This window comes from Manacus candei, unplaced genomic scaffold, assembly GCF_025592945.1.
Source record: "Manacus candei isolate 608988 ecotype Guabito, Panama unplaced genomic scaffold, ASM2559294v1 h1tg000114l, whole genome shotgun sequence".
Classification (NCBI taxonomy): domain Eukaryota; kingdom Metazoa; phylum Chordata; class Aves; order Passeriformes; family Pipridae; genus Manacus; species Manacus candei.
The window spans coordinates 1,619,604-2,196,319 of NW_026138162.1; the positions used below are offsets into that span (position 1 = coordinate 1,619,604).

The 576,716-nt window shown below is 35.2% G+C and overlaps 3 protein-coding genes and 1 long non-coding RNA gene across 15 annotated transcripts; 2 read left to right on the top strand and 2 right to left on the bottom strand.

Moving 5' to 3' along the window:
- The first annotated feature begins 23,039 nt into the window (after window positions 1-23,039).
- On the top strand, window positions 23,040-363,207 carry MGAT4C (MGAT4 family member C). Of its 5 annotated transcripts, XM_051770060.1 has the most exons (7): window positions 23,040-23,346; window positions 109,805-109,905; window positions 324,340-324,471; window positions 350,374-350,529; window positions 354,719-354,866; window positions 356,712-357,887; window positions 359,747-363,207. In XM_051770060.1, exons 4-6 carry the CDS (start codon window positions 350,401-350,403, stop codon window positions 357,866-357,868), a joined length of 1,434 nt encoding a protein of 477 aa, XP_051626020.1. In that variant the 5' UTR covers window positions 23,040-23,346; window positions 109,805-109,905; window positions 324,340-324,471; window positions 350,374-350,400; the 3' UTR covers window positions 357,869-357,887; window positions 359,747-363,207. The 5 variants fall into 5 exon arrangements, 4 of the variants coding, with proteins under 4 accessions (XP_051626020.1, XP_051626019.1, XP_051626022.1 ...); XM_051770059.1 differs by lacking the exon at window positions 359,747-363,207 and having other exon boundaries at window positions 356,712-358,974; XM_051770062.1 differs by lacking the exons at window positions 23,040-23,346; window positions 359,747-363,207 and adding an exon at window positions 37,912-37,949 and having other exon boundaries at window positions 356,712-358,974.
- LOC127461881 (uncharacterized) lies at window positions 223,992-234,754 on the bottom strand. 2 transcript variants are annotated; one of them, XR_007900219.1, is made up of 4 exons: window positions 234,652-234,753; window positions 230,964-231,041; window positions 230,111-230,265; window positions 223,992-229,609 (listed from the first exon to the last, which is right to left on the bottom strand). It is a non-coding gene; the product is annotated as an uncharacterized LOC127461881 (long non-coding RNA). The 2 variants fall into 2 exon arrangements; XR_007900220.1 differs by lacking the exon at window positions 230,964-231,041 and having other exon boundaries at window positions 234,652-234,754.
- Window positions 363,208-383,576: 20,369 nt separating the features above from the next.
- Window positions 383,577-403,416, bottom strand: NTS (neurotensin). Of its 4 annotated transcripts, none has more exons than XM_051770074.1 (5): window positions 402,594-402,872; window positions 398,470-398,531; window positions 392,088-392,312; window positions 390,499-390,681; window positions 383,577-383,791 (listed from the first exon to the last, which is right to left on the bottom strand). In XM_051770074.1, the coding sequence occupies exons 1-4, from the start codon at window positions 402,652-402,654 to the stop codon at window positions 390,535-390,537; spliced, it is 495 nt and encodes a 164-aa protein (XP_051626034.1). In that variant the 5' UTR covers window positions 402,655-402,872; the 3' UTR covers window positions 383,577-383,791; window positions 390,499-390,534. The 4 variants fall into 4 exon arrangements, with proteins under 4 accessions (XP_051626034.1, XP_051626036.1, XP_051626035.1 ...); XM_051770076.1 differs by lacking the exon at window positions 383,577-383,791 and adding an exon at window positions 403,398-403,416 and having other exon boundaries at window positions 390,312-390,681; window positions 402,594-402,671; XM_051770075.1 differs by lacking the exon at window positions 383,577-383,791 and having other exon boundaries at window positions 390,312-390,681; window positions 402,594-402,671; window positions 402,814-402,860.
- A 17,091-nt stretch (window positions 403,417-420,507) lies between these two features.
- Window positions 420,508-445,888, top strand: RASSF9 (Ras association domain family member 9). 4 transcript variants are annotated; one of them, XM_051770055.1, is made up of 2 exons: window positions 420,508-420,756; window positions 442,207-445,888. In XM_051770055.1, exons 1-2 carry the CDS (start codon window positions 420,710-420,712, stop codon window positions 443,480-443,482), a joined length of 1,323 nt encoding a protein of 440 aa, XP_051626015.1. In that variant the 5' UTR covers window positions 420,508-420,709; the 3' UTR covers window positions 443,483-445,888. The 4 variants fall into 4 exon arrangements, with proteins under 4 accessions (XP_051626015.1, XP_051626014.1, XP_051626016.1 ...); XM_051770054.1 differs by lacking the exon at window positions 420,508-420,756 and adding an exon at window positions 420,772-421,116; XM_051770056.1 differs by lacking the exon at window positions 420,508-420,756 and adding an exon at window positions 421,129-421,364.
- The last annotated feature ends 130,828 nt before the right edge of the window (window positions 445,889-576,716 follow it).

Consider the following 576,716-nt stretch of genomic DNA (forward strand, 5'->3'; position numbering starts at 1 on the left):
ATGATGAATTGAAACAATTTTAATAATAGTGCCTGTCACTGAGTAGCAACCTGAAATCAAGTGGTTTGCTGATGATTCCTATGTCAGTGAATATAGGCAGAACAGATTGTCAGAATCCTACTCTTATTTTTTCAAAGGAGGAATACTGTTCCTTCTGAGGAGTTTGTTATTTTAAGTGACTAATTACAAGCTGACGGTTTCTTCTTTACTTTCTTTTTTGATTCTTCCTTTTGAATTGTACTCAGGAGGTGAAGTGGAGCAAGTGCTACACTGAAGGCCTAGAAGTGGAGCATAGAATGCTGATAGATTCATCATATCTATTGTCTCCAACTAAAAAACATAATAGGCAAAATTCTAGTTCGATTCGCTTTGTGGGCTCCCAAGTTCACCAAACATCTATTTACTCCACAGTAATTTTGTCTTCGATTTTATTTAAGAGAGTATTAAGGGATCTCAGGGATCTGTTCTAAAAAGAGTGATAGGTAAGCATAAAATGCTTAATCCCACTGTTAGTCAATTTTTAAGTTGCTTTTTGAGTTTTTAAAAAATGTTATTAAAAACTGTGTTCTAGAAAATTCTAGTTAAAAGTACTTGTTTAACATACAGCTCTCAAAACTTTGCAGAATGAATAGATCAAAATTTCTTTATTGTTCTCTGGTGGGCTGATTTTGGCAAACAAAATCCCATCCATGGGCTCACTCACTCCCCATCCTTAGATTTCGGAGAAAATAGGTTGAGAAAGATCCTGGATTGAAATAAAACCAGGGATATTGATTACCGACTATGATTTTGGACAAAAAATACTTGACTTGGGGAAAATTAATTTCATTTATTTACAATTTGTATAGATTTGGGTAGTGAAAAGGCATACACTAAAACATCTTTCATCCCTTCTCTCTGAGGCTCTACTTTAAGCCTTTAATCCCAACCCCGCTACCTGTTCCTAATCCCAATGCAGCAGAAATGAAAGGGTTTATAGTCAGTCATAATGATTTATGCCTGCTGTTCCCTCCCTCTCACACACTTACCCTGCTGTGGCATGGGCTCTCCCCACAGCTTGCAGTTCCCTCAGGAAATATCCACATACTCTGGTGTAGGACCTCTGTGAGCATCTGCTCCAGTTTTTCCTCCTCTTCCTCCTTCTCTTCAGACCTTGATATTTCCTCTGCTGCTTCTCACTATTTTGTTTCTTCACTCCTGTCTCTGTCTTTCTTTTTTTTGTTCACCGTTTCTTAAATGTTTTTTCCCAGAGGTGCCACCATTTTAGCTCAGGGGTTCAGCTATAGCCTGCGGGGATTTGGTTGGAATTAGTTTGAACTGTCCATGCACAGCATGGGGCAGCCCCAGCTCCTCCTCATAGAGGTCCCTGCTGCCAACACTTTGGGCACATGCACCTGTGCCTTTATAAACATTAGTTCAGTGGTGTACATAGTACAGTGAGGCCTTTAGTGTCTCAGGCATCACCTAAAAAAAAGTATATAGTTATAATATGAATTTCATTTTGTATTTCCACAGTAATTTTATTTCACTGATGCACATGAGAAAGAATTATTTGCCTCTTTTTACCTTCCCCTTCATTTTTTTTATTCTTTAAATAGTGAATAAAAGAAAAAATCAGTTTTGGAACTATCTTTTTGGCAACGGTCAAATAACTGTAGCGGTAAAAACACTAAATACAAAACCATTTCATTATCATTTAAGATAGAATCAGAGATTTATGTAGAATCATTTAGATTGTAAAAGACTTTTAAGATCATGGAGTCCAATGTTATACCTAACATTTTCAAGTCCACCACTAAACAATGCCCCAAAGTGACTCATCTACCTCCAGAGATGATGATTCCTCCATTTCCATGGTCAATCTGTTCCAGTACTTGATAACTCTTTTTGTGAAGAAATTTTTCCTGATATTTAATCTAAACATCTCCTGGCACAATTTGAGGCCATTTTCTCTTTTTCTATCACTTGTTACTTGGGAAAAGAGACCAATCCCACCAGGCTACAACCTCCTTTCAAGCAGCTGTAGAGAGGGATGAGGTCTCCCTTCACCGTCTCCTCATAAGACTTGTGCTCCAGACCCTTTAACAGCTTTGGTGCCCTTCTCTGGACATGCTCCAGCACCTCAGTGTCCTCCTTGTAGTGAGGGGCCCAAAACAGCACAGAACCAGTACTGAGTACAGGGGGGAAATAACTTTCCTCATCCTGCTAGCCACATTATTTCTAATATAGGCCAGGATGTCATTGGCCTTGGCCACCTAGACACACTGCCGGTTCATGTTCAGTTACATTTGTATACAACATAACAATAATCTTTGCATATTCCTTCTACTCCTGTACAGAAAACTGGTATATATTGATCACATAGAAACTAGTGTTTCTGCCTTTCTGAAGCTTGTGATTTGTAATCATGCATAACAATCCACTTACAGCTATTTTCTGGCTTCTTTCGTACAAGAGTGTTAACAACATTATCAAGAAGCTTTTTAAGAACAACTCTCAGCTCCACTGGTGGTGGTTGTTTCCTCCTTGTGTGGAATGATCCCTTATCCTTTCATCAAGAACTGTAAACCCACTTACAGAGACACCCTTATGCTGTATGACTAGCTTTAATGCACAGCCAATCCGCCTTTGTCTCAGATACAGTGCTGTGTTTTCCCTGCACTTAGCAGGCAAATCAAACTGAACAGTGTTCCCTTCTGTCTCCAGTATTTTACTGCATTTGAGGAGTTATGGATGTTTCCTACTAGGAGGAAAAAGCAAACATGGTGTTTCTTTGTTGCAATCATCTTTACAAAGACGGCATAAGATACTATTTCTATAAACACAATGGGGAGGAGAGGAGAAACAGCAGGAATATCTTAGTGCGAAAGCATTTTTCAGAACACTTGGTCCACATGTCCTTTCAGACGTTGCCATTTCCTGAGCTAAGGGTGCTTGTGGTTTGTTTCACTTAATCTCTTCTTTAAGAGTTTGAGTCTTTTTTTCTTCCCCTCTGTATGAAACAGGAAATATGCACAAGGCAGCCCCACAATGAAATTCCCTCTACCCACATTTGAGTGCTATATACATTTTGTTTGGCAAAGGAGAATAGACAATTGTCTCAGTTTAAGGACACTATTTATTTCAGCTATTTGATCTTGCAGTAGTTGAAAATAACTGATGTTCTCTTTTCCAGAAAATAATACAGTTTAAAGAAATGGAATTTAAAAGGAACAGAAAATTTAATCAGAATCCTTCAGATTTTTTTCCTAATCTATAATGAATTCTTCCTTAGTAATGGAATCTTGTTTCTTCTGAAAGATGAACTTCTATGAATATGACATTTTGGAACATTGTATAAGAAATTACACCTTTGTAAAAAAATTAATTGTAATTACACCTATTTTCATGTTACAATCTAATTATAGTCACATAATCTTGCACTATTTACAGTTTTACTTATGTCCTTTTTCAATAGAGGCAGTATAATTTCACAGGTTCAGACCACTAATTGTACAGTAAGGTCTAGACTGCAGCTACAAAAGACTTTATTCAATTGCTATGTAAATTAATTAGGAGGACTAATGTGTGACTTTATGCCACTAGACATACAATATGACCTTATACTTTGCCATTAATGACCTTAGAGTTTACAAGGAAAAGAATGTTAACATAATGACTGTGTTGGCAAAATAACACTGGGTAAAATGAAAGCACATTTTGGATTTCATTTTTTTAAGTTTTCAGGAAAAATGCTGTTCCATGAAAGAATACTGGATGTTTAATACTAAGATTTTATCAGAACCTTGAAGAATGATTATCCTTTTTTTAGTGTTTGCCTTAAGGAAGAGAAGTGAGGGGTGTTTGCTGTAATCTACAATTCAGAATTCAAACTGCAGGCAGAGGAGAAAGGAATAGTATAAATAATTAAAGAAGTAGTACAAAAGATACCTGTTCTATTAAAGTATATATATACTGTTGTATTTTTCCAGTTATACTTTCCCAGTCTAGATAAAAGATATGTTCTACCTTTAAGTTGCATTCTGTTTTCCTCAGAATGAAACTTCAAACAAAAATGTATTTAGGCTTTTGGTAGAGGTTGGGTCTGTCAGCTGCAGTTCATCAACTGATGAATCAGAAACACTTTGGCTAGCAAAAAAAGATTTTTGTTTGATTTTTTCTACTAGATTTTGTAGATCTCACAACTGAAGCTGTGTAAGCAACACTCCGGATAAAAACCTTAATTCACTGAGAAAGAATTCAGTGTTTAGTCTAATATGAGAAAGACAACTCTTCAAAAAAATTGAGGAAATGAATAGTTATTTCCACAGACTGTTAGGCTCTTCTGGAAAATCACAGAATCATTAGGGTTGGAAAAGACCTCCAAGACCATCTAATTCAACCTTTGACTGAACACCACTATGTCAACTAAACCATAGTACTAAGTTCCACCTCCATTCACCTCTTGAGTGCTTCCAGTGATGGTGACTCCACCACTTCCCTGAGCATCCTGTTCCAGTGATTAACCACTGTTTCACTGAAGAAATTCTTCCAGATGTCCAACCTGGACCTCTCTTGGCATAGTTTGAGGTCATTTCCTCTTGTATTGTTCCTAGTTGCCTGGGGGAAGACGCTGAGCCCCATCTTGCTACGACCTCCTTTCAGGTAGCTGTAGAGAGTGATAAGATCTCCCTTGAGCCTCCTTTTCTCTGGGTTAAACAACCCCAGATCTCTCAGCTACTCCTCATATGATTTGCCCTCTAAATCCTTCATCGGCTCTGTTGCCCTTCTCTAGACACACTCTAGCATCTCAAAGTCTTTCCTGTAGTGAGGGGCCCAAAACAACACAGTACTGGATGTATAGCTTCAACAGTGCTGAGTAAAGGGGGACAATCACTTCCTTAATCCTGCTGGTCACACTATCTTTGATACAGGCCAGGATGTTCTCAGTCTTCTTGGCTACCTGGGCATTCTGCTCACTTATGTTCAGCTTGGTGTCAACCAGCACCCTCAGGTCCTTTTCTGCTGGGCCACTTTCCAGTCACTCTCTCACTAGCTTGTAGCACTGCCTGGGGTTGTTGTGACCAAAGTGCAGGACCTGGCACTTTGCCTTGTTGAATTTCATACAGTTGGCCTTGGCCCATCAATCCAGACTATTTAGATCCCTCTGCAGAGCCCTCCTGACCTCCAGCAGATCAACACCCTTGCCCAATGTGGTGTCGTATGTGAACTTACTGAAGGTGCACTTGACCCCCTCGTCTTTATCACCAATGAAGATGTTAAACAGGACTGGCCAGCTGGCAACTAGATGTAGCACCATTCACCACCCTGCTCTTCAGACCAGTTTTTAAAACAGAAAGGAGTGCAACTGCCCAAGGCAGCTTCTCCTGAATAATGATGTGGAAGGCAGCATCAAAGGCTTTATTGAAGTCCAGATAGACAACATTGACATCCTTTCCCTCAGCCACTAGGCAGGTCATCTGGTCATAAAAGGAGATTAGGTTGGTCAAGCAGGATCTGTCTTTCCTAAACCCATTCTGGCTGGACCTGGTCCCCTGGTTATCCTGTACATGTCATGTGATTGCATCTGTTCCATGACCTTTGCTGGCACCAGGGTCACGCTGAGAGGCCTGTAGTTCCCTGAATTCTCCTTCCAGCTCTTCTTGTAGAAGGATGTCACAATGTCTAACCTCCAATGGGACAAGGTTCTCCCCACTGAGTCCAATAAAGGATGGAGATTTTTCTTATCCCTTCGTTTATTGTTAATATATTTATAAAAACACTGTTTGCTATCTTTCACTGCAATGGTGAGGTTGATCTCTAACTGAGTTTGTGCCTTTCTAATTTTCTCTCTACATGACTTAACAACATCTTTATACTCTTTCTGAGTTGCTTACCCCTTCTTCCAAAGGTCATAACCTCTCTTTTTTTTCCCCTGAGTTCCTACGAAAAGCCCCTGTTCAACCAGGCTAGTCTTCTTCCCTACCAGTTCATCTTTTGGCACAGAGGGACAACCCACTCCTGTGCCTCTAAGATTTTCTTCTTAAAATATGTTCAGCTTTCCTGGACCCCTTTGTCACTAAGGACTGTTTCCAAAGGAACTCTCTGAAACAGTGTCCTGAACAGGCAAAGTCTGCCCTCTGGAAGTCCAAGGTAGAGGTTTAGTTGACCATCACATCACCCACCAGCCCTCTCTCTCTGATGACAGCAGATCAAGTGGGACACCAACCCCAGGAGCCTTGCTTACCAGCTCTTTCAATAATTGATCTTCCATGTATTCCAGGAACCTCCTAGACTGCCTCCTCTCCACTGTGTTGAGTTTCTAGCAGGCATCCAGCAAGTTAAAGTCTATAAACAAGTCTATAATGTCTATAACAAGGCTATAATGAAACATCAGACAGACATTTATAGAACAGTTCATCTGCCTCTTTATCCTGTTTGGGTGCTCTATAACAGCTTCTCACTGAAACGTTTGCCTTGTTAGCCTTCCCTCTGATTCTTGCCAATAGGCACTCAACCTCATCATCACTATCCTTGAGCTCTGTACATCAAAACACTCTAATTTAGAGCTACCCCAATCCCTCTCCTTCCTTGCCTGACCCTTCTGAAGAGCTTATTCTGCAATTCTTCTGTAATGAACAGTTAGGATAACTTTTGACCTCAGACTCAAAATATAGGGAAAATGAGCAAATTAAAATATGACATGAAAGCATGGAAGAAAGAAGCAAAATAATAATAATAATAACAATAACAATAACAACTACAACAACTTGAGACACATATTCCAAAGAATTTTGTTTTGGCAAATAGTAATTGTTTTCACCATATGCCCTATGAAATTTAATTTTGTGCTTATGTAAAGCAATACAAAACCAGGAAAAACTTTCTTATAAGCCCTTCATAAGTTCTGGATGGCTGTTGTAAATTCTTTTCAGAGCCATTACTTGTCCAGGCTGAGTAACCCCAACAGTCCCATCCTGTTTTCATAGGACGGGTGTTCCAATCCTTTGATCATCTTTGTGACCCTCCTCTGGACTTGCTCCAACAGGTCTATGTCCAATTATTCCAGCCTATATTTTCTCATCTGACAAGCGAGAATATTGTGGGACACTGTGTCAGAAGACCAGGGAGGTCAAGGTATAGAACTTTTAATCCTTTGCTTTATCCAATAACCAGTCTTTGTGTAAAAAACAACCAATTCAATCAGCATAATTTACCATTGGTAAATTGATGTTGACTACTCCTTATTACTCAGTTGCCCTGCACATGCCTGGAAATATATTCCAAAGAGACATGCTCTCTTTCATGGAGAAAGAAGAGATTGGCCAACCCACAGTTATCTGGGTTCTCCTTCTGATATGACTTAATGATGGGAATAACAAGAAGTTTTTTTCCCAGTCTTGGATCCGTCCTCCAGCTGCTACTCTTTTTCACTGAAGAGATACAGACACCTTACAATCATGATCCACCAACTCTTTCAGCACTTTCAAGCTGAAACAGCTGATGAAATGTTCATGCTGTTCAAACTGATGAATTTAAATATATTCAGTTTCTATAGGTACTTCTAAGGTGTTGATCCCAACTGTTAACTGTCTCACTCCTTCTCAGACTATGCTGTTACATACAGAGGTTTGAAAGCAGACAATGTCTATCAAGATCAAGACATAAAGGCACTGAGTTCTTTTGCCTTCTCCATGCCATCTCTCACTTGTTAGTTCCCCTACCCATCAGCAAAACCACCTTTTCCCTCAACTTCTTTTTTGCAGTTAATTTAACTGCAGGAACCGTTTGGTTTTTTTTTTTCTCTAATATCTTTTGCTAGGTTCAGCTTCAACTGGGCTCTGTTCTTGAATTTCTCCCCAAATATCTGAGAAATTCTATGCTCATCTTTTGTTGTCTGTCATTTCCATTTCTTACATGCTGGGGTTTGCATTTTAGTTCAAAAGGTATTAGCATATGTGCAAAAAGTAGGTCATACTCAAGATGAATAAGTATTAGACCAGGATAAAAACTTAGTAAGTTTAAAGTTTCAATGATGGGAATATTCTGGTTGTGAGATAGAAATTCTGGAGTACAGAGGAGATATTTTGAAAAAGAAATATATTACAGATACATTGGTGTGTTTTACTGCCCTGTATTTTTGGGAAGCTTTTAGTTAACAACAACAAAAACTACCAAAAAACCCCAAACCAGATGACAACCTACAGAAAGATGTGGTAAAAATGGAAACTATGTGCAGATGACTCAAAAAAAAGTCATATCACTGTTAATTTCAAACATAGTGTTTTTTCATCAATTCTGTGTGGAAGCAAGGAGGCTGACACTTTGCTTCCCTTCATTGCTACAAAAAGTGCTCTCCTGTTTTGTGAACCTCACTATACTGCCTTAGTCTGGCACCAAAACACCATCTTTTGCTGCCATGCAGCCTGCCTTATGTGATAAAGTGTAGTTCTCTGCCTTACTGATTATCATCTGTTATAGATGGTGCTACCTTGTGCTGCAGTATTCCATTTTGAAGTGCTGTTCTCTCTTGCTTGTCTCACTTCTAAAATGCCCATCACAATGAAATTTTAGTTTACTGCTTTCAGTAAGAGTTTTTGTGTGGTATGCAGTCTGTAAAGGTATTATTGGTTTTAATTTTGCATTTGAGTAATGGAATATTGAAAGTCCTAGAACTTCAAGATAGTACTCTACTTTTATTTAAAGAATTGAAAATACTTGTATTACAAAAAGTTGCATCAAATTACAAGGATAGAAGAGAAAGAATATTTTATTGATCTGATTTCACCTTGAAATGAAAAAAGTAACCACAAGGATCTTCTCCACCAAAGTGATAACAATATATTACTATTGTTATTTTTGTTGTTATTACTGAACTGTAAAGTAATATAAATTTGAGGTGCTTTATCTAAGTAGAATCCACCGCTCTGAATTAGTCACCTAGGTTTTCTGTGGAATTAAAAAAAAATCTATGAAAAACACAGAAATCTGGTTGAAAAAATCCCATGGGATATAGCCTTGGAGTTAAGAGGAATCCAGGAGAGCTTAGAGCTCGTTGATATTCACCTCCTCCAAGTTCAAGAAAGCTCCATCCCAACAAGTAGGAAATCAAGCAGGGTGACCCAGGATGGGCTGTTGTTTGATTCTGTAAGGGGGATGTTAGGAATGACAAGGGATTCTAACAGGAAAGCAAATTACATAAACAAAAAAGGAAGGCTAGGGAAAACATGGAGCCACTGCTGAATGAGGTGCCACTGATGGGTGGCACCTATTAGTGCTGAGGGAGCTAGCTGAGACTTCACACTGTCTCCCATTCTTATAGACAAGCTGAAAAAGAACAGGTTAGATAAGTGGACAGTGAGGTGAATTAAAAACTATCTGACAGAGAACAGAGAGGCTGTGTGTGTCTGTTTTACTTTTCGCTTTATAAGTCCACAGTCCAGATTCACCAATTGTATTTCTCTTTCCTTTTTGTCAGTATGATACTGATTATGACAAGGAATGTCTGATTAATAAAATGGCAGTTAATTAAACTTCTATGACTTGATGTAACTTATGTAATTTCAAGGCTGCACAATGTTCTTATCACAGTATTCTTTTGTGAAAACCCACAGCAGAACAATAAAATTTTTAGTTGTGGTCTGAGAATATCTGTGCTGATAGAAGGAGGTATAATCTTTTTAATTAGGGCAAAGCTTGTTTAATCTGTCAGTTGATTAATCTGCCCAATGTCTAAGTGGCATTGCTATTTAATAACTCTTGTTTTCCTAAGATCTACACTGCAGAAGTTTCTGGTGGGAGAAATAGGATGAAAAACTGCTTTATTTCTCACTTAACTAATTTAAATAAATTATAGTCTTCTTAATTAATTATAGCTCTTATGGCCTTGCTCTTGCAATACTTAGAAATATTAACACTGAAATCAACATAAAATACTAGCTTGTAAAGTTCCACATTATGTCTTCATACTGCTAGACAGAGGTTTTAATCTCAGTTGCTGGTGTCAGCAAAACATGGGAAATCAGTAATGCAAGATTTTATGAGGAAATGTCTAAAAATATGTATCTCTATTCCACTGTTTTTCTTCAAATGACTTTCACAGTGAAGTTCATTTAAAGGTAGAATAAGTAGAACACCACGTGTTAGATCAAGTATATGTAACTATCATGTACAGCCAGCTGGAGAAGTTGGAAAAAAAATTTTTCACATACCAACTTTTCCTATTTGGAAATAGTGTTAATAGCTTTTCACTTACGAAAGTATACAAATTATATTATAAATGGAAAGAGAAAATAGTAACAGCTCAGCTCACTTTTACATCACTCCAGGTACAAAATGTTGCTAGTCAAAGCAGCTCTCAGCTCCTTCAAAATCATTTGAACTGCAAGAACTCCAAAATCAAAATATATTGAATAGCAACATCTGGGCTTTATTGCTGAGCCAGATTTCCCCAGAGTTTTAGTAGTACAAACAAATTATTTTTAGTGGTATATTATAGCCTAATTAGTTTAGCATGCTCAAAGTGGGCTTTTGTGGATACTTCTCTCATTTTTTTTTTTTATATAAGATATTTTAATAGCATTCCCCCAAGAACAATGTTCCTTCCCCTTTCCTGAAATCCCCCAGAGCTCTGGAAATTTGGCCTTGCAGAAAACAAGGCATGATTAAAACATTCTTGTCTATATTGATGTTGCTTCTTTTGCTAAATAGTCCTATGACTTGCAGAAAATATAAGAAATAGTGAAAAACTGATAAGAGGGAAAAAAATCTACGTAATAAAGCATTGTTATTTCAGATGTCAGACACCGTATATTACAACTATTCTCTGCTTCCCTTCCCCCCATCCTGTCCCCAAATTTTTAATTGTTAGTGGAGGAAGAAATAGAAGTATTAAATCCTTGTAAGAAACAGGTAGTATCTGAAAACCTTGGATAACTCCAGTGATAACCTACAAAAAAAAGGTGTGCTTACTGTTTTGTCAGCTGATCTTCCAGTCTCTGATAAATGGTCTCTCACTTCAGTGAAAATGAATAGAGTACATGATATTGGCTTCAGCATGGCTTATTGAAAGGTCTGTGGTATAGGTAGTATTGTGGAATTGCGATACGATAAAGTGAATACTGGGTAGAAACATTCTTTGTTGCTTTTGCTTTCTCAGTTTTCTCTTGCCTTATTTCTGCCTCATGGGAATATGTAATCCCTAAGGAAAAATGTACAGGTACTCTCTAATAATTTTTGAAGTCAGGGAAAAAAAAGTAAAATCAACTTCAGTCCTAGTCAAAACTATGTTCAACTTATTTAATTTCTTTATGTTCCTAGAGCTCCTTGCATATGTAAATTTAATCATCAGCCTAAATATTTCCGTGTTCAAGTCTTGAATTTCCATGACACTTGAACATCTTATTTGGAAATGCATTTCAAAAAACTCTGCATTTCTGAGGTGCCATTAGTATCTTAGTATAATACAGATGTGGATGCATGTCCTGGCATGATTTCAGAGCTTTGATAAATATAAGGTTTGTCATATAGACACAGGTGTATGCTTACCTTGGATTAGTGCTGTGAAGAACTACAGAAAATGAAGAATCAGTAGTTCCTTGGTGTTATTTTCTGTCCATAGCAGTATTTCTTTTTTCTTCCTAAGCACATATTGCAAGGACAGAGCAGAGTACTAAACCAGAAATGATCAGAGCCAAGGGGCAGAGAGCTTAACTGACGTGCTTTATAGCAAATGTTGAATAAATCAAAAAAGCTTGTGCTAAACCCTCATTTGCTTTTGCTTCCAAGAGAAAGTACATATCTGTGGGTGAAATTTCTAAAACAAAATTACTGTCTGTAATTTCCTGTTGACAGCAGTGGTGAGTCCACTTGTACAAACAGGATTTTATAATGCTGAAGGTCTTGCTAAAGACTACCTGAATAGCATTATCTTCCCCAGATCAGAGTAGGTATAAAATAATTAACGGTTTAGAATTTGTGATTAATTGGATGCTAACATTTAGTTAACATCAGGTTTCTTGTTAGTGAAAATATGATGGAGCTGTGGTAGCTATAATAATGAGAAAAGGAAATTTACATAAAACAAAGATATCAGAGCAAAGGATTGTGTGCGTTGACAGGAAAAAGGGGAAAAGAGGACAAATTTTTCATCATAGTGTGTGTTGCTACATGCTGTTGAACCCTAGAGTAATTTTTTTTTTTTAATTAACTCTACTGTATATATTTTTTACATCTTTGAGCAGAAGGTTGAGTGACATTCCAAGTAAAATATATTCAGGTACCAGTATAATTACAGTGTTACTGGTGTTACCTTCCGAGCCACAGAAGCTAATTCCTGTTAGAGGTACACAGATGGGAACTAATGAAGTAAATATAGACATAATTATTAGTGCTCATAGGTCCTTCTGACCCTATGTACTTCTAGGACTGATCTTTTTCTCTGATCTTTCTTTTCATTCAGCAAACTTCGCTGACTTCTGGGATGGCAACAAATTCCATGTAGGTACCTCTGTGAGGTCTATCTGTGTATCTATTCACTGCTATGCATATCTCTTCTCATTCTTTTTTTTCACCACTTTTTGTGACCTGGAAACATTCCCAAACTAAGTAATCTCCCCTGATCATTTGAGCAATGAAGATGTTGTAAAATGTTGATATGTGTGGCACCTTTTTGTATGAACTCCCTTTTTTTCTCCTCCTTTTTTAACCTGCTTTATAAATATATTTAATAGTTTATTAACCAAAGGATCAGATTGAAGTACTTTTTTTACTACTATTATGAACAACATTATTCTTATATTCAGGAGTGTGTTTGAGGGCAAAACTGTGTATATGTGGGATCATCAATTTATATTTTTCTCAAATGTTACAAAAATTTTGTAAAGTAGATTACTTATGAAAAAAGATTTTGTAGGCCTCAGCAATCTCAGTAAGTGATGGAAGTACCAAAGATATAGGAATTCTTACAATCATTGTATGCTCAGTTGTCATCTGCAACTTGAATGGGTGGAGAGAACATTTCTTCTTTCTTGGGTTTGGACTTTCTGAGAGCACATAAAAATTATCAGAGCTAAGTGATTTCTTTTTAATCTATGCACACATTATAAACATTTAACTATCTAATAAATTAACCGCAGGTAAGATCTCTTTCCTGATGGGTCAGATAGTGGTGAAATAGTTTTTGAATCTGGAAATTTTTGAAGATATTTATTCAAATTTACTTTTTTGTACCAGTTGTCAGTGCTGTACTAAGTGTCTTCAGTGCAGCTAACATCGTACTGGAAGAAAGGATCTAAATAAACTTCTGCATTTTTGCACTGATGATGAAGATCTGGCTGGATTCTGCACAACATGAAGTAACTCCAAAAGTGTTAATTAGCAATATTTTCAAAAGGACTTATACTTTAGGTGAGAATACAATTTTTCAGAAATACTTTGGCCTTGCTGTACAACCCCAAAGCAAACCTGATGAGGTAAAAAGAGTACAACGTCACATCCATCAGTCAGGTGACTTTTTTCTTATTCTAGAATTATTTTTTTACTTTTAAATCATATTCTTCAGTAGTACATACATAACTAAAATATTTTCAAAAAACAATGTGGGTTTTTTTATTTATCGTACTGAAAACCTTATACTGCCTATAACTAATCTACAGTAAATATTTCTAACTGCTCCTGCTCAAATGTAATACAGTAAGTATCATAGCTTAAATATTCTGTATTAATAACCTTCTTTTGAGTCATAGTAAAGTGTAACATATGGAGTGACAAAAAGAATTGAGTGAAATTGAAATTCAGACGAAAACTTATTTTATTCTTTTCTCTTTGCAAATCCATTTATAAATGTAATGACCTACATGTATATGTTGATAATTGAATGTAAAATATTTTCTGGGAAAAGTTGGAGCCAAAAATATATGTTTCAAGGTAGTTTTTACCTCCAGAAATTTTTACTGAGTGACTGAATAGGAGTAAAATTTTAGTACAGAGAAAAGGAAGAATAAAAACCAGTTCCCCAGTGGTCACTAGAATCCAGTGTAAATTCTGTTGTCCACTATGTTTCGTGTTGAAATGAACCACCTGACAACTGTTGATTACCTGGAGTACTCTATTTTCACTTTCAATCTCAGGACTATTTATCTAATTTAGAAGCTAATTCTAAGGTACTACTGCACCATAAATTTCCTTCTGCTGAAAAGTACATGAGAAACAGGCGATGTTTTCAAAGGATAATATCTGGTTACAAAAATTTGAATATGCAGCTAGTTTAAAGAAAGAACGCGGAATGGAGAAAACATCTGTAGAATGTTTTTTTGTTTGTGATTACATATGATCTAATTAGATGCATTTGAACATAAGAAACAAAATGCATAGGTTATTTAATGTCAAATACTTATTGTAGTTCTTGATTGTCCAAAGCAGTCATTTGCAAAGCAGTGCATGAACGCATGTGTATATCTACCCATAAAAAATATTTGGTTTAAAATGTTTTACATTTATATTTATTTTGGGGACATAGTCCCATGATATCAACTAGAATGTGTTATTAGGTGAATAGATTTAGTTAGGAAATCTCATGTGGGCTGGAAAATGATTACTAGCTTTAATGGCATTGACACATCAGATACATTAGCACTCAGGTGAAAGAAGAGATCTCCCACATAAAATGTGCTACATTAACTGTAACTAAAGGGAGGGGAGGGGGAAGTTGCTTTAAAATAATTATAATATAAGGTATTAAATGCATCAAGAATAAAATTACTCCACTTGCTGTGTCTTATTTTATGAAAATGAATTGCATAAATAATAATAGCTAATATAATTAATATAATCACATATGTAACTTTATTTAAATTTATGGTAAATACAGCATATTTGTTCTTAAATATTTATAATAGACTATAATAATAAATGTAGCATTAAAAATTTGTATCCTTTGTGTTTTGTTGTTTTGAGATTTTGTTGTTGTTTTTTATTTGTTTTATAATACTGAGAACAAGATAGTCCAGAGTTGAAGGAGAAGGATAATTTCCTTTTTGTTTAAAAGGACATGGTCAACCTTCTTCAGACAAGGTTGCTTAATATTAGTTGCTTTCATCCATGTGTTCTGGGCAGACTTTCAAAATTATACTAGAGATTGTCCATGTGGAGACTCAAGGAATAAGGCAGGGAAAAGGATGGTGCCTGAAAGAAAGAAAGAAAGAAACTAAAAATACATGTAAAATTAATAGACAGTTATATTGTTGTTGCCACTTGTCTACTGGCAAATAAAGGGGCTACCTGCAGGACACAGAAGGTGTGTGTTGAAAGGGAAAAGCACGACTTACACAGAACCTTTATTGAGTTTTGCTTCCTACGCTGCTGATGGGTGTCAGTGTTGCATATGATTAAGAAAGGTGACAGTGTTTGGTTTGAAGACCAAGCTATAGTCAGACCTCAGGGAAGATGTACTTTGGAAAATGTGAAAAGTTCTTTGAGTGGGAGCACACCATTAAGCCTATCAACTGGCTGGACCTTGGCATGCTGAGGTCTGAGAATGCCATATGGTAGAGTTTTGAAGAGACCATTGTCTCTGATACTGCTTCAGGATCCACACCCTGGACCTTGCAAAAAATCCTTGAAAGGGAATATATATATCAGAAAGACCTTTACCCTGTTCTCATGAAGTGTTTGCCCCAGACAACAACAAGCATAGTTTGGGATGCCTTGCCTTTAGATAAAAAGCAAAGCTATTAGCTGAGAGCATTTTTGTTACAGAAATGTTTCTCTCCTTTTACCTCCAGTTCCCTAGCAGTATGAAATCATGCAGCTTATTGGGCACTGAAGATATGTTGCAGTGGCATCCAGACTCTACAACATAACTCTGAATATCATGGAATACAGGGAGCAAATGGTGCTCAGGAATATGAAGAGGCACTTTTGTTTCTAGTTTCAGCAAGTAGCTTACAGATGGCATCAGCAGTGAGTAGTATTCCTCAAGAAGGGTCAATGAGGATGCACTGTATCACAACTATGCCATCATAATTACAGAATCACAGAATCTTCTGAGTTGGAAGAGACCCAAGGATCACCAAGTCCAGCTCTTAAGTGAATGGACCATATGGGTATCAAACCCACAACCTTAGTGTTATTAGCACCATGCTCCAACCAAGTGAGCTAATCTCAGGGTCCACACATCCAGTTGAAAAGGATGTCCATGAAATATATTTCATGGATCACTACAAAATGGAGATGTGGACAAACTTTTGCACTAGGAGGAATTCCAAAGCAAATTTTTACTGGCTATTCTGAGGGTGACACTGGTGCTCTGCTGAACTTGTAAGACACAAGTTGAACCATTCCTTGATCTAGGTGAGTAGAACATGACAAGGAACAGGTCACAGTAAATGTGAGATGACCAAGTGAGATATGTTAGCTTCCTCATGTTTCTACCTCTACTTTTTTTATTAGAAGTCGAATTAATCTTCCCCACACAGCTGCTCCAATGGTTACTTGAAGCTCGTCTGCAACAAGGTGCTGATGAAAACGGTGCTAAAGAGAAGGTGCTGTCAGAGTGCTTACAGTTGTTTGCTTAAAAAACAATTTGCTTGTAAGGAAAATATTCTTTAAAAAGTGTCAAGAGCATGACAATAAAATAGTAAACCTGTGATATTTTGGGTGGGGGAAGGCAGGGAAGTGAGAGAGAAGACCCGTGTGATTATGATGTTGGGGAACTATTTTTAGAAATCTGTGGAAGTACAAACAAAATCTGTGTGCTAGAAATTAGTTCCTTTTTAAATATACAGGCAACTTATTTGTGAAAGAACCAATATTGTTTTTACTACTGAGAAGGAAACTGCCATATTAATTTATTCCATAGTAGAAACAGCACTGGGAGAGTAAAGTAAGCTTTTCTCTACACTGCACTTAAATGAATATATGTGCATGTTTCATTTGAGTATGTGTGCAATTTGTTGTTATTCTCCTTCTCTCACCCACATTCTTTAAAGAGAATTCCATTAAAGTTAAATTTGGTACATAAAAATATAGTTGTTTGGGGGCAAAGTGTTATACAGTCCAACTGACTTTTTTGGGGGGGAGCATTAAGTACAATGAAGGTTTAAAATCAATGATTAGGTGGAATTTTTTCATTTTGCCTCCCAAATAGGGAGGGAGTTTCTCATCAATGAACTCTTTGTATACTGAGGTAGACCATATGAAGAGTAAATTATTCTAAATGCAATCGCTGGATCCTTTGGAGAGTGTACAAGTGTCCACAAAAGAGCAAACAGTATGTCAAAGATGCAATTCAATTTACAGAAGTTGAGTTTTCTAAGTGATGCCTTTTTCAGGTGGTGACATACCATAGCAGAAAAATTAAAATATGCCTGAGCTAGATATTTGGAAGACTTTTCACAATGGTGAATGGTCTGCTTTTTATGCAGATCAGTGTATCAAAATGAAAAGAATATAGGTGCAAAAGTAGTCAGAAATCTTAGCAACTGATTAAACAGAGATGTGCTAGTTTCAGAGGAGACCGATCACTAAGTCATTCATTGGTTACTCTCTAAAATCCACAAAGTACAGCTGGAATAACCAAGTTAATTTCCTGTATAAATATGGACAACAGGCCTGCCTAAATATTACTGTTTGAAATCCTAAGTACTCAGTCAAACACCAAAGGACTTGACCGCGTCATTCATTTAAAAGATACAGATTATCACCACAAGAAAGGACTTTGCTAAGAATTTACAATAATAGATATATCACTATGATTTACTTTAGGTTTGCCCAGTTTTTCTGAGACCCATTTTAGTCTGTGTGCTACAATTCTAGGAAAAAAAACCAAAACAAACAATCAGATTACATTCAATATTTATATTAAAGAAAATTTTTATGCTTCCTACTGTGTGGATCCTGTCAGAATAACATTCACTGTTCTTCCCTTTTTCCAGTAACACCTTGAAACACACAAACTCATTTTAAACAATAGTATTTTTGGTTGGTTGGTTGGTTGGTTTGGTTTTCCCTTATTAATAAATATATTCAGTAGTTTTAAAAAAGGTACAGTCTAGGGGTCAAAAGCTGAGTTCCATGTGGTTGTTATTCCTAAACAGCCATGATTTTAGGAATTTCATTTATTATATTTCAGACTGAAACTCCCATTTTATACAATAGGAAGTATGAACATTTTTGAAGGCTAAACTGATCTCCTTAGAGCCATTAATCGTGTTTCGTGCAAAACCTGAAATTCTTGTAAAGCATATCAAAGGAATATTCTCAACTATAGACTCATTTGTTTCTTTGTTTTTGTTGTTTTTTTTTTATTTGATTACAAATAAATTAGTTGCATTTAAAAGTTACTTCATTTTCCAAACATGCATGTATTCTTCATGCTAAGAGCATATATATCACTGTACCTTTGTGCAACACGGTTGGTTGTGCTCAAAGAACTCTACAATATGAGAATGTATTAGTGCATTAAATAAGGTTCACTAATGCACCTTCACAATCATTACTGGAACAAAAGAAAATTTCTTTTTGGTATGACAAGTGCATAGCACGGCTGTACTTAAGTGACTCTATGAAGCTATTTTTTTCAAATGAAGACAGAAACAAGAAAACTGAAATAAAGCCTGTTTGACTTTTCTTTTCCCTCATTTTTTTTTCTGATTTGTCTTAAGTTATAGGTCTACTGAGAATTCACACATGTTCTATGTGAATTCAGGCTGGCACTTTGAAATGTATGTCTCTGAAACATGTTTCAAAATCAAATCCAGGTACACAGTAGATGGAGAACTGTGTTCAGTGTTAGACATGATAAACATGATTTTATTTACCAAGACTTCTTTTGAAATACAGCCACCCTCATCCCACTCCCTTTTTATAATATAGTCTATTGAAAAATATGTATAATAGGAGATAAATTTACATAAGAAATTAGATTTCATACCCCTGAATTCTTGTCTGTGAGAGAATTATTAGACAGCAATGGATATATTTAAGCATTCAAGGATATTTGGTTACCTGATCACTATTTTCATCAGAAAGAGAGAGTTTCTTATGTTACAGGATTGCTACATTCTAGATAAATTCACTACAAATTCAAAATGAGAGTCGTTTTATCAAGATGCACTTTGCTTTTTCTTAGTTTTTAAGATTCATATCTGTCATGTTCTACATGTAAAAGGAAACATGAAGAATAATACTTGAATAAAAGTTTGAAACACTATTTTTATGTGTAATATATCATCTCTTTTTCATTCTTCTGTTTTGTTGAGAGAACTGGAAACAAGATGTGAGTCCTGTTGTGTCCTCTACATTTTCATTAAATAAACTGCTTGTAAAATATTAAGTGATAAAACAAGATAAAATGAGCATATTCTATCAAATATCTTATTTGTAAGGTAATCTTAAGATTAAAGATGATTATTCCATTTCAGGAGAACAAATAGCAACCTATAATATTTTTCTTCCGTATTATCATTATTTATTTATTTATTTATTGTAAATCACAGAATCCCAAAATATGCTGAATTGGAAGGGCCTCAGTTGGAAGGATCATCGAGTCCAGCTCCTGGCCCTGCACAGGACCATCCTCAAGAGTCACATCATGTGACTGAGAGTGTTGTTCAAATGCTTCTTGAACTGTGTCAGTCTTAGTGCTGTGATCACTTCCCTGGTGTGCTGTTCCAGTGCCCAACCACCCTCTGGGTAAAGAACTTTTTCTTAATATCTAACCTAAATCTCCCCTGGCACAACTTCAGACCATTCCCTCAGGTCCTGTCACTGGTCACCACAGAGAACAGATCAGCGTCTGCTCCTTCTCTTCCCCTCACAAGGAAGTTGCAGGCTGCAATGAGGTCTCCCCTCAGTCTCTTCTTCTCCAGGCTGAACAAACCGATTGACCCCAACCACTCCTCATACGGCTTCCCCTCAAAGCCCTTCATCATCTTCGCTACCCTCCTTTGGACACTCTCTAATACCTTAATATCTTTGTTGTATTTTGGCACCCAAAACTGCACACAATATTCAAGGCAAGGCTGTACCACTGCAGAGCAGAGTGGGACAATCCCCTCCCTTGACCAGGTGGCAATGCTTTGCCTGATGCCTCCCAGGACACCAGGATGTTCAGGGCACATTTATCAGATTTTATCACTGCAAAATCACTCAACAATACCCCAGGGCTAAGAAAAAACTTTCTAAAAAAGATAAAAAGCTTGGACATCCTTGAATGCGCTCTGAATTCTACAGTATACTCCCAGAGGATGCATGGTGTTTGTATTACATTTTTCTACTTCCTTATTTTCTAAAGACATTATTTCTCTAGATAACTATTTATTTGTATTATAGTAGTGTCTAAATGCCCTACTCCATTTGTCTAGAATTATGTAACAAGGGTTTTGTTTTGCTTTATTTTCCTCTACTACCTTAATCTGTTGCTCTCAGTTCATATACAACTGCTGAGATTTTAGACTGTGTTAACACAAGTTCTCTGGGTTTCAAGAGAGACACATTAAACTTACCTTGAGTTTTAGAGATGAGAGTTGATGTATGAATTCAAAGCAAGACCCTATTCACTATAATGGAAATGGGAGCTGAAGGAAACAAATTTGTAGCTAAAATATTGAAAGCAGGAAGTTTGAAGAATCTTTCATCGATTGCTGGAATTTTAGGAGCACATAGGTCTCCACTGTCTAGCCAGTGGAGAAGAGAGAACAATGGAAAACAGAACAAGAAATGCTATGTGTATCATATGAGAACTGTTGGGAGATTTCCTGTTAAATAATAGAAGACGCCTATAATTAAACTGAAACCAGATACCTTAATCAGTAAGATTCTTATATTTTGTAATATGGGTATCTAATAATTTTCAAAGCAAAATAAAGTTGTGATTTTGCTGTGGTACATTTTAACACCAATGCCTAAGATATATTAATGATGTATTCATTTTGGATTCTTTTAATTATTTTTTTTATGTGTGATCTTTGAGTGTTAAACCTGAATAGCAGACCTAGGTCTCAATTCCCTCTTCAGGTTTACATACTTCTATATTGGATGTCATTTTCCATGTTACAAGTGGTTAGTAAATGAAAACCATTGGCAGAAGTACGTTAAAGTGCACTCATAATGGAAGACAACACTTTCTACTAGTAATTCTTAAGATTAGCAAAATATTTTTATTTAAATGTTTTATTTTCACCCGGAACTAATCCTTTATGCATCTAAGAGAAGAAAACTTGCAACAAACTATATCCTACAAACATGAGCAGTAACAACAGTGTCACACGTATTTCAAGAAAAAACAGTGAAGAAACGTGTGAAGCAGTTACAATTATGCGAGTTCATTCCACAATAATGAAAAAGAGACTTCAAAAAGTTTACTAAGCGTTTATATGCATACATATTGTGGATTTTTCAAAGTTATTATATATATATGCAAAATAAAATATACAGTAGAAAAAAATCTTACTTTCTGTCACTGAAGTTTTCATCTTTGAATTGCCTATCTCTAATCCCACTGGAGTTCCCCATTAGAAGTTTTTCTCTGCTACTAAAATCTAATGCAAGACAGGCAGGGTAAAGATAGGAGAAAATATTCTGAATTTATTAATGAGTATTTTGTCTCCTGTGAAGAATGACAGAGAAATAGGAAAGACAAACATTTATCTAAATTGAGTTCTTTTACTTAATGAGACTTATCAGTTGGAGGAAAGAAGTAGTTCTGAAGATTTAGTCAAATACAATTTTTTAGTGTATCCTAATATATAGGGAGGGTTTAATATTCTTTAGAAATCTGCCTTGTAATGGAATCGCACTGCTATTTAAGTTTAGAAATTAAACAGGCCCAGCGTATAACTTTGGCTTCTAGAAATTAACTTTCCCAGAGTTCTAAGGTACCCAGGTCAAAGGAATTACAACTTCTGTTACCCAGGTAGGTAACATGCCGCAAAGTTACAATGTGTAACTTGACCACCTTTCTTATCCTCTGCCCATGATACTGCTGGTGTCTTTTGGTGTATTGAAACATGTTTTCATAAATGGATTACGGCAGAATTTCCATTATATTGAGAATTCAGGCCCGAGAAAGTAATTTGTGGTTGACAGGTAGGACTTCAGAAAACTAGATCAGCTGAAACTAAAGAAAGGATTTGCAAAAATGCCTGCTTACTAGTAAGCATGACTGATTGTGGCTCTTTGAAACTATACCCTTTTTTTTTTATTAAAGTATCTCCAGTGTTTGACAGGATAAAATATTAAACTTCATTTAATATGTTTATGATAAACTCTTGTTCTAGATTTTCACTGTAACCTTTTTACAAAACAGCTTGAAATTAATGACATTGTCAAACAGCTTTGGCACTTAAGTGATATTCAGAAAACTTCAATTGTACCTTTTTGTAAACTAGGGCAATTAGAGAAATGGTTCATAATTAAAGAACAACTTGTTACACAATATTTTTAAGTGGCATTGCAAAACACCAATCACTTTTTTTGGATTATTATCTACTAAGGTTTAACACATTAATTGTTCAGAATTTTAGCCATCACTTCATTTTTTTTGTCAACAAGGGGAAAATACTGCCACTTTCTTTCCTGGAATATTGAAAATGAAGCTAATTAAAAAGACATGATAACTATTAAAAACAAACAAGAAAGAACAGGTGGTGGAAAAATTAACTGAATATAAGCAGATAAAATTTGGGAAAGAGTGATAATTTCCAATACTTAGATTGTTGGGCATAGTTATATTGTGAAATATGCTGCCATTTATCAACTTTAAAAAGTTTGAGTATTTCTTTCAAATAGAAAAATCTAGGATACTGCTTTGTTGGTTTTTTTTCTTTCTTTTTTTTTTTTCTCCCTTTCTCTTTTTTAACCTGTGGCTTGAAGGAAAGCAATAGTGAGAATGAATTCATGCTAGTAGACACTTTTAAGACTAGATTTAGCTGCAGTCACATTAGCTTAGATAATGGGAGAATTTTTCTTCATTGAAAATGCTCCCTGTCGCTTAAGAAGAACTCACTGAGGCAGCCTGCCATCTAGCTTTTTCACAGCAAAATAGGCTTGCAGACTGCAGATGAGAGACTCGGGAGCAGAGACAATTTTAACTTAGCCATCCCTAATTTATCTCAAGCTTTTTCAATTCATCTTCACTGCTCTATGCACACTGGAACACCAGATTGTCAACCCCTGGGAACAGAATGCAGCCAGGGATCTAGAGAGCTGTCACATCCTGAGAAATATTTAAATTGTGCTGATTTTCTTCTGGAGTGCTGAGCAGAGGGAATGAAACTCTCTATCAAGTCATAGCTTTGCGGGCAATAGATCAGAGGATACTGCCAGTTTTTCTAATGGATTATTTTATCGGGCAGGTTCTTCCTGAAGGTATGTAGTCACTCTCTCAATTCATTACCCACGCTATTTATCAGGTAACGATCTAAAGAACTAGTAATCTAGATACATTAACAAAAATGTTAACTAAGTAGTTCTGTATTGATTGAATGATGGCACTTTATTGCAGCATGTTTGCAGTTAAAATACTCTGATCTACTTACTGTAGATGTGTTGTGCCTACTGCCAAATGCTTTGTCAGCAATCCCCCCAAGCAAAAAGCAATACCTAACCTTTAAACAAAAAAAGCAAAAATCCATTGTGCTGCATATAGCATTGCCACAAGTTGATACTGTCCAGAGAATGTTGTTTTTCTGAAGCAATGAATAATCAATAGCAAAATCATATTTATGATTTTAAATTTTTTAGAGGTGAGTATTAATTTTGCAAAATATTTTCCAAATCTGGATATGGGCAGAACTCCCCTTAAAGTACTACAAATTAATTCCAGAGTTAACTATTTGTTAGATATAGATATTTACTATGATGTTCTACCATTTCACGTGTGGAGTTACAATATTTAATTCTGAAAATCTCTTATGTTAGGTATGTGACTGTTTTTGCATCTGTATTGCCATACTCCAGAAGCTTCTTAGTAAAGCATAAGGATTATATATCACAACAGGAGGTTTAAAAATAAAATCTGTAAAGAAGAATTTCTTGCCTTTTAAACTTCTCTGTTTATATAGAAGTTACAGTATGTGTCTCCTAATCTGAATTGCTTACTGTGTGTCTGTAGCCTGTGAGGCAGCCTGACCTAAAAATGAAAGATCTTTAAATTGCAGAAGCAGCCAGGCATTTTTGAACTATTCCAAGAGCGGGAGTTGCTGCAGAGATGTAAAAAGCACTGCCACATTTAAGTTAAAGTCCTGGCCTTGTTTCATTCCCAAGTTATTATTCTACCTGAATACAACCTCTGGGACTTGGGCAGGAATAGACAAGTGCAGGGCTAAGCTGTAGCTCCTTGTCCAGTGCATTGGCTGGGCTGCTGTCATGTTACCAAGAATAAATGATTTATGAACTTGTCTGTGGTGTACTTGATAGTACAGTGAATATGCTGAACCAGATTTTTAGTCACAAGTGACAGATGTATTTCATATTTTTTAATATACTGCTGAAAGAAAGCAATAAGATAGTAATAGGTAGCAAATGTAGAGGGAAAAAAACCCCTTAGGTTTAAAACAGTAAATATGAGATAAAAACATCTGCTAGTATGTTTAATTTCCTTTATTTAAGGAATATAATATTTTCATGGCATTAATAACAAATTAGAGCAATGCATGTTGCTCCTCTATGCAACACCCAAAAGTTCCTTTCTTCTAGAGCCTTGGAGAGGCTGAAGGAAAAAAAAGAGAGATTGATTCTGTCCCATTTCCGATGAAATCCCTTTCCTATGGACCTCAAAAAGACTCAGGCAAAGAGGCTTTCCCTAAGCTCTCCCTAGAGGCTCCTATCATCAGCAAGATATTTTTTAAAGGAAATATAAGCACCAGCTGTGTTTTGCCCAATCTCCCAAACTTTTTGTTTAAATACATAGCAGTGTCTTAAAATGCTTCTAGATACCCATGGATATTTCAGCATTTTGTGCAATTACTTACAGATGTCACAACCTGGGAGGGTAATATGGGCACTTCTTGTTATATGTTGCTCATATGAAAACCTAACTCTTCCAGATCACATTCTGTTTTATCTCCTTTGGGTCCAATTACTTTTCCTTTTAAATGTCTGGCTACTTTAATCACTAGCTATTTACATGCAATTTTTTCTGATATATGGCATTGGGGAGTAACCAAGAGCAACATAAAAAATATCTCGATCTTTGCTCCAAAGTAAAATGACAGAAAATACATTAAAAATATTTAATTGGGAGGGTAATATTAAGTAATAGAAAATAAATTAAGGTTAATATCTCTATGTTCTACTTTACCATCACATTTTTACTTTTCTTTTTACCTGTCATGATACAGAGATCTGTGATGTGCCCATATATTATGCCAATTTCTCATGAAACTTTCTGCTGCCTTCTGACATCCTTTTAGGCTGTTTGTCTAAAGAACTGTGTTACAAAATATGGTATAGCATAAATAGATGAAACCATTGTGGGAAGGAAGAAAACTGAAGCGCAAATTCTTTGTTATGGTGTTATATTTCTACTCTATAGTCTTCTGCCTGTCCTGGTTCCACTGGTACTCCTGGTCCACATTTAGTTTACTATTCTTTCTTCTTTCCTATAATAACAGTTTCCTAAAAAAAGAAATAAACAATATTTTTCCACAGGAATTTACAGCAGTATCACAAGTCTACCCCTTTTCTTTACATTCTTCAGCAGTCCTTAGCCAACACTACTTATCTCCTGTGCTCCATTTTGCTGAAGTAAGCTTAAGTGTTGACTGTATTCCTTACTTGACATCTTAGGTTCCACTCCTTCCTATTTTGCTGTGTGCTAGTCAAATCACAAAACCAAAAGAACAATTTTGACCTTTTTATACAGCACTTCTGGTTTTCTCTTGTGCTTATTTAACAGCTGTTTGAGTTTGGGGTTTGTTCTTCTCCCAGAGTGAGCCTCTAGAAGGTAAAGGTATTACACAGAACTTGGCACAAAAAAGACACCTTCTTATTTGTCTTATTCTTTTTCCTTTTTACTTGCTTTAGATTTGGGAGTGTGCTTGTGATAACACATAATTCTATGCAGTGGATATAAATAGTATCTCTAGGGTCTTTTTGGGGGAAAAAAATAATTCATGACTGTTTCACATTATCTGTTCCTTGAACTCTAACAGGTAACCAGTGTAAAAAATGCTTCGAAGCAGAGAAGTCTAGGAGCTTGATAATGATAGACTGTATGTTCTCAGGAAAAAAAATGGGTATTTCTAAGATCAGAACGTGCTATTCCCTGATTTACACAGACTATTAGCTAGAAAACATATTTGATTATGTACTAACTCTGTTAAGACTTAAGTAGGTCTAATGACACATAGCATATCTCTGTTTTCACACACATAGTTTCACAGGTTTGAGTGAGCAAGAGTGAAAAGGTGGTTTCCCCTGAGAATCATATCTGGCTATTGTAAAGAATGTTCAAGAAATAGAAGAAAGAACATACAAAGCTAGTTCATATTTGCAAACTGTTTTATTTTTGTTGAAATGCTTCAGCACACTCTTAAAGTGTGATCCAGCTTCTTAAATTGTGGGATGTATTGCCTAGCTATAGCTACAAATCCAAGGCTTCACACAAGTCTTGTGTTGTACCTTGTAGCCCATTATTTTGGTTATGCAAAATATCTGAAATTCTAGTAAACACTGATATTTAAGCAACTGAGTAGATTATTTGTTCATCTTTTAATGAAAAAAAAAAAGATAAATAAGTACCAGAATTCACTTCTCCTGCTTTACTTTGTCACCATCTCTTAAGAAAACTCAGATCAAATAATAAACCAATTTTGATGACTTATATCATCCTAATAGACAAAGTGTAATGTGGCTGACGTTCCTGTAGAAAGGTACATAGCTCACAAAATATTGACAAGTCAATATTGATTGACTGAATTAATATTCATTTATTAATTAATTTAATTGAATGAATTAATATTGACTTCATGGTAATATCTTTCAGATTATGAATTTTATTATAATTTTCTGAAAGTGGACCTGAATTCCTTTGTGCTATGATGACCTTAGTTTGATATATTTGAAGTAAAGCATTCTGTTTTGAAACACTTCCAAAGATTTGGGGTTTTTTTTTTGTGCACCCCACCCCACTTCTCAACCACTCAAATGATAAGAAACCACATTTGAAAATCTGTAATAACTAACCATATTGGCTTTGTGGGAAGCCTTAATTTTAGACTAAGAAAACTTGTAAGTGTACGGTTCAAAGATCATTTTAACTAAAGTTTTTATTGTAAATTTGAATCTTCTTCCACTTTGCTATGAAGTACAAAGTAAATATTCCTCAAAAAGTGAGAATGTTATACACTTAATATTTTCTTACACTTTTTCTTTCTTTTATACATTGCTGAACATAGAAGTTATTTTGAAACATCCAAAACTGGTCTCTTCTTCTTGTTGAAAAATACACAGAATTTTCTGGAGTCGGTATTTTCAGGTGCAATTAAAAATTTGGTTTGTTTGGGAAGCTTCAACATTGCTTTTCTAACTTAATGCAGTCATTACAATTACTGTTTCACATAGAGAAGTAAATTTACTGAAGTAATTATAGTAATATATCTTGTTCTGAATGTCATTTAATATCCTGTTTGCCTCTTTATGTCACTGCTGGAAGTCAGTACATTGAAGCCAGTGGAATAAATAAGAGTGGAATCAGGTTTGATTTGTTTAAGTATCCCTGTCTGCCCCTACACATCCATCAGTGTGAATTTTCTATCTTAAATTGTGTCTATTAATAAGGCTTTGAAAGGTAAATTATTTGTTTGCACATAAAACTGCTTCTGCTTTGCTTTTCCAGTTGCTTCTGAAGACTAATAATAGTTTTCATCTGCCCATAGCTTCAAAAATTTTGAAAATTACTAAATCAGAATTTAAGGCAGATGAAAAAATTCTATCTCAAAGAACTATAAAAAATTCCTTAACTTATTTTCAATAATTTAAGTGGGTGAAATGTATATTTTATATGGATATTACTTGACAGACAATTTGGAGATGTGTTGTCATTACAAAAACTTCTATTAAAAACTTTTCAGGTTCTAATTTGACTACTTTTGGAGTAGCAATTAACTTTAAGAAACTTTGTCAAGTGTCAATATTTTTGTGTAACCAAGTAACATTTCTAAGTTGTGTTTTAATATGTAGAACATTATGTGTAAGGACGGAATAGTTCTCTGAAAAATCAAAGGACACTATGAATCAAGGAGGAGTTGATAACTGTCTTTGGAGAAGCTTTACCTCCTTTCTTCAGTATTTCCTCTTATCCTATTTGATCAACTTTCTTTTATTAGGTTGAACTTTTCTGATATTGTATGACAAAAGTTAGAGAAAGTCAAATTTAAGAGATTCTACTTTATAAGACTTATTTTTGAAGAAATATAGGGACCTGTATGCTTTCTTTAAATGTGTGTGTACATACAGGATAAGAATGAAAGAGATTAATAGGATGTTTTATCTATCCTCTACTTTTAAAGTCATGAAGAAAGCAGAACAGATAAAAGGAAAGACAAAACAAAACAAGTGAAGAAATACCCCAAACAAATCCACCCAAACCCACAGATTCACAAAATATTTTAATACCCTAGGAAAAATATTTTGGTCAGATTTCTGTGTTCTGTACTGCCAAGAACATTAATAGATCTGTTTCAAATAACATAGCATAGCCTCTGGAATATAGGGATGATTTAGTACTTCTGAACTACTGAAATATCACTCCCATAGATGGCCTTTCATGGTCAGAAATTGATTTGCTTCCTCCTCTGTTGTGATCTATGTTAACAATTATATAGTATGCTTTACTACTCTTCCTTATAGGAAGTAAGGTTACACATCAGTATGATGCAACAGCAGTCACTTAAGCATCTTACCAACACCAAGCAGACGTAATGCTGTGTCCTTCTCTCTTCTCAAAAGGCTTTGACTATGAAGCTTGCCAAACCCCTCCATAAGCCACTAAGCACAAGTCTAATGAAAAGCTAACTTAGTGGAAAAAATTAAAAGTTTTGCAATAGTTTAGTAATTCAAATCATGTCAGCTAAGGAGTTGATGAATCTGAGACTAATATCATCAGAAGACCAGGAAGACCAAGGTTGTCAGAGTAATGGGGTAGAAGGAGGAGTTTCCTCACTTTTGCTGCAGTAAACTGTTAGATTACAACAGCTATAACGTTTAACCTCACCTTAAAACTGCCTTGCACTCTTTGCAAGTCTCCCTTACCTCCTGTCAAAAAGTGTCAGTAAAGGAAAAATGAGATCTCTGCTCACTTTCAGAGTAGATCTTATTACTCTGGTGTCTGTCTCCTTGGGGAAAAGCAGCCTTGCAGCCAGAAAGGGAGGTTGAAATCACCTAGAAATTTGAAGCTTCCCTTGCCATCAAAATAGTGGTCAAACTGCTAAGTCAATAAGGATCTTTAAGAATTATCTGTATAGTTTATTGGATCTAGATAAATGAAACCCAAATCTAATCAGTTTTATGAAAGTACTTCACTACATACTAAATAGTGAAGTTTGTTCTTGAGTTTTGGTTGTTTTGTTTTGGGGGTCTTTTTCTCCCTTTTTTTTTGTAGCAAGTTGTTCCAAAAACTTCTTTGCTTATTTTTTGTAGTTCTGCATCTGCCAGTCCTGTGTGATGCACACCCACCCACCCACCCACCCACACATCCTTTTCAAAATCTAGGGATTTGGTTTTTTGTTTGGGGGTTTGCTTCTTGTTTGTTTCTGTCCACCACTGCAATGCTAGAGATTAGAGGGACTGGGTACACTAAGCTAAATCTCTGCATAAATCTTGAAATGGGCAATGCAAAGTGTTTCCAAGTTTGTACAGCATGTGTTGCTGCATCTTCAGTTTGATCAGGACCGTCTCTTTTTTTCCATGTATTTAGACTAAAGGTAATTCTTTGGTGAAAATCCCACCCAATACAGTAAAATAGAATCACAGAATCACAGAATGGTTGAAGTGAGAAGGGACCTTTGGAGGTCAACTGGTCCTAACCCTCAGGAGACCTCTACAGCTGATAGTCCAGCAGTGTGTTGTCAGCTTCTTGATACCTCCAAGGATGCAGTTCCACACCAGCCTGTGCCAGTGCTCAGTCACCCTCACAGTAAGAAAGTGATTCCCAACGTTCAGATGGAACCTCCTGTGTTTTAATTTGTGCCCATTGTCTCTGATCCTGTCACTGGACACCACTGAAAAGAGCCTGGTTTCATCTTCTTTACACTGTTACTTTATACTTAAGATCTGCTCTGAGGCTTCACTTCTCCAGGCTGAACGGTTACATCTCTCTCAGGCTTTCCTCATACAAGAGATGGTCCAGTCTCTTCATCATCTTTGCAGCCCTTCATTGAACTGTCTCCAATTTGTCAGCATCTCCCTGGTACGGGGGAGCTTAGAACTGGAAGCAGTATTCCAGATGTGGCCTCACCAGTGCTGAGTAGAAGGGAGGGATTATCTACGTTAATGTGTTGGCAATGCTTTGCCTCATGCAACCTGGGAGCCTTCTTTATGGCAAAGGCACATTACTGGCTCATGATCAACTCGGTGTCCACCAAGACCCTCTGGTACTTTCCTACCAACCTACTTTCCTGCTGTATGGCCCCTAGCATTTATTGTTGAATGGGGTTGTTCTCACCTAGATATGTGTCTTTGCACTTCTCCTTGTTGAAGTAATTATTACATTGCTTAAAAGGATTATAAAATCTACTTTCTTTATATATACCTCAAACTCTTTTGAGGATTCCAGGCAACAATATTTATTTTCTTAACAAAAATTTATTCCCTGGAATATAGAACTATGATTTCAGTCAGAAAATCAAGTAGCTTGTTACTTTTTTTTGGTCTTATTTTATCTTAATAACTGCTTAGCTATGGTGTAGAAGTATGATGTCACCAGTGATCATTAGTGGTGTTCCTCAGGGTTCAGCTCTAGGGACAGTTTTATTTGATACATTTATCAACAATATGCAAAAAGAAGTTTAACGTACCATTAGCAAGTTTGCTGGTGATACCAGACTGGGAGGTGATGTTGACGTGGCCTTGCAGAGGGATCTAAATAGGCTAGAACATTGAACTATGATTATTGGCATGAAATTTAACAAGTTAAAATGTTAGATTTCATTACTCTGCACGTGAGACAGAGTAATGCCAGGCTATAGTATAAACTGGGAGAAGAGTGGCTGCAGAAAGGGATGTGGGCATGCTGGTCAGCCGCAGGCTCGACATAAGTCAGCAGTGGGCCCTCACAGCCCAGAAGGCAAACTGCATCCTGAGGTGCTTCAAACACTGCATGACGAGCTGAGAGGGGTGGTTATCCCACTTTACTCAGTTGATGTGGCCTCACCTGAGCACTGTATGCATTTCTGGGCCCCACAATCTAAGAAGGAGTGAGAGTCCTTGAATGCATCTAGAGGATTCTGATGAAAGGGCTGGAGAGAATGTCTTGTTAGGAGCATGCGTGGACTTTGTTTTTGTCTGGTTTGGAGTAAAAGAAGTGATAATAAAGATATTAAACAGAACTAGCCCCAATACTGAGCCTTGCAGAACCCCACTAGTGACCATCTGCCAACTGAATGTAGCACTATTTACCACTATGAAGATACCAAGTGGAACTTAGTCATATCATTCTCTTGGTTGCTCTGTTTAGTTTACTATTATTGGAAGAAATAAAAAAAAAAGCAGTTCTTACTTGAACTCAAAATTACCTGGCCACATAATAACAACACTGACATAATTTCTCACATTGATTTTGAGCAAATATTAATAGACAACTGTGTTTACAGAAAGAGTTCAAATTTCATACTGAAAGCATCTCCACATATCTGAAATGGGGAAGTATAAAAGAGCTGGATAGAAACCCAGACAATCTGAGAAGAAATGTTGAACACGTGGCAGTATTCACTATAGTGAGTGCATTGTTTCATAATGATCTTGGTAGAGAAAACTGCCAGGGCGTATGGATTTAACCATAAAGACCAAGCAATTGTGTTTTGAGACAATAAGGATCACTTACTGGATGTGATGCATTTATTCAAAATAGAAGTACTGCAAACAGTATCTCTTGTGGTATAGGAATGGCAGACCTCCAGGTCATTTTGGAGAAATACTTGGCCTCTGTGTGCAATAGTAGTCTCGTAAGTACATGCAGAAGAAATGTATTAACTTTTTCCTAGAAATTAATGTGAAAAATATATTCTGTATTGATAAAGCAGTGTACAAAGTCTGTGCCCAGAAAAAAAAAAAAGCTCTCTGAAAAACATCTTAATCCACAACTCCATGCAAGTAACTGACTTTCCTACTGAACGAAATCTGCAGGTTATCTTTTCAAATCCAGTATTTTTATAAATGTATAAGGACAAACTATAGATTTATAGTAGCTTGAAACTTCCTAGCCTTAGAGATATTTCAGCTGTGGAAATGAACCTTATCTTGTGAGTATCCCTCCTACCTATATGCAAGGTTTGTACAAAAAACATTCACTAACACTTTATCACTAGATCTTTATGTTAGCTTTGTTCCATAGCCAGGGATTCCTGTAGAGACTTCCTTCAGGTCCCTTACCTGCTCTGTGATAAGGATTTAGATTTTTCATTATTGTCAAATAGTGCCACTGAATCTCAGGAATGCACAGCCCGTTCCCAGTCACAAATACAAGATCTGCAAGTAAAAACACATTTTGTTCAATGCCAGCACTGCGTGTCAAAATTCTCAGCCTCAAATGTAACCTGTCTTACCCAAGTAATACATACACAAGGACTCATACAGAAGGCAATGCAAGACTTTGAAAAGCCTTAAAAAGTGTTTTGTGTTTTAGGTATGTAGATTTTGTTTGTTTGTTTGTTTTTAATTTAGATTTAATTAGCTGTAATATAAAACAATACTTCATCATGAAGTGAAAATTTGTTTGGCAAGGAAATAGAAAAGTATAATTTCTGAAATTTACTGGTATATCATGCCAAATTGAAATAACCTATCAACCTGAAATTTTATTTGTAGTCATTGAATTATTCATCCAAAATAATCTGTTTCACTTTTTGAAGAACATATTAAAAATTTACCACACAGAACTAGTGCATGCAGAATTTTGACATGTTTTATTTTCAAGTATGTTATTTTCAGTATCTACAACAAAGAATGATGTATCTTTCATATCTTTTACTTCATCTAAGATTAAATTGCTACTTAAAAAGGAAACGAACAAATAAAAAAGGGTGACCAAAATAGACTTACTTCTGCTGTTAGACAGCAAGAGTTTTTTGCATGTATGTTATAGATAGACAGATATGAATGACAATGAAAAAGAATGTCTTGTGACAAAAAAAAAAAAAGAAATAGACTTTGAAATGGAACATTTAATTTCTTTTGAAAATTAGTTTCAAGATCCATAACATTTTTACATATACAAATGCATAAACCTCTATTTTCTATAGTCTTTTTATATAAACATTAAGGAACCTATCTGAAATGTAAGGCTCTCTATTTAGCAATTAAATTTTGTTTAACAGTGTTCTGACTAGTATTCTTAGATTATATAATGGACTGTTAAAAGAGGACTTCTTTTACTTCTCAGAGATCTCTAGTATGATTTATAGAAAAGTATAAACAGACTATTTTGGAAAGACACCAATAATACTTATCTACCTGAATAACAATTTTTCTCAAAAGCGGTGATATGTTTCCCTGTACATTTTTAGGAGCCAGATTGCTGAAAAAGAGACTCTGGGCCAAATTAGGGTATAAGATAAGATAAGAAAGCAGAAAGCTTTAATGAGCCACTAGATTCTGGGTCTCACATCTTGTGTTCAGAGGGTTCCACAGTTTAAGGTGTTAACCCATCCAATCCCAGGTCTATCCACCCGTCGGTTCTGACCCGTTCTGCCCCCCAGCACACCCCTTCGGCAATTGAGTCTGGGGGCGTTTTGGGACCCCTTCTTCCTCATCTTCATCTTCTTCATCACGTGCAGACCTTGGAGGACTTCCAAGGTTCTGGGCCTGAAGGCTGTTGGGCCTGTGTTTACATATTTTGGTGCAGGTGTTAAGATGCTTTCCTACAATTAAAAGAAGACTGAACAGCTAACGGACTTAATGGAATTGTTACGGGAAAGGGTTTTTGGTATGTGCAACTGTTAAACTACTGTTACTTCTACTGGAAATACTGATAAGAGACATAATACCGTGAGAAAGATTCTACAGCTACATTTAAAATCTACATTCACTACATAACTACTTCTAAAGCCTATAAAAATTAAAAAATCAAAAACTCCATGGCAACAAATAAGACTCAGATATAATCTTCTGCCAAAAAATATTTGCTTTTTCCATAGAAGCCCTCTTGGCAAAAGACAGGATGAAATAATTTCTTACACATAGAAATATTCATACATTTCAGTGTAAAATTGCTAAAATTCTAATTGGTCTATTACATGTAACACTTGTCTGTTTTCCCTTCTCCTTCATGTTGCCCCATTTTGTAATGGGACCATAATTCAACAACAGACATTATGTCTAAGATGCTGGGCTAAGCAGCCTCCTGCCTCTCTAAATTTTCTCCTGATATTTCTTCTCTTACCAATATGGCAGAAGGGGATGTACAGCTAACTAAGGGATGTACATGGCTAACTAAACTGAAAAATATCAAAGCAAAAGTCCCTTTCTAAAATATTTTCCCTTCCTATTTAAGCCATCTAATTGGAGAAGCTCATGGGACAATTGCTTTGGAAAAAGGCTGCTTTATTAGCACCCTGTCTATTCAGCACTCTCTTTCACTATAGCATATGTTTTGAGGGGTAGTGACTGAAAGCCCTGATACCTTTATAAGGGTTTCTCCTGTTGAATGCAAGTGTTGGTTGACAGAAGCAACTTCAGTTTTTAGTGCAGTATAGTGCAACCAGGAGTGACCTCATTCTAGTAGCATGGAGGTCAGTGTGGACGCTCTCCAGAAACTGAGTACATTACCATTCAAACTCATATGGAGTTCCATGTCACAGCTCAAATTGCTACCTGTTACTAATAGTAATTTAAATACTAATAATATTTTAAATACCAGTGTTTTGTGTGGCAATCTCATTGTAGACGTACATTATGCCTTGATGCTACAACATTGTTATTGCTCTCCAGGTGAATCCTTAGAACATGAGTGGTGAGGCAATGTAAATGTGACTGGCAGCTTGCTTAGTGCTGTGTCTGCTGTATGGAGATAGAGAGTAGTATTCTGGTCACTCCTGCCAGATATGATATACAGATTTCTACTGCAACTGACTGTCAGGCATGACTTTATTGAGCAAAATTCATTTTAAGTTTTTTGCACTGAAAACAATCTGTTCATACCACAGTCTTGCACAAATATTTCTTATCTGATATGAGTATGATTACTGAAATATCAGGTTCACTCATGGTTTAAATGGAAACTAGTGCTGCTTAAAACCCAAGCACACATATTTATCAACTGAGATATTTACTATTCCTAGACTGTTTACATGTGAAGTGAGTGTTTTAATGAAATGAGTTTGTACAATGTGGAGGCAATGCTAGCATGGTACTGTTTTATCAATTAGCAAAGACAGCAAAAATATCCCCTTTCTGTAGGTACTGGATCCAATTGCTCCAAATGCTGCTGTTGAAGCAGATGATGGATATTTAATATTAAATAGATGCTCTGGTTTGTATGCTGAAATACTACCTCCTTACTTAAACAACATGCTATAGAATTGATATATCGCATTACTTTGTCATATTGTGTCAAGTTGAATTGACTTACAATGTAAGTCAATGCAACATGATGTGACATCCTGTAATTTGCCGTAATTTGCCATTATTTGATGTAATATAATTTAGTAGGTCAGAAATGTAAAGCAAACAAAACTTTGTCCATGATGAAATTCATTTAGGTAAATGTGAAAAGCATTTTGCCAGAAAACAAAATAGAAACATATTTCACATGATGGGTATTTCCCTAGAAATATTCCCTATAAACATAGTATAATTGTTTAAGCAAAAGAAATCTTGGAGCTGATGAATAGTTAGTTTTACTGAGAGTAGGTCTAAGTAATTCCTTGAACAGATGCCATTTTCCTCAAAAGCCAGTAGAATGCAGCACACTAACCTAGGATCTGGTTTTATAGTAATATTTTAGCACAGTGAATGACAATTTCACTTCCTAAGTCATCAGCATAGGTATGTTATGTTTATATGTTTATATGATAAAGCTTTATATGTTTATATGATAAAGCTGAAGCAGAAGAACTATTTTAACATGTAGGAGCTGATGGACTCACAGCTTCATATCTGATTACTGAGTCATGAGATTTATGTATAACATGAAATCCATGTCAGCCAGAACTGACAGTGTCAGGCAGGTGTCACCCGTAGTATCAAAGAGTGATTGACAGAAAATTCAGTACTTGATTAACAACTTAATTATTTTGTTTACTCAAGGCAACCCCTTCTTATCACTTTCAGGCACTCACCAGGGCATAAAGCTCTGGGGCTACAGAGAAAGAAGACCAAGGTGAATAAGACAAAAAAAAAGACAGTTATTCCATCTGTCATACAGCAATTTATATTTCTAGGCTGTCCATATAAATGGGAGAAAAACAAGGCCTGAAATAAAGTAGAAGAAAATCTTACATGTTATTTCAAGTCATCTTTGGAAAAATTACTTTACTAAGCTGTAGTTATATGAAATAATCTACAATTGAAATTCATGCTGAGCTTTGAGGTGCAGCAATCTTCTAGTCTTGCTACAATACAAATCAAGAGTAATATATGAAAAAAATAATAAATATTATCAATCCATGGCAAGATTGTGCTTTTAAAGCTGTATTGTAAAAGTTTATTTTTTATTTGAGGTGTAAAAATGAAAAATCCAACTTTATTTTATAAACATTTTATACATTGTTAAAAAGTGCTGAGAGTCTTGATACCCACTGCTTTAGATATATATCACCGTATTTTATAGGCGAGAGTTTCTGGAAGAGGCAAAATATTTCAGATTTTTTTTAATTATTTTTTAAAATCAGATATATTTTGATTCTTCTACCTGTTCTGTTAGGTAGTTTCTGATAATTCAGTGATTTAAGAAAAAAGGTAGAGTAAACAAAATTTTTGATCTTTTTCTTTGTCATCCCACAGACTTATTTGGGATGAGCTAAAGTGACACTGGCCAAGAACCAGCTATGATTTTTAAGAATGTATGTATCTAGGAAGCTAATAATTGTGAAACTTCATAATTGTCCTTATATCTTGTATAAAACTGAATCAGTCACATAGTGCCTCACAACAAGACTTTCTAATTAATGATATGAGGGAGTATGTGAAGGAAATGGGTACCTTGCTTAACTACTATATCTTCTTCCAGACCTTTCTGAAGAACTGATGACCCAATCATTTTAGTTCATATATCCTTTCTATGTAATTTAATTTACAATCTTGTGAGTCTATACAATAAAACTATTTGACCATGTGTAGAGTTTTGTAAGAGTATATACACAAAGAAACAATTTTGCGGAACTACAGGTTGGTAACTAACAGACAGAATGGTAAGGATCTTTACAGATCATCTCACATGCTCCAAGCATGGTCAGCTAGAGCAGGTTACACAGGGCTGTGTCCAGTTGGGTTTTGGTCATCTCCAGATATGGGGATGCCACAAAATCGGTGGCAAATATTCTCCTGTGTTTGATCACCCTCACAGTGAAAAAGATCTTTTTTATGTTTAACAGGAATTTCCTGTATTTCAGCTTGTGTTTATTGTCTCTTATCCAGTCACTAAATAACACTAAGAAGAGTCTGGCTCTGCCTTCTTTGCACCTCCCCTGAACATGGATAACAAGTCTCTTCTCCAGGATGAACAGACCCATACCTCAGCCTCTCTTCATATCAAAGATTCTTCAAGGCCTTGGTTATCTTAGTTATCCTTGTGGACTGCTGCTGGACTTGCTCCGGTAAGTCTCTCTCTGTCTTGGACTGGAGAATCCAGAAGTGAATGGTCCAGGTGTGTCTCATCAGAACTGTGGAGGGGCAAAGGGTAACTTAACCTGATGACAGCACTCTGCTTAATGCATTCCAGGGTACACTTGGACTTCTTTGCTGCAAGGGCACATTGGTATTTCATGGTCAACTTGCTCACCAGGACCTTCTCTGCAAAGCTGATTCTTAGTCAGTTGCCCACCTCTGTATTGGTTTCTGATGTTGTTCTTTGCTAGTCACAGGAGTTGGTATTTCCCCTTGGGGAACTCCATGAGCTTCTGGCCTACACATTTCTCCAGCCTGTTGATGTCCCTCTTTAAGGTAGTGCACCCATCTCATGAATTCTTGACACTCTGCACAGTTTTTTATAGTCATCCATGTCATCAATGAAGAAGTAAAAAAGGTTTGTCTCTATTATTCACCCTATTATTCACTAATGGCTGAGGGCATGTCTAAAAGTAAAGCCAAAAGTGAACAAGGCATAGCATACTTCAGCCCTTTCCATGTTCTTTGTAAATCAGTTCTTCTCCTCTGACCTGTAATGGGCTTTTATTTTCCCTCATCTTCCTTTTGCTGATGACCTATAGAGGAGTCCTTCCTCTTTCTCTGCATGTACCTCACCAGATTCGGAAGTCCAGGTGGACTTGGTCTTTCCTAACACCATCTCTTGCATGTTCCAACAATGTCTTTGTATTCCTTCTGGTGACCTGACCCTGTTTTCACTTCTTGTATGCTTCCCATTTCTTTTTAAATTTTCTTAGGATCTCCTTGCTCACCTGTAAAGGCCTTCTGTCACCTTTTCTTGACTCTCATTTTTAGCACAGTACACTTCTGGTGTCTGGAGGAACTGATTTTTGAGAATCACTGGCTATGTGATTTAGATTCATTCTATGTGTTGGCTGCTAGATAATAGACAGCTTTCTGAATTTTTTTTCCAAACAGTGACAGTTCTCCTTGACCTAGAATTTTCTTTGAATATTATTAAACACCATCATTAAGTAGGGAAAAGGACTATTTGAAAGGATGTTGACTTTCTTGCAAGAGATGAAAAATTATAATTGCCTCACATCACATGCAGAATGGAGACTTTTTTAGCTAAAAAAAGAGCTTTCTATAAAAGCTTCCTTTGTCCATGTTAGGCATTTCCTAAAAGTAATATCTTATTCTGGTAAATATCAGAAAAATTATGTGCAACAGAATCAGCAGTGTACAAGGTCCTCAATACATTTTCTGACAATAGAAAATATAATTGATCAATTTTAAGAGTGTGAAGTTACCTTTTTCTAGAAGTATCTTGATATTTAATACTCTATTTAGGAGGAAGAAAGAGACAAAACAAAATATACCATGTTGCAACACAGATAATTCTATTGTCTTATCACTTATTTACTTTCTCCAATATGTATTTGCAGAACAGAATCTGTGTAGTGTATACTATAAATATAGAATTGTCAGTCTTTATTGCCTCTTCCCTTATTATGCAACAAAATAATATATACATAGCCTAATACATCAATATCTCATCTTCTTTTTGGTTACTTTTATCTGTATGTCCAGTGTTTTCCTAACAAGTATGAAAACAGGTACTAAATTAGGTGCCAGTGCAGAGAGAACCACTGTGGAGTTTGTCAGAGTTCTGTTCTTTAATGTCCATCTAACTTGTGACTAGGTGCTCAGACACAGACAGCCTTATTGAGTTATTTAGGCACCCTGGGCCAGAGAAGAGCCAGAATCTTCTTGATGCTAATGGGCATATGTACAGAGAGATTTTTTGTCAGACAAACAGTCCCCAAATAGCAAGGGTCATGTCAATGGGTGTCTATCTCCATGCTGGCAACTCACAAAGCCTACAATTGGAGTTTTATGTGTGGATTACTGTACCTTTAGCAATTAGTTCTCAGGGAGTTCACATTCTAATCAGATTCCAATATTCACGGTCTCATTAAAAAGCAAATTTCCAAGTTACTCGTTTAAATTAATTAATATATTTATGTATCATCTCATAATAAGGGTGAAAAATTCTCACACTTAAAAATGACCCTAGGCTTTTTTTTTTCCTTAGCATGATAAAATATTTTCATGTACACTTGAACTTGTACTGAAGGAAAAAAAAGTTTCCATCTAAAATTATACCCAGAGCAGCTATTGTACTCTGTTAGAAATGTACCAGATAAGTACATTTTCTCAGTCTTATTGTACTGGTATGCTGCTAATATGTATATATATATATATATATATATATATATATATATATATATATATAAGAGGACTTTTTCTTCTCAGAATGACTTCTATCAATTTGGATACAGCTCAAGAATCTTCAAAATTTAAACTCCTATCACCTCCTGGTTTCACAAAATATTACTGAGCTTTTTGAGAAAAATGAGATTTCGATATTAATACTATACCTAAATCAATGTTATTTGCACAACATTTGTCCTAGTTGCTTCAATAACATGAATTTCATTATTTTAAGCAATTCTTGAGATTTTAAGGGACAGTATGTCAGTAAGCCTATTATTATTGGTGATGGATAACTGGAGACCTTTTCAGAGCTTGTAAGTGTTAACATGATTCATAAATTCAGTTTTCATTAATTAACTGCATGTTATGGTATGAGAAAAAGTTGACCCTGAATCAAGACCTGATCAAGGAAGAAGAAAAATTATAGCATTCTTTCAGCCTATAATAATTCTACCAGTATTATACAGATCTATTGCATTCTTATGCTTCAGTTAAGTTTAAAGACAAGTCTCTAAAATTGAATTGTACATAAGGTCTGTGTTTCTACTTAGCAGAATCTCAATGATAGTAGTACTTAGGTTTTGAACCATTTTGAATTATTTCTGGTCATTTGATATCTGAAAATATAAATACTTAATCAGAAAAAGCAAAAATAGCATATAATCAATTGTTCTGTGATGCTAACAGGTGGTTTGACTGCCCAGCTAGCTCATTCAGTTTGTTTTACATGTGCTTTTTGGTTAAAAGGATGTCGCCAAGTATCAGACAGGAAGGTTCCCTGATCGTGGTACTATCATGGATTCAACTTCAAACAGGAGGAATTTTTCATAGAGAGGAAAGTTGTCCTTCTTTGAGAATTCGCAATACTTAACTCCAAAGAACTTCTGGAGCGTAATGTGAGACAGACAGATCTGAAAAAGCCAAGAAGAAAAGAGCCTGCAAAATGGAAATAGCTGGGAAATTCCTGAGAAGAGCAGAGTAATTTTTCAGCTAGTAAGTCACAGACACAATAAAGTTTATTTGGGACTCTCAAGAAGGACATGAAAACTTTCTTCCCTATCAAAGAAAATTGCTGGAATGGAAAGAAAGAATTAAGAGGAGGACACTTCCTCCTCCAAACTACTGGAGAGGGTAGATTTGTTTCTCAGATATTTTATTTAATTTATTTTCTTCAATCTTTTTGTTCTGTGCTTTGATAAAACCTAATTGCAGCATTCACAAACCTTGTATTGTCTGTTGTCAATCTTGTATGAAGAAAAAAGAGGTGGTAGCTTGAATACACTCATCATAAGCTTGTGGCTGACTCATAATCCCATCACAAATGTATGCAAAGTTATAATTTATAGACTATTTGTTCAGTGCTTCTCAGCAAAGATGAAACTACGAATGCTTGTTTAAATGAAATTTTAAACAGTGCATTAAGAAGAAACATTCTCCTGTCCTGTAAAGCTATCTGAAAAATGGAGTAATGGCCCTCTTCTACACTTGAATAAAATACAGATCTTGGTTATGGTAAGAGGACTCCTTCAATTGTCCTTCAGTTGATGTATTTTTAATCCAAACCATACAAAGAATTGGAGACTTTTGTTCAAACCCTTTTTAATTAGGAACTTCCTGATAGTGTTTCCAGGATTCACAGAATACTATGAATATTTGCTTTGAAAGTAAAGTGTCTCTGGGTCAAAGCGAATAAAAGTCCCATGTTTGCTATAAATTTAGTCTCCCTCCAAAAACTAGTGGAAGCAACAGGGACCAAAATGAGTATTTTAAGATGATTTTGTGCTGTTAGATAAATTTTAAAAGGTAACATAGATGGATAAGGGAATGGTAAAATGATTTGTGGCAAGTGTGTGCACATGCTTCAACAAACAGCAGTGACAAAACCTTTGGCACTGAAAGAAGATGAGAGTATTTCAGGGCCAAAACGGTACCAAATAAGTATTTTTCTTCTTTTTTTTCCCCTCAAAAGAGTAATACTTTCCTTTATTTCTTCTAAACTAAAACTACCAGGAGAAATGTGTGTTTATATGGGATATATATGATCCATTATAGGAGTCAAAAGGGCTAATAATGCTCTTATTCCTTTTTGCATGATTGATTTTGATATCTCCTTTAATATATTGATTTTTAATACTTAATGCACAAGTTCTCAATGCAGAGAAATAGCTATTTAGAGAAGATGATTCAGCCCATGGAATATGGATGTAGAATTTCAGAAACTTAAATGTCAGATGGAAAATATAGTAAAACACCCCTCAAAATTAGCAGAGTCAAGATTCAGTGAAGATAAATTGTTTTAAAGACTCAGTATGACCAATGCAGTAAGTTGTTTGGTATAACTTTGTAACCACTACTAGTATATGAGATAAAGTTTCAATCTGCAGAACTACTTTAATTTCAAAATATTTTGCTGTTAAGGTAAAAATCAATTTTTATAGGTAATCTCTAAAGTGATAATTTCAATGAAGAAATGTTGCTCAAAAAAATAAGGTGTAGTTTCCAGAATGAGCTATAGTTCTTACATGTGGCTTTTTAAAGTGTGATTTCTTGTCTGAAATTACTTCCTATTAAGATTAGATCCAAACACAGGACTAAATCCTGTAAAAAAGATTTTAAACGATTTGTGGTACACATGGATGGAGCTAGCAAATGCTTCTGATATACTTTGATGATCTTGAGAAATACCATTATGACTTCAGCTGAAGAAAGATGAATCAGTGTATCTACAGAACTTTTCGAGACTAACTACATTTTCAGTTAGGTAAAAGCTTTTTACCATGTACAAGAAAATGTGGATTACATTTATGTTTAATCTATTGCTTGAATGCTGAGTAGCTTGTACCTAGATTAAAACAAAGTCTTAAATCTAAAGTAGTCTTTCTTTCTGTTTTTCTCGTTACAAAAATCAGATGAAATGAACAGAAAGAATAATTTTAAATTTTAACAGGAAGTATTTAAAATACTTTTTTAAGGTATTATAAGTCATTTTATCATTAAATGGCTCAATAATATGTTTGGGGTATTTTTTAAATTTGATCTCCTTTCATCAACGTCTCTTGCTTTCATAGTAATATCTATGGTTATCTATTCTCTTAACTTTCCCACTTAGCATTTTCGAAGTTGTGAACATTGTGAAAAACTACAATTTCCGTGAAATAACAGTCTGTGGTTGTTGAACATCTTTGAGAACTTAACTGCATACAATTGCTAAATATAATATTTAGTTTTATAGGATTTTTTTTCCCCAAGGTTTCTGAAGCTGTAGCCAGGAGTTGGTGTGCTTTATACTAAACGCATGTAGTATCTGTAAGTAGTTTATACAAGAGATTTCACAAATTCCTTTGGGATATGTTCATGCTGAATTCTCTCTTAACCAGATATATCCAGTTGTAAGATTTTTCAAATACTATTATTTCATAAGAATGATACTACTTCTTCTTTCCTAAGTAAATTATTTTCTCATTCAAGTATATATTATTTTGTCATTTTCAAAAGATGTAATTTTTTAATTCCTTCTGTGAATACAATGTAATATGATATAGAACTGCTGAAATAAAGATCTGAAACAAGCCACTCATATTCTTCTTAGTAGACCTGTTCTCACATTAGATTGTAGATCTCTCACTGTTACTCTGTGATGTTATCTATTTCTAATATACTCTGGTAGTAGAAAACTGCTGAAGAGAAAATTTAAATTTTAAGCTTTGAAGTATCTGGAATATGTTAACATGAAGTCTCCAACTACAAGTACTAAAAAGAATTCTCCAAATCTAGGATTTCATAGTTTCCCTGACACTCTAATCAAACAGAGTATTTGAAATATTGGTTCTGACAGGGGAAATTTTGAAATGTGAATTTAATTAAAAAAAACCCATAAACATAACCCACCAGATTTGTAGTAACTAAAGTTCGAGTGGTGTGGTTTTGTTTTTTTTTTTTAATGACTGCAAATCAGTGAAGTTATTGTATATTAAATTAAAATTCACTGTAGATTTTTTTTTCTGTTGGATGTTATACTTCTTAATATTTGCTTCACAAAAGAAAATTCTGTTCTGTAATAAAATAGCAAGATGGATTCCTATTCAAGGGAAAGATTATCAGACAGGGATGCATTTTATTTCTGTAGTAAAGAAACTGTAATACCTTTTAAGTTTCCTTTATCATATTACATTGTCTGCTTTTTGCAGTTAAAAAAAATCAAATTTGTAACTCCATTTGACATAGCATACTGATTTATTTTCATTTCTTCATTAATTTATTTATTCATTTATTCATTTCTGTGAGTAAGATAAAGCGAATATCCAAACTTGCTATATCTTCAGTTTTACAATTTACTTGCTTGTGTTTGTACCTATGATATGTAATCTTCAAATAAAAATCGGTAGTAAAGCCATTTTCTCTTTTAAATCATCTTAAATATTCTGAATTGCCCCCTTGCATGCTTCTCCTTTCTTCCACTTTTTTCTCCATTGTGCCTTGACAAAGGTTGGACATCCTATCAGACCTGATGCTTAGCTTTCCTTACCACTGAAATGTGTGGAGAGATGTGAACCTATATCTTATCCTCTCATGGAGCTCCAGTCAGAATGAGGGATATGGGCAGATATGAGACTTGTGAAGTGTTTCCATATCCCACAAAAGCTAACCGTACACCTTTGAAATGAGTACACGGCAAAAAAATATAGCTAATAAAGCTTTCCTAGGTCCTATTCTGCTGTCTTTTAACTTCTGAAGCAATAGCTATCATTGATTGTTCTTCTTGTAAAATTGCATAAGAGAAATGTATGAAGCAGAGTGCTAATTTGGGTCAGATATTACTACTTTTCACCAGATATTCTATAGAACTCTCAGTATCTGCAAGAAGTGTGGGGTGTTTCTCCTATAGCTTACTGCTTTCCCATACCTGAATACAGTTGATGCAGGAAATGATTGAACATCCACCAGTTCTCACCAGCAACAGCTGATCCTTCATATTTTAAGAAAATGTGGGTGGAAAAGAGCTTTTTCTACAAGGACCAGTTAAGAGCAAGTGAGATTCTAGCAATAAGTTTCTACACAGTTTTTGAAATTATGAAGCAGTTGTTGTGTAAAAATTTATCACTGCATCATTTTGAAAAAATAAAGCAGAACCCAGAGACCTTTTTAAACAACTTAGTATCTGAAATCAGATCTTGAGAAATAATCAAGATAGACATAGTACCTGTAAGAGATGTTTTCTGTTACCCGTGTTAAATCTTGGATGTACAGAAATGGCACTGTCAGATGCAGGTAAATAAGGACTGGACATTTCAGAGAACATAAACAAGAGCAGAGGAATAGGAATGAGGACTTCGGAGAAACTTTTGAGCCTTAGATTTAATTTTTTTTTACTACTCCTGAATCAGTAATACCATTAAAATTATTCTATGGCTATTATAATCCTGACTAGTGAAATTATGACAGAAAATACAATTAGAAAGTCAACATTGCTAATATAGGAAGAAATATCTGCTTTTAGTGAGTGACTCAGGACTAGATTCTAAACCCTTGGAAAAAATCCTTGGAAGTGTTCAAGGCCAGGCTGGATGGGCCTCTGAGTAACCTGGTCTAGTGGAAGATGTCTCTACCCACAGTAGTGGGGTTGGAAGCAGATGGTCTTTCAGGTCCCTTGCAAAGTAAACTGTTTTACACTTCTATGATTCCATGAAAAAAAAAAATCATGCTTTTCAAAAACTACTGCTATATTTGTTTGGTTATTAAAAAGGATTTATAGGGTGGGTAGGGTTCATACCAGGGTCCAGTTCTTGAAATTTGGTTGTCCTTTAAAAGCATTGGTCAAAATCATGCCAAACCTCACATCTACACTATCTTGCCTCCTTTGTATTTCCTCCTGCCCACTGTAATACTTCCAAATCCTCTACTTTCCATTGTGTTATTTTTGGCTTGACAAGCTAGTGCCACTCAGTATTGCTTAAATGGCCAAAAGTGATTTTATTTACCCAGTGAGAAGTACTAAGATTCTTGATATCTGAAAAATGCTCCATGTCCATATGTTTTAGCTTTTAGGCTTTCTATGCCTCTTTCTCCCTTTTCTGACTGATCTGGATGGGTTTTCTTAAAAAGGTATTAGTTAACACTATAGGAGATTGTAAAAGTTTGTTGATTTTGTTCTTTGAAAATTTGAATTTGAGTGTCAATTCAAAAGCTGTGATGTCAGGATGCTTACAGGGTGGTGACCCTATAAATATATATAAATATATGAAACATATTTTTGAAGGGAAATTATATTTTTTTGATCTAGAAATAGATTCAGACTTACCATATGGGATCCAAATAGTTTAAAATGCAGATACCTAGGACCAAATCACAATGACTCACATTTGTCTACATGGTCAGTATAGTATATATGACTGAAGGCAAAGAGAGGCTGAGAGAGGCTGTGACAGAGGAAGATGAGAGAAATCAATTTTGTTAGAAACGGGCATGTAGACAGTTATGCAAGGATTAAAACTGAAACATTGTAGAAAATCTAAGTGTAAGATTTTAAAGAATGGGAAGGTGTTTTTATTTTAAAGCAAAACTGATTTCACTTATTCACGTTTTTACAGTCAAATGAATAAACTCAGAAGTACCAAAATATATGTGTGCAGCAGGCAGGTTGGTAAATTTTTTACCTGCTTTTGAATGCCAAATGAGCATGAAATCTGGTAACAAAAAAGTAAAATAAGTAAGTCCATTCTCAAAGAATAAGAGAGGAGAAAACTAATCATAATCAAATTGACAAACAGTTGATAGTTTTATGCTTAAACTCAAACATTATCAGTATTTCTCTTAAAAAGGAAAAAATGAGAAAAACATAATTATAATCCTCAAAGTATCCAGACTCATCTCTACTGTGAGATAAAAAATTTTTTGGAACAAAATACAAAATCTGGCCCCATTAACTTGTTCATTGTAATGCATATACGGCAGTAAAGTGTATCATTTAAGTAAAAATCTGTTCCTGGCAAATTGACTAAAGTAATTAAGAAGCTGTCTTTGCAATTATCTCAGCCATCATAAGCAGAAATTACACCATGTAGTAGCTAGGGGATATGAACACCATATTAGAACTTTAAAAAGCTATATTAATAATGAGTATTATCAATGTCAATGAAAAGCTACAAAAATTTGCAAATACTAAGTTATCTGTCTCAAAAGGCTCAATCAAACCTTCTAGCTAATCTCTTGATTTGGGAATCTTCAGAAATTACCATATGAGGGATCTTGTAACTAAGTAGGGGAAAGATACTATCTTCAAGGCAGAGCTCACAGTGCTGGTAAAAAAGACACCTTAGGCATCCATTGTTTCCTCAATATGGGAGTTTTTCTGTGCCTGCAGATGATACTCGGGTTTAAGAGTGAATCTTACTTGAGTGAGGTGGGGTTTCCTTGCTGTGATCCATTTCAAGGTGTTCTTGACACAGGCATGGTATCCCAGGTTAATCAAAAATTCTGGTATCCACATTTTCTTTTCTCCAAATATGACTTTTTGGTGTTTTGCCTCCTTTATAGAGACTGAACTGCTAGTGATTCAAACATTCTACCACCTGCAGCACCTGCAGGTGCTGTAAGAGACTGGAGTATTGGTGCTCCTGGCTCAATCAGCGGTGTGCTTTGCTGACAATGTGTAGAGTGGCCACCCAGGCCAGGTGCTGAAGGCATGCACATCTGGCACCTCAGGCTACAAACTAGGTGTTAAACAAAATAAGGAAAGAGGCAAACCCTACCAGGTGGGGTACTGTTTCTTTTTCCTTACACATGTGACTCAGCTGTGATAACTCCCCAGAACATTCACACCCAGCCTGAGGGTGTTCATGTCTTGTTGATGAGCCCTAATGGACCATAATGGTCCATAATGGGCCATCTGCCCTGACATAAGAGACAGATGCAATATCTTAGAAGGTGTCAAAGACTCCTGAAGTATCTTGTAATTCATAGTATTACGCTCTCCAGAGTAAAACTCCCCATCTCAGGGGAGGTACTGGAGGTGTTCCCACCTGAACCTGAGCATATATAAGTCTAAATTTTGGGGCTTCCCTCACCACCTGGGGCTTGCCATGGATCTGGACTGTGACCACCACTTCAACCAATGAATATATAAATTGCAACAACCAAATGTCATCACTGGATCCAATGGGTGTCTTGTGGCTCCTTCCAGTCACCTGAGGGATCCACAGCCCTACTCTTGTTTCCTGCACCAGCACTACAGCCTCACTCCAGTGCCACACAAGTGTCTGCCAGTATTGAATCCCAGCTATCGACCATTTCCTGCCAGCACTGGCTCTCCAACCATTCATACCAGGTTTTCCAGGCATGAGGGAGGTGAATCACATGGAAGGGCAGCCCATCTCCTCTCTGTCCTGTGGCCATGTGTGGATTTTTCGAGGTGGTGGAGGCCAGCTGCCATCTCAGTTTGGTCCAGTGTGTAGAGCTTGGGAAGTTTCTCCTCATCAGTTGGTTTAACACAGTTTTAACATGATTATTATTAGCATTTCTTCTTAGTAAAGAGTTATTTTTTCACTTACATCCCAGTGTATCTTTCTCTCTCTCTCTGTATTAGAGAAACCAGGGGTATTGAATCTTATGGAGGAGACCTCTGTCTGAGGTCTTTGCCCCTCCAAATTCTCTCAAAATGAAACACGTGATCAGACAACTTTTGCCATTGTAAGATACAACATGTGGTAGTGTCCAAATTATTGGTTTATTGAACTAATAAGCAAAATGTATTGTTTTAAACAGGTAGTTATGAGGTTGCAGCTGAGGAAGTGGTCCTTTACTGTCCTTGTTAGGTGTGACTCATGGTGAATGATAAGACTGTACTACAACACAATGCAACCATCTATAGCGCAGGCAGTAGGATTTTCTCCCTTTGTATACTGCTAGCAGACTTTACGCAATGCTCCTGGGCAAAGATGGACATGCTTTGTTATGTGTAAGGCTACATGTTAACAACTGTCCTGCACCACTTCAGGAAAATCCTCATTAAAGAGATCTTCAGTAAAGAAGACCTCGGAGATATACACTTAATGATTTAGTATAGAACTGGAACTTAATCTCACATTACGCAATGTAAGTCTTCTATATGCAAACTTTTAAGAGGTAATTTTGCTATATAATAACATGCATGAAATGGAGACTTGTGAATACTCTTATGCTTAGCTTATGTTCTCAATTATCTATAAAATAACCATAATGATAACAAAGTATACAGAAAATTGCTTTACTAGTCATCTGTCAAACAGATCAGCTTTCTTTTTATAAACATCAATCCATTTATAAACATCAACCTCTGCAAATGAGGTTTCACATTTATAAACATCAACCCCTGAAAATGAAAATACTTGATAAGTTGTAGCTTTTCTCCACTTATATGAAAAAATATTCTCTTCAGTAGTATGTGCTCTGTGTTCTGTTTTCTTCTTTCTGTTCTTCCTTTACCTGTTTTTCTGTCAGTCCTTTTTAATTAAACTCTAAAAATAAAGAATATTAAATAAAATTTGCTTTTTACTGCTTCTGTTCAGTATGTATAATAGAGGGAAAGATCAAGTTTTCATCAGTCACAACATCTTAGAAAATTAGATGCTTGAAGGCTAATCTTACCTTATTCTGTAACTAGTGATATGAAAGATGCTTCTGCTTGTACTTGTCATGAAGACAATGATTGCTTTCTCCGTTAAGTAGAGAAAGAATGCCCTAAGGTCTTTAAAGTATCTGACTAAGTACCTGAAATTAGATGACGTGCACTCATCCTTCATCTGTTTTAAAAACAACGGTAGTCTTTGCATCTTCTTACCAATCTTTACTGATGAGTAAAAGAGGGGAGGGAGAGAGGTCAAACACTGAATCACAAATCAACTATTATTAAAATTTTATAACATCTTCTGCATGGTTTTCACCCATACCAGGTAAGACTCTTTGGGAGAATTGCCCTCAAGGTGTTCAGAGGAATGTGGCAGAAACCACTCTCAGAAGGCTGTTTGACTCTCTCTGCCTTCATTCAACATATCTCAGCAATTTCAATCTCTCCTCTATAGCACTGTCACAAACTTGGACATAACAACACCTACATTCCATGCAAACCTCATGAAGTTCAACAAGGCCAAATGCAAGGTCCTGCACCTGGGTCAGGGCAATCCCCAATTTCTGTACAAGTTGGGGGATGAATTGACTGAGAATGGCCCTGCAGAGAAGGATTTGGGGATACAAATGGATGAAAGATCGGATGTAAGCCAGAAATGTGCTCTTGAAGCCCAGAAAGCCAAACTTTATCCTGGGCGGCATCAAAAGAATGGTGGCCAGCAGGTCGAGGGAGTTTATTCTGCTCCTCTACTCATATGACACCCTGCCTAGAGTACTGCATCCAGCTCCAGGGGCCCCAGAACAAGAAAGACATGGACCTACTAAAGAGAGGACCAATGAATGCTACAAAAATGATCAGAAGGACGGAACATCATTCCTATGGAGTAAAATTGAGAGAGTTGGGATTGTTCAGTCTGCAGAAGAAAAGGTTCTGAGCAGATGTTATTGTGGTTTTCTAATATTTGAAGATGGCTTATAAGGAAGATGCAGAAAGACTATTAACCAAGGCCTTTAGCATAGTACAAGGGGGAATGGTTTAAAACTGAAAGAGAATAAGTTTAGAGTTCACATAAGGAAGAAATTTTTTACATTGAGGATGTTGGGGCACTGGAACAGGTTTAGCGAAGGCCAGGTTGGATGAGGCTTTGAGCAACTAGATCTAGTGGAAGATGTCCCCATCCACAGAAGATGAACTAGATGATCTTTAAAGGTCTCTTCCAACCCAAATCATTCTGTGGTTCTCCAATTCTGTGATCACACTGAGCTGAGATGAGCCCTCAGAGCAAATGTTAAATAGGGAGGATATGAACAGGACATGCCACTTGCTAGGAAGGCAGAGAGCAATTTACCAGTACAAATGTGTGAGAAAAGTCTTCTTTTCTTCTATTTTTCAGGGGTTTGTATTCAAATATCATTTAGACAAGTTGAGCTTTAAGTGAATTAATTTCCACAGGAAAGTTTGGTACTATTGTGCACAAATTAGGCTGACTTAAACAGTCATAACATATACTGAAAGCAAACTTTCAGAGTTAAATATCTGCTTAGGTATACCCTATGCTGTAGAGTGATCTTGGGCTAGCTGTATCTTCTGTTTTCATCTATACTTTAGATACATTATATCAAAATTGACTAAGAATGAGCCTTTCAATATTTCCTTATGCATTTTATAAGTAGCAGTCTTTCTTTCATTCAAACAATTTTGTGAAATTCTTGATTTTTTTTTATACCAAAGATTTTAATGCATTTAAGAGCTAATGAACATTTTTCGTTTTTCCTAGTACCAGTAAAAAATATTTTAGTTTTCTGTAAGAAATATTTTTGCCTAAGTAGAAAAGTTCAGCAACAGAGATCTATTGAAATGTAGAGGAACAAAGGGAACTTATGAACATGGAATGACACCTTGTATGTATAAAACATAATTAAGAATGGAACCACTCTACCGTCTCATAACAATATAACTTTCGGAGTACTTATATTCATTTCTTGTTAGAAAAATGCCTCTACCCTGGCAGAATAATAGACATCTTAACTTTTATGACTACAACATAATGAAATGATATCAGAATGTAATGGCTTTAGAATTGTAAACTTGTCATATGTATAGCAATTTTTATTGATATAAGAACTGGCTGAGAATATTTCATATTTGGACTAGGAGAATCTCACAATGAAAAGTTTTCCAGAGAGATACTGCTTCCAAGTTTTGACTGTAGCTGGGATTTTTTTATTTTGAAGGACCACTTAATCTCAGTTATCAAGCTATGGAAAAGTATTGCTATAGGTGATGCATAGAATACATGATTCTTTTCACGTGGAAAAAGATATTAAATTATTTACACAAAGAAAGCTTTCAATTTACAGTAATAAAGGGGTAAATGAGTATCTGTGTAGTCGTAAAAAAAATTAAATAAGGATCCGAATAAGATAATACTTTATCTCCATAACTACTTTTTCTAATGGTTAAAAGTAGGTTTTGCTGGAGTTTTATTATGTTTGGACAATTATTTTTTCAACCTGACACATACCTCCTATGTGTTTTCACATAGACTAACTGTGTCCAGTGAAGTTTCACAGTATTGCCATCTTGATTTATTTCCTGCCAGTCCCTGTTCTGTATAAATGGCTCCATTTTAAAATAAGAACAACAAAAAACAAGAAAGTCAGAAAATCAAGTATTCAGTTTATGTCTCAGAGATTACCCATATGAAAAATTCCATTGATTTCCTGGATTTAGGGCTCTGCAGTTATTACAGGAGGCTATCATCATAGAGTACTTGAAATGAATTTCTTACTATCAGCATCTCTATTTAACTAAAGATGGACTGATATAAATCAAGGTTTAGGATAGAAAAAAAATAGTATAGAAAGAATGACTAGTCTCTTTTCACTTGCAAATATTAGAGGAACGCATGTTTGGGTGCAGTGTATGTTATGTGTTTGGTACTGAAGTCCTGACCAGAGTAAAAGAAATATTTTACAATTTTGTGACCTCAGATTTTTTTATTCTACTTTTGTATTGTAATTTCTGGCTCTATGTATAGAACAGATTTATAAACCAAAGAAACTAATTAAATCTTTTTTATTTATATTTATAAACATAAAAGCTCATTGCAAAATATTAATTCAGCCATTTCTCACAACAGTAGATTAGTAAAATTTTGTCATTGTTATCTATGCATCTGAATGGGTGGCACTTAAGCAATACACAGAGCTTGCATTATGAGTTCCTCAAGTTTTCTAACAAATAAATCCAATATTTCGTCTTCACTTTCAGGAATAGATGATAATTTATCTTAGCTTAAACAGTACATATGCTGTATCTTCAATATACAGTAGCTGAATTTACCTTACCATTTTCCACTCCATGTGTCTATTACCACATGAGTGGTCACTTCTAACTGACTAATGGGTTCCTTCTGAAGAGAGTTTCTTTCTGACAGTATTTTCTCCCTGTGTAATTTTCTGCTCTGTTGCCTACTAAATGATACATTTTTGTTCAGTGTGTCCTTGCTTGGTTTCCCCCCTTCCTGTTTATTTTTTTGTTTGCTTATTTGTTGTTGGGTTTATTTTTTTTGGTTCTTTTTTTTTTTTTTGCAATCATTTGTACCAGATTCTAAGTTTGAGTTAGACAGTTATGTGTGTTTTATAGTTAAATAATTTATTTTCTTCATATTAGCTTGAGGAATGTCTAAAGAACCTTTTATTTATCTAGGAATACAATGTCAATTGCAGATGTCTATGCCTATACGAACAGAAACTTTATCTAATATTTGCTGCTTAAAGAACAAAAAATTGTGACATAGCTTCTGAAAGGAGCAAATTATGTTTAACAATTTTTCCTAAAAAGAATGATGAATAATTTAAGGATGCCTGAAGGAAGGTCCTTTGGTAATTTGTTCATGTTTTCCTGACTTTTTGAATCAATAAGTGAATTATTCAATTAAATATGGGCTTGTTCATTGTTACGGTGGGAGTTATGTTTATACCATGCAAAATATGGCTTATGTCACTAAGTCCACCTAAAGTGGCTTTATCATCAAAGTTCAGCAAAATTCTACAAGTGGGAATAAACTGTAGATACTTTGATACTTGATAACAAAAAAACAAACAGAAATGCTTTCTATGGTCTTGTTTTAGGAGGCTCAGAAAAATCTCCCTAGACATTCCAAAGTAGTTAAGACTGTAGGAAGAGATCTTCTAGCTTGCTACTTTACTTCAGTGTTCTGCATTTAGGTCATAGCAGGTGAAAACGCTACTATATCTACACACAACAATCACTTATACTAGCAGTGTAAAATTAAAAGATATCTGTAACTAGTAAAGTCATTTGTTACTTTGGAGTTTGATCCCTGCAATGAAAGGCTGAGTACAGACTATCTTATGACAAATTTGTAATATGGATGGGTTTTTTTTGTTGCCCCTGAAGTTACCATAAGAAAGAGTAAATGGTGTTGCAGCATGAAAGTTTGTTGACAGAAAAACCATTATTCACAATTAATTTTAATATTGTTGGAATTATATCGTTATTAAGCATTCATTATTCAATCTTTTTTTTCTTTTTTTAAGATCCTGAATTTCAAAAGATGTTGACTGTTTCCCCTCTTGCACTTTTCTTGCAGTTTTTCAATATCTGCCTAAGGACCTATGCTTGTGCATAAAGTAAATAATACCGCACAATCTTTAACTTGGAACTCTGACAATATACTCCTAAGAGTATATTGACTGTTATAAGCCTATCTATTGTTACAATGAAGAAATTTCCTCAAATAAAGAATAACATTTCCTCCACATTGGAGTTGTTTTGCCTTGATGAATTGAGCAGTACCTTTATTCAAACTTTAAAAAGGTTCAAACAGAAGGAACGGTAGATTTAGCTAGGAACTAAAATTACATTATAAGTGTAGAATGTTTCTTTTATCTAACTTAGAAAAACCCTTAAGAAACACACTATTAAATTTGCTGACTTTAAAGATTAAAAAATAGTTCTTGGTTCTAGAATGAAAAAATCTTGAAAATATCTTTCTGATAATTTAGTATTTACTGTTATCCTCCAGTACTTTTCTGTCTAACTTTTTCTTTTCTCTCCATGCTTTGCAACTAGAAATTAAGTCAGAATATATCTCTGCTGGACATCGGCTTTCTCACTTTGCTTCTTACATGTCAATCTGATTTTCTACAAAATCTTAGATTAAAAAGAAAATTTTTTTTTTTATATTTTACTGTCAGATATTTTATTTTTACTTTTTTTTTTTTTGTATTGTGGTTGACTTGCTGTATTCTGAACTGAAGGAAGCAAAAGGAGAACTCTGTTACACATTTGTGTTCACACACACAGAGAACACTCATTCAAAAAGACATATCAGCTGAGTGAGCACCAAGCCTTGTAAGAATAACATAATTTCTAAGCAATATTTCCAAAAGGATTTATCTAATCTTAATTGAATGATGATGTTGAAAGTTATTCTTAAGGTTTGCAAATCACACTCAAGGTCTTTCTATAGAGTTTGATGAACTAATTATTTTTTTCTGTATTTATTTTAATTTGTGAGGAGTAAATATGTGTATCAGATTTAGCAGAGTGGTAGCTTGTTTTGTTTTCTAACCTTCTTGGCTCTTTTTGTGTATATCTGTCTGTATGTCTACATGTGCTATATTTTTTATAAGTTTTTATAAGTAGTAGAGGTCTGAAGACAGCTTTTATTTCTGTCAGATTTCTACAAAGTATTTTCATTTTTTTGTTGTTATTGAAATCAGATATGCATTATGTGTTACCTGATTTAATTTCCTCTTTCAAGCTTCATTGATGAAAAAGCAGTTATTAAAAACACCCTCAAACCTTTACTAATTCAACATAGCAATATTGAGCCATAATAAATGTTGAATCTCAATACAATAAGCAACAAAGGTGTGTATTTCAATGAAATAAAAGCCCTAAAATTCCTCAAATTTCACTTTCAGTGATACAATAGTACAGTACTAGAATTAAGTTTTCAAATGCTGTCGTCCAGCAGGATTCCCTGTCTGGTTCAGCATTCTGCATTTACAAAAGAAATAAGTAACTAATAAGTCTCTTGTATGCAGGTAGATGGAAACTTGCTACTGATGCAATTTTTTCTGCATTTTGGTCTTCAATTAACTCTGGAAAGATGTCTATTGATGATAGCATAGACTCAGCATGTATTATTTTCATAAATAGCTAGTCAATTCTTCGCAGAAAAGTTAAATATTATGTTTAAGAATGCACACACGCAAATGGTTTACAGCAGAACATATATATCTGTGGTGGTTTAAAGGTAAACCAGCAGGGGAAATGAACCCAACTCAAAAGAGAGATTATAAGTCAGAATAGCAATTTAATACAATAAGTACGATTATACAGACAAACAATTGGTTTTAACCCACAAAACCCAAATGTATAACTCAGCACCCTGGGGCATGAACAGAGCAGTGTTCATTGGGCTCCCTGAGTCCAAAGTAAAAGGAGAGGGGAAAACCTGTTGGTGAGAGTGCTCTTGCAGTCTGGTCAAGAGTGGTGATTGCAGTCTGGTTGAGAGCAGTGATCTGCAGTCTTCCTCTGGATCCCACGAGTAGTTAAAAAAGTCCCAAGACCCCAAGATTATATATTCTCCGGTTCAGGTAGGAATGCCCAGTACGTCCCTCAGGGCAGGGAGTTCCACAACGGGTGTGAGGACAGGAGCATCCTCCTATCTCACAGGCCTCTTAACACCCATTTTATAGCCTGAGGAGTTGGGCTCTGGGCAGATGGTGTAAATGGTCTATTGATAACAGTTTCTGGGAAATGGTATGGAAGGGTATAGAATACACAGTTTTGGGTTACACCCATACAGTGATGAACTGGTCCCAGCTGTTCTAACTAGGATAATATCAATTCCTCAGGCATGTTAAGAAAGTCGACCTGATGAATGCGAGCCTCAAATGCTCTGTTTCTCAGTTCCTACTGAGAAAAAAAAAGGTGCCTTTTTCGTTTGTAACTATCATATAATTCATACAGAGAAATAAGAATTTCAGAAATGCTTATTTCAGAAAAGAGAATGTTTCAGTTTCACAATATGTCTAGGGGAACAAAAGAGACATTTTGTTTAGCAAGATGTTTCTTTGTGTATTCTGCTGTGACTCATATCTGTGACCTCTTAATCTACAGAGAGAAAAAAAGAGAAAAATATTGTCTTCCTTCCATATATTTCTTATCTTTCAAGTTATCTTACCAGTCTGGATGCTACCTGGAGTGTATGATGCTTGTTGATGAACAAATATTTTCATTTTGGTATTCATTTCGTATTAACATATTTTTCCATAAGAGACTTGTCTAATCTTCTGTTGGTCTGTACCCACACAGTATTTCTTACTGTTTTAGATCCAGAATACCTCAAAGAACACAGGATCCCTTCAGAAAAGGCTGTACATGCCTTCATGACCTCTTTAGCTTTCAAAATTTTTCATCTGCACAGTAGAAATTTACCCAGAGTGCTCTCTAATAGTTAGCATCCTCTGATGTTAAGGAATTACCTAAAATTCTGAAGCCTGGCACCTGAACCATGTGACTGCACCATTAGTCCCAGTAATGTTCCTAAATATACCTCATCTCAAGCATTTCTGCTTTATTAATTGAAAAAATGATAGGCAACGCAGACGATGAGCTCATTGGTAGCAGATTTTCTCAAAAAGAACATAGTGAGTTGGCATTATGACCCACGAGAATAAAAGTAGTATTTTGTCTATTTTATCTACTATGATCAGGAAAAGCATCCACAGACAGCAAGAGGGTTTCAATACCAACTGAATCATGAAATAATAGGCAAAGCATCAAGGAATATTTGTCTATTTTCTATCTTTGAACTAGAAATACCCCAAAGAGCTAGACATATGTATTACAGAAATCCAGGATTTTAGTGGATCATTGAGTGCTCATCTCTTAATTTTTCAATGTTTCTTTGATGTCTCCCAAAAGAAAGGACTGGTTAAAGGCATCACTCTTTCAGCAGGAACAAAATTATTTTGTACTATTGGATTTTGTAAATGATCAGAGGCAATTATCCAGTTCAGGCCTCGTTCTGCACATTAAATTTTCCCTTTCCTCTAGTGATCAGATCTATTTGACTTCTTTATATAACCCAGATCCCACTTAATTAAAAAGTGCATGTGTTCCTTGAAGTACCTGATATATTAACTATATAACAATATAGTAATTTCCTTTAAAAATAGAATCCTTGAATACTGCAGTTAAATGAAAAAAATCCCTGTGCTAAGTGTAACTTGTTCAGTGGTTGCTTTGGTATTTTAACTGTTCATTAATGGTAACAACATCAAATATATTGTAAATCTTTGTATTAATGATAGCATTATGAGCTACCAAGACTATTTTGTATATGTTTCAACTTACTTACAATATGTCTAGAAAGAACTGCAGTTTTAAGAATGTCACAATCCTTCTCTGCGTCCTCTTACCCCTGTGACCTACATCTGTGATCTCTTAAATTGAATGTATCACTCATTTATTACCAACTCTATTTAAATTTCCTCTCCAGCTAACTCTGCAAATAAAAGAGTTCTTCTAGCTGTTTTAATTTTCTCTTCTGACAGCAAAAGACATATCTGCATGATTAAAATGCCAGATACCTTTATAACTGTTATCAATTACCTTAATTAATAGAAAATAGCAGTAGAATTTGTATGGTAAGAAAAGTATTAATCTAAATCTTAGTTAATTCACAGTTGTCTGCAAGATGCTATTTTTTCCACACCCCTCTTATTTTTTACCCTTATATGTATTCATTATTAATAAATACTGCCCTAACTAGTATGATGCATAGTTGCAGTATCACTATGAAGTATGGTCCTATTGGAGTTGCATTTCTCAAGTTGAGAAGAAAAGGAAATTTCTTTCATAAAACAAAAAGAACTTATTAAGAGCCTAAATTATATAACAGCAAGTGGTCTGTATGACAATTATATATCTTTTAATTAACTGCGACTATAGACTTTGGGTTTATAACGCCATATATTTTTTAAGTCAAAACTTACCCTAAATTTAGTTGCTCCTCAGGTCTATTCATAGTTTCTGAGTGGAAGTTCAGGTTTTGTATAAATGTGGTAATCTCAAATTGAGCTCTGTTTGTGCGAGGTGCAGAAGCAGCATGTCATGGCTTCACAGCTTGGCAGGATGATATTAAATTGAGTGGAAAAGCAGTTTGCAGTGATGATATGGGTAAAATATTTCAGACTTAGCTTTCGGCTGTTTGGACTTAGCATTTGGCTGAGGTTTTGAGGGTTACAGTTTCTGGGGTTTCCAGGTAACCCCATTACGCTGCTTCCCCCACACAAAATAGTCCTGTGAAAACATTACTGTTGGGCAAATTTCATGTGCCTTCCTGGACAGCATGTTTATTCAGTATGGATTCACAAAATGTTCATGTAGGAATAGTGATTTGTTTTGCCTAAGACAGGAGGTAAGGAAATTGTACATCAATCCTGAGAGTGTGGGTTTCTACCTGTTTGTACCACATTACAATCACAACCTCTGGCTACAACTCAGACATTTTGGTGCCTTTGGCCTCTTATCACCTACCTCAGCCAAATGATCTTTTAGTCTGCTGCCTGGGGCTCTCTAAGAGCCCTTGAGATCTCCCTGAGTTTGCCGTTTTTTTCAGTACATGGAAAGACAGGCATAAATCTTGCAGAGGTTTTGAACTTTTTACTAAAAAATGAATCCTACCATTTCTTTAATTCTGTACAGTAAGAGCTTGCCAATGTCTGTATAAATTATGCTGGTGAAATAATTTTGTAAAAACTCTACCAACCCTTTGTATTTATTTATTTGTGTTTCAATTTTTTCCTGATGAAATATTGGTTTTGGTTTACCATGGGGTTTTTCATTCAATGGACAGCCGTGATAGGCATAGTTTAATAAGCAGTTTAGGAGGAATACAGTGATTTCTTAGTTTTGTAATTTAAAAAATAGGTCTTTATAAAAATACTCAAGCAATTATTGGCACGCTTCTAGACTCGCATTGTCTTGCAGGAAAACTCCAAAGAAGTGCTTGAGAGAAAGGGACATGAGGGAAAAAACCCAATCTGTTTCTCCAAAACATTCTGTATTTAACAGTGGACTTCTTCTTGCATTTAATACCTTTACATTTCAAAGAATAAGTGTTCATCATAGATCAAAGCCACAAATTGAAAAGGACTGGGAAGGAAAACTATGACTCTAACAGGCCTTCTTTCTTCTTGTTTTCCCACCGCTGCTCCAATAAGTTACAATAAACATCTCTTCATTTTTCTTACAGAGAGAGCATGATGCTGCCATACTTTCCCTCTTTCCCTGTACTTAGGACAGAAATCAGAGTCTCTCTGAAGGTCTTCTGACAGTATTGAAGAAGCCAGATTCTATAGGGAGCTTGCCATGGAGACAGTTTTAATTTTTAAGGAAAGTTAATACTTTTAAGGGAAATTTCTGACAGAAACTTGCATTGGACTCCGCTGATAGACAATACTGAAATAATTTTGTTCTCCAAGTTTAGCTGCATAGTAATTTCTTACATTTTAAATATATTGGATGTCTTTTAGGCTTTGAATTCTAGGAGATCAAGGTTTACAAATTTGTTTTATTTTGTCAATAAATAAACCTGCAGGTTAATTAATTTACATAATACTTTTTGATAATTATATTTTCCTTAAAGAGATAATCTGTCATTTGGAACACTTACAATCTATTTAGCTGGTTTTAAATACTGAAGAATTTTAGACCAATGGGGTCCTAGTGACCCCAGGAATATATTGACTATGATGCATTTCAAAGGTGTTTGGAATAATAAAATTAAAGTAATGGATTAGCAATTTAATTTGAATTAAATTTTGGTTTTATTGCTCAGTGACAGTAGAAAGATGTTTAAATTCCTCTGTAAGTGTATTCTTTCTTTTCACTATAAAGTATATCATGCAATTTTAAACTTCATTTGTTAAAAGTCCAGCTCAACTGATTTTGTAATGTAAAATACCACACATATTTGTCGTTGATTTTGTTGTGTAAAGGCTAAAATTGAAACCTGGGATAAAAAAAGTATTATGGAAGACTAAGAAGCTATCTTATATATATGAACAAACAAATACATGTCTATATAAACCAAAGAAGCAAAATAAAAGAGAATTTTAAAGGGGGATAAAGTCAGGATCCCTGGCTGTGAGCACACTTTCTTTTCTGTCTTCCTGTTTTAAACCCAGGAGCTAGTATATCATACTGTTCCTGAATATGCATTGCAAAATGCTGCTATTGGACTGTTTATACATGCTTATTGTCAGAGTGGATTACAGTGCCCATCAGTTCAGTCAAGTAAGACTGCACTGCACTCTATTTTTAGGAAAGCATGCCAAATAGTTGTAAGTAGTTTTGTGGGTTTCTTTCCTTCTTATTTTCTTCCTATAAGTCCTTAGTTACTATTAAGTATGTCCGTTGCCTTCTTAAATATTAGGTGGTATTTTAAAACAATTTTAGACTTTAGTTGCAAAACAATCTATAGTTTTCAAACAATATTCTGGGCACCTTTTGAAAAGAAGTCAGTCAAGAAAACAGTTTTGCTGTCTGGATCATTGTTTTGGTAATGGGGTATTCTTTTGTATTTTGAAATGATAAAAGCACAACACAATTCATGTGTGTACAATTCCAGAATTTGAGTGATCTGCCTATATGAGTGATCTGCCAAACACAATTTTGGTGAAATTAATTTTGTATCAGAGCTTGTATGCTGGATTTTTAAATACTTGAAAAAGATGAAGAGGGGTTAAACAGTCTTTGGGAAGTAAGTCTTCTGATGAAGACCAAAGAATGCTTCACTCTTCTGTGACAGTAGATAAGCACTTTGTATTACTAAAAATAAGGCTATTTTGTTATTAAATTTAACTGTGAAAGTCTGACTTTATCTACTTTCTAAAATATCTGTATATGTCATTGTTGTCTTTTTATTTTATTTTGTTTTTTACTCCTAAAATGTTTTCTGAGAGAGAGACTTGTTATAAATAGCAAAGAACAGCAAAATAGTGTGTTTTGATTATGTAATTGATACTTTTAATTAACTTCAGTTAAACAACCTTGATATGACTTAGAATCACCCACTCAAATCTTTTCTGGTCATATTTGCAATGGAAATAGAAAATTATAAAATCATCATCTCTCTGCTTTTTTTTTCCTTCTTACTAAGATTAGGGACATCTACTACACTTTTGGCAAAAGTTCAGAGAGTAGCTACATAAAGAAATAGCGAATCTGAGTAGTTAGAGCAGAAAACAAGCTAGTTCAACCTTAAAATAATTTCTCTAGGTAACTGAAAACCTTTCCATCTTTAGAAAAAATATGTAGTAAATAGTGGTTTATTTGATATCTATGCTTTCACAGGGAGTTTCTGGGCCAACTGGACCTTATTATTAAATTTCTGAATGGAACCAAAGAACAGTATTTTAAATGAGTAATTTCAGAACTATTAGAAACTGGAAAGAAAAGTTAATTCAATGCCAATTAAGGGTGATAATCTGTAATGAAGAAAAGCATTATTCTTAACCTTGTAATTGACTCATTTCATAGCAGTAGAACTAATATGTGACTTTGTAAATGGGAGAATATTTGGTAAGAGTGATCAGTCTTTTTCTTGCTGTAAATATAATTTTGGGTTTTTTGAAGTTAATTTCAAAACTCATGGTGGAAATATAACTGTCATTTTGGAAGTTAATTTCAAAACTCATGGTGAAATTTACTGAGACTAATGTTTCATATGCAGTACTTAAATAATACTTAAATAACTTAAAAGTTATTATAGAAAATTGGTGATATACACCCCAGAATATGCATTAGAGTCAAAAGTCTTTTGAACTTCTTACAGTCAAATGAACAGCTTCTTACAGATATTTCATGACACGTAATTCAAGAGTCCAGACATAAACTGTGTTTGTAAGTAAGATAACAGTGAAAGAACAATGAAATAAATCTTAGCCATTTTCCTCTCTTAGGATCAGGAATATTGTCCTGATGGAAGAAATGGCAGTCACTAATGCTAGCAAAAGGAACTCTCATGTTAAAATACATTTATGCTCCCTATTTCATCTCCGGAGAAGTAAGGAATCAAGGAAATCCAAGAATTCAAAGCATCTCATCTGTGAGGACAATCATCATTAGCACAGTAAGATACTTTGACTTTAGTAGACATTGTTGCCAGAATGCCCATGATGTTTACTAATTACTTGGCCACTACAGCTGAGAAGAAAGTATAATTTCAACACTTTCAGATAAGGCACTTTTGGAATCCTTTTTTATACTCGTCTCTCTTGTACCAGGTATCTTTTTTCATTTGGAAACAACTTCACCATACAGCATACAGATAGATGTAGTGATTATACTCTGATATTTTTTCATATGAGCATAGTTCTTGACAAATTATATATTAATTCTTAGGTCCTGTGTCATTTCCAGTATAGTTTTTCTCTCTTCCTCTTTATCTATCTTTGTCTCTTTAGTTTTTAAATTTGACCTTCTGAAAGAGTCAGCTTGGACTTCCAATATTTTTTTTCTTCCCTTGTGAAATGTTTTGTAGAATAATATGTTTTTAGGCAATAAAAAAATAAATTATCAGTTTCAACATTGTTTGAACTTCTGTAAAGAAGGAAACAACTTTTTATTGCTAACCCTAAAATATTTAATTACCTGTCAAACAGAAGGCAAAATATTTTTGGGGTAGATCAAAATAAAAAACTACGCTGAGCAATTGAATTCATCCATTTAGATACAGAAATCATGGCATAAATGTCTACCTCTGACTTAGACATTATAGAATCTCTGTAAATACTTTAGACATCTAGGCTGCACAGATAAAAGTGGTTAGTAATGATTAGCAGATGAACTGCTTATCTCTGTGGTGGATAAATGAGGTCTGAGGTGACTTCTCAGCCATAGTTGTTTAAATTTATGACAATAATTCCAACAGGGAAACAGGGTCTGTCTCACCATAGCAGGAGGAGGTAGTTGGGTTTGATTGGAGAGCTAAAGTCAAATGGTGGCACTTCACTTGAATCCCAATCAGCAAATATTCAGAAGTCCTACAAAGGTGCATTGTGTTAGAATTTGCTATTCCTGTTTACTGCCCAGCCCTTAACAGTACATAAAACTGTATCACCTAGAAACCAAACGCTCTGTGACGATTTTCCCGTATTGTCAATCACTGTCAAGAGGCTATGGGAAGAGGTGACATGTCTGTTACTGCTGTGGTATGAATACTGGTGTACTGGATCAGTTCTAGTTTAGGAACTGGGTCACCTGTTTTGTATGCACTTCATTTTGTCTGGAAGTGTGATTTTTAGATATGTCTTTGGTACACACAGCTGTCACTTAATAGAAAGAAGAGAAAATGAAAACTGAAGTTCAGATCTTCTGTATTATTTATGCATAAGAGTAACTCCTGTCCTGCTTCAAAAGAGTTTAAACTCTTCTCTATGTGTAAGAGTCATTTCTGAGTAACATTCTAGTAAAACAAGAAAATTATGTTTTCTCTATATTTATCAAAATACATCATCATTTTTGCTTAATTTAGGGAAAATTATCAAATGGATTAATAATCCTAGAAGCACAGAATCATAGGGTGGTTTAAATTGGAAGGGACCTAAAAGATCATCTAGTTCCCACTGCCCTGACATGGGCAGGGACACCTTCCAGTAGATTGCTCAGACTGCTATCCAACCTGGTCTTGGAACACTTCCAAGGATGAGACATCCAAAACTTGTCTGGGTAGCCTGTTCTAGTGATTCAGTACCCTCAAGTATATGGTGACTCCTTCACAACACAGTAAAGAATTTCTTCCCCATATCTAATCTAAACCTACTCTCTTTCAGTTTGAAGCCATTCCTCCTCTCTCCATCTATCTGGTAGGCTCCCTTCAGGTACTGGAAGGCCACCACTAAGTCACCCAGAAGCCCCAGTTCACCCAGTCTTTCCTCAGAGGAGAGGTGGTCCATCCCTTTGATCAACTTCGTGGGCCTCCTCTGGACTTACTCCAACTGGTCAATGTCCTTCCTGTGCTGTGGATCCCAGAGCTGGATGCAGCACTTCAGATGGAGTCTCACCAGAGCAGAGCCGAAGGGCAGAATCCCCTTCCTCCCCCTGCTGGCCATGCCGCTTTTGATGCAGCCCAGGACACAACTGGCTTTCTGAACTGCAAGTGCACATTTCTGGGTCATGTCCAGCCTCTCATCCACCAGTATTCCCAAGCCCTTCTTGGCAGGGCTGCTCTTGATCTGTTCATCCCCTGGCCTGTATTGATACTAGGGGTTTCCTCAACCCAGGTGCAGCACCTTACATGTGTTGAACTAATAAAGCAGGTGATTTCATATTCTCTCTTAAATCTCTATAAATCTAAACAACTAAAGATCTCAACTATTCTACTTCTCTCCTCAAGTAAGAACAGCTCCTTCCACCAGCTGATTTGGTACTGAGAACAATCTTGTAGCCTCCAAGTCCCCCTTATTAATCAAATTTTATATAGGCATACATAACCTCTTATTTCACGATATAATTCCTCATTTCTTTTCACTTATTTTAAAATTGCTTTCAGAGTATTGACAATTACTGTTTATCAGTTTTCAGTAAAAGTCTACTTCATATATTTAGACACTCTTAGATCAGAGCTACATAAGCTAGTTCCTGGACCAGAAAGAGAGAGCAAGAGTTCTGCCCTCATAGAAGCTACGGTGGAATTTGTTTTTGCTCAAGTATGACACCATGTAAGTGCAGTTACTGACCTTCCAGATTCAGTCTTTACATTTTGAATTTCAGCTGTGCACACTTAGAAAAGAACATGTTTTCAGAGAGTCAGAAATAAAACTGCTAATAACGTATCAACAATGCAATGTCAGAGGTCTCCAAACCAGCCCCATCCTGGCCTCATGACCATTTCAGTGGACCAGCTAATTAGTTCTGCTGAGACTGCAGCTATTAGCAATGCACGAATACAGCCATGAAGCTTTCAGAAGCAGGGTTATTTTCAGTGCTTTCTACTGTGCAGTGCCATGTCAATACAACAGCTTTGTAGCTCTTAGCTCAAGAATCCCTGTACACTGTCCCAAGTCTTAAACAGATTTTTTGGGTTTTTTTCTAAGATACAAAAATAGTCAGTACTGTTCAGCCAAGGTTATTCTAGTGCTTGCTGAGAATATAATGGTTCTCTGGACTGTTTCAGTCAATACATGTGACTTTCTGAATACTCTGAAATCATGGTATCAATCCATTTATTTTCTCTGAGCATGAGGAGAAAAAGTCCTTCACTTTTAATGAATTTATTTATTAAAATAATTGAATACTCTAATGTTCTTAATGAAAGTTACGCCTTTTCTTTCCTACTGCTACTTGAAATCACTTTTTTTCATTTCTTTCATAACTCCAACAACCATCAGTTAATCACAAACAGACCAGCAATGATGAATTAAGCATGAAGCTTCTTTCTTTGCCTCTGGCCATCCCTTGAGTATCAACCTTTTGAGGACTAGTAGCTTCACATCCTCATGTTTCTTGAATTGAAATCTTGGCACTGTATGCTTTCAGTCAGTTTGCATATGTCATGTATTTCAATTTAGGACCCTCAGCATGGCAACAAAACTTATTTTTAAACTGGCATGGTTTAACAAAATTATTTGCTGAAAAGATTATTTTAGGCTCTGTTCAGCAGAAAGCTCACCAATATTTCATATTGAGCTAATAAACTCCTACTTTTTTAAGACCTTCCCTAGTGCATTAAAGTTTGTGTGCAAGAAAGGGGGTTAATTTTATTAGTAACAACCTTATTTAGATATTGATTAACTCAATGACAAAGTCTCTGTTTTGGTTTCTGATGTGTAAAAATCTAGAATTTAAGGTATTAACCTGAATATTTTTTCCTGTTGTTCTTTTGCTGAGGCAAGTGTAAGTATGACTGTTTAGTTCTAATTAAAATGTTATTGCTTCTTTTTGAATATTTATTTCAAAAGTACTTATGAGGTGTACACTAGATGTACTCTATGCTTTGAAATTTTTTTTCTGAAGTACCTGCTGTAATTAGGTTTAGGGACTTTATAATTACTTTGACTAATATGAATATAAACTAACATATATGAATATTTGCCAAATACTTTGCATATTATCTTTTTCTTTTTTAGAACTGGCCTTATTTTAGTTCCAGCAGTACTTTCCCCTCATATTTAAAGAACAACCATGTACAGAAAAAAACTGTGGAGCACCATTTATTTTCTCTCATATTTCTAGAGTTTTCTCTGGATTGAAGGCATCAAAGATATTGGTGCTAAATATGTGACACATGCCATTCACCTGCTGGTTTTCTTAGGGGTTTTTTGATTTGGGTTTTTTTTCCAGGTGAATTTGCTAAATTCACTTAGATCAAAAACACATCTCTTGTCCTGCCTTACTTTGTCTCCCCAAAAAGTAATTTTTTTTTTCTTTTCTTTGTCAGACAGGACTAAACACAAAAAAATGGAGACCATAGAAAGTGTTACATTAATGAGAATACTCAGTGTGACCTTTTTTCCAAAATAATACCTTTGGTAAGGATATGTTCTTTTGCTTGTGATGTGCAAAGAAAAGGTATTAAAATAGGGGCTGCTAGGTAAAGATGTAACACTGGACTTATGAAAATCAGAAGGAAATTCCCAATGACTTCTATGGAATTAGGAATTTTATCCAGTTCCACACAATATTTATGGGTTTTTTGGTGTCTATTATGCCTGGATAATTTCAACCCACTTGCCTATATTGATTATATTTTGGATAACTCTATAAAAATTTTATACCTAGATAACATTTTTAACATTAAATGTAGTAGTAATGGTTTATGACTTCGTTTGCTTGATTCATCCTGTCTGCTTTACAAATTGTGAGTACAGCAGTGATTTTTAATAAAACTGTAAATTGTCATGGGCAGATATCATTCATATGCACTGTCAGTCAAGTGGCAAAGAACTTTGAATTTCTGTAGTGGGAAGCTTCTTTATGTACTTCCTCCTTTTTGCATTTATTTTCACAGGTTCTCTTGGGAGTAATCATTTCATAAAGTAACTTTTCCACCCTTGAATCCTGGTAGGGGGCTAAATTGTTGCTAATTATTGTAATTGAATGTTTCAATTCATTGTGGAGCACTAGGAATTAATCTTATATGAAATGTGATCTGTAGACAGGTCCCCTAGCTTGTTAATTTGTTGTTAAACCAAATCAATATTTTTTCTACTCTTGATACTTGAATAGATTCATCCTATTGTTGGCTTCAGTTAGAATTCATTTGAACTGTGTCCTACTAACATGTCAGGCTAAAAATCAATTGCATAATTCTGTTTTGCAGTGATAGTAGTTGAAAAGGTGTTTACATGCTATGATTTATATAAGAATGGCCATTAATGTAATGCGGATACAGTTTTAACAGAACATGATTAATTGTGAAAGAAAGTGTGAGTATCTCCTCTAGGGACTGAATTCATCAATACAAACATGAAAATTCTAAGGACTTTCAGAGAGCGTATGAACTCAAATGCCAGAAAAAGCTTTTCTAAGGGGAGAATTCTTACTTAGAGTAAAACTAACACTACCTTTAAAAGTAGATTTTTATTACGTGTCCCTGATTTTAAATGTCAGAATTTGCATAATAAACTTTGGTAAAAAAAACAACACAAATTTTGACCCTAAATTTGTAAACTAGTGATCCAATTTTGCAGTGAATTGTCAAATGTAATTGCATATCCTAAAACACCATGCTAGACAAATCCACTTTTAATCATCTAACCTTATTTTTTTAATTGCTTCAGGCTGAGTAGACCAGATATAATAAGCTTCCTTAGTCAGTAAATGTATTTTCTTAATCCTAACATTTGTACTTGTAAATTGTAGCTGGCATACATGCAGTGTGTTGCACCTGAGTCAGGGCAACTCTGAGTATAAATACAGGTTTGGGCATGAAAGGATGGAGAGCAGCCCTACTGAGAAGGATGTAAAATTGAACATGACCTGGCAATGTGCATTTGCAGCCCAGAAAGCCAATTTTATACTGGGCTGCATCAAAAACAGCATGGCCAGCAGGGTGAGGGAGGTGATTTTGCCCTTCTACTCTGCCCTTGTGAGACCCCAGCTGGAGTGCTGCATCCAGCTCTGGGGTCTCCAGTACAGGAAAGAAACTGACCTTTTGGAGGAAGTCCAGAAGAGGGTCACAAAGATAATCAGGGGGATGGAGCACCTCCTTTATGAAGACAGGCTGAGAGAGTTGGAGTTTTTCAGCTTGGAGAAGAGAAGGCTCTGGGAGGACCTTACTGAAGCCTTTCAGTACTTAAAGGGGGCTTATAAGAAAGGGCCTGTAACGACAGGACAAGGGATAATGGTTTTAAGCTAACGGAGGGTAGATTAAGTCTAGATATAAGGGAAAAAATTTGTACAGTGAAGGTAGTGAAACAATGGAAGAGATTGCCTAGAGATATAAAAATTTAGTCAAATAATGTTATTGTGATGATAGAAATTTAGATAATATTATCAGTGCCTTTATGATTGTTTATGTGTTATTTATATATGTGATATAGTTGAGAATTATTTAAAAAAATGAATAATCCCATAGTAGTGAAGATATAGCCTTTCATTAAAATAGAGCTGTTTTAATTAAAAAATAATAGTGGATGCTTTCCTCAGTCCAAGACTGAATGTCTTGTCATATCCATATGCAAAAAACAACAAGGGATCATTTCTGGACTGTAGGAGCTATAGACAAGAATACCACTCTCTCTCCCCTCTTTCTCTCTGATTTTAAGAATGATTTCACTTGGGTTTCTTTTATGTCAGGTGATATTCCTACATAATAGACAAAAGATTCATGATTTTTTAGCTTTTCTCTTCCTCTGGAATGTTTGATAATATATGGAAAATAACATCAACAAGAGGAAGTACCTTTACAACCTGAACATTACTTCCTTACCAAATAAGTAAGCAGCATTTGAGTCTCTCTCTTAATAAGATGACAGAGATCTTGCACTTTCATCATACAGGAAAAATTAGCATGTTCAGTATATAATTAGAAGAATTATTGTTCTTATTTTCCTTTTCACAAAAAATTACCAACTTTATTTATTTGCAGCGTAATGGTGAATAGAAACTGATGTAAATTTTTTGTTTCTCAACCAGTCCTAGGAGAGAGATATTGAAATGTTACAACAGAATATGACACAATAAATGGTATAAACTGTGAGTTTCCATTAACAGTCTACAGGCAAAAACTGTGAATAGTATAGACTGATATCCTTTTATGACAAGGTAACCCACCTAGTTGATCGAGACAAACAAGTTGATGTAATCTTTCTGGATTTCAGTAAAGCTTTCAATACTGTCTCTCACAGGATCCCTCTGGATAAGATGTCCAGCATACAGCTGGATAAGCACATTGTTCTGTGGGTGAGCAATTGGCTCACAGGTCAATCACAGAGGGTAATAGTGAATAGGATAATATCAGAATGGTGACGTGTCACAAGTGGGGTCCTGCAGTTTTCCATTTTAGGCCCTGTACTCTTTAGCATCTTCCTAAATTACTTCAATGCAGGACTGGAAGGGATACTAAGCAGGTTTGCAGATGACACAAAACTCAGAGGAGTGGTTGACTCCCTCGAAGGCAGGGAGGCCCTGCAGAGAGACCTCAACAAATTAGAGGACCGGGCAATCACCAACCATATGAAGTTCAACAAGGGAAAGTGCTGGATCCTGCACATGGGATGGGTCAACCCTGGATGTACATACAGACCAGGGAAGATGCTACAAAGCAGTGCCTGGGGATCCTGCTCAATGGCAAGGTGAATCTGAGTCAGCAGTGCCCTGGCAACCAGGAGTGCCAACTGTGTCCTAGGGGGCATCAGGAAAAGCATCACCAGTTGGTCAAGGCAGGATTGTCCTGTTCTGCTCTACACTGGTGCGGCCTCACCTTGAATATTGTGGCAGTTTTGGGCACCGCAATATAAGAAAGTTATTAAGCCATTAGAGAGTGTCTAAAGGAGGGCAATGAAGATGGTGAAGGGCCTTGAGAGGAAGCCGTATGAGGAGCAGCTGAGGTCACTTGGTGTGTTCAGCCTGGAGAAATTGTGAAGTCACAACTTCCTTGTGAGGGGAAGAGGAGGGGCAGGCACTGATCTCTTCTCTATGGTGACCAGGGACAGAACGCGAGGGAATGGCCTGAAGTTGTGTCAGGGGAGGTTTAGGTTGGATATTAGAAAGAGGTTCTTCACGCAGATGGTGGTTGGATACTGGAACAGGCTCCCCAGGGAGGTGGTCACAGCACCAAGCCTGACAGAGTTCACAAAGTGGACAATACTCGCAGGCGCATGATGTGACTCTTTGGAATGGTTCAGAGTGCATGGCCAGAACTTTGATGATCCTTGTGAGTCCTTTCCAATTCAGCATATTCTGTGTGATTTACCGTACATATAAATTCACCACTGAAGTGCAACAAGATCTTAAGGGTAGAATACGTCTGAGAAAATATGTATTTCCAGCAGAGCTGAGAGCAGATTAGAAATACTAGCATTCTCTGGGAGATGGTTCCAAGTCTATGGATAGGTCTATAAAAGATTATAAAGTTATAGGCAATTGAAAAGATGTAAGGAATGGAGATTAAAAATAGTGAAGACATCAAATATAGAAAATATAACCCAGTCAAGGACTTAAAAAGGAGTGTGATCTAAAATCTATCAATATGTACTAAGCTCTGTTAAACAGTGCTTATTAATAAATTAAAAAAGTGTCTCATTTTCCCACAAAATCATTACAGTCGAAGTAGATTTTTCTCCTTAAAATAGTAAGACTAAGGATTTAAGTAATTTTATAATAAGTTTTTAAAAATTAGCTAAAGTTGCTACATTTGATGATTTTATTTTAGGTGTTTGCAATAGGCATCAGGTGCTTCAGGATTTACTTATCTTTACTCTCTATCAGAAGAGAACAGTTTTGATGGTATGTAAGGGAAGCATACATTTCCAATACACCAATATCCTTTTAGTATGATAGGTCTATTTGTTTTTTAAATTACTAAACAAACTCAGTTATTTCCTTAGGAGTCATTGATGCACAAGGTGTGGACCATCTCATGTAAAATGAGTTTTCTTTGGTTCATTTTTACTTATTTTTTTTCTTTCATCAATTAATTACCTACCAAAACTACCTGCCTGTCATTATTAATGTGTTATTTATAACCTATAAAGGTTCATAAGCGAACTTTCCTATCCAAAAATTATTTTTCTGTATGAGTATTCCTTCCAACATTTTGCCAGGCTTTTGTTTTAGTGCTCCTTATCTTTTACTTTAAGACTTAAAATCACAAAGTGTCTGTTCAATTTTCTTGCACTTTAATTTTCAATACTATCTTACCATAAATCTTTGGTTAATTAATAATTAATGTGTCTCTTAATGCCATTATTTTTCTATGTTGTTAATATTGTTTCCCTTCTATCCTTAGGTTTGTGAGGTTGGCATTTAAGATTGTTTTTAAAAATATACTCAGGGCCATTACTGACAGGGAATTTGCTTAAATTGAAAAGTTATGGGGTTTTGTATGTTTATTTTTAATCCAAATTTTGTCTATTTTGTCAAAGGGGAAGATATGGATGTCTGATCAAATGCCTTCTTCAAAATATGGAAATATATGCTTAAGAATTTAAGAAACTATCCTTTAGATTTAGAGATACAGTTGCAGATCCTAAAAATATTTGTGTGTAAGAACCAGTGATGACAAGGTGCAAAATGATACTATGTTTGACAATATATATTATGAAGGAGAATTGTAACTTCTCAAAATCTTGCAATACCAAAATGTTTTAGATGTGAAGTATGCAGAAATTTCGTCCTGGAAATGTGGAAGATTTACAGCTGACCATGTATTTTCTTGTTTTTAATTCACCACCTTCTTTGTAATCAGCAAGAGGCTTCTGTATAGTGAGATGAATTCTTGGATTGTTCTTCTTTGTATTTTATTTATTTTTTTCTGCCTCTGAAGGAAGTTTGTATCACAAGGTTTTAGAAGTGTATTTTAAGATTCAAAAATCCTGCTATGTACTATTAAGCTTTTCTCAGGACTAATATCTATATTATTTATTTCAGTTGAAGAGCTGCAGTGTCTTCAAGGTTAACTAATCTTTAAACTTGTGATTTAAGCCAAATAACTTTACCTCAAATTTATTTGATTTTTTTTTCAGTTTAGAACAGGCCTGAGGTGTTCAAAGAAGTTCACAGTCAATATGAGAAACAAAAATGTATTTCCTGAAAGACCAGGAAAATATACTTTCCCTTTGGAATTTGATTCTACTTTTTATGTCTGGCTATTTTGCTTATTTTCCATTGAATATTCTGTTTAGAAAACATTTGTTCTGCGCAGTGTCTGCGTATGACAGCAAAATTCTACCCTTTAATTACATAATCAAATATGATTCAACTGTTCATTTGTCTTATTTTTCTTTATAATGTTGATGATCCTGTTCTTAAACATAATTTTCTTTCTTTATATGGCAAAATTGATGAGCGTTTGGAATAGATCCCACCCCTATAAGAGTAAACATTAAGGATTTGAGGATCGTTTGTGTGAAACTGATTAATAAGTTGAATATCCAGGTGGTAATAATAAAAGAAAGAAATTAAAGAAAAATAAAAAAAAAAATTAAAAAACTAATTCCTGACTGGTATTTAGTGCATGTCATATAATGTGTAGATACTACACTTTATACTTACAGCCAAAATGTACTTCACAACTTTAGGATTTTTTTTCTCACCTGACAGTAGAATTACAAGAGTACTAAATTCTGTTATTATTCATCAGTGTTAAAATTATGATATAAAATTAAAAGTAGCTTTTACAGGGAAATTTTAGGCAGCTAGTTGTACATATTGCCAGTTGAGGAGACAGCTGAACAAAAGTAACTCAAATGATGGAAGAACTTCACTTTTCTCATTCAGTTCATGACAGAACTGCACTGTTCTCATCCATTGGATGTTTGAAATGCAAGATGTAAGGATTATGAAAGAACCAACGCTCAGTCTGTTTAACAGTTGCACAATGGAACTGGTTATATGCAAATTGTTCCCTAGGAGTTTAACAGATGGTGCAGAGAATGCCATTCTATTCTTTGCTGAACAGGAAACAATGATATACAAATATATTTGTGATTGAATGGGCTGATGTTTTTCGACAGAGTGACCAATTTAAATTCCACCTCTTTAGATTTACATTTTTCTCAAAACTTCTTTCTGCCCTAACAATTGCATATCAAACAGTGATGCATTTTTTCTTTATGATTTAATGAGTTTTAGCTACCTGAACCTGGTTCCATTTTTATATTTCTGAGTTTTTACTTCAGAACTATTTTATATCATCTTGAGATCCTGCGTTCAAGTCAATCAGAAACAATCAGAAAAAGTAATTCTAGGTTGTTTTTTTTAAAAATATATATAACTGTCTAAATCCACTTTAAAAGTGGATCTGGTCCTACTTTTCCTTTCTTTAAAACATGTGATTTACAAAGAATTACATCCTTTATAGCATAGATTTGTCATTGACGCTTTTCTGGTATGACTCATGTAATTTGCAAGTGATGAAATCAGTAAATTCCTTACGCTTTCCTCCTTTTCTTAGATCAATAGAAGCTTTTTTACATACCTACACAGTCATGTAGCTTTTACCAATTTATAAGAAATTATTTTAATCCTTTTCCACATCTTTTTTATTGCCCTTCTCTCTCAATAATATGCTCTTAATTTTGTTTTCCTCCACCTACTTTTCCACACATATGCCACTCCTCTTTTTAGCTCACTTCTTCTTATGCTTGTTTCACTTCACATCTGACTTTATGCATCCTGACCAGATGTCCCATATTTATCAAAATTCTTGGCTACTTTTCAAAAAGGACTTGCCTTTTTCTAAACAAAAAAATGTTTCAAATTTATTTTCTGAATAGTCTTCATGAAGTTGGCTTATTCCAGTTTGTTATCTAATTAAGTACTGTTCATCACAAGTATATATTCAAAAGAGAAATAATTCTGCCAGACCTAGGGCCAAAATCACGATAACATCTCATACATTTGAGCCAGGAGTGTATGCTTTCCTTGAAACTTATTCCTATGAAGTAGCCATAAAATTAAGTGCAATTCTGTCATCCAAATTAAAAACTAGAAGTTTAATCAACCATTTGTTTTCAAGAGAGAAGACAAGCTGTATAATTTCCTCTTTGAGATATTCAGTGACAGCAAGTGTAGCTTAATTTTTTAGATAAAAGAGTTTCATAATTTCAGGAATGTCTTGTTTTTCTCAGCTTTAGATAGAATTTTACCTTATTATTTGTCCCTGCTGTTCTTGTGCTGCTTCAATAAAGGGATTTGCTGGACCCACAAATTTAAATGAGCAAGACACCCTTCTCTGTTATTTGAGTTTAAAAAAATAATAAAAATCTAATGCAAATAAATGTCTGTTAAAAATTCTTGGAGTTTGAATGAAGTTCTTCCTGAGTATGAACATGACCTTATAGCTATAATTGAGATGGATTAAACCCCTAGCCTTGAACTTGAATTTTATTAATATGTTTGTTCAAAATCATGACATGGATCGTAATAGTAAAAATTAAATGTAGGCTTACAGATAGTAAAGAACCATCTAAGTACAACTCAGTATCTGAATGGCTGGCAAGTAAAACAGCCTCAGTAAAAAAATAAAAGAAAGGAAAGAAAATCATGGATTCAAACTGCTGTCTCTCTTATTGCACTGTAGTTTTTCTCTTCATTGTAATTTCTGGTTGTGTTTTAAATGTAATATGTAATTAATAAGTGTGTCAAAGAATGTTCTAGTTAGAGACAAGACTTAGTGTTCCAGTAGGGATTAAGCAGAATATGTGAATTTTGATTATGCTTTTATAAAACTCACTTAACCGATCATGTTTCTAATCCAGATGGAATAATACATGTCCATTATACCAAAACACTTTTTAGCAGCATAACACATTACCTGCATCTGTCAGCGTGTTTTTTACTTTTGGAAATGGACAGATTATTTGAGATCTTAATCATTTAAGTAAATATATTAAGAGCATTAAAGACATTAGCTAAATTGCCAATGAAAGTGAAACCAGGGAAACATAATTTACATATTTCAAAAGTGCCCTGGAAGGAGTATTAAACAAGGCCGTTTCACCTGGCAGACAGTATACACTAACAGGCTGGTTCACCAAGTGGCTGCTTTGACCATTAATGATGTGTGTGAGTTTTGGCTCATTTTTTATATTCCTCCATAGATACAGTTTCGCTCTATCTATAAATATATTTTTTAAGTAACTCATGAGAGAGAAATACTGTACACAGTGTCATGACTTTACATAGTCCTGTTTCTGCAGTCATTAAGATTTGCATTCCTAATCAATTTTAATTTAAATTTATAACCCAACATGTTCATTTGGAATTCTTTGTGCAGGCAGTAACAGCTGTGCTAATGAATTTTGTGCGATACTTTATGAATAAATAATTTTCCTTTCTAGTTTTGCTGAAAGAATTAACCCTATCTTATTGACATTTGTTTAAGAGTATATTACACTGAAATGTAGTTTTCCACAGTATTTAAAAAAGCTACCGTACTATATATAAATATAAATTACATACTTGGCCAAACAGTACATTTGTACTATATATGACTGATATAAATGACATACAGGGCCAACAGTACCTTATAGAGCAAAGAGATAAAATACCAAACAATTCTTCTCCACATTAAAAATACAATATTTTACAAAGTAATAAAAAGGTGATCCACAACATGATGGCATTTGTCTTTATATGAATTTTGAATAGAAACATAAAAAACTTAATTATTTTTTGTTTGGATAGAAGTTGAGCCAATTCTTGCTACCTAAAACTCAACTGGAAAACCTTTGAGAATGTACCTGTAGGATTTCTGCATCCAAGACAAATTGAACAGCATGTAGTTCAATCCCCTTTTTCAATGAAGTCTCTCACTTTCTATTTGTTTTGGAACTTCCTTGAATACAGATAGCTTGAAAAGTGGACGCAGTCATTTTTGTATTTTTTGACTGTTTACCCTATCTATTTTTGCACTCTTATTTTGTTATGTGTTTGTGAAGGAAAGGCATCTTTTAGAAATGGATACAGTGGCTGTTGATGTGGGATAACGATGTAGGGTTTTTTTTCAGTGAAGTAGGTATGGTCTTTCCTTTTTCCTGATACTACATTAACACATTATTGTATCAAATGAAGATCAAATCCTGTATTCATTATGTAGGCAAAAGTCTCATTGGAATACTATTTTCTGAGTTACATATGTGTATCTATAATAACGGTATAGCTCAAACCTTACAAAGAAAGAAGAAAATAGTTCACAGTTCAGTATATACTGACACGGACTGGGAGTCATAGCAGCTAAGCAGAAAAATAGTATTAGTTCTTTCAGGTAAATATTTATTAAATTCTTTTATTTTATACATGTCAAGCTTCATACATTTAGTGAAACTTGCCTTTTAAATATTTTTGCTATGAATGTTAGCTGGATTATTATATTAGGTATTAGTTCTGCACTAATTCTATTCAAAATAGTATTACATCTGATGTGTTAAATCCTGTCAAAGTGAAAAACAGCACTTTTGTTTCTAATGGATAACAGAGTGAAGATCTTTTATAAAGAAGAACATCAGATACAATTAAATAGGAATTAAAAATTAGAAAACCTCTTTACTACTATCATATGGCTATTTTCTTGGATTTCAGAAACCTGGTTGTGTATCAGCAGGTACTGAAAATAGAGTAAAACAATTCTGAAAAAAAATTTGTAAAAAAAGTTTGTGGTTGAAATAATGTTATTCAAGAGCTGTTGTAGTTTTTTTACTTGTGTTATTGTTGAATGTCCAAAGAATCAATTGGTAAGTGCATTCGCCGTAGTAACTTTTTTATTCAGAAAGTTATAATTTCCTTAGATTTTAGCAGAGTGCAAACATCTAGTTACAAACCTATGCAAACATATGCTCTCAATGCTTATGTAGCTATTCTAACATGTTTCAAAGGCTATTGGCAATACAATAACAATTCAAACCACGATCATTTTCAAGAACATAAATGTACAGATTTTTACCTTGGACTTATACCTGGGAGAGTAAAGTGAGTCTGAAGCCATTTCATAATATGACTAAACCTTCCAAATGGTAGGGAAGGTAGTATAAATGCATTAGAATATTTTTGGAATGATAATGTAAAAGGTTAATTTTCAGTGTTCTCATGATGCAACTTACAATGTTGTTTTTCTTTTCATCTTAATGAACCCAAGTTGTTCATTGATGACTTAACATATTTTTCATTAGTGTTCTAAAAGTATAATGGTTAAGAATAGGTTGGTTTTACTTGCTTACCAATTGATTTACTTTATTTAATTCTACTTGTCTTACATGGTTGATAGATCTGGAGAAATGCAAACCAGCACAGTAAACAAATTATACTTCTCATCTGTGGTATTCTTCTCTCAACTCTGTGAAGAGAGTCAATGTCAGAAAAAATTCTTGGAATACATGTACAATGCTTAATCCCATGAATTCTGAGAAACATTTGAATACTTTTCAGCTATTTACAAGTGAAGATGCTACTGATTTCCTTACTGCAATACCTATAATTAGAGTTTTTTAGAGCAGTTGTTTTTGTTACACTAAAATGGATCAATACTGTCCCACTCTATACTTTTGGGATATATTAGAGACTAGCTTGAGTACTATGTTGTACTTGATTTGCTAACAGTTATCTCCTAAAAACAGCATCAGATATTTCAGGATATCAAAAATAATAACTTTTTAAAATGTGACTTGTAAGCTATTATACAGCAGAGAGGGAGGTTGTTAAGAAGGAGGTTGTTAATAATTTCTCTGAGTTATTAAATATCCTTTCTTCTTGGTTTGTTTACCTCAATACCACAGTTTAATAAAAAGTCTCAAAAAACCCAAAGATTTGCAAAACTAGAAGAAAAAATGTGGTATTTCCCTTATATCCAGTATCTCAGCAACATATGCTTCACAAAAGGGGAAAACTTTCCTTTTGATTTCCTTTTTCTAATGAGTCTGCATCTGTGCATCTCAAATAAAAGCTATAATATACATTGATGGGGAAAATAAAAGAAGTTACAGTCCTTGTTAAAATGCATCCATTCTATCTCTATAATACTTTTTGCACTACAGAGAGGAAAATGCTATAATGTTCACTGAATATGGTAGCCATATGGAAGAATATCTGAGCCTGAATCCTGCTGAAATATTTGTCTAAATCTTTACAAGTTAATATATACATTATTAAAAAAAACCCCAAACTCAGTGAGATGCATCTATGAGAACTCTGTGTAAAATGGACATTGTGTAGGGGGTTTTTAAGCAGTGGGAGAATTCTCACATTCCAACAAATGTGAAATGTCTTCATATGGTGCCCCTCCAATCCATCAAACCTTTCTTTGAACTACTTTTCCTAAAAGATTCAAACATTTTTTTTCATTTAATCTAAAGCTGTTATGCAGACTTGGCCCATCATTTCAAATAGCTTAGTTATTCCCAACTATCTTTTTGAGAATTTATTCTTTCAGAACCAACTGATATCAAATGATACGTTGTTGATAATATTGCCTGCCTTTTTTCAGTGATGGGTGTCCTCCTTTGAGAAAACCTGAAAAATCTGAATGGAGTAAGAAGGATTTCCAAAAAACATAATAAGAGTAAAACAATTACATATATGTGAGGTGATGAACACACAGAGAAAATTTTATGAAGGATAAAACATTGGGAACAATGGAAAGTTACAGGAGGTGTATAAACATCATCTTACTTCATGTTGACTGTATAAGTATCTGAGGTGACTTGATGTAGTTATTCTTGGTGTTATCTTCATTAGCAAGACAGAATATTAGAAGAGGTCTGTAACTGGGTCAGTGTATTACAAAGGGCAAGGGAAAGGGAAGGGCAAGGCAAGGGCAACGGTATGGGAAAGGGAAAGGGAAAAGACAGGGAAAGGGAAAAGACGGGGAAGGGAAGGCGAGACAAGGCAAGGGAAGAAAGATGGAACCACATACAATTAACTGATAAGAGCAAGATACTTGAATTTACTGAATTTGCTCAGAAAAATGGGTAAACATATAACAAAAGAATGAGTATGGGGTTTGTCTTCACATATTTTTTTTTAATTAATACACAATTTTTGTAGTGAGATGTCCAGGCTTTTGGCTTTCACTGGGTTTCTGAAGGTTCCATTGTTGTTGCTCTACTGGAAAATATCCTTTGCACAAGGTTACAGGGAAGTATGAAATGTAGACACACTTCTGAAGGTGAGTCTTGATGCATGAAGGACGAAAAGAGAATATAGAGACCTTGTATCTGCATTAATCTGAGAAGGTTCTCTCTGAGAATGGAAATTCTTTGGTTCCTTCTTCTGTGTGTACAATTCTGTCCTCTAAATTTAGCTTAAAAAGAAGTCAGTTAGCTTAAAAAAAAGTCAGTCTTTGAAAGTAAGAAAAGAAATCAGGTTTTCCTAATGTTGAAGGGCTCTCCTGGCTATTACACATTAGGAAAAACAGAAGCCATGAGTCAAGCTTGAAAACTTGATAGCTTGAAATTCCTACTGCTTAAATGAGTGTGATAGTTAATTGTCTCAACGTAGAATTTTGTGTCTGATGGCAGACAGATCTCATGCAAATTTTGAGTCTTGAAGGAATTTAAGTCTCTGCAACAATTCTTCTGTCAGTCACGACGGTTAGTGTGTAAATGACTCAGAACACAATCAGAAATATGAAAAATGTTCTCATTCACATTGTTTCAATAATCATATTCTTTGCAATCTTAGAAACAATCAAAATGCTCTTGTTATCATGGGTTGAATTTTCAGCAATATATTTCTTTTCAGGAAAGAAAAACTGATTATGTATTCAGCACTGGTGAGGCCACATCTGGAGTGCTACATCCAGTTCAGGGCCCCTCAGTTCAGGCAGGACATTGAGGTGCTGGAGCAGGTCCAGAGAAGAGCAAAAAGGCTGGTGAAGGGACTCAAACTCAAGTCCTATGGGGAAAGGCTGAGGGAGCTGGGACTGTTTAGCCTGGAGAAGAGGAGGCTCAGGGGAGACCTCATCACCATTTACAACCACTTGAAAGGAGGTTGTAGCCAGTAGGGCATCGTTCTCTTCTCGCAGGCAGCTATCCTCAAGACAAGAGGACATGGTCCTAAGCTCTACCAGGGGACGTTTAGGTTGGATATTAGGAAGAAATTCTTTACAGAGAGGGTAATCAGACATTTGAATGGGCTGCTCAGGGAAGTGGTGGATTCTCTGTCCCTGGAGGTTTTTAAGATGAGAGTGGATGTGGCACTTAGTATCATGGTCTAGTAATCACAGTGCTAGTGGATCAAGGGTTGGACTTGATGATCTTGGAGATCCTTTCCAACCTGGCTGATTCTATGATTCTATGTCTTCACTGCTGAATTGTCAGAAGAATATAATTTAATGAGAATAAGAATGGATAGAAGTGTCTTAGCAGTGTGTATTTATCTGCTCACTAACAGCTCATTTTTCATCAAAAGTATCCTTTTAATGGAATAAGGATACCTTCCAATAGAAACAAAACCCCTGTAAATATTGATATTTACTTTAAATATTAATTATTATTCTAGTTAAAAATAGAAAATATGACTCAGTTGTCCAGAGCATTTCATACATAATGCCATCATACCCAGTAACTACAAGCACAGTTTCTCCCATCCCCTCCCTCCCTCTACTTGTTTTTCTAATCAAGGACATGCTTTCTCCCCTGAGGCATGTGGGAGTTTAACAATTACTTGCAGCTCTAACACCAAGCAATTTCTTCTGGGACTGCAATCTGTTAGAGTTCAATTTTCTCAGCCATAGATGAAATGATCAGAATGAATTTGTTCCTTCAGACTGAAACAGAATGAATAAACTAAATGTGATTGAAATGAACTTCTGTAGCATTCATACCTAAACCAGCAGACTTTTTTTGTGCATAAACGTAGTGTCACATAGAACTTCTGGAGATTCAATACTGCTGATAATGACTCTTTCCTTCTGGTGCTTTTTATTTCAGATATGGCATTTAAACACATACCTTTTACCTACAGAGATCATTAAGAATGCTATTAGAAATGTTAGAAACAAAGTCGTTAGGCAAACAAATGGATGAAGGTTGTGATGTTTTTGTGAAGAAGCAATAAAATATTTAAGAAGAAATTGATCTATAGAAAAAAAAGCAAAAAGACCAAACAACAATTCACAACAAAGGCATGCATACATCCCCATCAGAATTATATCTCTGCATTTAATTGCAAACTAATCATAGCCCTGAACACACTTTCAGTAGCACATCTTTTTATTTCATCATGATTTTCAAACTATGCAAGAATCTCATAGGAAAATCTGACCAGACTTGGGAATTGAGGCTGTGGTTTGTATTTAGATTTTTGATTGAAGTTGATTTCACTAAAATTTGGTTTAATGAGTCTAACAAACTTCACTTGAAAATTACTTGAAATAAAGGAGATATTCATCCTTCCAGTAGCACCTAATGTAAGTTTCCTTCCTTTCTTTGCAGAACCACATGAACTACTTGAGAAGATTTAAAAACCAAACTACATCTTTAGTTTACTACTTGTGTCTTACTTCTCAATGCTCAAATGTCACCATTTTCTTGTCTCAGGTTTCTTTGTAATTCACATCTGTAGATGATGTTGAAGCATTGTAAACAAACGGAAAAGGTGTCACTGCGGGTGATTCTTCTTTGAAGAAGTTGAAGAGTAATTAATTCAATAGTTTGCATTTAATCAGCTATTGTTTTTTCTCTCAAGCCAGGCACAAATTTAGATAATGAAACTTTCAGACTCCCTCACTGGCAGATGTTATACATGGCATCATAAGCTATAAAAAAACCACTGAAATTAGTAGCTCTTTTGCAGTAGTTATTGATATTTCAGTTCTGTGAATTATTGAGTTTTCTATGCTTATCTACTTTTTCTTAGTTTTCTTTTTTTTTTTCTGCTTATATGGTAAAACAAATAAACAATGGTCAACTTTTCTGGAGTAGGTTAAAATGTTTCATGTGACTCTGTAGGGAGTCAAATGGGGCACCATTGTCTCACTGTAGCAGCCCTCTGCAAAGCAGCCTCAGTCCTAGTTCAAGTGGTGTGAAGCTGCCAGAGTGGCTCCTGCATGGTCAGACAGGAAAATTTCCTTAACATCAGACTGGATAATAGTGTAACAGGAGGAACCTATACACTGAATAAATATAAATACTGAAAAAAAAAAGGCAAATAAATAAAAGCAAATACTTCTTGTTAAACAATTAACAAATTTTCAAATTCACCTTATTTTTAATTTTCTTTATAGTTTAAAACATTTGTGGTAGGTGATGAATTACACAGTCTTTTTCTATCTAAGGGCCTCAGGTGACATACACTTAATTCACAGTCTGCATGAAAATTCTAATAAAATATGGGCCTTTATATACTATAAGAAAAATTAAAAATAATCTTAGCTACTTTTCTTTCTGTGTCAAGTATTATCAAATATGAATTACTTTTAAAGTGGTTGGTTTTCAGAGGTTGCCTTTTGTAACACAGCCAAGTAGGGTATCCTTTAAGACACATATGCTAGTTATGCTAGTGCTAATAATTCTCTCTTATATGTGAAAAAGAGACTGACTGACTTTTAAAGTTGCTTTGGTAATCAACTGTATTAGTACTTTATAAATTCTATTCAGCACTCTTTCCTTAGGATAGTATATAGGTAATAAGTCCAAAACCCTGAAATCTTTGAAATAAAACAGTCAAACACATTAGGAATGCAGAAAACCAATATGAATTTAAATGAAAAAAAGATAGATCTGTCACTTACTATATGTTTGTGTCTTTAGATTGGAGCAGTACCAGTGCTAATAGGTATGTGAAAATATTTACTGTTCATACCTCATGACACAATCTTCTAGATGCTTTCAGGGTAGCTGACCAGCTATGGCAGTTCTTTGTGTGTTAATGGAGCTATTTTTCATGTGCCTGTATTTTGAATAATATTCTGAGTGTGAATTTTCTGGTGCATAGGGTGGGTTTCCCTTTCGGATGCCCATGTAGACTACACAAAACATAGACAGCTTCTCTGTTCTCCCTCTCCTCCCCTTTGCTCTTCTAGAACATGATCCTCCTCTTACAGGTCCTTAAAATGTGTCTCAGTAACCCACAAAATATCACATACTGTGGCAAGGAAGTGATTCAGAAGAGCTACAAAAAGGAGAGAGGGAAAGGTTAAGGTACAAGACATCATAGCAGATGCCCATTACATGAAGATTATAACTTTCCCTTCCTATTACTTGTTCATTTGTGCATATACTTGCACTCTTGCTAAATCTCAGCATTTTTTTGAAACAGATAGCTCACTGCAATAGACATTAAAACTTCCACTGGAGGTAAAATATCTATAAATAATGAATAAACTTAAAATACTGTATTTTAAAAAAAAATGCTGTGGAGCAAGTGCTTCCTTATTGGTATAATCAAACAACTTAATGGATGTATCATTTCTGAAGGTTGAAGACTTATATCAGCAGGATATTTTGAAAGTTAAGAAACATTTATTTCCAGTGAAATGTTATTCAACTTCTCTGGAGATTTTGCAGGTCTGTAATCAAACCTTGTTGAATTCAATTCTGTTAATTGGCACAGGCTTTTTTTTTTCCTATCTGCAGAGTTATTTTTTCTAGCTGGAGCTGTCCATCACTTTTTTAATTAGGAGCTTTTGAGGAAATATTCTGTGTCTACTTCCTTGAAAATATTTTGTGAAGGTGGATGATTTCTAATTCGGTAAACGCAATAATATGATTATATATTTTCCTTCATTGAATATTTTTATTCAATATTTTCCTTACTCTGCTGCACACTTGGCTACTGCTCTTGCCCAAGAAAGGAAGAGAGAGACTGAACCCTCCTGTACTTTCATGAAGATACTTTAAAAATGGGGATTTCCTTCACTGCAGAAAGTTCCCATGAAATTCAGTAGTCATCTTCAGTTAATCTGTGCTCACAGCTTAAACAAAGAGTGAGAAAGTATAATTTCCATACTAATTCCAATTATTAACTAAATTTCTGGAAAGTTTGCATGGCTTGGCTGATTAGTAATAAGATGGAGATCTTTATGTTACAAAGTAATATTTTTTTAAAAAATAAAATTGCTGCTGTAGATAAAAAGATTCTTCCAATTTCAATATGTCATGAAGTGTTCAACAGTATTAATGGTTTAACTCCAGAATTTTGGACCTGATCAGAGAGCTGTATGCATTACATATTTAACAGAATGACTATTAGCAGTTTGATATGTCTATTTTCTGTTTCTGCATGGAAAAAAGTAAGAAAAAACACAAGTGTTTTGAAAGGTTTGGATCAACTGCAGGTCTCAAAATGATCTTTGTAATACTTCCCTAAATGTTCCTTAATTTCTAGAAGCATGAATGAATCATAGATATATATGTGTTAAATTTGCATATAGACCATCTGCTCTGCTGTTCACAGTGACCTAACATGCTGACTGCTATAGCAATTTAGTAGACATTAACACAAAATGCAAGAGTTAAAAAGAAGGAAAAAATCAACATTAAACTGAGCCAAAAGTCAAGTTACTGAGGTGTTAGTGCAAAGCCAGGTTATGAATAATAACAATTAATCAAGGCAACTGAAAAGAAAAAGAGGAGGAATTCTTAATTGGATATGTACATTTTCCGGGAGTGTAGAAAATGTAAGAATTGTTTATTTGTGAATGTGGAATGTAGAATTAATTAATATTTCTGAAATTTGGTGGAAAAATTGCATGGCTGGAAAGTTAAAATTAATGGATTTTAATTAAGGAAGAACAGAGAAGGGAATGTATGCAGATTAGAAGATGGGGACTGGGGTTTATTTCATATTTTTTTAATAGAGTAAAAAATTAAGATGACTTTTATGACCGAAAAAATTCCACATATATACATATGTTCCTATTTCATGTGTGTTTTCATTATATCCAGCATAATTTTGTATATTAGTGGTGACACTATTTTTAGGCATTTATAAGACTGTGAATGCAGATAAACAGTACCCAAGAATATGAGACTTCCAAGTCCTCCTGTATTAGTGTCTGTAAATTGTAGAACAGAAGAGAAAATCAACAGAAATGGTGCAAAAATAAACCAATTTTTAAAAAGAGAGAAATAACATGCCTGATATCAATGCTGAATAATATCCTGATCTGAACAAGTAATAATGACCAGATAAAATAAGAGGGAACAATGAGCAGATATTTAAAATAATTTATCTTGATTAATGTAGATCTGTGAAATATAATTTTATCAACTTTCATTTTTTATTAATAAAAACTTGCTACAAGTTTGATTCTAGAAATTTATTTAAGCTGCTATAAGGCACTGGAGTTCACATGGTAAAGCATTTTAAGAAGCAAAATCATATTAAACCCACCATTTGGAGACCATCTGATACATCTTAAAATGTTCTTCTGTGTAGTAACCTGTGGATGTGTTTTCATCCTATTTCTAAGGGAATTACTGATAGCTTTGGTGGTATTCACCTAGTTTTTATCTGTTTGTCAGTAGGGAATGCAGAAGTGTCACTGATGAAATTTGAATGTGAGATGAAGATTGGAGTAGGTGTAGCCCATAAAGAATTAAACATGCCAGTGATATGAATTGCTAAGCAGAGAGGATTAATACAAACAGCATTATATCACTGCATCATAGTGTAAACTGACTAGTGTAGAAATTAAGAATTCTAAGGATGTTCACAGTGCAGGCATCTTTATCTCAGGAGAAAGTGACTGTGAAAAAATTTAGACCATAGAGGATAAGCAATAGAACACAAAAGAGCTCTGTTACATATGTAACATATATGTTACATATGTAACATATAACTCATATATTTCCAATGAAGAATATGACCAAAAGAAAAGTTGCACTTGGTATTTATTTAACTTCTGCTGTATTCCTTTGTCCAACTCTGGCACCCAGAGTTCAAAAAGAGGATTAAAAGATTGGAGAGTGTTCACAAGAGCCACAGAAAAGATAAGGGTTTAGAAAGTGTACTGCAATAAAGGCAAGCCAAGGTTGTTTTTTTTTTTAAAGTTATGTATGAACTATCACCCTTCAGAAGTTATACATAAAGGCAAGGAATTTGCTTCTAAAACAATTATTTACAAAGTTATGTTATGCTAGCCATAGGTAATATAGAACTGAAAAAATAATATTTTCAAATAAAATTAATTAATTAATCCTTCCACAACTAATTCCAAATTATTTCCTGTAGGTTCAGGTGCCTAGACCATATCCAATTTCCACGGAAACATATTAATCTGCTGTTAAGGAAGCACATAACTAAGGAAAGTAAATTTTGTGGATGTAATCTTTTTCCCCATGTAAGAGTATTTATGGATAGGCAAAAAAGATTTTGCAAACAAAGTGTTTGCTTCTGTTGTGTGAATTTTTCAAAGCTATTTTTTTCAGCTTGTTTCAGTTCCTTTTTTTCAGATGCCAAATATAAGTGAAGAATGTTTCCTTATAAGAAGAGGGTAAAGAATGGAATACAAGGAGTTTTTTCTTAATGTTAAGGCAAGAGTCTTTTTCAGATTGTGGAATTCTGTGATTTTTTTGGTATAATTTCATTTGTGTTTCATAGCCATATCAGTGTTATCTAGTTATTCACGTACTTTTCTTATGCATGATTTCTTTTGAATATTGAAAAACTTCAATTTAAAAAGCAGAAAATTATAGCTCATACATTCTTAGATTATTTGGATCAGTAAGGATTGGCTTGAAATTGAATTTAGTCTAAATAATTTTGCTCAATTGTATATTAGAATTTCAAGATTTTTTTTCAGATTTGTATGTTTCATGTTGCATTTATGTGACAGGAAAAAGGAACTGAGCAAAAAAGATAATAAAAATGAACTTTTCAGAGAAAAACACAGTAACAAAATATGATACTCATGCCTATGTATTGCAAACAATATAAAATTAATATTAACTGCTACCTTAAGAGACTACGGAGCAAAAGACTCCCGGCCAATTTAGTGTATAAGATAAAAAGAGTGGGTCCTTTAATTAGGCCTGAGGCCAGAGGAGTACACATGATGAGTGCCTGCCCAGACAGTGGTTCTATGATTTTATAATAATGTTCATCCAATCCCAGATCTGTCCACCCACTGGTTCTGCCTTGTTCTGCCCCCCAACACTCCCCTTTGAGAATCAGGTCTGGGGTCTTTGGGACTCCTTCCTCCTCATCTTCTTCTTCTTCACAGCACGTATAGTCCTCAGAGCTCCTCCACATTTCTGAGCTTGAAGGTCGCTGTGTCTGTGTAATATCTTCCGGTCCAGGCTTTTCTACAATTCTACCTTGAAAAGAAGACTAAACAGTCTAACGGGCTTTAGAGGGATTGATATGTAATGGGATAATAGAGTTGGGTACATGTAAACATTATGCTACAGGATAAGGGATATAATACAGCTACATTAAAATCTACATTTACTACACAACTACTTCTAAAATCTACAAAAGTTAAAAAAATCCCAAAAGCTCTGAGGCATCAAGCTGCTGATGATTATGATTGTCAGCCAGTACAAAATTATAAAAAAAAATTATAACTCAGGTGTTTGGTTTTCTTTGTGTGAAAGGAATTATCAAGGTTTAAGATGTAATTACATTTGATAATGTCCTTAAAAAATGGTGTTTTGTCCATAGTAATGCCAATAAAAAAGCAGAGACAATGGTCTGACAATAAATAGTGAATTTCATTGGAGTCATTAGAAATGAAGCTAGTCAGTATTGGGAGAAAGCAGCTGACTCAGGAAGAAATAGTTTTTTCGTGGTTTCAGCCAGGGTTGGGTTAATTTCCTCTCAGTAGCTGTTGCAGTGCTGTGTTTTGGATTGAGAATGAGAATGGTGTTGATAACACAGTGATGCTTTGGGTTTACGTTAAGTCATTTTTATCCTAAGTCAAGGACTTTTTCTTGTCTCGAGCTCTGCAAGTGAGGAGGTAGCAAAAGAAACCGGAAGGAAGCATAGCTGGAACGGGTGACCTGAAGTGACCAAAAGGATACTCCACACCACAGTGTCATACCCTATATATAAACAGGGGGAAGTTACTCAGATTTGGGTTCAGGAAGGGGTGTCTGGCATCAGTCAGTGGGTGGTCATCAGTCAGCACAATTGCATTGTGCACCACTTGTTTTTGCCTTATTATCATAATTATTATTATAATTACCATTATTGCTATATTTTATTTTATTTTCAATTATTACACTGTTCTTATCTCAACATACAAGTTTTACTTTGATTGTCCTCTGCATTTTACTGGGGTGTAGAGGAAAGAAGGGGGGGTTGAGTGAACAGCTGCATCATACTTTATTTCCAGCTGGGCTTAAAACATGACAGGTTTGTATAGCAAAAAGATCTGTTATACTGTCATAGTAGCTCATGTATTTGTAAAATGAAGGTGAAAAGAAAGGGATCAAGAACAGACCTACAGAATATTTGCATAATTCTGAAGGTAAGGAAGGAAAGTGAGGAGAAAGATTAGAGGGAAAAGGACTAATGAGGAGGCAACAAAGTCATTAAGTCAAGGAAAGTTTGTTCTGTAAAGAACAGTCAACTGTACTGTAATCGTGTACATCTCAAGAAAGAAGAGGCTGGAGACAACTCTGTGGGATCATATTACTGCTCTTAGTGATGTGCTTACAAATACTCAAGTGTTTCATCAAAAGATGTTTACTACATGTGAGTTAATTTTTTTTCTGAAAATTAAACAGTTTTCATTTATAAAGGTATGTCTTGTATGTTTTCTTCTTTTGATTTATATAACACAAACTTGTTGAGAACAGCTGGTCTCTTCTTTTGAGCTACCTTTCTGAGGAGAACAAGGTTCAACCTACTAAGCAAAGTGATCCAGTGGTCTGTCCTTATATTTGAATTCTCACTTTTAAATAATTTATTTTAAAAATTGTGCCACAAGTGTAATTCAACTGCATTTTAGGCTGATTACACAACATAATGAATTTTTGTTTCTTGTGTGTTTGAAGTGAGGCTTTTCTCACTCCTCTGTCTATTTTTGTCTATAATATTTCTGTTATTTTGGTCTTGATTTTTTCCCTACTTTTTTCTAATCCTTCACTCCTCAGGCTGCTATCACCGTGTGTACAAATGACATTCTCTTTCCTGATACAGAACAGCAATGTCATTGTGACACATTTAAACAGATTGTAGAGTTGTAGAGCTTTTCTTCAAATTCTTGGATATCTCAGAGCACGTATTCCAGAATTGTCTTCTATGAAACAAATTAACCATTATCTGTGAAGCAAAAGCTTTTCTATTGATTGTCATACCGACTGAATTGGCTCTTCTCAGTTTCACTCTGTACTGCTTAAATTCAATTCCAAATAAAATAATGAAACTTATATTTATTTACCTCTACCCCCCAAAAAAATTTGGCTTTTAATATTAACTTTGCTTTAACAATTATAAGCTTTGCCTAAGCAACAATGAGGAAAAGCTTTGGTGGAGATAGAAAAAACTTTGGAAGAACTTCTTGGTTTGCCATGGGCTTATTTTTAATTTGAAATCTATAACTTTTATTTCCATAATGGGAAAAGGAAAATGTAGAGTGCAGTTTAGAATTACTGTCAAGCATTTACATAATCAATAAATACATATAGAAATGCTCAACTACCGAGCTAAAGAAGTGACAAGAGAAAATTGAATAACACCAGACAAGTTTAGGATTTATTATCAGATTAAAAATAAATTTAGGATTTAAATTGAAAATGAATATGTAAGTTATTCAGACTTAATTTCTGTTTATCAGAAACTCAGAGGCTTACTGTTAATTCCAGAGAGCACTGCAGTGTCAAGCAATGCAATGTTGTCTATGATTTAGGAGGGAGGTAACCCAGTGAAAAATGTGCTTCTGATCTTAAAATCCAAGAAAACTTTCTGTCCTTTTGGTTACATGGTATAAATTGGTAGACCGAAAGAAACCATTTGCAGGGCAGCCAAACTGTCTCTGAGATAGATGTTCTCCTTCAGAGCATTCCCCTGTCCAGGGTGCTGTGAGGAGTGCTGTATCAGTGGAGGCATGAGTAATTTGATGTCTATGGGCCTGAGTAATAATACACTTAATGAGTGTGGAAGGAAAGGCAATATCATTGAGAGTTTTACCTATTTTGAGTTAGCCATTCTAAAGATTTTAAATAGTAAATAGCCATTTCCTAGAGTAAAGATCAGTAAACAGTTCTTCTGTTTCTCTTAGTACAATGATAATGAACAAACACTTCCAGGTATTAACACAATTTGCTGGCATTTACAAGTGATGACATATAGCTACATAGAGCTTATTTTTACTTCTTTCTTTCTTTGAATTTGTAAAATCCTGAGTACTACTTCTAGGCATTATTTTATTGCCAGAAATCACTGTATCATATTGGACGATGTTTGATTAGAATACCAGGAGTCTGATTTAACCAGATGTTATCCACAGTGATGCCTCAATAAATGAAAATGTGTGATTTTTCATTTATTGAAGTCTTTTGAATAATCTGGGTTATTTTACTTAGAAAAGCAAAATCAATCCTTTAAATTCAAGGATGTCAGTCTGGAGAATTTCTTATTATAATTCTTTTATTATTGATAAAAGTATTTTTAATAATACTAGTTTCATGTCTAGCTTTTGAAGATAGGGGAGCATTAATTTCAGATTTCTTATGAGAGGAAAGCATTTGAATGATCTGTTGTTCCTGCCTAATATTCCGTAAGAAAAGCTAAGTGAAAGCCTATAAAAGCTAAAGAAATTCTGGCTTTATCTAATCAGTATAAATGCCTTATATTAATTAACTGTTCTTTTAATAAAATAAGAATTCTAGATTTTACTTACTGATGTTCTTTAATTGGAAAAAAATGGCAAGAATATATATCTCTGCCCCAGCAAAATGCTTTTTTACAACCTTAAATTAAATGTGCCTTGGTTAATCACTTGCAATGACTAATGACTCTTAATCCACTACTGTTATTAATATGACTTGCTACTCTTAATTGCAAATATTACTTCTGTTGTCAGATATATTAAAGAAACAAAGATAACAATTAGTAAGACGGCATCCCTGTCACTTTTGCAAGAGGTAGAACATACCTGATCTTCCTGATAGGGATCTTGGACAGGTACAGCAATACTTTGTGCAATTAATTCTGGTTTCTAACATTCTGCGTTTTCCTTATACTGACAAGCATTTTCTAATGAAAAATAAAAGGCAAACAGAAGTATGTGCTTTGGCAGCAGACCAAGCATCAGGCTAGGAATCCATAGTACCCTGACTTTTCAGGCAAATTAAGTCTTGATGTGAATTGCCTGAAATTTTTCAGCTGCTTAACCAAATTATGTAATGACCTTCTTTACTTTTTAGTTTAATCTTCTGTAGATAAATCTGTAATATAATATAAAGTATTCTGTAATTAGAACCGCTTTCAAAAAAAATAATTGAATCTTTGACAAATAGGGAGAAAAAAAGAATCCCATTCATACTAAAATTATTACCTGTGTTTACACAGATACAGTCTGGATAATATTTCAGTTTTAGAGTTCCCAGAATGCCAGCATTATGGGAAGATGGTCTGAACGATGTCTAAAAGTGTCATTAAAAGTAATTCTAGAATTATTTTAATTGCCATTTCAAAGTATTAATTTCAATGTTACCAAAGTAAGCCTGTCCAGTAATCAGCCTTCTCTGTTTTGAAAAGATCACACCAGTGACACTCCTATGGCTGCCAAGGGAGGCTTCTTCAGACATAGTATTTTCTTGGAAATGCATCTCTCCATTTAGAATTGAGGATGGCCACTAACTCCTGTTAGCTGGTTAAGAACAATCTTTTAAAAAGCTCCAATTGTAGGTTCATAGAAGTTCAGAATTAAATGAGTCTTCAGATTTGTGATTTGTTTTTGATATGATTGTTTGGGTGGGTTTTTTTGTTGTTGTTTTTTGAGTTTTATGGTTTTGGAGTTTTGTAGTTTTTTTAAATTCTGATTAAATACTTTAATCTTTGGTTCCATTTGCCTGTTTTCCTCTGAAGCAATCATTCCTAGAAGATATATCACTTTTCCCTGTAATTCAGGACTTTTACAACTTTTTGGCTGCAATCGTAGTTATTAGATTATATAAATATTATACGATCTGACAGATGATATACCAGCGCGAGATGCCCAACCATTGTTTGTCCAATGATTGCTTTAAAAAGCTTTTTGATATTTTCCGTATATATATCACCTCTACATGAAGAGGTTTTCTTTCCTGAAAGAAAGAAAAGTTAGGTGTGCATTGTGATTTTTCCAAAACATCATAGACAGCAATTCCACCTAAAGTTTACAAAATAAAATACTAGTACAGCTGACATTTTTTCCTTCTCTTTTCCCTGGTCTCCTGTAGGCATAACTTCAGCTACAAAGGTGTTGAAAGAGAATAAACTAGCGTTTAATAGAAGGGAGAACCTTTCAAAACTACAATAAACTGTTTCTTCGGTAACATTGTAATTTTAGTGTCACAGTTCCTACCACATATAAAATTGAATAATATAAAATAGATCTCTAGAAAGACTGTATTTCTTTTTTGTCTTTTTTAAAAGTACTTACCGATCTTTTTTTTCCTTTAATTGGCTGGCAAAATAACTATTCTTATGGTAAACCAGCATATTATATTGCTTAGGTCCTGATACAATAGTTGATTATATACTATGAAAAATTAGTATGGAGGCAGCATCTGTTAATGCTGGATTGACAAGTCTTTGTTTATTCTTAGATTTATTTTTTTTTATTCTGAGTGGCTTTATAGAATCAGAAAAGTTCATGTTGATCATGTAACATGATGTCCTGCATAATGAAAAAAAGACCCTATTATTGTTACATGTTTAATACTAATGTTGAACTAACAAAATCTTAATATAAAAAACTCCAGCCGTGTAGTATTTAGCTCAGCCTTAGTTAATGGTTCAAATGAGTAATGGTCTCCTATTGTTAAAATTTCTTTTAAAACAGTGAGGGTTTTAAAATTTACTTTCATTTGCAGTGTATGTAGTTTTACTCCAGCTTGATGCATCATCACAGCGTTGTATGTTAGACTGGAAGATCTCTATTGGGAAATTTCTTTTCCCTAAAGAGCTATTTAAAGACTTTGCATAAAATTACTCCTGATAAACTGAGTTGACTGAGTTCCTTGAAACAGGACTTGAATAGGAAATATAGAGATATATTCAATTTTTAATGCATCTTAGTAAGGTGCTTGAATACTCCTCAATATTTTGCAGAGCTTTTTGCAGTTTTTTTGCAGTTTGGACAGACAGACTTGTTGCTACACTAATAGCTGTGTCACTGGAGAAGAAAGGTAACTCCATGTGATGGGTTGACCATGGCTGGGTGCCAGGTGCCCATCAAAACTATCCTTCTTCTCCTCAGCTGCACAAGGGAGAGAAAATACAAAATAAGGACAGGGAGAGATCATTCACTTATTACTGTCATAGGCAAAACAGACTTGACTTAGGGAAATTAATTTAATTTATTACCAGTCAAATCAGAATAAGATAATGAGAGATAGAAATAAAATCTTTGAACACCTTCCCCTACCTCTCCCTTCTTCCCAAGCTCAACTTCATTCCTGGTTTCTCTGCCTCCTACCCCCAGCTGGTACATGGGGACAGCAAATGGGGGTTGTTGCCCCTCATATATATCACTCACCCTGAAGTCCTACATGCCATCTCACATTTGTTCTTATCCTATACAGAAGAACCTAAAATGTGCAGTCACATGTTCTCTGAAGTACTTAGGTGGTGTCTAGCTCACAGTTCGCTTGTAGAAGATTTTTTTTCTCTAAGGGACATAAACTGTGTTCTTTGAACTGTAACTTGTATTCAATATACCAGATAATTTAATTGTCCTAATTAATGGCCACTCATAATCTTATGGTATTGCAAGCACAGATCTTTTTTAAGTGGTGAAAGTCCAAAGACAAAGTTGGAAAATTTGAATATATATTGAATATATTATACTTGAATATAATATTGGATATGCTTCTGCTTAGAGTGACACTAAGAGCCAATAAATTATTATTTCATTATGCTGAAAATAAAAGGCCAAATAATACATCTAGTTGTCTCTTTTTTTTTTTTTAATTCACCTCAAATAAATAAACATCTAACCTAGTTATGGAATTAGTGCAATTGCACTCACATGTCTAAGTTACTTCTTTCTTTTTTGCCCTGCTTAATTAGGCTGTACAAAAAAAATAATAATTTACATAGAGATTTTTTTTTCAAGGAATAGACTGTGCTCAGTGAAAACTTCACCTCTGACCACTTGACTCTCCAAAGGAAGCATTTACTACAAGCAGGAATTCCATGGGCTGTGCAGGAACACTAGATGAGTTGTTATCATTCTTTTCCAGTAAACCACTTTCCTCTTTGACTCATCTATAACCACTGCTTTTTGACTGCTCTATAACCACTGATTCTTTGTCTGATTGGAGGTTAGCTACCTCAGCAGCTGTCTGTCTTTAAATTGAAGAAAACATCCATGGTAAGCTCAAAGGAAAAACAGGTGTCTGTTCTAATGAAGATCAATTTACCTCAAGATTAAGGCTATGAAAAACAACACCAAGTTCACCTTCCTCAAGTCAAGACCTTTGGAAATATATTAGACATTTCATCTAACAGGAAGAGGCTTGAGAAAAGCAAAAGATTTGCTCTGCAGACAGAAAGGGTTGTCTCTGTACAAAGCTGAAACAGACCCAGCATTACACACTATATAAACCTTGTACATCATGATAGCTTTATTCTAAACACAGAGATTTACAAGAAAAAAAATAGGCCAGCTTATCTTCTGAGAGAGTAATGTGATTGCTACTGCTTCTGAGGCAATCAAAATTAAAACAAACAAACAAACAAACAATAAATTTACTCAATTTTTTTTCTATGAAATGAATAAAAATGTTTTCTAGGACAAGGGTAGCTTCAGATATTTTTGATAGATTTAAATAACTTTGGTTCTGCTGGCTTTTATCATAGATATAACACTTTTTATAAAGGAAAGTTGATGTTGTAATATTCCCCTTTACAAAGGCATCAGGTTCTGTAAAATATAAACAGGTCAGAGAGTGTAATATATTAATACTCATTTACTTTCTAGGCTTTATATTTCCAGTACCTTACTTAATATTTCACTGTATTGAAGAGAGAATTACCTACCTAAAATATATGTCTGTCGCTTCTCACTCAGTATGGCCTCTAACTGAATTTTAGTTTTCTGTCCTCTTAAAACTGCAGACTAAATGTAAAATGTGCATAATCTACTCCTAGGAAAATATCAAAAACTAATTCTGTTAATAATATTCTATTTCTCAAAATCCCTTAAATGCCCAATGCTTCTTGTAACCCCCTTAACGAAATACTAGCAACCCACTTAAAATAATTTTGAGAGTTCTCCTGCAGATAGTAGAAACTTGCAGTGATATTAAATCCACCTTTTTGTTCCAAGTGTCAAAAGTCTGCACGTTTTCCTGGCATTTGAACTGTTTTTGGAATGAAATCTTAACAGGGATTTTGTTTGAGCTAAAGGGAAAGTCTCAGAACGGTATCTGGTATTAGAAATTCATTCAGTTGCAAGATTGTCAGGTACTAAAAGCAGGGTCATAATCCTATGGAAGTATCCAATTGTACGTGGGTGGTTCTACCCACAACCTCATAGGTTTGAGTCTTGTCTTAATGGTATTTGTAGAGTTTTTTGCTCCAGAGCTGACAAGGCAAGATTGTTAACAATTTAAAAATTACTTGAAATGTTGTCAAAGTGTATTCATGAAAGTCCTACAAATACAGTTATACTACTTTTTCAGCTCCAGTAAATCCCTTTTGCAACAGAAATGCATATTGCATGGGATTACTGAAAAGTCAATCTCTGTCTCTTATTTTCTAAATGGAAAGTGTAGTTATTTGGTATTTGCTACAGAGTTAGTGCTTGCTGTAGTGAAATTCTTGCCTTTGTCATTGCTGAAAGGTAACTTAAAAATCTGATTTTCATCAGACCTGTGTACAGAATTCTAAAATGCAGAACACTGGAAACATATTTTAAAGTTTAAAGCTCAAAAGCATACTTTAATTAAAATTGTGTTCTCAGATATAGTTCTTATCAGAGTTTGCCTTTTTCAATTTTCCAGTCTGATGACTGAGAAGCAGATGGGTAAATCTTGTGACACTCCCTTAAACATATTTTTGGTTTTTAATATATTTCAACAGCTTGTGTGTTTTGTTTTCTTTTAACATCCTGGAGATCTGCCTCTATAAATCCTGATGACTACCTTAAAGATACTGGGGTTTGAATTTTGTGACTTGTTGAGTTCTTTTGCCAGCATCAAGAGTCAAAAGAATTGCTCAGCTTCTTGCAGAAACTTTTGAGTAATGTGGAAGAGAGGTTGAGTAAATAATCATAAAAACCAAATCCACTCTTCATTATAGCTGGTTATTTTTTCAGTGGTGATTCCAAGTAACACAGTGACAATATGAATGCAAATTATTTTCGTATCTCTCAGATTTCATAATTTACACTCAGTGAAGTTCTCTGGAGGGTAAAGAAAAGGAAACCAAAGAATTTCTTGTAGCTTCTCCATTAAACTTTCCTTGGTACGGATGTTCCATATTATCTACATGACAAAGTGCTTTGGGAGTTATGGTAAGAACACATTAAAGGAGATTTTGTTTGATGTTGGTTTTTTCCCCTAACTTTCAGGAAATAGACTAATTTGCTTCTCTTGAAGATGTCACTATTGTGACTGGAATCAATCACTGAATGCAATAGGGTTCAAAAATCTGCCAGTCTAGATAATGACAGACTACTGCTCTATTCTCAAGTCACTCAGAAACACAGTTTTTCACCAAACTGTAGTCTGTGAGAAAACAGGTGTTCCAAATCATTCCAAAATCTTTCCCAGGACTTCTGTGCTTTTTTTTCTGGACCATTCTAGTACCTCTGGACTGCTATTTCAGTGGTTTCACACATGAAGAACAATGTGAAAGATTTAAGACAGTTTAAGAGGTTTAAGATTAGGTTTTAGACGCTTCAGAAATAAGGGTGGGGCTTTATTTTATTTTAAGGGAAAAGGAGTTACAGATCTGTGAAAAGTAGCTATAGACTGAACTAAGTCCTTAGACTAGCCTTCCATTTTGTGTATGCATAGGTTTGGTTGAGATATTTGAAAAAACTGTTAAATCCTCCTGACACTACCCAAATCATTCTTTCTTCAGAGTGGCCTTCTCAGGACTCACAAATTGATATGTCTTCTTTTTTTTTTAATAATCTCAGCAGCAGCTTAAACTAGGTCTTCACCATACCTGGCTCCTGAAGACAAGTCATTGCTATACTCTGTATTGAGTATGGTCATCACTATTCAGTGAATTGTCCTTCAGGAGTCCTGTCCAAACAGTTCACCTGGGAAACAGTCTGTAGAATCATGAGGGAAATCCATACCCCCTTCTTATTGCCACAAACTGCAGTTTTGGATTTCTAATGTCTTGTAAAGCAGATTCACATGGACAGGATTGCATTATGTCTTGAAACACTTTCAAAGAGTGCCTCTCTCTTTGCCAGATGCAGTTGATGGAATGGTTCAGCCCTCTCTGCTATTAAACATTTCCACATCTGGGGATATATACTTATGTCAAGTCTTTTGCTTTTTATTATTTTTAGTTTAACAAATACAGATTTTAAAAAAATAATATTTTGTTTTATCACTATGGATGAACATAAAAGTCATTATTTTTTTTGATACAATAATGAAAAATTACCTTGAAATCAAATTAGCATGATGTTGCATGCCTTTTGGGAAGCTGCAGGATGCACTGCACATTTTTTATCTCAGAATCCTACTGCAGCACATGATGACAAAAGAACATGTGAGCCCAAACCAGGAGTATACTACTGAAAATTCTTCTCTGATACAAAGAAGTTTCAAAAATTTGGAACTAAGTTTCTGGTTTCAGCTTTATGATTAATCTGCACTTCCTCAACTCATCAGCCCTAAGATTTTTGACAGAAATCCAAGATTTAGTAAACTGTGAGAACTACTCAAATTGTGACATGGATTTTATCAAAGCTTTAAGGGTCAATTCATTCAAATTTCAGATATGATATGACTCACTTTATTCACAGTGTATTCATAACTGACTTTAATTAAAATACTGAAGACAGACTATACAAAAAGTCAACACACAAAAGAGAAATATTCATAAGAGGTGTCAGCTTCTGGTAATCTAGCAGTAACATTGAGTTTATGAAGTTTCACAGCTTTGAAATTATTCTAAACATAGCAAGAAGAAGCTTTCATTAATAGTATTTTTGTTTGGAAAAAGTCACATATAGATAACAAGAATTTGATGAAAAATCAAACATTTTACTTCTTTTCTCAATCTTTTTAAATATAACTCTCTTTATATGATCTTTTTATATGTATATTCTTCTACATACAAATGTTAAGATAGATTATAATTATACTTAGATAAAACCTTTAATCATTTTTTATTTTGTCACTTAAAAAAACCCATACATATTTACATGTTGAAGAACATATTTTTGGTTGGTTTGTTGCTTTTTGTTTTTCTGTTCGTTTTTTTTTTCCTTTACCTGCTCTTGGAGTAGTTTAAAATGTAAAATGTTTCCAACAACATGAAAACCTGAAAAAATAAATATAGTTGGATCTTGATTTTGAAGAAAAAATAGTAACATTAAGATTATTACCTTATATATTTATGGGGATTTGAATGTCAAGAATTTATCCTTATCTAGCATATATACTTATTCTAAAAACAGAAGGACTTGTGATATTATTCAGAGCATGACATTCAGAGTTCTTCCAAAGACTTTTAGGTTTGTTTTGATTTCTAACAAATAGAAAATTCTACCTTTCATATAATTTAGGACATGAAGACATGAGCAAACAAATGTTTCAAGTGATGAATATTTAACTAGTATTGAAATAATTATTGAAGTTTATCTAAGAGTTAAGATACAAACACTCTCTGTCCTTTAGCAACTTGATATCCTTTTTAGTTTTCCCAGAAAAGTCACTGAATCTAGTTTTGTTCTGGTAGCACTGTTTTTTGTCATGTCCCATTTTCTCTAATTTCACAACTCACAGGCTATATAACAAAGTGAATGGAGTGGATTCTTTAGTCTTTCTTTTTTAGTTATTGATTTGTTAAATAGTCTGAAATCTGTAACTGATGTTTACAAAAACAACTGCTTAAAATTTTGTTTACTTGTTTCATTACTCTACTGTATAGATTTCTAGGATAATGGAATTTTTTCAGCATGGTATTTCAGCGATCTATTTTCATTATATGCCAATGTTTATGCATTAAGCATCCTGTTTACCTGTTGTTGGATGACAAGCAGCTTGTCAAGTATGCGTGACTGACTTTCTTCAAAGGATATTTAGAATTCTTTATATGAAGATCCTTATGAATAGATCTCCTCAGGTAACTCAATGAGGGGAAAAACACCTTACTGAATATTTATATTTTTGATGGCCTAAGTACCTCTTTGTTGAATTTTTTTCCCTTTATTTTTTTTTTTATTCTTCTTCAAACTGGTCCTTAAATATTGCTATTTAAAGCTAATCATTTAATTCAAGCAATATTTTTTTCTGCTCTTTAAGTATCTAATATAGTAGTGGTAAAATTAAGACAGTATTTAACTCCTGAAAAAAAAGGAGTTAGACCTTAGAGAGAAAATGAATCAGAGATTAAAAACTTAAAATGTCTGAGCTCAAGCTGTTTCCCAGGACTTAGTAATTAGTCAAATTATTTTGGTGCAAAAAGTATTGTACTAGTGCAATACTTGATTATAAGTTATTCTAACTTGTGTTAGGTTATTCCAGATATTTCTCTGTTGTTTTCCTTGTATTAGTCTGTGCTGCATTAGACATAGGACCATGAAACAGCTAAAAACATTGTTAACTATAGATCATTATAAAAAATTATCTGATTCTGAACATGCAATAATGAATAAGCTTTCTACAGGCTTACTAAGCTCAGTTGCTCAGTGTGAATAATTAAAAGACAGGAAACTCACATTACATTGCCAGCCTGCAGTATTGACTTTCTTTAGCAAGCACTTGGTAGAGGAGGGATTTTGTTTTGGTTTTGCATTACAGTGAAAAATCATATTATTAGATCTCTTTTGAACCATATGTCCCAGTTCTAAGACCATCCAGAGTTATCAGTGTTTTGGGACATAAGATCTCAGATTTTGCTGGTGAGGACCTTTGTCTTTTTTTTGCTTATGAAAGAAATCAAACTGTTTAATAAATGTCAGAATAGTAATGTACAGAAGGACTCTTATTTAATATCAAATTCAGTCTTTTACTGTTGTGAGTAACTAGTGACTTTTTCCCTAATTATGTTAAACCTTATTTCACTATTTCTTTAATAAATTATATCTCTTTTAAGTTCTCTCTTTTCAGTAAAATATTTTCATATGTTCTTCTAAGGTTAATTTTTAAAGTTTCAAAAGACTTCATATACAAAAACTGAAAAAATATATTTTTCTATGTACATAATTTTTATTTCTTGTTTTGATTTGCATCCTTATAAGATATTTTAATGTAATTTAATAATCTAATATAGCTAATCAAGAGTGTGGATATAGATAAATGTTTTACCGTTGCTGACTGGCAATTTGTTTGATGAAAGATATGTTAGCATTGCTGATGCAACATGGACAACCAAATAACAATGAGGTGACCTTTTTCTCTTTATACAGTTGTCATTCAGCACTGCATTTCTAATGAGCATCTAGAGTTCCTGAGAGCCACTACCGAAAAAAGTATTGTCATCTCTGATGAACATGCTGGTGGCTGAAGTAGAGTTTTTGTTATATGAATACCTTTTATCAGCCTTGTTCTCTGGGTTCCATTCAGACATTGTGTATCATTTAGGTGAGCTTAAGATGTGGAAATACATTAAAATAAAGATAACACTGAGCTCCGAGCTGAATTATAGGACCATCCTTTTGCATATAAAGGTAATATGCTGTAAAGAGGTCAGAAGTAAATAAATAATCTAGCTCCATGTACTGCTCAGAATACATATCAGCATAGAATCCACTTGGAGGCCTGTAGTCAGGGGTTTTTCCAAGGGATCAATACTGGGTCCAACCTTATTCAACTTCTTTATCACTGACCTGGATGGAAGAGATAGTATGTAACCTCAGTAAGTCTGATGATGATATAAAATGGGACCGAGGAAGGGGGTGGCTGATACACCTGAAGGCTATGCTGCCATTCAGCAGGACCTGCTGAATGGGGTGAGAGAAACCTGTGAGGTTCAACAAGGTTCAACTGCACGTGGGGAGAAACAACCTCAAATACCAATACAGCTTAGGGGCTGACCTACTAGAGAGCAGTTCTCTGGAAAAAGACCTGGGAATCTTGGTAGATGACAAGTTAACCATGAGCCAGTAGCGTGCCCTTGTGTCCAGGAGGGCCAATGCACTGAGTGTGGCCAGCAGGTCAAGGGCAGTGATCCTACCCCTCTATTCAGCCCTAGAGAGGCCACATCTGGACTACTGTGTCCAGTTCTGGGTTCTTCAGTACAAGAAACACGAGGAGCTACTGCAGAGGGTCCAGTGGAGGACCGCAAAGATGATGAGTGGTCTGGAGCATCTCTCCTATGAGGAGGCACTGCAGGAGCTGAGCCTGTTTTATCTGGAGAAGAGAAGACTGAGAGAGGATCTTATTAATGCATATCAATATCTCAAAGGAAGGCTTCAAGAGGATGGTGCCGGACTCTTTTCAGTGGTGCCCAGCAACAAGACAAGGAGGAATGGCAATAAACTAAATCACAAGAAGTTTCACCTCAACATGAAGAAGAAGTTCTTCACATTGAAGGGGGCAGAGCACTGGAACAGGTTGCCCAGAGAAGTAGTGGAGTCTCCCTCTGGAGGCATTCAAAACCCACCTGGATGAGTTCCTGTGTGATATACTGTAAGTGCCCCTGCCTTGGCAGGGGAATTGGACTAGATGATCTCCAGAGGTCCCTTCCAACCCTAAAAATTCTGTGATTCTGTGATTGTGACCATGAAATGTAGTGAATTGACAGAGGAACTCAGTCATCTCAGCTTACGACAATTTCAGTGTAGAGTGAGACAAGATGTCATTGTGCTTCTCTAAGCACTTTTATCTTAACCACTAAAGGAGGAGAGCCCACCTGTTCTCAGAGTGCACAGGTCATTCATGCAAACGTATTATAACTACATCTTTATTTTGGGGATTTCAGAGACCTCTTATTTTTGTGAACCACATTAGATTTTAATACACTTGACATAACCTACAATAAGACAGATAGATTGGTGTTTTGATGCCCAAATATCTACCTGCAATATTTCTTGGGCTACAGTGTGATAGGAAGAGCTGTAAATAATTTGTAAAGAATTCAAAGGAGGATTTTTACTAATTTTTCTGTTTGTAGGAAATCTGAAAATATTCTCCCAGAATCAGAGAGAACTGCATTTAGTAGGAGACTGAGGCTCAAAATCTTATTAAAATTAGAGTGGCAAAATTGACATAGCTTTCACAATGGGGAAGTTATGGGTTGATTAGAAATATTTAATAGAAGTTAAATATTTTATCTGAGGACTTTTCATGAAACACAAGAATATCTCCAAGATAAGTGAAGAATAGAAGACAAAGCTGATCTGTAATAGAGTTGGGAAAGTAAATGTATAAAAGATGGTAGGGATCATTGGACAGATGGCAAATGAATAAACTGCTCATGCTGTCTCTGGTCTTTACAGAAGAGTTTTGAGGGAGAAGAATAAGAAAGAAACTGAGAGGAGAATTATGAAAGACAAGTGATACATATCTTTCCTTAGAGGCCTGACATTAATGAGCCTGTAATGGGCTTATTAGACTAAGTTATCTTTTGCTGAAATATGTAAAGTTAAGCACTTACAGTAACAAGAAAAGGAGTATCAGGACAGATTAAAAAGGGAAGAGGTGAAAATAAAATATGGAACTCTCCATTGCTAGTCAGTTACAAGCAGTTTGGCCATTAAACAGGTATAATTTAGGATTATAGGACCTTGATATTTTCAGTTATCTAGTTTGAAAACTAAATTATCTGCTATAAGATGATGTATTTCTTACACAAACATTACACAAAAAAATACAGGTTATATATAAACATACACATTTTCATAAACTTCTGTGAAACATTTATGGTTTCTGTAGTGAATATAAAAGGTTATGATGAAGTTTTCTCTTTAACAGAGGTTTGCCTGTTTATATGGTTGAGAAACTCTTATGCTGGACATTTGTTTCGGCTCCTGGAAACAAGCATGACAGTATAAATCAAACAAATCATTTCACTGATATATATCATAAGATACATGTCCCTAAGTACTAAAGTACTCTTTAATGGGTAGTGCAGGTAACCACTGAAGAAGAGTTGTTGGTTTTTTTTTTTTTTTTAATATTTATCGGTTTGACTAGTTTTACAAAAAGTATGGTCTAGCTTTATTCCTGCTTTGTCTCTATTTGCCAACCCACACACAAACCTCATTAGCGGAAGTTTAAACTAAAATAAGGTAATTAAGCTGCAGGAGTTTAGGATAGGGTTTGATTTGGCTAGGTTGCATCTTTGAAAGATTTCACTCAAAATGATTTGTGGAGTACTTGGATTCAGCATAGTATTTAGACAGGCCACTCTTCCTGGACCACTGGATGCATTGCTGCAAATCTTAGTGTTTATGAGGTCCTGACTGGAAGAAACCATGTGGGAAAGCTACGCCCTGGATCCAGCAGTCATGGAAACACTGCAGACTCTATTTGTAGCAACCTAATCCTAATAGTGGCATACTGTAACTGCCTCCCTGGGAGCGTAATAACCTGGGATACAAGGTCCACAGTTTGGACAACTTGACCATGTTATAGAGCTTCTAGGTCTGTTTCATGAAATCACAGAATAGCTGAGGTTGACAGTAATCTTTGGACATCATCTAGTCCAACCCCACTGCTCATATCAGAGTCAGCTAGAGAGCAGGTTCTTCATGGCTTCAAGTATCTCCAATGATGGAGACATCACAAGCTCTCTGGGTAACCTGGTCCAGTGTTTGACCACTCTCACAATTAAGTCTCTTCTCACACTTAAATGGATTCGGTTTGTGTCTAATTCCTCTTGGGTGCTACTGAGGAGAGTCTGTCTAGCTCTTCTACACCCTCCCATCGTGTGTTCACACCTTACTGTTTGGTATGACTGCTTTTGCAACTTGAGCTGGCAACAATCTATACAGAAGGAAGAATGGTAATCCTTCCAATGGTTCTTGCTGCAGATCTATGCTTTAGCCTGGAAAACCTGTTGTTTCTGGAAGATCTAGAAGAAACTGGAAAAAGTTAGGATATTTTTCATCATGGGAAGTTTGAGAGGAAAATAATGCTTCATTTCATTTGGACCAAAATCAAATAATTACAAATATCTTGAAACCTGCAGTTGGCTCATAATCTTTACTGTATTTTATCTACACTGCCTAGACTGATCACATTTATACTTTTCTCCCCCTTGATGCATAATTTTACTTATCATTTTCTTAGACTAGTTAACTACATTATTAAAGCACAGTTGAAGATATTATCTGTAAAATCTTGGTGTTCTTTGCAGTATCAGGAACTGCTGTTAGCCAAAAACTTATTACAATTACATATAACACATAATAGCATCTTTCAGTATTTTCTAAGGTTTTTTGTCCATAACTCTCACCTTATAATCTTAATTTTCAGACATTTAGCATGAAAGTCAACAAGTAGTTGTGTTAGAACATATCTTTTCCACTATTTGACCCTTGGAGACAACGCTTCTTGTAGTCACAGTTCCATCTGTCTTCAGCTTTGATTTCCTGAAGAAGTTAATTGATTGTAATCTTTTTAACAGGATTTTTCAGTTTCTGTGACTCATTAGGGAATTCGCATCCCACATTGTAACCTTCCATGTCTCCTTGCAACTAAAATTTTTGGTAGGAATCAAAAAAATTTTACTTCAAGTACAGAAATCAAAACCAAGTAGAAGCATAATATAAATACTGTTTAAGAGCAGAATACTGGTTATGCCGTAAACTAATTGGGTTTGCATACTTACATAAAAATAAATACTCCACTAAAGCATAACTCACTCACTTTGAAACACCTTAGAGTTCAGTTTTTTAAGGTTTCTAGTTGTATTTTAAGGTACAAGAAATTTATGGGATAAGGACACTATGAAGAGTTTTAATTATAACATTTTTTCAACAGTAAATAGATTTGATTGCAAAATTTTATTAATAATGATTCAAAAATGAGTTACAAAGCTTTCCACAAGAAATCAATGCCTGAATTTTTTGTGGTATTTTGATTTTGAAAGCAGCTTTTATTTTTATAGTGAATTCTTTGGAGACTTGTAATTGACACAAGAAATGTCATTTAAAGTGCAATTAGTTCAACTGGAAACATTCATGTCAAAAATATTGTCCTTTCTCTGGATACTATAGACGCTCCACTACCATGAGAGATCATCTTGGGTGATTTTCATTCCCTTAGTTTAAGATTAATCTCATAATATTCATGTGTAGTCTTAAATGACTAAGTCTGACTTCTCAGAGGTTACAAGCATTTCCAATAAAATTGTTTGTTTGCGGGAACTTTTATTGTAACATGCACTCGTGCACTGAATGACAAATGTGGAATGAGGTTTTTGGATGGAATAAGTTATAAGAGACAGTTGAGTTGTTTGGGGGTTTTTAACTGTTATTTAGTTCTGGGTTTTTCTTTTCTGATCAGTAGGATTGCGATGTCTACCATTTCATTTCTAATACATTCGTTGATTTTGGCTTGTTACTTAAGACCACATTAAGATTTATAGCTGCATTTGCAAAGTGGCTATGCTAATTCAGACCTTAGCCAATTTTGTATTTGAATGCTAATCAGCATGATGTTATATTTTCATTTTGCTGTTCTCTTTTCCATTTAATTTTATTGGATATCACTGAAATTCATATATATATTATGCTTAACTCCCAAAATTATAGGGAACTCTTAGCATTCAGAAGGTTTTGATTTGGTGCTGAAAACATTTGTATTTACAGAATATAATTTATAATAGAACACATTTATTTACCTTTTTAATGAATATTTATATTTTTTTTCAAATTTGGGATATGTTTACTGCAATAACTTTGGGTCAGCACTAATAACTGTACCATATGTCTCTATATTTCTGAACCAGGTGGCTGGCAATCATGTCTCCAGATGAGCAGTGGTTCAGTGACAGCAACAAAAAACCTTCTTGTGATGTGCACATATTGCTATAAACAATCCCTGTTTTCTTCTTTGACTTGCTTATTTCTGAATACCATTTTAGTATCAAACATCGTATTTTTAGATGATCATTCAGTATTGGATAACTAGAATTTTTTAATATATGATCGACAGTTATATATTACTGAACAAAGAACATCAATATTAGCATTATCCTCTCTGCAGTTCTGGTTAAGTTGCTAATATTGTACATCTCTTACAAGAGTACTTGGCCTTGTAGGTGCTGTGTTATGTATTTCTCTAAACTTACATGTAGTCTGAACAAACCTATTTCCAGAAGCTCTACTTTTACCTACCAATTTTTTTGTAGAAAGAAAACTTTTTCAAAATGTCAATCGATCTGTGGCTGTACTTCACACATGCAATTCTTTTCATTCCAACATATATTTTCTTTCCTTAGACTCCTAAAAATTTTTACAGCCAGTAGTAGAGTCAGCCTAAGATTTTCAAAGGCTTTTCGTCAATGTAATCTCTGACTTTATAAGTACTAATCTTTTGCTCACAATATTCAACTACAAAGAAAGTGGTAAGGTAGTTTTCAGTGGTTTTTAGTTTGTCTCGTGGTTATAACTTCTGAGTTGCTTCAAGATATTACTGTGTGTCTTTTTTTGCATATCCAGTAAATACTGTATATAGTGTGAATTTCTAATACAAATGTTTTCCTAAGTGTCTCAAAAAAACCCCAAACCCAACCTTTGAATCCTTTCATTGGAAACTTCATACTATTAGTCAAAGAATACAGAGTTATTTATTTTCCTTAAAGTTTGAGAAGATAAAGTGACACATAGACAGTTTACCTAAGCTGGCTTGTTACTTTTTTTTCTATACAGACATACATACAGAGAGAGATATGTTTAAGAACATGGAGAGTTCTGATTTTAATGCAACTTCATGCAGAAAGAATCGTAGCTTTTTTCAGTCATAAATCTTGAACTTATATATAACCGATTGTTCTAGAGGGGAAATCTTTCTTTTATGAATAAGCTTGAATTAGTACTGGTACATGTAAAGCTTTTTTTTGAGACACTACCATGTTGGTTTTATTTTGACTTTGTCTTCATTAAGAAACTTGGAATTTATACATTACCTCTTACACATCTTTAACAAGCTTTGAGACTTTTTTCTAAAGTTGTCTCTTGCTAAGTATAACAAAAATCCTAACTAGACTTTAAATGTCAGCCTAGAGCACCCTGTCACAGAGAACATTATAGACTGACTATAGTCCTAGACCATTCAGTAAATTTTGTTATAGCACTTCTCTCTATGGATTTTGTTTTATTGTTTGGATGATATATATTTGTCTCATAAAAAAATTTCTGAAGTGACATTTCTTCTAAAAATCCTATTTACAGGAATATTTTTGATATACATTTAGAAGTACATTTTTATATCTACTAAAAATTCAGATTTGTCAGTATAAAGAGTTCTCAAAAAGAAAATTAAAGCTTGATGTGTTCTATGACTGGGGGTAGCAGCCTGAGCTGTAATACTTCAGCTAAACATTTTTGCTTGATTTGAGCTGATAGAAAATAAATACATTTCTCCCTGAATTGGTTGTCATCTTATGGAATGAGATAATTTTATGCATTATGCCCCCATTTTTCAATAAAAATAGTTTTCAAACCCTGCAATTTAGAAAACATTTATTAAAGAGAAGACAGTGGTGTTTCATGGGTTCTGTGTGGCTGTATGTATGGTGTGTTTGCATGACATATTTAACCTAAGGAAACTTGCTTTACTGAAAAGGCAATTACTAATAAATGAGAAGCCATTAAGGGCAGCTTAATTCATAACTTTCTGTGATTACTGTGTCATTCCACAGTCTAGGTCCTTCCCAGCTATAGAGCAAAAGCATTTTTTGTTCACAAAAACAACCTCAAATTTCACTTCTATTCTTGAAAAGAAATTAAAAATTAGCAATTTGGCAAGAAATAACTAGATGATTTTTAAAAGTCTCTTCCAACCTAAACCATTCATAATTCAGATCATAATTCTATCATTCTCTTATCATTGAAAATAGACTGCGTGCAAGTGTTTGCAAGTGTCATCTAGACCACTAAAACACTTCATTACATAGATGAGAAATAAGAAATAATATACAACTTTTGATTTTCTCTATTCTAGTTTGGAAAAAAAGTCATAGAAATGTTGCCTTGTGCTTTTGCATATGGAAATGTCGCTGCTCCACCGAGGCAATGAGTCTATGTGTATGAATTCTCCTAGAACAGTCACCACATGTAAGGAATGCAAATTATGTAGTTCTGTCCCTAGAATATTCATTTGCTCACTGAAAAGTTTTTCTTCCCCTTGAATTACTCATTCACAGTGTATGGATCAACCCATGTTAGCATCAGATAAGGAATGTTATCCTGACCAAGTTTAGCTATTTTGTACACAGTAAAATGATTTTGTAATGTGAACCACTGTGTAAAAAGAAAGAGGGAGGAAAAGTATTTTGAAAGATTTACATAAATTTCTTTTTTCTCTGCAGACTCTTTTTAGTGAAACAGCTGTAGCTTGGATTTCATTGTGTGACCTTGGTGCTTACTGTCAAGCCCTTCAAATAGCTGTTAGATTTGGCAAGATTAAAAGGTAAGTGGAATATTAAATGTTAAAGCAAATAAGAAAACAGAAACCTATGTATTTAGTAAGCATTGTTATTAAAATTATGTATTAAAATGACTGATACCTTCAATGGGAGAGGCTCTGAAATCTTTTTCAAAATGTATTGCTTTGCTTAATTTGTTCCTGGTAGTATCTAAGTCATCAGTTAAAAAAAAAAACCAGCAACAAAACCTCTATATAGAGGAAATAGAGAAGTGGAATAGCAAATAAATTGTTCTCTTTATAACTTGATATCATTAAAGCAAGAATTCAAGTTTTCAAATCTAGATGTGACAGGATGGCAAATGAAAAGGGGTCTAAAATATCTGCTTCATTTGTGGATTTACAACTTAAGCAAATGTAGTTCTCCCTTTCTTTTCTTTTGTTTGGGGATTTTAGTTGTTTGGTTGGGTTTTTTTTCTAAAGCAGAAAACAAAAACTGGGTAACCTTAACTGAAATAATCAAGTGACATAGAAAGAGTTATTTAAGCACAAGGCCAACAAAGCTGTCTTGTCAAAGCTTGGTCATTTACATGATGCTGAATGTCTTTTGTGAAATAAGCCTCAGTAAAACCAGTTTCATCAAGTATACCTATTTTACTATTTTGCTAGACAGGTTAGAGAAAGTATATCTATTTGATCAGTCCTTTACACTAGATATAATATGTAAAATGCTTACTTAAAACATTAATTTACTGAACTAAATTAATGCTGTATAAATCAGCATTTCTTTTATCTCTAAGAGAGACATTTTTCATCCTTTACATATTTGTGGGTCAGATATTGCCTCAAGGAGAAAGAAAGTTTATGAATAATTTAAAAATTACCATTTTTGCATCTGATGAGAGCAGTAAGAAGCGCTTTCAATGCTGGTTACATACTCCAGGGATTATTGCTTATTAAAAGAAGACTTTTCCTTGTACTGGGTTCCCCAGTACAAGAAAGTCAAGGATGTTTTAGAGAGGGTCCAGAGTAGGGCTACAAAAACAATCAGAGTACTGGAACTCCTGTCCTATGAAGACAGGCTAAGAGAGGTGGGGTTGTTCTGCCTGTAGAAGAAAAGCCTTGAGGGGGATGTTATCACAGCCTTTCAATATATAAAGGGATGATTATAAGAAAGGTGCAGAGAGCATTTAACCAACTCCTGTACTGGTAGAACAAGGGAAAATGATTTTTCACTGAAAGAGGATAGGTTTAGTTTGGGCATACTAAAGAAATTTTTTATGATATGGGTAGTGATACAGCGAAACAGGTTGCCAGAGAAGTTATACATGTCCCATCCCTGGAAGTGTTCAAGGTCAGGTTGGAGGAGGTTTTATGCAATCAGATTTAGTGAAAGATGTCCCTGCCCATGGCATATGGGTTGGATTAGAAAGTCTCTTAAGGTCCTTTCCAGTCCAAACTCTTCTATGATTCTATTGTGTGTCTGTAATAAATACTTTCTGGAAATAGAATTCATACTTGGAACTTTAGGGAATGTGACCAAATAAGCTTTTGTTTGAATCTCATAAACAAAGTAGAAATCATCATAATGAAATACTAAAACTTAGAATAATAAAAGTACTAATTGTGTATTAATATTAGCATCAATAAATTGAAAGACAGAAAAGTCTCTGGAGAAAAAAATACCCCTACTGTACCAAACTATTAGGAAATTGTAACCGCAGATCTAATATTATGATGATGCTAGTTAGTCCATTCAGATTACTGTAAATTGATTATTGCACTCTACCTTTATAACTTTTTGAAGCACATGTTAATAAATTCTGTGAAAACTGAACCCATAAGCTAATAAGATGTCATTATGTACATTTATGGTTCAGATAAAGAGACCAAGTTAAAATGTGAAAAATAATTTATTGCATGAAGAAAAGGTAAGGATCACTTAGGAACCAAGCATATATTTAGTGTTAATAAGTATCATGAGTTATTCAGTCTCTAGTGGTTGTGGCCATCAATGCAGGGAATTTTTTAATGAGGTGATGGAGACATGTTTCTGCTCTGTATTATTTTTTTGAAACCTTTTCTGTCTATTAGTACTAGCTCATTCTTCAGATAAAATGGTTTGTAAATACATTCTTAGTATTGTTAAAAATTTATTTTCTCCAGTAATTGAACTAAATAAGTCACTGTCAGTAATCTGATGACAAGCAGTTGTTTCTAGTCCATTGAATTTCACTTACACTTGATTTACTATTAGTGTATGAATAAAAAAAGTTATTATAATTTAACAGAGAAAACAATTTTCCTGAAATAATTGTCAATATAAGAATATTTTGGTAATATCAGTCTGGTACTTAATTGTCAGGAATATGAGACATACTTATTCAGGTGATGAATTTTGCTATTCAGTCTTTGTGCCTGATGAAACTAATTCCAATTCATGCTCTCTCTGGTCAAAAGAAGAAATATGACGAGTCTTTGTAACTTCAAATCATGCAGTTTTCCTGGTCTCCGACTATACATGATCTGTTTTATGTATCTGATGGTATTACATTGCACTGCATTTTGCATAAAATAACACTCTGTATCTATTGTAAACATAAATTCATCTTTTTGTTGAGCTCAGGAGTTAAACCTTTAAGAAAGAGGATTTGATATATGAAATCACTTTCTACTTTCTATTTTGATAGGTTTATATACAGTCACTAATAAAATCATCAACACCTATATCCATGTATTGTTGTATACACCAGAAAGGAAGATATACAAAGCAAAAATGTGCAATATATTTTAATTGATTGGCTATAAACTCTCTGATGCATTTCAGGAGGTGAAGATAGTGTTTCTTGATGTATTTCAGGAATAAATCCTTTATATCTGATTAAAACGCAGATGACCATCATAAACTATTGTAATCTGAAAGGGTTGATCTCCTGATGCAATCTTCCATAGGCTTCAGGTTCAGAGCTCAGAGGGAATTTGCTATGATTACTGAATGCAATTTGGGTGCAGATGCAATCTCCCAACTTAAAACTCCCTATGTAAAAGAAAACTCCTTTTTAATATTTCTGATTTTAGAAAAATTCTGTGACTTAATAATAAAATCATTGTTAATGATAATAAGTTATGGAAATGCTACTGAAAATCTGCATAAGAACAAATGAGAAATCTGAATTATTCTGAGATCAGTATCTAATCTAATATTTCAAATCTTAAAGTACTAGTAATGGTAATTCAGTAGTTTTTAGTTCTTAGGTTGTTTACTTAATACATAAGGAGACATATAATAAGCCAGAACTTAGTACAAATGGTTTAAAGACTTATTTCTCTGTGTTTTGTAGATCATCTCTAGATTTTAACAATTGCGGACTAGGATGTTGTATTATGGAATTGCCTTACAAGATTTGTTTATGGAAGTGAAATGATCCTAAAATCTCTTATTTCTGAACATGGTTCTTGGGCTGTAAGAACCTGAGAGTAGTTTGCAGAGACTTTATCCCTTTAGAACAACCAATAAATGTGAACTTTACCATACCAACACTTGTAAATTACTAGGGGGACAGACATTTTTTGGAGTAACAATCACTAGACAAAAGAGACTAAATATTATGTGTCAGAGAGAAAAAAAATGTTATCAAAAAGGTCATTTCCTAATTAACAAATGTTGACTAAAGGGAGCATAGTTATTTTTAATATGTATATATTAATATGTACATATTCATTTGTAGCAAGAATATAAAACTTGCTCTTTCAGTAAAATATTGTACACAGTTTCTGCAAAACAAATTGTCTTATTTGATAGCTGGCATGAAATGCAGGTAACAACAATGGTTTGACATTGAGAAATTAAGCTCAGTTATTTAGTGGCAGGAAACTGCACTCAATGAGCAGAGAAAAATATATATAACTCTCAGTTTGCAAAGAACAGTATTATTCTATAAAATAGTTGCCTGTCAAATGGAGCTTTCTTTAACTTCTGTTATGGAAAAAAGTAATTGCATATTCAATTCACTCTCAGTTGATTTTTTGATAGGCTGAATGTCATCATATGGTAAAACAATTTCCAGAAAATTGTTATTTTTTAAAAGAATATCTGAATAATCCTGAAACTGCAAGATTATTTTTTTTTTAGGTCCCTGGATTTACATGGTCATGCTTATGGCATGCTCAGGTACTCTTCTTGCTAGAGTACTATACCCTTGACCACTAGAATTTCATATCTTAGACTGCTGGATTGAAGAGGTAATTAATATGGAAGAACTGACAGTAGATAAAGACAGTAACAGAAACATTCCTGAGGGTGAAAGAAATTAAAGACTAAATGATCGTAGAAATTTTGTTTTTAGAGTGTATTTTTTAGTGAGTACGTGTACTTTTTATAAATACTTCTATTGCAGATAGTAACTAAATACTAATTCCTCTCCAAGAGGAGAGAACATCAAGGGAAAACCTCTATGCAGAAGAAAAACCAAAGATCTAGAAAGTAAATTACAATTTTTTTTCTTCTTCAAAAATGCAGAGAATAGGGTAGTGCTATTAATTTCTGTGACTGTGGAGAAAGAACATGATCTTCCTGGCCTTTAACTATTACATAGAAGTGAATTGGCAGTGGTTGTACAATTAGGTTAATGGCTGACTGTGATGGAAATTACAAAGACGGGGGAAATGTAATGGGTAAATTGTAACTGAATAATTTCTGATATATTAGAAGGGCTTTTGCCTAAAGAAGGTTAAGTTTACTAAATCCTGAATATGGTAAAACAATTGCCAGCATAATTGTCTAATAGTAATTTTTTCAGCTTTCTAGTCTGAACAAGAAACATTCTCTCTTCAGTTTGCATCTCCATAATTGTCACAGATTTGGTTCCCTGCTTTGCCTTTTAATATCTTTTTCACTCATTTTTTTTTTAATATTCTATTGCTGTTACAGTTGACTGTGTGCTCTCAGGTTCTATAAAGTAGACTGGAATTCTGTGGATTTGTCTATTTCCTAGTCCATTGTGTGGAGCTGTACAAAGAGGGAAGAAATCATAGATGTTTAAGCTCCTCTTAAGAAAGAGGTGACTTGCAGATCATCAACAGGTGCTTTTTGCCTACTGAAGAAATGGGAGCTTTCCTGTTGGTGCACTAAAAAGGTTTTTAAAATATGCAATAATAAAACATTCTTTTTTCTTTCTTAAAAAAATAATGCCCCTTAAAAAGCATAAAATATTTTTCAGGTTCTCTTGGTGTCTTTTCCCTCTTGTTTTTATCAGTGCCAGCAGTTGCAGATTAAATACTTGTAAAAGCAAAAACCTATTAATTGTTCTAAAATGCTGCTTTTTTCCTCCCCCTGATTTCAATATACAATTTCCATTAATATGAAGCATAAAAACAACTTATACATATATACATTTTTACATATATATAAAACCAAAAATGAGCTAATTTTATAGCAGTCATATAGCTGAGAAAATCCAATAACTCACTGGATAAACCGGTCCTTTTTCCGTGTTTCCTTTTTTATTCTCATCCGTATATTACTTTCAGCTCTGTTGCTCGATAATGTGCTCATCTGATCCCTTCATGAATTAAATCCACCTGGTAAGCTTAGATCACACCATAGGGGGAAAAAGAAATAAAAGATTTCCTGCATACTCAGATCTCAGAGGGGTCACTCTAACAACAGAATTGAGGAGGTAACACTCCATGGTAGGAGGAAGGGAGGAAGAACAGGAAAGAAGTAAGAATTGCTCCTTTTACAAAAAGCATTAATGGCAAACATATTTAACACTGGAATACACTGCAAATAAGTTGGTTGGAGCTTTTTGTTAGGTTGGTAGGTTTTTGTTTTGTTAGCTGTTTTTTTGTTGTTTGTTTGCTCGTTTCTCTGGATTTTTTTCCCAACTTTTTGTCAAACAAATATAGTTAGCTTCAAGGTTTGATTAAGTGGCCTTTCCTGAAACTCCAGCTATTCTAATAGTCTAGAAACAATCTACAATTTCACAGCTTTATATTGTGACTATTGTTTAAGTCAGGATTGTTTTTACAGAAAAAATAAAAATAATTAATATATTTCATTTTTTTTCTAGTATTAATGCATTTCTTCATGTGTGATGGAAATGTGCTACTGGTTAAGAATAGCAAATAATATGTTCATTAAGCCACTAGATATATACATTACTGGAAATTTCTGTCTCAGACAAAACTATACTGCTTTTTTTTTACTTGAATGTTTACTGAAAGTCTAAAAATAACATTGAGCACTTTTTTTTATAATTGGTTGTTACTTCACAATCTTTCAGTTGTCTTCATGATCATTCCTATTTTATCAAGATATATTGGTAAAAATGGAATCTGGGAAGTGGAGGAGATATTGATTGTGAAATATTCTGTGCGAGCAAATAAGAAATTCAGATGTTAGCATGTCTGTAATGGTATGCTTCTCTGATTACTTAAAAACAAAGACCACTACCAACATCATCATCACTTGTCCACAATGATTTTGAAGTTCTTGAAGGTTTGGCACCAGGGAAGTTCTCATTATTATTTTAATTAAAATAGATATTACTAGTTCAATAGTAATACTTATTTAGTAAAGTATTACTAAATTTAATTTTGTAATTTGTCTGAACCTTGATATGTGTTATGTTTATATTATGCTTTGTCATTTTAATTTACAAAAGTTCTTCCTCTATTATTCTAATTTCTGAAATATATTCACACTTAGTTCTGAAAAGGACACAAAGATTTTATGCAAAAAAATAGATCATTGAAATCTGCATTCATTTTAAATAGTTGATAAAACTGAATCCTACTCAAGTCATGACTTTTAATTAATAAAGTATGTTTTAGTAATGTTTTAACACTAGATAAAACTCCAGCAGAAAAGCAGCATTAGATTTTTCAGAGTTTTTATATTAATATATATATAAAATTTTCAGTCTTCTTTCATTGCTGGGAGAAATTTTCTTTGGAAGTCATTGAACTTAGTTTAGAAATGTCATCTTGTATTAAAAACAATAAGGCTTAACAATGTGACATGAAAATGGGGCTTCCAGGAGACCTGACATCTGAACTTGTAAAAATTTCATTTGGATCAGAACATGGAAACAAATTTGTAAATTAGGAAGAAATATAAAAAAAAAAACAACCCAGCCACTCAAGAGAAACAAAAAAAAAAACCAAAATAAACAAACACCAAATGAATGAATAAACAAACAAATAAAAAACCTACCAAATCAAAATAACCCATCACAGTGTTCGAAAAGAACTGGGCTCCAGAATCCACAATACTTGTACGTTGACTGAAGTCTAACTGGCTGGGCTTTGTGCATTGTGATTGACAAGCTGTCTTAAAGTTAAACATGGTAATTTTCTGATGTATTGTATTGGTTAGTCGCCAGCAAACGTTGAAGAGCTAGTGACCATCAAATGGTAAACTGATTAAACATTTTAAGATTACAAGAACATTTTGTCTGTGCCAGCTTCTACACCTCTCTGTAACAGTTTTAAAGGGAAGAGCTACTTGGAATATTTTTTTTAAATATGAACAACCTCACATTTTCTCACAGAAAGAACAATATCTCTCAAAAAATATTTTAGGAGCTGATATAAGAAGTTTCCTACGTAAGGGAAGTATTAGCTGTTTAACTGCCAGGAATATCCTACTTTTATTTAATCTGTTCTAAGGAACTGACTGTTAGTGTGCTTCAATATCCTTGTGCTTGGTTTTTGTTTGGGATTTTTGGGAGTTTTTAATTTTCTGAACCTTTTTAATCCAGCACATTTGTTCTTGTTCTATTAATCTCAGTTATAGAGAAGGCCACTTTTTTTTTACTCCTTGGCCTATGATGTGTTTGAAAATCATTTTATCTTCTTGCAGTTTTCTGGTAAGAAGGTAAACCAGACCAACTTTCATCATATGATTTGCAGGTGAAGGATTTATTTTTTTCCTATTACTTTTCTCTAACCTCTTTCTATTTAGTATTTATTTTAGTATTTTAGAGAGCAGTTCTGAAAAAACTAGGCTTAACACCTTTCCAATCACAACCAAAGTAAAGTAATTGTTTTCACACGTTTTCCTGTTCCACACACCCCCCTTCATACAGCTCTATATTGTCTTCAGAAATCACTAAAGATAAAGAAGTAATTTACCAGCTTGTATTTATACGGTTAATTATTTCTGTGACAGGTATAGAAGTTCACTCACATAATTTGTGTGTAAATGCATGTATCCCTAATACAAAACGTTGTAATGTCTGTGTGTTTGTCCTAGTGTGTACTTGATGACCTCCATTGTTTTGAGTTGTCAGGAAATGGGATATTTTTTATTACATTATGCAAGTAATTTTTTAAAATATTTAACAGAACTAGACCCACAACAAACTCTACTTGACACATCATCCACTTCAAGAGGGTTTTCATCAGTGTGGGTTATTCCAGCAATCGCTACCTGAAAAGAACACTAGGAATATGTCCAGAGAAAGTTTCACTGTGTCTGGAAGGCCAGATTGGACGGGTCTTTGAGCAGCCCAATCTAGGGAATGGCATTCCTGCCCATGGCAGAGGGGTTGGAAGCAGATGAAAGTTCTCAGATTGGAACCCAGACAATTCTATGATTCTGTGAATATCCCTATGTTTAATTTAATTCTGCTGTTTTTTCTATCACTGTCTCACCAAAAAGAGTTTCCTGTGAATGAGATTTGTCTTGTAGAATTAGAGCATGGGAACCTACAGTGCAACGGTCTTCATGTGTTCCAGATGCTATCCAAGTAGTGCAGAGTAGTTCATTTAGAACCAAAGTATTTGTATAGGACTTGAAAATATCTGAAATATTCTTTTTAGAGCTTAAGTACAAATTTTTCAAGCTTGACTTCAGGAAATAAACAAGAAAAAATATGCAATTTGTGCTCATTAAAACTGGATCATGTTTGAAGAACAGCCACAAATAATTAAGAGAAAAGTCATCTAATTGAAGACAAAGGTGATATACAGATCAATGTGTTTGTGCTTTATCACAACATCTCACCCTACTTAAAATCAGAGGTTTGCAAAATCGACAGTCCTTAATACAATTATCTAAAAGACAAGATGATTGAATTGAACTTCGCCAGTTCAATTGTTTATAAGTCTGTGTAAAAATACTTTATCAAATTGAGAAATTACTTCTAGGGCAAAAAAAAACCCCAATGAAATAAGCTTAAATTCAGTCATCTGCTTGAAGCTTCACTTTTACCTTAAAGCAGAAGAAGAGAGAAAAGGAGAATACTTCAACATTTATATAAACAAGTATTAAAATTTCTATCCTAAACAATGGATTAGCTTGATATTGTAAATTAAAAAAGCACTCTAAAAATATTTTTGTCTTCTACAGTTTGCGTTAATCTACTATTCCTTGAAATTCTTTTTGACTGCCAAAACAGAAATCCCAAAAATTTGCACAACATGATTAAAACCTATGAAGTTTCCAGGCTTCTACATCTTTTACACAGTCCCAATAAAAGCATCGTTCACTTAATAAATCCTTCTTATAAGCTTCTTATATCTCTTCTCCAATATACACATGCAATTTTCTACAATTTAAAAAATATGTACGCAAAGACAAGAGGTTTATAATTACTGTCTTATATTCTTTGTAATGAACTTATATGAACATTATATTATATTCTCGAGAATGAGCAGCATGGCTTACAGTTCATGGTAGGACAAACACTTTTCACATGAGTGTTGGAGAACATTTTTATATTAATTCAGACAAAATTTCTCACATACTTTAGCCACAATTTAGTACCTTTATGACTATCTAAATTATCTGATCTGGAGCAAAATGTTACTTTATACAAGCATACTTTATCACAGTCATACACAATAAAATCTATTGCTAAAAATATAATTTTTTTCTACAAAATATTTGTTTATAGTCCATATGACTGTTAGTACATGACAGAAAGGAAAAATGTTGTAAAACTGTAAAGCGTCAGCACCGCATATTATTGCCAGATTGGCTGAAAGCCATTCAGCCTACACTGACAACATATAAGAATATATTATTATGGTACCAGGTGATGTTTACACAATTACCAGATGTGCCAAGGATTTGCTCCAGAGTTAAAGCTTCAATGTATATGAAAATAATTGAGTGCATGTTTCTTTCTTGAGCCCTAAATACAGAATTAATCACAACAAGATGACCCATTACCTCACAGATACAACAATCATTTGAAAGATAGACTCTCTAAATCAATTCCCACAGAAGGTAAAACTTTTCAGACTGTAGTCCTTTCTCAGCTGTGGTACCCGTAGTGAGGCAATATGTTTGTCATTTAACTTGGTGCTATCAACAGTTGTTCTGAGAAAGAAAATATTCCAAATAAATCTGCTTATATACTCTGAAGAAAAGTATTACCTTTTGACAGAAAAACAATGGTTAAAAAAGTCTTGTACGTAAGCATGATGAATACTAAGTACTTTTCTGCATTTACTGTTTAACATAGATTTTATCCAGTGTTGTTGGCCCAAAGGATTCATAGATTTCTGTATTTCTCTTGTGAAAAGAGTGTTGAAAGACTACTCATTAACCTGTACGTGTATGAAAAAAGAAAGAAAAAAGGACACAGTTATTCCCCCCTCTTTATTATTTTTTTAGTTGTGAATCTCTCTGTCTCCTCCTATCAATAACTCCAATCTACTGAATTTAGAGTCAGAGCAAAAATATTTATCGCCTTCAAATTTAAACACTTATTTCCACTGTTTTCAATCCCCTGCTGACACAGTATGATGTATTTCTTTCACAGCAGATTCTGCAGACACTCAGATTTTGTGCTTGTGGTTATGTAATACAGAACCTGATGAGATGTCTGTTTTGCTTTGGCTCTATTTAACCCATTACTCTTAAATGCAAATTAGCTGATAATATATGGAGATTAAACCACAACAGTACAATTCCTTGGTTAAAAATGGTTTAATATTATTTACAAGTTTAGTGTGTTAGGAATTTAATTTTGTATGTATTACTCTCTGTAAGAGATATGTCAGGAAGACTTGTCTCTTAATAAACACAAAGACTACAGATATTGATTTTATTAACCATTTGGATAATTAAATATGTATTAGATATTTCATTGAGAGAATATATTTTGAATACTCTCCAGCTATTCTCTCAGTTCTGAGTTCCCCAGTATGAGAGATATATGGAGGCACTGAACAGAGCGAAGCAAAGAATCACAAAGACTGGAGCATCTCTCCTATGAGGAAAGGCTTAGGAAGCTGGAGCAATTTAGTCTGGAGAAGACAAGGCTCAAGAGAGGTCTTGGTCTTAAGTGTCTGAATATCCAAAAGAAGGGTGTAAAGAAGACAGTGACAAGACAGGAGACAAAAGACACAAACTACAGCACTTAAGGTGCACCTTGAATATCAGAAAACGTTTTTACTGTGAAGATGACCGAACATTGACAGAGATTGACCAGAGTGGCTGTGGAGTCTTCTTCCTGTCAAAAACTACCTGGACATGGTCCTGGGCAACTGGGTCTAGGTAGCCATGCTTGAGCAAGGGGTTAGACTAAATGACCTCCAGAGGTGCCTTCCAACCTCAATCAGTCTGTGATTCTGTGATTTTGTGATTATGTGTTTTCAGCTATTTTCAGTAAGTGCTATTTTTTCTGCTACAGAATTACTTGCTTTGGAGAAAAATAAGTAGTCAGTGTTCAGGCTGTCCTTTATCAGTACTTACAAATACAAGGAAATCCTCAATGGTCATGACCAATGCTCTCTTCTAAGCATTTCTATTGTCATTTTTGTTACAACTTGTGCTGTAATATAATAGAACTGATTAATTTGTCTATTGTGTCCTTACTACTCTGGACTTCTCATTCATTCACTTTGGAAAAACACCATGTTTGGCATTTCTCTTTATTTAAAAAATATCTTGTAAATGAAAAAAATAGTCTAAAACTGCAAGCAATGATATACTATTGATACAATCCACACCCGAAGCAGTGTTTATATTTTAGCTTAAAAGTGCATTAGTTAGAAAACTCTTACAGTTAATTTTGGTAAAAAAAAAGCAATAGTGTCATAAAATTGAGGGTCATTTTGTTTAATACTACCTTCTACTAAATCACTGATATGTTATTATCCTATTGCAAAAATCAATTACCATAGCAGCTCTTTAGTCTTCATAGCATTTTTATGCTTCTTGTTCAAGTAAATGACAGAAAAAAAAAAAAAGGAAAAGTTTTTGCCTACAGATAATATTTGTGTGACCTGCATCAGCTTATTTTATGGCATTTTTTGGAGTCGTAACGATCTACCAAAAGGAGTGTGGGGTGACTCATCAAAACCTGAATCCAAACTGTTTGAAATCCATACATATTTTGTGCCAGACATAGCAAAGGTCTTCCATACTTTTTTGTGATGCATACTTTAGTTATATTTTTTGTTATTTTATGCAATTTATATTGAAAACAAACATCCAAAGGATTTGCAACCCATGTGATCATAAAATGGAATCTGAATTGTTCTGTGTTTACACAATAAAAAATTGCTTAACTATTTTTTACTTTCTTTTATGCTTCTAGACATAGCTCATAATACAAACAAGGAATAATTTCATGGACCTATAAAAAAAACCCACAGAAAACACCAATGCACACCATCCTGTCTTACTGAGACATTGATCTTCTTAGTTGCCTGCACACTGAGAAACTGCTTTACAATAGTGTTTACTAGGAGTATTTTTCTGTAACCTTTTGACATTTCCCACTTTTTACAAGCTGCAGCATAAATTTTTGCTTACCATTCCCCTTTATTTCCAATGCATTATTAATACCAGAATATTGCAATCTTCTCTGTCACCATAGCAGAAACGAAAAATACTGTTGCTTCACAAGTAAATAAATCAATATCTCTTCTCTGAAAATAAAATGAAATGTCTCTGAATATTTAAAATTCTCACATGATATGATGTATTTTTTTCTTTGAGTGATTCTTGCCACTATGTATGACTGTTGATTGTTCCTTTATTGGAACAAAGGCAATATTTTAATGAATAAGAAATGATATGAAAGAAGTTCACTACAGATGGTTTTGCAAGAAAATACACTAATCTAAAGTGGAATATTCCCAAAGAATTTGTTTATGTATGTGCTTGCATTTCTTGATGCCTTAATAGCAACTTCAATGGAAAGCTTCCAAAGGATTAATTGCTTGGTTTTGCACAAGTTCTTTATTTATCATCATTAAAAGTCTTGTTTGAAAGAGTTTTTTCGTGGTGTAATATATCATTTACTGAAGTTCTCTTTCTAGCCAAGTGACAAAAGGAATATATTAGATGTTATGCTGTCTAATTACATGGCTTGATTTTAGCAATCATTTCCAATTTGCTGGGCTCCAGACACAGGAAGATAGAGCAGTAGAATACTGTAGCTCAAAGCTTATGACTCTTCTCACCAGAGCTATATCTAAGATAAAACTGTTGGGAGAATGCATTTAGTACAAAACTTCTGCTGAAAATAATTAAGTCATTGGAGAGATTTTCTAGATTGCCCGGGTTGGGGGAGAAAATCATTAAAGAAACGAACATATCACATAATATTTGCTTTGAATAATAGTAGTATGTCATATTTATGTCATAAATTCTAATCTATTCAAAACTGATATTCTAATCTATTCAAAACTGGAGGCAATTGAACTGTTCAAATGTAGATCATTATATTTAGATTATTTTACAGAATACATTTCTTACCACATTTTTATCAAGATTTCCCTGCAAGTAGTAGCAACAATGTTAACTGTAAGATAATTAGAGCCAGAATTAGTATGCAAAACACAATCAGAACTCAATTTTTCTTATAAAATATGAACACTAATACTTTCTTCTATATATGGTGGAATTATTGACTTCCTACATTAATTAAATTTCTGCCATTTTAATAAACTTCTCATGTAATTTATTAAAATTGCTACTCCTTTTAATCCTTTTTGAGAATGTAACAAATAAAAGGCTAATTTTTAGATTAATCTGCTTTTCTATAGATATAATTATTTCTCACTGCCAGTTTTTCTAGTGTGGAGACATTAATAAATTAAGTAAAAAATAATTGACGCAGTTAAAACATCAGTTGCAGTATTGTCACTTCAGGCTTTTTAATCTGAAAAAATATATAGTTACTCATTTTCATAAAAATTTGCATACAATGTAGTGAAGAAATTAATAGAGTTAATTTTTGTTAAAGAGCAGAAGACTAGAATTCTACTTTATTGTATTATTTTTTTTTCATTTCTAGCCTTTACAAACAAGTACTTTAGATGAACTAATATGAAGTTAACTCATATTCTCAATCTTGTAAATACTTCCATTCACACAGATCATGTCTACATATTTATGTTAACACAACTTGTTTCCAAAAGTCTTTTTCTGGTTAATCTCTCCACCTTACTCCTGAGTGGGCTTATTGGAATTTTTCAAAGTCCTATCTTCACTTGAACATGGCTACTCTGGATGAAAGAGAAAGGGTGGAGTTTTGGTAGCTGAAAGCAAGCTTTGAGGAGACATAAGGACAATTTAGACTAAAGGGCAGGAATCCCATTAGGAAAAAATGGCTGCACGTATAGAAGGAAATGGGCAAATTCCTTAGGGAAATGGAATTCTCAAAAATCTTTCCAAAATCAACGCTGAAGGCAGCATTTTCCCTGAGGTTAACAAGGCAGCAACTGTATGATAATGTCAAAAGGATCGCCATAGTAAATTGAAACAATCTCATGCTCTCCTCTCAACAGTGTTTGTGTATGCTGAGACTAGAAAACATTCTAGTTATGCGGTGATACTTATAAAGTATCTATATAAGACTCTATATGAAGCAGCAGAGAATAATTTGGGTTGAAAAGGAGCTTCGAAGTTTATCTAGACCAATCCACCTGCCATGGGCAGGGACAGCTTTCACTAGAACACATCATCCACTGGGCACCTTCAACAATATTTTATTAGGCTGTAATTCACTTTTAACTTGAGCTAAAGTAAGGTAACAGGCACATAGGAGCACTTGTGACACCAAAATATTCATAAGCTGATATATTTATAAAATACATGCAAATACAGGAGGAAAAGCACTTCATCTATATAAATTTGATTTAAATCTGCAAGGTTTCATTCTCTAAAGTCAATTAATTTGTGATAAAGGCTTTTCTGACACACATTTCACCACAAATCCTGTCTTTTTATGTATCTCATGTCTCAGATGAAACCAGATACTCTTTTCTTCTACTGGAGGAAGTCAGTTTTCACAGCTTACATACATTTTGGAGTCCTCTAGAGAAACATAGACATATAATTTCACACTTTGCTGCCAACCTAGTATATTTCTTTTCTCTCCCAAGTATATTTTCTTCTATATCTTTTGGAAGAAAGAACTGTGTCAGGCCCAATTAAGTCTTGCTCCATGGTTTTAGGTATTAAAAAAAAAAATGTTCCTTTGTCACAACAGATGTCAGCTGCTGATCTTGATTTTAATTTAACAATTTCTTGACTCAACAAGTGGTCCTCCATAAGCACACTGTACCTTTCAGTATAAAGTGTCTACATTCACTGTATTTTATATCAGTCTGAACATTAAGTGCATTTGTAACAAGTTTTTAAATGGGCTTGAAACAGATAGGCTATTAATATGCAACACATAATATAATCAATACTTGGGATATTGGCTATCCTGAGTCATATATGGTATCTCTATATTTAAGAAGCATTAAAGTAGAAAACTCATTAAGTTCCTGGGGGGGAAAAAAATTAAAAATAGATGTTTTTAAAAGACATCTAATTAGTGTGGTAGATGATAGTTTTTACTTTCCATCCCTTTCACGATATGACTGTTGTCTGCTAATATCTTATTTTTACAAAATCAGAGATACACAAACAGAATCTAAAAATGTAGTAATCGTACCCTTTGGAGAATGTCAAAATACATACTTAGCCAAGATTTAAGGACACAGATTCTTCTAAACCTAAAATTCAATATTAAACCTCTTAAAAACTACTACTTTAAATAAAAAATTGATTATTCTTGTTTATTTTAAAGGCATAGGTATCTAAGGTGGACTTTAGACACATATTTCCCTAGGCTTTTAAGAATGCACATTAGCTCCTGCTGGAAAAGGGAATGTTCATTTTCCTTAGGTCAGTACTAAAGATCTTTCTCCTTGGGCATATGGAAAAATAATTTGACTTTCTAGTTTTATATTTCATTATTTCTACTTTTTGGAATGAGTTCAGGTTCTGTTGTAAAATTATAATGAGTGATTGGGCAAAACATAATGGATATTGTCTACTTAGGTCTTGCAGACTTATGTGGAATATATCATATTTAGAATTTCTGTAAGAGAATCAGACCTGTTTGACACCAGTATTGTATCACCAAGGATTTTAGAATGCCACAGACTACCCTGGATATAGTACAGTTTTAAGTAAATTATTGTGCTGGTTTAAAGGTAAACTGGCAGGGGAAATGAACCCAACTTAAAAGAGATTATAAATCAGGATAACAATTTAATAAAAATAATACAATAAATAAAATTACACAGACAAAAAATTGGTTTTAACCCACAAAACCCAGATGTATAACCCAGCACCCTGGGGCATGAACAGAGTGGTGTTCGTTGGGCCACCCTCCCCGTGCTGAGCCCCACGTGGTCCCCCTGAGTCCAAAAGTAAAAGGAGAGGGAAAACCTGTTGGTGAGAGTGCTCTTGCAGTCTGGTCAAGAGTGGTGATTGCAGTTCGGTTGACAGTGGTAGTTGTGGTCCAGTTGAGAGTGGTGGTCTCAGTCTGGTTGAAAGTGGTGGTCACAGTCCAGTCCAAGTTCCAGTCCTTCTCTGGATCCCACGAGCAATACAGAAGTCCCAAGATCCCAAGATTACATATCCTCAGGTTCAGGCAGGAATGCCCAGAACTCCCTCAGGGCGGGGAGTTCCACAATGGGTGTGAGGACAGGAGCATCCTCCTATCTCACAGGCCTCTTAACACCCAGTTTATAGCCTGAGGTGTCAGGCCTGCTCTGGGCAGCTGCTGTAAATGGTCTATTGTGAACAGTTTCTGGGAAATGGCATGGAAGATTGTAGAATACACAGTGTTGGGTTACACCTACATAGTGATGAGCTGATCCCAGCTGTTCTAACTAGGGCAATTATCACAGACAAAAATATTTAAGCCATATACATCTCCAAAATGCTACTACTCCTTTTGTATAACATTGCAGTGCATTCTTTGTGGGAATAATCTTATTCCAAACAGAATAGTGCAGTTGAGATGGACTGTGCACACTGAGCCTTCTGACAATCATCTGCACTCTATCGTGTATCCTCCGACCTTTGCATAATCTTTCATTTTTCTGTCTCTGACATTTTTTAGGTAATATCTGAAATCATTCATTACAAATGGTGGGAATACTACACACAGAATGTTATATTCATTTGTTTTTTCATGTAAACATAAATAATCTTGTCATCCTTGTATGTTGGGGGGGGAGATTACAAGATAGGCTGTCTGTTTCGCTAGCAATTTAGACAGAAATATCTTTGGGAAATGACATTTAATAACCATGTAAATAAAATATTTGGCTCTAAGATAAATCTCTGGGTGAAGGGTAATTTAACAAACTGAAGGTAACATTTTATTTAAATCTCTACATGTACTTTCTACAAAGGCTCTTTAAAATATCCAAACTTCTTTCAGAAATTCAGGTACCAAAATGTTCTGATTTATTCTCATATACTATTTTTATTTTTTCTGAAATACAGAGGATGTTACTGCAAGTAGCAATAAGCTCTTTCTTAGGCAACTGCATCATATTAAAGCTCTTGGGCACGGGTCAGCCAGGGTTGAGCACACAGCACTGCCTCACATGCAACCTCAGTGTTTTGTGAACTCATTTGTTTTTCTAACGCCTTCAGAAACAAGATCTGGACAGCAGTATAAACATCATTCAAGCTGGTAAGGAAATGACTTTGCAAGGTTTTTCTCAGGAAAATAAAAAGATTTTGCAAGGCAATGGCAATTTTTTTCCCTTTTTCCTCATTTATATTCCAATCCCCTCAGCCTTACTTTGACCATTCCAAAAGGAGAGAGTAAAGCATTGTTTTCTTAAATATATAGTGGGAGCCCAGCATGAGGTGAGCTGAAAATAGTCTGATCAAAACTTGAAAACTGAAGATATTTGAAGTTTGATACATTTAACCTTCCTTTTACTCCTTAAGAAAAAAGAAAATTAAAAGATGCTTTCTTCCCCACTGTTGTATAAACAGAAATGGGCAGGCTCTAGCCCTAATTTACAGAAAAATCACAAAAGAGAAAAGCTAAATATGTTAGATGAATGGGGAAACAAATAAAAGCAGCTACTTCATGAGAACCTCATGAAGTTTAACAAGTCCAAGTGCAGGATGCTTCACCTGGATGAGGGCAATCTCAGACATTCGTACAGACTGGAGAAGAATTCACTGAGAGCAGCTCTGCAGAGAAGGACTTGGGTGTACTCGTGGATGAAAACCTGAACGAAAGCCAAGAGTTTGTACTCACAACCCAGAAAGACGATTTTATCTTGGGATGCCTCAAAAGCAACATGACCAGCAGGTCGAGGGAGGTGATTCTGCCCCTCTGCTCTGACCTCGTGAGACCCTATTTGTGGCACTGTGTCCTCAGCACAAGAAAGATGCAGACCTCTTAGAGGAGGTCCAGAAGAGGACCTTGAACATGATCAGAGGGGTGGAGCAACTCTCCTATGAAAATAGGCTGAGGGAGTTGGGTTTGTTCAGCCTGGAGAAGAGACCTCATTGTGGCCTTCCAGTACCTAAAGGGGGACAATGAAAGAAGAGGGACAGCAACTTTTTACACAGGCAGATAGTGATAGGACTAGGGGGAGTGATTTTGAAATAGAAGAGATTTAGGTTAGATTTTAGGAAGAAATTCTTTACTCAGAGGGTAGCAAGACACTGGAGCAGGTTTCCCAGAGAAGTAATGGATGCTCAACCCTGGAAGCCTTCCAGGTCAGGTTGGATGAAGGCCCTGATGGGCTTTGAATGGTGTCCAGCCAATTTCATGCTGTAAGACATATATGTAACAGGAAACTAATGTTCCAGATAAAGAATACTTTTTAAAGTATAAATTACTAGCATATTAAGAATTGCTGAAAAAGTGACATACTGATTACATAGAAGTACATAATAATCTATTTTTCATCTAGAAAAATAACTCAGATTTTCCGAAGTCATGCACAAATTGCACTTCCTACACTGTCAATAACCAATTGGGCCCAGCAGAAAAAAGCCTCAAACCACCAAACACTTGACATATGACAAAAAAAATCAGGTTTTCTTTATTGTGATTCATACCTAGAGGGTAATTATTATCATTCATTGCAAGGAGTTCTGTATTTTAAGCATGTTATTTAGACTCCCCTGTGTATTTTAAACCCATTTAGATTCATCTGTTTGCACCACATATATATCCTACCTGCATCACTAAAAGGAAAAACTATTATAAAAAGTGTTTTTAAAGTAATCCCTTTCAAGTCATGATGCATTTTTTTGAAGTTATACAAAGTTAGTGTTTGTGATTAATCAGACTATGCAAAAATACATTCAGTAATTGTATACTATACGGATTCTAGCTCAATCACTGTTTCTAAGTCAAATAATTATTTTTTATGTATATATTCCTCATCTATCAGTTTAATTCAGACTTTACACGAGCCTCCTTCATCTCAAAAGTGAATAAGCATCAGTTACCATAAGTGTATATGTCAGACCAATTTAGGACATCTTAATTATTTGTGTGTTAGAAAGTATTGCCAATATTTCACAAACTTATTTCTCCATTTAGATTTCAAAAGATGAGTTACTTCAATGAATTTCATGTGCAACAAATGTGCCATTTGGACTTTTTCTATACTTTGCCGTATATCATTGACTTTTATGTAAATGTTTTCCTGATATGAAAAAATTTCTTGCAAGTGTTGTTCTTGGTGTTAATACAGCTCCAGAGTGTGCTTTTGTAGCAGGTCTAGCGGGTCCATTTTCATCCTCACTTACTGGGTTGCTCTCTGTGAAGGGTGGGCTTCTCCCTGTGAAGGGCGGGCTTTTTGCACGTGAACAGATTGCCTTTGAATGAAACTAACAGTAAGATCTAATCAATGAGTGGCCAGAATCTTCCAGAATCTATCAGCACACATGTGCTAACAGAAAGTTTTGAAAACATCAGGCTGTCAGTCCACACTATAGAGTACTTCTTGTGTGATACAAAATATGGCTTATACATTTTTATATTTCCTATTGCAATTTCCTTAGTGACTCCTCTTGTTTTTTCTGTATCAATCAAGTCTTCCTCTTGTCTCTGTATTCTTTTTGTCTTTACATGCCCTGTGTTCAGTTGCCTCTTCTTCGAGGGATCAGTTGTCCCTGATCTCTTCTTTCAATGTCTCAGAAGATCCAATGTGGTGCCACTCAGGACTCTAAGGAAATGGCCTAGTTCATCAATCTTTACCAAAAGACTAAAGGCATTGATGTGCAGCTACATTCCTCTCATCCCATTTAGTCTCTTCAAGACTGAGATTATTCCTTACAATTCTAGGTGCCCTGACTCCTTGCAGATTATGTGGATCTCTGAACATTAGCTCCTGAGAAAACTGGGTCCTTACTCTTCTGGTTTGAATAGAAAGTTTTATCACATCTTCCCAGATACTGTGCATGACATATCTGGCATCCACAATCAAGAAGATACTGAGAATGTTGATGTCTGATCTGTTATGTGAAGCCACTTTGCACTCAGGCAACCAAAGCCATGTTTTACAGCCATGTGGCATGCAAAGAAATATCATCATACTGTCTATCATCATCTGGCTATAGTCAGTGTTGCTGGAGTGTAGTGTCTCCACTATACAAGTTGATATCTGAGTGCTGAAAATGTTTCTGTCTTGCTGAGAAAGGTGTCAGCATCTCCTTTGATTATGGGGCAGAGTTACAGAATTCAGCTGTTATACATTCTCCCTGGGAAGCCTCACAAACTGTCATTTATGCAGTCATGGATATCCTGGAGTAGGAACACCACTGAAATTTGGAACTTGTAAACACCATGCCTACACCATGAAAGCACAGAAGAGATGAAATATGAGAAGAGATATGTTTCCTGTATTTGGATGATGTCAGCAATATTTTTCATGCACATTATCAATGAGAAAGCTTGAAATGTGTCCTCTTCAACTAATCATTCATTAATTCATAGCTATTGAGGCATTATGAGCTCCACTTAGGCATGTCTTCTCTAAATGAAGCCTGAAAAGGCTTCTATAAAACAGGGTTCTGAAAAATTGTATAAAACAACTATGGCAGAAGGCTTCAACCATCCCATTTGCATCTGAAGGTTCAAGAGCTGGCACAGACTGTTACTTTACAACGAAGAGGAAATTACGCCAGCCTGCTGATGAAGTTTTCCCCAGGGATCGGTCTCTAGTTATAAAAGGGGCAAATCTGCTAGCAAAGCAAAGACTCTCAAAAATTACTATGTGTATCTTTCTCTTCCATTAAAAGTATATTCAGGAAGATCAGGTCAAATCATCCAACTGCTACAACCACAATAACAAAGTTTCATACCACTCACACAGAAATTCATGCACACACAATGAAAGCTTGTTTTGTTAGTGATGGGTCTCAGAGACAGGAAGAGGTTCAGGTAACAAGATCAACAACATAACTCATGGCACAGGAGGAACAGAAACAAGCTGGAAATAGATATGGAAAGAGAACTAAGGTTTGGTTTCATGTCTAAAACCTAACACAAGGACAAGTATCAGTAGAAGTGTTGAATGAATAATATGATGCAAATCATTAGGGGACCTGCAGTCCAGAATATACATATTGGTGGAATAGTTGTCCTTCCTGCTGCTTCAAACCCTATATGTAGTGAGGATGTTCAGAGGAGAAGCCCAGGCTAATTTTAGTCCGAAGTAGGCATATTGAGGTAAGAGTCCTCTGCATCAGCAAATCGTTAGTCAACTCCTATTGTTGACTAGGATCAACAGTAGCAGCATTACTTGCTGTTTTCTACATAGCTTTCCATGTTTATCGGTGCTGTGGAATACATCTGGTGTCGATTTGCAAACTGCAGTTCAAGATGTAGATTGAGATGCAGATTGAACTCTGGGTGGGACCTGTGAACGGCCAACTCTTTGCATAATAAAGGGCATAAAGACCGGTGGTGCCAGTGAGCTGGATGAACACTGAGAGACAGTAGGAGACTAAGACTTGGGAGGAACCATGACACTTGTGTGAGGGTAAACTGTGAGGGTATAAAAGCCCAGGGGTTCCTTTGTTGGGGGTCCCTCCTCAGAGGCACCAGCTATGGCTGTGTCTGTGTTACAGCGCTGTGAATAAATAAGTGTCTTTAAGGAACGAGACATCTGACAACTCTGCTGTGGGACACTTGGGGTCAAATGGGTCAGAAAACCCAGTCTGACTGTGTGTGAGTGGGGTGTGCAGGAATCAAGTGGGACCTTTGTTGGGTCACTGGAGCTGCTGTGAAGAGACTTTTGTCTCAGCAGTGAAAGTCTTTGGCGTTGGGAGTGTGACTGCCAGAGTCTCATGAATGGTCAGACTGGGAAGTTTCCTTAACAAGAGCTGTGGCTAGACTCACATAGGTTATTTTTAGGCATGTTTTTTCTCATGGTTTGAACTGTCTGCCACATCTGTTTTGCACATCCACAGTCTTCAGGCACAGAGTGTCTTATATGTAGTTAGTCCTTGATTTTTGTGCCATGAAACTGGAAAAAATGCTACAACTTGTGTACATGTTCCAGTGGCTGTCTCCTTTCCAGTCACTCATTCCAGCTTCACCCTTGTCATCTCTACTCTAGTTCGATCTCATTTGCTTCCTGATGACTAACTGAACAGAGGGTGGGAAATGGATGTGTGAGGAAGCATGTGTGCCTGCATGTACATTATAAGGGAGAAAGTAGGTTGAGGTGAGATAAACTACAGTTAAAATTTTTTTATTTGTTTTACAATATGTTTTAGATGCATCATAGAAAGAAGAAAGCGGAAATATATATATACATTTTTCTTTTAATTTTCTTTATAAAGGTAATGTAGAGGGCAGGAATACAATTGACATAGTTGACAATAGTACAGGAACAACTTTGTCATCTGGGATAAAAAAGGCACAAGAACTTTGGTGGAAAAAGAGACAAACATTGTATGCTGTTAGTCTTGCAAAAATTCATTAATGTAGTGAAAAATAAGACTCATTATGTATAAGAGACTTCTCTCAATGTGCATAGAGACCTGAAAATAGTTACAGAAGGAAGAGCTCATACCTAACATTAGTATCACGCGAGTGTTTTAGAAACAACTAAGGAGCATAATGAGGAAATGAAGGAAAAAAATATGTGTATCTAGAGGACATTTGTGGTGTTACTGTTTCTCTAATTTTTTGTAGTTTAATTCCTTAAATTGCTCTTTCTGGCTTTCATTTAAACTGTGGTCTGCTCCCCTTGTCTAGTTCAACAGATTACAACCTTTACAACAGAAAAAGCCACACTGGCAACTTTTCAGGAACCAGAGAGCTTCAACTAATTTACGTAATCATTTACATGAAAATACTTGAAGTTTGCACCAGCTTGTCTTCCTTACTCCACACTTGGAATAAATAAGGTTTGAATAAATCAACAAGCTTACCTTCTCATGGTTTCAGAACTATTTAAATTCTTTTTAAATTTTATTTAGGTTTATTTTGTATTTCTTCAAGACTGGACATACTTTTGGGCTTCACGTTCGGTCTTAACCATCATATTTCAAATCCCTGAGCATCCATATCTTGCTTTGACTGACTGAAAAGGAATTTATTTAATACCTCAGAAAATCCATCATGTCTACCCTCTATCAGACAGGTTTTTTTATTAGAAGTCTTCAATTTTAACACTGTACTTCCAACATGTATTCTTTTTCTTTTATTTCACTATCATGCTGAAATTTTTCCCTTAAATTGGATCCACTCCATTTAGTGAAACTAATGTGAATTATTTAAATGCACTAAATTAATCTCCCTTAAACTAATCTATTGTAGTCAAGAAAAAAGAATTTGCTGCTCTTATGACACCATTTTATTACTGATTGATTTTGTACCTAAATATGAAAAGTTTGCAAATAAGAAAATCCCTGTAACTTCAGCTAGTGACATTATTATAGGAAAGTTAATTAAATGATATTGCAAAGAGTGCCTTTTTATTAATGAGGTAATTTTTTTTCCTTCTCAGGAAGTAGAGAAGTCAGCTTAAAGAAAGGAGACTCTATAGCTGTGAATTCCGTATTTATTTTTTTATAGAAAAGAAAAAATGCAAACAAACAAAAAACAACCACTCTTAAATTTTCAAAATTTAGTTTTAAGGGATACCAGAGCCCTTCAGTGGGTGTCCAAGAACATGATTTTGATTTGCAATCATAATTTGAACTTTTTTTGTGTGTGATATGATTGCCTAATACTCTTCTTATTTCAAAGTTCAAAAATAGAAAAAAATAATTTTTTTTTGTTTTTTCCTCAGTTTATTTCTTCTGATATGAGTGTATTTTTGTTTTCAGAAACATTCACATCACAGTAGCCTTGGAATAATATACAACAGAAATAAAAATAGAATAGAATAAAAAAATCGGAATACCAATAGAGTACTGATGCAGGTGTATATGTCACCAGGTACCTTTAAACAAGATCCAAATTTCAAGATTTAAAAAACTGCAACAATAGTCTACAAAATTTTGGCGATATATCTGATCTATTCACAGCTTACTAAGGAGAAATAAGCATAACATATTCTTAAGAACACATTTCTGTGTTACAAAAGCCTCCTTAGTTCCAGTCCATTAAGATTTTTGTTCTTTTCCATCATCTAGGTTGCAGTGGGCAGCAGAGTGCACATTACTGTTTGATGAGGTCATCTTTTGAACAAAGTACAGCCATGCTCCTTCTATAAATGTATGTGAATTAGCTTTATGATCTGAAAAGGATTCATAGAAAAGGTTGATTTATAAATACCACACAAAAATATGTACTATCTAGATCGGTACATGATTCATACACATTCTAGTATATTTTTTTTCTGTTTACTTCGTTATGTTTGGATAACCTGAAGAGAGCTATATGTTACCAAATGACTTAATCAAATCTTGGAACATGATATCTCTGTGAGGGAGGGTGGGGAAAGTAAGGAAGGCAAGGTAGAAATTCATACTTTTTGAATACTGTAAAAGGCAGTCTGAACTTTCCTGCTTTCTTTTTATGCACCCAACACTCACGTACTATGAATCATAGTGTTTACATTGCTAATGGAAGAGCTGTACCGGATTATGTCACCTGATACAGGTCAATGATATTTTATTGTTGCTGTCGTGCATAACATTGCATTAGAACTCTAAATGTCTTGGGGCGAACTAAAGTGCCCTAAGCAAAATAAATACCTACTTTTTCTGTCAACTCTGTTTCATGTTTATTATTGTTTATTACTGCCTCTTTTAGCATTGTCGATCACTCATCTTTCCTGGAGATCCACTTCTCTGAGAGAGTTTCAGTCTACTTTTTTTCTAATTCTGACCTTTCCTTCACTGTTACCTTCTAGTACCTCACAATTTCTATTAGTAAAATTGTGCTTTTTCCTCTGTTTTTAAAATGCTTTCTTTTCATTGAACTAGTGGCACACTAATAACGGTCCATCTACCAGTCAGTGACACACTGAGTTTTGATCCCACTTTGTGTTTCTATTTCCCTCTCTCTCCTCAAAACATCTATAACTATGTTCTGATATCTCTTCTTCATAACTTGTTGACTATTCAAATTGAAAGAAAAATCTTCTGGGTTGTCTCATTAAAAAACATTATAGAAAACATAATATTCTTCTCAGTATTAAAAAACTCCTTGTATTTTCACCTATTTTGACCAATAAAATCTATTACTTCACTGCAATTTCATCCTGGTGAAGCTTCCTTGATTTCTGTGGGATTAAGTTTCTAAAAATAAAATAGAATGATAGTACATCAGCCTATAAGACTATTACTGTGGAAGGCCAAAGCAACATTCAGCACAGATCAATACATGTGCTTTGAAGAGTTTGTAAAATTTAGGAAGACATGTTTGTGGCATTCAAGAAATTCTTATTCCTATGCTCTGATCTGGCAACCAGACTCTCACACTAAAATGCTCATAGAACAGATGGCTCAGGCACATTTACAGTCTTTTTTTTGGTCTGTTTAGACTTTGACCTTCAAATTTCGTATATACTTCTTAATATAGGAAAGGTTTCACAAAATGTATCTCAGTTTTTTAAAAACATAACAAGAATTGAATTGCTCCCCTTTCTTTTTTAGAATTTTATTCAGTTTTTGAGGCAGAGTATCTCTTCAGTTTATAATTTTTGAGGTGTTTATAATACAATATATAATGTCTTTATTATGTACAAGTTATTATGCCAAACTTTATTGCATTATGTTTATATGGCCTGATATGCCATGATTTACATACCACTGAGGTCTGAGTCCTCTTCCCCTTTTGATGTAACTAGCTTGGATTTGGGTATGTAGCCATTTTGTTTCTATATATGTTGTATGTGACCATACAGATAATGCTACCACAGTAACCATTTTCTGTAATATTTGAAAACCGAGATCTTATTCTGCCTGTAGTACATTTGAGAAATTGGTTTCCTCAGAAGCATTTTCATTGCCTCAAATTAAAAAAGACTCACTGAATACAGGACATAGGTTCTTCCTGATTCTCAAATGTGTTTTTTTTTATGTCTTCCATACAATATCGCATTTCTAAATCTGTTCAGCAAGAACTCTCTCAGACCCTGGTATACCTGTTATCAGGAATAACTTATCATAGAATATCCTGAGTTAGAAGAGACCCACTAGGATCATCGAAGTCCCACTCCTGGCACTGCACAGAACAACCCCAAGAATCCCACCATGTGCCTGAAAGCTCTGTCCAAGCACTTCTTGAATTCTGACAGGTTTGGTGCTCTGACCCCTTCCCTGGGGAGCTTGTCCAACACCCCTCTGGGTGAAGAACCTTTTCCTAATGCCTAAACCTAAACCTCTCCTGGCACAGCAACTTGTGGTTCCCTCAGGTCCTGTCACTGGAGTTGTTTCAAACCTGTCACAAGGGTACTCTTGCTGTGTTTAAAGGGAGGAAGCAGATATTCCAAAGGGCAGTGCTTATTTAGTATAAAAGGAATGATGAGCTACGATGGACTTGGAAACTCTTAGAGTGAGCATCACTTGTGTGGCAAAGCTAGCTCTAGCTGATTTCTGTTTTTCAGTAGCTATGTTAGCAATAAAACTTATATGCATCATTGTCTTTTTATTGTTTCTGGATTTTTATTAGTATTACCTGTGGGCAAAGTATTTTCTTTCTTGGCTCCTGATGGAAACGTATTTCACCAGGATGTCATTAATTTGATACAATCATCCATAATCTCCTGCAAAAGAGTTAATTCTTCCTCTCCAATATTTTCCAATATACCTTGAATACTTGTTCAGGGATTTGGGTACTGCATTACTTCAACAACATATAAATTTTTAGCTTTGGTCCATGAATATGAAGTTTCTTGTCACAGACTGAAGATAAAACCCTATTTTATACTTCACACATGACTCCTGTTAAATACTTCCTACAGATTTTTCCTTTCTTTAGCAAATTTTCTTTCTTTAATATGAGAAATCAATTAAAATAGCTTGAACATTAAGTATTTAGATTGTATTTCATACTTTTAAAATTCCTTCACTTTTCAAAATGTCATGATCTCAATCAAAATGCTTAGTTTTAATTTGCATATGCTAGGTCAGTTGTGCAGGCTAAGTGAAATAATTTTGGAAATGTATCAATAGAGACAGCTTCTATATAAGACCCCTAGAAAGGATGAAAGTTATGATTTTTTCCAAGATTTCTGACCTACAGTTTTGTCATGTCCAGCTCTGATTTTACTTGGTTGCAATTTCCTTTTGACAAGGACCTTCATATTTCTCCTTCCCTGATATCTTAATGTAGTTTTCTCTCCTTGGAACAGTCACTGGTTCTTTTGGACAACAAATAATCTCCAAAACTTATCAGCCTGGAGCCTCTGCAGTTCCATGTCTTCTTCCTATCATTTCTGCAACTATAGGCCCTCATCCATCTGTTACTCCACAAGGTCACTTCTGTTATCTTAATGATGTGGCACTCCTGAAGAGATTGTTCTCATGTCACTTATCATATATTCATTTCTATATAACTGGTTTTTCTTTTACCTCCATATTTCAAGCTGCAGATTTTTTGTATGATGTCAGCAAATATGTAACAAATGACCCCTTTCTGGGGACACATTCTATTCCCATTCTCTAATTCAATCTTCATGGGCTGTTGCCTGTAAGTATCACACATTTTAGATTGCTCTTCCTACAATTTTGAAAAAAATTGAAATATTAGACCTATTTAATATCATGCCAATTATGATGCTCAACAAAAGCAACAACAACCCCCCTAAATTTTCAGAAATTGCTTGCATTTTGCAAGAGGTATGTTTTATGTCTTTTGGATTGTGTAGCTGCTCAGATGATTGAGGCTATATCTTAGTGTTGTAATGGAGCATCACTCAAATGCTTTATCTTTTTAGGAACAATATCACTATATGAGCTATTTTGTCTTGGTTGCAATGTATTCACATACAAATATCTGCTAATGTTTTCCTATAGCTGTTTGAAAAGTTGATTTGAGGGGCTGTTTACGCTTTAGTTCACAGGAGACTAGCAAACCCACTTGCCTAAGAGTGTTCAGTTAAAACACTTTGTGTTATTCAAGGCAAAAAAGGAATAGTTCTAGAGTAGCTGTTACAGAAGTGAAAAAACCAAAATACCTCATAAGAAATATATTGAGTGACCCATTGTTTCAGATTTCTTACAGGAAATAAGAAATTATTCAAAGACCAAGCAGCCTCTGGGTTTCAGCTGAAGTTCTTCATCCATCTTTAATACAACCCTTAAATGATGAGGGACAGTAGAATTCTGTGTGTGGAGAAGCACTAGCTATAGATCGATAACTATCCAAGATTAAATGACTATCCTATAGTTTACCTGAAGCAAAGACTTACAACCTATTGTCAAAAACCAGCACCTTAGAATAAGTGTAATTCTTTTAATTGTATAAGAATAACTTTTCATAATCTATATGGAGCATTATATGTTTTCGCCTAGATGCAAAAGTATTAAGAGGTTCTTTCACAGACTAGGATACTGTCTGCCAAAACTTCTGTTACGAAAGGGTTTTACCCCTCATTTTTCATATAAGACAATTCAGTATTCCTCTTCATCATTTTTGTCTGTGTATACCTATATTATTAATTGTATCAACGGAGCTCTGGGAACAATTCTTGTTAATTAACTTCCTGTCCCTCTGCTGACTACCAAAAATATAGACTACAGAAGAAATTAAACCCAGATTGGTTTTTACTCATGTTCTCATCCTTGTTCTAAAATTTGTGAGAGTGTGCTTTGGATTTTAGAGAAAGTAAAATTGAAAGTTATATCTACACTGTTTGACATAATTTGGTAATTTATTCCACATCTTGAAACTGTCCAATAGATGAACTAAGAACTTTCTTCTCTGCTCATCTAAAGATAGTAAGGTGTAAAATAATACCTTGCTTTATATTCCAATATATAATATAAAACATGAAAAGGTATTTTTAAATGAGGGGAAATACTGCTTTGGCTATAAATGATTCCACAATATCTCTTCAACTGGGAGGGTTTTTGATTTAAAATTCAGTCTGAAGTGATTATTTTTCCTCAAAGTACTTGCAAGGTGGTCTAATTCAGCTCACTAGAGTGACTTTTCAGAAGAAAATGGAGGTGAGGTCATCACTACAAACATCTTGGGTGGTTTTACTTCATGCTGTATTTTACTTGCTCCACTGGACTAAATGAAAGGTTGGAGGTCATTAGCTGTTCTCTTAGAAAATGTAATGTAGACTTTGCTTGACAGACAAAGAAATCATAATGATCTCTCTTCCAGCTTTCTTTCATACTATTTGGAAAGAGAGACAGAGTATTGAGATTTCAAATTCAAAAGTTTTCGGAAGGTTTTAATATTTTGAAAGTTCTTACTTTAATGAGTTCATCGCAAACACATAAGAAATGAACATGGTACTCATTAGCCTAGTGGAAAACAGAGGGAGTCAGAAGGTAAGATGAACAGTGATAAAAGAGAGTTGGCTCAGAAATTTCTGTGATGCGAGTTTTGTGTCTTTAGTTCTAAGGATCATTTAATCTCTTTCTGTGACTTTTGTCAGATATAGTTCATCTGGATTTATATCATCTTTATTTTGCAATCAGTTTTAGATTAAGGAGACAATTTTCCCTGCAGCTTATGAAAGGTCTCACTGTAATGCCAGGCAATCAGTGGTGTAGTGCTGACAGCAAGGGAGGCAGTGCAAGTCTAGATGGAGCCATGTGGTATTGGATCAGCATGCTCTGATTTACAGTTCTAGATCTCTGAATAGTTCTGAATACTAAAAACTAGAATTATGAATTTCAAAGTTCATAGAACATGAGATTGTCTAGTAAGTGGGAAAAATATTATAAAACAGAATTTGCATCTCTCGTTTTTCATCCATTGAAGAGGATGGCAGAATAAAAAAACCTGAGTGCTTTTAAGTTTAGAGAAACTATGCTGGTATGTGAGTTCTATTGCAAACTGGGCTGGAAGCAATTTTTTCATACCTGTTTAATTATTTTTCTCAGTTATAAATTCTCTGCATTTATTTAGACATGAATGAGAGACAGTGTGATCACTGACAAATCCCAAGCCTTGACATTCTTAGTAATTATGTGATTTGGAAGATGGATTACTTTTGTGTTGCTGTTTTCACTGTCTCTGCACTAGAAGAACCAATTATTACTATTATGTACACGTTAACATGGAGTTTTCTGATTAAGCAGTCATAGAGTGAATTTTAAAAACTGTAAGTTTCACATCTTTACTTCGTAGATTTTTCTCTGAAGTTCAGAGTATCTAATTGTCTTCAAATAATCCCACTTGTAATAATCTAAAAATAAACCATTTTAAATTTACTATCTCTTTCTGCTAGCCTTTCCAAATTTCCAAGTACCTTGATAAACATTTAAAAAACACTGGTAGTGTAAGATTAATCGACATGTCAAAAACTACATTCCCTCTAATGGTCTGTTATAAAATGTATATCACTGGATGGTTCAAAGAATGTGATAAGTAATTTTACCCTTCATGTTCTGAGAATCCAGTTCTTGTGCAGGTTAAATAACTGTGATAAAATCATTATTCACTAATTTATATAGAACACCAAATATTGTTTAATTTGTTGCTGTTGAAAAAAAACACACCCAAACACCCTTCAGATCCCTTTTTACAGTAAAATCTATCCTGTACATTGGTAGCATATTGGATGTTCCACTAAAACTCATTAGTACCTTTCCTTCCCATATTTCTTCATCTTCTGTGTACAAATTTAGATGTCCCAGCTGACATTCTCTGAATGTCATCCATAATTTTGTAGAAAGCAGGTTGAACTGTGTCTAATTAGTATGTCTTAAAACAACTAGAAAGAAAATTTACTTGTGCTACAAAAAGAGGAGTCTTGTGAATATTTTTTAATTAGAAGAGTCATTATAAAATAAATTTTAAAAATTAAAAATGTGTTGGAATGATACTGTAAACTTTATAATGTAGAAATAATGTTGGTATAGAGCAGTCTGCACAAGGCAGTTCTTCATTTAAACCTCATCACTGCATCACTGTATTAAATCCTGAAATCTAAGTAAAAAGCTCATTGAAACTAACGGGTTTGTATTTGCTATTTTATCAGTTAAATACATAAAAATATAATGCACATACAGTGAAGAAGATCTTCTTCTTGTACTCTTTTTTCAAATACAATGATTCTTCAATTCAAAGAAATTGAATACAAAATGAATATTTAGTTTAAAACTTTTAGAGGACAACTGAAATATCACAGAAGGAATAAATCATATGTGTGGTAAAGGATTAAAGAGGGTTGATGAGAATTGAGAATTTTATGTCAGACCAAATTTTACAATGATAATTTCATATAATATTAAAGTGTACCTTATTTGTTCTTTTTATCTAGATAATTTGCATATCATTTTCTGATTAATATGTAATTTTTTTAATAGATTAAAAATCTATTATTCTTTGTTTGTTACAAAACCTTTTCCTTCTTTTTCTACTTCCATTTTGGGTATCTTGAATTCTTTTGCAAGTTGCCAATATACATTGTTGCATAAAGTTTTGATTGACCTCTAATTCCATTTTAATTCAGCACTTTTCTTCCGTTCTCCATTTCTCTGAGGACTCTATGTTCAGAAGTGGTGTTTGATGTGTTATATTCCGTGCGTCTTTCCACATTTATGCTAACTATATTCTTTCAGTAAGGATACAGAAAGAGTAATTGCTGTTTTGCAAAACATATATGGACTGCAAATATAAATTCAGTCATAGATTATAAACTGGAAGATAGCCTACACCTTCTTAAGGTCATAGTCCCTTAGTTTTTGTGATAGTGTTAGTAAATGTTGGCTGTCTATTTTTCCTGTCATTGTTTTAGAAAAGTAACCTTCAAATAGTTGAATAACTACAAGGAAAGTATTGAATTGTCTTCTTTATTTTGATGTTATGATGTGTTTACATTACAGCTTAGGGATCTCATAGTCTTGAATCAGGTTGTTTGGGGTTTTTTGCTACAAATTGTGCAATTTAGCTGGACCAGGGAAACATACTTTATACACAAAGTAAAGAATTTAATATTAGTCTCAATGATATCCAAACAAACCAAAAAACAAAACCGACAACAACCACAACAACAACAAAACCAACAAAAAGTATTATTCCAGATCAATTATGAGAGAAAACAGAAATAAAGAAATTATTACAGAAATCCTTTAATAATATGTTAAAAAAATTACACACAGTTCCTAACAGTCTAGCCCTTATTTTCTGATGTTATACTTTTGCTGCCCTTCTTATTTCCAAGGTCAATAAGTTATTTGTGAGACTGTACAGTTGTTCAGCTAAAATGAGATATAAGAATTTGTGTGTCGCTCTTTTCGTCTCACAATTTCTACTTTGAAAGATAGGAGTGCTATTCTGCATCACAAAATCTTTACCTTACTGAAGTTCACCTGAAGTTTTCACTTGATTGTGCAGTTTGCAAGCAAGAACAGTTAAGATGATAACATTTTGGCTAGTCCATGATTGTCTTTTATTAAGAATAAATATTTGAGCCTTTTATTAAGAATAAGGCATTATTTTGGAATTATGTTTATCATTTTTAAGACAATGACTGCTGAACAATCCATGCTGAAATTATATATGATGAGGATTGTTGAAGTTTTATCATTCCATAAAGGAAATAAAGATTAGATCTAGTTTTGATCCAAAATTAGCTTTTATGTAGCCTTTTATCTCTCAGTAGAAATTAGTGAAACATTTTTGTTTCTTATCATATCCTTTGATTTTGACTCATTTGAATAACCATCCAAAGAATTCCTCCTTTCCCTATATTTTCTTCTACCTTTCTCAATTCTTTACTTTTTATTATTAAATTTGATAGTAAAGCAGAACAAATCAAAACAAGAAGCAGTATATTGATGCTCTGTCCTTTCTCTTAAATAGTAGCTTTGTGCCAAGGTAATTACAACTTTATTTCTTTTAAGACATGTAGCTGAGAAAAAATATACAACCTGTTATGACATGTGGCAGAGTAAAATAAGATCCATACCCATGTACCCACAATTTACTTCTTTCAGAACAGTGTATCCATCCATTTTCTCTTATAATTAGATTGTAAATTTCAAAAGAGAAGGCTCTGTGCCATAAATCTTTTGAATAACTAGCAGTACACAGTCCAATTTTGTCTGGAATGTCTTAGAATACCTATCATAAAATAAAAAAATAATAAATATTGAAGACTTATTTATAAAAATTGTGTTCCATTTGTCTCTCAGCATTTCCCTAACACAAAGCAGCAAGAAACATTACAGTACATAATGATTTTCTTCCTTGTTCTTGCTACCTGAATGATATATAGAGAGGACACACCGTAACATAACCTTTCATACTAAGGATTAAGAAGGATGTGATTCTACATGTTAGTCAGAAGACTCCCTGGAACATGGGAACGCAGTCCTCTGAAGTACCTTTGCTGTCATGATACAGTTTATGCATTTGCACTTTTCCTAGCGGTTCTTACCTATGTTACAACTGGCTTTCAGATATGGGCAGACATGAGCAACTGCAGTATTCTTTCTCACTACTAAGACGGAGAACTTTTGTCTTTCATGTGACTTGGAAATCAATTTAAATATCCCCAGAGAAAAGTCTGCATATCTATAACTTGGATACTTAATTACTTCTAACCAAGAGGGAAATGCCTTTATCTCTCTGTCCTGTACTGTTTGCCAAAGAAACATATCTAATTATTTCACTCTACCCTAAAGTGAACTCGTATGTGTTAGTAGCTGGCTGGGGTTTTACGAGTTCTTCAGCCAAAAACACAGTTAAAAAAGTGATGAAATAATGATCTTATTTACACCAAGAATAAAGAAAAATATGTTCTCATTCTCACACTGATTCTATCAATCTTACACAAGAAGTTAGTATTTATGTTTTTCACAGTTTCTTATCTCAGAAATACCCACCAATTCAAAATGAAAGTGCTGGCACTTTACTCCTTTATGTATTTCAGGTCTGCATTTCATTAAGATGACTTTGTTTCACTCATTGTCTATCTGAAAAACTGGTAAGATGAGAGACAGTGTTTAATTCTGCTATTTCTGTGAGATAACATAAATGATTCTGTAGCCTTCATTAGTTTCATAGGGTTTAATATGTATTAAAATGTACATGTAAATTTAATATGTATTCAAATTAAATCAAATTAAACAGTATTTTTAAAAGATTATTCATGTTTAGGGCAAAAATTTATAGTTATATTAAAAGCTAGATTGAGGGTTTATTACTGGTTCTGGTTCTTTCATCTTCATGCAACACCAGTGTTGTGTTTATTATATTAGCCTAATTTTCTTGATAAAAAAAATCTTGAGGTCAGGTTTTTTAGCTTTTCATTGTCTTTTTGCCACTTGTCTTCTAGGAATTTATTTGGTATTTTGATTCTCTAGAGTTTTCTGAAGAAAAGTGCGTATTTCATAATGTTACCTGGACTGGACTGTGGTATATCAATGCACATATAAGACTGCTGCTCAATGTATGTTCAGAGACTGAAAATATTTCCATGTGCTCAGGTATCTATATAATTTTTGAGGTATAGTGAATGACTTATTCTTTACTTCAAAAGCACTGTGGTTAGACAAATTACCCAGGAGCTGAAAATAGCTGTCTTTAGTCTGTGGGATTTAAACGTATGTCTCCTATTTCCATAATGAATATCCCAACAATCAAGCCAGAAACTACTAAAGCCTCTTTTATCTGATGAGGATCTCAACAGGCAGGTGTAACAGATTTTCTGTTTCAGTGAAAGCTTCTTGTTTCCTTGTGGTGGTAGCAGGCTTGGGGCCAGTATCTGCTTTAGCTATGCTTAGTAGAAGTACAAAATAAGATTTATGTTTCAAGATCTATTGGGGAGGGGCCCCACTATTGTCAAATTAAAAGCCGCCACTCCCAGAAACTATTATTTTGTTAAAAAATAAGGTCACTCTGAAATTGCCCTTAGGAAGTGACACAAAACCTTATATCTTCTCCACTTCCACCTGAATACCATCTCTGCATTATAATCATAAATATGGACAGTATTTTTGGATAGTATTTTTTTTTTCTTCCTTGCAGCCTCCTTAATTGCTTTACTGGCTAGATAGCATTTTTTAGAGGTGAATATCATACAGCTTTGTGTGGGAAGTCAACTAAAAGTACAATATCAGTGGATCTACACTGTTATAAAAATGTAGACAACTAATTAAGACTACTTGGTGTTCAGTTTTAGTTTAGCTTTCTTTTGCCCTGAGAGATATGCTAATATTATCTGTGGGATGTCATTTCTTGGGCTTTTTAAGCAAGTTCATAACTGAATTCCATAAAAAAGCAGACTGAAAAAAAAGCACTGGAGGTAGTGCTTCTCAGACAAGGAGCAGGGGCTCATAATAGAGACCAAGAGAGGAGCAAAAATACATTAAGCTGAAACTTTGGCCAATCACTTCATAATGTGGAGCCGTGCTTCAAGCAACAGAACATATTAGTGCCTTTTCTGAATCATTCTCATTAATTTAGATACCTGAAATCCTCATAATTTTCACTTAAAGGAAAAAAAAGCTACTGAAAATGTTATCTATTGAGAATAGGAGTGTTTATATCTGGCAATTAGTTCTAATGCATCATGAATTTCTGTTCTAGTAAACTAAACTACTATTATACTGAGGTAATTTTAAAGCCAAATAAGATTAATCTAAGCTTTTCACCATCTGTTCTACTCAGTTTGAATGCAAAGGGGCACTGTCATCCAATAGCCTTAAGGAGTAATGTGTAAATACTTAGATATAGCTGTATGTTAGACAACCTTGGAATACAACTAAAAGACTCCTGTGTTACAAAAGTTAGTCACAGGAAAACCTGTTTGTACTCAAAGAAAGGAGTGATTGAAAGACAACTTGATGTGAACAGAAAGGGTTTTTATTCACTTCCCTGACCTTTTGATTAGAAGTAGAAGTACCTCTCCATCCTAATAATTTTTAACATGGAAGTATTTGAAAGCTTAGTTTAAAAGTATAACTGCAGTATTTTTTTCTGCATTACTGTCTGTTCAGCTGTCTTTGATTGACTGATTACCTCTTAACTGTATTTCTGAGTCCTTCACGAATCATCAATATCCCATCTTCAGTCTCAGACTTCTAGTCAACAGTTTCCCTGTGGGCTGATGACAAGACTTAAAACTGTAAACTCCTGAAATTTCACTGTGATGACATTATCAGTTTTGAAATTAAGTTATTATTGCAGCATTTGTTGTTTTTCTGAGTAGAGAGTTGTTAATTAATTCAAGTTACTTACTAACGTGACATTTTTCACAAAACATATCATTTGCGATATTAACATTATTGAGAAAGTGCAGATGAGAAAGCAATAAATGTTTTCAACCTGGGAAGGTATCGTCTATCTGTAACGTAACTTAAACACAAGACCTTAATTTAACAAATCTCAAGTCTTTAATTTTTTTTCATTTACTACTGTGAGGAGACTTTAAGTTAAGATTGTGTCTTTACTTTATTAAGCCTCTTGAAAAAGACACAGGTAGCATCCACTGTCCTATTACTCTAATTGCACATATAAATCCTTCTTAATTCCATGCATACCTAGAAGTCATATTTCCAAAGACTAACAGTTTATGTTACTCCTTTGCAGTAACTATAATCTAGGAAATTCGTTTTCATCAGGAAATACACCAAATGGCCCTTTATTCACAATATTTGTATTTTATGGTCTTTGAAATTCCCATCCTTCCAAAGAACTATGTGACAGAACATGCAAACCTGATATTTTACTTTATCAGCTTTTCTAACTCCTGTAATTTGCACATATGGATTTTTAATGAAAAGAGTAGATGGACTTTGAATGCCATCACTGAAGATTTTTTTCTTATATCCTTACTATTTCCAGTAGATCAACAACAACTATAGAATAAATATATTCTTGCTTTAAGATTTTTGAATACTTTTCCAGATGCAGTAGATAAGTCTGTAACTTCAGAGTATGCTGAAGACCGTCTGCTTCTGAAACCTATAAATTACAGTCAGAATCATTCAGTCCAAGAGCATTATTTCCCTGGACAGCTGCTGAAGTCAAGTATATACTATTATTAGTTGAAAGTGATTCCTGTGAAATTCTTAACTTTTCAGTGACTTTGACAAAGATGCATAATTCATACTTTAGGTAACTTCATTTAATCCTAACTTCGCCATTTATTTTAAATTAGCATTTTAATGACGTGTCTAACAAGCTGTTTAAGGTTTGCAAATTTTCTTCATACACTTACGTATTTATGTTTGATTATAGAGTTTCAGGGTTTTTCTGGTGTATTTGAAAAGATGAAGGACACAGTATGTGCAATTAAAGGAAATATTAACAACAGGTTCAGGGGTAGCAAAGTATAAAAGAAAGCAAACCAGAATCAGCAGGGGAAAAAAAAAGAGTAGAACAAGGTGTTTGCATTGTTACATACTTAAAATTTTTAGATGTATATATCCTAACTTTGCTAATATTGATGAGCTTTTACAGCTTGAGAAAGATACCAGCAAAGCCATTATATTTACAAATAAATATTGGATGCATTCTATTTTCTAAACAGAATGAGAGCAGTTGTGTGATGTCTGAACATACTGAACCAATAGCTGGCTGTAAAAAATGTAGACTGCATGCCTTTTATTGTCAGAGGCATGACCAATGAATTGGGTTTTGATTTGTTATTGTTGCTTTGATTTGTTTTGGTTTTTTTTTTGTTTTGTTTTGGTTTTAAATTTTTGGGGGGGTTTTTTGGTGGGTTTTTTTGGTTGTTTTTTTGTTTTTTTTTTTTTCTGTTGTGTTTTTGTTTGGTTTTGTTTGGGGTTTTTTGTCTGTTTGTTTTTTTTTGGTTTTTTTTTGGTTTGGTTTGGTTTGGTTCAGGATTATTGGGGGGGGTGTTCTTTTGATTTTATTTAATTTGTTTCTTTTTTTCTCTTTGGCCAGTGTTGTTGCAGAGTTGTGCTGCTTCCCAGACTTTATAAATCAAAAAAAAGCTAAGAAATATTTCTGATATTGAGTTGATTCTGTGACTAGATGTTCAGAGAGAGATAGGTGCTTGAAAAAGCATGTCTTAGATGAAAAGCAATGACTATTGGCTTTTATACTGTATTTTTAAAGAACTTGAAGACAGTGATTTGGAGACCTACTGTGCTATTTCCAACTTTTTAAAGCTGGATTTTTTTTTAATATCCAATTTAGACTTTCTTTCAATTATTTTCAAAAAATTATTTCATACCTTTTCACAAAGAATGACGAGATGGAAATGAAAAAAATACCAAGCATTTCTACTTCTTTAGCAAAGTTTATACAGTACAAACATGCTTTGATTTTATCAGAGACATCATCATTTCTTTAGGAGAGGAGGAAATAGCAATTTTTTGAAAGCTTTGTCACAGGGAAGAACCTCTAGAGTTTGAGACCTCTGTCCAGTGTGTCTGTGATAGAATAAATTAGCACATGATTTTCTTTCTCAGAAGTTCTTCTGTATTGGGCCAAGGTGTGTGGAATTCTGAGAAATATCTCTGAAAATTCAATGTCAGCTGAATCACTTTTTGGAATAGGAAAAGTTGTTAAAATTATTGCCTGAAAGTCCTCTATATGTCCTCAGCTTCAGAGCTTAAGACAATTCATCCTTGATTAGTAGATATAACTTCATGAATTCATGGAAGCACTTCAATCATTAACTTCTGAACAATGGAGAAAGGCAGTGCTGGAGAGTATGGAGGGTGAACCTTGCCTGATTCCAGAGAAGAAAAGAACTTTGAAAGTGACGGCTTAAATTTATGATAACTTGAAACTTTTACTGAGAATTTTTATATCAGAAAATTGCTTACTTTACATCCAAGTTCAGCATTTACTAAGTTTAGCATCTTTAGTACCGGGTTTGAATTCAGTTCATTACCTAATTTTACATATATTTTCGTTTCAACTTAACTTTACAGGAAAAATCACTGAATTTTAACCCTAAAAAAATTGTAATTCAAACCCCCTTCCATGTATATAAAAATATTTTATAGGTAATATTAATTTTCCTTTTCTCCTTTTTTAATTTGAAAAGATTTAAAAGGACCCTACTCTCAGAGCAGTTACAGACAAACCATGTTTGACTTTCTCAGACAACAGAAATTCATAAAGCTGAATTCAGTCCCCTGGGACTTTCTTGTATGGTTTGAAAGGTGGTATTGTTTTTTCAAAGATGATTTTAAAAGACATTTTAGAAATTACCTAGGAGTATGAATGCTGAAGATACTATTTTGAACATCCACAAAATTTATGGTTGTTTATCTTCTACTTTTTATCCCAGCTTCATTTAGAAGTTTTTGTGCAATCACTTATCCATCTGGCATTCTGTTTTCCCTAAGAACCCTTTACCTGCTGTCCAATTTAAACTCAATTTGATACAGAACTACACATCTCAAAACCAGTATATGGTTCTGATTTTCTAGAATTTACAGGTAGGTAGAAAGAAAAATAATACCATATTGAAAAAAAACCTGCTTCAGGAGCTCAGGAGTTATCTGTTCCTTCTGAACTGTAGGATTATTTGGATTGACTTGGACCTTGGCGATTCCTGTTCACTCCTTCCCAGGTGATAGGCGGGAAAAGGGCATAGATGGAACCAGAATCACTCACAAAGTAGGCAAGAAGCAAAGTGGTAAACTGAAGATGCCAGAAAGCAGAGGTGTTATAGGCAAAACCAACACAAATGTCTGGGAAAATAGTTTAGTTTGTTTCATTGTTCACTAAAAAATTATGACAAATCAAAGTTGTTCTTTAACTTTCCACTCTTGAAAATGTTTTGTGAAAATATTGAAAAAAAGAGTGATCCTTAGGAGCTACTTAGGACTTGATAAGGAGTAAATGCTGGTAAATTCAAGAGTGATATGATTATATAAGTTGTTCAGGCACAATACACTGTGATGCAAGGGCATAATCAAACTTTCATGTATATTGGTGAAAGGTCAGTTGCTAGCTGAAATTAGCATCACTACTTCAGCACTGCATTTAAAACCTTGAATCACTCTAGATTTTGTAATTTTAAGAGTTTCCATAAATACTTACATGCACATGGATTTCCTATTTGAGAGATGTTTTTAAATTTTGTTTTAAATCTTTGCATCTCCGAGAAAATGTCTAGTTCTGAAAGCAGAAAGGAATGAAAAATTAATGTAGCAATTATTACTAATTTTTACAACAAATTTTTAAGAAAGTGGACCTTTTGCATCCTATACCCACGACTGTCTTTCTTCAGCACATGCAGCATTGTTGGAACCTTTGAAATTAATCTGGAAGTGCAAGTGCTTAAAAGCACTTTGGCATTTAGCAGGTGCAGGTATACACATATATGTATACTTATACACGTATATGCAGTATTCTAGGTAGTCTGTTTAATCTATGATCTATCATCTTTTATAATATATAAATATAAAAATATGAATGTCTTTGTTGTTTTTCTTTTCATCCCATTCTTTTAGTAATGAAAAGTGCATGTTAAACTTAGTTTCTTAAGGAAGGGAAATCCTAGGGAATAAAATGCTGACTTTAAAAGAAATAAAAATACATGAAATATTTTCATAATAATTATATTCTCCCTTTCTATCTGTAAAAATAATGATACTCTGTTATGCAGTCTATCCCCCTTAATATCTGAGATAACAGAGAGATGGAATAAAGATATGGATAAAGACTGAGTTTGTATACCTTTATTCTAAATAATGTATAGTTACCAGATTTTTTTCTATGCTGAATTGCATAGAATTCATTTGTACCCTAGGAGGGTGCTGGTTTTGTTATTTCACAGAATTCAGCTATGAATGCATTAATCATTATAATTTTTATCATACAATATTCTAACCATATCTTTCTTTGATTTGGATAGAACAGTGTGTTCGGCAATCCATTATACTGTTGAGTTTCTTTTCCTCTTGATTATTCATAGTCTGTGGTCATTTAGACTTTGTTTGCTGTGTTTATGAACCCAAACCCTTTGTGCAATTAATATTGTTATATTAGTACCCAATAGGTATTGCAGAGATACATTATTTTTATTAGTTCAACGTGGATGACCTTTGACATTTACATTAAGAGAAGAATTTGGAATTTATGTGTGGAATGTGACTGCAACGTGGGATTCAGTTAAGAGTGACAGCTAAATTTAGGTATGTACATTCACATATCAACATAAAAACTCACCTGATAGCTAACAAACATTACCAGAGGAAGCCAGAGAGCTCTGATTCGTAAGGCATAGTCCAACTATGCCAAACATAGTTTTAGACAACATAAAAGGTGTGACATGATCTCTGGCTGCCATTCCAAGCAAGTTTTGAGTTCTTCCATATACTCCATGTTGCATCCCCCAGTCTGGCGTGAGTGAGAAGCCACTCAGTGCTGCAGCTGTACCTGGCATTTCTGTTTAGGAAACTATATTGCATGTATAATATTGAGACAGACAAATCAAAACTGTTTCTGCCAACTGCATTTTCTGGCTCTTTCATTGACTGCAGTAGAAGACCCAAGTTCACATACATATATATATACCTAATGTTAGTTTACTTAATTCTGTTACACATCCCATCCAATCACCTCTGGATGTAATCCACATCCTCCATCATCCTGATGTCAGGTTATGTTATGCTTTTAAATATTCATATTATCACTTTAAATCTCTTTCATTTTCTTCACTCTACACATGTAAGAAGCAAACTATTATATGATAAATGGAAGGTTAAGAGTTACAGACAAACTCTAACTATAGAGAATCTGAATATGAGCAAAATGTTTAATTCCGAATAATATCATGTAAGGACAATAAGTATAACTATTATCAGGAATTAATTTGATATATCAATCAATAATTTGAACACATTTATTCCTTTCTTATTTTGATAAAAAATTAAAGAATTAAATTAATAGCCTAGAGGTTATCATAAAATTAAGATACTGATGATAGATTATATTTTGGAATACTTATAGGTCCTAAAATAATATAACTTGTATGTTAGGTAGAAGAAGGAAGAAAAATGCATTAAAAAATACACAAATGTGAATTACATTGCTCCACCACCCATACCAATATAATAAATTAAACACAGTCTTTATGAAAATCTTTATATGGGAAATATTTTCACAAAGTTGCTGTTTTGACTATATATCTACCTCGTTATGAATTTATACGTGCCAAATCTTTTGTAGCCTTTAAGGCTGTAGCCTCCAGAGAGCTATTACTGTACCTGGTAACTGAAACGAAGCAGTTCTTTCACAGTCTTTTCTCCACCATACTGTTACATTGTTTAATATATCTGTGTCACCTACTTGCCTCAGCAATAAAAATGTTAAAAGTATCTTACTTCTGTATAATTCCTGTTGCTATTTCTTGCTACAAAAAGAATAAACTTTTCATCTGAAGTTAAAACTGAAATCTATCTAAAACAACAAAACCTAGTTCTAAATTTGAGGATACAGAGACTTAACTTATAGGAGGTTCTACATATTCTCCTATCCAGTATTGGATACAGCACTGAACCAACCTTTGTGTAGTGCTTTCTTTGTAAAGTGCTTATAAACTTATCAGTTGTTCTGTAGCCCAAATGCTGACAAGCAATGAATGTAAAAATGAATCAAAAAAAACCCCAATTCTTTGAGTACTTTATCTCAATTTTGGTTTTAAGGTTCTTGAAAATATAAGTGCATGTGGTGTCATTGCTTGATCTGTAGATTACTAAATTGGAATTTTCCCAATTATCTATCTCGGCATTAGCTGTGACGAAAATTTAAAGTTTGAGTCTGGGTTGTGTAAAATCGAGAAACATGTCCCAAGCATCTTAAGCATGTTGAATGTTTGTGATTGCTATCAAGAAGACCAACATGGCCAGTATCAAAGAGCCTGCACTTCTGTATCAAGCACACAGCCGAACTACTTTTAAATTCATTGTATTTGTTATGCTATAACTATAGTGTGGTGGTGCTTTTCTATAGTTTCATTTTTGTCACCAAAAAGCTACGTGAAAATGCAGGAATAAAGTATATTAAAGTAGTTTTTAAAACAAAGAATCAAAATATAATGGAATGCAAAATTACATATGCTTTTACTGTTAACACTCTTCATTCTGTTTCAAATGTGCATTAATTGGGGATGTTGTAGCACAACCAAGAAAACATAAGAGCAGGTTCTTAGAGAAATGATTGTTACAGGATGGGTTTCTGAGCTTTACAAGAATATAATTAAGCTCTATGCACTTCTCTTAATGGTAATTCAATTTTACTTTGTTAGAAATAAATCTTAATTATGAAGCTTATGAAGTACTTGTATAGAGCTTAGAAAACCCTATGTAACAAGAACAATCAAAGACTTATTCTGTAATAAGAGAAAGAGAATAAAACAGAAAACAAAAATCTGTCATAAATTGGTTGCACACAGAAAAAATGATGGTAGAGCTGAATCCTTTAGCCTTATTGTTTGAACTGAAAGAGATGAAATGCAATTTCATCCATTTACAGAAAATCACTGGCACTGTATTAACAAAACTGCCCAGCTACCAACATAAATCACTAAAGACAGCATCATTATTCAATTAAAATGTACAATATAACTTTTTAAAACTGACCAATAGTGGGTGACTGTGTTTTCTTACCTTGTTTTATATCCAACAGACATAAAAAAGAATGATCACCTTGTGTTTAAGAACATAGTAAAATTATTTAGTAAATATAGATTTTTTTCTGACACATTCCTCCACATTAGTAATTTAGTGAAAGAGAATACTAGTGTCTGTCCCCTCCCCCCTCCGTCTCCATCTTTTTCTGGCTACACATACAGTAAAATCATAGGAAATGCATGTTTTACATGGGGGGATGAGTTGATAGGTTGCCTGGCAACAACATCTCTGTCAATTTCTCTCCAGTATGTAGAATGTATCCATGTCTAGAATGTTATTTATCTTCATTAGACCTAAGCAATTTAGGTTGTCAAGTCTCTGGTGACCATTAGGTGTCTGATAACCATAAATTTTGGGCTCAACCAGATGCATTTACAAGCAAAATAAAAATAGCATTAATTCTCTATCCTATATTTCCGAATTATGGCATCATTAACATCGGAGCGTTGCCTCTCTCTTCTTTGGTCCCTGTTCTGATTGGTATTCATTAAGCTGTTACAACAGAAAGTGAAGGCCAAGACTTTATTATCAACTTCCCTTTTAACAGTGAAATTGTTCTAACTATGACTGTCTTATCATAGCCATGTCTGACTATGTACACACTTTCACCCTACTTGAAAAAGAGAACAACAACCCAATTGAAAAAAGAAAAACAACAAACAATAAACCAAACACAAAACCCCAAACAATTCAAAACCCCTACAACAACACCACCCCCCTATATATGTCTATATATGTCTATATATGTCTATATATGTCTTTATATGTATGTCTATATATGTCTATATATGTCTATATATATCTATATATGTCTATATATGTCTTTATATGTATGCCTATATATGTCTATATTGAGACAAACATTTATATAGAAATATATCCATAAATATCTACATATGTGCGTCTGCATCTGCGTATGTACATAAACTTCACTGACATTTCTTGCCTTAAAGCTGTGCTGCAGTTGCAGTACAGAAATTAGCAATTATGTCACAGTCATTTTGCAATAATTTATTCCTCTTCAGAAAAAAGCCCCAAACCGTTGATAAGGTTTCTTAGGTGACATAGAGAATGGCACCTCTCATATTCATAAGAGTTTAAAAAAATCCTCTTATAAATGTTTACATCCCAAGGTTTTCTTATGGTGTCATTACTCAGATCTAGCTTACAAAAGCTTAGTGCTTCACATTCTTAAAGGACAGTATTTCTAACTACAACATATGTCAAAGGATATAGAGAAATATAAAGAGACTTAGAGTCACTTCGATATCTCTGTTTAGTCAACTGACTTGCAGCTTGCCAGGGCAATCATTACATCAGTTCTACCACCTAGAAGTGTTAAATATAAAGAGAACTTAGACACTTCTCATATATGTATTTCTAATTGTATATGTCTCAGTTCAAACTGAATCTCTGATCCAACCCAAGGATATATATATGGTTTAATAACACAGATAATTTTGATTCTAGAAAATAAACACTATGCTTACAGTTAGGGTGATAACATAGAATTGTCTGAAATAAACAAGTAATTGGAAAGCTAAATCTATATTTAAAAGCTATAGACTTTATGTAAGAGGTAGATGGTGATGTGTTCATACTAACAATTAAAAAGTAATTTCATGATAAACCAGGAAGACTGTTGGCATCAAATTAATGATATTAGAAATTATATTAGTGGTTCGAATTTACTGTAATTGGTGATGTAAATTTACTTTAACATAGTAAATTAAAAATTACTTGAAATTGCATTATTAATACAAAGAAAGTAGATTTAGCAAAAAGAAAAGTCAGTAACGCAACGGCAGTCTAGAAACATGCACTTGACTGCAGAAAGTTGATGAGAAAGCTACTTAAATAATAGGTTACAATGTTACCAAATATCTTGAGAATGCAACTAGATACAATTTAAAGACATAACATTTAAAAAAGATTATAGATAACTGATTCATCAGCCAAAAAAGTCTTTGGAAAATTCCTAAATGCTTTTAATTTTTAAAATGAGGTATCCTTTCATCTCCATCCATATGCAGAGATATGATCTCGTTCAGATTAGAACTCACTAAATGAGGCCCATTTGACTGGGATTTAGATATGTAACTCTAACCTTAACCCTAACTTGTTCCTTCTGTATTTATAATTCATAAATCAATAAACCTTTACTTTTTAGAAACTGGCTACAAATTAGAAAACAAAACAAGATATTTTTTCCCTAAAGACTAGAAGAATAATATGCTCCTGTTACTCTTTTCCGACAGCTTCCTTAGTATTCTCAGCTTAATTTATTTGCTTAAGACATTTGCCTTAAACAGTTAATCAAATTAATTTCAAAGGCATTGTCCTATTTCTTACACGAAGAATGAGAAAGTTTACAATATGCATATCTTTATTAGGTCTGTATGAGCGCTCTAAGGTGCTTTTGCTTATTGAATACTTAAAATCAGTCAGTTTTCAGGAAGTCAGATTAACTCAGCTTTCAGTGAGTGAAATAGAAGGCAATAATAATAATTATTATTTATTTTTAGAAGCCTATGAATAAAACACAGAGGTGGATACTTGTTTCCAAAATACTGAGGCAAGTAAAATATCTCCACCTTGTTGCTTATCTTGTCAACACTGTAACTGCTAGTACAACTGCTGTTTTCTGCCTCACCTCAGCATAAGGTCGAGGCAGAAAAATTGGAATTTAAGGTGAGTTAGGAACCAATACTTGTAGTTCTTGACTGCATTTTTCTGTCAAATATTCACAACAGCAAGATTCAGATGATCTATTTAGCTTTGCCTTTAGGGTTTTATCTAGTCCAGGGATTTATAGTGTTATTGAATTAAAATATCTTAATTTAAAATCCATATAGTATTCAATCATTTTTCTTCACTAGTGGTACATTTGCTTTTACAATATACAAGGAGAAGCTATTAGACTTTATCTTTATTTTAGTAATGCATATAAATCTATGTATGAGGCAACACATGCATGTGATTGTACATAATGTAGCTCATGCTACATGTGTTAACTAGAGGTAACTCTTTCCATCACAGCTACAGGTACCTAAAGTATTAAATACCCTTGTAGACCTTGAATTGCCATTGTAAGTCTTTGCAAGTCACCAGAGTGATTACAGCTTACTGTAAGAGCATAAATACAGAATCCTAGGATGTCTGACTTGTCTCAGATATGAAGGAACTGTATGTACAATTACAGTAACTTTTGAGACGGGGGTGAATCACATTTCTTTCTTTGTAGAGGTTTTATAGTTTGCTTTGAATAAAGCAAAAATCCAAGTGTACTTTTCAAATGCCAAAAGTTCAAAGTTATGCACCTAAATTCAGCTTCAGCTGTTGTGCCATGGCATGATTTTTTAGCATTTTGCAGAAGATACAAATGTTTCTCTTGCCATCAGACCTGTTAGATGTCAGCCACTGGGAAGAAAGTAGAAGTCTGTTCCAGTTCCCTAAAGACAGAGCAGAAAAAACCCCACTATATCTGTGTTGATTGGCCTTCTTACGACAGGACCAAGAATAACTTCAACCAAAGTGAGTTCTTGTTAGACTTGGCCCTGGTGTCCATTTTCTTTTGCTATGATCATAAAAAGATAGCTCTAAGCTTATGTCTTTGTATTGGGTTTGGCTGAGCTAGAATTCATTTCCCCACAGTAGCCCTCACAGTGCTGTGCTTTGCATTGGCAGCTAGAAGGGTGTTGATAACACACCGGTGTTTTGGCTACTGCTGAGCACAGCATCAACACTGTAACATTCCTTCCTTGGTTGAGGGCAAGATCCTGGGAGGGAACCCAAGAAGGCCAGCTGACCCAAACTGACCAAAGGGATATTCCAGACCATGTGACCTTAACTCAGATATAAAAGCTGAGGCACAGAGCAGGAGGAGGGGCATTCACTGTCCGATGGCTGCCTGCTGAGAAACCACCACATGTACCGAAGCCCTGCTTCTCGGGAGTGGCCAACCATCACTGCTCATGGGAAGTGGAGAATAAACCCTGCTATCTTTCACTTCTGTGTGTGCAAGCTTCACTTTATTTTTTGCTTTAAATAAACCACCTCATCCCAACCCATGAGTTGTTTTTTCTCCACCTTACTCTCTCCCCTGTCCTACTGGGAAGTGGAGTTACAGAGTGGCTGGGTGGGCACCTGGCGTCCAACCAAGGTCGACCCACCACAGTCTCCTCTGGGAACCACTTTATCAAAAGTTTGTAGAATTTTGAGAATCAAAAGTTCCTTTTCACCTTTCCCACAAGGTTTCCTAGTTTCTTCAGTTTTCCTGTGTTAACATTTTGATCAATGAAAGCAATTTGGTTTTTTGTCAAAAAAACATAAAATCAAACAAAAAGCCATAAAGAAAATCATTAAAAGTTTTTCTTTCCCAGATAAATTCTATACAAATATTTGCTTTGATCTTCAAGTAGTACACCATGCTTTAAGAGAAGCATTCAAAAGAATGAAGTCTTAACTATTCTTTAAAGGTATCATGATTGACACATTTAAATATTTTCTTCTGTACTGAAAATTTCAAGCTTTGTAAATAAATTTTCTATTTGATTCTAGAAAACTGCATGACTGTTTCCTGTATATATTAACATACATTGTACAAATACCCCATTTTACATGTAGAGGGTTTTTTTCTAAACCCCTTTTTTGTTTTAAATTTTCAATTAACTTAAATAATTAAGTTTCTAAAATGTCAGTAGGACTTGCAAATGGTAAATTTCAGGACAAGTGTTTTTAATTCTAACTTTTGGTTATCTTGTTTTAGTGTTACATCAAGAAATATTTTCAGCATTACCAATTTTATACTCTTTAATATTTTATTTTTCCCCATACAATTTCACTTTCAATAGTGATGCTAAGTTATTTATGGTTTATAGATGTTTATAAGCATTTTATTTCAAAAAAACCCCCATTTGTAAACCAAATTTCTCTTACATTAAAGTATACAAACTTCAAGTAATCCTCTTTTCATCTTTTTAACGTTACACTGAATAAATAGAAGAAAGATGTAATGGTTTCCTAGAATCAATATCATCTAGAACACACATGTATTTGATTAAAGGGGGAAAGATTGAAATTTCAATTCAAATTGTAAGTACTATAAATATATTTGATTAAAAACAGTTTACTAGATCCAAGAACTAGAGTTATTTTTCTCATTTATTTAACGGACGTGGGTTTCTACACACCTAGACAATGTTGTAGTTGTCCAGTCAGTAGTCAGTGTATGTACATTCAGTCCAGATTTGGGATGGGTATTTGCAGCACTTGATGAGCTAGTGTGTTAGGATTAGCTCTATTCATCTCTGCATAATGGATGGATTTCCTTTATTCTAGTGATTCATCTTTTCTTCCATGACTAGAGAGAATCATTATGCAGATCTGATAATAAAGCACTATTACCAAATGCTGAACTACTTCTATTATTATTACTCACTTGGTATCTTAGATAAGCAATTGATGGCTTTTATTAACAATGTCGGGATTGTGGAAGAATTAGCCAAATGGATTTTTGCTGCATCTCTCATTGCTGTGATTTTTTTATTCATGGATTATTTGTAAATAAAGATCAGAGTATTCTTCCAAATCCTTAAATTGAAAGCCTAAAAAAAAAACTCAAACCGACAAACAAATGACAGTTAATCAGATTACACATTAGCTCTTGTTCCTAAGAAGATTATGATTCATTCGTTGCGTATGTGAATAGAATATGGAATTTTGGTTCTAGTAACTTTGTATTGTTCTGAATACTAGAAGGCCATTGCTTGACATTAAAATTAATAGTCTTTAGAAGTTCCTTGACATTGACACACTTAATCTGTGAAAAGGTAAAGAATAGGTTTCAACAAACACAATTTTTGTATAATGAAAATCTCTAGCCTGAGTTTTTTATTGCAATGACTTCTGGTTGATTTAAAAACATATTCAAGTTAGAAAGGGATCAATAAAGATAGAGATTTACAGTTTTAATTTGGAAATGGGATTATAGAAAATTAGAGTTTTATGAACAATCTAGACTATTTATATTAAACACTTTAAAACAACTAGAGTAGTTGATAGTCATGTAATGGCTAGCATAATTTGAGAGGGAAAAAAATAATATTAACAAATTTGCATATTAACTTTTTTCTTTGTCTCTTCAGTTTATAATTTTGTTAAAATCTTAGGCAATATTTGTGAATTGGGTTTTTTATATGATTTTTGACTAATACTGCTGAAAATACTATATTCAGTGACTTAAGTAACATGCTTCAATTATAAGAATATTTTTTTATATTAATAATTGTGCACATAAGAATTAGAGCGTGGAGTAAAATGATATATGTGACCAGAATGTTCCCTTAGGTTTACCTCAAAAAATAATAAATGGAGATTAATTTTTTTTTAAAACTTCAATTTTATAGGAACACATATTCACAACCTACTGTGACTATGACCTCTGATTCATGAGACACTGAGTGCAATATTCATGACTGAATGTAGATATCTAGCAACATCTTAAATGCCTTGCCTGGTCTGAACACCATTAGTTCTTACTGAAGAATAGAAATCTTCTGTGGATGTCATATGTCCAGCCTAATATGAACATCTTTGATAATTTAATGTCCTTAAAACAGTACCTAAAATAATATGCTTGACTCCCTTAATCTCTTCTTAACAAATGTTTTATAAACTTTTTGTATTCATAAAAAATTAATGTCAAGGAGGAAAATACCAGTCATGACATTTTTCAACTGGGGAATGAGAAATAATCATAAATCCTGTAACTGGTTGTAGTTTTAGTTTTTTCTTCTCTGACTTTCATTTTACATGAGCTAAGTGAACATATGTTGGCTGCCATTCTCACTTTGCAACAAGAAAGCTGTACTCACGGTATCCTACTTTTACACTTAGGATGCCATGGAGAGAGAACTTGGATGCGTTATCCACGTGGGTGTTGTGTCTGATTAACAGAGGTCTGCTGGGGTAAAAGTACCAAGATTATAGGAAACAACAAAAAGGGTCTAGGTGTATAAATACTTTTTCGTTCTTCCAGACATAGAAGTGAGTTAATGTGGCTTTTCCACTGAACTATCATTCTTGAGGTAGCTGTCAATGTTAGGGCAAAAAAAAGTGAAGAAAGCCCTGGACCTCTCCCTAAGCAAAGATATGAAATTGGGGCATGTCAACAAGAGAAATCATTGCATAGTAACTTAAGATGTGAGTTTCAAAATGTGTTACTCAGGGACATTTTACAATTACTAATATAAAATGACTCATGTTAGCTGTATAGTTACCTCTTTAAATAAACAGTGTTTCAATGATTTTGCTCTTCTTTTACTATTCATTGTGTTGCTTCTACAATGTTGGAGCATAAAGAAACTTTAATTTTTGTTCTTTCAAACAGAGTAATTAAAAGCATTGTTTCAAGACTGATTTGTCAAATCAGTGAGGGAAATGGTTTTCCTGTAAAATGACATTGGGTACAGTGTAAAAGGCAGCATTAACAGATAAGTAACAGAGTCTACTGAAAGGTAACTAACTCAAGATATCTCTTCTGCAAAGTGTGTTTGTTGCATTAGTTCATGCATTGTATACAGTATTCTCTAAAGTTTTTTTCTGTTGGAAAGAAAAATGAAAGCTAAGATAGTTAGGGAGAATATTGGATAAAAATAATGAAACGGTGAAGGAAATGTCAAGCAGAAGTCTTGGATTCAAAACAGTGAGACAAAGTCCAGGTGAGATAAGGTAAAGAAGGGGTTCATTAAGTGAGCATGTGGTTGGCACATGTGAAAGGAAAAAGGCACAAAGGAACTGTAGGCAGGAACCTGAAATTATTAAGTCTGACCTTTTGGCATTCAGTAGGTGTTAGCTTGTTAATGGGATATAAGAAAATTCCCACAAAAGCAGAGAAAAATGATGTTGTCTTTAATTTTTCAAATTAGCCAATGATGAATATCAGTATTTGCTTAACAGATTGAAATATTGACAGACTGTTGCAATAACTAAGAAACAAAATAAAAGTTTGAGCTGGGTGCCTCTTAGAAGGGACCCCAAACAAAGGAACCAATAGGTTTTATACCCTCACAGTCTAAGTGCAAGAAAGTCTCAGCCGCTCAGATCCTGGTCTCTGTGTCATCTGTCTTTTTATATAACTTGTCAATCTCCTCCCTTGAGAGTTGTTTTCAACAATTGGAAATTTTTCCAAAGATGTTGTTGTGTTATTTTTATAAACCATATGTAATAATTCTATGCCATATTGTAATAATGACCTACACTGAGTTTTTTAGAAGTAATTTATTAATAAATCTCTCTGGAGGCTTGAAGTATGCAAACTTTAGCCTTATGCTTGACAGTACACTTGATGCAGTTGTTAATGAATCAATAAGGCACAGTCTCATGAGTCTTAATTCCAATTAAAATGTTGGAACTATGTTAGATGAAGCTGATGGCTAGATAGATAATTATATTTAATAATCTGTGTCTATATGCATAAATAAATCCATGCCATTTTAACTGGTTGTGTGAGATGTGCTGTTTTCTCTGCATGTGCAGTAAACTTGGAGATTTAAGAATATTCTTCATCAAGGACCTGAATACAGAATTCAAAAGGCTGATTATACAGAATTAAAACTAACAACATTTGCCTTTCAGAACTTTGACAATTTTTTGAAAATACGCCAATGATATACAGAAATACAGTCATCATCTTTGAATTACCTGCACATATTTTCTCTTATTATCTGTAATTCTTGTTTAGATAATTTTTGTGGATTCTGAACATTTTGTTTATAATGTAGACAAATCTGTATGTTCCATCAGCTTAGCTGAAAGCCTACAAGTAAATTTGACTGGGATTGGCTGTCCAGAAATTTGTATCCAACACCCTTGAAAAATGATTTTTGATGTTTCTGAAAAGTACAGTCAATTGAATATGAAAATGTACCTTTTCTCAATTTTCATAATTATAAAGGAAGTTATACTCTATTTGAGGCTTCAAAAGTTGGACATTAGGGAGCTATATACTCTGTTATCAAGCAGATGTCCTTTGTAGGCAGGCAATAACCTTTCTCTGTGAAGAGAAGTACACTCCTTTGCAAAACAATTTGAAGACAAAATACTCTACCTTGCTCTGTGACTAATTGGAGTCTATGTACCTAATATTCCCATTAGGGTATGGCTGAAGTTAATTAATGAGAAACATTAAGCACAAGAGTTTCTCTACAGAGGTGGTTAACCCCAAGCTGCAAAGCAGGCATTCCCTTACTTGGAAGGCAGAACTCAATCTCAAAAAAGTGAATATCTCTTAAAATAATTTCAGAGCACGTGCTCTGCAGATGTTTTTCTTGAATTTTTGAGGCTAGTTCTACTTATATCTATCAATTTGCTGACAGTTCTGGGGAAGAACAGAAAAATAGTATGTGTATATTGTGGTTTATTTATTTGTGATCTAAATATAACTAACACATCCTAAATATTGAAACTAAATTAAAAATGGAAACCAATTCCAAATATCAGAAAAGGACAGATGTCTAGTTTAGTAATGGACAAAATAAAATACTTAACATTAGAGTGTTTGTAGTGTCTCTAAATATATATAGATATATATTAAGTTGAACATTTTTATTAGAGTTACAAGCATTCTTGGTATCTATACAAGTATTTTAATTGACATTTTTCACTTCTCCCTCTCTATACAACTGGTTGAAATAATTTGCTCAGTAGTATTTCTAAAATTACATACTACTTTGCCCACTGGAAAATTGAACAGAAAAAAAAGTACTGTAAATGAACAGGTAATACATATGGCTACATATAATCCCTGTATTATAAAAATTACCTGAATTTTACAGCTAAGCAATAAAGGAAATATTTTTTTTAGATTCAAAAAAAAATCAGATATTATATCAAATTTTACCATGATATGGATAACTCTTTTCCTAACATATAAACCAGGAATATTGCTATTACTTAATTTGACAGGGTTTGTCAGGAAGTAATTAACTGAAATTACAATGATAAGACTTCTAAAGATCCTCAGAGATGCAACAGAAATCACAGACCGCCACTATTGTTCCCTTCTGGATATCAAGACTTGTTGTAAGGATTGTGCTCTGTGTAAAAATAGATTTTTACATATATTGGTAGTGAAGTAAAACAGACCCTTGTGGATCAGTCTTCAATCTACATTACCTTTAAAAATTATGTTTAAGTTTTTGTTATTCTTCACAACTAATAAATTAGAGGGTCATTGGAAATAACCAGGAATAATGGAGACAGTGAAAAAAAGTATGTCCTGCTTTCTGTTTCTGGTAAGGAAATACATAACACCATCCCCGATTCTTTTAATATCTTTTGTCTTCCAAAAGACAAACTCGTTTTAGACAATGACCTGTGTATCATTTCACATGTTAAAATGTGAAATACTTTTCATTGCAAAGTATTTTTCAAATTTACATAAAGTGGAATAATGGTTATTATTTAATCCAATTCTAAATTGCAGCCATCTCTCAAACAAAATATAAAATACACTGAACTGTTGGACAGAGGGACAGAGCAGACCATTTGCAGACAGAAACTGAAGTAAAGTAACCACAAGAATTTAAATAGTATATGGTTTTTCAAGATATAATTTCTCTAAAAGACCTTTGGGAATTACATATTCAAAAAGTCCACACTGTTATTTATGAGTTTTTGCCTAATTTTTAATAAGAATGTATATATCTGTGTGTGGTCTTGTTTTGCTGAGGTCAGAAAATTTAATTTACTAGGAAGGAGTACTGTGTCTCTACTTTCTTAGATAACTGCCTAATATTTTCAGGAAAACAAATATGTCTCACGTTCAGCTAGCTACACATTTTTCTAAATTGATATAGAGTATAGAGAGTGGGGTTTTTTGTCATACCGAATCACTGAAAATAATTGACTGTAGTTTTATGACTACTAGGTTTATAGATTCATGGTTTTGGTTTTACTAACTGATATTTTTTTAAATTACTATCCTGATTGAAGTTTTGCTTGGTTAACAGGGAGTTGAAAGAAAAAGTAGGGAAGTAGAAAACAGTAATTTTTCTTCATTCTTTTAGTATCTAACAATAGAATTATGTATACTGCCTCATAATGGCATATTCATAAATAATATACTGCTGACATTAAACTAAATAATAGCAAAGGTGGAAAGTAGGAAGAGTAGAAAGCATATCTCATTATGTGGATGAGTTAGCTTATTTTAAAGTTACTGCATTTATTGTGTTGATTTTGCAGTTTTCCTATCCGCTTGATCAATTTCTTCTTTAATGTGTCTGAGATATTTTACGTCCCTTTGTATTTGTCTCATTCTGCACTTTTAGAGCATCTGATATTAGGGTCTGTTCCTTTTGAATATGCTTTGCTTGTGCTCTCCAAATTTCATGACTTTGAGCCAGTATGTGTTGCCAATATTTGAATATAGTTCATAAATTCCATACTTTTACAAGATGATGACAGTTCATAGCTTCTCTAGAGACTACCCTACAACAGAAAAGCAGAGAAAAGTGATGTTGATGGGAGTGTTGTCTAGTACTAATTCTAGTTTTCCCAAAGTTAAAATTTGACAGAAGATGAATCTTCATTAACATTTTAGTTTGGAGCAGTAATGTACTTCTGAAATAAACCTCTCGAACCTTCTCATTTATTGTGTTTGGTTTTGACTACAAAGTATATAATAAGCAAGATTACTTTCAGACTAAAATAAACTGGAAAATCCATTCCAGCAGAACACCCTGTTCTTTCTTGTAGGGCAGACAGGAGAATTGAAAATACAGGGGTTGTACCACTTACTTCAGTGCCTACCAAGCACTCATACAAAAAGAAACTTTTCAAAACACTGAGAACTCTCATCATATTTGAAATGCTCTATATGAAGACAAAACTAATTTGTCAGTCACCAGCCCTCAGGTTTTACAGCTAAATCTTTTGTCTTCCACAGAGGGTTTTTTTCTTGTCTTGATATAATTTCCTGTTCTTCTTGTCTTTTCCTTACTTACTGTATCTTGTTATTGGGCTACTATAATTTTATTTTTTTTGTATTTTTCATTTTTCTTAATTCTTTCTTTTCCAGCTTCTCTCTACTGGGCTCACCAAAGGTTCAAGTGTAGTTTTATCTGTGGTTGTGAGAAAAGGTGTTTCATACCACTCCATCTGTGGGCTGATGTCCTGAGTCCATCTCCACAGATCTGTACAGTCACTCCAGGGTTGTATCAGGCACTGGTTCCCCTCACTAGGTCAGATCCTTACCCTCTCTAAGGAGCTGCTCAGTGCAGGTGCTGAGACTGCCACAGTGCCCTCTGGCTGCCAGCTCCTGATTGGGAAAGTGTGTCTGCCAGAACCTGTCCTGTTTCCCACCATGGGTTGCCTCCACTGTCACCAGCCTGGAGAGAGCTCTTGGCCCTTGTGGGATTTTGGCATGGATTGTATTTAGTCCAGATGGTCAAACTAACTATAGCACCATAAAAATCTTCCTATCCAAGTGAACACAATTTAGCTGTAGGGTCTTCTTTGCTTTGACCATTTGTAATCATCCACTACTTGTGAAAATAGACACAGTATCAGAATTGTGTTTCAAACTTTTAGGAAGAGACTATCTAATCCCTATTGTGCATAATATTAAATAAGAAGATCACTGTATATTTGTGAATGTTCTAGTGGGTACATAAGAATTAAAACTTCCTGTGCGGGCACTGATATTATTGGAACATTAGGGAGTTCTCTGATATTCTTAATAAATCTCTATTATTTAATATAGTCAAGAAAAAGTATTTTTCATAGTTATTGGATTGTTACAGCATTCCATAAAAAATGATATTTTTTTACAGATAGTTTAAGGAAAGAACTGTGATAACTATTGTTAGGCTGATCCACCCACTTTGCTATCTTCAGCCAGAAGTAATTTCTCTCATCCTTTTAAGACTATCAAGTTTCTTGTCATTGGCTTAAAATGATTAGGCCAATCTATCTTTGAGCCATGATTTTAGCAAAAATGAGCAGCCATTGTTCTGCTCTATGTCTTTCAGATTCTAACAATGAAATCAGGAGAGGAAGATCTATATTTCATCTACTCTCCTGTGTGAGAAAAGCTATTCCTCAGTCATTCTTTCCAATCATATATTCAGATGTGGAAGAATAAAAAGTTGATGTGACAAGTATCATTCTGGTTGACTGTATAGCTTTACCTGAAGATGAAGTATTTTTCTTGTAAAGTAAGAGCAGAATAAGTTGCCTGAGACAGTAAAAGTTATGTAGTTTAACTAATTTGCTGCTTTTTGTTTTTATGTCTTGAAATTGTCTCATCTATTTTGTGAACCTTGACATTGAGATGTTTTAAATTTATATTAGAATTTACTTCATGTAAATGAGAAATCTAGTTATCCTTACTCTTTTTTAGTGCTTTCAAGATATTACAAGATACTTGCAATGGTATTAAAGATAGAGGACACAGTAATGTTTCTTAACATATACATGTGCACAAATTTGGGGTGTTGTTTTTGTTCTCTGAGACATGTTGTCATAATATCTGAATAACATCATCACAAAGCTTAAATTTCATCTGTTGTCACAGCCTTCTACTATGCTTATCCGTAGGTCAGAGCTTTGAAATTGAAATATGAATGGCTGTTTAGTTGATATTAAAAAAGTTCTGTGAGGTAACTCCAACTTGCAGATGGATACAGCATGTATCATAGCAAGCTGTGTTCACTTATCACTGACACTGACATTGTCACACAGCCATGGATTATTAGCTTATGCAACTTTTCAGTAAACTATCAAAGTTACTCAACGTGATGTTCTGGTACTTCCTGATATAGATCCATTGAAAAAAATTAAATCCAGCCCATTGGCATTTTTTTCCACAGATAATGTACTTCTTACTACAATACTTTTCCAACTACACAGAACTGTGTTCCTTTAAACCCTAAAAATATATTTTTAGGTGGGTGTTTTATTTATTTTTAAGTATTTATTTGTTTATTTTATCTAATTTATTTATTTCAGTTATAAAGTTATGTTTTTATTTATAAAAGAAAGCTAAAGGTCTTCTTCCCAGGTATAGAATGGAGTACTGTTAAGTAGAGGTTTGTGTGACTTCCTGCAATACCTTAAATTCATCGAAGTTAGATTTCATCTTGGTTTATGTATTATTATGCGTTTCATACAACCCTTATCTGAAATTAATTTTTAATAGTTAGCACAAAATGGTAAATAACTATGATAACAGCTATTATATATTTGCAAACATACCAGACTGAATTTTTATGATTGATGCTATTGCCACAAATATAGTTAAATATTTAACAATCATAAAAAGTTGTGGTACCTCTAAGAAGTTGCTAGAACTTAGGTATTTCATGACTGCCATCTTTAATTTATTCTACAAATTGTACTAAAGCTTCTTGAAATAGGGTCAGTTTCACCACAAATATTAGTTCTTTATATAATTGAGGTATATTTTTTATTTCGTTGTATCAGTCATGTTAAAATCGCTGAAGAATTACCTCACTATATCTTATCATTTGTTGTCACTTTAATGATTATTTATTCTTTGATCTAAATACTATTTTCTGACTGAATTTTAAGTTTGAATTAATCTTTTTCTACAGTGTGTATTACAGTTAGTCGTGCTTTCAGTATTAATCACAAAAACATAATATTGTAAATACTACTATGTTTTTTTCTTATTTAATAAAAGATGCACTTTCTGTCCTTACAATGACACATCTATAGAAGTTTTAAATGCTTCTCTACTCCATAGTAGTGCTCATAAGAAATTAAAATGTATACTCTCAGTATTACAGTTTTAGGTATATTTTTCCTGTCACTGGGGCTGACAAAGTTTGCAGGCATTTTATTTGTTATATTTATAATTTTACTTTTTATGTCAGTGGATATATTGAGAAGGATAACTAATTGTATCACTAAAATAAGATACCAGAAAGGATTATCTTCAAGATGTGGGGTGCATTCAGGTTTGCATTCAGCCTGGAGGTAGACATGAACAATTAACTGAAGCTGATATGAAGCAGGTTGGCAGTATGGAAAAATGGACTGAATATGGAGTTGTGGGCAATATAAAGAAAGAATTCTATGCAAATTCTGTGAAAATTTGACTTTAAAGGTGAAAAGATGCTTTTGAAACTAGAATTGTCTTTACACTGACCAGTATTTTTGATTGAAAATGTTTTTCGAGTTTGGAAATAACTGGACACATGATACTTCTGGCAGCCTCAGATGAGACACTATCCATGTTACTAATGTCTGAGCTCAATTAATGCTTTTACTCAGTTTTATCATATATACTGCTGCTTCAGTTCCTCAAATATGTTAAATCAGAAAATCAGCTGTAAAGAAACAACAGGAAGTTTGGTATATGAAGTGTGAAAGAAATTATAAAAGCAGACAGAATTAATTAGGCAGCAAGGAGAGAAGGAAAGAGTCCAAATTTTTTGACATAATAAAGTTCTTTAGATGAAAAGGGAAAACTACGTGCATTTACCTTATGCAGTACAGTGATGTAAATTTTTAAAATCTGATCTCAATTTCCACTTCACTCTAGTTTTCCTGTGTATAAGACGTATCTTTGATGACACAAAATAAAAAAGATAAGGATGTGTTTATATGGCTGAACAGGACTGATGCTGGCAGCAGGTGCCTTTTTGAGAAGAGGCTGTGGCTGCTGTGAACCTGTCCCAGTCAGATCCATTCAGCTCCAGTGCACCCACCACGGGGCACAGCTGTGCCTGCAGCCAAGGTGGAGGCGCCTCTGGGAAAACAGATTTTAGAAAGGGCAAAATGCCACACTGAGAGTGGAATGGGGGAAAAAGACTTGAGAAACAGCCCTGTGAACACCAAGACTGGTGAAGAAGCAGGGGCAGGAGGTGCTCCAGGCTCCAGAGCAGGGATTCTCCAGCAACCTGTGAAAGAGGGAGATGATGGTGCAGATATCCATGCTGCAGCCTATGGAGGACCTTTTGCCAGAGGAGAGGAAAAGTGTGAGGAGAATGGAGAGGCAGAGGGGAGCTGTTGTGGACTGATCGCCCACTCATCTTCCTCTTGCACTGCTTGGGGACATGGGGTGGGTAGAAGAGTTGGGAATGACAGACTGAAGTTGAACAGTTGAAGTTGAGGGAATTTGGGGATGAAGGTATTTTAGCCTTTGCTTTGTTTCTCACCACCATAGTCTTTTTTAAATTGACAATACATCAAACTAATTTTCTCCAAATTGAGTCTGTTTTGCCCATGATGGTAATGGATGAGTGGGCTCCCTATTGTTTTGTCAACTTATGAGCTTTTCTTTCTCTTCTCCCCATGTTCTGTTGAGCAAGGGGAGTGAAAGAGCAGCTGGGTCATCACCTGGCAAGGTCAATCCATCCGATAAGTATGGGATCATATGACTACTTTGGATATAATTTATGTAAATATTGTAACATAATTATGTAAGTGCCTATAACACACAATCTAAGCATTTTTACTGAACTGGTGATATACGTAGAAAATCTAAATTGTGCTTATGTTTTACACCTCCAGTCTTCTATAGATATCTTTTATGCCTAATTGTTCAATGATAGGCTGAGGTGTGCACTGAAGCAGGATGAATACTTCTCTGTGTTGAGTAGTTGAAGCAAAATGGGACACGTGGGTCTGACTTCTGGTCACAAAAAAACTGTCTCACAACAGGCAGTGCTAAAGGGGAAGGATGACTTACATCCCTATTATCAAAATGTACTTCTGTTTTTAAAAGTCTAGCAGGTTGTATCATTCTTTTTTATTGCCTTTGCAGTAACTACATTTTTTACTTTTGTTTGGGATATGTTTAAGAATGAGACAAAATGGGGACCCTCCTTTTGTAGACTCTAGAATGGAGATAACTTTGCTGCAAGACACACAGCAATTACACTGTTGCTGAGGATTCATTCTGATATGGGTTTTCTTCACTCTAAACTGTATGTGTAATAAGCACACCGAATTTAATTGGAAAAGTTTCGGTTCATGTTTTTAAGCATTTATTTAATTTTTTCCTATCAAGGCCCACAGTAAAGCTGAGGGTCTTACTAGAAATCAGTTGTGCCTTGGTTCTCAAACCAGATAACCAAGAAGTTGATTTTTCAGCCAATGATCTCAATTTCATATCTCTTTTCTATGTGTTGCAACCTAGGAAAATGTTTTTCATGGAGTCTTAGCCATAGCTTGGTATTACTTATTCAAAGACATTAATTTCTGCATGGAAAAGAAAAAATGTTATAATTGAAGTATTTATAAACACATTTAAAATATTTTAACTAGTTTTATATCTGGATTCATATGGCCAACATGAACAGGTAATATTTTGTATGATTTTGTATCTTCTGGGATTTTTTAGTATTTTTACAGTTATCAATAGGAAAAATTACCAATATACTGTAAAGTGTTTTACGAAATTCTGTGTGTGAAATCTTCTTTGACACAAAGTGGAACTTCTTCCTGGATTTTGAATAATACAAATTATTCTAGAGATAGAAATACTTTTTATTTAATATGTTATATCTTTTATATTTATCTCTAATTAGATTTGGTTACTCTATATATTGTTCTTACAGCAACCTTAGATAATGATACAGTACTTTTTTCTTCACTATACCACTCTAGATATCACTTATTGAGACTTTCTTTAAAAATGTTCTTTTTTTTTTCCTGTAAACCTTTACTTATTCTGCTAGTGTTTTTACAGGATTTCCTTTTTCCTCTAAAGACTATTCAGTACATCAGTCTCACTGCTTTCTTTGTGTAGATCATTTGCTTCTCTTTTCCTCTGTACCTCCATTAAGCATTATGGGGGGATCAGTATACACATATAAAATTATGGTGACAAATGATAAACAGTTTGGCAGACAATGCAATAGAAATCAATGCATGCTAAGCAGTTTCAAGATAAATTAATTCAGTTTCTCTCTGCAAAATCAGATCTTTTGCCTGAAATAGCTTATGACAATATTTCAAATTCAAAAATAATTATGAATAGTTTACAATTATTATTATTATTATTGTCTGAATGCAGAATAAAGATAGAATAATAGCATGTACTTCCTTAGATGTTCTGAATAACAATACAAAACAACACAGACGTATGTTCAAAACAGAACATACGTAATTTTTCATCCAAGCTTCCCAATTTAAACACCTCATCTAGTCTTGAATATAAGTATGAAACCTAAAAATGAAAATCAGAAGAATCCCAGGTCTCTAAACATGATATTTATCTCATCCAGCAACATATTGTACAGTTATCTGCATGAGTGGGGACTAGTTGGAAAAATTAATCACATATAACCACTTTAAGAATAAAAATTATTTATCCCACCATGGTCAATCTGCTACAACTATTCTTGCTTGAATTAAATGTTTTAATATACGATCTGGAGAATGCAAAATGTTGATCAACTGTACATATATCTGAAACCATTGGTGTTTTAGCCTAATAACGTTTAATGGGTGACTTGCTTTTGAGTATGTTTTAATATAATGTCTGCATTATAATAGTAGTCAGATGCTGACAATAGTCAGTTTTTGGTCTATTGTCAAAATCATATCTGAATGAATTTGCATGCAGAGACTATATCATGCTTTTTTAAATTCTTTTTTTCCTTGCACACACTGAATATGTGTATGTGTAAAAATCAACGTTTTGACAGAATAGGAAGCTAAGATACCATCTTCGTCTTCTTTGTTTTAGCAGAAATTTCAGTTGTGGCTTTTTTATTCAGACACTGAACCTGTTCCTTGACTAGATAAGAGTACTATTGGACATTGTGAAAGGTAATTCAAATTCACCTTATTGTTACCACTGATTATGAAACACTAAAGACATAGCAAAACTCTTAGTTTTAAACTTGACATTTGTAGCATTGCAAACCTTGTCTTTATTAAAGGAAGAAGGCATTTTCTGTTTATTTTTTAGTTGAGCATCATGCTCAATTAAATTAGTCTTTAGTAAAACACATTTGTATACACAGCAAGAGTATGTAAAAGTTCTAAATCTTTTTTAAGGTTCTTAATGTTTTTTCAAAAATAGTGGCAGCTACTTAGATAAATTTGTTGAGATGTGAGCTCTCATCTCATTGTCTTGTGCTCAATAAACTTGTTTGTGCTTGGAAGCCTCCCCCCCCCCGAAAGAATCTCATTTTATAGCCCTGCTGTTGTTCTTGACCTTTGCCGTGACTACAACCCTGCAGCATTTGAGCTGTCAGACAAAATAGTGGAAAGAGCCGGTGAAAGTTGTAGAAAGCAAAAAGCTTAGTAATGCACTGATGAATTTCCTGCCATCACTTCACCTCCATTGCTGTCACATTTCCTTAAATAATAGGGAGACTTTTCTTCTAATGGACAGTGGAGGCTGTTTGCCTAATGAGAACTTGCAGAGACAGCCTACCGTGAGTCTTTATCTTTTAAACTGAGGTGAAACAATCTTGCCTGGCTACAGACAAGTGACTAATAAGCAGTCCTATTCAGGTGTACCTGTCAGTAATTGTTTTGGTGGGAGATTTTTTTTGTTTATTTTGGGAATTCTTTTTTCATTCATATATACTATTCTATGTGCAGTAGAGCATTAAATTGCTTTCCACTAGGAGCAAGTCACATTCAGGGGTCGTCAAGACCATGCTACCTGATGGAACAGTATTCATACATCTATTTCTATCAAGAATTTTGCAGCTGAAACCTCCAAGTAATTAAGAGATTTTACTCTAGATTACATTTTTTTAATATTATTTGGGAAAGGTTGAATTTTTGTTTAATATCATGTAGAGAGATAACAATCATTCAATGGTTAGTTTATGTCTCCAACTGATATAGCCACTGAAAAGCAACTAATGATTGTGTCAAGATTCCTAATGAGTCTTTCAGTATCTGATAGCAATGGTTTTTGTTGAAATTATTATATATTAAAGATAGATTAAATTTCTTTCTTTGTCACTAGATCCTGTTTTTGGAGTCAGGGGAATGTGCAGAGATAAATCTAGGGCATATTTTTGTGTAGGTGTATTCAAGCCTAAGACTGTCCTAAAATCTTCTAGAACTTCTGATCCTGAAAGTGAATAACCTTTAATTTTAAAATAATGCATTTTTTCTAAAAGTCAATCAGCACATTTTCAATGGATAAAGGTCACATTGACCCAAACTATATTTTTGTTGCAACTTACTTTCCGTATGTGGTGAGGGACCAGCCAGCAGTAGCAGACTGCAGGCTCTCACTCGGTCTGTGGGGTGAGCCAAAGGCAACAGGCAGTGCAAAAAGTAATGGTGCCAGTCTGCGGCCGTGGCAAAAACTGGTTAGAGAAAGAAAAACACCTGAAGCAGCTTGTGGCAGGGTGGGCCCTTCTCTCTTGGTAGGATCTTTCCCCTCTGGGTTGGTAGGAGTGGTGGCTACAGTAACAGCTGATGAAGAAACTCCCAACAGAAACAGTTCTGCCTCCTGTGCTTAAAGAGATAGTCCATCAAAAATGGCCAAATGGGATAGAATACATAATTGGTCACACCCATCTAATGCTAAACCTTGTCTCCTTTCCCTATAACTAGGACAGAGTATTAGAAAGATGCTTTGTTATATTTTGCTGCCTCTTCCCAACTTGTGGTATAAAATTAATGCGATAAAGGACATGTAAACTCTAACATAAGAACAACATTTCTGGTATATTACAATTTTTTTACTCTCAGTCTTTATAGTAGTCAAATATGTCCAGAAATCAATTCATTATTTTCAGTTGAGAAGTGAATGTTCTATACTAGGATGAAGCATAAACCAAATGCAATTAGTTTCTTTCCTCTTTACAAGGACAGTTTATTGTAAACCAAATGACAGACTTTATACTGCATGGATTAAAAATTATTCCTGTATCTCCTTCCCCACCACTTCCACTATAAAATGAATTTTTTATTATATTAGTACTTACTAAGACTTTATGAAAGACAGTTCATTAGATCAATAATTTAGAATTCACAGTATTTTAAATGAAAAATCTGTAAGTCAAATTATGACCTCGAATGTTTTGTGTCTATCTAATAAGCAGTGGTGACAAATACAGCATTTAAAAGCATTTAAGGAGACATAATTCTTTTAAAATTGTTAAATTCATAATTCTTTTTAAAGAACACAAAACAGAAACTAGTTAAACACTTACAAATCAAGTATGAGTTTCAAATACTGAACAGGAAACAGCATCCCATGAAAAGCCAACATTTTTTCTCCTTTAGAAATGTAATACATTCTGTATTAGTTGACTTCTGAGCATGTAATGCTAAGGATATTAAACTTGCTAAATACCAAAAAATCTGTACACAGTACAATGTTTTTCCTTTTAAGATGAAAATATTTGGCTAACATTTTTATGTACATTTTTAATCTGGAAAATGTCACCTAAATACCATAGATATCATTTCAGTGCTTGTGTCATTCATTTAATGGGTTTGGATTTTTTTAATTTTCTTATCCCATATGTGTTCTTTTCTATGTAATGCGTGAAAAGTAAAAGAAAACTGGGCACAAGGGAAAGGAAGTTTATCTGTTCTAACTACATTGCTACTTAATGAAAAAAAATGTACCTGATTTTCTTAGCTCTTTAGAACCTCAGCAGTAATCTAGAAAATTACAGTTAGAGTGCTAGTTGTAGAAATTCATATTTCACTGACTAATTTCCATTTTCTTCTTTTGCTCCATTAACTATCAGAAAGATGGGCTATCTGGCAATTCCACAGCAATATTTCCATTATTTTATTTCTTTAAGCCTGGTTGTTTCATTTCTTTCTAAAGAAAATAAAGAGATGAAGGTATATACCGCCTGCTGAATGAAGTAGAATTGCTCCTCCATAATTCCATGTTTGAAAACAGCTTTAACTTTTTTCATTTCTGCAGTTGTCTTGGTTTTTTGGTCTGTGTTATCCTGTGAACACTAGCATCCTTTAGTGTTCACAAATATACCTGGTTGTCCCTTTTGAATATATAAAAAATTACTGCTTTGCTTAAATGTGAAACTGAAATGCTCAGCCAATTAAAACAGTATTGAATATTTAAAAGAGGAAAAAGTGTCACTGCTCCATCATAGCAGAATATAATTAGAAATTGCCATGTAAATATGTTGATATTTCGATAAAAGTCTAAAGTAAATTCCTTGTCATGATAAAAGAAGTGAGAGGCAAAGTGAATATCCAAATGAGGTTTATCTACAGATTTAGACTGAAATTGTCCTCCACACTGACTAAAAAGAGAGGAGCTAGTAATCAGGATCTGGGATGAAATAGTTTTTTCCATTCATACTTCCAGTTGCTGATGTTGCTTACGGAGATGCAGCACTATGAAATTCTTTGCATCATGTGGTCACAGGACAGAGATTTGTCATGTGATGGTTTCTGACACATTTTGTTTGTTTAGTTTTATTATTTTTGAAATTGACTTGCCATTTAAAAATGGGACTGAATTTTATAATTTCATTTTAGTAGAACTTGCATGAATCGGTCGCTTTCTGAGAATCCAGTGGCATCCTTATTCACAGATCTGAATAATAGATGTGCTGTACAAACATTCAACACTCCTCTGTAAAACTTTATACAGATCTCAGTTACCTGGAAATCTACAAAAATCTGCTGAAAGAAGTTTTCTGGGAATCAGAACTTTGTACTTAATTTAAGGTAGTAAATTCATTTCCCTTCAAATCTTTCATTAGTCCTTTAATCTTCCTTCTCTCCCATTTCCCCTCCTTTTTCTGTAATATTCCTGAATGAGTTTTCTTTCAAGCAAAAAGACAAAAAAAAACCCCAAAATAGGTCATGCTTATAAGCATTTATGGATGTGAAAAACCTTCAGACTACCACCAGTGCATTGCTGCCTTAGTTCGGCTGTCTGCTAAAACCATTGTATTCTCTCATTCCATGCACCTTAATGGATGCATTAACTGAAGGGCTTTAATTTTAATAATTTTTATTCAGTTTTGGTTTATTAATTCAGTTTTGGTTTCCAACTGTAAAAAAAAATTATTTGTGGAATGGGAGTTATACCATCCTACACTAATTATATGTAGTCTAAGTGCTTTAAGAGATTTATTTCTTAGTACCCCAAAAGGCTGGCCCTTCAAATGTAAAGCTATTGTCCTTATAAATATGAGAAAGGCAGAGGCATTTTGCCAGATCCATTTTTTTCTTTAAATACATCTTGACACTATTACACTGGCTAATTGGTTTGTGCAGTATTATTCCAGCATGAAATAACAGACATAAAGCTTCTGTGAACTGTGACTTTTGTGTCATCCTGTTAGTTGAAAATAAGATTGCTGACTATAAAATGCCTTTTCTGTAATGAGTATCACTGCTGTATCCTATAAGATTTAATTACAAATTGACTAGTTCAGCTTTGTGCAAGGCCTTGGAGATGAAGGTTTTGGCACGGCAATAAAGACTTCTTAAAAAATTTTTCTCCCTTCTGTTTGATGTGAAAATCAGGATTTGTATAGACACAAATATGTTATGCAAACTGTATGCCATTTTAAGAATTCTCTGAAGAATTCTGCATATATCCAATACTTGTATATCTCATTTTCACGTGCGCATAAATAATTACTTTAATAAGGAAAATCTGGATTTTGTATAGGTCATTGTTGAACATATTTATTCCATTTATCTGTCTAAATAAGGATTACTGTATTCAGCATCTGAGAGCATACTGATTTGAGTGCATGTCTATGTGTATGTGCATGTGTGTGAACTTTCTGAAAATTGGCAGAAAACTGGAGAGGCTGGACCTAAGGTGAAAACTGCAGAAAATGTCTGTGCCTGAACTCATTGATTATTACTCTTACAGTACGTTGCAATGCACATCACTAGGTGACAGGCTATGGATGCGTTGGAGAGGTAATAAAAATAAAGCAAAAGAGTTGCAGTCTGTCTCCTAACAGGGAATTTAGATCCAGAAAAAATGTATCTCAGTCTAATGGGCTACCATGAATGCCAGTATTAATATCTAATCGTCTAATATGTAATTTTCTTTTCCAATCATTCAGATTGGAAAAGACCTCTAAGATCATACATTGTAACCATTATGTATGTGTATCTCAATTCAGTACTATCTTCCACATGACTTACAACTACACAGTTGTCTTTAAATTATATCATTTAGTGACTATTTATTCTATGATTGTCTCTGATATAACACATTTATTATCTATTGTAGTTAACAGCATTTCTTTTTATTTGAGGTTACATTATAAAAACACTGAATTGTTGTATGTATAGCTATTATATAACACATTGGTAAGTTACTGAATCATTTAACTGATCTAAAACTATATGCCACAGTAAAAAGTAGTTCATTCTATTGCTGCTCTATGCAAACTGCTACACAATGTAGTAATGCAACATTTCCAAGACATCAGTCATACTTTCTGTAAGTAAAATTTACACTGTGAAACCGTTTGCTATAATGCCATTTGTTTGTGTTTCTGTCACCACAGTTGCAACATGTTACTTTCTAAACTCATATTATAGAATATAGGTTCATAAACTGGATACATAGTTTGAATATTTTCTTTTTAGGTACATTTTTAGTAATCTCAACATTACGGTTCTGGTGGAACTGTTTTGATTTTTTCAGTTTTTTGTTTTTTTTTTTTTTTCAAATAAGAAAGGCCAGATACTATCCACTCCCTCATAAATCATTAAACAGTTGAAAAAAGCTCTTTTAATACTTCACAGAAGGAGTACAGTTATTTATTATTTTTAGTGATTCCTGAAGCAAATTTGTTCATCATTATGTAAATTAAGTGGAATAATTAATTTCTGTTGAAGTCTCTGGAAAATTTGCTTTCAATCCCATGATATCTGAATTTCCCCATAAACATTTAAATTCACACTGAAACAAAAAAATTAAAAAAAAAAAGGCAGAAAAGGTAGTTAAGGAAGTTGAGCCTTTTTCTTTTTGCTCCACATACTTATATTTCAGAAATACTTAGCATCTGACACTGCTGGTAGAATATGAGCTGAGCTGAGAATTAGTTCTTCAGTTGAATTGAATAGCTGTAGATAAATCAGAGAAATATTTTTGTATTTTTACTTTAAACTCAGTACCTAACAAAAGATTTTTTTTGCTTTAGAAATTGTGTATATGTTTAGAGTGGACATTAGGTTCTCTAAGAGGGGTCCTTCCCATCTGCTGCAGTTCTTCACAAACTGCTCCAGCATCAGACCTTTCCACAGCCTACAGTCCTTTAGGAACAGATTGATCCAGCCTGGGTCTCCCATGGGCCACAGCTCCTTCCAGGAGCTTTCCTCAGGGCACATCTACCTGCTGTGGCATGGGGGCCTCCAGAGGCTTCAGTGTGTATATCTGCTCCACTGTGGTCCTCCACAAGTTTCAGGGAGACAATCTGCCTCACCACAGTCTTCTCCACAGGTTGCAGGGAAATCTCTGCTTTGGTACTTGGGCACCTCCCTAAACCTCCTGCTTCTCTTATCTTGTGTCTGCAGGGCTGTTGCTCATAATTTTCTCACTCCTCTCTCACCACTCCTGCACAGTGTTTTTTACCCTTTCTTAAATATAATATCACAGAGGCATCACCATTGTCATTGGTTGGATCAGCTTTGGCCAGTGGTGGGTCCTTTTTCAAACAGACTGGAAGAGGTTCAATCTGACGTGGAGCCAGTCCCTGGTCTCTTCTCACAAAGGCCACCACTGCAACTCCCCAACTGAAAAACTGTAGTTGCATAAACCCAATAAAATCACACAGAATATTTGGCTTATTTGTAAGTGTAATGTCGAAAATGTATTTAGGAAGTTAGCTTGGTCAAATCATTGAGGTTTTCGATGCCCTCAAGTTAATTAAATTATGGTGTGACACTATAAAGACTCTCTGGTCCTCAGTTGGTTATGATTGTTACTGAGGTTGCCCTGCTGTTTAACCACTCATCCATTTATTGGTGTCATTTTTACTAGTAATGGCAATGAAAGAAATTTAAACTAATGTAGTTGCAATCTTCTATATCTGTCTCTGCCTTCTCAACTCTCAACTCTCGACCATAACTCTCAGTTATAGCATTCTCTAAGCATAGAACTCTGCCTCTCCATTAGGATTGATGCTTTGGTCGACTGACTTTCACTACTATTCATTTTATTAACATGGAGTATTCATGCTACCAGCCCTGTTTAACTCCTGAAGTATAGTGATAAATCTGAGTTAATTTTTCATGACTTGGCACTTTTCTTTAGGCAGCATTTCAAACTGTTTGTTTCTTCTGCTATTTAAATCTACATATTCACATATAGAGAAAGAATGTTTGATGCTTAACCTCATAAAGTTCAGCTAGGGGAGGTTCAAAGTCCTGCACCTTGGATGGAACAAATCATGCACCAACATATGCTGGAGTCATCCACTTCAACAGCAGTTTGGAGGGAAAGGACCTATGGATCCTAACAGACATGAGGCTGAAAATGTGTCAACAATGTACCCTTGCTGGAAAGAAGCTGAATGGTATAATAAGCTGCATTAGACAAAGTATCATCCGCAGGTCAAGGGAGGGGATCCTTGCCCTTTATTCACCAGTGACGCTACACACTGAGAGATATGGAGATATTGCAGTCCAATAAAGGGGTACTAAGATGATTAAGGGACTGGAACATCTCTCCTATGAGCAAAGGCTGGGAGAACAGGGGCTGTTTAGCCTACAGAAAAGAAGACTCGGGGAGGTTGTTATCAGTGTATATAGATAGCCAAAAGGAAGTTGTAAAGAGGATGGAGTCAGCCTCTTTTCAGTGGTGTCCAGTGAAAAAGACCAGAGGTGATGGGCACAGACTGAATTTTCTGTGTGCTCATGAAATAGCTTTTTTTTTTTAATGTCCAATGCACTTATTTAACTTTACTCATATTTATATTAATCATAATAACATTATTTCCACATAAGTACTTTTATTCTCAACTACATATAGTTACATATACTGTTAATCCATTGACTTCCTTTCTCAGAAGAAAAAAATAAACACAGCAGGGTATTTTATGCTTAGCACATTTAATCATAGGGTTTTCTTTGTATGTGTGTGATACACCTCCCAACTGCAATAACTGGCAATGAATACTCACTTCCATTTCTGTTCTCATTGAGTATCCTCCATTTTTTCCAATGCCTGTATTATCCCTTTTTTCACTAGAATACCTCATGATTCTTTGCATGACCATAAAAATTGCATATATATATATATATATATAAAAATATATATAAATATATATATATTTGTCCTTCTAGTCACCCAAGATAAACAGCTAGTTCAGAGTAAGAATAAGTGCATGCTGATTTTGCGGCTAGCAACTAATGCATAGAAATGAGTAACTGCTTAGTTATTGCTACCTTTTCCACGTGGGGAAAATTAAAAGATACCCTTCCTTGTCTTTCTCAGTAAGAAATTTTATTAAATGTGTAGACAGTATTGTTTTTGAAAAGTCTCAACAATTGATGAAGCTAAGAATACATTTAAGTACTTTTTCCTTTCTTTTTCTAAACTGCCCTCCCTACTTCCCTGAAAACATTCCATAACTTTTCTTTCCTTTTTTTCTTTATTAGGATTCCTATGAAAGATCTGTTCACTGAACATACCACTGCTGTTTTACTTTATAAAAGCACCATGACTGTCATTCTCTTACGTGGGGCTGGAGGAAATACTGGTTTATTGATTTTTCCCTCCTAGATCGGGTCTTTGGGAATCAGGGACTTATATTATTCTGAATGAAAGATTTATTTCTATCAAATTCTGTCTTGAGTTGTTCATAGGAAAAGGGACCCCCACAAAATGTGCTTCATTATGTATGAAATCTACTTTCTCTTGGCAAATCAGCAGATGACAAAGAGTGAGGTACAATAGGCTAGAACCAGTTAGTGTTCTTCAGTCTAAGGAAGATACATCAATAAGTTTTTCATATATAAATATAGTAACACAAGCAGTATTTTTTGTTTCTCTAAGGCTTCTAAAAAAAAAAAAAAGAATATACACTATTGTCATGAAGGTTTCTCTGTACATCTTCAACCAGACTGAAAAACAGTAAGATAAATACTATGCAACCTTACCATAAAATTGAGTTTTCAGACTCCCTTACGTACAAGGAGTGCAAAGAAAGATAACACATTAAAACTCACCCTAAAACACTAATAGTTCAGAATATGTAAAGACATACTATCAAGGATTCTGCTGAAATTTTTTATGATTTAAAATATAGTAAAACTGGTATTTTAATTTATTTTTTAAAATAGTTGTTGCTATTTTTTCCTCTAGAATAGCAATTTGTATGGTCTTAATGAACAGTCAAGGAGAGATTTCCAGGAAAAATGTGATAGAAATCAAGAAAATAGAACCATAAACTAGAGTAAAGTTTTTAAGATATATTCATTTTAACTATAGAATAGGATTCCCCCTATTTCTTTGTCTTTTAAAGCAGACTAGTCCAATGCCAGAAATACACAACAGGGAACAATTCTGCACTGATGGAATAAATGCCATAGCAATGCTTTAGGTCTTTTACTTCTCTCTTTCCTTACAGAACAAGAGTCAATACTAGTTTATCTTTCTCACTTACACAGGCAAAGATGTTTCAAGTATGCAGTAATACTTTGAATGGAATCACAGGAAACTCTGAAGCTGTAGTTTGTCACGTTTCTGCAAGTTTTAGGCAGGAAAAAAAATCTGCCACTTCTACAAACATAAAATCTCCTAGCTCATGTGTTCAACTCTGTGATGATCTTAAAATGTAAACCAGAATACAGTATTTACCATGGCAACGTATACATCTTTTTAAATGGCATGTATTAAGAAAACCAAGTTTTTGCACTCAGATTGTACTTTTATGTCAAAGGGAGAGATTTTGCTAATCATTTATGTGGGCCTTGTCTTTCATTGTCAGCTCTATTTATCACTCTCTATAACACTGTGACTATTTAGGATTGTCATCCAATTAACAATATCTAAGTCACGATACAAGTCTTTCATACATGCCTCAGATAGAGCTATCCAAATTTCATGGTTTTCAGTTCATTAATTTTATTCATACACAGGCCCATATTAAAAATGCAGCAATCAAATGCTTAATTTCAAGAAAGGCTCAGACTGAAATGATCATAAAAGAAATGATAATGGGCAAGATAAAAGACTTCTAGTCCAACATCTTGTGTTAGACAGTGGTCAATTGTGGGTGCAAGTATAAATTACTACTTCACTCAGTTTAACCTCACAGCTTCTGACATCCTGTGCTCAGTACCTTCTGAACTGAAATTTGTTTCTGCATCCTCATGTTTGATATCACTTAATAAGTGCAAAAGCAGTTTTATTGCCACAGCGTGTTGCCAATAAGTTTCACAACTCATTTGCACATTGAGTGAAAAAACCCCAACTTCCAGTTCAGTTCAAGAATTTTTTTTCAAATATTTCTTTTGAATTTATTGGGGTTTTGTATTGTGGGAAATAGTAAATAACACTTCTCTCTCTTTCTTTTGCAATCGTATATTCTCCTCCAATCATTTATTTTTCCAGGTAAATGATCCCAGTTGATTTAATCTCTCTTCATATACAAGTCTTTTTATATTTAATTTTTACTTGCACTTTTTTCTTTTAGTTGGCGAAACCTAAAAGATCTTCAGCATTCAAAATACATATGAATTATTCAATTATGAAACATTGCAGTAATGCAATGTTTCTTTTATAGTTTTTCCTGTTTTCCAATACCTCACAACTTCAACTGCTGCTAAGAACAACTGTTTTCATAAAATTAACTACAATGATCCCAATATTTTTTTGAAGATGTTAGTTTAGAACCCACTGTTATCTATAGATACATATATATACAAATATGAACTTTTTTCCATAATTTTTGCTTTACACTGATAATATTAAATTTCTTCTGTCATTTTATGGTCCAGTCACTTAATAATATAAAACACTTCTGCAACTCTTTGCTGTCAACTTTTAACTTTTGGTTCTCCTTTTGCCTGTTTCTGCTACATGGGGAAATTTGAAAAACAATCTGATACAATGAAAAAATATTTGGGTATTTTTGTTTAGGTTTATTTATGCTTTTTAAATCAATAATATGGCCTATTTATTTTAAAAACCTTTATGTAGTAGGATTAATTTCCTGATATCTTAAGATACAATCGTACTTAAATTTTATTTTTGATATTTTGTTAATCCAAGATCTCATTCAAAACCATTTTGTGTTATCGAATAGAGAACAATGAGCTCAATTTCACCACCACCAACATTCTCTTTAAAACCAGGTTTTAGGTGTCAGTCATTACTGATACTGGATATGTCTAATTAGGTGACAATGAGTCCATTATAATTATTAGTTGCATAAATAAAAATGTATTAATAATGTATATAATTTTATTTTAAATTGATCCTTTTTTTAAAAAAATAATTCTTTAAATTAGTGCTTTCTGGGAAATTTGCTTCAAGAGGTTGACTTCTTACTATAAAATAAATTACAGTAATGCTGGCAAGACTTTAGGAAGTCTAGATTGCTATAAAAATGTGTGATTCTTCTACCTGAAACAATTCACAAAAGTACTCATTAAGCATTGATATCATATTAAGAATTTATTCCTTTTTAAAATGAATGAATAGACGACATAACAATTTTTGTGTTTCTTGCCTGCATCCATCTAAGTTACATGGCAGATTGTTAAAGAATTTAGAAAAAATAAATGTTGTTATGCGTTTGAGGCCAATTCCAAAAATGTATTTTCTGGGTCTTTTGCTTAGCATGAGGCTTTCAGAAATTTTACAAAGCTAAGATAATGAAAAGGGGGCATTTGGTGCTAAAGTTACTAAGAGTAATAGATATGTAAGTGGGTCTAAGTAAATAACAAAGAAATGACTTTCAATCCCTGTCTATCCATTGAAAGATTTCAATCATTGTACTTGTATTACAATTCTCCTTTCTACTTATAGCTCTAGAAACCATTGCCCTCAATCAAACACTCACTCAGCAATGCACCCATAAAACAAGACATCTTAGTCTAAAAGATGCCAAAACTCAGCCTCGTTCACATCTTTGCTGATGCTACCATCCGCTTATTCTTTCTCTCTCCTTCCTGGCTGCACATCATACATACTGAAGAACATGTCAAAGGAGAAGCACAGACCAGAAGTCTCTGTGTGCAGATGAGCAATTGCCTAAATTCATACCCTGTAATCTGTTGGAAGGGGGAAAATTTAAGCCATGCATTTCTACCCAACTCATAGATGGTTTAGAAAGAAAGAGACCTAAAGTAGCATAGATGTCTGTCTATGTAGTTCTACCATCAGGGTTATTACATTTCCATATTTTGGCTGGTCATCAGCTGAAAGGGATTAAATAAAAATCTTTAAACTTTTTAATATTCCCACCAGTCACTTTAAAGTTTTTATCTTTAGACAATAAAAACTGGTAAGACAAGCAATGGTAGGATTTTGAAGAAAGTCCTAATTGCTATTTGCTTGAGAGGAACTGTACTTTACTAGAGTAAAGTACCTTTCAGTACTGAGCTACATATGCTATATTTTAATGACTCTTGATGGATTTTGGTTCAACTCAGAGACCACAGCTGAAATTCAGTGAGTGGAAGACAAGATGATGTTGTATTTGTATCTTCTTTCTTAACAATATCCACTTAAATCATCTGATGCTACATTTAGCATATCTAAAAAATTCTTCATTATTATTTCAGATACCTCTTTGGAAAAAGGTGAATAGAAATAGTATGACAGAAAGTTGTATTATCACAAAGATTTTGAACAAATAATACCCAGTTCTGTAAAATGCTTTTGCTCCTGAAGTACTGTTGTCTACAAGACAATCGTAAGCACTAGAAGACCCAGCATCTAATTTACAAATGAGAAAGTAAACTTCTCTCTTTGTTTGCTGTGAATCTCTTGCATTGTAACTTACAGTGTCCATGTAACTTACAGCTGGCAGTACTGCATAGTGAAGCTAATCAGCGCTATTAAATTTGACAATAATTTTCATTCATGATGATGTTTATACTTTTATATTTTTGCTTTTATGTCTGCACATAGCTCAATAGGAAGTTGTATTCTTACTTCCCCTATGGGGTTGTAAAGTTCCTGTACACATGTTGTCCAATGGAGGGAAAGGAAATTATCTGTATGTTGTCATAGAATCATAGAATCAACCAGGTTGGAAAAGACCTCCAAGATCATCAAGTCCAACCCTTGATCTAACACCACCATGGTTACTAGACCATGACACTAAGCACCACATCCAATCTCATCTTAAAAACCTCCAGGGACGATAAATCCGCCACCTCCCTGGGTAGCCCATTCCAATGTCTGATTATTCTCTCTGTAAAAAATTTCTTCCTAATATCCAACCTAAACCTGCCCTGGCAGAGCTTAAGATCGTATGGTTGCATAATATGTGGCAAATATGACATGGTTGGAAGGAACATGAATTAAAATGGGTGTGTACATGCGTGTCTTTGATTTTGTTTCAGCCTCTTTTGCATTAATTCTTATTATTCCACAACTGTGGAATAATAAATAAATAATAAATGGGATTCTATGTGCAACTACTAGTCATTGTTGAGAGGTGTTCATGCCTGAAGTTACATTTGGTAATGTTATTTGTATCACTCCTCTTAGTATTTACTTTCTCATGACACATGACTTTTTTTCAACCAGTGGTAATTCTAATCTTATTTAGGTCCATAGTGTTTTAGTTTGGTATAAAAGGGTATTTTTGTAGTTTACTAAATATGATCATGTCTCTGCCTAATTATTAAAAGTAGCCTTCATCTCCTATTTCTTTTACAAAAACATAAAGAAAGAGTGAAGGAATATTTTCTTGTGAGGTATTAGGAAATACAAATAAAAATGGAGTGCTAAATATTAAAACTTCTCTCTCAACTGATCATGAAATTTAACTGTAACAAAAATTCAGGGCATATCGACCTTAATTTCATGAAAGAAAACTCTGTCACAATAAGCAAATCCTCAGAGGGGAAAAGCTACTAGACCTGACTTTTATGATAATTTCTCAGTTCATTCTTGGATCTCCCAAATACTTTCTGTACACATGTAAACATATACATGTATATTCAGTTCATGATTAAGAACTATGACTATGATTACCTATACCTTGGGAGTTATAAGTCTTTATGTAAAACATCTTTTTTCCCTCAGTCACACCCTCTCACATAAATCTTTTTTTAACCATGTTATAATTGTAAAATCTGAAAGAGTAAGGCTTATCTTTTTCTCTCAGGTTAAGTTCCTTGGCAGATGCAGAGGAGACAGAGTTTATCTCCATTAGTTAAAACAAGGATATTGATCATGACCTGAACATAAATCTCTTAACTTTTCCCTGGTGATAACTTCCAAGTAGGATTAATGTTCTTTGGACCTAGCTCACAAGAGTTTAATAACTTTTCTTTTTGGCAACTCTACCTTTTAAGTGAGTTGTTAGATATAATCCATGGATACAATGCAGAAAGGCAGTACTTACCAACATGACTTAATAGAATAGAATAGTCTTTGTTACAGCTGCACTTTATCAAAATAATATACTCAAATTCTGTGGTTATGCAGTACATTTTCAAATATGAAATTAATATTTCACAAAGTATTATCAAGTAATCCAAGAGGGTTATAATTTAACCTTAAATTTTGCTTTTCTTTTAGTGTGCTTGAAAAATTGTCTCACAATCAGTGCCGGTGCCTGACCTTCATGACATAACCACCTGAGTAAATTATACTGTGCTAGATAATCCTTATGTTCATTTAGATGACTCATTCCTTTCCAACCTAGTAAGTAGTCCTGGACATTCAGTTTGGCATTCTGATATCACATTGTCAAAAGACATTCACCAATTCCTTACAGATATGACTGAAAGGTTAATTTTCTGTGACATTTCAACTCTTATTATCAACTCTCCCAGTGATGCTATTGCCTCAGTCTTGGAAGAAGAAATTGAAATTCTTCATCAGAAACCTTAACTTCAAAAATTCTTTTTTCACGCTCACAATGATTCTTATTCTACAAGATCCTTCTACTTCACATATTTCAAGTTATATAACTTATCATCTGTAAGAAAAACTGGGTTTTTTTCTCTTTTTTTTTTTTTTAACTGTATCTTGTCATGATTTTGTCTTGCTATTTTGTATATACAGAATCAAAATGATCAATTGTTTAATCTTCTTTTATCTCCCTAAATTCTCAAACTCTATTCACAATAAACTCTCCATATTCAAGATACCAGATCCTGTTCTCCAAATTCTTTTACATGTTATCAATATACAAGTTCTTAATAGTTCGGAATTAAAAATATGAATAATCATATGCTTTAACAGTGTTGGTACTTTTAACTCAGTTGATACTTACTATAGTAAACTATTGGATTAGATGACTGTTCAAAGGCTTCTCCATGCATTTTTTCTATGCATTCTCTGTAACCTTGAAACAATCAGCAGTTTTCCTATGTAATGTTTGATAAATGTAGTGTTTGATAAATGACTGAGTGTGGCAGATATGACAATCTTTGCGCTATCAATAACTGCAGGTGCTAAAAGTGTCTTATTTTCAGTAGTAGATCCAACCCTGAAGCAAGCATTCCTCTTTTTCAAAATTACATTAAAACACTTTAAAACTTCTAGTCTTCACATTAGTTACCCCCTTATCAAATAACATATCATGGCACTATTGACCTGACCTTAATCCAAAATCAAGCAGGTTTCAAATGGTCCATAACTTTTGCTGAGGTTCCCATAGTCAAATCTATCTATCCATAACAAAATCTAAATTCTGATTATGTCAGAATATCAATCCCGACCAATTTCAATTTGTAACATCTGTTTACTTATGTATGCATAGCACAAATTCTCTCACAATTAAGAAATCAGAATGCTTAGCTGCTGATAAACTGTACCAGTGCCAATTTCTGACTCTAAAATTGCAAATAAAACTGCAAACTCCTCTAGCCAGTTTGTTGCAATTAATAAATAGGGAAGAAGGTGGATGATACTTCTTTTGCAGATGATAATTGCATACTTTGATAAATAACTCTAATTCCACTGCCTTCTACTGGAATCTTAAGTCATCATCAAAGCTTTATTCTTTCAAAATTACTTTCACAGAAAGGTAGATTTTGCTGTCTTTTTCGTATGGGGGAAAAAAGAAAACAAACCACAGAACAATGTCCAGCAAATTTTCTATCATTCAGCGATGGAGTACTTTAGTCCTCAATTTTTGTGCCAAAAAAGCTGGCTTTCCATTTGTTGTTAGATGCTGGAATACTAAAAATGCTTGATTTCTTCTTCCCATCCACTTCTATTTCGTTTTATACTACAGAGATTTTGAAAAATCTTTCCATTAGAGACCTGTTTTTGCACATTCCCGCACACAGTCTGCTTTTCTATAACTCAGATACATTGGTGATATTTCATACATAGTATTATGTGAAGTATTAATTGCACAGTCCTTTTAGATGACCAGTCATTTCCTCTTGTGAACATCCTATAAAAAACCGGATACAATACCGCATATGACAACACCAAGAAAGGAGCATTTTGCATTTTTACTGACTGCTCTTCTTCTCTCATTAATTTGCACTGTTAGTTTTCAGATGGATTTCTTCTGAGACTCCCAAAATGAGCAGGAAATTAATACTTTGTAGGTAACTACATTATTTATTCTTTGCATCAGAAAACAATTATTACAATATAAATAATATTTTGTGAGCATAATCAAGCTTATTTTTCTCATGTTTCTGCATGAAATTAAAAATATTAAAAATTGAAACTTCTACTTTAAGCAGTCATATTATTTAATCAGAATACAGTTTTACATGAAAATACAATCTGACATTTAATTTTGTGCATTATAGCATTGTGGAAATTGCCATATTTGACTGGTTAGTGGATCTTTAGAGAAAAGTTGTAGACATTGTTTTTCTAAGCTGCTCGTTGAAGTAATGTCTAGCTTTCATGGCCTTTGGACACAACACTGAGCAAGTAGATGCTGAAATGTGTTTGAGGTATGTACCAAGTGTTATCAAGAAGTAATTGGAAACTGTTTTTTTCGATAGAAAACTGTCTTCTGTTTTTTCATGAGAATTAATTTTATTTTCTTCTTCCTTGTTTGAAGGGATTTCTTTATAAATAAAACAAATGATTTTGCTTTCTGAGATTTTTGAAAGTGCTAAGCCAACCATTTGGGTAGAAATGCAAATTTCTCTGCACAATTATGAAAACTGATTCCAAGTTTTGAGGGTTGAGTGAGAACAGGGTTCTATAATACCAGAAGTAAGTAAGTTGGAAGAAATGTAAGCCTTAAGAAATCAATATTCAGGGGGATATAGAAGATATAGATAATTAATCATTCTCTTAATATCCACTTGTTGGAAAACTCACTCCAATACTGTCCATACAGAAAAGACCAATTCTGTGAACTTCAAAAGAAAAGTAGGATGCACAGGACTTTACTGTGATGGAGCTCTATCAGTCATAACTGCATTTTCTAACCTTTGGAAAGCACTGGTGATACCTATGTGTATTGTCAAATCCTGTATGATTTCTTCATTTTATTGAGGTTTTATATTTTTTCCATACATTCTGCTTGGTTTATGATTTAAAAGGTTAGAGAGATATATATCTTTGTATATATTTACACACACACACACCAGTGTTATTTGATGTCTTCATTAATGACACAGAAAAGGGATCAAATGCACCAAGCTGAGAGGTGCAGTTGACACACCTGAAGGATGGGATGCCATCCAGAGGGACCCAAACAGGCTCAAGAAACAGGCCCATGGAAATCTCATGTGGCTTAACAAGACCAAGTGCAAGATGCTGCACCTGGGTCAGGGCAACCCCCCGTATCAATACAGGCTGGGGAATGAAGAGATGGAGAAAAGCTCTACCGAGAAGGATTTTGGGGTGCTAATGGATGACAGGCTGGACATGAGCCAACAATGTGCACTTACAACCCAGAAAGCCAGTTGTGTCCTGGGCTGCATCAAAAGCAGTGTGGCCAGCAGGTCGAGGGAGGTGATTCTCCCCCTCTTCTCCACTCTGATCAGACCTCACCTGGAGGGCAGCATCCAGCTCTGGGGTCCCTCAGCACAGGAAGGACATTGAAGTGTTGGAGCAAGTCCAAGATGATTAGAAGGATGGAGCACCTCTCCTATGAGGAAAGGCTGAGGCAATTGGGGTTGTTCAGCCTGGAAAAGAGAAGGCTTCTGGGTGACCTAATTATGGCCTTCCAGTACCTGAAGGGAGATGCCAAGAAAGATGAAGAAGGGCTTTTTAAAGAGCATGTACAGGACAAGGAGGAATGGCTTCAAATTGAAAGAGGATTTGGATTAGATACTAGGAAGAAATTCTTTACTGTGAGGATGGTGAGACACTGGAACTGGTTGTCCAAAGAAGTGGCAGATGCCCAATACCTGGAAGTTTTCAAGGCCAAGTTGGATGGAGTTCTAAGCAACCTGGTCTAGTGAAAGATGTCCTTGCCCATGGTAGGGGGTTGAAACTACATGACCTTCTTCCATTACGTATAATGTATACTTAGGTATATTATAGTATGTATATATATATATATATATATATATGTATATACACACATACACACACATATATATACACATATACACATTAAAACACAAATTATAAGAGTATATATTATATTTAGGTTATGTAACATGATATACCATTAAATTGTAAGCACTTTAAACTACAGTTGTACATCATCAACACTACACTACACAAAAGGAGTTTTTAAAATTATTCAGTTAGTGTTATTCAAATAGATCTCCCTATCTTCATGTTTTCATAATATTTTTAACTTTAAATAGCTAATACATTTACCTAGGTGAGTGTATGTGTATGAAGGGTGGAATGGTGAACAAATTTTGCATCAGAGGCATACACTATCTTCACAGAAGTGTAGATTTACTTAAGACACTTATTTTTTCCCTTTATTTATAATTGATTAAGTTGAAAGCATATGAGTGAGCTACATATTTTTATTTTAATATAAGAAAAGTCAAGTTAGGTGTTTGAATTCAATCTCATTTTAGTCCTAGTTCTGGTAGATACTTTGCTCAGACCCTCTTTATGCTATTTTTTCAGCTTCAGCTTCATAGTATAGTCACTTGCAATGAGATTTAGAAATGATGTTGTTTCCTTGCATTCCTTTGAAGTTAAAAAAGAAAACAAAAGTACAGGTACCACTTCTCCAGCCATCAAAAGTGTAAGCTTGTTGGCAGAGGTTCAGTGTGATTTGATGAGCACTGTTCAATTATTTAATTGCCAACTAAAACCCAGTCCCAGAACTTTCTTAATTATATTACTACTCTTTTATTGCTTCAATGCCTTACGTGATGGTGCCCACTCCCCTTGCTGCAGTTGTTCAGGTTTAGACCAAGACTCTTGCATAGTGGAAGGTCCAGTCCTTGTTAGATTATTACTATACTTAGGCTCATAATTAAAAGTCATAGCTCTACTGAGTGTATATTCTCTATGGGGAATGACTACAAAAATGTTCTGGCTGTGAATTTTGATCATTATAGAGATGCAGAATATTAATGGCAAAATGCTAGCCTCTTCAAACAGATTTAAATTTCCAATGCATATTTATATTTTCTGCAGCATTTCACCAATTTTAGACTAACAACTGCGTAATGCAAATATGAAATACTTATATTTCAGGGGATAGTAGGAATCTTTCTGATTTGGTTTAACTTGTTTTAAAATTTCCAAAGAAGTCTTTGCGTGCCAAAAGTCATTCCAGCTAAAGTGGAAATTAGTCATGAAGTTCATTATTTCTTAATTATTTTCTTCACACTAATTCAACTAACTCTAGAATCAAATTTTGGCTTTTCCAACAGTGAATTATGCATAATGCAAGTTAATTTAAATATACTTTCAGCAAGAATTAGTATAGCTGTCACTTCAGTTACTATTGTTTTTGTTAAATGGAATTGAGATTAGTAGTCTAAAAGATATGTAGAGTATGATCTGTATCACGGGGCAGTTTTTCCAGTTGTTTTAAGAACTGACAGGACTTGGTTCCCTGATAAAATGTTCAGCAAGGTCCCAAGACACCCATAGTCAAAGAAATTCAATCTGCATTCTTGTTGAGCTGTGAGTGGTCATTTCCCCAGTGCTATCAGCCAAGTGTCAGCAATGACAGCTTTACAGACCATGAACTCCAGTGGAAAAGTGCAGTTACTTATCTAGCTTCATCACTACACAGAAAGGAGGGTAAGTCAGGCATTTCCGAACTCTCTATGTTTATATCAAAGTATTTCTGGAAAACCTTTGTAGTTTTTTTTCCCCATCTTGCCCTCCAAATACTTGTTGAACTGATCACTACATTAAATATGCTCTGCTGTAATTATTGATCCAAAATATCCAGTATTTGCAGTTTAAGATTTTCCCACTTTTCTTTCCATTCCCTGCCACTACTGTTTGTCATTCCATCCATACTGTTTATGCATCCTTAACCTGCCACATTTGTTGGCAACAGCTACTGGTGGAGTCATTTGGTGAGTGGGAGCAGCAAACTGATGCAGGTTTTAAAATGAGTAATTCCACCTTCTGTCACCATTGCAAGAAGGAGATGAAGTATTTTAAGTTGGTATTTCCACCAAATTCTTCATATGAAATCGCCTCTTGACACTAAAGCTCCTGGATTTTTTTGTTCCATACAAAGTCCATACACTTATTTGAAAAACATGAATAGGCAATTTTTTATTATTTTTAGCAAGAAAGCTGATGCAACTAAAAGAAACACTCGCATCACTGTATAAAACTGTTTCAAACACCTTGAGCATTGTAACTGAGCAATTAAAGAAATAAGTCAGATGAAAAGATGCAGAAACAAGGATTCATGACACATTTCTGAGTCACATATGCTAAAGCTGCTCTCTTCTACACAACATCTTTTGTTGAACTGTAGTGTAGTTTATGTAAATTGCTCAATTTGCAGCTAATTATTTGATTGCATACAAAGTGTGAATAATGGGCAGTACTATAAGCACACAATGTTTTGATTTTTCCTCCTAGGAGTAGGAGCAGCCAACAATGGAAATAAGATACTTGTAAAAAAACGTATAGGAAAGACAGAGATTTACTGGTGAATATGACAAAGTTTCTACATTGTATGGCATGTACATCTTTGGGTTTGCTTACTAATTGTATAAATAGTTGTGCAGAACAGAAAATTCCAACAAAACATCTCTAGAGGAAATCCTTCTCAAATACAAAAGGAGGTAAATATATATAAGTATTGGAATTTTATGTGACATTTCTCATTTTTCCCATGACAAACAAGCTCTAAGAAATTTCTGTGTGTAGCAATAACTATATTATAAAGAAACATACCTTTAAAGGCAAGATATCCACAGACAGTTTCAATAGCATTGTAAATACAAGAAGAATTTACACAATGTGATAATGGGAACCTCTTTCCCATGATGTATTTGTATATTTTTCATAGTAGTTGGCTGATATAATAACCAAATTTAATATCTCAGTGTGTTTAGATGTTAAAATGAGTAAACTCCCAGTAATCTTCACAGAATAAAAAAAGAGTGGAATATTTTCCATAAATGACATTTATGATTCACCATAAATGGAGGGTTTATGTTAACAACCACAGTCATTGTTGGATCAGTTTTAATCTCAGATACAATTCCATTCTATCATATGTATATATATAATTTTTTTACTTTCATCTCATTTTACTAAACTAGTTTAATAAAGTTATTAAATAAGTTACTGTAAAGAGTAGGATACAAAGGTATTTAAAAAAAAACACAGAAGAAATCCCATTCAAATGAAGGAATAAATCTGAATCTGTAGGTCAATATATTAAATCAGGTATAAAAGAAAAAGGAACTAAATAAGAACAACTGAAAATCTGTGCTGAGGAGCTTAGCCTTGGAAATTGTTCTGAAAATGGAACAGTTTCCTTTCCAATAGCAAAATCATTCACTTCCTGAAACTGAACAAAGTCATAATTTTTGCCCCAAGGAATTTGTGAAGATCAAATCATACCATGAATCACTTACTGAATTTACAAAGTAATTAATAGTGTTACTCAGGCTTCATTTTAATATCTGTTCCCTTGAGGGAGTTACTAGAGTGCTGGACTATTCTCATCTGTTTTGTGTGTTGTTTTTCTTTTCTCCAGCAATTTTTAAAGACATAATTGTTTCATGAAGGCAGATATTGATATTCATCAACATTGTTTGCCTTGAAAAACAGTTGAAATCTTGCCTTTCATCCTATTTGACCACTTCTTTTTTGTAATACTATTTGCATACAACAAAAGAAAATTTTACTTGGAATATAGCTACAACCTCTACCAATGATTTTTAATCAAAAATTTAATGGCACTTGAACACGTCATTCAGGTGTAAGACACTGCTTTTTTTTTCATATCCATTATAGCAAGTATGGCTTAGTGGAAAACTTTAATAAAATCAATGACATTTTATACTAATTAAAGAATATGTTTTGAAGAGAGAGGGCAATTCAGTGAAAGGACTTTAGATCATAAATGTGGATATATATATAGCTTACTTTGCTGGTCCCTTAATATGGAATATGTTCACAAGGTGCATACTTAGTCTTTGAAGTGACTGGGAATAGTTTTTAATGTAACAATGTAGACTGTCATGATTTTTAGACAAAGATGTCATAGGACAAGGTAGGTGGGGGTTTATCTGGGCTCTTTGAAATCTTCTAACTATTTGTGCTTCACAAAATTACTATAAAAATAACCAGTGACCACTCCAAGACTACTATTAGGTTTGAGGTCTTATGGACATAATGCAACTCTCTGGTTACTCTTTATTCATCAACTCATAAATTTTGGTGGACACACCACATATTCCATGCTACTGTTGGTGTAAAATTAACAACATTTTGCATCCGCAGTGCTGCTCTGCTCTTCTGCTGGTATACCACTATGTATGTGTAGCTTTTTATTTCTAAATATATTCTACTTCATATATTTGTGTAGAAGATAAATTCAAGACATATAAGATTATTTCCATTTACAATAAAAGCCATTTTAAATCATTGCATGTTGTATTTTAAATGAGACTGTGTCATTAGTAATTGAACATTTATGTAAGAAAGTTTGATTGTTTATTTCTTTAATCTATACCGAATAACTAATGTAATATTTAAGTAATCTATGTCTTCCTGCAAAAGGAGGCAATGGTTATTCAAAAGAGAAAATATGTCTCTCAACTCTAGAGAAATTAAACTTATATCTATGTTTTTTCACAATTCATAAAGGAAGCTGATATCTTAGAAGCTTTATATTTCTAATATTTTATATATTTTATATTCTATATAGCTATATGTTTGGAGGAAGAAAGAATAGTATAAAATATACAACTATGACAACTTTTAGATATTTTGGATATAAAACTTACAATGAACTTTAGAATGGAAATGTAGGGTTCCAAAAATGCACCATTTACAGAAAATATCTATTGTAAAAGTTTTGTATTTTTCACCATCACCTTATTTCTGTGTTATATTTGTGTTCAGATGGGTTATTTTCAGTAAGCACTGGGAGATTCATCTATCAGTTTTATTTCTTTGCTTGGCCTCAGGTGTCATCCAAGGCTAATGGTTTTCCGTATAAGTGCATGATGATGTCTTCATTACTTTCTCTGTCAGAAGTTAAAATAAAATACTGAAGCCTTAATCTATATATGGAAAACTTTACAGTGTTTCAATAAAAATGTTGTTAAAATATTTACGTGTGAAGTTAAGCAAGCAATTCTAATTTTATCTGTTGTTGTTTGTCTGTTTTCCTTTCTTTTGAAACACCATTGTCTAAAATAGCTACAGGACAGTTTCTGTAAGTGTGCTATGCTGATGGTATTGCAAAAGTAATACAGGTCATCTTCAGACTGCCTTTGTGCAGGCAAACTGTCAGTTAGTGGTTGATACACACACAGGTTCTCGCTGACAATTTTTACCTACCAAAAAGGATATGATTAGAAATAGCTGGCAGATTAAATTATATCTCATAGAGGTATACCTGTTGCATTCTTGCAAATGCATACATGCAGTCAGGAAAACATTTCAAATTAAAATTTATATTACACTCATACTAGATCGTAAAGGTTGGATCTATTTTTTTTTTTTTACTGTCCTCTTTTATACATAGAAGACTTTCTTCTGTGTAGTGGGATGGTTATTTGCCCTTTTTTATTTGGTTGTTTTTTTGTGGTTTTTTTTCCTAGTATTCAGTAGTTAATATCCTTTGGAATGTAAGTAGATTGTTCATGAACTTTGTTTGACCAACTGTCTTTAGAAAACCAACCCTGTTTACTTTCAGAAATTTGCAGAAACTCTACCTTGTTTTTTTCTAGCAGTCCATCTGTAGGTCTCTCATCTATCATATTTGATTTATAGTTCTAACAAACATATTTCTTTTCTGTTGACGTTTTCCTGGGAATGACTGAATGTAACTAATATATAAACATCTTGTTCTCTAAATTACCCTGAATCTCCAGACTAAAACTGACAGGATTGCCCAAATGGGGATATTTTCCAAATGCTTAAAGAGCAAACACATTTGCTTAGATGTGACCCACAGAGGTCCTGAATGCCCACAGAGGCCCATTCAGAACCCGTATCAGGAGGGAAAATACTCAGTTTTCAGAAGCTACAGCTTAGCGCATCAGATTTGTATTTAAGTAACAGAAATGTCTGTCTAGGGGTGAAATCTACCTGAAATCACCACTCAGACAGGGGAGGACTAGATTACAGCTGTTCAGTTGTTATTGACAGAATTTATCCTCTTTTATATGTTGAAAAACAAAGAATCAAGAGGTGACCTTCATAATGCAACTGATGTAATTCGGTATTTTTCAGTTCTAAGTGAACTCTGGAAAACCACAGGAGGACTGGTGAACAATTAATGACTTCACTCCCTTTTAGCAACGTTGAGGCAGGAGGCTAGAAGGTGATATTCACTCAGAAAACAATTGCTAACTCAGAAAACAATTGCTTTATACATGAGGAAAGTTAAAGAGATTGGCTTGGTCACTGCTGATGAGACTAGCTTGAAAAACAAGCTGAAGGAAATGCATGTAGTAGTGAGGCAGAGTTCTCTTTGCAGTGAAGGGATGGATTACAATTTATTCCTTGTTCTGTGCTTCTACAGATATAAAAGTCTGTTCATCACTATAAAAACAGTTTGTGAAATATCCGTGAAGTACAGTATTGGTGCCATTGATGTTGCAAAATAGTTCATGTATTTCTAAAGGTAGATGTTTAGGCGTGACTGCAAGAATTTCAGATCTGTGAGTCTTTATATAGAGAGGCAAGCATGGGTTCATTAGGAAGATTCAGAAGACCTCAAATCTGTAGTTATCCCCCAATAAAAATACCATGAGAAAGTTTAAACTAAACTAAGCAGAATGAGAAAGTTTTGTCTTGCGGTTCACAGATTATGTACAAAAGCCATCTTTTTTTACAGGCATCTAAAAGCTGTTTTAAAGAAAACACTCCAATAGTTGTTTACTGCTGTTTCATAGTATGAAATAATCTAATTTACATATAGATTAAGAATCTATTTATGGTATCTGTGATACTACAAAAAATGGGGGGGTTATGTATTTGTTCAATGGTATTTGATTTCTGTTTGCATTATAGTCCCATTAATGTTGCCAGTAAAACATACAGCATATGTCAAACATTTATTATGAAAATGGCCTGACTTCATACAAAAAATTATCGGTAGTCAAGTGTTAGGATTAATTACTTAATCTAAATATACTTCAAGAATTAAACAAATTGGACCATCATATATTGCAATTCTGCCTAATGGAGAAAGATCAGACATATGTTCTCTATTATAAAATCTCTATATATGCATAGTTATATGTAAACTAGGAGTGAATTTAAATTATATGAATTTTATCAGGAAGAGGAAAATTCGAAGAAGAATGTTTCAGCTTAGAGATTGCTGCATTTTTTAAAGTTTATGATAACACTGAAAACTAAAGATTTCAGCTGTTAGGATAATTACCTTTCTATCCTGAAGCCATTCTCTCAAGTAAAATGTTTCTGAAGAGTTCATAAGTATGATGTATATGTGGTCACATGTTCCTGTTACTAGAGAATGAAAGGGAATTACTTGCAGGATTTTTTGGTAATATTCATTTGATTTTTTTTTTTTTTGTAATTTCAACCTTTTAGTACATTTTTTAAATTTTACTTTATTGTTTCTAAAAAATAGTGGTGTTGTCATCTAATTACTTGTTTACTTGATTTCTTTAGCTTATTACCCTATGTTTTCTATGTATTGTCTGTTGGATATTACATTGTACATGCTTCATTTTTTATCCCATTTTCTATTAAATATATATTCTATACTGTTTTCAGAAGTTGCTGTTAATGTGTGAAACTCTTAAATATTGAATTTGACTGACCTTGAGATTTTAATGGTACATACTTAATATAGAATTAACATAACTTTTTGCATTTAATATAGAATTTATAGCTATTCATCCTTCAGTTGTGTGATCTCTTCTTGCTTCAGCTGTGTGTATGGAAATATTTCATGATTTTTTTTTAAGAGGAACCCACTTTTGCTGTGTCTCTAAATCAAGGAAGAAATTAGTTTTTAGAAAGTACACATAAGTTTCTGAAGTTTAGGAGCAACAGGGAGAATGAGGTTGAGCTATATGGTCAGCCTACATGATGGGGCAGGGACAAGTATGCAACAATAGCTAGGACAGAGGCAGGTCCCGGAGCTAAATTGAATCAAAAACTTCAGTTGAGAAGACTACACCTAAAAAGTTGAGTCTGACGATGCCAAAGATGTACTAAGATGACTGGAAACAGGCAGTTATAGAGAAGTGCTATGAAATCATGTAGTCAAGGATCATATTACAATACATATACTGAAATAATGCTGTGCCAGTGTCTTTGAATTGTCTGAACTCCCAACAAGTGAAATGTGTGTTTCTATGATGGTTTATTTATTCAATTAGTAAACACCATGCTTAATAACAGTAAATTGAAATTTGTTTTTTTTCTTTTTTTAATAAATTCTAGAAATTTATAGTCTTTTCCAAGTTCTTTTGCTTAGAAAACACTGTTTGTCTGCCTTCTTTCATCAGTTTCTTAGGAAGTGCAATTGCTTTGTGATTCCTTTCTACCTACTTGGTCCCAAAAGTACAATCTATTTCATGAATTCCATAGTGTACTTAATTCACTATCTACTAACATCTGGTCGAAAGAAAGAATGGAAGATCTGACAAATTATGCCAATTCCACAAGGGAGGACCAAGTGGGTTCAAACTGAAGAAAAGTTAGGGAAAAGCATCCATCTATCCCTAATATATTTAGACAAGAAGATCTAGAGCATGAAGAATATGTAGGTTCCTTAGAGGGATGACTAGTTGTCATCACAGTGATGTGAAAAGAAGCAGAAGAGTGCTTTAGAAGATTTATGCAGCAATTTAGTTCAAACTCTGATAATCTGGATTGAGCAGACTCCATTTTCTAAGAGAAGATAAAAGTGGATAGAAGAGAAAAAAAAACAACACAAAAAGGAAATAAAAGAAGGAAAGACCAAACCAAACTAACCCAAAACACATTACCCTTGTAAAATCCCCAGTTGGACTAGGCTCATAGAAAGGGAGGAAAAGGTATTTTTCATCTTTCAAAGAGCTCTGATTTTAACACTTGCTAGATGATGTGCTGCTACCCAGAATAGTTCTTAACAATAGTCATAATAAGTCTCTGAATTCAAGGAGGTACCTTGTCTTATGCTTATGCCTATGAAATACTTAAAAACAAAGCTGTTACAAACACAAAACCTAATATCGTTTTACTCTAGTCACCAGAAAAAATATTCTTTCCCATATATGTGCACATACCATGTCTTTTTCATGAGATGGACTCCCCTGGCTCCTTTGACTTGACCTATCACATTTCCTCCAGAAACATGCTTACTAGAGAATAAAGAGAGGAATATTTTGTGATTAATGATTAAAATCAAAGGAAATCAGAAATACTAAAATGGAATATTGGTGTTTTGCAAAAAACATGTTCTTTAATAAAGGAGAAGACTGGTTTGCTGTATGAAAAGGTTAAAAGGAACTACACAAGATGCAGACAATACTGAGAAGCGGATCATTGCTTACCACCATCAGTAACAATGCAGTAGTTTGGACCTGGTTTGTTTAATATTTCACATGAGGAATCCTCAGAGACTGACTTGACAGACACAGAATTTTTAGAGTAGACCAACAACTTCAAAAGCAGAGTCACCACTCCAGATGGCATATACACAACATTCTAAAAAAGCTTAACTGTGCAGTGATGGAGGTGCCAACAGAAAAATCCAGTCTCTTATTCTAAGCAGCTGAATGGCTCAGATTTTTGTTAAGCATATATTTTAACTGTGCACTGATTTCACAGAATCACACAGTATGGTTGGTGTTGAAAGGGATCTCTGGAGGCCACCTGGTCCCACCCCACCGCTCAAGAAGAGCCACATAAGGCTAGTTGCCCAGGACCACATCCAGATGACTTTTAAAGATCTCCATGGATGGAGAGTCCACAGCTGAGAGCCTGGGCCAATGTTCAGTCACCCTCACAGTAAAAAAAGTGCATTTTTTTCCCCATCAGATTCAGTCTGATTTCATCCATATTTAGGTGGAGTCTCCTGTGTTTCAGTTTGTGCCCACTGCCTCTTGTTCTCATTTAATTATGAGTTTAATCAGATATTTTAGCTATAAATGCTATAAATGTTACCTGGGAAATTTTAAGCCAGTCAAATCTTTACAGTAGTACCTGACAACTTGCTGTTCAGAAATAATTAAAAAATGGGTAGTAAAATACTTGGAACATCATGAAATAATGGAATGAATCCAGTATGATATCTACCAAAAAAAACCATCTTTCACTCAGTTCTTCATTTAACCTGTAGATGTCAACAAGTCAGGGTAGATGTCAATGAATAAAAGACAAAAGTTTGTTCATTTGATTTCCTATTAAGAAAGCAAAGTATTGATGGAAAGAGAGGCAATAAAGATACAGATATAACTATGTAGAGAGAAAGTACCTATAAAAGTATGTAAAAACACATATTTTAGTCTATGTTGCTATGTCTCATAACTTGCCCAGTTGTAAATGCAGAATCTTTCCATAACAACCAGAGTGAAGAGGTTTTCCACAACACTGATTCCCCATAAATCCTTCTATGAATTGTTCAGTTAAAAGAGATTATGTAGCAGCAGTGAGAGGACTTTTAGAAGTGTTGAATTCATTGAGTGAACACAAATCTCTGATTCTGAGAAAATTTATTATTTATAAGGCTAATCTTTTGTGTACCAGACAAAATAATTTGTGTGGTTTTGTCTTTTTTATTTTTGAAGGCAATACTTTCATACTTGGTCAAGAACCATCAATTCTTAATTTCTAGTTAACTGGTGGCACAACTTACATCGTAAAATATCACCCACAGACTGAAATTTTCTGCTTCCTCCTTTCTTTTATTACAAGAAACTGGATTTTCCTTTGGCAAAACATGATTTTTATTTTTAGACTCCTAATGTGAAGCAGTTGTCAACTTCTTATCATCAATAATAAAGTCAATATGATAAAGTTAACAATATTTTACAGACAAGATGGAAAAAAATGCCATTTTTTTATTGGATATCATGTAAATATGAGAAGTTTTTACAAATCATTTAACATTTGCTAGAGATGGAGTTATGCCAGAAAGAAAGAGAAAATAGAAAGATGTTAGAAAGTTTGTTCAGTAGATTGAAATTCAAGATTGAAAATTGAAAAGTTTGATTTTACTCTGTGTCAAAGGGCATGTTTTAGATTTTTTTTTTTAAAGGTAATTTTAATGAAATATTTATCCTAGAAACAGATTGTTTGCCTACTCTGCTTCTTGTTCCCCTTAATCTTCTGATGTAATTACTGCTTAAGAAGGCTGGGTTGAAAATGCAATATAATACATTTGAGACACTTCGTCCTAATATATTACACTCAGGAAAGGTTGAAATACATTTTCAGCAACAGCCACTTAATGTACTGTGCAAATAACTTCTTCATGTGACCTTTCAGACAAAAGATGTTCTGTGCTTGCTATAGTCATCCAATGAGAAAAAAACCAACATATCAAATTCCTCACATATTTTTCTAAAAATCCTCTTCATGTTGCTTTTTAAGATAAGTCAGTCTCAGATACCTCCAGCTTGCAACTGAATGGAGAATGAAGTACTGTAAAAACAATACTTCTATTATAATAAAGATCTCATATATGAAACCTGAAATATGAATCAACTCATTTTATACTCACAAGCTAAAAATCAACCTGTGTTTCTAACCTTTAGTGTATTCAGTCATCAAGATATTCTGAAAACCCCAAAGGAGTTTAAATCCAAGGATTACGTGTCTAAAGTGGTTCATGGATATTCCAGGATAAAATAGTAAATACCCTGACACAATAATTTTTGAAAGTACATATAAGGTAGTACCATCCACAACCAGAAAGAGAAAGTAAAGTCATCTGGGGAGTTTGCAGAGGAGTTTACACACCTGTTCATGCTAAGCAGATTTTGTTGCACAGTTCAATTTATGATTCTGTACATAAAGTAGTCGAGAACATAATGGCAAAAGTATCCATGAGGAAACACACATTATGTCTCACTCAGCAAAAAACCCCAGTCTTTCCTCCAAAAAAAGGTACATTATCATGCAACGTGTTATTGAAGAGTATAAAATTAGGAAAATATGAGGAGAGGAATAAAAATAGTTATCTTTAAAATTTTGAATGAGTTAAAAAATAACTATGAATTCTCTCGGGTCTGCTGATAAAACTAGTCATTTGCATGAAATCTCTCTTATTTAACTTGATGTATGTGAGACAAGTCTTAAAAAGGTCATGTTTAGATGACAAATCCCATTTGTTTTCAGCAAATTGTGGATGTATAAACTTTTACAGATTATGATTAGATATTTTATTTATATATATTTCAATATATATTTTTTTATATATTTTTATACATAAATATTTGGGGATTTGGTTGTTGCTTATTTTATTGTTTGGGTTTTTTTCTTCAGTTGTGGATGATAATGACATTTTCACAATTTCCCCAAAAAATTAAATCCTGTAGACCAAAATGTGGCTTTGAACAAAAAAGTGCATAACTGTTCATAGAGTGAAAGTTGTGCTTTTGACTGATTAATAAGTTGAATTTAATATCCACAAGAAACTTAGAAAATAAGTTTCAGGTAAATCTCTGAAGTTTTTACACATACTTGAACTGAGTGGTCTATAATACAAAGAAGGAATCACAAATGCTAATTTACATAATTGTGAAGGGAAAATCATAATGAAATCAGGTCCTGTGCTTCATCAGAGCTGTGAACTAATTTCAAATATCTGCTCTGGGTTTTATTGTACATTGCTCTTTCACTGGAAATTAAAGTTTTAATTTTCTGAAATGCATCTAAGGAACTCTTGAGTTAAGCCTGTGGAGAGGAAGATATAGAAAGAAAACAATGTTTGTATGTTTAGAAATTAAGTAAATAGTACAAGACTAAATATGTATACTTAAAATTGCTTGAAAACTCATCTGATATTGTACCAATTTTTTATAGTTATGTAACAAACATAATTTTTGTGTGTATTTTCTCACATCAAAGGCAGAATCCTGTGTGTAACCTGGACTTTCTTGTTTTTCAGACTTTCATTGTCCCTAGTGTATTAAATCTAGTGTATCAAACCCAATATTAAAATATGCCATAGCAAAATACACAGAAAAAAAAAGTGTGTCCTTTCTGATTGCTTGACCTAAAAATAGAACTGTGTCCATCATGTAGTCACAATATACTGTTAACTGGAACAGCAACAGATTTAGTATCTGTACATTTTGTAAATAATTACAGGGTGAAGGTTTTTCCCTTTTCCTAGGAAGTAAAAGTCTTATAATCCCTATTGTCAGAGTTAATTTTGATGTGCAATAATATAGGAGAGGAGAAATACAAGTAAAAAAAGAATATAGAGACAAAAATCAACAATCATTCTGCAAACCAGAAAAAAAATAGAATGAGAATTTGGTTTACAAGTCTTTAGAAATATTTTTTCTTTCTTACCATCTGACTGTTCCCATAACTGTAAGACAGTTGCATATTCTTGGCAGTGTTTGTATGTAAAAGCCATAAAGACTGGAACTTCAAAAATATTTTAGTGCTATGAATAATATGGTATCTCATCTAAGCTTTTTCAGTATGATCTTTGAAATAGGTATGATTATAAGTTATAGGAACTATGTTACATTATTTATTTTGATGGTTACATGCGCAGTTAAAAACTGACATATGTCCCCAGATTCTTTCACTTTCCATTATGACATTATTTGCCATACTTTTTAATTAAACTCTGTGTTCATTTTTTTCCTTTTTATTTTAAAGAAAAACGTAATTGTTACATACAAAATATTTTTAAGTATCTGTGAATGAATTGACCTTACATTGTAATTTTTGCAAAAGTAATGTGCCAGAGAGAACAGAGTAGAATAAGTTTTCTTTCCTTGTAAAGCCTCCCAACCTCAGAAACTAAGTACCACTAACAGTGATAGCAGAAACCTTCACGAAAAAAAATACCACTTGAAGCTAATGAACAAATCCACTAATTTAGTATGTTTTACTTACAACTTCAAAACTCATTTATTGTCTGTTTTTCTCACTCTAACCTGGAGACCTGCTGTATCACTGCATGCTTCTCCAGGAAACTTTAAAGCACTCTCTATGACAGAGCTGAACCCCTAGTACACATGCCCAGGTAATCCTATCCGTACATGCATACATACACATGATTTATATTCTCAAGCTTTGACATTTTTTCTGGTCTATCTATATATTCTTGTAGCTATATGATTTCCTAATGATACAAAATTTCTAACTCATATTGATCCTACCTCCTACTGCCCTTCATTACATCCTTGGAGATCAGTGTGCTCCTCTTAGAATACATTAGTCATTCATTACTAACGCCATAAAAACCCTGAAGTCCTAGAAGAGAACAGTCTTTCTTTTTACCTTTCTGTTCTCTCACTATTAATAGATAACTCCCAGCTGCTATTTCATTTTTCTTCTGTCATGAAAGCTGTAACTACATGATTAAAATGGTGTGCAGCTCTAAAACTACTATCAATTACACTAATTAAGGTCAAACAGAATGGAACAGCACTCTTTGTGGAAAACAATGTAGACAATGTAAACCTCTACTAAATTAACGGCATCATATGTACATATGACAGTTTCTACAGATCTTATTATTAATTATTTCTATGTAGTATTTTATATTCACATCTCTAAGATGTATTTTGCTCTTTTGCTTCTGAGAACAAAAGACTAATCTGGAGGTTTGTTTTTTTTTTTTAATGGGTAGGTAGAAATGACCTCTTTTTATTAGAAAAATCATTTTCTTAGGTTTTGTTTGTGCTTAAAGAAAGCTCATTATGAATTTCCAACATTTGCCTTCCCTGCAGCTACACAGAGGCTAAAGAGTCAAGGAGGACTTGACATAGCTGTAAGAAATGTGTTTTAGCTAGGTCTAAAATCTAGTTTTACACTGGAAAATTAATGTCTCCTCTCAGCAGCTATCCCTCAGTACCATCTATCTGAAAGACAACTATATGAAATTACATTTAGTGGAAAATAGTATATATATTCTAAGAGAATTCTTCAATGAAATTAATGTTCCGATTCCTGTTTTCAATCATGCAAATTATTTTCATTCAGAATGAGAAAGAAGTAGCTGAAATTTGGCTCAAGGAATTAAAAAATAAAACAAATCACCAAACAATCCAACCTTAAATATTTCAAATGTTTTATTCAAAAAATGATGGCATTTTCATCTCTTTACTGAGAGATCCTATCTAGGCCAACATCTCTCCTCATGTGCAGTCATCTCTGAGTAAACAGTCATTCTGTTTAACCTGTAGGGACCTGCAAGGAAGATATTTTTCATTTTAAAGGATACGCAGAGCTGGAACACGTTTCCTGTGTTGATACCAGCACTGTTCAGTCCTGACCATCACAGTGTATTGCTGTTTACTTGCATGTCTGGAATTAGGGTTCTTGAAGGCAGCTGAAGAAAATTATTCATCATGGAAAGTCAGTATGTACAGAGAATATTGTCCTTGAGCATGTATAATCTTGATGAACATTTCTTTAAATATGAACCATGGCTGGTTCCGAGTACAAAACAGTGTTTTACAACAGAAAATAAGAAAATACCAGATAGGAATCCCTTCTTTTTAAGCTTTTGAAGCATAATCATTGTCTCGTTATGAGTTTCTCTAATGCTTCAAGGTGTTGAATAATGCATACAGAAAGTGAATGAGAGTGAGGGGTTTAAAAGAGCTGCTTGAGAGAATAAAGGATCATAAGCAGCAACGATTACTCACTGTAACCCATTGCAGACAAAATGCTCTGTGCTTAAATCATTCAGACTAGAAGGGTGTTGTAATTTAATGTGGTTACTATTCCTCCCTGATTACTTCCCAAAGAACTTTTCTTAATGAACTGAATCATTTCATTAAAATATTTGTGGTGATCAAAAATTTAAAAATGTCTCATCTATCTTTTAAATTTCTTCTAAATGACCTCAAATTAACCTAAAATGACATTTCACTCATAAGACGTGTTTTGGTACACAGTTAAAACTTCAAACTAAATTTTGACGCAGTCTTATTTAATCTACAAAGACACAACTGAATTTAAACAACTAAGAACTGCACAAGTTTAAATCTACTGGGGATTCAGCCTCACCTAACTTGAAGAAAATAACTGACATTTTGTTATTGATTATGTGTTCCTTATCACCTTGAGGCAAAGCTAAATAAATGGTTGGGAATTTTTACATGAGTTCTGCAGATTTAAGAACAGGTCTTAATTTGATAGAGCTTCTTTCTAACTTTTTTTTTTCCCACAGTGACCCATTCTACTCTGCGCTGGTGTGGCTTCAACTCAAGTCCTGTGTGCAGTTTTGGGCACCGCAATATAAAAAAGATATAAAGCTATTAGAGAGCATCCAAAGGAGAGTTACAAAGATGGTAAAGGGTCTATAGGGAAAGCCATACGAGGAGGAGCTGAGGTCACTTGGTTTGTTCAGCCTGGAGGAGACTGAGGGGAGACCTCATTGCAGTCTACAACTTCCTCATGAGGGGAAGTGGATGGGCACCCATCTCTTCTCTGCAGTGACCAGTGACAGGACCCAAAGGAATGGCCTGAAGTTGTGTTAGGGGAGGTTTAGGTTGGATATTAGAAAAAGGTTCCTCCCCCAGAGGGTGGTTGGGCACTGGAACAGGATCCCCTGGGAAGTGGTCACAGCACCAAGCCTGACAGAGTTCAAGAAGTGCTTTAGACAACGCTCTCATGCACGCGGTGTGATTCTTGGGGCTGCTCTGTGCAGGGCCAGGAGTTGGACTTTTATGATCCTAGTGGGTCCCTTCCAGCTCAGGATATTCTATGATTCTATGATTCTCATTTAGAATTGTCTGTTCTTGAGGTTGGACTTGATGACTCATTCTGGTCCCTTCGAACCGCACCCATTCTGTGATCCTGTGATTCTGCGATTCTGCAATACTTTTTTAGTCAGGAGCCATCCAGGTAATGTAGTCTTAAAGCAATTTTTATGAAAATATGTGATTTCAAAAGTGAGAATTTCAATCACAGCTTAAATTTCTGTCACGCCAGCAGTGACATTTTCTATCAATTTCATGATGTTAACTTACAAACGAGGATCACATGGCAAAGAAATAATGATTGACAAGGAGATCGTAAGTATAGAAGTTGACCAAAGGTCTGAAATGGCATCACAGAAGTTTGAAATATGAAGTAAACAAGCATTTTGACCAGCTCCTAAAACACACTCAGGACTTACCTGCAGATTTCAGTGCATCCACAAAAGCCATTTTATTTCAAGTGTTAAATTTAGTTCATGTTAATAATTCTAAGCCAAATGAATACATAAAAGAAAAAATAAAAACAAACCATCTATCTTGTCAATAAGCATACTGCCAAGTAATGTGAAGATTGGGTTTTGTTTTGTTTTGTTTTGTTTTGTTTTGTTTTGTTTTGTTTTGTTTTGAATAAGACACATCATTTATATCAACTTTGAAAGCTCATAAAAGTCAGATAGTTTTGGCTGGTTTATGCTAGGGTTGTTGGGAGGTTTTTTTCCCCAGGGGGCTTCTGTTGGACTGTACATATCTAACAGCTGCACACAAATAAACTGGGGAAACTATAATGACAAGTCTCATTTGTATGCACAGTGATAATATAAAGACTGTTTAAAGGATTCAGTTGGATTTAGGCGATTCATAGACTTTGTTCTTACCTTTTGCCACAGGGATGAATTACAGTCACACTGCAAATTTGATTGTGCACAGAGAACATGTGGGAGGAAAGCTGTGTAGCTAGAGGCTCAAAGTGCACCTTACTGAGACAAAACAGAAGTAAAATGGTAAAAATACAAATAAAATATAAAATCATTAAAAACTGAAAAATTTATGGGATGAGAAGGGGACACTGGGGACACAGAGGTGAAAGAAACTACATACTAATGCATTAGATAGCAATTAATTGTTCAAAAGAGTATATTTCTTAACCAGTTACTGTTTCAAACCTTTTGCAGAAACCAAGAAATGATGGCAAGGGAATTGTAATAAAAATTCTCTCATTTAAATAAAAATTAAGAAAAACTGATTTGAAAAAACTGTTAATTTCATTGAAAGAGGCAAAGCTGGGTTCAGAAATTCAGGACATGGAAATCAAAATTAGATATGAAGATTACTTTTAAAGTCAAAGACAGATAGCAAAGGTCATACAGATTATTAATTTCAGAAAAGATAAAATAGGATTTAAACTTTATTAATTTCCTCCAAAGCAGATGAAGTAGAATATATGAGTCATTAACTTCAATAAGGTAACTCAGAAAAGATAATATTTATATAATTTTGTTACTTAAAGTATGGTAGAAAATAAAAAAAATAATGGCTAATTATTAGCTGAATCCGAGGAAAGGTTATATCATAAGATATACTTTAGAAGCCATTTGGGATTTTATTTATATTAAAGCAAAGTTAATGCAGAAAATGTGAGTCTACATTTGTTTTAGAAGTATAGGGGGAACAGCCTAGTAAATATGGAGCAGGAGAGCATCTACCCATGAAGTCAGCACAGTTAAACAGTGGTCTGTTTCCACATTTTTTCAAGCATGTCCTCAATTGCTTTGCTTAAATAGGGAGAAAGCATGTTTCACTGTGGCATAGCTATCATGTCCTCAAAAAACAGAAAATTCACTGACCAAGCAATATATATAAGGGACTGTATCAAATTTTTGTGTCTAAGAAAGATAGGCTTTATGCAATGTATTGGGTTTGTTTGGCCAGGTTTTGGTAGTTGAGGGGAGATACAGAGGTGGCTTCTGTGAGAAGCTGCTAGAAGCTTCCATCATATGTGGCAGCCAATGCCGGTCAGCTCTGGGATGGACCTGCTGCTGCCCAAGGATGAGCCCATCAGCAATGCTAGTAACACCTCTATGATAACATTTAAAAAGGAAAAAAAAAAAGTTATTGTGCAGATGTGATTGTGGCCAGAGAAGAGCAGAGTGAAATTACATGAGAGGAACAGCCCTGCAGGCACCAAGGTCAGCGGAGGAGTGGCAGGAGGTGCTCCAGGCGCCAGAGCTGAGGTTCCCCTGCAGCCCATGGTGCAGATCATGGTGGAGCAGCTGTCTCCCTGCAACTCATGGAGGACCGTAAGGATGCAGAGATCCACCTGCAGTCCACAGAGGAGACCCACACTGGAGCAGGTGGATGCCCGAAGGAGGCTGTGAACCTGTGAGAGGCCCATGCTGCAGCAAGGCCTTGGCAGGGAGGGACCTGCAGACCTGTGGAGAGAGGAGCCCATGCTGGAGCAGATTTTCCTGGTAGGACTTGTAGCCTTGTAGGGCTTCCACACTGGAGCAGTCTGTGCCTGAAGGACTGCATCCCGTGGAAGAGTGACCCATGTTGGAGTGGTTCATGGAGAAGTGTTGCCTGTTTGATGGACTCAGAATGGGAAGTTCATGGAGAATTGCCTCCTGTGAGAGGGACCCACATTGGAGCAGGGGAAGGACTCCTCCCTGAGCAGCAGCAGGAACAACATGTGATGAACTGACAATAACTCCCATTCCCTGTTTCCCTGCACTACTGTGGGGAGGAGGTAGAACCTGGGAAGGAGGAAGAGGTGAGAAGAACGTGTTTTTATTATTTATTTTACTTCTCATTCTCTTGCTCTGATTTTGTTATTAATAAATTCATTTAATATCCTCAAGTTGAGTCTGTTTTGCCCATGATGATAATTGCTGAGTGATCTCTCGATGTCCTTACCTCAACCCATGAACCCTTTGGTATATTTTCTCTCCCCTATTCTTTTGTGGAGGGGAGTGATAGAGTGACTTTGGTGGGTACCTGGCATCAGCTAGGGTCAACCCCCTATACACAAACAAACAAAACATTTATTTCATAAAACTAATTACAAGCAAGAGAAACACAATCAAATTAATACTAAAATAGTGCATTATATAATTTCATAGAACCAAAAAAGTGTTACACTGCAGATGCAGTGAGATATTGTGCTAATAGGTGCTAATGTACAAAAACAATTTCTTGATATGGCTTTCAGAAAGAAGCAACGAGAGGGAAAAACTTACAGTAGAGGTCTAGCATAGGATGCAACTCCAATTTTGTCATGTTGGTATTTCTCACAGATTTTTCTCTTAAGAAAATTTCAGTTTCATGCAGAATGAATCAACAAACACTCTGCTCTAGATATCCCAATGTCTACTTCAGCAAATAAAAATATATTTTGATGTTTGTTTCACAAAAATTAAATCTATTGAAATCTTAGCCTTGTGATTAAAAAGTAAACACATTATGGAGAAGTCCCACCTCAGAAAGCACATGTATTCTCACAATCCTGCTGATGAAAATAGCTTTATTCTTTTGATTTTCCTCCCATGGTGTATCTTAGGCAATATTGAGACAATAAAACCTTTTATTGCTTACCATTCTTCCTGTGCTTCATCTACAAGTTCAAGATCTATATGCAATTTATGCTCACACTCTCTAGAATTACAATAACTGGGATTATTTTAGCTCACAGTTCAGTTTTTAAGTGTATATGAAAAGGAAAAAGAAGTAAAACATACGTTCTTTTTAAAGCTGATTTTTTTAATTGCTGTTTAGTTAGTTGGAGTGTAGGATAGAAGCACGTAAAATAAGAGATCCAGACAGTATAAAAAGGTGTGTTTATGTTAACCTCCTTCTTTCCATCTGCCAGCCCACCAAATGAAATGATTCATTCTATTGAGTTGATTAATAATACTATATTTTCAATAAATTTAAAAAACAGTGCTGAAGATGTACTTTCCTAGTGCAAGACTTTACAGAGACTATAGTTCACAGTCCCATTGTTGTTAAGTTCTGGCTTCCCTGGACTATTTTTCCAAATAGTCTATTTTTCCAGTGTTCCTTATTTTTAGAACATCAGACAAAGTCTGTCATCCCTAGAAATAAGATTAAGGCTCAGTTTGTTGAGGTTCATCACATAAGGAACATTCATAATTTCATTCTGTGTTTGGAATGGAATATGAGTAGAAAATATGTATTGATGCAAATATTATGGAAGGAACAGGATCTCTGCTCACAGCGTAAGGATGGACTAAAGGAGATAAATGCTTATTTTAGGAAGTAACAGAAGCAGGTAATCCTAGGTAACATTGAAAAGGTGCTATTTCACCTCAGCAAAAAGGATTCAAATCAATCGCCAAAATATCCAGTATTACTTGAGACAGTGATTGTCATGGTCTAACCCCAACTGGCAAATAAGCCCCACAGAGTCACCCACTCACTCCCCCACAACTGGGATGGAAGAGAGAATTGGAAGTAAAACTTGTAGGTTGAGATAAAGTCACACACAAGCAAAGCAAAACAAGGAATTCACTCACCACTTCCCATGGGTTGCCAGGTGTTCAGTCACCTCAAGGAAAAAAGGGCTCCATCACGCATAATGGTGACTTGGGAAGACAAATGCCATCACTCTGAACTTCCCCCCTCTTCCTCCTTCCCCCAGCATTGTATGATAAGCATGATGCCATGTGGTGTGGAATATTCTTCTGGTCACCTGGGGGCAGCTGTCCTGACTCTGTCCCCTGACAACTTCTTGTGCACCACCAGCTATCTTGTGATAGCTGGAGTGAGAAGCACAAAAGTACTTGGTGTTCCGAGCATTGCTCAGCAATAACAAAACCATCTCTATACTATCAACACTGTTTTCAGTACAAATTCAAAACACAGCCCCATACTAGTTACCATGAAGAAAATTAACTTTACCCCAGCCCAAACTAGTACAGTGGCCTATGGTATTGGAGATATCTGCACTGGGATGGCAGATAACTTGTCAGATGAGGTTTAGGTTAAGGGAGATTTAGGTTGGATCTTAGGAAAAGGTTTTTCACCCACAAGGTGATTAGGCACTGGAATAGGCTCCCCAAGGAAGTAGTCACAGCACCAAGTCTGCCAGAGTTCAAGGAGAGTTTGGACAACACTCTCAGGCACATGGTATATTCTTGTGGTTGTCCTGTGCAGAGCCAGGAGTTGGCCTCGATGATTCTTGTGTGCTCCTTCCAATTCAGGATATTCTCTGATTCTATGATCACTGGAGATGTCATCCCTCTATGCCTAGGTCAGATGGTTCTCAAATAGCAACAATCAAATATAGGTTCTTATATTTAAACAGCTGAAATTTTCCCAATGGTCTGAATAACCACTAAAGGAATTATTCAATTGTTTGAACATAAAAGTGTTCTGCTACTTGTGATGTTTGGGTAATCTGCCTGACCTACAGACCTCAGACGAGGAGGGTGCAGGTCACCTGTAACTCCCGTGTTCACCTGTCACTTCTCAGAAAGGAGACTTCAGCTACATTGACATGTTGATTCAGATAACCTTGGCCATCTCAAAGAACATTAAACAACTCTCATTTTTAGACAACTGTATATGGCAATAGATACCTAGCTTAAGGCAAACTGAGCTTATTTCTAGGCTCCAATGATTGCATTGATTAGTTCTGTCTTGATTATAAAGTGAGATAAGATTCCTAACTCATACATAGATACCTGAATTTGTGAGTGTTAATCTAAAACTGAATCCCATACATAGCAGAGCATTACCATTTTAAATCACAAAGACAGATTCAAACCAAGACAGATTTAATCTAGCAGGCTAATTGAAAATTCTCTCTAAAATTCATCTGACTATCTTGTGCAGAACGGTTTGCTCAGCTTTAATTATTGCAATTACTCTAAAACCTAAGATGCTATCATTTTAATAGACTACTTAATAAAGTAGTGGTTAGTGTTGTATCTTGTATAGGCTTTGCAATCTACATGAAAGTGTATCTGTGCTTTACTGAATATTAATTCTGAAGACATTAACTCTTTAGGAGGACAAACAAATTGCACGTCAGTATTATAACACTCAAAACATGATCTGTGGTGGCAGATAATTATGATTTTGTCATGAAGTCACAGAATCATAGAATGTTTGGGATTGGAAGAGACTTCAAAGATCGCCTAGCCATGGGCACGGACATCTTTCAATAGACGAGGTTGATAAAACTATCCAAACTGACTACAAATACTTCCAGGGACTGCTCATCCACAGTGTCCCTGGGCAACATGTTTCAGTGTCTCACCACACTCATAGTAAAGAATTTCTTTCTTATATCCAATCTAAATCTACCATCTTTTACTTTGAAATTATTTTTTCTCTCACTACAACTGTCCCCTGGAATTAGTTTTATTGAACAATGTTGAATACTTGTACTAGTAATATCTTTTTGTTATTTTCTTTTACTACCATCAGAAACTCTATTTTTAAATATGCTTACATGTATTTTATAACATACTATATGCTTCATACATCATATATATAACTTTGTATATTAACATAAAAATAACAGCAATTCACTGTTGTTTTTTAAACCATCTCTTCGGCCACTAATGGAGACTTCTGACACCACCTGCCTTTTCCTCTCCCGTTTCTCAAAACAATGTCAGAATGAAGATAGTGTCTTCAAGACTAAGTCACTTAATATGTTATCCTCCTCAAGGTCTTTGTCTTATATCTGCTATTCCTTAGCAATCATTACTGAAGACAAGTACCTGGCTTAGTATCTTCTTTTTTAAAATATATTTTTCCTCTATTTTCAGTGTACATATATTAAGAATGCAATGACTGTATTAGATATTGCTATACATGGGTTTGGAAGCAACCTTTTTGTGTATAAATAACAAAAATGTAGCTATTTGTCAGTTCAAATTTGACTTTAGATTGAACACATCAGAAAGGTTGTTTGGTCAGTCAGCACAGAACTGTACCTCAATCAGTAACCTCTGCCTTTTTAGTGTGACATGATTTTGTATACTGTCATGCTAGCTACAGAAACAAGCTCTTCGTTTCATACTGGCTCAAAATCTCCAGATAAAACACCAAACACTGACATTTATTCTGAATAATTTCCTCTGATGAACTTTCAACTGAACAGCTAAAAATGTCATCATGTTAGGATGACACTCAGGAACAATTTTAATCCCTGCGTGAATGAGGAAGGGTTGTACAGCTTGTGCACTGGTCACTATGTCATGTGATGCATTTGGTATCCCCTGTAAATTTGCATGTGGCATGCTCAACACTGGAAATCTTCAAGAGCTGGATGCCTGAATCATATTCTGTAGTGATCGTGAGGGCTGTTCTCAAAGACCAGTGTTTCAGACTTGGACCTACAAAAATTGCCTTTGCTTATTGATTTAAATGTTAATGGACCTCCCTTCACTGCAGTAGTGTCTGAAAATGCCACTCCAGGATGTTCGACTATCTTACAGGTCAAGATGTAGAAACGAACATTTATTATTCAAAGTACTATTTTCATTCTTTTACCCCATGATCCTTACTTTGGATAAACGATCCAACACAGTAATCAGAACTTCCAGCAGTGTTTTTGATCTTTCTGTTTGGGCTTACACACATAGATAGTGTTATCAAAATGGAAATTAGAAAAAAAAAGCTCTGAAGTTTGTACATTATAATTTAGGTTATGTTCTGACTCCTGTGAGTGAAGTCATTATGAGTTTTTCCTCTTATATTTTTACTTACCAAATAACATTTCAGGTTTTGAACTTTAAATGCCTTATCTAGGCATCATCATCATCATGGCTCGGCTTTGTGAACAAGGATTTGGGAAGGGCTCTACCCATGTTTGTTACAAGTGCACTGGTGGCTAAAAAGGCCAATACGAGATAGACATGTCCAGTTGCAAAAGGCACAGCAGAAAGACACCTTAGGTGGTATACTCTGCAAGGCACAATTCCTTCTGCATTGTCTTTTCTCAAAAGCATCAGCAGTGTTGAAGATAGCGTGTCTCCAGACCTCTCAGCTGGAGACCAGAGTAGACCAGTTATGTTGATCAATATGGCCAAGGCTGAGATGTTGTTTCAGGGAGTCCTTGTATCTTCTCTTTGGGGCTCCTCTCATGCAGCAGCCAGTGGCAAGTTCACCATAAACCTTAGGGAGGCGGTGATCTTTCATCCTTGAGACGTGTCCTGCCCAGCACAGTTGTGTTCTCAGCAACATGGCCTCAATACTTGTGACTGCTGCTTGTTCTAGAACAGATGTATTGGTCACATAATCTGACCAGTGGATGTTTAGGATTGTACAGAGACAGTGTTGATGGAAGCGTTCTAGGAGTCACAGGTGGTGGCGGTAGATGACCCATGATTCAGATCCATATAAGTGAGTAGACAGCACAGTGGCTCTGTAAACACTGATCTTTGTACTTTTCTTCAAGTGTTTATTTCACCACACTCTTTTATGAAGGCACTGTATGGCTTTGCTAACCTGTTGTCTGTCTCTCCGTCAATCTTACCATCCAAGGAGATGAGGCTACCTGGGTAATTAAACTGCTGAACTGATTTGAGCTCTGATTGGTCAATGGTGATATGGGGATGATGGAAGACTTCCTGAGGTGCCGACTGATAGAGAACTTCTGTCTTCTTTAAACTGACTTCCAGCCCAAAGAGCTCAGCAGCGTCTGCAAAGCAGGATGTTAAACACTGCAGAGCTGCTTCTGTGTGTGCAACAAGGGCGGCGTCATCAGCATAAAGCAGCTCCCGGACAAGATGGTTTAAGGTCTTAGTGTGGGCCTTCAGTCGCCTTAGGTTGAATAGGCTTCCATCAGTACAATATTGAAAGTAGATACACTCCTGATCATCGAGGTCTGCTGTGGCCCTTTGGAGCATCATGCTCCAAAAGACTGTGAATAGGGTTGGTGCAAGAACGCAGCCTTGTTTCACATCATTGTTTATTAGAAAGGGCTCAGAAAGTGCATTGCCATATCTGATTTGGCCGTGCTGATCCTCATGGAGTGAGATGATCATTTTAAGGAACTTAAGGGGACGTCTTAAACATTCCAAAATCTTCCATATGGCTATGGTAGGCGTCATAATTAAGTAATTTATTAGTCAAAACATAATTGAATAATAAATACAAGATTTTCAAAACAATTATAGAAGTTAGGTGCTAAAGGGATGATTTCCAAAGGTATCAAAAGACTTTTTGGGACCTATGCTATGCAGAAAATTTGTGTGATTGTGTTCTTAAAAATTTTTTCCCTGACATCCAATAATTCTGAGATCCAAAAATTCTTCAGAGTTTGTGTATGAATACCATCTAGTTCTGGAATCAGATTTGTAAAATGTTTCTCTGAAGATTCCAGTTATGGAAAAATTGTAGCCATTTAAAAAATTGTGTCATTTTGGTAAGGTTGATGCATCTCAAGGGAGATGCTTGTGACCATCTTGTGACCAGCTGAAGTATTGCAGTGATGTGATCATCAGAGCAGTAAAAAAATATTTCCACATTTCTTAATCTATCTAGATGATATCTGTGTCATGCTCAAATGAAGGTCAGACAGCTGAGAGTGTTCCTGATTTGCAACAGCAGTTCAAACAGGCTCTGTTTTGAATAAACATGATATTGCTCTTAACTGAACATATAGGACAGGCACTCCACATGCTCTCTGTGGCATGACTGATGCCCAGTGAGTACATCTTCATGGTTCTGCCCTTTCCTCTGAGAATATTTTGGTGCATTCACAGTTAGCCCAGCAATATCTGAACCTAGGCAGTAAAATAGCCGAGTCATAGATATGTGCAACTTAGAGTTTAAGTCACTTTTGAAAAAGTGATTTAGCCTTCTAACTCTGTAGACATTTTTACGTTAAATTTAAAATTTTTCTGATAATTCTTCTATTCAGTGTAAAAATTTAATCTTTGCATAATTGTTTTTTTAGAATGTTGCAAATTCTTGGCTCAGGTATCTTTATTGCATTATTCCAATCCATACAAAATTGCCTATTTTTTAAAATCCCTGTATTAAAATAGACCCTCACATAGCAGACCAGAAAAAACAGTCAACTTATCCTGATATAGAATGTCGCCCCCCCCATATAAATGCAGACAAAAGTTGAAACCCTTTTCTTGTAACACTCTTTTCACAGTTTAGTTTATGGAATGAAAATGTAACTTCATGACATAAATGTACTTTGACATTCTCTGATGAAAGACCAGAGCTGCTCTTAGACAATGCTCTGACAAGTGGTGTGCTGTTACAGTTGGCTATATGAACCGGTCACTGTGGGATTGTAATTTGCAGTGAATCATCTGCTCTAACTGACTGAGTTCAGGTTCATGTCATGCACTGGACAGCTTGCTCTATCTTCACAGAAGTCTAAACTACCTCAAATTACCTTTATCCTTCCATCATACCACCTTTTCTCTTTAGACCATTTTAATCTACGTCTCTTCTGCTGCACACCTTAACCCGGTCAATGCTGATGCAACCTAAGTTACAAACCATGATGTTGGAATTTCACATCCCAAAGTTGTGCTTTTTTCGTTATACTAAACACTGAGAGAGTAGGCATGTGCCCCTAAGCCATGAATCTTTGCTTTGCTGCCTTGTTAATGAGTTAGTGCCCAAGTTAGTGATCCATGATAAACATTCGTACATTCACTCCTGCCCCACACTACTTAAAAACAGTTTTAGTCTTTTTCATTAAGAGGCAAGTCACATCAATCAGTTTTGCATTTAATACACTCTATAAGCTCCCATCCACTGATTTATAATGATGTGTGCAAAGGGGTTTGGTCAAAGACAAATTTTAGGTAACTCAGAATTCCTTACTCCTTCCTCTCTGAGGGACCAGTGATTCCACTCCAGAAGTGCCATCAAAGACTGCATATAGACAGGTAGCTAGGCCAAATAGTTTCCTTTGAAATGACCATCCAATTGACAAACTATTTCCATGTGAAATTATGCATTTTTTTAGTAAAACTTCATTTTAATTTACTGAGTTTCATTGTCAAAGAAAATGCTTTCACATATATTCTCACTAATCATTTCAGCTGTGAGTGATGCCCTGGAAGAGAGCTGGAACCTACTATTTATGTTTTTTTGTATTTTATTAATTTTACAGGGCACAAACAGTTATTCATTGTATGTAGTTGATCTGTACATATAAACATCTCAGAATTTTTTACCTTAAAATAAAGCTATCTATTAGATTTTAGTAAAATAAATGAACACTATTGATGAGTTTAGATATTAAGAAAAATAAAATATATCATTATCTATAGAGGAAATCTATCAACCTAAGTTTACCATTAGGCATACAAGCACTTCCTTTTTTCTCAGTAGAATATTTTGTATTCTATAAATTGAATCTGTCAAAGGCTATGATGGGTTTGATAGTGTAGAAATTGAAGCATGAAGAACATACGGGTCTGAATGGAGATTCTTTCAAAACTCTAAAAATAAAGTTTGTGCTGTTAAACATTCCTCTTATAATCTACTCAACACCTAGCAAATTTTACCTCTTCACTCTGGTTGATTAGTGCATAACTATTGGGATTGTTTGGAGATTTTTTTAAGTTCCTCAGGAGGTACAAAAGCCTACTTACTATAAAATTAAAAACAAACAAACAAACAAACAAAAAAACCTGTGTTGTGATTTTCAAGTTCAGTATTGCAAAAAATAGTGACCATGCAAACAGAGCTGCCATCTTGTGGATATAAATCTCCTAAGAGCATGTAGTTCCTGTAACCTGAATTAAGAAGGAAAAAAAATATTTGTGATAGTTATCAGGTCTACCTAACTTGAAATTCATCTCATAAACAGGATTATTAGAGGTATAATTTTGAGCTTATATATTCAATCTTTAAAAACTCTTATCACCTGAGTTCTAATGTCCCCCAAAATCTCTAAACCTAGACCTTCCAATATTAATAACTTATAGGTTAAGCAATGCTGAAGAACTGCTTGTGTTTTTCAATTAGTGTTTGGTGCAGAACTATGTTTTGTAATATAAATAATTGGTTTAACCATTAGATTGATGTGACAGAAGTAATTGTCAAGCAATTAAATGCAATAATGATTTCAGCTCATGGGAAATATATACTAATAAAACTGAGTTTCCCTTTGCTTGAGGACTAAAATATCCACTCTAGTAAGATTCTTCAGCATTATTGCTACATTGATTGATATTAGGTTATAGAAAGAAATACAGCTAGTTACTGAAAATCATTGGAAACTTCTTCATTTTCTTGTTCTTTCCCTCTTTCTTTTTCCATGTGATTTGAATTTGAAACTATGATGGCAAAAAATATCACTGACAACAACAGTCTGTGCCAGGCATGAGAATTAACAAGCTTTTCTCTTCATATATACAACTCAAGGCACTATGATAGGAGTATAAGAATTTTGTGTTCTTGAATTTTAAACACAGTCATGCACACTCTTCTTTGAGCTCTTGTAACTTATTCAAAATATTTATTTTCTTTAAATAATTTTTCATTTAAAGAAATGACTTTACAGATTTTTTTTTTCTGAATTGTTTGATTTAAATCTTATAATTTTTTTCACTATTTCTATTTCAAACTGCTTATAACCCATGTGTGACAGCATGGGGAAGTGTGAAAAATGCTGTTTGACTTGATTAGGATCATGGAACTGTTCTGTTATCTACAACTATTACTTTTGCTCTAGCATAGATCTCCAAATTCAGACATGTTTTTAAAAATACTGGTGATAGATATTTTTGAAGCAAGAACAAATTGATAATTTACCAATACATTCATAAGTAGTTCAATTTCAAAACATTAATTTATCATATATTACTGCAGAAAAAAAAAGACATTTTATAAAGAAAATGTCAAATTTTATGGGCCATTTACTAAGAAATATTCTCCACTAATATTCCAAATTAGCATTTGTATTACACTTTCTAAGTAAATTTTCTACTAATATAAGTTACTATTTAGTTCATAAAGCATAGGTGTTGTATTATCACTATAGGAGAACATACTTTATGAACACTGAAGACTTTGTAAAAGTATGGCAGTCTACCATTAAAGATGGTCTAACAGGTTATCTGTGAGTGATACTCTCTGTTAAGGTATAAAGGGATACATAAGGATATCTACATAAAGATAAAAAATGTATAGAACTTTAATTCATCAGGTTAAGATTAACCAAATACTGGAAATTAGGGACTTTTTCAGGCTGAATCAGCCAATATAATCAAATTTTGTCGACAATATGTCATCTAGACTATTTATAGCATTAAATATTAAGGAGAATGTAACTTTTACATATGATACATCTAAGCATACTTTATATCATCAATAATTCTTTTCCTTATAACTCATATCTTTTTAGCAATTACTATGTCTTACCTTGATCATTAATCAGCAAAAGCAACGCTGGCATTCCCATTGTCCAAATTAATTTTTTCTGATCTGTAATTCAGTTTTGTCACTTTGAATAACAATGAATCTTTTTTTATATACATTTCCATCTGAACTCCCATGTTTTCTGAGCAGAAATAATGAACAGAGGCTTTCATTTTGGCCTAAAGTATGTTTTGACTAATAGGTTAGCCTCCAGATCCCCACACAGAACTGCTGTTTATTAAGTCCACAGAATTTAATCTCCTGAGTCTCTAAAAAATTGTGAAAGAACCACAAAGAAATAACAGAGCTGTTTATCAAGTTTATTATAGAAATCTTATCTTTCATGTCTTACAGATTAAGCTAAACTCTATTTGATTATATTTCATTTTTCCTGTTTTTTTTTGGTATAGTGTTGTTTGTTCTTTTGTTTTGCAGGTTTATTTTTTTCAAAGAGAACAAACTGAGTAATAATTTAAAAAAAATTCTTTTTTTTTTCCTTTAAGGTCATGAGGAATAGCAGACCATAAATAAACTCATGTGGTATATAATTTACTGTGAATAAATATTGAATTCCTATTCATTGAAATAAAATATTAGTTTCGATAGATTAAAAAAAAGTTTATATAGAACAAAAGATACAAATGTGTGTCAGATCAGATTTTGCATTTTTCTACACAGCAGTTGGATTTTTTTGTGACTTAAAGGTCAGAGATGAAAATATTCATTAGTGGGAAAGCAATTCTAACACTGATTTGACTCAAAAGTTCACATGATTTATGATATTGCCTGTAACATAGTAAAATACTTAATGTCACTATATTTAGAACATCATACATTTGATGTCCTTCATTTGATAGTGCTTCACACCTTACTAGTACAGAATATCTGGACTGCTACCTAACATTCAAAGAATAACTGTGCATGTACAATTGGGCATCTTTTTACTTTTGCTGTTAGTTTTAAATAGTTAAAAAGATACAATAATCAACCTGACACTACAATAGTGCAGTATTCTTGAATTTACACTGTTTTTCCAGCGTATGTCTTTATTAATCTCATGCCTTAAGAGAAGGCAATGCAAAATCATTTAAAAAGTGAGTTCTCCAGGTGCTGCATACATTAACCTTTCCTTTAATAACTCTTCTGTACAATATTTTGATGATTACTGTCATATAGTAAACAGATTATGAAAATGCAGTTACCTGAGGGTCTTGTTTAATAATTTAGACAAATTAGTTTTTAGAATTTACTTAATTGCTGCATTCAATAGCTAAGTCACAACAAGCACCTGGTCCCCAAAGCAGGAGCTTCTGTACAATCTCATTTTATGCAAGGGGAAAAAAAAAAAAAAAAAAAAAAAAAAAAAAAAAGAGAGAGAGAAAAAAATTAAAGGGAAAAAAAAAGGGAGACAAAAAGACAGAGGAAAAAAATGAGAAAGCCCCCACCTGTGTGTGTGTATCTAATGATCAGAGACACCTTTCAGTCGGCGGCCGGCAGTTTAGGGTTAAGGGCCGGTCCAGGTGAGGGAAGCCAATGAGCGCCCGCCCGGGGCTGTGCCTGACATCATCCCGCCGGGGAGCGCCCAGCTCGGCCGGGGCAGCGCCTGCCGCCGCCCAGCCCCGCCGTGATGGATGTTTACAGCTCCTCCGTGAAAGCCAATTATCTCTCTTTTGTATGAGGCCCAGGGATCTCTCAGGCTGCCTGTTCGCTCACGGCACTGCTGGATCGAGCTGAAGCAATTGTTTTCCCTGTGTCTGGTAAGAGTCTGGTCTGGTTTGCCTTCTCTTCAGAATAAAGGTGATGTGCCTAACCTGGGAGGGGAATTGTTTTCATAGTTCAGAGGTTTATATACCTATAATATGTAAGAAGCAGCTTTTTACTGTCAAAAAGGTGATCCTTTAGAAAGGGAATGGTTTTAAAGGAAAAATAAGTCTGTGTCTGGCAAACTCTACTTTACAATATGGAAATAAATAGCTTGCATGTTTATGCTGCTCTTCAGGTGAACTAAAGAGTTATTAGGCTGACAAGACCATCTCACAGAACCGTCATTTAATCCCTGTATTTTCTTTCCTTTTCCTTTAACACCTGTGTTTTTCCTTTGAAATCTAGCTTTTGTTGATGAACAAAGAAATGGGGAGATTTAAGAAGAGAAAATTTAATACTGTAACAACTTTAAAAAATGTCTGAAATACTTTTACAGATATAAATCAAAACCTGTGAATAATAATACCAAGATGTTAAAGTTCCCATTTCTGGAATTAGTTACAGTTACCTTGTTTCGCTAATTTCTGTGATTAAAGTGCTACGAAACTGAGTCAAAGATTCAAAGTGTTCAATATACAATATGCTGGTAGCAGAACACCCAACAGAGTTTTTTGTTTATTTGTATGTTTTTCCCACTTAGTTCTGCAGCTTGTCTTAAAAAATGTCTCATTCTAGAGAGGTAGGTATATGAGTATAGACATAGAGGCTGAAGAACAAGTGTTTATATCTTTTGCATTATTAGCAGCTTTGTGGTTTGCACAGAGAGGAGGGAGAGGGAAAGGATTCTGTCTATGTAACTTCCTAATTTTGTAACAGAATAAGTACATTTTAAAGCTTCTGAACCAATGTGGATTTAAGAGATTAGAAGTGACACTGACATTGACAAATCAGATGCAATAAAGAATTTAATTGACTGAAGGAGTTCAGGGGCTGCTGTATGAAGAATCCAATAACCAGTTTAACTAGTCAAGTAGTGTACCTAATAGGAAATAATAAATAGCAAGTTCCAGTTAATTTAAAAGCTTGATGACATTTACTTTATAGTGATTAGAATTCACTAGGCCACTTAAGAACTCTCTGTATTTATTTCAGTAATCCATGATTATACAATCCATGATTATACAATACAAAGTTTTGAATAATGACATATGCAGTGAGTATTACAAGTGCTTGTAAAATTGAGATATATTGTCATTCAATCCAGCTATGATTAGCTCTGCTCTAATCACTGTCAGAAGAGTAATAGTTATTTTCATCTCAAACACCACTTAAGACAGTAGGGCTTCTCAGCTGTATTACACTTCTCTTTACTAGTTCAGTCCTGTCTATACAGCTCTTGGTATTTACCATTGTTAATTCAGCTCTGGATATCAATGGGCCAAACAATCCCAAACTTCTTTTAAACAATATATTTATAATATGGATGGGGTTAGAAGAACACATTTTTTTAAAGTGAAGCATTTATTATGCTTTGTTACCTTTTTGCTAGCAAATTCCAGTTCAAAGGTGAGATGACCATGACCTGTAAAGAAGAGGAGTATTTAACATTTTACTACCTTACCCTTCTTGCTTAATCATTATTGAACTCAAGTTTATTTTATACTAACCTTGAAGCTATGCCTTCAATACTTTTTAATTAAAATAAAAAAGTGTTTTCACCTCTCCCTCAGTGTTACATACCTACACACTGCATAGGTCCATCTCATTTATCTGCTTTTTTACTAAGCTTTGTGTCACATCTCACACTATTTCTGTTCCTACTCAGTTTAGCCAAAATTCAAATATAAATAAATTACTGTTGTTTCTTCTAAAATACAGGATGATGCATATAATATAGATGTAACGCTCATTTGTTACATGCTCACAATGTTCTCATCTGAAGAATTCAAAGAGTGTTTTTAGTAAATGTGTCCCTTTACTTTAATGCATGTTGCTTTATTAGATAGTAATCAGGGACCTAAGCAAGCCAAGGAAACTTAATGATATGATAATCCAAACAGATAGCAATCAACTTCTTATAGGAAACGAGACCTTCTACTTCAGTTTTAACCTTTCAAAAGGAAAAAAATAATTTCTGGTAGACCATTTTACAGGGAAAATATGGGTGGGTTTTTTTCCTATTTTCAATCCGAAACTAAGTTTGAGAGAAAAATATAAAGAAAAACATATCTTTTTGCATAAACTAGTGTTGTGATCTATGTTTTTTTTTCTTTAAAATAATAAAGATAACTATGATAATGCTAGCACAAGGGCTGCATAGCAGGATTGACTATTGGTCTGGAAAAGAGTCTCTCTTGTCCTGTACTTGATCATACTCCGTAAAGTCCGTATTCCATCAATGATCCACCGTAGTAAAGGTAGAATTAGTGTGAGGTTACTTGATTGTATGCATAGGTCATTTCGTTTGTCTGATTTTCTATGAATGAGTCAACTTGTACACTTTCACAATAACATCAGGTAATAACGCTTACAATGAAGATTTGAGTCATTCCTCCTACGCAAGTTATTCAGTTTTCTTGTCAGATAATTTTGAGCAAAATGACAAAAGGATTTTTTCTTTTTTTTACAAAAATTCAATGCATTTAGTATTTCTTAAAGAAAAAAATAAATGTCAGCTAGACAGAAATATGACAATAACATCAATTGCTGAAAAAGTATCCATATCACCAGTAGTAAAAACTCAAACTAAAAATAATTCTTCTTCCTCTATAATTGGCAAAGAAATATTATCCTTAGAAAATACAAATTAAAGTAGTATTGTATCAGTGCATTTTCTTTTGTATCCAGCTTCAGGAAGTACAAGAGGCAGAGGAATTCTTTCATATTGGAAGCTTTGGTCCATGGGTCATGTTTTTGTTTTATCTAAGATAGATTACAAGGAGACTCCTCTCGGATCTTCCAAATTATAAAAACTGCCTTAAAACCTTGTGCTGCAACCATCCTCGTTGTTCATCACTGAGGTCCTTTACATGTTAGGGTGCCAGGTGAGACTCAAGAGTCTGTTTTGTTCCCTTAACTTTTCTCTCCTTATGTTCCATTACCCAAGCTGAAAAAAAAAAATATCCTTTTCACCAAGTACAGACAATGACAACTTTTTGTTTTCTGTTTCATTTTGAATCTTAAAGGAAGTCCAATGAATGTCCTGGAACCCTATAAAGATTGTACTAAAGGACGATCATGGTCAAGGACTTATAACTCAGATTTTGAGGTCTTTCTGAGACTTCAGTCTAGATCTTTTCCCTACGTATAGCATGGTGCTTTTTGTTTCCGTAATTGTGTATTTACACGCAGGAGTGTGACATTGGGAATGGGTAGAGTCGATCCTACATGGTTTAGTGAGGGTGATATCAGTTTTGGCCAACTTTAGCCCGGAGGGTTCCTCTTGTAATCTGTGGAGAGAAAGAGGTATCTCTGAAAAAGAATTCATCTCCTCATTAAGATATCTATTTTGGATAGATGAGCTGAATCGCTCTCTGGAGGGGGAAAATTCACTCCATACAGACAACCTCTTTGAATACTTTCAATTATATGTTGAACTTCCCGGTTTTTAAATATTGTCTAATTAAGATCTCTTATATTTCTGAGTATCAGTGAATCCCACAAGTAGTATAAATAATAAACAAACAATAATTATATTCATTATTTGCTGTACGCTTGAGTCAGTTATTATTTCTGCAATTGATGGAATCTGGACTTCATCTCTGCAGTGGCAAGGGTGTTGATGACAGCATTTGGTGCAAGACTTTGAGCTTCCACAGGTGTTTGCTGGCAGTCTGGTCCACTGGTATTTGCAGGAAATGTAAAAGTTTGGGAAATGCAGATCCATGCCTGACAACAGGAGGAAACATGTTCCATCTTTTACATTCAATCAAACATTGTCTCTCATGCTTAAGATTCTTCTTATTCCTCTCTATGACCATTTGTTTACTTGCTGTCAGAATCATTGGAGACTCTATCTATTGCTCATGTGCACTGCATATATTCAAAGTATTACAAATTGGCTAAATTTGTTCGATTTTTTTTTTCGTCCCTAAAAGACACAGCTATCACACATGGTTTTTTTCTCCTGACAGTCTTCAAGTCACTGCATTAACATTAGGAACTCCTCAGACATTCAGAGTAGTGAGCATGGACAAAGAAGTGTCGCTTGTCTAGTCTCATTCTCGGACAACAACATCAGGTGTCTAGCATCTATAACTTCAGAACAAATGGTCATTGTCCATAATGATAAACAGGATCATCCTTCCAGTTATCTGATCATACTTTTTGGATCAGCTTCTATGCAGGAGTATTTAAGCAATCTTCTAAACAGTGTGATAGTTTACTCTGCCCCAATGCATAAACCAGCCTGGATTGTGTAATTCAGTAGATCCTTCGTCAGGCTGGTGATTTTGGTTGAAATATTTTGTTGCACTTTAAAAATACAGGCATGTAAAATAGTAAGAATATATCAATAAAACTCACATCGTTCCTTATAAATCCAGACATGGAGGTGGGAATTACTGTTTACAATATATTGATATTTTGCTTATTAACTATCAGAATGAATCTCTTCATAAACTTTGGATTTTAGGATCTCGACTTTCTTAGAATGTTAACTGATTGAGAAGTGAAGGATTATAATGGATAAACAAAAGGTGGAAGTGTACTTTCAACAGAGAAAAATTAGAAAAAAATGTAAAATTTTCTCCTATCTCTGGCTTATAAATTTAAAAAATAAATATCGTGGTCAGAATTTCAAAGAGTAAGAAGATTTCCTGTTTCCTGAATGAAGCATAATCTAAATAATCTATTAAAATCTGTCATTATGGAATAATACTACATTATCACTTGCAAATGAGAAGTATGGCTTTCATAGTTGCCAAGCTGTACTTATCCACATTTGATGATCCCCATTAATTTTTAACAATTGTCCTGTCACCAGACTGGTGAGCTGTAGAAAATCCTGTGGAGATGTCACATTCCTTGATGATTGTAGTTAATGTTGCTGCCCCTCTGAATCAGCATGAAATGTAGACATTTTTATGACTGAATCTGCAATTTGGGATTTGATCATGCTATTTATAGTATTGTTAATGGTCTGTAGCACTGACAAGGGGTGTGTTGAAGTAATTCTCTAAGTCACCCTTGTTTTCAGTTGTAAAGGCAGAACAGGCATACATCTGGATTCTACATTTCAGTAACTGGACAGAAAATAACAGCACAAGGAGGTCATGACTTTCACTGCTGAAAGATTTTAATTGGTTTGTTCTTTTTTTTTTTTTTTAAGTCTGTGGATTTTTTTTTTAACAAATATTCTTTTTAAGAAAAAGGAGCAACTTATTTTGATCTAGCTTCTACAAAGCCAGTTGCAGTCACAAGGTGAAATGAAAGTAAACTTAGTGACATCTCAAGAAAATAAAGTTGAACTAAAAAACCAGCTGTACATGGGTTTTAAACTTACCGTGTTTACTATATTAGCAAAATGAAATTTTCACTTTTTATGAAAATAATTCAGAAATACTTCCTTACTTCTGAAAAAGAATGGTTTACTTCCAAGTCCTCATTTTGTTTCTAAACACAATTCCTAAAATGTGTAGTATCTGGTCTGTTTTAATTTTGAACCTGAAAGAAAGGTTACACACTACGAAAACCAATATCTGGCAAGAATTCTTCTCAAGGTAATAACATTAGAATACTTAGGAGATTGCCTGATTTTTATCCCTCTCTGAAAGTGTATCTGAATCTGATCATGCCCAATAGCTCCAAAATTATCAAGAACCGTATCTAATGCCAAAGTTCTCATTATTGCTGCTGTAGCCAATGTGTAAAGAAGAGTAGGAATTATAGTATCTTGCTTCATTATTTCATCTTAAAATTCTCATAGAACCATGGGGAGGGGAAAAAACAACAGCAACAGCCAAGTATATGAATGATCCCTGGAAACAGTGCTTGATTTCCTATGGGTTTGTGTCCCTTAATTAATTAACCACTTTAGTGATTTATACTAAGATTTCTTTTTGTCTTTCCATATGCTTGTTAAAATTAAGCCATCCTTCTCCCTACAGGACTAGCAAGTACTGGCTTGTGCCAACTCATTAGAATGAAGCACTATCACTAGCATACCGGGGGAACTGTGTTTTCTCACTTCCTCTCAGCATCCTCCAGCACAGAGCACAGGAAGTAAGAGATGGCTATACTCTGAGCTGCTTTAATTGGCACTAGAGAATTGTCCTCTAGATGTCTAAATTTGGTGTCCGCTACTATATTCAAAAGTTGTTCTGTGGGGAAGATTACATCTGTTTTTACAAGAAAACAGGGCAGTTGTGTTTAAATGTATGTAAACGAGTACTGTATCACTAAAGCTGTGAGAACTTTCATTTACTGAGGAAATCCCTGGAAAATGGATGTGTCCTCTTCCATAGGGGTGCTGGAAAGCAGTTGGAAATTTGCAAGTTTTAGAAGAGCAGTATAGAATGAACCACAGAAGTATTACATTTTATGGACACTGTATTATGAGGACACAATCTGTAAAATATGTCCAGAAATATGCTAAGCATTTAATCTGTATGCTATTATACCTTTTGAGGTTTTACAGTTAGTCTCTCTTATATACTAATTTAGCTTGCATGACTATGATTTAGTAAGACATTGAAGTAAGGTCTCTATCAAATCCTTTTTTATAGGTTCTTGGAAGTAGTAGTAATACATTGAAATCTTTCCAGAACAAGTAAAACTTCTAAAGGCTGTAGTTATCTAAAAAGGTTAATTTCTTTTTTTTGGTGTAGCCAAAAATTTCTAAAATGTAAATGTTTCATTCCCAGTTGGGTAATTGATTCTCCCTGGTATCTGACAGAGACCTTTAGGTTGTTTCCTAATTAGAAGTACAGAAGAGAATAAGCAGACCCAAATCCTCATAGGGCTTGTTAACATCCTTCCTGTGACAGACAGAGAGAGGAGGTATCTCTTTCTTGCACACCTGCAGTGAATTCCCTCTTGGGCCTCACAGTGTTCCACACTGGCACTACAGTAGGCTCTGAACTCCAGGAGAGCTACACTAAAAGAAATGGTTACACTGGCTTTGCTAAGAGTTTCAGAAATTCGGGAGTCACAAAGGACTGTGATAGACAGTTATAATATCATTTATATGAACAACCATACTTAATAATACAGATAATAGGAGATAATTGACTAGGTTGCACCTGCTTCATGCCTTCAGATACATTCAGAGACTAGAAATCCATGCATTTCTACTGGAATCACTCTTCCTTTCAGGACAGCCTTGCTCATTTTCACTTATTTGTTTGCATTAGAAAGCTTACTTTTAATGCGCTTTTTTGGTTTGTTTTGTTTTTTTTTTTATTGGTGGGGTGTTTGTTAGGAGTTTTTTGTTTTTGTTTTTTTTTTTCATTAAGTGTTCCAATAATTAATTGTTTGGAGTTTTTTTCTCTTGGTCACATGTAGTATGCTGCATAGTACATCCTGGGGACCATACTGCATTTGAAGTAAAAGCTTTAACGCAACTCTCTTCCTGTATTTAAACAAGATGACAGGAATCTTGAAATTGAACTGCGTATCAAACACTTGAGTTCTAGGCAGTCTTCAGTCTAAAGGAGTTCAACCCTCTATTGTTGTATTTACAGGATCATATCACAGACAGTGGCACAGGGCTCTTCTCACCCAGCCAGTGGAATCTGAGACACTGTGCAACCATAGTAATACATGAATAGAGGTGTGCTGGTTATATAGGAAATCAAGTAGCATTATAGTTGTTTGAATTGTCTGAATGACAAATGCTGCATTATTTTTGGATTTTATTCAGGGAGTGTTTAGTATAAAACATGCAGACAATCCAGAGCTGGTTGCAGAACCAGGGCAACACATTCCAAAGAACATACTGCATAGAAGATTCATTCCCTGGTGCACACCATAGGCTTTGTGTGTACATTATGGCCATGATCTCTTTTCACTTTGGGATGAAAACCCTAGACCTCTGCATCACTCATTACCCACTGAAGGAAAGATCATGTGCCACACTGCGCACTCCAATGGCTATTCAGATCTGGATGACTGGGGACTGATGCAAAGCACAGACTACCCCACAGCTAGATGTGGTATTGTTTGTGGACAGTCTGATGTGGTTCTGTGCTCAGCACATGAACTTCCTTAACGATCACTCAAAGACACTTACAGATAAGTCATATAACATAGGCAATCATCATTGCTTACTAATCACCTGTATTTTTTGTAGTCTAGTACTGAAACTTACTGACTAAAATAAACAGCCTAATTTTGACCTTCTGCACTATGAGAAATGTTACTCAGAGAACATATTAATCTTCCTCATTCTTTCAATATTTTGATGTCAGTTTTAAAGTCTTTGCTTAAATCATAAAAAGATAGTTTTAGTAGTTTATTTGGTGGCAAGTTCTCCCACACTGTTCTGTCTTCCTTACCTGTACGTCTACTTTACCACTCTTTAGATCTTAAAATCAATGAATAAAGTTATTCTATGAAGGACAGAATAAATTAAGAGAGTTTGAAGATATTTGATGTGGTGTCTTTCCCTTAATAAAGATTTATGATTACACTACTCATCTGCAGACTGGGGTAGGGACAAACTTTTGGCACACGGGAAAGACCATTAGTTCTCATACATTTCCTTAAGCAATTATTGTTAGAGAAAAACCTTTAAGTTCTAGCTAAATGTAAAGATGTCCTAAAACATATTTGTCTCTTTGGAAAGAAATTGGTTGGTGATATACTAATAGGAATGCTTTCTAAAGTGTTTATATTTCTGTGTAGTCAGGTTTTTGGGTACAAACAGATTTGTGCTGGGTTATGAGGCAAAAAAAAGAATCTCTCTTTTTGCTTCACCTGACTTCACCTTTTTTTAAGGTATGGACTATGAAAAGCAACATCCTCTTTCTGCAATATGAAACCACTTTTGTTCTCAGACTAATGTTTATCTGGCCAATGCCAGTGTATGCATTTCCTTAATATCTCTATCCTTGTATTTCTATGGCCAAAATTTGTCAGCCTAGAATTTCAGATTTTTGAGAGTTATAGAGGTCAACTTGACTTTTTTAACTCCCTGTTGATTTCCTGTACCCATTTTGTATTGACCAAAAGTCAATTCCAGCCTAAATTGCCAATTGTATTCTGCATAAAAAGAATTGTGATCAGCAGGTTGAGGGAGGTGATTTTCCCCCTCCATTGTGCTCTTGTGAGACTCCCACCTGGAGTACTAAATCCAGCTTTGGTGTCCCCAGAAGAAGAGAAGACATGGGCCTGTTAGAGTGGGTCCAGAGAAGGGCCATGAAGGTGATCAAAGGGCTGGAGTACCTCTTCTATGAAGAGAGGCTGGGAGAGCTGGGGTTGTTCAGCTTGAAGAAAAGAAAGCTCAGTGCTTCTTTCGTGGCCTGGGTTTCCATGTGTCTAGATTTCATTGGGAAATGCATCCATATGCAGCCTGAAAGCGTGATGTGACTTATTACTTACACTGACCAATTGAATCAATAATATTTTAGATTTGCTGATACACAACTGAACATTATTCTCATGATCAACAACCACTCAGAGCCAAGAAACCTGAAAAACATTTGTTTCATTCAGTACTTGTGCTTTGAGCAGCGCTGGGTAAGCCAAACCTTTGTCTTGCACAATGACTGACTGCAAATCACTCACATCAACTCTTCTTAAATTTATGGTTTGCCTACCCTTTTCTCATTTTCTTCATTTTCTAAAACCTCACTTCTTTTGTAATAAAACCAATCCATTAAAATGCAGAAAACACTAAAAAGAATCCATTAAAATGCAGAAAACACTAAAAAAGTAAACAACAATGGTAAGTATCATTTACTTTCTTAAAACCAACTCAATTTAAATATTAATGAGACTCTAACAGCAAATAGAAAATTGTATGTTTTATAATATAGAGATATTATGAATATGAGGTCTTGGAAAAACTTGCTTGAAAGAACTTGTTAAAAGAAAAAGAAAGTTGATGCTGTTACTGCTACTTTTTTTTTTTTCATTCTGATTTGATTTGGTGATTAGTGAGGTAATTCAGGCCGAAATTACCTCAGGAGATTTGTTTATGTTGCTTTCCAGTTTAGTGCCAGGTTGCAGAGGTGACAACTCTTTGGTGGCCCAATAAGGACCAACTTTAGTAATATGGATATGTATTTCTTTAACACTGCACTATCTACTTTTACAGCCTCAAGATTTGATAGGATTTATAAGGTATTAGATGAAATCTAAATTTCCAATTTCATCACAAGTATCATTACAATATAGCTTCAGGTTTACAAAAATAATTTGGTCATCTGAAAATACTGCCTATATAATACCAATTTTTGTGCTAATGTGAATTTCCGACTGTGTAAAGCAGAAGTGTAGGTAAATTCAATTTAACATGCCCAGAGGCACAAGCTTATATACTCCTTTCAGAAACTAATCAGTTATTCATTCATGAATCTCATTTTCTTCAGTCGTATCTACATACTTTACACTTCAACCTTACACTGTCTTTACTTCCAAAATTCAGTATTCAGCTATGAACAGTGAAAAAGGTCTGATTGATATCCAAGATATCCCAAATAAGCTATTTGTAGTTCACTTCCTCCCTCAAAGAGAAGCTGTTTTCCAGAGAGAACAAGTATTACTTGTCTTCTTTTCTATGACAAATGCTCACTCTCTTCCACACCTAATAATTTTTGAACTTTTTACCAGGTTTAACAGAGAAAGCCAAAGTTTAGATAAGAACATCCCAAGATCTGTGAAAACTAATTGCGGAATGCAAAGATTCTGAAAGAAAGGCAGAAAAACCTCGTTGTGTATTGACTGGCAGAACAGGGTGCACAACTAGCACGTGCAAACTGGCTGGTGAGGTGATATGCCTAAGGCTTCCATCTACCTCAATGATGTCACAAATGTCCGCTTATGTAGAGGTGACTTAGCAAAGAAAAGATACACATCTATAGGAAAGATTTTCATCAGTTCAGTGCCAAGAACAAATTTTTCCTGCTAAACATTCTTGCCAGTCTGTGATTATTCTAAGAATATTTCTTCTCACTTGCATTTCTTGACCAATGTTTTAATGCTTCTCTTTCCTTCCTCCTCTTTATTCCCTCAGTCCTAACTTTGCCCTTTACCATTTTATCTACTACTTAGTCATATTTGTTCTTGTTCCTTCTCTCCTGGTGATGACATATTCAATTTTTCTATTGATTGTCAGCTTGCAGCATGTGGACCACAGGTTCAGAGATGTCAGAAAATGGTATGTGAGATGCTGAGATTTTTTTTAATCAGACACATTTACACACAGATTCAAGTAAAGAAGCAAACCAGAGAAGGTCTCACAAGGTAGTTGCCAGTGTGCATTGTATGCAGTTTTTAATTTTTTTTTATCCTTGTAGAATTCTCTTTGAGGATCCCATTTGACCTGGAGTTACAGACACTATTTTTTTAATCTCATGCTAGCACAGTTTTTCAGTGCACTAAACAAATAGTCTACTCTCACACTGTTGCAATCTAGAGTGTTCTAGATGAGTTTCTAACATTCCCTCTACATTCTATCTACCAAAGAATATGTAATATGAGACATGTATTGACTGGCAGAACAGGGTGCCTTTGGAACACCTTCCAAAGTTTTAAACTTATAGGGCCTATGTTTTAATATTTGGATTGAAATTTTTTAATGATATCGGCTCCATCTGATTTTTAAATTATTTTTTATTTTAGTATTTCAGTTACTTTGTGATGTTTACAGGCTAGGAGAAATCAGGTGTGTCTATGTAGTACTGTCTGTACTATGCTATAAGCTAAGCAAAAGCTGTGTGTCTTTCTTGGTGCTGGGTAGTAATTTCTGTCGTAAGGTAGTTACAATAGTCAAGACATAACCATCCCACCATGGTCATATAATTTTTAATTGATTAAATAAGGTGGAAATTTTTCTTTCTTAAACTTTAACCTTTGTATTGCAACTAGTAGTATACAGCTACCTTGATTTGATAACAGAATTATAAACTCATCTCTAATTCACTAGGGATTGAAAAACCTATTTCAGGAAAGCTCAAACCTCTCAAAATTCATTGCTATCACATTTCACAATTGGACCGAATTCTAAGACATTTGTAACACACTGTAAATAGTGAAGGGAAATCTGGTCTCCTGCACTCCAGAGTGACTCTTAAAAGTAATGAAGCTGAAAATTTTGTGAGCAAGAGTGCAATTTTTCCAACTGTCCTGGTGAATATGAACTTTTTTCTCTTGAAGGTTTAAGTACTGAGATATGACTAAAATGTGTACGAAGAAACACATTTCCATTTTTTAAAGATAATATAGAACTGAGTTCTTTTCTGACTCCTGAATATTAGATTCATTATGTCAGCTAAATGAAAGCAGAATATGTATTCAATCAGTGTTGAAATATAAATAAGAGGCTATAAACTCTCTTTATTTGAGAGGGTAGATTTCATCCTCATCTCAGCACAAGACAAAAATAAAACAGAACTTAGCAGTTGAAGTCAAATTCTGCTTCCATTGGAAATGAACTTCAGCACAGGATTTTTTTTTTCTGTATAAGGCACTTTTTTGTATACAGAGAAATTCAAGAACATCTTTCTCTGACCTTTTCCACAGATTAAATGCAGTGAAATAAATTGTGGTATACAGGATATTGACTGCAAGTTTAAATTCTTGAATCAACTAATTTTCCATTTAGTAGTATGAAAGTATGCTTTCTGACTGAAGTTGCAACTAGTGTATTTTTGTTATATTTCTCACTGAGTGCTGCAAGTGTTTTTGAGATTAATAATTAAATTTTTATGAGCTGGAGGATATCCTAGTACAAATATTATAAATTATGTAGATGATAAGGACATTCTTTTAAGGAACTTTTAATTTAGAGTGTCCTTTTGCAATAAAATTAATTTTAAATATATCAGTTGGAGGTTTTCATTGAATGAGAAATATAGAAATAATTGCCTATACTGCTCATGTAGCTAGTATCTCATTAGCTACCATATTTCTGTTGACTTAAACTAAATTTAGGAGTTGGGCTGTTCAGTTTGGCATTATCTATGAAGTTATTTAATCTACAATTGAGTTTGAGTGTAGGAATCCTTTATGTTCTTCTTTTCCTTTGCTGAGTGTGGATCACTTCAGTATCTGTTTTGGTTTCCATATATTCTTACTGTCAGATACAGTATACAAGAAAAAAAAAAGAATGCCTCAGAAGTGCTTAATGAGATTGCATGGTCTTTCACCATCTACACATACGTATAGAAGAAGAGTTTCCTTCTGTCTAAATAAAAATAATCTTAAAATAGACTTGTTGTTCTGCTACTAGGTAAAAAAAGGACATTAACTGTTTTGGAAACATGGACATATTTGTCTAATATCTGACAAACAGCAGAGAGCAAATTTCTGGTATGGACACTTGATCCTGTGCAGAACTGACATTTCAGACAGTAATGTCTTCTGTAACATCACTTTTTTCTTCTTCTAAAACATAAATATATAACTGGAGAATAAAAATAGCACAGTAATTAATACTGAAAAGAACTACATAAAATAAAAAATATTCTTAATAGTTTGAAAACAAACAGTTATGTCTTTAATGAATCCATTAACTCTAGAATGCACATCAAAAAGTCTTACTTTTTTTTCTCCTAAAAAAATCATTCAAGGTATGAATGTGTCTGTGACCTGTTGTAATAAAAGCACATCCGATATTGTTGGAAGAAAGGACATCTTGGATCAGAATATGATTGGCTTTTGCCTTAAAAATGTCTGTTGATGTGTTTCTAAATCTTATAACAGAAGAAAACTTTTAATTCAATGGGTCAGCAGAGATCTCAATTTTCCCACCTCACTATTCTCTGTAGGAATTGCATTAATTAAGACTTCGGAAGGGGTGAGAAAGGAAGAAGAAATCTTCACTCTGTCTTTTGAGATGGAAAAATGACAGTTATTTATACTGAGAATTTTGGAAAATGGTTTTCTGAGTGGTGTGTTTACAGAACAGTCTTTGTACTAAAATGTTATGGTAATGTACTGTTTTCTAAGAATTAAAGCAATTATGTCTTTCATGGGTCCCAACACCAACTTCCAGTAGTGATGGTCTCACTCAGGACAGCTTGAGTTTCCATTCTAGTCTTTATTAGTCCGATAATCAGTTCCGTCATTTGGTAGCTGAGTGAACTTGATGTGTGTCCTATCCTGGACTGGGTTTCTTTATATACAAAGTGGAGATAATATCCTTGATTTATGTGCATGTTTCAAGGACTAAATAAATATCTGATTAATATCCTGAGAGATATAAAAGAAAGTTCTGTGTAGTACTCTTTGGCCATATTACATCATAAAATAGGGAATTAAGAACAAAAGTCTGTCTCCAAAATTCTAGCTAAATTACTTTTGATTACTTACTTTCCTGAATGTCCAGAATGTTGGTAATTTTCTGCAGGACACACCAAGTCCAGATTTTCAAACTTTGATTTCAGTTGGGGGTCATTTATGAATTTAAGATTTACTTTAATCTCACACTTTGTAGCAAATATATTATGAGGTGATTTTCTTTCTCCATATAAAAACACAAAATAAAAACCCCAACAAAAATAAATGGTGGAAATAAGATTTGGATGACCACCTTAGTGCAAAAACTTAAATAGACCATATTTTAAATGAGTACTTCGAAAATCAGAGAGATTATATTTGTTTTGAACTGATCTGGCTTGTTGCTTGGAAATGTGTGAGGGGACTGCACCAGTGTATGTGCTACTGGAGTACTCAGTGGTAAAAGAGTTCTGATGAAAGCCTTGTGCAACTAATGTAGAGGTAATATAGTGGGAAATTCTCTTTATTCTAAACAGATCAGTCAGAGATATCAGAGGGAGCACTAATTCTTCAGGAAAAAGTAGAAACCCATGCTTTTAGTCCTTGTTTTCATCAACATTTCTTTGTCTTTTGTGACTTTGAAGGTCATCTGTGACCTCTGAGTTCTTACCCAAGACCTCCAGAGATCACAAAGTGAAGAATGACTTCTTGCATTTTCATAATATTAAGACAGCAGAGCTCCACCTAAGTGTGATTGCTGTCTTGACTAGCAGACCATGTTGCTATCTTATTATTACCAGAAAACCTCACTCATTCAGACTAATGACTGAGAAACCCATTGCAAGTTACTGAAATATGCAAGCTGGTCAAGTAAACAAGGCTAACCCTCTTTTGCTGCTTTCTCCCTCATCCCCATGCCCCCACCCAAACGCACTTCATTCATTGATCTGTAACAAATGGTTTTAAGCTCATTTTCTAAACTTCAGAAAATGGAATGAGATTGCAGCAGACTGACAATGATTTAAAAAAAACTTAAGAAGGAAAGAAACATTGTAAAGAGGATGAGTACATGTGCATGAGACTGTGAGAATATTTGTTATGAACAGTGCAGCAGGCTCGCACACATCATTAAAAATTACAGCACAGGCTTGTAGCTGTAAAATTTGCACTGCTCTACTGTTATAATTTATTTCTTGTTTTGTGATAGTGCCCAGGAGTCCAGTGATAGACTCCAAATGAGCTTCAATCTCTGTTACGCAGAACAAAGAAAGACTCTCTGTCCTCATTTATCTCATTATGAATTGACTAACAGCTTTCTACATTCTTATAAAACTTTTAATGTAAAAGTGATTTTAATTATTTCTGATTATTAGAGTATGATGGTAAGTTAGGAATGAAACACTTTGTTAGAATTAATGACAATTAACTGTCACTGTCTTGCAAAACCTCATGGGAACTGGAAACCAGATGTTTTTCAATACTAATTAGAAATGAATCTTTCTTTCCAATTTCAAAATAAGCCACAGATTTTTTTGTCAATAGCTCATTTAGAACAGAATTGAAAAGAGAGATTTGACAGTCCTCTCATTATTGCATGATGGTTCATCCTATACTCCAGCACTTAAAAAAACCAAAACAATAAAACCAGGTAAAGCTGCAGAGAATATAGCAAACTAACTCCAACATTTTTATTTAACATACTTTTTTTTTCCACAGAGCTAGAAGAGGTGGACTCCTTCCCAGCTCCAAGAAAATAGTGTCTCCAACTACCTTGAGTTCTTTCCATCATTCATTTGTTTTGCATGCAAACAGAATGTTACTCATAAACCTCCCTCAAAACAACCTCTTGTGAGAAGCTGTGGTGTTTTATTTTGGTATTTTTTTGCTAACCCTTTTCCATGCCATGCCAGGGAAAAGGTTTCCTGGGTCAAGAAAATCATTCTCACTATAGACTCAAATGGTTCACTGTTCTGTGGCTGCTGTTTCCACAGATTCTGGGTTAACTTACAGAAACTAGGAGCTGTTACCAACATTGTTGTCTGCCAGCCAAATTAAGAAACATGGAGCTCCATCCTTCACTCTTGTAAGAAAATGGTCTTGAGTTGAGTACTAAAATATCTGATCTTGTTGAATGAATCTTCTCTAAATATTGTTACATATTTTCCTACCAATAGTTTTATCTTCATATGAAAGAATTTACAGCAGCATCCTTAAAAGCCCTGGAGTGATTTTTACCTGTTAAAAATAAAGATAATTATTTATTAAGATGCACTTGATCTTTGTCTGGCTAAAGGAAATCTTGCCAACAATGGCAACATTATTTTGTTATATTGTCAAATATTTGCTACTACTTCATGTCCATTATCCATTAAGCCCTGACTCCTGTAGATACACGTTTAAATATCCACTAATAATATGTGGATATCTATACATATACTTTACTTTTCCCTTACACCTGACAACTACCTAGTTTTAATAACATCACAAGAAATAAGAGCCATGCTCACCTTTTAATGAACAAAATAACAGAAAATGCAGTCATAAAAATTTCAGTTTTTACTAGACTCAGATAATGGTATAGATTGCTCGTTGAAGGGAAGATCACTTGCAGCTTGCCAGCTGAGTTTTGAATATCTGAATGGATGGAGACTCCAGAATCTCTATGGGCAACCTCTCCAAGTGTTTGATCACCCTCATGATATTTTTTCCTGTTATCTAGTTGGCATTCCTCATTTTCACAGAATCACAGAATGGTTTGGATTGGAAAGGACCTTAAATATCACCTAGGTCCAACCTACCTGCCATGGTATACCTTCCACTACAACAGCTTGCTCAAAACCCTGTCCAACTTGGCCTGGAACACCTCCAGGGATGGGGCATCCACAACATCTCTGAACAACCTGTTCCAGTGCCTCACCACCCTCACAGGAAAGAATTTCTTCCTCATGTCTGACCTAAACCTACTCTTTCAGTTTGAAGCTATTCCCCTTGTCCTGTCACTACACGCTCTTCTAAATAGTCTCTCTCCATCTTTCTTGCAGTCTTCCTTCAGGTATTGGAAGGCCTCAGTTGGTCACCCAGGAGCCTTCTCTTTTCCAGGCTGAACAATCTCAATTTTCCTAGCCTTTCCTTGTAGAGAAGTGCTCCATCCATCTAATCATCTTGGTGTCCTTCCTCTGTGTTTATTCTAACATGTCGGTTTCGGGTGCTGTGGACCCCAGAGCTGGATGCAACACTCCAGGTGGGGTCTCACCAGAGCAAAGGGGCAGAATCACGTCCCTCAACCTGCTGTCCACACTGCTTTTGATGCAGCCCTGGATATGGTTGGGTTTCTGGTCTGTGAGTGCAAATTGCCAGCTCATGTCCAGGCTGTCATCCACCAGTACACCCTAGTCCTTCCCAGCAGGGCTGCTCTGGATCTGTTCACCCCCTTGTCTGTACTGGTACCAGTGGTTGCCATGACCCAGTGTAGCACCTTGCACTTGGTCTTGTTAAACTGCATGAGATTCCCATGGGCCCACTTCTCGAGCTTGTCCAGGTCCCTGTGGGTGCCAGTGCATCCTTCAGGTGTGTTAACTGCCCCACTCAATTTGGTGTCATTTGCAAATTTGCTGAGGGTGCATTCAATCCCTTCCCATGTGTCATAAATGGAGATAATAAATAACATTGGTCCCAACTGTGACTCTGCACTATTAACCACTATCCTCTGGATGTGACCGTTCAACCAATTCCTTATCCACTGAACAGTCCATCCATTGAATCCCTGTCTCAACAATTTAGAAAGAAGGATGTTTTGTCAAAGGCTTTACAGAAGTTCAGATAAATGATATCTATAGCCCTTTCCTTGTTCACTGATATAGTCACTCCATGATAGAATAATGTTTCCAGCTTCCTTTCCATTGTATGCTTCTCAGAAATGTCTGACTTTTTCATCTGATCAGGTAACATAAAGCCTTCCCTGAAATTTCCCTTCTTTAGGCTGACCAGTTGCATCTCTCAACCTTGCATTCCAGGTGTTCCAGTCTGCTCACCATTTCAGTTACCTTTGTCTGGACTCACTCTGTGAGCCGCAAAGTGAACACAGACTTCCAGACAAGCTCTCATAAGTGCCAAAGAGAGAGAAAGGTCCACCTCCCTGAACCTGCTGATGGGGTGCTTGCCAAAGGTGCCTAGGTTGCAGGGAGCCACCTTCTTTTCTGCCATGCTCCCTAGTGTCTCATGTTCTGTTTACTGTCCAGCTGCTTTTTTTCTGTAAAGTGTCACTCAGCAGCTTTCTAGATAAGCGAATGGCCAGATAAGTGCATGTATATCTATATATATTTGTGGGTTTGTGTACATTTTTACAGAAGGGTAAAGATAAAAAAGTTCTTTTATTCTGGGAAACTGTTTCATTAAATCTGGATATGATGTTCTCCAAGCAGAAGCGTCACAGATTCCAAATGATATCAACAACTTGAACCTCACTTTGTATGTGATTAATTTTTTCTAACTTATAATTCAGCTTTCTCCAAAGCACAAGAATCCAATTTAAATATCAAGGGGTTTGTTTTTTTTTTTCCTTTTTAGGTAAATGAAGAATTTAATCTATGTAAAAGACATTTAAAAGGGAATAATCATACAAAATTTTCAGGCTGAAAATATATGCATTTACCTTGAAGAAAAGTTTCCGCTCCTGGATGTTCATTAAACTGAAATGAATATTTTTTTCTCTATAAGTTCTTCCTTTGGTGTGTGCACATCTACACATATACCAACAAACAGGTAAACATAACCCTATAAGCAAGAATCAGCTATTCATAAAGCAACTCTCATACTTCTGTAAATGTGCAAGTATACATATATTCAATAAATGTGTAAATATGAATACATATATTACATGTAAATTTTATCTTTGTTTAACAAAAAATCTCCTGCAGTATTCAAGAAATAGTAGTTCTTCACAAGGAGTCAATGAAATTTTATCCACTTTCCTAAGTACATTAGAAATTCAGAGAAATAGGTTATGTATTTTTTAAAATTTGTTTCATCCCCAGTTAGTAACCTTTGTACTCAATTTCCTTTGTTGGTTGAATATTGTCTTATTAATCCATTATGTTAGAAGCATAATTCCTTCCTAGTTCCTGAGCAAATTATTCGCAAAGAGAATAAATTAAAATGTTTCTGGGGGAACAGTTTGCTTTATAAGCAACCTAGATACCTAATGTATTAGACCTAATTAATAAGGCTATCTGAAGCATAAAAACTTTATGTTATGTTGTTAGATATGCTTTTGTTTCTTCAGGGGTACTTAGTAACAGAGGTGATGGTGTCCTTTAACCTCAGTGACTGTATTCACCATACAAACACTCCCAAGAGAGAAAATAATCTCTTCCATAGTCTAATACCTTCTCCCCACTTCACACATAAATTAAGGAAAGAAAATCGAAGTAGAGGGGCTGGGAAGACAATCTCAGATACAGGTCTAATTTCCAGTGATGTCTCTTGCTACAAATGTAGCAAGAGCAATTATCGTGATCCTTTTCACTTCATCTCTCTCTCACAACTGCTGAGAGTATGTCTGCTTGGTCCAAGCTTTGTTAGAGATAATTCTAAGGCTACAAGATGTCAAAAAGAGATGGATAAAGTGGCATGATGATTTATGGTTAGTGCTTACATAAAAAATCTTATCAAGAAAGAAAGATTATTTTAATAAGATCCATTTCCCTGACACCATCAGGAATTCATTGATTTTGCTGTAAAGATTTTAAGTTCTGCTTTCAAGAGCATTCTGAGACACCTGTACATATCTATCACTTCAACTGGGATTGATTTATCTTATCTTTTTGACCTGTCATTTCCAAAATGGAGACTTTCTCTCCCAAATTTTAAGATAAAAATATTCTACCCAGTGGTGCTTGCTATAATTTTTTCTTTAATACATACCTCTGCTTGGTGAGAAAACCTTTGGGAGGTTGTAGAATTTAGATTAACTTCAAACCTTAATAATGTCAAAAGATTGAAATCTTATAACACAACTCTAAGAAATATTAGATGCTAGCTGCATCATGATAAGACTGAAACATGATTTTTAATTTTTCTGTTTGGTATATAAATCAATAAACATATTTCAATACAATATAGTAAAAATGTTTTTACTGGAATAGTCTGGTTTGATAGATTCTACCTTAGAAATATTTTTTATTATAAGAATATGCAATATTTCACTTGATGGAAATAAATTATTCAGTCATGCCCTATTCATCTGGGAAGAAATCAAGGCAATCTTAAGAAGAAAAAATGAATTTAGTTTATCAACATTTCATGAACAAAAGGAAGAAACAATGATCTGTCAGAAAGTTTTTAAAAAACTTTTGTAAAATGCAGTTTTTGGAAACATGACTATACCCTTTTTCTACCATGTTCCCCAAATGTTACCATACCAAGTTACCAACTACCTTGTGAACCCAAGTTTCTGGATTTTACTTGACAATTGATAGAGGAGAGGACGCTTGTTTGCCTTTATGCTACCTATCAATCACAGAATTAAATTTTATTTAAATTCTTTATGAAAAATGTATTGCTTTGTTCTGAGTAGTAAACCTTGTCTTTGGTTAGTGTATGTAAAAGCAAAAAAGATAAACTGTGATCTCCCTTTGTGGACGTGCATAATGTCAAAAAACAGTTCAGCAACAATTCTGGCTTTTGTGTGGTTACAATGAACATTTTTTGGTCCCTACGGGAAAAACCAAGAACAATCATTGTGTGCATGATGGAGTAGTCTACAGTTGTGATTCCATCATCTTTTGTAGAATGTATGTTTCTTGGTGAATGGACTGTGGGAATAATTCTGATTCCTCTGAATCTTTCCAAAATTAACAATTTTCTGTGTTTGGTTTGTTTTCACTTTTTTTTTCCAAACCAAGAAAGACCGAGGTGTGTATTCAACCTGCGCTAAAAGAATCTGCCCTTCTCCACTTTTCCCAGCTGCATAGCTCTGCAAACACAAGTCCTACCCATTTGCATGCCCTCATACTTTATATTCCCCAAAAACAAAGAATAAGAGACTATTATTTCAAGACATTAAGGCATCAGCTCTTGGAGTGAAGTAAACAGCAAGTTGGCACAAAAGTGAATTGACAGAATAGACTAAGGAGTTACATGGATAATTGTAAGAAATATTTGTTTTTGTAAGTAGCATGAAAAGCAAATTTGGAAAGAGCTTCTCAGTATTAGTCTGGGCAAAAGGCTGAACAAACCACTTTTCAAAGCAAAGCTTGAAAAACGTGTAGCAGCAGCTGCACATTGTAGTTTCTTAGTATGGAGATAGGTTTGATGAGCCAAAGGGTCCCTTCAAATCCAACATCATATGAATTAATTTTCTATTCATAGTTCTATATTCAATCAATATTGGAATATATGATTTTTGTGAAGTGTATTTTAACTGGAAGCCTTTGAAATATTTCCTAGATTATATGATTTTCAATGATGCACATTAGCATTCCACTGCTAAAAGACAAGGAAGGTAATAGAGATGTTTATTCTTCCATGTACATGTTTTTCTATGTATTATTTAATTTTATTTTTTCTTGAATTGATGATCAGACAAATATTTGTTCCTCTAACATTGGAAGAAAGCATGTAAACTTACAATACATATTCTCACCTATGATTTCAAATTAAGGAAAACACTTTCTGGCAGCAAAAAAAATAAAATTAAGGTTTTCATACCACTAAATATATTTACTTTTCTAAAGTTTCTTTTGTTAAAGACATGGGAATCTTTCATTTTACACTTTTCTCTTAAATTGTACTTTTTGAAGGTAACAATAGTGGACATGAAATTTTATTCAAATTTTCCTGAGTAGTACAGTAGCACCGTAGCAAAACTGATCTTTTCTACCCTATTTATCTCCATAATCTCTAAAATACTAGTACTTTGAATCTTATCCATGATTAGAAAAGTACATAGTCATTTATTTCTCCATCATGTCCAAATGAATCTCATGATCATTTCAGATGTAAGAAGCCACAGTTCACATTTTCTTGACAACATCTTTGATAATTGCTTATAGCATTCTCATGCTGGCTGGAGACAGCTCCTTGGGGACCCAGTCCACAGAATCTGTTTGCTTACTTGACTTTGCTGATCCTAACAAGAATGAATTCCCTAAGCACTGCTGAATCTATAAATACTGAGGCCTGTCTAATCTGATCCTGTATGCAAACATGAACTAGGATAATTTTTGTACAGAACAATTATGAGTCTTAAAAAGAATTCATATTCTGTTACATAGCTCTTTCAGTGAAGTCTTGTGAGTAAATGCTCCATTCTTTTCATCATAGCAGTCTAAACATGGAAAAATTGGTGCTTGTTACTCAGCTGTGTCTGATAAAATCTGCAGAGGAATTTTTTAGGAATGTAAGTTTCAGCAGTGCATTGGAACAGTGAAGGGTTCAGCACAATAAAGTATTTGCTTTCTGTTGCTAAGTGTGAGTCATATTTACAAATCATAAAATCACAGGATCATAGAATAGTTAAGGTTGGAAAAGGTCTCTAAGATCAGCAAGTCAGGCATCACGATGTTCACCACAAAAGCATATGCCCAAGTGCCACATTGACATGTCTTTGAAATTCTTCCAGGGATGCTGACTCCACCACTTTCTTGGGCAGAAAGTATAAATTTTTGTCTATCTGGGGCAGGTGATGTTGTTAACAAAAAAGTAATCATAGACACTTCTGTGAATATTATGGATCTTCATGTATTGCAGATTCTGATATGGGACGATAAGGTATTAAAGGAAAAGAGCTGTTAGAAGTGTCACTTAAATTGAATGACTTAAAGGGTTTACATCTGAAAGCTACATATAAATCAATCAGTATATTTTTTTGTCTCCGAAACTTTTTTCTATAGTCAAAAGACAAGAAAGTCTGCTAGTTCTGAAATAAATATATCTAATGTACTTTAACAATGAGATGTACTGCCATTTTCTGAGAGAGAGAAGCAAGAACAATAAACATTACTACACAATGGAAAGATATTTTCATTTTAGATATTACTGGGCTATCTTCTTAGAACTGGAGTTAGCAAAATCAAATCAATGGTGAGTATTAAGTACTACTGTTTGATGGCCAACAGGATACATAGATGAAAGAGAGAACAATTGAGATAAATAGGGAAAAATATAAAATACATATATTTTTATTTAACCACATCTCTTTCTTGTGTATTATATCATTTGTAAAGCATAAATATATTTTAAAATATTTTTGGTTTTTTCAGAGTGTTTGTTATTCTTTTTTCTCTACTTTGGATGGAGAAACTTGAACTTCTGATTTGATATGATTTGCTTTACACCCTCTCCTCATTCCAGAGAGAGTCTCTCTAATTGAAAATTACATTAGGAATTAAGAGATGTCAAGTTGCTGCAGTGAATCTCAAAACATCTTTAATATAAACCTAAAATATCATTGTGCACAGGATTTTAAAATCAGCTAGAGTAGAATTAAAATGAAAGGAAAGCTGTTAGTGATCTGCTCTGGACTGCGCACAAATATTGAAAATTAATTAAGGTGAAATGCATAATTAATATATAACTTAGACCAGAAAGTACTTCAGAATATTTGAGGAAATTGTTTGTATTACTTTATTTAGTTTTAGTTCAGAGAATTAAGTAGAATTTAATCCATACAGTTTTACAAATAGCCCGGTAACACCAGCCATTTCATTTACCATTTCTCTTCTAACATTTTTGGATTGGACATGAAAGCACATATATAGGTACCTATAGGTATCTTGCATTCCCATATCAGTCTTCACTGCTTCTTTAATGGGACTGTCCACAACAACTCTTCATAGAGTCATAGAACCATCAAATACCTGATTGGAAAGTACTTCAAGGATCATGTGGTTCAATCTTTCATGGCAAAAGCATGGTCTAGACAAGGTGGCCCACCACTCTCTACAGCTCCAGTAGTGTCCAGTGTTGAGAAATCCACTACTTCCGTGGGGAAGTCATGTCTGATCGGCCTCACTGAAAAAATTTTTTCTCTTGTATCCAATTAGAATTTCCCATTGCCCCTCATCTTTTCTATGTGACTCCTTTTAAATAAGGAGTGTCCATCTTCTTTGTACCCACCTTTTCAATACTGGAACATGGTGATAAGGTCTTCAGCCGTCTTTTCTCAATGCTGAACAAACCCATTTCTCTCAGCCTTTCCTCACAGGGCAGGCTTCTTGGTCCCTTAGTCATCTTTGTGGCCCATCTCTGACCTGTCCACAGTTATTTTGAATAGCAGGGACCAAAACTGAGCACAGAATACCAGGTGTGACCTGACAAGCACTGAATAGAGTGGGATAATAACTTCTTTATCTGTGGTGGTGATACCGTTATTGATGCAACCCAGCATCCTGTTGGCTTTCTTTGCTGCAGCAGCAGGCTGCTCACTCACATTGAGCTTGTCCACCAGCACCCCTAGGTCGCTTTCTACAAAGCTGCTCCCAAGCTGGGTAGATCCCAGCCTGTGCTGTATTCCTGGATTATAAAACCTTACACTTATTCTCATTGAACTTCATAAGAGTCTTCCAGCCTATCCAGGATTTAGTGCCGTATTACTCTTTTTCAAAATGTTGACATCCCCACCCAGTTTGGTGTCATCAGCAAACTTCATCAGGGTAAATTTGACCCCATTGTCCAGATTATTTATTAAGTAATTTGACAGCATTGGGTCCAATATTGATCCCTAGGGGTCTCCACTTGTGTCAGGTTGCCATTTTGAAAAGTAGCTGCTCCTCTGGGTGCCTTCTGACAGCCACTTGCCTGGACCATAATACATGAGTTTTTCTGGGAGGATGCTGTGGGAAACCAAATTGAAAACCTTGGAGAAATTCAGGTAGACGATGTCTACCCAAAAGGCAAGAACTACTGAACCTCATCTGTAGACCCAGCCAGGGATCCTATCTCAGTGAGGGAAGGAGCAGGCAGGTTCCACAGAGGTGGTGCATGGCCCCATATCCCAGTGGGCCAGAGTAATGTGATTACGCACTTCTGTAACCTGATCAATCCTTCAGTTTAGTAGTAATAGATACCAGAAGAGCGAGACTATCAGAAAATCTCAAGCAAATTACAATGTCCTGCAGCTGCAAATTTTTCTTTCTAACTGGTACAAAGAGCTAATAGTCTGATGACCTAGCAGTTGACAGAGAAAACAAATGTCATGTCATCCTGATACACATCACTGTCCATAGACAGTAATTTCATTGAATTCAGATATTAAACAGTCTTTCCCTGTTTTGCTAAAAGACATATGTCTCTTCAGAAAGGAGGCCAAATGGGGAATTCTCCCTTTCCTAAGTGACAATCTTCAGCAATATTAACCGAAAAAATTTTTTCCTAATATCTAAAGATGAAGGATTGGTCTTTTGGCTTGGGCACTTTTAAATATGTGCAACATTGACAGTCAAAGATGTTTTGGATCTTATGCCTTTAAGCCCTTCTGAATATTTTACCAGTTGAGTATTACTTAAGTTTTATTTCAGCTTTGTATGGTGAATATTTTACCTAAAAAAACCCCAAAACCAAACCAACCAAACAAACAAAAAACCCCAATCAAACCATCAAGAAATATTAGCAAAGTAGTATTTTGTGTCTAACGATGCTTTTCTTCCTCTCAAGAGTAACCCTATATTTAAACTCTTCACTCGAAGATTGAATTATAATAATGAAATGTGTTTTGTTTTACCTTACTTAAACAGGGAATTCATTAAACATAGACAATTCTGAAAGTAATTCTATTTACTTACTGACTTGAATGAGGTGTTTAGTTTCATCCAGATCTCAGAATAGCTAATGGAACATACATTTATTTAACCTTGCCACTACATTGGGGATACATATTATTTATAATTGCATCGCAACTTGGAAGTCTTCATAGCTCTAGCTCTCATGCTACTTTCCAACAGATGTAGTAGCTATTTACTTAGCAAATAGAGGGAAATGTTAGAAACTACTAATTTGAGACTGATGCCAAAATACTCTGTGCTGTTGTTTTATTACTGGTCAAATAATGTTTGATAGTATTTTCGCATGCATGAAAACTTCATAAAATTTATCCTTCCCTTTAAGATGTATTGTTTTGTAGCATCATTTTCTGCTCTTTTTCCATTTGAGGATATCGTTGAAATAATTACTATCCTGTCTTTAGGAAATAATAGAGACATTTTATCTAATCTCAGTCTATTACTGATTGTTAATCCAAATTAGTCCATAAAGTGCAGTTGCTGTTATAAAATAATACAAACCTTGAGATGACTGTGGTTTGTTTTGCTTTGTTTTGTTTTTCTCTGTGCTGTTTAAAGCCATTCAATTACCCATACTGTTCACCCATGTCTTTTGCATAACTGGTTTTGATTTCTTTTGCTTAACTTTTTTTAAAGGAAGTAAGTTGCAGTACCCATTCCACTTTAAATTACATTATTTTATACAATTTTTATCTTTTTTTTTTCAAGTTCAGCTAAGTTAGTGCTTCAAATTTTGAAAAATGTGTTGAAAATAGGTCTGAGGAGAGTAGCCAGAGTAAGTGGAAAGGTGCCTAATTTTCAAAGACTAAGAGAAAAACATTGCTTCAATGAAATCACCAGTAAAACTCCCATTAGTTTCAATATAGTTATTATTTGACATTATCTCTGAACTTAGCATATTAGGTTCTAAGGAAGCTAATTTTCTGACTAGTTCAAAAGTCATCCCACACTTCAGATCATTCTGATTCTTCCTCTTCAGCTTTGATTTTCTGTTAAAATAAAGACAGTGAAATGAGGACAGTTTTACATTTCAAAACCTTCAGGGAGAGTAGCACAATCCCCATAATGCACAACACTGTTACTGATTTCTTCCTATTAAAAATCATTTGACCTAATAGAGTCCTTCTACTTTGTTACCTCTTTTTATAAATACACATAATTGAGAGATTTTGCAGAAGACAGAATAGGAATGTTAAATACCTTACCTAATTTCCTAGATGGAACTTGTGTAATGATCTGAAAGTATCAGTTTAAATACACTGGTTTCAAATGTCACTTCTGTACACATTCAAAAAAGAATCAAAACTAAAACTTTTATTCACTGCAGCTTTATAAACTGTTCAATATTTATGTAACTGAATTCATGTTTGAGTGAATCAGATCTTATATTGACACAGCATCAGACACAAAGGTTGGTCACGTGCATTTTCATCCTAATGCATCTTGTAAATGTTAATATGATAATGACTTTAAAGCTATTACTGATGGAAAATCATAAAGTTCAATTACTTGAATTATCCTTCTTCTGAACGTTTTAGGAAAAAGGCATTTTTTTGTTGAGTTCCTCTTCTCTCTTTAAAAATACAAGAAATGTTTAAATTTCGAAGTATTAGTATTTAGTCTTCCCCTCCCAACCCCCCAGATTAAAAACTGAAAGAAGTATCAGATGAACCCTGTTCCCTGTTGCTGCTACCTCTTCTTTCAGAGATGACACTGATATCACTCAGCTGGACAATCATGTCTTTCACATCTTCCACACTGAGGCTCAGATATCCTTGACCAGAATCTTTTCTTTTCCTAGATCCTCATCATTTAATTCTACATCCTTTTATTTTTTAGAGGCATTCTAACAGGTTGTGGGAAGTACCTTTTTCATCCATTTGGTGGCTGTCAATGAAAATACCTCCAATCTCTGTTTTAACATCGATATTGTCTGTTCATACTAAATCTGCTCTAAAGGATCAGATAGCTGAACTTGATCCCACTCACCTAATCACAATAGGATCTCAATCTGTTAATTTTTCTCAAGCTGCGTTAGTCATGTTTAACCCTTAAACATATTCTATTACAGTTCTAAGCCCATTCTCTTTCAGATGTTTGTGCACCGAGCTTCTTTTTAAATGGGGAGAGCATACTTTATGGATTGAGCGCATCCAGGTATATAGGCAGAATTTAAGAACACATTTGTAAATCACAATACATTCCCTAATCTGAGTATAGGTGTATGAGGAGATTTGTGACTAAAATTTGTGGTATGAAGTGATTTTATGAGTATATGCTTCTTAGAAGGTGATGATCAGAGCAGCCATAATTCTTTGGTGCCTCATCTAAACTGGGATTTAGGTTCTCTGAACAAAACCTGTTTTCTGAAATATTACAGGATCTGTAATCACTACTTAAGTAACTGTCACATTCTCTGTTTCTCACTTTCTTACAAGTCTAAATCAAAACTGTGTAACCTTAAATTTGGATTACATCAACATTATTGCTTTTCCTTTTAATTTGGTAGAACTGAGAATTTTGCCATACTTAGACTATTATCCTGCTCTATCAGTCCCTGCTATGAACTTATTCATTTGGTTTTCTATTTCAGTAACTTAGTGAGAAATAATACAAGCTTAGTATATGTAGAGGAATATGCACAAGGATTAGAATTTCCTCTTGTGTGTGTTCTTGGATAACTTATTTTTTTGCTGCTTTGCTTCTGAGATATGTAAGATGCATAATGTATGAGTTCCTTTAGAAACATATTTACTCTTCCTTCCTCTGAATGCAGACGCCTGCCTTATGGTCTATTTTGCCACTAACAATACATATGAATTTCTATTTGTTATAAAGGTATTTGTATTTGTCATTTTGTGTACCTTGTGTTAAATACAGATGGTTATGTTGATTGAAGATAATGATAATATTCATAATTATAATTTAGGTAACATATTACTGTTGCCAAAATCAGCCAGTCATCCTAGTCATTAAGCATGGAAATTTATATAATTTTTCCTTCAAATTAAAGCATTTGATATTAGGCAAGGTTATTTTATATTCAGAATATTGAATAATATTTCACATAACAAGTAATTCTTCACAGAAAGTTAACAATATTTTTCATAAGTAACTAATATGATGGACTTCTGTGTTTGTGCTGTACCTAGCCGTTAACACAAAAGGACCTCAATTTTGATAGGGACATAGGCTGTGACAGCAGTATAAATATTTAATCAAGTTAATTAAGTGTAAAAAGAGGGAGTCAGGAGTAAACTCATTGTGTAAGGAGTCTGTTAGATTGACTGAAAAAGTACTCTGATGAAAATATATCAAACACCCACAAAACCTGAAGTTCAGAAATAAAAATAGAAATAGTTATTTGAGGTCAGTATTATACTTTCCCATACTTAAATTTAAGTAATGTCCCTACAGTATTAAAGTCACAACTATTTAATATGGTAGACGGCTCATTAAAACAGTCCTAATTCTGCAATATTTCACAGTAGGGAAGAATACTGGCAAAATGTGGCATCAAAATGGACTGCTGAGATGCTGAAGGAGAGAGGAAAGAGAATATAACAGGAATTGAAAAATAGGCTATTACAAGAATATGCAGTCAGTTATTTTACAGGAAAATAAGTAAGAGTATGACTTATAAATAAACCTAAAAGTTTCTTATGAATGTGTAATGGTAAAAGAATTATTAGAGGAAAAATAATATATAAAATAAGTTATATTAAGGGCAAAGAACTCTTAAAGGACTTTTACAATGACTTTTACCTTCACAGTTCAGAAAAGAAGTTTGAATACTTCACGAAAAGGAAAATCTTCATTTTGAGGTTTATTTGAGGGTAGTAGTGAATGGGAATATTATGGGTGCACTTGAACAAGAAATACTGTCATCTCAAATGGCAGTATACAGTTATGTTTAGACAAAATTATGAACCATTATTCAATTAAGATTAGGAAGTTATTCAGATGAGCAGACACCACGTGTCTACCACAGTTTGAGCAGATTCTCTGCAAGGATGCATAGCTTTTACTAAGTATGAGTCATCTGGGTCTCCAAGGATGCCTGAGATATCCCAGACTATGTCTGGGCAGCTGGTCCTGCCAGTCCAGAGGGACATACAAGAGACATTTATCTTGTCTTTCAGCCATCTGCATATCTCTCAAATACCTTAGGATACCTCAAAAGGCACTAAGTGCCTCTGTTGGAGGCATATGAAGCAATAGATCTCCTCTGACTATAATGGGTGCCTGTAAAAGACCTTACATGCACACGGTAATTCTACAATGAGAAATACTAATCTTGAACTGCATCCCACTCCAGGAACCAGTACACCGACCTTTGAGCTAGTCAGTTGTATCACAGGCCCTTTGCTAATCCTGACGGCACAAAAGAATATGAGAGACCCTAAACTATCTTGGACAGGCCTGACAGAATGAATGCTGAGCCTGTAGTTTTCTGGAGGTGGATGAGGTGGGATACTTAGAGTACTTCCATGACATTGGTCATCTGTGGAGGCCAGCATATTGAACATTGGAACTCCCTTTATAGCTAAGCGAAAGCAATAGGAACTGCTTGAGAATGTTTTATGTACCATCTTCCTCAATAACACTAAAGCAAGTCTGGAGAACCAAGCCCAATATAAATATCTACACTGAGAAGTTTGGTGAAATGATTTTCAGCTTTTTTAATAGAGAACATTTTCAGAATGCCCATTTTACTTCCACTCCTGTGAAGTGAACACTGTCTGTAGGACAGACAAAAAACATTGCAGTGTATTAAAATGGTAGAAAGCAATTCATATAGTATGACAACTAATTACTTGTAAGGCTGTTCTTTTAAACCTTCACTAGCAGAAATACATAACAGAGTAATGAACTCTAAATGTTACTTCATTAGGAGGAACAGCCAATTTTAAAACTGATTTGAAACCTTCCATCTTTGACACACAAGTGATATGAAATAATTATCCCTCAAGAGGCAAGTTAAAGATAATTCATAGCAACTTCCTGTTGTGGAAACCTAGCTTGTTAAAATTACAAAAGAAAAAGTGACAGGACACCAAAATTGTGAGTGGAAAGATTTTATTTGGTTTTCCTACTCACTTTTCATGCAAATAGGGATTTTCCCTGACATAGTTTCTCAATTTGCATTGAATAGTCAGCATTTTAAATTGCATATTGAATCATTTTTCAGACCACTGAAATATGATGTGGTGATTTCACTTTCATATAAGATGACCTAGTCAGAATGAAATAATAAATATATTGAGTTGAAAGAAGCTTCATTGAAAGTTTTCAGACAAATAAAGAAATATGCTAAATTTAAACCACTACATCACATATTAATTATTTAAAAAATATGTTGTTTGGGGGAAAAGGATAGAGATTTCTTTCTTGAGAAATGTAAATGCTTAAAGAATATCTATATGGGCACCAGCTCTTAGGTTATGGTTTGAAACAATAGTTCTAAATATCAGGAAAAAAGACTGAGAAAAGGGATGTCTTTAGTTGGAGACTGATGGTATATATTGCTCCTTGAAGGGAAGATCACTTGCAGCTTACCAGCTGAGTTTTGAATATCTGAATGGATGGAGACTCCAGAATCTCTATGGGCAACCTCTCCAAGTGTTTGATCACCCTCATGATATTTTTTCCTGTTATCTAGTTGGCATTCCTCATTTTCACAGAATCACAGAATGGTTTGGATTGGAAAGGACCTTAAATATCACCTAGGTCCAACCTACCTGCCATGGTATACCTTCCACTACAACAGCTTGCTCAAAACCCTGTCCAGCTTGGCCTGGAACACCTCCAGGGATGGGGCATCCACAACATCTCTGAACAACCTGTTCCAGTGCCTCACCACCCTCACAGGAAAGAATTTCTTCCTCATGTCTGACCTAAACCTACTCTTTCAGTTTGAAGCTATTCCCTTTGTCCTGTCACTACACACCCTTCTAAATAGTCTCTCTCCATCTTTCTTGCAGTCTTCCTTCAGGTATTGGAAGGCCTCAGTTGGTCACCCAGGAGCCTTCTCTTTTCCAGGCTGAACAATCTCAATTTTCCTAGCCTTTCCTTGTAGAGAAGTGCTCCATCCATCTAATCATCTTGGTGTCCTTCCTCTGTGTTTATTCTAACATGTCGGTTTCGGGTGCTGTGGACCCCAGAGCTGGATGCAACACTCCAGGTGGGGTCTCACCAGAGCAAAGGGGCAGAATCACGTCCCTCAACCTGCTGTCCACACTGCTTTTGATGCAGCCCTGGATATGGTTGGGTTTCTGGTCTGTGAGTGCACATTGCCGGCTCATGTCCAGGCTGTCATCCACCAGCACACCAAAGTCCTCCTCAGCAGGGCTGCTCTAGATCTGTTCATACCCCAGCCTGTACTGCTACTGGGGGTTGCGCCAACCCAGGTGCAGCACCTTGCAGTTTGTCATGTTAAACCACTTGAGATTTCCATAAGCCCACTTCTTGAACCTGTTTGGGTCCCTCTACATGGCATCCCATGCACCACTCAACTTGGTGTCATCTGAAAATTTGCTGAGGGTGCACTTCATCTGTGTCATGAGGGAAGATTAATGTCCCAGTACAGACCCCTGAGGGACACCTGTTGTTACTGACATCAGTGGTCTGAGCTGTTGACCACTACCTTCTGGATGTGACCATCCAACCAATTCATGGCTCACCTAACAGTCCACCATTTCAATCTATGTCTCTCCAACTTAGAGTGAAGGATGATGAGGAGAACACTGTCAATAACTTTATAGAAGTCTGGATAAGTGATATCTGTAGCCCTTCTCTTGTCCACTGATGTAGTTAGTCACTTCACTGTAGAATGCCACTTGGTTGGTCAGGCAGGACCAATAAATGCCAATTTTATTTATTAAAAAGTAACTTTTTATGTAAAATAATAATAGTCTCACTCTTGATCCCCTAAGTGTTTTAGTATTTTTCTTTTATTTCTTGTTGCCCAAATTAACAATTTTCCCCAGAAATATGTTGCTTAATCTCAGACTGGATCAAAAGTGCCCATTAGTGATGATGTGTCACAAAGTCTTGTCACTTTTTACAGAAGCAGCACAACTCACATTTGATACGTCCGCTCATGCTTAAAGTATTAATATAAACCACCCTTACTTTATGAGAGTTAACGTTACCCATATCCAGGCTCCCAATAAAGACTCCCACAAAGCAATTATTCCATTCAAACAGATAGTGGTAAACCATGTCTAGTGACCTTTACAATTTCCGATTACAAAACTGTCCATTCTTGCCATGTTTTCATTTACTTTTTTTATTCTTTGTTTCTGTTCATTTGTCAGTCAATTAAAACTGCTGCTGTTTCAGTCAATTAACTGTAATGTTCACCATCCTCTTGGCACATATTGTTTTGCTGAGCAGAGACTAAACACTTAAACTGACAGAGTCAAGCTCCCCCATGAGTTTAACTGAGATGCTGTTAACAGCTTACCTTCTCAATCCTGTTTCTTTTCAATTAAATCCAAACCAGTAGCTACATTTACAATTCTTTAAACCTGTTTAAAGTCTGTAGACTACCTGAGTCAGCTCCTAGTCCTCCCTTAGAAATGTAGCTATCCAGAAATGATCCTGATTTCTTTTTATGTCAAGGTAACCCATCTACCTGATCGAGGAAAGCCAGTTGATGTAATCTTCTTAGATTTCAGTAAAGCTTTCGATATCATCTCTCACAGGATCCTTCTGGACAAAATGTCCAGCACACAACTGGATAAACACATCATGGGTGAGGGAAAGTGCCAGATTCTGAACTTGGGATGGGGCAACCCTGGATATTTGTACAGACTGGGAATGAAACGCTGGAAAACAGTACCATGGAAGGTGACCTGGGGGTCCTGGTCGATGCCAAGTTGAATATGAGTTCAGCAGTGCCCCGGCAGTCAGGAGGGCCAACCGTGTCTTGGGGGGGTATCAGGTAAAGCATCACCAGCCGGTTGAGGGAGGTGATTGTTACACTCTGCTCTGCACTGGGGCATCCTCACCTTGAATATTGTGTGCAATTTTGGGCACTGCAATATAGGAAATACCTTAAGCTATTAGTGAGTGTCCTAAGGAGGGCAACAAAGATGGTGAAGGGCCTTGAGGGGAAGCCGTATCCTCATACCAAGTGGCTGAGGTCACTTGGTCTGTTCAGCCTGGAGAAGAGGAGACTGAGGGGAGACCTTATTGCAGTCTACAACCTCCTCACGAGGGAAAGAGGAGGGGCACTGTGGTGACCAGTGACAAAACCTGAGGGAATGGCCTAAAGTTGTGTCAGGAGAAGTTAAGTTAGATATTAGAAAAAAGTTCTTCACCCAGAGGGTGGTTGGGCACTGGAACAGGCTCCCCAGAGAAGCAGTCACAGCACCAAGCCTGTCAGAGTTCAAGAAACATTTGGACAATGCTCTCAGGCATATGGTGGGACTCTTGGGGATGGTCCTGTGCAGGGCTAAGAACTGGACTCGATGATCCTTTTGGATCCCTTCCAGCTCAACATATTCTGGACCTCTGAGTCTGTGATCCCAAACTATATAGCTTTTATATATGAAATGCTTGAGGTTTATTTGAAGGGAGTGAAATGACAACTGATTATCAATTTTCATCAGTTACAATACCTGTAGAAGTAGTGTGATTTTTTTTCCCTATTGTAAAATGTCTTTCAGTGTTTCTATCAGTGAATTCAGGTTCCTATAAGGGATCAAAAGTTTGACTAATTGTTTCTTGCAATAATGTAAAAGCAATATATTCAAATCTCATACTTCAGAACAGAAAGTAATTAAGTGCTAAGTCTAGGAAGGAGTGTGTGCCCCAATTGGTTAATTGGCAAAGGTTATTCTTTGGCTCACTAATTGAATGATCATGATAGAATCAGCAGAGGTTCAGCCATTACTTTAACTGCAGTCTATTTAGGTGAACTATGTGACCTTCTAATTTTTTAAGACTAAATCACCTTAGTTTTCTGATTATCTGATCTATAGAACTGGTTTTGCTTTCATATGTTTCTAGAAAGTATCTCTAAATATGTCCCATGGAGGAAGACTTCTCTTCATTTATAAATATTCTATAGCTTAAGTAAGTTGAGTGTTTTAATCCATGCAATAGAATTTATTTAATAATTCATTTTCCTCTATAATGTCAGCTTTTTGACTTTTTGTTTAGTAGATCAGTTTTTACATAGATCCGACAATGGTGACTTCAATTATCTAAAATGTAATAACTCAAGCAAGGAAAGTCTAAAAAAAAGAGAGTCTAGAAAAAGACCATTGAATCACTGCTTTTTTCTCAGTGCCTTTCTCTTAGTTTTTCTTGTTAATCCTTCTTTGTTATATTTAAATGTTCTTTTGTCTTAAAACTGTCTTCCACATAGGTTATTTTGTTTTTCTCTTTCTGACATTTATTTTCCAAATGTGTAGCCATTGGAAATGCTGTGTATTTCTATTTCTAAAAAAAGATTTGTTCCTTGAAAATAGTAGTCACTCTGTCAATTACCTTTTTTTTTTTTTCTGAAAGAATACTAATGGTTCAGTATGACAATGAAATATTTTCCCTTCCTATCAGCTACCACCCCCACCCTCACTCTCTCTATTCCCCCCACTTCTCTTCCTCTCTTCATGAGTGTCAAATAGTTATTTATTCCCCAAATGCAGCAAGAAGTTGGCATCATGCTGTAGACTTTTTTACGTAGTCAAAATAAATTAATCTACAGCAGAACTGAACCCGAAATATGGATTGGTGTGTGGGCATTTTCTGTATATAAATCCACATATACAACTTAAATATTATTCAGGTAGTTTATTATCACTAGGATGTTTATCTTGTTTTATATGTTTGTGAATAAATTCACCTTTTGAAAGGTCATGTATCTTTTTCATGTTTAGAATAGTTTCCAAATTACTTAAATAGCAAGGATTTCCTATGTGTTTTGCCTTTCTCTGCAAAGGCAATGAAAAAGTAATGTTTTCCCTCCCTAGGGGCTTTAAAATCTGTGCTTAACAACTTCTTTTGTATTTTGCCCTTATGGCATAACAACATACCAGTTTTCACTCCCATTTTTCTCCCTCCGGAGAGTTATTGCTATGCTTGAGTGAATAGCATATACTCGAATCACTTCACATCATCATTTTACTAAATGGATTTAGTCTGGATGATGCATCTTTCTCTTTGGGAAGTTCTCCTCCTTCATTTTTTGATGCAACAGAAAACTGAAACCATGTATCAGATGTATTAGGAAACCTATAAATGTTTTAGAAGTGTGTGTATATAGAGATGCTTCAGATGATAAAAGAACAGAAATGTGTAGTCAGGTGTGACAGGTGCCTCTTACTCTGTTATCACACTGTACCAGGAAATTATTTCTGAATCACAGAACCTCACTTTTGATCAAAATTCCACCAGTCAGATTTCCTCTGTATCGTATATTAAACAAACTTTACTCTGGCATATTTACAATGCTCCAAAGTGTTATGGCTTCTATAGCAAGATTATTCAGAGTCTTACACTCTTTATACTGTTTTTTTCTGAAACTCAGCTCTATTTTCTGTTTTAAACTTACTGAAATGGAGAGAACTGAACATTACTTTTGACTGCATCAATATTTAAAACCAAGGAGACAGCTTAATTCCAGGGGTTTGAGTTACATAATTATTTTAAGCACCCTAAGCAACATAACTGCTCACAGGATCCCCAAAACATTGTAAGAAGTGGAAACCTGAATGTACAAGGATGCACACAGATGAAGAATAATATTCTTTATTTAATGGGAAAAAACTCAAACAATTCATCATTATTTCAGTGGTCAACTTACCTTATGGCAGAAGTCATATGTATTCCATACCATATGGTACTCTTTTGGTAGTGAATTTTAAGGACCAAAACCTATAAATATCACCTTATAATAATTCTGTAACCTTAATTCCTGATTTGTTATGAAAGGACACACAGTTTGTCACACAGCATTCCAGGTATGCTTACTTTTATTCCCTGGCAATGTGACTGAAAAAGAACATCACAATATATGTATCTACTGGGATTAACATTAGTGAAATAGATTTCCTGGCATTAAATTTGTTCCCCAGCTAGAGAGGAGCAAGGAAATTTAAGTGAGAATCTCTGGAGGAAAATTTGAGAAATAAATTGAAAACAAATTCATTGTTTGAAGCAAAATTGCATCTGCACTTTACCTGTTGGTATTTTAGTTGCTCCTCAACATGGAAGTGAAATACTTTTCAATGGCATTTTTTCCCTTTGATTCCTTTCAGAAAGATAATTTTCAGATTGACAAGAAAAATAGGCTTTGGAATGTGAGTGTTACGCTAACAATAATTCTTTTTTTTTTTTTTTTAATAAGGAAGGATAGAAAACCAGGGAAAAAAACACAGAATATGGAACTTATTCCATTAGACTCCTGTCAATGTTTAAGTTACAAAACAAGTAGGGAAATTGTAAATAAAAATCACAGCAGCCACAGCATAGAAGCAAATGTCTGACATATAAATGTTTCTTGATAACCCCATATTCCCAACTGCACATGAAAACCCCGTTTCTTAAGAGTTTTTCAGAATATACCTCTGTGAGGACTTTCCATTTACTTCTATTTTAAATCATTAAAATAGTAATAAAACCCATAGTATTCAACTTAAATACAAAACAAACCAAAACCAACCAAAACTAAACAGCCCAATCTGGACCAGAAAGAATATCTTTCCTTATTCTGATACTTGGGCTATGAGCCCAAAAATTCTGGTTTTGCCTTGCTGCATAAGCATATCAAAATCTAATCAACTGAGGAAAAAAAAAATTACAGACCTGTAAATATTGAAACAAGTCAGAATTAATGAAAATTAATCCAGTGCTCAGATGATAAATCGAAATCTGTCAATGAGAAGCTTTTGTACCTGCTTAGACTTTTATATCACAAAAGGTCAGGAATACTTTTTCAAGGATCTTACTAATTTTCTTTTTTGCTTCCAGTCATTTTCCAGGTGGCCTTATCTTTCAAGCTTATATCTTTGCTCAAAGTTTCACGTCAGTTCAAATCAAAAACAAGAACTATTTTTTTTCCAGAGAGGGTGACTCCAAAAGCCAGTATACGGTGTATATTAGAGAACTCATGAGCTCCTCCGAATGCCTGGAACTGAGTGCACTCTCTAATCATGTCCCAGTTTTATATGGAAGCATATAAAAGCCCCCTTCTTTTCGCAGTTAAGTGTCTTGTATGTAAAGAACGCTAGCTTGTATGGAAGGTAAATGTGAGTATCCTCCCCTGGCAGAAGGTCTACCTTGTTCCTAATGGGGCGAACTTTGGACAGTAGGTATAAACACTGTATTTTTGAGCACTGGTATATTCTGAACAGAAATCAGATTACTGATTCTAACAGCTCTTCTTCAGATGATTCAGAAGATACTGTTGCCTCTCACCCACTGAATTGCTTGTCCTATTATTCCTTAGTCTTGATTATTCTTTGCAGTTTTCAATACTGACTAATTTAACAGTATTTTCTAATTTGTTTTGTAGACAATCCTTGGATTAATATTTAGTATAAAACATCATGCCCATTGTACTCTGGTCTACCATGTGTGATATGCACAAGGTGAAAATGAAAGTAGACATGTCTCACTTCTTGAGTATATGATATCTAATTCACCCCTGCACCCCCATATACAGGATTTCTTCACATGATAAGATTCTAAAAACTTACAGTAAAAATTAAATATTTGAAGGACAAAAGGGGAAATTGGTGCATTGCACAAGTAGTTGCCTGTCCTGCTGTAAAATATTAGTATCACATACACTTTAATATGGTTGATATATGATGAAATACATGATGAATAGATCATAATGAAACCATTTTTAGAAAATAGACCAGCATCAAATCTTATTTTTTTGCCCAAAGCAAGTATAGTAGCAAAAGTTTTCCAGGTGAATTCCCCTGAAACTTTTATGCTGTACCACTCCTTTTGTTAAGTCTGAAGATAAAGCTGCATGGGAATAAAAAAAATGTTTTGGAAATTTGGATAGAACGTGAATAGAAAATAAAATTAATGCATTTAATACCTGTGAAATTAAAAAAAAATAAATTTTATAAGTCATATAGGGGAAGAACCATATTGCTTATCTTTGTTGATTGGAAGATGCAAAAGAATTGTTACTTTTTCAGAAAGAGAAAAAAGGCCCTTGGTGACTTCTACATATGAGGCTGAATAGAAAGTGTGGTTTCAATTAAAGCAGAACTCCAGGTGTGCTTTAGCATTCTATACAAGCCTATCCATCATGCAGATTTTTGTCAGGCCTTTGCTTGTTTATTTTTGATCCAGTTTTGACTGGTTTATACACCTCTGCTCAAGGCTACCCTCTCTATCACATTTCATGTACCAATGTGATGCATTTATTCAGTGATAAGAATAAATGCACACTCTCTCTTTTAGGTATTAGCATATTATGGAAATATAATAAAGGAGATAACTGTTTAGAACAGCATGGCTCTTTTTCATAAAATGTGAATTATAAATCTCTATCCAATGGGCTAATCACAATGCATTAGGCATCTTTTCGGATAAGCAGGAAAATTGTAGAGCGATATTCAGATTGGTACGATTAACAGAACGTACAAAACTGGAGAAAAAGGTATTTCTAAAGAGGCTCTAATCACCGGGTTTAAAAAGAAATCACTTTTACAGAGGATTAATTACATGGCAAAGTACAATCTCCTAATCATCAAAATAATTGTGTGTTATATGTGTGGTGTGTTATTATCCCAAATAGCAGAGTGTGGAAGCTATCAAAAAAAGAGATGGTGCATTTTATTATACTTCTGGACATAAAAAGTTTATAAACCACTTTTAGGAGTGAAATCTTAATAAATAGAAAATATTTTGCAAAATAATTATAGATTTTATAGATTTGCCTTAGAGTTTAATTCTCTGAAAGTTTGTTCGGTCTTATCCTTTCTGAAGTATATTATCCTTTGTGTTTGCATTGTTTGAATTCTTTCCCAATTAATATAATGCAGTTTGCCACTTGATTACTAGAACACTGTTCAGCTATTCTGCTAATAACACAAATTACACTGTTACAATTATAGCATGAAATATTTGTGACCTAGAGACAGAAGGAACTTTTTCATACAGCAGTTTTAGAAAGCAGGGAAGGAGTGGTCCAGTAGCACCTGCCTTGATGTATCCAACTCCTCAGAAGATCATAAAATGAATGTTTATGTCTCTTTCTTCAAGTAAGAATCATTTTCCACTCTAAGCTGTTAGGAGATCTCCTGGTATAGTTCTCATTGAGACTTCCCCCATCAAAATTTGTCTGCATGTAAATAAATACATTTGAGTAAATGAGGACATTCCTTTCTTGAAGATTGCAGTTTCCAATAATATTTGATTTTGAGAGACAGCTGAAAAAGCTGTAGCTCAGACTCAAAAGCAAGTAAGTTTGGAAAAAAAGGTATACGTGTTTTGTTAAGCCATGTAAAAAAAATTTGGATAATGGATTACTATGAAAATTTACCAAGTAACCAATATATACAATTTTTTATTCTCAATGGACTCTAGAAATTAGGGAAGAATTACAGGAACATAATCTGATTATGGTGTTACATGTACAAGATAGAAATTTTTACACACTTTATATCAAATAATCAATGAATAAAATGCATACTCAGGTACTAGAATTCAGGAACTCCAATTCAGTCTCTAATATACTCTGTTCTTTGCTGCATAATGGACAAACCTATATTAGTATTTTAGTATAACTCTGGATTGAGCTTTTTAAATGAATTGCATTATTTTCTTTGCTTACTGGAAATGACCAGTGGCACAGCTATTGCATGAAAAATGGAATACTGCGTTATGGGTTATTTTTCAGACTGTTCTCTGTAGAAACAACAGATAGATGTGGATTTGAACATGCTTTGACAGAGGAGGACCTAAATCTAGGCCTACTGCTTCTCAAGTACTCCTTTTAACCACTAAAGTAGTTTTATTGTGAATATGGTACCTTTCAAAGGGACCCAAGAGAGACGGAAAGCAGAGAGGGAGCTTCTTGTGCAGTGAGCACCCTATGCTAAGTAAAGCACCCCAGAGGTCCTGTGTGCCTTTGAAATTAGGTTCTATCAGACTGCAAGCTAAGTCGAGATATTTTTTGCATAAAGTTCAGAATGAATTGAAGACACAGACTTGAAAGCCAGTCTTCTCTACTCTCCTGTCATCAGCCTAATGTACCTTTGGAAAGAACATCCTTTAGCCCATGTTCCTTCCTAGGACCAGTATCTTTTCAATGGCTGTCTAAACTGTGATAAGTTTAACATGGTCCTTTCCAGATTCCTATGAACAGTTTTTCAGATCTTCAGGACCTGTAGATCTATACATGTTCCTCAAGCTTCTCAGGAGTCCCTCAGTCCCAACAGTGGTGTGGTGTCCCAGGTCACTGCCATCCCATCATACCTGCATGTGCTCTGCCTCCACGGCTCAGGAAAACCTACAGAACAAGTGGCAGGAAAAGGCAAACAAATTGTCTTCTGCTCTGCAGTACTATATCCTTGTAAAGAAAAATTATGTACAATAACCTGTGCAAAAGCAGATCTATCTTTTGCCATACATCTCCCATAACCACCAGGACTTTCAAGAACCAGGCCTCTCAAAATAACCACAGTTATGTAATTTTGACTTTGGCTTTTGTGCAAGAACTGGTCTCCTCTAAGAGACACATTTTATTCTTTCCCAGTTTTTACTCTTCTCTGAATTTAGGGAAATAATGCTCATTAATGAATAAATAAAGGTGTACCTGAACCCTTTATACATCTTCATTTGAACAATGTTAGGGTTGCAATTTGGACTATTGCTCCCCTATTCTTGATTGACAACTGTACTGTGTTTTACATATCTGCATTCTTCTCTGAATACTATCTTTTGTGTAATCAGATATCATGTAGTAATAGCTTCCCCAAAGGGCAAAACTTAAGCAGTCCAACACATTTACAATTTCTTTCAGTTTTGTATTAACAGCAATTACTAGAGATCAAAATAAATAAAAAGGAACAACGGTTAAGAAAACACCCTTTTTTGCAAACTCTGTTGAATACTCACTATTTGATCTATTGTATGTCTATATTTATGGTAGTTCATATTGCATATTTTACTGTTTCAGGTTACAATCCAAAGCTCATTTAATTCAGTGGGTTTTAAGTCAAGCTCATTCATGTTGGCATGGTTGTAGGAATCCCAGGAGTAGAAAATAATGATATTATTGATCAACTACTGAAATCTCAAAATTGTAAGATGCTGATGAGAATTAGAACCATTAAAGGGAGTAATAGTTAGTCATCAGGCTAATTTTAAGAATTTCAACTGTATCCCTGCTCTAACTTGTAGCAGAGTCAAATTCTGATTGCTACGCTGAATCAGAGGGTTAGAAAATTCAAACTTGTTTTCCTCTTCCATTGTTTCTGCCTTCTTTGCAACATCAATTATTTTCTTGCCTTTGAATATATTGTATCAATGGTCTGAATTTGCCATGTAGAAATATCATGGCACTGCAGGACTACATTTACAGAACAAGGCTGCAAGAAAAGACAGGAGAAACATTTACAATAGATCTTGGGGAGAAATGTATATTACCAATATCTCATTTGACTATATGTCTCAGTGTACTTTCTGTCTCATTATGTGGTAAACAGTAAAACCACTGTTTGTAAAAACCCCTATATGTCATGAATATTCAGTCTGGAGTTCAGTGGTCCATGGGGAGACACATCTGTTTTTTCACACAGGGAATTTAGTGACATAAATCTTGTTTACAAGAAAAATAACTCAGAATATGTGATATAACCCCCATGTAATCTTTTAACATTTTGGTTCTCTCCACCTTTCCTTCTTTCTATAATTAAATGTATTTGATTTTGTTTTAATTTTACTTCTCTGAAACAACTTGTTTTTAAAGTTCTAATTTTGGATTTTATTCCTCCCTTCAGGGTTAACATTTATAATGGAAGAGTGCAATAAAGAAAGTAATTTTGATGACTTTACATAGCAGAAATTTATTTTTCTTCCAGTTTATTTTAAAATGAAACCTAAAGATGCTTCCTAGTCGGAACTGTATGGAAAGCTTCCGTATCTTCAGTACTGAAGTTGTAGCTTCACAGTGTCATATATTTCTCTACCTTCTGAACAGCATATACTGCATATACAGTTAGAGAGGTGTGGTACAAATGGTATTTTTTTTATGTTATTGTTATAGTATAACCCCTTGAAATCTATTGCCTGAAGAGAATGTAACTAGAAATAAACTGGAAGAGAGGCATAGTGATCCGTCAGCTTAATATCTTTAGACCTGACAAGGTTGTGGGTTGATATACTAATAAAGACATATTTTTCATTTTTTCCAATTTTTAAATGGTTTTTGCTAGTTTCCAACTGGAATTGAGTTCAGAAAGAAGTAGAATTTTTCTACTAGGGTTACTTGTATTATTTTTATGGAGAGTATTAAGTGAGATTTCCAGACATATACTGGGACATAAAGCTCAAACATTATAGGTTTTGACTAGGCAGAAGAATTCTTCAGATGTGTTAATGGAAACAAGGTTGAATATTGTAGCTTTAAACTGCTGCTAATTTTCTTTTCTGTAATAAGAAGTTGACAATGATATCTTATATCTTCGAAATCGAAACTTTTGAATCATGAGTAGAATATCGAAAACAAGAATGTGTTACACTTTCCCAAGGGAGAGATGTTTCATTATAATGGATTACTTTGTAGTAGTCTGATTTCTGACCTTGTGATTTCAAACCACAAGTAAAATTATTACCTTGTTTTAAGCTGTCCTTTGAGAACTACCCTTGATGTTTTGAACAGTTCACCAAGAATTTTGTGGGAACACTTTTCTGAAATTAGGAAGTGACTTTAAACAGAGTAACTTAAAAATTTAAATAATTGATGCCAGGAATATGTGAAAGGACTTGCTAAAATGTGCACTATAAACCACTGAGCACATGTAAAAGACATATCCATTACCTGGATCACTGATTTCACACCACTTGGTCTGATGTTTGCTTGTTAGCATCTACTTGCATTACTGTTTGGATAATCAAATTCATTTTACATAGTATTGGAAGACTGTCATGAAACTATAGCTAATTTATACCAGAGCAATCTATTCTTGTAATACTGAAATTCAGGATTTGGTAATGTTCTATATTAATATAATTACAGGAACTATGTGTATAAAGTATTTAACGTCTATGTGAATTAATAGTTCAGTAGATTTCTGGTTTTCATAGTAAGAGGATTTATGTACTGTGGACTTTTATTTATGATGAAATTTTATGAGAATGACAACACTGTCTTCTATTACCTGTTTTTCCATTGACGAGGCAAGATTGAAACCTTCTCCACTGCAGTTTTGTTATTTTTTTGAAAGTAGGCAGTCGATCAAGTGCCATACGTGCCTGGAATAAGAAACACACATTCTGAAGATAGTCATAGCCTCTAAAATTATATTGTTATATTTATGTGGAAACCTGAAAAAAAAAGAACCACGCTTGAAAAAAGATGACTAGATGGGCATGTAAAGTAAAATGCAGTTAAACCTCATTCACCTGTTTACCTACAGGGCTTAAATTCACATGGAACCCTCTCAGCCAATTAATGGGAAAGGTGATTTACTGTAGCTGTTTTTATTGGCATAAGAAATGGTTTGAACACCTGAAAGAACAAAAAAACTAAAACAACCAGCACCTCAAACCCTCACAAAACCCCCATCCCAAGTCATGGAAATATTGACATCAGAATGAAATTATAATTTCTAATAATTTTTGTCATACCTGCAACGTTTTTAGTCATAAAAAAGACAAGGAGCACTTGCAGACTAACATAACATACTGGATTAATAAGAGGGTCATGTTTGAATATATAACATATTCTTCCCCCTTTTCTGCATACCTCTGGAGTAACCAGCATCTGTTCTCCACAGATTCAATGCACGGTTGAAGAATGTGCTCAATTATCTTAATTTATGCAAATCTTATCATGTTTACATGTTTGTAGGATACAACACTATTCTTAAAATATTACCTCTTTTATATCTAAAAATAAATTAATAACATTATTTTTATAAGCAAAGTCTAGTATTTATACTGACGATAGAAATAGTTTTGGAAACAGCCATTGTATTTTATAAAAATTTATTTTAGTCACAATAAAATAAGATTATAGAAATAGAAAATAGATAACATATCATTTAGTATAGAAAATTATTTAGGGTGTTAATAACTGTCTTAACATCTATATATTAGAATACTAATAACTTTGTAAACATTATCTATAATGGTTTAAAGTATAGTAATTTCAATAAAGGTAAATAGAATTGTATTATATACGGAAGGGACAAGAGTTTGTGACTTTTGTTCTGTCTCTAAAAGACATGGTTCACTTGAGGCCATTGTGGAGAAGCAAAGATAGTGTTGGAGCATCTATCATTAAGAAAAAAGTAGTTTCTTAACTGGTAGGGCACCTGATTCCATGCTATTAAAAATTTTGGACTAAGTATTACAGCATACTCCGAGCACAAATGGTCCTAGATTTAGTCTACACCTTGGATCTCACATAGTGTCTAAGAAGAGGTCTTATGTTGGTGATTCTGTAACACTGAACTTCCTTGGAATTTTTACATTTCCAGTCCAAACTATAGGATGCAGGGAAAAAATCCAGTATCACAAAAATTGTCAAAATTGTCAAGTCGTTCTTGGTTTATGTCTTTTTGTTGCTAAATGTGAAGTTATTCAGTTGGTTTAAGTTTCCCTTAAGCAAACTCACAGAGAAGGATTTTACCAGTGTTCCTGGCTGAAAGCCAACCAGAGACCTCAAGGGAAATCTGTGTTGAAAAGACAGGTAGATCCAGAGTTTCTCCAGGAAGAGTTTTATACGTCAAGGAATCGAGATTATGTAAAGAAAAAAGGCACTGATTCAACCTGTCTTTTCAATGACATTGAGAATAATTAGCCTAAGTGCCCTGATATAACAGTATTTCTTCCACACACACACAGTTAGACATTGCCTCAATGATTAGCACTTACTGCATTGAAACACACCTAGTAGCAAAGTTGATCCATTGTATAAATGTAATTTCTGCATTACAATAGATTTCTGTGAACAGCACCAATTATCCATGTACGTATTTCATTTTCAGTTACTTAAATAAATCCAGAACTAGTGTTTTTTCTTCAACAAAAAATTAAAATCTAGTGATCTTTATCACATTTCTTCTTTTTTCTCATCTGTTAGATTAATTTACTAGTACCAAAAGTTATAGAAGAAGGAAATCATAAGGCAACAGAGATATTAGGAACATTCTAGTTTATTATAAATTTTTCTTCTCACAAATTTCTATGACAGGAATAATGTGATTTAATGCTCATAACTCATGCTGAGTTTTTGTTGTTTTTTGTTTGTTTGTTTGTTTGTTTAATTTTTTGTTTGTTTGTTTATTTGTTTGGTTTTGTTGGTTGGGTGGAGTTTTTTGTTTGTTTTTATTTTTTTTATAGTGGGACATGAGGAGAAAAGTACTTGTAAATATACGAACAATGAAATCACAAGACCTACAAAAGGTTATTGTAGAGTAACCTTTCATACTTCTTGTATCTTAAGTCTTCATGACTTTTTCAGAAGACCATGCACCTATATTTGCCAAGGTGCTGAGAACACAGATGGCCCCTTAGGTCTTAATGGATTACCCACGCCATGTTTCCAAATGATAATCAAAAAACAGGAGCTTCAGTTTGACTTCTGTAAAAGTGAATAACTCAAAATCAGGGCACTACTCAAAACTTTGCCTTAGACATCTACAAGTGTGTTATGAATTGGTTTTTTTTTTCCTACAAGATGTTTCCTACACATTTCATACATACATTCCCTACACATTTCTGTGTAACACTTCAATAAGTTAAAAAGATTTAAAAAGTAGGCTTTCTTCTACCTATATGCTTTTACAGAGGTGTTTGTCCTCAATTTTACAATTAGTTCAGTAGAATTAATTTGAATATTTTCTTTTTGGTTACATCTTTGTAAGTGGATCACACAAGAATATTTCGTTGATGCTTTGTGTGAGCCAGTGACAATTGGCTTTGGAAGTAGATGTAATTACATGAAAAGCACAATTCATTGACACTTACTATAGGTCAGAAAATGCTAAAATGTAACTTTGCATGCTGAAAACATCAGAAATCCTTCATCACACCTGTGCAAGCAGGAAGGCAAGGAAATAGGGCTAAACATCTTTTCAGTTTCCAGGACAAGGTGGTGAAGCTGTGCATTAAATCATTGTTTAGAGAGTTTAGATTTCTGGTTTGACATTTTGGATTTTTAGAGTTGAGATGATTCTGCTTTACACTTTCAAGTTGTCTTGTATAATAGAATTCACACTTATAGTTAACTAGCTACCGGTGAAGTTGACAGGTTTTTAATCAACATTTCCCATTTTCTGGGATTTTTCAATTCATATTTTTAATTGCTTTTTCTATCTTAAGTAGAACTTAAGATGGTAGAACAGTCAAATCTTCTCCACTTTCTTTTTCTTTTTGGACATGGTCTTATAAGAACTGTAATTAATACAAAGGGTTTTATGTTTATTTCATGTTATTATGTTGAAAGGTTAAATGGAAGCTATCTCTCAAGCTAAATTATTGACTTCCTAACTTCCTTTCCTCCTGATTATTTCTCTTCTTGGTCTTTGAAAATGTTTTTCATTTCCATTAATAATTCCAGCAAGGTCATTTTCCTTTTTTCCAAGTTTTTCTAACCTAATTTACAAGATTTCAATTCTATGGTTGGGGAGGAAATCTGGAGGTACTAAGATGTCAGTTGAATGTCTTCGTACCCTTACTACCTGCATTTCACTGTATTGTCGTTATCCACTGCAGAAAGAAAACCTTACCAGAGCTTTCTGCTAGAGCAGCACATGAACAAGTGTCTTCAGGGATAACTCTCATTTGTTCTAGCATTTAGAGACTGTACAGCACCTGTCACTTATTCCTTTAAGTATGGGAGAAATTCTTTAAAAGTCCTAGCCTTCTTTGGAATAATGCAATCATAGGGATAGTTCTTTAAGATGATTTAAGTTGGTCTTGCAAAGAGACTGTCTTGACAATGAATAAAAAAAAAAAGAGTGAAGAGAAAACCTTTTGTGTTTGGAACACTGAGAATGCAGAGGGGCAGAAGTGTAACTTTTACTAAGCCTACAATAATAGTAGAAATTAATGTGATGTTAGAATTAGTGTGAAATTCATATTTGGAGCTTGTGTAGGGGACAGTTTTTTGCAATTTTGCAGATATGAACCCTCACTTTTCAAAAAATCTGTTTTTATTCATAATTTAAAGAAATACAACCTATTTACTGTGTTTAAAATGAAACATGCTTTTGGATGTTTTGCTAGACTATGGTCAGATTATTGAACACATGTTGCTGAAAAATTTTTCTCTGTCAGATGGACATCTGATGTAATTAAGAAAATAGTTTTCTTGTCTTTTTGTATTAGGTCTAAAAAACATCTGCACAGATAGCAAATACATGAAATAGTGTCTACTTCTTAAATGTCATTTGCAGGAAAAATAAACTAAATGTTTAAAAATAAAATAAAATAGATGAAGATAAAGATGATTTCACTTTCTTTATTTCTTTAATTATGGAATACATAAAACTAAGTATGATATAAAGAAGTTTTCTTTCTATGGAAAAATAATTAAAGCTACTGAGGTCTAATTCATCTGAATATGAGGCCTATCATCTTATTATCCTTTTCAAACACATGACTACATTTTAAATCCAATGTATGTTTTAACTTTTTAAACTTCATTAAAACAACTAATAAGATAGAAAAAATTCTAACATGTCTTTGATGGACTTTAGTAGAAATTTTCACTTAGAAACAAACATTTATAAACTGATGTGATGGCACAGTACAAGATGTTCTTTACCCTTTTGATAAGTAACTTTTTTCTTATTTCTAAGAAAATTCAAGAAAGCAAGGATAGAACAATGGGAATGGCAGTACTTTCAGAAAAGCATTAAAATGCAAACATTCATTTCATTCAGATGAGATCATTTACATGCAAACGGATCAGACTGCAAGCTTATCTCATTACTGTCTCAAGTCTGTGACTTCTCTCCCTTTTACAGGTGTAATCGTATTTAATAAGATGACATCCTTCATTGTGTATTAAAGATGTGTGACCACTATGTGGTTTTTGTATGATGATGAATTGTTAAAAACTATTTGTCTTGTTATGTTCTAACATAGTCTTCTTAATTTACCTGGCTTGAAATAGGATATATAAGTCACCACATACTAGTATTTTTTTTTAATTTCTTCTGAATTTTTTCCTCCCTTCCTTGTCTACGTATTTTTTTTCAATAACAACTTAGCTATTACTTTAGTCCTTTCTGTCAGCAATATTTAATTGGCTTAAATATTTTAAATTAAAATATTCTTTCATTCACATATTACATGGAGTTTTTATAGTCAATCATCTCCTCTTCAACACATGGTATGCTGATTTTTTTTTTCACTAGCAAAACCATCAGGTCTTACACAAATTTCTAGTCTGATTACTAGATGTAAATGTCTTGTAGATGACCTTTAAGCTTTGGACTTTGGAATCACTGAGGCCAAGATACACTGGAGCAGAGACTCAAGGCTTTCTGGTGGCTGTGAGCTGAAGGAAAAACTGGACCCTAAGAGGAAATCCAAGCTCTAACAACTTTCCAACACATTCATGTCATCTATAGTGAAAAGAAGTAGAATCAGGGATATACAAGTTTTTCGGTCTCTCAGAACTCTCTCAAGCCCTGTCCAGTCTGCCAAAGAACAGAAGAGAGAGGGGAAATATAGAAAATATCAGGTCATCAGCAAAAAGTAAAAATATCTTGAAAATCCATGTGATTTCCTCAGGCTGTCAATACTACAAGAATTTCACTGTGAAATGGTATGCAGCTGTTAAGGCAGAGTGTGTGTCAGTAAAACAGAATGGGGAAAGTGGTCACATGCCTTCAACATGTGTCCTCCCAGACCTAGGAAGTGCTGAGCTTTGTTTGATTGCTGTCAGTCAATGGGGAGTAAAAGGAACGACAATTAGTACAGAACATTTCAGTTGCGGAAATTATTTACTCAGAGCCCTCAACGAATGGGGAAAAGACACATATTTCCCTGTCTCTTTGTATATAGTGGCAGGTGCCTCTTTGTGTTATGACTTTCTTCTGATGACTGTTAGGGCTCTTTGTCAGGGTTCCTACAGAGCTGAGGTAGTTGTTTATTGAATCTGCCCTCCATACTCGTCATATCTATTAACGTCTTATGTGTTGCCATTACATATTTTAAAATTTTTAGAGTTCAAAAGTGAATCAAGCAGACTTTTTAAACTTATTTCTACAAAGTCAAGACATAAACAATAGTAAGGGAAGCAAAACAATAACAGAGTTTCCAGTCCTCATGCATGCAAGGAAGAAGATTTATTGGAGTCAGATGCAAAATAACAGATCTGTGGACAGAATTTCTGATTCGCATATATAGTTAGAACAAGAGATAACTATCTCAAGAGGATTAATTAGTCAATTTCTTGTTATCATTGAAATATTTTCTACTAACAGTTTTCCCTGGGAAAATGTCCCCTCCATGTTCTGAGTTAGTAAGAAAAGAAGGATTGTTCCATGGTTTGAGCAATTTTCTGGGACTGTGTCAATATGCCTTCAACTGTCCATTTTCTTACAATTTTTCTATGTGAAATTATATAGCTTCCTTGTGCTTTGTCCCATTTTTGAAAGGAATAGTTAACTTCTAAGAGTACTATGAGGCTAAACATATGAAATACATTCCCCTATTTATATAATAAATATTTAACTATTTATGCAAATAAAATAAAATTTAAGTTATATTTTTATATATACATAACACATATAATAAATATATAATTATGTATATGGAAATATATTTATATATTAAATATTTGATAGTATTATATATTATTATATTTTCTTTATTTAAAATAATAAATATATGAAATAACAGGTACTAAAAAACAGATCTTCCTTATCTGATTGTCCGTGAATAGTCACTTGCCTGTGGCGATTTACAATAAGATTGAAAAGAAGAACAGTTAATATTCATTACTCTTTTTCTTATGATAACTCTTTTCTACCTTGCAATTTGTAATGGGAATGGTTTAAAATGAATTGTCAATTTTGTTAGTAAACTCAGATCTTAATAAGATCTGCATGAAATGATGTTATTATGAACCTAAATGTACTCTTCTGTTAGATTTTCATTCATTATACACTGCTCTAACATACTAGTTAATAACATAAGAGAATTCATTTCGGAAGAGTAGTATGTAATGCTAATTTTTCATCACAATGAGTTAAATTCATATTAAGTCAGACAAAAAAAATATAAGTGAAAACGACTTTGTTAATGTCAATAATTTCTGATTGGACACACCAGAATAGATTGCAATGTCATGAATACCTGAAATGCTAAAAATCACTAATGACATGAAATACAATAGTCTAATATAACAGTTCTAAGATCTTCCCCTGAAGCTTATAATTATTTGTGGTTATATCATCAAATGGCACTCTATAACAGCTTTTAATGAACATTTTTATTAAAAATATAATCACTTGTTTAGCTGGTTTCTTCTTTGCTTTATTAGATATCTCTTCTAAATTCCCCTTGGATACCAATTTCAAAGACTTCATTGAACTTACTCTACATAAAGTGGAATCTTCCCTTAGGTTTATTGAATTAAAAGTAATCCATTAACTTAAAGTCACCTATTTTCCACAGTGATTATGAAGTGATACTTTCATTATTATTAAAAATATCTCCAGTTTCTGAATCTAATTTTTTAATTCCTGATGTGTGCTTTTTTTGCCTCTTACTGAATTGGTTGCTTTTATTTTGCAAACCCTATTTATGTCAAACCCTCCCATGGAGTAATGCTGGTATCTCTTCTCAAAATTGCAGAAAATAAATCTTTCTTTCACTCATTACAGAATTATATTTTCACATTTATTTCTGCTGTCTGAGTGAAAGTATTTTTTTATGTGCCCTCCTCTTCCAAACTCTGTTAAATGTCCCTGGACATCCTTTAAAACTTCTCAGTAAAATCATGGTTCAGAATTTACTAATCTGAAATATAAATTTGTAAGAGGCAAGAGAGACTTTTATAGATTCATAGAATCACAAGGTGATAGAGTATGCTGAGTTGGAGGAGACCCATGCAGATCATCAAGTCTAACATCCAACCTTGTGCAGGACACCTAAAGAGTCACACCATGTGCCTGAGAGAATTGTCCAAACTTTTCTTGAACTCAGACAGGCTTGTTGCTGTGACCACTTCTCTGGGGAGCCTGTTCCAGTGCTCAAATACCTTCTGGGTAAAAAACCTTTTCCCGACACAGAACCTAAACCTCCTCTACCATTTCCTCGGGTCCTGGCACTCATCACAAGAGTGAAGAGATCGGTACATCCTTGGAAGCTGTAGACTGCAAAGAGGTCTCCCCTCAGTTTCCTCTTCTCCAGGCTGAACAAACCACGTGACCTCATCTGCTCCTCATACTGATTCCCCCCAGACCCTTCACCATCCTTGTGGTCCCCTTTTAGATGCTCTCGAACAGCTTAATGTCTTTCTTATATTGTGGTGACCAAAACTGCAATATTTAAAATGAGGCCGCATCAGTGCAGAGCAGAGCAGAACAATTCCCTCCCTTGATGGGCTGGTGATGCTTTGTGTGACACCCCTCAGGACACGGTTGGTCCTCCTGGCTGCCCGGGCACTGCTGACTGATATTCAACTTGCCATCAACCAGGACACACAGGTCCCTTTCCATGGCACTGCTTTCCAGTATCTCATTCCCCAGTCTGTATGAACATCCAGGGTTGTCACATCCCAGGTGCAGAATCTGGTACTTGTCTTTGTTGAACTTCATATTGTTGATGGTTGCCCAGTCCTCTAATTGGTCAAGGTCTCTCTGCAGGACCTCTCTGCCTTTGAGGGAGTTAACAGCTCCTCCCACTTCAGTGTTGTCAACAAACCTACTTAGTATTCCTTTGAGTCCTGCTCCAAGTTGTTAATGAAGATGTTGAAGAGAACTGAGCCTAAGATGGAGCCCTATGGAACCCCAGTAGTGACTGGACACCTGTCTGATTTTACCTCATTCACTATTACCCTTTGTGCCTGACCTGTGAGCCGATTGCTCACGCATTGGGTAACACGGTTATTCAGGTGTGTGCTGGACATTTAGTCCAGAAGAATACTGTGAGAGACAGTATCAAAATTTTGCTGAAGTCCAAAAAAGATTATATCTTCTGGCTTTCCTAGAACAACTAGGTGGGTTACCTTGTCATAGAAGGAAATCAGGTTTAATAAGCAGGACATTACTCTCATGAAGGTATGCTGCCTGTGACCAATGGCTTCACTGTTCTTCAGGTGTTTTCAATATCTCACTGTATAATCTTTTCCGTGAATTTATCAGGCACTGCAGCAAGGTAGACAGTCCTGTAGTTTCTGAGGTTCTCCTCTTGCCCTTCTTGAAAACTGGGATGATTGCCATCTTCCAGTTAGCTGGGACCTCTTCAGATTCCAAGACCACGTAAAAATCATTTGAGAGAGGTTTTGTAATGACATCAGCCAGATCTTTGAGGATTCTGGGATGAATCCCATGAGGCTACATACATTTGTAGGGATCCAGCTGTTATATCTTTTGTTGAAATATTATTTCACAGCTAACAAACAAAAGCCTGTGTTTGCGTTTTGATTTGGGTTATGGTTTTTTAATATACCCAGTATGATTATTTTCATCCTTTTACCCTGGTTATGCATTCAAATATTTATCCACTACTAAACTAAATTATGCATATTTTGGACTTTATGATATCCTTATTATTTACCTATCATTTGAAAATAATGTTCTGACTTTTTGAGGTGAACATATACTCAGTCTAGAGATGTTTTGTCCTCAAAATCAGCAAAAAGCACAGAAGATTGCCTCCTTTTTCATTTTCAGATATTGCAGTGCCATTATCCAAACATATCTCTTCCTGACATTTCAGTCTATGTTACAGTTCAGTCTTCAAGAAACACCCTAGGCAAACCTGCATACTCAGCCTAAAGTGACTGTAGTTCTGCTGTGGACAAGTGGCTTCAGATGCAGCTTACATTAACAGAATGTCTTATGTGTTTCCTGACCCTCATGAATAGCCCATCTTGTGGCCTGTGACTATGAATTAGCTCTATATTCTGAATGTATTCTTAAACTTTATTTAAAAAAGTACAAATTCCTTGGACCCAGAAATAATCATTCCCATGTAGAAAGCCAAATATCTCTAGCAGGACAACAGTCAACAATAAAGCACCTGTTCTGGTGTGAAGCACAATCACTTCAGAGCAAAAAAGTTTACTCCTTTCATTTATCTATTCCTAATATCTCAAGTCCTACAAGCCCTCTAAAAAGTTAATTTTTGAACTCAAAAGTAAACTAGTGTGTGGGATTTGAAGACACAGAAAAAGGACACAGAGCTGGAACATGGAATATTTAGAGCACCAACAGAACTAGGACCCTGCCATGTGCTTTTGAAGCATTGCATACATAACAGCCTCACAAGATACCTGAGATGTGGATTTTTAAGTTAGTGAATTCATACTGTTTTATAGGAGAGAAAGGACTGTGAGGCATGAAATAGGACTAAGATTCATGATAAATGATACTCTATGCCATAGTCTGAGCCACTACCCCCCGCGCTGGGAGCTAGAGGTGGTTGGTCGCAGGAGAGTTTCCCCTGAGTGACCAATCCCAGCTGTTCTTTCTCGCTCCTGTGAAATTAGATATTCATAACAGCTGGAAGTTGTTGGGAGAGTGTGAGTGAGAGTTTGTGTGAGAGAAAGAGGCCGAGGGGTAGATGGGGCCTCCCAAACCCAGGGGGGTCCCTGTGCCCCCACAGCCCTGGCTCAGCCAGGGCTGGAGGCAGCATGTAGGAGTGTGTGTGTGTGTTGTGAGGGAGAGACTCACAACCATGAGGTGAGAGGGAGGAGGCCTCCAGCCCCTTACAGGGGGACCGGACCCTCTTCCTCCCCCCAGCTAGACTGCAGGGCTTGGGACAATTTATAACAGGTCTGAGTACCCTGTGGCCAAAGCGAGGGGGCTCATTTTGTTCCCCCACTGTCCAGGGAGGCGATGGTGTGGACTCAAGGCAGGCGAGGCATTGGAGCCAAGTCAAGAGATGGGCCAGGAGGCTTGGTTGCCTGGAGAAACAGTTGTGAATCATTGCAAAAGCTGGAAGAACTCCAGGCAGAAATGGGAGACGGGCCACAGGGCTCAGAGATGCTGACGTTGGGTTTGGATGTGGGCTACCTAAACTGAAAGCTGCAGCTGCTAAGGAAGAGGAAGAGAGCCAAACGAGCAGGATTTTCTGGGTAAGGACTTCTGATGAAAACTATTTGGGGTAAAGGACTGAGCAGAGACCCAGAACCTGCAACCTAGAGAGTGAGAATGGAACATCTTACTCTCTGGGAGGAAACGTTCATGAAACCAGGGAGAAAGGACTCAGAGCTGACTCCCTGGACCTTTCGTGATGAAGATCCTGATGACGCAAGTTGTATCCCTTGCAGCTCAGGATGACACCTCAGCATGGAGCCGAGGGCTGGTGGGGGTGCACGAGAACCCCTTTTCCCTCATACCCCAATGAGAGAGAGACTTTTTCACTATCGCCCTGAAGACTTCTCCTGAACTGATGTGGGAGGGTTCAAGGGGTGGTAGGACTTGTGTTAATATTGTATATAATTGCTTTTCAGTTTGCATAGTATTTATTCGGTAGTAATAAATTGTATATAATTCCCTTATCCCATACTGAGTTGTGCCTGTCTGAAAATTTCTCTTTGGTGTTGAGGTAAATTGGGGGGAGGCTTGGAAATTGGAAATTGGGTTTTTTAGAAGGCTCAAACCACGACACTCTATTATCAGCAGTTATTGTTTCTGATGCTATCAGTGAAGAAACCCTCTGTCTAAGGATAAGGGAAAAATGATAAAATATTGACCTTAAATGCTCTTTCTGGAAGAACAGAAAATGAAATATGAGATATTTTGTGAAGAGAAGTTGAAATACAAAGTATTTTATGAAGAACATTAACAAACTGAACAGGTAGTATGCCTCACTGCAATTCAGATGACTGCAGGTGACTACAATGTGGGAGTATTAACAGTACTTTCATAAAAAACCAATTATAAGTAGAGCGTATTTATAATGTAATGAAAGGAAGAATAAGGAGAATAGTTTAACATATACAAAGTTATGGTTGTAAAGAGTAATGTGTTTTATAAACTTAAAGCTTATCAGAAATTCTAAACAAGTAGGATATTTGCTGCTATCAAGCAGTTTAATCATGCATTTACTGGTTTCTGACATTAGAGTAATATCAAGAACAAGATGAACCTCGGGAGATGTTTGCACTCAGACCACTGACTTAGAAGACTGTTTAAAAAAATACTCTCTATGACAGAGAGGTAAGGGAAACTGATGAGCCACAAGTAAAATTGAGAACCTTTGTAAAAGGTAAAATGTAGATAGGAATATTAAGCTGAAAGTAAGGGTTTAGAAGTCTGCAATGGAGATTTCTATTGTTGCTGATATCTTCTGTGACATGTTCAGGCATATACCGAAAAGAGACACCAGAGACCATGAAAATGAATAGTGGGATTATTTGAGGATACAATTCTACAGCTTTCTGTCTGTAAAATGAATTGCAAAGTACATGTTTACCGAATCAGTCATGTCTTGAGGAATGTGAAAACAAAAAAGACACCAAAAAAAAGAGACTGCTAAGATATCTCAACAGGAAATATTTTATGGTTCAGTGAAAAAAAAGAAGACAGAGTGAAATACTAATGGTTTGGGAGAGGTTTGTAGGAGTCTAAAGGTAAACACTGACTATCCAATACAAGTGAATTTATCAAAGACAAAAAATACAAATCTTTAAGTCACAGAAATTGCAATTACAGAAACATAGGTCATATACAAATACAAGCTTATGTTTTCAGATGCTGATCTGATTTGTGAGCAGGAGTAAAAAAATTGAGGACTCTTAAAAGTTAATGAGAGCAAAAATGCTTAATATTTTACAGCATTCTTGATAAATTATTTAAGGAAAAAAATGATAAACCAATGCTTTGCACATTAATTTTGTATTTTGAAATACTGAAAGAAAACATAAAAGAACTTGATGTTTTGAAAAAATGTAATGTGAAACCACTGCAAGGCATCTTGCCTCAGTGCAATAAATAGAATTATATTTTATATATGTCTATATTATGAAAAAGGATAATAGATAGAACATGATCTGTAACACCCACTAATCTGTTCTATACAGCCTACAGTAATTACCTACCATAGATGGCAACAATTTGGACAGTTTAAATATCTTTGAGTACTATTTATTACTAACAAATTATTAATAAAACATGATTATAGGGGAAATTTACTTGTATTAGCCTGTAGATAATTTTTAGATTAAAAAAGACTATACACTATAACAATACAGATATTTAGATGCTACGTCATTATCTTTCAGAAATGAGAACTCATCACTTACTAAATAGAAAGCAAGACAACTATAGGCTTCTTAAAATATATTAAGAATACTGAGGCAATTTTTTTGAAACAGAAAAATGATAAATGAAAAAGATCTAAGATCGTGGAGTTCTCTGAAAAACTAAGTATAGCAAAGCAATGAAATGCCAACAGTGTGATTTGGGAGGGCATGCAGTTAAGAGTGACAAAAGCTAAACTAATTAATTTTTTAGTTGAAGAAGATTCCCTCAGGGGAAGAGAGGGCAGAACGTTGAACAGGACTAGAAATATCTTGATGTGAATGAGCATTGCTGAGATCCTCCAGAGTTTAAAGGCATCTAATATAGACATGTTTTCAGAATGAAGGAGCAGGTTGAATGTGTAGAGGTCCTCTGTAGGATGGATAGCAAACTTCTTGAGAGCTTGTGTGTCAGAGTCAGAGGAGAGAAAAATGATAAATCCTCTACCTGGGAAGGAATAACAACTTCCAGTGACAGACAATAAGACTGACTAGGATGCACTGGTTGGGGAGAAGCTCTTCTGAAAAGTCCCTGGGGTTTGTAGCAGACAGAAAGCTGAATATGAGCCAGAGGTGTGTCCTGATAGCAGAGAAGACCAGTGGCATACTGGACTGGTTTGATTATCCTCTTTTAATAGGGATTTGTTAGATTTAATATATAATAATAATAAAATATAATGTCCAGATTTTGCCCCCCTCATTACAAGAAAGATATTGACAGACTGAGTGAGTTCAGTGAAGCCACCATGACAGTCCATGTGGTTGAGACACCAGACCTGAAAGGATAAGCTGAGGGACAGAGTTTGGTTTAGCCTGGAGAGCAAAGGTTTTGAAGAGACATAACGGTGGCTCTCCATTAAGGTGGTTGAGAAAACAGAGCCTCCATAGTGGTGCATGGTGGGAGAACAAGAGACAATGGGTGTAAATAGAACAAGGGATGCTCTGACTGGATGTGAAGAGAAACTTTTCCTGTCAAGCTGTGGAACAGATTACACAGAGAGGTGAACAGTCAACACCCAACTGGATACAGCCCTAAACAACCTGGTCTGATCTCAGAGCTGACCTTTCTTTGAGCAATAGTTTGGACTAGAGACCTTGTGAGGTCCCCTGATGCCTGGATTATCCTATGAATATTCTCTATAAATAAACTTTATTTTGCTTCCATGCTACTTCCCATAATTTTGAGGAAGAATCTTAGGCAGAAAATAGTAGCATTTCCAGATGAACACTTGGTGTAACCATGAGGGAGGAATGAGTTTTGTTTAATTGCTGCACTTCATGCTGTCAAGTTCCCTAGGACTCCTGACCTAGGGAAATACAACTGTGGAATATGACATTGTTTCAGCTCATTTCTTCTCATTTTGTTTGTTTGTTTGTTTAGTTGTGGGAGTGTTTTTATATTGTTTTAGTTTGGGGGGTGTGATTTTTGTCACTTGCTCATTTTCATGAGTTGAAACCACAAGTTACTTTGCAGGTCATTGAATATTGTTAAATACTGGGGATAGGTCTGAATAGTGAAACTCAGCTTTTACAATTTGTTGGGTTGAAAAGAGCTAAAGGAAAAGAGCGACTGGCTATAAAAGAGAGAAGTTAAAGGAAATAATGGAGAGAGAGTAATTGATGAAGTGGAACACTGATGATGGATAGCCCATGGTACTGGAGTGAGACTGCAGATACAGAAAACTGGTTTTCCAAAGTCATAGAGACATCTAATCAATAAAATTCAAAGCAAGAATGTGGTAAGAGATTTTGCTATGTTAAAGGTATTAACCTTAAGAGAACTTGGCATCAGACTGTTAATAAACAAGAACAATGTGCTTATTGTGAAAACAGAAAACTGTCTGATTACAGTAGTGCACACTCATACACACATACACTCTTGCACATACAGGGTAAATAATTCTGTAGCACTTTCACAATGATTGGTCTGTGCAGGTGTATTCTATTTACAACCATACTGTTGAAGTATTTGAGCACAAATTCTGTTGCTATGATGAAATATTTAGCTGGAGTGATGGCACTTGGTGTACATCATTGAAGCAGCAGCTATTAGTGTTATGCAGTACATCATCCATGTGACAACTTTGAGAGGATGTGTAATATACAACCAGAAAAGACCCATTTGGACATCAATATGTGGTATTTACTGGTATTAATAATGTAATGGGTTTAGTTTCATACAGTAAATACACATAATTCTGATTCTAAAGAGCAATGAAATTCCCTGAAATATTACCATAGCAGCTTGCACCATGATGTGACCTTGGTGATAAGAATGACTCTCAGACTAGAATCTGTGTATACTCCTTACCATCAATTATACTACTATAGGGGTAAAAAATTCACCATCCACCATCAAGAAACAAAAATCAACCAACCAACCAACCAAAAACCTCCAAAACAAAACAAAAATCCCCCACAAAATAAAACAAAACCTATAAAATGAAAACAAATAAAAACCTTAACAGAAACTAGTAAGCCATTCCATCAGCAGGACAGTGTGGTACACAGTACAAATTATTCTGTGAGTAAAAAGAATCAGTAAGGGTAAAATGGACAACTTTGAAAAAATAAAAAAACCATAATGGTTGTGAAAATTGACATACAACATGAGTGCTACACCTTCATTATTTAAACATAGAGTCATGAAAATAAGAAACTCCAACATATACTCAAAATGTTAAGGAACTTTCCAGTCTGACCATTCGTGAGACTCTGGCAGTCACGCTCCCAATGCCAGAGACTTTCATTGCTGGGACCGAAGACCCTTCACAGCAGCTCCAGTGACCCAATGGGGGCCCCACTTGTCTCCCTTCACACCCCACTCACACACAGTCAGACCAGGTTTCCTGACTGATTCGACCCCAGGTTTCCCATAGAAGAGTCTCAGATGTCTCATTTCTTAAAGCAATTTATTCATGGTACAATAACACAGAAACAGCCCAAGCCGGTGCCTCCAAAGAGGGACTCAACAGAGGAACACCTGGGCTCTTATACCCTCACAGTCTCACTCTTCCTTCTGAGTCCTCTGCTCCTGCCCTGTCTCCCCCTCTCCATATACCTGGCTTGCCCCGTCTTGGTCACCCACTCAGGGCTCAATATGCATCTCAACCTGCAGCTTGCAAATAGAGCTACCTCCATCAGATGTAGTTCTCAACAAAATGACTGACGAATATATCAGGATATAATTTTTGTTCCTTAAAACTTCGTATATTTTTGTCTTATCTAAATTAAAATTGATTTTTTTTCCTTTAACCATTTATTTTTTTACCACTGTATTTGGAGTTATATCTGATGGTAGAATTCAGTTCTAACAGCCTTACCTAAAGGATTTCAGTGATTTTAGTATATTTCTGTCATGCTGTAAAGACCTATATTTCTTGATTGGAGTTTTAATTTTTAAACCCAACAAAATTTTTCAGCACTGAATCTAAATGTCCTTCTTATTAAAGGAGTTTCCTACTGAAGATGGCTTTAGTGTTTATTCCTTATATTTGAGCATTCTGGAACTAGTCAAGACAGGAAGCCATTTAGTTTTATATGTGAACCAAGCACTGAATGTTCGGGTATGTAATTCCTTCTTTGACTAATAAACTGGGATTTCAACATATCACACAATCCTTATATTGCACCTTGTACTGACAACAGTATCCTGATGGTCAGCAATGTTCTAATGTCTAATCTTACCCTTGGAGACTGTCTACAGATTGGTTTTTTACAGATTTGAATCCTTCAATTTTAACCTTTATTTTTTGATAAACTATCAGTTAAATGTGTTGGAGGAAACAGGATTAAAAAAAGAGCAGAAGATGACTGAAGAAAACACATCTGAAAGCTTACATGAATAACATTAGACAGCTTTGCATAATGTTTATTAAAATGTTCTCATGTCTTTCATATAATTTTTTAACCTTCAGTATTATCTAGCTGGAAAGTGTCATTTTTGAAAGACATGCAAGAACATTCCTTCTTTGTATGAATATGAATCTGACAAAATGTGCAAACTTAAGCATTATGTATATTTGTAATATCCTTCCTTGACAGCATGCTGAAGGAAAATATGTATTTCAATGTTTTTAATAAACTGGAACAAAGATTGTTCTTATTAATCAGAAAAAAGGTTCACTATAAACTGTGATTTTTAAGTATTCTTCATATTATCAGTTTGACATGATAACAATCATAATGATATAAATAAATAGATTCCAGATACCTAGATACACATATCACTTTAAATGAGTTTAGATTAAGAATTAAATGGAAAAAGTGTAAGAACGGCTATTTCGTGCAACTGAGACTTTTAATTATAGATATTTTTAAAAAATGAAGGTTGAGAGCAAACATGGCAGTTTTTTTCTATTTCATTTTAAGGAGTTGTTTGATTGAGTTTGTTTTTACATTTTAACTTACAATTATTTATAATATGAATTATGTCCCATCTGATAATATGAGAAGGGAGACAAACAATCACTAATACACAATTAGTTGCTTTTTTCAACACTATTTCCCAGATATTTCACAGTAATGAATAAGGGGTGTATTTTTTTGGACATATTTAGTGATTTACGGTGTAATTAAACAAATACAGTTCAACAATCGGCTAGCTACTGAATCATGAAGTACACCTTCTTTTAACAGTTTATGTTTTAATTATTGAATCTCATGACTTCTGTTGTAATATCCTTCTAAAACATTGTTAAATATGGTGTAAAAATGACATAATTTTGTTAATAGCTTAAATAGTCAGTGTCATCAAAAGAGCTCACATAAGAATGCCTTTGTGTATTTTGCTTGTTACCAAATTCTAGTCTGGTCTGCTGTTATCTGGTCCATTTCTACCTTTCTTTCCATGTATCCATCCCCATGCCACACTCACCCTCAAATATTTCAACCACTGTAAAGTTATGACCTGTCTCTCTTTCCAAATGATGTGCTACTCAACATTCATGAAAAATAATTCTTTTTCAGTTCTGTACAGCTCATGTATTGCACACAGCCCTGGTATTTGAGTCCTATGAAAAACTCCTTTCCCTGCACGCTTTTTGCTGCTGCTCATCATGGCTTCCTTGGGTATCAGAGCTACTCTGCTTGGAATGTATTAGTCACTCATGATAACGACATAAAAGCCAGGCAACGGAAGAAGAGGAGCCCTTTATTACAATTTTTCTAACAACCATTAATATTTCCGATACTCAGCAGTTTTCTGATTTTCTTTTGTGAAAGGACAAATCATGACTATGTGGCAAAATGGCACAGGTTCTGCAACTATTACTGCTTTCACTAATGCAGCTGAAATGCAAAGAAACAGAACAATAGATTTCCTCTGTGTCTGACAGGATAAATTTCTAGGTTTTCAGCACCTCTTTTCTGCTTTCACAGAGTTAATAAACACTAATTAGAGCAGAAGTCTAGCATCACAATCACATCATTTTTCCTAATCCATATGTCTGAAAGAAAGCAAGGCTGCCTATATATCAAATAATTTCCTTCTTCATGATAATATAATTTGAATTTTTTTCCATAATAATTTTTAAAAAGGATACAGTAACTAAATATAATGTACCACACCTGAAATGTTTCTACACCAAAGCATGCAACATGAAGAACAAACAAGAGGAGCTTGAAGCTTTGGCCCAGTCCCAGAAATTTGACATGACTGGCATAAGTCAAACCTGGTGGGGTGACACCTGTGACTGGAGTACCATGTTGGGTGGTTACAGACTCCTCAGGAGGGACAGATAGGGTAGAAGAGGCAGAGGGGTGGCACTGTGCATAATAGAAGGGTTAGAATGTATGGAGCTCACAGTTGCCAATGGCACAGTTGAGAACCTCTGGGTAAGAATCAAGGGACAAACAAATAAAGAGGGTGTCATAGTGCAAGTCTATCATAGACTGCAGTTGCGGGCGAGGGTGGTCACTTCACAAACAGGGACCCAGACAAGGCAGAGGTATTAACTTTTTCTTTGCCTCTATCTTCAACATGGATGACAGACCAAGAAGGCCTCAGTGCTCTCAGCTGGAGGACCATGACTGTGAGGATGATCAACTCCCAGCTGAAATTGTGCAGGATCTGCTGCTCCAGCTGGATCCGTACAAATCTATGGGGCCCCTGTGCTCTTCAGCTTCTTCAGAAATTACTTGGACACAGGACTGGAAGGGATACTAAGCAAGTTTGCAGAAGACACAAAACTGGGAGGAGCTGTTGACTCCCTCAAAGGCAGAGGCCTTGCAGAGAGACCTCAACAAATTAGAGGACAGGGTAATCACCCACCATATGAAGTTCAACAAGGGAAAGTGCTGGATTCTGCACCTGGAATGGGGCATCCCTGGATGTTTGTACAGACTGGGGAATGAGATGCTGGAAAACAGTGCCACAGAAAGTGACCTGTGGGTCCTGGTCGATGGCAAGTTGAATCTGAGTCAGCAGTACCCGGGCAGTCAAGAGGGTCAACTGTGTCTTGGGGGGCATCAGGTAAAGCATCGCCAGTGGTTAAGGGAGGGGATTGTCCCTCTCTACTCTGCACTGGTGTGGCCTCACCTTACAGTTTTGGGCACCACAATATAAGAAAGACATTAAGCTATTAGAGAGTTTCCAAAGGACGGCAACAAAAATGGTGAAGGGCCTTGAGGGGAAGCCGTATGAGGAGCAGTTGAGGTCACTTGGTTTGTTCAGCCTGGAGAAGAGGAGACTGAGGGGAGACCTCATTGCAGTCTACAACCTCCTCATGAGGGGAAGAGGAGGGGCGGGCACGGATCTCTTCTCTGTGGTGACCAGTAATGGGATCCAAGGGAATGGCCTGAAGTTCTGTCAGGACAGGTTTAGGTTGGATATTAGAAAAACGTTCTTCACCCAGAGGGTGGTTGGGCACGGAACAGGCTCCTAGAGAAGTGGTCACAGCACCAAGCCTGACAGAGTTCAAAAAGCATTTGGATGATTCTCTCAGGCACATGGTGTGACTCTTGGGGATGGTCTTTACAAGGCCAGGAGTTGGACTCAATGATCCTTGTGGGTCCCTTCCAATTCAGCATATTTCATGATTCTGTGATTCTATGATAATGACCCTAGTCCTTCTTCGTAAGGCTGTAACCCTCAGGGTTAGAGAAAATCTAAAAGGTGTAGCCCATACATGCTGAAATGCATGCTGGGGGCAGCAGGGATAGGGAGGTGGAAAGTAAGGTTAGTGTTTCATGGCAATCTAATGGATCGTTCAAAATGCAAATGTATATTCCCAAAATGACTTGCTGACTTTTGCTTCAAGGTTGCAGAGCAAAAGTAGGAAGAGAAGTCAGTGATCCAAATGTACCGTCTTAACAAAAACCGTGATACACTTTATGTGCTATGTATACTCATACTCCTTGACCACACTCTGAGTAATTCCCTGTAAACTTGTATTCAGTATACAGGGGTGTTGTATTTAGTATACGGTATACTGGGATGTTTTCTTATTAAATGTTGAGCTGATCTTAAAATTTTACTATTCTTGGAAGGCAGTTCATCAAATTTTCTACTGCGAAAGATCAGCTCAGAGTTGTTGGGGAGAAATCTGAAGCTACATACAAGGAAATATAATTCAACCCTTAAAAAGTCCTCCCAGAACAGCTGATATATAGGTACTTTATAGACAGTTTAAGCCTGCAGGCATATGACCAGAACGGCTTGTCCATAAATGATATAAAAGTTGCTACTTTGCCATTCCCAGCAGTAGTAGTCAATATGGCTGCCTTCCAGGCAAAAGATTGTACTAACATGCCCGGAGGCAGATCAATGTATAGAGACATATGTCTATAAAAGGCTAAACTCAAAGTGTTCATGTTCTAGCAAAAATCTAGTTCAGAATGCATCAAGAGAGAGAATATATCTAAAGCAAATTTGTTAACAGATAACTTCTCAGAGGCTTAATAGATCAATAGACTGGTCCCTACTTTAATTTATAATGTGTATAAGGACATCAAAAAAGTATACCATAACATTGTTAGTAATTCCAAGCTAAATTTAAATCCCTTTTTAAAACTAAAAACAAAAACAAAAACAAAAACAAACAAATAAACAAACAAAAAAACAACGACAAAAAAAAACAACAAAAAACCCAAAATAGATCATTAACAAAAATTGACATCTTCACTTTATGAAGTGTTGGAACATATGGTAAAAGCTCTACAAAACAATACTTTAAAAATAGTGTAATAAACTATCAAGCTTATTGATACGATTATTCTTGCAATTATCCTTCTTTGCTTTCTCCACCTTGCTCTAGGCAGGGTGGGTGGAAAGAAAAAGGAAGTTAATAAGTGCTTTCTAACGGCTCTCTTATTCCACTTCTACTGCCTATAAGGATGGTTATTGTCATGTAAGGTAATGGCCCTTGTAACCCTCTATTGCTACAAACCATTATGTAGAAGAAAGATAAATATTTTAAATAGATAAGATAAATATCTGAATATATTTCCAATATAATTCTAATTTATAGCTAGTAGTAGCTGAACTGTCTTTTTAAAATCATAATTTTTCAAACTCTAATCCTTCATTTGGTAAATATTTTTTCCTATAGAAATAAATAACACATATTTATATCCCCTGTCAGGCATCTTGCCTTGCAAAGTATAATATAATTTAAAGTATGTCACTTCAGCTGAAGCCTCATGGGAGGCACACAAACGCAACTAGTATTTTCCTCAAGCAATGAAAACACTGAGATTTCTTAGTATCTCAGTTTCACATAGCAACCCACTTGTTGACCCACTTTAAGAAAATTTTGTCCATTTTTACTTGATTTTTGATTTCCAAAACCAAGCAATAAAAGAAAATAATTATTACTGAGACATAACTGAAACTTAATTCCTGAAAGGACTGAGCGAACACAAAGATGAATAGGGCTGTTTTGTATAAAAGCTATTTTATTTTCATATTTTTCCAGTAGCAAGTTGTGTAATGACAATGTGTTTGTAATGACAATATCAATGTCTTAAAAAATTATATTAGCTTCTGTTTAAGTAATTGTTATACATGCCTTATATAATCATTTATAGCTTTATTAATGCTAAAAATAAAACAAAAGTCTAAAAGATTAAACGGATAGTTATAAATACACAATAACTACACAACTATGTAAAAGTGTGCAACCATAAAAAAAAAAGTTCATTGATCTCCTACTCCTTTCATTGTAATAAAGAATTGAGTCAATACAGAACTGCTCATTTTTTTCTCCAATAAAATGAACTGGGGTATAACACATGACTTGCAAATATATTTCTGGGCACATGGGAAAAGTCTTCAACTCTCATTGAACTGAAAATTGGAAAAAAAAATAAAATATCACAAGAGATGTTTTGTAATGGTATTATTACTTTCTCACCTTCCTTGTATGCCTGTCTTTAGAGAGAATTGCAACATGGAGCTGAGCTCTGAGTCTAGCTTGTTCTTGCTCTCAGCTGCAAAACACAGGGCACCCAATGCACAGTTCTAAGACAGAGGCTGGAACCTGGTGGGCAGTACTACACTGTCCTTCAGCCATATCCTGGAGGCCATGCAAGAAATAGTTTTCTTTTATTGTCTGGTCTTTGTGGTCTCAATGATCCCCAAAGGCCACAGTGATAAAAAGGGAACGAAAGTTTTAGAAAACTCAGCACTTTTCTGCAGGGCACTTAGTGTATCTCAGGATGTTCATCAAGCTTAACAAGTTATAGCTGCATATTACGTTGGCAGAAAGGGATAGTATCAGCCTTTAGACATACTTGAATTAAAACACCTAAAAACAGAACTCAGTGACAAAACAGAATTCATGCTGTGGTATCTGATAATGAAGTGCACCCCATTTTCCTATTACAAGTCTACTTACAGTCTACCTATGTTTATAATTATTAGCACTATTTGAGAAATACCCACTTTTCCATTCTATTTTTAAACAACTTTCCTCCCTCAATATTTTTCCTACTTTTCTATTGTTTAATGACAACTTATGTGCTTAGTTTATATACTGTACTCTTCACTGATATTTATCCAAATAAATAATTAGAGACATTTTGGTTAAATTTTGGTTGTATTTGCTAAATAGGACTTTTACACCATTTAGACTGCAGAAGAGCCATACGTATTTTCAAATTATTTAGACAATAATGGCACAAATGGATAGCTCAGAAATTATCCAAGTCAGTAATTTAAAAACTTTAATGAATGTCTGCCTAAAAAAGAGTCTTTCAAAAACTAACCTTAAGGCTCTTATGTTATTAAGTAGCCAGAGACGTCCAGTAATAGTGTGTTTGAAAATTCTTACAAGGCTACTAATAGATTATAAAGTTATTCTTGCCCTGTAGCTATGTAGCAGATACTGCCATAAGTGTAATGGAAATACATATAATGCATACCTTCTCCACGTTGCCTTATATTGGATTAAAGATTTTTCCATCAATATAGCTGTCAAACTAGAATGAAAAGTTTAGTTTGCCATTCCTTAAAGATATGTGTACCCATTTGGTTCATTATACTGGGTTTTGTTTATTTTGTTTTGTTTTCAAAATGTTTTTCATTGATTTTTTTTTTTAATTACAACTGCAGTTTGTCTGATTTTTTGAGCAGACTCTCCTATTTACCCACTAGAACTAAACTTTATGTCTAGGAAATTAATCCCTTGATAATTCAATTGCAAGTCAATTTGGTAGTGTCATGATAGCTCTTGAATAGGTATATTACATACTCCAAAAGCAACTGTTCCTTACAAACCAAAAGTTAATCTTAGGTGCGAGTCTAAGGACAAATATTGTGCTCTCTTTGTAAATTCATAACAAAAATTCAGTCATTGGAGTTGCAGCATATTTTCCCCAAATGAAGATCTATTCTTTACACTGGAACCAGTTCATTTTTACCTATCTTATTAAGAATTGAACTGTCAAGTGTTCTATCTGTTCATTAACAAATAACTTTGGGGCCATTTTGGCTTTGGTAATCAGTCAACTGCTGTGGAATTGACAGTACTATAACATCACATGATTTAAATAATTCTGGGTAAAGGTGCAGTTTATAAGAATGTTATGGATTATGGAAGAAAACTTGATGAAAACGCTAAGGAGGAAAGGAACCTATTTTTGAAAGAAATGTATCTGCAAAAGAAACAGTGATTTTCTATGTATCAAAGCAGTATAGAAACTGATACTGAGAAGTAAACCGTGGTGCCATTTCTTCCTCTGATAAAAATGGCATGTGTTGCAGACTGTGGCACTTCATAATAAGCTGTATAATGGACAGGGCTGGCTGAAAAATGCAAACAAGCAATTTCCAGAACCAGTTAGAGTCATTAGGTTGTAGTATTCACACATTCCTGTGGAAGAAAGCTGCTTAAAAATATTTGATTACAATCATTCACAGGTGAAAACTGAGGTATCTACAATGTTGGTTGGAGTTTTTTTTCCCCATGATAAACTATAAAATAAATACCTGCAAACTTACATATATATGTCTGTTATATGAAAATACTTTCAAAATAATTGTCATTTTAGTATTTATCAAATTTGAACTGACCGAATCCAATTGCAACGGAGAAGAGTTTCAAGGGAATCAGTTGAACAAAACATTGAACTGCTTCTTACTTTCACTAAAATGCCACTTGGGAACTGTACTCTGAGTAGCTGTTCTCTTTAATTGAGCATGTTTCTTTGTCCAGTGTACCTAGTGGCAGCACTGAAAATATTACAATAGTGAAAATATTAATCTTTCTGTGTTCAGCATAATCAATTGACTCAGAAAATTAGTCCTATAAGTAACGGCAAAATTCCAAAGGAAAACTAACAAAATAATACAGGGAAAAAAAATAAATAGTTTTTTTAAAGGAGAGCATGGTAAGTCCCCTCAATACATGTTATAATTTTAGGAATTTTATAAGGTGAAGGAGTTTGTAATTTCTAAGCCCATGTCCATATTGCACATGAACAATCAAGAATATATACTTTTTATTAACTTCAATCCAGTACTTATTATCACTCTCATTTAAAGTGATAGGTCGTATTTAGGAATAATATCAGTATCATCTATTAAAACACATAGTTGACATAATAGACTCACACTCCCTTAAAAAAAAGAGAAGAGTTTGCAAACATCCAAACACTGCTGCGGGTCTGAGTGTGCTGTTGTGTATGTTTCTAGAAAGTGCAACTTGCATGAGGAAGAATTAAAAAGAGACAGAATAATTTTACTTTGCTTCTCATTTCAATTAAAAAAATGATGGGTGGAGGAGGGAAAGGATGAAGAGCAAATTCGTCACTTGGCCAGTTTTACTTCTAGCTGATGAAAAGTAAAGTGACCTTTACTTCTAGGATATGGAAAACTTGAGTGAGAAAGAATGCAATGGTTTCTTCTCTTCAGGTTTTGATTGCCATACCACCATGCAATATTGTAAATGGAGCTTCTGAAGCTCTCACCAGGTTCTCAGTGAAAGCAACAGTAAACAGAAGTAGTAAGATGGATGTATGTGAAGAGTGGTGAGGAAAAGAGAGCTGGAATGTTTTTGATGGTTTCTATGCCTCACAGAGTGCTGTGTTGTTATCAAGGTATTTATCACTGGATTAAAAAATATCAAAGAGATGAAATATATAAAATATTAAAAGAAAAACTGTTTCTGAAACATAAGTTGTATTCGTGGACAAAAAATTTAAAGCAAAGAAGGAACTTTAAATTTTAGGATGCATTTTTCTGGTGTTCTGTAATGTTCTTTTAAGGTAACTTCAGTAGGCATGTTACGTGATATGAACTACTAAACTTCGTAATGTAAAAATAATGCTGAAACACTTCAGTAGCTTCTACATGTTGCACGCAAATTACTACTTTCCAATTAATAGACATTTTAAAATACAATTGGTATTCTGAAGCTGTAATATGCAATTTGTGTTATGGATATTATGTATTCAAATCATAGATATAAGCTCTAGAGAAACAATTACAATATATGCTGCAAATGCATATTAAAATGCAAATTACATTAAGGACCAAGGTTTAAAAGGATACATAACCCAGGCTTCGATTTTGCACCTGCAGTCATTTCCGGAATCAACAAGGTAGACACATAATTGCAAAACAAATGATTGCATTTTTTGCAACTGTTGAGATAGTTAATTTTCAGGTTTTGTCATCTGGTTACATATTTAAATGCTGTAATTTGTGTCAACAATTATTAATGCATATAAGATTTCCATTACAAAATTTATTTTGCTTTTGTGAATTGGAGTTTAATATCTATGCGCTGTATGCAAATTGTCTTCAGGTACATTGTTGGTTGAAGGAAAGGGGGATACTTGTAACAACATGAAAAGGAAATTTGTTGTTTTGTTTGTTCTTTTTTTAAAACAAAACATGTATTTATGGTGAAATTTCAGATTATTCTTTTCTGTTTTTAGACAAGCTGAAAAATATGAATTTTGATATATAAGAAATGTTTTGGGATAGGGAGGTCCAGAGTCGGTTAAAGCTACTTATAGCAGGTTTTTTTGCAAATTTCCGGCATATTCAAATGTTCTTAGACGCTGTTGGCTATTTTCATCACTCCTTAGAAGCTGGCTTGTTGCTTTTAGGCATTTGACTGTGATCATGTTGTTCCAATAGACCAGCTGTGGTGTGTCAAAGGTGCTAATTTCCACTCTGGATGCAAAAAAATCCCTGTGTTATCAACAGACATCCTCCAGTATTCTTTGCTGTAAGAGAGTTTTGTCAGGATCCTACACGAAATCTCAAAATACTAACTTAAATTCAGTAGAAGGTCTGGACAAAATATAATTGAGCTTAATGAAATACTATTTTTAAGTGAAATTTGACTTTGTCAGAAAAATTCCATCCAAAACTTCTCATTTCATGTTATCTGACTTTTGAGTTCCCTCATGCAATATTTCTTCAATACTTGTAAAGTTCATAACTGTGAAGATGAAAGAATACACAGTGAGTCCATCATATTCATGGGTTTTAGCCATCAATGAATGTATTAATTACATTTGGAAAGAGATGGGTTATTTTGAATGCAGTTTTGTTTGGTCTTCTACAGAACCAAACCACAGTTTGCGTATTTAAATGAAACATATTACCTCTAACAATAATATTTGACTTTGTGTTTTCTAGCAGTTATCAGCTACCAACCCATAGCTCAGCCATAGAAACATAAACATGACACCTTTAGGAGAAACACTAAATGGAGTGATTCTGCAGTGCAGAGGGATGGTACCTTATCTCACCACAGTGGTTCACTTTCTAAAACAGGTCTAAGAATTCTTTATGCCTTAAATCTCTTATTATATCTATGTTATGGGTTTCTGGTTTGAGCCACGGAAATAGCTACTTTTCTGGGTACTCAAAATATGTTGTTGGTATCAAATGAAAAAGACCACATAAACTGACTACTCAGGTATCTCTGTTCTTCAGCTTAGAATTCAAACCTGGCAAAAAGAATTAGCAAAGTACTACCAGCACAGGTTAGCTGAGGTTCCATACATGTTTACAGATCATATATGTCATAAAAAATGTGCCATAACCAAAGAACTGTGAATGGCTATGGAATTTGCCTATATTCAGAATTAAAATAATTTATAGCACTTGAAACATGTTAGGGAAAACAATGGCTAAATTACTATCATCACTCAGGGTAGGATTTAGCACACAGATTAGGACACCAATGGATCTAGTTATCCATTCAGTATTGTCAATATTTGAAATAGTGTCTCAAAATCTGTTGAGCTGATTAGCTGTTACAGCCTACCCCAGAAAGGGGAGGGTAACCCAGGTTCTTATTAATAAATCCCTTGGGGTGGATTGGAGTGAAATGACACTGAATAATCGGTGTTTGAAAACATATATATGTAGGGTTTATTTTAGAACAATTTTGTTTCTAAGGTAAACAGGTATGTTGCCATTTTGGATGTTATCATCTGTATCTATGATCTATAGCAATATGGTATAAAGATAACCTTTAGGGAAAATACATAAGGGAGAGAAAGGAAAAGACAGGATAACGGTAAGGGAGAGTAAGGGAAAGAAAAGATGAGAGTGGAAAAATGTATATAATCACTGCCCACGGGGTCCAGTGATGAAAGTTGCAACTTCCATGTCTGTCAGTTGAAGTGGTGACCTTAATCCATTGGAGGTTGGGGGAGAGAAGCCCACACACTCAAAGAAGTTATGAGTTATTATATCCACGGATAGTGTCATGGGCCATGCCACGAGTCTCCAACCTCTTCTGGGCCTGTGCAGAGTTCCTGTGAGGAGCATGGTGTAAAAGGATTTTTTCTGCCTTTCAGGATTAGCAGGGGGATGGGCTTTGATGAGCCAACAGCCTCCTCTTCCCAGCCTGCAAAAGTCCCCTGACGATCAAAGAGTGCGTAAATTATTAACTGTTTCAGTCTCTGACATCAGCCACCCAAACAGAGGATTAAGTTCCCCAGAGGCATCCTTTGTCATTGTAAACACTACTGGATATGCTCTTAGGCTTGAAATAACTCTTCATTTGAAAAGGATGAGTGTCTCTGTAGGTTTTACGTTATATCTTTTAGCAACATAAGCAGGAGTCAGAAGTCCCAAAGGGTCAAAAATGGCACTAAATTCTTGTAATCTAGAATTTCACCTTAAATTTCTATTTTACCAAACTGTTAGTGGCTGAACTGCTCTTTAACCTCCACTGACTATGTCGAATATCACATAGGTCACTTCCCTTTATGAAGGCACTTTGTGTCATTTTAGGTGCTCCAAGTTATCTGCAATATCCTCATGGATTCAAATACAATGCAGAACCTATAGAAGAGCAGAAACCCAATGGCGTGGCAGATGGAAAAATCCTTGAGAGAATTTCAGTTGACAAGAGATATCTAGTGTGCAAATGAGCTGATCTCTAGTTCACACGTGAATATATACAGACCTTTGTCTGCAAACAGAATCTCACTCTCAGTGAGCTTTATGGAGCTTTGGAGCTCACTCCCATGAGCTTTTTGGAGTACACTTTTTATTTTTAATATGTAAATTTGTATGGAATTCTTTTACATGAAGTGAAAGCAGCAGTGCTTGGAGAGACATCTGAAAATGAGAAAATCAGCCTGGTAAATATAAAAGTCTGGATCTTTAGCAGTTGTAGATACATGTGACTTTAGTGCCTTCACTATCGGTATATTGATTTACATCATATGGGAGCTGACTGAGCTATGACACAAATATTCAGTGTTTTCTGAGGTCTGCATTCTGTGATGCTGAAAATGTAATCTGTCATGTGACAGAATTAATTATCCTTAAAACTCAGGAGAGGAAAAAATAATTTAAATTATCTTTTACCCAACTCTTTTAACAGCATTTGCTTACAAAAACACAGTTCTTTAATGTTTCGTAACTCTAAAATCAGGTATTTCTTGGAAAGGCCTGCCTCAAAATTATTTAAAACTAACTAAGTCTTCAAAACATAAGAAATCAAAAGGGAGTAATTTAATGATGAAAATAATGTTTTTAGAAAACAACATGTTCATGTTTTACTATTTAAGAGAGAAAAAAAGGCTAATTTTGTAATTAGGTTTTGTTGACTTCCTAATAGTTATAAGTAGTAACTTGATAATGTGCCACTCATAATTATAATGGCATTTACTCTTAATATTATAGCTCTACTTGTTCAGCTGTAGAGTCTCAGAAAAAATTAATTCATAAAATATCTGAAGTGACTCCTTTTACTTTTTTTGTGGTGTCTTCTTCATATGTTCCTGAGCGCATTATTTGTTTGTTTCCTTTATAGAACACTTAGGAGTACAAATAAAAAAAGCAGTTTTGAACTGATTATTTTACATTACTTTGTTTTCAAATACACTTGTGCAGCTATGAAAAATAAGTGCCTGAGATGGATTTGCATTTTCCTTCAAAAGAAAAAGCTCACATTTTTGTACTCTCCACGAAGAAAGGTTTTGTGTACTTTATAAAGCCACTGAGTATGGTTCAGACTAGTGACCTGAATCATTAAATGCTGTCAAAAAGGAGCAATATTTTTCTAGTGGCATCAATCAAAGAGTAGTGCCCTCTGACATTATTCCTAAAGGACTTCGGAAACTATAGCAGAGAGCTATAGGATGTTTTATTATTGTACATGAAATATTGAGCAGAATTTCTGAGTGGGCAAAGGGATTACATGGTAGACCATCAGCACAAATCTTATTTTAATAATATCATACTTTTATATATATATAAAAACATATATAAACATTGTGGTTTAGAATTTCATTGCTTCATGTAGAAGTTGGATAGGATAACACAGCAAAATCTTACAGTTTTGGTCCAGGGTTTGGGGTCAGAAGAGACCAAAGAATTAGACTGCAGTTTAACTCTCACAGTAAAGCTCAGTAATTCATAGCGTTAATCATTTCTAACCCAAAATACTAAGGCCAGGATACAAATGCACTTTGCCTTTTAATGAATAAAAATATTAAATAAACTCTGAAGACATGCCCCAATTTTTGCTTAGTGCTAAACACACTCTTGATACCGCTCAAATACAAAGTCAGAGATAGCAGTAAAAGTGTCTTCTAACTTTTATGACCTTTCCAACTCTTTAGCTTGATCCAGTGCTGAGATGGTTTCTAATTTACACCAGCTGAAGGGCTACTTAGATCTTGCCTTTCTTCACCTCTGGCATTTGTCCAGAAACAACTAGAAGCAACATGTCGTGAAAAATGTTCAGTATCATTTTTACAGCCCCAGAGAGATCCTTCTGCATTCTAGCATTGAAGACCTCCCTAAGGACATTTTCCTGCACTTAATTTAAGCAGGTGGACTAGAAGCTAAACCCAGTACATTTTTTATATCAGGATAACTTCAAGATATGAAAAACTTTGATCAATAACATAATAAATATTTTAGCTCTCCAAATATAATTTTTGCCTATGATTAGCCATTTTTTTTTCTGTTAGATAACATAACATTTACAACATCTATCTATATTTGTAATTGGAAACCTGGCTGCCACAGGAAATGATGTGTCATGAGACAGTTATCTTATATTCTATTTTAAGTGGAGTAAAAATTCACTTTCCTTTATGGTAGATAACATCCAAAAGTACTCTTGTTTTCTTATACTGGAATTCTATCGTTAGTGGAATAGTGAAAAGATACTGATATCCTGAAGACTTCTGGCAAAGAGAAACACATAGGCAGGGACTACAAAATGGTCATGAGAACATGTAATATCGCCATTTAAATGAATTTTATCTCTACCTTGATTAAATCTAATAACTACTCATTAATTCTATTACCTTCTTCAGGTCAAAGGTTTTTAGGAATGATTTAGTAGCCAGATTTTGAATAAAAAGAACAAAGCCTGGTGCTAAACAGTGTATTAGAATTCAGCAGGACTAGATTTTAGTATAATTTTATAAAAAAAATGCAATAAATTGCATGATTGCAAGCAGCTATTCAGTAATAATTAATATACAAAAAAAATTATCTGAAATTGGAGCTGGTTACTATTCAAATGGCAAATACTTTAAAACAAGACATTTTTTCATTATCAAAATATCTACCTGCAGAATTTCCAGAAAATCCTTTTTATTTCACTACAGGTGAAGCCTTGTTCGCTGCCATAAAGTAAGGGGAAATACAACTACCTGTGAAAGTTAAAAAGAAAATTACAATGCCCAAAAAATGTATTTTTATTTATAATAAATGGTCTTTCGTCCATTGAATAATGTGGATTTTGATGCATGACTAAGAATCTCAATATAAGTTACAGCTTTTTTGTGTTTGAAATTTTTATAGCAATGAATATATTAAAAAAAACCCACACAAAATTAATGGCAAAATATATGATTAACCCCAGGTAACTAGCATTGCCATTAAGTGATAATTATGTAAGTTTTCCATAGGTATTTTTTACAGTTTTCTGTGCTTTTTATTGATTTTTTTTTTTTAGTATGCTTGTATGTTATTTGTGTGAGTATGGGAAGGTTCAAAAGGAGTCATCTTTTTTAAAAAAAAACAGTTAAGAGCCAAATCTTTTATATGTGCTTTCATAAAAGAAGGGTAATATGCCTATTCTTCTTGGTATGAAGACGAATAATTCCCATAATTCTAGCAGTGCAGTATCTGCACAGAAGGGGAAATGGACCCTTTCTGACAACTTTTCCCCAAAAAAATCAAGCAGGTGATTGTTTTTCTACTCCTTGGAACAGTTACTACTTGAAGTAGACTAACTCTGACATTAATTGATAAAGTAACATCGATAAATAGATTAAAAACAGTAAGCTTTTTTAATCTTTTTATACAAGCTGTAATAATCTAATAGTATTTTGAGTCATATAAAATAATTATGCAGTTGTACACTACTCCGATTAACCAAAATAATTTATTGAGAAATTGTTTTCTACATGTATGTTTATATGAATATATTGTAAGTAAAATTTAATGAATGTTTTTTAAAATTATGTCTAAAAATGTTCAAATTAAGAGGATTCAAAGATATCAAAAACCAGGACCTTTTTCCACTCTCACACCAAGTTTCTCCATTGCCCGAAAGATAACTTGTGAAATCTTTGGTAAAATATTGCTTTGAAACAACATAAAGAATGTCAGGTTTTCACTTTTTCTTTCCTGAAGTTTATCATTTAAAAAATAAAATTTAAAATAATATCTATATACTATCTTTTTTGCGCAAAGATAAAATCAGTGTTATCAAATGGTTGGAATAAAAGTAATAGCAGCTATTTTTACATTAAATTTACAATGAATGAAAATCATTTAGTAACTTGCTTATGGTTTCCAGTTCAATTGTCATACTCAAATCTGACTTGAATTTATATGCTTGATTTGGTTTTTAGTCCCACCTGACTTTTTTTAATACTAAGTCTGTATGTGCATAAGTATATTGGCTTATTTGTTCCTAAAGTTACCCTAGGTCTGCTATACAATGCAATGGTAAAAAAACAAAACATGAATAGTCATAACCTGCTACAACTCTGCCTGTTTATCTCAGTGGATGGATTTTTTTTTCCTGTGGCAGTCCAGCATTAACAGTCTGGGAAATATTATAAAAGAAAGAATGTGGCTTACAGATGTGCTTCAAAATAAGTATTAATCAGACTCTTCCATGATTATTGAAATTTAAGGCAGACCATGAAAATAAAAGTAACATTCACTGAAGTATAATATTTGCAATGGCAAAAAGAGCCCTGTTACACAGTCACTTGAATAACCTTAGGAAAATAATATTAATAAAAGATGTGTCTGAAATCAGCACATTGACTTGCTTAGTTTATTTCTTTTCTTGATCTCTGAAAAGTTTCAGGTTGCTTTTTTATGTTTCTATCTATGCCCTGAGGGTTTCCTAACAAAAAATAAGGCAAGTCTGTTTAATCATGAATTGTATCCAAAAGGCATTGGACAGGTAGTTGTAACCCACTTCCAGGAATGTCATGAAATGTTGCCGCTGGTTGTATAATGAACTTCTATTTATGTCATTGACAGTAGCTATAATCTGACAGGGAAAGAAACCTCTTTTTCCTCTGATTTCATTTTTGTATGAAGAAAGAAAAAAGAAGAGAAGAATAAGGTGTTATCAAGAAAAAGAAACAATGAGAAATTTTTCTTAATGCACATGTGGAACTGTATTTGCTTACACACTGCAGTTTTAAGGTTGCAATGTAAGAGTGTGCAATTTTACAGGAATTATGGAGAAAAGTTAAAACTGAGTGATTGGAAGAAAATATTAAAACCAACTAGCAATAGGTCAATATTAGCATATTTTGTGTCTGGGGAAAGGCAAGTTAACATACATGGCATTTTAGAAGCAGTCACGACTTGACAGGTAGTAAACCACAGGCTAAAGTCAGGAAGAAGAGAAAATCCTATTCAGAATTGTATGCTTTACAATGCAAATTTTTATGGATCACCTATTAAATTTCTTCATTTGATAACCTTTATTAAAGAGTCTTTTAGAAACTAATCCCATTTGCCATTTTCAAATAAAACTTCCCTTGACCTCAATGTCTGAGTGTATACTCAGTTAAAATCTCCACTCTCTGACTTATTCAAGTTGCTGTGTGCTAGCAAAGCATACAATTGAACTGGATTTCATATCTCTCTCCCAGTAAGAATCACAGAACAGTTTGCTTCAAAAACATTAGCAAATAATTATTGCAAAACAAACAATAGAAAATTACTACTTATAGCTATGGACTCGTGAACATCAATGTGAAAAAAACTAGATATTTAAAAACTGTCTCCAAACATACCCTACAATGGTTCACTGTTGTTTCTACCTAAAATCATTTGTCACAGTTGTTAAACGTGCTTTCTAATCTTGATGGAGACTTAATCAAATTGCCTATTCCAAGAGTCAGCTCTACAGAAAAATGTTTGTGTAATGTAGGACAGCTTTAGGATCTGTTATCCAGGTAGATGCCATCCAGGTAGCTTGCTTTCTCTCTGATAAATAGAAGAGTCTACAAGAAGTTTCCCAGACAGGGTACTCTGAAAAACGCAGATCAGACAATTCAGGATTTGAGAGTGAAATAGACTTCCCGTAGATCGCGAAGTAGTTCCAGGGGCTATAGCAACTTTGTGTATAGAAATGTAATGTAATTAAAATCTTCATTTTATCACGGTTTAAATTTGATAGTTCATTCCAGTTTAACAGAATAATTCCCTTAGTAATTCCATTTATTACTGGCATACTGCTTTTGGAGATGATTACTATGCTGATATTTTTCTGCTATGATCTTATCCAAATGAACCTCTTTCTGTATCATTTGCAGTTAGCTTTGTATCAGATCAATCACAAGATGACTGACAGTCATAAGGAAGGAACAAGAAAAATTATTTTAGTAAGTTAAAATAAAAAGTACAGTAACAGATTCCCGTAGAGCTGAACACAAACCACAAAAATATGGATATTATCTGTATGAATAAAGAGAATACAAGATACAGAGGAGAATAAACCTTACAAACAGACTGAGAAGTGTAGGCAAGGGATGGCATAAGAATAATTTTAAGAAAGAGGTAAACATGTGTTGTGAGTTAACCCTGTCTAATAGTCAAATAAATGCCCATCCAGCCAGTCACCCACTCTCGCCCTGTGACACAGGGCCACAAAACACAATGAGAAAGATGATGGATCCAGATGAAGACAGGAAGATTGCTTATCAAGTACCTTCTTGAGAACAGACTCAACTTGAGGAAAATTAATTGAATTTATGGCCAATTAAAACAGTAGTAGAATCAAGGGCAGTGAGAAATTAGAACAAAAATATTAAGATGTTGCTTTCCTTCCTCTTTCATAGGCTCAGCACTCAACTTCACTCCTCCGCTTCCAGCTTCAACACCTCCTACCCCAAGGGGCTCAGGGGGATGGGGAGCACTCAATAACAACTCCCGTCTACTTCTCCTTCCTGCTCATATTTTTCCTCTCCTTCAGTACCTAGAGTAACTCCTTCTTCTCTGACCATATAACAAGTTCCCTCTTGTTCCCTCTCCTGTTTTCCAGGTTTTTTTTTTTCCTCACTCTGCTCACTGGCATTTTCCCCCATCTTAAATGCATTTCCCTGAGGTGCCACCACCATAGGTCCCACCTCACAGAGGCCCCTGCAACTCCCACTGCCAGTGCCAGGGCACCTGCACCGTGGACAATATGTAGTAAAAGTTGAACAGGTATAAAAATGATGGGACCGAGACAGATGTAGTGATGAAGCATACTGGCAGATTTGGAACAAAAAATAATGAGTCCTCTTAAGGTTTTTTTTATGATTAGTGTATCAAAAAGATAAACAGTAACAAATGTTTTACATAGGAGGCAACCAAGGTAATCGAAGGCTAATAAGTGCCAGTGGCTATTTTTAAACCTATTAAAAATGCATCTGTAGGTGCTGTGAAATGAATGTGTTTCTTCGTGCATCCAGACGGAAACAAATATCTCAAACACAATGAAGACAAAACAAAGGAGAAAGAAAACATGCGAAAACTTCTGACCAAGAAGATCAATACACCTGTTTTCAGTTCTTCTAAAACTCTCTTGATTTCCACAATGATTTGCTCCATGCTTTTGTGTTCTTTAATAAAATTGTATTTTATTAACAGTGGATAAATAACTAGGACATATTCCCTGGTATATTTTGTAATTATAATACCTATGAGGATGAGAGAAATAGGAAGCACACCTTTTTTTGAAAATCATAGGAATATTTAGTTTTCATGTTTATTGAGAAAAAAATTAAAATTAGGAATATTAGGCTCAAAAATACTTGAAAAATCAAGTGGTGACTTGAAATATTTTTATCTTTCCTGCAGAAAATAACCTCTTCTGGAGTTTTCAGAACTTCCCCTGACTGGGAGCTGCTGGAGGGCAAAGACTAGGTCCACAGTCAGACATCTCATCTTTTAGGTCAGATAATTTTTTTTAGATTCATCATTTAGATTCATTCACTTTGTTATTGATCAAACATAGCTTTAATTTTATAATTTTAAATATTAATATTGTTTATTGTTCTGAATTCTGATTTTTTTAATCAAATACCATTCAGTAAAATTATCTGAAGTTTATTATTTAAGTAGGTAAAGTCAGATTATTTAACATATGCCAAGTGATCCCTTTCTCCAGCAAAATTTTGGAAATAAATTTTTTCATATACAGAAAATGAAATCTTTATTTTTGCTTTCCTGTTATCTGTCATGCACTGGCTTTGGGGAAACAGTTTTCCAAATAGCTAAAGTCTGTTTAATTTTGTTTCTAAATAAAAGGTAATTATTGTCCAAGTCTGCATCAACCATTTAAGATTTAACTTTTTCCTTGAGCTATGGTTTACCACAGACTGTATCATAGGAATGATGAAATATAACAAAAAAACCCAAATTTTCTTTTGTTATTTCTAAACTATGAAATCAATGTAAGTTATATTGTAGGGTCTACCATAAGATATATAGAGATATCCACTGTTGGCTCTGGAGGAAAATGCTTCAGGAATGTAGTAGACTGATGTTTGATGTGAATTTACCACCTAAAAATATCATTAAAATACTCTATTCTTATTGTAAATCTGACTTGATAGGAATTACACAGTGCAACTTCAGGGTTTATATGCCTTTGGTTAGGCAATTTCCATCAATAAAGCACACACTTTGGAAAAAAAAGGTAGGTTTTCCACAGGAATAGATTTTTGTTGTGATCAGCAGTGATTTATTCCTGAGGCATAGCTTCTCTCCCATCTCTGTTTTACCTCAGGTTTCTGTCAGAATCAAGTAGTTTCAAACCCTACAGCAGAAATTTAAGAGGTGGTTCAAGCAGAATGGTTTCTCTCAGTATTTGATTGTTGATAGCCGAGATTTCTGGGTTTGCATTTAACTTCCTTTAGGTATTTATAATGTCAAAAAATATGGCATATAAATAACAAGAGATTCTAAGAATATTGATCTTTATAATTACAGTGTTGAGCTGTCATCTTCTCAATATGGTTGGAAGATCATCAAACACATTTTCCAGCCTGGCCTGAGGTCCAATTCAGCTCATCATTATTTTTGACTCTCTCTACCTTTTTCCCACGCACAAGTGGAAATAGCTGCCCAAGTTATGTTTTCTTCTGCTTTTTTTTCAAAGCCTGACAGAAAATCAAGCTTCCAGTGGGCAAATAGGGTTCTTCTGCCAAGGGGTTAGCAAGCAGTTACTGAGAAAGATATGGACAGCAGGCATCGCCAGGAGGGTATTTCTCAGCACGGGGGAATGACAATCAAGAAAATTGTCCTGAATCAGAATTGAGGACATGGATTAACTATTTAGAGGTGAGATTCCTATGTGAAAACTATGCAGGCTCTTTATAGGCTATTACTTAAATACTGTAATCTTGTTCTCAAGGGTTTTTTCTGCATACTTTGTTCTAAGGGCTTATATTTTATGCCTGGACACGAATTCAAATGCTTCTCTAGTACCGTAATTTACTTAAATTGATAGCTAAATGTGTTTGTCTTTTGATTGTTCTGTTCTGTTTCTTACATAGTGTTTAGATAATCTATTTCTGTGATGTACCAGGTATGCTTTATCTAATAAAATTCTACAATATTTAGATATCATTATGCATGTAGAAGATTGCACATATAGAGAAGATGCATGTATAGAACAAGGTGTGACTAATATTTACTCCAAAGTATTAGCTTTTGTTCTATAATGTGTTAATATCCATCAAACTAAATTATTAGTAACATTTTACTAAAATACAAGGCAAATACATGTGTAACAATGTCACAGGAAATAATATTATCTCTGTTGGAAGTTTGGTTTGTATGAAAACAGGAAAGACCTCTAATAAATGGAAGACTTATCCAGCAGTAATCTTAGAGTAAGACAAGAAGGACACTCATACTACTGCAAATATTTGTCAAAGCTGTCTGATTCGTCCTGCATGGACAACAAATGCTTTTAAGAATTCCCTGTGATGCACGTGTAAAATATCAGCTTCCCAGTTCCCACTGCTATCAGTCAGATTCTTCTACATCTCAGAATCAAACCCAATGGCAGTAGCTTCAGCCTTTTTTTTAATCAAAAAATGATAAAAATAGAATATGCTTTCATGAAATGAACCCAATTAACCTGCCTGTAGTACATTTGATATTACTTTCAAGTCCATTCAGTGAAGCTTGTCACTAGTTTAAAATTCTATATCCATTTGGGAAGTATTAAAAAGTGCTTAGGTTTGCTTCATAATAAGTCAAATTCCCATTAAATTGCTGTTTTAAGTCTCCTTCAGCTATTTGTCATATTAAAAATAATTCTGAATTAAGTGTATGAGAAAAGAAAAGGATGCATTTTTTCTTAATAATTTTTTGTTCTTCATTATCCATGTACATTAATGGAGTTTTAATTTGTTGTAACACTGAACTTTTACACTTCATTAAATCTATGTGCCAATAATTACGGGCCTTATTGATTTCTTGTCTTTTTAGCTCTTCAGGGTTTGTCTCCCCCTGGATTGTTTTTCTCACATTGAGATGTCGCTGCTAACGTTTCAAAAGAGAGGTTGAAAACATTTCAGCTTTCTGTAATGCATTCTCATCTTCTTTACCATGTTGCAATTAATTAGATGAACTCACAAGATTTTTTCCCATGCATAGAATAATTTAGAATTTTCTATGATGATTTTTCTTTAGCAAAAGATTAAAAAAAAATCTCAGTGGTCTTACAATATGCAACAGAGTACATTTGTAGCACAACGATTTAGTTTTTTACATTAATTCAGAGCAAAATAACCCTGTCAGACAGATAAGGATTGCACAGATAAGGATTAATATTCAAAACCAAGGAAAGGATTTAAACTGCCAAAACAGAACGCAGGTAGATAATAGTTCCCTATCTACAAAGCATTGATTTCTTTTAGTTTATTGACAACTTAATCATGTAAGTGTCTAAACTCACTAGGCATAGCTGATTTGACCTAGAAGCTTCATAGAAGTACAATTACATACTGCAAAAGTCTAGAGCAAATCAAACCCAAGCATGCTGGAAACTAAACTCCTCTACAGCATGTGAGATCTAAAAACTTGACAGAATAGAGCTGTTTCTTTCAGAGGACTTAGAACGTTTTAGGGCACATTAACATGCTAAGCTTACTGTGTGGTTTTGTTACTACTTTTTTGTCCTTTTTTTGTGTTTTGTTGTTGTTGTTGTTGTTGTTTGTTTGTTTGTTTGTTTTTCCTTGTTGGTTGGGTTTTTTATGTTATGTAACTGTGTAACTCAGAAAGATACCTTGCTACAAACATGCATGTTATCTAACTTCTACTAAAGTTTGGAAGTATATCACTTCGAAATGTAAACGTATATGTAGCAAATTTACTGAGGATTGAAAATTCTTAGATCTGCCCTTTTTAACCTAAATCTTCATACCCAGTGCTCATGACCCTTACTTTTTGAACACAAGTCTCCTTACCTGTACACTTTCAAATCTCAGGCTATCACAAAATCCGATCTGTCCTTTCTTAATAATTGAATCTTTCTGTCCATGTTCAATCAGATCCTTCCATATTTTTTTCTTTCAAATCAAATCAAGAAACAATTGCACCCTGATACATTCTCGGACCCTGATATTTCAGGTTAAAACCACAGAGTAGTACAGGGCTCTTAAGCAAAAGGTAGGGAAATGTGTTACAAAATCTCACACTTGAATTTCAAAACTCCATAATGACTGTGTTTTGATGCATAAACCAGTATTTGATTTCTTATGAGGCAGATTAAATCAGTATCCAGGATGCATTTTCTTTAAGTTCTATAGAAAATGCTGGCCATAGCATTTTCTGTAAAACACAGAGGGAAAAAAGTTTCTGTCTCCCTCCCTGATAGGTAACAGAACTAGACTTTCTTTTTCTCTTCTTCTTAGTGTGTACTGTATTATCATCTCTAACCTTTATGTTTTTAATGTTCTCAAAGAACTGTAACTCTTTTTTCTCCTTAACATTCTGACTTTATCCTTGTATGCCTACTTGCCCTATATCTTCATAGTCATCTGTAGTAATATGTGATTGCTTCTATTTTGTGAATGACCTTTTTGATTTCAGTGTCATCAAACTATTACTGGAGCAGTCAAATGTACCTCTTCTTATGGCTTACTCCTGTCTGTGGACTGAATTCATTAGCTTTTGTACACCTCCTGAACCCGTGCTGTGTCATGGCCCCATCCCCCCTTCGGACCGTGGCATATGGTGCCCAACGTGGCCACAACCCTCAGATTAAGAGTCTCGTGCTCTACCGAGGGACTGCGGCATAGCACGGGTTCAGGAGACAAGGTAGGGTGCAGATGGAATGCTTTATTGAAGTGTGCATGTGATTTTTTATCAGCTCAGGCAGGGAAAGGGCCAGAACATGGGGTGGAGCATGAGACAGACAAACAGGGGAACAAATCAGGGTAGGGAAACAGGCAAAAGAGGGGAGGAAAAGGGCAAATGGTAACTGTCTCCTCTCTGCTGCTTCTTCAGCCTATTAGAGAAGGGAGTGGGGGAGCAGGGAGAAGGCAAACTGATGGCGAGCCCGAGCATGCTCAGGCTATGCACTTTGTAGTGTGGATACAATGAAACCACATAATAACAGTAAAGTCCATATAATAACTGTAAGGTCCATATAACAAAGTCCTGTCAATTGCTGTATACCTTTCTCCATGCCTGGAACTGTTCCCATCCTGAATCTTGCTCCTTTACATAGAACTTTTTAGTGAGTGAGTGCAAGCTTACTGTATCCTCTTTTTGCTACATAAGATTAATTGACATCAACCTTTCAAAGTGTATTATTTTCCTTTTCAACCCTTTTTCTTTCTAAGTGCTTTCATGAAAATTATTTTCAGTATTCAAGTTCTCAGGATCCTCCATTTTTAAGTCACAAAAATAAAAAAATCAATTTAGCTGAGTATTGTATCTTTATAATTTCCTTCACTTACTGAACTGAAATGTTAAAGTGCTAAGAATTTCCCATGTCAGTGAACCCAGTACATTGCACTTGAGTAACCTCACAACCACTGGTTTAAACTGGTCCATCTTGGTCTTAAACAGCTTGGATTTCAATCCTTTAACAGGTATGGGAAAGTTGTTATAGGATTCTTCTTGTAATTCACAACTTACCTGTGCTTACTTTATGCACAACATTCTTGTGCCAGTTTTATTCTTCATTCAACTTATTTCTTGTACTTCATGCTGACTCCCTATTCCTTAAAAAACATCAACAAAACATTTTAAGAATATACTGAACTGTTTACTGTGTTGTATTTTTCAAAAAGAAGATTTAAACATTGATTCCAGCTAGACTTCTAAGATCTGTATTTCCATAATATTGTATCTCTAGGAGGGGAGTTGAATCAACAAGAACGGATGAGAGTTTGAATTTCCTTAAAGTTACATTCCCATTACCAAGGAAGTTTGAGATCTGGGTTTTGTAGTAGTTGAATCTTTTGCTACAGTCAGAGTTGTCTTCTGGTCATTAAAGTCAGGGTAAATCCACTTGCATTTGTTCCACATGCACATTGATGCTTCTGTAATCAAACATTTTCTCATAGAATTTATCTGATAAAAATGGAGAGTCTTTTCAGATAAAAATTTTTCAATTCTCTGACAATCATGATGGAAAATACTACTACAGCATTAATTTCTTGCATTTAATATATATGACTGGGATGAATATAGAATAAAATTTAACTCATTAGTTTACATAGCTGCAGTCAATACAAGGATAAAAATCTCTGTATAATATTAAGCACTAAATGAAGCAGAGGAAACAAGAACAGCATTAAATTACAGAATACAAATAGCAATGTTGTTAATTACATTTTAATTCAACTGTCTTAGTTTCCATTAAAGTTACACCTGTGGGAAGATTACATTAGCATCTCTTTCACACCAGATTGAAAAAAAAAACACAACCAAGTTACTTTTCTATCAAGCAACCCAGAACAAAACGAATACAAAAAATATTGAACAATGTGCCATTATTTTATCTTCTGCAACCTGAAAATGACTCTAAACTGTTCAAGCAAAAGCACTTAATATGTATACTCAGTTTTGAACTTTTAAATGTCATTTACCATTCTGCTTTTTGTAAAATAGTCATTAGTGGAGCCAGAATGAAACATAGGATGCTTTCCAGACAAAACTTTCACCTTTGAATAATGTTATTATAGTTATCTTTTCCTGAACGATTACTGGAAAATGGTGGGTTGTTTAAAAAGTATATGATTTACTCACAGATAGTGTTTCTGGGAAATCCAGGGAAATAAAATAGTAAGGAAAATTTAGTCTAATTTTTTCAGCCTATGAAACTTAGACTTTTCTTGTTGAGACAAAATGACTACAGAAGAATACATTCTCTTTATCAAGTGTGAGTCCATATTGCCTCATATTCTGAGCTCCAGACCACTTCAGAGTGAGGGAAGATTGTCAGTGGGAAATACTTTGCCTTCCTATCTGCAGCAGAACATGTCGATTTCTTGTTCACCAATTATGGAATTAAAGAGCAACTCATTGTTCCCTCAGGATAAGTGAAAACTTTTGTCTATATTACTATCATTCTAGTTATATACTAGGGGCCAAGCCAGGAGTGAACAGGCAGTAGTGATGAGAGTGAAAAGACAGTTGAGGTATTTCCTAATTTTTGACTGCTTGACTTTCAGCAGTAATACTGTATTTTTAATGCAATTTTGTTTATAATAGTAAGAAATTGGATTAGTTTACTTGCTTGTGTTTCTATTAGCTGTCTTTTCAAAGCAGAGAATCAAATCAAATGTCCTTTTATTTGCTTTTCTTCTTTTCTCTTTAGAGTGATGTAACATTCCTGTTTCTTTTATAGATTTGTCAATCATTCTTTTCAACATTCTTATCCTTGCTTGTGGCATCTGAATTCTGTTTGCTTAAAATTTGAGTCTTTTTTCTTATCATCACTTGTCCAGTACTTCTTTTTAGCTCCAAGTATAGGTCATTCTTATGTTGTATGTGATATTTCATTTCTGTCCACGAGTAGAGAGTGTTGAGTTGAGGTCATTGATCATATGTGCTCAATTCTGGAACTGTTGCACATGTCAAGGTTACATTCCAATTCTAATTTCAAGTATTCTTTTAATTTTCAGCAACTGTTTTAGTGAAATCTCTTTGTGTCACTTTTATAGTTTTCTAGGATTAAATCTCCACAATTCTTTTACAGCTATGGCTATATAAAATGAATAATACTGGGAAAAAAATAGAAGTAAATGTTACAACATATATATTTATTATTGGTGTATGGGGTAAAAGGTATCATATTTCTAAAAGTGAGCAGCTATATATACATAGCTACATATACATACATTTATGGCCCACTGCTAAACTGAATATATTCACCTTCTTATTCAATGCTAGCTAAAGCTTGTTTTCAGAACTATATAGTATATTTAAAAAACCCTACACTGATATTTAGTATGCATAACATTTTTTGTTACAGATGATTTTCACAAACTTTTCTTTGTACAGATGGCAAAATGTTATGATTTTACAAGTGACTTTTCTTCTGAATGCAGTGCTTTCCTTGTCTCCTGTGATAGTCTGTTCAGATTTAGTGAAGTTTACATAATATTAAAAATAACCTTTTTTTCCCCTTTCTCATCCATATTCCTTCAAGATTCCATGTCAGAATCACTGAAGCTAGAGTCTTGCCAGACCATGGAGACATAGGGTGGGTTTACTGAGAAGAAATGTTTGTTGCCACAAGGCCTCTATGTGAAGAGGTAGAAACAAACACTTCTTCCCTAATAGAGCTCCGTGGAGCTGAATTCCTCCCAGCCTATAGGATGTTGACAGGCAGGCATTTTTGATTTCTTCCTTTCAAAACAACTTTCAGTCATCATGTAGGTGAGCAGCTATAAGACTTTAGGGATGGGGATAAGGGAACAAGGATAGCTTCATCAGGAAAGTCATGTAGAAGTTAAATAGGCAACTATCTAGAAGTTAGGCAATTTTGTCCTATGTATAGGGCAAAATTGCAATAAAAGCAGTACCAAGATGAAAAAAAGAAAAATCTTTCACAATAACTAGACTTTGTTTGTAATTCTGTGCCTTGATTCAGTAGGCTACCTAGAATAGCCCAAGGAAACAATACCAGCACAAATAAACAGATTATAACATAGCCTCTGTATATGTCTGAGTAGAATTTGTCTTTGTATTTTCCTGTCATAACATACCGTGAATGTTTCTGTGAACCATACGTGATCATTTTTACAAACTAGATTATTTAGGGAGATGCTCCAATATCTTAATTACAGATGGTGGTAGCTGAATTATGTAAGGCTTTTCTGCTGTATTGGTAATTTCTCACTGAGCTTTTTTAAAACTTTTTATTTGGATGTTTTTTGTTGAATTACATTAGTATTTCATAAGAAAGACAAAATGTACAGAGGAATCTGACAGGAATGTTAGTTTCTAAAACTACTGAAAAGAGCACAGTCTGTTTCAACATTCTTTGTAAGAAGTTTGGACAATTATGTACTGAGGCTTTGTGTTATGGATCATTTACTCAATTCGTCTGATATGGTAGTTGTAATAGATCACATTCTTGTATCCTTTCACTAAAAATTTATTTGCAGAACATCCAACACAGAATATTTCTCATAAAACATTAACTTTTAGAGCACTGAAAACTGAGGGCTTTTAAGCTTTCATTCAGTCCTGTATTTTTTTTTCTAAATGTATATGCATATATGTAATACAGATGCATATTTATATGCACAATTTAGTGCATATGTACATATTTAATTGCAGAATTAAATTCAAAAATAAACTAAAACCTAAAAATCTCTTTAAATAAAGTGAAAATTTAAAACTTAAACTCTTGGTTTTGCTTTAAAAAAAGCACTTCGTCTTCCTAGTGTATGTCAGTTTGATCATGAGTTATTAATTTCCCCTGTAACTTTAAGGGATAGCGATTCTTTGTTTTTCTATACACAGAAGTTTCTATAAACTTGAAAATTCAATATTTTATGCTGTCTTGTATGCCTGAAAGGGATCTTAAGGGTTTCATTTCACAAAATGTTGTCACCAAACTACTTCTGAGGACCTATGTTCTGCTCAGAAATGGTGTTGAAAGCCCGAGGGTTACAATAAGAGCTTGCCTATCCTCTAACTGCAGTGACTTGTCAGATTCCACAAATATTTCCCCTAAGGTTCTTAGGGCTTCTGCTTGCTTGCAAAGGTCTCACCCCGGTTTACAGCTGATAACCTTTACTTTCCAACAAAAGGATTAAAAAAAGACAAAAAACCTCAAGTTTTGAATGTGGTGATAGGTGAAGAAGGATTTTTTTCCTAAAGGTATTTCTGTAAGAACTGTTGGCATCTTTGTTTGTTTATGCTAGTTTCATCTGTAGTTTGAGGTGCAGTTGACTGCCTGGTAGCAGGTTATCAGAATTTTCTCTAATAAATCCATCCAGAGTTGTAGTGTACTGACCAGTTCCTTTGATCTCCTCTACTTCCTTTCAAGGAAGTTTATATTCCCATTCTGTGAACTTCTGCTCTGCAGATATAAGTTTTCTAAGATAGGGGAAATGATTTCTTACCCACAGTGAATGGAGGAATGTGAAGCTCTTTATGGACTCTTTGGGATATAATATCTACTGTATAGCTGTAAAGCATTAGGTCAACAGCCCAGATGATTCCTTTAAAACCTTTGTTACCCTGAGACTGGGAAACAGAGTAAATCATCTTCACCAGGCTGACACAGATAGTCTTTAGGCAATAACTGTTGAATTCAGTTTTCCCAAGACAGGTATCAGCTCTGATATTTTGCTGTTTTGTTATTGAAACAATATCTTTCTAATGAAAATATTCAGTTTTAAGAGTCAAATATACTTTCCTCAATGTAAACATGAGAGCTGTTCAGATTATATATAAAGATGACACCTCCTTCTTTCCCTTAGACACACTAATCGATAAGGCTTCAGTTTTTTGCTATTTAATACTACCAAATTTTAGATTATATTAACATCTTTTTCCATCAGTTATTTAGCTCTTGTCTTTAAATATTTAACTGAAATGGATAGTAGCCCACTGTATAGTCCTAAAATGAAGTTTTGTGGTGCATGTAAAATCACTTGTACAAAAAAAAATTATTTCAGTGATCTTTCACTAACAACGAAATAACATTTGAACTTACAATTTCCATCAATCATAGAATTGCTTTCATTAGTTTTCTGAATTTTATAATGCAATTATCCCACAATGGTAGTGAGGTCTATCTGTATCAGTAAGCATTTAGCATTTTGACTTTCTAAATATATAAATATATAGGAATTAGTGGAAAGTTGTTAGGTCATTATATTGTTCACTGAGAGTCATTTGGGAACTCTAAGACTCTACATGATTCTCATTAAGTGAAATATCTGCAATGATAATACATTACTGTGTCATCGGCTTAAGAAATTGGTATGAATTAGCACTTTAATATTTGACCTAATATTAATCAGTACAATATAAACTATGTGAAAATCGTGTATATCAGGATTAATGGATTTTCCAAGCTTGTCTGAAACTAAATTTGAAAGTACTCCAAAAGAATATTTCAGTGAAAAATCTTCACAACAAAGATCTGTATTGCGGAACCCAGTTCTAACCATGGGATCCCTCTGGACGTTGACACACAGGGACAACATTTTTTGTCCCTGTGAGACCTACTTTCTAGGATGCAAAACACATATTTTTCAACCAGAAATACATGCATACCACAGTCTAACTTCTCTCCACATCTAGACAAGGAAGGCAATGAGGCAGAGGGTTGCACTGTGTCTCATTTGCCTGTTTGTACATAAGTTGAGCAAATTACTGACCATCGGGACCAGGGATGTTCCCAAACTGAGAAATCACTTCAGTTCTATTTGTGTCTCAAAGTAAGAAAGTAAGTAAAGGTAATCAAAGTAGGTAAAAGCAATCAAATTGTATCTGGTGCATCAGCACATTCTTCAGTTAGAAATTTCTGTATTAACTATTAGATTATTAACTAAACTGTTATATGTGTTAAAAAGTTTTCTATTAATATACTTCTTCCTGGATACCTCAGTAATTATTTTTTCTTATTCCCATATGAAGCACACATTTACCTTTAAAAAGCAGTATTGCATGAGTAGCCTCTGAACTGGAGGACAAATCAGAATATGAAACATGGAGCAACTCTTGCGAACTCTTGTTTAATAGCCCTTATTCAGGAGTCTTGCTGACCATAATAAAATTCGTGATGCATTTATGCATTAGTGATGTCAGAAAGACTGATCTGAAAACATTTCTGGAGTGGCAAATAGCTCTGTTTTTTGTCCTAGTGACAACATTTGTGATGAGCCTGCAGGCTTGTAGTCCTTTTCAGCTCTAATTGTGATCTTGCTTTCTTGACATTAAGACAGTAATGGCAGTGAGGTCAGGGCTTCTGTGTTGATCTCTGCAGCACTGACCTCAGTAAAGGTATCCTCTAAGGTGATGACAGGAGTCTCAGAGGTAAAGCCTTCCCTACCACTGCCCTGCCTGGGACAACAACAGAGGCTTCCATATATGAAGGTGAGGATTTGGTGCCCATTACCTAGAAGCTGAAGGAGCTCAGGAGCTGTGTTTACTCATGTGTAAACAGGGGACTTGCCTACCTGTTTTGCTGCATGTAGCTCTCTAATTTGCAGGTTCGTAGCTGTACACAGCAGAACCTGGCTCGTGGTTACCTGGACACAGGTAACCTGCCAGTTCCAAATGTTGCCCTATCATTCCCATTTATGTGTTATTAAGTACAGATTTGTTCTGCTCCTTACAGTGCATGATGTGCCAAAGTCATGAGGACGGAGTTAATAGTCTCTTCCATGCTCCAGAGGAGTATTTTGTTCCATCATGGAGCTACAGGATGTAGTGCCCTCACTCAACAGAATGTTTAGAAAGTGCCTCCACTGGGTACAGGTTCAGCTCTGAGGTCCCAGCTGCCATAACTCCTGTTGTCTATCCACTGACCTCCAGAGAGGACACTGTCCAGAGAGAAGGAAGGACCATGTTACCTAACATGAGGAGATTTACTATCCAAATAATCTGTAGCATCTGTAGCATCTGTAGATACCTGACACCTAATTATTATTTGTGTCCTTCTAGATATGAGAGAGAAATACAAACTGGACTCTCTTTTCTGGTTCAGGTGACAGTGCTAAAGCACTACATATCAGTAGACCTGTCACTTAGATAACTCTGTTTCCTCCAGGAGCTTCTGGGTTTGCAGAGGAGTAAGGATGACTCTGGATGATACCTGGAGTGTCAGGGTTCTCTACTTCAAGAGGTTTAGAATGGACAGAGGTATATAAGTCTGCTTTTCTGGGCTGAGAGAGAAAGAAGCTTAGTGAAAATGGTAAGCGTTTTAATTTTGCCAGAATGTTTGAAGGTAGACTCCCCAGTGTGCTTTCTTCATTCTGTGTGCTGGTGTAGGGCACAGTGAGGCATTGTGTGAGCAGGGTTCTGAAGGTGAGAAAAGACTAGAAGTGAGCTGCTGAGCTTTCCATCAAGGAATTGTCAAATTTGTACCCATGGCCTCATAGCCTGTACGTGTGCATGTTAATTAGTTACCAGGAAAAGTCTTGTCTGTAGGTATATTTTTTCTATTAACATATCTTTTGGAAAGGAGAAAAGTAAGAGAGACAGAGCTGCCAAGTACCTTTCCCAGGGAAAGAGATAACACTTTCAGTGAAGAAATTTTTCTTAATATCCAATCAAAGTCTCTCCTGGAGCAACCTGAGGCTCTTTTTTCTTGTTCTATTGCTTGTTACTTGGAAGAAAAGACCAATCCTCACCTTTCTACAACCTAAGTGGTTTGAGAGAGCAATAAGATATTCCCTAAGCCACTCCTCATCAGATTTGTGTTCCACATCCTTCACTGACTTTGTTGTCCTTCTCTGGAGAGGTTCCAGCACCTCAATGTTTTTCTTGTAGTGAGGATCCCAAACTGGAAGTGAAAGAAAGGCCCTGTGCTTGTATAGACTACAAATCTAAGAAAAAGTGACTGCCCTGTGTGAACATGTTGTACAGCTTCCACTGGCTATTCAGTGTCTGTGGTGTTTGCCAGCTCCCTATCTCCTCTTTATTTCTCCTTCTGTTGTATTCTGTACTGTATACACTGTGCTTTGCACTCAGAGCCCTTCCACCTTTGCTGCACTAGGAGAGCAGCTTTGCAGTGTAAGGATATAAATGAACAACTCACCATGTAATGTGGGGTGTGAACCAGTCTCACAGAGCAAGCTGGCAGTGTGTGATGTGACTGGTGCAAAGCCTTCCACTGAGCCAGTCCTCTCAATGAAGTAAGGTTTTGCAGAGTGGTGCCCTTCAGGAGGTCTTCTTGCTGGGAACAGAAACACCTCTACATCTTCTTTCTTATATGAAGTGTGTGAGAGGGAAAATTCACTGAGAGAGTGTCAGTGCTGTTCATAGGGATCTATCTGATGAGCAAAGATGAGTTTTCCAAAGTTTTTCTGGAGAAGGGAATAGTCACAATTGTGAGGAAGGGAGCACGATGCAAAGATACATGTCAGGATATGGGAGGAACGGTTTTGATGCAAATGTCTCAAAGAGGGTGTCCTGTATGAGAGATCCAATCATAGCTGCATTGGAGCTAAATCGTTGGACTACTATTTGGAGACTGCAAAGTAGGAAGAAGAGATGTCTCTAGATGCAAAGTGAGAGTCTAAAAATAGATTTAGAAAAATGTTGAGAACTGCTATTTGAAGCCTAATCAACTGGCTTATCAGTAGCCAGTAACAAGTTTACATTTCGCATAATATACTCTATTGTCAGGAGATTCATTAAATGACCAGCTGGTTTAGGCAACGAAAAATTAGTTTGTTTTGAAAGCCTTCATACTTCAAGAGTTTAACAGAAAATAGTATAAGATAATACAAAGAAAATATTTCTTACCAAGCTGCTTCACTTTCCTTCTAGAGTGATAATATAAAAATGATGCATTGGTCACTTTCTCAAGTACCTAACGTTTCTAAGTGGAAGAATTTTAGTCAAATCGGGCAAAAGATTATAAGAAAAATTTTCTTTTATGAGTCTCTGAAAACCAAGATTGCTTTAAAATTTTATTATAAACTTTCTTTTGGCTCTCTTTCAATCAAAATTACAACCTGTAAGCTTTCAACGCATTTTTAGAGGTTGATAAAATATTAAAAAAGAAGTCATTAATCTTTTATGAGAGTTGTACTTTATTCTTAGAATGTCCTCACATGGTTATAGATTTCTAAGAGTCTACTAAAGTCAATAAATTGAAAGAACACTTTCAGTTTCTAGAAGTTCATTTCAGAGGTCTTTATGCACTCTTTCTGAAAAGCTTTTGGTCTATTTAAACTGTATATTATAATTATGTCAAAAATATATCATGAAGTAAAGCATCACATTAAATAATTTGTATAATGTCACCATTTAAACATATCAATATCTCTAAAATTCTAACATATATAAAAATTCTCCTATTCTGTCAATGGTACTTCTAAATTTAATTTGACTGTCTTTATTCTGACAAAGTTATTTTCACTTTTATTTGTATAAGAGCTATAAAAAAGTAAAACATAAAAGTAATTTACGAAACAAGGAAGCTGAACTTTAAGTGTTATCATTCAGTAAAAGACTTTTCAGTGACATTTTGTCAATGTAAATATGTTAGCTATTATTACTTCCATTGATCTGACTGAGAGCTTTTCTTTAAGAACCAAAGTGAAAACACATTTACAGTCACATTTACTGAAAAATAATTTCAACTATTCATTAACATTAAATTAATTCTCTTAAGATATCTAAATATCGTGAGATTATCTGAATTATCCTGCAATGTGTTCTTTCATGTTGAATTATTTTTAAAATTAACTAATATCATAATTGAATAGATAGCTGTAATACTATTGAATAGGAAAAGAATATAACTATTTAAGGGTAGAATATGTAGCTAGTCTACTCTGACACTAAATATTTTAAAAAAGCATTATTGTACTCAGAGTATATATTTCTTTCATGCTTGACACAAATTTGCTTTTATATTTTATGGTGGTAAGATAGTGGTTAAGGGCATTGTTTTTTTACACTTTGCTTACCATGGATACAGTACTTATAAATTCCTATTTTTGTTTCTGTTTTGCTCCTAGCCATAGTGGGGCATTATTAGTGGTCACAGTGATCACACTGTTAGTGAAATAAAAAAAAACCAAAACATATTCCTGTAAATCACCACCATTAACTTTATATTTACTTCTGTCTGTATTTCTATATATACAGATGTTTGGGATAAAAAAAAATAAATTGTTGGATGCCATATTTATCCATTAGATAGATGTAACCTTCCATTACTATGGACTAAGTGTATGTTGTTCGTTTGCCCTTTTTACAGTACATATGAAAAACTGGTTACAATGTATTTCATTTGCCATTTAATAAGTGCTGATTGCAACTGTATAGTATTTGTGTATTTTTATCTTACACTGTTCTATTTTCTATTGGACCAGCTTGTTTCTACATGATTACATTGGCCATGCAGACCTTCTCCCAGCACAACATGTTATGGAGTGAATAGCTTACTTGTGTATCTTTACGACACTGCAAAACACTATAACTGCTCACCTGGATCTAATAGGGAAAAAAAATTGAAATTTTTTTTAAGTTTATGAAGTTTGTCCTTTGGAAATATTTAGGGGTTCAGATTAGGTTTGCAGGATTTTCTGATTTTCAGCAATCCTTACAGAAACACCACACTTCTAAGAAACTGCTTCTGACATTTACACAAGATTACCACTGGAATAACATTGTCAATCTGCAGGGAGGAATTGTTTCTTCTGTCCTAATAAATGAGAAAGAGACATTTCTTCTATAAACCTAGCTAGGTCCTTCTGAATGATAGATATATTGGCTTGTTTACATTTCTGCTGAAATTGAGAAAAAACCATAGTGGTTTGATTTGAACACGTATATGAAAATCCTCTTTACTATTTGAATGTGTAATGCAATAACAATTATTAGAAATTCATTTTTCTAAATGAATAGTACAGATGACTGAGAAGATTAAATGGCTTTGATAGGCACTTACTGTTCGGGAAAAAACCTGCACTTTTCTGCAGTATAAATCCACACAGTGGCCGTGTAAAACCAAAGAATAATATTAAACAGGAAAAAAGAAGGAATGTAGATGGGTATTAAAACATATTTGAATGAAAATGGAAGATAAAGGTAAGGTTTTAAAAAATTCCAAGTGCTTTTAATATCTTACTAAATTCTAATGGCAAGTCCCACATGCTTACATTAGCAAGTATTCATTTATTCAGAGATGCAAAAAGAATATTACGTAAAATTATGGCATGGACCAGTTTTGAAGTCCAGGACAATTAGAATTCACATTAAATTAGTTCTTTAAACTATTCAGCTAAGGTTTTAAATACTGTAGCCCATATTACAGACATGAAAACTGTGTATTACTGTGAAAAACAAGCAAAGGTGGTATCAGCTGCTAAATGTAAAGAATTATATATATATATATGTACATATGTATTTTTATTTCTTTATTTTATTTTTCTGAACTTACACAGATTCATAGATTTCACTAGACAAATTTAATATCTTTAGGAATACATTTATAAATTTCTGTAACAGTTATACTTGATGTCTCTGGAAAATGTTCCCTCTATTTACACTTTAGAAACTGCCTTTACTAAAAGAGATGAGTCCATGTAAAAACAGTCCACTTCCATTCTCTGCTTTCTTTCCTTAAATCCTTAGGAAGCCCTGGAGATTCACATTGGGAAACAAGAGCTGTGACTGCATAGTGCAAATACAGGCTGACTTGGCACAGTGTCCCTCACATTAAACAGAGCTTTGCTCTAGAAATGGTACAGGTTCAATGAATGGGCTTCAGAGCAGCTGCCAGCATTCGTTTCTGCCAGATGACTAAAGGAGATGTGTGCCATGTGAAAGACTCTTGCTAGGTTTCAAGGTATTAAAGAATAAGCACTGGAAAAATGTGCCACAAGGGACATGCTCGCCTTGAGGACTACTTGAAAAAGAAAAATATCCTTCATAATTATTTTAAAGATTATAGAGAACATTGGTGTGAACTCCCTTCCAGTACAGTCCTAGAACACCATAATCTGTCAATTGTAAGATACTGCCCTTAGCACAAAGGAATATGGGGACAATATATTATGGATAGGCAATGTATGAAAATCTAAGCCATTTTAAAAAATCACTTAAGAATAATTTCCATGTGTGATTCTGATTCACTATTTTCAGTAGCTTATACACATCAAAAATCAATGAGCAACAACTTCTGATCTGTAACTAGTGAGAAATTGAGAAACAGCGCTTGTGCTTTACCTTCCTTTTCTTTGTCCATTGATATGAAAAATGAATCTGAGGGAGGGAAGCTTAAACTGAAGAACAATTTCTGAGATGGCAGATAAAGGTGATTTCAGTGGATCTGTGGCAATTTCCACAATCTTTCGCTCAGTCTTCTCCAAAAAAAAAAGGGTAGTATAATTTTGGCCAATCCACCCTTTTGTTAGTTTGGTTCATGTTGTTCCTTTCCCTCTAACAGAAGCAGAAACTCCTCAGTAAGTCATTTCTTTCTGGGACGTGCCAGGAACTAGAACTCTTATTAACCTAGGAGAATATTACTGTCATATAGTGGAAACAATGCAATATATAAACATCAGACATTAGTGTTAAATTATACATTAATTATTTTTCAGTGACCAGAGTTAAACTTCTGCACATTTGCCTTTTTTTCATATTTTTCCCCCATTTTTTCCTCATATGCACATACACAGCCTCATGATAAACTACTGGAGATAAGGTTATTACTAGCTGACACTGTAAGAATCTTTACTCCCTACAATGCTTAGTGCTGAGATGATTTTCATTGCTAGGAACCTGAGAATGCATGTAATTTAGACACAAATTCTGCTTTTCCAAATTATGCTTTGATTTTTTTTTCTCTTGACAGTTTGACATGCTCCCTTTTGTATTATTATTATTATTGTTATCATCATCATCATCATCATCATCATCATCTATAATTTAACAGCTCTTTTTTTATAGCTGTGTTAAGTTCCCCACAGTATAAGCAAATATACTATTGACCAAAATCTATGTCTACAATAATAAAATAATTTATCATTTTGACAATTTTCTTTGCTATTTTTAAAGTAGGTTTTATGCTGTCTACTCAGACTTCATTTTGTTCTGAAAACCAAAGGGTACTTTAGTATGTGGAGGAATCACAGAAGCAATCTATCTGTCAATTCAAATTTTGTATTTAACAGGTAACATCACTAAGGATTTAATGGCAAAAGACAGACAATCATTTATCTTAGTACTGCATTCCTATGCTGAATTTGTTCCAACACTGGGAAGTTCTAAAACTATAATTTTAAGTGAGACTATAATTTCTCATTTCAGCATAGGAAAAACAGTCTTGTTTCATTTTAACAGCAGATGCATAGTGGCGTTAATGAGTAGAAAACTGTATGTGGTAACATTGTCCCAGATTAAGAAGTTAACAGTTTGTCAAAGACATTGGGTCTTTTCCCCAGCTCTAACTACAGCTGACTGAACCTGAGCAACATGAACCTGCTGGCTCATGTCCCTTCCCTTCCCTTCCTGCCCCTTCCCACCCCTCCCCTCCCCTCTGTAGGTCATAGAACAGCTGCTAGGTCAGTAAGAAATATGTTCTCATATTCCCCTTTTTATAGTTGTTTAATAATGCTTTCAGAATTAGGATCATCTGATTTACTTTTTACTGATTCACTGGAGATTCACAATCATATTATCATCTGGTTATATTCATTCGAGTAAGGCATAGCACACTTCTGACTGTGATTTGCCTTCCACCTTCTCCTTTGCACTTCTTATTTCTTTCCAGACATGAATTTTAAACTACAGTTGAGGGTGTGATATAAGGATGTGGATTTACTTGAACCTTAGTAATACTGAGTATTAATTATCAGATTCTAAAATACAGGCTGAATACCATTTGAATTTTAATTGTATTATAGATAATAGAATATCTTTCCCATTGAACTAGAATGGTAGTAATTATCACAGTTGTCCCTTATAAAGTTGATGAGATTTAAAAAGAATATTTTTATTTCTTCTCTTTCAGTTTCTGACTTGGATATTCAAATAGTAAGGCGTTCTACTAGGAGAGTTTCCATGTCTTTCTTATGAGCTGTTGTGAGATGATTTTACACTGAAAGTTTTCAGTTCCTGCGTCTGGTGGCACAAATGAAATGTTGTAAGTGTTTTTATTATTTTTTTCTTTCCATTTTTAATATCAGGTAACATAATGGTAGCTTTAGTTCTCTACTAATGTCAAAGATTAAAGCCTGAGAGTTTCAGATTAGACATTTGGGCAAGAAAAATCTACTAGAAGGGTAGTGCAACACTGGAGCTGGCTACCCAGAAAGGTTGTGAAATGCTCTTGGAGATTTTCAAGCCTTGGCTGGACGAAGCCACAGCTGGCCTCCTCTAGTGTTGGTTATAGCCCCATTCCGAGTAGGAACAGACCTGTATGAACTCCATTGACAACCCCTCCAACTAGCACTGCTACCTTACTGTGAAAATGCAGTGACTGTAAGACAGAAAAGGTATAAAGAGTCAGCTGCTGTCACAAGGGCAGTATATCCAGATAAGCATCCTGGAGAATCAATGTTTTTGGACTTGATTTTCAGGAGCTGCTCCATATCACATACTGTGCTAAAAAGGGATGACAATGAAGCTGATTTTCTCTTATGTAAGTGACAGGGTAGAGAGAGGTGTATCACAGACTCCAGTCTCATTTGGTCTGATGAGGAGTTGTACCACTGTTTGCTCTGGACTGCCTACAAATTACATTCAGGTCCTTGTGACCTGAATCAAACACAACCTAGGCAGGACAAACAAGGAACTTCACTTAGGGATTGTTGAGGTGGTCTTTAAATCTCATATAACACTATATTACCATCAAAGGGTTATTCATGGTCAGCCTTGTATAACTGACATGTATTAATGGAATCATAGTTCATATTTTTTTCTATGTAAATTTACTGTTTCCCCTTTTCCATAGGTATATGTGTTATTCCTACTATACCTCAATATAACTGATAGAGTTCCTACAGATCACAGTAATTTTGTTCTTATATTTTTCCATTTCACTAATATAAGCAGATTCACCTACCAAACTATTTGAACTCTATGGTCTCCTCAAGTGTCTTTACCATAGCAAATGCTCCTTGATGCATTATTGAGTTTCATCAGTGAGTGTAGAAAAAGAATAATTTCCTTTTTATATTTTTTTCTAATGCTGATAAATCAAAAATCTTGATAGGTTAAACTTGAAAAAATTCCTACAGTAATCTTCAACTAAGCAAATGGATGTTAATGGAATGACAGTATTAAAGGGATATAAAAAAATACCTTCCTACAAATAACATTAATCATTTTTCTCTTAATGGACACACCATCATACTTGTGTATGCTAATTTGTTTCTACTGTTCAAATAAAACACTTCATGCACTGTTTCAGCTAACAGTGAGCAAAGTCAATACTTTGATTTGACATCTCTATTGTAGTTTGCATTTTACCTCCTGTTTGATACAGATAAATTCTATAGTTGTGTTACATTTTTCTTTAGGATTGGGCAGATCAGTGAGGGTGATAAAATGTTAGTGATGAAAGCTTCGGGAATTAGATATGTCTGTCTCAGTCTAACCTATTTCTTTTGTGTGAACTCCATCAGAAATGATGTACTGTAAAAAATACTATGTCTGTTCAGATTAAAATATGTCATTTTTCAGAACACAGAAAGAGCCTAAATTTTTTATTTAATGTCTGAGTTTATTTAACAGCTTTATACATTTTTCAGTAGTTTTGTTGTCAAAAGCAGAACTGATTGCCAGTATGCTATTTCCTTGTATTTCTCCTACTATCCCATTACTCTGCAGAACACAGGGAGCTAGAAGGAAGCTTCATTGGTAATCTTCTGCCACAACAGTGAAATTATAATCAACCAGCTAGTTGCTGTGGTGGTTACAATGTGTGTTACAGGAGAAGCTTTTAAGAGACCTCTAGTTTTTGACTAGGCCCTGTTAGATTGAAAGAGAATGGGAAGTGATCATTCCCTCTTCCTTTCAAATACTTTTTTTTGGATATGCTTTTGGGGCTTGCTTGTATTAAACTAAATTTTGTCAAAACTTCTGTCCCAAAGGCTGGAGGACTGAGTGAACTTTTTTTTTTGGTTGACAGATATTTTGTTTTCTCTTCCTTGTTTCACTACCTTGTACTTCTTCATTTATTTCTTCCTTAGTTAGCTTTAACATGGTTTAGTTAAATAGAAGCAACTCTTGGGCCAAAGAGGCAGGCTTTTTTTTTCAAATTAATGTTAACCTGTGCAGGGTAGATTTTAATGAATTATCCATATAGCAACAAAAATAGGAATGGGTTTCCTGACTCAGCAATGAAAAATAAAATTAATTACATAAGAACAGGTCAAGTTAAAAGTCCATGAAGAACAATAAGCTGTCTCTGTTAGTAGTCTATGACAGTGTGGATTTTTATGTCCTTGAAAAATTAATTGTATAGCACTATGAAGATTTTGCATTTTTCCTCCTACTTGACTCATGCTGCTTGCCATGCAGTTGTTATTTCCATCTTCTTTTGCTTACTCCTGTCATGGGATTCTATCAATCTGCTTAAAATAAAATTTGGAGAAAATGGTTCTGCTTGTCTAGACCTCTCAAAAAACTACATCACTATCTAAAGACAGGAGTTATCCTACCTAACTGTACTCTTAAAAAAATGGAATAAATGGAAAGACACAGTCTGCCTATTCAGAGCACATTTTTTAAACAGCTATCTTAGCATACGTTTAATTACTTTATAATGAGTACCTTTGCAAGCAGCATAGATTACATGACTAATGCTTAGATGACTAAACCAAAGAATTAATTCTTTCCTGATGGTTGAAAGCATTGCTCTTTCTGTTCATGATGCTGTCAGCCAGCTTCAAGGTACTGCTTCGTAGCTAAAAGTGGGTGGGACAGTGACACAGGAATTAATTCTTAGTTTTATGCCTTTTCCAGACCTAATAATACTTTGGTAATTCGAGTTTGTTTTTTTGATTAGTCTATAAAAAATATTTCCCATCAAAATTCCTTGTTAAATTTATACTTCCACCAACAATGAGGACTCAAATCTCATGATCTTCCAATCCCACACTCCATCAAATTCACTATCTAATATTGTGTCCTTTCTGTCCATTTCTATAGCTCCTTGTAAATCACAAATTTGACAATCCTTCAGTCCCTGAGGTACACCTAGGAGGTTGTAAAGCTGCTGAGGTCCACACACATTGTTGTCACACACTTCCCATGTGTGCTGCTGATGGTTTGCTGAAAGTATTTCCAAGAGTTATGAAGAGTGAGGAGTTTCTGGTGAGACAGGACAGTCTGGCGTTCTATCCTGGAAGGCCAATTGTTGTAGAACACTTTTAACATTATACTTTCCATTCTTATGAGAACAAAACGTTTTTTGAAATGTTGGAAAAGAAATGTAAGTTTTAAGGAGACTTACTACTTTGTAGAAGACACCAAAATATTCCAGCAACCCTACCGTACAGCACAGTTCTATCCTGTGCCCAGTGTGCTTCACGGATCAGAGCTAAGGTGGCAGTGGTGGGTGAGAACACTAGCCCATGGTGTCAAATTGGTCTCATCTCTACCAAACTCACATTTTTTAACCAAACTGTCATTTTTTAATCTTGTTTTTTGTCTATTAAAAAAAAAAAAAAAAGGAAAAAGGAAAAGGAGCTTTCTTTTACTTCAGAGTAAAATGAAACACCGAGTCATATGTTTCATAAACACAAGAAGAATCAAGCAGTTTACTATGTCCTGTTGGCCTTTTGCATAGTGTTAAATGAAATCACACATTGCTCAGACTTTCTAATTAACAGTATGCTGTGTGGAGGAAGTCTTTCAGTAATTAACCTTTCAATTAATCAAAGTACATTTTCTGCTTCTCTCCAACTTCGATCTATTTCATGTTTTTTCTTTCTTTATTTCTTATCTTTTATTTTGTGGTCTAGATCTTGCCTTTGAAATAATAAGAATCACAGCTTATTCACAGCTATCAAAATTTTGAGCTACACTGTAAGGTGACAGAGAATAGTAAAGCTTATTTTCATTCTAATAATTCTGAATTAAAATATCAATTTTAGTATGATAGAAAAATAACTCCCATGATCCATTTTTGTTGGCTAAAATCATATGCACTCATAAAGATGCTCTACTTTTCATTCAGCCTCAAAGGTTATTCATTTCAGAGATGTAGAACTATTTTTGTAAAGGGAGACAGAATTGTTCCTTATATATACAATAGAACTTCATCAGACTGAAAACTGAGCTCACATGTCACCTACAGAATTTCTCTTCATTTTCCAAAATATTTCTATTTCTTAATATGCATTTCTTAGGTAGCAATTTTTGTCATTGTATTCTATAAAAGTATGGAGTCATTTATAAACAAAGTGTCTTACAAGCAGAAGGCTTACAAGCCAACATATACAGATTTGAAAGTATGGAGAGGTTAGGCAAAAACCTCAGAAATAATTGTATATTTCATAAAGTTATAAAACAAAAGTGGAAACTATTTGATAAATGTAGTTTTCTCCAGCAAAGAGCAATATAGACTTTTCTCTCTTGTCATCTAAGCAAATAGAATAATGTATTTCAACTTGGCTACATGTAAGAACTAATTGACCAACAGTCAGCCCAAAAGATCTGAGAGCTGACCTGATGTTTTATCAATATGTTTGCTGAATTAATTAATCATTACTTCCTGTATGTGTTTTTGCATATTTTTTCTTATATGCACTTAGAAAAGCCTACAAATAAGCTTCTAAAGAGAAAGCCTTGCAATATTGAGGGATTTACTAATTTCCGACTCTCAATGCATATTTTTTTCCATTCAAAGAAATTAGTTAGGTTTATTAAAATTTGGGCTAAAAAACCCAGCAGTCAGCTTTAACAAGATGATCTTTAACAAACTTGTTTAATCACAATGGGACACCTGCCTCCCAGTTTCATGGAGTCATAGAATATGCTGAGTTGGAAGGGATCCATAAGTATCATTGAGTCCAACTCCTGGTCCTGCACAGAACCAGCCCCAAGAGTCACACCATAAGCCTGAGAGAACCATCCAAATGCTTTTTGAACTCTGTCAGGCTTGGTGCTGTGACCACTTCTCTAGGGAGCCTGTTCCAGTATCCAACTACCCTTTGGGTGAAGAACATTTTTCTAATATCCAACCAAAATCTGCCCTGACAGAACTTCAGGCCATTTCCTTGAGTCCTGCCACCGGCCACCACAGAGAAGAGATCAGTGCCTGCCCCTCCTCTTCCCCTTGTGAGGAGGTTGTAGACTGCAATGAGGTCTCCCCTCAGTCTCCTCTTCTCCAGGTTGAACAGACCAAGTGACCTCAACTGCTCTTCATATGCCTTCCCCCCCAGATGCTTCACCATCTTCATTGCCCTCCTTTGGACACTCTTTAATAGCTTAATATTTTTCTTATATTACAGGGCCCAAAACTGCACACAATATTCAAGGTGAGGCCACACCAGGTCAGAGCAGAGAGAGACAATCCCCTCCCTCGACTGGCTGGTGATGCTTTGCCTGATGCCTCTCAAGAGACAGTTGGCCCTCCTGGCTGCCAGGGCACTGCTGACTCAAATTCAACTTGTCATCGACCAGGACCCCCAGGTCCCTTTCCGTGGCACTGCTTTCCAGCATCTCATTCCCCAGCCTGTGCAAACATCCAGGATTGCCCCATCCCAAGTGCAGAATCTCGCATTTTCCCTTGTTGAAGTTCATGTGGTTGGTGATTGCCCAGTCCTCTAATTTGTTGAGGTCTCTCTGCAGGGCCTCTCTGCCTTTGAAGGAGTCAACAGCTCCTCTCAATTTTTTGTCGTCTGCAACTTGTTTAGTATCCCTTCCAGTCCTGTATTCAAGTAATTTCTGAAGAAGTTAAAGAGCACAGGGCCTAAGATGGAGCCCTGTGGAGCCCCACTAGCGACAGGTCACCAGTCTGATGTTACCCCATTCACTATTACCCTTTGTGCTCAACCTGTGAGCCAATTGCTCACCCACCACATGATGTGTTTATCCAGCTGTGTGCTGCATGTTTTGTCCAGAAGGATCCTGTGAGAGACAGCTTCACTGAAATCCAAAAGGATTACATCAACAGGCTTCCCTCGATAAACTAGGTGGGTTACCTTGTCATAAAAGGAGATCAGGTTTGATAATCAGGACTTTCCTCTCATGAAGCCACACTGGTTGTGATCAATGACTGCGTTGTCTTTCACATGCTTTTCAATTCGTCCCAGAATAACCTTCTCCAAAGCTGTATCAGGCACTGCAGTGAGACTGACAGGCCTGTAGTTTCCATGGTCCTCCTTCTTGCCCTTCTTGAAAATCAGGACAACATTAACCAGCTTCCAGTCAGGTAGGACCTCTCCAAATTCCCAAGACTGCTCAAAAGTCATCAAGAGAGGTTTTGCAAAGACATCAGCCAGGTCTTTGAATATTCTTTCCTTCTCAACAGAGAAAATACAAGTTTAGTTTACTGTCACGTCTCTTTTTGGAATAAAGTTAACCATTTGGTTGTACTTTTAGAATTAAAAAGAAATTAAAAGTAATAATCATAATGCTGAAAAACACAGTATAGGAAGATTCGAAGATTCAAAGATTCAAACAAACGAAGAAACCCCTCTAACCTGCCATATTAAAGAAAAAATTTACCAAACATATGTTTCCTAATCCTACTTCTAAATTTTATTTTCACTCTTTGACAGTGTTTTCAGGAGTGATAAGAACTGCATGGAGAATACTGTAAATGTTCATACAAATCCAGTTTTTATATACATTTAATTTAGTTTATTTTTCCAATTTGTTTTATATGAATATACTTTTGACAAAATATAACACGTCCAACACACATACAAAATACGAGTTTTAGAATTCAAACTGTTGCAAGAAATTTTAAGATACCTATCAATGGGGCAAAGAAACATTTTATGGTATATCTGAGAAATAATAATAAATATTATAAAGATAATAATTATTCCCAGAGAACAATTTTATTCTAATCAAATATTAGAAATGAAAATAATTTAAAATATAATAAAATTAATAATTTATTTTTTCTGTTTAAAAAAATAAATCTAAAAATAAGTTGAATGTGTTAGATAAATTATTCACTGCAAATTACTTTCACAGCAACAGAAAATACACAACTAATTTTTTGGTTCTATACCTACCTAAAATTAGAACTACCTTGTCATGAATCAGCATCTTTCTTCCAGATGAGTTTTCACCTTTTCTTTGGTTATATATATTCAGCAGTGTAAAATATTAAAATACAAGCTGATACTAAGCAAAGATATGAGTGTACTGTATTTTAATTTCACAGAGTGCTGTTGTAGGTTTATTTAGGAGAAAAGTGTGAATTAAACTAGTGTTATATCCAAATATGACTGAATAGCTTATTGCTGTCCTAATTAAAGCATCTTGTCAGCAAATATGTCAGGAATATGAATTTTAAGTGTACTGCTTTTGATGGAATATTTTGAGTTAATGGCATTTTTTCCTAAAATTTTTTAAAAGATATCAACAGTAACTAACAGAGTTTTAGTATAATGAGCTATCCGGAAAAATATTATGGAAAAGTATTGCTACAGAAGGAGAAGGCTGAGATACTCAACAACTTTTTTACCTCAGTCTTCAATGTCAGCTTCTCACACCTCTGATAGCCTGATGGGGACTGGGGGAGCAAAGTCCCTCCCACAGTAAGATCAAGTTCACGACCACCTGAGTAACCTGAACATACAAATAGCTATGGGACTTCATGAGATGCATCCCAGAGTTCTCAGAGAATTGGCTGATGTAGTTGCCAAGCCACTTTGCATGATATTTGAAAAGTCATGGCAGTCAGGTGAAGTCCCAGGTGACTGCAAAAACAGAAACATTGTACCCATCTTTAGAAAGGGTAGAAAGGATGACCCTGGGAACCACTGACCTCTCAACCTCACCTCTGTGCCTAGGAAGATCATGGAACAGATCCTCCCAGAAGCTATGATAAGGCACATGGAGAACAGGGAGGTCATTTGAGACAACCACCGTGGCTTCACCAAGGGCAAGTCCTACCTGAACAATCTAGTGGCCTTCTGTGATGGACTGACTACATCACTGGACAAGGGAAGGGCTACAGGTGGCATTTATCTGGACTTCTGTGAAGCCTTTGATAAAATCCCACACAACATCCCTCTCTCTAAATTGGAGAGAGATGGATTCAATGAGTGGACTGTTAGATGAATAAGAAAGTGGATACACAGTAGCATCCAGAGCATAGTGGTCAATGGCTCATAGTCCTGATGAACATCAGTGACAAGTGGTGCCCCTCAGGGGTCCATACTGGAACCAGTGTTATTTTATATCTTCATTAATAGACAGAAGGATCAAGTGCACCTCAGCAAGTTTGCAGATGACGCCAAGCTGGGTGGTGCATTTGACACACCTGAAGGATGGAATGTCATGCAGAGGGACCTGGACAGGCTCAAGAAGTGAGGTCAGGGAATTTCATGAGGTTTAACAAGATCTAGTGCAAGGTGCTGCACCTAGGTTGGGACAACCCTGGGTATCAATACAGGCTGGAGGATGAACAGAACGAGAATAGCCCTGCTGAGAAGGACTTGGGGGTGCAGGTAGGTGAGAGACTGGACATGAGCTGGGAATGTGCACTCACAGCCCAGAAATCCAACTGTATTCGGGGCTATAACAAAAGCAGTGTGGCCAGCAGGGCGAGGGAGGAAATTCTGCCTCCCTACTCCGCTCTGGTGAGATCCCACCTAGAGTGTTGCATCCAGCTCTGGGGTCCCCAGCACACAAAAGAACCAGTCAGAACAAGTACAGAGGAAAGGCTGAGAGAATTGGGATTGTTTAGCCTGGAGAAGAGACTATTTATAAGGGCATGTAGTGACATAACAAGGGGGAAAGGCTTCAAACTGGAAGAGATTAGGCTTAGATTAGATATTTGGAAGAAATTCTTTACTGTGAGGACAATGAGGCACTAGAAGAGGTTAGCCAGAGAAGTTATGGATGCCCAGTGTCTGGAAGTTTTAAAGGCCAGGTTGGATGAAGCTCTGAGTAGCCTACTCTAGTGGAAGCTGTGCCTGCCCATGGCACAGGGCTCAAAACCAGGTGCCTTCCAACCCAAAATATGATTCTCTGATCTAACCATTGAAATATTTTACATTTTTGCACTTCTTTATAAGTCATTACACACTGTAAGCCAGTATAGAAACACAAACTCTTTTTCATGTAGTGTAACAGAAACAACAATCAATAAAAAAGCACTATGTACTTACCAAGCTGCAGGTCATGAAATATTAATGGAAAAAAAGCAACACTGAAATGCAGATAAGGTATAATGTGTAATTGATTTATAATCATCTTTGTTTCTGTAGATATATTAAAAAAAAATAACTAGGCACTTTACTACACACAGACTTGCTGGAATATACTGCCTTTAGACAACAAATAATGTTAAAATAATGTATTGAAATAGTTCAAGGGAATCACAGAAAAATGGCACTTCACCTATTGATTTTACAAGGTTATATCATATTGATGTTACAGGATTTGTACAATCAGAGGTCAAAAGAACACTGAAATCCTAGGCTGATATTTAACTTCAGTCCAGATGTATTAGATAGTGACAAAGAAAATGGTAATTTTTTATGAGAATCTCAACAGTCATTACAGCTGAAACATTCAATGGTATAAAAAATCATGGAAATTCTTCTACCTCTCCTCCTAAACTCAAGTTTTAAAAAGGCTGCATACATCCTGAGTAACAATTAGATATTATGTCATACCGAGAGCTGATGGCAGCTAAAAATGTATCTGAGTTGTGGTTTTTGGTTTCATGCTCCAAAAGTTGCCAGGAAGAACAGGAAGCAATTACATTATTTTCCTTGTAATTTCACAGCTCTTCTTGAAGTATCTATCTCTAAAACTCATGGTGAAATATTGAAAATAACCCAACCACAAACACGCAGAAATTTTTCCAGCAAAAAAATTCTAAAAAGCCTCTAGTATGTAATGTAAGCCCCTCTCACTACCAAATGTATTTCAATCAAAGGCTGCCAACTAACAAAGCCAGAATTTTTAGCTTTTCTCCTTGTTTATTTTTCCCTTGCTTATTCTCTGCATTAAGGAGTCATATAAAATTAACAACTGTAAACTTAGAATGAAAGAAGCCACATATCTACCTGATTTTCCATTTGCAGGCAATTCAGCCATTTTCCTCTAATTTACTGCTATTATATGTCTGAGTCATATTCTAATATACAAATCATCAAGTCACAGTGTGCTTGCTTGGTTGCATTTGCAGATATGGTTAGTCCCACTTCCCTCGTTCATACACAGAAGAACCATTCATAAAACTTAGTGGCTAATAATTTACGGTTGAAAAATATTGATTATCACTGATACTGCAAATAATTTCTTTCACAAGGAGATTGTGTCCACATTTGATGAAGATGGGCATGTGGCTTCTAGAGCTTCCTTTAAAAAGCATACTCTCTCACACAGCTTGCTACTAAGGTGTCAACCACACATTAACAATGTTTCCTCTGAAATTCTAGAGACATCACAGCTCAGAACACCATCTCTTAGCATGATGAGTCTTGCCTGACACAAGCAGAGCTTTTGTAAGTCTAATGGTATTGTATGCCCACATGTGTTTCCTCCTCCAATTATTAACTGTTTAGTAGTAGAGGCAGCAAACTGATGTTTGTTTCAGCTATCTTCAACTACGTAAAAGGTTGGGATCTAGGCCAAACTAATTATGTAGCTTATTTCTATAGTCAGTAAATAAGGAGGAGGACATTGTGGGAACTGTTAGTACAAACTGACAGTATAGGGAGCCTAAATCAGGTAATTTAGTAAGACAGCTAAAGCCAAGTGACATAAACAAAAAAAAAAATGTTATTCTAGGTGTAGAGAAGAGAACATATCCTGGAAGAGAAAGTGACAAGTTTAAACTGACATAAGGTGTCAAACAGCTAGGATTCAACCTCAGTGTAAATGCAGGGTGTGATGTGAATTGTGCTCTCTGATAAAGAAGCAAGACGAATAAACCCATGACAATTGTCCAGTAGTAATGAAAGGGTTAAAATCCTCTTAATATCACTTTTTTACCTTCCTGAACACAATTGCACCTCTACAGGGATGATGAACTGGCTGCATAGCTTTAATCTTTCCTTTACTTAGTGGTAGATATAGAGAGAATGATACAGAATTATTGTCACAGAGTCCTTTTACAGTCAGTTTCTAAAAGAATTATGTTTCATCAGAACATAGCTCATGTTTCTGTTGCAGAAAGAGTGCTGACCTCCCTGGCACATCCACCAGATCTTTTCTGATTTAGGGGCTAAAGGCACTCATCAGGAGATTGTGTTAGCATTGTTACATTCTACACACTAAATATCAACTGTTATGATACTCTGATCCTAAGTGAGATATGCAAAAGTCAACTGAAGACTTGGTGGTCTTCAAACAACTCCCAAAATCCAAAGCTTGAAAAAAAGTAGAATAGAAAAAATGCAAAAATACCCATTCTGGAAAATATTTTTCAGATAAAATGACAACTTCTTATCTGCTGCTGGAAACCTTTTGGGTGACATCCTCAACAATTTTCTTATTGCTGACTACCAGTATTTGTATGGTACTGAAAATGTAATATTAAAATTTAAATCAAGAACTTAAACACATTCTTTCTACTGCACAGGTGTGGGTTTTGTTTCATCTCTCCATGCCTTAAAAACAATCATAATGTGTTGAACCACATTTTTTGGCAATCTAGGGGTCAGAAAATGACATGCATTTATCCTGACGTATAGTCACAGCCAGGTAACTAGTACAGTAGGTAAAATGTATGGATTTCTTAGTGTAATTGCATTCATTTTCTGCAAATGCTCTATATGCTCAAATACATTTTATGATATTATTTCTGTTCTTCTAATATTAGAAACATGGAATTCATACAACCTGTCATAATATAACTCTTTCCCTACAGGCTTCTGTTTAACTGTGATCTGCTAATATTAGCCTCAATTTGGAAAAAAAAAAAAAAAAAAAAAGGAAAGATAACCTTTAAGTACTTGATTTTAACTTCATTGAAATCAAATGGACAGTTTACTTCATCTTCTAAAACTAAAGAAGCTCTAATATAAGCATCTTCTCCTAGTTTCATGATATTATAATATTTTTTAAATAAGATTTATAGTGGGTTTGGGTTATTTTATTTGATTTTGGGGTGGTTCTTTTTGGGAGGTGTGTTTGTTTATTTGGGTTTTTTTGTTTGGGGTTTTTTTGGATTGGAATTTTTTGGCATAAATTAAAATTCTGTAAATTCCTTTGACCTCCCTGGAATTCCATAGATTTCATATAGAATGTTCAAATGTGAAGAGTATTTGATCCTTTTCATATTTTTAATCACTTCTGTGTATAGTGTCCAGAAAAAAATGAAATAGTTTGATTTAATTCCTTCAATGATAAATTCATGAAGGTAAATATTCAACTGAACATCAGAGGTCTAGTAAAACCATAAAGCTACGTGGTGGATAATGCAAATCATTTGTTCATTCCTGGGATTCCATACATCTCAGGAGTAGTATACATGCCAAGTTTCTCCTTTGATGTACATGATTTGCAACAGGAATCTCAGATCTACTAGAAAATGAGTTCACAAGGACCACAATTTTCTTTGCAGTTTACCATGCTTTTTTTTTCCTTTATTGGGCAGACTCAAATCCATTTTAAAAAAAAGAATCTTTTCTTTATCTGAAAGTTCAAGCATAACATTGGCCTAAACTGGTGCTTCTGTAAGATAATGTTTCAGTCTGTCTTTTTATTGTCATAGAGAGTCACTCAAGAAATAAATATACAAAACTTTTTTTTCTGCAGTTATATTCTACATTTGGCATATGACTTTGGCACAAATAATACTTTCATGGAGATACAACTTAAGAAAGATACCACATTACTAATAAAGGAGGTGAAGAAGTTTATTTAAGGAGGTGTTTTGTGCATTTGTTTAGATCCAAGTTGCTAAGCAGGTGTGCAAGTAAAGAAAAATGACGTCGCTGAACTAATTTTATTAATCTTAAGTAACATTTTTTCCTCTGGTATAGAATTTTGTAGCTCTAGATAGCCAAGAAATAATACTAATTTTTCCTAATCTCAGAGTATTTATACTGTTTCCAACAGAGTTTAATAACTTAGATATTGGTCAGGAAGATGATATCAGATAGCTGATTCTACACCTTTAATGAAAGTTAAAATAGTCCTCAAAATGCAATGTATCTTTACTGGGATGTGAAAAAAATCAGATATCATATTTAAGTATTGTTTCTTTTGAGTTCACTGGAATGCCGCATTAACAATTTATATACTATCTAAAGTTTGTTCCAGAAGTTAGCAAGAGTGAACCCAAAACTTCCTTAACTCCAGGTAAGGACATATAAACTTAAACTGATATTTCATTCTCAGTAGGAATAAACCACTCCCACCCAAAAAAAAACCCCACAAAATTTTGAGCCAAAACACATCACCATACAGCAGACACTGCATGTACTCACAGTGTACACACATCAGGGTACCCAGTGTCTTATCCCAGTGTAATATCTTGAAGTATATTCTTCTGTAAAAAGAAGCTGAGATTCAAGATTGAGGGAAAAAATATCAACTTTCCAAGACCGTGGGTGTATATCAAAGGCTACACAAAAGATACCCGTATTACTTTGGTGATTTAAGAGAATTAGGGTGAATGATGTGAACAATAGATGTTCTACCTTTAGGCTGAAGAGTCTATATGTACTTTTGACTCACCCACAGCATTTGGCAAGATCTGAATCTCAGTTCAGTTACTGCATTTAAATGAAACAGCTCTCTGACTTACTGTCCTGCCATACAGAAAATTTATTCCACCTAAAATCGAATGCTTCATTTGAATGCATTGAATGAACAAGTTTCCGATCTTGGCAGGGACTGTGGGTGAGTCAAAGATACAAGACAGACCATAGATTACTTCCCCCAAGAACACAACTTGAGGGCATGAGTCCACTGTGGCTGTTAAGCCCTTTGATGGGTATCTCTTTCAACTTCCAAATATCCTGCAGGAAAGCTATTAGGTACCTACTGTGAGGCATACATGTCTGTCTACTGTGTGCTGTACTGTGATGAATCTATTAAGCAGAAACTCTAGCAAGCAGCAAAACCATGTTCTGGGTAAAGCTAGAAGGGAAAGTAGCAGGATTACAGAACTGGTTTGTGAGGTGCACAAAGGGAACTGTCTTGGGATAGACAACCAAACTCAAGTTTTTTAATGGAGGGAAACTTTGAGCAGTCTACTGCAGGCAAGATATGCCAGCCATAGTGTCATAGATGGGGACAATCCAATATCTGACCTTGTGTTATTGTGAGAATTAAGACATTTTTATGCTGATGAAAGATGTAGGTCTGTGCTGTAGGTCCATACGTTGGAGATGGAGACAGTGGCTTACTGTTTATATGCTGTCCCTAAAAAAGGAAGCAAAAAGAAATTACTAAAGAACCAGGGAAAGGAATTCCTCTCTTTTGGTATCTATATCTGAGTCTGCCAAGGTTGTTCTTGTAGTCAGTGAAGAGAATGGGCCTTTTTGAGCACAATTAATCTGATATATTTTAGAATATTGCCTTTTAGTGAGATGAATCTCAGTGTAGAATACTTATTTTTCTACATTGGCTATAAATGGAGACTAAGTGTGATTAGCTCAGACATTCACATCATAGGTGTCTGTGTTTGGAAAATGTCATTCTAAGAAGACAATGAAAAACAACTCCAACGAGTTCTCAAACAACAGAGCTTACATCCATTAGACATATAGCCAAAAATTAGTAATGGAGTAGTGGCCTGAAAGTGTTATCAGGAACTAGGACTTTGTGCATCAGTCAATGAAGCTATTATGTACTCTTCTGTTGTTTTCTGTACTCTTCTGAAAGTTTTGTTTGAAGAGATGCCGTGTCTCTTGTCTTTAAGGCTTACTAAATCTATTTACATAATAATTCATTAGAAAAACACAGGATACTGAGATTTTATGAGCATTTACAACAGTGTTTCACCATTGCTGAGTTAGACTGTTAGTTTCCCTGAGCAATTTTTAATATCACTGGCAGCAAAAAGCCACTACGAAAGATGATTCAGGCTGATATTGCTCTAAAGCAACCAGTTTGAGCAAAGTGGTACACTTGTCATGATATAAGACTCACCATAAACCTAATTTCTGGATATCAAGAGCTATTTAAAAATAAGAGAGCTATTGTACCTACAGTGGACAAAGCAAGGAAGTGATATAAAATATAGAAAAAAGAAGGAAACTATTTTTTAACCTGCCATGGACAATTTATATCTGTTATTTTTATTTTTCCTGTGTTTAAGATACTGTGGATATTTTGGTTGTTTTTCTTCCCAGTAAAAATGCTACACTTTACTTTAGTACATAGGTCCAACTAAAGATTTAAATTATCAATTGATCTTGTTTGAAGTTTACTTGCAAAAAATATATTTTTTCTACTGAGGACATCTTTTACAGTACTTCTTTTTCCCTAAACTCTCAAATTCTCTTTTCTTCCCAAACTACACTGTGGCTCTTGACATTGTAAAAATGAGAAAAACAGATGTTCAAAGTGCATATTTAGATTTATTGAACTTATTTTTTTACCATATTGTGAAAAATTCCTTCCTGTCCAAGTATTGAATTTAATTAAAATAACTGTTTTACTTAGTAACCATATTTTTATTATATTGATTTAAGACACATAAAAAAATCTCTGTCCCTAACATAAAGCAATATTTTATAGATTCTTCAGAGGAAAAGTGGATTAGAAGTTTACCTTAAAACACACAAGAGAAATTCAATGAATATGTTTATTAAAGATTTATTCACTCCCTGCTACCAAGTTTTGTTTATTTAACTTTTATTTGGAAAAATAAAGATTTCAGAAAGTATTTTTGTATTAGAAATCTTGATAACTAATCATATTTTATTACCATGGCCTGAGTTTATTTATAGTAATTGACATGTAGAATACTGGAAAATACTGGAAAAGGTCATTTAAGCCTTTATTGATCATCATGTTTGCCATACAGTGAGGATAAAAAACCTATTTTCCACACCTGACAGGTTGACTATATCATCCAACCATTTTGTTGATGTTTTTTCTTCAGGGTTTGGGGTTTTTTTAAAGAAAGGTAAGGGGGAAAGTGTTTTGCTTAGATTACACAATTATCTGTGGTACAACCTAACAGATAACACCAAATATAAGGCTAGTAAACAGATAAATTGAAGCTAGAAGCAAAATGAGCTAAGCATCTCCTAAAATATTGGAAACTAATCTGCTACAAGACAGAGGTAGTAATACCTTTTCCTTCCCCACTATCCCTTTGAAAAATGATGCATCAGTTCAATGAAATAAGGGTCCAGCTGCTCACTGGATAGCAGAAAATTCCACAGGCACAGGCTTTGGAGAGATGTTCCCTACTCAAATGGAACCAGTTTTATTTGACAGGTCACAGAGATAAAGAGTAGCATGCCCCTGCTCACTGAAAGCAGCCTTAGATAAGTCAGAGTACTCACAGAGATCCCATGCTACTCAGCTTCATGGGTCTGAAATACCTGTTAACTTGACAGGTAGCTATTCATCTGAGGTCTCTTTTCAGTCTGCCTAGAGCCACTTTTATGAAGTCTATGGGAAATCTGATGATTAAAGTTGAATTCATCATTGTGGCAATTGAAAGCTGCTAGTGCATCTGGTCTGCCTCCCTTCTATGAAGGATTTATTTACTAGGTCTCTAAGCTAACATTAACTCAGAAGGCAAAAACAGTGATGATACTTGCAATGGCAGCTATTAACCTCTCCCACTACAGATCTTGCTTAGATTGCATGATCAAATTGCATTAGATTTCAAGACAACATGTTCTAGATTTTATGGTACCTCTAAAACCATCTTCATTATTTACACAATCAACATCAATTAACGTAATAGGTCAAGGCTAGACTACTCCATAAATAACACAGTCCACTCAAGAGCAGAAAATATTTTTGATTCTTTCTTGTTAAAAAACAAACAAATGGAATCAAGACTACCAGTTTGTGAATGCTTTAACAGTTTTGGAAATATTTGGTTTCTGCTAGTTAATCTGACTACAGAGATAAGATGACGAATTTTGGATGTATTTTATCCACACCGGTTTACTTCTGCTGAAAAGAAAATATCATAGCAGTATATTTTGGGTGTGACAACAGATGAAGATATAAAACATTAGAAGAAAAAATGAGCAACAAATGTAGCATTTTATAAAGAATTGTTCTCATTTTATATACCCTTATTCATCAAAATTTACTGAAGTTTGTGTGTTCTTTCTTTTTTAAAGAATAAGCTAATTGTTGGTCACACTCGCCCCTCCATAGTTTTCTAAGCCTTCTTTATGGAATGATTTATTTTATTGATCAAGTTTATTAGCTGCCTGGGTGCTCAATGGAAAGTCTTAATGAAATTCTTATCTTAGAAACAGATTAGTATGACCAGTGAAAAAAACAGATTAGTATGACCAGTGAAAAAAAAAATTTTGGCATTTAATCTCCTAATCTATTTTACATTATTTCTCAAGGGTACCATGACCTTCACAACATATAGCTGCGTGCAAATAACCGACTATATGGTAGAATCTCATAAGTTTGAGAGTTGCCTCTTAACAGTTAACCAATTTTCTAAATTGAGTTTTTTCTTCTTCTGAAATAGTTAAACCTAGTCTAAGTAGAGGGTAAAGGACTCAGCAATGTAATTTGTAAAAAAACTAAAAAATAAAACAATACTTTTATTAAGTCACACAATAAAACTTATTTACTTATTTACCATCTAGGTAGGATCACCCAAATGTACATTATTATGTTAACTCTGTGAAACAATATGTAAAAATTCCAGGTTAAAACACCTTTCAGTACCTGAGATGGCTCCATTATATGGACCAAGAGTATCTCCTCAGAAGTGAGTACTTATCACAAAAATGTTACTTGTTCCTAATCATATAAATGCCTCAGATCTGTACATGTCTGGTAATTCTGCCTTCTGACAAGCCACAAACACTCTGAAGTGAGAAGACGATGGATCAGTATAATGACAACTTAATGCCTAATACCACCTTTAGGGTTAACATTACATCAAATAACGGGTCCACATTAGTCACATGCATATGTGACTGCGTGGAAGCTCTTTGGTTTTTTGGTCAGGGTTTTTTCTCCACATCAGCATTAAAAATAACTAAACCATTATAGATGACACAAAACTGGGAGGAGTGGCTGATATACTTCAGTGTTGTGTTGCAATCCAAAGGGACCTTGACAGACCAGAGAAATGGGCTATGGAAACCTCACGAGTGTCAACAAGGAGAAGTTCAAAATATTGCACCGCTAACAACCCAGCTGGAAAGTAGCTTAGCAGAAGAGGACTTGGAATCCATAGTGGATGTGAAGCTGAAGAAGAGCCAGAAGTGTGCCCTTGCAGCAAAGAAGACTGTGGGGAAATAACAGAATATTATCAAAGACTATTGTAAACATAGTCAAGTGACTTATAGCTGGGGTGTCAAAAAACACATATATCATATTAATTGCTGTTTATTGTTGTGTGTTTGACAAGTAGAACATCTGTGTGTAGATAATATAGGCTGTCATAGGCACCCTATCAAACATATTTGAGTTTCATGCCCTGTTGCAGGAAACATCAAGCACAGTGGTAAACTATGTCTGTACAAATCCCTGATGCACAGGCAAAACCAGCAGGTTCAGTGATCCTGAATCTGGATGAAGATCTGCAGTGCCTGCAACCCTGCTTGGGTGCATCTGCCTGAGTATTTTTTTGAGGATCCCCAGGTGGTGGAGTAATAAAAGTACTCTTTGCATTTTGTTAATATTTTTGTGTTTGTTCTTTTGTCCTCCCTGTACCAAGTCACACAAAGGCAAATGGTGTCCTGGGCTACCTTAGACAAAATGTGGCCAGCAGGTCAAGGATGGTGCCCTACTTAGCACTGGTGAAGCCACAGGCCACACCTAGAGTGTTGTACTTGGTTCCAGGCTCCCCAGTAAAGGAAAGACATGGACATGCCAGAGAGAGTTCAACAAAGAGCCACAAGGATGTTTAAGGGACTGAAGCATGTCTCCTATTGGGAAAGATTGAGAGAGCTAGGGTTGTTAAGGCTGGAGAAGAAGAGGTTCAAGGGGAATCTTACGACTGTACATGAACACCTGAAGGGAGGGTGTGAAGACCAGAGAGCCAGCAGTGCACATTTACAGGATCAGAAGGAATGGGCACACCCTGAAACACAGGCAATTCCCTCTGAACAACTTTTTTATGAGGGTGACTTACATCAACACACACTGCCCAGAGAAATTATGGATCTCCATCCTTGGATACATTCAAAAGATGCCTGGACACAACCTGGAGCACCTGGTTCCGGGTGGCTCTACGCAAACATAGAGGGTGGAACAGATGACTTCCAAAGATCCCTTCCAGCCTCAAACACTCTGTGATTTTGCAGTTCTGTGAAATAGCTACTCACCTTTCTGTTAGATGAGGCTACAGAGTGTGCTGTAGAAAAAACCATGAACAGATTTAATCAGAATCAGATGAAGCTCTTCTCACCAAAACTAATTTGCTTTGGTCAAACATTTACATTAATTTTCTTTTCACCACATTATCTACTTCTATTGAAATAGTGATGTTCATGATACTTGACAAGCTTTTATCTGTAAACCTCAGGTAAGAGACTGTGAGACCTTGAGGCAAAAGGTAGCACCTGGAGTAAGTGTTGCTGAGATATTAGCTCATATATTCTGTGCTTTGGGTGAAGGGACTGAGAGCTGCAGAGGTGTCTTCAGACCAGGATGTCCCTCTAGTTTGTTCAGCCTAATAGGCTCAAGGAATTTATCTTACCTGATGGGTCATAATATATGATAATCCCAGTAATCACAGAGTATAGGAATGTACTGTATGACAACTGTCCATTAAAATTTTATCTTCTGTTGAATCTACCAGTATTTGTGTCCACATATTATTTTCATTAATTGATGAGTCAATAGATAAAACATATTGAATATCTGTGTAACTCAATGTCTATCCTCCTCTTTCTAAACATTTTCTCTGATGTTTAGAAAATGTGCTATTTTCAATGCTCAAGGATTTCTCCCTCTATTTTTGATTCAGCCTAAAACCCTACTCCTGTGTCTGTAAAAGCTGCTAGTCTCGCTCTCTCTGGATGTTACAGCTAACTGTTTCTTCTCTCTTCATGCCCATGCTGTTTTATTTTCCTCTTTGCTTTGTCTCTGTGGAGTAGAAATTCAGGGCTATTTCAGATTTCTTTGCCATTTTTTTCTTATCTACCAGGCTTTCTCCACATGCCATTAACTCACTGTCTATATCATTTTTCTAAAACCCATATTTTACACTACAACTTACTTGATAAAATATCTCCAGTGGTACACAGCCATCCATCTAGTGATGGATTAGATAGTGCTTTACTATCTAAGTCAATATGACTTCACAATTCTTAGTCATCTCTTCCCCTTGATTAGACTTGACTCCTCCACACCAGAAGAAATGCATTACATTGTGCTCAGAGCATTACAGCCAAAGTAAGTTTTGTGGCTCCATTTTATATCACTCGAAACTGTCAGACAGGAAAGACACTTCATCCTCCAATACCTGCTTTGAATTTAAGCTCTTTACTTTTCTGTATTGTTTGGTAACTTGCCTCAGCTGAATCATCTGTTTCCTCCTAAGCTCTCATCCCTTTTCCCAAACTGTTGGGGTCTATATATGTTTGTGTCCTACATCAGTGTTTGAAATAATCTCTCACTTTCTGTGGATCAAGGATCACTATGCCTTTCAAAATCCTTTTCAAAACCCATTTCTTTTGCTCATCCTTTTATCGGTATTAATTTTGAGTAATCTGCCTACTAATATATTTCTTTTTTTTGTATCTAGAATCTAAATTTCAGAAGATATGATAGTCTTTAAACCATTTATTTTAAGCATGTGAAGCTACACAATGGAAAGTCATTCAAACAATATGCTTAGGTCTAGTTTAAAACCTGAGCTCTCGCCTCTGGATTTGTTAGCCTCATTCTAAGTTAAACTTTCATTTCCTTTAGACCAGTGTTTACTTCCCTGCTGCCAGTGACATCAAACATCCTGCCTGTCAGCCTTAAACATTTCATAAGTATTTTCAGGTATCCAGTAAGGCAAACAGTGAATCTTGCTGGGAGTCTATCTGAGTCCCATGGAATAGCCTATCCATTACAATTCTCCAGTTCACTACCATCTGTAGCTCAAACATACATTGCAACCCAGAATTTGTTTTTTTAATCTTGTATAAGAAAATCATGACACATGCAAAATACAATAATAACCATGGAAAAAATTTCCATCTCATTTTTTCCTTTCTTTTTTTTTCTGGAAGTATTTCCTCTGCCACTTCATAAAGACAACTGAATGCAATCCTGAGGCATCGTGTGCAGCCTTCCAAAAAGAAAAACTGAAAAACAAATAGGACAAACATTAGGAACTGCAAGGAAAGCGATTCAGTTACAGACTGAATGTTACAGGTGGAATGGTACGTCACAAAACTGAGGAATGAAGTGTCTGCTTCTGAGTGCCTTAGACAAATGAGGGATTGCAATAAAGTTCACAAGGGATTTAATAATCCAGGTATGGGGGGGGGAGTGTTATCTATGGATTTTGTTGGTATAATAAATGTGGCAGTGGATCAGCTCTACTTTACCTCCTGGAATATAGACTCTGCAGTGACAGGCAAAGCTACGTGCCTCGTTTGGAAATATTAGAATATAAAAATAATGCAGTTGTCATTTCTGACAGCCATCAATGCCTCTGCAAATAAGCACCTTCTCTTGAGCTTCTGGGGCACAGTGCTTAAGCAGACTAGAGTATAATACAAAGATGACCTTGTTGCTCTCTGTACAGCTGTACATACAAGCAGATTCACTGTATGGTTAGGTAAAGCTAAATCCTTAACTCAGGTTGGCATCCTTAAGGGTAAAGGAACAATACAGGGTCTTTTGATGTATCTGTTTATGGAGAAAATATGTCAGGAAAGTAAACAATAATCTCTGAAAGTGGGAAGAAGCACAAATTCCTAGTGTTATCAAAAAGTGATGAAGAAATAGAGTGGATCAAATATGAAATGGTTTACCACAGTGAATGTGCATATATGTGTTCTAGAGTAAGTAATATAGGGAGGGCAAAAAGTCTTTTACTCAGAAAAGAGAAAAATAAGGAAAAAAAAAATCTTACTTTATGTAATTTTTTCCTCTTGGAAACAGATATATTGTACTAAAAATGTAGTAAGTTTAAAAATTTTAACATATCTAAATACTTTAATTTAATTTTGTAGTTTCAAGGACTTGGCTTATTAAGAACATACTGCTTCTGAATGGTCATTTGGGATTTACTTTTTTGGAAAAATTTTTAAAATTCTGCTGTGTTGCAAATTCTGCAAGAGAAAAATCTCACATCATGTGAATATCAATCTTGGACTTTTATACAGCTTTCACACCTTTGTAGATCTTATAAAGAACAACCTCTTCACAATGTAAAGGTATATCATTGCATTTTATAGCTTACCACCTTTTCATTGCTGTATCATTTTAGAAAGTCAAAGTTACAGTTTCATATTGCTGTGTAAAACTGCACATGTATGTCTGATAGCAACATATGCATGTGCAGAGGGATTTGAAGTCTTAAAAGTTCCCTCTGAAGAGACTGAGGAAAGCAATACATCTCATTTAGAAAGGAAGAGATTTATAATTAATGCATGTTTATTAATTATTATGTTTAACTGCTTAATGCCAGCTATATGAAACAAATTGCATTTATACCATCCTGATAGTTACTTAATTGTGCATGAATAATGAAGGAATAAAATCCTCAAGCGAAGCTGTGCCTTCAGAATTGAATTATGAATTGAATCCTTTTTTTCAACATCAAAGTCTTAGATTTTTAGTAATGGTGACTATTCTGCTCAAATGGTCTTAAAGAACACCAGGCGTCTCAGTGCAGGAAGTTCTGAGACTATTTTTCCAAAGGTGAATGACATTACCTGGAAAAAACGAGTAAGATTTACCTTTTTTTCTGTGCAAATTTCACTTGTGGAGTGTTCCACAATGCAATGTTAAAGATTGGAAACGGAGCTGCAAGAGGAAGCAGCTCTAAAAAGACGTCAGGAATTCTGTATGTACATATGTATGATCCTGGGCGCATTTTTAGCTAAGGCTTCTGATATAAGGATGTCAAACAGCACCTTGGGACAAACCGGTTGGGAGGGACAGGTCGAGGAGCAGGTCGGGGGCTGGTAAGAGCGCGTCCGCACTGCCACCTGGTGTCGGCGGTTCTGTCAGAGCTTCCACTGGCACCTACCGGGTCTACCGGGGCGCGCAGTCCTCGGGGAGTCCTTCGCTTCGGTGTCTTTACTCGATATGCACCTACCAATAGGTCTGATGAGCGAAAAACCCTCACTGGCATTATGCATGATATTTCGCTTTCAGCTGTTTCCATTTGTAAAACAGTAATGTAACGGCTTCCTGTGAAACCACACAAGCAATGCTGGTATTCTTCGAGTGGTGACCGTACTGGGCTCTCTGCTTTTTGTACATCTTCTTTAGTCATGACAGTTTTATGTTCCTCCATCCTCACCTGTGTAATTGTCTCAATTTTTGTTGCCAACCCAACATAGTATCTGTCTAATGAAAAATACGATGGGGAAAAACTAATATTATATGACCGGCAAATATAGTTGTAAGTCTTCTTCCCCATGCTTAGGGAGTTCAGTCAGGCTGCTCAGAGCAATGGGGGAACTGTGTAACACTGTAGTCCAGTCAACAAATATGGCACATACGGTCATCCTGTAACTGAAAAAAAACGCATTTATTTATTCTTAAGTTTTCCAAAGAAAAACTTCAGCAGGTAAAATGACTGCAAGCACTCTAACTTAGACTACTTGCATTTTCAGTAGTCAGGGTATTTAATGCCCCTATCTGAGAAGTGTCAGTATTTAATCCATCCAGTGATCCTCTGATAGGATTTTAAAGGAATGTGCTGCTTTGAAAATAAGTAATTATACTGTGAATAAAAGGAGGGGATGGGAAAAGGGAGGAAAAAGAAAAAAAGAAACAAAAATGAAACCCAAACTGTATGTGTAACATAGTCTTTTCTAAAATGGGCAATCTTTCATTTCTTCAACAGCCTGCTGGAGTCTATAGACATGAGCAAGCACTGTGCTGCCACAGGGAGGTGCAGGGAGTTAGGGAGGACTAGTGTTTGGAGATTCATGTCCCTAACAGCTTCTTCGTGATGTTTATGTTCATTGGATATTAAGAAAAAGGAAATCCTTTATGCAACTTAAAAAAATATCTAGATTGGGCTTTTTCACCTTCAGAATAATCAGGCTTCTGTAATTCAGCCCACCCTCAAACAAATATGGACAAAAATCTAAATTCTTATTAATTCCTTTTTTCTACATGCAGTATGTAAATTGGGTTTATTCTCATCATAGTGAATTTAAAAATACTCTGTGTACAATCAGTCTCCATTTACTGCAGTTCATTGTGAATCTATACAGACAAAACCTTGCAGTTACACATTTGTGTTACTAATATTTGATATATTTACCTCCCAGTTCTCTAGAGTCTAATGGACTCATATTTTATATTATTAGATATATTTATTCAGTTTGGCAAAACAAATATATATTGAATTTTTGTCTTGGAAGGTTTTTTGTTATTAGGGCAGAAACCTTTCTATATGACATGACAAATCTTTGTGGAAATCCTAATTTGGCCTACTTTGTATCAGTTTAGATGTTCAACGCTTTTGAAAATCATGGTATTTAAGTGTAGGGTTTAATCATTGTGCATGTTATGTTTTTTACTACTTCACACAGGCTAGCTTCAAACTCTCAATTTTTATATGACTTCTATATATTAAATTCCATTGAAAAGTCAGGCATTACTACGGACAATAGTCAAAATATGTGTGAGGACATAAATAAGTTTATAATCTATCTTTTTGCTAATAATCCCTTAGAGTTTGGGCAGTGCAGTCTTCAGTTTGTTGCCAAATCTTGTTCAAACCTATGTAGTCCTACATATGTTATTGTTTATGATTTTGTGGGCAAGAACACCATTCATCTTGTTTTAAAGAGTAAAATGGTTAAAATCAATGTGCAACTTTGTGATGTGAGTAGGCAGTCCTTCTTCTTGACCTTGAATAGAACTACTGAGTGGCTTTATAGTCCTCCATACCCCCCTTCTTTGATTCATTTAATTAGGTCAGGACTTGCCAATACTCTGCTTAAATGTGTCTGGTTTTAGACAGACATACACCTTTCTTCTGAAGAAGAGAATGATATCTCCAGTGAGTTTTTCCATTGTGATAGGGAAGTCTAAGGCTAAGGGATGTTACACAGCCTTGCTACTGTTTTCTCACTTCAGGGAAGGTACCTCATTTGTGCCTGGAAGTTCTGGTATCCAGAATTCTTCTGTTGGCAACAACACTGAGTCATGCAATAGCTTCGTTCTTGCCTGTTGGCTTGATCTGTCTTTGGGAGGAGACCTAAGTACATAGGAAAACAATGCACAGCATCATCTCTAGCCATCAAGTTGGGATCTGACAGTTAAGCATGGGAAACTGAACTGCTGAGGCACACCTGCCACAGTGACATCATAATTCCAACCAAAAATGGGTACGGCAATGGTTTTTTTATTTACTGAAAAAAGAACCCCCACAACAAACAAAGGAGCAAAAAAGGGAAGCTTAAATTATAGTTAAGATTGTATATGGAACTTGAAGATGGCAATTGTTAAATGAAATTAATTTCACCTGAAAGTGTATAGTCTATGTGTGCTTGAAGGGATTTGATATATCTGAAGGTAAGTTGATTTGTTATAATGTTTATCGGGCAGACAGTTCTTGTAATACTGTGGTTTTCTTTCATAGGTGACAATATTGTATGCTGTTCTTCACATGAGACACAGCTTGAAATATTTTGATAAAATGAGATGCTTGCGGAAAAGATCAGCAGTGTCATTCTTAGGAATCCTTGTCGTTTGCTTGCTGTTCATGAACTTGTACATTGAAGACGGTTATGTTTTGGTAAGTTTTTTAGATGGGAGAAATTATCCTAGAACAACAAAACAGGATGCATCCCTAGTTAAACGCTAAATTTCATAATTCCTTCAATTTTCTCTGTGTACCATTAAGAGTGAAGTATCCTCAAAATGTGTCCTTTATGATGAAACCATGTTCCTAACGTATACCTCATACAGTGTGTCAGTAGGATCCTAACATTCCTTTTCACAGAAGTAAATATGTCTCTGTTTATTGGAAGTATGGGAGATAATGAATATAGCAAAACATGACAGTATCTCCATCAGGTGCCCTTTGAGTCAGAATATTCTCCGTATTCTCCATACTTCTGGATTTCCCTCAATTTTAATGTTGAAAATAGACTACATCTGAAATATTTGTGTGAGCTAATTTCAGTCCACACTGCAAATCTCACCTGTGAATACTGCATTAAAGGCTATTATAAAAATTAAATTATAAAAGGGAACTCTCATTAATTCCATCTACTTTAAGCTCCTTGCATGAATAATTTCTTTTTAGTGGTTTTATTTTATGTTTTTCTCACCTTCTGTATCTCAGATTTGAGTCTGACAGGTTCAGTTCTACAGCATTAACAATTAGACATGAATTCAACTTAGTGTAAGTTTATGATTTTGAAAAAAAAAAATAGAAAGATTTGTGTTAGGAATTTCAAAAAATAAGCTTTTAACAATGTAACATAACTCTACAGTTTGTATGTAACATAGGGGTGTCTCAGTGCTGAATGTGAAACAAGCCCTGAAGTCTTGATTAGTGGATTGGATTTCCAGTTCTTTGGAGATTGGACTGGGTCCAGTAAAAGAACATGGTGGCTAAACAACTGGAGCTTGCAAATAGTAAAATGACTAAACTGAATATATTATATTGTGATGTTATTAGACATTCCTATCTTGATCTTGAACTGAACTGGGAAAGTATGGGCTGGCTTCCCAATATTCTGAAAGGTGAAGTTCAATCTCAGTTGGACCTGAAAAGAAACACAACAGTATTACAAAAGGTATAATACACAAATAGTAAAATCTTTAAATTACTTATCAGAACCATATATAACTTCCTAATTATTTTAATTCAAAATATTTTACTTCTGAAATTACTTATAACAGTATTGTAAATATTTAAAAATTAAGATTATACTAGTATTTTTTTAAGTCACTGAAAACATAACCCATGCCTCTATCATATTACTCCGTTACAGATATATTGCTTTCTCTAAAACTAAAGTTTTGCACTCTTATTTATTTAGCAATTCTTGGTTATGATCAAATTTGACCTGGCTTGTCACTTTTTTTTTTTCCCTAGTAGTATTTGCCCTGATGTTTCTTCCCCATTCTCTAATTGCTTCAAAGTCCTTCAGATGTTTTTGAAAGTGCTTTTATTATTACTGCTAATGGTGTTCCTCTTGGTCTGTTTTTGAAATCTTTTCCTGTCCTGTTTGCCAGCTCCCCAGATGGCTCCATGTCTTATTCTTAATTTTCTCTCCTTTTTCCCATTTTTTTATAAATTCTCTCTCTTTCATTGCTTCTCTCATCACAGTTCTGGCATGTTTGTATTCATGTAGCTTCCAGCCAAGTCTCTTGCCAAGTCTCCTGACAGTTCTTCCAGATCTCTTGATACTTTTATGGTCCATCAAGTATTTTTCAAATGTGTTAGTCTGTTGACTTTTTAGTTTATTTATTTTCAACTTCCCTGACCATGTCTGACAGCTCCAAACACACTATGTCTGGTGTGTTTTCTCTGTTGAGGTAAAAGATGAGCAATTTCAGTATTTGTGGTGAGGAGAGAGACACTTGGGGAAAGCCTTTGAGGACAACACACTAATCAGTTCCCCTCAGGGAATGAGAATATGAAAGTCCTCAGAGCCCCAAAAGCACTCTGAATTGTAGCCTATCACCTGCTGGACTATCTGCTGAAGGTAACTGATAAAAGAAAGGCAACTGACCCTGAGTTCCTCTTCCCGATCTCAGGCAGCAGGCTGTGCAAGGGACTGTGGAGTTGGTGTCTCTGGCACCACATGTAAGATTAGATGAGTGGTCTTTTTCAACATATTAGAATATTAAAGTGAGATTTGTTATGGCAAGTCTTTAAAAGGGAGAGGAGAACCTTTCTGGTTTTGCTCAGAGAGTATCACATGTCCAAAAAATCCCATCACTGTTTTCTGCAGGGTATTTGCTGCAGAAATGGAAAGAGCAAAATTGCTTAAGTATATTGGATAGAGGGTGTGCAGTTATGCACTGCTGATGCATGTATATTAGAAAAGCAGTTTAAGGTACTTCATCTGCAACATATGAACTACATTTGGTCAAATATTTTGAAGACATACTGAATTAATATATACCAGATATCACAATATACACAGTGGAGTTTTTAAACCTTTTCAGAGTTGTAAATGAACTATAAGCAAAACATGTGTTTTGTGCTCTTCTGTGAATACTTATCACTATTTTGGGCACTATGAAAACAATAGTGCTGTTGTAACTGACACAGCATCTTTAGCAGAGCAGAGTATCTCCATAAAGAATGGAGAACTTCTGGTAATTCAACTTATGGCACCCATATAAAACCCGCAAGCTTCAGCAAACACTGGAATGTAAGTTAGAGGTTAGTTAACAGATGAAAGCCAGAACCATCATAGAAAAAACTAGAGAAGACAAACAAAGAAAATTAATCAAGCTTCTCAGCTTCACTGACCTCTACATAGTAGTCTGAGATAGAAGAAACAGATTTTAATCTTTTGGAAAAATCCATATGTTAGTTTTGCTCATCATTCAACAAAGGAATGAAAATAGCAACTATAAAATAAAAAAGTTAGCCACAAAAGGCATTTATTAAAAAAAAAAGGAAAATTTTTGTGGTCAGCTTAAATATTTTGCTTGTTAAAATCAAAACATTTTGTTCTGACTTTGTCTATTTCTAAACATTTTGAAACTTTTTATGTAGGAAAACCTCAGCAGAATGGGTTTCCATTCCAAAACCTTCTTATGAAACAAGGAATTTTGGTGCTCTATTCTGGAACCAATGACACATAATGTTTTGACATTAAGGAAAGGCTGGTTTTAAAAAAAAGAAGTTTTTGGACCAGCCCATTTTTTTTCCATCTGATATTTTTCATGGAAAATCTCCTAAAGTTTTGGTGTATTCCGTTCCTAGACCATTGAGTTATATTTTAATCTTGAATCTGATCATCAAACTTCCTCTCGTAACATATGAGCAAATACAAAGTAGCACAGAAGCAATAGAGAGAAATTACTCGAGAGATAATGTAAATATCAGAATAAATGAACTCATTTCTACACGGGCCTGCCATCAGACTAAGATCAAACCAGGTAAATTAAACAAGCATTCCTACTTTTAAATTCAGTCTCATGACATTACAATCTGTTAGATACTTTCCCTTTTCTTAAGGACTAAGGAATAAATTTTTCCTGAAGCCCAAGTGACCTTATGGATAGGGCACTACTCATGAAGCTGCTCTTTCCCTTCTGTGACTTTACTATTGTTAGGAAAGCCTTTTGGAAGAAAAAGACTGAAGGAGGAGGCAGGAAAAGGAGGCATGGTGAGAAATGTGCCTTTTTTTCTATGCCATCAAACAGTGTTCATCAAATTCAGAGAAAGCTTTTGCTGTCTGCATGATCATATGTATTTCTTCTTATCACAAATCTGAGTATAAGCTTCTCAGAAAAATGGCAAAATGAGCCAGGTGCTAGAATCGAGTTTTGTCTTTCATTTGCAACAGGTTCAGTGGCTTTTTTAATCACTGAAAAAATCTCCCCCACTTCTACATCGATGAAAGTTATCTTATCTGTTGCTGACAAAACCCTCTTTTGAATACCACAGCATTTTTTTGCCTATAATTTAGTATTTGCTATTTTTCCAGAGACTTTGTGCAAAATATGTTTTTCTTTTCCTGTTACTGTAATCTGAAGGGTTGTGGTAGATTTTCTGTAATGTTTCAGTAATGTTTTGTTTTGTTTTGTTTTGTTTTGTTTTGTTTTGTTTTGCTTTGTTGTTGTTTTTTTTTTTAAATGAGGTGACATATACATGCTTTCACAAAAGCTGACACTGAAAAATGTTATTCTTGGAAACCTGCCTGTCCATGTTTCCTCTTTAGCTGGCACTCACAAATGTGTTTCTCTCTGTCTCTCTCCCTCCTCTATTCTCTTTGTTTTCCCACTATTAGGAAGGGGGCAAGCAACAAATCAGAGAAACAGCCACGCACCAGCTCAACCCAGAGCGTTATGTTCACACTTTTAAAGATTTGTCTAATTTCTCAGGATCTATAAACATTTCCTATCGCTACTTAGCTGGCACACCTTTGCCAAGGAAAAGTAAGTAACTGCAATCTGAATGTTATGAAATGAGGCAATTTAAAAACAAGTGAAATCCATATAGTCCCTCTGGTATTTCTAGGCAAGACAGGCTGAGTTAAGCAGTGACAGTCTCAAAAAAGTTAGTGGGACAGTTATCTCTCCACAGGCAGTTCTAGAGTGGATGCAAGTCCAGACCTAGCAGTGATTGCCCCACAGCCTGGTTACCTTCTGACCAAATGGCTGACTTGCAGACAGCCTGGATGGTCTGTGTGAGCATACTTCTATGGATGCCTCCTCCCAGGCAAGATGATCATGATTTAGAAAGCAGAAGCAAGGCATATATGCTGGTGGTTTTCTGTAACAACTCTCTGAGACCATCCTGTCAATCTCTGCCTGTATAACCAGTAAATCCAATCTTAAGTATGCTTAGGATCCCATAGGTACAGCCTTCAGGTTCCCTATTCTGCCAGCCCAGCAGCTGCAAATGGAACTCCTTGTTCCTTTAGCTGTGATAATAAGGGATGTGAATTGTGCTATTATGGGGAAAGTAAAGAAGGATTCTTCTCAGAGCTATCTGCATATGGACTATTTAGTTACTCTGATTTCAGACAAGAAATCAAGTTCAAGACTTTCCTCTATAAGTGAAATATGGCCATTCCTAGCCTTTATACAGGTGTCCTTTGTGTTCCAAATCAATCATTTCTCAAAGCTCAGAAGCTCAAAAACAGAAGGTAAAATAAAATAGTTTGCTATTTGTAGAAGGCTATAAAGTTTGTTAAAATTAGATTTGAAAAATTTGGGGCTCTGTAGGCAGTGTAAATGACTTCTGGGATTGTACTTCACTGTACAACTGCTTTTTGAACAGACTTAAGCCTCGAGGGAAACAATGAATCACTATATCAAAGCAGTCTTTTACAAAACATCATATTTTAAGAAAGTTGGGGTAGGTTCAACTGAAGTACACCCTGTCAATTATAAAGTCTTAAAATGTTTTACATCAGAAGTTAGAAAAATAGAGATGTATTAGCAAATATCTGAAAAAAAACTGATTTCGAATGCTGGTAAAAATGCAATGGCAGTGACTACAAAATGGCAGAGATGAAAATTCTTCCCTTATAATTAAAATACATCTCTTTCTAGAAAGATGTAACAGCATTAAAAATTATTTGTACAAGCAAGAAGAGAAATAAGTTCTCTTTTACTTTAAAATAATATCTAAATTGCATTTTGCAAGAAGGAGTTCCCTGTAAAATGCTCAATGAGTCCTGAAAAAGACTTAGACAAAGAACTAGCAAGGAAAAACTGGACAAATTCAGCTAAAGAAGGAACATGCTGAAAATAAATTATCCATGCAAAATCCATAACACTGTGCAGTTGTGTATAAGTTGCTAGACTTTTAGAGGGTTTAAAATTATAAAAGTTTGGTAATTAGTCTATGTATCATATTTTTTTGCTGCATTTGGTAGTTCTTAGCTTTAAAAATACTGTGTGAGTAATCGCCTCATAAACCCCTTTCTTCAGCAGATTTTAAACCCTTATAATTTTCTGTGTGGTTTCATCTACCAGGTGTATACATACACATTGCTTTCACATCTGACCACGACATGCTATTCCTTGCAGTTAACAAGTAAATGTTTAACACAATAGTCTCCATACGTCTATTTGCTTGCAATACATTGCTTCTTTACAAAAAGGCAATAAAGGTCCTTTATTGCATGCAATTTAAGTTCACATACCAAATTTCTCACTCTTAACCGTTCACAAGATTTATTTCATATAAGCAGAGCTCTGGAGAACAGCTTTCTGACAAAATTGTTTCCAATATCAAATACCCAGTTTTTGTTTAAATTGTCTTTTGTACAGGGTATCTTACAATTGGACTATCCTCTGTAAAACGGAAAAAGGGAAATTATTTACTTGAGACCATCAAGTCCATATTTGAACAGTCAAGCTATGAAGAACTCAAAGAAATCGCAGTGGTAGTACAACTGGCAGATTTTGACTCAGCCTGGTGTGAAGGGATCGTCCAGGATATTTCACAGAAATTTGCACATCATATAATTGCAGGCAGATTAATAGTTATTCACGTCCCTGAGGATTATTATCCTGTACTGGATGGCCTCAAAAGAAATTACAATGACCCAGAGGACCGTGTGAAGTTTCGATCAAAACAAAATGTAGATTATGCTTTCCTTCTAAACTTTTGTGCTAATCTTTCTGACTATTATGTGATGCTAGAAGATGATGTTCGCTGCTCAAAGAATTTTTTGACTGCTGTTAAGAAAGTAATTACCTCACGAGAAGGATCCTACTGGGTGACTTTGGAATTCTCCAAACTGGGATACATTGGAAAGCTTTATCACTCTCATGATCTCCCACGCCTGGCTCACTTTCTGTTGATGTTTTACCAAGAAATGCCTTGCGATTGGCTGCTCATCCACTTTCGCGGGTTGTTAGCTCAAAAGGAAGTGATACGTTTTAAGCCATCTTTGTTCCAGCACATGGGATACTACTCATCTTACAAAGGAGCTGAAAACAAGTTAAAGGATGATGATTTTGAAGAGGAATCATTTGATATCCCTGACAACCCACCTGCAAACTTGCACACCAACATGAATGTATTTGAAAACTATGAGGCAAGCAAGGCTTACAGCAGCATTGATGAGTATTTCTGGGGCAAAGCTCCTTCTAGTGGAGACTTCTATGGAATTGTATTTGAAAAGCCCATTAAAATCAGTAAAATTAAAGTTGTCACTGGAACTGAAGATCGGCAAAATGATATTTTACATCATGGAGCCCTGGAAGTAGGAGAAAAGATTGTAGGCAATAAAAAAGGGAGACAATGTACAACTTACTTGAGACTAGGGGAGTTCAAAAATGGGAATTTTGAAATAACTGATGTAGAGCACAAAGTTCTGTTTGATATTAACTGCATGAGAATCCTTGTTACCAAAAGTCAAAAAGAATGGCTGATCATTAGGAGCATTAGTGTCTGGACTTCTCAAACACCAAATCAGTAAAGCAAAGCCACCTGAGCAGGTACAAAGTGCACACAATCATCTGAGTTCCAACTGGTGACATTTCCCAGAAAAACTGACACTTACAACTCTTCACTAAAGACGTAGAAAATCTGGGGAAATCACAAAACAAGTAAAGCAATTTATTTTTTACTAGTTTGGTCAGGCAATATACAAACATTTATTTGTTGAAAATTTTGAATTTTATAGGAGATCTTTAAACTCTTTTTTTATTATTATTTCTCTGGAAGAGAGATCTTGTGGACCATACAGAACAAAAAACCATCCTAGAGTTGCCAAAAGGTTTAAATCTATGACCAGTATGTTGTGAAAAAAGACTGAATTGCACCTTATGCACATAAAAATTTAAAATCTTATGATAGTATGCATTTGTACTGTAGTTGGTGATGTGTTTCTTCTACAGGCAGTTGTGACAAGGAAATCTGTCCTGAAGCTGGCAGTTTCCTTCTGAGCACTGTAAGAAAATAGTGTGGCTAATCATTGCAACTTCTTTTCAAAAGGGAATGTATGTAAAATTATAAATCTGACATGAAAATTATGTAAAAAAAGAGATAATTGCATCTGTTATTCTGTCTTAACAAATATCCTTTGTTCTTTTTTCTGGGTCCTTTCACTGAAATTAGCAGTACTTGGATTCTATATTACTTAGGGGACCAATTTACTCTCCTTACTTGAACAAAATGTCTCACAGTAAGCAAGGTTTCTGCTTGAGTACTGATGTCAATATCAAACCCAAGCAACTCAAGGGCACCACTGTTCTCTTAGACAGGCATCTTAACAAATCCCAGATGCAACATTTTTTGTTCCTTCATGATATGTAGAACTCTCCCTGAGAAATTTGCATATAGCTGAATACTACAGCATGCTTTTAGCATAACAGAAGACTTTTATGTCTTCCATATATACACGTCTAGTTTAAGTATGATACAAATACAAACTGTACTAGGTTAATCAATTGGAGGTCAATGTAAGCTCCAGTCTGCTCTGGGTGATTTATAGCCAATAGAAGAGACATAAAATGAGGAATCCTTATTCAATGAGAAATTAATATGGTCCTAAATTAGTTTTTTGGGGGTTTGTTTTTTTTTTTTTTTTGCGGTTTTCTAATTCTAATCATGTTAGTCTTGTAGACATCTTCCTACTGCCTCTGGTAGGCATATTTCCTGTAAGAATATTTTGTCTGGCTTTAGACAAAAATCAGAAAAGTTCTCTCAGTCTGCATGACTTCAGTATCAGTTCTGGGCTTCTAGTGCATCACACAGGGAGGTTGTATAGCATATGATTTATACTATATGCATACATTCAGATTAGCAGAATCTGTGGGTTTTATTCTTCTAAGAAATTCTTGAGATATCTCAGTAGACACTAAAAATACATGAGTAGCAAGTGCGACACAGATGAACATTTTATTGTCAGTCTCATGAGTACTATGGTTATCATCTGATTGCATTTATGATTTTTCAATTAAACCTGGAAGGTAAGAAATTTAAAGAATGCCTGCACTGACCAAGAATGAATTAATGACTGCATGAGTACATCCAAACCTAACACGGCTATTTCAGAAGATTGAATTATTTTAAAAAACTACACAAACATCAATGCAATTGCTTTTCCTGGTTCATAAACCTGTATAAATTCAGGTCCAGGTTTGTCAAATCCAGTACAAAGGAGAGGTACATTGTCAAATAAATCTTCTGATATATGCTTCTACATAATTCAGAAAAGCATCTTTTTCTCAAAGAAAGTCTTGCTTTTTAATATTAATCTTCCATGTTTATAAAATAATTACTTTACAATTAATTATTGGTTAATCCCCATTTCTTTTAATAAGTTGTCATTCTTCTATTTTTCCTTTCATAGAATCACAGAACAGTTTGGGTTTGAAAGGACCTTAAAGATCACCTATTTCCAACCACCCTGCCATGGGCAGGGACATCTTCCACTAGACCAGATTGCTCAGAACCCCATCCAACTTGGCCTTGAACACTGCCAGGGATGGGGCATTCACAGCTTCTCTGGGCAACCTGTTCCAGTGCTTCACCATCCTCACGGTAAAGAATTTCTTCTTTAATCTAAACCTGCTCTCCTTTCAGTTTGAAGCCTGTCACTACATGTCCTTGTTAAAAGTCCTTCTTGAACTTTATTGTAAGTACCCTTTAGGTACTGGAAGGCTGCTATAAGGTCTCCCAGGAGCCTTCTCTTCTCCATCCAAACAATCCAAACTCTCTTAGCCTTTCCTCCAGCTGCAGCCCTCTGATCATCTTTGTGGCCCTCCTCTGGACTCATTTGATAATTAACTTGTACTTCATTCACTTTCCTTGATCCTTAACTATTAGTGTCGAAGCAAACATAATTAGGTTAACCAGAAACATTATCTTTACTTTTACTCAGAAGTGTAGTATGTCTGAAGCAATCTTCTAAATTAGAAGACAATTAGAAGACACCAAGATTTCAAATGTTCTTGTAGTCAAAACCATACACAATGTGAACGACTAGTAAAAATCAAACATTCTCAACATAAGCCTTAGGAATTTAAATGGTATTTTTTAATTACGAGCCTAACAAAACTGCTTTCCTTTTCAAAATTAGTAGTAATGAGACTTGCCTTGGTATAAAGGCTTAGCAGTGAGAACTCTCATCTAGTTGTTACCAGTCTTAGAAGGTCAAACCCACAAATGCCCTCAGAGAAAGCTTTCCTTGGCTGTGGATAGTGATATGAGCTAGGAATGAGAGGTATGCACCACTCTTATTGCTGAAATCGAGTTGATTTGGAAAAATAATTAACAATACATTTATTCCAGAAGAGATTAGAATATAGTTCTGCAAGATAATGTTTAGTATTTTGAACACGTACCATAGTGCATCCAGCTTCTCCTTCACTGAATGCATATTTTATCCAACTCAATCACATTAAAAAGGCTACCAGATTCAAAAAAAAAAGAAAAAAAAAAGAAAAGGAGCCATGAAATCAATGATAACTGGTTTTCAGACAGATTTCAAATATATATGTTTGAAAATATGTTTTTTTCTTTGTATGCCAGGAAAAGTGATTGCTTTCTGAAAGGAAAATATTTAATCAGACGTTTATATCTTTACTAATACTTCTCAAAGTTTGAATTTTCTTCTTTTCACTGATTATCAGTGTTATAAAGTTCAGTTCATTGGTCTATACAGTTGGTTCTCTTAGTGTGTATTTCCTGACTTCATTTGTGGGCATCAATATTTTCATAGCAAAATGTGAATACTGAAAATATTTCACTGTGATCTGCACAGTGATGGATCTCTTCTTAACATACATACATGCATTGTTCCTACTAGAGTCTGGGATTCCTCATTATATAATGTCCTTGGGCCTTTTTTTTTTTCTTGACTAAAAGCCAGTTTGTCTTCTACCTTTCTGCACATAGGCATGTCCACACATCCTTCTGACATAAGAATTCTTGTGAAGTAAAATACTACTCACTGTGAATTAAAAGAAGAAATGAACCCTTAGTTTACTGCAGAATAAACAAACCAGGAGAAAACAATTTTCAGGCAAACCAGGTTTAGAATATTTAAGATGTGTACTATGATAAATGTGATTCACTAAGGTGCTCTATGAATGTGTTATTTTTAGATCAATCTTCTAACATGATGCTCTGTTTTACTCTCTGCTCAGTATTCTCTTGTGTTAGACCCTAATGTTTTTGCTTTTATAAAGGGATGTTGGGAACTTGTTTGTTATTGAATTTTTAAAAGCTAAATAAACAATAAACATGACACCTTATAAAAGATTTCATTTTGGAAACTTATTAAGGGAAAAAGCCCCATGTTTAATTGTCTTAAAAACCGCAGATGACACCAGCTTTCATTGTGAAGCATTTCAGAGAATCTAATGGAAATGGTAGTTCTTACTACTCTCAAGTTAAATTTGCAGTTTTGTTAGGTAGTATTTAAATAAATATTAAATTATAAGTACTAGTGCAGATCATGTGTCATGAGCTCTAGCAGTGTCATATCCTCATATGGTAAAGTATATTATTTTGTAAAAGCAAGTGAAAATGCAGATATAATTAAAATAAATTAGATGATCTTGATTTCGTATGCGGTATACAAAACCAAATTGATTGGATTACCTCCACTGCTCCATCAGTTTTTAAGATAAAGTAAGTAAGGGGCTTAATCTTTGTTCTTTACTCATTAGTCCTTGGAGATGAAAATTATAAAATTCCTACTGCCTGTATTGGAAGCTGGATCATAGAAGACTGAAAGTGTGATTTTGCAAAATAATTATATATATATATACATTAAAATATTTGTCTTATCTTTTTCGTTTTAGTTTTAGCCATTCTGGAAGACTGAAATGAAAATAGTCTTCAGAAAAATGTATTTTGGTATCTTCAGATGGCATCTTCCAAGATCTTGTCTTGTTTACCAGTTTTGTCACAGCAAATACATTCTGTGTCACCTAAGTCTTCATACCCTTAAGCAGAACAGTCAGTCATGTAGACCAAGCCCATGTTACTGCTTTTGCTGTAAAAGAAAAGAAGAACATGTCCAGAGTCAGTGTACAACAGTTGTTGAAGATCTGATTCCTTCTAATCTATCTATTTCCTTGCTTGATCTAAAGCATTATTTATTTCATGTTAGTTTAACAATGAAATTAAGTACAGAGAAAGATTAATTGTAATAACATTTCCATGATAGTAGTTTGCTGTTAAACTCCAATTCAATGAAATTGAATTGGCATCTGGACAGATACTAGACTATTTTTCAGCCACATTTCTAGATGTTTTTCAACTGTTATGCTACTTACTAACAGTTCTCAAATAAAATTCCACTTTGTCCCAATAGCTGTAAAAAAGACTCTTAAAATCTCATGTAGATATTGAAAGTACTAAAACCTTTGCAAGTCCTTTGCTGGGCTTATATAATAGTTTCACATTTAACAAGTAAAGCTGAACATCAAAAGCTGATGCTCACTTCCTCTGTTCAGATTGTTAAATACCTGCCTTCCTTCTCTTTTGCTATTTACCCATTAATGTTGGTTTTACTTTTGCCAGTTCAGGAAAACCTGCCTGACAGCCATGGAAATTTTGGGCCGTGAATTCTCAGTCTCAAAGGTACTGTGTTTGTACTTTATGAAATGTTCCCATTTCTTAACAGACAGGTACTATTTTTTTGAAAACCAGCACAAGCGGTGTACGGTTTCTTGGACCCTCCCCTGATGTTATTAGAGTGGATTTTCTTCCTACATAACTGCATCAAGCAAAGATACTAAAATAGACATTACCAGGGAAAAAAAGCCTGCTATGCAAAAAACCCTACTTTTAATTTTTAAAACCAGGTTTAAAGGTTTCTCTGTGATCAGGTTTCATCTGTCCTGAGAAATTTAAGTAAATAATATGAAAATACCATATTTGCAAGGTAAGGTTAAGTAAATATTATGTGTGTGCATTTCTGCTTATGATTATACTTAAATTATTATTTAAAGGTGGTTGTTTGTCAGAGTATTATCATTGTATTAACCCTTTTACAACAAAAAGGCAACCATGATGGCCTCCAGAACTGCTCCTTTTTTGCTATCTCAAAAAAAAAAGAATAGATTCAGCATTCAAAAGCATTGCCTTGGGCATTCACACTGATGTGGAACACAAAGAACAATATAGGTCGTGGGTCCAGCTTGCTGTACTGCAATCTGGAATACTTATGTCTATCAGAGTTGGGGAGGAAATATCACAAGGAGCAGGTCCTATCCCTGCCAGAGTACCTGTAATATTTTTCAAAATAAATGTAAGATATGAAAAGACCTTTTGACTTAATGACCTTCTCTTTAACCACAGTATCTTTCAGTCTTTTAATTGTAGATACCATAGTTCCATTTATGTAACTTGGGCCAAATGTACATATAACCTAAAAGGAAAAAGCGTATTTAAAGGAATTCCTCAAATATACATTCACTGTGTTCTGACAACCTAGATTTAGAGTTGCTGCTCAAACTGAAGTCTAGAGCAACAATTTAAAGTGTTCTGGGTTTTTTCTTTAGTATACCTTGCACCACTAAGAGCAGAGATCTGAGATCTGAGCAGAGATCTTTGCTGCTACTGAAAGTCTCTTCCTTTGTGCTGATGCCACTTGGGATGTTTCAGCTCATTTGCAACCTTAGAATCTATTTCAATTTCATGTTACACTTTCACCAGCACACACAGACATTCCCTTGCTCTCTTTAATTTCAATACTGAATAAATGAACGTCATCTTGGCTGAATATTGCCAAACCACTTTCACTTCCATTCAGTAGACTGGGACTGTTACCGTCATTTATTTCTCAGAATTACTTCCTGCATTTGGCCATTGCTCACTACATTTAAATACCACATCTGCTGAGAAGACAATAAGCATGCCATAATGAGACATCCTTTTAAGAGTTTCTCATTTTTTTTTTTTCCGTGTAACTCTAAGGGTCCACTATCTGATTGTGTCAAAATTATATGCGTACCATTTTACCTCCATGAAAATCTCATAAAGCAAACTGGTTTTGTTAATCGCTCCTGCAAATGGTTCCTGGCAGCAGTCTGGCTTTGCATTTGCAAAATGAGCTGAATTTCTCTCTTCCACGGAGCTGAATAACAACTTTCAAGGAAGAAAAAAAAAAAGCCCCAAACAGGTATTCTCTCTAGTGGTTGTCTGCTACCTTTCAAAGATGCAATTTCTTCCCTAGGTTTCCTCCCTTCTCTTCCTCAAAATTGTGTATTAAAATCAACAAGTGGTCCTCCTCCTTTACAATACCTCAACTCTCTCTCATTTGCACACTCATATTTTGATTTTGGAAAGGGGTAATTTAGATTATGCAGAAACTCTTGCATTTGGGGCATAAATGACACCAGGCAGCCAACAAATTTTTTGAGAGGTCCATATTTTTTTTTTTTTTAAGCATTCAAAGTGCAATATAAAATATATTCACTGAAAGGGGAAAAATGTTTACTCAAGCATATTTGTGTTAACTGCTACTCACATAAAAACAAACAAAAAGTCAGGTAAGGCTATTAGGTGAGTAACTGTGGCATGTGCATACGTAAGTATGTTAATAAAACAGTTGGAAAACCCCACATCTACAGCTGGCTTCTGCACCAAAGACTTGAAACTCTCTGGCTAAATAGAGAAACCATTCTGTGATCAAAGGAGTGTGTCAGAAATAATTTGAACGTTAACTTTTGTACAGTTAATCACTCTTTCTTCTGATACTAAGCCAATTCCATAGAATATAATCTCTTGGGTAATATCTCTTGCCAAGCTGTTGCATATATTTTGTAAACAGATGTTACTTTTCATGAATATTGATTATAATTAATATATTTACCTTGAGCACAAACTATTGATAATTTTTTTTCTTCTCTTGTTCTATTTTCTCTTTTAAACTGAGGAAATATATTTTTTCTTTTCAATAGCTTTAGCATAAACATTATAGAAGAAGGGAATAGGAATCACATGTGTAACTGCTATGAAACTGGATCCAAACCGTTTTACTAATATCATATTTGAGAAAAGGTATCTAAGTCATAAAAGTATATTTAAGCACTTATGTGTTCTAAAAAAATACTGGAATATCTTTGTTTCAGAATTTGTGAGGGAAAAAAATGCACAACTAAGTCCATATTATTGAAAAAATTCCCTTTCCCAAACTTTCATTTCTACTGCCAGTAGCAAGGCATCACATTTGTTTAGTTCTGCTTCATGAAACCCAGTTTCCTAGTATCACAAATTTCCGTCATGTCCACAAAATCAAGTCAGACACCCTTTAGGTTTATATGCATTTATTTGAACAATTGTTTATCTTTGTAGGTTTATTAAAGACTGAACATCTATCTTACACTGTTCTAAAGAAAAAAATACTGCAAATTTCTGGTCAATGTGTCTCATTGTTATGATAATTTGTGGTTAGTATTTGTTTTTATTTATTTATTTTCATAGACATAGATTTTCTGAGGAGTGGAGGGGGAAGAAATTGGTTGCATTTCTGTATCATCTATTTCTGTCATCCCCTTCTTCATATCCAGATTTTGCTACTCACTTGCTCACTGCAGGCAAACACACAGTGAAAACACAAATAAACAGAAAGGCATTGTAAGCAATAGGTTTCTGGTAGAGAGGAGAGCACGAGAGAGAGTTAGAAGCTGTCTTAGCTATTTAAAGTTCAGTACAAGGAAAGCTAAAGAACATTTTCTTCTGCTGCCCTGCCTTTTGACTGTGACATTTCTTCCATTTCACGTGCCTCTGTGGATACATTATATGAAGCTCACCCCACTTAGTTGGAACTTTTCTATTAACTTTGCACTACTTTGCTATACCACTTCAGATATAAATCATTTGTCATGTAAGCCAGCTTGCTTCTGGTCAACCTACACCATGTGGTGTCAGTGTACCCTCTAGCTGTCTATGTGGTTTTAAATCTGGGATAAATTACTAACCCAGCAAACATTTTTGCAGATGTTTGGGAGCTGTCTGCTCCTGCTGAGGTTGCAAATTGGAGCCAAACTTGGCATGTTACATCATCTAGAGGAGTGGTTGGGCGTTATTGCACCATAGGCCTCTGACTTGCATCCAGTCAGCCAACAGCTGTAGCAGTTTAAACCCTATCACTGGTCAGCTTCGTTGGTATTCTCCTCCCCTCACTTTGCTTAAATTTACAGACCCACCAGGGGAGGTCGTGGAAGAGGTCAGCAAAGCCAGTGCTCAGTGTGGTATCTTCACACAAACTTACTTTCATCAGTATTTCAAATATTCTTAGAGGTTGAGGACCTGGAATGTCAGAGACATTACCCCACGCTGCTCTCTACTCCTGCCTAGTGTCAGGGAGCTGGTTGCGTGAAGCATTCAGCTGGTCCTTAAAACACCTCTTTTGGGTTTTCCTATATTTTCTTCCCTATACAAAACTATTTTTTTGCCATTATTTGTGGAGCTATCATGTTTTAAGGAAGTAAGTTTTTTTTATAGTAAAATAATAAAGATATTTAGGAAATAAAAGAAAAGAAATCTAAAAACTTTTTAACTCTAAAGTTTCTCAAATTAGTCATAAACAATAGGTCAAATCCAGTAAAAATTAGAGGACATTTCTCTTTTTTTCTTTTTAATTTAACTTTGTTTAGAGGTGGGGTTTTGGGGGTTTTTTAGTTGGATTTTTTCGGTTGGTTGGTTGAGTTTTTTTCCTCTCACATTTATTTGTTTGCAGAGGCAACTAAAATTAGAACAGCAAATCTTTCCTACTCCTACTTCCCAGTTTACATAGATTTAGAACTTTTTTAATATTTACCCACATGGAAACATCCACCATCTGGTGAGCATACTTTGGTCAGACGTTCTGCTCCCAGTAGTCAAGACATCTTGGAAAAACTCCTAGTCCTTAAAAAAAAAAAACATAAAACAAACCTTGTCTGTGCCAGGATAGTTTGTGGGCCAGATGCTTATCTGAATTACCCTTGTGTAAATAACTACTTCTAATACTAATGAAAAAGCAAAAGTTCTACCTAGGGTTTCATGGGTTTTTCCTTTTTTATTTTCTCTTCTTCAATTTAACATGGTAATTAAATAGACTGAGACTATAAAAATAGCCTCAAAAGTAAGGGTAAAAGGATCTTTAGTTTAACTTGGAATAAGAAACCAGAGGCTTAAAGTTACTTCTCTCTCACAAAAGCAAGTGCTAAAGCAGATTTCCCAAGAAACTGAACTTTTGAATCTCAGGGCTGGAATGTAGAGCCTCCTTCCTATTTTCTCATCTCAATATGAGCTATAGAAAAACATCTTTCTTCCAAAACAGCCTTTACACCAAAGGATAAAATTCATAATTTCATAAATGGGGTGTACATGTACTAGAATGCTGATGGGAGCTTCTCCTTCTTGTCCCATTGTTCTAAAACCCTACATTCAGTAGCTTAACTACCTTCACTGCACTTGCATTAATAGACTCAGTTTTCAGGTTTCAGTCTTTAATGACATAAAATTTCACAATTAGGAAGTATTTCTGCTCTTTCTATTTGCTTCAGTTCACTGCAGTTTTCAGACAAAAATGTGAGAGATACAAAGAAACAATCAGGAAAAGTGTTTGTAGCCTTCAGGAGAATTGTTCATTTTTTTTATTCCTTTTGTTGGAAAACAGATATTTTCTCCCATATGGCACCTCGAACAGAGTTTTTGGCACTTAGGGTGCTATTTGCAACATATTCGTAAGTGCTAATGCACCTTTTTGTTTCTCCTCAGCTGCTTTTATTTTTTAGTTCTCTCTAATGTCTAAACAATCACTATTTGTTATGAACCTGAGGTAATTTTTTTGGTTTGTTTTTTTTTTCCCCTTTTTCAGTTGTACTGGAATTCAGATGAGGACATTCTAACAGCTTTGCTTTGAAGGATTTTTAGTTAATTTATTTATTTATTTATTTTTAATCAGAATGGGAACTATTTGTAAAAAACAGTTCACCTAATAAATTTAACTTCTTTTTCCTCTCTTTTACTACCACAAAAGAAAGGATACAGAAAGAAGTGGGGCTAAATTGCTAGGAACACTGTTACAGAAGGGTATTTTTCTTTTGGAATGCCCTCCCATGCTGTGGATGCCACCTAATAAGGAAAAGCAGGGAAATTACTTTAGCTCACACTATTCCTTGAGCCTGAGGGTAGCAATTCTATAGCTGCTGAAAAGATACTAGGTGTAAGAAGGGGACAGTCAGTAACAAAGCAAAAAATGACTCAGATGTTTCTAGTGCTCGCAAAATATTCTATAATTTGAAATATTCCAAACAATGCAAAGACCACTGAAATCCAAAGGACTGTATGCCTTCATTTCAACAGGTCTTTGATCACATTCTAATTTAGAAATTAACTCTAATCATCAAACTAGTCTTAGTGATGGCACTTTGAAACAATTGCCATGAAAACAAAACACTGCTGATATTGATGTTTTTTAAGAAATTGAATTCAGAGTTACACAAAATTTAATTAAAATAGTTACCACTATTTCCTCTAAACTGAAAATAGTGTTTTAGTGGTGCTGCCCTACTTCTGTCCTGTCTTTCCCCCCCTCTGTAAACTGTGCTGCTACCCAGTGAATTGGATAGTGAATGAAAAAAAAAGAATATAATATGCTTTATAATCAAGTAAGAAATAAAAACTTTGGTGTTAGTTCAGTCACCATTTTGATATATTTGCACTTTTACTGGTACAGCTCAGGGATTGGAGCCAACATGATTCTGTTAGATGGAAAGAAGACCCTGTGTTGTTAATGATTAAGCAGTTGTCTGTAGCCCCAGAGATATTTCTAATCCCTTTGCTTTAGTGTCTGTATTAGCACATCTAATAATCTTCTTATTGTTTCAGATCTAAAGACCTAAAAATGATAAATCAAGAAAGAGAAAGAAAAAAGCGTTAATCCGAGCAGATGATATAAAGCAGAGAAATACTAAGTTACCAAGAACAAAAAATAAAACTATTTCAGAGCCACAAGCTGGGCCCAGATCTCCATGTGTTCTCATTGCTCAGCTGCAAATATATTGTTCTGATTTTTCTTCTTCTTTGGCCTCCTACAATTCTACATAAAATGTAATCTCATGGCCGTAAAAAAAGCCCCTCAAAAATAGTCATTGTCTATTAGCTTATCTAACTTTAAAAGCAATTCCTATAAATAAATTCTCTTTAATTTGTGTCCCACTACATTTTTGCTAAGTATGGATATAGACAAAGATTTTCAACACTGCAAAATCATATTGATTTAACTTCAGCTTAAAATCCACAAATTAGGACTTCTTTGAATACCACATATGTGTTTTAAGTCTCCATAACCAAAGAGGTGAATGTTGTTGCTAGCAGAGTGGTAAAGATAACTGAGTATAAACCAGGAGCTTTATGAATAAGAAAGAAATTATTAAAAAATTAAAATCAGAAAACCTAAAAATAATCTTCTGGTGGTATTAAAAAAGTTTACAAATTAGAGCTTATAACTCTATCAATTCTTTCCCAAAATTCATAGGCATATGCATATTTTTAATATATTGTAACAGCATAAATGTAAATAAATATGCATGCATCTCATTGATAATTGTCAAATGAGGTTGCAGGAAATAGGCACTGACACTACTGCAAGACCTTGGAGTTGTCCCAGTTTCTGTGTTTAGAAGTCTACCTCTAGCATATCCCACAGTTCCCACTACTGTGTGAAGGTTCCTGCTTCGCCCAAGACACTCGAGTGTGAGAGCAGAAGACAACTGTGGAGGCAGACTTCATTGCCAGTAAACAAGTTTCATAGTGAGAGCATGCAGATTCAGGGCACTCACTGTGGAAGGAATGCTGTGGGAATAAACAAAGAGGAGTTATGTTTTGGCATAGTTGTAAATCTAGGGATAGAAAACAGAAGACTAATTTAATTGCCTTGTATAATTTTCTAATGTAATTTCCACAATCACTTGATTTTTTTTTAAGATTGAAAAAGACTTTTGGAATTGCATGGTTTCATAAAATAATATTTTTTGTTTGCAAGATGAAAAGGAGCTTTCAGTTTTAGAAATAATAATATCAGAAAAATTCTGTTATAGCATGGGAGAGGGATTCTAAGGGTGGAAAGCATAGAACTATGTCAATCCTTTCCATTTCATACAGGTCTGGGCACATAAATTATGACTTTTAGTAAAGCAATTTAAAAAAAAAAATGACGAGGGTGAGAAAAAAAGCTTCTCGTGCAGCCAGGCCTTTTAGAAGGCAAGTAGAGACTGAGAGATGTCAGAGAGTCATAGCATAGACCAGTATCAGATGGATTCAGGAGGGCAGGATAAAATAGAGAAAATAGAGATGAAGAATAAAATTTGCACTCATGAATAATGTCACTTAAAGAAGCCAACAATTCAGACAAAATTATATTTGCCATTCACTGTTGTGTTTTGGTTTATTTTGGTTTAGTGCTGGATTAGAAAACAGTGAATTCTAACAGCGCTTATGAAGTTAGATTTGGAGACACCAAATCTCTACTAGTCTTAAGCGAAGGCTTTCAGTGTGAAGGCTGGGTTCTGAGTTATGTGCATCTTCAAGGGCCTGAAGCTGAGTTTGGTTCAGAAGATATTTTGAAATGAAGCTGGTCTATGTGGGTGTTATCTGTCTACTGAATTTATTTGATTAAAAGGTCTTTTTTCTTTTTTTAATTAAGGTTTTTTTATATAGCTGTTTCAGATTTGTGTAAAACTATCAGAGATTTTGTACTCACAAGAGCTAACATTTGTAATTCTTCTTGGTTTAAATTAAAAATTAAGAAAACTAAAGAGAACCTAGTGAAAAAAAATAATAAGTAACTTTTCATCACTTTCAAAAGAATTTCACTTGATTCTGGTTATATAAATTATCATAATAGATGGGAAAACTTTGTAAGTGTTGTAATTGTTTGTAGTCTTCAGAAGTATTGATGTTCAGTACCATTTTAGGTATTTGTTATTCGAGACATCTGAAATCCAGGCTTAATCAATAGGCTATGGGATCTTAGGTAATAAACAGCCTTCAGAAGTGACAGCTAGTGGCCAAATATTACTCAATATAAAAAATAGCAATAAAACTCAGTGTTGAAGCAACCCAAGACTGAGGTATCTGGTTTTAGGATGACCAGTGTAGAAGCATCTGTAGCCAGGAGACATTCTGTCTCCAGAGAACCATTCACTGCATGCTAAGTTAAGTGCCAAAGAGAGATGGGAACCTCCCAGGGTACTTCTCTTGCAAGAGGCTGTAATGGGAGCTGGATGACCAGCTTAGATAAGACTTTCAGCATTGAGTGGACTAATCAGGTGATATGTATTCTGTGGTTTTGTCTGTTAGTTCAAATTCCTCCCACACCTCCACCCCAAAGAGTACTCAAAATGATATTTGAAACTGAAGATGTTTGTGTCTACACTTGAAAAAAAAAAAAAAAAAGCAATACTATAACATTTTGTGACTGGCCCTAACTATTTCAAAGTGTGTATAGTCAAGGAACAGTAATGTCAGAATCATAGAATCATTTAGGTTGAAAAAGACCCTTGAGATCATCAAGTCCAACCATTAAACCAGCACTGCCAAGTCCACCACTAAACCATGTCCCTAAGTGTTACATCTACATATCTTTTAAATACTTGGAGACTTAACTACTTCCATGGGCAACTTGCTCTAGCTTGATAATCCTCTTGATGAAGAATTTTTTCCTATGTTATTAAAGTCACTTTTGTTCATGACTTCCTTCCATATTCTAAGAATTGCCTAAAATTGTAAAGAAGCTTGTCCCAGAAAAAAAAATAAAAGAAAAAGAAAAAAAAAAAAAAAAAAAGAAAAAAAGTTGTAATGTTCTCACAAATCAAACACAAACTTTTAAAACATCTTTTAGCATTATTGAGTTAATCATATTCACCAGTGATGCAACCTGTGGGTCAGAGGTTTATGTACTTATTGTGAATATCAAGTTCTTGAGTACATAAAAGCTTGATTACAAGATGGTTAAAGCATTCTACCATGGAAAACTGTGGTGTCTAATTCCAGCAATAAGAGATTGTCACTAACAGAATGCGACCCTTTCACAGTTCACATACATGTGCCTTGTCTAAACCCTCATTAGGCTTGCAGAGTGCTCTTTAGAGAGTGTGCTGGAGTCTGCAGTGGCTAATAGGGGAGGAAAATACTCACAATATTGAGCAAATTGTCAGCTATTCAGTTTCATTTCCCGCCCACCTCCCCCCTGCCTTGTTTGTTATTTAGAAAAAGGGCACCACCTAATGGCCATAAGTTTTTTCGTGAAATTATCTGAAAAATATCTTTTACTTCTGCTCAGTGGCATTAATTCCTTCTCTATTGATTAAAGCAACCTAATTTCATACCCTTCCCATTGTTTCATAACATTCTGGGCATGTGGATTTGAATAAATATTCTTTTTGCTTTAATATATGTATCAATAAAGATCAAAGAATTGAGACAAATTTGCAGGAGGCCAACTGTTATTACTTTAGTGTGTAGTTTTACTGGTGCAGGTAAACATTCACATATAAATGAACAGCTTGATTTCTCCAGTATGAGGCAGCAACAGTCTCCAGAACAATATGCTTTCCTACACAGAAATGGGAAAGGACTTCTTACCTCTCTCTCTCATTTAAGGACATAGGAAATAATGAAGTCTTCCTATTCATGATTTTCAGATCAGGTGTCTGACCCCATCAGGCACATTTCCTGCAGCCTTCATTTCCTGCCAGCATCTGAAGCAGAGAAGAGAGAAGAAAAAGGCAGAGCTTCATTTAGGAGTACTAAGGTTCCACAGAGAGACTATGAAGTCCTGTGGCTGTCAAGAGGGGGGTGATCTTGATTGGGTCAAGAAAAACTCTAAAGTGACTCTTCTCTTTTCTCACCCAGCACACTCACACTACCCATGAGACACCACTGATCTTTTCCAGTCTCACATCTAAAATTCTCATTTACCTTCCTTCATCCTGCCCACCCAGTAAAATCAAGTATCCACGTGCTCTTCAGCCATTACCTTCATACCCAAGGACCCAGTCTCTCTTCCTTGCCACTGGACTACTGACACCATTCTCCTGGGCTCACCCAAGCCTTCCACTGCCACAGTTGATTCTTCCTACCTCATGCCTTTCATTCCTCCAGACTACTGATTTTTTTCACAAAATTGAATTTGCCTGTGCAGAAGGTCACCTCTGATTCGGGTCTGAAACACTTCTTACAGTAAATATGGAAAACACATAAGGAAAAAAAAATCAAGCAATATTTTAAATGACATCTATAAGTTATTTTAAGAGAAAAAAATTACTGGATACTCGGGGTAATGGTGGAGAAAAGCATAATAAACAAATAGCTACAAATTAACACTTGACAAATTCTGATTTGCACTGTTTATTTCTAATTTTCAGTGGTTAGGGTGATTCGTCTCTGGAAAAAATGATTGGAGGTTGGAGTGAAACTCTTTGTCTTTTTGAAGTCTTCAAATGGGAACTTGAAAATTAGCTTTAACCTTTATTAAATTCTCTTGTTTCCCTTGTAGAGGAAAGCAGAATCAATGATTTAACGTTTCATTCTTCACATACTAATTATCATTCTCTGAATTCTACACATTGATAAAAAATGCCTGAGCACCAGTTAAGTCATCTGAACTTTACCTACTACAACTCTAAAAAGCAAAGAATATATTGAGAGATATTATGTGAACAGGAAAATAATAGCAACTTTTGTACTACTGCCGCTGAAATATATAATGTAGGACCTGTTTTTATAAGCATGGTGTTCGCTTCAAGCTGTCATACTTGCAGGCAGATAGGACGAAGATAAAAGAACCTATGGAATTGGCTTCAGAAGATCAGAAGGACTATGGCTATTTGGACCAGGTAGCAGATAGTTAAAATCTGTGACATTAACTAGTAAAGTAAATTTCTGTAACCTTTACTCAAGTCATAGAAGGAACTAGAAGATCCAGGGGCAGTGGTGGTGTTCGTAGGGTTTTATTTTCAATAAAACTGGTAGATTGTTGGGTATGTTTACTAATTTTGTGACATTAAGCAGGGGAAAACTAAATCTTTGCCTAAAAATAAGACAGATAAAATTACCTTTCTGGCAGTGAAAAAGGAGACTGCAGCCAAAGAACAGAATGGAAGGTTTCATATACACTGTCAAAAAAATTTTATTGTGTTGAAGGCTGTGTATGAAACTGCTTTTGGTGTCGTATGTAGTATAGAACTTTTGGAGAGCATCAGTCATATCCAACAGTAACATGCTGTACTGGACCTGAATGAGATAGCTGCTTCATAGCATCTCAGTCAGTGCTGTAGTTTATATTTGTGATCAAAACCATACTGACAACACATTGATGTAGCTATTGCTGAACAGTGTCTGCACAGCATCAAGGCCACATCTGTTTCTTATTCTACACCACCACTGATTAGGTTGGGGGTCCACAACAGTTTGAGAGGGAACAGACAGACAACCCAAACCAAACAAAGGGGAATTAGTTGGGCATTGGTCTACTTGAGGAAAATGGTGAGTGATTGCCTTTGCATCACTCGTTTTCTTTTCCTCTACTTCTGCTTTACCCTTCACCTACTATTTTTTTAATTAATATTTTGACACCCAGAATTTCTTGGGTTTAATCGTCATTTCTTTTTCCCCCATACCACTGTGGCAGAGAATGAGTGAGGGCTGTGTGGTGCTTATGCTACCAGCAGTAAACTACAATGCATGGAGAGAACTCAAAAAACCAGGCAATAATTTTAAAAGTATTGTGGACCCCAAGAATCTCTTTGAGAAAGAAAGCATTCCTCTGAACAATCAATTGCTCAGTGGTGCAACTGAACTTCAAGGTAATGGAACAATATGATATAGCCATGTCACGTTTGTTTTAATAAAGAAAGAGAAGGACTTGCTAAAGCATAGAATATTTGTCAAAAAAACTTTCACTTAAACAATGATGCTGATTTTCAATCTCTAGAGGTTAACATGATTATAGATATAAAACAAAAATTAAATGCTCCCTGCTTAAAAATATCAAAAACCAACTCATGTTACAAGACATGATTTAACTTGTGAAACTCATTGTAAAGTGATTGAAAAAGAATGAACAGTTGCTTATAAAACTAGCAATACCAGTTATAAAAAAAGCCATTCAATACTATTATAAGTATGATAGATGGGTTTCTTGTGTTCGTGAATATCTGTAGCACTAAAATGATACAGTCTCCTGAGTCATTTTAGCTGCATGTTCCACTGGATCGAGGTTTCCCCTTTTGTCTTCAGCACTATGGCCTAAATATGAACTGTTCCCAGTAAATTGGAATACTTGTCCCACATGCTTAGTTGCACTATGGAAATGATACCTGCTTTGTACAATACAATTAAATTATTCTAACCATGTGCTTCAAAATTTAATTGAAATTGCAATAAATAAATAAAAAAGGGCACTTTTCATCTATATGAGACAATGATTTTGCAGAAACAAAGTCTTAATTTTTTTAAAGTTATATCTGACTCCATCCAGATTTCTGTAGGTAGGAGGAGAGTCATGGACATTGAACCAAATTTAACAGCTAGCCCCTACATGCAAAAGGCAGCACCCAAGCCCATAAGCAGGTGTCCACACATGCTGGGTACAGCTACAAATTGTGTCACCCTGAACACAGCCTCACTGGGAAATAGCAAGCGAGAAAAACAAATCCTATCCCACCATGTATGTGTAGCAACCATTATGAACATATGCCATGGGCAACATTTTCCTTACACCACTGTCGAGAAATCTTCCTTCCTGGCACATCGGAAGGACTCAGTAGCTCTGCACCATCAAACATCCTCTGCTGCCAGCTGCATTCCTTCTGGCTTTCTAGAGACCATAACGTATCCTTCTATCAAGTACATGAGAAGCAGTTGCTACAAAGCCAATGCCGTAGTTAAATCCACGTTGCACTATTAGGCCTCATTTCTAGAACAAGCAGCAATCACAAGTATTGATCTAGAACAAACAGCAATGACAAGTATTGAGGCCATGTTGCTGAGAACACAGCTGCAATGGGTAGGACATGTCTCAAGGATGAAGGACCACTGCCTCCCTAAGATGTTACTTTATGGTGAACTTGTCACCAGTTGCCGCAAGAGAGGAACCCCAAAGAGAAGATACAAGGACTCTCTGAAACAACATCTCAGCCTTGGCCATATTGATCAACATAACTGGTCTACTCTGGCCTCCAATCGGGAGGTCTGGAGACACACCATCTATAACGCTGCTGATGCTTTTGAGAACGCACACAGGATCACTCTTGAGGAGAAAAGGCAATGCAGAAATTCTGCCTTGCCTAATATACCTCCTAAAGAATCTTTCTGCTGTACCTTTTGCAACCGGACGTGTCTATCTCGTATTTGCCTTTTTAACCACCAACGTGCTTGTAACAAACACGGGTAGTGCCCTTCCCAAATCTTCGTTGGCGACGCCCAGCCATGATTAGGCCTCGTTAAAAGGTTACACCAAAACATTTTCCCATAAAAAACTGCCAGTTTTCTGACCTTGGCACACTCCTGTGGACTGGTTGATCTTGCCAAAACTTCAGCAGAAATTGGCAGATAGGCTGACCCTTGGCTGTGACCATGTCACCTAGCTCAGCAAGACACTTTAATTCCACTGGAAAACTTTTGCTGATTTGCTGTTGTCCAAAACTGAATAAACTGCCTGGCTGTAAGTCTGCTTAAGTCTTTCTGCAGCAAATTACCCAACATCTAATGGTATCGTATCTTAATTTCCTGAATAATTGTCTGGTAGATATTTGGGATGTCTAAGTATTTATCTTGCAAGCCTAGCAGCTGCCAAAAAAAAATAGGGGGGGCACTGAAGATCCTGTTAAACAGTTCCAGAGCAGAATATTTCTTTCTGAAGTTCTGCAGCAAAACAAGTATCAACATAATTGTGTGGTGCTTTTTTTCCCCTTATAGTTTTCTAGAAAGATTTTTTTAATATACATGTTTTATTTCCAATCATATTGTACTCACAATATTAAGCAACATTTGTTGATGACAACACAGAAAGAACATGGCGATCACAGAGAGAATACAGATACTATATCAGCATATATTGCAAACTCTGTTAACGTGTGAATTTTCAATGCAGTATAAAATGAAGTTTAGCTTCTAAAATGCATAGGCAATATGGTTAGAATCTTTTCTCTAAGGTTTTAATCAAAATTTTTTTGGGGAAAAACTCCTAACAGCACAAAGAAGGTTACCTTGCTCCCAATTTTTTGAAAGAGAAAGACATCCAATTCTACCAATACCTAGAATATACAGGAATAGCCTATATGATAACTCTTGCTTGATATTTAGCAAAGTATTTGGAAGTATTTTATATCACTAAGTGGAAAATTCTTTCCTGTCTTACAGAGCAGATATATTAAGAAATACTGAAATGTATATTTAGATTTAAGAACATCCTTAAGTCCCTTTAAAGTGATTCTCTTAAAACTAAACAAATGAAGCAAATAAGCTGAATAGAACAGTGTGAAAAGTACATGGTTCTAAGTGATCGGGTGCACTAAAGCCCCACGAGCCCACTGAAGTCAGCCAATACTAGGAAACAAACGCTTCCCAATTTTCAAGACGGGTTCACGGCTCAAAAGCTTTGTCTTTCTCTTTACTTCCACCAGATGGTGGTATATTGCAATGAAAAGACTCCTGAAGACCATTCTCTTCTCAATGCCTAAAAAGCAAGGGAAATTCTTCATTAGCAAAGTGACTTTTCTTCCAGTATTTTCTTTATTTTTGATGATTGATTTTTAGAGAAAAATCACAGTTATTATATTTTTAATCAAATATTTTAATATCTTTCTATTCCACTTCAGCAATCATTCCTGACAAAATGGTTTTCATCTGTTTCTTCTTAAAAGAGTTTACTAGTTATATTTTGCTCTCTGTCTCACATACAATACTGTGCACCTTGTGGTGGATTAGTTGCAAGGTCTGAGCATTCCCAAGTAAATACTTAAACCTTAAGCACATATCATTATATAACTCCTGAATGTTCTGAATGCCTTGACATCAGATCAAGGAAGACTTAACTTTGTCTTAAAATGTGCCTTGGCTTCAATACAAGAAGATTCCCACTGATTCTGAAACAATTGCCTCAGCGAACAGACGAGCATGTGAATAAAGTCACATCAAAAGCCCTAACACGTCCTAGAACTGAGTAACTCGGTAGAAACAGTGGATCTTGAAGCCCCTACAAGGAATGAGTTTTTCTTGCAAGTGCCATGGGTATTGGTGGCAGGGAGTGATGTGACCTGTGATGTTCGAGGTAGTTAATACTCTTACACTTCATTTCCAAGTATTGTAGTATATTGTATTAGAATCCATATACATAGACATTTAAGCACTTAAAAGTAAAAAAAAAAAAAATTGCCAAAGGTCTCCCCATTAAAAACTTTCTCTTTGCATCTGAGAATAGAGGTCTTTTATTGAGACACTGTTATTTCAGCCTCTGAACTGAATGGAAGTTCCATGTTACTGGTTTTAACAAAGGAAAAACTTAAAAGGGAAAATATAATGCTTTGTCTACTCTTTATTCACTGTGTCTCTCCAGACAATGCCTTGATATCCATTCATAAGTAAAAGGGTTCAGCTTGCTAATCTTTAAGTTCCAGAGGCTGATTTTGGGGTCCCTGGAAACATGATGCTTAACACAAGTCCTGATACTCCACCCTAAACTATGTGGATCTGAAAAGCAAACTTCAAGCAGGACTGTTTTCTAATTATCCTGTGTTCATGTGCAAGTCAATGTATCAGAAGCTAAACATAATTAAAACAGATATTCTACCCTTTGGTACCAAATATGAAGCAGCTCAAACTCCTAACTCTACCAAATTATTCTCTGCCATGTTGATTGTTACCTCCTCATCTATGTGGTCACCAGTAAGACAGATCCTCATAAGACCACTGATCATGAACAGCAACTCATCGTTTGGTCTACTTACTCTGGATTACAAATTGGCTGCTATGACACAGTACAGCTGAACTGGTAGCATTCTCTACAAAAGCTTCTTCTATTGCTGCTCATCTCCCCAAGTCCAGAGTAGGAACTGATCTACCCCATCCAAAAAAGAAAATGAAGGGAAAACACACTTTTTTTTTCTGTTAAAATCAAGTATTCGCTATGGCTTGGGAAACTGATGAGCAAAAGAGTCATGGAAACTTTTGTTATTAACTCATAACTTTGTTTGCTCCTGAAAATGGACCTGAAATATTTTTAAGGCAGGGAATTTGATCTAAAACCTATGAATAATTTTCCAGTCACAGTTTAGAGTTTATGTGCTGCCATGGTTTGTAACTTGTCTGTTTGAAACAGTTTGACTAAATAGCAGCATGCAGAAAGCACCGTTTTCTAAAAAGCAGTCTTGACTGACCTGATAAAAATCAGGCATGCAGAGCTATTAGCAACTTCAGAAAAATTCCTTACTTTGCAAAAGGTAAAGCAGTGTCCTGCAACAATCAGATCTAAGACAGTGACGCTTACTAAGTTGCTGTAGAAGAAGAGAAAGGGCCCTACCGTTATAGTCTGTCTCTCTTGCTTTCTTTCCTCCTTGTCTTCTTTTGTCCAGACTATTCATCAACTCACCACTCTCTCCTTTTTTTGTTAAAGATTTAAAGAGAGAGTGCATATCTAATAAAGAGTATATTACAAAAATTTTTATTAGAGATGTAACTTTTGTAGCTCCAGTCCCTGGTTCTGAAATTAAATAAAATCTTGAATTTTCAACTGGTATTGTGCAAAATCTGATCAAAACATCAGCAGTAATCACAAACACTGTTGGAAGGAAAATTGTGATTGCCAGCCTAAAACTTCAATAGCACTTTTTTTTCCTAGTAACAGAATTACAAATGTTAGGTTACAAAAGTTTAGGTTCATGACTCAACCAGGAAAAAAGGAAAACCTTTATAATCACTTTAAAATGGAAAACAATCTCATGGCACCGATAATAAAGACGACTTAAAGAAGAGTGAGTAGCTTCTTTGTACAGACAGATTTCTCAAAGTATATAAACTTCAGCACATTCACAAATACCCATTGAATAAAGATTCAAATATATGCAACATTCTGTCACACCCTGTAAGACATCTTTCCTTCTAGAGAAGGTTTTCAAGATTTCCTGTCATTTTTCAGTGACAAAAATTATCAAGCCAATGTATATAAATAAGCTTGTACCTAATCTCTCTGGGGAAACACATTTCCATAGAATATCTTTTGAAATAAATATTTAATCTTTCCTCATTTTTCCACACTCTGCAAATTTTTTTCAACATTTCTTTATGTAAATTGCCTATGAGGTTTTCTTTAGTTGCAACTATATAACATGCTCATAACCACATTTCTATTAGTTCTGAGAATCTAATTTTTAATTCAATAATTATAAGCCTTTATATTATTTTATTATTATTATTTAAATTTTATTAAAATTTTATTATTTTATCTAAAATAATTTAATCTGAAATCTCTTCCCTTTTCATTTCCAAAATATTTTATAAATCTTTGATAGTTCTCTCAAACACTCACTCAATAAATATCTCCATGACACCAGGACCAGTGAGGTGATTATTACTTCAAATATTACTTTCTTCTTTTTCAGTTTTTTTTCAGGGGTTATGTCTTTTCCTGGCTCATATTTTTCATTTGATGAGGATCATTGTGTAGGTAGAAACTTCTTTGACTCAGTATAGGCACATGGCATGTTTATAACATTTGGAGTGCCTAGTCCAAGGTGGATTGTTTGTTTACAGATAGATAATTCCTGATACAGCATTTTTCTCCTAAAGTTCCTCTCTCTTCATTAGGCATGGAGGAAGTCTGCATAACTAGCTTAGACCTAGATATCTGACTCTGATGAGATGAATTCCACATGAGAAGTCTCTAATACTTGCCAGACTAAAACTGTGAAGGATTGAACTCAGTGACCTGGATGATGTCTTCTACTCCTATGGTGGTTTGTGTTACTTAACATGAAATTTCATACACTTTTAATTCTCTAGCAACTATACTTTTACAATCCATGTACCAATCAGGATGCTATTAAGGAATTGCCATTTTTTGGAGTACTATTGATGTCCTGTAATTTAGAATGGACCAAGTTTCTAGATAACAGTTAAAAAAAAAATAAGTGCACTAGGATATCTGTGGTATCTTCTTCTATTGATTGCTCTTCTCAAAGAGCAAGATGAGATTCTGGTTTGTGTGTTTTCACCCTCTACTGTTGACTGGGTGCCACTTCAATAGGAAAACTGAAATACTGGTTCTCACAAATTTGTTTTCGGCAATCCCAGGAAGACAGGTAAGAGCCTGGTCTTTCTTATTCTTGGAAAAGGCCAGATGTAATCTTGTACTCAGTGTCAGAAAGGAAGCAACTTTAAAGGATGGCAATATATTTCTGAAGAAGTTTTCGTTATGTTATGGGGGGAGCAACACAGCAGCTTTCTCTCTGTACCTATTTTCTTCATTTAGCTTTAATAGCAACCATTTACTTTACTTTTTCTTTGAGTCACTTATGCTATTTTATCCAATAATCATTTCCAGCTTACAGAAGGCTTCCCTCCTGTCACTTTTGCAATATCTGAGGGTTTTTATATATCTACTGGTACCTTAGAAGACTGAGGCTTCTCGTCACCAAATCATTTCATTTTCTCCTACTCCAAATTAGGTGCTCAGGTCAGGTCCAGTGTGACTGTACAGGACATAGAGTTGATTTCCTGAATGTTGGAAGGTGATGATCACACTTACTTCCCAGTTGTGAAGCTCACAGCCATACCAGATGAGATCAGCTACGGGTCATAGTTTTTGTCAGCTCTGCTAACACACAGAAAGAATTAAGAAACTACTGAATTTTTTTAATATTACTTTTTTTTTCCCCACATGAAACAAGCCTAAACATTCATTTTTCTGGCCAGTAAAATCAAGTAACATCCCTGCAAAGCTCTTCTTTTGATGAGATACACCTTAACAGAGATATGGCAGAGAACATTGTATGCAGTGTCTTCCCATACTAATGTATGCTTGTGTGTATCATAGACTCATAGGACGGTTTATGTTGAAGGAGACCATAAAGATCATCTAGTTCCAATTGTCCCCTGCCATAAGCAGGAATACCTTTCACTGCACCACATTGCTCAAAGCCCCATCCAACCTGGTCTTGAACATTTTCAAGGATGGGGTATCCTCAACTTTTCTGGGCAACCTGTTGCAGTCTCACCACCCCCACAGTAAAGAATTTCTTCCTGTGTGTATATATATTAGCAAAAGAAATATTGTCCATTTATTTGACTTTTCCTGGTTTCCTCACATCCTTTCAACTGGTTGTACAAAGCTGTACTGTTTTAATAAGCTTTAGCTTTCTATATTATCAGTCTCAATGAATATCTATAAGTGAATTTGAGCAATCATTTCTTATTCACACCCATTGCCAAAGGGGCAGATGCACTTGTAGCAGAAAAGCACTGATGTGTTTAAGTGAATAGAAATAAGGCTTGTAAGCACTATGCTTCAGATATTTTAACACTTTCTCTATCTAAATAAAGACTTTACTTTTCACAGTAAATGTCAGCTCCTTCTTTCACATCAAGATATGCCTTGGAAAGTGTTGCAAATAGTACATTATGTTTCTTCACGCAGTACTGAAAGCTGCTAATAAGGCATAAAAAATGTTTTAGCATAGCATTACTTCTTATACCTTCTGCCTTTTTGAATGCTCAGAAGACATCTTGTTTATAATCAATCTATATCCACCCAATTCACAGAAACATGGATTTCAGGTCCAGGTCAGTCCACCATGTCTTGAAGTAGAGTGTCTCATTTGCCACAACTAAGCTAAATACATGAAGAAATTCTAATTGTTTCAAAGATCAGTTCCAGATTACTTTCTTTCAGAGAATATAAATTTCTGGAGTTTCTATCGAAGCTTCTATCTGTAAAGACAATCTGAGAAAAGCTACGGTTCCCAATGCTTCTCCTTGATCTCACATTGAAGTATCACAGCGATTCAGATGTTTCTCAAAGGTATTTCCCACAGCTCTAAACCCTCACCTCCCACCCTGCCAAGGACACAACAACATGTTGTTGAGAAATGTAGGCTTACAGATGTTTTTACACTAAGCCTAATATCAGCAATTCCAGATCATTTAAGTTTCTGGACACGGTGGGTGGGTTCTCAATAGATATTTTATTGTTCTTTTTCAGTATGGTTAACATTCAAAGGAAACTTGATTTAGAGTGCTAGCCATGCAGAAGTCCTCTAGGTTTGGATCCTGACGTCTTCCATACTTGGCTAAAGGAACTGGGGTTTACTGCAGCAACTTTATTTTGCCTTCTCTAATCCCTTCAATTATGAGAGCATCCTGTCTCTTATAAGTGGAGCAACACACCAGAGCCCTGTTAACAGAACAGAATGGACAAAGAATGGAAATACAGAAAAAAAGCTCAAAGTTACAGAAGAAAAAACATTATGAAAAGCTAAATTTATTCTTTTCAAGTTAACTGAGTCCATGTACCGTAACACTTCAACCAAGCTTTTATTACCAAGGCTTAGTTTGTATTAGGACAGTCCCTGGACTTCTTCATTGTCCTAAATAAGATATAAGTATTAAACCAATGTATTTGTCAGACTTTTCACAGAGTAATCCCCTTAGTTTATTAATAACTATTTAACTAACTAGAAATAAGAAACACATTGTATTTAAGCCCTCTAAACAAAGGTAAATTTTCCCTAAAGTATAATCTTCTCTATGCTAGAGTTAGATGGTATCAGGTGTTAACATTAGATTTAGATCATTCTAGCATTCAAAATATCTTATTACTATGGAAAGAACATAAAAACTAAGGTGTTACCACATGCAATCATGAGCAATAATGAAGCCTATTTGAAAATGCTTTCTAATTGTTTTCTTAGTTCAAAATTCTTTTGTGGAATAGGGAATTACTTAAAACACTTTCTGTCTGTCTTTGTTTCTTTGGGGGTGCAAAGGATGTAAAGAGATGGCCAGCTGAGTGTTACTTTTTGGAAAAGAATTCAGAGCAATTTAAATAAACCATTCATTTGTGGGTACATGCACATATACATTTGTTCCATGTGGTGTTATTTTTTTGATTTCTTCTTTTTGAACAGAACAAAAGGCATGTTGTCTGTTCCAAACAGTTCTTTATTTAAAAGATCATTATATAAGGTACCAAAACACAACAACTACAACAGTATATTGTTATACAACTACCCTAACGATTTGGTAGTACATAAAAACAACCAAGAGATTTCATTCATGCAAAAGCTATTAAATAAACTATTTCTAAGATCTTCTCTATATCTGCTATAAAATAAGAAATCTTTCTTTTATTTTATTTTTTTTTTATTTTTTAAGGACAAGAATGACTGTTTTTTAAGCACAGGGATTAGATTATTCATTCAACAAAAGTCTTTTTTTTTGCATCCCAATAAAAGGTTTTACAATACAAGATTCTAGGAAGTTGAGGTTTTTTAAATACACGTAAACAATGGTTTTGGAAAGAAATTTTGGAGGAATCATACAATTCATTCCAGATAAAATGATTCCCAAGTCATATTGCTCTGGGAAAACTTTATGAAAATAATTCACAATATAGCACATATTAGTTCTTTTCTTTCTTTCTTTCTTTCTTTTTCTTTCTTTCTTCTTCTTTGTTTATTTCTTTTTCTTTCTTTCCTCCTTTCTTTCTTTCTGCCTTTCCTTTTTTGTGTACACATTTATTTTACATTTTGAGTTAAATTTCTGTGGGGGGAAAACAATCTTAAATTCTAAAATATTAGATTACAAAAATCTATTATACGGTTTGGATTTTTAAATAAGGAATCTGAAAAAGCTGCAACAATGATGTCAAGATTGCCTTTTAGGATGTTCCCAGTCTATCCTTAACATCAGCTTCACTGGTGTACAAGCCCAGCAGTTTTTCATTCTCATACCATTAACACTTTGTTAAGCAGCTTAAGACACTGCACCTGGACAGAGGTCTTCATGCTGCTGGCATTCATCTATTAAAGCAATGTGTAGACAATCTGAGAAGCCCTTTATGTATTCATAAGAGAAATGTATCCTACAAAAGATTCCTACAATTGCTTTTCAAGAATAAAATAGGAAATGGTTCTAGACTAAGAGTGCACTGTAACTTTTGTGACAATAAAAGACTAGTACTTGACCCACTGGGAACTCAGATAAATGCTATTCCTTGATAATTCAAGTCCAGTTTTGTATAGTCCCATCTTTTCCTTCTATATAAAGGAAGTGAGGCATGCCCTGAGACATCAGCTACACACTCTCATCTACTCAGACAAAGCAAGTCTTACTTGGGAAACTAAGAGTTCCCAAAAACTTCAGAAACTGAAGGCTTTATATTTCTTAATAGCTGACACTCAGCCCAAAGTTCCTGGGTGGGTTGCATGTCATTTTCCCGTATTGCCGCCTGAGACAAGCCATTCAGTCAAAGCTTGCCAGCTAATGAGGTACCACAAAGCTCTTTCTATTCCACCATCTGATTGTTTGGTCTGGTAGGCCCATCCATATATCCTGGATCTGAATTTTAAAATCTGATCCTGAACATTATACTTTTATGTGTGTCTTAATCTGACATCTGCTGGATTAAAAAGGTTGGATGAGAATGTCAATTTTCAGTAGCAATAAACATTAACAAATGTGTTTTAGCACCTCTTGATAGAAGTACTTAGAAATGTGATTCAGATGCTCGCTGGAAGTCCAGTAAATGGAAAGAAATAAAAATTATTTGGCATGTGTTTATTACTTTATTTAGAAGTCAGGAATATTTATTTCCTTATCTGTCTATGTATCTGTCTGTCATCTATCTACCTATTTGCAAGTTTTTGCAGCCTAACTCATAAATTCTGAATGCTTGGATTTGGTAGCAATGAAAATTTCATTTCCTAGGTTCCTTGTGAAGGTCAATTCCTCCCTTCCACTTTTTTTGATTTCTGGAGAGCGAGATACACGTTCTGACTCTATCACTATGTCACAAGAGTGAGTAGACTTTATTTTACAGGTTCTCTGCAACTCTAGTTTTCTGACTGCTTTCAGTCAGTCCAATATTTTGGACATCGAGAACATCAATGATCAGTCTGGAACTTTGGGGAATTTCAGAAGAACCTGTTTCTCTTTCTGCCCTCCAAAACTCAATCATTATAGTGGTGGCTTGTATTTTCAATTTGACACCCCATAGTGCAAACTGATAACTAATCTTGGGGAAAAAGAATAAAGATAAAACGAATTATGCGTCCAATATGTGCTTACTAGGAATAGGGTATGAGGCACAGTCATGATCACACATCGCAAAATTAAATCTCTCTTAATCTGAAAACTCAACATTTCATCTACTTTGTTCACAGTACATCCATTAAATTCTTACCTAAGACATAGAACAATGTTTACATTTATAAAAGACAGAAAACAGCAAAATTTATAATATACCACAAGCAAGACTCAAGAACTGAAGACTTACTCTATCACCACATTTAACCTCGATAATAGAAATTATTATAACATTCCTACATGCATCAGAAGTGATAAAATTTTTAATTTCTCTATGTTTTACTTTTCTTGTATAGGGTAGTTGTAATATTTTGGATTAGAACCCTTAAAAAATGTAAAAAATCAAAGTAAATCTCAGATATACTTAATTATACATTAGAAAGTATTGAGAAGTTTCTGCAATTGCTTTGTATGACTATATCAAATATTTTAGGAGGTTAAGAAATAATTCAGTATGAAGTTTCTGAATAATTGGTATAATTATTCATCTATGACCTTCATAAAAAGTTAACAACTGAATATGTAGGAATAATGTGCTCCTCTGAAAAGATGGAGAAAGACAGAACATCTCTCAATAATTGCCTTTATAAAACAAAATTTCCTATATCATTCTTTAAGCCAAGGCTGTAATCTGAATTAATGTTCTTCAAAATAACATTTTTAAACTTAAGGGAATTATGAGCTTCAGGAAAAAAAGGGGAAGAGGAAGGGGAAGGGGGAGGGGAAGGGGAAGGGAACGGATAAAAAAGAAGCTGTCTGAATTTCTGAATTAATAGCTTTACATACTGTGAGACCCTCTTCTTACTTGAACTTCATTCAGCACTCATTGTTGCAGCAAATACAGCATTGATTTTGCAGCCAATGCACAGCTAGGGACAAGGTAAGCACTCTGAGGTTCTCACTGAAAGACGTACAAAATAGAGAAAAATATGCATAAGCATGCCTTTCTTGTTTTGGTTTTTTTTTTTTTTTTTTTTGCTGCCATCATCCAAAAGTGAAGGCTAAAGGAAGGCTGCAATTCCACTGCAGAGAGGTCATCAGAAGAAAGCTGTTGCTTCCTCCTGATGTGGAGGAAGTGAGAGATTTGAAGCAAATAAAGGTCTCCCAGACTTCAAAATTTTGCTTAACAGCTCTGTGTACCTGGCTTAATTCTATGGTTTAAGTGTGTTTTCTAATATTTTAATGTTGCTATGCTTGCTTTTCATGAGTGACCAAAAAGCTGAATTGCCACCATTGACTTTTGTAGCTTAACTGACCATGTTACAATTATAGATTTTGTTTCCTTATCTAGTTCAGACTGCCACTCTGAATGCCATTCCTCTGGCAGGTCCCTGGACACCTCCATCAGAGACTAGGGACACCTGACAAGATGCACTTTCCTGACATGCTTTAGCCTCTGCCTCCTCCAGTGACACATAATAGCTGGCTGTGTGTGGATTCACAGTCTGCTGAAAGGAAATGGGTTATTTAAAGCCATTTTCAGCCAGTCTGACTAATCTGTTAGCTCTGCACTTCAGGGATCAAGTACACAGTCACAAGGTAAGTCCAACTTGAGCGTGGAGCACTAGATGAGGGTGAAACAGTTAATATCATTTGAGGTCCTCTGCCATCACCCTGAATATCTAAATCACCTCTAAAATGAAACATGGAAGGGTGGTTTTGTTTTTGAAAAGTGTACATTGAAGATATGAAGACCATATTACCTTACCTTACTTTTTTTTTCTTAGCTCTTATACTCTTACACCGAGCATGAGAGAAAAATATAATGGCAACCTATTTTTTTGTCTTATTCTTCTGTGTTTCTCATGAAAAAACAATCTGAAGTCTCTTTTTATTTTTTTCCTTATATACTACTAGCAGTGAATTTTGGAACAACCTCTGTTCTGCTTTGTAATTTCAGACCAAAAGATAATTCAGAATGTAAAATAACCACAATAGGACTAGGGATCTTATAGGTCTGTTGGAAAGAGAATGTTAGCCACTTGAGACCATACTGGGTTTCCAGTCTAGTTATATGATAGTTTTGTGAAAAAAGTGAAGGGTATCAGTTTACTAGAACCTTATTTAAGCAAAATCCTGAAGCGCATTTAGCATTTAAAATACTGAGACTGAATGTGCTTAAGTGCTTTGGTGTATTCAAGTCATAGTGATTATTACAATAATTAGTGTATGCTCAGCTATATCTTGTCAGTGCATACATTTAATGGTTATTGAATGAATAAACTGATTAATAATATTTGCACTGAGAAAAGGAAATATAATTAGTTTTAATACAGTGAAAAGAAATTTTACTGCAAAAAAACCATCCCTCCCCATGTAACAAAGTTGGTATAACCATTGGTATGGGTATGTTCTTTCTATGTATATCCCTGTATATGTTTAATAATAATTGGCAGAAAATCTAATCTGTGAGAGGATTTGGAAATTCTTAGAGTTTTTTGTTTTTGATTTTGGGTCTGGTTTTTTTTTTGGAGGGGGGAGGGTGAGGGTGGTTTTGTTTTTTGGGTTTTTTAAATGGTTGCGTTTAGGGGATAGTTCGGGGGGGTTATTTATCTGTTTGTTTTTGCAGAATTGCTTTGAGAAAATACTTCAGCCAGGAAGCAGGGAAGGTTTCAAAAACAACGTCTGTCCCATTTTTCCTCTTGGTCTGAGCATCCAGGCTTCACAGGGCTTGCACTATCCCTCTATTTTTATAGTTGCTGTGGCCCCCAGTCCTTTCAGCCTGTTTTCCTCCAGACTGAAACTCAGAATCATTGAGATCCCAAATCTTTAGCACACACCACAGAGATGGAAAATATGTAATTTTCAGGTGGAAATTGATTCCTTGCGCTTGAAAACAATTTTTCCCATTCTGTGAACTTCCCTCTCAATTAGCCTCCAAGACTGTCTTAAACCTTGACATTGACTATTATTACAAAATTGTAGAGGTAAGGAAAGCAAATACCTTTTAATTGTAACTTTAAGATGTTTTAATTTCAACTCATCTTTTGAATACTTCCCCAAGTTTCTCATGTAATCAGATTACTATTTTGATTTTTAACAGTGACAACACTGGGACATGAATTAGCTTTTGTCTTTTTTTTTTTTTTTCCTGGGCATGCATAGATTAGGTAAACACTGTAAATTCTTTTAGTGATTTAATAAACTATTTAGTTAGTGATACACAAGACTCTGAAGCACATCTAGGTTTGTTTTCGCTAGCATACTTTTTAAAAGTCTCATTATGTGCTGTTTTCCTAAATAATTAGTCTTTAGTGGCAAGTTAGAAGTCAAGAACTTAAAATTCACTTACAAGCAGACTATTTAAAATATTAATTTTGAAGTTGCCATTTAGCAGTTAGTTGATAGTATTCCCTTCCTTCCTTAGACCTATTCCCTAATAAATTAATGGCTAATACATAAAATACTGTGGCAGTTCTTACCAGCATATTATAAAAAAATTGCAAGCATATATACGTTTGACATGTTGCATTAAGAAATTGTAAGATTCTCAGTAGAATTTATGGTCAATATCAATTTCCTTGGTGTTATGTTGGTGTTCTTTATAACATTGGAGAAGACTACAAGATTATTGTAAGTATGTTGAAATCTCAGTTTTGTACAATACATCATGCTTAAAAACTAGTTTTATTTGCAAATGTATTAGTCCAATTAATCTCAAGTAGGAAAAATTCACAATCAAGAAACAGCAATTGCAAAAAAGACACAGCTATGTTATCATCTTGATTTTCCATAGTATATTTTCACACAAGTATGATTTTAGATTTAGATAAGATAACCATAATACACAGTTACCTATAAACTAAATATACATTGTTTTCTTCTGCTGCATCAGTAATATGAACTTCTCTTCAGTATGTATGGTCTTCTAGCTTTGTTCACATGTAGCTGCCGTTTCAGAATATAGGGATTTTTTCTCTTCATTATTTCTTTTTCTTGGCTTGAGTTCTCTAGATCAAAAGCATCTTGCTGAAGTAACTGTAAGATGCAAGAAGAGACACCATGTTATCAGGTTTTTTTTGGTAATGAAGATTATAAGTTCCTAGAAATTTTTAAAAAATACTTTACATATGCCACCAAAAAAATCTTTACTACAATAGTTGCAGGGTTAAAAAAAAAAAAAGACAAAACTCAAGACACAAACCTAAGATCAAGCTAAAGATCAGCTGAGCCCTACAGAGATGATATTTAAATTCCACTGAAACAAATGAGATCACTGGTTTTGACTAGAGAGAAAAGCTAGTATATCCTCCTTGCACTAAAACTCAAATTTACTGAAAACTTCCTAATGATTGTCAGTCTGTAGTCACTCATTTAGGCTAAACACCTGCACTCCTTTCTGGTTTCAGCTTTTGAGCAATATTTTAATCTGCAACTTTCTACAGCCAAAAAATCAAAATGTGTAATAAACAAATTAGAAATTAAATAAAGCACAAGAAGCCAAAATTTTGCAAATTGAACTTGTATATATAATTGCATTTTTAGTTTTATTTGGGAGTTCTCAAAGATGTTGCAGTCTTTTGTATGAATTGTCTCAGCAAATATGAGGATTTAGAATAAACCTATTTTATACAGAGCTTCCTCTATAAGACTGTCTGTGAAGCTGAGATAGCTGAAGAAATCTGGTTTACTGGAAAGTAAGGAGTGACACTGAGATCTCTTTTTTAGCTACACAAAGCAGCTTTTAGTGTATTATTTAACGACACAAGAGGATTGTACCTAGTGTGCTTCTGTGTGATCATTGCACTACAACAAATATCACAAATGGACTACAAACAATCCCTATTTAAGAGCAGTAATTTTCATACAGTCACAATGTCAACTTCCAGGGCCCTCTTTAGGTGCAGGGAAACAAAAAGCACAAGTTACGTTGCTGCCAGTTTCCTAGCACTGATATGAAACCCAGAGTACCAAGCAAAATGGTATGTACACATGGGTCTGTGTCCATGCATTTTGAATCCAGTTTGCCTTAGGGTCTTAAAACAAAAATACTGACTGCATTTATTTATGCCTCAATAAATGTGAGTAACTTCACAACTGTTAAGCAGATATTAATTATGTATTCTGGCATAGAGATTACTTTCATGTGTTTGTTTGGTTATTTGGAATGGCTACAAAGAACAGAGAAAGTATCCAGCTAAGAAAAGTTCTCATTTATCCATGAGTTGTTATAAGAAACATACACTCAGCTCATCAGAAACTGCACTAATTCTCAACTCTTATTAAAAGAGGCATACTAGAGGTATTAGAGAATATAAAAAAAGGAAGGAAAGCTCAGACAATGTGATGGAGGTCAGATGGATATGGATTTTACAACACCACTAAAAATAGAGCCAGAGAGTTTAACAGTATTTAAAACATGCATTTGTGACAGGTTTTTTTACCTCCCAATGCTGAAAGGCTCTGCTGTGGCAAAATTTTTGGAGTTGATATACTGTCAGCATTGCTTCCAAGCTGAAGCCATCCAGAGGAGAGGGAAGCTGTCTTCCTGAAACGAGATCCTCTTCATCTACCTCTACTGTCTCTCCCACTTGGTTGTTTAGGTTGTTGACAAGATTGCAGACATTTAGCAGGGTCATTTTCCAGTAAGGAAGTTTTGCTCTGTTAATCTGAAAATAAAAATACCCACTATTTAATGTGTTTTGGCTTTTTAGTAATCATGTGCAATATTCAGACATTTTGTTAGGAGCAAGTTTGTATTTCTGAAGTACTTTTCATCTGGTCAACTTTTAGACAATAATTATAGAGTACTGAACTTAGGACAGCTCATTTACTAAGCACACTAATTCTGCTTCCCCAAAGCCTTACCCTGCAGGTAGAGAAACATGATGAAAAAACTAAACTGCTACCAAACCAGAATGACAGCATTTCATAGCCATTCTGCACAGGTGCAAACAAAACATAGATGGAAATTAATATAATATAAAGTCGCAGATGCAAATAAGGACAATGAATCAAACCCACCAGATAAATTCCCAGTTCTGGAATGCAAGCTGGATGCCTGTGGTTAACTAGATGCTCCTCCCCAGTTCAGAACAAATACCAGTCATTTCAAAATTCCCTGAGAAAAGGAAAGGAGTCCCTGCCCTGGCACAATCTGTCTGATGAGGCTGGGTCTGAAGTTATGGAATTTGTAAGCCCCAGGAGTTTTGGATGCTGGAGAGTCAAGAGCCTGGGAGATGTTAGTTGAAGCTACAGGCTTAGAGGAAGATGGAGCAAAGATAAAACAGACCTGTGCAAAAAAAGTATTCCTGACTTGGTAACTAGACTGAAAAACTGCAAACTATATTTAGGTGGTCCATAATGAACCTGCCCAGAGACATTAAAGAAATTTCATCACGGTTTGTCTCAAATTTTGCTTGTTCCAGTACCTTACATTATTTATGAGCTATTTAACTTTTAAACACTTCTAAAAAATTTTGAGAATCTTAATTTTACTTTTTTATTGGTATTGTTCTTTCCAAGCAGTTGTGGCAATCATCTTCTTCTATTTTGGTTATCAATAGAAAAAAAAGTAAGTGAAAAAGTGTATTTCTACCTCATGAATTGCTTTTCATGTCTTTGCCACTTTCTTTGTTCTCCCACTATTAATTATTTCTTTCATATTGTGTTCCTTTTAGTGGTTAGTAGAAAAATTAGTTTCCTTAAACTACTACTGGTGATACAGCAATCTCCAATCAAGTCAAATAGCAAATTCCTATTTATTACTGGCAAGGACTGCCTTGATGTGCACATTAGGATTAGACTTTACCTATGAACTGAAATGTGGTTGCTTCCTTTCTTGGATGTCCTGAGTTAAATATAGGTATTACACTAAAACAGACATTGCCTTTCATACTTGACAGCACTGATTGAGAGTGTGGATGCAGTGCTTACTTATCTGAACATCGGGTAATTACATAATCTGTTTCTTTAGAACACCTTCCTAACAAAGGGGCATTGCATTCAAGATTTATTTATAAATATAAATATATTTACAAATATAAATATATTTATGAATAATTTATATTCACCACACTTTCCTATTTTTTGAAGGAGAAGAAAGAAAATTGAGAGGAAAGAGGAAGAAACAAGAACAGCTGGCATCACTATTAGCAACAGATAAAAAAAATTCCCTTTTGGCCATGATCATTACTCCGATATACCTCTGATACACACATGCCTTTCAAAATGAGAATGATTTAGCCCCTTTAGAATAGAACCACACTGTGTTCCTAGATTCCTGAGAAGGTTCAGAAAGAATAAGGAAAGAGTATTTTGTTTTGAAGCTAAGAAGAAAGCAAATCTCAAATCTTATTTGGAAGCTTGTAATTGGTTCTATACTGTTTACATTAAGCTCATCTGTTGTCCCATCTAAGTGCCCAAGTTAGTCTATCAAATTATTTGAAAATATGTGACAGGTTCAAATAAAATTACTCTCTTTGCAAAATATCTAATTTTATTAACAGAAGATAAACTAGGGAAAAGCGTCCACTGCAATTTCAAAATGTTCTTTAGTCTGTTTTAAAATATTTGTGAAATATAAAAATATGGAGCTCTCTATGACAATTGAGGAGGCTTTTCCAGTGCACTTTTCTCTCTTGGGTATACAAAAGAAATGCAAGCTACCACTGCAACAGCTTAATTACAATGGAGCATAAAATCTAAAGGCAGTGCTACATGAGCAAATGAGATTTCTGAGTTAAAAAGAACCAAAAATGTTCCAATGGATGGGAGCAAAAGAGAAGAGTAAAGGATAGGGAAATTTTTTATACTTTTTTGCATAATATATAGAATCTTTTCGATCTAAAACCTGATGCATGTCTATGTTTAAAAGAATTTTACCCTGTATATTAGTAAAATACTTAAATAGCAGACTTCATTAGGTGAAATTGGTCTTAGCTGATACTTATGAGGTTAGGAGGAAACAATTTTTCAGCACCATCTGCAAGTATACTTTGTGATGAGAGTCTCATTCCTATTAATAACATGCGTATATCACCTCGAAGTATTTTTACTTGGGTACACCTGCTTCTGACTTATCTTGCTACCAGCTCACAAGATGAGACTATAAACAATTAAGAACTTCACTCAAGAGTAAACTTTGGGGTTTTTTTAACTGAACAAGGAGTTTTCCAGGTCATGTCCAATCACTGAACAGAGCAGTCATGTTGTTTTTCTTCTCCACTATTACAGCAAGCATGAAAATCAAACAGTTTTGCTTTTTAGATTATGAAAAATCTCTGAGGCAGTTATCTTAAAATTATATATAAAAACACAGTTTAAGATGACGATAATCCAAATGTTCAGGTTAATTTCCAGTATGTGATATATTTTCCACAAAGGCTAAGCAATAACAACTACAGTAGCTCAAGACATGTTTTGAAAAATACCTACACAAGAGAACAAGGAACACTTATCTGCCAAGATGGAACCAATTTTTTAAGATTAACTTGAAAAATATCTGGGAATGATCTGAAGGAACAAAAGAGACTGCAGTATGAACAAGAATTTAAAAGGTATTAATGCTGAAGTGAACATGATGTGTGCATTTCCATTGTTGAACATGCTTTTGAAAAAAGACTCGGATATATGATTTCCCACATCTCATATATCTTGAAAGAGAATTTTACATCATAAAAGAAACTGAAAAGAGCTTGGGAACATTTTGTTCTTTGACAACAGGTTTGTCCTATGCAAGATAAAAGATTCCCAAGTTATAATTTATATGATATTTTATTTCCATTTATGGTTGAATGATACTCCTGATAGTTTGCTTAAGACACTTCTTTTATTATAATGCATACCTCCCAAATGCTATATTTTTTTTAGAAAAACAGTTATCTGGTTTTTAAATTCTTTTCTTTATGTAGCGAAAGCAGATAAAAAACGAAGTCATAATCAAGTAAAAAGCCCAAGCTAGTGTAGGATCTCTATGGTTCCTTTCCAGAATAGTAGCTGAATTGTGTTCAGATTGTAACGATAGAAATAATAAAAATATTCTCTATGTTTAATCAGATATAATATTGAGTTCTGTTACAGTTGAAGTTCTTCCATGGTGTATACTTATACCTGTAAACCTAATGAATTTTCAAGTGATGACTAAGTCAGGAAGTCAGTAACTTCTAGGTAGCTCTTCTGACAAGAAGGCTAAACTCTCTGGACAAATACAGTCAGAAATAGGCATCCTAAAACAATGAAAAGCTCAGAGGGTCCAAGCCTTCAGAAAATTAAGTCAGGTGGGATCCCAAATGTGGAGTATATTCTGGTGATGATATACTCTTCAAGGAAATTTTTTTCCCCTATAATTAACATGGGGGGGACACAATTAACAAATGAACTTAATCATTTTTGAGTTCAGGACATTCTTCTTGCAATTACTGCTTTCAGGCAAGCATTTAGGAAGCTGTGAATAGAGTTATCCCTTTGACAGGAATAGAGTTTTCTATTTGATACGAAGCAGAGGAAGGAGATAACTATCCACATATTTGTGACATATCAGGTTTTGTCATTTTACCAGATCTTCCACATGGCTTTTTGGATTTTATCTTAGAGAAAAGCCAGATAAAGCATTTTAGGGACTTGTTTGCTCTTTGTATCTTCTTTAAGATGTAACAGCAGGGAAGGGTGATAAACTTTATCAAATGTTGAAGAGAGGTTATGATAAGCACGGACATACTTCTTTAAGGATGGAGAGTGATTCACCATATGAATGACTTTAAAGAGCATCTTGAAAAAGGCAGCAGACACTGGACAGCCGTTTGTGAAATCAAAGGCATACAGAAATTCTTCCTGCAATATTGGATAGACTACTGAATGCTGCAAAAGGTATGTGCTTAAGCCCTAGCAGTAGTCTTGATGATATATTTCACAAGTGCCTACTGAGGCAGACTTTTTTTCTGTCAAATACTAAACCCAGAAGTGATGATCCACTTTGCTTCACTTTTAAATCTGAGCTTTCGTAAACAATATTTTTTTCCATCTTAATGCTGTTTAAATTGTCAGGATTTCCTTTGCTGCTTATTACAAAGTCAGTGTCAAAGACAGTTAATGCAATTGAGCAGTAACTGCCCTCAACTGGAATCAGATCTCTGGCACAACACAAGACAGCTATTACACAGCTGGCAGAGGACAAGAGGAAAAAAAAATTCATTTTAGTAATGAATGTAATAGTGGTATACCTCTTGTAGAAAAGTTGATGGATACTTTTTAGTAGTTCTGCCATGCCTTACTTTGATGCCAAAAGACAATGTATATTGTCTAAAATAATGAATTTTAGATGGTAATTTAAGGCAATACAATGCAGAATTAAAGCAATGTCCCCAGCATGAATCAACTGCTTCTGTCAACATCAAGTGTCACTTGATTGGTATTAAATACCATAAAGAAGTTGAATAGCAAGCTACATGACATGAAACAACATGAGAGTATTATGGAAGACATCATTATTGCACATCAACCAGTGCAATATATTTGTGCATTTTGAGTTACCTGAGCTTGTGTTCTGTGGTGAGAGGGAGGAAAAGTGGAAGTTATGTTCACAGATCCACTAAAGCCAGCAGTAGAAATACCGATAGCTGCAGGTTTTCCTTCCAGGGCATACTATGCTTTGCCACACATAGAAAGTACTATTTTTGTCAACCTCCTACATTTAAATATGCCACAGAAAAAAAGTAGCTATTAAATTTTTCTGTACCTTAGAAAAGTGAATAGCACACAGGTTTATTTGTCATCTAAAGTTACTTACCATGCCATTAAAGAACATAGAAACCTAAGAACCGCCAAACCAGATAAAAAAAAATAAAATTATTTTCTGGTCTCATTTCTTCTTTTAGTCTATTCAATAATTCTGTGGAAAAGCTCACATATAAGCAAATACAGTAAATGCAGAATCATTCCCGGCAGGTATTGTACTTAACCTTCAACTAGTCATTGGCTTACGAAGCTCTCTTTTTTTTGGAAGAAATTTTTCATTTCTCATTTAATTTTCTATTAAATTTAAGCACCACGTGAACTTCATTGGAACAATGAATTAAAATATTCACCCTTAAACCCATGGCACTTTTTTCAGGGTTTGTTCTTTAATATATTGCTGAAGGTATATCAGACATATATATTTCTTAAATCATTTGTGGAAAATAATAAGGTTAAGAAATTATTTGTCTATTAACCTGTTCAATACATATGAGCAACACTTGCTGCTTCACCTTGTCAATATGAGGTTTAACTGATTTTTTATCTTTTTGTGTTAAGAAACATGTAGATCATTCACAGTCTGGCAACTTAGCAAGGAAATACCATTTATCAGGTTAATATTTTCACAGTCATGTCCTCATGTTCCTGTACTAACACTATGATTAAATTCTTAAATCAAAATCAGCATATGTATTAACAATTTTTGCTTTACGACTGTCCTAATTTTATATATATATAGGAAAAGTTCTGCATGAAAATAACACTTACAGATTTGACTCAAGGTTAATTTAGCTTTCATCAGGCATAATCATATTGGAAACACGTTTCCTCATATAAATTTACATCTCTGCACATAACACAGTTTTGACAGTTTAATGAAAGTACCAGTGTACATGTGAGGAACACATTTATTGTGTCACATCAACACCTTTAAATTTCCTTTGAACTGGAGGAAATCTTGCACCAAAGCAAAACCTAACACTGAACTTCTTGGTCTAGACCACAGGTTATTATTTTGTCCAAAGACTTCTGGGTTTGTAATGAGAATTCTTTTGCTCCCTCCCCGTCAGCTAAAAGAGGAAAAATAATTACCTTTGATGTGTACATATTGGTCAATAAATCTGCTTCTAATGCTTTCATTTCCTCTTCTGAATCTGGGAATAAACCAGAAACATATGTTTATTATTTGATCACAAATCATGGACATTTCAATTCAGTATACAAAACTTATATCAATGAATTTTGAAAAACAAGCACAACCTAGATAAAACCACAGCAAAATGACCTAGAGGGATGGTGAAGAGTCTTCAGGTAATGACAACATTATGTTAAAAATGATACTTACTACCTTTTTAAAGCACGGTCAAGCTTATTGAGGTGAATGAAACAGTTCACTAATCTCAAATCAATGGTGGACAGGCCATTAAAGTGGAGTCCTTTCAGTAAAAAAAAACTGCTGCAATATTCTTCATTCAAAATCATTTTGATTTTCATAATAATAATTTGTTACCTCTTCTTACTGTGGAAGAAGAATTTGCATATTTATTTTTAAATAATATTTATTTAAGTAGCAGCTAAGCATTTAGGTGAATGGCAGTAATGATTACCTGATTAATAATTAATAGTCTTGTTTATTCTGAGTTGAATTAAGGCTATTTTTATTGATATGAGGGAACTGAGCTTGACCAGTTTGTGATACAAGATCTTGACAGTGCACATACAAAAAGAAAACATTCTGTGTGGCAGTCTTCGGATTTTCTTTACTAATTTAATTGATCTTTAATAGTTCAGTAGACTCACAAGACCTGTGATTTGGTGAAAAGGGTAAAATTGTTGTACAAAGAGAAAACAGACACATACATTTCTTATTTGTGCTGTAAAGAATCATAATGAAGATCTGGTGCCTTGAAAATGTAGTAGCAATCACAGCTCAAAAAGGAGAAATATACAGAAATCAGTCCTCAGTCTTTAAGTGAAACAGTGTTTCATATAGCTTTTAGCTTTCCTGGAATACTAGCAGCCCTAAAGCCAAACAATACACTAATATTTCAAACCAAACTAAACCACAATCTATTCGATATTTATATAACTCACATCTCACTTTCATTAAAATGATCAATGCTGTTGGTATGTAACACCCTACTACTGAATCTGGGTATAGATTCTGTCTATGACTTCATTTCAGAGATCATCACCATGTTGTGTCACTACCTTTCCCAGAATATGAGATTGTAAGGGACCTTATACACAAATATATGCTAATCTGTCACAGGTTTCTGTTAGCACAGAAGCCATTTTTATGCTCTTAGAAATCAACCATGCTCAATCTTGATAGATCTTACCACTACCATCACTGCGTTTCTTCTTCAGGAAATTTTTCAAAACTATCAATGTTTATTCACTTTCTTCTAATTCCAAGCCTAACTTATTTCTAATTACAAATTTATTCATGGTATGTATATAAATTCATACACTAAAAATGATACATTTCTATTTGTAATATTTTTTCAGAGGAATCACAGCTCTTCCCAGCTTAGATTTTTGGTGAGTGCTTACACGATGATCAGCAAAGACCAGTGCAAGATCACTATGCCTTTTTGAGCATAAAGCATTCCCCTGGAAATCCCATAAATGTTTCACTGAAAGACTATGCCCCGAGTTATGGGACTCTCACTTATTTTTCTCTCTTGTAATAGCCTTGTATTCTCCAGCTCATCAGACCAGCCCTCCTCTGTGCCTGATGTGTTCTCAAGAGAGCACAGTACAGTTTGAATCAGAAACCTCAACACTTAACAACCTTAATGCTTACCACTAGCTACAGAGGATAGCTCTCTTACATATTTTTGTATATTATTTGTTTTTCATGGCTGAAAAACTTCAGTATCTCACACATACACATAAAAAAAAGAGACTAGACAATATGATCAAGTCTTTTATTTCCTCAGCACTGGCTGTGCTTTGATTAAAAGGATCTTTTAACGGGAATTTGTATTATTCGTAAGCTACTGCATTTTGTATTGTTGCACTGCTTCTCAGTTCAATTATTTAGGTCGTCAAAAACTTCTGTGAGTTACGCATATCCCATTCCTCTCTAGGGATGCTCCTGCTCACCTCTGCATTACCAACACAATACATTCATTCATTATTTTTTGCATTGAAGTTATTGCATTGATGTAACTTGCTGTAATACTAATCTACAACCAGTTTTATTTAATATTTAACATTTTCATATTAAATAAGACTAGTTGTAGATCAGTATTATAGCAAGTCACTAGTAACTATTCTCCAACCTAATTCCTTTTTCTTCCTTCCAGCAGCAATGCTTGTCAGTTTTACCTGACTTCTTAATTGCTTCGCCACTACCCAAATTTCAGCTGGCAGCACGAGATCACCTCGGGTGAATTTCTACCACTGTTAGCAGCTGCTGTGAACAGGTGAGCAGCACACACAATGATAGCATCATGATTTGTGGTGTCCTGGGTCATGCCTGCCGAGAGCAGTAAAAGGGCTTGTGTCTGATTAACATCTGGTTTTTATATTCTATAAAGGATGTAAGATAGCTTCCACACCATTAAGGTTGGAAGGTAGCTGCAGCTGTGGAAAGTGGGTAGGTATAGAGAAGGAAGCACGTCCAGGTAATTCAGGAGTGAAAGAGGTGGACAATGAGCAAAAGCATAAAAGGAACAGGGTCTCAGAGATCAATGTATAAGAAGTCTGGTCATGCATTATCATTCAAATCAGAGGGAAATCCAAACAGTTTGATGTCTTCTTGATTCTACTGACAAGAAAAAGTTTCTATTCATATATTCATATTTTACAGGAACAGTTACATTCTACAGTAACACACTGATGGCAAACGTTTTCAAAAGCAAATTAAAATTAACCATCATTTGACATAACTGACCATTTTAGTTAAAACTGATTTAGGCTCCTTCACACAAACTTCTCTGTAGCATTTCTCATTTTAAAATAATTTCAAATTTTCAAGCAAATAAACCGTCAATGTTATTTACACATACAATTTTGCTTCTGCTTTTGCTTTTTTCTTTTATGAACCTATTTTACTTTCCACTGAAATTTTTTACATTAATGGGCTTTCATTTAGGCTCTACAAAGAATTAAATTTGAATCTGCCTCATTGAAAATACTAGAGGAATTTGTTTAAAAAGCTTCAAATAAATGGGGAGAAAAAAAATCAATGTTAAGCCTTGTCGCTAAGATCCCCAGTTCTCTACAATATACAAAATGATTACATTTAAACTGTGATAAAATGCAGGTATTACATGTGTTACATTTTTCTTCTGCAGGGAATACAAATTGAAAACTTTCAGCTAAAGGAAGAATTAGGATTTCTGAGTCCTCCTGAATACTGAAGTTGAAAAGTGAAGATGTTTGTAAATTTGCTCACTAAATTTTGTGGAGTTAAAAATCAAAGTAATTCAAAAGTTAGTTAAGAGTGTATTTTTAAGGCTATTCTGCTTCCTGTCTGTCTGTACACCTGTGTGTACCCATTTTTTGTCATAAATTTGGGATATAAATGCTACATATTCAGAGATATCATTTTCCAAAGGAGCAGGCAGTGCATTTTAACTCCTTTTGAGTTTCTAAAGCAGTTACTCTAGGAGAAGAAGTGTATTTACATTGACCTTCCTGTTTTGTCATCTGCATCTGCTTCAGCATTTTTTGACCAAAATTTCAGATCAATTGCTAGCAATTTTTTCCCCACATAATAAAACTGTATTTCTCTCTCTAAAAAGTGACAAAAGTGTATACATATTCATGTTGATTTGGATTACAGCAGCTATTCATGAGTTGCAGAAATCATAATTTCTATCATAATTTGAAATACATGATATTCAATGAACCACGAATGAGGTAGCGCAACCAAGCAGATGGTCTACACTGATTTGTATCTCCAATGACTAGTCCACAGTTACTTCCATGACATGGATGCCGTGAGAAGGAAGGGCTTATATGAAGGGAGAAAGTTACGGGAGTAATATAAATCATGATGCTGGCCGGAGCCCGTTACTAGAGACAGCTCCCGGGCGCCTACCGGGGACAGCTGGGGGAGCCCGAAGCGACTTCACCTCTTTTCTTTAGGTCTCTCTTACAGCTCCGGGAGTATTCAGTGCCGAGTGGTCGGGGGACTTCGGGGACGGGCGGTGCGGGGCGCGCCCGGTCGGACCCGGTGCAGGGCGGCGGCGGGGACTTACCTGAGCAGAGGCTGCAGGAGGCCAGGGCCAGCAGCACCACGCACACTAGCTGGACTCTCATCCTTGTCGCGCCGCCCTCTAGAAAGTAAAGTCCATAAATCCTGAGGAGAGACGGAGAGAGAGAGACAGAGAGAGAGAGAGACAGAGAGAGCCCCGCCGCTCCACGCCCTCCGCACGCGTGCTGTCGGGCGGCTGCAGGCACCAGACGGGGGACACAGACCCTTCCCCAACTATATAAGCCGCGGGGTGATGTCACAGCGGTGCCGCCGTCGCCTCCTGACGAAGATCCCTCCCTCCTCCCCCCATACCCCGTGCCCCCTCCCGCTGCCCCTTCTCCGCTGACGCCACTCTGTGCCTGACGCACGGCGAGCCCCCGCACCCACCGCCGCGGGGCGCGCCCCGCGCGGGCTTTTCCCGAAAGGGAACTATCCTGTGGTCTGGAACGGTCCCCATTTAATTTTTCTATTATTATTATTAACAAAAAAAAAAAAAAAAAAAAAAAAAGAAAAAGAAAAAGTTTCCTCGGGTGCTCGGTCCCCCGGCGCGGGGCCAGGGGCGGTCCTCCTTCGGTTGACGCCTGATGCGCTTTGTCTTTCATCTGTAGAACCTTTCCCGATAGCGAGGGAAACAACCAGGGAGAGAATCGCACACTGCTGATGGGCAGGGGTGCTAAAACGGGGATGTGCAGGGAACGTGTGACATGGGGTACGGTAGGGATATAACTCAGACCATGGGAAGGGGTGTTGCATGGAAAGTCACTTGATAGAGTCAGTCATAGATGAACAAAAAATCACGATACCCGACCCTATTACTTCTGAAGAGCGCTTGCCACAGCCACCCGCTGCGGTTTCAAGAGAGTGAGCGCTCCTAGGAGACGTTTCTCTCAAGATGCGCTTTTCCCGGCTGATTTTTACACTAGGTATCCTTCCTCAACGCCCCGCACAGAACAGGCTCCGTGCAGAGCACCCGGAGGTCAGAGCAGGGACCCCAGGCGGAGGCAGGGCGGCGGCGGGGCGGGCTCGCCCTACCTCGGAAGGGGGAGCGTGCTGGGGGGCGCGGGGTCCCCCGTCTCTCTACCGCACGCCCAGCCCTCCGTGCGAGCCCCGGAGCCGGGCTCTCCTGCCGTCCAGCTCTCAGCAGATGAGCCGTAAAGCCCAGGGAAATGACCCGAAGGTGAGGGCAGGGTAATCTCTAACGTGTGGGTATAAAACCGTAAAACTGAAGACTGGCGTCAACCTCCATTGCGCTACTGCTTTTGCTATGGGTATTTTTTTGTTTTGTGTGGTTTGGTTTAGGTTTTTTTTGGTTGTTTTTTTTTCCTTTTTTTTTTTTCCCCTCCAGATACACACAAATGCTCCATATGTTGAATGCAGATACCACAATACAGAACATTTCGGTCCCTTTGAATACACTTAAGGGCAGATACACATGGCACACGTAGGTAGGTAGGAACACACTCCGAGAGTAGATTGTTCTGTCGTGGACGTGCTCTTTACCACAGAAAGGTTCCTTTAAAATGCAAAGAGCAAAGACGGGTGTTGCTTTCTTCCTGCACCCTCTGTGACTGAATAGGTGTCACAGAAAAAGAAAACACACAGAATTTTCAAAATCCTGTCATGAAGAACACTTGGCAAGAAAAGTTTAATTAATTGAATTCTTTCTTCATTTAAACAACTTTTGCAGTACAACAGAATTTAAATTTAAATGTTGATTTGGTTTATGGTCAAATAAATACAGACAGAAATGAAGTTCAGTGCATTGCCATGGTACTAGCTGTTTTAAGAACACATTTTTTGCATATAGTACATCTTTCTGTACTACTGGGAGAGAAATTAAAAACAAACAAACAAAATCCTCAAAACACATTTAGTACATTGTATGGCCTGTGCTAGTCTACCAGAAAGTTTCAGCTGTCACTCATCTGCCTTAGCACTGAGGTTAGATTAGCTAACCACTCACACTTCCCTCTAGTTCTATTTTCTATTATTTCTATGATGTAGAAAGACCAATCTGCAGCTGATTTTTCTCTGTGGGTGTTCAAGAGTCCAGAAAGCTCTATGAATGAGAATCATATTTCATAGATATTTTCTAGTGCCTACTGCCTGTCACAGATTTCTTCAATAGTCTAATTACCCATATTCTTATGTAACTGGAATTTAAAGGAATGAATTTTACTTTTTTTGCCAGGAAGAGAGTAATTTCCATTTATCCTGCCATTAAAATCTCTGATCACCTAATTGCTGCTTCTTTTTCTTTTTTTTTTTTTCTGAGTTAATAATTACTAGTGATTTCAGAGGATAAATGTATGGTATGTTATGAGCCATAATCTTTTTTTCATTGTTTTGTTTTCACTTTTTTTTTTTCTTGGAAACTGTCAAGGCAGAAACTTCAGTGCTGAAAATCTTTGCTTTCTGACCATGCTATTCTTGACATATTATCTTCAAGTCCCCCGGATCAGGCACAACTGCGCTTGGACAGTTACATTTTTTTCTTGATAAAACTCAACTATCTTCTGTTTCTCAGAGGCTCCTTTATTTACATTTTCTACCTCTTTCCTATATCTGTACCTTGTACTACTTCACAAAGAACTGCATGATATGAATTTTAACCCTTTCAACAATTAATTCCCTAAATCACTTTGATTTCCTCAAGTCATCTTCATATCACATTTCTCCTAATGCGAAATGTGATTTAGAGAAGCTTTTACAAGGAAAAAACCCAACCTCTTGGCAGATCTGTTTCTCTGTCTCTCTCTCTCTTTAAACATTCCTAACTAAAGAGAATATTTATAACTATTCATTAGTGTCAGTTGGTTTGGGAAATTCAGTTTATCTTTACTTACCCTCAATGTGTGATTTAGATGGCCTGTCCAGGCCTATAAATCAGATCAATTTACAGCTGCGAGGCATCTGAAGATAATGAAACAATCACACAAATGGCAGATTCATGGAAGAACAGATAGATGAACCTCTATTTATTTTGTCATAAAGCTACCAAAACATATGGATAACACCAAACACAAAAGCTTTAATCACCAAACAGAAAGAAAGAATCATTCTGTTAATGATCCTGGAGTAGACAGAAGTGGAGATTATTATAAGGAATTCTCAGTGTTCCATGTAGCAGTCTTATGCCTTTGAAATGGAAATAAACACAGTGGAAATGAATAGAAAGCAGTTCAAGATGTTCAATCCTCTCATTAAATATATTTATATATATATATATATATATTGAAAAAGTCTAAGAACTTTTTATGTTTTTTAGCCAAACCTAGAAGTAGTTCTAGAAGTATGAAAACTTCAAGAGGAATATGAATTCTGGGGAATGGTCAGCAAGACAAAATTTTGAACAGCAAGTTCACTCACAATTTCAAATTTGAATTTAGTTGTGGTGATTAAACTCCTTTGCTCCTACAACAGTTTGACTATCAGCAGTTTAGGTTAATATGCTGGGCAGAAAACTAATGACTCAATTTCTATCATTTTGGGTCAAGGGACAAGCTCAAGCAAAGTAACAGGGCAGACAGGAGAGGGTATTCAAAGTACATTTAAATCATTAACATAGTCAGACAGTGAAGCTGGCATTGTGAGTTCTCAGCATCTCTTTCTCTGAGCTTAAAAATAGGTCTAGAATTTTTTGGTCAGGACAGTAATGCTCAAAAATTTATAGTGTGTTCAACTGCTGAAAGCCCCAGAGACCACCTGTGCTGCAAAGGATATCAGAAGAGAATTCAAAGGTAAAGGGGAGATAGTGCACCATCATTTTAAAGTAAAACATTAAGCATCCTCCATTTTTTAGATTTATGAGGTCGTACACTTTAAGGGAATCTTCAGAAGTCAACTGAGTAATGCTAAAGAATTTACTGCTGTAGAAAAAAAATCTCAAACACATAAGCATTATTATCTGAATCAAAAATGTTTCTTAATATGCAACAAATTTCTACGACATTTTGTAAGGAACTACAAAACAGCAGAATGGATGACTAATGAGCTCACTCTTTGTGTTTGAAAGTTCTGGGGCCTTAAACTGTGAAAGTGACATTCTGTGTAACCTCTACATGAGGTCTACATGTATGGTAGAGGATTTTTTCTTCATGCTCTGAGGTTTTAAACAGGAACAACATCTCAGCACCCTGAGGAATCATGATTCTCAAATCACAGAAAATTTAAAAATATCATTTCACCAGAATAATCTGAAGTATCATTTCGTCTTTTGAATTAATTTTTTTCCATTAAAACACGGCCATTAAATTTCCAGAACTTTGAGATTCTCTTAGGTTGTAATGAAAAGACAGATTCTGTATTTCCTTTACTATAAAGCAAACACAGCATGTATGCATCTACACACCAACAGTTAAAACAACTGAAAACACAAACTTTTTGGACATAGATATATAACAGTTTGGAAATTGTTTAAGAAAAGTCAATTTGGATAAAAAAGGCCATAGGAAAACAATCTTCACTCTTACTCCTAATTTCAATTCCTGTTTTTTTTTTTTTTTCCTTTTACTAGAACCCTTTTATATGAGAAAGCAACAAGTGCAGTTAGAAGTGCCACCACAGTGTGTCATGGGAGTTATGCTTTGGGCACCTCCTCCTTACCTTCACCTCTCAGCAATTCATTCCCAAGCCAGACTGCATCTTTCTCATTTCTCTGATTACATATTTTCCCCAAATATCTAAGTTAATAAATTTTTCATTTCTCTCCAGTGAACTATGAATATTTTAATTTAAGTTCCAGGATCTAATATATACAATACACATGGGTGAAAGGCCTTATATAACTTTGTTGACTATTACATATTCATGTAATCCTCTGCTCATCAGACTGATCATGCTTTAAAATTTTTTGTTAAATAGATGAAGTAGTTAAAAGATGCAAAATTATTTTTTTAATACTCTTACTGTTGGACTGATTAGATAACAATGATTATCCACAATTTCTGAAAGAGCAAAATGAAATTGACCTGAATTCAGAGGGTTGATTCTCTTTTTTCCCATGATATTCAGTTTTTGTCTGTAATTATTCTTCAGTGTTCCGTGGAACATGGTAACAGAAGACATACAATATGCATTGTCATATTACACTGGTTCAATTATGCCATATAAATAGGAATTGGACTCTTCACTTTGAAACTTCTGAAATCACCTTTCCTGCCACCTTCACAAATTTCTTAAATAATTGTGCATTTTCCTTGTACCCAAAAGAGAAATTAATCTTAACTAGTTATTTAAAATCACACAGTCATGAAAAGATTTTTAATTAAAAATACTGGGTAATATTTACTCTTTGTGCAGTAAAGAGATAATATGTTATTATTACTGTAAATCAGTGAGATTATGCTGAGACCTTCATCTTGACCAGTTACAAGTTCTTCTCTAGGAGTCCTTAAGAGGTTCCCAAAGAACTAGTAGCCTTTTTTTTTTTTAGTAATAAAAGGGATCCTCAAGAGTCATGGACAGCCTTGCACAGTTCTTCTGCTGAAACATAAGAAAAAACTAAGAATCACTTAGTTTGTTAGTTATTTTAATGCCCTCATTCAGTTTGTTAGTTTTTTTCCTTCAAAAATTTCATTAAGCAGGGCAAAAGCACTAGTTTTAAACTTATTATTAATATACAAGGTTCTTGGTTTTATGGGTAGATCGTTTAAAAATCATTGTTAAATCTCATTGGTTTTGATTTAGGAGTAATATTCAGTAACAAAATATGGATTAAAAGAACTGTGGTTTCAGTACCGTGCCAGCACATACATACCAAGTATACAACACTTCTGCAACTTCCAGCTTTTTTACCTATGAGGAATGGAAAGCGTCTATGTAATTTGCACATCTGTGAACTGAAATTTGCATGCATAGTATTTAAGAAATTCCTAGGAGATTGAAAAGCAGACAACCCAATAAAGACAGTCAAAGTGGTAATAAGAATACATGTTACAACAGCAAACACAGGCAACCAATCATTTACAACACAAGCAAAAACATCACTGACAAAGAAAGAAAGCACCCTTTCTGAAAATAAAAAGAGAGCTTGCATCTGAGAAATATTTTGCATTTGCATAACACCTTTCAATTTCAATGCTTTATAAACACAAATTAACTACCAGTGCACTTGTAACAAATGTGGGTAGAGCCCTCCCCAAATCTTCATTCGCAAAGCCCAGCCATGATTAACCAATAACCATGTCTAAACTAGAATGCAGCTTATAAATACACACTGTTCTCGGAAAAAAACGTTTGTAATCTGTAGCAGCCTATACTAGCCTAGTTTTTGCTGTTAAGACTTATCACGGGAAATGCTAAAGAACTGCTGTGTTTGTCTCTATCCCTTATCAAAACCATCCAGAGCAGTGCATCTTCCTGGATATGTGTCATCAGTAGTTCCACATCTGTGATCACCATCCACATCATAACAACATCAAACCTTGGTGTACTCATTCCTCTCTCTCCCCCCCTTTCCCTCCCAACAGAAATATTTTAGACTGGCAAGAGAACAGTTGTGCTGTTATAACTGCAGGTAAACTAGGGGATTCAGTATGCACAGGGTGCTCACACCCCAGATTAACACGCTGATGTCAGCCATGCCTTGTGCTGTAGACATGATCTCAGCTTCAAACCACCATCCTGGTGCATTGATTTGTGCTACTGGAGCCATGTTTAATTGAGACCCAGAGGGGACTGTTTTCTAATCACTCGATGATGTAGCCGCAGTCCTGAAAACACCTCCATACATGTCTAATTTTAAGAAGATGAGAAGCATGACTCAAATGCTAAAACTTAAGCTTGTCTGTATCTGTAAATTTCATGTAACCACACTGAGGAACATGAATTCTTGATTTAAACAGTGAGGCCTGGATTGCAACTCTTGATTTAAGTTGAGATACCTATGGAATACTTTGGGCATCAACTGAAAATATGTTAGCAGTCAAAGACTGCAAGTAGGTTTGAAGAGCATTACACTTACCTGATGGTACTCTGTAGCATTTCATATGGTTGATTTAATTAAAACTAAAATTTTTTACAATCAGGCATAAGTATTCAATGCAGAGAAAAACCTCCATTTCTTCCTGCTTTAGTCCTCATTGTCCCCAGTCTCCCCTGGATGAACAAGTGCTCCAGCTGTATTCATTGCAACTGGTGAGACAGCTCGACATTCACTGTTTGGGCTAACAAGTAAATGATACCTTTGCATAGCTACAGTGGTGTCTCTCCATAGGACCATATCTTTATGAGTAAGGTAAAGCACTGGAAGTGAACTTCTCTGACTCTATTTCAATGAGTATCACTAAATGGAATGGGTTTATTTACACAGATGAGATCTCTTTGCTGTGTGAACAGCCAGCTGAGTTATTGATGCAGAAAGAATAATGTTAGATAGCATCACTATATACCTAAGGGGTGTTAGAAGGTGTAAAGAGTTAAAAAACGTAAGCAGGTGTGACGTGTTATCTCTGGCAGGCTTGCACAGGTACATCAAGTATAGGTAACTCCTATTGCCTACAGTCTAAAGCCTCAGAAGAAGGATGTGCATCACAGAACAATGCTTTACTTACAGTGGCAGATGCATTCGATTATGGGTTTTCAGAGATTCAACTCTTGCTAGAATCATAGAATCTTTTAGGTTGGAAAAGACTTCTGAGATCAAGTTCAATTGCCAGCCTAGCACTGCTATGTCGACCACTAAGACATGTCCCACATCTAAACATCTTTGAAATACCTTCAGGGATGGTGACTCCTGTTCCAATGCTTGACAACATTTTCTGTGAAGAAATTTGTGTTTGTATCCTAAATCCTCCCTGATACAACCTGAGGCCCTTTCATCTCATCCTATCACATTACCTGGAATAAAAGGCTGCCCCCCATCTGGCTGCACCTTCTTTCAGGTATTTGTAGAGAGCAATAACGTCCCCACTGAGTCTCACTTGCTCCAAGCTAAACAGGCCCAGCTCCCTCGGCTGCTTCTCATAAAACTTGTGCTCCAAACCCTTCACCAGCTTTGTTGCCCTTCTCTGGACAGCTCCAGTACCTCAATGGCTTTTAGTAGTAAGGGGGCCAAAACTAAACATGGTACTCAAGGTGTGGCTTCACCAGTGTTGAGTACAGAATGACATTGACCAAGTTTACAATGTTCCAAAGTTTTCTGGAAACCTAATGTCCTGATTTAACCCCAGCCATTAGCCAAGCACCATGCAGCCTCTCACTCACTTCCCTACCAGCAGGACTGGGGAGAGAATTGGAAGGGAAAAGGTTAGAAAACTTATGGGTTGAAATAAAGGGTTTAATAGGAAAAGCAAAAGTCATGCATGTAAGCAAAGCAAAACAAGGAATTCAGGCAGGTGTTCAGCCACCTCCAGGACAGGAGGGCCCCATCAAGCTTAACGGTTACTTGGGAAGAGAAACACCATCATTCGAAATGTCCCCCCTTCCTCCTACTTCCCCTAGATTTATAGACTGAGCAGGATGGCATATGGTATGGAATAACCCTTTGGTCAGTTTGGGTCACCTGTCCTGATTGTGTGTCCTCCAAAACTCTCATGCACCCCCAACTTCTTTGCCAGCGTGGCAGTAGCAAAAGCAGAAAAGACCTTGGCTCTGTATAAGCACTGCTCAGCAACAACAAAAAGATCTCTATTATCAACACTGTGTTCATTACAAATCCAAAGCATAGCCCCATACTAACCACTGTGAAGAAAATTAACTCTACCTCAACCAAAATCAGCATACCTAGAGATAAGGAGTTGGCTATCATTTACACATTTCTTTAAAACAGGTAGTTCAGTTATTATACTGACTTCATCAGATAGCTCATACTGGGTGATCCTGTACATTTTCATGAAATAGAACTTGTAGTTGTGTTTTGAAATTCTTATAGAGTGCAGATACCAGCACCATCAGAATGCAACCTACAACCCTTGTACCAGAGTAAGATTTGATATGTGTTTCTAATGGTAGTTGAGGCAAGAAGATAAGAGAATAGGACACTGCCACACATAGTGACCATTCTTGCAGAAGTAATAATTAAAAATTTATCTGTGAAAAAATATGTACTTGACCAAGAGGCACAAAAGAGTTTCACAGGAGCAATCATTTACAAAGAGCCAAGTATCTTTCATTGTGAGGCATTATATCCCAGTTCAAGACATAAGAACATCATCAACAGAAGACGTGTGTCTTGACATATGTACCTCTGCTGTGTAAACCGTCTCATCCTTCTTCTTTATTTTGGTCTGTCAGATGCATCCCACATGTCTTTCCATCTTTTGAAAATATTCCTGATGTTAGCTGGTCTGAAATGTCAACTCTGGCATCTGTGTCAGAAATATTCAGCATGTAAAATCCACCTAAAACCTTCATTAGAGATCTATGTTCTTTATTGGAACTACTGCTAAATCTGTGACAAAGAAAGTGTGTCTTACATTTCTGAAGGACTCAGATAGTTTTGATTTTATTGTTTTAGTTGAAATAGACAAAGATGTTAGAAAATACAATATAAAATATTCTACCCCATCTGGAGAGTAAGCTCAATACAGTTGTTTGAGTTTGTTTTTGTTTTTGTTTGTTGTTTTGTTGTTGTTGTTGTTGTATTTTTTTGTTTTTGTTTGTTTGGTTGGTTGGTTGTTTTTGTTGTGTTTTTTTTTTACGTCTGTGTCTTAAATTGGTACTATTTGAATTGCTTCATTCTGAAGTTAACATCAGGTTTATTTTTAAGTGAACGTTCTATGCAATAAATTCACTTTCCAGTTAGGATGAAAGTAAGAAATTCTTTTGGATATAAATTTAGGCATAAAATGAACAGTCTCAAGAAATTTTGGTTGGTTTTTCTTTTTTTCTTCTGAGGGAGACAAACCACTTCACTGTCCCAGATATCAGTCTTTCCTAACACATTTGCAGTTGTCCATTTGTGCAAAAAGACCTTGATCAGGAAAAACTCCCACTGGTTTCAATGAAAAAACTTCAAAAAAAGCACATAGAAATGTGAATTTAATTGTCTCCAGGTATTACATCATACGCAGATTCCTACCCTGCTGCTTTGTTTTGGTTTTTAAGAAATGAAGCGAGAGAAAGATTTAGAAACTACTAAAATTTTCATATATCATGTATTAGAAGATTTCTTATTCTTCATGCTACCATAATTTCCTTTAAAATTAATTAATGAACTGGCAGTGTGCCACTAAAATACTATGGAACAGCAGCTTTTTGCCACTGTGGAATTATCAGTGATACTTCCACGTTCTCCTAGATAAGACAAGGTGGGGAGAGGGAATATAAACATTTGTTTCTGTTCTTCTGAAAAACAGGCAGCAGAGGTAGAAGTATTAGGTAGTAATACTAATGTGACAGAGGTAGTACCAATTAAGTAGAGTTTATTTTCCATGCATGGCTGGAATCTAGTGAGGGAATAGAGCTTGTATTTTAATGTGTGTCTGGCCCATGTGAGGGCTGACATCTGGAGAAGATCTCTCTCTGTACAAGAAGACAAGAACAGGCATGCTGGAATCTTACATCAGGAAAACAATATCAAGGATTTTGGTGTAAAGTTGAAAAGTGATAGGCTTAATAAGTGCAGGTACTGACAGGATCTCAGGGACTGGCATTAAATAAGAACATGAGTACTCCCTCTGTAATGACTGGAATAGCGCACACCTCCAGGGGACATTTATTTCAGATGTTTGACTCTAAAAAATGTTCTCATTCAACAGACAAGAGCACACTCAAAGGCTTGTGTCTTTCTGAAAATCATTTTAAGTTGTAAAGGTCGATTCTTCTAAATACTATAAAATCTACTTAAATTGCAAAGGAGATTCTCTTGTGAAATATTAAATAATAACCAAAAGTTAAATAATGAACCAATTGATCCAGCTCAATTGAGAAAAGACTGCTATAACATAGCCACAAGAAAAAGAAATATTTCCTCTGTATATGTGTGCATTTCAGGAATCATATGTGACTGTGGGCATGTCAACTGTATCTCTTTAATTCCAGTGAGAATGCTAAGAAGCAATTTAAAAATACAGCAATCAAGAAGAGAGGTAAACTATACATGGGGCCTGAAGGCTCCTTACCTTGGAGGCTATCTGGTAGATATGTGGTCCTTGTCCTTCCTAAAGCTTGTGTAACTACAATTTGGATAGGAAGAGGAGGAACAATAATGTTATTCTCCAGTTTGTGGCTGGAAACCATTTATTCTCCTACTGTGTGAACCAAGATCTTGGGAAAGTCCTAATAATTCATAAACCTCAGAAAACCATGAGATGTGAAATGAATGGATATTATCGTGGCAGACTAAAAGACATACAGTTAATATTCCCTTTATTATTCACATAGTGGTATGCAAAGAATGCCATAAATGGGGGTTTACAGTTAGGAGACTGTCCTAAAATATTTCAATTGATTTTTTCTGTATTCCTTTGTTTTCCATGTTTTAAAAGTCTTCAAATAATTTAAATTAATGCTGTCAGTTGCTTATCTACAAATCCTATGATCATATTCCCTCATTTAGTGCTGCAAGAACTGCCATTGGTTATCCTTGGATGTAGACAGCATAAGTAGCTTTTTTCAGTAACAGTACATTACGCAAATTTAGCATATGTCTTTTGAAAGAAAAGCGTTATATAGAAAACCTTTATTAAAGATATTCAGAACCCTTATTATATTTGTATCATGAAAGTATTTTTGTCATAGTTTGTGTCTCTTCAACTTCTAAACCCTTCCAGTAACAAGAAGTTTCTTTAATGTACCTGGTGTGTTTTCAAAATGTCTTTCTCAATGGATGCAGTTTGAGCTAGGGTTCCTGGAAGTGTACACAGAGGAGTTTTAGATTTTGTGATAAATCCTCTACACCAATCATTGTTGACCCAAGTATGGCAGCTTAGGACACAACAGTTCATTTAAACTGCTCTCTTTGACAATGGTCATAGCTATTATAAGGCAGGCATTTACACCAAAGAATATAACCACAAAATACTATTACAGCATGCTGCAAAAGTTGTTATGAAAAATAATAATATAATATATTTCATAAGAAGATTTTAAAAAAATAGTAAAGGAAGGTATTATGTAAAGGAAGGTATTATGTAAAACCTTTAACCCCATCTACTATTTCCAAGATAACCGTGCAAATCTGTAGGAGCTGAGAATTTAGTTCATGTCTCTTAACACATTTTTATCAAAATCACAGTAAGAAAACAGGACCTGCTAGAAAGCTGAAGAAAAAACACAAGAAGAAGAGCAATTTTCATGTTACATCCAATCATCAACAGAAGATCTGCTCTAGCAGATCATATAAAATACCTTAGTGGCATCATATCATAGAAACATAGAATCATAGAATCAACTGGGTTGGAAAAGACCTGAGATCATCAGGTCCAACCCTTGATCCAACACTGTTGTGGTTACTAGACAATGGCACTAAGTGCCACATCCAGTCTCATCTTAAAAAATATCCTGTCTCTGATAGTGGGTACTAGCAGACGTTTACAGAAGAGTGCAAAAGCAAGGCAAATATGAGGTAGTTTTTTTACTCCTATCATGAAGTCATCAGCAATTCAAGGATTTTCAGAGCTGAAAGCTTATTTGCACCACTATATTTAACAGACCCTGTGACAGACAGAAGGATGTTCTCCTCACTTCATTTGCTTCAGCCTTTTATTGCAGACTGTTCAAGTACCTAACTGACAAATATTTACACCATTACAGAAGGAGTAAGAATACATAAGGGAGAAGAAGAGTGTTGGAACAGAAAAATGCAAATTCAGTCACAGGACATTGTCTCAGTACCTCATGAAAGGAAGGAGAGAAAGAGATTTGGGGTTGAATGAAGAATGTGTTGACTGAGATTTTCATGTGCAGACAAAGAACTTGACTCCATATCTGGGGATTTTCTCCTAGCCAACGCTTAGGAGTAATTGTAGAATATACAAAACTAGTTCTGTATCTGAAACATTGAATAAAAAACTGCTTACAGGGAGTCAAGCTGACTGTTTTGTTCACTGCTACATTAAAGTGTAGGAAAATCCTTAGATGGAGGCCCTATACAAGAGGGCACAGGAGCCATGGTCATGCTACATTTGAACCAATATGCAAGTCAAAAGTAACCTGTGTGGTTTACTATGTTTTAGGCTATACCAGTAGCTAGTCAACTGTAGGGAAAGAAAGGCAAAAGAAAAAGAAGTTTGAGAAACGACTGGACCAAGGTGATAAAAACACAAGAATCCACTGATTTTTCTAATCTCTATTGGCCATAAGCTCCATGGTTTTGTCTAATCTCTCTTTATAACTATTCTTACTTTTGTCCTTCCCAACATTTGCAATCAGAGGCCAGTTCTATCATTTGTTTACAAGTACGATCTTTTTATGTCTATTTATTTTAACTTTGTTGTCTGATTATTTTTTTCAGCAGGCCCTTATATTTACACTGTGAGAAATAGCTTTTTCCTGTTTAGTTTCTCCATGATGTAGATTATCATAGAGATCTCTTAAATTAATCAGATTAATCAGACCCTTTCTTTAGTTTCAAGGGTCTCATCTGTCTACTTTATTTCTCCTCACATATTAAAGTATATTTTATATTAAAACTCCCTTGCTGCCATTTGCTTCATATCCTTCTTCAGATAGGCTACCTGTGATGTTCAAAATGTAGACTCAGAATGAAAGTTTACAGTGGCATAACAAGCTTTTCCAATTCCTTCTGCATTCCTTTCTCATTAATTGTTAACTCTCATTTTGTTTGTTTGGGTTTAGTTTTGGTTTTAATAGTATAGAACATTGATCTAAGGCTTCCCATAAACTGACCCAAATAAATTACATTTCCAAGATGTGACAATTTAATAGTTTGTTTAGATTTTCTTCTCAGTATATTACTCTGCACTCATCAACATTACCTTCACCTGCCATATTATCATCAGTCACTAGTCTTCTGAGTTATTCCGCAAATTTCAAGTAAATTGAGCAGGATAAATCCACAAGTTTGCTGAAAATGGATCACCCACTTTCCTGTCTTTCATGAGTTATAATCCTAACACTGACCTTTCCCTCTTACTCTACTCATCTAGTCTAGTGTCTTTTATTCATACACTTGGCTGCATCTAAGCAAACATAACTATTTATGATGATTTAAACTGAGGGAGCCAAGGCATCAGAAGCAGCCTCTGCACAGAGCAAGGAATCAACAAATTGCCCTGTTACTAAGGTAGCTTTTACTGTCTCCATTTAGCTGCTTATTGCTGTAGCCAGAACCAAGTAACACAATGTGGCTGAGCCAATCTAGCTGCTCAAGGCTGCTCAGACAAGACATCTTCCTCCCACATTTCTCTGCCCACATTCTTGGCCACATGATCCTGTTTCTCTCCTCACATACCAGTCTTGCCAATTGTCTGATACCTCAATAAGCCAGTTTAACTATCTGGCTCACAAATAGCTGTCTATTCACTTTCATGTTTCAAGTTCGTTTTCCATCCATTTCAAAAGTTGAATGGTGTGAGCACAAAGCCTATTGACAACCAAACTTGGCACAAGGAAAGGGTCAGGAGTCTTTGGCTGATGAGAGGAGTAAGACCTCCCAAATTTTAAGGACAGCAAGCTATTAGATTAGATGAAGTCATTTCTTATAAACCCACTCTTAGAATAGGTTAAGCTGCCAAGTTACCCTGACACTCAGCCAAAGGAGGCCTTGCTCACCCCCTCTACTTCCAAGTTCTCTTTTGCTTCCTCTCTTCTTTCTCTTAGTTCTCCTCCTTTGATTCAGCTCTGGAAATCACATTGTCTGACTGAGCTTCTCTGACCCAGAGGTAAGTCAGCTCATCTCAGCAGTCAGTCAAAATAGAAGGAACAAACTTTTTTTGCTGCTTTGGAATTTGAATAAGTTTTGTCAGCTTACAAGGAGATCAGATGAAATCCCAGAGACTAAGATAAGCACTGAAACTAAGTGGTGGGTAAGAGGGATAAGAAAGGGAAGGAGGGAGCAGCAGCACACCCCCTCTTTGCTGCATTTAAAAGTTAATTTGAAACTATACCCATAGACTGATAGTGTTAAAGCTGTGTTCCAAACCTGGGTTAAAGCTGGGTTTTAAGCATTGCTATGCTGCAGTATTTTTACTGAAGAGAGGAGTAAAACACACAACGTGAGATGCTTTAGAAGAAGGCAAATGAAACATTGCAGTTTATTAACCATAGGCTTTCTGATCAAGCACCCAATATTGGCGTCCTTATTTATTGTTTGGTAAGCTGGTGGCAGGTAACACTCTAGTGTTTATAGTTCCCCTTCCTTCTCCTTTAGATATCAGAGTGAATTGTTGACATGTCTTTCTGAAGAAAGACCAGCTCCATGCATATGCAGAATATTTTCAAAAAATGAATTCTGCAAACCAAACTATCTGCCATTGACTCACTTCTCCTAGAGAGAAGGTACTGCGACGGAGAACTATTTGGCTGGGCTTCACAATCTGTAAGTGAAATATCTGATGTTACCAGTTGTGCAACTTTTAGATTTTTACATGAAGAAAGAATAATTAGAAGGTGATCATACTCAAGACTTGAGTGGTGGTTGCTTTTTATGTCCCTGTGGCATGCTGGGAAGTGCCAGGGCCCTGGTCTGGAATGTTGGCTCAAAATTCCTGGAAGATCAGAGTTGGAGTTTAAAGAAAACTAAGGGCGTGTACATACAGATACAGATAGTTTGAGGCACTTTGGAAGTTTAAGGACAAGGTAACTGAACTGTTGTGTCAACAGTGCCTACAAAATTAACTTGTCCCTCTGTAAAATTTTGCTGCAACTTCCACTCTATTCACAGACTAGTTTATGTGCTGGAGAATGAAAAGTCAAGTCCCTTCTGTTACTAAGAGAAATATCCATGTATTTTTATAGGTTTGGGTACGCTTTTCTATAAATTCAGATTAATTGAACATCAGGTGAAACAGCATGTCTTCACTCCTTTCTGGTATGCTAAATATCCTTTGGTTTTGTTTTTAGTAAAGCACAACATTTGCCATTCTTAAAATTCTCACCTTTATTACTTTGTAAGACTTTATCATACACTCACGTACTTTCTTCCTGGTTTTGGCTAGCCTAATTGTAAAAGTGCATAGACTGAAAGCCTTCTCCCTCAGCTGTGGGGGAAACATTTGCCAATTATGCTGGAGTCTTTTCTACAATTATTTGCATAGCTACATGAATTTAACAAACATTTTGATTTACTTGTGTAGAGGGACCCAGTTCCCACATTACATATATTTAGTTGAACATCAATTTGAATTTGCTAGAGGAAGAGGTACAATTTACATAGTATTTTAATTTTTAAATAAATTAAAATTGTGAGATGACTATTCAGAAGTAATAAGACCAGCTACAAATATCAGCAAGTTCCCATTTATTTTCCTAATGATGAGAAAAGTGAATATTATTTTATGGATAAAGCTCTTTCATTTTAACTTTGCCAATATAAATAATTATTTGAATGTTAATTATTCTCTAGGAAGTTCTACAGTGATTTGATTTTTACACCAAATATACCTTGAACATCTCTTAGGGACCCAAAAATTTTTCTGGTCCTTTAGATATAAGAGTAACATATATAACCTAATTCAAAGCAAAAGGAAAGGCTTTTGTAGACTTAATGTGTGCTTATAATCATAATGCCCAAATCAGACTACTTAAAATCTACCCTGGCAGCAGGACAAGAAATCTGACAGTTATTTCATTTCAGCTTCCCTATTTTTTGCATTATTTGAATGATTACACAAACAAGGCTTTTAAGAGGCTCCGGTCCTTCTCTTTGTAGTTACAGTTCAGAGAATTTAGAGGCGTGGGATTGAACTGAAAATATGTGGGGTATTCCTAGAGCTTCCAGTAATAGGTAACCCATGGAATGGAGCTTTCCTTTGTTTTCTTCAGGCTGTTGTGACTATCTTGAATAAGGGAGGAAAGGTGAAATTTAGAAGAAGAAAAAGCCTTTTTTTCAGATAAACCCTTACTGTGGTAGTCTCCTATTTAATCATCACCCTTGGTTAATAAAACAATTTCCTATTGTGCTACACCTTTGGGCAACCACATAAAGAATTTTCCCTGTGAGAGGAAAAAAAAAAGAATTATTTGTTTCTAATATGTACTTGTTGAATTAACTGCAGAAAGGACTAGTAGAGGGCTACTATGGACTAGGGCTGTGCAGGGGACTTTCCATCTGCCCTGGAACCTTCACACACCAGCATCAGCCTTTGGGGAGCAATAGGTCCTTTTTCCCTTGCTCAGCTCCATATTGGAGGAGGGGGAAAAGAATAAATCCTTCTGAAGCTTTCTTTACTCCAAATCTCTTGTTCCCAGTGGGTTCCAGTTAACAGGAACCTAGTGTGTGTTCTCTTCTGGCGAAGACAATTTAAAATGATAACAAAAAAGGTCGTAGAACAGTGTAGCAGGAACCCAGCCTTTCGTGTTGCTGCCTCTGCTAGGCCACACTTTAAACTTTTTCGAAGGTGGATTTAGTCTGCAAAGGCTTTCATGCAAATGGCTCATTTACTTAAAAATCCACAGAGAGCAGGGGGCCACAGAGTTCTTTTTCCCTTCATCTTCCCCTTACTCGTCCAACACCTTGTAAAGAAGTACCGAGGTAGTGAAAAGCAGGTTATTATGCACTGGGAACTGGTGTGGCAACTGTTGCTTCCCCTTCATTAACGCGTGTGTTTAAGCTGAACGACTTGACCTGAAGTGGCTGGAGCCTCCCAGGGAAAGTTGTCAGTGCTTTTGTGTGTGTGTGTGTCTTTACAGAGTTCCCCACCGCAGCAAAACCCCTTCTTTCCAATTTGCCGCCTGCTGCCCTGAGGGTGACAAGACTGAAAGTTTAGCAAGTTCTGTGCATAACTTCACATCACAGGAGCAAGTGCGTATTCTCCCCCTCCCCTTTCTTTTTCCTGCTCCTAAACACCTCCTTCAAGTTCGCAGCTGGGCAGGACTCCAAAGGTGCAGCAGCAGCAGCAAACTGGAGTTCAAAGTTAGCAGTAAATTGCACAACTTCCAGCTCATCGCTACACTCGGTGACTATTAACAAGCTGGAAGGCGCTCAGGGAAAAAAATAGGGGAGAAGGGAACACCCTCGAATTGTTTGGGGATCGCTGATGTTATGCCGCTGGGATCATGGCTCCTTTTGGAAGGAATTTATTAAAAACCCGGCATAAAAACAGGTAAAATGCGTGGGTATGTGGAGGAAAAGGGAGGGCGATGTGGGATAATTTTTTTATACTTTTTGTTTGGATCTGGGTCCAGGATGTGTTATCCGGGCCATGCCGCTCCCTGCAGCTGGAACTCCAGGGCTCAGGAGCGAACCGGAGACGGGCCGGGGGCAGCGGAGCGGAGGGGGCTGGCGTGTGCAGGGGCAAGGGGCTCTTCCCTTCCCCTCTCTCCCGGACCTGTCATTCCCCTCTTAGCTCCGGCTCTTTTGGTTGCTGGTCAATATTTTCCATGAGCGGAAAGTTGCCCTTCCGGACTTCGAACCTACCTCGTCTAAACCGAGGCGAACATTGGCGGCCCCCCGTGCTAACAAGGTGAGGCTCACCGGGGCCGGGAGGACAGGCTGCAACCCCGACGTGCGCGTCCCGGAGGCGGCCGGGGGGGACCCGGAGCCCTTCACCCGCCCCGGGACAAAACTCCCTGAGTTTCTCACGGGAGGGCCGAGCTCCGGGCCCCTCGCCTCCCGCCTTAGCCACGTTCCCCTGGGAGGTAGAGCGGCAGCCCGCAACCCCTTCGAATCAACCCCGTCCCTTATCCTGTCCGCTGGCTGTAAGCCTGGGAGGTAGGAGAGCATCGAGCTCTCAGCCTGGGGAGGGAGCATGGTTTTTTTGTTTAGCCTTTAGTCCGGGATGGACTCGTACCGCGTGTGGTTTTTTTGCCTAGAAAATCCTTCAGGTGGACAGCTGCGGTCCCTGGGTCGGTTGCCGCCAAGTTTCTTTATGGGGACTTTGCCCCTAACGCTGTGCATGCTTCTACATGCCCCGCACACTGGCTGTGAAAAGGAGAAAAAGGGTTATGTAATCATGTTAGGTGCTAGGATGGTACTAGATTATTTGAGATAAATATTCTTGGAGTGGAGTAAATCTGCTTGGACCCTATAGGATGTACAGTTACCGAGTCCATCTAGCTAAAGCTGAACAGAAACAGATTGCCTCAAAAATCGCTTGTAATCTTGTTCCCATTTTGACTGGTGCTTTTCGCTGAAATTTAGTTTGTATTTAAAGGAATGCAAGGGAAAATCTCTTCCAGGGGGGATATAATTGAATTCTTAAAAAGTCTTGTAAAAATGTCCCTTTTCTGGGTTTGGCTTTTGATTTTCACATTTGATATACTGAAAATTATTCGAGGGGGATTGTATTTGTTGGGATTGTGTGAAAATATTAACATAATACATGGAATATAAATCAGAAAGATTCTAGCAGTCAATGTTTAAAAAATTGGGTACTATTTTAGAATTATTGATATTGTAGATTACAGATTAAACAACATGTTTTGCTAATGGGTCTGAAAACAGTAAAACTTTGATGTATTTCTCATGTAGCCATTTTTTGTTTAGAAGGGCTGGAAAGGTGGAAATGAATTTTTTATTAAATTGCTTTTACATAGAGCTGTAAATTTTTTACTCTTAAAATATAAGTTTTGCTACTACCATCACTTATCTGAATGAGCATTACGTCACAAAGCACAGTTCCATTGTGTTTAACCGTGAAACTGTTTCTCTTTTGGATATTTATAATATCTTCACACTAATTTCATCAATCTCACTATGTTTGCTGATGTGACATTTTATTCTTCGGGAAAAGAAATTCAGAATCCAAAGCTTTAAACAGGTAATAGAATTCAAATACCAAAAGAATCATTACTATGAACATCTAGCATTTTCTTCTCACTTCATCCTTCCACCTCCAAAAATAAATTAATGCTTTTAATGGCAGAGAGTAGTTATGGCAATAAGAAGAGGCTGTACGACCACAGAAATGTGGGGGGGAGGAGGTCAAGAACAAAGCAAACTACATAATTCTTAAGATGTGTTGCTATTATCTGTTCAGATATTTAAATTTCTGCATATTTAATGTTAGTTTTGATATTGAATTTTGAGAATTTAACTTTGTTTATGCATTTAGTAAAACGGTTTTGCAGTATAAGTGAAGAGATACATAATAATTGTTTTTCATTATAATTGTATCTTGGTGAACTCATCTGAAACCTTGAAAAGAAGTGAGCTTAAAATCCTTCACTATGTTTAGGGCAGTAGTTGGAGAGTTGGAACTTGTGGCTCATTACCTTTTATTAGTTTAATTAGCTTTAAAGAGAGACCAAAAAAGTAGATCTTTAATCCACTGCTGCTTTTTTCATTAGATCTAGCGCTCATCCACCTTTCTGAGAAACTTAAGTTTTTTTCCTTTTTCTCTGGAATGTTTTAATGAGCATTCGCTACATGCAAATATAACTCCTGAAAGTTATAAGATAAGCAAATGGGGAGTAAAATCTATGTTTACATGAGGACATAAAGCTAAGTTGAGGCAATAAAGGTAAGTGGAAGAAACGCCAGAAGGAAAATGAAGGCGTTACAGTCATTTGCTCAGATAACAAGATGACACCACCGTAATTAGTGCTTGACTTGCAGCATTGCCCAGAGGTCCCAGATCAGGGCCCTGTTTCATAGTAGGCTCTTCATATACAGATCATAATTGTCAGTCCCTACCCCTAAGACCCCAGAGTTTAAACAAAGAGTTTACTCTGAATCTGTGTCTGTGAGGTATTCTAGTAAGAGGTGAGGGATGTTGCCTATGATGTCACCAGCCTTTAGAGAAAGAAACTGAGATTAACCATCAGGAAGACAAAACCCATGCTGAACTACTAGCAGTATTTGAAAGATCTTCAGTCAGTATTACTCTCTTGGGCTGCTGAAATCTCACTCATGCAGAGACAGCACAAGGCCTAGGTAGCTACTCGATCACGGTAAACCCTGGTTTGATTTCAGGGGAACAGCCCCTAGCAGTGTGGCTCCAACATATATTTCTTGGCCAGAAAGACAGTGAGTGATGTCTTGATATCTTTTTCAACAGCTATAAGTAGCATAGTCCCCAGAGTGTGTTTGTGCTTGTCAGTGTGTCCCCAGGAGAACTATACTTCCAAGATGCCCCACCCACCTACAAACTGAAATGTTCGCAGCGGGACAGGCTGTACTCTCTAAGGCAACAATGGAAAAAAGAGTTTCCTGCAGGACTAAGGCTCTGCAACATGAGTAAACTCAAGGGGATTTATTTTTATGCAAATCTCTTTAAGATGCCATTCTTTGAGAATGAGAGGAATACACAGCTGACATCACACTTCAGAAGTGTGGTGATGGCAGGAAATGCTTAGCAGAAGGTGGAGGAAGAGAGAAGGCACTGACTTCTTTGCACTCTAACACATTGCTCTGCATGGAGCAAAAGAGCTCTCTATCCAAATATGAGAAACAAATACAGAGCATATACACTTGCGGTGTCTATGTACCAGGGTTTCACACTGTATAGGATTTCCTAGTTGCTAAGCAGTACAGGAATTTATGCCACATTGATTTTCTGTAAGATTAGAACTTCTCTGCCCTTGGGTGCTAGATTTGATCCCTTTTGAAAAGGGGTCTTTAGGTTCATTTAGATACTTCGAGGATATCTGGATCTATCTTACACCAAGAAAGTTGACCTCAGTGTTATTTCTTTCATAAAGACTACTTCCTTGGGTTTTACTCATAAACTGTAGTCAAACTTGTTGAAACTCTACTGTTCCGTGCATGTTGTAGCCAGAGAAGTAGCACACTGAGAAGCAGAAGATACAGATAATCTATCTTCTTCACACAGTTGTCCGTGATGCTGTAGCGTTGTCCTGTTAGGCACAACACACTGAGAAATATTTTTTACCAGTGTACTTCATGTTGTCCCTATGTTTACCACAACTGTTTGTATGCTCTGTTGACATACAATTCTGAATCCAATATACATTTTTTGTGATGAAACAGTTGTTTCAAATCTCTTAATATTTAAATTTATTTATTAGTTTTCCTTTTCCTTCCTGATTTTTTCCCCCGCCTTTTATTATTTACTGTTTTCCACCATTTTCCACTTTTACTCAGTGCAATGGCAGTTAGCGCAGTGTTTATCTATAGGAGGCAAAGGCTTAGTTTGTCTACTCTTAATTCTTCCTCTCTTTAAACAGCTCATCTCTAGTTCAGAGATAGAAAAAAAGACCATATATCTCCATTCAATCTTATGGATATAGAGGAGTTCTTTCAGTTCTGACAGTCAGAGGCCCCTCCCCAGTGAGAGACACATTCAATGACTATCTCAGTTTTTATATTACTGTGCAGGGTAGTGAATTAGATTAACAACTTCATCTCTCTGATACTGACCTAGCATTTCCATGATCCCTCCCTTCCTCCCTCCCTCCAGTAGTTTCTCATCACATCTAGTTAGCACAGTGATTTGAGTATTACTCTGAACATCTCTACTGCTCTACGGTTGAGTACGCTGCTGTACGTTTTAAACCTTGATGAAGTAAAACTGAAAATGCTCAGCATTGATGTTTGGATTGGTAAAGCTCTTGGAGATCAACTGCTTGTCTGAATGAACTGTGCATGACCCACACTGTAAGTCTCATGGGATCATGTGAGATGTCTAATACTTCTCTTGGATGAGCACACCCGGATAAAAATCTATATGAAGCTCTAAAGGTGCTTTTTGATACAAGACTACCAGGTATTTGGTATGTATGTTGGAGGGGGTAGATAAAAACTTATTTTGAATTAGTGGTGTTATCTGTGTTAAATTTTTAAATCAAAAAGATGGTGCTTGTTTGGTAATGGTAGAATACATTCTTCTCCATATTTTTTTATTTTTCCTTGAGTATGAGACATATCAGTGAACTATCAAAGAAATTTTTCCTTTTTGAGCCAGACTTCATACACCAAAATTTATTTTCTGGTCTGGCTTGTCAGCTTTGTCACAGGGGTCAAAATGGTTGCATACATTTTCTAATAATCTTTGTACATATTTGTTCACTTCAGTTTCAGGAAGAGCTTTTCGTCTAGCAAAACACTAACTTTATTTCTAAAGAGTTAATTATCTACTATTCCGGGAGGTCAGGCAGCAATTTCATTCCAAAGGAGTAAATAAAATGAGTAATAGAAGTGTGTAATACTACACCATCTAAGGAAAGAGCATGACTTAGGTTAAGTTAAAGCTAATCTGAAACACTAATATAATGTAAAGTCAGGCTGAGAGATACATTTCAGACACAACTCCCCATTTTTTTTAGTAAAAAAATCAAAAGAGGAAAAATCTTGCTAGTCAGTGGCTATTTCCTATTTTACTGTTGAAAAATTAGCATTTTATATGCAGAGTAAAAACTCAGTCACATTCCTAAATGTGTAATGATTTTATAGAGAGAAATAAGTTTTCAGAGATGGGGATTTTTTAAAATTCTATTATTAATAAAAGTCAGTGATAATCACAGAGTAGTACCTCCTGATTGACCTATGCTCAGAAAAACTTTTTGGTTTGTTTGTTTTATATGATTAGTAATAACAATGTAAAACTATGGTCTGAAACATTATTATTTGAAAACATTAGCTTCACATATGCTGTGCAAGCCTTAATTAGTTCATCCAGCTTCTATATTTAGTATGTTGATAAATCCTTATTAATAGTGACAGAAAGGATGATGCAGTATAAAAATTGTATTTAAGACCACACATTAAGTGAAACCTAGAACTAAATAAATGTTGGACATGCTGGTACATAGTTATGTGCATGGGTTACTGGTCTATTATTGTCACTTCTACTGTTTCTCTCATGTATTATGATACTATCAAGATGCTGACTTTCTGTCTTCTGCAGTGCTTCCATACTAGCAATTCCTCAGGTATCACGTAGGGCAAAACAAATAAGAGACAAATGGTTTCAGGATGAATGGAAAGAAAGAGTGACCAACCAAATTGGAAAATAAATTACAATTTTTTTTTGTGTAGCAGAGCCAGAACAATCCTCTGCAGAATGTAGGTACTAAACAAGTACAGTTCAGTATAATGTTATGCAGAGTTCTCTGAAAATTTCTCTCAGATCAGTTTGCATCTGATCTTTTTTTTTTTATGAACTATTCTATATCTACATGTTCCATTAGAAAAAAAGTACTTAGAACGCAGCACAGTTTTCACGCGAATTCTGGTGATGAAATTTTTCCTTCTGGGGCTGTAAATTTTCCATGGGTTTGCACAATTCTTGCAAAAGTGACAAATTTTCATAAATAATTCCTCATACTTATGTTTAACACATAAATATAAAAGTCAAGAGCTCATTAGTGATTTTGGAAGTTGCATTTTTGAGAGAGCCTTGTCCAAAAGAATATTCTTTTTAGCATCTTGCTGGAACTTGACTCAAATAGCCCCAGAATGAACCACTAGTTGCCTTTTCTTGTTTTGACCTATCCAGAAATGCACTTAAACCACAGGTGTTGCAATAGTGATAACGATACCAGTTTGCTTGTGACCTCAGACAACCAATAATCTCGTTTAGTTTTCCTTAGCTGTAATTTGGGTGTTAATATTTACATGCCTCAGGAAAATACGTAGGACATGATTAGACAGTGTAAAATTTGTGGAAATGCAGAATATGGAAGCCAGTTAGTGGGAGAGGTATGAATAAAATCTGTGAGCTCTTTATTTCTAATTGTTGTACAGTCCACTAGAGCTAGCTGCCGTGCAGGGAAATGAGAATACATTGTGGATTGTTTAGGTCTGATTTCACATGATTCTCTGAGGAATTTTCATCAGTCTAAAATTTTTCATAATGTTAAAAATTACTTGTGATGAAGGTTGTAATGTACTAGAAAGGGACATAAAGAAAGAAATGCCATGTGGATGTTAATAGATTTTGTGGTGTTTTGTGAAGTGAGCATAAGAAAAGAAAGCTGCAGAAACCAAAAAACAGAAAGGAAGTTTCTCGATGGTAATGATATTAAAGTTGTCATGTAATTATTTTTTTAATGCTATGAAAACCAAGTTCTAATATCATGTAGAAATTATTAAAAGACACAAAACTTTAAAGAAAAAAATCCAGTGCACGTTTGGCACATCTCTCGTGCATTTTATTTATGCCCGTTATTTAAAGTTATGTTTCTCTTTCACCGATTTTTTCCTATTTCATTGTCACTCCTGTCTGCCTGAGTACATATTTGCCTCTGTCAGTTTGAACCATTAAATTTGTAGTTTGGATGGTTGCTAGATGTATATTTTTTGAGCATTAGCATTAAAAGAAGCTTATTTCTTGGAATAATCTTAGAAGTGATATATACCTCTGTTTTCCTGGGTTGCAGTTGTTTTTTTATGTTGTTTTTTCCAGACATTCATTAGTAAAATGTAGAATAATGATGGAAGGTAGAGAGGGTAGGTATTTCTTGTGAATAAAATATTTAAGTATAAATATAATTTTTCAATTTTGGGGGTCAAAACTGTTAATCTGATTAAGTTGCTTCACCTCATCTGTTCTCTTTCATTGATGTAAAGAGTTCTGAATTATGAATTTCCCATCATAGTAGTAAATATAGTCATCTCTGTTGAAAAGCAGAAGATATTTATTTTTTCCTCCTTTTAATAATACAAAATTATCAAAGTTTAAAATAAATATGCAAAATAATAATATTATCATGTTCAAGGACACAATCAGGTTCATGAAAATTTAATAATCTATTAGACCAAGTTTTGTTTTGGTCAGGTACAAATATGTTTACCTTACTTTAGCTTGTAAGGATGTATGACCTCAGTGGAATAATGTAGCTGAGTGAAGACTACTAATTTTTAAGAGAGTCTGCCCTTGGGTCTTGACCATGCAATTTGCTTTGTGTTAATACATTCCATCGTCCATGTAGAACACTTTACTTTGCTTTCCCCAACCTCCTTCAAATTGAAAAGGATTATTTCTACAGAGGGTAGTTTCCACTGCGAAAGCCCTTTTAAACTAGAACATTTTTCAGAGCAACAGTTGGGATACCGTTTCCATGACCTTAAGTATATCTCATTTGCCACAGGAAGTTATCAGATTCTGCTCACTGATCAAAGAGTGGCTTAGTGACATTTATAAATACAGGATCTTACACAGATGTTCAGCTGCTTGTGTTTTGGTTGGCTTCATAATTGGTAAACTGATGTTCTGAACTGCTGTTTCATTTGGATATTACCTGATGACAGACTTCCTCTGTACTGATTGCTGAGGCACTAAGTATACTTCTTTAACTTGTTTATTGCCTGTGTCTCTCAGGGACACTTTGTTGTTAGAATGCTGTTTTCATTAAAAGCTTTGTACAAATCCAGTTTTCTAAGAAAAATTTAGATTGGTATTGACTTTACTGCACTTTCCCAGATTCTTGATACTTTAAGGTTTAGGTAGATAACTAATCATGTTTGTTTACCCATGAAGGTCACTACAGGTATCAGACAAAGATTTAAGTTATTTTTGGAACTACAGTTGTGGATGATCACAGTACTTCTCCTGACACTCGTATTGTTCCTAAGGTTCAAGCACACAGGAAAACACAAATGTCAAGCTCCATCTTACTCAACTTGATCCACTGAAAATTTAGGTATCTACTCATCTAGGTACTCTTTGTAGTTAATGGATACATCTAAACACTTCTGGAGGGCAATTCATTCAGTCTTAGGCAGGCTTTCAGTACGTGATTAGTCACCCTTTTGGAGGAGACTACTTTATGCCACTGATTACAGAGGAAGGTCAGAAAATTATCTCTGATTGCACATCTCCATTTTAAATAGCTTAAGGTAGATGACATGAGCTCCACCCAATCACTTTTCATGGAGCATGCTCAGACTTTGTAGAGCACCATCATTTGCACCATTCATTTTAAAAACTAGAAAGGGAGTCACGAATGTAGAGGTGAATTACAGGTAGATAATGTATGATTAAGGGACAACCATCCTAATAACATGGATGTGTTCCCCAACCCTGCCACAAAATTCCTACCCGATTTTGGGCAAGTCACATAAACCACAGTTTACAGAAGTGGTTACTCACTATGTGTTCCTTATTTACTAATTCAGTGTCCTGTAATCTGTTTTGCACAAGGGCTGAGCAAAGGATGTCTCACTTTGCACATTTCTATGATAGCAATTCAGTTAACCAGAGTGGGAATTTAAATGAGTGGATAGCTTTGGTCTGAATATTTTTGAGCTCTGGTTTGTAAAAGGGAGTTCTTTCCCTACAAGAGTATGTGGAAATAAATAAAAATACATATCTATGCATTTACATATTACAAAACTGAATACACAGTAGACTTCTTTAAAAGTCAGAAGCCACAAACAGAATGTGCATATGTCATGGAAGAAAGCTAAATATGTATATTTCTCCAAACATGACAGAGTTGTCCACATGGCAGAGGGAAGCATGCCTTCACTCAGCTGTCACTGTGGGCAACGATTCAGCTTATGAAGTACCTTGTTAAAAGTAAACTACCATTTTATCCTCCCTGAGCTATGAAGCCATATGAATTGCTCATATGTTGAAAGGATCCCCACCTGCAAAGACATTTGGATATGTGAAATAAAGAAACATCAGATTAATTTGAATGTTGACTCAGCCTGACTTTCTGTGAACTAATGACAAGTAGTTTGCTTGGGATAATCACTATCCTGCCGTATATGCATCTCACAAAACTAACACCATTATTTCTTGGGCCTGCCTTGGTCTTTGGTCACAGTAACCTAGCCATGTTTGCCTTCAGCTGTGCCCAATGTAGGTTTTTGTCCTGTACCTGCTCTCTCTGTTCAGCACAAATCTTATGCCATGGGTTACTACCCTTTCAGCTGCATCAAATTTTTGAACAGTTTCTTCCTAAACTGTTCCATCACATTTAAGTGGGTTATCTTGTTTAACAAGGCTTTTATCTTTATGGCCTAATTCATCATGACTCATTGGAGGTCAGACAAGTAGCTCAGCCCCAGTGAGAGGGTTGTGATGGACAACTGACATGGGTATGAGCCTCTTCAGATGGCCCCAGATGGAAACTCATTTTCTGAACCCATCATGGCTGTTATAGAACAGATTTTGGACTTAAGTCACCATCATTCAAATACTTTGGGATTCACATGGCTTTTTATGTGAATCACATGAAATGTCTTTCCTCTGCAGCTAGCCTCCTTCTTCTCACAGCTAAAAATTATGTGAGTGTGCTACTGGACACCATTCTCTGTATCTATCTCTTTTGTCTACACTTTCTTCTTGGCATTATTCTCATAATTTTCCCATTACTCTTGGTAGTCTTTATGATCCAGCATTAACCTTGCTTCCAGTCAGCGAATCATCCCTTCTTGTCTTTCCTATCTCTATTGCTCAGCTGTCTAGAGCTAGTTTTGCAATCACCTATGCCCTCCTTAGCATATCCATTGCTAGGACAGAGCACAGTTGGTAAGGTTAACAATTTATTTCGTTTGTTCAGTAGCTTCTTCAGAGAAGATGTGGTTATATTTCAGAGACCTTATCAGCCTGTGTCTGACTAACTACATATTGAAGCATTCATTGATAGGCAATTTTAGAAAATTACTTGAAAGCATAAGCTGCACAAATCTCTCATACTGACAATGGACACTAAAAATTCTTCAGGTTTCTTTTAAAAAAAATTTATGTCCACTCTTCTTGTTAGCTTAATTATGTATCTAGTACTCAATTCAGCTCTTTAGAATGAAAATTTATATGAGTCCACTTCATCATCTCATCTTTTTTTCATTTCAACTCTTCAAATACTGTAAGTAATGGAACACATTTGTCCCTGAATTATCTTTCAGAAAGTTCAAGGGAGAAATTTGATGAAAAAAAAAAGAGAAAGAATTGATTGTAAATGAGGTCTTGATAGAACCCCTTTAGAGGTGATATTCTTCAAAATGATTTAATGAAAGCAAATGAAATGGCAAAGATCATACAATATAATTTTCAGAGTGAGGTGGTTCACCTGCAAAATTTATTGCAATACATACAGAAGAAAATTAAAGCCCATCCTGTATTTCTCTCACTTCTGGCAAACTGTAAAGAGATACTTAAACTAGATTTTATGATATACAAAAAAGATGTGTTAACAAATCATTAAAATCAAGAAAGTTAAGAAAGGGTGATGATTGATGAGGTGGCTGGACAGATCCAACAGGGTAGTGTTGTAAAAAGGGCAGTGCTAAGCCTCCTTTCCAGGTTCCTGGCCGCTCTGCCATTTCCTTTGCATTGTTCCTATTCTTACCTGACACTGAATATTTTCCTTATTTTTTTCTCTTCTCTCTCTTTTTTTTTTTTTTTTTTTTTTTTTTTTTTTTTTTTTTTTGTTGGCTGGACTGGTTTGGTTTTAGGTTTTTCTTTTAATGCTTTTCTGGGTTTGCTTCCTGCAAGTTTATCCAACTGGAAACCCATTGGTTGAACTAACACAGCTGGCACAAGCAAGGAGATGGGAATATCCGCTAGACAGCAGATTGCCTAAATTACTTCATGGTATTTTAAGTCATATATATTGCTAACCTATAAGACTAGATTTAGCATAAAAACAGTATTTAGGATAATCACTTTGGTAAGGTATTTATTTTGTAAATAATTTTGTCTGTTTTGGGGATAGGTTTGAGGAGTGTTGGAGTGTTTAAAAACAGAAGATAAATATACTAATTCCTACAGTGTTCATGACGTACAAACAGAAATTTGCCACAGGCTTCTACTAGAGCAGCTACAGAAGTAGTTACAGTAGGTAACCATCAGGAACAGACTATAAGGGAAAGAAGAGATTCTTTTCTGAGCCTAAGTTCAGCTTGAGAACTGGCAAAGAGAAACCAAATCCATCTGGACTTTTCTTTCTATTTATTATGAACGAGATTAGCATCTGTCTCACATGGTGCTACCAGGAGCAGAGAAGAGGTACACAGCATGCACAGCATATAATGGTTCATAAGAAGATAACCATCCCAGCCTTTAGCTTAGAGACTATTGGAAAAGTGGCATGAAATCTTATTATTTCCTTGTTTGTATCTTCTTCCTTTATTCAACTTACCTTATTATCACCAGTTTACGTATAGTGTGCTTTTTTCATGTTTTGGAAGCCCAGACCCACCCTCAGAATACTTTGTGTTTATTTCTTCACTGGGCAAAATGTCAACAAACCCAGAGCAGGGAAGTAGCATACATTTGCCTTTCAACAAAAGCTGAACTGAATTTCATGGAACAACAACAAAAAAACCCTCATACTCCCAGTGCCTGGAATTCCCCTTACTTCTTTGATCTCAAAAGCTCATAAACAACCAAGGGTGCTTCTGAAAAGCAGTTATAAAAATTCTAAAGGGAGAAATTAGATAACCCAAATTTCTACTAGCTGTAATAGTAACTCTATCATTTTGAAGTCTATGTTCCAAATGATCTATAAATGATTCTGCTTCCTCAGTATTATTGAAAGTGATTGAATTTTAGACACATTTTGTACATTATTAATAGGAGTTCCATAGAGCTTGCATAGTGTAATCAGTGCTTAAATATGCATAGGTGCTTAAGTAGACATAGGAACAATATATAGAATTGTATTTTTGCAATGTAGCAACATTCTTGTGGTAGGTAAGAAGTACCAGTGACATTTTCTTTTGTTCACTAGTAAGAACCATCCACTGCCCAAAATCAAGATGTAGCATTTTCTGTATTGATTTTCCTAAACATTGTGTGCTGCTTATTAACACAGGAATTTGAAAATGCCCATCTTCCCATTCCCCCTAATATGATCTAAAGAATTACTATCACTGAATATGTCAGTGTTTGTTTTGGCTCTGAAGTTTTTCCTGCATCTTCCATCCCTGTATAACAGCTGCTTCCTCACTAGTAGTTGCAATATACACGTCAAAACATGTTTTCCCAGTAAAGTAAATTGTTAATGTTATTGTAACTCATACTGGAAAATATTTTGGTGGACAGCTAGTTCTCCTCTGTTCTAACCTCCGTGTCAGGCCACCACCAATACACACCTGATACAAAGAACCTGCTATGGCATTTTGTGTACATAGCGTGCTTGCTGGAATTCCAAACGTTTTTTTGACTAACATCCACTTACCAACCTTGTGACTTTGAATATGGAGAAATGACGATTTGTCTGACAGGAAGGCAGATTTAAAGCATAGATTTTATTTATAGAGAACGTATAACCTTAGGGGTAGAGGAAAATTTTAGAGGTATGACAGGAGGAAAGGACAGGGGTAGATGCAGTCTCCACTGCAGCCTTTCCACTTGCCTGTAGGTTAAGTGATTGGAAGCATAAACGTGGTATATGGCAGAGCTAATAGGTGAAGGAAAGGACTTAGTAGAATTTTGGTCACCTTTGCGGAAAATCTGCACTCTGACCTTGCAAATGGGATTTTGCAAAACAATATTGTCCACTGTAGCAATGACACAGAGTCCTGTCATTAAATGGAGCTAGAGGGGAGTGTTCAGGATAATCCACCATAACTATCGCTCTCATCTAGTGAGCAAGGTGTATAATTCCTTTTACAGTATCTCTTATTTCTGTCTTTCTATTATTGAAATATCCTCAGTTACTACAATTTATTGGCTTATTTTCTATGAAGTACAAACTCCATGAAGTACCTATCCACATAACAGGTGATAGAATTATTACTGTCAGTCTTTGTTGGTCTTTTTTGTTGACTACTTTAATTTCTTTTTTATCTGTTTTAAGTACTGTCAGAGCTTTTTCCCCTTTTTATTTTTCTTAAATATTGATCCCTTTTCAGGCACCTGCTTCTAAGCAGTACACTTATTAGAATGAAGTGTATGATTTCCCATGGGATTTTTACCAAAGTCTGACATTTCAAGTCAGGTGTGAAAAAGTTATTTGCAATAAAATAATTATCAAAATTATTTTCTTTAAACTGTCACGCTTTTCATGTATTTTATTCTATGACAAAATAATACTATCTCATTGCAATTTAAAATTATTTCACTGACATTTGTCATAGTATAAAGTGATTACGTGAAGAGAAATTTCAACCATAGATCACTGCTGAATTATAATATATGCAGTTTTGTACAGTAGCTAACTAAGGTGATGGTATTTCTCTGCAGAATAGACTAAGGAACTACTCACAGTTTTAAGTACATAAATTTTAATTGATATAGGACATATTTGCAACACTTGTTGCTTTAAAATTCCTCATAAAAGCTTCCTGACAGTATGGGTATCTTGTTGAGTCAAAAATTTATGCTTTTAAAAAGAAAAAGCAAAATGAATATAAACTTATACTAGGAAAAATGTATTGTAAATAGCTAGTTGTAAAAATAGATTTTGTTTAAATTGTTTTCTTTTTTCAAATATCTGAAATATTTCAATTAGAGCACCCAAAATGTGTATATGTATATGTTTGAAAAATATCATGTGACTCACAAGATGCCTAATTTTCCTTTATTTTTAGTAAATGACTATATACATTTCTGTAAAGGAGGAAGTTTTATTATAGAGCAACATTAAATGGGTATAGAAACAGATGGTAGAGAGAAATTTAAGTTATTCCTTTTGAAATAATTGTTTTCAGAAGTTCTGTAGTGTTCTTTCCAAGTCTGCCTACAATATTAGGACTACTACTATTGGGACTATACTGAGGGGTTTTATTCTTATAGTTAAAGTAGTAGTTCTGCCTTGTCATTATTCTTTTCAGCTAGTTGTGTGATGCAGAAGGGAATAAGAACCAAGTTTCTGACGTGTCATGTATGGAATTTCTATGTGGACATTAACTGTGCCTACATTAATATTGCTTTTAGGGACAGGTGAAGGGGAATGGGAATGCAGTTAGTTAACAGGCTAACTTGAATCCCTAAAGTTTTGGAGTAATTCCAGCTTCATTGCGTGGTGAGAGAGTAGCTACTTCCTCCTTGCTGCCCTTAGGAAACTCAGAAGCGTGTAATCTACTTAGGCAGGAGGCACACTGAGTATTAGATTTGGCCTTTATTACTTTCTGAAAAGCTTTACAGAAGGTGACAGAAAGTTGAGAAAAAAGGTGGATTAAATGTGGATAGTCTGAATAAACTTAGTATGAACTTTTAATGTGATTCATTTATTCCTGAAAGGTTGAAATACTTCTGACCTTAGCTTTCATATGGGCTCTGTATTCTCTATAGCTTTAATGTTTAAACTCACAATCAAAAATCTGTTTGGATCAAATTAAATTAGGGTTTCTTCCAAGCAAGAGCTGCAACACATGGCACCAATAGCTTTACTTTTTCACAAATTTCACAGATAAAAATCGCACAGATACAAAATATGTTTTGATATTTTTTTTCATAATGATCATCTATTGTTTCATATATGTTTATATATATATAGTAACATCCTGAGATTTTGAAAAAGAAACAATAAAAGCAATATAATATTATAATTTCTAAATGGAATGAGATGATGCATGTATTTGCTATGTTTTGACTCCATATCAGGTTATTGACTTCATATTAGGTCAGAGATCTGGTGGAAACTGCATTCCCACATCCTTCCCACAAATGATTGAACGTTCGGAAAAGGTCCTTCACTGCGAGTGGGGTTGGGTACTGGAACAGGCTCCCCAGGGAAGCTGTCACAGCCTCAAGCCTGTCAAAGCTCAAGGAGCTTCTGGATGGGGTAGTCCTGTGAGGAGCAGGGAGCTGGACTCAGTGATCCTTATGGGTCCCTTTCAACTTGAGATATTCTATGATTCTATGACTGATAAACTAATTAACTCTTATATACCCTGATATGTAAATGTACTGGTATCGAAAGCTCTCAAATGACATGCAGTATGTGATCTATGCTACAAATGTAGGTTGTTTGTGCCAAGTAGGTATTTCTGTAATATTGGCTTCTTATTTCCAGCAAGGAAATATATATAAAAGAAATATTTTTATGGATAGTCATATTTTTAATATGACTCAGCTCAGCTCAGCTCAGCTCTGAGAGATAACAGAGATTATTAATCTCAGCACAGAGATTTTTAGCAAGGTTTTTAGCAACTGCATAAAACCAAGAGAAGTGCTCTCTAGGACCTTACACATGGAAGAAACATCTGTGGACGTTGAACAAAGAGATCATAGCACAGACACATACTTGCCAAAATCCAAATAGGCATATTCATGTGCCCCAGCAGCATGCTCAAAACCAACCCCTTGAAAACACTAGATAATTAAATGTTTAGTGTCTCTTGTTTTCCCAGGGTGTTATATGCCGTTGTGTCATACCATTTTCAGAGGAGAGCAAGTGGCTTGGCTGGAAGATTTTTACCCACTGTGCAATGTGGCAGGTAGGAGATGAGGTTTAGAACCTCTTCCCAAGGAGCTGGCAGTGTACAGCTTGAAAAAGAAGTTAGAGAGCACTCAGAGACAGGAGAGACTCAAGGAGCTACCTGCCTGGATTTCCCTAAAAGTTTCATATTTCTTAGTGGACTCTAGGAAAGCCCTGAGATGGCAGGCCCTATACTTCTAGGCAAGGGCTTCACTGCAAGGATGCAGTAGGCATCAGGAGGATTGCCTCTTAAAGCCTTTTTGGCTTTTAGTTTCTCCACTGAAGAAGGTGAATTGTTCTGGGTGGTATCTTGACATAATGTAGGAGTTTGCTTATTAGAAGTTTAGAATTACTTTGGTCTTACCTTGGGGAGGTCAGGACAGCAGCATACCTACATACTCTGGTCAGCTGAGGACCCCATCACATCAGCCAGTCAGTTATAAAACACAATTATCATCTGATCTGCTGTAGATTAAACTGTATGCGCTATTGAGAAGGTTTAAGCTGTCATAGAATAAAATGTGATTTTCCCAATAAATTGAGGGGAAATTACAGAGAGATTTTACACAAGTGGCTTTCCAACATGATCCCTTTGATGGCAAATTTATAAATTATTAGCAGTTGTACACATTTTCAAGGAAAAGGTTAGTGTATTGCTTGGTGTGCCACCTGTTTTCACCTACTGATTTTTTTATTCCATATAAATTATTTCAATGACTGAGAGGAGACAACTAGTAAAATTTTTGATCATAAACATAATCTCAGGTTTGAATCCCTTTCCTAACACAAAAACTTTTAGTTGGTTGCTCATGTTGACATAAAATTGGTTCAGCTGTTCATGATGAATTAAAATTAGTAAAGTTTTAAACTAGCAAGGGGTTCACAAAAATGTCCTGGCTGTGAAATTTCTAACAACTACTTAGGTATTTTTTAGTTACTCAGTTTGATTTTTCTTTGGGGAGGGTACGTCAAGAAATACAGTAATGTTGAAAAAGGAGTTCCATTTTGTTTTGTGAAAGTCTAGGAAGAATTTATTACAGTGAAGGGAGAGAAGATTTTCTTTTAGTGTTCAGAAACACTGCATTGAGTTGCTAACAGTATTACATGCGAGTGACTTAGTCCCAACAGAATGCAGAAATTAGTAAGGGAAAAGAAGCATCCTGTAGACATGAAGATGAAATTCTAAAAAGTAGGGGGAACTCTTTATTTGATTAGCATGATTAGTTATAAAACTATATATTACATATTTAAGAAGAATGTTAATATTTTTAGGAAGGCAAAGAATTATGTGTTTGATATGTATATTTTTGTTCCAGACGTACCTTTAAGTCAGTGAATATCAAAAGCACTGCTTCCAGCATTTAAGCAATCTAATATTTTGACTTTGTGCAATGTAAATACATGTTTTTGTTTTGTCTATATGTTGCTGGAATGTATTACCTTCCCCCAGGCCTGAGGAATAAATTAACAAAGTGTATATCTGACAGGCAACAATCAGTTTATGCTGACATAATTAAGACTGTGTGAGGTCTATAACATGATTAGAATGTTTTTTTGGGTCATCTTTAAGAGAAGTAAGGAGTAACAGGCATGAAACTAGCAGACAAACCAAGCAAACAAAAAGATTGGAAAAGTACTTTTGACTATTCTTAAGTTTAAATTCCCATCTGTTCCTAAGAAACAATTGACTTTGCAAAAAAAGATAGACTTTCATGTTGTTGTTATCATAAAGACTTTAAAATCATAGATGGATAAGTAGAACATTTCAGTGACCAATTCAAAGAAACAGAATTCAAGCCATAACTGAAAGCTTCAAAGCCTGTTACAGCAGCAGCAATGCATTGTTGAAAAAAAAAATTAGTTACTTAGCTACTTTTGAGAAAGTTGCTAAAAAATTCTCTTTGGTGGTCCACTCTCTTCTCTTGACAAAGAGGAACTTCGCATGGTGAATTTATAGTGAAATTTTAATTTCCACATGTCTAAGTGAGATGAATTCCTCTTTGTATATGGAGAATCGGTGCTTCACTTTCTATAAGGAAAGTAGAGCTTAACAGATGTCTCCTTGTACTAACATTTCTCTGCATCCTGAAAGCAAGTCTTTAATAATTGTTCTTTTCTGACTGACACAATAATGGTTCGTTTTTGTTTGGAACTATCTGAATTAACTATGATAAAAGAATTATACAATAAATTTTACTTATAATGTCCATAGTAAAGTGCATCAGTTTACCATTTTTTAGTGGAAGAAAACAATAAACCACTTTTGATATTTTAGAAGATATTAGAATGTGATGGAAATGTAAGATTATTAATTATTTGCTAAATCTTTTTGATTAAAAAGAAAGATCAAAATTTTAGTGAGACATCAATAAAATTTAAGATAACATATGTTGTAACAAACACATAGAAAAGAAAATAAAAGAATTTGTACTTTACAGTTTTGTTTTGACCCAAGAACTACAGAGATGTTCAGAATTTCTTTTTAATTTCTTCTCTCCTTTTCCATAAAAGGTGACAATATAATTAAAGGTATAGATTACATACATTACATGCATACATATATACTTATAAGTATGTATTTTCATGTTTAAGCTGCTTGAGTTCTTTGTGTACCTGTATGTACATACATTATAATATTTTGCAGTGCTACTACTAGTTATGTGCTATAGACAAAACAAAGAACAATCCTTCCCAAAAATATTAATGTAAATTCTGTGTAGACAGGTGCATCATAACTGAAAAAATAACAGGGGGTAATAAATGTCTAAAAGAGGACTGAAAACAGTAATTTAAAGATGTTATTTTACACCTATATAGTTTCAGGGATCCTGTAGAGATTGCTTTACAATAAACAGTGGGTTACCATCAGAATTTTGCTTTACTCCTGCTGAACTCTGGGAATTTTGTATAAAAATGGGTATAGCAGAAGTATTTATCAGTACAATAAAGATAAGGTGTCTAGGGATTTTCAGATTTTATCTGTAGTTTTACTAATATCACAGAGAGAAACCGTTTTCATAAGAAAACTTTAAAGGAACCAGGAGAAGAAGAGACTGTAAGCTTCTTAATTCACATAATCTGTTACATACTGAAAATATTGACCAGGAAAAAATATGGCAATCAACCAAAAACAAGAATAAAAAAAATATTAATAGGAAGAGTTTCAATGTGAAAACAAATTGCATAAGATACACTTGGAAGAATGCCAGAGGAGATAACACTCATTCCTTGAAATATATTTCTTGATTACAAAAGAAACCAGGAAGAGCAAACACTGAATTTACTGCCTCAGAGTTCCTAATCGGGTATTTCTTCTCATATCTGTGGTGAAAAAAAAACAACCCTTGGTTATTTTATAGTCACAGTTGACTCATGTGGCAATTTGCTGTTTATCTTCGTTTCACTTAACTCCTGATCTGTCAACAGAAAAAATTCTATAGCATCCTGTTTTTTTCAAATCTAAAAGCACTTACAGATGTTAACTTTTTAGCATGTGACATACTTAACAGTAATGCCATTTAATCTAGTATCATCTTTCATTTCCTCTCTCCCATTTAAACTTGAATATTACTCTTTCTTTGTGTCACTTTGCCATTTTCTATGTCTGTGACAAATACTTTCTTATTTTGAGAAGTAGTCTATGAAAACATTATTAATCTTCTGAGCACAAGCTTCAAAAAATAATTACTGTAAAATGCTGGTCTGTAAGGGGGAGCTATTGAAGTGGGAAAATTATGTCATTACTCAGAGTAATCTACCAAATCACAGATTTTACAGAGGATGTTCCAAGACCTGAAGCAACATAGTTGGACAGACCTCTCCTCTGCGATGATACTAATAAGCTCACTCTTGTCGATTTTATTAGTATTCATTTGCACTCTCCTGTCTTTTGAGGATTATTGCCTCCTGGTCAGAGTGGCACCTAGAGCTGAGTCAGTCATAGTTCAATTTATTAGACTGCAGTGTGTCTGTCATGTTGTGTAATAATTAAGAAAAAGAAACAAGTTGTATTGCTTTAATAATCATGGGGTATAACCATAATCAAGCCAAATAAAACTCCATTCCTCCTACATTTCAGAAGACTAGAAAAGGTCTCTGAATAAGTAGTGCCAGATAGAAGCAAATGTTGTATTGAGCACTTTGAATATTGCCTGAATAGTTATTTTCATTTGCAAGTTTTCTCTGTCAGACTGGATTAAATCTCATTCATTCAAACTAACTGCAAGGGATACCAGAAAATCCAAAGAAAAGCATTTTTCCTCAGGGAATTTAGTGTTTTATCATTTTATGATAAAAGAGGTCAAATTATCAGGTTTGGACAAGCAGTAAATTATACATGTGGAGTCTTGAGGACATGAATATCCTGGCAACTTTGCCAACATAGGCCCATAGCAATTCAGGACCACTCAGATGGGGATGAACTGAAGAGTTAGCTGTAAAGTGAATTTCTACCTTTGGTCAGCTGGATTGCTCTCTAGGCACTACTGATTTTACTGATTAGACAGTTACAGTAGCCATAAAGGGATATCAGACACCTTAAGTATCTTAGTGTAATGAGATATCAATTAAATAGCACTTTCATTGCAATTCATAAGCAAAAAAATAAATAAATAAACTTTTTTGCTTTTCTTGAATTTTTGTATAATTTCAAACATTATAAAATACAGACCTATATATGTGTTCTCTTGCAGTTGGTATTCTTTCACAGCTCACTGGAATTCATGCGATTTGGTGCTTCAGGAAAAGCAACAAGTTTCTTGAGGCTTGTTAGTGAAAAATAACACTGGAAAACAATGGTGTTTATGCTTGTGTGGGTCTGTGTGTGGCAAAAGAACTATAGATTTATCTTATTGTCAAATTCTTTTAACTTTGATGGTGTGCAGTCATCTTTCCTCAGTCCATCTATGTTCAGTGCATTCTTCTCTTCAGAAGCCTTGGTGATATTAAGAGCTTAGAAATGTTTGTGCAGGGTCTATGTGATGAGGAAGTTGTGTTGTCCTAGGACAGTCTGGGTATGTAATACAGATTGCCAAACTTTATCACTGATTGTTAATACACACTTACTATGTGAACAAAAACTAAATTTGATAAAAGACATTTTGTGTGAGATTGCCATTTTGTGTGAGATTGCCAGCTGACTTAGTAGTAATATTAAAGCAGTGGCCAATTAAAGCTGTTACGTAATCCAAAGATATTTCTTCATGGAATTTAAACAAGTATATTATCTTGTACAATAGTACACAAATTTTTCAATATGATGTCATATTGGAATTATAGTAATTATTCTGTGCCATTGATATGTAATTTATACTTGATGTCTTCTTGTTCTCCAGGTCCCCCAGCAAGGACATGGCTTCAAATGAAAGAGAGATTGTGGTTTGGGTTTGCCAGGAGGAGAAGATTGTATGTGGCCTGACAAAGCGCACAACTTGCTCAGAAGTGATTCAAGCACTGCTTGAGGAACATCAGACAACATTTGGAGAGAAAAAGGTCCTTTTTGGAAAACCTAGTGATTACTGCATCATAGAAAAATGGAGAGGCTCGGAGCGAGTACTGCCTCCCTTGACAAAGATTCTGAGACTTTGGAAGGCCTGGGGGGAGGAGCAGTCTAATTTGCATTTTGTGTTGGTAAAGTCAGATGCCTTCCTCTCATTTCCATTGTGGAAGACAGCTGAAGCCAAGGTAATACAAAATGTAGAAAAACAGTGGGACCTCAGTCCAGCAAATTACATGAAGATGTTGCCAATAGACAAGCAAAAGAAAATTGTGAGGAAGACTTTCCGGAAACTGGCCAAGCTTAAACAGGACAGTGTTCAGCAAGAGAGAGACAATATGGAGACACTAATTCATCTGATAATTTCTCAAGATCATACCATTCATCAACAAGTCCTTAGAATGAAGGAACTAGATATGGAAATTGAAAAATGTGAAGCGAAATTCCATCTAGATCGTGTGGCAAATGACGGAGAAAATTACGTGCAGGACTCCTACTTAATGATCAATCCAACTGAGGCTGAGCAGCAAAGGAGTAGGCCAGATGATCAAAAAGAAATGCATGAGTATTTGAGCAAAAGTGAGGGCATTTTACAGGTTGAAGAGAGATTGAAACATCACAAACAATTAATAGAGAACCTGTGCGCTGAAATTGAAAAAGAGGTACAAGGTATATGCACGGAAAAAAATGTGGATGATGTTCACACAGAAGTAGCTGCTAATGATGAATTGGAAAACTCAAGTTTAGAAAGTGTAAAATATGAGCTGGAAAAAAGTATGAAAGATGGTCTAAGAATCAACTCATACCTGAGCTGCATTCAGAAAGAACTTACATACAGGGACTCACTGCTTCAAAAGAAGGAAAAAGAATATGAACTTCTTACCGAAGAATTTAATTTACTACATGTTAAAGACAACGTTGAAACTAGGCTTCAATCAAATGAAGAGCCATCCAAGGGCAGTGGCATCTCCAGTAACAGCACTGCTGTTCCTGACTTTGTTCACAGAGTGACTAATCTGGACATAAATGATACAGACTCTGATACTGGAATAAGCTCTACACACAGTCAGGACTCTGAAATAACCTCAGGGGACATGGTACTGTTGTCAACATAGTTGAAAACAGTCATGCATTTATGAAAGGTCATATTTTGAGGATATTTATAAGGATTAGTAAATTTTTTTGTCTTAAAAGTTATGCTCTTCAAGATGTTAAAACTGTGGCACCGCTTTAGCAAAGTAAACAGTGTCTATTTATGTCCTTAATAGTATACTTGTACTGAAAATCATGTGCAGTATCATGGGTTAACTGCTGATAGGTGCAAAGTTGTTGGCTTTGCTACATCAAGACAGACTGCTTAGATCTTGTAATATTGATAATTAGTGAAACAGGAGCATTCTGACTGTCTTGGCCCAAAAATTTGGAGATTTGATATTCTTTGATCTTTGGGTCCACTCCTGCATCTCTCTAACTTTTAGGAACATGAAGTAGAGATTAGAGTAAACTAGACAGAGAGTTTTATTTTCTGCTCTGTTACGTTAGCTTAATTCAGATGGAGTTTCCCTGCCATGAAGCTGCTGTAAAGGAATATATAATTGAGCATGTAATCTGTTAAAAAATAGTTTTTATGATATTGTAGGACAAAAGAAATATAATTGTATTTATGTTGTATTTTTAAATTTAGTTTCATCAGGATATTTTCAAAAACTCCTAAGTCCCATTTTAAAAATTACCTTACACACATAGGTTTTGAATTTTGATTCTCTTTTGGTGGCACTTACCTGCTTTTAAGATTCTTAAACCCCCTACTTATCAGCTGTTACCCTGTAGTTGCCCCAGTGATTTTTAAGTCCACATAGTTTCTGCCAGCAGGCATGTCAGAACTGCTTATGTCCTGCTTATGCGAGATGCTCAAATCCCAAACTCACGCTTAACCCCAGGGGCATTTTCAGAAAGCAAGGCTTTCTCCTGACTATCTCAATGGTTGGATCCAGCGTCTTAAGCCTCCTCTAAAAATGACTACCAAAAAAAGCATAGCAGAAGTGACAGGCAGGAACAAGACATTTTTGTCTCTGGCTAAACACTTTACCGATAACCACTTAGTTACTATTTTCACGTAACAGGTAGGTTGTCAAATCCCATCTCATGTTTTGGAGCAGGAACATGTAAATCCTACTTCCTCAGTGAGGATTTTGGGATACAGGTAAAACTGTCCACTTTATATAGCTAATTAAATATTGGACCCCAGGTAAAATTAAAAAAAAAAAAAAGAGAGAATGCAAAACATGAGAATCTTACAACTATGTGATTAAGTTAAATGATTTCATTTAAGATGTAGTAGTTGATCCCAAATCCTTCTCCAGCACATTGCTGTAAATACGAAACAAAGCTGTAGAACTGAGATGCTCTCCTCAGTTGCCAAACAAGATATCTAACTCTGAGCTAGAGACTCTGCTAATAGAGAATACACGCATAATTTCTGGGTTGCCATGTTTGCATTTTGCAGATCAATCTGTTTAATGCTTCTGATTAAAAGAATTGAATGGAGAAATAATTGCAGTGTTTTTAAAAAAAGTTCAGCTGCAAAATTCAGATAGATCCTGGAATCAACAGCCTACAAAGTAAACAAATGGACAGTACTTAGAAGGTATAAATATAAAATACTTTCAGATACACTGCTTTCTCCTCCTGTAATTTTCTTCTCTTAAATGTCTGTCAACTGTCTGTTTTCTAAAATGACCAAAGCACTAGGACTGCTGATTAGCACATATTTGATGCAGAAAAACAAAACAAAAAGAAGAAAAAAATTTCTAAAAAGGAAATTTTTCTTTTTTGTTGTTGCTGCTGTGGCTTGGTTTTTGTTTTTTGGGGGGGTTTGTTTGTTTTTTATTTTTTTCTTAACCCTGGATATTATAAATAGGTTTTGTTCCAACAAAGTGTGCTAGTCACCTTAATATATTTTGTATTGTATTTTTGTCATACAATGCTATTTTAATGCTTCAATAATAATGTGTAATACTTAGACTCATCAGCTCCTGATGGAAACACGTGTATCAAATATATTATCTTGTCTTTGTAATAATTTATTAACGCAACTCTGCATCTTTTGACCTCTGTGGTATCACTCTGACAAGTAGTAAGCACAGAGCTCTGAATGCTGAGAATAGGCTAACGTATTCTATGAGTTCTTGTTAGTTTAGTTAACAGGTATTTCTACTGAGTCATTTTTTTATATCTAAATACTTAGAGGATAGAGAATTGAAACAGAATAATATTCACAGCTGTGCAGACTAGAACAAGACCCATGGGGGAACTAATTTCCACTCATACTCTACCAGATTTATTTCACTCATAAGAACTTGTGTGAGTTCTCACAACTGATCTTTATCCACACTACGTGGTTGATTGTACCTCCCTTGCAATATGTAGATCTTAAGAGTATCACTGTGTTTTAAGAAGAAAATAGGAAAAATAGACTGGGAGAGAGTATTTCTTAAAAAATAAAAAATATTAAAAATCCAGTGTTTTGAAGCATTTATTTGAAATTTATACTTTGACATCTCAAACTTTTTTCTTTCAGAATTTAGATGAATGTATGAGATGATTACAGACTGTATGCACTCTGCTGTCTATCTGCCTCGACAGTTTCCATGTACTTGTTCAACCTGGTTTTAGAATAATGGGCATTTATGCTCCTTACTTCCTCCTCTGTCCTAGCTATATATATTTTTTCTTTTAAAGTCTCATAAGGAAATACACAATCAAAAACTTTGAATAATTTCCTATAATTCCATTAAGCCAGTTGACTTTTGATCTTCAAATTTTGTTTCATTTTATAAAATTTTTATAGACTATATTACATGTAAGTCTTGCATAAGAGGAGAGACAAATTCTAACCAGGGAGTGGAAATGGGAAATGTCAATGTAAAGTGAAAGGAAAATCAGAAAGGTAGTTATTTCATAGAATCATAAAATTATTTGGGTTGGAAAGGGCCTTAAAGATCATCTTGTTCCACCCCCTGCCATGGGCAGAGACACCTTTCACTACACCAGGTTGCACGAAGACTCATCCAACTTGGCCTTTAACACTTGCATGGACGGGGCATCCACAGCTTCTCTGGGGAATCTGTTCTAGTGTCTCACCACCATCACAGTAAAGAATATATAATCCAAAGCTACCTTCTTTCAGTTTGAATCCATTCCCCCTCATACTGTCACTATATGCCCTTTTAAAAGTCTCTAGTTTTCTTGTAGGCCCTCTTTAGGTGTTGGAAGGTGCACAGTGGTCTCCTCAGAGCCTTCTCTTCTCCAGGATGAGCAACCCCCGCTCTCAGCCTGTCTTCAGAGGAGAGGTTCTCCAGCCCAGAGAGGAATGCAGCACTCCAGGTGAGGTCTCACAAGAGCAGAGGGGAAAAATCACCTTCCTCGACCTGCTGGTCACACCTCTTTTAATGAAGACTAGGATGTGGTTGGCTTTCTGGGCTACAAGTGCACATTGCCAGGTCACATTGAGCTTCTCATCCACTACCCCTATCAAATCCTTCTACCCAGGGTTAGTCTTGATCCATTCTCCACCCAGGTTGTATTTGTGTTTGAGATTACCCCGACTTGGATGTAGGACCTTGCACCTGGCCTTGTTCAATCTAATGAGATTCTCTTGGAGCAAACTCTCAAGTCTGTCAAGTCCCCTCCGATGGCATCCCTTCCCTCCAGAATGAGGACTGCACCACACAAGTTGATGTCTTTTGGTCAGCTTCTCATCTATCCCCAGGCAGAGAAAGCTCTATGAACTCCAGCTGGTCATTGACACAGAGGACAGCAGCCCCTCCTTGTCTCCCCTGTCTATCCTTCCTACAGATACTGTATAATTTCATTCCAACAGTCTGGTCTTAGGAGTCATCCTACCACATCTCTGTGATGCCAATAAGATCCTAGTGTGCACCTCTAACTCCTCTTGTTTATCCCCCACCCTAAGTGCACTTGCATATAGGCATTGAAGTTGAGCTCTTGATGAAGGCTATTTGCTGACTAAATGAGAGGGATACCTTTGTGCTGCTCCTCAGGTACCCTCCTGCTGAACTGTAATCCCTCTCCGGGCTCTGGACGGAGAGGTGGTGGTGGCATCAAACTGGTAGGAGTGGGATGGATTGAGGTTCCCCTCCCTCAGCAAACCTTTTTTAGTTTAAAGCCCTCTTCACCACCTTGGCAAGTCTATAACAAAAGGTGCTCTTTCCCTTCTCTGACAGATGTTCTCCATAATCCCTCCATAGACCAGGTTTCTCAAAATAAGTTCCATAATCTAAGTAGCTGAACCCCTGGCTATGGCACCAGTCCTCTAACCATAATCTGATGAATTGCCAATTTACTAGATATCAGTGGCATTTTCAAATTCCTACCCTCTGACTGTGAGGACCAATGAAAAAGCTGCCTGCACTCTAGACCCCCTTACAACTGCACCTAGAGCTCTATAATCCTTCTTGATCTGTCAGACTGCTTCAGGTTGTATCACTGGTGAAAGAACATCAGTCCCCCACCTGGGCACAGCTTTTGCAGGCAGGTCTGCAGCCTGACCCTGCCACAGCAAAAGGGTCGAGGCACTTCCCACAGTGTGAGGTCTGCAATGCAGCCTCTTCCTTCAGCAGCTCCATCTGGGGGGAAGTATCAGCCACCACCACATAGATCATGGAGTCCTCCCAATTGGAGCACAGCCTTAAGGGTCAGGTAGTGCCCTTGACAATGTACAGATGATTACAGAAGGGTGCTGTAACTAGATGCTGGGTTATGTGGACTCCAAATCTCTCTACTCAGACCATGGAATGTTCCTCCTTCAAAGAGGCACCTTTCCACACACACCACGATGCCATGCTCTGTTTGTCTGCCCTGGTCACAGTGTTTCTCATTTTCTTCAGAGCTAGAGGAACAGCATGGTGAATAGGTGCCAGACTCAGCCTGTATTATGACTGGTTTTGGGTGGGATAGGTTAGCGCTCAATATGAACCTAGGCAGAGATCTTCAACAGTTGTTGTCTGGGTTAGCATTGCTCAAATGAATGGACTTGCCTATACAAAGTTCTTTGGATCCTACATACATAAATAGTCTCACACATATATTTATAACCAATATAATTCCAGCAATTTCCAGGGAACAGCGTATACCCCAAAATCATGTTTCTGACTGACTTTATTACGTACTTTTACAAATTTGATGAAAGTAGATGAGTCAATTTAATTACCTGCTTCAGTTCCTTGATGACTCTTTCAAATAAAAACATAATTATAATTTGGTCATATAGAAATTTACGGTATTTACCATCCATTTATGTTAAAAATTATGTTAAAAATTACCATGTAATTAGAAAATTATTGACTTTTTTCTGCACTCCTGAAGAGATTTTATCAGTTCAAACTTACAGACTATTTATTTGTCTTGAGATTGAGCATTCAGCAATTTTTCTACTGGCTGTGTGTATGTGCTCTATACATACATATACATATATTTCTAACATGAGCATTCAATTGTATGATACTGACTGAAATTCACAGAGGTTAGAGCTTCAACTTGCAAACTGCTATGATAGGCTTTACATTTGTCTACATGCTTGGAATCATTTATTATTTTCTACATATTTCCAATTGTGTAAAGACTTAAATAGATGTAATATAACAAATATTACAAACTCATATAATTCCTATTTCTGATTACCTAATCTTTACTTTGGAGAAAGATTTAGATCCGTGCACCTAATCCAGCAAAGTACCAATATATTCTAACGCTAAGCAAATAGTAATTTGAATGATTTTGTGTGTGATTGCATTGGGTTTGCATGGCATGACTTTGACAACAGTGTGACTACAGGGGTGGCTTCTGTGAGAAATTGCCAGAAGCTTCCCCCCACGTCCAACAAAGCCAATTCCAGACAGCTCCTAGATGAACTCACTGCTGGCCAAATTTAGAATGGAAAAAAAACTGTTGGGCAACACTGACTGGAGAAAAGAGTGATAACATATAAGGGAAACACCTCTGCAGACACCAGGGTCAGTGAAAAAGGAGAGGAAGGAGGTGTTCTGGGTGCCAGAGTAGAGATTCCTCTACAGCTGGTGGTGCAGCTCATGGTGAGGCAGCTGTGCCTCTGCAGTCTCTGGAGGTCCACGGTGGAGCAGGTGGATATCCAAATGAGGCTGTAAACCCTTGGGAAGCCCACACTGGATCAGCCTTCTGGCAGGAGCTGTGACCCCATGGAGAGAGGAGCCCATGCTGGAGCTGTAGTCTGGAAGGACCTGTGACCCGTGGAGGACCCATGCTGGAGCAGTCTGTTTCTCAGTGACTGCAACCTATGGAAGGAACCCAAGCCAGAGAAGTTTGTGGAGAGACCCCATGCTGAAGCAGGGGAAGAACAAGAGAAGGAAGGACAAGCAGAAACAACATGTGATAAACTGACTGCAACTCCCATTCCCTGTCCCCTTGTACTGATCAGGAGCAAAATCAGGAGTGAAGTTGGGATTGAGAAGAAGGGAGGTGTGGGGGGTAGGTGTTTTAAAGTTTAGGTTTTATTTCACATTACAATGATAGGATTTGATTAATATATGAATATTTTAATTAATAAATGAAATTAATTTCCCTGAGACTGTTTTGCCCATGATGGAAGCTCTCCCTGTCCTTCTCTCAACCCAAGAGCCTTTGGTTGTATTTTCTCTTCCCAGCCCAGAGGAGGAGAGGAGGGATAGAGTAACTTTGGGCGCCTAGCATCCAGCCAGTGTCAACCCAACACAGTGTTGCATATATTTTCTTTAATATTATCTGAGCATTCCTTTTTAAATTTTTAGTATACTTGTGACTGTCTCTTCTGTTAAAAAAAAATCAAAAAAAGAAACACATGTTATTTTCCATTTTCATACCGTGAAACACTGCTTTTGTAATAAAATATTTTTGTTAATGATAAGCATTTTCATTAATAGTGCAAGAGGAACATATATTCTAGTACAGAAGTCTCTAATCTAAAGGGCTTTTTTTCTAAACTTACCTTGGACCATCTCTCCCTGTCTTACCAGTTTAAATAGCTCGAACACAAATGACTGGGTTTTTTCCAACAGTAGCATTCTCAAAATTATCACACATATAGTATTTTTATTTTCTTAGAGCTGTGGTGTTTATCCTTCTGGATGTTTTATTAAGCCATTTTGCCTTTTATAACATCTGAAAAGAAATTACTACTTGCTATCTTTCTCAGGGCTACATCTGACAACATAAACACAGTTCAAAACAAATATGACTAAATTTTCAGTGTTTATAATAGAATGATTTTTCCATATATTAAACCCATTATTTTTCCTGAAAGTTTTTTGAATGAGTATAGGCTATTTTTAATGTTATACTGCCTTTGTGATATAGTGTTGTAAAATGTAATAGTCTCATTCCAGAGGTTGCTGTTGTTGTTTTCTTTTTCTTTAAATTTAATATGCAACTCAGAACACATTATACTATGTCAAAATCTCAGTCATTTCTGAAACAAAACTCTCCATGACTGAAATTACTATCTTCCAAAGATAAGACTGTTGGTGTATAAAGTACAATCAAGATTTTCTTTCTAATACTTAACAGATTCCAATATTTAGTTAATAAGCCTTGCAACAAATTCAGTTTTTCAGGCAGATGATTACAGGTTGATTTTCTGCAATTGTGGCTGCCTTGCATCGCTGGTAGATCAAGTTCAACTGGAATCCAGTCACTAATTTCGACGAGAGCTGTGCATAATGTTTTACAAATCTTCAGGTTTACTTCAAGAAACAGTCACAAGAACCTATTGTTACTTATGTTTGGGCAGTATATCACTTTTTCTGAGTTATTAATTAAATCCTTACATTTTATCCTATATGTAGTTTTCAGGTTAAAAAAATCTGACTAGAATTCATACCAGTATTCTATTATTCAACTGGAATTTAAAGGGGCTTAAAAAACAATTAATTGAAAAACTACATTTTCAAAAATATTTATAGAAAGAATTTTGAATTTGCTGTCCTTGTTAACTGAAACTCACCTAAGGGTGGGAAAATGTTGTCTTTGTGCATGCAAATGCAGGTTTTTGCTTATGCAGTGACTATATGCATGTTTTGCTCAACTAGTTTGTTAGTTGAAATTTTAATGCACCCAAATATTTGACAACTTTTGATGTTCAATCCATCAATCCATTCCCCAACATCCATTTTTCAGGAGTTAATAATTCCTTATGGGGAGAGAGGAATTATTTTGTTAAGAACAATACAGTGATCATCTTACTAGGATACAGTTGAGATAGAGTAAAAAGCTTAACTGGTAAAAAAAGTTCACTGTCACTTAGAAGTCCAGTTTAATCCTGTGCGGTACTGAGGCAGGGTAGATCATATAATGTTGACTATGGGAAAGTCATGCAGTCACTTCCTATGATAAAAAAACACCTGGTATTGTTCCACAATGCAAAGATTCAGAGGAGTATACAAGTTCCAAAAGTATCTGAGTTCTTTACCAGTGCATCCCTGAGAATAATATGTCAGCAACTCTGTTATAGATTATAGAGGGAGAGAGTTATTTGCATGACGAAGTAGTTGTTAATTCTTCCTATCTGTATTCAGATATTTTGCTAGGTACAGAGAAGGACTTTTTGATTTAGAGAGCTTTTGTCATTCATGACTTAAAAGTAGTGTGGAGTCTTTTCGTATTAGACTATAGGGACAGAAAATATACATGGTAATGTTAATTCTTTTACAAGCTGCCATGGGCTGTGTGAGTGTAAAGCTTATCTGACCATTTTTCCCAATTCCCATTTGACTCTTCTCCATAACTTGCCTAAATAATTACCTGCCTTATGTATTTTCAGCTCCATGCACTATGTTCATGTCTGCAACTTTTTGAGCTATTCAGTGCTTAGATTGGATTTTATTAATAATTTCTTCCAACATGAAATATCATGCTTGCTTTTTTTATGTTTATTCCTATTTTGCTTCAGAACAGTTGCACTGTAAGTTCTCATTTCTGAGCTAATGTATTTGTTTTAAACTACAAATTAAGTAGCTACTGTTTCATATTTCATTTTGCTTAAATATTCCCAAAATAGGTGTACATACTTTCTTGGAGAAGGAGGCCACTGCTTAAATCGCAGTTCACCAAGCTGATTAGCCTGTCGATAGTTTACATGTAGTAAATTGCCCTTACTTTTGCTCTTCTTTATGTATGAAAAAAAATAAGTGGATTGGAAGATGGTTTTATGCAACACAGGAATGTCTTCATTAAAATATTTTCTATGTTATTTATATTTGCAATGAATTTTGAGAGCAGAGAAGTTACATAAAAAAAAGTGAACTGCTATTTCTTTTCTGGTACTTTCATGTCAAACAGGGCCAGGTCAATCATAAACCCAGGACTGTATTGCAATCACGCATTTATAGAATACTAGATTAGTAATACACAGTTTGGCTAATGTTCACTGAACTGTTCTGGTATCCTTAAAGCTGAGAGCTTGAAAGAGTTGTTATGAAACTGTTACTGATAATGACCTCAAGAAGCATAGCCTTCATCTTAACATAAACTATTTTCAGGGAAGCTTGTTTTTGCCATCTGGATGATTATTTTCCTATGCAAACAATTTTGTTCTATAATTTGATCCCTCCCGTTCTTTAGGAAGGACTTAGTATTAGCAAGCAGATCTTTAGTTCTTTTAATTTCTCTTTTTTTGCAAAAGTGGAATGATATAAATAAATTTTAGCTCAAGTGTTCTTAAAAAAAAAAGATACCTTAAAGAATTGGATGTCAAAAAAGAAACTCACCAGGTAATTATTAGGAGAGATAAGATAGAGAGCAGATCTTTAATGGAGGCCTTCTACCACGGGAGTACAGAGACACACATGTGCCATGTGTCCAGCGGTTCCACAGTTTAAGGTATTGTCCATCCAATCCCAGATCTACCTACCCCCCAGATCGTTTCCAGATCTGCCCCCGCCACAACCCTCTGCAAGTTAAGTCAGGGGTCTCCTACCACCCCCTCTTCCTCATCTTCCTCTTCTTCACAGTGTATACAGTGCTTGCAGCTCCTCCAAGGTTCCGGGTTTTGAAAGTTGCTTTGACTGTGATGTATCTTGTTGTTCAGCCAAGGGTGCAAATGTTCTTAAACAGAATGAAGGCCTTCCTTGAAATGAGTCTAAACAGGTTAAGGATTTAGAAGGTTCAATATGAAATGGGGAAAAGGGTTTAGGTAAGTGGAAACTACTATGCTAAAATGTATGGGATTACACAGCTATATTAAAATCTACATTTATTACACAACTATTTCTAAAATCTACAAAAAGCTAAAAATAAAAATCTATAGGCATCAAAAAGAAAAAATTTATTTTTTTTCAGTACAGATTAATCACTTGTGCACTATTGCTGCTTTTAGTGTTCTTTTCCAAGACATATTTCATATATTTCGTTTTGATGTCTAAAATTTCAGGCCGAGAGTGTTTGTAGTTAAGTCAATATTTGAACTATGCAACATAGGCATTCAGAGAAAGGCCAAGTCCTGTGCTTGTGTAACTGTTTCATTGCTGTAAATTCCTCAGTAAATGTTGCACTCCTTTGTATATTGAATGAGTGATACAGGAGTTCACATTTGTGCTGTAAGTAAATTCAGTGGACTAAAAGAAGGAAAGAATACTCTCATCTGTTTTCTAAGAGTCAATCCCTATCCATCCTGATATTTCTGCATAAAAGCACAAGTTTGGTGTGATTTCTTCTCAATTTTCCACAATTTTATAGCATTATCTACCTTACTTCCATTTGCTTTTTGTAAAAAATATAGGGTTTTATAGACTATATATTAACTAATTTTTTGTGTTGCTAAGTAAGAATCTTACAGTTTGTTTATATCTATACTTTGTTAATTAACATTTGCTTTTCCTTCTTTTTCAGACTTCAGCTCTCCCAAAACAGCACACAGATTCAGATACTTTGAGTTTTTATTGCAGCTACTACGCTGTTGATATAGACTTTGTAACAATACTTTAAATCATCTATTTATAAGGCAAATATGTGATTTTGCCAATTACTGTATAGATTAACACTGAAAATGGAAAATCACCAACACATAAACAACATAATAGAACTTTATCTGTAGGATTTCACTGTGGGAGAAGTTAGTGGATTTATTTGGGTTTGGAGTTTTTTAAGTCAAGAGAGTATGGAAATACATTGGGAATGGGCTTGTTATGACTAATGTATATGTATGTATCTTCCTTCAATTTGAAGTTTCCCTCTTATAACACTAATATTTCTGGAATTCATTATAGTGACACTGCTACTCCATGATCCCATGTGCCTGACACAGTCAGGCAGACTTAGAAATGACCAGTTACATCTGATAGTTGAAGTCCCAGTGTGAATTAGTGAATTATGCAGAAGTCAGTAAGTTTGTGATTAACAGATGCTTGGCTCACAAGGCAGATAGCTCTGAGTTTCACAGCTGAATTGTGCTACTATAATTTTTCTCCTAACACATAATCTTATATGAGAAAAAAGCAGCAGCATCAGACAGTGCTCTGTTACATCCCATGACATAACAGATAATTCCCACCTTCTCTTTTCTGTGATCTGACATAGCTTTTGTGAGGCCTGAGAAAGGAATGAATTTAAATGTGGTTTAGCATGAAATAGGATAAAAGTAAAGGGAGGGTTGAACTGAGCCAACCGCAGTATAAAACCCTTAATATTTAGTTATAAAAGGCCAGCAGACAAAGGACATACACAGAGATATGAAGTAGAATATTTTGTCCCTTGTTGTGGGTGTGACAAATGCTTAGGCCATATTCACCCATATCATATGGCAGCCCTGTATTTGTTTCTGGTTCAAAACAAAAATTAGAAACAACTGTTCTGCAGTGATAGCAATCATCCACTGCCAAGGAAGAAGGAAATTCATCATCTCCAGGATTCCTTAAATTGAGACAGGATATTTTTATGCTGTAGTAAACCCCAAGTTATTGGGCTTGCCAGTATTCACCTACAATTTAAGGAAAGTCAATATGTTTCACTACAGGAATTACTGGTGAAATTTTATGGCCTGTGTTAGGCAAAGCTCAAACCAGATGATCCTTATGGCTTAAAATCTGCCTTTAAAATTTACAACAGCTCAAAAAAACCTTGTAAGCAAAATGATGAAGGAAAAGAGGAGGTCTGAAACACCAGTCTAAAATGTGTTCCTTACAATAAAGCACCATTGTTTCCAGAATGGGCAAATCTGTTTGTTCTGGAATTATTTCATCCCCAGACTTGTTCTTAGTCATGGCCTAACTGAAAATTTCATACACACAAAAAAGCTAACTGTGAGTTCCCTACTACTTTCTTTTCTGGACTGTTGAAAGAAATATTGCCTACACCTCCGCAGCATGCATCACTCATGTCAAGCCATGTAGAGATTTACCTGCCTGTGCAATGACCGTCTGAGGAGACAAAGAAATAGTGTCTTCTTACATGTGAGAAACTAAGCTCAGTATGACTGAGTCACTCAAAGTTGTGAAATTTCAGTCAGAGCCAGAGAATAAATAGAATTAGGCATGAATCTATCATGCTACTAATGCTAAGACTTTCCTTCCTATCTCATTTTTGCCACTCTGTCTCACATCATGGATCACTTTAACAGAGGAAGAGAAGAAAAAAGGTCCTAGTGAAGTAGACTGACAAAGTCCTGACACACAGTAAACCCTTCTGCTTCCTGCTGCTGAAACTATGATACTACAGAGAGCTCAAAGAGTGGGAGTACTCTGTGTGCAACACCTCACAAGAGATGAAAAGAAGATGGGGATAATGGATAAATGTAAAGGGAAAATAATTTGCCATATAAAATAAAAGAAAGGAAGCAATTTATGACTCTTCTTTTCACCAATGCAAAAGACAGAGAAGGAAGATACCAAAGCCCAAAGCTGTAGAGGACGGTTGAGCCCCGGGCGGCTTTGACCTTGAGTGAATACAGCTGTAACCTTGAAAAGGACAAGTAAACATCATTAAGGAAGAAGGAGTGAGATAAGAGGAAAGACAGCAGCAGAAATCAGGATGCGGTTTGACATTTAGCAACACGAGAAGAACTACCAGCTACCTATCAAGAAACAAGCTAAAGCGCATGAACAAGAGCGAGTAACCAATAAGAAAGAAGATATATGAGCATGGACAGAGAAAAAGACTATAAAAAATTAGCTTGCTTTGAATAAAGGGCTTTTTGCTTGCTAATGAGTTGCCCGTGCTTCATTAGTCCATCATGCAAAGCTATTAATTCTATCTTCTGCTTTAGCTTTTAGCTGTATGCCTCATGCTTTTTAGAATGAAACGTAGATTTTCAAACAAATGCAACTTTAATACTTACTTCTCCATTCACTATTTTTAATTTAGGCTTTGGACAAGGTTGAAACCTGACCTGTTTTAGGCTATTTAAACTTTCTGTCATGTAATCACAGTCAAGTTGCTTTAAATTATTCCTAAAAATCTATAGCTGCAAAGATGACTTCTGCATTCTTTTCTTTATATGTTCATTGTAAATCAGGAAGCAAACAAACAGAAATATTGTATGTTTCACTTTCGCTGCCAGATACATAGCTTAGTAAATTCTCAGAAGTTGTCTGTAAGACAATAGAATAACAGGTACATTACATGTACTTGGAGCAAATGTCAAAAACATGAGCACACAGTGTCATGGTATTGATATATAACCTTTTATACCCTTTCAAATCATAAAGTATTGATCTTCTTTCTTGAGCTTGCATAAGAAAAAAATAAACCTTGTACCAGGAAGGGAAAATGAGGTTTTCATCTTTTTCAGAATGTTTCCAGAAGTTTATACACAATGGATCCTTCAGATGATCCCACTACAAAAAACTGTAGGAAAAACATTCTTCTGACTCCTCTTCCTTTCCTTTCAGCTCTCTCTATATCACAAACTAGTCATGGCTGGAAAAGCATCTAAGGTATTTCTCAGAAGAATAGCAACTGAAAACTGATCTCTGAATAAGAAAAGTGGCAGATCAGAACACTTAAAAGGCAATATATCTGACCTAACACCTGGGTGTAGCAAAAACTGGAAAAAGTAATAAACGATGAGGAATCTGGGTTGTTTGATAATCTCCATTTGCCAAAGCATGAAATTTTAACACCCCCAAAAATCATGCTTTAAGATGCTTGGTAGGACTATGGGTAATCCATGTTAGCCAATAAAAGGAAAAGGTTGAGAAGGATTGATCTCTCTTAATATTTAAAAAAAATATTCTATCCTATGTGGTATTCCTCATAAATGTTTTGTAAAGCATTTCATGAAAATTATTTCACCAGCAGTTATTCAACTGAGACTCATTTAGCATCAATACCTGATCTCACTTTCTTTGTCTTCTCTACTGATAATTCTAATATCTGTATTGAAAGCAAAGAATCAAAGTGAAGCAAAATAAAGCAAAAGCTTTTCCATCAAAGTATCACTTCTTTCAGCTCAAGAAACAGATGTTACCAGAGTCTATCCATCTTTAAATTATCAACAGAACTTCATTGGGACAGAAGGTTCAGGTGCTTTGAACTTCAATTTATCCTGTATTGTTCATGTTTTAACACATGAAGGATTCAATACAATGGTAGTTCAATCTCAGAAAGTTCAGTATAACTGCATTTACTCCTACTGACGAAAATAATATGAGGAATATCATTTAAGGTGTGAGGTCACAATAAGTAGAAATGCTCCTGTGCATTTTTTGGCTTTAATTTTGGAAAAGACATCAACCAATAAAATTCGTACGGTCCCATATGAGACATCATCTAATTGCTGCACTGCATCAGTTGCAATGGTAATTAGATAATTTACTATACAACAAAATTGATAGATTATTGGTGCAAATGTGGTTTTTTTGGTAGCAGTCTCTGGAAAGTAATTTTTCAAATAACCCTTTATTAAATAAAGTTATTTGAAAACAGCCTGCTTTCCTGCAGAACTGTGTGGATCTCTGAATATACACACCCATGCTGAGCAGCAAATTACACGTGAAAGCCTAAGAACATCTGCAATTTAAGACCAATTTATTCCTTAAAAGAATAGCTATTTCATACAGAGTTGCATGACTTTCCTCACTAGCAAGTTAAATACACCTTTCCATATCGAAGTTGGCAAATGATACGATATTCTTGGGAAAATAGAAGTAGAGACCAAAAGAAGAACTGGGATTGCTGCTTTGATAGTCTCTCAAAGCCTAGATGTACTTGGAAACTGTACCATGAAGCCTGCAAAAGCCATGAGACACTGGACGAAAAAGAAAGAATTGCTCAAGTGTTGTCAGTGTGGAAATAGTGGTCTGACTTCACATATCTGACAGGGAATTTGGTACATTTGGTTCTCAAATAGACAGGATAGAATCTTCAGCCAAGATTATGCTGCATCTTCAAGCAATTTCAAGGCTGATACAGCAAATACAGTAATCATGAATGCTATGCCATGCTACAAACACCCAAGAAGCAATTTCTCTGTTATTCTGTGTGAAAGTATCATGTGTTTATACAAGATGCAACATAATGCTCTCTCAGTTTAGGATGCAAGTAATCTAGAACAAGTAATTTATGAAATTGTGTAGTGTCATTTGCAGGCCTATGCTATGCACCTTTTGCTACAAATGGAAAATTCTGTTGTTTTTTTTTTTTCAATAATGAGGTCCTTCTATTTGCATAAACTGTTGGTGTTTTTTTAATAAATCTCAGAAAATTTGCATGTGACTTAGAAGTGTAAAATTTTACAGGAACATTGACAGTGAAGTAATTTGTAGAAAACTATTTCTGCCAGGCAAAAGAATTAGGGAGCATACGGCATTTTATAAATACATCTAAGGGAAAAAACTGATCCTGGAATAACTATTCAAAACTAGCTATGGCAATCATAAGAAAAAACATTTCATAAGGGAGCGAAGTAAAAAGGGTAAGATACTGAGAAATACTAAGTCTTAGTTTAAAATCTGCCTAGACTCTTCAGTTGCTACTCATTTTGGACATATGAATCTAAACTCACAGAAGGAAATTGTTTAATAACAAGATACTGTGCAAAGGTTTATGTTACAAAATCTGTGTCAGCTGTAATCCAGACATCCAGCAGAGCAGGTCTCTGTTGGACTCTTTGTTTGAGAATGAATTTTGTACCACAAAGAAGAAACGAGTAGAGATAAGGGAAGATGCACCAGTAGTGAAATTCCCTCCATACTCCCTTGCCAGTGCAGGATGTGGGGAAGGAAGGGAGAAAAGGGCTCTCTCAGCTCCCAAGAGGTTGGAAAACTGTGAACGAGACTTCTGTGCAATGTGTTTGGAAATGCCAATGCCCAGGAAGAAGAATCACTCTCTGATATGGCTTCCTTCAAGAGCTCAAGCTGGCATTTCTCCATGTGGAGAGTCTTGTACCTGCACCATGGCTGATCAAGAGCCCCTCAAAAGCTGTTCATTGAGTATGGATTACATACGGAATAAAACCACCCTCAGATTTACAGCCAGTTGTTGCTTCCTCATGTTGAAGGTTCTATTGCACAAAAAATTTCATTGTTTACCAATTGCTGTTTTCCAAACACAATAGCAGAGTTTTTGCCAAGTGCACAGGAGTTATGCAACAGCCTTTTCACTGTGTTTGTAAGACTGCTTAGTTTTGCACTGCAAAGGGAATGCTGTGTGTATGAGGAAGGAATAGCATGTAGGATTCACTTTAAATTTTCTGCCTTATGATGCATCATCTGGGGCATGGTTAGGATTTTCCTGCTGTGGCAACAAATGACATAGAATCCACAATTGTTTCCAAATATAATAGGATCTCATGACGTTTGTTAGCACCATAGGATCACATCTTGAAACACTTTCAGAGCAAATGCAAGAGACAAAGGTGCTAGAGTTAGAGTCACTGCCCCTGACCATGATTTGGGTCGATTAAGTGACTCTAGGGGGTATGTTCTGAAAACTTTCCTTCTCATATTCTAGCTGAACAGAAAAGCCATGTTCAAGTGCCTGCTTAGAGAGCTGAGGTCTTTTGTAGATACGTACTGGTGAGACCATGGGACCCACAAGAGTATGCACTGGATTCATAAACATGGTTTTAGACACAAAAAAATTACATGTAGGTGTATATTGAGGGGGATGGATAAGAAAAAAACCCAAAACATAAAAATGAAAATGTCTGAATGTCAACTCAAAATGCAGCAGCATTTTAATTATACCTGACCATTTCAGTAACAACTTTTAGGAAAGCATAGCTATTCTAATGTTTTTCATTTCAAGACCTTACAACACTGTATGAAACATCTTAGTATTACTATTTCCAGGGTAAAACTAGGCAGAAGAAGAAAATGGAGTTGGCCAAGATTGTTTAGCCAGTCAGCCAATGATAGAATTGGGATTTTTAGTGAGAACACTTAGTCCTAGAATAGTCCTCTGCCCATCATTTTTTACCCGTTCCCACTTTGGTGAATGAAAAGATCCGTGGTAGAATTTATTGCTGGGACCAGAGGTTTTTAACTCTGCTTTCTTTCTAGAGGATTTTTTTCCTTCTAAGCCAGAGAACGCAGTTAGCGGCAAGTAAAACAGTAGCTTTATCAGGAATTCTGGGATTATATAAAATGGTAAATAGTTACTTGTAAAGAAACCCAGGATTTCAAACACAAAACTTATTTTTTTTAAATAGTAAAATTATTTTGTGCATTTTTAGAAACAAATCTTTGTTAAATGATAATTTATAGCATTGATATGGAAGAATAAAATAAATACAGTGTTGCCTTTTCCCTCTGTCAATGCGCAGGTGCTGTATATGAAAAAAGATTTGTGACTTTTCAAGTAACATAATGAAAATAGTTCTTCAATCAATAATATGTGGTGTATTTAAATAGTTTCCTAATTTTTCATATTTGTGTTATATCTGCATGGGGGTTACAGAGGCATAGCTTTTATTTTAAAATATACTATCCAAGAAAAGTATTCCAAAACCATGAAATTTTACTGCAATATTAAGCACTCAAATGTCAAGGTTAGTTTCTTTTCACAAAATGAATTCAATTCCTTTGACTTCATGCATTATAATATGTAGGTACCAATCATATTAGCATATGCTATTTTTCAGTAGGACTTTCCTTTATGAAATGCAGGTAAAGCTTTTATCACATAATGTACCAATGTTTCAGGTATTATTCTCTACTGTTCCCTGTGTAGCTGCCTGCTCTACGCATAGCACACTATGCAGACATTAAGAAAACTTATTAATTCCCTTTCTTTTCATAGTGGGATGCATCCATCACAGACACAAAAGATTCACAAAGACTTACAAATTTCTTGTTAAAAGTCACTCTTGGAATAGGGAAAGCTGAAGCAGAAGGAGCTTAAGGTCATACATTTCCACATGTTAAACAAGAGTTCTTTAACACTTATCTCACAGCATTAATGTACAGCCCTCCTGACAAAAGTTCAAAATCCTGGCTACCAGTGAGTTAATTTACATTTCATTAAGTCTCAGACACTGGGTTCTCAGAAGCAAAAATGGTCCAGTTAGAGAAGGAGAAAAGCAATGCAGCTACAGCCCTGCAACCACGTGATGCACAGCACAGGGACTAGAGACTACGTGGGATGGTACTGTTGGTCAGGGAGAGAGAAGACATATCAAGCTTCTTCCTATGGAATCTCTGTCTGTTTAGGAGGCAAGGAATGCAAGATCAGTAGCTGTCCTTGAAACATCTGTGTCATCATCATGTTAGAACCTCAGATTTACTTGTCTTTTAGCCGACTGCTGAGACTTTTGCTCATGGTGAGCAAACCAAGGTTTTTAAAGTTAAAAAAACAACAAACCTAACTAAATAAAAAGCTCAAAACAACTCTATCAAATCTCTAGTTATTTTTTGATTAGATATTACAATGCAGTTAAAAAAATAATATAAATTTAAAACACCACACTTGTTTTTTTCACTGTGGTCCTGGCTTTCTTCCAGTCAATCATACAGTAAATGACACCATCCCTGCTGATTTCTAAGTATTTTCTCCATCCATTATCCTAGAGTATTCCTGTCCATTTCCTCCCCGATCTTTAATAGTGGTTTGTGCTCCTAACTCCTTGCTGTTGTTCCTCTTTCTTATTCTACTTTTCTCTGCAGTCTCACTCACTCTCTGTGATAGGGAAGATAGCATCAAAGTTGGAAGCAAATAGACAACACACACATTTTTCTTCAAAGTCATTAGGAACTTCTAGGAATGATCTGGGTTACAATTTAAGTTTCAATTCTCTATTCTTTTCTTTAATTTTCCCGTTTGGTTTGCAACAGATCTCTTTTATTTGTGTCATTGTTGGTCTCTTATTAATAGATAATACCTACTCCTCACCAGAAGAAGTTTAGTTAGCAGCAGGAGTCACATGGTCATAAGGGAACAGTTCTGAGATCTGACCCTAAATCTGATATTTCACAGGCAAGATAATGCTCTTTTTATCAAGGAAGTCAAGAGGGCAATGAAAATTTTTTGAAGAAGAAATGGGGGGGAAAATCAAGTTCTGTGATGTGGTTTCCTATTGACATATGCATGGGTCACTCAAGTTGAAATATTTTTATCCTTTATTTAAATCAGTGGAATAAAAGACAGGTTTTAAGCTTATCAAAGCTAATGAAATCTCTTCATGGGCAAGTCACAGAGGAGAATAAGCAATTTTGCTATTGGCTTTTATGGCTATTTGCCCATAGGAGGATTGAACAACGAGATTACAGAGCTCAGGGCTCTGCTCCGTGCTCCAGAGAAGGTGGTGCTGCAAAAGTACGGTCTGTTCCAGCTTTATAAGCCATCCTCATTTTCCAGCTTCCCTAAGAAAATGCCTCTTTCCCAGTTCTGCAACTTTCCCACTCATGGTTTCTTGTACCAGTCATATTGTCCTGTCCATAATACTTTATCCCCAGCTCCCTAGGCTTGTCCTTTTTTAACATGTATTTCTTGATTGTCTCTCTTAGCTTTTACTTGTCCTAGATCATTTTGACCACTTACATTCCCTGGTTTACCTGTTCCAGTCTTCTTGCCAAGTCAGTTCTTGCTCTTGAAAAGTGCTGAATAGCTTTGTTTGGATTTTTCCAGAAGCATTTAGCCTGAGGCAGCTATGAAGCATATGGAATTTCAGCCTAAACAGTTAAAGTTTGTCAAGGTTTTATGCAACATAAAAGAAGGGTTTTAATAATAAGCAGCATCACTAGCCAAATACGTATATATCCTAATCTAGTTCCCTTTGAAGTCGACGGTAAAAGTCCCAATGGGACTTTAATACAATAAGCAAGTTAGTACATGCTTAAAGTGCTTTTGTGGATTGGACAGCAATTAAAAATGAGAATGAACCTCTAGTTACTATGAACGTGAATACATTATTTGCATTTTCCACTGTCACTTCCATTTTATGAATGTATCTAATGAAATCTGTAAAATTTCTCTTTGAAATTACTCATTGAATAATGTCCAACAAGGGTTGGACTTCCAAATCCATGGAAAATAAAACTGATAAACTGATATTTCTGCATATAACACTGTAAATGTTCCACTACACTTTAAAAAGTGCAGCTCTTTGTTGTGGCTGTTTTGGTTAGCAGTATTTCAGTCTGTAAGCATTTTGAGCATGTGTTCAAAGTAGCATGGGAGAGAGGAACATGATCTTTTGCCTTTGTTTTCATTTATTATTCCAAAGAACATGAAGGACTCTTTCAAGTTTTCCTATGGAGTGCAGTGGTTTTGAAATTCTTATGCGGAGAATGTTACAGTCTAGCAGCCTTTGGCAATATGGCCAGGATACAAGACCTCACAGAAAAAAACAAATGTGAATAAAATATTTGATGAGGCTGGGGAAAAAAAAAAAAGAAAAAGACAGTGGCAACATGCCGTGAAGTTGTGGCACCCAGGCTGCTCAGAGTTCAAACCAATGAAAGTAGAGCTGTGTGGGTCTTACGGATTATATAAATGCAGTCTCCTTTTGATGATAAGCCCCTCAAATCCTACAATCCTCCGTACACATCCTCTTTCCCAAAGTAATTTAGAGGCCGTGAACAATAACAGTAAAAATTTCCCCCTTTGTAATACAGTGGTGAGATCTCTAGCTGTGCTATCTATAGAGTTTGTGTTGTATTACCTAGAAAATCATCCTGTGAGCCACATCACTTCAGGATGTTTTGGAACTTTCCGATTAAAAAAATAAATAAAACAAACATCATCTTAATTTTGCTTCTATCACATTTACCTCAGAAATCATTTTTTGATTTATGTAAGTTAGCATTCCATAATCAAGGTCATCATAAGAAATAAATTATTTGAGCATGGAAACAATACAAATAGTATCTAAAAACTTATTTTATTTTTCCCTGATAGGAAATTCACTTTCTTGGATGCTCTTTGGAAATAATAAACTGCCTTTTTTCTTTATTCCGAATTCCATACTGACTCTTCTGAATAGCATAACTTATAAGTAATTTTCTTTGATATTCGGTGCTACACTTTTCCAGGTAGATCTTGAAGGTTGAATGACATGTTTGTGATGTGCCTTTTGCACTGGAAAACTCATTAGAAAGAGTATAATTGAAATCATAACTAGGTCCAAGGCCTTTTCTGCTTGTTGTAGTGTCAAAGTTTCTCATTAATTGGAACACAATCTTCTTCAGAGTTCTCAATAAAATATTGGTTCATTTTTTCTGCCAAATGAAATTATTTCCAGGTTAAGTTGACCTAATTATATTAGACAAATAGTTAATTAATTTTCTCATTCCAGTTTCTCAGGTATCAAGGTACAAATTGAAATAGTACCTAACTTCTCTAAAATGACCAGCTGATCTGACATTTACATATATTTTTTAATATATGTAAATTTCCTTTTTGCTTTTTTAAAAGACTGTTTTCTCTCTTCTGGATTTTTTGGTTTGAGTTTTTTGGGGCCTGTTTTTTTGGGAGGGGAGGGGAGGGTTTGATATTCGGTTTTGTTTGGGGTTTTTTTTATAGCCAGTACTTTCATTTTTCCACAAACAATTGCTCTCTTGTTCTGTAATAGGCTTCATATTATTTTCCTAGCAGTGTAGTAGCTCCATTCATAAGCTATCTGGTCCAAAGTTACACAGTGTTATTCTCTTCTTTGTAAAGGCCCTATTGAAATTCAAAAGTCCTCACTTTCAACATTATTCTCAACAATGCTACCACTGTTTAGACAGTAGTAGATTTTTGGGAAGTTTTTTTCAGTCATCATTTGCTTCTGTGGTAGAATTAAATAAAATATTTTAAAAAAACCTCAAACCAAAACCCTAAAGCCTTGCCAGTTCATTTCTTTCCTCCCTCCTCTCTCCATCCATTTCTTTTGCCCTGAAGCTTTTTCCCAGGCATCATGATCTTCTCATATTGCTATGATTCTCCATGTATCTTTTCCTGCACAGAAAGAGACCTGCCTTTCTTATGCTTTTATATGGCAGGGCTGAAGCTACCTTCTGATTAAGTGATTCATAACAGAAACAGATAGCATGTAGGGGAAATATAAATGCTTCTTATACCTTTTAGGGAAAGCTTGTCCAACTAAAAGATAAATACAAAGGATTCATTCTCATGGCAATTTTTAATGAAAACATTATATAATATTATACAACACAACAATGAGGAAACATTACTAATGTCAAAACACAGTAAGAGGGATGCTGGCAAACACATAGAAATTTATTTCATATGCTAGTATCCTGTTAACTTGCAGGACAATTATTGCAGTGCCATTGGGCAGGTAATACCTGCTCTGTGATAGATACTGCAGTGGCACCTTCCCTTCGACCTGCTATACATGCACACTACTATAGAACTGCTCTAACATCTAATGAAGTCAACCAAGGTTCTTAAATTCACTTCTCCAGAAGCAAAAGCAGGCACAATATGGCACATACAGATCACTCAAAGATTATATTTAATATTAGAATTTTAAAAAGGTAGAAATTAATATAAATCCTCTAGTAAATTAATGACCACAGTAAAGCCTACTAAAAATATAGAGTATTTATTACTTGCAAAACCAGGACACTTAATGTCATAGTAGTCGTGCAACTAAGACTTTAAGACAGTAAGGAAAAAAAATTCAAGTGTTTAAAGTCCGGATCCAGAAAAATATTTTGAGACCTAAACCGATGGAAGTTAGGTCCTGAAATACTGTTTAAGCTAACTACCAGATGCTTACATACCCAGTTGCTTCCAGTTTCAATACATGTACAAGTACCTCTAAGAAGTCAAGACTACAGGTCCTACATTTCCAAGCAGTTTTCTAATTAACAGTTATCTATAACCAGATACATTCAGACTTGTCAGACAGGCAGAACTATGAAATGCAGGCTGAGAGAGAGCACATCCTTTGGAAGCTTCCAGTTTTGGTGGGATAACACTGGTGTATGCAAAGATGAACACTGAAAACATTAAAGTAATTGTCATTCATGTGAAAACAGAAACATCTGCATAATTTTGCTTTTTTTTCTCTATGGGAACTTGAAATACATTCAGATTTCAGCATTTTTCTAATTAGAGGTGTTTTCTTGTGAGGGGAAAAAAGAAAACAGGTGAAACAAACAAAAATCAAGCAACCAAGCAAACAAACAAACATACACAAACAAACAAAAACCAAATTTAAAAAAAATAACCCCAAACTGTTTCCATCAGTTATCTGAGCTTTAAAAATAATTTTTCACTTTAAATATGTAAATTGGTAAGTCAGTTTAATGATATAATGAATATGTACCATATAGAAAGGATACAAAATTGGGTTTAGACTTTGTTCGATTTTGATTATCTATCAGGAATAAAAAACAATACAGACTGAAAAACAAATATATAACTAATCCAGAAACATTCTATCAGTTGAAAAGGTATTATGGGCAGAAAACCAAGGAAAAAGAAGCAAGTTTAAAATTTTTATTGAGAAAAAGTGAAGGGTTTATATGTGTATTCCATCCTCAGAGATTGCACTCATTTTTATCTGTAGGGTCCCTGTGCTGCTATCTCTTGTAGCCTTTATTCAGCTCATTTACCTGATAGGCCTGTTTTTTTAGAATGTTCTATAACCCAGGCATTGGGATTTCAGATGAAAAAAAAACAAAACAAAATAAGCTTCTGAGCCTCCTGTTTAACTAAAAAAATGTTGGCAGTAAAGCTCTCTTAGTTTGAATGAAGCTATTTATTGTATGTCAATATACAGAGCATATCACTAGTCCTACGAATTATATTCTGCTGAAACAGTTGAAAGGGAGAGGTATATATTGAATGAAAGTGTCATGAATGTATGTATATTGACAGAATAAACTGCAAAAAAGAAGAAAAAGCTGAAGTACTAAGAAATCTATATCAAGAGAAAAATGGACTTCCAGATGAAAATAATTTTATCCAAACTATTTAAAATAAAACAGGAATTGGAAGTATGCAGTTAAGTTGTTCAATAGCTGTTTTAACAATTGGCCAAATGAATCCAGAGTCTAACAGTGAATCATTTTTCTTTATATAAATCCAAAAATTATCCTTATAGTTCATCATTCAAGAATAAGGTTAAAGGGATATTAAATATCATCATAATGGTATGGTTTGATATGAATAATTACACTGTTCGTGTACTGTACTTCTTATATTTGAAGGTCACAGAAGTTTTGTTGTAGCCTGAAGTGTGTCTCAACTTAAAAAACCTAAAATCAGTGTCATGTGATTCTATTTTTCTTGAGTTATTGTTATCACAAACTTAATATCTGATTTCAGTAACTAAAACAGAAAGGAAAAAAATCCTGTTTTAGAATTGTGTTTTCATCTGTGTTGCAGCTGAAGAATTCCTGGAAAGCCAGTAGATTAAATTCAGACCACTCTGACAGTGTTTGTACCTTCGTGTGACATCCCTGTATAAAAGAGTGAGAAGTAGCACATGCAGTTTCACAATACTGGGTTGCAAGATGCCTATTGCCTGTATAAATATGGAGAAAAACAATCAATACTTCCTTTTCTAGATAAAATAATGTAAATGTATATAAATATGTATTTCTTTATTTAAATATAAATATATAAATAATGTTGCTTTTGTTATTATTATTATTACTACTACTGAAGAGGAGCTGGTAGCTGTGGCCTTTTCCACAGGAGAGAGCAGCCCAGGTGCAGATGCCTTGGTGTTCTCTGGCTTTCCCGTAGTAGCTGTAAGCTGATGGTGCTCAGAGGAGCTGCACAGAGCAAGAGAACTGTGACATTCTGAGTGAGTTGTGAGCTCTGTAGGCTTTGTATACTCTGCTCCTTGAAGATTAACATTTTCAGGAGCCCCTGAGGAAATTTGCCAGAAATGACGGTCATTAAAACTGTGTCCAAGCGACTGAAATATTTTGATCAGATCTCAACTGAGATATCAGGGAAAGGAGCTTCCTTTGATTAACAATGGCTGGACTTTACATAATCTACAGCAGGAAGCTCTGTCCTTTATTTTAATGCACATGTAAACAGAGCAGCGGTTGCTGTGCAGCTTATGGTGCTACCTTTTCAACAATCTTTTAATCCAAAATTTTCTAAACAAATCTTCAATCACACAGCAATAAGGAAAATAGTACTGTGAGAAAAAGATTAATATTACTAAAAAGAAACCAATAAAGTTGGTGATTTCTTCTCTGTTTTACAACTACTTCAACTCCTAGTAATATGGATGGTTAGAAGTTATACTCTGTGGACTAAATTGCATTTATTAATTTTATTTCAAGAAATATTTGTGATTTAAGAGATTTTCTGATTACAAACTTTAGGTCATCTAAACAGCCTGATTCTTGAGAAAAGTTCTTCAAACCATAGAGCTCTAACACACTGCAATGTGGCTGCATTTTACCAACAAGTTTTATTGTTCTTACAAGTTCTTTTTCAAGTTTCAATGCTGTAAGAAATAGAAAGCATCCTCTCTTGGTCCTACATTTTTAACAAGTGTTCACGTGGAATGATTTTACCATTCTTTGTTATCAGTGTTACTTGAAATGATTTTTGAATGAGAAAATGAAAAATACTTGCAAGAAATACTGTATTAGTAACGTGCTGTATCAAAAATATCTCCAAGTGAAATAACCAGGTTAAAGGGTTGAGAATACTTATTGTATTTGTAACATTTTACTATTTTAAAGTCCATTTAGTTTTGAGTCTAACATGTAACATTTATTTTTAATAGTTAATACTGAAGGACTCCTGAAGTCCACACCACTGTGAAATGGCATAGAGGAGCTGAAAACACAGTCAAAGATGAAGACCAATAGGAAATGGAGATGTCAAAGTCAGTTGAAATGGAATGTTAATGAGAAATTTTTGGTGTCGCTGTACGAGAAAACACATGTGTAACACTGCAATATAACCCTCAGGTGAAGAGCAAAGCACAGCATAAAGTATAATTTTCTAATCTTTATAAGCAAAATGTACAAGAGAATTTTTATTCTGCAATCATCTGATTGCCAAAAAAAGAGATAGAATAAAGAAATAACATGGCTATCCACCTCTAAATTCAAAATATAAGCTGGATATAGATGGAAAGGTGGATATCACAGAGCACTGGAGAACAAGTGCAAGACAAATTATCCAGCATTAGTGAATAGCCTTCAGTTTGGGTTCCAGCTGCAAACTGTTTTCATGGAAAAATGTTCACATACATTTGAAGAAGCAGCCATGTGGAAACCTAAAATCCTTTCTGTAGGTCCTACTAATTATTTTAAAGGGAAAGGCCTTGCTAATTCCCTAGTAGAAGCACAGAAAAGCTACCTTTCTAAGAAGAGAGGAATTTTTCAGTTAGTGCTAAGGAGAATGGGATTAATGAGACTAATGGTCCATGGACACATGCTAATTTCTTGCTGCCAGAAGCCAAACTGGCTTCAGCTGTAGCATTCCTTATCTGGGTGATCCTGGCCTCAAGCCCAGCAAGCAGCCAGCTCTACCAGCCTCTCATGAGAACAAGAGCCTTCAGATCAAACCCTCTCTGTTATGGCACAGGTATATGCTTGAGGAAGCTGGATGTTGTTAATATTCCCAGCTTGGCATTAGAGAGCTCTGGAAGGTAAATGGATAATGGACAGTCAGTGAGTTTGACTTCAGACCTGACAATGAAGACACTGTGACCTCCTCCTACTCCCAGTCATTCCCAAATAGCTTTCATGTGTCCTAACTTACAGTTCAGGTGCAGGAATGAAATATCACAAGAGCCCCAAGGCTCTTCCATGAAACTTCTCCAGAAGTGAATTTGCTCTGGTATCTCAGAATTTGTTGCTGTCACAGAGGCTGATTAAGGATTTAAATGAAACCTGCAAGTTGTCAGCAGCAGCTTTGCCCTTTGGCTTCTTTGTTCAAGAAAAAACTCACAGGCAGAACAAAGTCTGGCACAATGCTGAAATTTTTCTGGCTGCTATTCCTTTCTATTACACTTCCATTTTCTAAAAATAGCCTCTTATATGGAAAAAAAAGTAGAAATAATATTTTAAAATGTCACTCATAACTGCTATCGTGTTAACAAGAATGCAATAGCTGTTGCATCACATAAAATATCAGTCATTGCTCCTTTTAAAATGGATTCTGAACAAAATTAATCTTAATATTCTACATTTTCACTTTTTTTTTTCTATTTATCATTGTTCAGGGATAGCAGGCATTATTTTATCAAGGCATTATATTACAAATTACCTACAAATTAATGACTAATTTTATTCTAGTTGATCTACTGGTTTTATGGTTAAGACACATTGTATGGCCCTACCTGTCTAGTCCCCTTTGGATGATGATTTGCTCACCTGTCTGTTTTGCTGAAGACACAACATACTGAACCTGCTGCGATATAGCATTAATGATCTGTCTGTCCATTCTAGGCAGAATGGAGAGTACTGCTGCTTTTTACCTAGATGGCAATCTATCTTCTGTGTGACAGCAAAATAGTAATGGAGAACAACAGAACAAAAAAAAACCCACTTCAAATCTCATGAGAATTAACTAGGAGAAAGAAGTTCTTTTTAAAAAATCACCTATTTTATTGGATCTCCCAGGAGTTGTAACACTATTAATCCCTGAGGCTAATGAAGTTCCCTTGTGAATCATGCTGTTTCAACTATGTGGGGCATATCCTGATTAGCATATGTTTCTTCTAAAAATACATTTTCAAACTCCCAGAACTTGCTATTTGTTTACAAGCCATACTAGACTTTCAACCTTGCATCCTGATCACAGGACAAAAATTTTACTTTGAGTCATTATGGAAGGACATCTGGCTTTGTCTCCAATTCCTACCCTCCAGAATACAGTAAAAACAAAAAGCTTTTTCAATGTGAAAGTGAAACAGAAGACTATGACCTAGCCTTGACTTTAATATAGTCTAAATTGGGAACTCCTGGGGAGCTGAGACTTTAAAAAGAATTCTCAAATTTTTTGGGTTTTCTTTATTTTTTGAAAATCAAGTCCCTTTCTTTGGTATCTATGGTCCTGGCTTTAAGGACACAGGGGTTACAATGTCAGGCCTAATTCTAAAAAATGAGTATCAGGAGGAAACACTACCAGGTCTTGTTCTTACAGATTTAGTGTGTGTGTTGTCTGTACTGCATCCCTATTTGTACACCAGACTAGACTCAAATGTACAGCTAGAAATGTGTTGTGTCTAAAACTAAATTCTCACTTTAGGATTTCAAGGTATAAAGAACAATCCTGAATTGTGAGCTCCATCTCTAATCATGAAGTCTTGTAGAGGCAATAAAAGTAGGGCTACCTACACTTCTTTCCAGAAAGATCTTCAGCATGATTTCCTCTGGCCCAGAACAACCATGCTCTAGCCACTGGTCATCCCTGGCAGCAGGGGCCATTCTCAGACAGCACAGTGTGGTTACCCAGGAGGTCTCTCAGTGAAGGAAGCTTCCAGGACTGCTGCCTCTGAAAGACATGTACATTGAAACCGAATATGTTATATTTCCTTTTACCAACCTGACCTGCTTTTGTTCATCAGCCAAGTCAGTGTGAGGCAAGAACGTAAACACAAAAGACATTGTCTCTTGACATGACTCATCTTCATTTTGTGCTATCTAAAAAGCTTTTCACCCTACCTGATGCCCTGGAAAATGAAAAATCTCCTTTTCTTATGCTGCATGTCGATTAACATTTCAGGAAATGATCTGACTAAAATGCTATTGAAACAATGTCTAACAGTAGTGGTAGATGGTTTTATTGTAATTGTATTTATGAACAGTTTATATATATGTATATATATGTGTAAATATATTGTGAAACATACTTCTCTTTGATCTGTAAATATTAAAAAATTTGGATGCAAAATAGTACACAGGAGAGTATTATACAAAATTAATCAATGTATTAAACTGTGGCCATAATCTTGTAGCAAAATATGAGATGAATGATGTCTTTTTTTCTTTAAGAATATATAAAGCATGTACTACATGTTCATAATTTCTGTCTTTCAAGGTTGTGAACTGTAATGGAATGTGAAAGTCTAGCTTGCTTATACTGTTTCTAAGCATTGTAAAATGATCAGCCTGTAGTGATTTGGTTAATGTATTATACTCATGCTTTCATTAATTTTTTTTTAATTAATTTTTTCCCATTTTTTAATTATATCATCTTGTAAGGTAGTCATAAACACAGAAAATCACTCTCCTCTCTATGGTAAGTCTGGTTTTATTTCAACATTTTCTGATCATATGGACTAGGGTTGAGGTCAGCAGTTTCTTAATATCAGCTTGTGTGAAATGACCGTATTTAGCTGTCTGGGGCACATTGAGTAAAGCTTACACACCTCGCTTTGGTTGAAAGTCTCTAGTTTTCCTTCACATGTGAAAAGCACATCATCACTGTCCTCTGATTGTTAATCCCACTGGAGCCTACCAGATGCTTAAAGAACAGAGTTTAGTTTCCTTTGCTGAGGCATGAGGGAGAGTGGTTGTGTCTCAAAAATTGGATTAATAATTATATTACAGTATTTTCTTACTGAACAGTTATAAAAAGATTGGTTTTGTCAGACTAGTTTTATGTAACCCTCTGTAGCAAATTTTACAAATTTTCACAACAGGTCTTTGATGCAAAGTGATCGCAACTATCCTTTGAAATTAACAATGCCTTGTTAGAATTACGTGGGCAGAGGATCACTGGTAGTTGTGCTGCTGCTGACCTTCCTTCAGGCTGGAAAACCCCTTCTCCATGAGCTGACTTCTGTTTCAGAAGTAGTTACTCCTATCTTCTGCTGGTAAATTCCATTTGGTGCTGTTGAATAAATCTCCAGGGTGATATTTCTGTGGTTCTGCCTGTCTGTGTTCATCTAGCTCTTAGTTTTCATGGAGATTAGCCTTTAATCAATTAACACAATAATTCCACATACAAATCAGACTCAAAGAACTATTCTCCAGAGGATACAAGCTTTTTATCTCTGTATTCAGAGCTGAGAGTGCCTGAGATATAAGCAGCAATGATCCAAAACCTTTTATCAGACTGGGAAGAACAGACATGCTACCACGCAATGTCTTTGTGCACCAGCACATTAATGTTTTGTCTAGTGACGCATTAAAATTTTCGAGATATTCTCCCAGAAGACTAAGTGTCAAATCCAGGAACCCTTAAACACCACAGTGAGCTCGTATGTCTGTGTTAAGGGACAAATACAGTGCTGTAATATTGCAAGTGGAAGTGACCAGATAACCTAAGACTCCTATCTCCTGTGTAAGATAAATGCAGGGGTAAATGTGCACCCCAAAACCCACTGTGGTTCCTTTCTTCAGTGAGAGAATGGAAACTTTCAGCTGACTGAAATAATTTTCTAAAATCATACAGAGAAAATCACAAGGCCTCATCTGAAAAAGGGTTGGGGGTGTTTCCAAGTAACCATCCATCTAACTTTGATTGCGAATCCAATCTTCTTCCACATCACAAGGCATGAGTATAATGTATAAGTGCAAGTAGTCGTGTTTCCAAAAACGCTTTTGGAAATGAAAAAGTAACTTGATAGAAAGGATGTTAACCAATGTCAGTAAGCTTCTCAAAAAGTCATAAAAATAATGCTGGCATTATTGATGGCATGCATGTTTACAGATTTTGCTAGAAGTTGCACCTTGTTTAGTTCTAGCATGTGGATATAGTACATATTGATTTAACTGTTTGTGGAAAACTCTAATTAGAAAAAGTGCTGTGTACAAGGCAGTGGAAGTTCTGCCAGCTGAGTTTGTGCTCTCTTGCTGACCTTTCGTCTTCTGGGTGCCTGAAGTAGCCTGAGTGAAGTTAAAAGCAATCTGATTTGAAGCTTTATTGATTTAGGTATGTATTAATAATAATGACGGTTGTTTTAAAATCAGTCCTCTGACCCTTTCCTAGCTAAGGTTTGGGTTTCCCCTGAGAAATATTACATTCTACACGTGCAAGTGAAATTACACAAGTAACTAGCAAAGAAAATCCAGCAGAAAGCAGTATATCTTTACAAACTTTTGGAAGATTGTACTAGTTACTTTATGTTTCTTGACTTATTAATTTCCATTATGTTTTGTAATCTAATATAGCATGTTTTTCATTATCAGTATATTATTCCTAAAACAAAGATGATATAAAAGTGTTAAACTAATTTTAAATATTTTTTGTTAGTTTCAGTGAAAACAAAGGTGAGTTTTGTCTAAAAGTCTGATTTTCAGGATTAGTTCATTAGTTTAATAGGAGTTCAATTGTCACTCTGGGATGTGATAATAGTTTCAAATTTGCATTTAATTTTCAAAAGATAAAAGATCATCTCAGATTATTGAAGCATTTCAGAAACTAAATTTTTCTTAGAAGATATGACAGAGCTGCCTAGTACTGTTTATATGCATGACGAATTATAAGAAAGTAAAGAATATAAAAGAAAGAGTTTAACTAAGCATCAATTATTATAAGAAATTAATTTATCTGAAATTATTATTCAAAATACTGTTTTACTGAAAAATGTGGTATCTACTTCTGCATCATATTCTTCTTAATAAAATCTCAAGAGGCCCCATTTTCAAACTGCAGCTATGCAAATGTAACCATTTAGCTAGGCAAGAGAGCATTCCTGTGGCATTGTATACAAGAGAAAAAATAATGGATTATTTTACCCCAGTCGGTGAAGTGAAACATATAATATAAAAAATGTTTTCCAAAATTAATTGCTTAAATTCATCCAGTGCTATGTAGTCAGTTGAGACAGACCAAATAAAGGAACACAAATCAGGTCCATCAGGGTGTGGCAATGACCAATAACATTCAATTATCTGGAGTGTGAAAATGAATTTTGTTCTCCATATAGCAAAAATTAAAAAATTTAATCTGTGCAGTGGTCCTGGAGGCGATGTGGATGAATACTGCAACAGGTTTTTCTCCTCCTACCTTCCTCAAGAAAGTTGTCCTGACCTCTCCCACCAAATCAAGCCTCACAATAATCTCACCTTTCATAGGAACTGCTGCAAAGTCCCCAGCCTCACATTTTCTGAAGTAGCTCTTTTGTAATTTTAGACCCTTTTCTTGTGTGTTTTACCATTCCTTCCTATCATGAAGAGAAGGAAATTGCAATACAGATGGATGACCTTGGGAGCTGAGGACCCCATAGTTCTGAACTGGCTACACTAGGAGAGAAAACAGTTTTGCTGCTTGAAGAATTCGTCATCACAGGATCATGACTTTGGTGAGCAGAAAGTCACTACGAGGTAAAACAGAAGCTGAGGAAATCTGAGTTTGAAATGAAGGCCACCTGTATGAAGCCTGTGAGCCAGTCAGTTTACCCAGTGTGTTAACACCATGTCTAGCTGAATCCGTGTTTCTGCGAGAATACCATGATCCAGATATTCTGTTAATACAGGGAATATATCTTCTAATATTATGATTCTTGTTTCAACATTGTTTTCACTGTTATCTGAGGTTGAGATTGATAAAATATTTGATAGACCATCCTTTGACAGATCCTCCAGTGCTTCTCCCTGCCCACAGCTTCCACTAAATCCTGGTTTCTGTCACCCAGCTGGAGCTTTGGTGAGGATCTTGCAGTGATAATTCCTGCTTCATCAGCAAAGGATAGTCAGAAAAGGACAAGGACTATGCTTTAAGAATAAGGCTGTGTAAGTCAGCACCCTTTGCCAGCTCCCTGTTCTGGTAGATGTCCTGCCCTGTTTCTCCCTGCCAGTACTATCTGCAGTCAGCATGAGGGAAGGGTTCTTTAAGCGGTAGGTTGTGATGGGAAGAGTTCCAGGCGTGGAGAAAAACATACAGCAATTGACAGGATTTTATTATATGGACCTTACTGTTATTATATGGACTTTACTGTTATTATGTGGTTTCATTGTATTCACACTACACAGTGCACAGCCTGGACATGCCCAGGCTTGCCATGAATTTGCCTGCTCCCTGCTTCCCCGCTCCTCCCCCTTTTGCCCGTGTCCCTATCCTGGTTTGTCCCCCCACTTGTCTGTCTCATGCTCCACCCTATGTTCTGGACCTTTCCCCTCCCGAGCTGATAAAAGACCGTGTGCACACCTGAATAGAGGATTCTACTTGCACCCTCCTTCGTGTTCCGGACATGTGCTATGCCACGGTCCCATCCCCTCTCCGGACTGCGGCAGTAGGTTTCCAAGCTTTATTCTGTGATAGCTCAGCTCCAGCCAGGCATTACTCCTACACAGCAACAGCTATGTCACTGCTTGACTTCCTTTCAACCAAGACCAGTAGACATAGCTGTGGTGTGCTTTTGCTGCAGCCATGGCACCAAGGAAAACTGGGCCTAGCAAACCCCTGCCATAATTCCTGCAGGAAAGAGAGTACATGTAAAAACACTGCTGTAAATCCTCAAACCGAAAGTTCTTCCTATTGTCCAGAGCAGCTGCAATGAGAAGAAATGTTATTTGTCTGGCTTTACACTGGTTAAAAAAATAAAAAAATCCCCAAACTCCTCTTTTGTATTTCTCACACACCAAAACATTTATATTTACATACTAGACCAAATCACTTCTCAATCAGAAGGGGGCATCTCCTTTACACAAGCACTTTTAACACTGTAACATCTTTAATCACCTCTTAGAGGTGGTTACAAAGACCCAGAAAAGATCACTCTGTCTGTCCTTCAGCTCCTTATCTGTAGTTGCCAAACAGCTTTTGTTGAATCTCAAGTGCAGATTGTTGTAAAGTTACAGGTCACTGTAAGATCCCATCTTTCCTTGAAGCTTTAGATAGATTTCCTATAGGTGTTTCTGTGGTCCAAAATTACCAATTCAAACCAAGTAGAACAGTTCCAAGGGGTGGATTATGAGAAAGATGATAGTTTTATACTGTTTTACTGATATATATATATATATATATACACACACTGACAATTATACTGAAGTTTTGACTTCACTATGTTCTTATTGTGTAGGTTTTATATGTTTGTTTGTTGCAATACTGGATAACATGCTTTTTACTATCATGTTGAGGTTGTCTTGCAAAATTGATTGCTCCTCTATTCTTCTTCTATCACACTCACCTTCAGATATTCTTTCACCATGGCCCCCATGTATAGCACAGTCTATTTCCTCTTCCATCTTCCTTTAGCTTCTCTCTAGGCAACAGTTTTGAATATTTTCTTATCTTTGTTTGCCTTCCAATAATTAAAATATACTCCATATCTGCATCAACTCTTAAACTGGGGGTTGTGATGGTGTGTGTGTGATGGGGGTGTTTTCCATCATCTCTCTATAAAGATTTCAAGGAAGATACTGTATTCCTCACTTTGCAAAATGATTTGGCCATTTTCTGAGCTAAATCAGTAATTCGTGATAATACACTAAGGAGGAGATCCACAACCCATTTTCCATTTCTCTACCTGTCAGTATTACATGTTTTATCTAGCTGGTAAGTTTGCCACTGACTCATTAATGTATGCAGCTCATATCACGTTAAACTGGATCCCTGTCAAGCTTTTCCCACCCTGATGTTATCTCATGGTGTTTTAGATTAATTAGAATTTTGGATTAAGTGAAAGCCTGAGGCATTTGACTAAGAAAATGAGATTAACATAGATTGAGTCTGTTACTAAGGACTACTAAACTAAAACCTCAGGTGTGTAGATTACTCATATTTTTTTTAGCATGTAGATCTGCTGACTATTTTTAAATAATTAACTTTACCTGCTACTGTGGCTGGCAAAACTTCATCACTTCCCAGTCCCTTTTGCACTTGAATATCTTATTTGTTCATGCTGCTTCCTCATGCATCCTCTCTCTCTTCCATAAATTGTATGTTTGTTCCACCAATTATGTGCTCTCCTTTCCGTCTCATCCAATCGCAAAACTGTTTCAAAACATTCCTGTTGGACTAAACCTTGCATCCAAAGCAAACACAGACTAAACATCTTTCTTGGTACATTTCCAAATACTTACAATAAGACTTAGTCTAGGAGTGAAACCCCCATTCAGAAGCCCATATTGCTTAATTTACACAATCTCTTTAGCAATCTGTGATGGGCATAGCTCCACCTCTCAATTTTAATTATAACTCTAGTAGAAATATTTAATTATTTGCTGTTACAGACTATTAAAAAACCCTAAATTTGTTACACAATGATCATAGATGTTGCACAATGCTTATAACTTGCTCTTTCATTGTGGAAAGAAAAATTAAGAACAAATATATAACAAAGATTGTTGATAGATGCAAATATATTTTCAGTCTTCACATGGATTTTTCAGCTTTAGGGTAGTAAATGTAATGACTACTGTGGAATTTTGAGGAAGAGGTTGCTGTTCTGTTCCAGCTCTTTAAACCAAAGAAATCAATAAGGGACTGATTTTTTTTTTTTTTTGAAGGGAGGGTTGTCTATATGTCTATTTGCTACACCAAAGACAAGGTGTCCAATGTGTTGGCAAATTACGTAGACAAGCAAGACTAGTGTAAAACAAGGTTGATATAAAATCAGTGTATTGAGAAGAATAGAGTGGAACATACTGCTTATAATCAAAATCTTATTTTACCCTGAAGTTTCAGTTGACATTTACCATAAGTTAGCTCAAGAGATCACTGCAGGCAGAATGAGTTTGGAATTCATTTACACCCTACATCACAGTAGCATACTTACTAGGTGTCTGATTATTTCAAATATGAACTTTAGACCAAACAAAAGACAAGATGCAATAATTAGATTACCAGGCTACATTACTGAATTATGGAGAATATCCACATTAAGAGTATTGACACCAATTTGCTTTATATGTGATTTTCCCACCAAAATATAATATTGGAATATCTGTACTTTGTTGTTTTTTAGTTATTTGTATGGAGTTTTTTGTTACAGGTAAAATGAGGGGAAGGTACTATCTTAGTAGTTAATAGTGCAGCATTTTCTAGGGTGCCTTATCCAAAGGCTTTCATATTTGTGTTACCTACATATACGCCTAACTCCAGCTGATTGCAGAGCCATAGTAGTTGGGAGTGGCAAATTCCAGAAAGGGACCTGGAGGTTTTTAGTCTCCAGAAGTCCTATATTATCCTTTTGGCACTGTAACAACCTTAAAGTCCCAAATTCTCACTTTAAAAATCCTCTTATATCGGTGTGCTTTTCCATGATCTGGATCTGGATATTTATGATCTCACTCTTTCATATGTTTTCTCACTCTTTCATATGTTTTCAAATTATGAGATACTGTGGCACCTGGTATCACAATGTCCACACACCAATGTGCTCAGGCCATAAACACAGGTCTTTATTTGGGCCTATATTGATTACTGAAAACAGCAGAGGTGAAAAAGCATTACTTGAAAATATTGCTCTTAGTATTCATGCTTGTTCCTCAGCCTTGCCAAAAAGTATTGTGATAGTAGTCTGAATTCCAGAATCCTATAAATATGTCCCAATGCAAATCATACAGAAAAGTACGATTTGGCTTTCATCATGCTCATTTACAAGTATATTTTACTTTGTGGTTATTGATGATATCTATTAATATTCTACAAAAATATTTTTGTGGGCATTTTTGAGGACATTAAAAAGGTGGAGAAAACTAGGACAGACACCATATAAAAAGCTCAGGCCCTGCTTAAGATGTCTTGTAAGCACATGCTTAATTCTCAGATCTGCTTGTGCTGAAATGTGTTTAAAGCTGTTTTTCTCTGAGTTAAACTATGTCATCATCCCCCAGCTTTTTCATCAGTGTCTAGAACATGCAATTTTACTAGCTATAGTAGTAAGGTAGTGCTATAGTAATATAGTAACTACACACATTCCTTCATCTTAGACATATTTGTACTATTATTGACAGTTAAACTAATTTTAACCAAACTTTGCAAACAAAATGCAGAACTTTGGCAAAACACCTTTTGTAATGTTTTGGTTTTTAATCAAACAAAAGCTAAATATTTGCAGAGAAAAATACAGTGAAGCTGCTAAATTTTTGAACAGCAAAGGATTATAAAAACTTTTTGAGAAACATTTTCTTACAATTTAGTGAATAAATTGAATTACATTTAATTGCCAAATGACTATATGGAGAAAGACATATCATAGTAATAACTATGATTCATGATAAATTATTAGCCTTTTTTTTGTTCAATAATCAGATTCCTGTTTCTTGGAACAAAACCAAATCTGTAAATTCCATAAATGCATTTAAAAAGGGGGCAGGGGAAAGGCAAGAGAATAATCAGGAGTTTTTCAGATTGCTGAGAAGGAAAGCATTTATCAACATTTCCAGGGACTGCTCATAAACTCAAACTGAGGTTAGATTTAGATTTTAGATTATGGTAAATGATACAGAAGGGCACTGCACTCGATTCTCTGATACTTTTCAGTATCCTTAGAAAACATATTTTGCAATAGTACAAACTTTCAGCTAAGTGTGCATGTCTATATGCACACAAATTCAACAGTCCATGCTCACATTTTACAACCCCACAGGTCCCTTATGTCTCAGAACCTCTTATTTACAGATAGTTTTATAGTGTAAATTATAACAAATGAGTATGTCCATAGATCAAGGACCAGAGGTGAGTATTAGCATTTCTATACTCACACTAAGTTCCTAATTTTCAAATTTGGACCAAAATTCTAGACTAATTTCTTTAGATTTTTTTCCCTGTGTTGGGTTCTAATTTTTCCACACTTCTTCTCATCAGAGACAAGAGATCTTAATCTCAATATGTATCTAAACTACAATTCTTATAAATTTTTTTTCTTTGATTTTGAAGCATTCTCACTAAACATTTGAATCTTGTCTCCTCGATATGCCTTTCTAGGATTATGTGTGTTTGTGGGTGGTGTTTGCATGCCCTTTAAATGTGGCTGAGTTGAGCAGTTGTGACACTGAGATGCCTTGGATAAAGACTAAGCTTGTAACGTTCCTGAAGCTGGATACATGTTTCTAATGCTTATTATTGCCTGCTTTAAGAAAGACAGTATATTCTTGCAAGTAGCTTGAATTCACAGAATCACAGAATTGCAGAATCAACCAGGTTGAAAAAGACCTCTGAGATCAACGAGTCCAACCCATGACCCAACACCACCCTGTCAACTTGACCATGGCACTAAGTGCCACATCAAGTCTGTTTTTAAATTCCTCCAGGGATGGTGAATCCACCACCTCCCTGGGCAGCTCATTCCAATGTCTAATCACTCTCTCTGTAAAGACTTTCTTTCTAATGTCTAACCTAAACCTGCCCTGGTACAGCTAAAGACTGTGCCCTCTTATCCTACTGCTGGTTGTCTGGGAGAAGAGACCGATGCCCACCTGGCTACAATCTCCTTTGGAGTGATGAGGTCTCCCCTGAGCTTTCTCTTCTCCAGGTTAAACAACCCCAGCTCCCTCAGCCTCTCCTCATAGAGCCTGTGCTCCAGTCTCTTCCTGCAGATATAGGGATATACACTAATTATTCTTAGGTTGTAGCTGAAGGTCTTCTCAGACAAAAGCTCGGTTCTTGGTATGTTTTTTTCTGTAAAAAGTCAGTCAAAACTGTTCAACTGTCTCTACCTTAAAAATGAAAGCAAAAGGTTTGACCTTGCCTTGGTATGTCCTGCCTATGTCTGTTCTCAACAGTGTTAATCACAACCTCACCACACCTTGCTGGAGCTATGGTTGTGTTTGCACTTCAGAGAGGAGCCACAGTGGGGACACAGTGTAAGGTCACATTCTCAGAACACAGCATCACAGTTGCCCCTTGGTGTAGAGATTTAGACCTGACAAGGAATGGTGGTCCAGTGCTTGTGTAAGAGTATGTATATCCTGAAACACAAAGAGTAGCATGCTTGCACCAGAGGCCTAGCTTAAGGGACATGAAAGCATTTTTTCAGCACAGGAGATAAACAGACCATTTGATCTAAGCCAGCAAACATATGTACTGTGAAAATATTTGTTGAAGACGTAAGAGGTGATTTACACAAAACGCATTGTGCACATGGGAAAGACTTATTGCAGTCATCTTGTAAATAACCCTATCTAAAGACTCTTGAACTGCATTTTGAAAATTCTATATATTCCATCAGTCAGAACTTCTATTATTCTTCAATGTCTTTCCAGTTACACTGGGGATTCTCTGATGCTCTTTTGATTTTGTTTAATTAATTCCTATTAAAATTCCTATTTGTGTACCAGGACTACCCTTTACATTAACTTAAATCATTCTGGATTTCATAGCTGAGTTCTCTACTTGCTCAAATTGAAATGTATTTCTTTAACTCTGTTACCTTACACTAAAATTAGATATGTACCTTCTGTTTCTGAGAATGTAGTCTTTTTTTCAGAATACCAAGTCCTTCTAGGGATTAAGAGGATATATATAGTTAAAACATAGAATCATAGAATTGGGAAACTTGGGAAAGATCTCTAAGATCATAAAGTCTAACCATTAACCCATCATCACCATTTTCATTGCTAAACTATATTCCCAAGTGCCATGTCCACATACCTTTTGAACACTTACAGGGATGATGATTTCACTATTTCCCAGGGTGGCCTATTCCGATGGCTGATCACCTTTTCAGTGAAGAAATTCTTCCTAATATCCAATCCAAACTTACCCTTTAGCAACTTGAGGCCACTTCCTCTTGTCCTGTTACTTGTTACTTGGGAGAAGAGACCGATGCCTACCTGGCTACAACCTCCTTCCAGGCAAATGTAGAGGGGTAAAGTTCCCCCTGATCCTCCTTTTTGCCTACCTAAACAACCTCAGCTCCCTCAGTCACTCCTCATGAGACTTGCATTCTAGACTCTTCATGACCCTCGTTGCCCTTCTTTGCACATGCAACATGAAATTTTTGTAAGAATATGTGGGATTAAAATAAGAATACTGGTAAAATTGTACATAGTTTTCATCTGTTGCTTCAGTAAGTGAAACATTTTTGTTTAACAAATATTTTAAATCGAAAACACTTTCTAAACACTGTGCATATATGAGCAGCAATGCCACATTTGGTTTTAGTTTATTATTGGTACACTCATCATTAGACTTTAAATTAGGGTGGAGGGAAGAGTTGCATCAAGATAAAATGTTGCTGACCTCCATCTAAAACCAAAACAAAGATACAGAAGAGGTGAAAACCACTCTAAAGTTCCAAACTAGTGCGATTCTGTATATCATTGCATGAGAAGTTCCTTTTTTCTGTGGCATTTTTGAAAGTAGAAAATTTCTTTAAGGTGTCTGTGATCTTCTTTGTCCCTATTTTCAGCTATCAAAATCTTACTGTTTGTACAGATGCTACTGAACCCAATTGTACTCTTGTCTATAAGTTTTTATCTTGTGTTAAAATAACTGCATTGAGTTCTACTCCTTTTCAACTTTCATCACAACCCTCCAGTTTTTCCAATCTTTTTAATAAGATCGTATTTAATGATAACTCTTAAGTGAAGAGTTCTATTCACAGAGGTAAAGCACATACCGAACCAAAGGAAATATTTTCTTGCAGTTAAAAAGTAATCCAGGACCAAAGTCAGTTTGGTCCTTTCTGTTCAGAATAATAAGCATGACATGTGGACAAATGTTTACTTGGAACAAGGGGACTAAGAAAAGCAAATTTATTTCAGCCTTCAGACTGTAATGACTTTTTTGGTTCTAATTTGAAACAAAGATCTGGGGGTGAAAAGTTTGCCACAATTACCTAATATATTCAGCTCTTTCACTTGAAATCTTCTCTTCAAACTCTTTTTTGGGACAGAAATCTGAGAGTGTCTATAGATTTGCGTTTTTAACACTGACCAAATTATTTGTTTAAATATTCACTTTCATCAGTAAGTGTCACGTGGCTCTACTTCTGTCATCATTCAAAAAATGGATTTTCTTGTTATGCTCTAAATTTCCCTGTCTTTTTCATACATTAATTCTCCTTCTCATGAAATTTTATTTTAGGTTACTACTTTGGTTGCTTCCTTTGCTGATACCTTTACAAAGATATTCTTCTGCTATTTATCTTTTTCATCATTGTCACCATGTCTATTTCACCACATCATCAAGCATTTTGGAAATTAACCCCTCCAAAAACCCCTAATTATTTAATTTTAGAGTTAGTGACTTTTTTGCCTAATTAAGGACTAGTTTCTGATCTTTTTACTGAAGCTGCGTCCCCATGCACAAAGTTATTCAATTTATTCTCTATATTTATTTTGTCAAAAAAAATGATGGGAAGTGACTTCTCTGTAGAGACAGATTCCAACTCCTTCTTCAACTTCTTTCAGTTTCTTTTTGCTGTAAAATATGCCCCTATTTCCTTTTAGAATGCTCATTAAATATACTCAGTAATCCATTGATGGTTTATTCAGTTTCAGACTCACTGTGCTGTGTAGACTGCCCACAGTGCTTATAGGCAGCATTGCACAAGTGTGGGTACACCATTCTGAGGACTGCTCAGACTCTGAAGAACTACAGATTCTCATCTGCCATGTGGTGCTCTAGCTAACAAGTCTACACAAGTCAATTTAGGCCTTTTCACAGTGTTTCAGTTACTGTGGCTCCCGGAAGCACAATGCAGAGACAATCAAATCACTCTCTATATGACCTTCTCTGATCTGGTCTGGCTGGATACGAGCTCCAGCTAGCAAGCCCACAAGACCAAGGCTGACTCTCCTCAGTCATACAAGTGCTCTGATTGCAGTTTCAGTGGCACAGAAGTTCCCTAAATAGAAGATACTTCAGGCACTGAGAAAATTTCCCACCATCCCCTGTTAAATCATCCGCTACATTCATACTACTGTCTGCAAACCTAACAGGGATTTTGGCAGTTTGAAATACTCCATTTCATATTCAATAGCTGTGTCATACCAAAGTGGTGCACACTGCATTTAGTGCAGGTGTGTGCTTACGTGCCATTCTTGAGTGAGACTGATTTTTCAAGATGTAATATATCATGTGCTGCAACATTAAAATTTGTCAAGAATTCTCAGTAGCATACAGGTAGAAATTCTGAACTAATATTTTACAGCCAGAACAAAAGAAACATATGTTCTGTGATCTTCCAGGAGATTTCACTTTCACCTCTCCTTTGTCTAAAACTATCATTTTTGACTGAGAGGATCTGATTACACAGAAAAACAACCTTTAGAAAACTTTTTTTCTTTTAATTTATTTGAGACACAAAGGACAACATTTATATTTTTATTTGTTTGTAAATATCCAAAATAAATTAAAAATAAAAAAAAAAACAAAACCCAAACAAGTACAAAACCCTGACAATTACACCATTCTAAGAATGAGTCTTAGTCTAGATAATTTCCAATGGCGGAAGGAGTGACAACATCTGTACTCTGACAAAAATAAAACTGAAAAATTAGAAAGTGAATTCTGATGTGATAAATGAGGCTTCAGCTATTGCAGGCACACATTCCCTTATTTCCTTTATCAGCAGATGCTGATGTTACAAAACTATAACTAGCAATTGAGCACAGATGGTTATCTCTGTTCATCAGGAAAGCTCAGAAGGGAATAGGTACTCAGAGAGACCTCATCACCCCTCTCAGTAAGTTTCCAGTTGTGAGATTTAAACAATATGTCTCTTAACAGTTTTCCAGTCATATGCAATCTGGACATCCAGAAAGGTAACCTCTGTTGCGATCAGCACAGACCAAGCAGTAAATGAAAGCTGACCTCACCTGGCTGAAGCACAGATTTATGTCCTCCCACAAGTGGATCTGCCTTGGGCTTGAGTTTTATTGGGTTGAGTTTTTTGGTTTATGTTTGGTTTTTCTTTTCACACTCTCCTCACCAACTTCCTAGGTACATGCGACAATACTGGCTATCTGAAGTAAGGAAATATTTCAGATGACATTTAAAATTCCTTAACTTGAGATAAATTAAAAATATTTTGTGACTGAAATCTGTGACTCAATTTGCTGAATATGAAGCAAGAAGCACAATGGGAGTGTGGTAAGTGGGTAAAGTTATCTTCCTGCTATTCCAGGAAAAACAATGAAAGGAAGAGTAAATGCTGCCTAAATTAAACATGGTTTAACTCCATATACATTTAATTATACCACTGAATAGATTCCCTCTGATCCTCTCCTTTAATGATGAAATAAAAGTAGTTGGAAGAAAGTTCAAAGAAGCTGTGAGATTCCCAAAAAACTTTTGCGACCCTCTGACTTCTCTTTGCAGAGCCATATGCTGTAACTCAGCACAGCAGCACTGTCCTGTAGTGGTCACAGGTAGCTGGAACCAGTGCATGCTGGCCAGCTCCTTGGCATGTTGTACAGAGCACCTCCTCTGCGATATGGATCTCTCCAGGTTGTAGCACAACTCCTGCTCCAGAAAGCATGTGTATAACTGGTGAATGCAGTTCCTGTATCTTGGTGCTTAATTACAGAAACAGGGCAGAGAATGTGTTCTGATGAGCCTCATGAAGCCCAAGTGCTTATTCAGTTTATAAAAAATATTTTATATATAAAAATATATTATACATATATATCTATATAGTATATAATCTAAATAATATATGAGATGTGTGCTGGTTTAAAAGTTAACCAGCAGGGGGAATGAACCCAACTCAAAGGAGAGATTATAAGTCAGAATAACAATTTATTAAAATAATACAGTAAGTACAATAATACAAACAAACAATTGGTCTCAACCCACAAAAACCCAAATGTATAACCCAGTACCCTGGGGCCTGAACAAAGTGGTGTTCCTTGGGCCCTGTTTGAGTCCAAAGTAAAGGGAGAGGGGAAGAACCTGCTGGTGGGAGAGCTGCTGCAGTCTGGCCAGAACTGGTGATCGCAGTCCAGTGGTGGTCTAAGTCTGGTTGAGAGCGATGAGATGCAGCCTTCCTCTGGATCCCACGAGTGGGTTGAAAAAATGTTCCAAAACTCCAAGATTATATATCCTCCAGTTCAGGCAGGAATGCTTGGTACTCCCCTCAGGGCGGGGAGTTCACAAAGGGTGTGAGGACAGAAACATCCTTCTATCTCACAGGCCTCTTAACACCTAGTTTATAGCCTGAGGAGTCAGGCTCTATGGGTAGAGGGTGCGAATAGTCTATTGACAACAATAGTCTAGTTTCTGGGAAATGACATGGAATGCTATAGAATACAGTTTTGGGTTACACCCACCATGCTCTATGGGCAGAGGGTGCGAATAGTCTATTGACAACAATAGTCTAGTTTCTGGGAAATGACATGGAAGGCTATAGAATACAGTTTTGGGTTACACCCACCATGATGAACTGATCTCAGCTGTCCTAACTAGGACAAGATGTTATATACCATATATTTTTAAAATTACCTGTGAAGATTCCAGTTAGATGGAGTAGAATATATTGTTTTATGGTACATGAGTTGTTGGCTCTTAAAATGGGTGTAGTCAGCAATGTGCACAACTGTGTGAACATGAAAAATGTCTACACCTTTTTTGAACTAATGTTTCAATAGCTCTGAACAGACGTAATGTGGAGTCACTCTATTTGCTTAATGATATTCTATCCAGTTTGTTGTTTTCTTTTTTTACTGCCAGTCATTTTCCCTACATGTTATCTCTTTAAAAGTCTTTGTTACAATGACTTTAAAAAAAATGCCTGTGTATGTATGTGAACAGATTGGTGAGTGTAAAGTACACATTATGCAAAAAGATTGTGGGCGTGTTGTCGATGGCTCTCTCTCTCTCAGCCCACTTAAGATTGTTAGTCATGCAGAAAAACTAGTACAGTTCTATATGATTGCTATGCATGCGATCAAACTAATACCAGAAACTGGAATAGACTGATATGCTGTGGAAGATACTTGAACAGAGTAGGAGAACCAAAGGGGAATTTTCTTCAAAATAATGGTTTCTGGTGCCCACAATAATGCCTGCAGAATCATCTAAGTATGAAAGAAGACTATATGCTAACATTGTTTGATTGACATTTAAACCAGGAAGAGTTGTTTGTGTTTCCGGAACAAGATGCTTGTAAACTAATCATGAGGTGGGCGGTGACTTATATACTAATGAAAGGCCTTTGTAGTATCTTCTATGATTACCATATTAAATACAGTACTGTCCTAATGTTCTTTTCTCCTTATTTAAATAGGTCACTGGTGGAAACTAGAACAGAGAACTATGCAAATCAAAAGGATCTTTGTGATCCACATCTGAGTGTCCAATTACTGGCCACACAGTGCTTGCATCCTACCTACTCATAGATTCTGTCAATGCCTTATTCAGTATGGTTTTAGACTGCACAAAAAAAATAAAAATGGCCTTGTTAGATTATCCACATTAGCCAGAAGATATTACGTTATATGTGATAACATTGTTGTATCTGTAGAGGACTGGAGGATAAAACCTGGTGCTGAAGGTATCTACCATCTAAATTCAACATCTTCCTTGGCCTGAGATATTTGAGACTAACACCTCTCCCTTTTTTAGGAGTAGTTTCACCACCAGACTGTATGGTTTTTAGTGCTGGACATATTCAACTGGGAAGGCTGTGATTATTCTATGTAACATTATTTTCTTCCTACCACAAACATCCATAAGACAAATACCTTCTGAATCTGTATCTCCGGCTATCTCAGTATACCATGCGCTGAAACGTTGTGCTGAGGTGCCTTGAAAAAAAAGAGTGGGCACTGTCATTTTTGAAAGAGAGTAATAAAGGACTTTATTCTGAAAGACAAACTTTTGGCTTGAGGTATTTGAGAAAATAGATATCTCAAATACCTTCACCGCTCTTGTACACAGTGCTGGATTTAAGGGACACAAAGGTTTTTAATAATCCCAATTGAAATCTGTATTACCATTCTTTGTGCTGTTATTATTTCAAATCTCATTCTAAAACTCTTGATTTTCCACTTACTGTATGAAAATTTGAAAATTCACAGTTTTCCTTCAGCTTTTGAATGTTTAGAGTATAAGTACTAAAGAGCTCAGATGGTATTCCAAACAAGTTCTTTAAATGGAGTCTAAGTACCTAAGAGTAGTTAAAGGAATTTTCAGACCCATCAAGTGAAATTTTATTTTTAATTTGGTGAGAATAATGCACAAGTTATCACATGTCAACTGAATCACAGTATCTGACTGCAGGTATCCTTTTAGCCTGTGGCAAACAGAGGATAACACAATTTGGTTGAAATTTCTCTTATGTCTTATGAACATGTATGCAGATAGATAGAACTTAACTACAAATCTGAGTCCATGGAAGTTGGTGAACTGCAGCTCTAACCAACATAAAGTTAATAGAAAGGCAGCCATGATAATTCTAACAGATAAGAAATGTGAGCTCTTATTTTGTGAAAAAAAAATCATAATTTTGAGTTTTTTGTGAAAGAAATGAAATTATGAAAAAAACTCCTAAGTTTTAATTTATGATCTAATAGTTGGAGCGGGTTGTTTATTTCTTAGATTTGTATTTGATATTTTTATATTCCCCCTCATATGTAGAATTTACCTTGTTGGTAAATACTTTCCCATTTCGTTGCCTCCAAATATTATCACACTGAACTTTTCAACAGCATTTGGAGATGATATTATCCTACTGTGCAGTTGCTACCTATATAGTTTTGATTTTTTCTTTCAGACTTTCTTTAAAGGGAATTATTGCTAAAAATACTAGGTGGAAATACCTGAAATACTTGATTCAGATAAAGAAAGCAATTTTAAGCAACTCCATTAGTCAAAATACAAAATCCCTAGTACACTATAAAGTCCCTTTGCTGGATATGGTAGAGGAGGTTTTCCTTATTTGCAGATGAACAGAAACAGATGTCTGCTATAAGCTGTGGCCACTTTAAAAGCTTCTCAAATGGAAAAAGAAAAAAATATATTAAATTAAGAGTTGACAAAATGATGCAAAACATTTTTACTGGTGTTGACTTTATTGATCACCACAAATAACAATGCTGCTGTGCAACTTAAAAGAATACTGTTGACCTCAGCACTTCAGACATGTAATGAAAGGTTTCAGTGGTGACTAAAGCGTATTAAATGAACCCTCTAAATTACAAGGTGAGCTGAAATATCTTAGAGAAGACTAACACTGCTTCTCTGTCTCAGGGAATGCAACATGCTCTACTCTGGAAATATTTACTCATGTTTATAGAAAGAAGTATCAGGCAAAGACTGCCTAGCTTTCACTGGATAGAACAGCTGAGAGAGTGTCTCAGTGTGGGAAGGGCTGTACAGTGTATACTTCGCCTTGTGTTTCTTTGATGATCTAACACCACCAACAATACACAGTAACACTAACTATGTGTTTGTTATAACACTGTTTAGGAATGGATAATACAAAAAGCTCACCATGAGGACAAAGTCTTGAGAATTGTATTTTTTTAAATAAATGGAATGACAAGTATAGAACCATAGAGTCAAAGACCTTTAAGATCATTGAGACCATCTGTTAAAGTGCCCCAAGTCGCTAGGATCTTGGCCTATGACCTGGGAAACACAGGCTTGATTTCCTGTTTTCTTGAAAGCTCCCAGTAAGACTGTTTTTCCCATTCTCCTTCCTCATATATAAAACAGTTTCAAAGTCAAGTACAGTAATAAGGATGAGCAGAACACACCTGGAAAAAATTCTATCATTACATAAAATATAAAAAAATAAAGATATAAAATAAGTACTATTTACTGTAGTCTGACATCTACAGCTACTACTTTTATAAGTTTTTGAGAGAGGATTGTAACTCTCCTAAATAGGAGTCATCTTGATCATCTCTTTCCTGATTTGATTATGACGAAGGGAACATAGAGTACGCTGTAAAAAGCAATGGTTACGATAACACAGGGTGCACAGGGATGAACTGAATGAACGAAAGACAGAATTTTGGGCAATTGCAAGGACTGACTCATTTTCCAAAAATATGTGCATGATATGTGATAAAACTTAATAGGTACATCACCAACTAGAATGAGTATAAACAAAACACTGCTTCGTATGTAAAACTTTTTAGAAAACTGAAATCAGATGTTCATGTATATTGCTCCATCACAAGTTAAATCCAACAACTAATTACCAGACTGATGGCCTGCCATACTATGTAAGTAACTAAGAGAAAAAACAGTATAGCATAAAAACATTGAGTACAGCTCTGAGATTTTTGTTTTGTTTTGCACCTATCTCCTTTCTCCATTTATATCTCATTGTCTGCAATCTTACCAGGACAACTGTATTTCATTTCTCCATTACTGAATTTATACTTTGAACTCATAGTGCTGCAGACAGCAGTACTATTGATCAAAGGAGTGGTCAACCCTGAAATGATATCTAGGGAAAAAAAATAAGGTTTGTTTTAAGTGCAGATATGAAAGGACAGGGAACAGCAATGAACGTTCATATCAAGCAGTATCATTCAAGCTTGAGAATATGTTTGTTGTTGAACACTGGGGATCAATCAGTGAATCATCTGGGGAGAATTAAGAAGCCAAGAAAAAAAATTTCCATATTTGAAATATTATTGAGATATTATGGCTTGAGATTACGGATGTACTGACAGAACTCACGAACCTGAAAACTCTGGTTTATGTACATCAGAATCAGGTTTCAGTCACGGTGTTTTCTTAACAAAGCTTTAAGAAATACTCTTATGTCATGTTTGCTCAACTTGATGATAAATGAGGGGAGAGCAAAGGATATTAGCTACTTTGACTTCAGTAAGAGTTTCAACAGTGTCTTTCACAAAATCTTCATAGAGGAGATGATGAAGTATGGGCTGTATGAGCAGATGGTAAAGTGGACTGAATGATCAGATCCAGAGAGTGGTGATGAGTAGGATAATGTCCAGCTGGAGGCCAAGGAACAATACAGGGTCTGGTCCTGTTCAGTTCTTCTTTAATGATCTGGATTGTAGAACAGAGTGTACTGTTATGTGTGCAAATGACACAAAACTGAGCAGAGTGGCTGATGCACCATGAGATTGTGCTACCATTCAAAGGGACTTTGACAGGCTGGAGAAATGGGCTGAAAGGAACCTCGCGACATTCAACAAAGGAGAAGTGCAAAGTCCCTCCTTAGAGACATCCAAATGCCTGAGCTACTGGTTGTAAGTGGCCCTGCTTGAGCAGAGAGGTTGGACCAGGTGACTTCTAGATTGCTTCCTGTGCTGATTTAAAAGTTAACCAGCAGGGGGAATGAACTCAACTCAAAGGAGAGATTATAAGTCAGAATAACAATTTATTAAAATAATACAGTAAGTACAATAATACAAACAAACAATTGGTCTCAACCCACAAAAACCCAAATGTATAACCCAGTGCCCTGGGGCATGAACAAAGTGGTGTTCCTTGGGCCCTGTTTGAGTCCAAAGTAAAGGGAGAGGGGAAGAACCTGCTGGTGGGAGAGCTGCTGCAGTCTGGCCAGAACTGGTGATCGCAGTCCAGTGGTGGTCTAAGTCTGGTTGAGAGCGATGAGATGCAGCCGTCCTCTGGATCCCACGAGTGGGTTGAAAAATGTTCCAAAACTCCAAGATTATATATCCTCCAGTTCAGGCAGGAATGTTCAGTGCTCCCCTCAGGGCGGGGAGTTCCACAAAGGGTGTGAGGACAGAAACATCCTCCTATCTCACAGGCCTCTTAACACCTAGTTTATAGCCTGAGGAGTCAGGCTCTATGGGCAGAAGGTGCGAATAGTCTATTGACAACAATAGTCTAGTTTCTGGGAAATGACATGGAACGCTATAGAATACAGTTTTGGGTTACACCCACCATGCTCTATGGGCAGAGGGTGCGAATAGTCTATTGACAACAATAGTCTAGTTTCTGGGAAATGACATGGAAGGCTATAGAATACAGTTTTGGGTTACACCCACCATGATGAACTGATCTCAGCTGTCCTAACTAGGACACTTCCAATATCAACCGTTCTGTGGTTCTGATCCACTAAATATATGGTTTTCAACTGAGGTTCAAAAGTATCACCTTTTACTATTAGATCTTCAACTAGCCTGTTGTACCACTCTCAAGAATGCAACTAGAATGTTTCTTTTCCCACATCTTTTCTATATTAGGTTTTCAAACCAATACTGTCTGTTGGACCTGTTGTTGTCTTTTTGGAGACAAGCACAATATGAGTCTCTGGTTATCCAGTATGTGGCCCACGGTCTGTTTGTGGACTGCCCAGGTTACTGTCTAATCAATGTTTTTACTACTTATTACAAGTAACTTACTACAAGAGAAAATAGTGACCAAAAGCCAGTGCAGAAATTTGAGCAGCAAAGATGATTGCCTGTCCTGTCACACAGAATTGGTCAACTTAGGGATTAGTTTTCTTACAAGAAAAGTGACACAAATGGAAATTATAAATCACTCTAATAATCAGATTGTAATAAAACTGTGAGATGGGAAAACTATTGACCACTAGTGAATGCAATACTTTGCACTGAGTCAGGCTACCAAGTGTCTTCCTTTCATGAACCATCAATTTATGAACACACTAGAGAAAATTATATAGGGCTCTTAAAATCTCCTTATTTTTCAACAGTGCATGGCTTTCCCCTTTTCTTATTTTTCACTCTTATGTGAAAAAACCGTTACAATTCTCCTAAAGCCAATTACTCAAATTGTCAGGTCACATCTCACTTATTGAGTGAGATATACAAACATACTTGGAGCATGTTTGAATTCTGCTCTCTTTCAATACTTTGTGTGTCCCTGGTCATGCTAGCACAGTGTAATATAGATGAGTCTGACATTTATGTAGTCTTGATTAAAACATACAAAGGGAAATGATTGCTGATGTTATGTGTTTATTATAAGAAAATTCAAACAGTTTGCATAAGTTAAAACTAAGTCTTTTATCAAGAACATCCTAATGGATTTTATTAAGTTGTCATGGTTTAGGAATGGTATTCTCCAATTTAGTAGTCCCACTAAAACCACACCACTAGTCACTCCCCCTCCCTCTCCAACAAAAGACAAAGATAACAGGTTGAGACAAGAACAATTTACTGGAAAGAGCAATGAAATAAGAAAATGAACAATAACAGCAACAATATTAATAGCAAAGGGTATAAGACAAAGAAACTATTTACAAAGAATGTCCACGACAATGCCAATTAGTTCTTCCCCACCACATTTTTTCCCCAACGGAAGGAACGACCTTCTTCTCAGAAGTGAGAGTCCCTTACTCCTGCCCCTGGTAATGATGTGAGGTGGCATAGAATAACATCCCTATCCATGTCCCATCAGCTCCAGGCTTCGTCCTCTCATGACTACTGCAAAAATTAACTCTGTCATGGCTGGAACCAGGACAAAGTAACAGACAAATATTACAGTCTGCTAGACCAGTTTTGTAATAGCACAATATTTCTCTGCATCTGGATGTTTTCTCTCAGAACATGAGACTGCTGGTTTTGATCTCTTATTTTCCCTTGTTCCACCTCCAGTCCTCTGAAGGACCTGCTCTCATAGCTCTTACTTCCATGGTCTGCTCTTCTGTGTCATGAACTGGGTTACCAATACCCCAGTCATTAGAAAGGGGATTCTTCAGGGGTTTGATCAAGTGCCATTTCCAAAAAATTTTTATAAATATCATGAAACCATGCTTCCTCATCTGAGAAGGGGAAATGCAAATGTGCTTAGATCATCTTTGCTTAAATATTCCCCATGAATCTGGGAAATACTGGAATTGGTAATACTATCTTTCATATAAAGGAAGAGACAGTCAGAATAGAACATGTTTATATGCTAGTAATTGCATTCATTTTCGTGAATGTATCTGTGTGAAATATGATCATATTTATAAAAACATGTTGAACTTTCTGATTCATAAAATAAAAATCTTTCAGACTTCAGTAATCTTTCAGACTTCAAATATATTTATTGATAAAGCTTGTTACCTGTCAGATTTCATTACAGAATGAGAAGCTGGAGTGTTTAACTGAGGTGATATACTGAGCACAGTGGGTCCCAAATTCTCACTGGAATTTAAAAGATCCAAAATTCAATGCTGTACTTTAGGAAAAGGGCAGAAGCTGTGACCACTTAAAGTAAGTGCTATGTCACTGCGATAAGATTTTGAAGTCAAGTCCTCTACTGACGAACACTGACAGAGTTCAAGACGTATTTCTTCCCCTGTCCCTTCGTAGCACAGCCATAATATACATGAGTCACTTCTTCCAAAATGTCTAGGCTGGGCAAGGACTACAAACACATTTACTGGTGCCATTCAGCTCCACTGCCAAACCTTATTTTCTTTTTTTGTCTTCACTAGCCTGACACTCAAAAAGGGGATAAACAATTATATTCTAACTTACAATGTCTTCTGGAGAAACATTTATTTTGGTGATGTTACTCACAATTTACTTTTAACTACAGTATTTAGCATAATTAAATGAAAGACACCTAATGTGGGTAATTATCTCTTCTATGCTAGTAAACTTGCCAGACTCAGTGGTTACAGTGGAGAGAGGAAGACACCAGAATGGATAGCAAAATGTCAAACTGTGCATCATTTTACAATTTATGCTATCCCACTTGGTAATCATAAATGGAGAACACGGAAATAAACAGTGCAGTAGATGATCTAGATTTTGACCATATATTTGACTTTGTTCAAGACATTGAACATTTGTGCTTTTTAAATTAGAAAACACACTTGCTAAAAATACCAGACTGTGACCAAACTTTTCAAAAGTGTACTTTATAATGAAAATTTGATTGTGAAGCTTCCCTGGTTGTATATGTCAGAATCTCATTTATTTTAATTAATTAGCACTACTAATTAAATCTCCATTGAAATAGCAAAATCAGACATACAAACTCATACCCATTAACAAAACAGTGCAGTCACAATATATGCAAGTTTTTTTTTTTATTCTTTATTTCTTGCTTTGGATTGGAGGCTCTTTTCATTACCAACTTGCAAATGACCCCCAGTTTTTGCCTACAAGTGGGGATTTTGTTTTAATATTTTAGTAGTGTTCAATAATTCACTTGATATCTAAACTATAGAATTCAGAAAAGCAAAATAGATAGAAAAAATCAGAGCCAATTCCTTCCTATGATAGTTTCCAAGACAACTAGACAAGATGGGAAAGTTGAATACACTTTTACATGCTTTAGATGGGGCAAACTACAAAATGGAATTGAATTACTTTTCCACAGTAAAAGCAATGGAATGTAACAGAAACAATGCTTAATCTCTTGAATCTCCAATGTTCCCAAGAAAGTTAGAACAGTAAAATGATTCCACACTGTTCAGCTGCTCAAGTCATAAGAACATAGCTTTCCAGGAGGGCACTAGTTTTGGAATAAGCTTCTTCTTCCAGCATAATTAAAAAATACCTGCTAATGTGACTTAAACTAAACTTAAAATGACAAATAAGTTTTCCACTTTATACCACACAAATTTTATCAATTAATTTCAGATACTAAATTATTAATGAAATAAATTAAATTATTAAATTAAATTATTAATAAATATTTGTGTCCCAGGGCAAACAAATTGAAACTAAAGTAGGCAAAATGTTTTTTTCTTATGAAAACATAAAAACATATTTAGGTAGAATTGAAACCTAACTATTGATATAATAAAAACATTTCAAAACTGTAACTGATTTCCTTTGTTCCTTTGAGTTAGTGACCTGCAGCACAGGAAGATTAGCCCATCCATGCAAAAATGTTCTGCAATAACAAACAGTGTAGTTTGTGATCAGCTTTCAAAGTTTACTTTTCTTTTTTTCTGTGTCACAGTATAATGATAAAAAATTGTTGTTTGCTTGTATATTTTTCTTGTCTCTATAAACCTTTTGTGGATGGGAAATTGTTTTATATTCAGAAATTCTGAGAGAGCAAGCATCACTTCTTCATTTTCTAGATGTGTTTCAAATCTAGAGTTTTCTTATGAAGAACTTGAATGGAACAGATGTATGCTTGTAAATTTTTTCGACTTTGATATAATCCTGTGTTTCACCAAAGGTTTCTTTCACAAAATGTTCCAAATGGTTTTAATCAGGTATTCCATTCGACTTCCTGTAGGCAATCACCTTTTTTTTTTTTTTTTTTATCTGGTGGGACAATTTAATTGACCTGAAAATGTCAGCTCAACAAAGTTATGATATCACCTGTAGGTAACAAGTGTAACAAGTGTTAGCAGTTGCCAAAAATCTATCCTAGTCAGAAGCAACAGGTACCTTTTACATTTGGGAAAGTGCCCATTTTTTATTTAAATATTCAGAACTTTTGAAATATGATCTTTAAAGCTTTCAAAGCAAAGTCTGAAGCAAAACAACCAGCCTCACAGGCAATCTTCAAAAATTTTGGAGAGCAATCAAGTCTTCTTGAGCATAATTTTATTTACTTTTGTGTTGGAATGAAGTGATAAGATTCAACGGACAAAAATATATACTTTAAACTTTTTTTTCAAAGGGGTAAATATTGATCTACTTTCCTCAGTGTAGACTTGGAAACAACAAGAGACAGACTGAAGTGACTGTAATTTTATAAACTGTTAATTTTACTCTAGTAATCCAACCAGTCTCACTATAATATGCCAGATTTTTTAATCTGTTGCCTATATCCCCAGAGTGGATAAGAAACAAATAAACAAAGAATTTTCCAATTTCATGTTATTTTTTTTTCATGTTCTTTAAAATCCACCCCAGGCTGGCACAAACCCAGATACAGCACTTAACTTAAAAGAGGGTGTGAACTGTGTGAAAGATGGCAGAATTTTTAAATCTGTTTGTTCTTGATCCATTGTGTATGTGTAGTTTCCTGTATACTTTGTTTGAGAAGGTGTGGCTGGGCAGCAGGAGGGAGGACTGCCAGGTTGTGTGTTCCTGCTCTGGGTGGGCAATACAGTCTCCTAGAGATAGGGAAAAATACTCTGAGAACAAGTGAGTATGCTCAGCTAGGAAAAATTTCTGCAGTGCAGACAAAAACTAAGTAACTAAGACACACAGCAAGGGAGAATTCCCTAATGTGAGAGGAGACTTCAAACAGGATTTACAATAATGTCAGAAGTAATTAAAAGATTACTTGCAAAAAGGATGAAGACACAGTGGCTGCAGAAGGAGGGACAGAAAGAGGGAAGGAATAAGAGGTTGAATCCTTTAAAGTCTTCAATCTTGTCCCACTCAGATCTTTATTTGATGTAGTTAAATTTATGTATTTTCTACAGAAAAATACAGGCAGTCAGGGAAACTGACATGAAAAGAGAATTTCATCTCAAAGCAATGGCTGGCTCTGGAACTAACATATCCTGACAGTTTGTTGGTAGGCAACATACAGTATAAAGAGAGATTCATGTTGTGTTTATATCCAAAAATCAACAGCAACAGCTGATAAAAAAAACCTAGAATCTAAGATCATGCCCTAAAAGGGCATCTGATCTCATAATTTGCAGCTTTCAGAAAACATCAATAAAGTTCTGGAAAGTACAGAGCAACCAACGCAGTCTGAAGGACAAATATGAAAGCTTATGCAAAGTTACCTGAAGTGATCCCTGCTGGATTTTTCTTTGTTTCCTGCTGGTCTCCCTGCCTCTGTGAACGCTTTAACCATCTTAGAATGAGGCACAAGTGTTCTGAGAGAAGCATCATTATTCTTTCCCTGATCAGTTTGAGGGCTTTTTAGAGAATCTCACTGTGAAAGCGTTCACTTGGCAGTCAGACATTTTTTCGCCTGGAATAAGCCTATGAAAAAATTGTGGTAAGTCTGAAATATGTCATCTATTCTTGTCTTGTTATTCTCACCCTTCACTGTAAAAGATTCAATAAGGAAATAGGTTGCTAACATGAAAAATATATTTCTTTGAGGTATAGGAAGCTGGTTGATGCTCTAAAGCCTTGAAAATGTAGCTAATACACACTTTCTTCTAAATAAGAATACTTAGGAACTACCTTACTAAAGGGATAGAGATTGTTACACCCCATTGATCCTTTGCTTCCTGTTCAGTATTGTATTAGTTATCTGATGACTAGTTCAAAGGGACAAACCTTTCCTTTTAATTTCCATTCATCAAAAGACAAATGAGATTAGAAAGATTTTTAGCTTTTTAACATTGTTTACTCAAATTTTGCATTATTGAAAAAAAATTAATAAAGACATAGTTTGAGTTCTCCTGCCACATTTCATTAGTAATCCATTTTCATTTGTTCAGATCTCTCCTATTAATCTTATGAAAGCACTGTATTAATGAACAGTTTAGTGAAAAACATTAATACCATGTCATCAGTCCAAACAGCAATTATTCCACAGAATTTAAAGATTATTATAGTTATATACATTTCAGGTGTTTTCATGCTTTACTAAATCCAGTTGTAGTCTGATCCTGGAAAATTATTGTACATGCATCAATATCCATATCATAAGGATTAATCAGTAAAGCTAAAATAATTGGAAAATAATATCTGTGAAATTAAAGTAGTATGAAAGAGATCGGTAGGAGATGAAAAATGGTACCTAAACCATGGCTTTGCATTAGTAATCCTCTAATTCAGGAGAAGTTCTGAGAAAGATGAGTCAAGGGCTTTAAAATCAAGGTGAACAAGGCTTAGCCTTTAAAGCAACTATTTCTTCATCAGTGTTAAGTACTGTTATCAAGCCATAGCATGAGAGAGTGTGGAAAAACATATCAGAGAGCACCCAGAAGTCTTGAAAAAAATCTATTGATTACACAGAAATATACAAAAGAGAATGTAATTTTTTTCACTCTCAACATACATTTAAGCATCTGTTACTGGTGCTTGAAGAAATGACTTATCAAATTGATTTTAACTTAGAGAACATTCCATATTCCTGATTGTCAATGAGTCCAAAAGCTTTCAAAGTCACAGTTATCACTCTGAGATTAGCTCAATTGGTTAAATCCTGGTGTTAATAATGTTATGGTTGTGGATTTGATCCCTGTATGGGCCATTTACTTAAGAACTGGACTTGATGATCCTTGTGGGTTCCTTCCAACTCAGAATATTCTGTGATTCTGTGATATTTTTTCATCCTTGCTTTTGTCCTGTGAAGAGAATAGTTTTAGAAAATAACTTTGCTTCTGTCAATTTTTTTCTTCCAAAGTTCTAGATATACCAAGTCAGAGCTATAAATTTATTTAAACTTTGATTTTTCAGGTTCTGAAGATATTCTTCTTCTCTGCTGTTAGATAATAATTTTTGGAAAAAAAATAATACAGACTGACCACACAAGGGAAAAATGCTGAAAAAAATATGAGAAAAATAATGTTAGTTATGGCTGTGATTATCAATCTGACATAGTTTCTTGGAAAAAAGAAACAATATTTGAATATTACAACATATCTACAAGCCAGCTCACATGCTTTCCATCTTCTGTTTGCAACTCTTCACTTTTGGTTTTTTTGTTTGAATTCGTTTTAATTTGGAAAGCTAACTATATGATACTATGGCACATTTTTCAGTTGCATGGGTTTACCTCACAGTTCCCAATGGCTAGAGAGCTGAGTACACAAGGAGGGAGAGAAAGATGGAGGTCTTATTTAAGAATTTCAAATGGTTGCAGAGGGCACTGAGATCTCACTGAGGAAAGTGGAATTTTTGAGATAACAAATGAAACTGCAATGCAGAAAACTCTGTCAGAGTCCTGTCTGTTGAACACCAGCTTTCCATAGTAACATCCCAACTACTCTGGAAAAGAATTTGTCTTGCCATTAAACTTTTCATCTTTTGATCTGTGTACCATTTTTTGACAAATAAAAGGCTATTTATAAAATCTTCAGATAAAGTATGCACGTGTGTATTTGTTATCCCCCAAAACATAACCAAAGCAGTATCTTGGAAGCTCTGAGCAATTTCAAAGTATTGGATGCTCAGTATGAATATAAAATATCAAAATAACAAACAAAAACTCTGAATGCTTGCTTGATTTGTGTGTAGATATGTGGGATATTAAATTTCATTACAGATTATTTTAATAAAATCAGCCACAAGTAATATTGCCATTTTAAAATGAAAAGTAGATAAATGTTTAATGCATCTTTAATTTTAACTATATTTTTAATTTTTGCACTGATATAGTTTAGTATAAATGCTCCCTGATACATGATCCCAATAAATATTGAAACTTGTATAAATAATTCACAGATTCCTTTTACCCTTTGAGTAATGATCACATGAGTTTCTCTTCAGCAAGGATTATGGCCCTATTAAAAACTGTCTGCCTGAGTAGTTCTATAAAAATGCTGCAGAGATGAATCTGTAACATTATATGGTATCAACTACATTATCATAAAGAAGCAGTAAGAAGTAAATAGATAGAATGATAATCTATCATGTGAATCACACAGTCAGTTTAAAAAGGACTCTAAGCAACCAATACTCATCTGGGTCATTCTTTGCCAAATGCTGGATTTTTCACTAAAGTGAATTTCCAAGTTCTAAATCACTCAAATGAAAGTGCTTTATCCTCTCCAACTGGGACTTCTAGTTATTTCCTCACCATTCATTTGTTCTGATGCTCAGCCTAAATTTACTTTTTTTCTTAGCTTTGGACCATTATTCTCACTTATTCTGGCAGTGCTTATAACAGATAACTTTATGAAACACTGTCAAGATTTGTTTAAAAGGAAGAATAAGCTTTTTTTATATGTCTGTGCTGAAAAGGCCAGACTTCAGAACTTCACAGTATTGCCACACAGAACATCTTTGAAATTCTCTTCTTAAATATATTAAATCAGTTGATAATAAGATATCTGCCTGCAACTTCACACACATATGTGCATATGCATACACACCTCAGTATAATTCTAGAAGTCCAAATATCCTTACTACCTCATAATTTTAAGGTAACTATAACTTTCTTCAAAGAAGTTATGAAACTGCACTATCTATAGATAGAACAGAATGAATAAAAGTAATTCTATTTTTCTTTGCAATGGAACAAGAAATATGAAATTCCTGTCCTCCCTTGTTCATATTTAAGGTCATTTGGTAAAAAAGGTTGTGACTCTTGTTTACTGCCTCTCTATGATACTTAAGCAGGATAGAGAAGGGAGAATGAAAGTGGCCTCTTAGGATATATGACCCAAAAAGGGTGAGTAGTCATTTTAGTTGCAGTTAATTTAATGTATGTGTGATATGTTCTGTCTGCTTTGCCTCCTATCCATTGTAAGAGAAGTCATAATAAAGAATATGCTGGAAATATGCTTGGCATAGGAAAACATGGACAGTTATTGAAAGTTTACTCAATTCAGAAGATACTTGAGACTGGTTTTTTATGTTGAGGCTAGAAATAAAGACAAAACCAGTTTACCACTGTCATTTGATGCCTGGTCTTGAGAAAACAAAGTAGTTTACTTGCAGGTCGTTGGGCCTAAAATGCACTATTTTTCCTTTTAAGTTTCTCTTTACAATAACAAGATCTTGATATTTATGTTATGCAGTGACTTATTTCTCTTGCACTCTTTGCTGTTGTACATATGATTTGAGTTTGTGGAATTCTTTGGTGCAATTCATACCCTTATATTAACTAGGCCAAATTTCATAGTAATTTACAAAAAACCCTAACTTTATTGCATAAGAATACATTTAATCAATTATATAGTTCCATGTTTTTAATACAATAACATTATCCTGGCATAACTATAGAGCATTACATATTTGAAGAGGGAAATTTGCTGTTCAAGTTTAACTTGTAAGAATATTTTTGAATTCAAGAGAGCTTAAATCTGCTTTTTATGTGACATACACAGGGTTTGTTTAAAGAAAGAGGGTAGACTGAAGTATTTTGCATAATTGCCTCTTATTTTTGTGGAATCCTGAAAGACTAAGACAGTTGTACTTTCTCAAGGTTATATTGAAGTTAATAAACAACAAATATAAAACAGACTTCTTATTTAGAAGGGTAATATTACTCCCCACTAGCTTCTCTGTTTTGATGCAGTGAAATATCTTACAAAGTATTTCAGGCTTATGTACAAGTGCGCATAACCCTGGATAATATTTAAAAGCTATGAAAGATCAGATTAGAATACGGGTATAAACATGCTAATGCCTGTGCATCCAAATTTTCAGTCCTTGAATAATGCTGAAGAAAAATTAAAAGAGCAGCAAGTGTTTTGAAGAACAACAACAAAAACAAACAAAAGACCACACACAGCTTCCCCCCTGCCAAGAAAAAAACAATGAAAAACAAATATAAGAAACTCAATCAAACCAAACACACAAAAACCAAAAAGCACCCATCTCCAATTTCCTCCTGATATGCTTGTGATTTAGGAACAGAAAATGTTGACTACTCATCTTGTGTAATCTTCAGTGTGTTAAAATCAATATAGGTTAAAGAAATGCTTTACTGAAAAGTTCAAATCAGCTGACGGTGTTTCTGGAACATTCAGTTGATCAGTCTGCTTCTGTCTTGATACACCTTTCTTCTAGGCTAACCATAAAGGTTCTGGACTCAAGAATGGGTCAGCTTGACCTTTCATCAGAAGAAAAATTTGCAAATTCTGTTAACTGATTTTGCTCATGGTTCTTGCATAATATTTCATCTCATTACAAGAATGGTAAGAATGAACATAACAAGTAGTGTTTTGCCCTCACTCATCTTTAGTGCATCAGCTGTGGTAGATGATTTTACATTTCTTTGTAAAAGAATTTTTGAATTCGGGCATGATCATTTCTTACAATGTCAAAATATCTGTAAGAACATAGCTCTTTCAGGGCAGAAAAAGATTTAAAGCAAGCTGTTTGCACTTCAGTTGAGTGAAAAATCTTTTTGCCCTCAGCAGCAAAGGTGAATCATCAAGCTATCTATTAGATGTTAACATATATGCCTCTACAGGTAAAGTAAATTAAAACTAATGCATGCCACAGCTCACTCAAAGGGCTCTTTCATTTACAACTTTGCTCTAAAAATAGGTGAGGGCTGAAACAAAATCAAGTTGATTCAATTCCACCTCAAACTGAGCTTACTCTGGAGCTAGAGTACACTTCAATCCACACACCTCTGGTGGCTCTTGTAACACACAAGTTAGGCACTGGGTCCTTTTCTCCTTCTGCCCCTTCCTTAGGCAAGACAAAGGTTTCTATGTTATGCTGTTTCTGCTGCAGTGGTGTCAAAAGCTCAAAGTCCTAGAAATGGCTCGTTTAGCCAGAAATCAGAAAAGTAGGTTAAAATAGTCATAAAATCAATTTAATATGTCAAATTATATGAACAAGAGAGAAATACTTTCAAAAATACATTTAAATTATGACCTGAATGTACCTGTACAGGGGCACATACTTATGTTTTTGTAGCCAATTGACTTAATTCTTAATTTGGTTTTATGTTGAACATAAGCTTAATAGTCAGTAAGACAAGAGGATTTAGTGTCATTTTGAATTAATCTTTAATACTAGAATCACAGAACTCAAGGCTTGAAGGGGTCTCTGAATGTCACATAGTCCCATGGCAATTAGATCAGGTGTTCCTGAGCAATGTCTAGCTTAACCTTATTAACATTACCCTCTCAGTGGGCATGGTAAAAAAGTCAGATAAACTTTATATAATCTCCTCTTTAAAGGACTTTTTCTGCTTATAAATTACCCTTGCTTTAGAAGCAGAAACTGCTAATAACAAGTGGATGTACTAAAATACAACAAAACTAATGTTACTGCTTCTGATGGTATTTATGTAGGTGCAATGCGGATGGTGTAGGCAACGGGATTGTTTTTCAGCTACCTTCACATCACGTTCTAAGACTTCTATCTTACTAAAAATATTTGTTTACTTAAAATGTACAGGATTTAAAATTCAGGAAGTGATTCAACTGCTTAAATATAGACATTTAGTGACGTTTTAGATACCTTAGGCCTGGCTATTCTCCCTGTCTTCTGCTACAAGGCAGATCATATATGATGGGCCACAGGTCATATCCCCCTCTGGACTTCTGAGATATCCTATATTCTCTAAGATAGCACTGAGTATTTGTGCATAGGAAGCTGAATGCCTCTGTTCTTGCAAGGATTACCCCCAGCAGGCAGCCAAACCCAACACGGCTGCTCACTCACTCCTCAAAAGTGGAAGGGGAGAAAGAATTGGAAGAATAAAAGTGTGAAAACTTCTGAGACAAATGCAGCTTAACAGGGAAAGCAAAACCTGTGTACAGAAGCAAAACTAAGGAATTCATTTACTGCTTCCCATGGTTCAGCCATCTCTGGGAAAGCAGGTCTCCATCACACATAACTGTTACTTGGGAAGGCAAGCTCCATAAACTCTCTGTCCCCTCCATATTTTCCCCAGCTTTTATTTTTGAGCACAACATTATATGGTATGATATATCCTTTTGGTCAGCTGGGGCCAACTGTCGTCTGTCCTCTCCCAACTCCTTATGCACCCTCAATCTCCTCACTGGTGGGGTGCTGTAAGGAGCAGAAAAGGCCTTGGTGCTGTATAAGCACTGCTTAGCAATAATGAAAACATCCCTGTGACATTAACACTGTTTTGGTCACAAATCCAAATCCCACACCATAAAAGCTACTATGAAAAAAAAATATCTCTACCCCAGCTAAAACCAGCACACTTAGTAAAAGTTATAACTTGTGGCTGGGTAGCCAACTTACACATAAGTTGCAACAGAACTTCAGAATGAAGTCTCAAAAGTCAACAGGCAGAACAGAGTTGTCCTACATGTTATTCATCCCTCTTTTCTTTGCTGTTCTGTATGTTGTGGAATCCCCCCGAATTGTCAGAAGCACAGAGAACTCAAAATCCATTTTGAGGAGGTAAAACTGGTGCTGAAATCCTTACACACATACCTATTTTCTGCGTGGATTTTCGAAGAACTGTGTAGCTTGCTTATTGTGCCACGCCTTGGGTTTTTAGGGAAAAGGGCCAGCATCATCTTTGCTGCATGTATTTAGTGAAATCTGAAAGATCCATATATTTTCACTATTTGTTGCCTGTGTGGAAAAATTAGTTTGATTGGCAAATCTTTTTATATATTTTTTTTTTCTTATCAGTCACCTAATAGGTGTTTTATTTGTTGGATTTGTCTTCTTTATTTACTTTATTGCTTGAAATTTGAGCTGCTGAAAACAAATTATTACCTAAGAAACCTCAACCTTCATTTATAATCAAAAGTGTTTCTAGCCTTCCAGACTGAATATTAATTGGAAGATAAACATACCCAATGAGGTATGAAACCAATCAAACTCACTAACCCTGCCACATGCTCTCTTCCATATTTCATCTTTTGGGTGTGGTGGGCACGAGGTGTGGTACAAAATAACTTGAGTGCCTGTGGCTGACAGTACTGAATTGAAACCTCACAAGAAGAGTTTACCCACACCATGCATTAAACCTTATTTGTGAACAAAAACAATTTTACATTAGCATATATACTTTAGGGTAATTATCCCTACAGAGCTGTAGCATGGTCTTTAAGTTTGTTAGTCATCTTTTTAGACAGATTTCTAGCTTCTTTTTTTCTTCCTGGCTCATATGGCAAATTCTGAATTTTGCTAATAGGATCATCAGAGACCTTACTCCCATCTTACACTTTACTAATATGACAAGTACTTCTGTTCTTACTAGAATGAATGAATAAGTAAAAATGTACAAGCCATTTACATATATTTTTTCATTTATATAATTTTGAATTATAATTCTCAAAACTCAGTTCCAACTCTAGGAAAGTAAAATCAGACTTCTGTGATACAGTATTGTGCTTCATTATGCCTTGCCTTCTCTGAGGTAACTTCCTTCCTGTGGGATAGCTATCAGCATTGAGCACACTGTTCCTGATGGGACATTATCATCATTTTAGAAATGTGATAGAACTGTTGTTTGTTTTAAAGAGCTATTCCCCTGTTAATGCAGTCTTCAATACCGTTCTTGATTACTTCATAGCTGTTAAGATTAGAAACTAGAAGGTAATATCAGCTTTATCATACAATTAATTGACTGCAATATTTGAAATGACTGATATAGGATGAGAAGAGACAATGAAATCCTAATGAAAATTTCTAAGTTGAAACTGGAGAAAAGTGGATGTATACAGCATACTGAATACAATAATATACGTTTCTCTGACTTTTTAAGTTAGAAAGTGCCCTCAAAATTACCTACTTAAATTGTAATATCTGCCTCTGAGGATTATCAAGGCTTTCTTGAGCTTCAGACAACACATTAAACATACAGATTTTTGTTTTCTTTTCTCTGTGAAATTAATTAAAACATATCACACAAATTATGAAAAAATTATAATCACCTATCTCAAAATTAAGATATGAAGTGAATTTTCTTTGACATTGTCTCAATTGTTAAACATATTTTCTTAAGAAAAAAAAATCAAGAAAACTCATGAAAAGAGATTTGTTACTTAGGATGAATCTACATTCAAGTTTCATTCAGAAGTCTGTTTGCTATTTTTGGTTTACAGTTCAGAACACAAAATTTCTAAAGATTTTTTAGTGTCCAACTCAGAATATTTGATTTTCAAAACAGACCCGAATTAAGTTCAATAAATCTTCATAAAATCCTAGTAAAATTTTCTACTTGACAACCAATATTTAAATGAAAGGAGAAGATAGGAGTTTAATAGGAGATCAATTTACTAATGAAAAGCTGAATCACAAGCTTTTCATTGCCTGCAATCTCAAACAGCGAAGACAAATTAAAAGGATAATATAAACAGAAGGAAAAATTGGGTAAGCATGTAATGGGGACTACCTAATGTTGAGGAAATCAAAGAGTTTTATGCATCTTTTGAGTTAGTCTTCCAAAAAAACTAGTGACTAGTGAAATTAAAGACAAATCAAAAGGATAAAATTTCCCCCCAGAACAGGAAAAATAATAATCTTGAAAATGCTTATGATGATATATAAATACTTAAAAAAACAACAAAACAACTAACACCTGACAAGGCTTCTAATAATAAGAATAGTCTAAAAGAAATTCTTTAGTAGTGGGTTCATGATGAGCTGTACGATCACATGATGAGCTGTGAATCAACCTTCAAGAGGGATCAGTTCAGGAGATATGCTGGCTAATATTATAATTTATGAGAACTACTTTTATTGTTTATATATAGGATTGGGAGCAAATTTACATTTAAACACAAGGAGGCCAAGCTACTTAGTAAAGACAGGTGGTCTACATTTAGGTGGTACTTAAGATCAAAAATACAGTTCAGGGAGGATGCTACTAGCCCATCAAAAAAGGATTGTTTTTTAAATTTACCTGTTACATGCGAATGACCAATTTCATGCTGCTGTAAGACAGCAAATTATACTTAAGGCATCCAAATAACATATTTTCAATATTATATGAAATATATAATTTGTAATCTTGGAGCTGTAATCTTCAAGCATAATGTGGACCAATTGGATAAAGCGGAAAAAAATCCTCAAGAATGGTTGCATGTTTAAAAATCATGAATTTTTAGAAAAGACTGGATTAATTGGGTTCTTTAGAGACTACATGCAAAGAGAGAAGACAATCATGTTAATGGCATTCAGGTACGTAAAAACTGCATCAAAAAGGAAGTGAAAAATCCATTCTTATGTTCATGATCAATAGAAAAAATTGAAGATCTTACATTGCAGCAGAAGACATTTACATTACACATTGAAAATTTTAGTATTAGACAAACATCTTTCAAGTTAGCCCCAACATAATTGGTTGAGAGAGGAAAAGGAGAATGACTAACCAATATCTTGGAGTCCCTTCCAGCATTCTTTGTATGATTTTATGTTCCTCCTCTGAGGAGCAGAAGCTCTGGGCCTCAAAAGGCATTCTTTTTCTGAGTTGGAATATTCCCTTATTGTTATGCACAAAATGGAGCTGTGATGAAGTAGTGCAGTACAGGCTCAGAGAAATGCTATATTGCACATTACATTCCACACAAAAATTCAGGGAGTCAATAGTTGTATGGAAAATTGGATATTTATAATAAAGAAAATACAAAGAAGTAACTTTAAAAACTCAAAATTTTGCTTGATGTTTTTTATCAACTTTCTCACAAAAAGTAATTCCACAAGTTACAGGTTTAATAAAAATGTGAGCAGATAGACAGCAGCTTGTAGCAATGAAAACAGCCTAGCTTTTAACAAATTTAGGAATAAATCCTGTAGAAAGCAAATTATTATCATCTTCATCTGGAATTTGGTAGCATTTGTCAGCTTTATCAGATATCCTCAACAAACATATGTGGATGGCTATGAGGCAGACCACATTAATAATTTGATGTGCAAAAAACATTAACATGAAGGCAGTGAGAACAGGCATTAAATATCTTTTTGTGTATGCCTACAAGGTATATAGTACAATTTTTGTGAAGTACTGATATCTGGCTTACCTGTTAATGCAGATGTAGATTTATGAGTGGATAGTCCCATTTGGAAGAAAGATGTGGGTTTTTTGTGTTAAGTGATTCAGGTACATGAAACTGAAAAAACAAAGACTTAAAAGAGGAAAAAAGAGGGTAGTGGTTAAAACGATTGAAATATCTTCCTAAAGTCGTTTTGGGTGATAACAGATTTCATAATAATGAGTTTATATGGCTCAGCTACGATTTAAATTAATTAATAGTTGCTTCTCTCTCTGAAGTTTGTGTTTTACAAATGGTGAAGAAATGTAATATACCAAATATTTCTGGTCAGTAGTAGTTCTCTTGGGAATTTTAGGAATTTAGGGACCCTTAAGAAGAATCATTTCTTGGAAGATGCATTCTGACAATCTGGAACACTTGCTGGACTTGGGACACATGAAAATTAAGAAATTCAAGCTCACAATCACTTAAAAAAATTCTGAATTCTGTCCTAGAAACCTCACTAAGCTGTGATCAAATGATCAGATGCTAAGGGATCAATAGAGCATGAACAGGCAAATTTGAAATGGTAAGAGACAGATGGAAGGAACAGTCAATGCATTTAAGTAAAGTGTCTAAGAAACATATCCTATCATATTTCTTGCTCACACAGGCTGGTCACTGAAACATTATTCATAAATGCAGTTTTGTACACCATATGCAAAATACTTAATGTATATTAGTTATGTAACTGTAAAACTAATAAAAAAATGGAAATATGGTTTCTAAAGCTACAGATCTTACAGAATTTTTTTTCAACAACCTATATCAAGTTATTTTTTCCAATAGAATTGAAGGTATTGCAAATGGTAAATTTAAAGCATGAACAAAATTTAAGATTATACCTTCACTTGAAAAAGTTATAGGATTAGATATCCATTGTCTCCTCATCATGGATAGTCCTACATTCAGCACTACCATAGCCTCCAACTGAATCCTCCCTAAAGTGAGGGTTGTTGGACTGCAATAGGAGTCAGTCATCTACAGTCATCTCAGTAGGAGCTGCCCATCATTTAAAGGGTAATTTCATCTATGTATTATATGCTCGTACTTGTCTCAAAATGCTGTTTTAAGAACAGATAACTACCTCATTATTCTTACAAAGAATTAAGAGACTGAATCTAAATGATCATACTGAATGACATCTTTGCAAATAATTGAAAAAAACAGAGTTAATAACTCATAGAATGATGAAAGATGATAAATAGAATAACCAAAAATTACTCAGAGTAATTGGATGTTGCTCTAGGAATAAAAATCTGTACCATGGAGGCAGTAGTTTCCCTATAGGGATCAGCTAGGAACAGTTCGATTAAATCAAGAGAAGAAAAAGCACACTGTAGAACAAGGGGTTTGTTAGAGATAGAGAACACTGGGGGTTTCCTCAGTCTGGGATTTAATGATGTGATATTGTTTGTCTGAGTATATATTTTTCAATATATTCCCTTTTTCCTTGCTTCTGAAGGTAAACGTTTCAGAAGAAGGAGCTAGTTTCTAGTGTGGTTTGATTCCACGATTGTTTGCTCTGTCAGGCAGGATTTATAAGTAAACAACTGAGTCCTTGATTATGGTTAAGGATTCAGATGTAGTCACAGGTACATGAGAATAAGAAAAGCTCACCTTTGCAAGTGTTCTGCTTTAAAAACGGTGTCTGAGTTGTTCAGGCCTGTTTAAAAAAACCCTGCTCTAATTTATTTAAGCTACACATGTCCTCCAGGGCTGAAACAGCAGCTAGCAACCAGCTTTGTGTTGGCCAATGCTGTCTGTATTTGCATTGGTCACTCCTTTTACCTTGGCAGCAGTAAGTGAAGTAATATGAAGATTAGCTCAGTCATTAGAGAATTTAGTAATGCTGGCTGCTGAGTCAGATTGTTGGCAGGAAGGCGACAATATATGCAAACCTGTCTGCAGGCTCTGGAATCACTGGAATGATTTCTGTTTCTATAATACACTGTTGTGCTGATTCCCTGCTTCTTCTTACAGGAAAGTTCTTCAAAATATATTGCCAGTATTTCTCAAAAGGAAAGCAAGACTGTTGTCAAGCAACTGTCTAAAAAGACAAGGCCATAAGGAGTGAATAATGAAAGCTTGTCATTGGCATATGTGAAATTCAAGTTCATGTTGGAAACTATTCCTGCATTACTAATCAGCTAATAACATTATGTCTTCCAAGTATGTGTGTTAATAAAGACCCTGGGGAGGTAAACAAAAGAAATTATGCCTTTTCTTTTGCCCAGGAGAGACAGGCTTACAGCAGAGCATATGCAGTTCTGTTGTGCTACAGTGGAAGAGGGAGAAGATTCTGAGTAACTGTGTTTTGTATCTTCAGTCGATCTGGTCTTACACTTTGCAACTGCAGTCTTCAGCAACAGAAGCATCACAGGCATTTAAACAGAGGGCAGTAGAGGTTGCTCGTCACTGTATTTCAATTGATATAAGTCTCTGGCAAATGCTGAACAAAAATAAGGATTCATAATGTTCCTTTATATTTCTCTTAATCTGTGCATTTATGAAGTCACAACTTATTACCAAGGTAATTTAATGTTCTTAGTACCCTAGAAGGATCCTTATTCAAATCTTGTTTGAAACATGTCTAGCAAGAGAGCCTGTTTGACTTCTAAAATGCAAAGCTGAGACCATATTCTGTATAATAAACTCTCTCTGCCAGAACTTCAACAGCAGTTAATTGGAGTCTGTTGAATCAGTAAAACCATCCTGGGTTATATCAGCTGAGATCTCTTCCCTGTTTGTTTAGAATCTTTGTGTAGCCTTCCCTCAGACGGAGCTCCCATTTAAAAGGCTTATTCCTTTTTTCTAGCTTAGTTTATTTAATAGATATAAAAAATATAACTCCAGTAAGGGGAGTTAGAAAGCTTCAAATAATTGTTATTTGGGACATTCTTTATTTTTCTTTAACTCTGTTGAGTTTACAGCTTGTCTTTATTAGATAAAAACTTTTAATGAAATGCCTTTCTCCAACTTTTTTATCACATTTCCATTTGGTTGTTCTGAACACTTTCTTTGGGGCAAATACTCACCAGAGGTGTAACCTGTTAATGCCAATCCTTATAATAAATCTATTCCATTTACTATAGACTTCTTCCATCTCTAGAAATATTGCATTTCATTTAAATTTTACCCATTGAAAACATGTATTTCAGCTCAAGGACCCGGGGACATTATTTTTCACCCTCAAATGTGGATAATTCCAGTCTTTATGATACAAACAACTCTCAACCCTTAGCATTTCAGCTGCAGCATTATTTTTGCAAAAATTCAATTTCAAGCTGGATGGAGCAGTGCTGTCCAAAATGTGCCTAGAATATTCCAATAACTATTGAAAAAATAGATTAGTCAAAATGGACTAAATCCATAATAAGTTATTTATGTTTTTTCTACTATTAAAATGCATTAACACCTTCTAACTGTACATATAACTGTCACTCAGTTTTTGAGTCAGAAAATTATGGACTCAACTTCATTTTAGGGAAAAGTGTTATAAAAAGTAAAAAATAACTCTGCTTGTGTTTAGGATATTTGATTAGAATCTTTCAGGGCAAGTAATAGAAGCACTTGGATACACTAGGAATTGATTTGTTTTTATCAGGATGATATTGGAAATAAGCTAGTGCAGATAGCTGTCTGAAATACTTGATGTTCTGTGGCAAATCTAATGGAAAGCAGGAAGTTAGGAATGATTAGGGAAGAAACAGAGGTCAAATCAAATTACTTTTTATAGTACTGTATAAATCCATAGTTCCTGCCCTTTGAATAATGTATGCAGGAATGACCATGACATCCAAACTTTATGTAAAAAAATGGGAAAAGATGAGAAAAAAGTGAATCCAAAGAGTCACAGATCATGTAGTATACATCTGCAGATCATGTAATCAACACCAATTTAATTAGTGTATCAAATTATACCTATGTAAAAGTATATAATTAGTTTATTTGTGACTAATTGCAAGTCTAAAGGCATCTAACATTGTTCCTTTATTTGCTATTTAGTTTTTAATGCTTTCTGTAAAACACTATGAATATAGTATCTTAATATGATATTTTGCCTACTTTGGAGGGAAAAGGGGATAAACAGCAACAAAAATTAACAAGAAAGTGAATAACATTATTAAGATTTTATTAAGTCAATCTCTGTTATAAGGTAAACATATAATAATGTGTTTAAAACATACTTTAGTAATACATTCCTTGTGAAACAGCAGAGGAATGGGCACAGTTTGTTTATTCTGCCTAATTCTTTTATTTTAAGAGTTTTAACACGACAACAAAAACAGTCCGGATAGTTCTGATAACAGGTCAAGATATGGCACAGATCACTTACATAAGTTTGGGCATTTGATTTGTACCTCATATTATGTCTAGTAAATTAAGCACACTGAATACATAAATGTTGCTTTTCATTTTCAACTGGATCCAAAAGGTCTCAATCCCTTTAACAATCTATTCATGGTGTACCAAAATTCCCACTTCCTGATGCCTGTCAGATTAGCTCAGTTGGTTAGAGCCTCGTGCTAATAACACCAAGGTTTTGGGTTTGATCCCCCTAAGTGCCATTCACTTAAGATTTGGACTCGATGATCCTTGTGGGTCCCTTCCAACTCAGAATACTCTATGATTCTGTCCCCAGAGATGTGTCTGGAACCTTACACGAACACTTTGTACTGGACTCAGGGAAAGTCAAGCATGTAGAAATGTTGTCCAAAGTCTTCAGCTGAGCTAGGTAGTATGAAATACTGGGGGTAAAAATGCACCTTCAGCCCTGTCTTGGAAGCCATTAAGTAAAAAAGTGGGACTCTGTAGCACAGTGCTTGAAAATACGAGATCAGTCTCTGGTTTCTGCTTTGACTTTCCCTAAACCCAAAAGTCACTGAAAATAGGTTTCTACTAGAATTGCAAGTTACCATTTTCTCACTTATATGAGGCAAAATCACCCTCCTCTCTCTATCTCTCTTTCCCTTTATTTGTTCCTGGCTTCATGTTTCTGTCATGTTTCCTTAGAGTGGCAAGGTTTCAGAAGGTGCAGAACGCAGAAGGTGAGGAACAGTTCATATTGGGATACCAGTCAGACTTTGATGTGAAACTTGCACAGTCTGTTGAACTCTAAAAAACAGATTTTGTATGCATTTCTGGGCATATAAAGAAGATAAACTTCAGGATCTTGAGGAATTTTCAGATAAATATCTGCATCTTTTAAAGAGCTTAAGTCCCTCCAGAGTTCAGTGCCAAAATAACAGTGATTTTCAGAATGTCACTTTCAGTTCTGAGTATTTAAACTGTGCCAAATCATTTAACTGACTTAGTGAAAAAAGGTTGATTCACATCCCCCAGACAGCAGAAGACCCATTCCACAGAGGTTTTCTTGGTATTAAACATTTTGGTATAAAACATTTTGCTATATGAATGTCTTTCTCAGCTGAAGGGTAACTCCAGAATGGCTTGTAGAATAATTACTGCTTTGATATCTCAACCTCATATAGAACAATACACTTCACCATCTCAGGCATTGATAAGGTCCAGACTACCAGTAATAATACTGACTGTAGTCAGTATGAATATCAGTGTGATAAATAAGCTGATGCATGATTATCAGTAGCCTAATAAAGACTTTGACTTGGTTCTATGGACATTTCACCATTTTCACTAAAGGAACATTTGGGTAAAAGATGTATTTTCTTCCACTAAAGAGTCTTTTGTTGGTGCAAGTATGAGAGAAACAGTAATTCAAAATCATACATTTGTATTCATCTCTGGTCTTTTATATGTCTGTTTCTAAATTTATACTTGTATACATTATTTGTGGACATATTACATGTCAGTATAGCTCAAGTGATCTTACCTTTGTCTATATGTGTGTGTGATGTTTTATAGTTTATCTGTACCTTTGTCTGTCTAGTAATTTTGTCAGTTGAGCCTTTTTTTGTAAGAACTGATCTTTACTGTGTGATTTACTCGGATCAAAATGTCTAAGCAGACAGTAGATTTCCTTCTTTCCCTTCAGGGCAACTGCCCAAAATGACTGAATGCTACTAAGCACACAATGTACCATACACACAATACCTTTCCCTCCTTAACCTATTCAAATTAGGTCTGTGTCCTGCTCTGCATTTTAAATGGTGTATTATAATGGCATATTATAATTAAGTGAGCCACCCAAAGCCTTGTGAATGGAAGCAGACTTGCCTGCTGGTGTTTGATATGGTCCACCTATTATTCACCAAAGTAAGCATTGCCTTTTAAATTGGGATCCAGAGACCCAACACTTGGAAATTCAGGAGTCCACTATTGTGAAAGTAAGTCATTGTAGCATGTAGTACTTTTAAGGCATATTCTTATAAAGTTCTTGACTTGTTAAAGAAAACAAACCTGTGCACTGTCATAAATGCACAATTTCTTCTGATTTTATGATTGATGTTATAGATAGTACTTTTTGAAAATATTATTACACTGTTACTGGGGTTTTGTGCTTATAAATAAAAATTTTGGCAATCATTTAAAATTAAGTTCTTTCCACAATACATGCACTTAGAATCTATGCTGATAAAGGTTGTCTCCTATGTTGATCTTTGGTTTGACTTATATGTCTTGGGCAGCAATCCAAGTATGGTGAAGGTTTCTGTTTCATTTGTTTTATCATCCCAAGTTTTCTTTCAGTTGCTGCTAGGAAGTGAAATATTAATCAATCAGCAAACATAGTAAAAATAGTTCTGAAAACAACCTTCAGTAAAAGCTGATATAGAAGCACTGAAGCGTGAATAGTCATTTGCACATTAACTTAAGCAGGCAGCTCAGAGACTGAGTTGCTCAGAAACCCTAGATAATAGCACCTAGAATTAGTTCAAGGAAGAATTAAGCTGACATTATGGTTTATTGTATGCTTTTGTATTATACTTCTGGAAGTATTTTTAATTGATTATGTTAATCTCCTCATTTTTTTGTTGGTTTGTTGTTTTTTTTTTTTAATAGCACTGACATATAGGATACATCTTTTGCTCGTATGGTCTTTTGCATGGTATTAGGTAAGTGAAGAATAAGACTAATTTGGAATCAAACTGAAAATACACTGAAAAGTTCAAATGTTATCATCATGTTGCTTTTTAAACAAAGAAAGATTTAGACAAGCAAATGGCAATATAGATATCTGAGAAAAATATACGGGATTATCACAGAATCACAATAATCACAGAATGATTGAGGTTGACAGGGACCTCTTGAGACTGCCTTGTCAAACCCTCCTGCTGAAGAAGAGCTACCTAGAAGTGGCTGCCCCAGACCATCTTCAAATAGCTTTTGAATATCTCCAAGAAGGGAGATGTCTAGGCAACCTGTGCAAATTTTGATCACTCCCACAGCAAAAAAAATGTTGGGTTTTTTTTCAGGAAGAATTTTATATTTTCTTTCTGTTGTTTTGTGAAGGTTTTTTTGTTTTGAAATGTTTTGGTTTGATTTGGTTTTGTTGTTGTTGTTTATTTAAGCTGTGCCTATTGTTTCTTTCCTATTTAAATGAAAGAAATCTTTTCTTTCTTTCCCTACCAGAGTCCTGAAACACATTCTACATAATTTACCTTAATTGCAAGTAGTGGCACAGCCCATTTCTTAATCTTTAGCAATGTCACATAGAGGTATACTAATTTTTTTTTTAGTTAAGAAATGGTGTATTTTTGGAGCCCTTCAGCTATTTATAAGTTTAAAAAAACTGACACAAGAAAATTTTCAATAGTAGGAGAGTGTAGTTCTTACAGAGTTTGCTCTGTAAATAGTGCTGTACTGACAAAACTTCCTTAGTTGTTTATGTATTTTCCTTGACAAAATTGTCTTCATAAGCATTACACTAATCAAGTGAACATAGTCACATATGTAATTCATTCACGGATTTGATAGAATTAGTATGCTCTATTTTTCACATTTACTCTTGGGAAGAAACTTCAGGGACTGGGTTTTTTTCAGCTCTCCTAATGCCAGAGAGTGGTATTACCTTCAGCTGAGGACATGACCTTGCTTGAGCCAAATTGCCTTGGAGAAGACCATAACAGCTAAAATAATTGTATTTTATTGGACTACTATTGTCATTTGCCGCATTTTCGCTGTAAAGACAGTATGTGACAAGTACCTAGGAATTTAAAAAAAATTTTATTTTGCATATAAATATTGTATTAGTATTATGTTGTAGAATTAGCATATACAGAAGCTTTTGCCATATATTAAGACCTTTATATTCTACTTTATAGATATAGCCCCAATCTACCTCAGAGTAAAAGTACTTTGCCTTTTTCCCCTCCTTGATTTCATAGCAAGGTAAAGCTGATGCAAGTCAGTATCTCATAGAAATAAAAAATGTTTTTCTTTAACTAGGTGTTTATACGAAAATTAATCTTACTTCATTGCTAAATCAGCCATAGGCTTGCAAGAAATAACTTCTATAATAACTTTACATATTATATTTTTTTAAAATAGATTTTAATAGCAGACAGTAAAGTTATCCTTTTTTTACCTCACATTGTAACTAAGTCTTTACATATGGTTAATTGTTGTCTCCCATCTCAACTGGGATGTGAGAGAAATAACCTCATAAAGATATTTTATGTCTAGGATGACTAATTTCTTGACTGAGTGAAAATATAGACTTCCATTACTTCTTTACAACAGTTTTGCTAAGTTATGTATACGAAATGGGCAATGTTCATACAAAATGTATTTACTGAATCTTGAGGCTGTGTCTGGCACTGGACCATTCAAATTCAAAGTGGTCATGAATCATAATCATGCCAGATGATGTTACTTAGCAACATTAGGAAGTCAACATCTCAGACAGCTACTAATGTTGTGGAGGTCATTGTGCCTAGCACTCTCATGTCAGGGAACCATGTCATATCATCATATCCTATGATCATATCATAAACACAACAAGCTTCATCTTAAAAAATCAGTTGTTTCCTCCCTCCATATCATTCTGCTAGAGAATGTACTAAGACAACTGTTCCAAAATTTGTTTCCTCTTTTAATCACTTTGAGATTAATCTTGATTTTGTTTTCTCATAGAAAATGTTATGTGTATTTTATTTTTTGTGACCTTACTTTTTGCAGCTTTTAAGCACATCTTGCGTATTTATATAAGCAATGTACATATTTATATGTTCATTTCGCATATATGTTGCATATCTTTATATAGGTTATACATATATATCCTACCTTCTAGTCCTTTCTGTATTGATAAGCTTCTAAAACAAGCTACCTTAGTTGTCTCCTATAAATATATCTTTTGTTCTGAGCACTTTGGTGGCTCTTTCCACGCTGGGTTCATTTAGTATTCCTATTTCCTGAAGTCTGTACAATATGCCATATCAAGTCTCATCCACTGATCTTACAACATACACTTGTCTGTTTATACCCTCTATCTAACTAACTGAGATTTTTCACATCTCCCTTATTTGGTCTCTTTAAACTGATGATCAACATAGTTTTAAGATAAGTCTTATTAGTTTGTCCTTAAATGATTTGATGTATTACACTGATTCAGTTCATCCTATTTTTCTTAGATTTCAAGACTATTACTTATACATGAATTGATCTCCAGTCCAGTGCTCATTACTCCTAATTTTTTTGCAAAGTAATAATGCTAAATATTACTAATATGAGAGAAAATAAATAAAATAAGAGCTGTATCAAGCAACCTGTATCAAAATTAGGTTTGAGCGCATATAAGTTTAAATTATATATATAAACCCAATATTTTTAATTTTTCATTTTATCTTGAGCATCATAGAAATATTGTAACAATAGAAGCTTCTTAATATTGGAGGTATATTGGGATATTCTCCCACCTGCAGTAAATAATAAGATAAAATTCACATCATAACTGCAACAACACTGATACAACTCAGCATGAATATAATTTTTTTTCACTTTCAGAGAAGAGGGGAAGTTGTTTAAAGCTCTTACCTTCCTGCTGTCACTATAAAGAAAGGATGAAAAGGTAGGAAAGGATTTAAAAGTTTTAGAATACTATGAATACACAAGAACTCCTTCATTTCCTATTCCTGTTTCTATCAGGAGTGGATCTGGATCAAACCTGAGTCCAAACACATTTTCAAAAAACACTTATGAAAGCACTAAGACTGCACTGTTAGAGTTGAATTAAAGAAGAAACATAAATATTCCTTCTTCACAGCCTGAGTTAAGACACCTGGTAGTCACAGCATGATGGATGTCAGATTAGAAGTTCAGTGGACAGGCCAGAGTCACAGTAATTGCCCAATATCACCTTCTAAAGTGTTTTTAAAGGCAAGAATAAACATTCTAGTCTACACCTGCCTGGGACTATGGGTGAGGCAACAAAACCTCAAGGTCATTGTTGACTGATGATGGGAACTCTGTTGGCTAATCAAAACTTGATGATAGAAATTACAAATAAACAAAAAGTGCGCCACATCCTCCTTGGAATCAAATAACAAAATGAAAAGGATCTAAAATATTATTATAAAATATTATTTTAATTCTGTACTTACTGAAAATAAAGAGCTTTGTTTCGCTTTGTGCTACCTTATCCCTTTCTAAGTAATTGTTAGATGTTGACTCATGTCTGATTCAGATATAGAGAAATATTCTCAGTGGATGGTGCATTAACTTAAGAAATTTTGGTATTGTTATGGTTTGTTAAGCTTGTATTTTTGTGAAAATCTTGATTAAGTTCACTTAAAGAAAGAATATGGCTTCATAATCATAGCTTGAAATAGCAAACTCTGCACAAATTTAAGAAAACAGAAGATGCACTTATTTATAGGAAGTAGTCAGTGTAAAAGTGAGTCCTTTTATGATATAGCTTTTTCCATCATACCTAGCCTCCTGGTGACCATCCTAATCGTGGATTCAAAAATCAAAGTTTACCCTTTGAGTAATCGGTGTCATTTAAACACTGTAATAAGGTAGAAGAGATGTACAGTGGTATCCTTCTCCTCAGTAGATGGACTGTTCTTGGAAATTTTTGTGTACTATTACAGCAATTTGTATAACACCAGTGACTACAGTACACATTTTTACTCAATAAATATGTATGTATTTCTGAAGTGTCAATATTAACATTTAAATATGTCACTGTTATTATTGAAAAATTAGTCAATACTTTATAGAATGCACTACTTTATATTCTGAGTTCTGGATTTTCTCTCCACACACCTGTTTCTCTCCCCAGTTTGTGTTCAGACATCAAAGTTCAAAAATCAAAATAGTCCACAAACTTCAGTTGAAAGCTACAACTTTCAAGAAGTGTGGGTAGAAATATTTTCTTCCTTTTAAAATCACCTTGCAGACTACGTTGACAGGACTCATACAAAAATCCATATGGCGGTTCTTTGGCATAGCAGAGGGATTGAAGAGGTATGTCTTCAAGCCTCTCTTAATAAAGAGTTTAGGTAGCAAGAGGCAGCTGAAACATGATTGAAGATAATGATCACCAAGTTTTTTATCATTTTTAAGGACAGAGGTAGAATATCATGCTACAGGATGAAACTGTTAGGAAAATATCAGTACTATGTTTAGTGATGCATTTACACACAAGTAAAAGCTAATAGTTCACGATTTTGAACAGTGTCTGCACGCACGCTGCACTGATAAAATCCATTGGTTATACTTCTTCCATCATTTTGTTTGGAAATTCATTTACCTATTTTTCAACCTGAAGTTGAATATGGGATAAATCATATGGAATGGCAAAATTATATACATTACTAGGATTAAATTTCTTGCTCCTCTCTAAACTGATTCTATAGGACCCAAACTTAACTCCCAAGAAATAACCCAAACATCTAAATGCATAGAAAGGGGACATAAAACTGGATTTTGCAAAATCATAGGAAGTATGGGGAAAAATATAGTAACCTGTGAAACCTGTGAAAATGTTGTATTTTATATGTATTTTTGTAAATGAAGGCAAAAGAAGCTTTTAAATCTGCTTCTGTTAAATTTTATTTCATCTATCCTCAGCTTTCTGAGTTTGTTTTCTCATTCTGGTGTCAAAAGGCTCTAAAGACACTTGCATGCAAAAAGCTGAAGAGGCAATAGGTATGCTATATTACGATTAACTTATTGTCTTATTTTTAAAAGAGTTGCACTGAAAGCAAATGGGATTTTTCTTGGGTTTTCTCATGGTATGTAATCATTAAAGTAATTCTTCTCAATATATTACCTATCTGTACTCGGGATCTTAAATATCAGTAATCCAAATAAAAAGATAACGGGTTTAAAAAAAACTATCAAGAAAGACTACTCAAGTTAAATGAAAGCAAAGCTTAAATTGAAGAATTTATCCTTTGTAAATGATCAAACTTGTTAAAGCATTATCAGAAAGAGCATTTTCTTACAATGATTTGGTATTTGGTGGGACATAAAGGTGTAGAAAAAAGATAACCCTCTTTTTGATCCAGAAGCATATTTTCCAGAGATAGGACCAGTTAATGGTGAAAGTTTTTGTACACAGTATTGCTTTCACTAGGATCACATAGTTTAAAATGAATAATCTTCTTTTAAACAAAAGTTGCAGATAATAAAGGCAGTTTGTACAAAAGAATCAAAGAATCGCAGAATATGCTGAGTTGGAAGGGACCCACAAGGATCATCACTCTTAGCCTTGCACAGGACCATCCCCAACAGTCACACCTTGTACCTGACAGCATCATACAAACACTTAGGGTTGATGTTGTAACCACTTCCATGTGGAGCCTGTTCTAGTTCTCAACCACCCTCTGGGTTGAAAAACCTTTTCCTAATAGCCAACCTAAACCTCCCCTCACACAGTTTCATACCATTCACTTGTCCTGTCACTGGTCACCACAAAGAAGAGGTCAGTGCCTACCCCTCGTCTTTCCCTCATGAGGAAGTTGTAGACTGCAATGAGGTGTCCCCTCAGTCTCCTCTTCTCCAGGCTAAACAAACCAAGTGACCTCAGTCACTTCTCACATAGCTTTCCCTCAAGGCCCTTCACCATCTTCGTTGCCCTCCTTTGGACACTTCCTAATAGCTTAATATCTTTCTTCTATTTTGGTGCCCAAATCTGCATACAATATTCAAGGTGAGGTCACCCCAGTGCAGAGCAGAGAGGGACAATCCCCTCCCTCGACTGGCTGGTGATCCTTTGCCTAATGCCTCGCAGGACATGGTTGGCCCTCCTGGCTACCAGGGCACTGCCTACTCAGATTCAACTTGCCACCAACCAGGACTCCCGGGTCCCTTTCTGCAGCACTGTTTTCCAGCATCTCATTCCCAGTCTGTACATACATCAGGGGTTGCCCCATCTTGGGTGCTGAATCCAGCACTTCCCCTTGTTGAACTTCATGTGGTTGGTGATTGCCCAGTCCTATAATTTGTTGAAGTCTCTCTGTAGGGCCTCCCTGCCTTCGAGGGAGTCAACAGCTCCACACAGTTTTGTGTCGTCTGCAAACTTGTTTAGTATCCCTTCCAGTCTTGCTTCCAAGTAATTTGTGAAGATGTTGAACAGCACAGGGCCTAAGATGGAGCCCTGTGGAACTCCCCTAGTGACAGGTTACCAGTCTGATGTTATCCCATCACTATTACCTTCTGTGCTCGACCCATGAGCCGATTGCTCACCCACACATGATGTGTTTATCCAGTTGTGAGCTGGATATTTTGTCCAGAAGGATCCTGTGAAAGACAGTGTTGAAAGCTTTACTGAAATCCAAAAAAATTACATCAACTGGCTTCCCCTGACCAACTACATAGGTTGCCTTGTCATAAAAGGAAATCAGATTTGATGAGCAGGACTTTCCTCTCATGAAGCTATGCTGGCTATGACCAACGACTGCATTGTCTTTCAGGTGTTTTCCAATGCTTCCCAGAATAATCTTCTCCGTAACTTTACCAGACACTGAAGGGACACTGACAGGCCTGGAGTTTCTCGGGTCTTCCTTCATGGTCTTTTTTAAAATTGTGATGTTTGCCACCTTCTAGTCAGTGGGGTACTCTCTGGATTCCCAAGACTGCTCAAAAATGATCGAGAGGGGTTTTGTGATGACATTAGCCAGCTCTTTGGGGATGAATCCCACAGGCCCCATAGATTTGTAGGGATCCAGTGGGAACAACAGATCCTGCACAAGTTCAGGGCTGACTGTGACTTGATTTTCAGGGAGAAATCTTCATTCTTTGGTAGGTATGGTGCTTTGATCTGTAGATTAAGCACCTGTTTGGAATGTGCATTCCTTGTAGTCTCCATGGGAATCCAGATAGTTGCATATTATGTACAGTGCCTAACCACAGAATTAACTAATTCTAGTGTATTTTCTGCAGTTTGGAAGTTATTAAAACAGGTTGCTATGGTAATAGCTGTTGAACTCCAGAATAATGAAGACAGCTATAGACTAAATTTGTTCTAACAGTCAGAGCTAGGAACAATCACTCTCTATTTATTTGTGCACTGCGACAGAGTTGCAACTACCAGAAAGTCAGCCAGCCTTATAATTTTAACAGGACTCCTGGGAGGAATGGGAAGTACAGCTTCATAGATGTGGAACTAAAACACAGAGAGGCCAACCGATTTGATAGTCTCACAGAAGATGTGATGGACTGGGGAATTATTATAAGCCTTCTATGCCCAAGCATAAGCGTTCAGTGCACTAAATTATCCTTTCTCTCATTTAATCTTTGTATGTGTAAATCTTCAGTTTAAGGACAGGTTGTAATATTCTGGAATTTGTTGCTCTGCTGGTGACTAAAAGCAGAACATTCAAACAAGCAAGCAATTACACAAATCCCAAAACCTGCGTTGATTATAGGTGCCCTAGTAAGCTAATCATGGGACAGTAAACAGACTTGAACACTTGCACAGAAGTAGCTGTGTGTTACCAGCAATGACTTACATTAAACTGTTAACATAGTGCAAACAATCCACTGTTGTTTGCACATTTCCTGACAATGCTTGGCCCAGGGCTACAAATGCTCTCCCAGGCAATGCCTGAGCTTGGCACTGAGCCCATCAAGGAGCAGAGAGGACAGTACTTCCCAGAAGGCAACACAAAACAGTCCACCTGTTTCAGAGAGTTTTGCCATTTGAATACAAAGTTGTCCCTGGCATTTGGCATCACCATCATGGGACAGACCCTGGACTATTTCATTCATTAAAGTAAACATAGACATTTAGACAATTTGGACAAGGAACATTGAATTTCAAAGGGCATTCCTATTCAGGAATTAAAAAGTATTTTCAGAAGCTTAACTTCAAACACTCAAGTATGACAAGTTTGGTGTTTATGCCTCATCTACACAAAGATGTGCACATCACCACTGTAAGGAAGTGAAAGAATTTCCAGGAAGGCTGCGATTTAACTAGAAAAAAAAAAAAACAAAACCAAAAAAATGAACCAAAACCAACCAACCAAACAACACAACAACAAACTACCAAAAACAAAAAAAAAGAGAACAAAATCCTGTTGCTAAGAAAGGTTTTTTTGTGAAAGGAAATAAGGAGAATGTTGTATGAAAAACTTGTCCCCCTCCCAGCCAAGTCACCCCCTGTGGCCTAAGACAGATCTTTGGGCTACTCTCTCTGAATATGCTAGAATATGCTATAGCACCAGTGTTTGTACTCTGCTTATATTTTAAATAGTCATTTTGTGTGCCTTTGATTCAGAGGCTCTAAAGATGAGGCATTTAAAGAATCTTTCTACTTACATGATGTTCAGCAAAGACCTGTTGAAAGATCCTTTTAACATTCCACAAAATTTGGATGTGCAAAGCTTTAGAAATTTTGATTGCAATATAAAAGTATACATGCAAAATCCACTTTCATTTGTCAGCTTAATTTTTCTTTTATTTAATTTTTCTTTTATTTATTTTTCTGTTTATCTTTGTGTACAAGAGGAAACTGTGTCCAGAAAGAGATTTAACTATCTTTACATTTCCAAACTCAAACACACTGAAAGGAGAAAATACCTTAAATAAAGTCTTATTAACTTTTGGCTTTGTGAGAAATAAATAAGACGGTTTTATTACAAGCAGGGATTTCCATGGTTACCTGATGTTGAGATACCTGGAGGTCATTTGAGGAGACTGAAGAGCTATTTTCTGGTCAGGAACTGGTGGTTTGCAAGTTCTGATCACTGTTACTGACTGCTGTTTACTGCCTTGTTTGCTGTTCTTATTGTTTTGGTTGTTCTGATCACTGTTACTACTGCTGACTTACTGTTTTGCTGACTGGTCTAGTAAGAAGGCGAATCGGAAAGTATGTAAGGCAGTGAGACCAATTTGGGCTCACTGCCAGGGGACCATGCGACCAGGGGTAGGGAAACAACCTGACAGGTGGATGGGAACAAGCAATGAACTGGACCAAAAGGCAAGGATTGTCTAAACTCTTTCTTACTCAGACTGCATTCTTCAAGATTTTTTTAAGGTACTGAAAAGACCACTCTAAAATATTTACTCTGCCCTTCAATGAATAAAGTCCTGCTATTCTTTCTATCTTATAAGAACATAGATATTTAAAGTTCAGAATTAAGTTGAATAACTTGTTTATATTATGAATTTTTCATCATTATAAAAGTCTCTGACTCTTAGGGTGAATTTTTCTTGTTGATCTTAAGGGAAGGAGATTTTAAGAGAAGGGAAGTTGATCTTAAAGGAAAGAGAAAGGTAATATTTGTCTGCCTGTTGTGGAGTTCAGGAAATAAAGAAGCTGACAGGTGGTATCAGTTCAGTAGTTAAGGATTGCTGTTTGCTTGCAGTGGCAGAACTTTTTCCCTGGACCTAAGCGGGAATAATGTGACAAGCTTCATCAGTTGCCTAATGCCCTTTGAGAATCTCCAGCTCAATCACATACCCTATTTCATTGCTAGAAGGAGCAATGTGTTTTCCCAACAAAGCAGAGGCACGGAGGCCCACTTCCTACAGCAACTGGTTCCATCCCAACACTGGTGTTTGGGTAAGGCCTGCAGAACCGCATTTTGCTGTTGTCTCCTATGCAAGTGACTCCTGATCAGCCTGGTTACACACGTGCCAGAAGCCAGTGGATAAGTGAAGACATCCTATCTTTTTGTTTCTTGTTCATTAATTGTCTGGCCAAGTCACAAATAAATTTTTAATTAAATAAGTCTGTGGCTTAAACCATCTTCTCTTTTGAAACAGAGCTGTAAGACTAAAGGCAACAAGCATAAGAACACATTTTGTGAAGAACTATGTGTATTCATATGTCCTACTAGAACCTAGAGCAAAAGCACTCACTTTCTTACCCTGAAAAAAAAAAGAAAAAAAACAAAAGTAAGTGAAAATCTTTAGACAAAACAGTATATGTGGTGCATTAAGACTGTCTAAAGATGTAAGTAGACAAGAAAATCTAGATTTTATATGTTATTGTGATAAAAACTTGGGAAATTTCAGTTCAGGGGAAATTTCAGGGTGTTTGGATAGGTTGTCTTAAACAAAATACCTTATGTATTCAATTCTTCTTCCTCTAAATTCTTTCAATCACTCCAGTTTTCTACAGTAACTGCATACCATAGAAATGGGTATTGAGTATTGTTTTAATTCAATCTATATAGAGTATACAAAGCAAATAAATTCTTCTTTCGATGTATAAGCTTGTTTTGGTGAAGGATGAAGAGTAAGAAAGTGAAATTCTCTGAAATACTTATTAGCACAGTAGTTAGAGGCAACGTTTCCTGAGACCATGAAGCCTTTCAGAGTTATTAGCTATTGGAAATCAGTGTCTTGGTGAATGTTTCTGAGTTCACAAGTTTGTCCTCTTCAGCTGAAAGTGTCTCCTAGGAAAATTTTATTACCTGTATTTTCTACTCAGAGGAAGAGGTTTCTACATTCATGGAAGGACATTGTATGAACCCTCTTTTTCTCTGAAATTGCATAAATTGAGTCATCCATTTGTTCCTCTGAACTATGCATCCCTAAAAGTGTGCTATCACACGATTAACCTAATAAACCTGACTCCATTTCTTGGTATTTTATGAAATGCCTATTTAAGTTGGAAAGTAATCCACATAATGCAAACAATTTTGGGAAGAAGTCATGCTTACGGATTGCTTATAGACAGACAATTTACTAATGAATCATTGTCGTTGCTAGGAAATGGATTGAATGACCAAATTTTGATTACTTTTGTAAATTGAGTCAAAGAGTAGTTACCAATTTATGTACACACAGCTGTCAGAGCATACCAGATGGCATGTAATACTTTTTGAAATAGTAACCCAATGTTCTACACCTGTGGGAACATTAACCTAGTGGTTCAATAATCTTTAATGCTTGTAAAATTCAACAATGTGTGATGGAAGGACATACAGTTGCATATTGCCAGTCAAATACACAGAACAGTCAGAAATCTTGAGTCAAAATGTTTTTAACTATTCCTGTCTAATGGAGTCTTCTCAGTTAATATACTAAAAAAGAAAGTTAAAAAGCAAGCAAGGAAGGACATTCTTCAGCTGTTCTATGAAAACTGAAAAGAAGTGATAGGAGGGGTTAGATATTCATTGCAGCATCACCTGATTTGTAATATGGAAATGATGCTGAGTAAAGTTATGGAAATGTCTATAACTCCTTTAGCATTTCCTAAATTACCACTGCCCCTACTTACAATTAAAAGTGTTATCAGTAGGATTTGTAACTCCTTCATAACTCCTTCATTCCTCTAAACACATGGAAATTTCCCCATTTTCTTGTTCTTGTTCTGTTTACAGAAAGAACAAAGCACACAAGAACAATCAATCTACATAACAAAGGTACTTTTTATTTTACCAAATCATGTTAAAACTGCAGGAATTTCTAGTAAATGTTTGTGGATTTACATTTACTCCCATCATTTGGATGGGAGTATTTGGTTATGTTTATGGTTCCTAGAATTCCTGGTCCTCACTATTTAATATTGTTCCTAGTCAGATAAGAAAAAATAATTAGCTTGCCTTAGCTAACTATTTTCAAATTAAATTCCAGTTTCTTAAAATTGGATGGCTGCCTAAAAGATTTTTTAGTTCTGTGCTTCTCTCAAAATCTATTTTGTGCAAATAATGTTTTCTCTGTTCTTCTATTCTTAGATATATGAAACCATAATAAATGGATGCAATATAAGAATGCATAAATAGTAACAAGTTAAAAGGGCATCTTAAATTAAAAAAAAATCCAAACCCCACAAAAATAAAGCAAAAAAACCACAAAAAAACCTCTGTTTAAATTTGTTATTGATATGTTGATTCACATACTGTGGCTATCTCATCATTATGCTCTTTTCTATGAACCGGTGTCTCCAGAGAGATTAAATTTGTCTTATTTTTCAGTATAGCCTAACTAGGAAAGGAACTGGGGGAAAAGAGGTGTGATGTTGTTGAGACACACAGAAACACTGAGTTCCTGACACAAGGTTGTCTTTACAATATTTCTCTTATACTAACTATTTAAGCAGGAGTATTTCCCTTTTTGTTGTTTTTTTTATTTGTTCTTGTGCATTTTTATGAAAAGTGGCACTTTCTGTGAAAGAAACGAATATATTTTCTATCTAGTTCTTACAATGTATGGGGAATTATCTATCACATGATATTATCTGAATGACTATGTGAAGACATGCCCAATCCATCTCAATGCAAGATTTATTTAGAATACTAAAGGTAGCTCAAGGAATGATCCTGAGACTAATTATGAAAGAAAAACAGGTATTGAGGAAGAGAAATGTGAAAAAAAATTCCTAGGAAATACCCAAAGAGGCGTCACAAGGACTATTGGATACAATGATAGTGAAGTTAACCAGGAAACTTTATTATGTATAATAATGCTCTTGACAAAGGTCACTAAGGGAAATTTGAAGATCATAAACCCTTTGTTAGTCAGCACATACCTAGCACATGGATATGCTTTGAGAACAGAAGTTTAAAAAAAAGAATAAAAAATATTTTGATATATCCAAAAACTGTAAATATTAGTTAGAGCAATACAAAGCAACAAGAGAACTGGAAGCAGAACATAATTGTAGAAAATTTTAAATTATGGAGTTTCAGATTTTAATTAATTAAATTTTTTCTTTTTTTTTTTTTAATACACACCTCCAAACTAGGAAGGCAATAAAAGGCAAAAAGTACCTAAGCAGTTACCTCCAGGAGGTAACAGAAAATGAAAAAAAACAATATGTAACACATAGGTCACAGGGATTCAAGTTAGGTGTATACGAAAACATCCCTTTAATAATTGACAATATACATGAAAGGAGTAGAAATAAAAATGGTTTGAGCACAAGCTAGGGAGTTTACATATATTTTTCATACAAGTATTAAGTAATAAAATGCCCCATTATTTTAGTAGTGCAAACATCTTTCTTTGAAAACAGCACGAATCAAGTTTGCTTTATCAGGTATGACCATTAAACATTTAAAATCTGCGGTATTTTAATTATTCTGTCATTCTTATTCTGTTCCTTGACCAGATAGATAAAATATTATTAACAGCTGAGGACGTACATGTTGTAAATTTCTTGGACAGAATGAGCAATTGAATAAAACATACACATAGAACCATAAAGATTAAATTGTTTAATCTTCATTTCCTTTGCTGTGTAGGCAAAAGATTGTGCTTAATTCTTCTTTCAGCACAGCCAAAATAATTTTATATGGATGTGCTGTTCTCACTGAGAAGGGTGTGGTCTGACATTTTATGTCTTAACTACCTCTATACCAGGGCTCTGGCAACAAACTTTGGGAACCCAGCTCCTCCTTATATCCCATCATATATGAAATATGCAGAGTTCATTGCAATTACCTCTCTGTCTGTCATCACTTCAGCCTGTGCTGAAAAATAATGAGTTGCACAGCCCTCATGATGAGGACAAAATCAATCCGTGGTTCATTTAAGTGCCTATCTAACAATATGCTCTGAACTCATTCCAGCAGAGGAACTACTTTGGAGCTAAACATTGGAACTGTCCAGCTGAATCCAATGAGACATCCCTCTCATCCTTAGGCTAAACAGTTGTAATTGCTAGACCTACTTATTTTGTTGGATCAGTGACAGCATGCTCAGCATTTTGCAATATCAAGATTTGGTCCAGGAAATTTTAGAACTCAATCTTGTAGTTTGTTTTCTTTTACAGTTTTCTAGTAAAATTCCAGGAAGTAGTCCAAACTTCATGTGAGCAAATAGATACAGTCAAATTTTCCTCAACACGACTGAAACTGGGAGCAGGAACCTTTCTAAAGAAGATTAATTTCTACATTTTAACAAGGGTTTACATAAAACATTGATTTTTATATCTTTAATTCACCTAGGAAAGTGTATGCACATGTTATATCCAGTGCCATGTGTGATAATTTTATCTTTCAGTCAAAAAGGAAAATATATCAAAAGTAGCAAAGTGATGTCAAAATTAATCCAGTTTTGAACATAACATCTCTTGTCTTGCCTGACAGCTTTATAAACATAAACAAAGATTCAGGAGAACAAAAGCCTTTGCTCAAAGCAAATCATATAATACTGAACATGGAGAAAGTGGTTTGAGCAACCATGGGAAGCATCTGGTCTTTGTGAACTTAAAATTGCATGGAAAACACATCTGTCCAAAAATTAGAGTGCTGGCAGCTGTTGTGGCCAGCTGTTACTTTGTCCATTTAGCAAAGAAAAAAAGAAGGCTATTACTTTTAATTAACCATTCCTTACTCCCACTTCATTTTCTCAGTGCAGAGGTATCACTATAGTAACTCAATCATGTTATTTACTTTACTGTAAATAAATTCCAGCATGAAATACGTATTATATCCAAGTTAGTTCAATCCTTCACTGAACATTAGTTTGATAGAAAAAAATTAATTGATCAGGGTACTAATTAGGTAGCATACACTGTAAATTCAATTAAAAGGGCTGCAGAGATTAGATTTCATGTTCTTTGTAACAGACCTGTTCACAGGTTTCCTCATCTGAGCCATGGGAAACACTTCCTGTGACTTGATAAGGAAACTAAGTGACACAGTTTTTGAGAGTTTTTTATGGGTTTTTTTTCAACTGATCTGGCAACTACATGGTAAACATCATATAGAACATAATTTCCTTTTTAGTAAGATGATAATAGTTTTGGCATTATTTTCTATTGGTTGATCAATACTGAATTGTAATTAGTGACCACTCTATGAATTTATTGTCATATATATAAAACTGGAGGCTTTTTCAGCCTACTCTATTATTTCTTCATATATCTAAGTAGAACAAAAAATGTTTTCTTTGGTAGGTTTTTTTAAATTATCATTACTTCTTGTAAGGCAATGTTTCCTTTCATAACCTTCATTGTCTTCAGCATCAATTCACTAGTGATCTAAACCACTAGGAATATCCAAACAAGAAGACTGAAAGAAAATCCACATGGAAGGTGACTTTACAGAAAGACACGAGTGAGTCAGATTACCAATGTTTTAAAATTCTCCTTGAATCTTAGTTGCTTTCCTTAAAGCAAAATCAATTAACCTGCTGTGTGAGTTTGGTTTTACCTTATGAAAAAATGTGTTGCACATTTGTGTTTACGTGAAATTAAATACAGACAGGAAAAATTTAAATATTTTATCTTTGCCTAAGACATACCTCAAGTGTCTCCAGCTTTTGTTTGGTCCAGCTCAGAACAAGTTCTTATCAGGATGAAGTTCTATAACTTCATTTATTTAATACCTAAATATTTAGATGCTAGCATGCAGATTTTGTCCTCCTTCAAAAAAAAAAGAAGAAAAAATAATTTGATTTCTAGCTAAATGTATTGTTGTGGAATTATAGAAATTAAAATGATGGGTTCATTATACTCATTATTTAATCTTAGAAGAAGCACAATATGGCATGTAATACAAAATGAGGATTTTACCAAAAAAAAAATTTTATTGTCTCATTTTCTGTTGATATTTTATTTAAAAAATTTTCTTTTTTGAAACCAAGATAATTGGAAATTTATTTAAGTAAATTGAATTTAAAAATAATGTGCTTCTTGTGCTTTCTATGCTTCATATATGGCCCCGTGATTTAGAGAGATATATTTGGGGAGCATTTCAAACTTTGTAGTATATATATATTGTCTATAAGATTTTAAAAGAATGTTAATATGCTTTCTATTTCATTATAATAGCTCTCAATTACTCTAATAATTTTCATTCTGTAAAATTGTTCATTGTTTATAATGAATTTACACAAGGCCCACACTGCTAAAGCTGATCCTATTTTTTCAATCATGTATGGTGTGAAAAGAATGGTCTATTTTTTTATTTGGAGTGTGATTTGCTAAAATGGAGTAATCAGTGAAACCAAAAAATGCTGGAAAAATTTTTAACAAGACACTGACAACAACTAATTAAAAAACCAAAATGGAAACAAAAAGGTTTACATACTCTATGCAAAAGTGTTTGGAAAACTTATTCATTCTCCATGTAATTATCCAGTAGCATTTTTAGTGAAAGGTTAATTTTATAAAATTGAAATCTGTAAGTTTCTCTGATAGGCAAACTTTTTGAAGTTGTAAAGGCTTGTTTTCTTGCAAATACTTGTTTCATGTGTCTTACTATGCAGTAAAATTGATTAACCTTTTCTAATTACATGGACAGCACATACCAAATAAAATTCACTTATTTTTCTCAGTAGTATTGATTTTGAGTTTCCACCTTCCCACTTATGGCTCCTTTTTTGTAATTATGCTTATAAAAATATGAGGTATTTTTAATCATAATTGCAGAAACCGCAGCTCTGTAGAACTATATGCACTTTTTCCATTTTGTTTTCTCCTATATTAAAATTCCTTAGGGAAAAAAAAGTGAAGTTGAACTAGACAACATTTAAAAACTAACTAAAATATCTTCTGGAAAACTATGATATTTGCTATTTACTTTCTTACACCAAAACAAGTTGAATTCAACATATACTCTTTGGCTTTTTGACTTGATTACATAAGCTGATCTGTACAGAGATGCTCTTCCACCTCTTCTACTTCCTTCCTTGTGCTTGAGTAGTTTATATAGTAAAATGGAGATGAGGGCCCTCTCTAAAAGGCCACAAGTTTTACAGTTGGCAACGGTAATATAATGTACAATTGAAAACACTGTCCACCTCAGTAGTCCTATGCAGAGACAGATTTTTTTTCCTCAAGTGCTTGATTAGCAAAATTTTTGTATTCTCTACAGCTATAGGCATGTTGTACATTTTTGTCTTACTGCCTAAAGGTGTCTAAAAAAATAATTGTCTACTGAGATGTGCCATAATGGAGCCTCCAGTTCAGACCTTGCTCTGCATGGTAGTAGTTTTCTTTTGGTTGAAATAGCAGTGGACTGATATACGTGCTGGACAGTAATGAATCAATTTCCAAAGACAAAATGATTAGTGGTCAGAGAAGGATTTTTGTGTTCTCAACAGCACTGTGCTAACTCAAGTCTATACATTTTCCACCAATGAAATATTTGCTATTAAAAATGAGACATTAACTGTCTCAAAGGCTCAAGTATTTTTGACAATCTGCCTCATTCTCTCTGGATTAAGCAAACATGGATGCATACCTACTCACTTTCATTAAGATGTAGATTCCAACAGAATGGCAAAGGAAAGAAGATAAGTCATGGCAAATCTGTCAGCGAGGTGGCTTTGAAATTTTCGGTATGTGGTTTGCTGATACAGATAAAGAATGTCATCATTAGATTGCTATTGTTTGTACTTTCATTATTCATACTAACTTCATGCATTACCTCTGATCTATTAGATCATAAATGTGACTCTAATTATTTTAATTACTTGGTGTATGAAGTAAAATGTTCAATGTATTCATCAACAGAAGAAAATTGATATTAACTAAAAGACTAGGTATGAGGTCAGATCTAAAGAATATTCCTTTGAGAAGCTCTGGCTTATTCAACAAATCTCAAACATTTCTAAGACTGGAGTACACTTTAGGAGGAAATCATTTTGAGATTGATAAAATTCAGATTACTATTTTCAGATTATATTTCTTAAATACTATACTTCATTTTTTTGTTTTGTGTCTCACATGAAAGCAAATAAATTTTATCAAATATTTTATTGAGTATACTCTAGATTATGTTGCCTTTTATTTTATATTATCAAGTATGTTGATGTTTAGTGTAAATCTAGCGTGGACAGTATTCCTGTATATAAATGGGGATTCAGATGTCTTCTCTGACATTATAATAACAAGAAAACAGAAACACTGTCCTAGATCAGAAAAGCTTTAGATCTGTTTGCAGTTTGAAAAAAATCTAATTCTCTGAATTAGGTTCAAAGGAAGCGTATTAGTTTTCAACTAATATGAGCAGACATTTTTACAGTTGTAGATTTACTTTAACTACAAGAAGGGAAGTAATTTATTTACTTGTGCAGCACCACAGGTCTGATCCAGATGTAGGAGACCTGGAAGTAAACATCCACAAAAGTACTCATAATTTCTTTTAGACTTACATTAATAAAAATAATTAAATAAATATTCTAATGCAATCAAATTTCTTATGATGGAATAAGCTTTTTGGACTGTGAGATCATTCTAAATAGATAAACAGCAAGGTATATGATGAAAGAGACAACCTGTTCATTAAATCTACCAGCCATTCCTTAGGTTGACTTTTTTGTTTTTTGCTTTATAACAAATATATCAGGATAATTGCCCAATCATAATGGAAGAATTTATTGATGCCAAATATCACTGATGATGGGGATGATCAGAAAAAGTACAAGTAACATGGACACCTTCTTCCTGAGTCCAATGTAGTGGTTTCTCTAATGGTTTTTTTCTGTAACTAATATACTGGTTTGGTTGGTCATTGTTTCATTGAGGCTGCTTATAATGTTTAGCACCAAGACAGGATTTGGGCCAAAGCCATTAGTATCAGACCCTGGGCAGAAGAAGGCATACTACAGACTTAGAGGGGAGCCTTATTTGGTTACAAAAACTCAATCTAAGTGCCTCAAGCAATATGTAGACAGTTGTTCAGAAATATAATGATCTTACAGCTCTATCTTAATAGCAGGAAAATTATTTTCATGGCAGGAAATCATGTACTTATCTAGATAGATATATCTGCAGAAAGTATGGATACATGCTTATTTCAGCATGTGTTTCCATAATGTTTATGGGTTTAAAATATTTTGTCTACATACATTTTTCATAATGGCAGTGACATTTCCAATGGAAAATTTCCACATTTTTTCTATCGCATTAAAATTGCTCCATCTACTTGGTTTTGCCCTGATCACTTAACTCTTTCTTGGAATGAATCGGGAACTAGGACAAGTCTGTGATGTTTTGCAGGGTGAATGAATTGAAATGTATGAGTGTGTGTCAAAGTATTAAAGTATTCTCTGATCTCAGTATCCAGTATTCTCTGACCTCAGTGTCAGAGAACAATCCCAAAAGGTTTTTATTGTGCTGAAACAGGTGTGAGCCTGTACAGTGAACCATATTTTTCATGTCTACTCTCAGCTTTAACATTATGGCATTATGTGCTCATATTCTGCACTCTATACTATGCTGTATACTTTTCTACTTAAAAAAATACAGCCTTAGGTGTAACAAATACAATGTTTTGTCAGTTTATCAAAAAATCTTGACAGTAGTAGTTATTCCTAGTTTTCCTTAAATGATGACACACTGCTACCTACATCTTGCCTTCATAGCTTCTACAGTTGCTACAGAGTTGACTATAGCAGTCACTCTGGGGGAAATCATTGTGTAAAGGGAACATATAGGCACTCAGTTCACACTCTTCTGAAAGAAGTACTCTAATACCCCCTTTCTCCCTCACCTCCCATTACCCCACCAAGTCATAGAAGATGGAAGACTATATTGTTTCTTCCACAATAGCTACTAGGTCCAATTACATCTTGCAATTGGGCATTTCAAGTTGTTTCACCCTATTAAGATTTGTAATGGCTTTGGCAGACCAATGTGGTCTTGGCAAAGCATGCATGATGCCTTCATAAAGTCCAGCATGTGTTTATCAGTTATTTGGCTACTTAGCATTAATCTGATAATATGTCTGGTAGGGAATCTATTTGAGGTTAACTTTATTTAATCATCCTGCCTATTTATTAGTGACCACTTTTCCAGCTAATGTTAGTTTCAGGTTCGTCTTCACATGCAATCTAAAAGAAACTTAGGAAACACACACAAGCTACTTCAGTACTTGTTCCTTTTTTTAGATGACTGCTTTGCCACAAAGTGGAGGGAATAAATAAAAAATTGCACATTGCAATTTTTTTTGTTTTCAAACATGTAAATTAGAAATTAAAATATTGAGAAGTTTTATTAACAAAATAGTAGTGCAATATCATTCATCAGGAATATAACATTGAACCTTGTGCTCATCTGTGTCAGGGGACTTTAATCTAGGAACACTTGTACATTTAGCTCATATGCACAGGCATATAGAAAGACCCAGTCAATCAAAAACCTCTCCTGAGAAGCAGGATAAAGATCTCAAAATTTGTTACATGCTGATAGCTTTTCTGGACTGCTTCAGGCAAGCAACTATGAGAAATTTTTGAAGATAGGTAGATAAGTGTATCTTCCATTTTATATGTGGTAATATGCCTTAGATCTTTCCTCACATTTGTTCTCTGAGGTCATCAGTGATGCCTATATTTTGGAGAACAGGTTTTAATTCCTCAAGTACTTTAACAATATTTTTCAGGCATGAAACTGAAGGTTCTCCTGGTCAACCTCTAAGTGTGATGAATGATAATAAGGCTTTATGAGTCTGTTTATGGATGTATAGGGTTTGATTGAGATGCAGTTAATTTTCCCCACAGCATCCATCATAGTGCTGTGCTTTCTGTTGGTGATAGAAGGGTATTGCTAACACACAAGTGTTTGGTTACTCTTAAGCAGTGCTGGCACAGCACCAAGGTTGTCCCTCCGGCATTCCCTCCTCACCATTGGGCTAGGGGTGGGCAAGATCTTGGGAGGGCACACAGCCAGGACAACTGACCAAGTGGATATTCCGTACCACATGGCACTGTAATAATGAAAGCTAAAAGAGAGGGTGTGAGTGTGTAAGTAATGTGTATTCATTATTATGACATTTGTCTTCAGGAGCAAGATCTATGCATGCTGTGCTTTCCAGGAGTTGGCTGGATATGACCTGCTGACGAGAAGTAGAGAATATTTTTTTCCTTGTTTCCAGACAAGGTCTTTGCTTTTGATTTATTAAACTGCTCTCATCCTGTACCATGATGGTTTTTCCCATCTTATTTTGTCCTCATCCTGTCCTGCTTTGTGATAATGTGGCTTGGTGGGCACCTAGTGGTCAGCCAAGGTCAACCCACCACAGTGGAGTAGAGTGTCAAAATTAGATAATGCTTGGTGTTTTAACCTTTCTTTGGAACAGACAAAGGAGAAGTTTTTTGTCAAAAAACTTGAGGTTGAAATAGATGAACAAAAGCAGATTCCTGGAAAAAGGAAGCTTGCCTCATTTATAAGGTTGAATGGGGTAGATATTGGGTGTTCCTGAATGGATTCTATGATATAGCTTTGGATTACATGGTTTTCATGCAAAAAAGGAAGGACTGTGGAGCAGTACGGAGGTTAACTGGTATGGAGGTAAACCAGATTGAACCACTAGGTCTTTAGTCTAGGAAATGTTATTCTTTTCTTTTTTAAAAATTGCGCGTGCAAGCAAAAACTTTTCATCGAGTTTGCAGCTTGTAGTAGTAAAGACACACACAAAGATTATTTCCACCATCAATGGTCTTAGTGAATAATAATTTGGCAAGTAAAATAACATAGAACCTTGAATGAAAATGCCAGTTGTTATTTTCTACCAGATTATTACTGGCGATATTCTATTACCATACTTATTTCTGGATAGTTTATAAAAAATTTTGAAGGTAAATGATCAAATATTTCTTACTGAGAAATGATTCTTGAACAAGGGAAAGAATTTATTGTTATCTCTTTTACTAATAAAGATATGCAGAAAACATAAAAACAGATGTCAATTCATATATTTCTCTAGCTATTTCCAGTTAGTTAATGGCAGAGGGGGACAGACAGAAATGCTCACAAATCAATATGATTGGCAAAAATGTCCACTTTATTAGAGGAAAGACAGCTTATATGCTGCCTGTGACACGGAGACATGATTCTTCCCCAGGTTACATTGGATACATAAGGAAAACACACTGAGCTGTAAAGTACCAATTGGACCACAGTAGGTGTCCATAAAACTTGTTTTCCTGCCAAAAGAATTCCTCCTTCACCTTGGCACAAGGCCTGCAACCATATTAGTGGTGCAGTATTTTTACTGTCTGCACCCAGCCATGCCAAGGTAAAGGTCTCAGAAATGCAATAGAAATTGTTCACACAATTTCTGTCCTCCGACAGTTAGTGATGGCAAAAGTTTCCAAATCAATTTGAATTCTTTGTGGCAAACGGAGGCTAGAGGCTGAAATATGTTACTATTTCATGAATATAAACTTTACTGAAATTGAACATCTGGGGTTTCTTGAAAGTCCAATGGTTTTTTTATATAAATATTATTTCACTGGGGCAGTATTTTTTCTATGACAGCTTCCAAGATAAGATGAAAAACTTAATATAAAAATATTGATGAACCTCAATTTTCAAGAAGGTCAAGAAAGAGGACCTCAGAAACTACAGGCTTGTCAGTCACACATCAGTACCTGGTAAACTTATGGAGAATATAATTTTTGCTTTGGATGATATCATGAAGTTACATAAACTTACCATCTGAAATCAGAGCATTAACACATATGTACTTGGAAGCTTACCATAAATTTAACACTGACAAATTCCAAGTACCAATATGGCTTAAAAAAAATATTTCAAGGTGGTTTACCTGTGGGCAATAGTCGAACTTCAGCACAGTCTTACTGATCTTTGTTGGTAGAGTTCTGATTAAACCTTTGCTACTAGTATAGACCAGTTGGGATTACAGCAATTTTGGAAGCCTTTTCGATGACTTAGTTGCAGAAGAAAGTGTCTGTTTCAGTAATCTCTCTTGGAGAGGATGATGGGACTTGAGTACAAGTCCTGTGAGGAGAGGCTGAGGGAGCTGGGGTTGTTCAACCTGGAGAAGAGGAGGCTCAGGGGAGACTTCATCACTCGCTACAACTCCCTGAAAGGAGGTTGTAGCCAGGTGGGGGTTGGTCTCTTCTCCCAGGCAGCTCTCAGTAAGACAAGAGGGCATGGTCTTAACCTGTGCCAGGGGAGGTTTAGGTTGGATATTAGGAAGCAATTTTTTACAGAGAGGGTAATAAGGCATTGGAATGGGCTGCCCAGGGAAGTGGCGGATTCTCCATCCCTGGAGGTTTTTAAGATAAGACTGGATGTGGCACTCAGTACCATGGTCTGGTGTCGGATCAAGGGTTGGACTTGATGATCTCAGAGGTCCCTTCCAACCTGGCTGATTCTATGATTCTATGATATTCTGCATTACTCCTCTTCCAACTTCTTTCCTGTACATTCAGTTTTTCTGAGTGTTGTGAAGAGAACAGGCTTCTCTGCCAGAGTGTGTTCATTTGGAAAGAAGTGAAACTTTTTGAGGGAATCTTCCAGTTGTCCCCACTTGCTTATGTGATTTGTGACACAGAGAATTCCCAGACTGCAGTGACTTGATTGTGGATGAAACTTAACAGAAAAATACACTCCAATCCCTCATGGACATTCAGTACCTATAACGAGAATAAACTCTTAGATAATAATATGGCACCAGGTCCTTAGAAATGAAACTCCTGAATAACAGTATGACATCAGGTCCTTAGCAACAAATGTTATGCTTCCCAAACCACTCTTATGATAACTGTGCTGCATGTTAATGAAAATATAGTCAACGACATTTCAGAATCGAGGGGTGCAAAGTAAAACACCTTGTGTCATTGGCTCAACAAATTCTGATTATAAAGAATAACTAAAGTAATTAAAAGCTCAAAGTTCCATTTAAATCTGAGAGGAATGTGTTAACATTCCTTTATTCTCGTCTTTTAAAAGCTACAAGCCATGGCTACATAATTACAGATGTACATACACTTTACTAAGCATGGACGTTGTGTTTTTTTTCAGCTGACACAGGTCACGACTGATGAAAAAATTTAGTGGACAAAAGTAAGCAAAATGTTCCAAAAAAGCCAACCCTTTTTCAATTATAGAAGTGATAATTCTCATCAGATATACTGTAACGATTTCTTATCAGTGATTTGTGCCTGATACCAAAGTTGTTAAATTAGATGGGAAATTCTCCAATGGCTTGTAATCAGTCTTGATCTGCAAGTCAGGTCATAAAGGTAATTGTAACTTGCTCTAAAGTCCAAAATCTTTTAGACATAGCATGCCTAGTCCTTATTTACCTCTGTAGACACAGAGGAAACCAGGAAAGGAGGATTGCATAAGTATTCTGAACATTTTGTTGCCAGATCTCATAATGAGTTTGAAAATAATGTGCAAGTTTCAAAGGCAACTGACTCTTTTGTCCTGTTTTTTGATTTGGCAGCAGGATTCCTTAAATGAATATAAAACTGTCCAGGAAAGAAAATACCTCTGGAAAAGAGAACTACTAATATATATAACACAGTTTCCTGTTATACACAAATCCACATAACAGAAAAGTGACAAAAATAAGGGGGGATATTATTTGGTTTGATGGTTTGTGCTGGTCTTTAAAGGATTTGCGATGACCACATAATCTACATAACCTAGATCTTATTTTGGTTTTGGCTTTAGGTGCTTTGCATGTTAAAGTATAAGTTTGACCCTGCAAACATCTCATGTGGTTGGTTTTAACTAGCTTCAAAATAATATTGAAATATTTCAGTGGTATATCTCAATGAACAATATCATCATCTTTCTTCCAATAATATTTCTAGATGACATGAGTATAATTTGAGTGTCTTTTACTAAACTAAAAGCCTATGTCAGTCTGAACTTTGTTCTTGTAGCAAACTGTTTTACTCAATTACAAGGCTCTGAATCTCTATAGCTTTCCCTAAGTATTTTATCTGATTGCTTTCCCTCTTTTCTAAACTGCAGATAGAAATAGTTCATGCTAAATTTACTCTCAGTTATCATGGTACATACAAAACCAGAACTTTTAGACTGTACCTATATTCACTTTGCTATAAAATACACATACAACAGACAAAATCGACTCTAGTCATTTCTCAGAGCAGAACCAAAGACAAGCATATAACAGTGATAAGCTGACTTGCAAAAAGAGTAGGGGGAAAATAAATTCAGTGTGAGCTTTAAGAGAAAAGGAAAGGTCATCTGATATGAAGCACTGTAAAAGGGAGAGCCAAATGAGAAAGATAATGTTTGCATGAATTACTAGAGGCACATCTGTAGTGTTTTTGGAACTTGAACAAAAGGTTGGATAAATATGAGGTTCTCTTAGGTTTATAAATTGTTCTGTCAAAAACTTCACTGCTGAAATGGGTATTGGATTTGGGATTAAGCAAGTTCCTACTTGTCCTAACGAAAGCTATATAAATTAGAAAAGACTTAACTAAAATTACGTAGTTTCTAGGGCTATTTTAAAGTCATATTTCATCTTACTTGATAAAATATTAGTCTTATAAGAAGGGAACACTGTCAATGAAAGTTGAGACATCTAAGCATGTAGGAATGAAACTGTTTTTTTATTTGGAGATGAAGATTTAAGCCAAGGGTGCATTTTGAAAAATGAAAAGTCATTAGAGGAGCCAAAAGTTAGAGCCAGTGGCTGGTTTTTGAAAATGATGAGATTATAGTTGCTTTCTATCTCTTCATTCTTACTGAGACAATCAAATCAGAAAAAATTTGTTTCACTGATGGTGCATTTGACTTCAGTGCCGTTTTCTTATGGGTAATTTAATATATTTTTGAATCACTGTAACACCTCTGAAGTACTCTCAGAAAATTGCCTTTTCTCCTTCTCAGAGAGTTCTAATTCACTTGTTCTAATTCAGTGTCAGATATTTATTATACTTTTGCAAGTATTATACTGCCTGCAAGGATTTGTACCTAGAAAGGTTTTTATGGCAAATTAGGTACAATTATAAGATGCAAACTTAATTTAGGAAAAATGTCTGAAAGGCTTAAGGAGCAACATTACCTGGGTGTTATTAATAAAAGACTATTTCACTATTCTCTTCCACTGCTGATCTTGTCCATTTACTTCATTTCAGAAAGCATTTTAATCCTTGCTCTTTTCTTTATATTCTCAGAGTGTTTTGGTCTCAAACTGTTTTCTTCATAAAAAGAGAAAAAGAGGAAAATTTATCAATAACACCTTTGTACTTGGCATTACACTTTCCTAAGAAAAGTAAAAAAAAAGTCCTGCTTTTATTTCGATTTTGTTTCATATTATTACACCAATGAAAACCATAACTGTAAAACAAAAAAAAAATCACCTTTCAGACAAGGGAACTTCTTAAGTGTTTACCATATAATTTGTTCTGACCCACTGTGATTTTTAAGTGATACAGTAGATAAAATAAGCAAAGTAAAATAACGTATATTTTCTTACTTTCACATTAAATTAGTATTAGGGTAGTAATAGAAGTTTTGTTTCTTTTCTTGTTTGCTTGCTGTTTTTAAATCGATGACCACTTAATAGGCATTTAAGATGAAATTTAATAAAATGGACTATTCTGTGTGGCTGCTGACTAGTAAATCCTTATTCCCTTAAGTTTGACAATGAGCTAATAATAGACATATGTTCTTTACATTTAAACATCACTCTATGTTATTGACATTCACTTTTAAATTTGAAGTTTTGATAATAATTGTTTATTCCAAAGTTAGATATGTCTTTGTTCCAATACTGAAATACATGCTATCTGTAATACCAAACAATGAAACCAATCATGTGCACGTAATCAAATCTGCCTGAAGATAAGATGCTCTTTTATGGCTAAGCCTTATTTTCATCTACGTTTCCATGTGAAAATTTTATTTAGCTGTATTTTTTATAAGACTCCAGAGAGTTTCAAATGGAAAAGTTTGATATCAAGATGACTTCAGATGCCTATTTGCACAGCAAGAAGATACACAGAGGTTCAGCCCCACATATGATCTACAACTCTTATACATTTTCTGCACTAAACTATGCAGGAAATGAAAGATAATGTTTGGACAAAACCATGTCATCTATACTTGTCCCACGGCAGAGGGAAGAAGACTTTTCATATATCTAAAGGACTTTTGAGAAGTGATATATAATAGAATAGAAATTCCTGCATGTTCTTGTATAACATGAAATGAACACCACTTTGAGTCTTTTATAGAGTCAGTTTCTGTGTATATCTCATATTATCACAGACTACATTTTCATTAAGACTGCAGTCATCTGAAAGTTCCAAACTATCACCACATGGGCGCAGCTAACTAAAGGAATAGTATTATTTAGAAGCTACATTAGCGTATCTTGTAGGTTTTTTATTTATTAATCTTTAGCATTAAGTGTAAAATATGTACAAATTAATTTCTCTAAAGTCACGTGACGGGCAATGAAGGTGTTGGCCAGAGTTTTCAGGTGAATCTGCCAAGATCTTTCTCATATAGGGTACCCTTCAAAACACATCTAGGATCTTCTAAATGCAAGAAAGATAGATTTTTTTATTATAGAAACTAGATTACTGAAATTCTTTAAAATGAAAAAGTCCAAGTTACTAAAAGGAAAAAAACACTGTCCTATGCCTGTTGTTTCCTTATGGATGGATTTGTGTCTCTTAAAAGGTGTACCATATGTCAATTAAAAAAATTACTAACCTGCTTCTGAAATGTAAATGCTTTAGGGATACTGTGAACCAACCCTCAGATTCTATTGCTGTCATTGAAGTAAATTTATGTTCAGAAAATATGTATCAAGCAATATAATTTATATCTGAGATGCTGGGATAAATATTTTTGTTGAGAGAGAGCTGGTTTTAGTTATATTAGTGACCACAAATAAGCTCAAACTTTTTTTTTCTAAAGTGACTTCGTCGTTATCGTTCTCTGTCTCTCCACAGTAGGATGCTATGGAATGAAAAAGCAGTTTCAGCAGGTGCTTTTGCTTTGTCCTTTCAAATTAATTTCCTTCTGTACCAACTTGTGAAACTTAAGAATCTGATCGGAAAGGCAGCATCAGGTAATAGAAAGGTAACCTCAGAAAGGTAACGCTAATAACATACTGGTACCTCTTCATAACGAGTGCCTTTACAGTTAATATTAAGATGGAAAAATAAGGGGTTTTGCCAACCAGTTATTTACCACTCAGTAAATAATATATTGACTAATCAGTGGTCTCATTTTCAAAGCTCAGTAACCTTGGCACAACCTAGTGGATAACTGTTTTCTTTCAGATGCAATTTTTCAGTTTCATTCTTTTCTACAGAGAAGTTACTCTTTATTTTCCCTTGTGTTTTCATCAGTTGGAGGTAATTGTGTGCCTACATAATTCCTGAAATGGAATGTAGCCAAAGAGGGAGAACAACATGAACAGGCCTTGTCACTTCATGCCTTAGAAAGCCCCAGGACTCAAATATTAGGAAATCAAAATTCATGACTTTGGGTTGCATTTCTCAAACAAAGCTCATGAGCTTCATCTACAATCTGACAAAATAGTTGTCTATAATAAAAGGATTTATATCATTAAAGCTTTCAGCCCTGGCACACCTCAAAGCTTCCTGTGTTTCTGGTGTTTACAGCTTTTTCTGTCATCTAAAGCAGATTTTATATAATTTTTGCAAATGTCAGATTAAAAAACAAAATCATGCTCATAGCAACCACTTCCTATCCTCGTGCAGTTTTAAAAGGACCTCATTAATATGTAGGTGGTTCTTGATGTGGCTCATACGAAGCCTTTTGATCTCTTAGAGCAACCAGTTCTTCTAGTGCTATTTCCCAGAGCTGTGGCATGTCCAATGGTAAGGACAAATCAGAGTGGCTAAAGAAAAATTATAATATACACAAGTCAAAGTTTTAAAATAAATACATTTTTTTAATTACAATTAAGTTCTATACTCTATCTGAGAAAAGGGAAATTGGTGGATTTTCATTTCAATTACTTAAAGTTAAGATACTTCTTGACCCTATGTTTCATTTTCTTGTTTTCTGATATCACCAAAAGAGAGAAACTGTAATTCTAACATACTTGAATAATATGATTTTGAATCACCACACTGTGTTTGCATTCTCAGGCTTACCCTAATGAGAATTTAGTTTAGTAGATGTTTCTTCTGCATACAGCTCTTATGTGACTATTGTGACTATTGTGACTATTGCCTAGAGTGAATTAGACTTACTTCACAATGCATTCTCAAAAGTTTACTTTATAAAAATCCGCTCTGTGAGTTACTTGAAGCTTTGCACGTATTTTGTTGTTTTTCTGCAGCTCATGAGTTAGATCACTTGATTAAAGAGTATGTTTATGCTTTTGAATGAAATCACTTAAAATCAGATCTGTTGAACATTTGTGGAGAGGTAAGGAGGTGAATTTAGTAGCTTATGCACTGCCCTACACTGACCCTACAATACTATCTCTTTAACCATATGTAATGTAAAGGCATTATATTTTCAGCTAATGACAGTGAGAAGCTGGTACCCAAAAATCCGTCATCAGCTACTTGCACCTTATTTGAGTACTTTCTAAGATTTAGGGAATAAGATGAAAAAGTAAAGGATGATACTAATATAATTGGAGTTCTCAGAAGCTTTTCTTCATAGTGTCTAAAAGTTGAACTCATAAAAAATTGATTTCAATCAGCTCAAAAAGCTTTTATTTTCAAAAAAAAAAATCTCATATAAGGGAGGTTGCAGTATAACACAGGAGACAGAAAAAAACATAATTGCGAGTGATTTAGGGCATCAAAGTGAGATGTTCTGTTTAAAAAAGGTGTTTATTGGTCTTTGCATATGAATACAGTTATCAGCTTGTATCATTATTACCTCCTTAGTGTTTTGTGAAGTTTCAGTTCTATACTAAGGGTGTGAAATAAATGCTTGCTGTGCAGCACAACTCCAACATTTTCTGAAAAAAAAAAAAAAAAAAAAAGATGGGAAATCTAACAATTTGAGAAAAAAACTGTAAACTGGAACCTATACAGTGTGCATGCTCACTGATTTTGAAGTATGATAGACATTATGATTTCCAAAGCTTTGAATTTAAGGAGGTTATCATATTCATGACATTCCTCTGATTTATTTTCCTTTTATTCCTAAACAAGTGACAGTATATATCATCTATTTAAAAGTCCCTCCTGGCTAAATTTCATAAACCTAATGAGATATATAACCTTTCCCAAAGCTCTGTTACTGGAGACTGAAGAAGGGAGAGGCATTTCCTAACAGGACCTTCCTTTTTGAGAACTTGTGGTACCTTTTGCTGGAGGCAGAAAGGTGGGATGTGACCACTTGAGCTTGCAGTGGATGTGGCTGGTAATTTCACTGATGTGTTCTTTCAAATGCAGATAGTTATATACTAAATTGCAACACACACTGTGGTTTTGTTTTTTTTCATTCTGGTGTGACAAATTAGAAGCCCCCGTTGTGGATGATTTGAAATTATAATATTAAGAGATCTCCTTTAAAACACAGGGGGGGAAACTAATTAAGATAGTAATATGTACAGGTAAAAGAATTCTTACCATTCTGAGAAGTGTCATCTTTTCATAAAGAAATCACGGAGACTGCAGATATGTTGCAATACACTTGCAGAAGTGAACACTGGGGATGCTTAGTTCCAGATCACTGTAATCCCTCAATGTAGCTAATCTGTCACCAACAGATTTGAATGACCAGCAGAAAGTTAAGAAAATTCCTACATATTTTTGCAAAAAATAAGATGAACTTCAGTCCTTCGTACTGGGATGTTATTTGATTGTTCATGTGTCCACAGTTTCATGAAGTCAAGTTAGTACATACTATTGGGTAATACTTTCAAGTCAACAAAAGAGCTTTTACTAATAGAGATTTTGAACACAATAGTTATTGTCCTTCTATGAAAGGAAGAACAACAAAAAAATAAAAGAAAAGAAAAAAGTAGGAGTATTAAAATACATCACCTTGCCAAACTATGTCAGGCTTATGAAGAGTATGTATATGGATAAGTCTGAGCTAAAAAATACAATATTCTGTCATTTTATGGGTTTAGGGAGATTAAACATTCAACTGGAAACTTCATGAAGATCATGAGCATGGGTTGCAGAGATGGTTTGTAGTTTGGAAAGACCAGACAATAGCAGAATTTCATGCAATTTGCAAATGCCAGCCTGGCTGGCCTACTCTGGTGCTATAGTTTTACAGGAAACGACCAGGAAAAGGAAGTTCACCCACTTCCTATAATAAACACAGAAGGCTGAAGCCATGAACAGTTGACATTTCAGAGAATGACTGCACGAGCTAATCAAGCACTTGACACATTGATGTCAAGGCATCTGGAGTTTTATGACTGTGAGGAAATAGGAAAATGGAAGCTACCGTAGTCCAGACTTACACTGTTTCCTAAGTCTGAAAAAGTAAACTTACCATTTTGACTTTCCCTTAAAAATTGAGGAAAATTCCAATGAAAATTATTTCTATGCATTGTAGGTGCATTGAAATATGCATCTCCATATACTGTCAAGGAAATTATGTATTTAAAAGCAGCCCTCAACACCTTACTAAATAGTAGCATCTAAGATGCCAAAATCTTAGACAGGTGCAAAAAGTCACCTTGACTGGTCATTGCTGAGTTGTTAGTAGCTCTGAAACTACTCTTTCACATCCATATATTCTCCCTTGAAGTGTCCTTCTTCAGGGAACCTGCTGCCATCCTGTTGTGTTCCTTCTGTGGCAGCAACAGTGCATAACTCCAAGCTTCAAGCACATACAGCCATGAGATAACTGGATATATGGCGCAATAGACTGAGTGGAAACTAAGCAATAAAGTGATGAGGTTTAAAGAAAGATTTTTTTTGAAAATCATCAGTCATTTTGTATGACATTTTCAAACTAAGGCTGGCTGAAAAAAGTTTGGTAGTATTTCAGACTTGCCACAAAATATTGATTCAGCCGAACTGAAGCTACTTATTCAACATATTAAGATGGGAGAATGTGAAAAATAAAATTTTCCTTTGGGAATTAAGGAAATGTTTTGTCTTTTAACTTTTAAATTGAATTAAACAAAAATTTACCCATGACTTGTCCCACAGTATTTTAAGTTTCGCATTTTTATGCCTCAAATATTTAATGCCAGTTTAAAACTCTTGAACTTGTGGTAGCATGAACGTGCTATTATTCATCTTATTCAGGTACTTGTTGCCTCACTATTGAGCCACCGGCAATAATTTTTGAACCACTCATCTTGTGATTATTACCATCTTTGTTGCAGCTTCAGTGTTCCTCTCTGAAGAGTACAGACGGGTAAAATGTTAATCTGAAGTCTATGTCCAGCAATGTCTCTCCTTTTTTCCTTTTCCAATGTAAAGTACTTATAATTCACCACAAATAGTTGAAATTGTGGTGTATCAAAGCTAATTTATTAACACATTATCTGTCAGAACTACTCACATGCTTAAGGTCTAAGTACTTGCTCAACTTGACCAACTTGACTTTTAGTATAACATTGTCTTTTCTGTACTGATGTTTTTTTAAAAAAAACATGTTTAAGGAAACACAGACTGTTCAAAACTAGGGTTTCAGAAATTCTACTTGAAAAAATGTTTAAAGAGTTCCTTGCTAAAACCTCAAGGTTAATCCAAACATTATTTTGACATTTAGAAACATTAATCAAGTAATTATTAGTCTAGCTATGTTCAGGATTAGATTGCACAAAGTCAGTTATGTGGGCTTATAACCAGATATAAGTGGACCGTCTTATTATTATAATAATCAAAAGGTTTGGGTTTATGTTTCTTTTATATCAGCTTCTGCAACTCACTTTTAAACAAGATTATTAAACATTTATTCTCTGAGATCCAAAAGCTGTTATTGAAGAACTTCATGTAAAATGTATATGTGTATGTAATGACAAAAGATATTTCCACAATTTAAATATTGGAACGAGAAGTTGTAATCTTGGAGTAGTATATTCATCTTATTAAAATGCACAGGAATTTAATTTGTGTAAACTCTTGCTCATAACTTCACTTACAATAACAGAATTTATGAGCAAGAGATGGTATTAGTTGGGCTTTCATCTCTTTAATATTTGATGTATCTGTCTCTAAGATGATATTCAATTACATTTTTTTAATATTGAACAAAAGGTGTAAGAGGTAATAGAATTATTTTATAATCTAAAAGATACCATGATATTTATTAAGAGAGTTTCAGAATAATAGGAATCAACCAGTATCTTCTCAGAATTTGAAAGAATATTTTCTAATTTGTTTAACTGTAAATTGAAGATAAGCCCCAAGTATGAGATGTATAGCCTTGTTACAAAAAGCCACTCCTCAGATTTATCCATCCTGCTTTTCGTGGCTATATTTTTCAACAATTCTACTTGAGACAAAAATATCAAATTAGTTTAAATTTAGACAAATTACAATATGTTTCACAATAAAGAAGAAATCCCTTATTAAAATTCTTATCAAAGACTTATGACCTTCCCCAAATCTTTCATCCCTGACTGATTCCTGAAGTCTTGTTTTTACCTGTGTTTTGGCAGCTCTTTCTGTCTTTCTTGATGAACTAATCTTCTAGTTTCACTTTGCCCTCCACATATCCCATTGAATGTGTTTTTTGGTCCTTTCTCCTGAACCTGTCATATCCTAAGTCTTGCTTTCAAAGTTTCTAGTTACTGAATGTGTTTTAAGTGAATAAACCTCAAAAACACCCTCTCTGTGCATGTCTGTCTGTGTGTGTTGCAGCATTTGATGATGAAAAGGCATTCCTTAGTTCCACAACTTAAAAGTTCAGTCCTCAGCTTCTGTAAATCAATGCTAAGTAGCTTCAGTGTGAGATAAACTAGACTCCATCCCCTGTTACTACTTCCTAAGTCCAACTTTTTGGCTGTAACTCTCTATTTTTTAATAATAGAACTTGACTCCATAAAGAACTTTTGCAGTTCTATCGGAAAACTATAAACAACAGCCAAAACAATTTCAAAAAACAATCAAAACCACAGAGGGCTATGCAAAAAATAAAAACAATTCTATAATTTATGGCTTGTGACTACCATCTCCGAGAAGATAAACATTCTCATCAAGGGATTTTGTTAGGAGCTGCCAAGAACATTTATGTAAGAGCCTTGAAGTCATGTTCACAGTTTGCCAGTCAATATGATAAGGCAGAAAATAATTAAAAATTTTAAAGCATCATCAAACTACTCATGGAAAAGTGGATAGTTAGAAGATACTCAGTCTATACAAGGAGTCCAATCTCCTGTATGAACAGAATCAGGCTCAGTAGTGTAGTATGTCATTACATGGATGACTGAAATCATAGTAATAATAATAACAATGATACCACTTAGAAAGTGTGCAGTCTGTCTGTCTGTAGACCCTGAGAATCTCCCTGACAAGATTGCCTTCTCTGTCTGAAAATCAGTCACTTCACTGTGGAAGTAATGAGGGTAATTTCTTAATATTGTTGATGACTACTAGTTCAGGTAATCCTATATTTAAGATAAATTTGATAATGTGGAAAGCACTAAACTGGTGGGGAAGCCAGCAAGAATAAAACTTCAGAAAAAGCCCTCATAATTTTCCCCTTTCATAAATTCTGTCTGATATTAATCTTAGAATCTGTTTTGAAATACTCATTGAAGTACTGAGTATTGAAACACTGAAGATATAAATGACTGTTATCTAGAACTGTATTATGTGGCCAATGAGAAACTTTTCATTGACTTAAGTAGAACCACCTAATCGATCCTTCAATCTGTTTGTTGGTGTTTTTCTGTGTCTCCTGATGTAGTGGCTATAGGATTATCCAAATATCTGTTGTTTTAACGGAAACCCCAAAGGGTAATTGAAATTTATAAGCTTATTGCAAAAACAGAAGCGAAAAAACTACTTGAAGTCTAAAGGGATTCCAGAAGCAAGTCATCTAATGAACAGATAAACCACTTTAAAAATACTAGTAATATTTGAGATGGGCAATAAAGCAGTGTTGAGTGACTACCTTTTAAAATTCTTTTTAATATATAAAGAACAAAAAAGTGTGTTATGACATAGAAATAACCATTTCTCTTCAGATGGAAGGCATAGGAACTCTAGGTTAGAGTCACTTATGACTGAGATGCCTTCAGAAAGTGGCCTGCAGAGTGGTAGTCTTTTGAGAGTATTCCTGGAACAGATTTTGTAGTTGTCTTTTCACTAATCCTGTGTGTGTGAGCATTTAAAATGTTACACATCATGAGCAATGGTGAGATGATAAGAGAATGTTGATAAATATGAATAGTCTAACACGCCTATTTTCTATTGATGGACTTAGATTAAAATTGTTCATTGTAAGTTTGTTTATTTGAAAATTACATTGTCCAGAAGAAGGAGTGGAGTTTGACACATCACAGAACTTCTACAAACCTGCAATAACTACAGTGTGGAGCATAAATAAGAACTTTGAGAGGACATTTGTTGTGAGTGATAGTCTTCCTTTCCAAGAAATTATCAAATCAGATTATCCGACTTCTCCAGAGCTCTCTCAAATGGGTTTGTGACCTATGGTTAATAAATCTTAATTAGTTTTTCTATCAGTTCAAATAGCTTCAACACTTCCAATTAACGCAATGATCAACTAGTATCTGTTCAGGATGCCCCTTAAATCTGTTTTGTCTCCAATTTGAGCCTTGTGGAAATCATCTCTGCAAGACAGTAAAAAATTTCAGTCTGTTGCACATTGCTGTAATCTGTGACATGACTTGAAATAGAACACCACTACATGTGCTCAAAAGGTTTGGACAGTCTGCCTGAATGTTTCACTGATTTGAATGCTCACTTAATCAAGGTTCAGTGCTGATCAATAAGCCCTTGTACATTTTTAAGTATTGTTCAAATTTAAGGATTATACTGATGATTTTGTTTTATGAGTAGAGGAATAGTACTATTTTCTATTATTTTTTTTCATTATTTTACTTCATCTAGTCACAACTAGTAAGAATTTGAAGAAGGAATAGTTCATTATTTAAATGAGAGAAACCTTAAATCTAAATTTTTACATGTTTTGATTCAGTTATAAGAGGTTTAATTTTAATAGGTTTATTGGAAAAATCCTGTTGCAATTGTATACTATATTATAAAGCTTTTTAAATAATTCTAGCTTAACATTTTTGGCTGTGTAATCAGATTGAAAGAATATCTGGAATGGATCTCTTCAACTCTCTATTCCTAATTGTTTTAAGTCCCATGGAATGATCTGATTCTTCTCTTCTCATTACAAGATGAAAACAGTTGAGAAACTGCAAGCTAATGTCTTCTTTGTGAGGAAAAGAATACCTTTTAGCTGCTGTAGTGAGACAGATTTTCTCAGTGTACCTCAACTCCTAAGGAGAATTTCTGGGGCAATGTATCACAGCTACTCAAATTGCCTCCTGACATGCAAATGGTTTCACATTTCTACCCCCTATTGAAATCACATACTGATTTCTCAAGGGTTTAATACACTTTCAAGACTGTACTGGCTGTATTGTTTAGGATGTGGACTGTGTAGCCTGAACACAGGTTTCCAGCTATAGTGTTATCTCAGATGTCCTAGGATGTTAGTTCCCTTGATGAGGCCAGCACTGGCAAGTCACAGGACCTAAAGAGAGATGTTCTTCAGGTGTCAGGTGGAAATACAAGCTCTAGTGCACCTTGGACAGTATTAAATGCCTCTGCCTGGGCAACTGAACCAAACCCTAGAGTTCTATTAGCTTTAAGGGAAATTAGGCACCAGCTCACATTGTAGACAACTATTTTTAGGTGACTTAAGCTGAAAGAGAATTATGAACTGCATCTTTAACAAGAAATATTTTCTGATAGAAAGACTCTGATCCAATTCAACTGAAAAACTTTTAACAATGTATGGAGAAGTGTGTAAAGCAATACTTCAAAAGCTGGAATGCTGGTGTTAACCAGGCAGTTAGGGCAGTATGTTATTTCCTCCTGAAGATAAAGGAATATATGAAGCATGGCTGTGTGTGAGAAGCAGAAAGCAAATATAAAAAGAGAAAAGGACATATGTTGCTCACAAACCATATGTATGAAATTTTTAAACTTAGTTTTACTTTTTTCAAGCCTTAAGTAAGATAGAAGGGAAGGGAAGGTACAAGAGTCTTACAAGGCATATAAAAACCAAAGATAACACTGAAGAGGTATGATTTTTTTACCATCACAAAAATTTTCGGAAAAGATAATGTGAAAAAGAAAAAAGAAATTAAGATAAAGTATTTTTTGTATAACCTCTGAAGGCATGCTGTATATGGTTTCATGAGAACATTATCACACTGAGGCTTAAAATCTACTTATGTTACTTTCCTGTCTACCCTCTCTCCACATCTATAAGCAAATGCAATGACCAAGTTAAGTACATCCATTTTGATTCTGATACAGACGGATAACTTTCATTTTATGATGGGCCTAGGTCTTCAAGCCAATTGCTCACTTACATTATTGGAATAGTTAAGTACAAAAGAGCTTTTCTTGATACTATTTTCTTTATATTACCTCTGAAACTTGTATGCCTGGAAAATCTCAGTTTCCTTTAATGATCCGCTTTGGACTTTGAAGGATATAAGCTTTCTCTTAGCATCTATAGCTTCTGTGTCCTGCTTACATGGCAAAAATAAGTTGATAAGAAAGGTTTAAAAATGTGCAAGAAGAAATATCCAGACAAGTTAAAATCTAGGGGAAGTTTCCTTGGGAGACAAGCTCTAAATATGAATGAAGACTTGTGACAGATAAACAAATAGTTTCACAGTTGTAATTTACATACCTTTAATAGTGGCAGCTTCGAAGTGATGTAATGAAACTCAGGTAAATCTGGTTTTTTACCTGTTGAAGAGTCAAAATGAAGTCAGATTTGATTTGGAGAATGTCAAATGAAAACTACCATAACTGCACAAGAACCTACTTACTTCTATTGCAACCTATCTGATTTTGCTAAGTTGGAAAAATTACCTCACAAAACTCTTAACTTTTTTTTTTCTGAAATGGGATCTTTCAGTTAAATCCCAAATTTTAGATTTTTTTTAAAAAGATATTTGTGGTGTATTTCTTCAAGCATTTGACAGCTCAATTAAGCAGAATGATTATAAATAACCAGAAATAAAGCATATCACTCAGTATGTCTATAAAATATAAATGAACTCACAAAAACGGCAAAAGCAGTGAGAAAATAAATCACCTTTATTATTTTAAAACATAATATAATCACTAATTACTTGCATCCGTGGCTTATAAAAAGATATTTCATCAATTCCACTTTGCAGAAATAATTTTCTCCTTCTCTTATTCCATGGAAACTAACTATGTGGGAAACAAATTCATATTATCTAGCCAGAAAATTACAAATAATATCCTCAGATCACTGTGACTATGTTTTCAGTCCACTGTTGCAATCTATACATAGTGGTGCATAGAAAAATGTATCATTAAATGCACGAGCAGGGTAATTCACTTTTACCTTAGCAGTCTTCAAAAAACAGACACATTTGGTACATGAAGTAAAAAAGTCTCTTTCAAGCCATTATTGATGGGGCTTGTATTTCATTTGATCAGAACACTTTGTATCCACTAAAACACTTTTCCTCTCATTGTGTCGGCTTCCTTATTAATCAGACCTCAGCATATTTTGCCATAGACACAACTTATGCAATAGTTCCTTTTACAAAGAGATGTGAATGTGAAGGATTCTAATACCCCTTTGCGTAAGTTAACCTTCTGTTGAAAGCGATACCTTTCAGCTCACCAGGAAATGTGCATTTAGATTTCTCACTATTGTGTAATGAGCTCGTCAGTACAAGGAGCAGCCTGTGCAGCTGTGTTCAGGTGCCACTGCAGAGTGACCTGTACTTCCTTTGCCAATCAGAACAATGAGGAGAGAAAACAGATAACAGGCAGAATACTGCAGATAATGGAGGTAAAGAATTGCAGAGGGAATTGTTTTTGGCAATGATAATCTTTTTCCCTTGAAGCAACAGCCAAAATATGGCTAAAATTTTCCATCACCTCATCATAAGTTCCATGGAAAGTGATGTCTGAGCTCTCAACACAGAGCTTAGTGTGAGCCTTTCCAGATTTCTCTGAAACCAACAGAAGTTGTTTCACTTACACTTATACTGCAGTCATCTCACTGAAACAATATTTATAGAATAAAGTTAAATAATGCTCAAAACTGCAGTAGAAAATCAAGGTAAATTTATGAACTTGTTATTCAAAAAAGAAAAAAAGTGGTTGTAACTCCCTCAAAGCATTTTGTGAAGTGAAAACACTCCTTAAAATTTAATATATACATTTTCAAGAGCACTTCAATCTTTCTACTGCTCAGCATCAGTATCTAACACATAGGATAATGATATATGATAATGAATTTGAGTAGGTAAGCTTTATAATGAACATGGAAAACCTGTAGCAGTACTTACCATGAAGTATCATGAAATATTTTCCTCATACCTTGCAATTTAATCTGGCTGCATGGAACAAAAAGAACAAAGAAGTCCGAAGCCACGCTTCAGAAAAGTAAGAGTAATACTGCACTAATACATGTCACAGAATCACAGAATGTGTAAGGCTGGAAGGGAGACCATAATGAGGCATCTGGTCCAACCCCTGCTCAAGCAGGGTCACACTAGAGCACATTGCACAGGATTGCATCCTGATTCTTCTTTAATATCTCCAGTGAGGGAGACTCCGCAACCTCTCTGGGCAATATGTTACAGCGTGCCGTCACCTGTACAGTGATGCAGTTCTTCCCCATATTCAGGTGGAACTTCCTGCACATGTCACCATAAGATCAATACTGAGACTCGTAACAGATATCACTTTTTTGAAGAAACATTCATCATCTACAACAAGTTGCTTATGTAAGATATTTGGGAAAGGGTTAATGCTGTATTACTTGTTAACTGTCTAAGGATCGGTGGATACAAAAAGTAGATAATAGACATGGAAGAAAAAAAGTATGTCAGGAAGTGGTTTTCACTAGTAAGTATTCTTCATGAATGATGAGATCAAACAAAATTCTTAGCATCTTGGGGAAAGCAAAGCAAAAATGGACAAGATGAGAGTTATACTTGATGATGCTCGTGGGTGCCTTCCAACTCAGAATATTCTGTGATTCTGTGAAGATCAATTAACGTAAACATAGGGTTTTTTCAGTTAGTGATAAAATTTCAGTTTTTGGAAATCAAACTGAGAAAAGCATAGCTAGTTGAACCTCGACATGTCAGTGTCTCTAAAAGAATGAATTAAGACCTGTAGGGTGTACTTCTGTTTTGAAGAACTATTATGTTGCTATGTGCTACAGAGACAACACTGATTAGCCATGATTAGCACCAATGTATAAATGTCAAGGTAGGATTTAGTTTGTTGTTTCTGGCATAAGATTTTCCATAATTATGGGAGTAAGAAAAAATTTTTATAGAAGTAATGAGAGATAAAGGAAGGCACTATTCTACAGCATTTTTTTTTATAGACCTGTAAAGGACAGCTAATCTCCTCTAAATGAAATGTTCAGTTCCTTTCCCTATTTTTTTAAAAGTTTATTCATAGAATCTCCTGAGTTGAAAGAGACCAACAAGGACCATTTAATGGTCCAGTTTGCATGGGACAACCTCAAGAATCCCACTTTGTGCCTAAGAGTATTATCCAAATGTTTCTTGAGCTCTCACAGACTTGGTGTTGTTGTAACCACTTCCATGTGGAACCTGTTCCAGTTCTCAACCACCCTCTGGGTTGAAGAACCTTTTCCTAATAGCCAACCTAAACCTCCCCTCACACAGTTTCATGCCATTCCCTTGTCCTGTCACTGGTCACCACAAAGAAGAGGTCAGTGCCTACCACTCATCTTTCCCTCATGAGGAAGTTGTAGACTGCAATGAGGTGTCCCCTCAGTCTCCTCTTCTCCAGGCTAAACAAACCAAGTGACCTCAGTCACTTCTCACATAGCTTTCCCTCAAGGCCCTTTACCATCTTCGTTGCCCTTCTTTGGACACTTCCTAAGAGCTTAATATCTTTCTTCTATTTTGGTGCCCAAATCTGCATACAATATTCAAGGTGAGGTCACCCCAGTGCAGAGCAGAGAGGGACAATCCCCTCCCTCGACTGGCTGGTGATCCTTTGCCTAATGCCTCGCAGGACATGGTTGGCCCTCCTGGCTGCCAGGGCACTGCCTACTCAGATTCAACTTGCCACCAACCAGGACTCCCGGGTCCCTTTCTGCAGCACTGTTTTCCAGCATCTCATTCCCAGTCTGTACGTACATCAGGGGTTGCCCCATCTCGGGTGCTGAATCCAGCACTTCCCCTTGTTGAACTTCATGTGGTTGGTGATTGCCCAGTCCTATAATTTGTCGAGGTCTCGCTGCAGGGCCTCTCTGCCTTCGAGGGAGTCAACAGCTCCACACAGTTTTGTGTCATCTGCAAATTTACTAAGTAGTCTTTCAAGTCCTGTGTCCAAGCTATTTATGAAGATGTTGAAGAGCACAGGGCCTATGACAGAGCCCTGTGAAACCCCACTAGTGAGAGGCCACCAGTCTGATGTTACTTAGTTTCAGCTTATATATTACTGTATATTTTTAGTGGTGTCTTAGGTAATACCTATGATATAATTGTAATGTGATGAATGTAACTTTGTTTTGCTGACTTCCTGCACACAAATGATTTCTAATTTAATAACTAAATTTGTTAGCAAGAGAGCATATGATGCAGGGGAAATATACCATGTCTGGTCCTACCTCTGAGAGGATACCAGTAAAAGAAAAAAGAAGACATTTTACTAAAATAGTAGGTGAAAGAAGATAATAAAATATATGGAGATGTGATGAATAATGGGGAGAAGAAAAATCTCATTTATTGTCTGAAAACAATATTTCTTTTCAAAATGTGTACTGGGATACTGCTGTAACATATTCCCATGTGAAGTATGAATTCTCAATTCCCCTTAGGGCTTCATTCATCTTTTTTTCAAATTCAAGTGGCAACTCCAGGACAGATATTGAAGTTCATCTAGTTTTCTGAAAAGACCCTTTTATTTTCAGTCGATTTCTGCTTTTGTGCTTTTCAGTCATAATCCACCAGAGAAGAACTGTAGCCACTTCACATTTCTCAGCCAAATATTGCTCATGGTTTATTCATAAAACACATTATATATTTTCTGCCAAAGAAACAAAAAAACACCTGGAAGATACTCAGAAGATGACTGAGAAGATATGGAATCATAGAAAATATGCCTGAAAGAGATCTCAAGACCTTATTTGATTCATTCCCTGTCTAATTCCAGGATCAGTTAGCATCTTTCATAAACATTTTTCTAACCTACTGTTGCAGAAATGTCTCCTGACACTGATTTGAAACTTCCATGAACCCTGTTAAAGGTTTCTTTTCAGCATTTGTCCCAAACCTGTAATTTGAGGCTTTGTCATAGATTTGTAAAGTTGAATCTGTAGCCAGTGCTGAGAACATTACACTGATTTCTTTTGTGAAGCTATATAATACACACTGTATGACTGTTTTAATATAAAAATACTGGAGAATATACTAGGGACGGGTCAGTCCATTTCACTCTCCTTCATATAGTCTTTCCTAAGCAGTTTTTATTGGCTAGTGTTAGATACAGAATGAATGATAAGTTAAGTGGACCTTTGGACCGAGTACAGATCATTTTAGCACCACCCCTTTCAGACCTCTGGTGACTTTTTCTTGTATTTTCCCTAAAGGAGAGTTTTTACATTTACTACTCTTGGTTATTTTTTCCCTGACATCTCATAATTCTCATTCCTTATTTTATTTAGTAGTTTGAAAGTTGGACAGCGTTTTTGAGTTGTTGAAGTTTTATTCTCTGATTTACTTGCAAAACTTTCTGTACTGACGTTGTTGAAAATCTGCCTGTCAAAATTTCTTAATAACAGCAATGATACTGGTCCAAGACAAACCTCTGTGGTCATCATCAGATAGCAGACTCAAGTTTCATAATAAACTGTAAAAATAATTATTTTACTATGTATCAAAATACTCTTTTTCAAACGAGTCTTCCATCTAGCTTAATGTTTTCTTATGAAATTATCATGTTAGAGAAAAAGAGAAGTTTATAAATGCATATATTAATATATACATATAACATATACTTCTCCCATTTTTCATCAAAGACTGTTTTTCTGCCACAAAAACCAAAACTGTTTTGATCTAGTTTGTTTTTATGGTAAGCCAAAATTATACAAGTTATTTTATTGCCCCTGGCCACTAGAACTTAGATTCTGCATACTTATCTGAGGAGAGGCTTTTGTTCAGATCTCTACAAAGCCTTGGTAATTACTCTAATCTAATTTTCATTAATTTTTTGTAGCTTTTTTTTTTAATACTTGAGTTTAACAGTTAGAGAAGTAGTTGATACTACTCATGTTATTCTTGCTGCCTTAAACTGAAAACTTGGCACTTTCTGACTAAAGTCAGGATTTAATTACTATAGAAAGGAAATAAATTGATTATTTCCCTAATTTTCCTCTACACATATCTTTCCTACCCGAAATCTGTATTGTTCAGCTTCTGTTTTCTGAACACTGAGGGAATTTAGATATGAGCCATATTCAGTCAAGACTTTCATAAAAAAGCCCTAATCTGGTAAAAACACACCTAACTCATTATCTTTGTGTTTCAGATCAGGTTCAAGCCTTCCATCTCGAGTCAACTTCTAATAGAAATGTCCCATTATGTGCCATTTTTCTTTTCCTTTTCTGATGCAATATCTCTGCATAAGGCATTGAAAAATGAATGCTTCGTAAGCAAGGAAAGTACATTAGGCTGCACAAAAATATCATTCCATCTTAAAGTCAGATGAAGCCAGTACAGGTAAGTGTCAGCTCCTCATAAAACTATATTCGAGTAAAAGTTTGGTTGAGGTTTCAAAACATCCTTTTAGCTTCCATCATTTTACACAGGTATTATTTTCCAAATTCATCCTGAAATCAGAAGTGTAGATGCTTTAATGATAGAAAATGGCTTCTAACCACATTTAACTGCTTGAAAAACTCTTGTAGGCAATTGTATGTCAAAATTATCTCCTGGTATTTTGAAGAATTGGGTGTACAGAGGGTCAAGATGTAACAACATCTTAACTATGTCTTTTTTAGCAATTTTGACCTTAAGGTGTTCTACTTGACTCCTAAGGAAGGACAAGGATCTGTCCTTCTGCAGGTTCCTCTTATGTTTGCTGATGACAAAAATAGTTTTATGTTCTGTCCCATTTGCATTCACCTGTTGTTAATGTTACCTCTCAATAGGTAAAAGGTTTTTCTAGTGGTTCTAATAATTGAAATACATTAGTTTTCAGGTTTTAACTCAAGATATCTTTTTGTTTGATGGATAGATGGTGGGGAAAAAAAAGAAAAATCCATTTTCAACATCTCAGGTTAGAGTTTAAATCCATTACTCAGAGAGACTGAAGATCTTGACTATTATTTCTGTGAAATACTCTATTGCTTCAGCTATTGCAAAAGTATTTCCTCTTGTAAAATTCATGGTCAAGTCTCATGGATTAAGATGCTTGAAGCTATCAGGTAACTAACAACTTTGAGCTCCTTCTAAGGGTCTCCTTATGAAGTTTTCCATCATTATTTGTAGCTGCCTGATAATTGATTTAACTATATCTGCCAACACAGCTTTAAAAAAAAATGGAACGGTAGAGAAATCTGTGGCTGGGAGTGGGGCATTGACTGGCTTTAGCTATCCTGCTCTGTGAACAAAGGAATTGTCTAACATAAATTCTTTTTTTTCTTATTTATTAGAAAAATGCAAAACAGTGAATACATGCACAGTGAATGAAAGCTAATGCCCACAGATGTTTTTCCAGTTTTCAAGTTCAGGGTGTTTCGCGGTTGGGTTTTTGTTGGGGGGTTCTTTCGGTAGCAGATGTGTATCAGATTTCAATTTGAAGCACTCTGGCAACCTTTGGTTGCCTTTTTGTTTTCCAAAAGCAAGATATAAACCTCAGGATTTTTGTCATCATTTGTTCATTTTACTTTTTTTTTTCTTGGCAGTTGATTTCCTTGTGCTCAATAACACCAAAGTTTTGGCTCAAGGTTTAGTCCCCATATTCAATATAAATAGATTATATTTTGACTATAAATTGATTTTAAACGTCTTTCTCCTAATCTGTTTTTGTTCTATTTTCCAGTTACCACTGTCTTTATGAAATTTAATTGCACACTATTAGGACTGTTGTATTTTGTTATGTTATTCTTATACCTTTAAAGAGAAGATAAAAGGTAGTTCATCACTCAGTCACAACTACTATTTTGACCATTGTTTATCTTGAATTAGGATTGAATCAGGAACAGTTTATTCAGGTATCTTACTTATTCAAGTGTAAATGAACAAGGTCCAGATTTAATAATTTTCATTAAATGTGTGGTTTTCTTAACTTTTTTAATCTTAAAAAAATTGGTGTCAAAATATTCCAGCTGAAAAACTATGAGTTGTTGCTACCAAGTGAGCATTTATTTACCCTATCAGAGGAGAAAGATCTGTGTTCAGTGTCTTGTGTATTCTGCCTGCTGTTGATTCATTTGTCTATTAGTTATGGCCAATATGCATGTTGCTATAATTAGTATTACATACATTTCTCCATTTTTCACCACAATGGTATCTTCACCTTTTTATCCAGAATTTCTGGAATTTGTATGTGTGTCATTGTTTCTTTTTCCTTTTTTTCTTCTTTCCTTCACTTTGCCCACTAATAACTGAGGTAATGTTTCTCAAGAGAATCAAACAAACAAACAACAAAAATTGCCTCACAATTCCCTCTATCTATATTCTCTATTGGTTCTGTCTGAACTTCTTATGCAGCAACAGTGGAATTGCACAAGACTGAGTTACTCAACTATAGCCAGTTCCAACTGTATAAATACAGACCGAAAAATTTTATCTGCAGACCAGTTCTCATTGATTATAACAGAACTAATAAGTCTGACAATCAATAATTCAGACTGCTAGTGATAGCTATCTGATAAATCTGACTTCACTGCTTCAATTTCCAGCTCTGTTTCAGGTTATGAAATGCCTTCTTGTGAAATGGATTTGTATCCTGAGACACCTGTATCTTTGTGTCTTTGAGAAGCTTGATGGGGTAACTTTCATCGAAAGAAACCCACTTTGCCCAGCATGGGGTTGTTACTTTCATTGTAGCTGATGAGCAGAAAGATGCCTGCTCCTGTTCAGGCTGTTTTACCAAGCTTTTAAGCACTCTTGTGTATACATACTTGCTTCAACACACTTATGGTTTCAGCTAGTGATTTTGTATAAAGATTATAGTCCAGTAACATTGCCAAGTAAAAAGAGTTTCTCCCTGGCCATTTTGCACAAATAAGCTTTTTACAGCCATGTTAATAGCACTAATACACCTGCTGATATTTACATTGCTTTTATGCAGCCTGGAAATGATTGTTTTCTTAGAATTTTACACAGAACAGTAATAAGCACCGACTGCTGCAATATAAACAGGAAAGGCTGGTTCTGTTTATTATCTCATCTTACTTTTAAAATGCCTTTTTGTTATGCTTATATTACTAAAGTGATGGTTTATAAGGATAGGAATTGCAAGGGTTGCAATGTACTATTTAGTCATCAAATATATTAACTGGTGATGCTGTATGCACACCAGTGCTGTATAAAGTAATGACTGAGCCATAAACAAGAAAAAGAACCCCTTAGCTGGTTTCAAGAGTTCCTTATTCACTGGCTGGAGGTAATGCAAAAGAATTTTGCCTGCTAATGCCAACCTAGAAGTGCCATTTCTGAGCAACAACATACAGTCAAAGTTTTCTTAGCTATCTAAAGTATCACTGTCTACAGACAGCCTAGAAGATAAGAGACTAACTGCCTTTTAAATGGCTAAAGCCATAGGCTGTGAATGCCACTTATTTGACTTTGCTTCTGACTTAGTGTAAGCAGTATCCAGTTTATCACAATAATTGTTAGATAGTACAAAAATCAAAAATCTCCTTCTTACATTATGGAATTATATAGCATCTGACTCAAAAGGGCTTTGGCTTACAATTACAAATAAATAATTAGTGCCATAACCTAAGAACTATAGGACAGCAATGAAAACCAGTGGTTAAACCCATATGTAATTAGATGACATGAAAAACTAATAAGAAAAGATTGAACGAATGAAGCTATGAGGAGAAAATGTCCAAATAAACTCTAAGTGGCTTCTTGCATTAATTTCCCTTAATTTTGTCTTGCTCTTCTTACCACCCAATGCACAGCTTAGGTCAGTTCTTCTGACTGCCAGTAAAAGCCTTCAATTTTGGTAACTGTCAGGATATAGAAATCCAGCCAAGCCTCCTTCCTTTTTAATAAACCATGTAGCTGCAAAGAAAAGGACTAATATACCTAATGACTCTACCAGGATATTCTTCTGAAACTGATTTAACTGTTCTTATTCAGTAGGAAATGTTTGGTGGAAGAGAGAATATGTGCAGTTATTTCCTTAGTACAACTACATGATGAAATTTCATGTTATGACATTTAATTTTTATTTTTTTTTGCATTTGAATAACAAGCGTACATTAATATGTAGTGCTAGTTGCCATCTTCTGCACACAGATAAATGTTACTTCCAGATTGGAGCTGTTAGTTTTCAGACAATGGGTAGTTTCGTTTTGACAGGCTTAATAAATGGGGAATGTGTAGGCATATGAACATCTATGAACACAGAAAGGTTACCTACATTTTAATACCTGATACCACTCTTTTGGAGAACATCACAAGAATATCAGAGAAAGTATGAGATAGGTAGACTTATTCTTCAATGTTCTAATATTTTCCATCAACATAAGCCAACTTCTCCTTATTCTCAGTTTGAGTTTAGATCTCACATTCAGTTAAAGAGCGAATATGCAATATGTGAAAGAGAAAATTACAGTAAATTGACTAATCCACTTTACCTTTAGTCTCTTTATATATCCCAGTAGAATCTTTAATGTGTTTATTAATAAAGCAAATGCTGGAACATTGCTAGTTATTCTAACTTAAAAGCAAGTGGCTTAGAAGAGATTCTGCTGGTTGTAATTCCATTTAATGCAGATATATAGTCGTATGCATAGAACTGAATCAGAATTTCTGCAGACAGTATGCAAATACTTTGGGTTCTTTTTTCTTCTTTTTTATTTTTTTAGGTATAATTAACTAAATTCCAGATGTATTTGGTGGAGAGTTTGTAACATGATTGATGAGAAATCTCTGAGTGGCAGATGATTTGAAGAGAAGGCATTCTTCTCAGTCTTTTGTAGCACATAAAATAATCATTGGCTTTATCTAGCAGATTAAGCTCATTTTACAAAGACAGTAACTCTTAGCATGCTGTAATCTGATCTACCACAATTAGCAATTATATACATTTGCAGTGCTTTTAGGATCTAACTATATATTTGCTTTTTTCACAAACAAGGAGATACTTTTCTCTAACATATAGATTGAACTTGGGTAAATGAATGCATGACTTCTGGAAGAGTCACAACAAAGGGTGAAGTATATGTTGAAGGAAAATAGTCCTATGAAACCTTGCTGTATAAGAAACAGAGATTGTTAAATATTGGGTTCATTGCTTTTTTGAATTGTACTCACTTTTCAAAATCACGTAGTAATGAAAGAATTTCTGGGTTTGAATTTCTCAACTCTTTGAGAGTTTCTTATGCAAAATAAACCCCTTTGCTTCCAACTCTCACAAAGCTGAATATTAAAAGAGTTTAATTTATTATATTTAAAATATTCACAATTAGAACTACCTTCAAATACAGGGCTATCACACTAAAGCGCCATGCTAGAGTCATGATATATACATTTTTATTCTTGCAAAATGGAAGCAGTTAATTAAATGAATATAGATGATTTTACATAACTATTGATGGATATATGCACCATGACAATACCAAAGAGTTCTCTTCAGACATCTACATACATTGTGAAAACAGAAAACACAATCATTGCCTCAAAAAAGTTTAGAATTGAATTTAGTCAAGACAAGAGGCACCAGATGAATGCAGACTGAGAAAAAGTACAAGGGAGAAGTGACAGAGTATTGGTCAGCAGAATAAGAAATGGTCTCAGCAGCCTGACTTAAAAGCTTCACATTGAAGAGATTGAACAAAAGTTATATGTGATTATTCAGCACCAAGTGAATCTTTGTACTAGAAATTTCAGTAGCCTGTGTCTTGAGAACATCAGTCTGTGGTAAAGATCTTAAAATGAAAAAAAAAAAGCATACAAAAAGAAACACATTTTAAAAAGAAAATGTTCTTTTATCTATGTTCAGATCCTTTTGATGTCTCAATTCTTCATTTTCCCTTCCCAGTGGATGGATGGAAAATATATATCTGAATGATCTCAAGATAACTAACACTGTCACAAAAGAATCAAAGAAGAGTTAGTAAGTTTTAAAATGTTATATCATTAATTTCAAAAATCTCAAATGTTATTGGATACAGATGAGTGTAGTTAAAAGAATGTTATCCAAAGTGCATTGCCTATAAGATGCAATTAATTTAATCTACATGTTGTTGATCCAGGACAGTTTAGAAACCTATGTGTTGGGAACAGCACATCATCTATTCAAGTTGTTCCAGGCACAAGAACCCAGATATTCAAAGGTGCCTAAACATTAATTTCATCTGAGACTTTGTTTTGTCTGGTAACTTCAGTGCTTGAGGAACTTCCTCTTCTTTAAACTTTTAATAAATAATCCCTAAAAACAAATTAATGCATACTTGATGTCTCATTCAAACAGTTTCATTTTGGAGCTTCACTTGTATTTGTCACAAAAGAGTTTGACCTTCCATTTCTAAACCTCTGAATGACCTCAAAATAAACAGCTTAGACCCATGAGTCTCAGGAAAAAAGTAAAGACAGTGGTGGTAGCAAACTCTGCACAACTGAGAGCTGCACCATGATTTTTGCTGAGGGAAGATACATTCAAAAACAGTTAAGGAGTTTATAAACACAGGTTTTATCTCTTCCCTTCCCTTCCTTGTCCTGTCCTGTCCTGCCTATGTCTTCTGGATCATATGAAATAACATTCAAAGTTGCTCCAGCTAACTTGGATTTGATTTAGAAAGTAAACTTTCAAAATAAATTTTAAGGATTAAGTGGCCCAATCTGCTCTGAAACTTGTTACTGACCACTTCTTGTCAATCTAAGAATTCAAATATTTCAGGTAAATATTTTATTGCTTTACAGTTTTACATGTTCAGTGGTATAATCAGGACACATTTCACCTAAACTCAGACAACCTCTCCCGAAATATTTCTATGTTGTTATGTGTTGCAATTATTTCAGACAATAATGATATTGGGGTGAGTATACTTGGGGTTAAGTATCAGTAATGCTGTCCTCACTACTAAACAAACTTAGTATCTTCTGCCTCGTGCATTTTTCTTGTTTCTGTGCAACTTTCCTCTACTTAAATGCAATGGGTACATACTGTTGTTACCTAGATCAGAAGGGTCATAAGTGCAGAAAGCTGGTCTATGAGTTTTTGATCACTGATGAGCATTTCATGTGTTTCTTTATTTTCTAAAGAAAGATGTTTCTTCAGTCAACTACTGGAAACAAGGAACCCTGCTACTTTATAGTGATTGATTTTGTTTGTTTTATTTGAGATATAAAGGACATTCAAGGTGGGTTACAGTATAAGATTTAGATACTAAAATAAAGCTTGAGCTGCTGAGGGAAAATCGTAATTGCAAAGTCCTGACTCACCTTCTGAGCTGGAGACATCTAATCTCTATAAATCCTGTAACATTTGATGTTAAATCTCTTCAGTACCCGTTAAGTCACTGCACGTGCCCAGAACTGTCCTATACTTGGCAGACTTAAGCAGCTCAGCACTTAGATCATGTCTGAGCTCAGGTTAGATTGAGAAACTAAGAGGAGTGAAGTCTGAATCACCCCAAAAACTCAATCCATTAAGCAATTCCAGAGGCCATAGAACATGGCAGGACCACATTCTTCACATGATCCAAATCTGAAGTAGGTCAGTTTTAGACCACAGATAAGACAAGCCTTTCTCTTGTTTCTCATGCAGCATGGTATACTGCTTAGAGCACCCACCAAGCAGGTTGGACACCAGTATTCAGTACCATTCTTTTCTTAAAAACTCTGATCTGCATGTTACACCTTTGAACCTCATGTCCTAGTCTTCTGAAGTGTGGGAAGGTAATCTGCATGTCTCTTTTGAAAACGTCCCCAGGCAGATAAGAGTGCAGGCTATACTGGACCAGAGAGGAAGTATAGGGTAAATTTGACTTTATAGTCTGGTGCATAGACTGCCTTGGAAGACTTTGAATCTGACTCATGTTTCCAGGACTACTTCTGTATTTAATATGAAGTGGTTTTTTACAATAAATCTTTCTTTCCTTCTTTTTCTTTCTTTCTTTTTCTTTCTTTCTCTCTTTCTTTCTTTCTTTCTCTCTCTCTTTCTTTCTTTCTTTCTTTCTTTCTCTCTTTCTTTCTTTCTTTTTTCTTTCTTTCTTTCTTTCTTTCTTTCTTTCTTTCTTTCTTTCTTTCTTTCTTTCTTTCTTTCTTTCTTTCTCTCTTTCTTCTTTTATGTTATCTGGGAATTCTAATACTTCAAGATCACATAGTAGACTCCTTTCCTTTGTGCCTCTGCTTCAGTCAGTAATGTAATATAAGGAAATAATTTTGCAGTTACTCATAATCCATGAAACATAAACCAGAATTTAGCTAACATTAGAAATGTCCTCGGCATTTGACTCAGCACGTTGTCTCCTGCCAAAGGATGTCCATTTATTACATGTTCAGTTTGGTCAACTGAGAATCTGGCCCTTCAGATAGACAACTCTTATTAAAATCCAATTAAATTAAATAATCAACGAAGAAGTTCTTCATATTCTCTGACTCTCTACATAAATATCTACACATGACAATACATCCCAACTGCAGACAAAAACCTTAAAATAAGCAGGTAAAAATACTTAAGCTAATTCTCTTAGCACTCTTAGCTATAGGCTAACTGATCTATAATTCACTGGAGCTTAATTACAGCATACACTAATTATGTGCTTAGCTCTAAAGTCTTTAATAAAGAAAAGTATTTCTTTAAATATATCTAATTAGGTAAAGTATCTATTCTGGTTTAGCTGCATTTGGCACCAAAACAAAAAATACAGAGAAAAATAGCTTTCTTTTCATGTATCCATGAGCTAAGTAGCCCATTGTCCTGAGTTTTCAATACAAATGAAAACAGTATTATAACTAGGCCAAGCTGCACTTACAAGTTAAGGGCCTTGAAACTATAGGCATGAAAATATGTATATATGTCACAATAGCCACAGAGCTTCGACTGCCTCCTTATATCTTCAGTCCTGACAACAGTTCTGGAGTCACAAAAATAAATTCCTTAGGACTCACATATTGGTCTTTTTCTTTTTTTTCTCAAGGAAAGAAAAAGTATTACTCCTTCCAAGGAGAAGTACAATCATCTGCCCTTCTGAAAATGCTCCATTGCTTTCAGGCAGTCATAAAGAGAAATCTGAAGTGTCCTAGAAGTGGGAATTACCTCTTAAATCAACTAAAACATATTTCTGATAAAAAGGGTATAATTCCCACTGCATACTAGTGCGTCATTGTGTCTTTTAATTTTTTGTTTTTGTTAACACCAATAGAGATCATTGCAGATCCAGATATATCTATTAGAGATTTCATGATTTCGCTTGTAAACAACTCAGAACAAGAACCATCACCTTCATAAGGTGACTCATGTGATGGTCCTTTTGAATTTATATGAACAACCTCGCTCATCTTTCACATCCAGATGAGCCTCGTTCATTTTTCTACTGCATCACAGGAAACTACTTCTCTAGGCAAAACCACAAGCAACCAACCTGTAAATGATACATCTTGAATATTTCCTCTTCTTTCTTTGTCTTCATGGGTTTTCTACCTAGCTCTTCACGGTGAGCTTTGTTCATTCCCCGTTTTCTCAACTCAGACTACAAATCTACTACTGTAAGTGGATCTTGTTGATAACTTGTTTGACACCTTGGAACATTAGCTTTCAAGTTATCAGAAGCACATGTAGCAACTCTTAATTCCAAGAACGAGTTAGTATCTAACAACCGTAAATGCTACCAGGTTTATAGCAGACAGAAGTGAAATCATGAAAGGATGGAGGAATCACAGCAAAGTGACGTCCAGTATTGTTATGGTTGTTTCCTATACCTATACAATTTGCATCCACCACTTTGCCTTATCTTTCAATTTACCTAATAGAAAGCATCTGGAATGGTTGTACAGAAATACTTTTTTCCACTTCATTTCAACAGGACAGAGGAGAGAGAGTGTGCAGTATATTCACAGGCAAGGAAGGATTTGCATCAAAATAGAGATCAAATAGGTTAGGACTCCCAAAACACATAATGGGAAAGGCTATGACAGAAGTCTATGAAATCATTAATTCTTTTGAGATGATGACGGCAAAAGGATTATCTCTTTCAGAACAGCAAACCGATCATTCAATCAGGTGTTCCTATAGGTTTATTACTAGAAGGAGGAATTGAAAGGAGTTATTTATAAATCAAATATACATATGGGGTAATGCCATATGGTTATAAAAGGTTATAAAAGACACACAAAAAATATATGAATTCAAAATAGGTCTGAAGAAGTTAGTGGAGCACAGGTGAATTTAACTTCTAAGTCTAAAAATGCCTAATTTGCTGATTACACAATGTTGGGGAATAAGAACCACTCTGTACCTACCTGATTATTTTTCTATATTTTTCCTAGGAGTTCACCACTGGTCACTATACAGGACAAAAAAGTGGTCAAGATAAACTCTGTCATTCTGTCAGTTCATAGAGATGAAAATTTGCTCTTGGTTAAAACAGACTTTATTTTGGAAAGTCACTTCCATAATGGGTAGCTTTAGATTGCAAGTTTTTTTTAGGAAAGTCTTTTAACATTGAGCTCTTGGTAGAGGTGCCGGAGGCACAGGATTGTGTTCCCAGGCACAGTTGATAAGCACAAAATGTTAAACATAAAATTTATAGGTAGACTATTGATCTCAATAACGTTACAGGCAGTTTCTTTCTTTTTAGTAGCGTCAGGGCTTTCTCTTTAGTACATTATTATACAAATTTTAAGTATAACTCAATCTGAGTAAAATATACAGCGTGACATCTGTCTGATCATCAAGTCCAAAAAGGGAAACAAATTCACAGTATTTTGAAAGTTATGTTCTACATCTCTGTTACTTCGGAAATAACACCAGTAGGTGTAGCCTTATGACAAGTAACCCATTTTTTTTCCCATACCATATGTCCACAGTGGAAGTAGTTGAGAAAAATACAGTCTTGTTTGACTGACATGCATTAAAACTCCTTGTCAAAACTGCACAATTATTTAAGTAGCATAAATCTGCCAATCTCCAGATTTAAAAGAAATCGTGAGTCTAACAAGTTGTGTAGTGTTTGTCTATTTGATGGCAAGAGATTTTATAAAAGAATCAAAAAACAACATTAGGGTAAGGGGAAAGCTTGCTGATCTGCAACACCTCACCTTTACATTACTGTAGGTGATACTGGGAAGGACACTAAAAGAAAAAGTTGCCATGTATTTTCTATTTTAAGGGTCTAGTTTTATTTTTTTAAAGATTTGCTAAATTTTACTTATCTGAACTTGTATTTTCAAGTATTTCCAGAGCAGCAGTTAGTTACTTCTCAGGAAAAACAAACAAACAAACAAAAAAGAAAATGTTGATTATATTAAAAAAGTCAAATACCTGAGAAATGTTTCATGGCTTATGGTTCTGTATTTTTGTGGTCATCCTAGAAGTTGATTGACCTCTGTTCTTATTACAAAAGAATATCAATAGAGGTGTTCTCTTTAGTAAAAATGTACCATTTCAGTGGCCACCCCACTACATTTACTTAGAGAATCTTACCATATTCAGGAAGACCACAAAAGGGAAAAACTATAAATTACAAGTGCATACAAAATTGCAGCAGTGCCCCAGTAAAATTAATTTATAAAGCATGTTCTGAAATAACAACACTCATATTCCATTATCCTAGAAAAACTGGCAGCCCATGGCTTGTCCATAGGCACTATTCTCTGGCTTAAAAACTGGATGGATGGCCAGACCCAGAGAGTTGTAGTGAATGGTGTTCCATCCAGAGGGCGGCCAATCACCAGTGGTGTTTGCCAGGACTCAGTTTTGGGCCCAATCCTGTTTAATACCTATACTGATGATCTGCGCAAGATGATCGATTGACCTTCAGTAAGTTTGCAGATAACACTAAGTTTGGTGGGAGTTTTGACCTGCTGGAGGGTAGGAAGGCTCTGCAGAGGGATCTGAACAGGCTGGATTGATGCACTGAGACCAACTGTATGAGGTTCAATAAGGGCAAAAGTTGGGCCTTACACTTGGGTCACAACAACCTCAGGCAGACCTACAGGTTGGGGGGGAAGTGCTTCTGGAGAGTGGCTCAGTAGAAAAAGATCTGAGGATGCTGGTCAACAGCTGGTTAAACTTGAGCCAGCAGTGTGCCCAGGTGGCCAAGAAAGCCAATGGCATCCAGGTATGTATCAAAAACAGTGTAGCCAGTGGGACTAGTAGGATAGGAGATCTTTTCCAATCTAAATGTTTCTGTGATTCTGTGATATCTGTACAGTGCTGAAGAACTGAAATGTGTCTGGATAGTATGCAGACTAGTGGGTACACAGGCAGACACTGCTTCATAGCTTTCTCAGTCTAGGGATGTAATTTTATAAATGTTTTGTCCCGTGGCAAAATCAGCTTATCTGGCTAGACATTGTAAACTACAGTGCATCGTGCCTTTGCAACTGTTCTGTGTGGTAACAATACTATAAACCAGATCATTTAAATGAGGCAGAATAGCAAACACATCTTAAAAATGCTTTTTTAGTTTGAGATAAATTGCTTCATTTGATAAGGTACCAAAAATAACTTCACGATGCCTAAGTTTTGGACATATGAATTATATAAGATGTAAATCTTAATGTAAAACTTGATTAAGGAGCTAAATAGCACTGAATGAAATTTAGATTTTATGATTTTATGCTGTTTCTCAACTGCAGAGTGACTTCAGTTGCAGTGATCTCTCTTACCTGAAACAAACCTTTCCCTGCTCTCTGTTCTGATTATTTTGGACCTCTGATTTCCATTAATTATTACTTCAGAGTTATCAGTTATCCGAACAATTCTCTACATTATTATCTTTACCAAATATTTCCTACACATGGATTGGAGAGCAATTTAAATTGCTAATGTGAGGATTTTTATATACTTACAAAGATAAGGAATCCATTACTGATGTCTTCTAAATCCTTGATACTATAGTTTCCAATCTATGTGTCAATGTACACCAGACTTAAGGGTTTTGAAGTAGCTCAAGTAGAAAATGCAGTCTATGACTTGTTTGCTTGCAACTATTTTTTTTCACCTTTGTTGTCATAGTTAGTTATAAGGAAAATAGAACCATCTTCCATTCTGATAATGATTGTAAATGAAATGTTAAAGACCTAAGACAGATAGGAAAATGGTATGTTGTTACATCATTCCCAAATCTGAAGAAGATACAACTCTTAATGGTCATATGTGATGACAAAGCCACCTTGCAAATATAAATGCTTTCCTACCTACTGGTGGAAGTGAGTAAGGCTAAGAGCTACTTCAAAACTTCTGAAATAGCCATTTGTAGCTTTTAGGTCACAGCTCAAGTATTCTTCCTTCAGACTCTGCTTTGCAAAAGAGCCTTTAATGGAACATGACGCTCTCTCAGAAGCAAGCTGTGAGCAGCTGTTTAGTACTGCGCCCAGAAAGGACCAGGAGGAAGGCACTCAGCAGGAGAGAGAGGCCTAACCTTTCTTTCCTGTCATTCCAATTTAAGGGCTGTTCAAGCTATCTTTAGGAATTTAATGTCAGAAAGAAGCTGAATCAGGATCAAATGACTCCACTCGAGTCAACCCCCCTGTTCCCTTTTTGGGTCAGTAGAGTCACTGTGAATACGTAAGACAAAAGCATTCCAGTTTCTTCTCTTCAATAGGATGACTTCCCCCTTCATTCCGTGGTTAGAACTGAAGTATCTGAAGTGTTTTGGAAGCTGATAAGGGCATAGTCTTAGGTGTTTGACATCAGATCACTGGAATTAAGCTATCATATTTACTTTATTCTCTGATCTAGTTAAGTTATAGATCTGGACACTAACTAAGGTTTGACTTATGTTAATTTCTCTGTTTCTATAACATAAAGACATCTGAATGATTCCAAGGATCTGTAGCAAGCTGCTGAGTGATTGACTACCCACTGAGTAAAATACTAGAAATCATTCAGAAGTCCCCTACAAGTGGCTAGGTAGCCACAAGGGCATCTGTATGCTTTAGAGGATTTTTCCATAAAGATTAAATATCATACTTAATTTTTTTTTTCATTTCCCTTCTTAAAGACGATATGAATAAAAACAATTTATCTAAAAAAGTCAGTTTATCTCAATGAGGAAGTCTCCCCACTGTAAATCTGTCTCCTTTTTAAATGATAGGACACTAACTTTTGTCAGTGACTAAGGTATTCAAATTCTAAATGGTCTGATTTTTAAGTCCTAATCCAAACTCATGAACTTCAACAAAGTTTTGAGTGAGTTAAGCACTTCAAGATTTGACACACCATACAGATATTTGGCATGTCTGCTAATGTCTACTCTGCATATTCACTTTTTTATTTTATTTATTCACTTTTAGAACATTAGAGTCGGATAGCTACAATTGGACAGACAACCCTTCTTTGAGATCATTTTTACATAAAGTCCAGAAATGCATTTTCCTTTTTTTTCACATGATAAATAACAGAACAAATAAATATTTCCTATAAGATGAAATAAACAACTTAAGTCTCCCTGGATGTTAAATATATTTTAAAAATTTAAGTAATCAAAAACATGTTTTTTCAAAAAGAGAGGTAAGTATTATATTTAAAGAGAGGCAAAAAGGTCACATGCTTTTATTGACTATTTTAAGTATACTCTTTCAGGTATTTACTTGATAGGAAGAATGTCTCAGCGGAACGGTTAAAAGCTATTTCTAGCAGACAGAGATAAAGAATGAGCTTGCAAAGACCAAAGTCCAGAAATATTTGAATTTAAGCATCTTTGGCCACTGACAGAAATGTTACAATGACCAAACATTTAAGCCTAGATCACCCATGATGCACAGCAAACACGGAAAACATTAATAGGATGAAAAGGGTGGAAAAAATGGAATGCTGCATTTGTATGAATAATTTGTTGCACGAATAAGCCACAGTGCACTGCAGCACTCAGATCTGCAGATATTTCAGACAGTAGATATTTCAGCAGCTATAGTCAGTCCCTCACCTGATACTGCGTGTCAGAGTGTCAATAGCCTCAGTTGCAATTCTGCTTTTTTGCTGGAATGTGCCCTTTTTATCCTTTGAGTTTCACAGAAAACAATTCTGGGGTTTAGTGACATAAAGAATATCTAGATATTCCCTTAAAATATAGTTATGGAAAAGCCTCAGACAGGAGACAAAGATTCCCGCCATGTTTTCCTTGCTAGAAGTAACTTCTCAGGGCAAATATTTTCTTCCCCTTTTATGTATTTCAGAGTTACTCTTTATACAGTCTCAGAACGCTCTGAAAAATTGCTCACATTGACATCCAAGTATGTCTTCCAAAAAAGAATTCTGAATTGACAGGATAAGGTAAACTAAAGGATAAAGTCTATTATCCAAGCCACTGTATGAAAGTCCAGCAAAATATTGGATATATTATGGAGCAGGTATTTAAGTATTAAAAAGTCTTGTTCTATTATCTGCTAGACAAACACATTAGTAATGATATATCCTGGAGAAAGTGTGCAATTGATGCAATTAATGTTTTTTGCTTAGCCATTTCAGAATCATTTTCCATACACTTCCTTCCTTCTCCAAATAAATAAAGGTACTTTATTAATTAGCAAAGTTACTGTTGTTCTTCCCCTGGAAATTTCTGAAGTCAAATTAAAAGTCAAATGGGACAGGACCCTAAACAAAGCTAAAATTTATCTGGAAAACCAAAGGTGTGTAAGCTCAATATAGATCCATCTAGCAGCTGTAAAACTGCTTACACAGATTCAAACTGACCAAAGTCAGCTATGCATGTAATGCTTCTTGTCAGCTGCAGTAGACTTCCACATGGTATCCTTCAGACAAATTTCCTTAATTACTTGTAACAGTAATTAAATAGTAACTTGAAAATGAAATTGCATCTTCAGCTGGAGGAATATTTCAATTAAAATGATTAGCCTTTTCCTGTTCATGAATGACTTGAACATCACCAATTTCTGCATATGTGTCTAATTCAGGAACACTTGCCACATTGTTTTGCAGACAAATTCCATCTTAGGGATAGACAGCTGTCATGTATACTGTGCTAGCTTCCTAATGATTATGGTCTGAGGGAGAGGATGGGTCAGAGGGAACAAAAACAGAATTTTTTTTTTCTGGTGAGAATTCCATTTGCTAAAATTTTCACAGATTAAAAAAAAAATAAATAAAATTTGCAATCCGATATATATTTAGTTTGGAAAGTATAAATATCACTTATGTGTGCGGAAAGAGAA

Excerpts from the sequence above, each read along its gene's own strand:
- NTS (XM_051770074.1), bottom strand. The coding sequence starts at position 402,654 with ATGAGAGTCCAGCTAGTGTGCGTGGTGCTGCTGGCCCTGGCCTCCTGC. Across the intron at positions 398,532-402,593 it reads CTCCTGCAGCCTCTGCTCAG|ATTCAGAAGAGGAAATGAAA; the intron begins GTAAGTCCCCGC and ends GTTTATTCCCAG. Across the intron at positions 390,682-392,087 it reads GAGCCTTTCAGCATTGGGAG|TTACTTCAGCAAGATGCTTT; the intron begins GTAAAAAAACCT and ends TGCATCTTACAG.
- MGAT4C (XM_051770060.1), top strand. The coding sequence starts at position 350,401 with ATGAGACACAGCTTGAAATATTTTGATAAAATGAGATGCTTGCGGAAA. Across the intron at positions 350,530-354,718 it reads TTGAAGACGGTTATGTTTTG|GAAGGGGGCAAGCAACAAAT; the intron begins GTAAGTTTTTTA and ends TCCCACTATTAG. Across the intron at positions 354,867-356,711 it reads CACACCTTTGCCAAGGAAAA|GGTATCTTACAATTGGACTA; the intron begins GTAAGTAACTGC and ends TCTTTTGTACAG.
- RASSF9 (XM_051770054.1), top strand. The coding sequence starts at position 420,794 with ATGTGGGATAATTTTTTTATACTTTTTGTTTGGATCTGGGTCCAGGAT. Across the intron at positions 421,117-442,206 it reads CGGCCCCCCGTGCTAACAAG|GTCCCCCAGCAAGGACATGG; the intron begins GTGAGGCTCACC and ends CTTGTTCTCCAG.